A 450,676-nucleotide genomic window follows, 5' to 3' on the forward strand; every position below is an offset into this window, starting at 1 on the left:
CTTTGCACATTCTGTCCCCCAGCCCATGGGGCTCTGCCCCACATTTTCATATGGTTCCTTCTCATATCTTTCAGGCATCTGTTCAATCTGTCGCCTACTCAAAAGAAGCTTTCTTTCACTATCCTACCTGGAACAGCATCTGCCCTCACTGGTCTCTTAGTTTCTCACCCTCACCCCTCCCACCCCCACCCCACTCTGCTTTTCCTCCTGGCAATTATCAGTACCTGTCGTCTTGCATCTTCCTTTGGTTCTGGTCCCCCACCCCCACCACAATGTGACCACCCACTATCACGTCCCTAGCACCCAGGACGCTGCCTGGCATGGAAGAATCTTGTTAATTATTTGCAGGTGAGTCCTGGGGTTGCCCAGAAATCCTAGGCTGAAAGCTCTGGAGTAGAGAAAATAAACATGGGGGCAGGGGGGAGGGGGAGGGCACTTCTTCACCGACAAATGCAACTATTTCCAATAGTAAATAGTAGGCCTGCGAACCAGAGGATGGTGGTTCGATTCCCAGTCAGGGCACATTCCTGGGTTGCAGACCAGTTCCCTGCAGGCCAGTTCCCAGCAGGGGATGCACAAAAGGCAACCATACATTGATGTTTCTCTCCCTCTCTCCTCCCCCTCTAAAGATAAATAAATAAATAAAATAAAATCTTAAAAAAATAGACTTATTAAGCATTCTACAAAAGTGAATCAGTTTCAGTAGTTCAGTTAGGTTAGTTAAAAAAAAAAATAGTAAGTAGTAGGACAAAAGCCCCTTTCTCAGGCCCTCTTTCTTGGATCTGGCTGGACCCTATAAAGCATGACCGACCCTAACTGTTTTATGAGCTTTTATCCTCAGGACTAGAAAAATTACTGGAAGCGCCCTGAAGGCACAGAGGCTCTGGGGGAACTTACTAAACAGGAAGTGCCAGACCGCAAGGACCTGACCTGTTCCTGCACCCAAAAATAACGTCAGAACGAGCTGCAGCCTGCACAAGGGTGGGCTGGTGCAGGACAGTACCGGCCCTTCCCCTCTCTTGGGAAAGTAAAATAAAACCTTTACTCTGGGCGCGTTCTGCTCTTTGTGAATTCTTTCCCAGCCCTCTCACCAACCAACCTAACAGTGAGATTCTGGGAGTGGTTAGAAAAAAATAGTTTAGAGAAAAAAATAAGGAGTGCCTCATTCCCATGTCTTACTCCCAAGCCTATTTGGTTTTTATACTTTTGAAAAGGAGGTGATAATTACTAAATCAGGTCACTTATTGAAACATGAAAAAAACTTTTTTTGAAAAGAACTAGAAGACCGGCAGACCCCAGCACCGGCTGCCAGGCACCACCCTGCCAATCCTGCAGACGCTGCCGCCGGCACTTCTGCTCCAGGGGTGCTGGTGGGTGGGAGACAGCGCCACTCCTCAGCTAACAGGGCAGCAGAGCACGCCTAAAATCAATCACGGGGACAGAGCCGGGCATGTTACCACCTGTGAGTAAGGAAGTAAAGGTCAAATGAAACTTTGGAAAAACTGGAAGACAGCTTGATTTGGGGGCTGGTCAGAGCAGGAGACAGCTTTGATACAATTTGATTTTCTAACCATGAGCTTCTATTGCTGTAGAAAAAAGTAAATATACTTATTTTAAAGGATATAGATCCATTCTCCACATGGACAACACAATAAATCCCAAAAGCACCAAGGATTTAAAATAGCAGCATGGAAGTTCTAGAAGAAAAACTTGGAGCATTTTTTTATAACTTTGGTAGAGGAAGGGCTTTCTAGCTTTGACTTAAAATCCAAAGGCATAAAAGAAGAGATAAAAATATAAAAACTTCTGTGTGGCAAAAACGAATTGACCGTCCTAAGTGAAGACAAACAACCAGTGGAGAAAACTACGTCTTGAACCACAGACACCATTTCTCGAATGTAGCAAGAACTCCAGGATAAGATTTCGAAACACTCAGTAAGAAATATGGATGATTCAGGAAAAAGGAACACATAGGATTTTAAAGCATATTCATCCTCATTATAAAAAAATGTGAATGAAAACTAAATTCTGATACCACTTCTCACCTATCAGGTCAGCGAAAATCCAAAGGTCTAATAACACACTCTGTGGGCCAAGCCGTGGAAGAGACCCACAGGCTGGAAGCAGCTTGCACGTGTGCAGGAGGTGTTGGGGGAGTGGCCCTGCCAAGGGTCCTGAAATCCAGGGCTGGCTCCCTGGGACTCTGTGCAAGCCTTTCCAGGCAGGCCCTTCCAAGAAACCTGCTGAAAGGGGGCTGGGGAGGCTGGTTGCCATGCACCCCGCAATTTCTTCTTCCCAGATGCCTGCAGGTGTGTGGTTGGGACTGGCCCTTTGGCACTGCGGTGGTCACCAGCTGGGCTCAGTCCCTAGGGGCCTGAGGGGGCCAGCCTGCCTGCGGGTGCTCAGCGCCACGGGGACACAGCATTATGATGCTGTGAGGCTCCTTCCCGACGTGCTGATTTTGCTCAAAGATTTTGGGAGGGAAAAGTCATCATTTTTTGCATTAAACTACCATTGATATGTTATGAAGAGAACATAGAATTCTAAACATTTTTAAAGCTTCAAATAAAAATTTTAACCCTTCAAAAGAAAAGACATCGCAAGTGCCTTGCAGCGCACAGCTTCACACTGAGGTCCGGACCTCCCACAGGCACGGGGGGCGGGGACACAAAGGGCGGCTGGCAGCAGGAACCCACTGGGCCCGAAGAGAGGCGTCTAGTCCCTCCCGCAGCAGACTGGCAGAAGAGATGCTTTTGAAAGATTTCTGATTGAAAAGATTTCAAGCTCAGACTAATGGAAAGTAGCCCCGATGCTGCACTACAGCTGATCTTGTTTAGGCCACTCACCCTGGGTGTTCACAAAGAAAGGTGTGTGTTTAGGAAAGGTGGCTGGAGACAGCGGGTCCTCCTTCCCCAGGTACACCGGCTCATTGCTCTCTTCTCCCCTCCCTCCTGCTCATACGGGCCACTTACTGACCCTCTGCACTCACCTCCCCGGTGTGCCAGCTGGCAGGATCCCAGGCCTGTTTCATGCAGACTGCGGAGATAGGTCCCTACCGGGGGACAGCTCACAGTCTACGGGGCAGTGGGGACAGCCTTTAACCCAAAAGTCACACACATGACTGGATGGTCATATGTGTGACAACGATCCTGGAGGAAAAGCGACCCATGAAGGCTTCATGGAGCGGTTATTTCCGAGGAACACAATTTAATTAGGGCCCGGGAAGTGAAGGGATGCTGCTCACAGCAATCTTATTAAAAATGACGATACAGGGGAGCAAGCAGCCTGCAGGTGGATGGTGGAGGCAGAGCAGACTCAGCTGATTTGCAGCTCTCAGGTTTGGGAGGTGCACTGTCATTGGCTTTGGCCGGACAATTCAGGTCAAAAACCTAAACTGGCTCTACACGTGGTAAGGATAGACACCTCCAGGCGCTAGGGGGTTGTAATGATGAGGCCGCCAAGCTGGGAAAACCACACTGGGCTCACCGTGGCTGTGAGGCCTAGTTCTGAAGCTGCATCTCTGCCCGGAGAACAGGGAGGAAATCATCTCCCCTTGGACGACCTGGGAGGGACTGGGACTGGACCCTGCTGGCAAGCTCAGGCCCTGCCTGGTTTGGCTGACTCAGGGGTTCTCATTGGTTCAGGCGGAGCCTCCGCGGCAGGACAAGGCCCTCCTTGTCCAGGCCTTGCACTGTCAGGGCCTCGGCTGCCACACTGCAGCTGCCTGTCTGTCTTTCCAGAGGCTCTCAGAGGGCAGCAGGACCCAGCAAATAGAAGTGCAGGACAGCCAGTGAGTTCTGAATTTCAGATTAACAACAAATAATGTTTAAATATAAGTGCGTCCTAAACACTGCAGCAGATGTACTTATACTAAAAAATTATCCGATCGCGTATCTGAAATTCAAACCTGGGCATCTGTGTTTTGGCTTGTGAGCTGAGTTGGCCGACAGACCAGGCCAGCCGGTCCTTCATGGGGGCAGGCAGAAGAAAAGTTTTGGGAAGTCTTGCAACCCCTAGATGCCCCAGGCCTCGTGTCTCTGCCGGGGGAGTCACGGGTGCCCACTCCCAGGCTCACCCTTGGATTTCGCACCTGAGAAATGGTACCAGCTAAGGCTTCTAAGGGACCTGGTATGGCAGAAAGGCAGGACTGGAGAGGAGACTGAGGAGGAGAAAACCTGGGAGAGCAGAGACACAGAGGCCCGCCTCAGCCAGGGGGGCTGCATACTGCATGGGGGTTGAGCGATCTGTGCAAGCGGGGTGCTGGAACCTGAGCAGAGGTTGCAGCAGCTGCAGCAGCGACTCTGTCCAGGCAACTCTCCCTCAACCTTTGCTGGACTCTATGACAAGCTGTCAGAAAGACCTGAAGCGAGGACTCAAAGCGGGAGCGTGGGAGAGGCAGATGCTGGTTGGCCAACGGGGACCATCCATATCCACAAGAGCAGCCTTCTTTTCGATTCTTGTGGAAAAGAGTAGAGCCACCCCCAAATAAGGGCACCCCTGTCAGCACGGGCTTCCAGGGAAGGCCGTCCGGGCCTTCTGTGGAATCCCCAAAACACATCCCTTGGGAATCTGAAGACTCCGAAAGGTATCACTGTCTGCACTGACCTGCTGTGTTCTTGAAGAAAACACCTGCAGTGATTGTGGCAGGCGCCTCTGGTCACCCACCCCATGTTCTCCAACATTCCAGGCTGACCGAGCCAGCCTCAGCTTGTCCAGGGTGGGCCCCTCCTTGTCCCTCAGACAAGTCATGGCAGGGCCCCTATTCCCTGTCAGCACTGGCTGGATGGGGACATGTGACCCCATCTTGGCCACTGGGGTGGAATCTAGGGGGTTGGAGGCAGGTCCAGGGACCTGCCTCTGAGCACAGATGTTTTGAACACAGATCTTGTGACCTTGTTTAGTGTGCCCTTAGAAAAAGGAACTTCTTATGCACAAAGTCATCTTTTGGTGAAGATGCATTTGGGGTTTGGATGCAGGAATTTATTTCTAAACTTCACCAGACAGGAACATTTAGTCATCTTTTCAAATAGGAAATCACCGCAAGTTCATCAGATAATGTCACCCCTTCCCAGGAAGGCTGCTTGGCGATGCCCTGCAGCACGCTCCTCCTTCCTCACGGCGGTTGTGGCAGATGGCTCTCACTGAACGGTGGCTGGAAGGGCAGGCTTTCATGCCGGACTGCTTGGGCTCCCAGTCTCTTTTTTTAAAAAAAGGTTTTGCATATTTATTTTTAGACAGAGAGGAAGAGAGGAAGAAAGGTAGAGAAACATTGATGTGTGAGAGAAATATCAATCAGTCGCCTCTCGTGCATGCCCCAACCAAGCACCGAGCCTGCAACCCAGGCACATGCCCTGACAAGGATTCAATCCGGTGACCCTTCACTTTGTGGGATGATGATGAACCCACTGAAGCACACTGGTCATTGCTTGGGTTCCAAATTTTGATTTGCCTTCTCCAGCCTAAGTTATCTTGATCAAATTATTGAAGGTCTTAGAGAGTTTCAGCCAAGATGGCAGGTAGGTAAACACTGTGCTCACCTCCTCCCACAACCACATCGAAATTACAACTGAACTACAGAACAACCATCATTCAGAACTGCCACAAGACTGGCTGAACAGAAGTCCTATAACTAAGGAAAAAAAGAAGGCACATCCAGACTGGTAGAAGGGGTAGTGATGCAGAATGAGCTGTGGCCTCCAGATATAAACCAGGAGGGATATCTTGGTTGTGGAGGTCCCAGTCCCCTCTGAGGAGTGAGAGGTCCCAGCTCCACACCGGAATCCCCAGCCCACAATTCCAGGGCTGGGAAGAGAAGTCCCCATAACTTCTGGCTGTAAAAACCATCAGCGATGGCCCTGGATGGTGTAGCTCAGTGGATTGAGCGCGGGCCTGTGAACCAGACAATCGCAGTTCGATTCCCAGTCCTGGGTTGCAGGCCAGTTCCAAACAGGGGATGCATGCGAGGCAACCATACATTGATATTTCTCATTGATATTTCTCTCCCTCTCTCCTTCTATTCCCCTCTAAAGATAAATCAATAAAAATATTAAAAAAAAAACCCAGCAGGGATGGTGGCTGAGTGACAGAAGGCCGCTCCAAGTTTTAGGCAGTTCCTCTATAAGGGCCCACACGTGGACTTACATGGACTCACTGCTTCTGAGCATAGGAGCTGCAGTGCGAAAGAAACCAGAGACATACAAGGAGGAACTCAAGTATCCAACATCAGAGCAAGAGGTGAGGGGCAGCTTTCTTCCAGACAAAAGTACTGGCAGAGGCCATTGTCTCTTTGTTGAACCCATCCCCACCAAGCCTGCACATGCATGTGGAGGCCATACCTGAGTCCCCATCAGCCTAGCTAACCTTGTTTGTCCAATATCCACAAATCAATAAATGTAATAAATCACACAAACAAAATGAGACACAAAAATTACATGATCATGTCAATAGAAGCATAACTACCATTTGTTAAAATCCAGCACCCACTTATGATAAAAACAAAAACTACACTCTCAGCAAAGTGGGAATATACTTCGCCATACTAAAAGCCATATATGAAAAACCTACAGCCAGCATCATACTGAATGGGCAAAAACAGAAAGTGTTTTCCTTAAGATCAGGAACAAGTTAGGGGTAATCTCTTTCAACACTAGGTTATGCAACACAGACTAGAAGTCCTGGATGCAACAAACAGAGAAGAAATAAAAGGCATCCAAATTGGAAAGGAAGAAGCAAAACTGTCATTATTTACAGATGACATGATGCTGCATATGGAGAACCCTAAAGAGTCCACCAAAAACTACTAAAAGTGGTAAATGAATTCAGTAAACTAGCAGGATACAAAATGAATATTCAGAAATCAGTGGCATATTTATACACCAATATGAACTATCGGCAAGAAAAACTAAGAAAACTATCCAGTTACAATTGCAACAACAACAACAACAATAACAACAACAATAAGGTACTTACGAATAAATTTATCCAAGGAGGTAAAGACCTGTATTCAGAAAATTGTAAGATACTGAAGAAAGAAATTGAGGTGATGCAAATCAGTGGAAGCACATACTGTGTTCGTGGGAAGATTTAACATCATTAAAATGTCCAAACTACCCAAAGCAATCCATAGATTCAAGGCAATTCCTATCAAAATACCAATAGTGTATTTTAGAGGACTAGACCAAATATTCCAGAAATTTATGTGGAACCAGAAAAGATCTCAAATAGCCTCAGCAGTCTTGAGGAAGAAGAGCAAAATTGCAGGTCCCTTGCTATCTGATATCAAACTGCACTACAAGGCAACAGCACAAGACAGCCTGATACTGGCATTAAACAGACACAGATCAACGGAACAGAACAGAGAGCCCAGAAATAAAACCCACACCGTAATGTTCAATTAATATTTGACAAAAAAGGCAAGAACATACAAAGGGGTGAAGACAGTCTATTTAAGAAATGTTGTTAGAAAAATTGAATACATGCAAAAAAACCCATTAGACCACCTTGTTACACTACACAAAAGAATAAACTCAAAATGGATCAAAGACTTTAATGTAACTTGAAACCATAAAAATCCTAGAAGGAAACATAGGTGGTAAAGTCTCAAACATTCCTCATAGCAGTATGCTTTCTGATATAGCTCCTTGGGCAAGGGAAACAAAAGAAGAAATAAACAAACTAAAATGTGTTTTCACAGCAAAGGAAACCATTAACAAAATGAAAAGACAACCCACTAAATGAGAGAACACTTTTGCCAGTGATACATTAGACAAGGGGTTAATAGCCAAAATTTATTAAGAGCTTATACAACTTAACATCCAAAAAACAAACAATCCAATTAAAAAATGGGCAAAGGACCTGAATAGACACTTCTTCAAAGAGGACATACACATGGCTAATAGACATATAAAAAGATGCTCAATGTCACTAATCATCAGAGAGATACAACTTAAAAACACCATGAGATATCACCTCACATCTGTCAGAATGGCTATCATCAATAAATCAACAAATAACAAGTGTTGGTGAGGTTGTGAGGAAAAGGGAACCCTCGTGCATTGTTGGTGGGAACGCTGATTGGTGCTGCCACTGCGGAAAACAGTGTGGAGTTTCCTCAAAAAACTAAAAATTGAAACTGCCTCGTGACCCAGTGATTTCACTCCTGGGAATTTATCCAAAGGAACCTGAAACACTCAGGTGTCAAAAGAATATATGCAGCCCTAGGTTCATAAGCATTATTTACAATAGCCAACATTTAGAAGCAGCCCAAGTGCCCATCAGGAGATGAGTGGATAAAAAAGCTGTGGTACATTTACACCATGGAACTCTACCGGCCACAACAAGAAGAAAGTCTTACCCTTTGTGACAGTACGAATGGACCTAGAGGGTGTTATGCTACATGAAATAAGTCAGTCAGATAAAGCCAAATACCATATGATTTCATTTGTATGTGGAATCTAATGAATAAAATTAACAAACAAAATAGAAACACACTCATAGATACAAAGAACAGACTGACTGCTGTCAGAGAGGAGGGAGGTTGGGGGACTGGGCTCGGTGAAATAGGTGAAGGAAATAAGCAACCCCCCCAAAAAAACCCAAAACAAAAACGAACAAACAAACCCCCTGCAAACAACTCATAGACACAGACAACAGCTGGGTGATAACCAGAGGGAAAGGTGGGGTGAGAGGAGCAGAAGAGGGTAAAGGAGGTAAAAATATCAGGAGACTTGATTTGAGAATGGCGAACACACAGTACAATATAGAGATGATGTGTAGAATTGTATACCTGCAACCTATATAATTTTATTAACCAATGTCACTCCAATAAATTCAATACAAGTATTTTTAAAACAGAAGGAAAAATAATAAAGATTTTCAGGTTTCAAGTTTCTTCCCAGTGGTCTTTCCATGTGCAGTTCTAGGACTTTTACTATCAAGCTGGAAAATGCTGGAAATGACTGACCAGCAGACTGATCTCAGCAGTGAACCTGAGCTGGGTGCTGAGGTGTCTGTTCCCTGGAGTTAAATGGGGAATTTCAACTCAAAACGAGAGTTCAGTGTTGCCAGATGTTTCCACCAATTAAACAACAGTGATTTATCCAGCAACAAGCATACTGAAGCAAGTGAGCAAGTGAGAATGTTGGCCCTGCCTTCGGGAAGCGGAGCGAAGTGAGGAGGTGCGGGAGCAAGAGGGCGTCCCAGCACCGGGACAGGGCCAGCTGCACACCCAGGGCCGAGGGGTGAGGCCCATGGCCTGGAGCTGCCAGCCTTCCACAGCAGCTCAGAGCCTCTCCACAGACCTGGTGACAGAATCTCTTGACCGATATCTAGTTGAACATATATCAGCCATGATAATATGTGGTACATGAATATTTGGAGACATGCATCGTTCAGAGGGCCTGGCCCTCCCCGATGGGCCCCAAACAATGGGAAATGACGGGAGGGATCAATTTGCAAGTGTGGAGATGCTGGCCACCCACCAAATGCTTGTGTGTGCAGGTGTGAACGTGACTGTGTGCACGCATGTGCACATGCATGTGTGTAGGCTGAGCAGCTGAATACAGCTGCAGGTAATCAGATATTGAACCAACAAAGCCTGTCATCACCTGGGTACAGTGCCACCACCTGCCAGCTTACCCAGGAAAGGGAATGAATGGTGACTCACACCCTGGTCAGTGCGCTAAGCTCTTGGCGGAGACTGGGCCACTCGGATAAAATGCGGAGCTCCGAGGAGAGAGACCAGGGACAGTGTGGCTTCCTTCGAAGGGGGAGGGAGAAGTGATGATTCTAGAACAGGCAGCCTCCAGCACGGCTAGTTGCCTGAGAGCCCAGTGAATGTGGCCCCTGAGAGGCCCCTGAGCAGCCGCACCCCCGATCAATCAGTGTGTCCAACACACTGCTGTCAGAACACACAGGCATCCCCCGTCTGCTAAAATTCACATTAACTCTGCCTCAATTTTTTGTAAAACAATTTAAATGTATTTATTGATTCTAGAAGAAGGGACAGAGAGAAATATCATCCATTGGTTGCCTCTTATACATGCTCCGACCAGGGATCGATCCCACAACCGGTAGGTTCGGACCCACAAACTTTTGGTGTACAAGACAACGCTTCAACCGAGGTACCCGGTCAGGGCTGCCCCTTTAATCCTGACATAATCCCCCCCAGCCCAACAGCTCACAGTGAGGTTTCCGAGGTGTCCGTGAGCACCTGGTCCCTGAGTGGCGCGGCCTGTGCATGGGTGCCTGCTGCGTGCACCTGTGCAGAGTCCTGCTGGGCCCGGAAGGATGACTGTCACAAGAGACCAGAGTCACAGCAACAGGGCTGTGAATGGGAGGAGGCTGAGAAACGGCAGGACTCCAGTACCTTCCGGTACCTTCTAGCAGTGCTAGCAAAGAACAGCTGCAGGGGGTTGGGGGTCACTGCACAACAAGGAATAAGGACAGGAAGACACTGGTTGAAAACAGACTGAAGGTAAACTTGGCAATTTGGGAAAACACTAATAAATATTACTGGGAAAAATTCATAATCACAAACAAAATATATTTATTAGAAATATTATAGTCATACATACACTTTTTTTCATACACTTTCATGTTAATAGTTAAATACAGCTCTGTTGGCACATGGTATCCTGAGACTGCTTGGTACAGTCTGGTATGCTTTGTGCTGAAACAAGGCTACAGATGTATCAATGGCATTCAACTAAATGTACTTAAAATTAGTGAGCTACTCAGGATGTTACAGCCAGACTCTAACCTGGGTCAGAGAAGGGAAATACCAGGTGAACTTGGGCAACTGAGATATTAAAAACATTTTTAAAAGGTTGGGTTTACATCTTTCACTGCATGTCCTTGGTAGTTCATCTCAACATGGCACTAAAGCTTTGGAATGGTAAGAACTGCTGCTGGATTTGGCAAATGGGTTTGTATTCACAGACTTGAAACCTCTAATTCCACACGCCTTACAAAAGCCTGCCCTGCCCTTGGTGGGGAAGTGGGAGGGGAAGAGAACACACAGACAGCTGCAGACAGACCTTATGGCCAGGTGACTAATTACTTTGGGAAGTGCATTTTGTGTAACACCTGTGCATCCACTTTGGATGGTCTCAACAAAGCTACAGCACAGCAAAAGAATGAAGTACGGAAACCAAAGGCTAGCATCGTTTGTGAAGTGAGAAGGGACGAGGATGCAAGAAGCCTGAATTTGCCCAGGGAGACAGGGGCTGAGGCAGTATCACATGTCATTGAAAGTTCAAGTTCATGAAACAACTTGCAATGCATGGACCCATCCATGACTTCTCTTTACATCTTTAAAAATTCCACTCTTCTGGGTCTTGCACTTTGCATGTGTTTTTTTTTTATATAAAAGCAATACATTAAAAAAGAATCTGCAGAACCACCACATAGCTTTAAGTGACTGACCATTGGCTGAAAGAAATTGGGGAGAACTATGTAGCCTTGAAAATCTCACAGAAAAAACTGGAAAGGACACAGCTTACAGCTTGCTGACACTACCTCGTTTTCTCAGCATGTCAATTTTCCACCTTCACTCTGTGCTGAGCTCTCTGATTTCAAACGGACGTAAAAAACCCCACTCCGTGGCCTGGCCTGGTCTGAGACAGCTGCTCCCCAACTCTGCAGTGCTGGAAGGCCTGAGCTTGCACTCCAGCAGCCTCAGTCCCCTCTCAGGACCCAGCAGGGCCAGACCCACCCCACGCCACATGTATTTCTCTTTCAGGACACATGCTTCCTCTCCTTGCATGCCCACCAGCAAAGAAATGGCAGTAAAGGAACTCCCTTGAATTATAAAAATAAATCACCACATGGTCTTCTTTATGTAGGACATTTCTTTCCTTCCTTTTAACCTGAAGGGAGCAGGCACCAGCAGGGAGGGAGGGGGAGGCCCAGGCTGCTGACCCAGAGCTGGTGCTGAATCATTCATGGTAATCACTAAAAACAGGGCGCTGATCGTGCCGAATGTCCCTACGGGCATCCAAGACCTCAATGTCTCCCACGCACTAAGACTTGTAGTAATTCCCGATAAACACAGCCACTAACAGCCCCACCCCATTACTTGGCATGTTCCTTTCCCCCGCTGTAATGGTGAGTAGCCCAGAAACATGGGAAATACGAGTATATCAGTTACATCAACAAAAAACAGATGCAAGAAGTGGAATAAGTGGTAACTTTCATCTGAATACATTCATCAGGGAGGAGTCAGGTGAATTCGTTCAGCCTGTGCTTCGAACTTCTCCTTGAACACAAAGGGCCAGTTAGGAAGCCCTTGCCCTATACTGCTCAGTGCTCTCTGTGCTGCACTGCCCTGGCCGGCCCTGCATGCCGCTCAGTGGATCTGGAGACTTGGACAATGCATAGGACACATCCCCAGGCCCATTCCAGATACCTGGACTCAACAACAGGGCAGGCCAGGAGACTGTAATGCAAAGCCACAAGCAGAACCACCGCAGTGCCTGAGATGGAGGGTGGACACAACAGCAGAACCCCAGGGCCAGCCCCACAAGGGTGGCCTGGAGGGAGAGCCCAGGCTCAGGCAGTGGCTGGGCCTGCAGCCCCCAGGCCCCCTAAGGACCACCACCGTGGGAGTGTTACTTTAAGCAACAGCAGCAGCACTGTTACTCTCAGGGACTTACTGGTAATAATGACCCTTTGTCTGAGGGGCAGTAACCGAGAGTAATAGGCCCCTTCATGTCACGGTGCGCACGTGATGACCACCTCAGGCTCACGTTTGTGAGCTGCACCCACTGCTATATAAAGTGCATTTATTTCCCAACAAGAACAGAGAATCACTAGGTGGTTACTTGCAGAGTACTTTCCGAGATGAATGGGGCCACTTGGGGGATTCTGCTGTGGCTTAGAGTGAGGGCAGGACAGTAGAGAAACTGCACTGTCCTTCCTTCAATTACAACAGAGCCATCTCTGCCCATCCCCAAGGGCTTCCTTTTGCTATGTGAACACAAAAGGCCTGATATAGTACTGAAATTTTAGTATAGTAATTTAGTAAATTATAGTATAGTAATTTTAGCCTTATATAGTATATAGTACTAAATACTATATAAGGCTAAAATTGAAATATTGCCTAAATTTGCTGTCTGCCTAGTATCCCAAGAAATACGCATCTTCAACTTGTTTCATTGCACAAATACCCGAAGACCCCAGCAGACCTCTGCACACGAGCAGTCTCTGTCCATTCCACATGTGGAGTGAGCGTGTTTGGGTACGCTCGGAGTGTGAGTAAACAAAAGGCCAGATGGAGTGGAGGAAGCCAAGAGCTGGCATGTAAGGTGTGCACAGGACCAGCTGAGTGTGGAAGCTCCATGTGCCCGAGTCCCAGCCCAGCACATGGGCAAGCGCACACTTCTGCCTACTGGCCACCCCACAAGGATGGGGAGCCAACTACCCAGGGCCTCATTCTAATTCTCACATGTTTCACCTTCCTTCCACGGAGTCAAGTGAGTGACAGAAATACCTGAAAATGTAACTGAGTTCTGGGTGCTGAAGTTGTCACCTAGAACATCACCACATTTTCCCCAAAGGCAGGTCCGTGTTTTTCCACGATGCTTGAAGGCACACATCTGTCTTTTGTTATTTTTTCTTTTTTGGATGGAGGTGATGGGTAGAAAGAGCACAGTTTTTATAAAGGCAAAAGCTGGGACTGTTAGTAAAAAGGTGGCCAATGTCCATTGCTGTCTGTTGTAAGTCTCGGTGCACCTTGTTGGGAAATCGCTCAGTGTGACTAGAGATGTCCCTCTCGGAGAGCAAAGCTTCCCCAACTTCCCTCTGAATGTGTCCAGACTCAAGGTGGGTACACAGGGAACCAGCTCTATTTCCCACTTGTGTGTAGGTATCCGCCAGATTGGACCTTCTTTTGAAAGGCAGAGCAGGGCCTGTGGAGAGTGACCGGGTGCTTCCAGGACAAAATGCAGAGGGTGGCAGCAGCTGTTGTTGGGTCCTCAGGTCTACGTCTCAAAGTACTTGTATATCTGGGCTACGTACTGCATCACGCTCTGCCAGTCAGGCCGGTCAGTGTGCAGCATCTCGCTGAGCTCCTGAAGGAGAGAGAAAGGGTCACAGAGGGGCCTGGGCCCTGGGCAGGGCTGGTACCGCCACAAAAACCTCCACCCACAAGGTGGCAGGTGGAGACGACACCAACACAGTGTAGAATGTGATTAGTTAAGAGAAAAGCATTTTCTTCCTATTTATTCAGGAGATACCATTCTTTAAAAAAAACATTAAACATGACCTCCCACCCTGCATCTTTTAACAACATGGCAGCATTAAAAAAAAGTGTGAAAAGACAAAGTCACCCATAATTCCATTACCGTAAAGGATTTCCACTTCTCTGAGTTCCCTGTGATCCCCACTGTCTCCAGTACCATGGACACCCTGTGCGCTCTGTGCTTCTCACTGAGCATCTTCATACATAATTCCCACCCCGCGGCACTGTGTCGTTGGCTGTCCCCTCACTGGCAGGTGTGACGGGCAGTTTGTGTCCAACTCACGTTACAGACCTTGCAATAAGTATCTTGGTACATACTGTTTCCTTCTGTGGAACTAGTGCCTTAAGATACGTTTCCAAGAATGTGACCACCTCAAGTTCTTGAACCAGTTTGAAATGCAACCGTCTTGAAACCATTCTGGTTTCACCAGAATTAGGTGTTACCACTCAACGTTAACTTACTAGGCAACAAGCAGGCAGAAAGCAGAGGCCAGAAAGTGCCAGGCAACAGAGCTAGTCAAGTTTCCTGAAATGTATGCTACTTAACATATTTCATAATTCACTTACAATTACATTTGGATTCTTTTGTGGTCCCAAGAAAACAACAGGAAAGGACCCTAACGTAGAGCCAGACACAGAAACACAGTGGAGGCATAAGGCTGAACGGACCAGCATATCTGCTCCTGGGCAGCGACAGAACTAGCTATAGCCAGACATTTGTCCCCCATCTCAACACCATCAAAATACATTCCAATGAGGTTGGCCCTGGTTATAGTAAAATGACACGCATATCACTGGTTGTGTGAGAGGGGTGGAGAAAGAGTAAGTGCAACACTCCACACATACATATCTAGAAAAATTTTAAAAGAAAAAGCTTTCACAGAATACAAAGATAAAAAGTCTCCTACCTCAAATACGGTAGTCAGGGCTGTGCACACAGATTAATGCATGGAGAACTAAAATTCATATTAACAGGGGAATTCTTAACATAACAATACAAAAAAGTAGTAGTTGAGAATTGAGCATGCTACTTAGGAGATAAATGAGCACTGAGAAATTAGGGAAGGCCCACAGATGCAAAAGAGATAGACGGAGAACTTGCCCCCAGTGCTTTATGCAGGAAAAGCATCACATAAAATTTAACAACCATTCATGATAAAAATTCTAAAAAAACTAGGAATAGAAAGAAATTTATTTTACCTAATATAGGAAATACACCAAAACCCAAAAGTTGATACCATACTTAATGGTGACAGACTGAAAACTTTCCCCCTGAGATCAGGAAAAAGGAACAAGGCAAGAATGTCTCTCTCACTTCTTGTCTTCAACACTATAATGGAAGTTCTAGCTAGTGCAATAAGGCAAGAAAAAGAAACAAAAGGCATACAGATGAGAAAGGAAGAAATAAAACTGTCCTTATTTGCTGATGACATGATTGTCTATGAAGAAAATGCCAGGAAGTCTACAATAAAATCTCTTGGAACTAAAATGTAAGTTTAGCAAGGTCTCAGGATACAATGTCCACATCCAGAAGTCAAATGTTTTCCTACCTACCCAGCAATAAATAACTGAAATTTGTAACAACCAAATTTAAAGTAGAAGAAGAAGATAAAAAAAGGAGAGAGAAGGCAGAGGTGGTGAAAAAACAGGAGGTGCAAGAGGTGAAGAAGGAAAATGGGGAGGAGAAAAAAGAATGACAAGAACAAGAACAGTATAAATCAACAAACAAACAAACATCCCCAAAGACCAAACCTGTGCAGAATCTATATGCAGAAAACTACAATCCACTGATGAAATACACTTAAAATCTAAATAATGAAGATGCATTAAAATGTCAAGTTTTCTCAATCTGATCTACAGCTACAACACAACCTAAATAAAAACCCCAACAAGCTTTTTTGGGAGAGATCGACACACTGATTTTAAGGCACTAAGCAGCCAAAACAATTCGGAACAGAATCAACAATTCTGGAGACTCGATTTCCTGATTTATAAAGCTGTATTAATCAGCAGAGTGTGACCAAGAAATAGACCCTTAGACCAAGAAACAGACCCTTAGATCACGTTATTTGTATTTTATTACAATAAAAAAACTGAGAAAAAAGAGAGAAGCCTTCTTGCCCTTGGCAGCACATGGCCCTGGGGTGGGGGTGGGACAGGAGCTCTATAATCAGGTAAGTTACAGCAGACTGTGGCCTGCAACACACAGAGCTTCTACTAAATGGTGCTTTAAAGGGCCCAGAGGCGGCTTGGGTGTCCTGGCCACAAGGCCCCTGAGCAGGTCAGAGCGCTGGCCAGTTGCCTGCCTCTGCCACTCAGGGGCTGCTCATCTCTCTAGACCTGTATGTGCCTCCTGTGCCCTGGTAAGGGGCACCTGGCTCTGCAGGCTCAGGGAGCATGCACACATAAATGCCTGGTGCATAGATGTGAAGCACATGCTTTTTCTGTGATCAAGCTTGAAAGCATCCTGTAAGTGCCCTTTCTAAGGTTTATACTAAGGTTTAAGGTTTTATGGAGTAGCCCAGTTGTGCCTAAGGACACATTCTGACCCCTCCTACGATCCTGAGCTGTAAGCATCTCCCCATAGGAGGCCTGACGTCCTGGACGTGGGCGTGCTGTGGCTACTCTGGTGGATGCCCTGGTTTACCAGTCATCAGCACCAGCAGACAGATGACTGGTGTGGGAATGTCCCAGCATTAGGATGCACCAAACCCTGCAGGGCACATCCTCTGGCTGTTTTCACAGTGGCAGCAACACCACCACAACATCCCTCTCACCAGTTCTCTCTGTGAGGTGCTGCCCACAGGTGTCCCATGAGAAGCCAGCCCTCTGAGTCCCACTATGGTGGTAATGGAGTGCTTGCTAAAATTTGGGGGACGCTGTAGATCTTTCACTTGTAAAAAATGTAATCCTTACGAATATGCTACCCCCAGAAACCTATACTTACTTGAATATACACATATAAGTGGCTATTTTCCTAACTTAACAATAGAACTTGATCAAAAGCTTGGGATTATTATTGCTGCCAGTTCTGACTGGAAGTATTTTCAAAGTATCACACATAGTTAAATATATTATTTTTCAATCCACATCAAGATATTGAAAAGCAATTTTTTTAATCCTCACTCAAGGATATTTTTAAATAAATATTTTATTCACTTATCTTTAGAAGGGAAGGGAAAGAGAGAAGGAGAGAAACATCAATGTATGGTTGCCTCTCATGTCCCCAGCTGGGAACTGGCCTGCAACCCAGGCATGTGCCCTGACTGGGAATTGAACCACAATGCCTTAGTTTGCAGGCCCGCACTCAATCCACTGAGCTACACCAGTCAGGGCTCAAGGATATTTTTCATTGCTTTTAGAGGGGGATGGGGAGAGAGAGAGAGAGAGAGAGACAAACATCCATGTGAGAAAGAAGTATTGAGAGGTTGCCTCCCATGTGCACCTGGACCTCGGATCAAACCCACAACCTAAGTATGTGCCCTGACCAGAAATCGGACCCACAGCCTTTTGGTTACAGGACAGTGCTCCAACCTCCTGAGTCACTGGGCCAGAGCTGAAAAGCAAATTTAATAATATAGGAAGTTTCTGCTTTGTTGATGACACAAACCGTTTAAATGTCTCACAAGCATTCCTAAGTGCTTTTGAGATTAATTATGCTTGTCAGTAGCTCCTCACAGACATCTGTAAAGATGGAATTGCTGGCTCTGACAATGAGATCTACAGATGATCTCACTCTCGCCCCAGCTTCTGCTAACTGCTAAAGTACTGCTTTAGATGAGTACCGCTTTAGCTAACTGCTAAAGATGAGGATTAGGAAAAATGTTAAATTAAAAAGCAAACACTAACTGTAACACAACAAAGAAAAATGTATTCTTGTATACTCATATATAATACAATCTTCTAGAAAGTTCTCATCATATCTTTAATTCCATTAAAGATATAATATCTTTAATTCTCCATTCTGCCCAGATGTGTAAGTCTTCTCATTACTTTTTAAATTCTCTAGATTCAGATACACATAGGATCTCTTTCAATAAAGAGATCCCTCTTGAAGAGGGATCTTCAAGAAAAAGGGATATCTTTTTCTTGAAGGGTAGTAGAATCTGGGCTTACTGGTTGTGTGTGTGTGCGTGTGTATGCACATGTGACTATATTTTACACAATGAATTCAACCCTTTTAAGGGTTAAAATTCTATTTATGTCTGAGTAAGTTTTGGACACATATTTACATTGAACCTTTGAAATATATTTATATTTCTTTAGAAAACTGTCTTTTATTTCAAACATATTGGCATAACATTGTTCATATACTGAAATTTCTGTGACAACTTTACTTTCATTTTTTCATTTCTTGGATGCCCTACAGCATCAGAGGGTTATGGAATTTCGTCTCACTACAGTGAAATTTCAATTTCAGTTTTCCTGATTGTTAATGGGATTGAACATCCTTTGAAATGTTCATTGGTGATTTGTGAGTTGCCTATTCTAGCCTTTGACAATTTTCTACTACATCGTCTTTTTAACATTTTTGGTTAGTAGAAATTATTTGTAGATTATCTGTCTTCACTTTTTTTGAAGTGTAGTTATGATTTGTCTGAATGAATATTTTGTTTTATTTATCCTGTTTGAGATTCACTAAGAATCTTCAGTCTTTCATCACTCTGGAAAAATTTCAGGCACCATTTCTTCAAATACTGTCTCTCTACCATTCTGTCTTTACCCTTCTTCTGGAGTTCCTACTCGACATGGGACACAGTCACTATCTCATTAATTGTCCACGTCTCTTAAGCTCTGTGATACGCAACAGTCATTCCCAACCCTCTTCTCCCTTGCAGGCTTCCTACCTGAGAGGCTGAGAATGTGCGCTCCCTCCGTCACACTCCCCTGCTGTCGGAGTGACCACGTGACCTGACCGAGTAATGCCAATGGCGGGGGGGGGGGGGGGTACACACGACGACTCTAGGAAGTTTTCAGACTTCCTCACCAAAGGGGGAAAATGTGAGGCACTTGTTCTACCCCTTTCCCCTCCTTCCCACCCTGGTGAAAGGAGTGATGTGCAGAGCTTGGCAGCCACATTCAACTGCAGAAGAACAAGCAGCCAAGGAAGAGAGAAGACACTGGCGGATCAGAGATGGTGAAGTACAGAGAAGAGGCCCTCTGGGTCCTGGGTTCAACACTGAGCTGGGCCTGAAGCCACTTCTGGAGTTTTTATTTTTATTTTTTTAAATAACATCTTTTTGGTTTAAGCAACTATTAGTTGGGTTTTCCATTTCTTGAAGTTGAATATGCACTAACTTATAAAATTCCTCTATTGTGTTTTCAATGTTTCTGTTTTATGTTCTGAGTAATTTCCTTAGGTCTATTTTCCAGTTCTCTTCTATACCTAATCAGGTTTTCAACCCAACTAGTATTTTTAATTCTAAATTCCCATTTTGAGAAGTCTTATTGGATTATTTTTCCAAATCTTTTTTAAAAAGTTTTTTTTAAAAAATAATACTTCATTTATTTATTTTTAGAGAGCGGGGAAGGGAAGGAGAAAGAGAGGGAGAGAAACATCAATGTGTGGTTGCCTCTCACGTGCCCCCTACTGGAAACCTGGCCTGAAACCCAGGCATGTGCCCTGACTGGGAATCGAACCAGTGACCCTTTGCTTCACAGGCCTGTGCTCAATGCACTGAGCATACCAGCCAGAGCTACCAAATCTTTTTTTTTTATAATAACATGGTCCTTCCCATTCCTTTGATCTCTTTAGGATGTTTAAACCTAGTTTTTGTAGTCTCTTTCTTACTGTTTTATTATTTCTAGTTCTGGGAGACAATCTTCTTGTTTGTGGTATCTGCTGACAAGCTCAGATAGTTTTTTGGGTGTTCTGTCATTTGGGCTTGTGAGCGTATCTCCAGCAATCACTGGACCACTAGCCAAGAAGTTTCCTGCATGAGAGGTATAATAGTAAAAACTAGGGCCTCTTGCTGCACAAATATCACAAATTTAGACTCTAAACCTCACCTGGCTGTTTTCTTAGAGGGGAAAAGCAAACTTCCTCATCACCTCCCTGGACTAGCGGGTGGAGTTTTTTTTATATCCTATTTCACTAAGAAGAGCTGCATTTTGTGAGCCTTGGTTTAGGGCAGGGGTCTCCATAGTAATGCTCTTATTCCTGGGTGGGAGTGTGAAATAACATCCATCGTGACAGCCCAGCACCACGGCCTCTAGCCCTGGCCTCGGGTGAGCACAGTGTGAGCTCAGGCCTCCTGGCTCTGGTTTGTACTTCTCTTTTCATGTCTGGCACCTGGTTCTTTCCCATTCTTTCTTCAGAGCTCGGCTATGTATTGACATTTTAAAAATTACACATCATTCAGATTTCCAGGTGACTTTAACAAGAGGACTTTACTGGTAATTCAGTTCACTGTGTTTCCAGAACTAAAATATATCCATAATGAATCTTTATTTTTTCTCATTAAACTTTGTTTTAATGGGTCTCAAAATTCTGTGACAGATTTTGGCCGTTTCCATCAAAAAGTACTGATTTTAAAAACTAATAGCTTAAAAACTGCCACACACAAAAAAACCGAATGGTCCACAAAGCATTCTCCTTTCCTTCTGAAGATTTTATGATGCATTGTAATCATTAACCAGTCCTTTACTATTAAACTTAAGTGGCCAATTGAGACAAAGAGTTCTGAGACCGTTCTTCCACCACTGATTAAGAGTGGGGTGGCAGGTGTTGGGGTAATATTCATTTAGCCTTCTGAGCTTTCTGGGCAGACTTGGTGACTTTGCCAGCTCCAGCTGCCTTCCTGTCCACTGCTTTGATGACACCAACAGCAACTGTCTGTCTCATGTCATGAACAGCAAAGCACCCCGGAGGAGGACAGTTAGAGGAGCTCTCAACACACATAGGCTTGCCAGGACCATGTCAACAATGGCAGTATCACCAGATTTCAAAAATTTTGGGCCACCTTCCAGCTTTTTCCCAGAGCCATGATCAATCTTCTTCAGCTTAGCAAATTTGCAAGCAATACGAGCTGTGTGACAATCCAGCACAGGTGCACATCCAGCACTGACTTGGCCTTGATGGTTGAGGATAATCACCTGAGCTGTGAAGCCCAGCTTCCATTGGTGGGTCATTTTTGCGGTCACCAGCCACATTGCCACGACGAACATATCTGACAGACATGTTCTTGACATTGAAGCCCACATTGGACCCAGGAGGAGCTTTACTCAAAGCTTCATGGTGTGTTTCAACAGACTTCGGCTGTCACGTTGACTGGAGCAAAGGTGACCACCATGCCAGGTCTGAGAACACCAGTCCCCACTCAGCCCACAGGGACAGTACCAATGCCACCAACTTCGTAGATATCCTGGAGAGGCAGACACAGGGGCTTGTTATTTAGATGAGTTAGTGGCAGGATGCAATCCAGAGCTTCAAGCAGTGTGGTTCCACTGGCACTGCCATTTTTACGGGTGACTTTCTGTCCCTTGAACCAAGGCATGTTAGCACTTGGCTCTAGCATGTCGTCGCCATTCCAACCAGAAATTGGCACAAATGCTGTCAGGGTTGTAGCTAATTTTCTGAATGCAGGTGCTGACTCTTCTTTAATGATTTCCTTGTATCTCTTCTGGCTGTAGGGCGGCTCAGTGAAATCCATATTGTTAACACCAACAATCAGCTGTTTCACACCCAGTGTGTCAGCCAAAAGGGCATGCTCACTGGTCTGCCCATTCTTGGAAATACCTGCTTCAAACTCACCAACACCAGCAACAACAATCAGGACAGCACAATCAGCCTGAGATGTCCCTGTCATCATGTTCTTGATAAAGTCTCTTTTCTGGGGCATCAGTGATGGTCACATAACACTTGCTGGTTTTGAATTTCCACAGGGAGATATCAAAGGCGATACCACGCTCACGTTCTGCTTTCACTTTATCTAAGACCAAGGCATGCTTGAAGGAGCCCTTCCCCATCTCAGCCTCCTCCTCAGATTTTCCCACGGTTCTTTTGTCAGTCCCACCACATTTGCAGATCAGATGGCCAGTAGTGGTAGACTTGCCAGACAGAATCTACATGTCCAATAGCCACAATTTTGATGTGAGTCTTTTCCTTTCCCATTTTGGCTTTGATGTAGTGGTGGTTTTCTTGACACCTGTATTCAGGTGGCAAATCCATTGCAAAAAAGCCCACAATGAATCTTAATGGGAAAAAACTCTAAATCATAGGGGGTCTGACCAACTGGATAACTGTATTCAGGATCATGAGTAACAGACCTTGAACAAATGGATTTTCACGTTGTGTAAGACATTGTTAGTAGGTGGTATAAAGCTCTTCCTCGTATAATTAGACTAAAGTGTGTCAAGGATACAAAATAGGGTTACTTACCAGGCTGGGTTTAATGCCTACACTTTCAGCTGCTTCAAATGCCAATAAGAGATTCCTTTTCTAAGTTGAAAAGATAAAAAGACAGGAATTACCAACTAAAAATATAAAGCTTTTGCTATGAAAAAACGCCAAGTGACACTCCACATAGAAAATCTATAAAACACTTAAAAATTTAAGTCAAATACACAAACAAGGGTCTCGAAATAATAAAAGAAGTTGACAGGCTACAACTGTCACTAGAAATAATATTGCCGATTGACTCTTCACTATCAAAGATACATTTTTGTTAGCCCTGCCATTTTTTACTTTGTCTAAATACAGAACATACGCTACTCCTGCTGTGTATCAACAATTGTCTAATCATGATGCTATATAAAAAAATTATCAAAATGTGCACATAGTTTTTATAATCAAATGAACCCCCCCCCCCCAATCCTGTGTCACTGGAAGAACCACTCTTAACTCCTCCCTCTGGTTCTCTGGGTGACTAGCCTGCGTATCTGCACCACAGCCTCACACGACAGTGTCTCCGTTTTGAAAACATTCCCCACTAGTTTCCTCCCAGAAGGAGGGCCCCATTATCATGCACTTCTCTGTTCTCTTCCTTATAGCCACATAACTAATTTTAGTACTTTTATTAGTTGTGTTTGTGACTTTAAATAACATCCTTATATCTCCACTTCTTGTTCCAGCAATTACAGACAGTACTTCCTGACTCCACTGTATATGATAAGTCCCCCTCATCTTTACTCCACCTTGTCAAGTTTTACTTTTAAATGATTAAAACCTGTAATACTCACTTCCTTTTCTATAGCCACATTTAAGTCTTCTGTCCTCCCTTAAGAGGTCAATTTTGAAAACTGGAAACAACAAATAGCATTTATAAAGTAGTGCCCTACAGTAACATTTCCTTCTCTACAGTTTGTCAAGATGCTGTGACACTAAACACTTTTTCAAAGGATTTTCTTCTTTGTGACCCAGCCGTACCACTGTTCTATGAAGTCCTTCAGCCCTAGTGTTCTTCAGAACCTCATGTCAGTTTCTGTATAACATCCCTGCTCCACTGGAGTAGGTTCATACGCTTCTTTCTTAAGAATGTATGTTGGAGAGACATTTTCTGGAAGCATTCACATATGAAAATTTCTTTTGTACTATCTATCACACTTGGTTCATAACTTGAGGTTGAAAATATTATTTTCCCTAGAATTTGAAAGATACTGCTCCATAATAATTTATTCCTAATTTGTTGCTTCTTTTTGAGACTCTTTCTGGTTGTTCTCTGGTATTTCTTCAACTGAATACATTTAAGAATCATTTGGTCATGCCTCCTCCCCTGCATGATTTATATGAAAGTCATTAGGATTATATTAAAATGTAATTAAGTTAGTAAACTTAGTTGCAAGCCAGTATTCCTGTACATATTCATGTTTTATGTTCCTCAGTAGAATTTTGTAATTTTATCTACTTAGATTTTATAAATAATTGTATACATTTTCCACCCCGCCCTGAGGCTCCCAGCCTTTGTCCCTGCCGGCATACACAGTGCCTGAAAATGAAGGGGTCTCTCCTGACATTGAAGCAAACCCTCGGCTCTAGGTACCAGGTCACAGGGAAGCACTGAGACATGGCAATGGGCATTTTCTGCTGGTCTTGGGGCTGCAGTCTTGGCCAAAGCTGGCCGTCTGCAGTCAACTTGCCCAAGCTGACAGCCATCTTCTTCCAAATTAAGGGAAATGAATGGGGGTGAACTGGAAACCTTCCATGTTTCCATGACAGTACTCTCTGTTCTGTTGAGACAGGAGCTGTAAATTGGCTCCTGGCTTTGCTTTAATTTAGCCCAAACTATGGAAGGCAATTCTCCTGTTTTGGTGCTAATGAGCCCTTTGTCCTTATTCTAAAAGGTCTTTTGTTTAGTGCGTAGGGGGAGGGGTTTTGTAAGCCAGTTTTTGGGCTACCATTATTTAGAAGTCAAGATACAAATATTTTTTATGGCTTTTGGTATGTAAAGCAAAATTGTGTTCTAAAATGTTATACTAATTTTCAGTTCCATCGATAATTATGTCAATTTTCTCATACCCTGACCTGCATAGAACATTAGTTTTCAAAAGTCTTTGTCAAATGTAGCAGGCTAAAACAAAATATTTTATTGTTTTAATGGATATTCTTTGATTACCAGGAAGGTCTAGGAAAAAGACAGTTCTAAACCTAAGGGTTTATCCAGAATTCCCTCCAGACTGTTGTAGCCTGATTCTAATGAAACTGCTGGTGTTTTCTAAGCAGATACTTCACAAAGAAATGGTTCACAGTGAAAAAGTGCCTCAAAATACTCTAATATAGTGTGTCGTACGACACAGAGCATTAGAGAGATGGCTCTTGGTTAACGAAAGTGAGTCTTATCCATCTTGGTGTCAGCAGGACGGTGGTGACAACGCTTCACAGTCTTTGTGAGGAGGCTGGCAGCAGGAGGAAACCTCTGCAGGGGAGAGAGTGCGGCCGAGCACAGCACGTAAGGGTGTCCAGTCCCCAGTGCCTGTAGTGATGCCTGTGGCGGCCAGGCAGGGTGTACTGGTTGGGGACAAGTGCAGGCCTGGAACCTTCCAAGCTCTAAAACAGTGAAAGTCCCCAACTCATGGTTTCAGAACTTGGCCACTGGCCTAGCTAGCATGGATCTCACCTGAAACTGCAGGGAGCAGGAATCAAAAGTCCAGAACTTCTCAGCATTTCATTTCAGACACTGCCCCAAGCACACTTCACTCTACCACCTGAACCTGTTTAGTGTAAGTGAGTGGAAGTTTCACAGGATGAAAGATAAATCATTTATTGAAAAATGCCCAAACCTCCACTGACTGTAACTCACAACTTCTGACTGTGTATCTCTTTAGTGTCTTAAAAGATATCCTTGTTAGTTTTACCAGAAATTCCCTACTTAATACTGATGTCAATATCACTTGGTTTAATTATGTCCATCTTGATAGAAGAGCTAATGATTTCTGAACTTTCTGGGATGCATCATGCAATTTTTAGATTTTGACTTGCGTGGGTGTTTACAAACACAGGCCTCTTTTTTGGTGCCCTGTTTGATGTGTTGGTACCCCGCCCCACACTGAGAGCTTGCCATAACAAGGCTCTTGCAGCAGGGGCCAGACATTACTCACCCTAACAATAGCAAAGGGGTGCATTTCTCTCAAATTAACTTGTTCCCCTTAAAACAGAACTCATGTGTGCCTCTTTCAGGGAGAGCTGCCCTCCTTCACCCTGTCTTCTTGGGGGAGACCACCTTGTGCTGCCTTGCACGAGCTCTGTGTGACACTGCTGGCATGCCATTCTGAAAACCTTCATCTGTGACTCTGACATATATGAGTTTCTCTCAGCACACTGACCGGAAGCATTGCTCAAGCATGCTCACCACACATCAGGAAACTGTGAAGATTCACTCCACCCTAGTGCACCTACACAGGGGTGGTCAGGAAGCAGGAAGCAGGTGTTCCCTGGACTGGGGGCAAGGGTGGGGGGCAGTGAGGGCAGGTGGTAACCAGCAGACAAAGTCCGAGGCTCCAGGATATAGACCCAACTCCAGCTAACGAGGAGGCTGTGAAGTCACAGAGGCCTGAAAATGGAAATTCCAGTGATCTGGAGCTGACTCCTTCACCTCTTCACAGACTCACAATCTGACTTAGGTGCTCCCTGAAGACAACATTACCTGATAATGGAGAAGAACTTCAACCCTGCCAGTACCATGAGGACAATGGGAAGTGACCAAAATGTTTGGTCTGTTTGTGCTAACAGAACGTTTCCATGGCTGCAGCAGGTCCCTGGAAGCTGGCTGTGCGTGGTGTGTGGGGATCGCTGGGCATGCAGAGCAGGATGGTGCAGCTTCAGGCCTTGGGAAGCATGCTCACAACTTCAAAGTGTGAAAGCAAACTCTTTAGGCTCATTATTTTCCAACAGATCCTTACTGACTAGAGGACAAAGAGCCCAGGTGTATTTGCATGATTGTAGACAGATACTTCACTCTCACAGACACCTGCTTAGACAGTGTGCGTATCAGTGCAGACACTTACACTTACTATTCTTTGAGTAAGCTCTTCTGATTACTTTGAATTGTTTTATGTTCATTGTTTACTCAATTATCTTGGTAATGTCACAGGGAAAAGGCAGAGATGTAACAGTAGAGAGGGCAGGAAGGAAAGGAAGGCCAAAGTCACTGCTGGGCTTGGGCTGGCTGCTCCTTCCTGCCTCCCTTTGCTGGGTCAAACCTTCCACTGAAACAAGCACTGGAATCTTCACGGTTTCTTCCTTGGTCTTTTCTTTTTTTTTCTTTTAGTATATTTTATTGATTATGCTATTACAGCTGTCCCATTTTCCCCCTTTACTCCCTTCCCCTCTGTGCACGCTCTCCCACCCACATCCCCCCCCTTTAGTTCATGTCCAGGTGTCATACTTGTAAGTTCTTGGCTTCTACATTTCCCACACTATACTTACCCTCCTCCTGTCTATTTTCTACCTACCATCTATGCTACTGATTCTCTGTACCTTTCCCCCTCTCCTCCTCCCACTCCCCCAATGCTAACCCTCCATGCGATCTCCATTTCTGTGGTTCTGTTCCTGTTCTAGTTGTTTGCTTAGTTTGTTTTTGTTTTAGGTGTGCTTGTTAATAATTGTGAGTTTGCTGTCATTTTACTGTACATGTTTTTTTTATCTTCGTTTTCCTAGATGAGTCCCTTTAAAATTTCATATAAGGGCTTGGTGATGATGAACTCCTTGAACTTGACCTTATCTGAGAAGCACTTTATCTGCCCTTCCATTCTAAATGATAGCTTTGCTGGAGAGAGCAATCTTGGATGTAGGTCCTTGCCTTTCATGACTTGGAATACTTCTTTCCAGCCCCTTCTTGCCTGTGAGGTCTCTTTTGAGAAATCTGCCCACAGTCTGATGGGAACTCCTTTGTAGGTGACTGTCTCATTTCCTCTTGCTGCTTCTAGGATTCTCTCCTTCATTTTAATCTTGGCTAATGTAATGACGATGTGCCTTGGTGTGTTCCTCTTTGGGTCCAACTTCTTTGGGACTCTCTAAGTTTCCTGGACTTCTTGAAAGTCTATTTCCTTAGCCAGAATGGGGAAGTTCTCCTTTATTATTTGTTCAAATAAGTTTTCCACTTGTTGCTCTTCCTCTTCTCCTTCTAGTACCCCTATAATTTGGATGTTGGAATGTTTAAAGATGTCCTGGAGGTTCCTAAGCCTCTCCTCATTTTTTTTTGAGTTCTTGTTTCTTCATTCTTTTCTGTTTGGTTGTTTCTTTCTTCCTTCTGGTCCACTCCATTGATTTGAGTCCCAGTTTCCTTCCCATCACTATTGGTTCCCTGTACATTTTCCTTTATTTCACTTAGAGTAGCCTTCATTTTTTCATCTAATTTGCAACCAAATTCAACCCATTCTGTGAGCATCCTAATTACCAGTGTTTTGAACTGTGCATACGATAGGTTGGCTATCTCTTCATTGTTTAGTTGTATTTGTTCTGGAGCTTTGATCTGTTCTTTTGTTTGGGCCACTTTTTTTTGTCTTGATGCACCTGTTACATAGTGAGGGGCAGACCCTTAGGTGTTCACTAGGGCAGGGCACCCTAGTTGCTGGGTTTTGACACTGTATGTGGAATCCGAGAGGGAACAATGGCACTTGCTCCATACTCTGCCAGATTTCATTCACTTCTAGTGCTTCCCCTAAGCAAATTGGGCCCTTCTGGTGCTAATTCTTGGATGGGTGGGCTTGTGTACATTCTAGGACCCTGTGGGTCTCTCCAATGAACTCTCCTATGAGGCTGGGACTTTCTCCAGGCACCTCAACCCCCACAGGTGTTTTCAATAGGTGTTTTGAGGCTTTATTTCCCTGTGCTTGGACCCTGGGTTGAGCGGTCTGTCTCGCTCCCCAGTTTCGCCTGGTTTATGTGCACGCGGAATGTGGGACCACCTGGCCTGCCAGCTGCCTTGCGCACTGCACCCCTCTGCAATCCACTGCCTTGCTGGGTCCACCTGCTGCTGCCTTGTGCACCCAGGGTCCGCCAGCTGCCCTGCTGCGAGCCCTCTCCGTGTGGCTCCACAACTATGCCCTTCTTACTGGTCTGGATGAATGTGTCTACATTAACTCATTGGTTGTTGGACTTCTATACAGTTCACTTTTCTGTCAGTACTGGTTGTTTTTTGTTTTTAAATTGTTGTTGTCCTTCATCTTGTCTATGCCTCCATCTTGGCTGGAAGTCCCCTTGGTCTTTTCTTTATGCCTCTGCGGTTCTGGGATTTATAATAAGAAATCTTATTTGGTCTGTGCTCACTGTTCCTGGCATGGAGCCCCTAAAGCCCATGTAATTTCTCATATTAGAGCCATGAAGGCATCTTTGGTTATAACACTTGGGTTTTGTCTTCAGTTCCAGGAATGACTTTAGAGCGATTGAGACGAGGCCGGTGTCTTTTGGAAAGCCCCTAGAGAACTGCAGAACAGGGTGGGTGGTCAGGGGAACCAAAGGCGTGATTAGAGGCTTGGTGCATTTTGTCTCAAGGCTTTATATACCGCTTATGTCTGTTCTGTCCAATATAGTAGCCATATGGCTATCTAAATGAAAAGTAGCAAAATAAAAAATTCAAAATTTCAGTTACACTTGCCATATTCTATGTGCTCAAGAGTCCATGTGGCCAGTGACCAGACTAGACAGCATAGATATAGAACGTTTCCATCATTTCATGAAGTTCGGGTAGTACAGATCTCGTCACTGACAACCTCAAATCTGTCTTTCCAGCTCTGAGTTCCCTTTGAACTCCCAATTTGCTATACAATTGCTTGCTTGACCTTGCTGCCTGTACACCTCGTGGACATCTTAACATGATTCAAAACAGAGCTCATTTGTTGTTTTCCAAATGTTTAATAATCCTGTCCAGCACCACATAGAAAAGTGCTGTGAAATTTTAATATGCTGTGATGGTTAATTTTCTGTGTCAACTTGGCTAGCCCACAGTATCCAGATACTTGGCCACACATTATTCTAGAAGTTTCTGTGAAGGTATTTTTAAACTCATAAGAACAGATACAACACTTCGTCTTAGCCCAAAGGCTGAGATGCAATCTGTGAAGGTATTTTTAAAATGAGATTAATGTTTACAATAGTAGACTTCAGGTAGAGCAAAATACCCTCCATACTGTGGGTAGGCCTCATTTCATTAGTTCATGGTCTTAATAAAAAAAAGATGGATCTCTCCCTAAGGGAATTCTGGCAGCAGACTGCCTTCAGACTTGAATTGTAGCATCAGTTCTTTCCTGTGTCTCCAGACTGCCAACCTGTCCTGCACATTTTGAATTTCTCTGTCTCCGCAATTACGTGAGGCAATTCATAAACAGAATTCTGTCTCTCTCTACACTCCTATTGGCTCTGCCAACAGGAATAATTTCTCTGGAGAACCCTAACACACACTATAAAAAATTAAATCCCTTTGTTCAGTTACTCTCACCATCAGTGCCATAACCATTCTTTGGACTATTTATTTTAATGTAGAATAGTCAAAATAGACCTTTTAAAGATATCTACCTATTCCTTCTCCATCTCAGAAAATGGTCCTGTCAAGCTGGACACCTGGAGTCACTGCTGACTCTTTCCTCTGACCGTCCCCTACAACCACTCAGTCACTAAGTCTAGCTGACTCTATTTCTAAAACATATTTCGAGTATCTTTCTATACACATTGCTACTGAGACAGGGTAGCAAGAAGACAGGAAAATTCCTTTGCCAGTGGACTAGGGAAACTGAGATGACAGCTGAACACAGTGGCCAAGCAATTCACAGTCAGGTGCAAAGAGTCACTGGGGGAAGGTCCCTGAGTGCCTGGCAGGGGGCAAAACCAGGAAAATGAGGACCTCAGCCCCGGGGTAACGTTTCCTCCCCAGGCCTCTCCTCCCTGGAGACAACATCTAGGCATCAGCTGTGTTTCAGCTCCATGCCCAGAAAAGCAGCAAAACCAGGTGGGCAATACCAGAACCTATGCAATAACTAATGACCCCCTGCCCTGGCACTGACCAATAAGTGGAGACCAGGACCCTAAGAGGTCCCACCTGAAAAACTGATGAATGTTCTGCCGAGACCCTCCCCTGAGATCTCCCCTAAAATTCCCACGAGAGAGAAATAAAAGCCTCGTGACAAAGAACCCAGCATGCCTGTGTTCTCTATGGGGAGCAGCGGTGCCATCTCACTTCCCTTTTCCTTCCCCCACTTCTTTCTTCACAGGCACACCTGTCTGTCTCTCATACTCTAGAACAATGGGCAGCAGCAGTTCAACCAGGGCTGACCCCCTGAAGCTGTCCCCAGGGCCCCATTTCTCTGACTCCCAGTGAGCTCAGGCAGCCCAGCCTGGACTCTCCTGTTGCTTCTTCCACCCTAGGTCCTTCCTTGTTTCACCGTGCTTGGCTTTAATAACTGTACCCTCATAGTCACCTAGACTCATGTTGTGAAATCTTTCCTACATGAAGTCAAGAGCCCACACACTACAGCGGGCCATGGATAGACCTGCTGTAAAACTACCACCCCAGCTAATGGGTAAAGCTGGAGAAAACAAGTTCTCATGGTGACCACTGCAAGCAGCTGCCCAACTGGTAGCTTCTGTTTCAATCTTGTTTTCTTTCCAATTCACTTTGTTTCACAAAACTGCCAGAGATCTTTAAAAAACAGGAACAGTGTCTCTTCATAGACTGGACTCCTTCAACAACTTCCCATAGTGCCTGGAGCGAAATGCTAACTTCTACCAGCAAAGTCACACCCAGGAGCCCTGAAGAGTCTAGCCCACCTACACCTCGCTCGCCCTCATGCACCTGGGGCAGCTGGCCTGCTCTGTACCAAGGTGTCTCCTTGTTCTGTGCTTCTCAGCCCTGGAAAGCTCCCCTTAGCTCTAAGCACTGCTGGGCCATTCAGTTCTTTCTTTAGACTCAGCTGAAGTCACGTCTCCTCAGGAAGACCTCCTCAGGCTCCTCATCTGAATCATCCTGCCACTGTTCACCATTACTGCACTGTCTCATGGCCCTCTCACGGTTTGTACCTGTGTTTATTATGTTCCTTACAGATTTCCCACTTGCTGATTATCTGTCTCATGAGGATGGATAATACATCTGCATTGCTCCCTGTTGTCTGTATTACTGCTCATGAGGTTCAGTGGGAAATGCATGTTGGATGAATGAGTGCAGACACCATCAGGTGTTTTCTGAAGCACACTGTGCAACAGGATTCTGTAGGGTGTTCCAGGTTGGTGTTTTGACAACTGAGCCCGCAGGCTGCATCTGGCATGCAGCCTGTTATTATAAATCAAGTTATTGCAATGCAGCCTGCCCATACTGTCCATGACTACTTGGGTGTTCCAATGGTAGACCTGAGCCATGACAGAGTCCCACAGACCCACAGAGACTACCATTTTATCCTTAACAGGACAGGTCTGCCAACTCCTGTTGCAGGTACTTGAAAAAGAAGGCTTGGTGGATGTGATTGATCTATGCCAGGGCAGATGGGGACATACAGGGTCTGTAATGAAGGACCTGAAGCCCTGACTGCACTAACGAGCACAGCCAATCTCTAAAAGCATGTCAGAAAGTACTTTTTCCCAAGTGTATTTGAGCAGGGAACTCTTTCGAGATATTTGTTGGTTCTTTGAAGACTTTGGAAAAAGGGGGCCAAAGTCTCCACACCATGAAGGTCAGATTCTGTAAGGACTTTCTCTGGAAAAGGAGCAACAGGAATTTCTCAGTGGCCATGTAAGCAGGTCTTCACTACATTCTCCTAGGTAACAAAGGTCTCTGTTGAGAAGTGACCCCGAGAAGCATTTACTGAGGGTGAGGCTCTGCAGTGCAGCCGCACACTCAGCTGTTACCCATACCTGGTGCCAACATCCTTGTTTCTACTTCTCATCTCTAACTCCTACCCCACCGGGACGAGTTCTGGAGGACACCCAGGGTGACGGGCAGAGACTCACTTTCTCCTGGCTGTTCAGCTCCTGGTACGGGATGTGCGCGGGCAGGTAGGTATGGAGGAGAGCACAGAAGGCCAAGCCGTCACTCCAGCTGCTGCTGAAATTGGTAATATCAATGTTCTGTGGGAGGGAAAGCAGCGTTAATTATCCACTATGCACAGTAACAAAATAGAAATGAGACCGTGGGAAAATGGGTATCCATCTTTGGGCTTGCTGTAACACAAGACAGGAAACTACTCAAGTCTGCAGGGAGTACATTTAATTTTGGAACCAGGAACAGCCTGGTGTTGCCCAAATCTTAAAAAAAAGGCTTTAGACCTCGAAACACTACGGAATTTCTGTCTGGTATATTAAGGGCTCTGGGAACCTTATTCTCAAATTAACTCACCTGATAAGTTCTGTCTAGCATTTCCCAGCCTTATTTGACCAATGAAGACTCATCATCACTATCATCATAACTACCATCATCATCTGGTATAACTCTGATCAACTATAGCTGGACCAAGACAAAACAAAATGGTCATGAAGACCTACGGGGCCATTCTCATGGCTTGCCCCTTGACCTCCCTCTTCTGTCCACAGTGTGAAGGAGGAAACCCTGCTGGCACCCCTAATACTGGGGTCATGAGGGTCACTGGGGGAGAGGAGCTGCCCCTCTGGGACAGGCAGGAACACTGGAAGCTACTTGGTAAACCATGAGGAAGAAAACCACATCCAACTTTATATGGCAGCCCATGGAGACGGTGGTTCCTTCCAGTGCCTGGGGCTCCTAGCGGGTCTAAGTGTACTTCCCGCTCTCACATCCACACACCTGCCCCTCCTGCTTCTTCCTCCCTGACTAGGCTTATTCCAGTAGGAGTTTCTTCTCTGCTTCACAGAGCTCATCCCAAATGAAATGTTGGTTCCAAAGCCCACTAACTCTTTAATGCTCAGGCAGGGTGCCATCGTGGCTGCATAAATGCACTGACACCGTCTGGGGAGGTCTGGGTGGGGCCTGCAGAAGTGGCACCCACTTAAGGCTGAGTCAGAGCCCCTCTGGTCTGGTCAGAGGACATGGGAAAGTATGGGGCTCCTTCTGTGCTCTCTCTACAGCCACTGGGCACTGGGAGGCAGTGAGGCCTTCCTCCTCCTCCAGACACCCCACTCTGGGAAGCAGGAAGCTGGCAAAGCCAGCCAAGGTGCAGAGAGGTGGTGAACAGCCTGTCCTTTCTGGAGGAGTGCACAGTGACTGCTTCTCCCTCCTTGTGCCCAAGCCACATGCAACACTCCTTGGTGTAATCCTCACCGCCCTGAAAAGAGGGGGAGGTATCTGTACCAGAAGCCACAGGGGGAAGCGTGAAGAGGAGCAGGGCATACGGTTCAGCTGCAAGGGGGTGGAGAGGAGGTGTTACAGAATTCCCTAAGTGTGTGTGTAAACTGCAGATGCAAATGTGAACTAAGAAATGTGATATAATGTGTTTCCTGTGAGGTTTTCTGAGGGGTTTAGAAGCAAATGGCCTCTAATCTTATATGAGCTTTTTATCTAGACTCTGTAAGCATCAGTTTGAGCTATTATGGCCCAGAAAGATGAAGTAAGTCAAAAACTTCAGTTTATGGTAAAGAAACTGAGCCCAGAGGGGGTGGTGCTGCACGTCGCACAAACTGTTCACCTGAAAAACGAACATGCCAAGAAGCCAGGCTCCATGGGCCTTAGGGTCTTTTCTATTAAACCTCTTCTCACTTTCACCCGGGTTCAAGATGATCCTATGGACCCAGAACCTTCCCAAAGCACCTGCTTCCAGTAATGTGCCCTATTCTCTAATCTGCTGCAACCACATTTACCCAGGGAAGGCTACCTGGCAGGGAGAGACACACAACTATAACAACATCTCTTCATACAGTTTTCATGACTCAAGCACAACCAAATTTTAAGAGTTGCTAAGCATCTGTGTTACATAAAAATTTGAGAATGACCTCGTTGGAAGGGGCCTGGCTCAGTTTCAGAGTGAATGTGTAAGAGCTGGGCTTCCTGATACGCTGATCATCTGGAATTTGGGCTTCAAAAGTCTCTTTTGGTCCAACAGCTCTTTGATGAGGCCTAGAGGCTACTTTAGAAATGGGTAACACTTTGATTTTCTAGTTTCTGAAGAGGTTTCTATGTTTAACAAAGAAGAGGAAGTATCAGGTAGGGGCTACAACATGCCCAGTTCGCTTGCAGTCCCGAGCACTGGAACCAGACGCTGTGGACAGCAGAGTCTGGGTTGGGGGTGCGGGAAGCAGGCCAGGCTGCCTGAGGCAATTGGCACCACTGCTCTTGAGACCAAACCCATCCAGACCTGTGGTGCCATGATTTTTGGGAAGGAGAGCCAGACTTTATTTCTGGTTACCATTCATGGTGACCACTGGGCACCTGCATAGACAGGCCCGGCCCCAACCAGACAGCATTCTTCTGAAAGGCAACTCAGGCACAGGTAATGCCACGCCCAAGAGAAAGGCTACACTTTAGAGAGAAAGCCAAATGCTCCAGGGTCAAGATCAAGGTCCCTTAAGTAACTCTCCCTTAAATGGTGCTGGTAGTATAGGAAGTGACATTTGTTGAGCATCAATGCTGTGCCTTTGATATTGTGCGTTTTCTCATTTAATTCTCAGAACAACTGCACATAGAAGTGGCGTTGTACCTAGTTTGTGGGTGAGAAAGCTGAAACAAAAAGAAACTGGTAGTATGAGAGTTAGGATCAAGGTCCAGTACTGTCAGACTTGAAAAGTTTCCTTCCTTCCTTCTTTCTTTTCTCTCTTCCTCTTCCCCCTTGCCTTCATTCCTTCACAGATTTACACTTAAAGCTTACAGTGCTTGATAAATCTTTCTTTTTCTAAAATTGAAAACACTTTATACATGTACCTCTTGTACTATATAGGATACAAAACATTTTTTTTATCTGCACAATTTTCAGAAGGATTTTCAGAGGCCAAAAGGACCCCAAAGAGAGTCCAGTATTTTAGTTAACTGCTACTTAAGAACAGTTTTTGATCTGTAAGTATAAATGAGTAATAGGCTGAAATTATTCTGAGATATAAAATCTGGTGAGATGAAAGCCAGGGTTGAAAAGATCAATCAAAATGACCTACAAGCAGAGGAGGGCTCAGAAGAGCGCAGACAGCGCAGCACACTGGGAGGGACACACTGCAATGCAGACTCACATCTGGAGCGAGACCAAGCAAAGCTGCGTAAGAACAAAGAGACACCCCCAAGCTACCCCAGTCATCAAATCTAACATCTAGGGCAGGAAATACCTCTCTTCCATGGAACCTGCATTCAGGTTACTTTGAATTGTTTGGACACTGGCAGAGATGGAAGGCAGCCAGCTATAATTTGTAATAATATAGTTATTCCAAGAAATCAAATAAAATATTTACCAAATAAATATTGCTATCAAATAAAAAATTTACCCTTCTTACTTCTGAGTGAAACAATCCCAATTCTAGTTCCCTGGGTGCCATTTGAAAATGTCCATAATCCTATTTGAACATGGGAGTATCAGTAATTCCCAATGCAACACAGCTGGCTGAACAACTGAAATGTGTGTATATTTATGATACCTCACATAAGATGATGAAGACCAACTCGTAAAGCACTGTACATGCCTCGGTGGTTGCTTTTGCTGCTATCATGGTAAAGGTGGTTTGTTACTGCTCACTAGGCTCCGTCCAGGAGCTGGGAGGTGGACTGGAGCAAATGAGGAGCTGGGGAGGCAGCAGTTTTACATTGCTTGTGTTTTTCGCACGAGCCAGAAAGGGGATTAGTTGCTTCCTACTTTATCAGATCTTCGTCTCATATCAGTAGCAGATCCAGGGAAGATATGGGGAGCCAAGAATGGCAGAAGACAGCCTCACTGAGCAAGGGAGGGGGCTGCAAGTATTAAAGAAACCTGGGCTTCATCAGGTCCAGCAATTTTCCCAGAAGGTCCTGTAGACAGGGCCATATGGCAGTTCAAGGGTGTGGGCAGCAGCCCAGTGCTGTCCACCCACATGCTGGGAGGCTGGTTTCCCTGGAATGGAAAAGCATCCAGGTGGGGTGTGTGGGTACCAGTGATGTGGGCTATGATCCAGTCCTACTGAGACAGGATTGGAAGAAGACCCAGAAATTCCTTGGCCAGTGGACTAGGGAAACTGAGATGACAGCTGAACATAATGGCTGAGCAATTCACGACCAAGTGCGGACATCATCAGAGTGCAAGGTCCCCAGGGTCTGGAAGGGGCAAAACTGAGAAAACAAGGACCTCAGCCCAAGGGTAACCTCCCCTCCCCAGGCCTCTCCTCCCTGGAGATAACATCTAGGCCTCAGTTGTGTTTAAGCTCCAGGCCCAGAAAATCAGCAAAACCAGGTGGGCAATGCCAGGACCAGCTGCCATGACTGAAGACTGCCTGCCCAGTCACTGACCCATCAGTGGAGACCAGGACCCTAAAAGGACACACCTGGAGAAATGATGAATGTTCTACTGAAACTGTCCCCTGAGACCTCCCCTACGATTCCTGCATGCAAGGGGATAAAGCCTCAAGACAAGGGAGTCAGTGTGTGTGCTCCTTCTGGGGAGCGGCCAGCGCCATGCCATTCCCTTTCCCTTCTTCTCCAGCACCTGCTCCCCTTAAACCCCCAGACTTCTTTGTTTACAGGCACGTATCTCCTAAACTCTAAGGCAATGGGCACTAGTGGCTTGTCCCAAGCTGATCCCCTGAACCTGTCCCCAAGGCCCCCTTTTCTCCAGCTTCCCAGGGAGCTCAGCCAGCCCTGTCTGGGCTCCCCTGTTGCTTCTTCTATGCTAAGCCCTTCTTTGTTTCACTGTCCCCAGCTTTAATAACTGTTTCCTCATAGTCACCTGGACTCGTGCTGTGAAGTCTTTCCTACACGAAGTTAAGAACCCACACGCTACAGCAGACCCACTCCCAGCCCAGCCCCTGTCCAGTAACAATAGCACAATGACCAGAGGTAGAAGGAACCATGGCAGAATGGTGCTCACATGCTCATGTGTGGGGTCATCTCACTGAGTTGGTGGGCAACAGTCCTTCCACGTTCATAGTTACAGCCTCTGACTCAGGACAAAAACGAAGGAGAGAAACACAACCCTCCAAGGGTGTTATACGTATCCTCCTTTTCCTACTTATCGTTCAACTGAATCTTAGGAGTTCATCAAAGGAATAACTTAGAGGAAAGTGAAATATGGCCAACAAAGCATTCTACAGGACATGTCCTCAATTATTTCCCTGAATAAAACTGACCAGGATCATTGTTATCCTGGACTGGAGGTTCACACCAAGAAGGGAGCAGGAGGAGGATTCCAGGTGCTGACAATACTGTGTTTCTAGACCCGGGCACTGACAGTAGGGGTCTATTCACTCTTTGAAATTTCACTGAGCAGCACACTTGCATGTTGAAGGAAAGAAACAGGGAGAAGGGGAGAAAGAAAGAAGGAGGGACGAAGGAAGAAAGGAAAGAGAGGGGGAAGGGTGGGGAGAAAGCAGAAAAGGAGACACAGACAGACAGACTGATAGACCCTGATCATGTCAAGGGACTGAACTGTAGCTGTTAAAAAGAGTGAGAACGTTATGGAATTCACGTACAAGATTTCCTTGGAAGAAAAAGCAGAGGGACAGTGAAAAGAAACTTGCTGATTATTTTCCCGAGGGGGATGGTGGTTATTCACTGAACTTTAACTTTCTCTAGGATATAAATACTTCAGAGATATTTCTGAGCGAGAGAACATTCTGGGGGAAGAAAGTCTTAGAAATAAAAAAAAGATAACATTCCAGGCATCTCCAAACTAGGTTAAGTCTCTAGGAACACTTAGAAGAAAATTTTGTAAGAAAGAATTTTGTCCTCCTTGGTGAAGAAGTCATTTAACACAAGCGAATACCTTAGAGAGTCCACGGGAAGCTAAAAGCCCCAATTCTAGTGAGTATCTAAGAATATTCTCTTGGAAAGGTTGAGACTGGAGACAAATAAAGCTCTAAGGGGTGAATGCAGAGGCAGCACTCTTAACTAAGACTGTGGGACAGAGCAAAGCAAAACCCAACCACCCAAAATGTTTGCTTCTAGAAGGTCCATTTCATTTGCCTTTGTTGGCTAGAAACACCTACATCTGGTGATGTAGGTGTTAAGCGCTGGGGAGAGAGCTGCAGGGTGCACACTGAATTGCATCCTGTGCTGCACGGCGCAAAGGCCTCTGCTGGACTCTGCAACAGTCTGACCTGGTTCCCACCACCTCTTCCATTCCTCTGAGGCTTGCTGGGTTACTCCATCAGATTTCTATGAACAGGTAGACTTTGTGTGCACTTGAACGCAAAAGTTTTTTTAAAAGTTAAAAAGAAAGAAGCAAAGCTTCTGGGAAGAAGGCAGGAGACTACTTAGAAAATGTAGTCCATTCACTCCCTGGGAAGTAGCTGTCATGGACACAGTGTGACCTAAACATGCTCACTCCCAGGACCTCTGGGGCTTTTCTTGATAGCTCTTTATAGTCACTGCTGTGGAAACAGACCCAGTTTTTTATTTGGGGGTAATATAACAATTTAAAGATCAAAGAGGATAAAATCAGCTCATTCTTCATTAAGGTTCAGCATGTGCAGGGAGAATCCTGGAAGGACCAAACTTACTTTGATACGGTGAGAAAAAATACAGAGCACATGCACATATAAACGTGTTCACTTAGAATCTTAGCTAATGCTGTCTACACTCCCTTCTCTGGACATAAATTCAGTGCTCATTCCGTGCCCAGGGCAACCATCTGCACTACCCAATTTCAGTATCTGCAACCTGATTTCAGACTATCTGGTAAACTTTGAACAGTGCAGCCCCACATACAGCCAGCAAACCTTTAACCATGGACTTGCAGAGACCCACCTGTGGACCATGGCCCCCGCCCCGCACTGCTTCCTCCTTCCTGACACCCCGTCCCACAGCCTGCCACTGTGGTCATACCTCCTCTGCTCAGTGGACAGCTGGGCTCAGACTAAACTCCAGGTCCCTGTACTGTGATACACATACTGTTCCCAAGCAGAGAGCTGGTGATCAGGGGGACCACCTTGTAGGCTTCCCTTCTGTCAAAGATTACTCCTGTGCTACCAGTTATTTAGAGATAACTTCCAGATGGATAAATTTAAAAACTGAAGTTAAACATGATCAGAAGAAAATATAAATAAATAGGTTTAAAATCTTGAGAAAATAAAACCATCTCAGGCATAAAATGCAAAAATCATTACAAAAGGATTGAGAAAATCAACCACATAAAGCTAAATTTCTGTATGACAAAAAAAATTTAAAGTAATATATACGTATATATGGCAAATTACTAATACCCGGAATGTATTTCTACAACCAATAAGAAAAGGAACAACTCAAGTGAAAGCTGCCCAGGGAATGAACCAGTGCTGCCCTGCAGTGGAAATACAAGTAGCTGGAAACATAAAAAGGTGTTCGGTCTCACCAGAAACAAAACAAAACAAAAGCTCAACAGTTTGGCAAAAATTTAAAAGATTGTTAATTCAGAGAGTTAATGAAAATGTGGGGAAATACCTATTCTTATATTGGCTGGTGGAAACATAAATTTGTATAAGCTTTTAGGAAGACAAGTTGGTGCATTTTTTTTTAAATGAAAACACAATTTGACCAAACAATTTCACATCTGGGTATCCTGACTAGAGGAAACGATCATATATCTGCCCAAAGACATACCTATAAGAATGTTTACTTGGTCCTGGCCAAGTGGCTCAGTTGGTTGGAGCATCATCCCCATATGCCAAAGCTGAGGTTTCAATCCCCAGTCAGGGAACATACAAGAATCAACCAATGGCCCTCACTGGTGTGGCTCAGTGGATTGAGCCAGGGCCTGCAAACCAAAGGATCGTGGTTCGACTGCCAGTCGGGGCACATGCCTGGGTTGCAGGCCAGTTCCTAGCAGGGGGCACATGAGAGGCAACCACACACTGATGTTTCTCTCCCTCTCTTCTTACCTTCCCCTCTAAAGATAAATAAATAAAATTTAAAACCTTAAAAATAAACACATAAATAATAAAAATAAAAATAATCAACCAATGAATGCATAAATGGAATAAGTCAATGTTTCTCTCTCTCAAATCTGTAAATTTTAAAAAAGTATATCTAAAAAAAGAATGTTTATTGTAGCATCACTGGTCAGAATGGAGAACTAAAAACATCTTACTTGTCTACTAATTAAACTATGTAAACCTTTTGGGGGTGTAATTTCCATTTAAAAAATATCTGTAACTCAGTTTTCCAATCTGTAAATCTTATGAAGCTCATGGAAAAACTGATGTTCTGGTTGCTGATGAGTTTGCTATATGTATATGTTCTACTTACTTGATACTTTTCACTTGATATTGGATAAATATCAACCTAGAAGGTTGGTCCTGTTCTTTTCCACATTATCACCAACTAAGTGGAGGCAATCTGGGTGGGATGAAGAATGACAATGGACAGACTCAGAACAGAAAAAGACTTCAGTAGGCCAGAAACAAGGACCCAGTTATGTGAGATGACACTTCACTTATTTCCTCTTCATCTTCTTTTTGGGTATATTTTCCAATTTTTCCACAATGACCATGTATTACTTTTACCATTAGGAAAAATAATACACTACTAAAAATATTAATGACATCACATATTTTTCTATAATGAGTAAATAAGAACCTTAATAATTGTATGTTTTTATTTTGGACTAGATCCTGGAGTAATGCCTTCTTGGATATTTTTTCCCCAAAAAATTTCTGAGGAAGAAGAGTGAAGACTTGGTTATAGATGAGGGAAAAAATTGCAATTAAGAAGGCACTAGAGCCCTCCCCAGCGTGGCTCAGTTGGCTGGAGTGTCATCCTGTAACTGAAAGGTTGCAGGTTTGATTCATGGTCAGGGCACCACATGCCTAGGTTACGAGTCTGATCCCTAGACTCGGTGCAGTCGTGTGTGATCCCTGGTCTGGGAGCCTATGGGAGGCAACGAGATTATGCTTCTTTCTTCCACTGGTGTTTCTCTCCCTCCTTTCCTCTCTCTCTAAAACCAATGAGAAAAAAAAGAATGTGCTAGGAGGTCAGGCAAGAACTCTTAACATTTTTTTCCTTGTGTGATAGATTAAAGATAGCTAGAGATTCTCTGAAATCTTCCAGCTGAGAGGTAGAATCTAAGTCTCCTCTTGAATCTGAGCTGGCTGTAATAATTTGCATGAAGGTAGAGGTAGTAACTTGGGTTTCCCAAGGCTAAGTCCTGGGAAACTTTAAGTATCTTCCCAGAGCTCCTGAAACCCACTCTCTGGGAAACTTGAGGCTCCTGACGTGTGTGGGAGTCCATGCTAGCCAAGGGCAGAGGCTTTCTGAAAAGAGACTGGCCAGACCGACTGGTCCAGCTTCTAGCCATGTGAGGCTCTGGACATGGTGGAGAAGCGAGAAGGAGTCAGGCCTCAACTGCAGGCATGTGAACAAAACAGACAGGGCTATAGTTTGATACACAGCTACAGTTAACTTCTGAGGCAAGCTACTTCACTTCCACTTTACTTCTTTTTTTTTCTTTTTTTTAATATTAAATTTTATTTAGTTACTTTTCAAGTACTTTTTTTTTTAATCTATTTCTCCCCCCCCCCCCCGCCAGGTCTCCCCCCTCCCTCCCATTCCCCCCCCCCCCCAGTCCTCATCTCTGTGTCTTTCATACTTGTTCCTCAAAAACCCTCCCCCCTTTTCCCCTTAAGTTCCCTTCCCTCTCCCTCTGGTCGCTGCCCACTTGTTCTCTATTTCAGTGTCTTTGTTTTTATTCTGTTTGCTTGTTTGTTTTATTCTTTAGCTTCCTGTCAACGGTGAGATCATATGGTATTTGTCCTTTAATGCCTGGCCTATTTCACTCAGCATAATGCTTTCCAGTTCCATCCATGTTGTTGCAAAAGGTAGTAGCTCCTTCTTTCTCTCTGCTGCATAGAATTCCATTGTGTATATGTACCACAATTTTTTGATCCATTCGTTTACTGATGGGCACCTAGGTTGCTTCCAACTCTTGGCTATTGTAAATTGTGCTGCTATGAACATTGTGGTGCATAGGTTCTTTGAAATTGATGTTTTAGGATTCTTGGGGTATAATCCTAACAGTGGAATTGCTGGGTCAAAAGGCAGGTCGATTTTTATTTTTCTGAGAAAATTCCATACTGTTTTCCATAATGGTTGTACCAGTCTGCAATCCCATCAACAGTGAACTAAGGTCCCCTTTTCCCCACACCCTCTCCAACATTTGTTGTTTGTTGCTTTGTCTATTATAGCCATCCTGACTGGTGTAAAGTGGTATCTCATTGTGGTTTTAATTTGCATCTCTCTGATAGCTAACGATATTGCTACGTGCAAAAAAAATGAAACTTGAGCACCAACTTACACCATACACCAAAATAAATTCAAGGTGGATAAAAGACTTAAATATAAGCCATGACACCATTAAAGTCCTAGAGGAGAACATTGGCAAGAAAATCTCAGATATTCCACGCAGCAACATTTTTACGGATATGTCCCCTAGAGCAAGGAATATAAAGGAAAGAATAAACAAATGGGATCTCATCAAAATAAAAAGCTTCTGCATGGCTAAAGAAAACAGTATTAAATTAAAAAGACAACCAACTGTATGGGAAAACATATTTGCCAATGATACCTCAGACAAAGGTTTAATCTCCAAAATATACAAAGAACTTACACGACTCTACTCTAGGAAGACATCGAACCCAATTAAAAAATGGGAAAAGGACTTGAACAGACACTTCTCTAAAGAGGACATACAGAATATCCAGAGACACATGAAGAGATCCACTTTACTTCTTTTACATCCTCAAGCAAATAACTGTGGAGTTGCCTCAAAATTCCTTTCCTCTTAGGATCTTATTTATATTACTGCTTTAATCATTTATTTCATCAAGTCTGAAAACTTCTGCTTATCTATTAAGATTTTTAAAAACATGGCCCTACTCAATCTAGTTAATGAAATACCTTTAACACTCTTAAATACAGGAAGCATGTTCAGGTCTAATGCACTGTTTGTGTTGTCCATCCTGGAAAACCTGAGGTGGGTGAGTGGGCGATGAGGTAGGAGACTTTCTACTCTGGTTTCATAGCATATTCACAGTCACTAGGGCAAACTCACCTTTATTATTATTCTTTCTCAAAACTTTCTTGGCCATTCTTGTTTGTTCTTCCATGTGAATTTTAAATTACTTGAAGTTCAAAAAGAAAGAACTCCTCTTGGGATTTTAATTGGAATTTAACTAAATTTAGAAATTTATTTGGAATAACTTACTTTTAAAAAACGATTCTTCCATCTCTTTCCAGCCGGCGCCAAGCCAATGGGTATCTCTCGGGACAACTGGCACAAGCACAGCAAGAGAAAGCCCTACCACAAGAAGCAAAACATGAGCAGAGGAGCTCTTCTGCCAACACTAAGATTGGCCCCCAGTGCGTGCACACAGTTCATGTGTGAGGAGGTAGCAAGAAGTACTGAGCCTTCAGGCTGGATGTGGGCAACTTCTCCTGGGGCTCAGAGTGCTGTATGCATAAAACAAGGATTGTTGATGTTGTCTACAAAGCATCTAACAATGTACTGGTCTGCACTAAGACCCTTGTAAAGAACAGCATGGTACTCACTGACAGCACACTGCACCACCGACAGTGGTACGAATCCCACTGTGCACATCCCCTGGGCCGCAAGAAGAGGACCAAGTTGACTCCTGAAGAGGAAGAGATTTTAAACAAACAAACAAAAAATAGAAGTAAATTCAGAAGAAATATGATGAAAGGAAAAAGAATGCCCAAATCAGCAGTTTTTTGGAGGAGCAGTTCCAGCACGGCAAGCCTCTTGCATGCATTGCTTCAAGACCAGGCCAGTGTGGCCAAGCAGATGGCTATAGGCTGCAAGGCAAGGAGCCGGAGTTACACCTGAGGAAAATGAAGGCCTGGGAAGGCAAATAAATCCTCCTCCCTACTTTCTTTAAAGCTCATGTTAAAAAAAAAATCATGTAATAAGGTGTGCATTCTAGGATTAAAACACACACACACACACACACACACACACACACACACACACACACACACACACACACACAAACTGATTCTTCCTTCTTTTTACCTCTGTTGAAAAGAACTGAGGATTTGAGACTTGAGAAAGAGTGGGCCTGAAGGCCACCTTTTGCTCTGCATACACAACGAGGTCCAGAGTGGTAAGGTACAAAGAGGAATAGAGCAGGAATACCCTCCACAGATGACAGCTTTCCAATGAGAGAGGGCTGCTCTGTCTCCAGAAACACACAGGCAGATATGGCACAACCTCTCCCTGGAGACAGACTCAAAAGGATACTGACATCAGAAGAGTGTTTGGAGCTACATCTTTCCTGCTTCTCCTTTTTCATATAATGTTATAGAGCCCCCATCCACAACATTTCCTCCCCGAGGGCCTCTGTCCTAGGCCTGGTGATGCCTGGTCTAATTTCACTGCAACTGTGCTGTTGCCCAGTACCTTCTGAACCACCCAGATGGGCCCACATCCATGCCGGTGCCCTTCTGTGGGTTAGCACAGCCTGAGACGCGGAGTGAAGATGACACATGGTGCATGGAGCAGGGGAACTCGGGCCTTCACTGCAGCTCCGTGAGCAGGCTCCTCTGTCCTCGGCTCAGCTCCCTAGATTCTCTGCCAGGTTCCACCCCCAGATCCAGGCCATGCTCTAGATTCCTGGAGAAGCACTCTTCTACAATTCCCTCCCTCTCCTTTCCTCTACTGCCTTTCCCTTGAGTTGATTACCTCATTTTAATTAATTTCACTCATTATCTTAGCTTACTTTTTCTAAAAAAGGTAATGGTAATTTGCAGATATGCTGGTTCCACTCATCCTAGAATTACCCCATCACCCACTTTCCAGATTATGTTAGCACCCCTAAAACCCACCCTTCCCCTAGCTAGTTGAGTGTTTATCTATAGCACCAGTCACCCTAGGCAATGGTAAAGAAACCATTTTATGAATCATTTGCAGTATTGAGTCAACTCTCCAGGCTGAAAGTAGAGCTCAACCCATGGCTCTTTATAGAGCCCGCAAATGTTCATCAAGGTCCTCTCTGTGCACTGTGCTGAGGGGAGGACAAACAGGAAGCCTGGTCCTTGGCTTGTATGACTCACTACACAGTGGAGCAGGCAAAGCAAGACCGACTCTGAGTCTGGACTGTGGAGGCGTGATGTGGTTTGGGCTGCAGAGAGAGAGTGCATCTCAGATATGGTGTGGTTCTGAAAACACCGTAAACAAAAGTCTATTTTTTGTCTTCTTTTAAAAAAGCTGATAACCTGATTGAATAAAGCCTTAGAAAGCTAACATGTAAATCACTGTAAGGAGGAAAAATCCAACCCAAATTGTGACTAGCTCCTAGTCCTGGATGTTTCTCTGTCACTAAAGCAGCTGTGTGACTAAGACTATAGGCAAATGACTCAACTTTTCTGGATTTTTTTCCCTCATTTCAAATGAAGTGGTTGAATTGTATTAGTGGTTTTGAAATGACCGGACATGACAACAAGTGCTGGTGAGGATGTGGAGAAAGAGAATCCTTTTGGACTTTTGGTGAGAATGCTGGCTGGTGCAGCCACTGTGGAAAGCAGTATGAAGATAACTCAAAAAATTAAAAATGAAATTTCCTTATCACCCAGCAGTTCCACTTTTGGGAATATAGCTGAAGAAATACAAAACACTAATTCAAAAGAACATAAGCACCCCTACATTCATATAGCATTATTTTATAATCACCAAGATATGGAAGCAGCCCAAGTGTCCATGAGTGGATAAAATCACTATGGGACACTTACACAATAGAATACTACTTGGCAATAAAAAGAAAATTTTACCCTTTGCAACAGCGTGTATGGACCTAGAAAACATTATGCTAAATGAAATAAGCCAGTCAGAGAAAGACAAACACCAGATAATTTCACTCATATGTGGAATCTAATGAGAAAACTGAACTAACATGCAAAATAAGAGACAGATTCATAGAGAGCAGGCTGGCAGCTCTGGGGCTTGGGAGAGGGAGTAGAAAGATCAAGCAAAAAGGAAAAAGGACTCATGGACATGGACAACAGTGTGGTGATCGTGGTGGGGGTTATAAGGAGGACAAATGGTAACAGAAAAAATACAATAAAGAAAGAGAAATCATTAGGTATGAACCTAGTTCTTCCAACTAAAGTTTCTGTAGAGCTTTTTTTAAATTAGAGTTTGAAAACCACAAGATTAAATGACCTTTTACCAGCTTCTTTTGCAATCTTCCATACATATTTATCATACATTGTCTGATCCCACAGTCACCAGCCACCCTTTTGGAGAGTGCAGACCTAGAGCATCTCCCTCTTCACAGGAAGTTCTGTGGGACAGCACAGCTCTGTACTTCCACAAACATGTCTATACATTTCCCCTCTTCTTATGCAAATGGTAGCATGTTATGCACAGTTTTGCACTACACAGCCCCTCCCCCCACTTACTAATAGCTAATGATATAGGTCTTTCACAACACATAGAGAGTTACAGTGCAGAGACTAAGAGATTGGATTAGGAAACCAGACAAGCATTACATTTTAACTGATTACTTACTACTTGTACTGCTGTGGTCATTTACTTAACCTCTTTATGCCTTAGTTTCCTCATCATTACAATGGGTCCGGAATAGATACCTAACAGGATTGTAGTCAGATTATGGTACATGCACAAATAACACACAGAGTGCTTAGAGCAAGGCCTGTTATGTGGTAAATAGTCAGTCGGTAAATACTAGCCCCCTTTTCATCACCATTAGCTGCTTTGTTCTTTTCTAATGGCTGTGTATGGCTCATTGTAGAACAGATAAACAGTGTTTAGGGTGTGTCCAACCTTTTGTATTTACTCAGCACACACGTGGGCTGAACTATGCTGGATTCTACAAAATTGCCCTTAAAGAGGTTCTTCCACTTTTCATCTTAAATGCTCCTTGCCCCACAACATAAATGACTACTTACTTACCTATGCATTCTTAAGAGAATCCACAAAGTTTCAGAGAACTACATGATTTTTTCCCATACTATGATGCTTCAAATAGAATATTTTTAGTGCGGGGAAAAATTTTTTAAGGGACAAGGTACTTCCATATTTTTTGGATGTGCTTACTAAGAACATAACACTTAATAACTGAATAATTTCTTCTGAAGAATTTAGTTCCAAGACCAAGTTTAATTTATACTAGCCATCTTCACCTCCTACCTCCCAGAAAGACTGGATTTAGCCTCTGAAATCACTTCTTGTGGCTAGACTACTTCTTTTCCCCAGATGAATATTTCATAAATAAGAGAACAGAAAAAATACTCTGTAGGTTCACTTGGGACTGTAATTGTTTAAACAGACTCCCATGCTGTCCTGAGGGATGGAGAGGGGATGGCAGTGAACATCAAGCCTCGTCTTTCTAAATGATGGCAAGATAATAGTTTCTGGTGCTGACGGCGCCCTGCTGCAGTACCAGCAGCTGGCACATCTGATCAACAGGGGCCCCCGCCGGGACCAATGATGAACAGGGAGGAGGGAGGACAAAGGCTCCTTAAATCACCCTCAGCCCAGATGGGGAAAATATTCTCACAGGTTTCATTTTGAAAATCCTGCTTTACTTCCCGAAGCTGGCAGTACATCTAGCATTTCTATACCTATGAAAAAATGTGTGCACTGGCAACATCTGGATGCAGATGTTTCCTTTAAACAATCCTTTAGAGGCAGAAGACTCCACTCACTCACGTCAAGAGCCTGTAACTGGAGTCTAGTTCTCCCTCTAAGAGCCTGCCAGATTTTGCCCCCTTGTTTTCTCCCTTTCGTTGGAATTCATCAGGAAGCGACTCCCTAGGCTCCCAAGGCTGCTGAGTTGAGCCCTGAAGTTGGCTTCTGTCTCCCCAGTGTGCCTGGGATTGGGGATATGGGGGGACTACATTTTATACCTCTGAGAAAAGGGACAAAAAACCCTGCTAAGTATCCATGTTAGGTGAATCCTCCTACACAAATATGGGTCTAATTCAGCCCACAGAGCTGTTAAAGGTTTGTTTCTTTTTTAAGACTTTATTTACTTTTGGAGAGGAGAAGGGAGAAAGAGAGGAAGAAACATCAGTGTGTGGTTGCCTCTCGTGTCCCACTACTGGGGACCCGACCCGCAACTCAGGCATGTGCCCTGATTGGGAATCGAACTGGCGACCCTATGATTTGTAGGTCAGCATTCAACCACTGAACCATACCAGCCAGGGCTGTTAAAGGTTTTAAAGCCATGGTGGGGTATGGTCTCCAGAGCTGTAGCTCTAGGAGACTTCAGGGTCCCTGCTGAGTTCTCCTGGGACAAAGGCAAACAGACAGAAAAGCAGAATGAATGATACAGGCTGCCACACAGATGAACCTTGAAGACACTGTACTAAGTCAAACAACCCAGTGCTAGAAGGCCAGACACTGCACAAGTCCACATGAGGTCCCTGGAATCAGTAAATTCAGACACGGAGAATAGAAGAGAGATTGCCTCAGGCTGGGGGAGGGGAATGGGGACAGAGTGTCAGCTTGAGAAGGTGAAAAAGTTCTGAAGACAACAGAAACTTTAGTTGGAAGACTAGGTTCCATACATAATCATTTCTTTTTTTATTATATTTTTTCGCATTAAAATTTATCCTTCTAATATCCCCACCCTGCAATCACCCGCTGTTGCCTATGAGTGTTTTATCCTTTTTGCTCAATCCCTCCACCCCCAACCCAAGCTGTCAGCCTGCCCTCTCTCCACCTGAGTCTGTCTCTATTTTGCCTGTTAGTTCAGTTTGCTCATTAGATTCCACATGTGAGTGAAATCACATGGTATTTGTCTTTCTCTGACTGGCTTATTTCACTTAGTGAAATGCTCTCCAGGTCCATCCACACTGTCACATAGGGCACCACGACAATGTGAATGTACTTAATGCCACAGAACTTAGTACTACTATTAAAACGGTAAATTTTATGTTATGTATATTTTATTATGATAAAAAAAGAGATCAAGGACCCCAAGAACAGCTGAAAATATGGGAAAGATCTCATTCTATGTCCCCACAAACACTGATGAAATTAGCTCTGTGGATTTCACTGGATTATGATGAACCCTCCCTGTATTTAAACTTTGGAGAATATCCTGCCCTCCTTAGAAAACTGCAAAGTAATTTTGCCCCATCTGAATGAGAAGTTTCCAGGTATTCCTTTAAATCACTGTCCTGTGGTTCTGTGTGGCTGTGCTGTTGTGGTTTTGTCCTGTGGACCCCAGTTCAATACAGTCTGGCAGAAGCATCATAGCCTCATGGGAATCTGACAGCACGAGATATGCAGCACCCGTTCCTCCTCTCCTGCCAGAGCTTTCTCACCACACTATCCCTTCCAGGTTGCTTTCTGGCCCATCTACTCCGGCTCACAAGGCTCCAGGTTTGTTACAAGGTCTTCCAAGTCCCTCTTTCTCCCAGGCACGATGATAGCTCTGGACTGTGCTCCCCTGGTGAGCAGCCTGTGTGTGTGTGGCCTGTGCCGGAGGCCAGAGCAGCTGGGCCAGAGCAGCTGAGCTGACTCTGCCTCTGACTTCAGGCCTTCACGGAGCTTGCTGAACCATTTCTCATGACTCCAACTGGTGTCTTTAGCTCTACATTTAAAAACTTTTGATTAGATGAAAAAGGACTATTTACTTCAATTTGGTGAGAACTGACTACCCCATTATGCTACTCAGATTCTCAGGCAGAATGTCTCAGCTCTTCCTACCTTTTCACCCACACGCCTCACCATGTGTGCTGTTAGGTGACTGGGAATCAGGAAAAAGAAAACCAGTTAGAAAAGTTTACTAAAAATATAAAATAAGGTAGCTGAAGTAAGACCCAATATACACAAATAAGCTACCAGAAATGTGGACGGCTAAATTTCCCCATTAGAGGAACTTTCAGATCATGCATGAAGCTCAACTATAAGAAATACATCTAATGCAGGCAACTCAGGGAAGACTGTACATAAAGTATAAAGATAAATAAAAGCTGAACAGAAATGGGGACAGCAAAGTTAGTATCATAACATGCAAACTTTTATGTCAAAAGGTTTAACTGAAAAAAGGTAAAATCTACAGAGAAAATATGAGCTTCAAACCTTAAGTTTATTTTTGAACTATCTAAAGCAAAAACTCTTAGAAATCAAATACTTTGATAACAATCACAATCAAAGGAAGACACTTCAATGCACCTCACTCAAATTTCAGTGGATAGACGGGCCCCACCCTAAAGGGCCAGTCTGGGCTCCAGCAAGGTCAACGAACAAGTGAGGGGACCCTCTTTACATTTGTGTAACTATAGGTCCTAGCAAGGCCCACAGAAAAGAGCACCCAGTCCCAAGGAAAATTTAAGCCTTTGCTTCTAGAGAATAGGAAAATTGAAAATTCTAAATGAGAGGCTTCCCAACTTCTACTCAACAAAATTCCAGAAAAACAGGTTTTTGTTTGTTGGAAGCCACATCAGAGTTTGGTATAGGTCTGTCCTGTGCCCCAGAGCATAACATGTTCCTTCTGGCCAGGAATTCACTCTGTCACAAACCTGCTGGAGAAGGCAGCAAGATACTTACTGTATTTTTTGACCACGTACATGTCATAGGGTTTTCTATTGATATATATATTTTTAGAGACAGAAAGAAGAAGGAAGAGTGAGGGGGAGAGGGAGAAAAAGACACACATACACACACACATACACAAAGAAACATTGATTTGTTGTTCCACGTATTTATGCATTTACTGGTTGATTCTTGTACATACCCTGACCAGCATCCAACCTTGGTATATCAGGACAATGCTGTAACCAACTGAGCTCCTTGGACAGAACATGATACGTTTTTTTGTGCTTGCTAACATCATAACAAAAAAATCAGGTGTTATTAATTTCATCTGTACCTAAACCAAGCAAAAAGCCAAATGCCCCTTTATTATTAATAAAGTATAAAAACAATATACTTTGTTTCAAAAAATTACCAGAAGATGAGATTTCCTCCCAGGTATAATATACTATAGTATATGCATATACTATGGCCAAGTTAGAATTTTATCCTTAAGAATGTAAGGATGTTTCCCCCAATTAGGAAATTAATATATAATGTAATGCATATATATATATATATATATATATATATATATATATATATATCCATTACATAAATGGCTTAAGGTTGTTCACTTTATGGTTGCTCAACAAATGACAAAGGAGTTTGATACAACTCTTTCCTATTTTTGGATTAAAAAACTCTTATTAAACTCAAAACCAAAGTTTCCTTTAGTTGACAGAGTATCAGGAAACAATACTAAAATTACATGTAAAGACTAGATATTACTATGAATGGGAAACTATCCATTATCAATAGCATTCAACATTTTCTGGCCTTTCATGAATGCAATATAAAAGGTACGTGAAGCATGAGTATTGGAAAGAAAAGAAGTTATTTGCTATAGTATAGCCTGAAAACTCTAGAAAATCTGCAAATATAATCAAATAATGAAAAATGTTGAGATGTGAAAATTATAACAAATATCAATAACGATGACAGCAAACATTTATGGCCCCGTCCTGCGGCCCAGTGCACTGGTAGATGCCCACTGGCCACTTTCTCATTTCTCTGCATAGTAGCAGTCTGGCAAAGGAGCAAACTAACAGATCCGTGGAAAGGTCTAGAAAGTCCAGACACCTACTAAATTCCAATTTATGCCAGGATCTATCAAGTGGTTAAACAAAGACTGTTAAATAATGATGCTAAAATAAATGACCATCCATTCAGGAAAAAAGTTACAATACCATCTAGTAAAATAAAGACAAACTGCAAAAGAAGAAAAGGTTTAAATACTCAGAAAAGATGGTCCAGATCCTAGTGACAGATGAAGATTAATATTTTTAAGGTATAATGAGCTCTGAGACTTTAAGGTAAAGATGGTGGATTGAACATATGTACTTCCATTCCCGCTTTTAAGCTCAACCAAAACCATTGAAAGATTTCCGCCCCCCCCCCCCAAAAGCATTAATTGATAGGGAAAGAGTGAATAAAATTCTAGCAGCCAAAAAGCAGCTGGTCCAGAAAAAACTAACAAAAGAGACCAAAGAAAACTAAATCTCAAGTTGGCAGTGGGGAAGAGCAGAGACCCTATCTGATTTTACCACACAACCTCCCAAAAGCTCAAGAAACTGGAGGTAGGAGGTGCTCCAGGAAGTGGGTAGGAGGTGGGTAACAAGAGCAGGACTGGGCTGCGGGTGCCCCCTCTGCTTTGCACAGACAGAGGCTGGCCCTGCCCCTTACCTGAAGCCTGGGGGTGTAAAATGGGGTCCCCAGACAGGGGGCCCATTTTAATTCGCACTTAATGTTAAGTTGCACTTATCTATTTCTGGGTTTAAAAACAAATTGTCTGTAAACACAAAACAGAAGCAAGCTTATTTTAGGTACCAGAGCACTTCAAGGTGAGCCATGAGTGGGGGCCTGAAAACACACATCAGGGGTGATACTGGGGCCCAAGCAGTTGACAGTCCCTCCTGCACCAGTTTCTTCTCTGCTTTGCTCCCCAAGTCCTGGTTGCCAGGCTGACGCCCATGGGCAGGTCCTAGGAGGTCCTCCTCGAGAGAATCCGGCCAGTCCAAGGGGAAAGCCTTGAAGAGAGACATTAGGAGTTTTTCCTGGATGGGGACAGGCGCCAGCATCCCACCGCAGGGAGCTGCCGCCAGAGCTCCGCATGCACCAGTCTTCTGAGGAAGTCTCCAACACACTGCCAGTGGCAGGAGACACCAAGGGAACAAAGGCACCTGCAGCAAAGAGCCACGGCAGGTAGAAGATCTGGGTATAAACACAAGCTATGACTCTCAGCAAGGCGAACTGATGTTGCATCCATGAAAAACCATCAGAATGCTATAAAAGTCCAGGGTCCAAGAGAATCCCTAGAAGTTAAAAATGTGATAGCAGAAACATACAAAAGGACATTAATCAACTTTAAAAAAAGATTCTGACATGTGGTACAACATGGGTGAACCTTGACATTCTGCTCAGCAACAAAGGGACAAACACTGTTTGATGCCACTTCTATGAGGTCCCTAAAGCAGCCAGACTCAGAGACAGAAAGTAGGATGGCTTCCAGGGGCTGGTGGGCAGGGGAGTAAGGAGCTGTTGCTTCATGGGTGTAGAGTGTCAGTTCTGTGAGACAAAAGAGTTCTAGAGATGGTTACACAACAATATGAGTGTATTGTGCTTAAAACTAGTGAACTGCATATAAAAATGGTTAAGATGGTAAACTTTGTTATGTGCATTTTACAACAATTACATTAAAAAATAGAAAGGATACAAAAAATTATAGCAGAAATGAAGTATCTTAATAGATTTTAGAAGATTAAGTTAAGGAAATAACTCAGAAAACAAAACTACAAAGGGATGGGAAAAAGTCCAAAAAGATATAATTAGGGAACCAGGGTAGGAGTACCAGAGAAAGAAAACAGAGGAACGAACATTACCAAAGAAATTATTTAAGAAAATTACATCATGAAGAGGTGCAGTGGGCATCCAGCAAGGCACACCACCCTGAAATTTGAGAACATTGCAACCAGCAGCTCTGATGAGCTTCTAAAGATGAAAAACATGACATAACTATTTTGTTCTCCCTGCAACACTGGAAACTACAAGGTAACAGGGCAATGCCTACTACAAATTTAAAAGGGAAATACTTCATGACCTCAAATTTTTTTATCCAACAAATCCATCAAGTGCTAGGATAAAATAAAGCTGCAAAGTAAAAAAATTTACCTTCCATGATCCCTTTCTCAGAAGATACTGAAGAAACCAAAACAAAAATGTAAAGAAAAGAATAGGACCCAGGACACAGAGGATCAAAAAAAAGAGAAGCAAAAATGTAAGAGTAAAGGGATAATCTGGTCCGACAGCTGTGCACTAGCACACAGATAGAGGCTGGTGAAATCCCTGACACCTATGGTAGATAGAGATATTTCATAAGGGTTTGGGATTGAATTAGTGACACATGCCTAGCAGGTACCAAAACTCCAGGCTCCCAGAAGGAAAGCAAGTGTTCCACATAAACCACTGTATTTGTACCACCTCTTAAGGCACAGTAGGCTCCTGCCAGTGTGGCTCAGTTGGCTGGGCATCATCCTGCAAACCAGAGGGTCGCCAGTTCCATACTTGGTCAGGGCACATGGCTGGGTTGCAGGCTCCACCCCCAGCCAGGGCATGTAAGAGGGAACTGAATGATGTTTCTCACATCAACGTTTCTCTCTGTCTTTCTCCCTCCCCTCACCTCTAAAATAAAATTTAAGAAAAGGCAGAGTAAGTCTCTCTTATCAATTCTGGGAATGGTGGGAACCCTCTTGAAATCCAAGTTAGCAGACGCCAGTCAAGAGCCAACCCTGAAAACAGCCTTTGTGCAGACAGCCATCAAGGGCCTGGCAACAGCATGGGCGCTCTGTATTCCGGAATCATCTTTCTCTCAGTTCTAGTTCCCAGACTACTGGGGAGGGGCTGTTGGGCCAAGCTCAGTAGTCTGAGATAAATCACTAGTGACTGGGACTGTTCCACTGCTTCCTGATCAGCCACATACAGTACATGAAGAGGGAGCGGTCTCAGCCCATCTGCTATGTAAACAAACTCATGGGTATTTGTACACACTTTAATTTGGCATTTTGTTAACTTGGCATTTTTTTTCTACTCACAGTTTCATTTTATTAATTTCTTTATTGTTCGAGTACAGTTAGTTGTCTCCATTTTCCTCCCACCCCCCCACCCCAACCATCCCCACCTCCCACCCTCGATCTTACCCCACTTATGTGTCCTTTATACGTTTCTGAAAACCCTTCCTCCTTTTCCCTCCTTATCCCTTCCCACCTCCTCTCTGGTTACTGTCAGTTTGTTCTTAATTTCACTGTCTCTGGTTATATTTTGCTTGCTTGTTTGTTTTGCTGATTACATTGCACTTGTAGGTGAGATCATATGGTATTTGTCTTTCACCACCTGGCTTATTTCACTAGCATAATGCTCTTCAGATCCATCCATGCTGTCACAAAGAGTAGCAGCTCCTTCTTTCTTTCTGCTGTGTAGAATTCCACTGTGTAAATGTACCATAGTTTTTTGAACCACTCATTTACTGATGGGCACTTAGGTTGCTTCCAGCACTGGGCCATTGTAAATTGTGCTTCTGTGAACATTGGGGTACAATATTCTTTTGGATTGTTCTAGGTTCTTTTGGATAGGTGTTTCAGGATTTGACCCAGCAAATCCAAGCCATGGAATTACTGGGTCATAAGGCAGTTCCATCTTTAGTTTTCTGAGGAAATTCTATACTGTTTTCCACAGTAGCTGCCCCAGTCTGCATTCCCACCAACAGTGCACTAGGGTTCACTTTCCTTCACATCCTTGCCAGCACTTGTTGTTTGTTGATTCGTTTATGATGGACATTCTGACTGCTGCGAGGTGGTATCTCACTGTGGTTTTAATTTGCATCTCTCTGATGGCTAGTAAAGTTGAGAATCTTTTCATATGTTTCTGGGCCCTTTGTACGTCCTCCTTGGAGAAATGTCTGTTCATGTCCTTTGCCCATTTTTTAATTGGGTTGTCTTCTTGGAGTGGAGTCATGTGAGTTCTTTATATATTTTGGAGATCAAACCCTTTTCTGAGGTATCACTGGCAAATATGTTTTCCCATATGGTTGTTTCTCTTTTCATTTTAATGCTGTTTTCTTTAGCCATGCAGAAGCTTTTTATTTTGATGAGATCCCATTTATTTATTCTTTCCTTTATGCCCCTTGCTCTAGGGAACATACCAGTGAAAATACTGCCGTGTGGAGTATCTGAGATTTTCCTGCCTATGTTCTCCTCTAGGACTTTTATTGTGTCATGATGTATACTTAAGTTTTTTATCAAGTTTTATCAAGTTTTTACCTTCAGTTTATTTTTATGTATGGGGTAAGTTGATGATTGAGTTTTATTTTTTTTTGCATGTAGCCATCCAGCTCTCCCAATACCATTTATTGATGGTACTCCCATAAAAAATGGGGTATTTTTACTCCATTTTATGTTTCTGCCCCCTTTGGTGAATATTAGTTGACCATAGAGACTTGGGTCTTTTCCTGGGTTCTCTATTCTGGCCCATTGGTCTATGTGTCTGTTCTTATGCCAGTACCAGACTGTTTTGATTACAGTGGCCTTGTAATATAGTTTGATATCAGGCACTGTGATCTCTCCTACTTTGTTCTTCTTTCTAAAAATTGCTGTGGCTATTGGGGGTCATTTATGGTTCCATATTACTCACAGTTTCATATATACACATAAAACCGAGACTGGGAAAGGGAGCACCTAAGCACGCTGGTTCTGGAGACAGAGCCAGAAGCCATGGAAGAGCCATGGAAGTATGGGTTGCAAGAGTGAACTGCATATCTACCACAATGGGGGAAATATAGCTTTTCTTCCCTATTTCCCACCTAAATTCTATTCATAATATAAGACAACAGCTGGTGCCATTTAAATTGTCTGCACAAATCACTGTGTGGTTGGCCAAAAAGTTTTGTTTGTTTCCATATAATGGCTTTAGTAGTGCTTAGTTGTCTTTAACTTCAGTAGAAACAATTTTGCTAGATTGTATTATGACAGCTATAACATCAGCATGCTTTTGAAGAAAAACATCAAAATTGGTGAATTTTTGTGTAGCCATTTTAATATTGAAGATGGAAGAAAATATGCAACTTTTCTGTGTATTATGATGTATTATTTCAAGAAAGATAAAAGTGCAACTGAAACTCAAAAAAATTTTGTGTTGTGTATGGAGAAGGCACTGTGACTAATCAAATGTGTCAAAAGTGGTTTGCGAAGTTTTGTGCTGGAGATTTTGCACTGGATGATGCTTCACAGTAGGGTAGACCAGTTGAAGTTAATAGTTATCAAATCGAGCCATTAATTGAGAACAATCAATGTAATACCATATGGGAGCTAACCAACATACTCAAAACATCCAAATCAATAAAGTTATTGGTAAAAAATGTGTCTCTTATTTTACAGAAAAAAACCTAAATGGACTCTTTGGCCAACCCAACAGGTACAGAAACCGACAATGGGTGGAAAGGGGCCTCAGCAGAGTAGAGGCCAATACTGAGATTCATTTGCTATTGAGATGCTGTCTTTATAATGAGGTCAGGGAAAGAACCACTTTGATGACAATGAATAAATCAAAGCCATTTACATTCTCTGAATTGTGCATGTAGCCCTCAATAGACTCACAAGAAAGAAAGAAAGAAAGAAAGAAAGAAAGAAAGAAAGAAAGAAAGAAAGAAAGAAAGAAAGAAAGAAAGAAAGAGAGAGAGAGAGAAAGAGAGAGAGAGAGAAAGAAAGAAAGAGAGAGAGAGAGAAAGGAAAGAGAAAGGAAAAGCAAATAAAAGAGAAAAGAAAAGAAAACAACTAGAGTCTCGAATGGCCCAATGCACATAGGCAGCCTACTACTGGACAAGCCTATGCTAGTATTTGTCTGTGGGAATTCAGAGACAAAAAAACAGACTTGTCAGCACCATGGGTGTTCTTTCCAGATGCAAAAAAAGATTTGTTTTGGACAATACAAAAAGTGCTTTTTTCCTCTAACAGAGAAGAACATGTAGCTTGTAGCTAACTGGTTAAAAACAGGTTCAAAGATATCTTATTTGTGCCTTTATGACAGCACAGCTACTCCCTGCCAGCTGAACTGTAGCGAATTCAGAAACTGAGCAGATGCAGATAAATTTTCAAGTACAAATCTCTTGCTATCTGAACACCTGTTTCTTCCTATCTGAGATGCAAGGACCAAAGGTAGTTTTAATAACAGGAGATAACTTGGGTGCATTTTTATCTAAGGGAGGAGTTAGCCAACTTCTTCTGTGAAGAGCCAGGTAGAAAATAATTTTGGTTTTCTAGCTCAGATTTTTTTACACAACCCCGCAGTCGCAGTATAAAAGCAGCTACAGGCAAAAAGTAAGTGATTGGGTATGACTGTATTCCAATAAAACTTGATAAAAAGGTGTGGTGCTAGACTGATCTGAGTTGAGACTTAAATCTAGCGTAACAGGATCAGACCTGTTACAAATGGCAAAAGTTTTGATGACATTCAGTTATTGCAAATGGCAAAGTTTTGATAACATAAAATGTTTGCTTTCACTGTTTTTAAAAAATAAGATGTGGCCGGTCAAAATGAAAAGTTGTGAGTTATACCATGTGCCATTCAGGATAATGACATTTTAGGTATACTACTAAAAAATGCCACTTTTCCTGAAAAAAATTATATCAGTCTTGTATGTTTATATTTTAATTAAGAAGATGTGGATTTAAAAATTGACTTAATTGTCACATGGCTCTGAAGTGGCCCCAGAGAGGTGTGAATGGGGCCTGACCCCCAGGCTCCCAAGCCCCTTCTTTATACTGTAACTCTTTATGTGCTGTTCTTCCACTTTAAAATTTTTCTCAGAAAGGATCTGGTTTAATTATTGACTGCAATATACTTTTATAACCTTTTCCCTCAGACTTTTGCCCCCAAATTACATGCCATAATATAACATTTGATGCAAAGAATATATTTGGATTCTGAATCATCATAATAAGGTAAATACCAGTGAATCCCACCTACCAAATAAAAACCAGCATAGTATACCTTTGTATCTCTCTTTGACTTTGTCTGACTTCAGTTCTTTATTATACAAAGCAACAGCAATTTCCACATCCTCTATGCTCTGCCTTTTAAAGAAATAACAGAAAAGAAATAACTTTTCACTAACATAAATTCACCCTTTTAAAATGAACAACTCAGTACATTTTAGCACATTCACAAGGTTGTGCAGCCAAAACTAATTCCAGAACATTTTTATTACCCCAAATGAAAGCCTGGACCCCATCATTCACTAGCCTCCCTCCCTCAGCCCCTGGCAGCCACTAATCTACTTTCTGACCCTACTACTTTGCCTACACTGAGCATTTTATGTAAAAGGAATCATATAATAGGAGGCCTTTTCCATCTGTCTTCCTTCCTTTAAAAAGATGCAATTACTTTTTTTTTGCTAAAAATGTACATATTCATTGAAGAAAATGAAAAATACATAAGAAAGCATGATTAAAATTTAAGTACTTATCCAGTGATAACCACTGTTAATGTTGGTATAATATCTGTATAAATTATTTAACAGAATAGGAATCACTACACAGATTGTTTAGAATCTGTTGACTTAAATATAGTGGGCACACCTTTTTCTGGTTCCTTTAAATATATTTGTACAAAATAAGATTTTTAAGCTTAATTCTCCCACTGTTAGAAACTTGCATCATTTCCAGGTCTTTTAAAATAATTTTAAGTAAATAAAACTATAATAAACTTGCTCAAAATTATATCTTCATAGGCACATGATTACTTTCCTGAAACACAATTTCTGTGTTGAAGGGCACACTCATTTTTTAGATTCCTGACACATATTTCTCCTGCAAAAGGCAGTATTCATGCATACTCCCACCAACTGTGGAGTAGAAATCTCATTTTGACCATTTCATCATTAAAAGAAAATCTTCCCAAAGTGGATCTCATATTTTCATTCATATTTCTTTGATTCCAAGTGAGATTGAATAGTTTTCGTTTAGTTTAGTTTAGTTTAAAAAACAATTTAAATATTTTTGGCTATTTATAATTACCTATCATGCCTGTTCGAGATTAAAAAAACATTTCCATTTACATGGAATTCACAACAATACACTCAAGGATCTACAGCCATAGATGGCCTGCTGACAAGGCCATCTTGAATGTCTACCACCATAGATGGTGCTGCTGACAAGACATTCGAAATTATGGAAGGCAGGACCATCACTCTGCACCCCCTGGAGACCAGCGAGGGGTGCAATGATGCGCAGCTGGGGAGGGGTGTGTGACCTCAGGCGTGGCCATTCTCTGGCTGGGAACCCAGGAGCCTGGAGTCCTATACTCACTTGAAATAAGCCCACACTCCAAATGTTTAACTCCTCAGTCTCGTCCCAACACACTCTGTACATTGCCCACCAATGTCCCCAGCCACACAGGTCTGAATCCTGTCCCTCCAGCATATCAAGCACCTTCGTGTCCCAACCTCTTGGACCAACTGTTCCCTCTGCCTGGCAGTCCTTTTATTCCATCTCCACAGGGCTGGCCCTGCCTGTCCTTCTGGCCTAAGTGAATGCCCCGCTTTCTCAGACAGGTCTTTCTCACCTGGAGCTCCCCCAGGTTCCGCTGCACAGTCCTGCTTAATTCCCTGCACAGTGAGTGGGCCTGTTCCCCTGCCCTCCTCTTTCATTTGTTATCTGTTCCCTGACCCTTGACCCACCCTCTTCCAGGAGGTCTAGACCTGGTTTCGGAGTACCGATATCCAGCAGCTGCCCAGCATATGTTTGTTAAGTGTATGTACAGATGCATGAATAAAACTAGTTTGGTGACTATACTCCAGCCTTGAACTAAAACTAGTTTGGTCATTCTGTGATCAACTCACCTAACTGAGAGTCTCAGGTCAGGGTTGGAAATGCCCTGCATCAGAATGGCTGGGAGGCCCACCACTGGCTGCAGCCAGGTACAGCCCTGCTCCTGAGTGGCAGTGGTGCCCAGTCCCAGCACCTCTGTCTCTGCAGCCTCACCAGGGTCGGTCCTGCTGGGGCTCTCTGTCTCTCACTTCCTCTGGCCTCAGGGCTTGGGAAAGAAAACAATGAAGTCCTCAAATTTTGATTCAGCCTTGGTTAAGATTAAGAGACACAATGTTATGTGATAGGATGATTTGGGAAGAGAGCTGTTGAAAATTAAATTTTCTTACTAAATAATCTTTACTGAATTACTTTACTTAAATAATCTTACTAAGGGAAAGATAAAGAAGAGATGGTTACAGGATATTTATATACCAGTGACTACAGAAGCTCTGTGAAGAAAAACGTAAGTCAGGAAGGACAAAGGTCTTACGTGAGTTTAAACCATGGAGCTTCTATTATATATCATAAAGCACAGTTTCCTGAGAAGGAACAAGGAGCTCCTTGGACTCTTCAACTATTACCATGGGGTGCCACGTGTTCCAGGGAGGGCAGCCAAGCAAGGTACCACTACGAAGTCTAGGGTGGCCGTATTTAGCCAAGCTCCCTGGGGAACTCTGCAGAGATTTACACCAAATTCCACCTCTTTGTCAGAGTGTGTTACAGGCCACCAGGACAGGAGAGAAACGATAAGGACCTGCAGCACCACACTAGTCACTGTCAGCTTCACAACTGCAAACAGCACTAACGGTTTAGTGGTAGAAAATCCCAATCAGCCAGGGACCCCTCTCAGCTCCTTCTTATGTGCTCCCTCTGACTTCACACCCACCAATAGTGTAATGAGCCCTCCTTCTGCATCAGAGAAAATGCTCGGCTTTTACATGGTTCATGAGTCAGGTCTGCTCAGAAATCTCCCTTTTGCCATATGTAGGAAGGAGATTACACAAGGGAAGGACCACTTGGGATCTCTCAGAATTCTGCCTATCACATCTACCATCCGGCCTTCTGTCCCTTCAAAACCCTCACTCTCTTCACACTAGAGATGGACATTTTTCTGTCCACACCTCAGATGGGAACTAAAAGCAGACAAGAAAGGGAGATGTAGGGGCTCTGTGGGTGAGGTCTACCCCTGGTTTGAGACAGAGCTAACATGAACCCTGACAGTTGTGGCTCAGTGGGTTGGGTGTCATCCTGCAAACCAAAGGTTGACGGATCAATTCTAGGTCACGGCACATGCCTGTGACCCAGATGGGTTCTCTCCCTCTTATTCTCCCTCTCCCCCCTTTCTAAAAATGAATAAAATTTTATTTTTTAAAAGGAGATAGAACTAATAGGCATAAGAAGCACAAAGCCCAGGACTGAGAGCAATTTGCAGAGACTTTCTGGAAATCTGGCTTTTTCCAAAAAAGATTCAAGGAAATCTGAGCTGAGCAGAATGTTGGGAAGGATCTCCCCTCTGAGGGGCGCCCTGTCAATGCAGTGTGGACCTCGTGCCCTAGCGAGTGCATGCCTGTGGCCTTACACTCCACCTCAGTCCTGGGACAACTTCAATATGCCACAACGCTGCATCTGGGCTCAGTATGTGGGTCTGGACTGCTGGCCGCAGTTTTAAGTGCTGCTAAATTGGACAGGCCACCTTGTATTAGTAAAACTGCAACTGATATTATCGCTAAAGCGATGACCTCCTCTTTCTGACCTTCCTGGCCTAGTACCTGGTGTGAGACAAACCTAGTGAGGACACAAAGTTCTCACCTCCTTCAGTGAGGAAGCCATTACTCAATGTCCTCTCTTCATCTTTGTGTTAGAATTCCACCTGCACACCAAACGCACCAATCCTCCTCCCTGCTCTACTTTTCTCCATAGTACTCATATTACCAGTTCCTCATACAGGGCCTACCCCACTTTTTTATTGTGATTAAGGATTATCCCCGTGAGAAGTACACCCTGTGAGTACAGAGGTTTTTGCCTATTTTCATTTCATTCACTGCCAACTTCCCAGCACCTGAACTATTTATTACCTGGCACTGAATAGGCCCCTCAGTAAAAATTTATCCAGTTAACAGATGAAGAGTTTTGATATGATCTATCATGCTATTCACTGGTAGGATAAAAAGAGAGTTATTTTAAGAAGAAATGCACATGGCTACTGGATTTCAAAAAGCCTGTGAACTATCTGAGTTTTCTACAATTTATTTTTGCCTTCCTGAGTCTGAGAAAACAAGATTTAGAAGGCTTATGAAGCTTCTTAGGTGAACAGGTCTAAACAGAGGATACTTTATGAAAATGAGAAGAAGATAATGTAAAAGGTACAGAAACAAGACTGTTTTACTCTTGGGTACAGTCTGATTTTAAGACACTTTGCTGCTGCTGATACAAATAGACTCCCTGCCCTACTACTTTTTAACCCTCTGAGCTGGGCCTTGGCCGAGGCCTGTTCTCATCCCTGTTTCCTTCTCACTCTCTGTCCAAAGTCCTGAGGCTAGGAGAGGGGAGTTGTGGTGCCAGCATGTTCAGAAAAAATTTTTAGTATGTTTTATTAATTATGCCATTACAGTCGTTCTATTTCCCCCTTTCATTCCCTTCTACCCTGCACACCCTCTCCCTTACCATTCCCCTCCTTTACTTTATGACCACATGTCTCAAGTTCTTTAGATTCTATATTTTCCATACTATTCTTACCCTCCCCCTATCTATTTTTTATCTACTGTCTATGCTACTTATTTTCTGTACCTTCTCCCCCCTTCTCCTCCTCCCACTCCCCTGTTGCTAACCCTCCATGTGATCTTCATTTCTATGGTTCACTCCCGATCTAGCTGTCCTCTTAGTTTGCTTTTGTTTTAGGTGTGGTTATTCATAACTGTGAGTTTACTGTCCTTTCACTGTTCATATTTTTTATCTTCTTTTTCTGAGGTAAGTCCCTGTAATATTTCATAAAATAAGGGCTTGGTGATGATGAACTCCTTGAATTTGACCTTATCTGAGAAGCACTTTATCTGCCCTTCCATTCTAAGTGAAAGCTTTACTGGATAGAGCAATCTTGGATGTAGATCTTTGGATTCATGACTTGGAATACCTCTTTCCAGCCCCTTCTTGCCTGTAAGGTCTCTTTTGAGAAATCAGCTGACAGTCTGATGGGAACTCCTTTGTAGGTGACTGTCCCCTTATCTCTTGCTGTTTCTAGGATTCTCTCCTTCATTTTAATCTTGGCTAATGTAATGATGATGTGCCTTGGTGTGTTCCTTCTTGGGTCCAACTTCTTTGGGACTCTCTTAGCTTCCTGGATTTCCTGGAAATCTATTTCCTTAGCCAGATTGGGGAAGTTCTCCTTTATTATTTGTTCAAATAAGTTTTCCACTGGTGATTGTTCCTCTTCCCCTTCTGGTGCCCCTATAATTTGGATGTTGGAATGTTTAAAGATGTCCTGAAGGTTCCTAAGCCTCTCTTCATTTTTTTGAATTCTTGTTTCTTCATATTTTTCTGCTTGGTCGTTTTTTTCTTCCTTCTGGTCCACTCCTTTGATCTGAGTCCCAGTTTCCTTTCCATTACTATTGGTTTCCTGTGTATTTCCCTTCATTTCAATTAGTTTAGCTTCCATATGTTCCTCTAATTTGTGACTAAAATTAACCAGTTCTGTGAGCATCCTGATCACCAGTGTTTTGAACTGTACATCTGAAAGTTTGGCTATTTCTTCATTGCTTAGATTTATCAGCTCTGGGGCTCTGAGTTGTTCTTGAGCCATGTTTTGATCTGTTCATGCCTGCTATGTATGAGGAGTGGAACCTTAGTTGTTCACCAGGGTGGGGCCACCCAGGTCGCTGGTTTGTGACACTGTATGTGGGGGCGGAGTCAGAGAGGGACAATGGCGGTTCCCTCTGCCCCTTCCTGCCACTGGGGCCTGCATGGTCTGTCTCACTGCTCGATCCTTCACTGGTTTATCTGCACATGAATGAGTGACCGGGGTCAACCCTCAGTGGTTCAGCCACCTTTCACCCTCAGTGGGTCCGCCCACTACTCCACACCTGGGATCCGCCCTCGGCTGCTGGTGTGCCTGGGTTGCACGCCCTGGTCAGTCTGGTGGATCTTTCCTGCCCGACCCTGCTCTGCTGCTGGCCCTGCCCCTCTTACCAGTCTGGCTGAAGGGTCTGAAGGGTTCATTGTCAGACTTCCATATAGTTCAATTTCTGTGGTTTGGCTGTGTTTTTGTTGCTAAAACTTTATTGTTTTTAAACTTAGCTGTGCGAGAAGGCACACCTACACCTCCATCTTGGCAGAAGTCAGCATGTTCAAAATTTTTAACAAAATGGGGTAAAGGTATAGGAAAGCTGGGACTGAGTAAGTAGAAGGGTGTGTGTGGGAGTTAGCAATTTTAAAGGGGGTGTCTAGCCCTGACCAGGATGTTCCCCATGAAGCGAAGGGTCACTGGTTCGATCCCCAGTCAGGGCACAAGCCTGGGTTTCAGGTTTGGTCCCAGGTTGGGGTGTGTACAAGAGGCAAGAGATCAATGTTTCTCTGTCACATGAATGTTTCTTTCCCTTTGTCCCTCCCCTTATCCTCTGACCATAAATAAGTAAATAAATAAGTAAATAAACCTTTAAATGAAAAAAATAAAGAGGTGTCTATTCAATGGGAAAAGTAAAACAACTTCTAGAGGAAAACAGAAAAATATTTTCATGACCTTGAAAGACACAAAATTTCTTAATCAGGATACAAAAAGCACTAACCATTAGAGAAAAGACTAATAAATTAGACTTAACTAAAATTAAGAACTTTGGTCAACAAAAATTCAAAACACCGTGACAGAAGATATTTGCAATTATACATCTATTGGACAAAGGACCAGTATCCAGAATATATGAAGGACTCCTGAAAGCAGTAGGGACAACCTGATTTTAAAAATGGGTAAAAGGCCTGAGCAGGAATATCCAAAGGAGACTACCCAACTGTCTAATTAACCTATGAAGAGGTGTTCAACCTCATTAGCCAGCAGAGAAATGCAAATCACAGTTACAGTGAGACACCACTACACACTCAACCAATGACCAAGAATAACAGGACTAACAACACCAGTACTGATAATAATGTAAAAACAGATCTCTCACACACTGCTTCTGGGAGGAAGCTTGTAGAACTGCTTCAGAAATCTGTTTGGCACTGTCTAATGTATGTTCTTGACTGCATGCCTACCCTGTAGCCCACTAATTCCATCAGTCACTGATCCATAGGAATGAGGATGTATGTGTTCCAAAGGACATGTGCATGAACATAACAGTACTATTTATCATAGCCCCAGACTAGAAATAACCCATCTGGCCATCAATAACAGAATGGATAAATAAATAATGGTATGATCATATAATAGGTTACTCAATGGTAAAGAAAATAAACTATGGCTATATGCAATACAAATGGATCAACCTATAGGTTTATATGGCTAAAACTACAGCTATAGGCAACAAGCTACATGGATAAATCTTAATACTGTGTGACAAGCCAGGTCCAAACATTATAGACTTTATAGAAAACCACGAGGGAAAGCACCGAGGGGACAGCTGTCGTTGGGCATAGTGAGGGCTGTGACTGAGGAACCAGCCGTGCTCAGTTCCTGACGAGATTGGGTGTGTTCAGGGCGTTATGGTCACAGACTCGGTTTCCAGATGCGAGCACTGACGACATGGTTTTCACTTCACAATTCATGAAACTAATTTACATTTGATGTACTTTTACCTTTGTGTACATATGATACTTCATAGTGAAAAGCTTAAACTTGTATCAGATACTACTTTCTTGTCTAACTTTCACAGAAAACAAATACTTTTCTGATAAACTGAAGTTCCCAAACTAAAGGCAAGCAACTCAAAGTAAAGAGAAATTTTGAAAGCTCAGGTATATGGGACCTTTAGGTGAGTTAGGAAAAGGTACCCTTTTGGGGTAGATGCTTCAGCAAAGCTGTGTCCTTAGGCAGATGCAACCTGCTGGGTGCCCTGGTTGGGGGTTTGGCTCTCCTCTCACAAAGGGAAGACAGCCCTTCCCATGATACAGGGAGCGTGGCATTTCACAGCACAGTGGGTGGGATACAGTGCAGACTGGCTTTTGGTGCCACTACCTCTCTGTCTAGACACATTTGCACAGAGCAAAGATGGAAAAGTCTACCTGGCTGCCCACCTAGGAAACTGGCAAGATGACAATGACATGCCCACTGGCCTCTGCAAGCCTATGCACGCACAGAGCACTTCCTGGCACAGACGACCCCTGTCCAGAGCTGGCTGGAGCTGGCCAACATGGCCCCTTACCTCGTAGCCTTCTGTTTTCTTCTGGCACCACTTTAGCAGAGCGTTGCGCTTGGAGCCACCGTATTCCCGGGCCAAGGCGGCCAGAGGGTCTCTTCTTTCCACACTAGTTAGAAAGAAAAAAGAGCACACAGTAAAGAGAAGTTCTGACAAATTAACAAGTCGTCAGAACCCTCAAATACGTAAGAAATAAATAATTAGATTAGAAAAGCAAGTCTAGGTCATTCCAGTGAGACTGAAGAAAAACAATCAAATCAGTCACATTAACAATACACTGTTATGTCTCATGGTATGAAAGAAAAATTAAATTATGTTTCTTGGCTATTGAAGTCTAGAAAGATTTTTTTATTTTTAAATCTATCTGTTGCTCTAGTTACCTAGTCTTTTATTTATTTGCTTAAGTACAGGATTATTTCAATGAAAGATACCTAAAGAAAAAGCACTTTCCATGTTTTCAGGCCACACCACAGCTACATGTTGTATAAAGGCAGGTTAGAAGGGCTGCTTATGGTGATGGGAATGGAAATGAAAGGCAAAAATCAATAAAGATGACTCATGGTCTAAAGGTGGCATAGTCCTCAGTTCATGGTACATTAACTGAATTTTGAGCTTCCATTTGGCCAAAGGAAGTGATTTTACCCAATACTATGGCATTCTGAGAATAAGAGTTTATGTGCCCCCTCTTCAATTTCTCTATAACAGTTCTGTTAATGTGTAAGTTTTTATACTACCTAAAATTATCCAAATTCTAGAAAGGGACTTCAGACAATACTGTTCCTTCCATGAAGAATGCAGGAGAGGGCGATGGTTCTTCTGCCCCAGGGGAACATTCTCTACCCCTGGCTCTGTGTGCAGGAGCAGAGCAGGGGGCGGGATGCCTCTGGAGTAGCAACTGTAGCAGGCAACAGTTTAAGAGAAGCAGGGATTTACTCCTAGCTGTACACATCATCAGGGCACAAGAATGTTCGTAGCAGTGTGGCAGGCAGTAGACAGGCCTGAGCACAGCAAGGATGATCGGCCAGTTTCAGAAGGTCACCAGGGCAGAAAGCTTCGGGTGCCTAGCAACGAGCAACACTGGAAAAATAAGAACTTCATCCTGAGGGTGACCTTTCCTCCCCTAGCATATCCCTGGTCATACAGTTCAGAGCCCCTGACCTTTCATATCACTGGTCAAGTGGTTTGAACCATGCTCTGACCTTTCCTTCCCTGATATGTTGGTAGTTGTGCGGGAGACTCCCTTGGAGGAAGAACAAGGAGCTGAAGAGTGTCCTTATGTGACTCCCAGGTGGGCTCTGGTGCTTCCACCCCCTTAAGTATTAACCCTGAGGAACAACATCCAGGCCTCTGTTGTGTTTCAGCTCCAGGCCCAGAAAAGCAGCAAAACCAGACCAGCAACACCATGCTGACCTCAGGACCAGCCTCACTGACTAATGATCCCCTGCCCTAACCAAACCCTGAGGGGACACACTGGACAGCTGATGAATATTAGATACTAAGATCCTCGCCCTGGGACCGCCTCCTAAACTCCCTGCCCTTAAAAGCTCCAGAGGAAGCAAACCAGCGCCTTTCCCCAGCCCCAGCCCCCAGGCAGGTTTTTCTTGCCTCTCCTTTTCTCTGAAGCTTCAAGGGCCATTTTTGGTCTCTGTAACTTGTTTCCTGGGTCCATTTCTCCTATGATTCACTTTTTCTACCTCTGTGACTTTCTAAATTACCTTTATCTCACAGTTTGAGTCTTGGCTCTGAGTCCTAGCCAGAATACAAGTACAGAGCTTGCTGAACTGAGGTCCAATTGCCAGTAACAACTGCTGCTGTTTTCCGGCCAACAGCAGCACTTTTTATAATAGTAAACACTGGAAACAACCAAATGTACATCAGGAAAATGGGTAAACTGTGGTATATAAACAGTGGTGTATATATATATATAATAGAATATTATAGCAATAAACCCAATTAACTGTGGATGTATGCAATAACTTGATTGAGCGCAGGAACAATTTTGAATGAAAAATCCCACAATGTTTCTATTTATACAAAATTGTAAACATGCGATTTAAACAACACATTGTTTATATTGTTTGGGCATACAAAATAGATGGTGAAACTGTAAAGGAAAACAAGGAAACATATATAAAATTCAGAGTGGCAGTGACCTTAGAGGGGGGCTAAAAAGGGGCAGGGAAGGGATGCAAATGGAAGGGGCTGTTAGGAAATTTCAAAAGTACTAACAGCACTGGCTGGTATGGCTCAGTGGATTGAGCACTGGTCTATGAACTGAGATTGCTGGTTTGATTCCCGGCCGGGGCACATGCCTGGGTTTCAGGCCAGGCCCCCAACTGGGGATGCGTAACAAGGAAACTGATGCATGTTTCTCTCCTTCTCTTTCTCCCACCCTTCCCCCCTCTCTGCAAACAAATAAAATCTTTTAAAAAAGTGATAATAATTTTCCTTAAACTGGAAGATAAGGTATCCAGGTGGATCTCCATTGTATTGATATTCTTTATACCTTATACATATTTTATTGTTATTTTGTACCCATCCAATATTTAATAAAAATATTTAAAATTATTTTAAAAGGAGTAATGGGATAATTTTAGACCATTGGCAATCTGAATCATGGTACAGACATTTTAAGAAAAACTTCATGCCTGAATTAAAATTTTTCTTGTGTAATCTGATGAATGCTTTTCCTTTTGTTTGACAAATGTGTAAACACAAATCCAGGCGTTTCTGTGGTCTGAGCTGTGTTAAGCACGGAGTGTGGCAACTCTGCCGGTGTTCACGGTGCCGGGCCTGCTCTCTTTCATTTCTCCGAGCGGGATTTCTATCCTGGCAAGTTAGGGGACACTGAGATGAATGTCTGGGAAAGACTTTTTGTGTGAATGGATGACTAAAACATTGACCAAAGTTTTCTTTAAAAAACAGAGCTAACTAGATATGATTGCAAAAAAATTGATAATGACAGGATGAGAACTTCCAAAGTAATTTCTATCCTGTCATTGGTTATATTCATGGTCTCACTGACATAAATATAAAATTAAGTAATAAATTAATTTCACTCATTTAAGCTTTCATGATTAAGGTTATAATATAAATAGCATATTAATACACATATAGCCTTTTTGTATACATTTCTGGCATAAAGCAAAGAACAATTTCAGAATAGCACTAATTTTGGTTCTTAAAACCTGTTTTGATTATTTGAATCTCTTGCACATAAACAAGACCAATATGTAATACCCGGAGCTTTAAATTAAACCTATGAACGATATGACTTCATCACTTTGGGCTCCAAAATAGACTACACCCAAAGATATGACAACAGTTGAACTTTGCAGACTTTTACAAAATCCTTTTATAATATTCATAATGGAAGTTATAGTGTCTATTATAAAGCTATTACTCCTAAAATAGCCAATTCAGTATACTTATGTACCTACCTATTAGTGCTTATTGAGTAAAATGCTGTGTGTTGCATAACACAGGTTGAGAATTATATAAAAATGTAAGATGAAGTACCTAATGTCTGCTAAATTGTAGCCAATCTGAGGGCAGAGGCATGCACACTACGCAACCATGAATGAATGGGTTGGCTAAAAAGTCTATTTAGTTTTTTCCATAAAATAATAGATACATTTTTCATTTTCACCAATAACTTTACTGATTTGGATCTTTTCAGTATGTTGCTATCTCCTGCTATTGGTTTCTAGTGGGTAGAGGCCACGGGTGCTGCTAAACAGCTTCTAATGCATAAGACGGCCTCACAGCAAAGGATTATTTGGCCAGAATGTCAATAGTACCAAGAAACTTGACAAACCACTTTTGACACAGTTGATCAGTCACAGTATCTTCTCCATACACTGCAGAAATATTTTTTTGTGTTTCAGTTGCATTTTTACCTTTTTTTCCCTTTTTTCTTCATCAGCATGTGGTTGCCTCTCATGCACCCCCTACTGGGGGTACAGTTTGAGTCACAACCTAGGCATGTGCCCCGACTGGGAATTGAACCGGCAACTCTTTGGTTCGCAGGCCAGTGCTCAATCCACTGAGCCACACTAGCCAGGGCTTCATTTTTACCTTTTTTGAAATAATAAAGCACAATATGCCAAAAATGTTGGGTATCTTCTTCCATCTTCAATATTAAAATGGCTACAGAAAAATTCATCAATTTTGATAAGTTTTTTTAAATGCACACTGATGTGACAGCTGTCACAATACAATCTAACCAAACTGTTTTGAATGAAGTTAAAGACAACTAAGTACTATTAGAGCCACTGTATGGAAAACATGTAACAGACTTTTTGGCTAACCCAATAAATACCCAAATGAATGTAAGATACCAAAGGCAAAGAAAAGGGCTGTTGGTGCTACCAGGGTAGTTAGCTAAGACCTCATGCATCATTTGACCTTGAAGGAGAAATGGTATTTAGGAGTGAAAGGACTAAAGGAAGATAACTCAGGCTAGAACCATGTAAGCAGGCAGAAATTCTTATGTTATGTTACAAAGGCCTTGAATAGAACAGGCTCTGATGGAGGAAGAACTGGCCTCTCTGAAGTACGGACCAAAGTATAGACATAGAGAAGTGGGAAGTGTGTGATGTGGCCTGTGCAGGAAGCATGTGGTGTTTTAAAAGACTGACTCACCACAGAGGGTGGACAAGTAGCTGGAAGAAGTCACCAGGAGCACTGGAAAGGGAGGAGGTGGCAGAGATAAGAGAGGAAAGACAGGCCTCTGCAGTCTGTCTGCTCCACCTCCTATTTCCTCCCTTGCACACCGCTGATGCACTCTCTGAACACTGGCCTAGAAGTGCTCCTCTAACTCTTCTTACATACCATTGTTTACTGTACCACTGCCACCACACAAATCAGAAACAGAATTCTACAGACTTAGTGGTTCCCACCACTTTACCACAAGGAGGACAAACATCTTACCTTCGCAATGAAGAACATTCGCAACATGGCTCCAACCTACCTTTCAGTTGTGACACCCCAACTGTCCACCTCCCAGCCCATGTTGACTGGATGCGTATTGTACACATGCCAGAGTAACTGCCCTAACAAAGCCCACAGGCTAGTCTACCCAAACTACACCAGCCACCTTTCCCCAAGCCTGGATCCAGCGCCCCGAATAATGGTACCAACAGGCCCGCTGGTAGAAAGGCTGCTTCCTCTCTCCAGCCTTTCCTGATTTATTGACCTCAACCCCCCCACCCCCAAGCACTTGCCTCCAACTGCTCTTCCTGCAGCTTTTCCTTCACTCTGCATAGGGCTACTGTCCCCTCCTGCTGCAGGCAGCTACTGTGACTTAACCATTTGCATTCAGGAAATATATGCAGTGCCCATAGGGATAAAACGGAAGGAAGATTATGAAGCTATCACCCAGGGCGTTTCTGATTTCTCACTGTTGAAAACACAGTACCTGAGTTTGCTTTGTGGTTTCAGGCCCCTGGGAGAAGTGCTCAGCAGTCGAGTGTTCCCAAAGCCCAGAGAGGGGGGTCTGCTCAGTGACTCAAGTGAGGGACTTTTACGAAGATAGGGGTCTGGTTTCAGGTCCTCGGCTCGTCCCTTTAGAAGATCTGTGTGAACAACAACATAACCTTCATCTCCTGAAGAAGAGAAATGTGACTGGTCTTCGTACTTGTTTTCTCAAGGACAATACAATTCTCATTTTATTCCCTAGTACAACAGGTAACAGACACAGATATAGGTTGTGAATAAGTAATACAAATGCAAATAGGGAAATGGTATTTTCTAGAAAAAATTCTTCAGGCAGAACGAACTACATAATTCAAAGGGACTAATGCCAAATCAGCCCGTGTTCGAAAATTACTATGAATTTCAAGATGGCACCAGCGAGCATCCACACTACACCCTTATTAGGAGCCTGTGCAACTGCACAGTTCACATGCCCACGGAGCCAGCTCTGTCCTCAGGTCAAGTACCTTGTTTTCATTGATGGGCATCTGAGAGAGAGGGCTAGCAGGAAGATGCCTAAAGGGATTATTGGGTCACAGATGGTAGCAGGCCAAAAGCTGAAAACCAAGAATGATAACCATTTTACATGTGAAAGAAATCATTACAATCACAGGGCCAGACTTACTAAAATTAAGTAAAAATAATTCCTTTAAGGCTCCTCTCTGCTGTCATATTAATACGAGTCAAAACAAGCAATGAAACGGGTTGACTCCTCCCGATGATATTTCTTAATGGATCACAAGAGTATAGAGTGGAAGGAAATTTCTGGATTGCCTGGTTTGTCTTTACAAAGGAAAGGGGAGCTCGGAGAATTAAGCAACTTGCTCTGTGCCACAGGCAGAGCCGACAGTCACCCTCTAGGATACCAAAAATTGTCATGGAAGAAAATAATATTAGCCCGGTTAGTAGCCACCAATTATGGGTAGTAAAATTGGGAGTGAGGCTAATTAGCTCAGAAGAGCAGAGAAAAACAGTTTACATCACTAAAGAAAACAACAAAAACAGCACATCAATTCCCTTTTGCAGCTTCTGATGACCTCAGTGTTGTTGAGGCAGCATGAAAACAGCAATTTTCTCGTGTAATCCTTTTCAGTTTAGTAAACAGAATCACCCACGTAAACAGGTGCCTGGCAGGGCAGAGAGGGTGCATGGTCAATGAACTATTTACTTCAAGGCAATCACTGTTGCAGTCTTAGCAATGGCACTGACCTTGCCAGTTAAAAGAATGGTTTCTCTACAGCAAGGAAAATTTTAAAGTTGGAGGGACAGAGAAGACACAAATATGACCAAAAGATCACCTAAATACATTTGAAAATGGTTAAGATAAATTCTGTCCTAGGCACCATATTTTTCGGACCATAAGACACACCTAGGTTTTAGAGGAAAATAGGGAAAACAATTTTCAAGCAAAAAATGTGGTACAATATTGAATAACATAAATAACATAATATTTCACCAATGTAAATGTAAACAGAACTTAACAGCAGCATTAACAACCATTATTTCTCCCAAATTGGGGGGAGGCATGTTTTATAGTACAAAAAATACAGTATTTTACTATAATTTAAAAAAAAAACTTGCCTAGATGCACCGTGCTATGCATGTAATCCGGTTATTCGCAATTTTACACTAAAGAGCAAGTGTGGAGAACTCAAATCAGGCAATTTTCAATGCTTTGCTTGACGTCCCCTCTGTTTCTAGTGAAGGTTCAACTCTTTCGCACAGGGTGACGACCTGCTCAAGGCCACACTCACCCCTTCTGTGTTCTTCCTTCCGCTGACCTCAGACTACCCACTGGTCTTCGGTTATAATTACCTTCTTCCTGGAGGTCTTCACTATGACTCGAAGTCCTACCTGAACTTTTATCACTTCCTTATGAAGCCACTAATTACAGCAACCTCCAGCCTCCTTACCAAAAGGCCACACTGTAGAAAAAATTAGGAAAATTCCTGTCCTGGTCCTCAAGCTCTTCCAAAGCTGTTAACATCCTCTGAGAAAAATGGCATATCTGCATTTTTGAGAGGAGTGAAGCACAATACAGAGAGGTGGAATAACTGGGCCAAAGCCGGGCTGTAGGTGGTAGGGCCAAGATCCAAACCCAAGCAGTCCCACTGCCTTAGCTGCTACTTCACACTGGCCCTCATATAGGGAGGTCCAGGGGGAGTGAAAAAGTGACGTGGTGAGGACTACAGATTACGGGCTCCACATCACCATCAAGAAGGGGATTTTAAAAATACGTGTAAGAGGATTATATTCAAAGACAAAAATATCTCATAAGAAACCTACTTTAGAAATTATGGAAGCAAAGACTTTCAGAATCAATTAAGATTTTTTTTCTTAAAATACTTTTAAAGATATTCTCCTGAGATTCAGTAAAAAACTCCTAAAGTCTGACATTTCTCCCACACACATGCACACTGAGAATTGCAGCTAGCAGGAGATAGGATCTAATAATGTTCATAACACACATACATTTAGAGTTTGAAATTGTTTGGAATAAGTGCCACTGATTTTTTCTATGCTCAGTTTCACTCAAAGAAAAGTTCACCCCACAAAAAAGTAAGTCAAAGAAGTACTTCATATTTAAGACAATTTACCTGAGAGGGGAAGGTCTGGAAGATCCAAGCGCTGAGTCACTCCTCTGCTGGCAGGCCGCATGCTGCTGTATGTTGAATGCCTCTAAAAACCAAAGGGCACACCAGCATAGGTGGTCTTGCACATGTGTATGCACAATAGTTCTCAAGCTCATTAGGGGCAGTTTTTAAAACAACTTATTAGTTTGAATAAATAATAAATGCAATTGGCACAATTCTCAAAAAGGCCAGAAAAGACACAGAAGTAAAAGAAAGTCTCCCTTTCATTTCCATCACCTAGTTCTTCTCCCTGTGGGTAATCATTATTGATTAGCTTTATGAATATCTTATTGGAATAGTCTGTGTATATTCAAGGATATGTATAAAAATACTGTTTTTAAATGGCTAACAGATATATTGGGTTGTTTTTTTCTGTAAGATGGCTCTAGTAGTGCATAGTTAGTTGTCATTAACTTTGTTTAAAACAATTTGGTTAGATTGTATTGTGACAGCTGTCATATCAGCATGCACCAAAAATACTTACCAAAATTGGTAAATTTTACCAATATTGGTAATATTGAAGATGGAAGAAAATATGTAACATCTTTGGCATATTATGCTTTATTATTTCAAAAAAGGTAAAAACACAACTGAAGTGCAAAAAAAAAAAGTTTTGCGCAGTGTATGGAGAAGGTACTGTGACTGACTGAACGTGTCAAAAGTGGTTTGTAAATTTTCCTGCTGGAGATTTCTTGCTGGAAGATGCTCCACAGTCAGGTGGACCAGTTGAAGTTGGTGGCGATCATACCACAAAGGAGATAGCTGACATACTCAAAACATTCAAATCAATAAAGTTATTGGTGAAAATGAAAAATGTGTCTTTTATTTTACAGGGAAAAAAACCCCAAACAGACCTTTTGGCCAACCCAATATAAGAAGATGCTCAACATCACCAATCATCAAGGAAATACAAATCAAAACTACGAGATATCACATCACAATGGTCAGGATAGTCATTATAAAACAATAACCACAAAACAGAAAATAACAAGTGCTGGCAAGACATGGAAAATTGAAAACCTTATGCAGTGTTTGTGGGTATATTAAGTATTGCGGCCACAATAAAAAAGAATACGAAGGGTCCTCCAAAAATTAAAAATAGGATTACTATATGATCCAGCAATCCCACTTCTGGGTATATATCCAAAAAATTTGGAAACAGGGTCTTCAGGAGACACCTGCCGGGCCAGTACTAGTCATAGCAGTCAAGACACGGAAACAGTGTGAGTGTCCGCCAACAGGTAAATGGATTAAAAAACTGTATTTATCTAGTTTCATTAAGTACTATAAGTGTACTGTTTATTTAAATTTAAAACAAATTATTTCAATGATCTATTGCTGCCTAACAAGAAACCCACAAATCTTTGTGGGTCAAAACCAATTATTCATTTGCCCATAATCTGCAACCTGAACTGGGCTGGTGTTGAGAAACATCTTGCCTGGTTTCAGGAGCTGTAACCCCACCAACAGGCTAAAAGGCCCCAATGCCTAGGGGACCTTGTGACCATAAGCCACTAAGGAGATAAAACTTGTCTTTTCAGCAAGGGAGCAGCCTCTGCCCCCTTTACTTCTCCCTGCTTGGCCCCTGGAGGATGGCTGGATAGTAAATGATTCATAAAGGAAGGAACAACTTAAGACAGGCACAGCTGAGAAGGGGCCATGAGGGAAGGACTGAGGGGATTGTAGAGGAGGGACAAAAGACCTTCACCCATTGGCTTTGTCAGAGGCGGAGTCCTCATTTTACCTATAAAAAATCTCCTAACCTCTTGGCTGCCTTGCTTCCCCCATCTGATTCAGGCCCGAAACAATGCCAAAGGAGGGTGCAGCCCTGTGCTAGAACTGGCAGTTCTTGGTGGTGGTGGTGGTGGTGGTGGGGGCAATCAGGCCTAAGAAAGAATGCATAAAGTCCTGTGAAACCTGCTTTGCTAAGAATGTCCTCAATCTATCGCTTCTCGGCCTTTTGGCTAAGATCAAGTGTAGAATGTCCTGAATTTAAATGTTAAGGGTCCAAGCATAAAATAGATTTGTTTCCCAAGGTTTTACAGCCAATTGGCAGCAAGACTCTACCAGACCCTAACTCAAAAAAACCTCCATGATCCCAGAAATGTTATCTGTGAACCAAACCTTTCTTTGATATATATCCCTATGCAAGCTAAACTCAGTAAAAGCCCACTGAGAGAGAGAACTGACACCTTTCTCCTCTGAGAGACTGGTCAGCCTTTCCTCCCCAAGCAGATCATGTCTTGGTAGACTTATTCTCATCCATGGTGGCCGGGAGGCTCTCCAGGCAGAGCCTCCCAACAGGTTGGCAGTGGCAGTTCTTCTTGGCCACATGGAGTTTTGACAAGGGCAGCTCAACTAGGACTCAACTCCCAGGATTCCAACGGGGGTGGCTGGGAGGGCTCAGGGCTGGGTAACCCTCTCTCGGTCCATGTGGCTTTTCTATCTGATAGTGTATTTGACTTTTTAATGTCATAGCTGGTATCAAAGAGGGTAGAAGTGGATGCTGCAAAGCTTTCTGAGTCCCACATCCACAAGTTACAAAAAATCATTTCTGCCACATTCTGCTGACCAAAGCAAGTCAAGGAGCTATACTAAATTCAATGGGTGGAGAAGGAGCCCCTTCCACTGGTACAGGAGTAATCAGTAGTAGCCAATTTTTCAGACACACTATCACTCAGCTTTTTGCTTTTGTTTTACCCTAGTAAGACCTTACAACATTGTTTCCAATAAAAGTGTGGTTTGAAAAAAAAGAAATTGTGGTATTTACATACAATAAAATATTTTCAGTCTTAAAAAAGGAGGGAACTCTCACATGCTACGACATGAATGAACCTTGAAAACACTACGTGTCATGCTGGCAGGGACTATACGGGTGGTGGTGTGGTCATAAAGCTGACCCTAGATCTTGACAGAAGCGGTAGCCCTAGGCAGGCACTTAGAAAGACTTCTGATTCTGGCAGAAATAGCAGTGCCACCTTTGAGATATTCTGGGAACTTTTTCTGAAGCACACCGTGGACTAGAGCCATCTCTTCCAGCCCTCCCTGTATTAAATTCCTTTCTGCATTACTAGCTAGGGTGATTTCTGATATTTGAAAATTAATCATGATATACGCATACAGAAATAGCCTCTTAAGGGGAAAAAATTTGTAAAAGAATTTCACTGTATTGTTTTCTTAAGTTTAAAATAAGCTAAATGCCCAACAATAGAGGAGTGTTTAAATAAATCACTGTACATTAGGTACCTTTAAAAAAATGAATGATTTCTCCAAATACTGACATTGAAAAATGTCTCTGATATAGTCTTTCATTAAATAAGTATTTATTGAGCTACTACTATATAACTATATGCTGGCCACTGTTCTAGACAGGAGATATAATAGCAGGCAAAATAAAAACCCTTGCCCTCAAGGATTATATTCCAATGACAAAGTGAAATGAGCCAGTGTCTGAATAATCCAACTTATAAAACTTATCCTCCCTACACAAACACTTTTACGATAAAGAAAAATGTCTAGAAGGGAATACAAAAGCCACAAACAGTCGTTATTTCTGGGGCTAAGGCAAAAGGAAAATTTCTAACTTTTCCCCAAAACAGAAAATTTTGGGAAAAGATACTTTAAAATCACCACAAAAGCTAAAAAATTGGTAATAATCCAAAAGTCAACCATCAGTAGAATTACCATAACAGAATACTATATAGCAATGAAAAATAACAAACTGCTGCAACACATGAATGAATCTAACAGGCATAACTTTGAGCAAGACAATCCAGTCACAAAAGAAAAGCTGCTGTATGATTCTACTTAACATGAAGTCTGAGAGCACTAAAACACAGCTACAGTGACAGAGGTCAGGATGATGATTACTTTTAAGGGACTACAGACAAGCTGGTGAGCTGTAGGGCCTCTGAGGTAGGTGTTGGAAGGGCTTGAGGGATAGGGGATGCATGGTGTGCATGGAGGCATTTGGGCCCTCTTTCTCAGACGTATGGACCCACCGGGCATAAGCCCAGCCAAGTGGTGTGTGGCACCTGCTGTGTGCCTGCTCATAACAGCCAACTGTGAAACCTTCAGGAATTTTGCAATTATTGAAATTAAACTTATTAAAAGCAAAAGTAATAGATACTCAAAACTCAATGCTTCCTAATTATCTGATTACATTGTACTACTGAGGTATTTATAATTACCATTATTTGTACAGTAGAAATACTATGTAATGCACATCTCTTCTCAGTGGCATGTTCATCAGTGTCATAGGTATAGCCTGAAACTGGCAACGATGGTAATATTTACATCACAGAAATTGGCAAACAGTACAAATCTAGGTTCTGTCCCCAAAGTGCCAGTTGTTAAATATTTAAAGAAAACTAGTATTTATAGCTCAATTTAAGTAAGTAAAAATGAGACATGGCCTATTGCAGTTTTATTAAATAAATTTGATGATTATTATAAAATAAATAATTGTTATATTTGGTTTTATAGATAAGGTGAGGAAAGATACCTTCAAAGACAAAAAAGGAAAAAGAAAACAAAACTGAAAAATATCCCAAACAATATACATAGCTACTAAGGACAAGGTACCTGTTCATAACAAGATCAATCTTAGCTCGGGAGGACCACTGTGCTGAATGGTACTCACAACATCAAAGCTCTAGTCTTAGAAAATGCCAGGAAGCTTTGGTCTAAAACCTTCAGAACACAGCACAGGTGATAGGCTACATCCAGTGAACTCTTCAGAATTTATAAATTGTAAACATTCTCTCTCTCTCTCTCTCTGAGGGTATTTTGGAAATTCTTTTGAGAAAAACACTTAGGTCAATTAGTTCAATGTTCCTTTCTAATATAAATTACAACCTTCATTTAACCAAAAACTTCAAAAGTGAAGCTAAAGAATAAAACAAACAAGCAAACAGAATAAAAACAAAGACGCTGAAATAGAGAACAAGTGGGCAGCGACCAGAGGGGAGAGGGAAGGGAACTTAAGGGGAAAAAGGGGGGAGGGATTTTGAGGAACAAGTATGAAAGACACAGAGATGAGGACTGGGGGGGGGGGGGGAATGGGAGGGAGGGGGGGGAGACCGGGGGGGGGGGGATGGGAGAAATAGATAAAAAAAAAAATGTACTTGAAAAGTAACTAAATAAAATTTAACCAAAAACTTCAAAAGTGTCACATTATGGAAAACAAAAAGAGTTATCATAATTTTATGAAGTTTATAATGTCTCTCTTGTGCCTTTATTAGGCATTAAAGGTGTAAATTTTAATGAAAGTTAAACTATTATTATTATAGGCTTATTAAAAAGAATGTTTAGCAGGCCTCAAAAAATGAAGCAATTGGTTTTTACTTCCTTTCTGTTGCTTGTGTACTGGACACTGAATAATGTGGGTAGCACTGCCCACTGGCCACGCGCACAATGCTCTTCCAATACCTGCATGGGAGAAACAGCAGCTGCTGGAGCGGTTCTCACTGGTATTCCACTCAGGGGGCTTCTGGGGGTCTTATGGACAGGAATACTCTGCCCAGCTCCACCTGCCAAGGGATGGGAATGTTTATATGTCAGTGAGTTCAAAATAGCAATACTTCCTGATTTCTTAGTTTTGGTGACTAAAAAAGTATCCCATGCTGCTAATAAAATATTATGCATACCATTTTCTTCTCTGGATTAGTGTTGGGGAATGAGAGGCCAGGAATTAAGTAAATGGGGCTGGTCTTATATATAGGACACACACACACACACACACACACACACACACACACACACACACACACAGGAAAAGATGTGTGATAAGGCTCCTACAACAACAAGGAGCAAAAAAATTCTTGCACAAAACATTATTGTTAATTCATTTCCCATCTTCATAGATTGAATGTAGTCATTGAGATTTCATGTCTTTCAATAATTGTAGCCTACTGTTCATCTAACATGGCTGCAAACTATTTTACCAGAGATAACCAGGTATATCCTCAGATTAGCTAGTACTACAGTCTTCCAAAACAAAAAACATATTTGTTGTAGTCAGGTGAAGAAATATATTGTTATTTTGGATAGACCCACATTTGTGGGGGGTTTTGTTTACTATATTTATGGGCGTACAGTATAGATATGCACTTTTCTCATATATATAGATAACAGTGAATAAAGGTGACTGTCAGTCAGCCAGACATTTCCAGAAAAAGGTGGGGCTACACTAAGTTCAGGAATGACAGATTAACACAGGTGCTTAGGTATATGACAGGATGAGGCACAAAAAAGTATAACTGCCTGTTGCAAGATGAGATAGGCCAGGGGTAGCAACAAGAGAGATGAATGCAAGGACTTGGTGCCTCATTCTCTAGATGATGAGGCCTATGGCTGACTCTGCTAATTCTCATCAGACTGTAGGGGCAAATAAAATGGCAGTGACCCACTGGGAACCACCCTGCCTGGTTTCAGAAGCTATAACCCCCCCATGGCTAAGGCTGAGTGAGAGACCTTGGGACCATAAGCCACTGAGGAGACAAAGCTTATCTCCCTGTCAGGAGTGCTGCCTCTGCTCCTTTTACTTCACCCTGCCTGGCCCCCAATGCTTGATCAATTAGGCAATGATGGGTAAAATTCCTCAAGAGGGGAACGACCTAAGACAGGCACAATCACAGGGAGTCCTCAGGGAAGGACTTGGGGGGCTATAGCAAAAGGGAATGATGGACCCTTGCCCCTCGGCTTTGACACAGCCTGAGTCCTCATTCTGTCTGCGAAAAGTCTCCTAATCTCTTGGCTGCCTTACTTCCCCTGCCTGACTTAAGCCTGAAACAATGACGGAGGGCAGTGCAGCCCTGTGCTGGAAAGGGCAGGTTCCCCGGGTGATCAGGCCTAACAAAGAATACATAAAATCCTATGAAACCTGCTTTGCTAAGAATGCTCTCAATTAAATGATAAGGGTCCGAGAAGGAACTGAGTTTGTTTCCCAAAGTTTTGTTGCCCATTAGCTAACAGACCCTGACTCAGAATAAGCCCTGGGAGTTCTCTGTATGTTATCTATTGTTTGATGCTTACTGCCCAACAGTAATTAATGAGCTTTACCTGTATTCCTGTATAAAATGAACCTAGTAAAAGCCCACTGAGGAAAAGGCTCTTGGCCCTTCCCCTTTGAGATTGGCCACCTTTCCTCCCCAAGCAGTTCATGTTTTGGTAGACTTATGCTCATCAGTGATGGTCAGGGGGGCCCTGAGGGCAAAGCTCCCCCATAGAGACCTGGATTTACTGGGAAAAGAGGCGGAAAAGGAATGGGGCAAGGCAGGATGAGGCGGAAAGAGGAGGCTGCATTACATGTGAGCCAGAGTCCCATTGTTGCCTCAGTGGAGCTTCAGCCAGGCTGCAGCAAGTCTCTTGTACATGGCAGTTTCACGTGGAATGGTCTAGAAGAAGCCTTGGGCTTGTAATAATTTGGGGCCAGTGTGGAGTAGATATGGGTGTGCTATTTGGGGCCCTGGTCTGAATTTGAGTTTTGTGTATAAAACAAAACAATTAAATACCTGGGCGTCCCAAGTCAAATGACTTGATAAGGGACTTGACGGTGGTCGCAGGCTCCAAAGGTGTTGGAGATGTTCTGTTGACACAGACACCATGCCACCGGCCAGGAGCATCGACCTCCAAAGGCTCAGACTCTTCATGCACAGGTCTGCAGGGCAAAGAGCAAATCAGATTGAAAAGCAGGGGAAGGAGATGCTCCATAGGGAAAATACATGGATGGAAACAGAGGCAACAGGTAGAAAACAGACAGCTGGAAGGAGAAGCCCAAATTTAAAATCCTGTTCTCTGTATCAGCTTCGCATCTTTAGGAAATAATGTAGGTGCTGCTCTCAATTTTTATAAGCTGTTTTCTTGGGAATGGCCAGAAATAGTATTTTAATATGTAGAGTAACATTAGCTCTAAGTAAAAAGAATGTGAATTTATTCTGCAAACTGGAAAAAATATATACAAAGGTTATTCATCATAAATATTTAGCCTACTATTTGTGGTGACTATAGAAAATTGGCTTGTCGGTGTGTATTCCAACCCCCGACAGGGTTGGGAAAGGTGGCCTCTCAGGACTCCCCTGCAACTAGAAGTTTAGATGGGATTTAGGGTCCATCAACCAGAAAGATGGGGCAAGGCCTGGATCGGGACTGAGGTGGGGAGGGGAGGCAGGGCACGGGGCATTCACCCTGCTGAGACAGATGGTGGCAGAGGCAAGACGCTCCTGCCACACTTTGGGGGGCAGCTCTCCGCCTGGGAGGTCAGGTTCCTGACCCTGAGGCCACTCCATTCATGGCAGAGGCAGTGGCTCCCTGGCAGCCCGATCCTGTGCTGTGACTTTGGGCATGTTGTTCCTGGAAGCTCAAGCAAGACTGTTTCTTTAACTCTCTCAACAATGCTGCAAGCCATTTAATGCCTGTCTGCTTAAACCAACTAAACTACGATCTATTTATACAACAGAATCCCAGGCCATACACTGTTTGCCCTTCCAGACCAAGAATGGTAACAGTATTCTGGAATAAGTAACACTACAATTCTCCATAAGGTGAAGCTTCTCCTCTCACCCAAACTTTCCTGGGAGTTCTCAACTGGGTTTCTAAATTTGAGCAAAGATGCATAGAAGAATCTTTTAAAGACAGATCACCTGATTCAATCCTCTCATGCATTTAAACAAAACGATTAAATACCTGGGCGTTCCTCATCCAGGGGACTCCAGCATGTCATTAAATCTCTTTATGAATGGTTTCCCAATCTTCTCATTTCTAAATCACTGCTCTCTTTATTATATCAAATTGCCACAGCTGTTTTGCAAGATGACTAATTTATGAAAATGGCTCAAAAAAGACTTTTTTCTGGCAGTATATTTTAATAAGGTCAGTGGGAGATTAAAATATTTACTTACTGATCTTTTTGAAATTAATCTAGTTACTCATAAGCTTCTGCGATTGAATATACTTGTCCTTAATTCTCAAAGCTTTTTTTTCTGTTGACCCATAGTGAGTGTGAACAGAATAAATTAAGTGAAACAGAACTTAAAACACTTAAATCACACTGCTCTAGACTCTTGTCTCAACAGCCCCTTCTTTTGAGTGAAAAAAAAAGCAAGATGACAGTTTTCGGAAGAAAATAGCAGGCATTTCAGAAACTTATAGGGGGTGGGTTTTAAATATCTGTATTCAATGGACTTGGTTTTTGTATTATTTTCCCCTGTAACTTCCCCACTGCATTATATAGTACAAAATCAGGTGGTGTGTATACAGAAAGAGGTACAATCAGGTTAGGTATGAGCAGAAAAATAATCTCCTATTTCTGTCACAGCCATTCTCAGGAAGGTCAGACACAAAGTAGGCCATCCTCTTACCAATGCATTTAAATAACCTAGTAGCTCATTGTGGTTTTAATTTGAATTTCTCTGATGATTAGTGACATTGAGAATCTTTTCATATGTCTATTGGCCACCTGTATGTCCTCTTTGGAGAGGTGTCTATTTAGGTCATTTGACCCTTTTTAAATGAGAGAACACCTCACACCTGCCAAAATCAACAAACGAGAGCTGGAGAGGATGTGGAGAAAAGGAAACCCTCATGAACTGTTGGTGGGAATGCAGACTGGAGCAGCTGCTGTGGAAAACAGTACAGAGTTTCCTCAAAATATTAGAAATGGAAATACTGTATGATCAAGTGATTCTAGTTCTGGGAATTCATCCAAAGAAACCCAAAACATGGATTTGAAAGACTATCTGCAGCCCTGCACTCACAGCAGCATTATTTACAATAGCGAAGATATGGAGGCGACCCAAGTGCCCATCAATAAACAAGTGGCTAGAAGAACTGGTCACCTATATAATGGAATATTACTGGGCCATAAAACAAAATCTTGCCAAAATCTTAGAATTATTTGTTACAGCATGGATGGACCTATGGTGTTAGGGTATTAGGCTAAGTGAAATAAGTCAAAGATGTACAAATACCATAAGATTTCACTTATATGTGAAATCTGAAGAACAATGTAAACAAACCAGAAACAGATTCACAGATTCAGAAAACAAATTAATGGTTGCAAAAAGAGATGAGCGTTGGGGAACTAGGTAAAAAAGGTGAAGGAATTGAGAAATTCAGGTTCATATTTACAGAATATGGGGATATAAAGTATAGCATGGGGAATATAGTCAATAATACTGTAATAACTATGTGTGGTGTCAGGTGGGGACTAGAAATACCAGGGGGAAACTTTGTAAAGTATGTGATTGTCTAACCACTGTGCCATACACCCGAAACTAATACAAATTAATGTTGAATGTAAGCTGTAATTGAGTAACATTTAAAAAAAAATAAGGAACTTATGCCCTGGCTGGTGTGGCTCAGTGGATTTGAGTGGCAGCCTGTAAACCAAAGGGTTGCTGATTCAATTCCCACTCAGGCCACATGTGTGGGTTGCAGGCCAGGTCCCCGGTAGAGGGCATGTGAGAAGCAAACATTCATTAATGTTTTTCTGCCTCTCTTTCTCCCTCCCTTTCCCTCTGTCTAAATATAAATAAAATCTTTTAAAAAATCAATAACTTGCTCCCAAAGGGCCTTGGAGAAACTTAGGGCACCCCTTCCTCAAAGGAAAATCATTTCTAAAAATTCATTTTCATTTCATTCCCTGATAACTGATTAAGAATGAAATGGAAATCCCATATCTGCTAAGGAAGTCCCTTCGGTTATCCAAGTTTCTTTGTGAATCAAAATATTAAATGATGTCAGAAGACTTGTTTAGACTCCATTAGAAAACTGCAAGATTATAAGAACCAATTACCCAGTCCTCCTGCCTCTAGTTGGTCAGTCTGCTTGGCTAGAACAATGAGTCAGCATGAGAAAACTTGCACATTAAGTAGATTAGAGAAGCTACTGGTCTTAATACCCACTATGTGATATACTAGTTTTGTATGTGTGCACAAACATGTGTGCATGCACTGATTCACAAAACAAAGACTGAAGAGCCATAAAAAAGTTATTAGAGCACTATTGGTTTTTAGTAGTACTTTCATCATAAACAGGCTTGAAAATCATCATACCAGCCTATCTTAGAATTATTTGGGATCAACCAGTAACAACCCCAGCAATAAATGAAGTATATTTGACCCTGACCATGGGTTTGAACTGCACAGATTCACTTATTCAGGGATTTTTTTCAATAAATACATGCAGTACATATAGAGAAAAAAACATATCTCTCTAGCTTACTTTACTATAAGAATACAATATATAATACGTTAACATACAAAAATATGTATTAATTGACTATGTTATTGGTAAAGCTTCTAGTCTATTAGTAGTTAAGTTTTGGGGGAGTTAAAAGTAATGCATAGATCCTGTACCCCTAATACAGTGTTATTCAATGGTTAACCATATTACTTTTCTTCTGGTTCAAGAAAGAAGAACTCTGTATTCTATAAAGAATATTAAGAAATGTTAAGCCCTGGTGTGCCTCAGTGGATTGAGTGCCAGCCTGCAAACCAAAGAGTTGCTGGTTTGATTCCCGGTCAGGGCACATGCCTGGGTTGCAGTCTGGGTACTCAGTAGGGGGTGTGCAAGAGGCAGCCACACATTAATGTTTCTATCCCCTTCTTTCTCCTTCCCTTCCCCTCTCTCTAAAAATAAATAAATAAATAAAATCTTTAAAAAATAAAAAGAAATGTTTAAGCATGACAGGAAATATATTAAAAAACCCAGCAAGGTACCAGTGTTGGGTAGACATGTGTTCAAAGCTGGTTATTCACCTCTAAGACAGAGGCTGTTAGGTCCAAGGACAATCCAAATCACCCCAAAATGCAGCTTTTGTGTTTCATAAACACAACTGATACCAACATGTAATCTTTCAATAAGCCTAACTCATTCCCTTTTCCTATAGTAGTTACCTTCTTTCTTCAGGTGCATCTTCATGGAAACAAAGAAAGCAGCTGCCCTTGTTTGAGGGCCATGTTTAAAACAACAAAAATGAGGCATGTTTCCACCTGCTACCAGCATGTGAAACTATGATGATGATAATTTTCACAAGAAATCATGTGTATGACGTAACTCCACAGTAAATACCATGTGTCTTAGAAAAATTATCTAAGGAAATTTTCCAGAAAACTCCATCATTTTATTTTTTTTAATATATTTTATTGATTATGCCATTACAATTGTTCTATTTCCCCCTTCATTCCCCCCCACGCTGCACACCCCTCCCCCATCATTCCCCCCTTTAGTTTATGACCACATGTCTGAAGTTCTTTAGATTCTATATTTCCCCTACTATTCTTGCCCTCCCCCCTGTCTATTTTCTACCTACTGTCTATGCTACTTATTTTCTGTACCTTCTCCCCCTTCTCCTTCTCCCACTCCCCTGTTGTTCACTCTTCAAGTGACCTTCATTTCTATGGTTCACTCCCGATCGAGCTGTCCTCTTAGTTTGTTTTAGGTGTGGTTGTTAATAACTGTGAGTTTGCTGTCCTTTCACTGTTCATATTATTTATCTTCTTTTTCTTAGGTAAGTCCCTTTAACATTTCATATAATAAGGGCTTGGTGATGATGAACTCTTTGAATTTGACCTTATCTGAGAAGCAGTTTATCTGCCCTTCCATTCTAAATGAAAGCTTTGCTGGATAGAGCAATCTTGGATGTAGATCTTTGGATTTCATGACTTGGAATACCTCTTTCCAGCCCCTTCTTGCCTGTAAGGTCTCTTTTGAGAAATCAGCTGACAGTCTAATGGGAACTCCTTTGTAGGTGACTGTCCCCTTATCTCTTGCTGCTTCTAGGATTCTCTTCTTCATTTTAAACTTGGCTAATGTAATGATAATGTGCCTTGGTGTGTTCCTTCTTGGGTCCAACTTCTTTGGGACTCTCTGAGCTTCCTGGATTTCCTAGAAGTCTACTGCCTTTGCCAGATTGGGGAAGTTCTCCTTTATTATTTGTTCACATAAGGTTTCCACTGGTGGCTGTTCCTCTTCCCCTTCTGGTACCCCTATAATTCAGGTGTTGGAATGTTTAAAGATGTCCTGGAGATTCCTAAGCCTCTCCTCATTTTTTTGAATTCTTGTTTCTTCATTCTTTTCTGTTTGGTCATTTTTTTCCTCCTTCTGGTCCACTCCTTTGATCTGAGTCCCAGTTTCCTTTTCATTACTATTGGTTTCCTGTGCATTTCCCTTCATTTCAATTAGTTTAGCCTTCATATGTTCCTCTAATTTGTGACTAAAATTAACCAGTTCTGTGAGCATCCTGATCACCAGTGTTTTGAACTGTGCATCTGAAAGTTTGGCTATTTCTTCATTGCTTAGATTTATCAGCTCTGGGGCTCTGAGTTGTTCTTGAGCCATGTTTTGATCTGTTCATGCCTGTTATGTATGAGGAGTGGAACCTTAGTTGTTCACCAGGGCGGGGCCACCCAGGTCGCTGGTTTGTGACACTGTATGTGGGGGCGGGGTCAGAGAGGGACAATGGCGGTTCCCTCTGCCTTTTCCTGGCGCTGGGGCCTGCATGGTCCATATCACTGCTCGATCCTTCACTGGTTTATCTGTGCACCGATGTGTGACCATGGTCAGCCCTCAGTGGGTCCGCCTGCTTCTCCACACCTGGAATCCACCCACGGCTGCTGGTGCACCTGGGTTGCTCCCCCGGGTCGGTCCAGTGGATCTTTCTTGCCCAACCCCGCTCTGCTGCTGGCTCTGCCCCTCTTACCGGTTTGGCTGAAGGGTTCGTTGTTGTCAGACTTCCATATAGTTCAATTTTCTGTGGTTTGGCTGTGTTTTTGTTGCTAAAACTTTGTTGTTTTTAAACTTGGTTGTGCGAGAAGGCACAATGCTTCCACCTACGCCTCCATCTTGGTGGAAGTCAGAAAACTCCATCATTTTAGAAGAAAAATTTGATAAAGGTCAAATGGCTTGTATACAGTGAACATTGTATTTGGAATGCAAATACAGCTCTCTTTGACCATGCCTTTTTCAAATTTTCAATACTGCATAGGTATCCTGTGAGAGGCCTTTAATAACCCTATGAGGGTTATTAAAAAAATCTGGTGGTATTTCTTAGTTAATTTCATATAACATATATTTAAGAAAATAGTACCCATATTTACTTTATTGCTCTTATTTTTATGCAGTAATATGCTCTTAGGAAGTGGCAACCCATATCTGAGAATTACAGGCCATTTAGGCAAGGTCACATGGGTCAGGAGAGGTGGTTTCCATGGACTGTGTCAGATACTCACTGACTGCTGGTCTACCTTACATTCTTTCATTATAATTTTAACATATACATATGCACATGTGTCTATATCTTTTATTTTTAAAAAGTCACCTGATCTCTCCAAGGCACTGCTTCCTAGCGTGGTTCCAGAACAGTCTATAATGTCGGTTCTTACGGCACTTACTTCATCATAAAGGACACCCCTTTGTGTTGTCTGTTTTGACCCAAGATCATGTGATTTCTTTTTTAAAGTATTCAAAGGCTAACTATGTTTGGAAAATGTCATATTATACTCCTGTTACCTTCTCAGTTGGCAGATTAATGGTTGAAAGAAGACCAGTCATATCACTCACGTTTACACCAGGTTTTTCCAAAGTGCATGAAGCCCGGTGCCAAGCCTGTCCTGGTGCTGTGGTGACCTACTTCCCAGGACTCACCTACACCCACTCAGCTCTCCAAATCTATGCCTCCCCACCTGGTGCTCTGCTCCTTTTGTGTCCTGCCTTTTGTGTTCCTTTGTGCCTTTGCTATTCTAGGCCCTTATGTGAAATGTAATTTTCTCAAAATATTTCTTATTGTTATCTATGAAACAAATCTAAAAGAAGTTTGTAGCTCCAGAGTGAAACAAATTAGTAAGTATTCTGTCTCCCAGGGCTCAGTTTCTTGAGTTTCACGTTTGAATTTCCACATAAGCATATACATGACAATAAAAAACCAACAGAGCAAGGTGGTAATCTGAACACAAGCATCTTAATTTCCAACCCCAACAATAAGAACTAAAAAACCATGAGATCTGCCCCCCAAAAGTCCCAACACTATTAATATAACAAAAACAGTTTGTATGACATCAATGTAACCTGGCAGCCAAGGAGAGTGGACTGGAATGTGCATGCCTAAACAACAACGACTTCACTGTACTAGTCAGTGGGGTGGTAAAACACCATTGAGTGACTATGTGCACTGTGTGGCCATAGCATTGAAAATGACTGAGCAAGTAGAGCAAACAAATCTGTACCAAATTTTGCATTAGGCTTGAACATTCTAGCGTGGAAAGTATTTGATGATTCAGAAGGCCACAGTTACAGGTAACTGGTGTTCAGCTGCTTCATCACAACAACACACCCACTCGTGCATCAAATCTTGTGCAGAGTTTCTTAACAAAACATCAAATCAACCAAGTGACTCAGCCCTGCTAGCTATGATTTGGCACCTTGAGACTTCTGCTGTTTCCCAAAACTAAAATCACCTTTGAAAGGGAAGAGATTTCAAACTGTTGATAAGGTACAGGACAGTACCATGAGGTAGCTGATGGTGTTTGGAAGAACTGTGTGAGGTCCCAAGGTGCCTACTTTGAAAGTGACTGAGGCATCATTGCTCTATGTACAATGTTTCTTGTATCTTATATCTTCAACAAATGTCTCTATTTTTCATAGTACACAACTGGATACTTTCTGGACAGACTTTGCACATCTTAAAAATCTTTCTTCAGTATTGGAAACTATAGGAAGATACAGCATCTACTTGCCTTAGGCTTTGAAGAATTTCTGCTACAAAAGAATAAGGGGGTAAATATGGAAAGAAAATACTAAGGTTTTATGCCCAATTCCCTGGGACAGGATACCCAGACAGTACACAAAGCATTCTCCCTGCAGGGGACCAGCAACATGAGATATGAATATCCAAGGGGCTATGGATGATAAGTTTATCCCAGACACAAAAGGCAATAGCAAACTGGGACAGATCAGAAAGCCTTAGTATATGCCCTAAAATGAACAAGCCAAACAAAACTAGACTTAGAAAACTGGCTTCCACATTGCATTCTCACCACACAGAAGAACTGGACACAAGTTAATTTCCTTCAGTAAGCCTGGATTCCTCTATACTCTGGACTTCCATGTCTCTGGTATGTAACATAAATGTGCCTTAAGAGTCTTCCTTCTAGTTTAAGATGTAAGAAGATATTTTAAAGTAGTCAGCAAAGTGAATATAGATCTAAGCATAATCTACAGACACTGCTCTTGGGCAAATGCCAGGCCCTACTACACTTTTACCCATTTAAGCAAGAAAAAATGATGGGCATAACCATGCTCTTACCTATGAATATATTTCATAATATTAATGAAGAGAATAAATCAACTCAAGAGAGAAAAGATATTTGTAAATTTATGACAGGAAAATAAATTAGACACTTGATAGCATCTGCCCTGAGATTACAATAAAATTCAAGAAAATAAAGTATATAAAAGATGACAATTTAAAATGAAAGGATGAATTTAAAAAATGGTATCAGCAATGTAATAATTCCATTAAAATATTTTAAAGTGGAACCAGCTCAAGAGAAAAAGGAAATGAGGGCATATGGAAAAGTCTGAACACAGATGACATGAACAAAGAAAGGTAAGATTTCAAGCCAGTGGGCAAAGGATGATTTTGGTAGTAAATGGTGGTGGCATGACTGGCTCTCATATGGAAAAAAAGACCTACACCTCACATCAGACCAGAAAAAAAGGGAAGAACTAAATATATGTATGTGTGTGTATATAAAATAAATGAAGAAAATGTAATAAATAGCCTTTTTCTACAAGATTAGGGTAGGAGAAATTTGGTAACAGAAACAAAACACACCCAGAAGCAGTAAAAAAACAAAACAAAAAAAAACCTGACAGCCCTGGCTGGTGTAGCTCAATGGATTGAGCGCGGACCTGCGAACCACACGATCACGGTTCGATTCCCACTCAGGGCATATGCCTGGGCTGCAGGCCAGTTCCCAACAGGGGATGCACAAGAGGCAACCATATATTGATATTTCTCTCCTTCTCTCCTTCCCTTCCCCTCTAAAGATAAATAAATAAAATCTTTTAAAAAATACTGACAGATTGTATTGCACAACAATATAACATTTTCCAGGACAAAGATGATGAAGCCAAAAGATAAAAGACCCAAAATACACTGGGATAAATACACATCCCTAATAAAATACTGATTTATGAACTGATAAGAGAAAAACAATCAGCTTTTGAGTTAAACTAGCAATTCTCAACAGAGAAAATGCAAATGGTTAAGATATAATAATATGCTCAGGGAAATGCAAATTGAAGTACCAATGAGACAGCATTTTTTGTATACTCTTACTGGCAAAAATTAAGATTAATACTCCCTGCAGCTGGTAAGGCTGTGTATAAAAACTGTGTATAAACAGCCACTCTCATCAAGAGTAAAATCTTACCAGTTTCGGGCAAGAAATCTGGCACTACTGTCTGTTAAAATTAAAAGTGTGCATATTCTCTAACGCAGCATTATACTTTTAGGAACTCAGTCTATCAAAAATAGAAACATAAGTATAAGGCTACATAAATAAGAATTATTATGGAATTATTTAGGAAAAAAAACACTAGAAAATATAACCTTGATATTCATTAGTGTGACAATATTTGAATACTCTAGGGCATGTCTGTCCACTGGGACACCATGAAGCTATTAAGTGAGTTAAATTCCTGTAAATTGAGTTGGAAGGACACCCATGATACACTTGTTAAGTGAAACCTGAACATGCAGAGTAATGTATAGACTATAATCCTATTTTTGTAAAAAACATATAAATTAACCACATATATGTATAAAATGTACTTATATGAGTAAGAGGAGAGGTAAAGAAAAATATTTACTGTGAATACTGGTTATCTTACAGGGTCATCCTAGGGGGCAAGAAAGATTAATATTTTTCTTTATACACCTCCATTTTGTTACCAGTATTGCTTACCAGTATATTTGTTAACAAATATTGCTTCATAAGTAAGAATAAATCCAGTACATTAATTCACCAAATGACAAATCTAGACTTAAAGTTCATGTGATAGTTTCCAACAGTTTTGCTCTAAAAATTAATTTATGCAAAATTAAATTAATTTTTGCTTCTTGCTCTCTATCCTAATAAAATCATGTAAAAATGACATTCATATTTAAAATCAACCTCCTGTCTACAACTTGTATTGAAAGTCCAGCTTGCTATCTCAAAGTCTGGTTATCTGATGTGGCTTTAAAGTTCTGAAGCTATATATGCACTGGAAAATTGAGAACAAAATGGCATAAAGGCCCTGAAGAAATATGGCCAGTGATTTAAAAAAAAATCAGGCAACAGTCTGTTCTAAATATTAACATTTATTTAGCACTTCATAAATCCTTACATATAAAAATATCCAATAGTCCCCAGAATAAAGGCAAATCAAAATATGGGGTGCAAATACAGCTGGGAATTTTAAGTTGAGGGTGGACTTTTCTTATTGTTTATATTTGAAAATGTCTGAGGTAAAGATGTCCCAAAATATATATTTCTATCCCAGCAGGTCTCCAATGTGACACTCACAGTGCTCCTCCTGGGTAGGAGAGCCGTCCTGTCCCTACGCTTCCTTGGACCAGACAGTAACTCGTCTTATCCCTTGGATGACATAGCTGCTAAGGCTCCAACACTGTGGACTATACACTAGTTCCTCACGTGAGAACCACAGGAGTTGCTGACCTGGATAAAGGTCTGCACAAACCTATGTACTTCCAAATGTTTAAAATCACACTTTGAACTTTATGCTTCTGAATTTAAAAAGTCTTTAAGTTTCCAGGATTAAGTTTTATTCATGAGACTTTGGTTTTAGTTGTTGTTTTCTGAGATTCCAATACAATTGTCACCGCATTAAGCTATCTGGTTTAACTACATCCTTTATTACCAATGAAACATCTATATATGTTTCCAGCAGAATTTTGGAAATCAAACTGAAAGAAGGTGGGTGGCTTATTTCAGATGAGGCAACGAAATCAGACCCCTATTTGAACAGGCTCACTGAAGCTTTGGTGTAAATAAAACAGAACTTTCTAACTTCTTCAGAATGAGACGTCACACAGATGGCTTCCTCTTTTGCCTTAAATAGTGTTAATTCCAAGATTATCAAACACCATATTTAGAAGGAATCATAAAAATAAACTCCGAAAAGTAAGACACAAGCATGGCTTGACTCATCAACTTCCTAAATTTGCCATGCCACGCTCTCTAAAGATGCAAGCTGTGCATTAATTTTTTTCATGACACATTTATACTTTGTTTTCCCCCCCCAAATTTCATTTTATGCTCCAAATAAAAGACTGCTGAATCTTCTGAGAAAAAGGAAAAAAATAAAAGGGAAGAATCATCTTTGTGCAATGAGTTGATTCCAAAAATGTAGGAAAATGGTAAAGAGACTTGATCGCAAAGATTCTGTGTGCCACAGTGGATGTTATAAGGAGACAGCTCTTCATAAAGAGCTAATATCTCCTCTACATTATTTTCCCTTTCATATAGAAATGACTGTAGTTTCCCGTCACACAAGGGCTGGGCTGTCTTTCTTCCATCAAATGCTCTGCTAGCTGACAGAGACCATGGAGCTGTGAAAATAGAAATGGGAGGGGAAAGGCTGGTAAAGGAGTTACTTAATTCAACATGATCTTAATCTACGAATGTAAGTATTAAGAGCTGATACTGTCCCACAGAAAAAAGCTAATATCTAGAATGGGACTAACATGTTTGAATTTCTACTGTTCCAATTTTCTTGAAAGCCAAAATATCTTCAGACAGGGAAATGCTAGACTTCAAAATGTCATTATGAATCTCCACTAGATCTTCACCAACAGTTGTGTTGGTAGAGATAGCCAAGATAAATAAAAATCAGGCCTTCTGTAATTTACAGGTGGCTTGTGCTTCCTTCTGCTGTCCTACAGTGAAGGCCAAAAAAGAGAAAAAGAAAAAAATTTCTTTTATTATTATAGCATAAAAATCCTAATGACCTAAGGGAAGCTCACGTCCAGGTACTTCAAAGCAAATCTGTGAAGATGGTGATTGGGGAGCAGGGACACACACATAGCTGTTTAGAATTATAGGCTATGTATCTAGTGCCTTTGGTGAAAATTTAAGCTATGAAAAATTATGTAGTACAAGAGTGAGAGACTTAAGCTTGTTGGGATACCTGAGGACCACTTTCTACACTGACCGAATAGAAGGCCATAGGCCCCTGAAAACCAAAAGTACTGCTCAGAAATTGCTTAGGGATCTGCATGAGAGCCGGTCCCCTTCCACCAGAGCCAGGGATGCTATATCAAAGCACCTGCAGCAGCAGAGCTGGAAAAGACAACATAGAGACAAGAATCTGTACCTCCAACTCCCACATTCTGCCTTCCAGTGACAACCCCAGAACTGTGGAGCAGCCGTGACGTGTTACAGCTATAAGGACAACACAGGGCAGCAGCGCACACGGATGGCATTAGCGCCGAACACAGTTGTGCACACAGACTTAAAAGCCAATTCCAGAGAGTCTGGCAGTGATGAGCAGCCATGCTGCTTGCTTCAGAGGTGACAACATGAGAACCAGGGGTACAAGCGCCACACACTTCGAATCTCAGACATTCTATTAGAAATGATACAGTTAATCAGGCACAGATTATTTAGTGATTTTAATAATCTCTCGAGATATTTTCCACGGATGCTTATTGGTGTCCTGTGATAAACACAGAGAGAATCGAATAAGTCACCCTAAAACTAGTGGGCTTTACTGAGAAAACACATAGGTCCTTTCCTGCCACTGGTTGAAAGGCCCTGTCATGACTGCTCTTCAACAATGTCTCTCTGCAGAGTGACTAAGTGTGGCCCATCGAGTTGTTAAGTCGAGCTGTATGTATGTTCTCTGTGTCTGCCAGGCCCCAGACTCAAGATTTCATGAAAAAGATTTGACGTTTTAATTTCAACAAAAGTTTTCATTTCAGTGTCTTTCTCTTAACAGTTCAAAATGAGAAGCAGCCAGAGTTGAAAAGTTCCTCATTATCCTTTCATTCATTAATTTGTACATGTCCAGCTTTAAAACATAGTCACTTTTCAGGTCCATAAAAACTGCATTGGTCTGTTCAGATTTCTGGAAGAGAAAGATGCGGTCCACAGCCCAGCTGAAAGAGGGAAGTTGCCACTGCATCAAGGAGCGTCCAAGGACTGCACTAGAAAGAAGGCGCGGTTGGCACTGCAGCTCCTAACCCTCCAGTCAGGGAGAAACCAGCTGACCAATGGGTGCTGGAAAACAACTGAGCTTACAGGGGCTGTAAACAACCACCCCAGCTTACTGCCTCGTTCCAGAGAGGAAGGAGCTTGGCCTGGGAAGAACACCTTGCCAGTTGGTAGCAAACACAAGATCAGAGCCTCATTCCCCATATATACTAACATTAGTAATTCTGACTCTTACAGTAAAAGAAAAGAACTTTGAAAATGTAACAGGACTGATGATCACTAATAAGCTAAGTTTTCAAACTAGCTAAAACACTACACTATATAATAGTTCACTGTGTCTTAGCTACTGAGTTCTTGGTAGTAAGTGCAAACTGCATTTGCCCTCCTACTAGCCTAACTAGATTCCTCTGAGCGCTCATATTTGCAAAATGAGAACTTAAATCCATTAATCCCATGTTACAATCAAGGTACTTTGCAGAGGCTCTTACCTTCTTCTCTTGCTTATATCGCTACTTAGAAGAGCTCGTCAGAGAATTCCTGCAAGTTCTTTGGTTGTGTCTAAACCAAGAGTGACTTCTGAGTTCTCATTAAATGACTGTCAAAGTCAAATGGAGCCCTGGCTGGTGTAGCTCAGTGAATTGAGCGCGGGCCTGTGAACCAAGGGATCAAGGTTTGATTCCCAGTCAGGGCACATGCCTGGGTTGCAGGCCAATTCCTAGCAGGGGACCCACGAGAGGCAACCGTACATTGATATTTCTCTCTCTCTCTCTTTCCCTTCCCCTCTAAAGATAAATAAATAAAATCTTTAAAAAAATCAAAAAATAAAAAGTCAAATGGAGTTTCAGTCAAGAACCCATTCAGTGAAGATGGAAACATTATGTCACTTCAGGACCTTTTGAGGGCATGAGTTGGTCTCAGGTCTTGATCATGTGGTAGGTTCAGGAAGTGGCTGAGCAATCACTGGGTAATAACTTGCAAATAGTCAACTCTTCAGACAGGGCAGTGTGCCAGAAAAGCATAGAATCAGACAGGAAAGCACCTCCAGCATTGTCTGAAGTCCTGCCCAATGCAATGATAGGCAAGGAACACACTGAAGCCTACAGGGTTTTAGTAATAATATGCCATGTTCTGGATTGGTGGCAATTCTAAGATATGAATAGTTTTGTGATAAGGGATTAAAATGCTAGAGGGAGGTAGGTTTGCAAATCACTGGAAAATCAAAAGAGAAACATCATGTTAAAAAAGTAACCCTAGTTTGAAGATGTAGGATATAGCCTATGGAGCCCTAAATTGTCAAGGTGCGCACAGAGATTTTCTACGACATTAGGGTTCACGTGGTATAACCAGGCCTGTACTGTAGAACCTCTGTCAGAAATGCAGCATCTCGTACGTTAGCACAAACTCAAGACTTGTCTTTTACCATTTATCTTTAAAATAATGTATGATGAAGGAACACAAGTTATGATTTGGTTCCTCTACCAAAAACAATACAAAAGCAAGATAAATGGACAAATAAAGCAAACACAAAAGAATACCCGAATGACCTCAGGAACATTTCAACAAGGAAACATATTCTGTTCTCCTTCACCCTTAACTTAGAATTCACGTGCTGCAGTGGCCAGAGGGCACCGGTGTGATTGTGACATAACAGTTTTGATTTTCAAGAGCGAGCTGTGGAGGCAGCTACACATCTTACCTTAACATTCCACGAGAGGCTCCTTTATAGAAAAGTCATGAACAAAAAAATGAGGAATTGACTGAAGAAAATTTGGCAAGAGAATCAACAGAACTCTAAAAAATCTATTTTTTCCATTGTCATGGAATTCATAATATTCCAGACCGAAAGGCTCAGAATCTAGCCAATGAACAACCATCCCGATCCTGGAAAACATGTAAAAAGGGCAAACTATACAATCAGCATTCAGACCTATTAAATTTGGTTTACAAATGCTACATTTGAGAGACACCTGAAAATTCAAAATAATTTCCTAATCTCCAAGAATCTCAAATGTAAGAACATTTATTCCTGAATGGGGATATATAACAGTGTATTAGTTAAAGCTTAAAATAATTATTTATAATCTTGTTTGTAAAGAATTTAAATTTTAAATAATAATTAACTTTAAGATCCCTTTAGGAATACCTCCTTCTGAAATTTCACTGTTAAGGGAGCTTTCTGGGGCCACAGACTGGGTGACTTCCTTCCTTTAAGAACTAGGGTGGCTCAGTGGGTGGGTCACCATCCCGCAAAGCAAAAGGTGGCTGGCTTGATTCCTGGTCAGGGCATGTGCCTGGGTTGCAGGTTTGGTCCCCAGGCAGGGTATGTATAGGAGACAACCAATCGACGTTTCTCTCTCACATCGATGTTTCTTTCCCTCCCTCCCTCCCTTCTCCTCTCTTTAAAAAATAAATAAAAGAAAAAAATAAAAGAACAGAAAGTAAAGCCACATATTAGCCAGGTATGTGTTTTCCATGTTTATCCTTTCAACAAAGTGGGTCATTTCCAGGGCTTCCTAGGGCAGCCTACAGATACTGCCAATGAAGAAGCATGCCCCTGGGCCAGGAGGAGCGAGCCCTTTACCTGGTGCTGACTCCCTCATGGCATGAGAGTGATGTGTGAGAGGCACTACTGCTGCCTGCTGATGTGAGTGCTTCTCTGCACTCACAGGCACTGAGGTTTAAGGAGCATCGCAGACAAGACTTTGATTCTTTCAACCCAGGAGATACTTGGCTAGAGTGTTTGTACATATGTAAATGAAGTTTTCCTATCACCTTAGTTAAGCCAGTGCATGGCAGTGACCAGCACTGGATGGAACATTTCTACTGTGCAGTGGCAATAGTGGTGGAGTGAGCTGAGAAAAGAGAAAAACTTCAGCACAGAGATACATAAAAGCACCACGGGAGGCCATGCATGGCGATTAAGTGAGAAGCCAAGCACTCCGTGGGAAGCCTTAGACTCACAAAGGCACAAAGGCACAAAGGCGCAGCTCCCCTTGTGACCAACCTGCTGTGGCCCTGCATGTCCCCCAGCTCCTTCTGCAGCTTAGCATTCTTCTCCTCTTCCTCCAACAGCCTCCTCTTCACAGCGCGCAGCTCCTGTTGGGCCTCACACTTGATGTCATTGGCTACCACCACTGCAGTCTGCAGGTCTGCCTGGAACCGCCTCCACTCCTCAGTTTCCTCCTGAAAATGCCAGAGTCCATGTCAGCATCATATGCCCAGCTGCCACGGCTGGCCCCCCTGCCAGGGGTTACAGAGACCCTGTGCCCAACACTGAATGATGCTGGCTGGGCTGTCCTCAGTGAGGCACTGCTCTGATGGTAAACCACTACTGAGAAAAGGCACAGGAGGGAAGCTCACTTTGGGTTATCAAAGTTCTCCATCCTGAATCTGAACAGCTGCTTTAATTTTACTTCCTGCCAACACTAATTTTGACCCATGTCATGGAAATGTACTACGAGGAAAACAGGCTAGAGAGAGTATTCAAGGTATTTTTCAAAGCTTTTCAAACTAAAAGAGGAATATTTCTAGTAAAATGCTGGAGAACGTCCCCATCCCCTGCTGTAACTGCATCTCACCTTTATCTGCTTAGTCAGAGCCTTCAGCTGCCTTTCCAGGTCTGCTTTCTGTTCCTCCAACTTCATCACATTGCCTAGAAATAAAGAAGTCAGACAGAGCTGGAAGAGTTGGGAAACTCTTGGGAGAATATAAGCCAGGTGGCAAAGGAGCAGCTCTGGATTTGGCCCCAGACTTTAAAATCCATCTATTCTAGCATAAATTCCATTCTTAGCACCCTGCAAGCCTGGGACCAGAAGCAGGAGGTTCTTCTAAAGTAGAAAATGGGAATAGAAAACAAGTGGTATTTCAGTCTGTCCTACCTTTGAAGGACAGGCTGTATAACCATGCAGCACTATGGGAAGAGACCTAAATAACTACTCACACTTATCACACTTACTTTAGACCTCCCTGATGTTTGTACCCATCATACTGAATGTCCTTTTATTGCTGTGAGGCTTTTGTGTAATAGAGGATATGACTAGTTATTAGTATGGTGGCTTTCAGACCCATTTCTAGAGTTGAAGTTCTTAATAGCATTTTAACCTCAGAATCACATGGGAAGCTTTTCAAAAGCACAGATGTTCAAGCCCAGACTCTGACCCTTGGAATGAGAATCTCCAAGGGCAGATGGAATACGGGTGTATGTACTTTAACAGCTCCCTACTTAAGAACATCTTTAGTTCTTTCCTCTCTGTGCCTCTAATTTTCACCATGTTGCTATCAGAGTCATTTCAAGGTAAATCTGATCATGCCCCCAACCTAGTTAAAATTCTTCAGCGTTCCTTCATGATCTACTTCAGAGCAATTATTATCGGCATGAACCGGAATGATCAGAGAAGTTTCAGGAAAAAACCCACAGGGTCAGGTCCTACACCAGCAGCTCTAACTCAGCATGCAGGGCCTGAGAATTTGCATTTGGGGTCAATCTGCATAATGAGAAGATGCTCCTTAACCTTAAAATATTTTTAAAAACATTTTATTCATTTATCTTTAAAGGGGAAGGGAAGGAGAGAGGGAGAGAAATATCAATGTGTGGTTGCCTCTCCTGTGTCCCCCGCTGGGAACTGCCCTGCAACCCAGCCATGTTCCCTGACTGGGAATTGAACCTCGATCCCTTAGTTAGCAGGCCAGCACTCAATCCACTGAGCTACACCAGCTAGGGCACTCCTTAACTTTTTTTATTTTATTTTTCTGTCCCTTTCTTTCAAGGATTTTATGGGGAGGAGTAATTATCCTTGGCTGGATTTGTGTGTCCCTGGGCCTCCTAGTTAAGAGACATCTTAATAATACCTTTCTATCCCTGACAGAAGTTAAGTTTTTCTTACTAGATGCACAGTCTGTATTATTTTCAATCCTGCATATGTTATGATACAAATGCAGGGAGTTGGCCTGACATCTGTTCTGGACATTAATTATAAGCTTCCTTCTTGGTGTGTCTGTGCTGACTTTTAAGGATTTGGAGACAAAACAATCAAATTCTCAATAGCACTATATCATTAAAAGAAAAAGAAAGCAAAACATGACTTCTCTTCTTTGACTTGATACTTTTCAAGTGTGGTGCTGTGTTTATAAACACACACTGACCACTGGCAATGGCAGAGGGGCATCTTGCTGTGGTTTCATTTTTTTCAAACAAAATGTTATTTGTGTTTTATGCAGTAGGTTTGTTTGCTAGTGTCTTTGCTTTAAAAAAAAAAAAAAAGCCCCTCCTGAGGCAGAAGAGTAAGAAGTAGGAAAATTCCTGGGCAAATGGAATGGGGAAACTGAGACAAGATAATTAAACCAGGCCAGTCAATATGAACAATTTACAGCCAGCTGGTGAATCGCAAGACCTTACTTCCTCTAACCAAGGACACTTGAGAGTGAGTGATTTATACCGCTCCTTCCAGACCAGAGAATACACAGCTTAAATCTCCCTGGTTGGGGACATAGACAACAGAGACCCAATTAGTGTCATTGGTGCCAGCTAAACCCAAGGACAGATGAAGTCAGGGAACAAATAACAAAAACCCAATTAGAGCCAGACAGACCCAAGATAAATGTAAAGCAGTGAAGCTGACCAGAGAATAATCCCAACACTAATTTTGATGCATCAGCATATTAAAAAACACACCTGGAAAGCTGATGAATATTTTGCTGAAGCCCTCCTTTAAGATTTTTGCCTGCAGAAGACAAAGACCCAATGCAAGCTCACTCTAGAACATGCCCATGCCCCTTTCTTGCACATGAACTTGTTACTTCCCCCTAAGGTTTCAGGGTCTCCAGGAAACCTGCAACCAGAAAAGCAGCGGGCAGTGGCAGCTTCACCCAGGCTAACCACCTTAAGCAGTCTCCAAGGCCAGTTTTTCAACTTCCCAGTGAGCTAACAGCAGCCTGCTCACTTCTTTCCTATTATGGCTTAGGGAGCCAAAGCAGAGCACCGTCCGGGCTCTCTCTCCTGCTGTTTCTTCTACCCAGAGTCTTTCCTTTGTTCCACTGCCCCTAGCTTTAGTCAATGTACTCTCAAAATCACCTGGATTCGTGTCGTGAAATCTCTTCTGTATAAAGTCAAGTATCTACCACTACAGGCCAGCCCGAGGGAGATCTGCTTGGCCTGGTCCCTTCCCATCAGTGATGGGGAAACCTGGTGCCCACATGACCCTTTTCCTGCATAACAGTCAACAGGAATTTAAAATTTTTTTCCAGCCCTGGCTGGGTGGCTCAACTGATTGGAGAATCGTCTGGTTCACCAAAAGGTTATGGGTTCATTCCTAGTCGGAGCATGTAGGAGTGGCAATTGATGGATGTTTCTCTCTCACACATTAATCTCTCTTGAAAAAGAAATCAGCCCTGACTGGTGTTGCTCAGTGGATCAAGCATTGAACTGCAAAGCAAAGGTCACTGGTTCAATTCCCAGCCAGGGAACATATCTAGGCTGTTGGCCAGGGTCCCAGGAAGGGGTACATGAGAGACAACCACATATTAATGTTTTTTTCCCTCTCTTTCTCTCTCCCTTCCCCTCTACCTAAAAATAAAATCTTTATCCTCAGGTGAAGATTTAAAAAAATTTTCCCATAGCCTCCTGATCTACAGAATCTGCCTCATCTGTAAGTTTTGAACTTTCCTCATGAGCTACACGGCCTCTGCCAGCACTAGCTGAGAGGAATTTTAACGCCTTTCTGACCCTGCGACATGTGACTATAAATTTGTCTGGTTTCTGGCTTCACAACAACACCGTGCATATGTTTTTGGGGTTTTTTTTTGTTTTTTTTTTTTAGATTTTATTTATTTATCTTTAGAGGGGAAGGGAAGGAGAGAGGGAGAGAAACATCAATGTATGGTTGCCTCTCATGCGTCCCCTGCTGGGAACTGGCCTGCAGGGAACCGGCCTGCAACCCAGGCATGTGCCCTGACTGGGAATCGAACTGCGATCCTCTGGTTCACAGGCCCGCGCTCAATCCACTGAGCTACACCAGCCAGGGCTTGTTTTTGGTTTTTAATAGGCTGTCATCATATGAAGCCACAAACTGAGCAGCTTTCCCACAGCTTCATCGCACAGAGCAGATTTCGCTGTGAGTGCTCTTGGGAGCAGTCTCAGATGCAGACTGGTGATGTCCACTTCCTCTACCCAGCAGTTTTAGTTAACAGTGAATGGTTCAATGAGCACTGCTGATTTATTAACACTGAACTCGCAGCTGGCAGCACTGTAACCCGTGCTCGAACAAGGCTGACCTAACTCACCTCCTTTCTCCACAAGGCACATTGCAGCCTTTCTGTGCATGGGGTCCATTTTAAACAGTGAAATCACCCACACACGGCATAAAATTGCAAAACACATGGCACTAAATAAGCCATGAAAAAGACACCTGTTTACAGTGGGCTAGCTGAAACCAGGGGGCGAGTGTCATGGAGTTCCGCCTACACTGGGAATGCACTTTGGGAGACTCACACTTCTCATGGCTCTGCACAAGCCCATAAATGACCTTCAGAAGGTCAAGAGAACTGATTCTGAAGCTACAAATAAATATTGGCAAGCAGGTGAGTTCACAAATATGGATTCTATGAATGGACAGCTTGAATTAGGCACATTGGGGAACTTTGCAGGCCACTAACTCTGCTATTTTTAGCAATGGTTAGTGTCACTAACTATTAACACTTTGTGTGTTAATTCTTTTGTTACAAAAGATAAACACATTAGATGAGATCATTTGATAAGACTTATTTGGACAAAAGCAGGCAATGTATAACTGATCTCTTTTAAAAACGTCTTTCTTTATTCAAAGTAAACAACAATTGTGTAAATGAGTCATATATTAGTGCCTCTTCAGTAACAAAGAGGCCACCTTTTCCATTATTTGATATCCTACCATCAACGAGACACGCTGAAATTGCTTTCTATCTGACAAAAGAGCACACGTTGTTCAAATCAGTTTATCTGTCACACGTCTTTTTATCCATCAGACCCAAAATGAGGACACACTGTCATATCTGATGAGTGGGGTCCACTGTGTGGTTCATGCACAGTGTATCTAACACTCTGAAATGGGTTTGCTCTATTTACAATCACCTCACAATGTTGACTCATGTTCAACAACCCTTTCTTTTACATTATCTATTTTCCAACTTTGTCTATGAGATTAATTATTCTGTCTTTCTTAACTGCCCCTCATCTAGGACATTACAGAACATTCAAAGAAAGACTCTTCATAAACATGCTTATATTACCGACTGCTACTGGTTTCTTTCCTATCCTGATGTGGATACCAGGGGTGATTTCACTTACTTTCCAGCTCACTGATGAGTTGATTATTATGTAACTTGACAGCTCGATGCTGTTCCACCTGATCTTCCAACTCAAATATGGTTTCCTTCATGTCTTTAATCTCTGCATCACTCTCAGATGCTTTCTCTTGCAGTTTCAGACTGGTTCTGCTCAGCTGTTCTGCTTGATGATCACATATCTCCTTCAAGTAAGAATAATCCTTTTCCATCTAGAATAAAAAGTAGGTTCCCTGGTCAATTTAACAGGAAAAAGTACCTCACACATTAGCATCAGGCTCATCAACCCACCAGCAAGGGAAGCGCTTGGCACAATTCACGCCGTCATCATTGCTATAGTCTTAGCCTTGGACATAGCCAAGTCTATACTCACAGAAATGTGATATGTGTCAAAGCACAAATGGGTGGATTCTGTGCCCCTTTCTACCAGCATAAAGAAAGCTGCACATACGTAAATATCCTTCTTCAGGCACCTGGGTAAAACTGCACTCACACTGGGAGGCTCAGGTGCCAGCTGTGGCTGCCAAACCTCACATCCACTATGGAGCAGTGCTGTCTGCTGGTCAGCCAGGAACAATGCCCCTCAGGAGCATGCCCTACAAACCCCAAATCTCTTTAACCATAAAGCATTTGTGGCTACAGTGAAGTTTTTTTAGAGGAATATAACATTAACATCAAAGGGAACACCAGTTGAAGGCATACGACACAGAAATGTGTATGCACCACACAAAGAGACACAGCGCAGCACACTCATTCATCGGACCCTTCAACTTTTAATCATTAAACACTTAAAATATACAGAAAAGCACCAAAAGAGACAAAATAACCACATACCCACACAGACTTAACAGTGGTTAAATTTTGCCACATTTGGTAATTTTTTTTACTTTAACAAGATTTGTTAAGACCGCAGCTTCCCTTCCACCCTAGAGAGTAACATGTTTTTATTTCCCTAAAACTGGTGTGTGGTCATCCCTTGAATGGTTTTTATACATAAAATTTTTACACATGTTGTTATACTATATTATGTTTTTGCAGTGTACTGTATTATATTGCATTATATTATATGGTAATGTGTTTTAGTCCTATATTATATTATGCTTATTATGCTTTAACTTCTTTTTCAGATGGACCCATATTAACATACGTTGTTCTAGGTCTTCACTGTAAATTCTGCATAGCATTCTATTGTCTGAATATACTAATTATCATGAACTTTCCCTTTTCTATAGTCTTTTAATTACTGTCACTATATAGTTTTATATTTATCAGGTAATGTAAGCTTGATACCTAGTAGATTTCTTCCTAAATTTGGAGGGATTTCTGTGGGGGCAGCTTTCCTCACAAGTCCCCCCATGTGCCATGGATGAGAGTAATCATGACTGAGACATGATGTGATCTGCTTGGGAAAGAGAGGTGGCCAGTTTCCCAGAAGAAAAGGCCTTGAGCAGTGGCCAGTTTCCCAGGGGAAAAAGGTGTTGAGCCCCTTCCTCCAAAGGCTTTTATTGGATTGTAATACACAGAAATACAGGGCGGCAAGGATCAAACAGTAGATAACATTTCAAAGAAATCTGAGGGCTTAGTCTGAGTCAGAGTCTGTCAGGAAGAGAGTTTTAGGGTTTCCCGCTCCAACCCTTAACATATGAATGAAAGCACTCTTTTTTAAAGATTTTATTTATTTATCTTTAGAGGGGAAGGAGAGAGGGAAAGAAACATCAATGTATGGTTGCCTCTAGTGCATCCCCTGCTGGGAATTTGCCTGCAGGGAACAGCCCTGCGACCCAGGCATGTGCCCTGACTGGGAATCGAACTGCAATCCTCTGGTTTGCAGGCCTGTGCTAAGTCCACTGAGCTATACCAGCCAGGTAAATGAAAGCACTCTTAGCAAAGCAGATTTCACAGGTTTATCAGGAATTCTTTGTGATGCCAGATTTTCCCCCAGGACAGACTCTTGCAAGGCAAGGAGCTGTACCTCTTCCCATCAGGTATTCAGGCTTAAGGGGATTAGAGCCAGGAAGCACTTCTCTCAGAGAACATGGGGACTTGGGCTTTGTCAAAACCGGTGAGGTGAGGGGGGGGGTCCATTGCTCTTTGTTGCAGCCCCCACCCCAGTCCTTCCATGCTGGCCTCCCAAGTGATGGAGTCTGGCTTAGGTTGCCCCCCCCCCCCGCTATGAGGAGTCTTACCCTCATTGACTTCCGACCAAGCTTTGGGGGCAGGGAGAGGGAACTGAGGCAGCGTTTGCTACCAGAGACAAGCTTCGTCTCCTGTGGCTTGCATTCCAGAGGTTGTAGCTTGCCCTTAGCCACAGGGGGTTGAGTTACAATTCCTAAAACCAGGCAGAGCGGTCCACAACAGGTTTCCATATACAGTATGTTTTTTCCAACTGTATTTCACATACTAAACCTTCCTAGGCTGAACCATCTATGGGGACAGGGACCCTGTATTCTCTCTGCACACTTATATCCCCAGAGCCTACAGTGTCAGACACATAAGAGGCCCTAATGAATGTCTATGAATGAATGGGCAGTGGAAGGCAGTACAGCACTGTCTTTCGATTGGGAGGCTGTGATACACGACACAGAAGGAAGAAGGGGAAAGAGGGAGGGAAGAAGGAGAGAGTGCCAGCATGGGGAAGATCGAGAGTACTGCTCAGACTCGGGGTGAGCTCTGCTCCCTGAAACTTGCGTTTCAGTCATAAAGATGTATGGCTCTGTACTGCAACATAAACTATGTCACTGTGGGCTGTTGCCCTAAGTTTCAAAGCGACTATAGTATATGAAAATGACTGAGGGTGGGGCCTGGAGCCAGACTGCCAGAATTTAAGTCCCAGTACTACCTGAGAGAGCTGAGGGACAGTGCCAGGGTCCCCGTGCTAGGTCCCTCTCCCACAAGGCCCATAGACACCATCTCTCCTGGGCTGAGTGCTCCCTTCCCTAGTCCCACTAGCCCCACCCTCCAACTCCCTGTCCTCTGAGCTCACACCCTGGGGAAGAGTGATCTGTCCAGCCTGTGGTGTGGACTTTCTTAGAGGGCTCTTGAGGACAAATTCTGTGGGTATCACAGACTAAGTTGTGTAGCTCTGGGGTGGGGGCCACTCCCCTCCCCCATCTCTGGCATTGCCCACGCCCACACAGGAGATCCACTAGCCCCACACTCCCATCTCCCAGTGGCCCCCCTTTGCTGTGCACTACACAGAAGTGAGCTGCTTGTGGCCAGCATGGGGGCCAGTGTGGCCCTTGTTGTGGCCTCTCCTGGGAGGCTCTCCAGGAGGGAGAGAGCTGTGCAGCTCCAGGCCAGGAGCCACTCTTCCCTCACATACCTGACCAGCACGGCCATGCTGGTCCTGTGCAAAGAGAGCCCTCCCTTCATCCATCCCAATCTCGGTCTGCTCGGGCCTGATGAACCTGCTGACCTCACCCTGACCACTCCCGGAGACCCTGCCCACCACAAAGGTCCACAGGCACCTGTGGTGCAGGCCGACCTTGCTGTGCCCTGAGAGTTTCGCTGAGTGGCCCCAGTGCCAGCACTGGCACTGAGTGTGAATCTGTTTCAGTCTGGTGAACAACACTCATCCCTACCTGGTGACTCACTGAGAACCTACCTCATGCAACCCACACACCACCAGAGGCCCTTTCAGTGATGAACCTAACAGGCAGCCACCAGGCAGAAGCAGATGTTGGGGAGTCTTGGACCTTTTGCTGACCTGCTCCTGGGGACTGGTGCTGGTGAAAGCCAACCTCGGTGTCAATTTCCTCCCATGCAGACCCAGGCCCAGCAGAGGCAGCCACAAACTGTGGATTGCTTTGTGGCTCCAAACAGGTAGCCCAGGGCCAGTCACAGGCACTGCCTAACATGACCTGCACTGGATCCCTCCTAAGAGGCCCCAGAGTCAACACACCTGCTGGAAGGATTCAGACCACATCAGAACAGGACCCAATTTGCTCCACAAGGGGCACACCCAAAGGCGGATCTCATCAGACACAGACCCTGCTGGGGTGAATTCTACTTCACAGGGTCAGCCCAGCACAGCATCTTGTGGTTCTCTGTGGTTGGGTCAGTCCTCACAGTTGGCCAGCCCAGTGTCAACCCCACCCACGGATAAGCCAACAGCAATCAAGACTCAACTACCATAGCAGCGTTCACAGAACCCCTACAAGGGACATTCGTGGAGCACCCAGCTTAGGTGATCAGGTGCCACTGAGCCCCACAGGACACCTACCACATAAGACCTCATGCCAAGACCAGGAGGCGTAGCAGCTCTGCCTAACACAGAAACAACTAGAGAGAGGCAGCCAGAACGAGGAGACAAAGAAACAGGCCCCAAATGAAAGAAACAGAGGACTCCCCAGAAAAAAAACGAATGAAATGGAGACAAGCAAGATATGGAGTTCAAAATCATGGTTGTAAGGATGCTCAAGGAACATAGAGGAAGGATAGGTGAGCTCAGCAACAATGTAAAGAAATACTAAACATAAAAATCCCCATAAAAACCATAAAAAATAACTAGGCAGAAGTAAGGAATACAATATCTGAAATAATAATACACTAGAAGGAATCAACAGCAGGTTAGATGAAGCGGAGGTCTGAATCAATACTTTGGAAGACAAGGTAGCAGAAAACACCCGATTGAAAGAGAAAAAAAAAACATTTTAAATGAGGATAGTTCAAGAGACCTCCTCCTATACGACATCTGCACCACAGGGGTACCACAAGAAAAGAGAGAGCAAGAAATTCAAAACTTATTTGAAGAAATGCCTGAAAACTTCCTTAACCTGGTGAAGAAAAAAGACACACAAGTATGGGAACTGCAGAAAATCCCAAACGGTGCAAATCCAAAGAAGCCCACACCAAGACACATCATAATTACAATGGCAAAGGTTAATAAGAGAGATTCTTTTTTTATAAATCTTCACCTGAGGCTATTATTTTCATTGCCTTTACAGAGAGAGGAAGAGAAAGAGAGAAGAACATGGATGTCAGAGAGAAACACCCACTGGCTGACTCCCAAATGTGCCGAGACTGGGAATCATATGAGCCCAGCCCAGGTATCAAACACACAAGTCATGCATGTGGGAATGAACCTGCAACTTTCTGGTTATGGGACGATGCTCCCAACAACTGAGCCACACCAGACAGGGTGGGGAGAAGAAAAGAGATTCTTAAAAGCAGCAAGAGAAAGGCAGTTATATACACGGAAGCTCCCATAAGACTATGAACAGAATTCTCAACAGAAACTTTTCAGGGCAGAAGGTAATAGTGTGAAATATTCAAAGTGATGGAAAGCAAGGAACTATGATAAGACTACCCACCAAGGCTATCATTTAAAATTGAAGGAGGGAAGACAGAGGTATAGGTAAACACGGCTCTTCTCACATAGCCACAGAAAAAATATAGAACAAGTTATCACCCCGAGAGTTTTGCTGAGTGGCCCATCAGAAAATTGAGCTGTAGAGAAGTCCGACAACTAAAGAATTAAAGAAATCACAGTCATCCAAATTGGTAGGAGGGACAGAGGGGCGGAGGCACAGATGGGCTGCTCCTAAACCCAGGTGTGATGGATATTCAATGGAGAGATATCCTGGGAGCGAGGGATGCCAGCCCCACACCAGATCACCCAGCCCAAAGTTGCAGTGCCAGGAAAATAAGTCCCCATAACTTCTGGCTGTAAAAAGCAGTGAGAGCTGGGTCAGCAGAAGAAACTATGGGATTCTCAGTCCTCTCCTCTTGAAGGGCCATCTGCCCTCTTGAAGGGCACATGGACTTACTCAGACTCACTCCCTCTGAGCCCCAGTGTCTGGGTAGCACCTTGAAGAGCACCAGTGCCATACAGGGAGGAAATGAAGTGTTTAGCGTCAGGGCAAGAACTGGAGGACACCTGGCTGGTGTAGCTCATTGGACTGAGCACAGGCCTGTAAACCAAAGGATCTCGGTTCGATTCCCAGTCAGGGCACATGCCTGGGTTGCAGGCCAGTTCCTGGCAGGGGACGCATGAGAAGCAACCATACATTGATATTTCTCTCCCTCTCTCCTTCCCTTCCCCTCTAAAGATAAATAAATAAAATCTTTAAAAAAGAACTGGAGGACAGCTTTCTCCTAGACAGAACTATGGAGAGTAGCCACTGTACCTCCTTCCTGAGCCGTACCCCACACAGAGTCACAGTGTGTTGGCACCGTGTTTGATTTTTCATCAACCTGGTTTACACAGTAAGCTCTGCCCTGACAATTAGCTAAGGGTCAACCCCATCCCACTTACAGGCCCACCCAAGCTCGTAACAGAGGCTTTTCCATATGAAGGACTGGGGTAGGTACAGGCTTCAGATCTTCCAAACTCTGCTCAAACAAGCAACAGCTGAGTCCAGCCACCCACAACTGTAGCTGAGTGGCTCCCCAGGCCTGGCACTAGCAGCAGTCATCTACAAATTGCGTTATAGCTTATGCAAAGGGAACCCAGACAGACCACAGGTGAAGGATGACCTTGGCCTGAAGCATTTGGGAAACCCAAATGTCTGTATACCCAGCAGAGTTACAAACCATGTCAGAACACCATCCAACTACCTCCATAAAGCATGGTGGGAGGTAGTTGCTGGCCAGAGGTCACAGCTGTCTGGACTGGGTAAATCCCTTCCATTGACTTGCTGGCAGCAATTAAGACTCACCTACAAGAGGAGGGAGTACTCAATCCACATGGAGAGTATTGTAGACCGCTTTGCCTGGTTCTAGGAATTGTATCTTGACCCCTTGTGGCTAAGGGCAAGGGACGACCTTTGGAATGCCAGAGCTTGTCTCTAGTAGCAAACACTGCCTCAGTTTCCTCTCCCTGCCCCCAAAGCTTGGTTGGAAGTCAATGACAGGTAGACCCCTCACAGTGGGGGGCAACCTAAGCCAGACTCGATCACTTGGAACACCTTTATGAAAGAACTCAGGGGGCTGCAACAAAGAGCAATGGACTCTTGCCCCCCAACTTTGACCTGAGTCCCCATGTTCTCTGGGAGAAACGTTTCCTGGCTCTAATCCCCTTAAGCCTGAATACCTGATGGGAGATGTCCAGCTCCTTGCCTTGCTAAAGTGTGTCCTGGGAAATCTGGCATCACAAAGACTTCCTGATAAACCTGTGAAATCTGCTCTGCTAACAGTGTTTTCATTCATATGTTAAGGGTTTGAGCAGGAGACCCTAAAACTCTGTCCCTGGCAGACTCTGACTCATAGTAAGCCCTCGGATTTCTTTGAAATGTTATCTACTGTTTGATCCTTGCCACCCTGTATTCCTGTCTATTAGAACCCAATAAAAGCCCTGGAGGAGGGGGCTTGAGGCCTTTTTCTCCTTGGAGAAACTGGCCGCTGCTGGTCTTTGTCTCCCCTGAGAAACTGGCCACCAGCCCACGCCTTTTCCCTCTGGGAAAATGGCCACTTCTCCTCCCTAAGCAGATCACATCATGACTTGGTCATATTCACTCTCATCCATGGCACTCAGGGGGACTTGTGAGGGAAGTTGCTCCCACAAGAGGGTGCATCTCAAGTACACAGCTTGGGAGACAGGACAGACTATGCCAATGGACCCTGCAGGAAACACCTACTACATTAGGCCATGCTACTAAGACACAGGGTCAAAGTAGCTCTACCTAATACACAGAAACAAACACAGGGAGGCTGCTAAAATGAGGAGACAGAAATACGACCTAAATGAAAGAAAAGAACAAAATTCCAGAAAGAGAACTAAACAAAATGGAGATAAGCAACCTATCAGACACAGAGTTCAAAACACTAGTTATCAGGTTGCTCAAAAACTCACTGGGTACTTCAACAGCATAAAAAAGACCCAGGCAGAAATGAAGGTTACATTAAACGAAATAAAGAAAAATCTACAGGGAACCAACAGTGAAGGAGATAAAGAGGAGAATCAAATCAATTATTTGGAACACAAGGAAGAAAATGTACAGCAAAAAGAAAGAAGAATAACAAAAAATCGAGGACAGTGTAAGGAGCCTCGGGGACAGCTTCAAATGTTCCAACACTCGCATCGTAGGGGTGCCAGAAGGAGAAGAGAGAGAACAAGAAAGTGGAAACCTATTTGAAAAATAATGAAAGAAAACTTCCCTAGTTTGATGAAGGAAATAGACATACAAGCCCAGGAAACACAGAGTCCCAAACAAGATGGACATAGGAGCCCACACCAAGACACATAATAATTAAAATGCCAAAGGTTAAAGATGAAGAGAGAATCTTAAAAGCAGCAAGAAAAAATCAAAGACTTACTTACAACAGAGTTCCCATAAGATTTTCGGCTAATTTCTCAAGAGAGACTTTGCAGGCCAGAAGGGACTGGCAAGAAATATTTAAAGTGATGAAAAGCAAGGACATACAACCTAAATTACTCTATCCGACAAAGCTATCCTTCAGAATCGAAGGGCAGATAAAGTGCTTCCCAGACAAGGTAGAGCTAAAGGAGTTCACCATCACCAAACCATTATTATATAAAATGCTGAAGGAGCTTATTTAAGAAAAAGAATAAGATAAAAACTATGACCATTAAAATAGCAATACATTCACAACTATCAACAACTGAATCTAAAAAACAAACTAAGCAAACAAGCAGAACAGAAACTGAATCATAGATATGGAGAACATTGGGATGGTGGCCAGTGGGGTTGGGAGTTTGGGGGAGTGGGGGAAAAGGTGCAGGGATTAAGAAGTACAAATTGGTAGACACAGAGTAGTTAGGGGATGTTAAAAACAATATAGGGACTTCTGCCAAGATGGAGGCATAGGTGGAGACACCGTGCTTTCTCATACAACCAAGATTAGAGACAACTAAATATTAGCAACAGAAAACACAGCCAGAACACAGAAAATTGAACTTTTCAGAAGTCTGATAACAACAAATTCTTCAGCCTGACCGGTAAGAGGGGCGAAACCAGCAGCTGGTGGAGCGGGGTTGCACAGGAAAACTCGGTCAGCCGGACTCAGGCTTGCGGAATCCAGGCGCAGGGTTGGACCTAGTGAGAGACCCAGCGAGCGACCTCGGGGAAACAGAGAGGGAGCAGGCTGCGGGTTGACTGTGGTCGCACATTCGTGCGAGGATAGACAAGCAAGGGAGTGGGCAATTGGATGGAACCCAGCGGTCCCCGTGGCGAGTGGCAGCGGAGGGCGCCGCCATTTCCCCGCTCTGACCACGCCCCCACATACAGCGTCACAATCCAGCCACCTGGGAGTCCAAGGCTCCGCTCCTCATACTTAACGAGCGCAAACAGACCAAAAATGGCTCAAGAAGATCTCAAAGCCCCAGAGCCTATAAATCTAAGTGATGAAGAAATAGCAAAACTCTCAGACGCACAGTTTAAAACACTGTGATCAGGATCCTCACAGAACTGGTTGATTATAGCCACAAATTAGAGAAACATATGAAGGCGAAACTAATTGAAATGAATGGAATTGCACAGGAAACCAATAGCAATGAAAAGGAAACTGGGACTCAAATCAATGGAGTGGACCAGAAGAAAGCAAATAATGGCCAAACAGAAAAGAGTGAAGGAGCAAGAATTCAAAAAAATGAGGAGAGTCTTAGGAACCTCCAGGACATCTTTAAATGCTCTAACATCTGAATTATAGGGGTACCAGAAGGGGGAAAGGAACAGCCACCAGTGGAAAACTTATTTGAACAAATAATAAAGGAGAATTTCCCCAAACTGGCAAAGGAAATAGACTTCCAGGAAATCCAGGAAGCTCAGAGAGTCCCAAAGAAGTTGGACCCAAGAAGAAACACACCAAGGCACATCATCATTATATTAGCCAAGATTAAAATGAAGGAGAGAATCCTAGAAGCAGCAAGAGATAAGGGGACAGTCACCTACAAAGGAGTCCCCATCAGACTGTCAGTGGATTTCTCAAAAGAGACCTTACAGGCAAGAAGGGGCTGGAAAGAGGTATTCCAAGTCATGAAATCCAAAGACCTACAACCAAGATTGCTCTATCCAGCAAAACTTTCATTTAGAATGGAAGGACAAATAAAGTGCTTCTCAGATAAGATCAAATTCAAGGAGCTCATCATCACCAAGCCCTTATTCTATGAAATGTTAAAGGGACTTACCTAAGAAAAAGAAGTTAAAAAAAACATGAACAGTGAAAGGACAGCAAACTCACAGTTATTAACAACCACACCTAAAACGAAAGCAAACTAAGAGGACAGCTACATCAGGAGTGGAAACATAGAAATGAAGATCTCAAGGAGGGTTAGCAACAGGGGAGTGGGAGGAGAAGAAAGGGGGAGAAGGTACAGAAAATAAGTAGCATAGACAGTAGATAGAAAATAGATGGGGGGGCAAGAATAGCATGGGAAATATAGAATCTAAAGAACTTGAGACACATGGTCATAAACTAAAGGGGGGTAATGGTGGGGACAGGGGGTAGGGTGGAGGGGAATGAAGGGGGGGGAATAGAACAACTGTAATGGCATAATCAATAAAAAATAAATTAGAAAAAAATGCAAAAAACCCCACAAAAACAATATAGGAAATGGAGTTTCCAAAGAACTTATATGCCTGACCCACGGGCATGAACAATGGACGGGGATCACTGGAGGGAGTAATTGGTGCTGGGTGGGGGGAGCAAAGGAAGAGAGACTGGTACAACTGTTAACAGCATAATTAATAAGTATAAATAAAATTTTAAAAATTGAAGGAGAAATAGAGCTTCCCAGATAAGTAGAAGCTAAAGGAGTTAATCACCACAAAACCAGTATTACGAGAGATATTAAAGAGACTTCTTTAAGAACAGGAAAGAAGAGAAACATAGTTATAAATAAACAGCAGTAAGTATGTAGCTATATATAGTCATCTTATATGTAATTAAATTAAATGTTCCAATCAAAAGACATAGGGTAAGTGAATGCATAAGAACACAAGACCCATATATACATATATATGCTGTCTACCAAAGACTCATTTTAGAACAAAAGATACATACAGGCTGAAAGTAAAGAGACTGGAAAAAGTATGTGATGCAAATAAAAATGAGAAAAAAAACTGGGATTTCAATACTTATATCAGACAAAACAGATTTTAAAGCAAAGCCAACAAGAGGATATAACCCTTGTAAACATTTATGCACCCAACATAGGAGCACCTAAATATATAAAGCAAATCTAGATAGACATAAAGGGAGAGACCAAAAAAAAAAAATCATAGTGGGATACTGACCATCAATGGATAGCTCCTCCAGAGAGAAAATCAACAAGAAAATAGGGGCCTTAAATTATATACTAGATCAGAAGGATTTGACATTTTCAGAGCATTTCATCCCAAAGCAGCAAAATATACATTCTTTTCAAGTGCACATGGATCATTTTCCTGGATAAGCCACATGTTAGGCCACAAAACAAGTCTCAATAAATTTAATAATCCCATTACTATATAATCAATTAATATATGACAAAGAAGGCAAGAATATACAATAGGGTAAAGACATCCTTTTCAATAAATGGTGTTTGGAAATTTGGACAGATACTTGCAAAAAAAAAATGAAACTAGACCAGGTTCTTATAGCATATACAAGAATAAACTCAAAATAGTTAAAGACTTTAAATATAAGACTTAAAATCCTAAAAATCCTAGAAGAACCCTGGCTGGTGTGGCTCTGTGGATTGAGTGCCAGACTGGGAACCAAAGAGTCACTGGTTGGATTCCCAGTCAGTTGTGGGCCAGGTGCCCAGTAGGGGGTGCTCAAGAGGTAACCACACATTGATGTTTCTCTCCCTCTCTATCTCCTTCCCCACCCCTCTCTTAAAATATATAAAATCTTTTAAAAATAAAACCTTTATAAAAAGAGTTTATCACAGACCCTCACACATGGTAAGCATTCAATAAAGCTTACTATTTCTCTAATAATTTGCCTATGTCTTATTGTATACAATATTAGGCATTATAACTCAGGTCCGAGATAATTACAAACATGGAAAAGACCAAAAGCCCCTTATCTGATGACTACTTTATAAACAAAAGAAGCTTTTAAGGAGAAAAGGGACACTTTATTTTAGATACTACAAGGCTGCTGTTGGACAGCATTTGGAAAGCAGTGAGGGAGGCAGAACTGGCTGGCTCCTCATTGGGACCTCAGGCTAAGAGCAGCTCACCTGGAGTCTAGAAACATGCACATTACTTGCTCAGACTACAAGGGTCAGGGGTGAGACTGGAGGGTGTAACAAGTAACCCAGAGGCTCAGCAGCCTGAGGAAACCTCCTTGTGCAATTGGGGTTGCTGGCCTCTCAGAGGCCCCTGCCTCCTGGTCCACCCTCTGTGTCCGCGAGCACCGGTAAGCGCAGGGGTACAGAGAGGGGCCGCCACCACGCATGCTGTGGGCTGTGGGGTCGGTCACCCTGTAAGTCAATATACTGTTTCCAATTACAAACATCATTCTTCCTTCTCATTTTGAAGTTATTCTCTCAAGCTTAGCGATATATTACAAAAAGCTCTTGCATTGGAAAAAAGGAAAAAACAAAGCCTAAAGTAAATAGTTTCACAACTTTTTCCCCCAGGAGCTTGTTCGATTGAAATAGGCAGGTATTTTTACATTCATTTTTACAAATTAACAAATGGAGAAGAGAAATTAAATAATTTGAAAAGAACAAACCAATTAATCAAGTAAGTAAAACCAACTCCTTGTACTTTTTGATGACTGTTCAGAGTTCCAGGCTGCCTTTCACTTCACCAGCCTTTCTACTGCCAGTCCTCTTGAGACCTGTTTCTCCAGTGCAAAAATTGCACTATCAAATTGCACCCAGCAACGATTCCCAATGTTTCCCTTAAAAAAAAAGGAAATCATTCTAAGCACCTCTCATTTTTAAAAAAATCAGCATTCTCTAGAAATGGGGTGTGTGGAATTGCACTACAAATAAACTCAAAAAAATTTCCTGGGAGCACCAATACTCCCTTGGAAAGGCAGTTAGAGCAAACAGTCCTTGAACCACCAAAGGCAGATGGCAGCAGAGACCAGTCCTCTCTGACAGGGAACAGCCTCCTCACACAACCTTCTAGGACCTTGGGATACAAGGACAGGCAGGGCAGCTCTGAAACAGACTGGGCTACAGTCTCAGCTAGTTTTACAGCCTTCCCGGGTCAGACACCAAACTGGGGAGAAGGCGTGGCCACAGGTCTGGCTCCTAGGGAAAGGGACTCTGAGATGGGGATGTTCATTCATGAAGCTTCCTGAGCAGAGCTGAGCAGGTGAGTGCAAGAGGCCAGCCATAGTGAAGAAGGAGAAGTATGAGGTAGTCACAGCAAGGGAAGCTCTGTCCCTAGGAAGCCCTTCAGAGCAGCTCCAAATTGAAGTGAGGGCTTGGGCCTCCTTGTATCCCCTCAATGGACGGCACTGGGTGCAGCTATTCCTGGGGCAAGGAGGCCCTTCTCACAGAGGGCTGGCCCTGGAGAGGCCCTCCAGCTGGCAGCCAGCAGTCATCACCCCCCACAGCTGGGGGAAGGGTGTGTCTGTCCTGAGGGGCTGAGGGTGCAGTCGAAACCATGACAGACAGTGCAGAATATACCGGTGCTGGCAAGTGTAATGCCAAACACCCCAGGCTGTCTTCCAAGATAAATGAACAAAGAAAGGGCTGTGCCAGTCTGACCACTAGATGATCTTCAAGGGCAGAAAACAATAAAAATAAATTAAGAATTCTACCTAGCCATCTTTGATAATATGTCCTCCTCTGACAGGACTGACACTCTCTGCAATCCTCAGCAAATGTAAAATGCATCAGTAGAACATCTCAGTTAAACATATTTTTATTGCTCCAAGAGATACCAGAGGGGCAGAAGGAGAACTCGGGCAGGAGAAGAAACTGCTCTCAGGCGTGAAGGCACTTTTGACCTTAGGACCTATCTATCTATGAAGGAGTGGTGACCCCAGGTCCATGTGGAGCAGTGCACCCCCTCTTAGGAATTACATGGAAGCCCAGAGTCCCACTGGCAAGACCAGCCTTCTCAAACACTGGCTCTCTTGATGTCAAACCCTCAGGTTAGTTCCCACCCCTCTCCTGCTTCACATGGTTTCAGAGCACAGCCCTACCAGACAGGAGATCCAACACCCTTGCAGGACATGACGGCCATGTGTTCAGGGCAACATGACAGTCATATCTGACCTGAAAAAGGAAGGGTGGGTACTCTGGTTTTATGGTTGAATCTTCTGAAGCTTCACCTCCAGGTGTCAAACAGACTTTGGGCTCTGTGCAACAAGGCTGAGCCTGGAACATATTTCCTGAGGCAAGTGCCCACCTTGAAGGTTTCCAGGTGAAGAGCCTGCAGGCCCCTTCCTAAGCTGACTCAACGGGCCTTCTCCTGACTTCCCTGTGAGAGCAGGCACACAGGCTCCATTCACCCAAGTTCCTTCCCTGCCCTCTTCCCAGCATGAAGTCCCAGAGCTCCATTTCATCAAGAGCTGATATAATATGGTTGTCAGCCAAATACACTAGAGGGAATGGGGAAACTGTCTGAACCGAAGATAATTGAAATGTTCACATTTTCAGCTTAAACAACTCCATCGTAACCAACTTTTCCAACAGTATCTATGATTCATGGGGAAGTGATTCCTAAGTTCCCCTTAACTCTACCAAAGACATTCACCCACCCCGCTGGGCTCCTCTGAGGTGCTGGGGATGGGCAAGTGGCTCTCACACAAGTGGTTGAGCTAATCTACACTTGAAGGCCTGTCAAGTCCATGAGACATGACCCCACAGAGCTGAGGGCTTCTCTACAGAAGTGACGCCATAGTTGAGACCTAAATCTTAAGATAGAACCAGGCCAGTGAAGAATGGGGGTCAAGGAGGCAAGGAGTGAGGTAAGAGTGCTTCTGGAAGAAGAGAGCGCCCACCTCCTTCACATGATGAGTCAGGACAAGAATATGGTCTGGCTGGGCCTAGGTGGGGAGGGCAGTGGTGGGACTTATGCATGGCAGGGGAGTGTTTGGGGCACAGGGAAACTACTGTGGGTGTCACACATTTCAGAGATCTCTGTGAGCACTTTGTGGAGAATGAACATGACTCGGAAGGAGTGAACACATGGAGGGAGTCCTGTTGGATGCTATAGCAAACGGTGTACTTTCTTTTTTCTTACAAAGAATCCCAATTTTGTACAGGAGTTGGGATATGACTGTGATTTCAAGGACAGTGCTGAGGGAGGGTGTGCAACCCAGTTCTGACCATATCATATAAAGGGAGTTGCTGAGAGGGCTATTGGGGAAAAATGTTCACTGAGGTGTCTATGGACCTGCTGAGCCTCCTGCTGCCTGGACTGTAGGACAAGATGCTGAAGATGCCATGGCCCCTGAACTCTGGCGGGAAGGCTGAGAGAATCACAGAGCTGCCAGCCTAGAGTCTTGATATTACACAGCCCCCCAGGTCATAGCAACCAACTGCCTACCTCCTGGACTTTTGGTTATGGGAGCAAAGAGTCCATCTGTTTGCTTACGCCACCAACACAAGGGGGCTCCTGTGTCTTACCGTCCAAAGCATTGCCTGGGAATCCTCATGGGCCACCTGTTATTTAAGCCAGGTTCCAAGATCTCATCCTTCCAGGAGTCCTATTCTGCAGTCATGGTGACAAGCTCATCTACCTGCCACATCCTTCTCTCAAATTCTGGTTTTGTCATTTGTGGCCAGGGGATAGCTACCCTAGTTTGGCCTGGTGACCAACATGGGTCACACAGTGATCACTGTACCTCCAGCTTTCCCTGGTCACTCACACCAAGTATTTCTTTATAATCTCCTTAATACTACAGAAGAGACATCTGAGTCTCTATAGAAAGAACTACATTCTAAGGCTATACCACCTATAAGCTTTCAGTCTTGGGGTCGGGGACAATCAGTATTTCTTCTAGGATTCAAGTCTTATAAAAATTCTGTAATTTGAAATCAAGATCCCAAATGACTAAAAATTGAAAGTCAAAAAATATAAACCTGAGCTGCATTATAGCCTGGAAAACAATAATCCCATGCAGCCACAGGCTGCTTGCTGGCTAGGGCGGGCACAGGTGTGGCTTATGGGAGGTTTTGACCTCAGGAGTCTGTAGAACTAGACCTTTTCTCAAAGTTGTACAAAGGTGTGTTCTATAGTCACACATTCGGCTGCCAGCAAAATGTACATGGAGGGTATGAGAGAGGCTGAAAAGCATGGAGATGTTAGCAAAAAGATGCAGACGAAGCAATGAGAGGAAGAAAAGGCTACAAAACATTCCCACAATTATTGTAAATGTCCTATAGATTTTACATGAGGATCAGATCCACCCATAGCCAAAAAATAAATAAAGTATATTTTAAAGCTTTTCAGAGGCTCTTCTAACAACATCTGAGTCATTAAAGTAATTTACTAAACTGAAATAGATGAACTAAATCTATTAGATTATGGGATAGTTTGTAATATTCACCTCCAGCCAAGAATTAGAGTGGGTAAGTGCAGAGCTGAAGGGTGAAAGTTGTTCATCACCACGTGGTTTGCTTTGGTGATTAGACAGTCACTGATATCTGCTTAAGGTGGTTATATCTGAAAGTTTTATGCAAACATGCCAAGTAGAGCAATTGAGAACTGAATCAGATGGACACCAGGAATGCAAAAATGACTTAACGGTATATTTCATTAGAAAATCTAGTATTGTAATTAACACCTCATTAACAAATTAAGGGAGAAAAAACATTTTGATTACATAAAAACTATTAACGTTATAGTATACGTCCAAAATCTACAGCAGGGGTGTCAAATTCATTTTCACCAGGGGCTTCGTGGTTGCCTTCAAAGGGCCAAATGTAATTTCAACTCCGTAACCATTAAGGAGTAGTTACATTTATACAGTTCTAAAATTATTTCAGCCCTTTGAAGGCAACCACAAGGCTGATGTGGCTTCTAGTAAAAATGAGTTTGACACCCCTGATCTATAGTATAGATCTTACAAGTATGTGAGATCTATAGTAGATGTAGAAAAATTCAATCTCCATCAATTTTTTTACAAAAACAAGCAAACGAAACCCTTCTTAGCTAACGCTTGCAATACCTCAATAAACAGTATACAGCAGATACCCACAACAGACATCCTTAATGGCAAAAAGATGAACACACTCTAAATAAGGATCCCTCCACCACTACACTTGTATTCAATATGGTACAATGGAAAGGGGCCTGCCTACTGCCACAGAATAAACCATAAGCCAAGTCAGGTGGAGCCAGTCTTTGTACCTTCTGGCCCAGCACTTCACACCCTTCATTATAGTTTTGTGCTACAAGTGCTCCTGTTTCCTTTGGACATGAGTCTTTTGTGCCTTATTATTTGAATTCATGGTTGCTGGTGGAGTAGTTGATATTCTGCAGTGGGGCTAAAATAAGCTGTTAGTCTGCCTAGGAGGTCTGGGTTTTACTTTTTCTATGGTAATAGAAAGGGACAGAAAGATTAGTACAAGTTATAACTTCATTGCAGTTACAGATCAATGTCCCCGTACTCACAAGACAGCACAGAGCACAAGACAGCAAAAAGCACAGGCCTAGGACCTTGATACATGCAAGAGAAACTCTGTGACACCACACCGCAAACCTTTGACCTCAGACTCTGAAAACAATGGCCAGAGACTTGTCTGCCCTACTGTCTCACATGTGATCATTCTAATCAGCAAGCAATACATGAAGATATGGAATGTATGCATACTATAATTAACAACTCGATTTAAAACGCATTGTACCTTGTACAGAGAATGCAAAGGCTTTTCCTTTTTCTCCAAATTTGACTTAGTTTATCCCCCCCAAATTCTAAATTTTATTGTCTTCCTTTAGCCAAAGCTGTGATAGAGAGCAAACTCATACATGCTTTTGTTATTAACTAAGAAAGGACAAACTTCAGTAAACAAAGAATTTTACTCAAGAAACTAGAAGAAACCAAGGAAATGTACAAAAAGCAGGATGAAAGAATTGATAAAGACAAATTAGAAACAAATTAATCAGAAATAGATGGACAATGGAATTAATAAGCTACTCCAACTGGGCTTTGTATTCATAAAACATGGAGTGACATATTCCACTTCTGAATAGGAAGATTAAATATTGTATGTTGATACCAGTGTGTACACATGCCCAAATGTGCATAAACTGGGCAAATGCCTGAAAAGACATACAACCAAATGTTAGCAGTATTTTTCTCTAAGCAGTTAAAGATAATATTTTCATCTTTATATTTTTCTGAAAATTTTAAACCTTCTGTAATTAATATGCAATTTCATGATCAAAAAGAATCAGCCATTGTTTTAAGATGCCAAGTTTTTTCTCATTGACACATATATTTTATGTAAAACCACTCTAAATACCAAAAAATAGATGAGGGACTGAAGGAGGACTTCAAAAAGGTCACCAGGGAGATTAAACATTTTGCAACAGAATAACGAAAGGGAGATTTATTCCACAGACGTTACAACTTAATGTAAAGACACAATTACCAACGGTAGTTCAAATGGGCATTTGGCTAGTACCTTTAATGGAACTGCTTCTGAACTTTCCATAAAATGATGTGAGTTGCAGACACTGACAATGATAAAACTCCCAACACCACCCACTACTCAGATCATTAGACAGCCCAATGTCAGAGTCAGGTTGCAACTAACTAATCTTAAGGCGAGGAAGCAGTAGAGAAAAATCCCCCTGGAAGTTCAAGACATAATTTATTCCTTGAAACAGTCTCAAACCCTGAAACAGGTGGGGAGATGTTTTCAATCTCACTCACCAAGGACCCCTAGATCACAAGGAACCCTAGATCAGGGCACATGCCTGGATTGTGGGCCAGGTCTCCAGTGGGATGCATGCAAGAGGCAACCACACACTGATGTTTCTCTCCCTCTATTTCTCCCTCCCTTCCCCTCTGTCTAAAAATAAATAAATAAAATATTTTTAAAAATAAAATAAAATGAAAGAAGTGATCATTTCATTTGATCTTGGGTTGGGGGAAGATCTTTCCAAGCAAAAAAGGTGAGGAAAAAAAGGGGATATGCAGACTGGGTTTGAATGATCCAACAACTTAATGTCAGCTGTTGGCAAGGGTTTGGGGAAACAGGCACTGTCATAATCTACTGGTGGGAACAAAATGAAGTAATATTTCTGTAGGGTGATGAGACTAAATGTATCCAAAGTCTTTAAAAGGGTCATACTCTCTTGCAACAAGTCAATGTCTAGAAATTTTCCTTAAGGAAATAATGAGTGATATAAAAATGTATTTACAATACCAAAAGACTAGAAAAGAACACAAACATTCAACAGGCACCTATCTGGTCTTTAAAATCATGTTTCAAAGAATAATAATGAGAATATTCTCAGAAATGAATATTCTTAGAATGAGTCTTAAATTTTTTTAACTTATGGGAAACACAAGTATATGTATGTTTATATATACATATATATACACACACGCATACATACACACACACATATATGGAAGAAAACACCAAAAACACCAAAACAGTGGTTATACTGTTCCTTAGTGGGGAACTTTGGGTGATTTTAATTTCCTGTTACTAGCAGCCAAAAGCATGCTAACCAATAAATAGATCTGAATTAACTCACACTCATTCCTCAAGACTCAGTTTACTGTCACTTTTTTCAAGAAGTCCCTACTTTGGAGGGTACACTATCCCATGTACTTGAGGTGTTCCTTCTAGGTGCGATATTCTCTCCTCTGTGACATCTGTTGTCCCTGCCTCACACTCACTGATTTGATTCACCAGATCCTCACTATAGTTTAAATTGCCTGTAGTCAGAAAATGGGGGTGTTTCATTTTTGTATCTCCAATCTGTCCGGAACCTAACAAATCTTCAAGCTAGAATGCTGGGTTCATGAGTAAAACTGACTAAGCGAAAGATTCTTTGTGCTCTGTGAATTTAAACATCAAAAAGGAGGGAAATGTTAACAGGGATGAGCAAATACTGATAAAGAGGTATCTCCTTACCTTGGCTAACAGGCTTGACACATGTTTAATTTCACCATGTGCCTTTAGTAATTCTTGTCTGAGTTCAGTACAAGACAGTTCCAGCTGATCCTTCTCAGCTCGAGCTACTTTCAACATTTCTTGAATTGCACAGCCCTCTGCTGTCTGCCCCACAGGACTGGTCTCTACACCTTTTTGCTTTTCATTCTCCAGATGAGACTTCAAAGATCCATTTTCCATCTTCAGTCCTTCCAAGGTAACTTGACACTCTTCTAGAGTTTTGGCCACCACACTGCTATTATGCCGTTCCAGTTCTAGAAACCCGTTCAGTTTCTCATTTTCTTCCTTCAGGTGTTGAATCATTTCTAAAGCTCCTTGGTTTTCCTCTTCAGCCTTCCGTAAGCTGCAGGTCAGCTGCTGCTGAATGTTGAGCAGCTTCTCTCTTTCGAAGCGGCCCTGTTCAAAAATCTCTGTATACTTCTGCTCCAGTTCCAGAAGTTTTTCTTCTTGAGCGCTGGGCTCTTCATTCTTGACTCGCTCTTGTAAGAGATTTATCAGCTTCTCATTCTCTTGACTTAGCTGTTCTGCCCTCTCTCGATGCTGATGAAAGGAAGTTTCCAAAATTGTTTTTTCATCCACCAGTTTCTCATTTTCTGCTGTCAATTCCTGCACCATTTGTTGCTGGTCTGATAATTCTTGTAAAGTAGCCTGTAGTTCTTCTGCTGTGCTATGGTGATTTTCTTCCATCTTCTGTATCTTCTCCGTGAGGGAAGCCAGGGACAGTTCACTCACGTTGTTAGGGGAACTCCCAATGGTAGAACACTTTGGACTTTTAAAGGGGTTGCTCGGGGAAAACAGGGGCCTCGAGGGGGTGTCTGCTGTGATGTGCTCAAAATCGGAGGCATCTGGTGACAAGGAAGCTTTGGTAACATCACTACTTGAAGAACCTGACGTCTGTAATACATTTGGGGGGATAGTTTTTTTATACTCATCGATTTCACCTGACAACTGATTTCCAGTTGGGTTTCCAAAGCCTGACTCCTGGGTTACGGAGGCTGGACAGCTGCTATCACCAGCATGACTTGCTTCTCCTTCTGAATTTGGAGACTGCTCAAGGTAACTCAGTTTCTGCTTCAGGGCCCAGTTTTCTTCCTCTAGATCAGCAAGCTCTTTCTGAAAAGTCTTGTTCTTCTCCGCAAGAGCTCTTATCAAAGGTTCTGAGTCACCTGGTAAGACTGATGTTCCATCTAACTTTGGGTCCAAAGTGTCAGTTCCTTCGGTGTTCAGAGTCCTTTTCTCCTTGTATTTCTTTAGTTCACTTCGAAGCTGGTTGATTTCACTGTCTTTTGCTTTGGCCTCTGCCAAGAGTTCCCGAACTTGGGACTCGAGCACGGCCCGTTCTCCACCTTCACTCTCTTGTCTGAGTCTTATAGAAGTGTTCCTCAGGGGCTTAGTGGGGGTGGGCGCACTAGAAGAAGATGGACTGGACGCCGATTTCTTTGGGTTGGAGGAAACACGTGGCACAGTTCTCTCTCTTGAGATAGTTCCCGAAAGTTCTCGAGGAGCTGGAATGCCTGTCCGTTTGGTTGTCACAGCCCCTAAAGACATAAGTAGAAACCAGTGAAACACAGCAAGCACTTTTATAAATGGAACCCGAAGGACTTCAACTAGCATCGCATGGCAACTAGCAAGGCTGTTGCCCTTCATTCATTTCTGCTGCTCTAGATAAGTACCTGGTTCTGACTGGGGTTTCTCTATCTCCTCCTGCAGCCCCATACTTAAGGGAAGCTGATTTCCATCCTGAGTTACTTAGCATAATCCCATTCAAGCCACACTTGGTGGTTCCAGGCATGGGCAGACCCCTCAACTAAGGCCAATGAAACACAAGGGAAGGTGTTCTGGGTGAGCTTCTAAAACATGATCAGACATAGGTGAGAAAACATTTATGTCTGAGAATGGCTGGCAACCATCTTGTCATCACAAGAAGGTGAGAAGCAAAAAGAAGAAAGAAGAAAACCTAATACTTACTAGCATTGTGGATTTGCTAAATCAATCCATCCTGTCTTCACCTATTGCTGGCCTTCCAATGATACAACCCAAAAGACCCTTCCTTTCCTAGAACTCACCTTGAATTGGGTTTTCTGTCCCCTACAACTTAAAGCATCTGAACTGATAATCTTGACAACTAAACAACAGGCTTTTGAGAAAATCAGATATACGAATTTCTAAAAAACACTTAAAAATTCATCATTAACATATTTTGACTAAGCACAAATCTAATTAAGGAATCAGAATAATCCTCTGGAGAGACTGATCTGATCCAATGACCTACTGCTTTTCACATATGTGGAAGCAGTGTCCTCATGGGTATCCACAGATAAATAAGAACAAATGAGATAACGGCATATTATATATTATCTATGGTACAGCTTTCAATGTTAAAGGGATTTATATAATATGGAAATGATATGGAATTCAGAATACTTATAATGGGAAATGTAAGGAATTATCTTTTTAAAAAAGATTTTATTGATTTATTTTTTTTGAGAGAGGGGTAGAAAAGGAAAAAGAGAGGAGAGAAACATCAGTGTGTGGTTGCCTCTTGTGTGCCCTTCACTGGGGGCCTGGCCCACAACCCACAGACATGCCCTGACTGGGAATGAACCGGAGACCCTTTAGTTTGCAGGCCAGATCTCAATCCACTGAGCATCAAAGAGGAATTATCTTTTATTTTCATCTATACCACTATACTATAACCATTTTAAAACTTTCATCTATACCATATCTTATACTTTCATCTATTATTACAGACAATGTTGAAAACAATTGTAAGGATGAAAACCCAGCCATCACACTTGTGTGAGCTAGAAATGAAGCCCACCTGAGGGTTTCCAATGTCAATGGAAACCAGAGCCTGTTTTACAAACTCAAAGACCATTTCATGAATCAAGGCCACTATAAATTACACAGGTATGCTCCCTGGGTGGGAGGTCACTGACACTAGGCCTCTGCAGTGCAGGAAAAGGTGGAGCAGGGGCTGCAGCCACAGACTGGCAGCAGCCACAGACTGGCAGCAGCCACAGACAGGCAGCAGCCACAGACAGGCAGCAGCTCTGGACTACCAAGGCAGAAGCAGAGCCCAGCACTGCACAGTAGCTCTAAGCCCCCCACCCACACAGCTGTGAAGACAGGAGCAACTGCTTACCCAAGCATCTTGGAATCTGATGTGACATCACCATCTGTTGTTCAGTCTCTGACAGTTGAGTGCTTTTAAAATGTTGACATAATAAAGGCTAAACTGTCATATTAATATACAGAAAAACCATGGCTTTATATTAACCTGTCAAATTAAATTACTGAGAAAGTAAGAGTACTATAACACACACTGAATACTTTCAGGTGTCCAGATGCTTTATGTGTATCATACTAGATATGCAGTGAAAGAGGGTTTATTTAATTATTCTTTTTTAAAGTATATTTTATTGATTATGCCACTACAGTTGTTTTATTTCCCCCCCTTCATTCCCCTCCACCTGGACACCTCCTCCCCCACAATTCCCCCCTTTAGTTTATGTCTGTGTCACAAGTTCTTTAGATTCTGTATTTCCCATACTATTCTTGCCCTCCCCCTATCTATTTTCTGCCTACCATCTATCCTACTTATTTTCTGTACCTTCTCCCCCCTTCTCCTTCTCCCACTCCCCTGTTGCTAACCCTCCATGTGATTTCCATTTCTGTGGTTCTGCTCCTGATTTAGCTTAGTTTGCTTTTGTTTTAGGTGTGGTTCTTAGTAACTGTGAGTTTGCTGTCCTTTCAATGTTCATCTTTTTTATCTTCTTCTTCTTAGGTAAGTCCCTTTAACATTTCATATAATAAGGGCTTGGTGATGATGAACTTGAACTTGACCTTATCTGAGAAGCACTTTATCTGTACTTCCATTCTAAATGAAAGCTTTGCTGGATAGAGCAATCTTGGATGTAGATCTTTGGATTTCATGACTTCGAATACCTCTTTCCAGCCCCTTCTTGCCTGTAAGGTCTCTTTTGAGAAGTCTGCTGACAGTCTGATGGGAACTCCTTTGTAGGTGACTGTCCCCTTATCTCTTGCTGCTTCTAGGATTCTCTCCTTCATTTTAATCTTGGCTAATGTAATGATGATGTGCCTTGGTGTGTTCCTTCTTGGGTCCAACTTCTTTGGAACTCTCTGAGCTTCCTGGATTTCCTGGAAGTCTATTACCTTTGCCAGATTGAGGAAGTTCTCCTTTATTATTTGTTCAAATAAGTTTTCCACTGGTGATTGTTCCTCTTCCCCTTCTGGTACTCCTATAATTTGGATGTTGGAATGTTGAAAGATGTCCTGAAGGTTCCTAAGCCTCTCCTCATTTTTTTGAATTCTTGTTTCTTCATCCTTTTCTGTTTGGTCATTTTTTTCCTCCTTCTGGTCCACTCCTTTGATTTGAGTCCCAGTTTCCTTTTCATTACTATTGGTTTCCTGTGCATTTCCCTTCATTTCAATTAGTTTAGCTTCCATATGTTCCTCTAATTTGTGACTAAAATTAACCAGTTCTGTGAGGATCCTGATCCCCAGTGTTTTGAACTGTGCATCTGAAAGTTTGGCTATTTCTTCATTGCTTAGATTTATCAGCTCTGGGGCTCAGAGTTCTTCTTGAGCCATGTTTTGGTCTGTTCTTGCCTGTTAGGTATGAGGAGCGGAGCCTTAGTTGTTCACCAGGGCGGGGCCACCCAGGTCGCTGGTTTGTGATGTTGTATGTGGGGGCGGGGTCAGAGAGGGACAATAGTGGTCCCCTCTGCCGCTTCCGCCCGCTGGGGCCTGCACTGTCCGTCTCACCACCGCTAGTTCCTTCACTGGTTTATCTGCGCACGAATGTGTGACCATGGTCTGCCCTCAGTGGGTCCGCCAACTACTCTACACCTGGGATCCACCCTCGGCTGCTGGTGCGCATGGATCGCGTGCCCAGATTGGTCCTATGGATCTTTCCTGCCCGACCCTGGTCTGCTGCTGGCTCTGCCCCTCTTACCGGTTTGGCTGAAGGGTTCATTGTTGTCAGACTTCTATGTCGTTCTATTTTCTGTGGTTTGGCTGTGTTTTTGTTGCTAAAACTTTGTTGTTTTTAAACTTGGTTGTGTGAGAAGGTGCAGTGCTTCCACCTATGCCTCCATCTTGGCGGAAGTCTCCCTATTTAATTATTCTTGTTAAATGAAGATTAAAATCACTAACTAATAAAATGTTTTAGTCACACCAGTTTTCTATGGTGAAGTAATCTTGGCCAAGGCTGTAATGAAAACTGGAAGGTAATTAAAGTTTCTCCGTAACTATATATAGCCAGACCAGGCAACATTAAGAGCCCGGGACCAATTATCACACCAGTATTTGCCATTCCTAATAATGCTACCAAAATTAAGGCTCCTTTTCAATTATTTGATGGCTTTGAAGATGAAAAGAGCTAAAATATGAGAGCAGATCAACTCAGTCATCATTTCTAGCTACAGTTTAACCCCTTCCTTTCACTGCCAGAATCTTACTTTGTTCTCCACTTAGGTGTTACTCAAGACTTATTTAAACTACTAGGAATTTTTTTTTTACAACAAACCAAAGTTCATTTATGAAATACACCCAGTTGCGGATTATAAAACACATAACCCAGTTGTATTTTTTACTATCAATACATCTGTTCCTTTTTCTGTTCTTTCTATTTCATCATCACTTAAAGAATCATCAGTATAATTGTTTTGATTGTCTAAAAGGTTCTTCCCATCTCTGTACACAAAATTTTAAAAATTGCAACTAGCAGAGGTGAAGTTTACAGAGTTCTTAAAATTCATCAGCAGACCAAACTAGGGTTGGTGCTTGGCTGCTCCCAAGTTTCGTGACTGTGTCTGCCCCCAGAAGGACTTGTGGTGGGCACTACTGGGTAGGAGTCAAGCAGTGGCACTGCTACAGCTTGTGATGTAATCAATCAGTGTTTCTACCCTTAGTTTCTTTCAAGTACTGTGGGTTCAACAGCCTAACTATTGGACAATATATCCTGTCACCTCTAAACTGGGCATGCTACCTAGCATAATACAAGGGGGACCCCTCAAAACAGAATTTACTTATAAAAATTGGGTACTTATTCAAAATACTCTCCATTTTCTGCAGCCAGCTGCCTGAACCTGGAGCTCCAGTTCACCCCTTTCCAGTTGTGCCATGCAGAGTAGGTGAGCACAGGCATGAAACAATAGGGAGCATGCACGCCTGCAGGGGAGGGGCAGCAGCCAACCAGACCTCAAACCTGACCTTTAGGGGGCTGTGGACCAGACGTGGCTGTTATTGCCAAACTAGATAATTGGCGAGTTAATTGAGCATTTATGTTGTAGACATCTCAAATTCTCAGGTTCTGGTGTTCTGGATTTGGATGTTCCAAGAACCAGAAATGCTATTTTCTAGAGTTGCAAGCTCTGAACTCCCAAGATCTGAATGTTCTACAGTTTGATAATTCTGAGTTTCTGTAATAATGAAGTTCTAGCATTGTCATATTTTAAGGAAGTACAATACAGAACATCCAGAATACTGAGGTTCTAGAATCCACAAGTATGAGAGTTCCATTCTAAAGCTCTGAGTTTCATCCTGGAACACCAATGGTCTGGCACAGGTGTTGGCAAACTTTCTCCATAAAGGCCCAGATGGTAAACATTAGGCTTTCCAGGGCTAGTAAAAAGAAAAAGAAAAAAGAAAAAAAACCCCACTCTCCATTTGATGCAATACATCTACTGAGATATTTTTTTCCACTGCTCCAAAGTTTTTGAACTTGTTGATTTTGATGCCTTTTAGTGCTTCTGCCATTTTTTTTGTTTCACCTCTTCCACATCAGCAAAAAACTTCTCTTTGAGGACTTTTTTCATCAGGGTTATAAAAAAAAGTTACTCGGGGAGAGATTGGGTGAACAGGGAGGGTGGGGCATAGGGGTCACACTGTGTTCCATCATAAACTGTTGAACACTCAGTGCAGTGTGGGCAGGTGCACTTGTAAATCACCCATCATGAAATAGGCAAACACGTTCAAAGAGTCTTAAAAAAAATTCACTGAAGTCGAATGCAGCCTCTCACAACAACATCAATTGGTACACTGACACAGATGGGTTCCTGAAACACTCACCTAGCAGGGGCAGACCAGTACAACAAGGGACTCACCCTCCAGAAGATACTTTCACTATTTTTTTAGTCTCCTCTTGTATACTATGACAAGAATGACAGAGTGATGCAAAGTCTGGGACCAATGGCACAGAGATGGGCTCAGCTGTCACCCTTACTTTTTCTGTCTCTTTCTCATCCTCATACTAGATCAATACTTATTCCTAGTGAGGCTGGTTGTCTGATCGCAAGAAGTGAAAATGAAAGCAAGCACCACTGAATATGATATTATATTTTTAAAAACTCGTGTTTGGTATGTTACATTTTTAAAGGCCAAATGAAAAATTATACTGTGGTTCATCACAGGTGCATCAAACCACATAGACATAGAGATACATCATAGGAAGGAACACATAACACTGAGAACCAGTGAGCATTAAGTAGGTTGGACTCTGGGTAATTTTCCTATGTCTTTTTTAGCTGTGTTTTTACGATCAATTTAAAAATAAAACAAGACTGGAACTTCCAGCTAAGATGGAGACAGAGGTAGATACACTTTACCTCCTCACACAACCAAATGAAGGACAACAACAAATTTAAAAACTAAAAATAACCAGAACTGCCAGAAAAATAAAACTGTGTGGAAGTCTGAACACCAAGGAGTTGAAAAACATTCATCCATACTGGTAAGAGGGGCAGAGATGGGCAGCTCAGCAGAGAGGACTTGAGGCAAGGCAGTGGCTGGAAGACTAGGTGGTCCCACATTTGTGTGCAGATAAACCAGGAGGAAGAACTGGAGAGCAGGACAGACTGCACAACCCAGGGTTCCAGTGCATGGAAATAAAGCCTCAAAACCTCTGGCTGAAAAAAACCTGTGGGGGTTGAGGCAGCTGGAGAAACCCCCAACCTCACAGGAGTTCAATGGAGAGACCCACAGGGTCCTACAACATACACAAATCCACTCACTGGGGAATCAGCACCAGAAGGGCCCAACCTGCTTGTGGGCAATGGAGGAAGTGACTAAAAGCCAGCCAAAAGCCAAGCAAGAAGCATTGCTCCCTCTCAGACCCCTCCCCCACATACAGGGCCACAACACAGTTAAGTAGGTTTCCCTGACCTGGCCAACACCTAAAGCCCTGCCCCTTGCTATGTACTGGGTGCACTGGGACAAATAAATAATTAAATGTGGCCCTAATGAAAGAACAGATCAAAGCTCCAAAAGTAGAACTAAGGGATGAAGAGATATCCAACTTATCAGACACAGGATTCAAAACACTGGTAATCAGAATGCTCACAGAAATGGTCACAGAATGCTCACAGCAATGGTCACATTAGTATGGTCACAAAAAAAGAGGAAGAAGTGAAAACTATGCAAAATGAAATAAAGGAAAATGTACAGGGAACCAATAGTGATGGGAAGGAAACTGGGACTCAAATCAATGGAGTGGACCAGAAGGAAGAAAGAAACAACCAAACAGAAAAGAATGAAGAAACAAGAACTCAAAAAAAATGAGGAGAGGCTTAGGAACCTCCAGGACATCTTTAAACATTCCAACATCCAAATTATAGGGGTACTAGAAGGAGAAGAGGAAGAGCAACAAGTGGAAAACTTATTTGAACAAATAATAAAGGAGAACTTCCCCATTCTGGCTAAGTAAATAGACTTCCAAGAAGTCCAGGAAACTCAGAGAGTCCCAAAGAAGTTGGACCCAAAGAGGAACACACCAAGGCACATCATCATTACATTAGCCAAGATTGAAATGAAGGAGAGAATCCTAGAAGCAGCAAGAGGAAATGAGAGAGTTACCTACAAAGGAGTTCCCATCAGACTGTCAGCTGATTTCTCAAAAGAGACCTTACAGGCAAGAAGGGGCTGGAAAGAAGTATTCCAAGTCATGAAAGGCAAGGACCTACATCCAAGATTGCTCAATCCAGCAAAGCTTTCATTTAGAATGGAAGGGCAGATAAAGTGCTTCTCAGATAAGGTCAAGCTAAAGGAATTCATCATCACCAAGCCCTTATTATATGAAATGTTAAAGGGACTTGTCTAAGAGAAAGAAGATCAAAACTATGAATAGTAAAATGACAAGAAACTCACAACTATCAACAACTGAAGCTAAAGAAAAAGAACAAAAACTAAGCAAACAACTAAAACAGGAACAGAATCACAGAAATGGAGATCACATGGAGGATTATCAGCAGGGATGAGGAGGGGGAGAATGGGGGAAAAGCTACAGGGAACAAGAAGCATAACTGGTAGGTACAAAATAGGCAGGGGTAGGTTAAGAATAGTAGGAGAAATAGAGAAGCCAAAGAACTTAGATGTACAACCCATGGACATGAACTAAGGAGGAGGGATGCTGGAGGGAGGGATGGTGCAGGGCACAGGGGGATAAATGGGAGAAAAAAGAATGGGACAACTGTAACAGCATAATCAATAAAATATATTTTTTATAAAACAGGAGGGGACAATCCTACCATAATAATATGCAGAGAGATAAATGAGTGGTAAAAAAAATCTTTTTCAGAGAACAAAAAGCACATTCAAAATAACAACAGCATGATCATTTAAACCATTAATCAGGTGACCGTTTTAAGTAGTAATTTTAATGAGCTGAAAATAAAATATTTTAGTCCCTTTTTAATTTCCTCATCTTGCCCAAACAATATATTACTGAGGTTGTTCTTTGGTAGGTCTTCTAACATGTGCCAATGAATGGTGACATTCTGAAATAAATGATCAATCTTTCCTTTATTCAAAAAGAATTCACAGAGTACCTGCTCTGTGGGAAAGACAGGTGGGACATACAAATGAAAGTTCACCATCTACACATACCACACATTTGCTACTTGGCCTCCTAAACACAAGACAACTTGCTCATTCTATTTCTAAGAGTCTAAACTATTAGATTTTTTTTTACTATGACTCCACATGAATTTTTTTCTCAAAACATTCCAATAATTTCCTTATGGTCGAATCTGATTCCTACTCTCAGTCTTCAGCCTTCTCAGCTTCTCAGCGGCAGCCGAACTTATCAGGGATCTGTCGTTTCTTTCTTTCCTGTTTATTCATATCTGACAGCTGCATCAATCACTTTTGGATTCCACCATTCAGGAAACCTTAAAAACATATTTAACCTTCCTTTCTCCTTTCTTTTTATAACTAATCAGTCAGTTGCTAAAACCTATGAACTGTTTTTGGAAATTATTCCATACTTTTCCTTTCCTTTCAGTATAAATCTAGCCCAGATCCTCTAAATTTCTGAAACACTCTCACAGGTCTTCTTGATTCTAGCCTCTTCCACCTTTGAGAGATTTTGTATCAAGTCCCTTAACTAACTCATTTATTTTTCTATTCAAACATCTGTAAGTATTTCTTCTCATCTGCTGCAGCAATGTCAAACTTCTTCCCATGGCATTCAAGGTCACACTTAATCCCTAGTCAACATTCAAAACACCCATTTAAGTCCAGCCAGTATGCTCAATATCCCCAATATACTTGTTACTTGTTAAAATATATTCCCTTTCCACTGTATCCTTCTGACTGGCATTTAAACAAGTTGGCATTCAATTCCCTTCAAATGTAAAAAGAAAGAAAGAAATACCCAAAAAACTAGAATCCACATCTTCCTCCAGAATTCTCTAGTTATGCTCACTGGCTGTCTTCCTTTCTTCCACTCTCACTCCTCTACCCATGCCGATTACTCAACCAAAACCCTGCCTGCTGAGGTCGTTCCTCATGATCTCCATGTGGTCCAATACGATGGACAGTTTTAACCCTCTCAACAGAGTTCGAACAGTTTCCTCTTTTTAGAAACACTACCTCTGATATCACATTGTCTTAGTTTTTCTCTTAACTCTATGGCTACCCTCTGTTTGTCTCCTTCGCTTGTTCTTTCTCCTCTCTTCACACTTTACATATTAGAATTCTTCAGCTCTAGGCTGTGGGCTGTTTTTCGTCTCTTTCTCTCTCTTAAATCCTCACCCAAGAGTACACTTTTGTTGATTTTAGAGTGAGACACTTGATGTGAGAAACATCAATCAATTGCCTTCCATATGCACCCTGACCGGGGATTGAACCTATAACCTTTTGGTGTACAGAACAATGCTCCAATCTACCGAGCCACCCAGCCAGGGCCATTTTTCTTCTCTTATTACAAACATTCCTGTGGTAATTCTACTCAATCCCATAATCTTAAATACCACCTATATACTGATGATTCAACTCTTCTATGGACCTCTCTGAGCAACACCTGAATATCAAACTACTTACTTGATAAGCATAAATGAATTATCCCCAAAATAACTCAAATTAAATAAAAGGAAGAACAGAAGGCTAAGAAAGCATTAACAGAATATGTAAAGGCCCTGGAGTGCAGAGAGCCATGGCAGGGATGAGACTAGTGGGGAAGAAGGCTAATTTATATAAAGTACTTAAGGAAAGTCTGCTGATTGAGATTCAAGGTGATAAACATTCATTCAAAAAAGGCAAGGGTGCTATGAAAAAGAATACAGAGAACATAAAGGAAAGCTTTCAAAAATTTTAAATAAGCTTGTCCATTTAAAAGATTCAATAAAAGGGGTGGAATGCAAAATCAATGAACTCTCTCATATGTAGAAGAAAATAAAAAAAGATGAAAATAGAAAAGATAAACACAAAGGGTTATTAATCCAGGAGATCCAACACTCAATTCACAGAAATTTCAGAAATACAGACCAATGGAAACAGAGTGGAGGAAATTATCAAAGAACTGACACAAGAAAACTCCCCAAAGTTGAAGAAAATGAATTCAGAATTCATGTCAAGCAAAACTAATGAAAAATGACCCACATGGAGATAGACACATCTTGTGTAAAGTTTCAGAACACCAAGAATGACTAACGTTTGGGGAAGGGCTGTGGACCAGGAATGAGAATGGTCATCATTACTCATTAGCAATACTGAGTTCCAGAAGGCAATAAAGCAAAGGCCTTCAAAGTTCTGAGGGAAAATTATTTTTAACCTATAATTTTATACCCAACTTAATTATAAATCAATCAAAGAGGTAGAGAATACTTTTTTTTTTTTACCTCAGATCCCATGAGAACGATGGTGTGGAGTTCTCACTCATTTTGTTCAGCTTCCGAGAATACATTTTTTTTATTTAAAAAATTTTTAATTGAATTTAGAGAGAGGGAGGGAGAGGGAGGGAGGGAGAGAAACATCAATTTGTTGTTCCACTCACTGATGCATTCCTTGGTTGATTCTTGTATGTGTTCTAACCAGGGATTGGACCTGAAACCTTGGCTTATCAGGACAACACTCTAACCAACCAAGACATCCAGCCAAGGCCCAGAAAATTTCTAGGGCAGTGAAACTGTTCTGTGTAATACTTAACCGATGGATATATCACTATGTGTTTGTCCAAATTCACATAATGTATACACCAAGAGTGAACCCTAATGTAAACTGTGCACTCTGGGTGATCATGTGTCAGTGTAGGTTCATCAACTATAACGAATGTACAACTCTGGTGAGTGAATTTGATGGTGGGGGTGGGTGGGTCAAGTAGTAGACATGTGGGAACTCTGTACTTTCTGCTCAGTTTTGCTGTACTAAAACTGCTCTAAATATCTATTTAAAAAAAAAAGCAGTGTAAGCATAATAAACGGGTTACCTCCAAGAAGTGGGATGGGTATAGGAAGATGTAAGGTAGCTGCAGTCTCGCTTTTCACAAGGGCCTTGTCCTATTTCATTTTTTTAACCCATGCATATACTACTTGAATAAGAAGAATCAAGAAATATGAATGCTTGCAAACACGGTAAGGATGCAGGCAATCAGCAACCTGGTGGTTTTATAGGCAGCACTGATCTTTTGGACTCAGAACAAATGAGATAAAAGAAGTACTACCATAAGGAACTATGTCTGTTATCAAACTCAGGGCCCCACCTTGCCTCTGGAATAAAGTAATTTTTTCCATGGCTGGACCATCCTTTGGGGAGTTTCAGTGAAGTGTTTTCTAGAGATCCATGCATAGCACACATTCAAATTACTGGAAATTCTCTTTGCAAACCAAACAGAGAAAAAAATACAAAATAATCCTAATACACACAAATGAACCAAAGTACTTACTCATTTGCTTCCTTTGTTAAAAGCCAATAGTAGGGTACACATTTAGAGATAGTTTTCATAATAGGATAAACGTTTCCTATCTTATTTTCCTTTTTTTTTTTTTTTTTTTGCAGAATGCCAAATTAATTTTGCTCACATTCCGCACAGGTTAGAGTTTAAAATGTGTAAATCTGCATCTTTCTTTTCCCCAAACATTCATACTGTTCCAGGGCCTGCTATAAACAGTGCTTCCAAACGAGGGAGATTCTGAACAAAAGGCCACTAACACACAGAAGGGGCTCCGGCCTGGGAGGACACAGGGACTGCATGGAGTTAAAAGACAAGATAGGGCAGGAGACAAAGCGACAGTGTTAGAGAGGAAGTAATGCTATGGTCTGACCAGCTTCTTCAGGCAGCCCACGCAGCTGGCTGCCATTAGCCATCTTCAGAAGAAGCCAAAATACATAACGGCTCTAGAAGGGTAGCTCCCTATGTGCCATGTGTAAAGTGCAAAACAGGCAGGGACATCTAATTTCCATTGAAACTAAAGTGGACAGAGGAACAGTTGGTCCCAGAACTTGCTCTGTCCACTGGCTAGCCTCTTTGCCCATTGTGTGGGTCAAATGAAATCCTCATCGCCTAATTGAAGAGCTTGGCACCTCTACATAGAAACTGCCCCCAGCACTCCCATGGTCTCCAGGCAGCAAACACGAAGCACGAGGGGCTGAGGGTGGTGGGGCTTTAGTGAATTAAAAAACCTGCCTCTCTGTGTGCAGCCTTCCTTACAGGAGAGATGGGAAAAAACTGACTTCCTGATTTCTGAGGCTTCATGCAACTTAGAATGACCTACTCGATCACAATTTAGTTCTGACTCCCTAAAATTAAACAACTGGCCCAGTTACAGCTGTCTCATAGTGATCACTGAGAAAATTCCAAGTTCCATCATTAAAAGATATTAAATTCATCTGCATTTATAACTGCAGAAATTGGAGAATGAGGTGGACTGGGCATGCTGAATCCTGTTTATTTTGATTAACTTAACTTTTTTTAAAAATTACCAATATGTCAAAACATGAAAGTACTTTAAGAAGCTGCAGTTCATGTGTAGGGAAATTATAATAGAATTTCAGATTTGTGTAGTGCTTTGGTTTTCAAAGCATTTTCATACATATTAATTTTAGGCTCACAAAAAATAAGTTTGAAAATTATTATCTTCATTTTTATGGCTAAGGAAATTGCAAGTCTGAGACTTCACAATTTGCCCAAGGGTAACATAATAACTATGCCTCTGACACCTAAGGAAGCGTAAAATTGTAGTATTTCAGAACTGAAAGAAACAGAAATCATGTAGTATAATCTTTCATACAAAGTAGCTATCAATAGCATTCAACTTCTGTTGCTGTTTACTAAACTCTCATATTCCAGTTACCACTGAGTATTTTCAGTGAAATAAAGCCTGGCATTAGACAGCCCCTTCCACTGTTGAGCAGTTCATAGTCGGATAATCCTCCTTTGTATCTGGCTGAATTCTATCTTCGTTAGCATGGCACATGTTGGTTCCAGTTCTGAAACAATCTGGAACCACAAAGAACAAATTTATTGCTTCTTCCACATGACATCTGAATATGTGAGGGCAGCTTTATTTCCCCTTGGTCTTCTATTCTTTAAGCAAAATATGCCTTATCCCTCCCACCAGGCCTCACAGAACCCAGGGTCCTTCATTAGATGAATGGCCTGGAGATCCTGTGATTTAGCAAGGGCCCTCTGAAATGTTACCCAGAATCTCAAGGATGCTGCAGATATGTCATTATGAGTTAGAAATCTTTTCATCGCAACAGTAAACCTAACTCAAAGCTTGCTACAATAAAAAAAGAAGTTTTTGGCTCACGTAACCGAAAGTCTAGGAGTGGGTCCAATTTCAGGTCCTACTCAATCAAAATACACTATAGCATAGGGTCCATTTCTCTCCATCTCTTGCTCTGGACTTCCTCAACAGGACATCTTCAGTAATCTGCCTTATCTCGTGGCAGCCTGATGCATCAAATCCAATGAAGAGAGCTAAGTCTCTCCCAGAAGTGCCTACAAATGTTTCCTTGCATTTCATTCTGACTGTGCGTGTACCATCCTTGAATCATTGAGGTCAAGGTGATGTCCAGATCCACTGAAAGTGGGAAAAGAGTGAATTACTCAAGGAGAATTCCTGAAAGAACATGGAAGGAGATGCTAGAAACAAACATCAAACAAAGAGTGTTCCTAATGTGGTCTGATACAGTGCTTCCGTGGTATAGTAGTACACTGGTATAGTAATACAACTTACAGAAAACTGTACCGTATACTAGTTTAAAACAGACAACAAAGGCTTTGGACCCCAGTGGGGGATATTAGCCAACAATCAAAAACAAAAATTATGTACACTGTTTAGCATACAATTACTATACATATGCATAACATATAATACTTAAAATGTTATGCTGAATAAAAAAAAGACCAAAATGGGATACTGAATTTTAAGACTACTATGATTATGGCTAGGCAAGCATCTCCTGTCCATGAGCCCACTGATCTGCACAAAGTAGCTGAGACAGCCTCTGCCTCTCCTAACATGAGTGAACCAACACCGTCCCAATTAGAATGCTGCTTGAGGAACCCTCATGTTCCAGAGACCACTGTTTCAGGACAAGTTTCCCTAACTTCATAGGTTAGAACCACCATTTTATTTTGCCCATGATTTTGTAGGTCATGAATTTAGGAAGGGCTTGGCCAGACAGTTCTCACTGAAATGCTCTCAGGTGGCTGCAGTCCAAGAATGGCTGGAGCTGCAATCACCTGAGGACTTGGCTGGGCCATACAACCCAGCTGGCTCACTCTTGGCTCTGATGGTTGACCCTGTCAGACAGGAGCTCAGCTGGGCAGGTGGGCGGAGCACTGTGGCCTGGCCTCTCCAGCATAGTGGGCTCAGGGTGGCCGGACTTGCTCTAGACTGGCTCAGGGCTCCAAGTGGGAGTGTTTCTGCACAGCCTCTTATAACCCACCTCAGCAGTCACACAGTGTCCCTTCTGCTGTAGTCCACTGGCTGAAGCAGTCCTAGGCTGCCTGTTTTCAAGGTCCAGAGTCCCTGATGGAGGAAGTGGCCAAGTCACACTGTGAAAGAGCATGTGGGGTAGGAGACAGAGTCACAGCCATCTCTGGAAAATACAACTCTGTTATACATCGCTCTGCCTGGTTCTAGGAATTGTATCTCGACCCCTTGTGGCTAAGGGCGAGGGATGAACTTTGGAGGGCCAGCCACAGGAGACAAAGCTTGTCTCTGGTAGCAAATGCTGCCTCAGTTTTCTCTCCCTGCCCCCAAAGCTTGGTCAGAAGTCAATGACGGGCAAGACCCCTCATAGTGGGGGGCAACCTAAGCCAGACTCGATCACTTGGGAGGCCTTCATGGACTCAGGGGGCTGCAACAAAGAGCAATGGACTCTCACCCCCTGGCTTTGACATAGCCCGCCGAGTCCCCATGTTCTCTGGGAGAAGCGCTTCCTGGCTCTAATCCCCTTAAGCCTGAATACCTGATGGGGAGAGGTGCAGCTCCTTGCCTTGCTAGAGCACGTCCTGGGGAAAAAATCTGGCATCACAAAGACTTCCTGATAAACCTGTGAAATCTGCTCTGCTAAGAGTGTTTTGATTCATGTGTTAAGGGTTCGAGCAGGAAACCCTAAAACTCCGTTCCTGACAGACTCTGACTCATAGTAAGCCCTCAGATTTCTTTGAAATGTTATCTACTGTTTGATCCTGCCATCCTGTATTCCTGTGTATTACAGCCCAATAAAAGCTGTAGAGGAGGGGGCTTGAGGCCTTTTTCTCCTTGGAGAAACTGGCCACTGTTGCCCTTTTTCCCCTGTGAAACTGGCCACTGCTCACTTCTCCTTCCCAAGCAGATCTCATCATGTCTCAGTCATATTCACTCTCATCTGTGGCACTCGGGGAGACTTGTGAGGAAAGTCGCCTCCACACAACTCATCATGCCTCAGTTGATGAGTCCAATTTTTATCCCATAAAGCCATTAACTGTGTCTCTATTTCCCAAACTGATATCTTCTTCATTGAAATGTCTCGACATGGAAGCCAATGCTAATCCTGACAAACTGCCAGTTCCAGGATACAGTGAAGGCAGTTGTGAAGTACACTCCCTGGGAAATATGCAGCTCTCCATGTTTTGCATTTTATTGGGCAAGCTGGTCCCATTTTTTCACTGTAGTGCAAAGGAGGAAAGTCTAAGATTGATGAAAACATGTTTAGAGTTTTACCACAGAAAGAATAAAACAAACTTTCCCTTACCTTATCCTTGACTTATTAATATTTTTCATTGAAAATAAGAACAAAACCAGCCCTCTCTCAGTATAACTTTATTCTTCACCAAACACTTAAACCCCACGAAGCAGGTATTGTTACACATATTTCACCTCAGAGGAAACGGAGGTATAGATGCATACAGAAAATGTGCCCAAGGTTACACAGCTTGAGACCACGGAAATGTGGTCTCCTAAGTTCATACTCTTAATCACTAAACTCTCCTCTCTGTGCATACAGAAATAATGTTCTTTCTAAAATGGAAATAATCAAAATTCCCTACTTTCCTGAGATATTAATACAAAATATGAAAAATGTATTCTTCCATGTTGCTACAAACAGGCTTGGTCTTTTGTTGGGATCTGACATCCGCATATGTGACACTGAGTTCTGTTTCATCACTGTGGTTAAAGTATCCATATCTGGAGCTTCCCCGGACAGTAGAAATAGATCTAGCTTGTTCTTTTTAAAAATATAACACTTCATCAGGATGATGACCTACAATTTATTTAACCAGTTTATACTGAAAAATATCCAGATTGTTCCTAGATTTGGGCTACTACAAAAAAAGTACTGCAATGAACAAACTTTTTCTATACCCATACATATTTAAGTACTGGTGCTTTCATTTCCAGAGGACAGAATCCCCAAAATGAGATCTGCTTTGTCAAAAGAACATATATTCTCAATAGCTACTGCTGAACTGCTTTCTGGAAAGACTGCAGTCATTGACACGGCACCAGCACCACCGTACAGAAACAATTGCTTCTCTACATCCTGATTGGCACTAGACGTTATTTACTTATTTTTTGATGGGTGAAAATGGTTTCTTTTGATTTCCATTTCTGATTACAATGATGTTCAATATCTTTGGGGTTTTTTCTCTCTCTCTTTTTTGCCTTTGAATTGCTTATTATATTACTGCCGATTGACCTGTACCACCACCTCTTTTGCCATTTAGTTTCTTCTTGTTTGTTTACAGGTGTACCTCATATATTCAGGGATAGTTTGCAATATTTTCCCCAGATTATTATACATGTCTAAGCAGAGGTTGGCTATAGTCCAGTATTTCTTTTCTTTTCCTGCATTAGTTCTGTGATTTTTTTATTGGGCATGTGGTTTCAGAATAAGGACATTTTCCAGACTCTTTTGCAGCTGGGTGTGTCTGGGTTCTGGCCAACTGGATAAAGACTTTCCTGAAGGCTCTCTGGACAAGATGTACCCACCCCTTTCCCTCATCCTGCTGCCTGAACCACAAACACCATGGCTGGGGCGAGCAGATATCGGTCTCGCATACCGGACACAGATACCACCAGGAGCCGCGGCCCGCACACTACTGAGCCCATCCATGCCAGCCTGGACCATCCACCAGACTTTAAAAAAAAAATTATTTATTTATCTTTAGAGGGGAAGAGAAGAAGAGAGGAAGAGAAATATCAATGTATGGTTGCCCCTTGTACATCCCCTGCTGGGAACTGGCCTGCAACCCAGGCATGTGCCCTGACTGGGAATCGAACTTCAATCATTTGGTTTGCAGGCCCATGCTCAATCCACTGAGTTACACCAGCCAGGGCCATCCACCAGACTTTTACATGAGAAATAAACTTGGGTCTTGTTTAAGTCAGTATTATTTGGGGGATTTTGTCACTTGCAACTAAATTTAATTCTAATATAGACAGTGACCCTGAATACAGAGTGATGCCTATTTCCCCAAACAGCAAAAAACAAATGAAGAAAAAACAAATCAAAATACAAGCTTCTTAATCAACTTAAGTAAGCCTTTATTGAAGAAACAGTCAAATCCCTACCTTAATTGACATAATATTTATATATAGATGCAGCTGACCCTCAAACAACACAGGTGTTATGGGCACCAATCCCATGCAGTCAAAAAGCCACAAGTTGTGATGCTCCCAAAACTTAACTACAGGGCCTCATTACCTTTGAGCGATGGGTTCCAAGACCCCGGAAACCCCCAAACAGACCCCAGAATCCAAGGATGCTCAAGTTCCTTATAATTTTTATAAGGTGTAGAATAATGCCTACAATTGGCCCTCCACATCTATGCATTCCTAACAGAAGACTGAAAGTACTGTCTTCAATCCATGGTTGGCTGAATCTGCAAATACGAAATCCATGGATACCGAGGGCCAACTGTATACTTATTGAAAAAATTGGGTGTGTAAGTGGATACACACAGTTCAAAACCTGTTGCTCAAGGGTCAACTGCATATACTTAAAATGTAATATGTATTTTACATATTTTCTATGTAAATATGTACTAAAATCACTCCATTCCAGGAACACAAACAACCCAATTAAAAAATGGGCAAAAGACTTGAACAAACACTTCTCCAAAGAAGATGTACGGAGAGGCCAGAGGCATATGAAAAGATGCTCAGCATCACTAGCCATCAGAGAGATGCAAATTAAAACCACAGTGAGATACCACTTCACACTGGTGAAAATGGCTATCATAAACTATTCAACAAACAAGTGTTGGAGAGGATGTAGAGGAAAGGGAACCCTAATGCACTGTTGGTGGGAATGCAGACTGGTGCAGCCATTGTGGAAAACAGTATGAAATTTCCTCAGAAAACTAAAAATGGAATTGCCTTTTGACCCAGCAATTCCACTGCTGGGATTATACCCTAAGAACCCTGAAACACCAGTCCAAAAAGAACCTATGCACCCCTATGTTCACAGCAGCACAAGTTACAATGGCCAAGTGCTGGAAGCAACATAAGTGTCCATCAGTAAATCAGTGAATCAAAAAACTAAGGTACATTTACACAATGGAATACTACACAGCAGAGAGAGAAGGAGCTCCTACCCTTTTCGATTGCATGGATGGAACTGGAGGGCATTATGTTAAGTGAAATAAGCCCGGTGGTGAGGGACAAATACCATATGATTTCACCTTTAACAGGAACCTAATCAACAAAAGAAAAAAAGCAAGCAAAATATAACCAGAGAGACTGAACTTAAGAACAACCTGACAGTAACCAGAGGGGAGGTAGGAGCGAATAATGGGGAGAAGGGTTTTTAGGAACAGGTATAAAAGACACATGGACAAAACCAAGGTGTGCGGGAAGGCATAGAAGCAAAGGAGGGAGGTGGGTTTGGCTGGGGTAGGGGGCAAAAATGGGGGGAGGTAAATGCAGAAAACTGTAATTGAACAATAAAATAATTTAAAAAGAAAAGATGTACTAAAATCATATTTATTACATTATATATGTTCATATAGTATAATCATGCATAATACCTTATTGCATTATAAAGATGTATATTAATACAATAAGTCAGTATTTATATGAACATAGTTAAAATCACATATAAAATGTATTCATTTAGAAATACTGATCCCATACTCAAGATTTCTGGATTACTTCAAGAAAACTATAATCCAAATTCATCACCTGCATGTTCCTGCACTGTCTCCATTATCACTAGAACTCCTTTTTTTAAAAAAATATATTTTATTGACCCTGGCTAATGTAGTTCAGTGGACTGAGCACAGGCCTGTGAACCAAAAGATCGCAGTTCAATTCCCAGTCAGGGTACATGCCATAAGGCCAGTTCCCAGTAGGGGACGCACAAGAGGAAACCATACATTAATATTTCCCTCCCTCTCTTCTTCCCTTCCCCTCTAAAGATAAATAAATAAAATCTTAAAAAACAAAAAAGCAGATGCACAAGTGAAAAAAATTTTATTGATTATGCTATTACAGTTGTCTCATTTGCCCCCCTTCATTCCCCTCCACCCTGCACACCCCCTCCCACCCACATTTCCCTGCTTTAGTTCATGTCCTTGTGTCTTAATTTCTTTTGTTTCTACATTTCCCATACTATTCTTGCCCTGCCCCCTGTCTATTTTCTACCTACCATCTATGCTACTTATTATTTGTACCTTTTCCCCCTCTCTCCTCCTCCCACTCCCCTGTTGCTAACCCTCCATGTGATCTCCATTTCTGTGGTTCTGTTCCTGTTCTACTTGTTTGATTATGTTTGTTTTTGTTTTAGGTGTGCTTGTTAATAATTGTGAGTTTGCTGTCATTTTACTACACATGTTTTTTATCTTCTTTTTCTTAGATAAGTCCCTGTAACATATCATATAATAAGGGCTTGGTAATGAATTCCTTGAACTTGACGTTATCTGAGAAGTACTTTATCTGCCCTTCCATTCTAAATGAAAGCTTTGCTGGATAGAGCAATCTTGGATGTAGGTCTTCGCCTTTGATGACCTGGAATACTTCTTTCCAGCCCCTTCTGGCCTGTAAGGTCTCTTTTGAGAAATCAGCTGACAGTCTGATGGGAACTCCTTTGTAGGTGACTGTCCCCTTAGCTCTTGCTGTTTCTAAAATTCTCTCCTTCATTTAATCTTGGCTAATATAATTATGATGTGCCTTGGTGTGTTCCTTCTTGGGTCCAACTTCTTTGGGACTCTCCGAGCTTCCTGGACTTCCTGGAAGTCTATTGCCTTTGCCAGATTGGGGAAGTTCTCCTTTATTATTTGTTCAAGTAACTTTTCCACTTGTTGCTGTTCCTCTTCCCCTTCTGGTACCCCTATAATTCAGATGTTGGAACACTTAAAGATGTCCTGGAGGTTCCTAAGCCTCTTTTCATTTTTTTAGTTCTTGTTTCTTCATTCTTTTCTGTTTGGTTGTTTCTTTCTTCCTTCTGGTCCACTCCATTGATTTGAGTCCCAGTTTCCTTCCCATCATTATTGGTTCCCTGTACATTTTCCTTTATTTCAATTAGCGTATCCCTCATTTTTTCATCTAATTTGCAACCAAATTCAACCAGTTCTGTGAGCATCCTGATTACCAGTGTTTTGAACTGTACATCAGATAGGTTGGCTATCTCTTTGTCACTTAGTTATATTTTTTCTGGAGCTTTGATCTGTTCTTTCATTTGGGCCATTTTTTTTTTTTTTTTTTTGTCTGAGCACACCTGTTACATAGTAAGGGGCAGAGCCTTAGGTGTTCACCAGGGCAGGGCAACCCGAGTAGCTGCGTTGTGACTCTGTATGTGGGGGAGGGGTCCAAGAAGGAACAATGGCACTTGCTCCACTCTCCGCCAATTCCCAGTCACTTCTCCCACTACCTACAAGAAAATGGGGTGCTGATTCTGGTGGGTGGGCCCATGTGTGTTCTTGGACCCTGTGGGTCTCTCCAACAAACTCTCCTGTGAGGCTGGGAGTTTCTCCCACTGCCGCCTTAACCCCCACAGGTGTTTTCAGGGAGAGATTTTGAGGCTTTATTTCCCTGGGCTGGAACCCTGGGTTGAGCAATCTGTCTCACTCCCCAGACGCTCTTCGCTGTCCATCCACATGCAAATGTGGGACCACCCAGTCTACCAGCCGCCGCTGCCCTACTGTGAGTCCTCTCTGCCCGACTGCATGCCTCTGCCCTTCCTACCAGTCTTGATGAATGTTTCTTCTTTAAATCCTTGGTTCTTGGACTTCCATACAGTTCAATTTCCTGTCAGTTCTGGTTGTTGTTTGTTTTTAAATTTGTTGCTGTCCTTCCTTTGGTTGTGGGAGGAGGCACAGTATGTCTGCTTATGCCTCCATCTTGGCTAGAGGTCAGGAAAGTAATAGAGTTTTTTTAATTAAATTCTTTTATTCCTAAATATTTTTAGTTTTTATCAGTACATAATGTCCCTCTTTGTTCTGTTCAATGCTTCTGTTCTTGCATTCTGCTTTGATATTAATGTTGCTGATCTTTTAAATAGGTGAATTTAGCTTAAGAATATTTATTGTGCAGCAATTTGGTTTTATTGTTTGCACTTCGTTTTGTTTACTACTTATTAGCTCTTGTTTCACCTCTTTTCCTCTCCTCACTTTTGCTGATTTTATGATATTGCTTCTATTTATTCTTTTCTGACCTTGCCCCTCATTACCATTCTTAATTGCTGTTATTTTGGGAATACTAAGCTTTTCTACTCTCTTTGTGGTTAATGTCCATTCCTAACAGTCTTACCCAAATCTTCATCAAAATTACAGAGCTGTTGCCCCCCTTGCCAACAAAGGTAAGATTAACTTTTAGATACTTTTACATCTCAGTGCCTGAATGCCTATACCTGCAGTCCTGGCTTTTGCTGAGACAGCCTAGAATTTTTAGTTCTGGGCTATTTCCTAGATTTCCCCTGAATGTATGATCTGTCTTTTCAGGAATATATTATGAATTCAGCCAGATCAGTTTCCTCCATTGATGTACACAATGTTTCATGCTACAAGATTCACTGCTCACCAGTTTCTTACATTCTTCATCTTCCTCTAGCTTGATGCTTCTACGGATCCAATCAGTAGATCCAATTACATATTTGAATATTTGCTCAAGTTGTGTATAAAATCTCTTCATGTGTAAAAATATACTTTTTTTGCCCTGATTCATTAAGTAATATCTTGGCAGGGGAATCTGTATCTGGCATTCAGACTACCTAACTTAAACCTTTCTTTCCTATGCTTGCGGGTATCACTACTCTGTTAGTCTGGGTTGAAGGCAGAGTCCACCTATCATTAAATAAGCTCAAAATGTCACCTATTTGCTTTCTTACCTCCACCCTCAACCTCTTGCACCTAGGGTAGCCCCTCGAACCTGCTATTATTTACACCTGCCCTAGACTTTGATTCAGGAACTACTGCTACAAAGCAGGGACTATGATGGGAAATACCCAATGGCAGCTATGATGGTTGTAGAAAGATCAAGATTCTGCCAAGTGGTGGCCCAGGTGCCAGCTGTAGGCCCTACATGGGCCACCATGTCTAGAGCAAACTGCAATGTCTATGCCCATGCAGAGCAGCAGTGCCTGGCATGAGCCAATTCCTGTGAGATTTTAGGCACTGTTTTCTAGCTGCACAGCCTCCATGTCTCACTCTCCAGCCTTGGGACAATTCCACAGCAACTGAATATCCTTTAGAAATTCTTTAGCAAGACAATACTGGCTTGCTAAAATTAGGAAGAAGCCAATCTCACCCCATAATTTTGAGAAGTATCATCCTGAGAGAGAAGAGTTAAAGAGGATGAAACTCAGAAAAGAGTACAGAAAGACTGGGGGTAGTGCAGCAGTGATAACAGCAAACACACAGAATTGTAAATTAATATATTATTGCTGTGGACTCTTCCTATTGGAAAGGAAGCATCCTGTGAGGTAGAAGGATGGATATTTAACCTATGAAAAAGTACAGAACATCTATCTCTATTGACCAACAAACCTTCCCTCACTATAAACAGCAGCTTAATAGAAGATGAAGAGCCATTCAGAAGTGTCTGTGGGCTACAACTCAAAATTCCTAAAAGTGGATTCTTGATACTGTCCCTCAAGGTCTCCTCCTGAATTTTCTGGTGTGTCCCCTCTAGGTGATAGCACCATTTTTCCAATCATCCCATCTTCTCATTAATACATATAGTCTTTAATTCATTTCTCCCTTTATGCAAAGAAAGTTTAAAATTTTACTAAAGACTATGTAAAATAATCAATGAAAATATGTATCACGTTCCTAGAAGGAAAAGGTCAATACTGGAAAACATGCTGATTCTCCCCTTAAGTAATGCAATTTCACCAAAAGTCATGCCAGTTGTTGCTGGTGGTGGTTTGGAGAGGGGGGGGTTGGAAACCAGATAAAATAAGTTCAAGAATAAATGTCAAAAATGGTTAAACAAATTACAATGAAGCAAATTTGATTTACCAGATACTAAAATACTACATAGCTACCATTAAAATCACATAATCAATGGAGCAGAATATAAAAAAGAGCAAATACATCCAAGAATATTTAAGTATCTAATATAAAAAACTGCAAATTCATCCCTGGCCTCGTGGCTCAGTTGGTTGGAGGTTTGATGCTAGGTCGGGGCACATACTCCAGGCAACCATTTCATGTTCCTCTCTCACTGATGTCTGCCTGTCTGTCTGTCTTTCTCTCAACTCAATAAACATATACTCAGGTGAAAGTAAAAAAAAAAAAAACACAGCAAACTCAAACCAGTGAGGAAAAGCAATCACGTTCAGTAAATGATGCTGGAATACTTGCTAAACATTTTAAAAACATTTTCTAGACTTCCGGCCAAGATTGAGGCGTAAGTAGATACACTGCGCCTCCTCTTACAACCAAAAGGAGGACAACAAATTTAAAAACAAAAAATTACCAGAACTGACAGAAAATCGAACTATATGGAAATCTGACAACTAAGGAACTAAAGAAAACACATTCATCCAGACCAGTAGGAGGGGTGGAGACAGCTAGCTGGACAGCAAGGACCTGTGGCAAAGAGGCAACTCGCAGACCTGGCAGTCCCACATTCGCATGCACATAAACTGGGAGGAACAACTGGGGAGTGGTGAGACAGACCACACAACCCAGAGTTCCAGCACAGGGAAATAAAGCCTAAAGCCTCATTGAAAACACCTGTGGGGGTTGAGGTGGCAGTGGGAGAAATTCCCAGCCTCACGAGAGAGTTCGTTGGAGAGACCCACAGAATCCTAGAATGTACACAAACCCACCCACCCAGGAATCAGCACCAGAAGGGCCCAATTCGCTTGTGGGTAGCTGGAGAAGTGACTGCAAACTGGAAGAGAGTGGAGCAAGCAGCACTGTTCCTTCTTGGACCCTTCCCCCACATACAGAGTCAAAATGCAGTGATGACATGGGTTGCCCCATCCTGGTGAACACCTAAGGCTCCATTCCTTATTAACTAACAGACATGCTGAGATTAATAAAAAAAAATGACCCAAATAAAAGAACAGATCAACGCTCCAGAAAAAAATACAACTAAGTGATGAAGAAATAGCCAACCTATCAGATGCACAGTTCAAAACACTGGTTATCAGAATGCTCCAGGAACTCACTGGGTACTGCAACAGCATAAAAAAGACCCAGGCAGCACTGAAGGTTGCATTATGTGAAATAAAGAAAAATCTACAGGGAACCAACAGTGACAGGAAAGGAAACCAGGACTCAAATCAACGGTTTAGAGCAGAAGGAAGAAAGAAACATTCAACCAGAAAAGAATGACAAAACAAGAATTCAAAAAAATGGAAGAGAGGCTTGGGAACCTCCAGGACATCTTTAAACATTCCAACATCTGAATCATAGGGGTGCCAGAAGGAGAAGAGGAAGACCAAGAATTTGAAAACCTATTTGAAAAAATAATGAAGGAGAACTTCCCCAATCTGGTGAAGGAAATAGACTTCCAGGAAGTCCAGGAAGGTCAGAGAATCCCAAAGAAGTTGGACCCAAGGAGGAACACATCAATGCACATCATAATTACACTACGCAAGATTAAAGATAAGGAGAGAATCTTAAAAGCAGCAAGAGAAAAAAAGACAGTTACCTACAAAGGAGTGCCCATAAGACTGTCAGCTGATTTCTCACAAGAAACCTTGCAGGCAAAAAGGGGCTGGAAAGAAGCATTCCTATTCATGAAAGGCAAGGACCTACATCCAAGATTATTCTATCCAGCAAAGCTATCATTTAGAATGGAAGGGCAGATAAAGTGCTTCCCAGATAAGGTCAAGTTAAAGGAGTTCATCACCACCCAACCCTTATTATGTGAAATGTTAAAGGGACTTATCTAAGAAAAAGAAGATCAAAAATAGGAACAGTAAAATGACAACAAACTCAGAGCTATTAAAAACCAAACCTAAAAAGAAACAAAAACAAACTAAGCAAACAACTAAAACAGGAATACAATCACAGAAATGGAGATCACATGCAGGGTTATCAGTGGGAGAGAGGGAAGGAGAGAGGGAAGAAAAGGTTCAGAGAATAAGTAGCATAAATGGTAGGCAGACAATAAATGGGGAAGTTAAGAAATGGAGAAGCCAAGGAACTTATGTGTATGTCCCATGGACATAAACTAAAGAGGGGGAATGTGGGTGGGGTGTGCAGGGTGGAGAGGAATAAAGGGGGGGGTTGGGACAACTGTAATAGTGTAATCAATAAAATATATTTTAAAAACATTTTCTTACATCATATACCAAAGTACATTCCAAATTAATTAAAATCATAACATTAAAAATGAAATATGAAATCCTAAAACATGTGACCTTTGGGTGGGAAAAATCTTTATAAGCCTAGAAACAATGTAAGAGACACAATGAAAAAAATCTGTATCCTAACAGCTTTAGAATTCTGTATTTCATGGAAACATAACAATGTATATACTACCAAAAAACCCAAACAAACAAAAAAACCCAACCCTGCAGGAATTATCCACAACAGTTTAACACAAATGAGTTGGTAGTTTTAATAGACTAAAAAATAAACCAGAATAACATTAAAACCCCAACAGCACACTGAGAAAAGACAGGAATAGAAAAATCACAAGAAAAATGAAAATAAATCTATGAGACTCAACAGACATGCAAATTAAAAGGAAATACTTTTTATCTGTCCAACTGGGAATAATGACTTAGGAAATGATGATGCTGGCAAGGCGGCCTGACACCCATGTTCACCCACACAGCTTATGGATTCGTAACACTCTAGGAGGAACCTGGACATACATACCTAGGGATTTACAAACAACCTTACATTTTAGCCAAGTAAAGTAACTCTCTAGGAATTTAGCCTAAGGATATACTCGGAAACTTCAATACAGATTTATGTAATGGAATTATTTAAAATAGAGAAAAACATGGGATCCAACAACAGAAGGCTTACATAAATTATGGTGCTATACCTAGTAGAATATTATGAATATGTTAAGCATATTTGGGAATATGTTTATGATATGAAGTGTATCTTGTAATACATTGTTAAATAAAAAAGTCAAGCCCTGGCTGGTATAGCTCAGCGGACTGAGCACAGGCCTGCGAACCAGAGGATCGAGGTTCAATTCCCAGCCAAGGCACATGCCTCGGCTGCAGGCCAGTTCCCAGCAGGGAACGCATGAGAGGCAAACATATATTGATATTTCTCTCCCTCTCTCTTTCCCTTCCCCCTCTAAAGATAAATAAATATCATTTTTTTTAAAAAAGTCAAGACATGAATCTGAATACACCTGAATACATCTGAATACACATGAATCTGATTTAACTGTGTGAAAGGATGTGTGCACATTCACATACATGCTCAGTGACCACACCACACAGAGATGTCATGAGTTATTATTTCTGAGTAATTTTATTTCCCAAGTATTCAATATATTTCTTTGGTTTCTTAATTTTCTATAAAACTAACATGTATTACTAACATAATCAGACAAAACATTTATATTAAAAAAACAAAACATCAAAACAGCTCCGCCACTCCACCAGTTAGTTCCCTTCTCTTCACAAAACACATTCCGAACGCATCACAGCACACTCTGCCTTCAACTACACATTTCTTTTCCTGCCGTCCCTGCTTAATTTCTGCAACATCAAAGATCTAAAGGTTCCCAAAACTGCTGAATTCTTTCACAACCCCTTATCTTGGCAGGTGCTGTTTCCTCTGCCTGAAACCCTTCCACCCTACCAAAGACCCTTCATCCTTCAAGACTTGGCTTGAATGTCCCCCTCCTGGGTAGCCTTTCCCAATTCCACATGAAGCAACACTGCTCCTGGTGTGAGTTCCCCACGGCTCCAGCTAGGACGTCTCTGCAAAGTGAGTGTGCCATAGTAAAGTTTATTACACATCTTCCTCCCTGTAGCAGAGTGAACAATGCCTCCTGAAGACATCCAAATCCTAATCCCTAGAACCTGTAAATAAATTACATGGCAAATTGAGGATCTTGAATTGAGGAGATTATTTTAGATTATCTGGTGGGCTCAATGTAATCACAAGGGTCTTATATGAGGGAGGGAAGAGGGTCAAAGACAGAGAAGTGAGACATGAGTGTTGAGGCCCTGCCTTCTGGTTCCAACTGCTGCTTCTCTCTCCCTGCCTGGGCTGAAGGATCATTACCCTTTAGGGAAGACAAAAGAGCTAGTTGTAGCTGCACAGGAAAAGAATGAATGGCAATGAAACAGATGTCCAGCAGCATGTGCTTTGTGGTCGGCAGAAAGTTTTTGAACATGACAGCATTCAACTGAACTGCAAAATGAAATGTTCTATTGCTGACCACCAACGGCAGGAACTGAAAAACGCCCAGTACTACACTGGCTGTCTGGTTTAATGTGACAGAACAGAGTTTTATAGCAACTCCGATAAACCAGGTTTTCTGGTTATCATCAGGCTGCCTCAGAACATGGCGTTGTCATTACTCCAGATACCAACCCTAGTGGCTACATATTAAAGATGAGCCCTGGCTGGGTAGCTCAGCTGGTTAGAGCATCATCCCAATATGCCCAGGTTGCAAATTTAATCGCTGGTTAGAGCACATACAAGAATCTATCAATGAATGCATAATTAAATGAAACAACAACAAATCAGTGTCTCTCTTTCTCTCAAAACAATCAATTTTAAAACTATGATAGTAAAAAAAAAAAAAAAAAAAGGTGAGAACCAGAACCTTGGCATTGCTGCTGGGTTTTATGTGGACACCACTAAAGATCCTTGGTAAACTAATTAGAGAACATACTCTCACATAACAAAGAAGCTTCCTGGAGTCATAAATGCCAGTTTTCCAGGGGTCTCCCAAAGGATGTCTATTTTGGCCACTCCATGGGAGATCATGGAGCTCTGACTTGTGCATTAAAGCATTCTAGAAAATTATAAATGTGTCAGCATTTGCTCCAATTTGCAATCTGGTGCTCTGTCCCTGGGGCAAAAAATAAATAAATAAATAAATAAAGCCTTTAGTGGATATTAGGGAACAGATGAAAGTAAATGGAAGGCTTATGATTCTACCCATCTTATAAAGGCCTATCCAGTGTCTCAGCTGGACATACTAATTGATCAAGGAAAAGATGACCAGCTGACCAGTTTCTCTCAGGTGGACAGTTACTATCTGATAACTTCATAGCTGCCTGTACAGAAAAGAAAATCCTCGGTGTGTTTAGTTTACAGAAGTTATTTATGATCACAGCTACTACTTCATGCAGCCTTTGTTACTGATCACGCCAGGCGTCATCCAAAATACCTAAATGCTTGAAAAACTTCAGATAATAACATCTCTTTAGTGTTATAAAAATTGTAATAAATGGAATTATAGGGAAAAAGATTTGAAAACACTGTATTTCATAATACTAAAAATGCTTCATTCTATAGTTGAATCAACTTCTGAAGAAATATATAAAACCTTAAAAAAAAGGAAAGAAACAAAAAGAAGACTTGATGATAGAACCAGAGTCTGGAGAGATAAACTTTGAAAATAAGAAGGAATGAAAACGATGGTGGCCTTTAGAAGTTGGAAAAATAAAAGAAAAAAAACAAAAAACAGATTTACCCTGGAGTTTCCAGAAGGAATGCAGCCCTGCCAACACCCTAATTTTAACTTCTAGAACTGAAAGAAAATAACTTTGTGTTGTTTTTAAGCCAGTAAATTTGTGGTAATTTGTTACAGTGGCGATAGGAAAATGATAAATTCCCTGACTACACCAAGAACAACTTGGGGCAGGCATGGAGCAGAGGTGGGGGAGGGGGGGAGGTGGATTGTGGGTCACTACCTCAGTGAAAATGACTGAAAAGTAAGAAAATGAGAAAATAAAAAGGAGTTAATAATTATTGTTAATTTACTGGTTAACATTTATTAACATTTTTTCACATATTACCTTCCAGGCATTGTTCTGAGCCTCTTTAAGGAAGTCCCATTATCCCTACTTTACAGAGGAGAGAAACAAAGCAAGGCATTCAGAAACCAGCTCACAATCCCGCAGCTAGTAAACGGAGAAACTGGGATAAGAGGCAGGAGTTTTAGCTCCAGCAGAAAAGGGTTAAACACTGACAGACTTGCAGGAATTTGCACATTTACACAAGGGGACTGAACATGGCTTAAACCAGGCTGGATTTATTACAGGAATATGCTGTATTTGATGTGCCATGTTCTGTGTGATTGTTTTCTGTGCTGATTCACACCTGGACTCAAATCCGTGGCATGATGCAGCAGGGGAAGTTGAAAGGCTGTGCAATGCCGCCCGGAGCCTACCCACCCTGTGCACCCAACACAGGCTCCCACCCCTCCCCTGCCAAGGCCCAGGGAACGCTCCGGGCTTGAGGACCTGAGCTGGGCAGGGCCAAGAGGCCCCTCAGTACCAGGGCAGAGGACCCATGGCATTCTTTCAGGTCGGGAACACTGCCAGGAGAGAGGCCGGTGACCACAGGTAGGCAGAAGCCTTGCACTCCCGCATTACCCAGCAAGGCCAGTGTGTTAACCAGATCTCTAGAAAGTCTCCCACCCATATTTTCAATAAAATTGGAAAGGAAAACATCTTCAAAGGGGAAACCTGGCATCAGAAAAGATTACTTTTGTGTGCAAAATACCAGCAATATGAACACTACAGAAAATCCAGTCAGTGAAGACGATGACCAACTAAGGAAATATACTCAAAACTCTGTGAAAAGGGGTAATGCGATGAATACAATGTCTTGCTCTCTTTTTTTTAAATTAAGAGACATGGAGGAAGAGCGAAAAGATCCAATATAAGTCTGATAGGGAAACTAGACAGTAAAAAGAAAGCAATGGAAGAAACTTAACATGAAGAAAAGAAAGGGTTTAGTCTTCCAGGGGATCACCAATTAGCGGGCAAAATTAACAGAGTTGTTCTCACCTGGACTCACCACCAAAGGCCTGCACTCCACACACCTCCAAACAGAGGTAACTCTAGTCAGAGTGAGGGGTTCTGACAGTTTGGTGATGGGCTGAGAGGCCAGAACCCCAGAATGCCTAGGTCTGGCCTGGGGACTCCTCCATCCTCTCTATGAGGCTTCAACCCAGAGGGGCTGTACCCACAGTGAACAAGTCCCACAGGAGACTTCACCCTGGAAGGAGCACTTCACTGGCAGCCAGCCAATCTCTCCTGCCAGCACTGAACAGAAGAACACAGAAGAAGATCAAGACCTCAACGAGGCCTGAAAGAGAAACTGCTTCTCCACTGTGCTCACACCAACTTCTGACACCAAATATGTGGCTTTTCCCCACACTGACCAGTTCTCCAATTCTCTGGACACCAACTGGGTGTCCTACCACCCAATTCTGATGCTCCCCATTACTCTGTGTTAACACCGGGTACAGATTCAGTCCCACAAGACTGCCCCACGTCAGGTGCTAGTCACAAGTCCCAGGTGAACAACTGTCCTTCCAACCTACCAGCTATAAAATGGGTGTTCCCACAACCTTTGCCTCAGGTTTGATAACTTGTTATAATGACTCACAGAACTCTGGAAACAGAGTTACTAGATTACTTACTGGATTAAGGGTTAAGGAAACCACTCAGGAACAGCAAGATGGGAAGATGCACAGGGCAAGTATGGGGTTAGCACAGAGCTTCCACACCCTCTCCAGTGTGCTGCCCTCCTAGCACCTTTGATACAGGGTGCAGCCAAGGGGGGGGCCCCAAAAAAAGATTTGGAATTGTGTCCAGAATTCAAAGTGTATAGGAATATTGGAGAGACATATAAGATGTTCTCACCCCTTCCCCCCACAGGTGTGAGTTGGGGGAAGGGACACATGGAGCAGAAACATGCAGGGCTGTTTTGTACAGACACAGCCTTGCAGCTAATCCATGGCATTGTCATTTAACATATCTATTGCCTTTGGCGGGTCACTTGGATATGTTAAAGGCTGTGGCCAGGCTTGGAGCTAGGGGGATGAAGTCACTTCCCCCAAGATGTAACTGGGGGCAGGTCCCCCAAGTTACAGTGCCTGCGTGGGAGCTTAGATAAGATTGGCTCTAGGACATGGGATGATTACTGCCCAGACTAACAATGGCAGCCCAGTAAACTTGTAATAATACAGAAATACTGGCAGGTGTAACTGATCTTGGGTGGAGTTGGAAATAGGGGTACAGAGGAAGAAAGGTGGGACGATTTAAAAGCCGGACATAGCAGCCATTAGATGGGAGAGCCAAGTGGTTTCAGCAGAGTGAGGACCCCCTCTTGGTGAAGTGAAAGAGGGAGCCACGTGGTTTTGGCAGAGTGCAGACCCCCTCTTCCCCAGGTGAAAGGGAAAACCACGCAGCTTTGCCAGAATGGAGATCCCTGCAGCCAGGTGAAGAAGAAAGCCACATGCTTTTGGTGGAGTACGAACCCCTGCAGCTTTGGTAGAAGAGGCCCACGCGGCTTTGGGGTGCCCCCTTTGGCCGTGTGGCCTGGAAAGCAAGAGAGACTTTGACTGGAACTGGGTACAAAGAACTCTTGTCAGTGGACCATGAGAGGGTACCACAGTACTTTGGATTAACTAGAGAGAGATCCTGCCTGCACGGTGACACAGCTGACAGTACCAGTGGCCTCAAACACAGACGTGTGCTCTTTTCCTGATTTACGGTACCCGGAGTTGGGACAGTGGGAGAAGCGGGAGCTGTGTAGGTGTAGGTGTATACCCTAAAGGACTTTGATATTTTAGTGGAGGCATTAAGCCTAAATAGCATTAAATAAACATTTTGTTTTCTTTTCACAAAACTCTGGCATTGAGAGATGTCTTTCCAATTTGCAGCGGACAGAAGAGCCCAGTAGATATTAGTATACCGTCCTTGGAAGGGGCCCTCTGTTCTGTACCAGTTTTTGGCATCCCTAGGTGGGCCAAATATTGCCCCCCTCCCGACCTCTTGTTCTGTAACACCTTGATGTGCTCGGCAACCGGAAAGCTTTCCAAACCCACCGTCAGGAGTTTTTATGAAGGTGACATCATGTAGGCATGATTGATTAAGCCACTGGCCACTGGTGGTTAAACTCAACATCCAAACCCCCATTCCTTCCCCCACAGGTCAGAGATGGGGCTGTCGGTGCCAACCCTCTAATTACTTGGTTGGTTCCTCTGGCCACCAGCCCCCACTCTCTGAGGGTATAAACTCAGATATGGTGGAAAGAGGCTTATTAAGAGTAACAAAACACGTTCCTCTTACCCCTATCCCTCAGAAATTCCATGGGATTTTTGAGCTCTGTGCCAGGAACTGAGGAGCAAATAAATATTTCTCACATATCATAACATCACAAGGCCTTTAAGTCTCACCCTCCGCTCGGCAGGGCGAGCAGTGGCACAGCCTCCCCTGCCAGAGGCACGAAGGAGGCGGCCGGCTACCAGGTCCTGGCCAGAGGTCCTGGGGAAACGGGCAGGGTGGCAGCGCAGAGTGGAGACTGAGTCAGGCCTGGGTGCTTCCTGAGTCAGCCGGTCGGGGGCAGGAGGACACGTGGTCACAGCCACGGAGCCAACTCCCCGAGAGTGAACTTTTGGAGGAAGAAAATACAAATGGGTGTTTATTTGCTTTCAGGATATCAGAATGCCGTCTTCAGAGTAACATTCATAAAGAAAATGAAAGACTGCTCGGAAAAGCAAGAGAACAGATTTCCCACTGAAGTCTTCCCATGGCTGATGGGGGAGGGTACGAAGCTCTGACCCTTGGCCTCAAGTTGGGACAACTCTGCGGGATCATCCCAGCTCCAGTTCGCCTTGGGACAGACTGAGACAGCTGCTGCGGCTGCACTTACCCTTCAGCCGCGGGCCACTGCCTTCACTCCTCATAGGGACTGTTTCAACGGGCAACCACCGTAAATTTTTGGCACACAAATCTCCATATCAAAGCCCATGTCCCTGGGAAGCAACCAGGGCTAACCTAAATACACATGTCCAGTATGTTAATTTAATTATTTTAACTAACCTTAAAATAATATTTACTGTAATTTAGTCTTACTTAGTTTTAATGTATCTTATTTTTTTCTAAGTCAGTGGTCAAAAATTCAACTGCCTATAAGCCAGACAGGTAAATAAATGCCTGTGAAAGGCAAAGTAAAGAATCAAAGGGAGTGGTAGGAAATACAACCCACGAGAGCTCAGGCCTTGTCAAAACATTCCTACTCAGGCCCTGGCCAAGTAGCTCATGTGGTTAGAACATCATCTCTATATGCCAAGGTTGCAGGTTCAATTCCCAGTCAGGGCACTGACAAGAATCAATCAATGAACCCAAGAATGGCTGGAGCAACAAATCCATGTTTCCGTCTCTCTAAAAGCCGATGTAAAAAATGCTTACTCAAAAACTGTAAGACACCCCATAATACAAATAAGGTTTACCAATCTATGTCCTCTGGACTATACTTCTACAAAGATTTAATCAGTATACACATAGTTTTACATTCAGCGTTGTCCGTTCTCCTCTGTATCAAACATCTCTCAACGTGGGATAGAATCCTGACAATCAGTCTGGATGGCAGTCTGCGTACCACCATCCATGAATCAAATCACCATAATTAAGGAACCATTCCTTGATGTTTAGATTACTAAACTGTCAGGAGGTGACCTAGCCATGTTTGTGATGGTATCAGATAGGGGTGTTTACTGAACATCTACCATAATCATTTGTGAGCCTACATTAATTTTTCTAAATTAGCTTCTAAGCACTGTTCTTGGGACAGCACTCTTGAGGATGATATAACATCTTAATATTACACAAATGTCTTCAAAGGCTAAAGAAAAAGTTCTTTGGAGATAATGGTCAAAGCTGACCATTTCACCTAAATATGAACTAAACCAGAAACCTTTAGGTCAGTTAACAGTCTGCATTCTTTTCATGCCAGAGAGCAAAGGCTAGACTTGTATTTTAGTTATTGTTTCCCTTTGTTTCTCAGAATAGATTCTGTATCCTTATTTGGAAGTTTTTTGTCCTACAGTTGGGGGAAAAAATTATCTGTAGAAATTCAAAATGCTTTCTAGTCTGGCCCCTCCAAAGCACATGACAGAATCATACACTTCTGACCAGCGGAAGGGACGTCATAGACACAGCTCAAGTCCTTCTGCCATCATAAAAACCCATCAAGGCCAGAATGGGAGAAATGAACCTCAAGTCTGTCTCTGAATCCACAATTTTGTCTAATGTTCTAACCTGTCACTCAGGGGAAACAGAGTTTGCTTGTTTCATATAACCCATTTATGATTAAGCCTCACCAGAAGTCTCCCTATGCATCAGTCCCTTCATTACACACACTGTTTCATTCCTAAAGGACTCAAGTCTAACTCTTACAGCCTTTGGGGGTTGAGTAGATTAAAACTTCCTAAGGGGTGAAGGACACAGTCACGTTAGCAAACCGTCCTGGAGCCCAGGCCCACAGCCCTTTTTTCCCCTTTCTTCTTCCCTGTTTCCTGCCTGCTTCATCGCACCTTCCCCCACACAGCCTCCACTCTGGCCTGCACGGGTCCTCCTGCCAAAAGAAACCCAGACTCCTCTACTTTTCACCAACCCTGACTCAGCCCCACCGAGCCTGGGGCTGTTGAATCAGCCCCAGCAAACAAAGGATCTTGCCCTCTGGGGGAGAAAAGGATGCCTACCAGGTGGGGAAAAGGACAAGCTGGGGAGGTAACAACTGAGCTGAGGCCTGAAAGGATGAGTAGAATGAAAGTATAATTTATCTTTCAAATGGTGGCACTTTGAAGAGTAAAAATAGTAAGTGTAAACTGACCCCAGTGGATGCTACCTAGGACTATCCTAGACCAGGTGAGTCTTACGGTCAAGCTACGGAGGGAGTCAGCTGAGGGAAACACCCCTGCACAGGGCGAGGAGGGGGATATGGAACAGGTCCCTGGACACAGAGGAGGCCTGAGCACCTCAGGGGAGTGCGAAGGTTGGAGACCAGCCAGTCAGCTCCCTGAGATACTGTCAACCAAGAACAAAAGGTCTCCAGAGAAGCTAAAACAAAATGTCTGTGTCCTAAACTTCACACCGTTTTATTATGAGAAGAATCACTTCTGGTTTATACGTAGTTCTGGCAGCTTTCGTGGCTGGTTTCCAGGCATACGGGGAACAGATTAGAGGCAACAGGTGATGGGGAAGGAAGTCCAGAGTGCTGGCACGTACATGACCCCAGCGTGGGCCGAACCACAGCCATCAAGAAGCCCCAGCGGCACCCCTGGAGTCAAGGCTGGTAACAGAATTAACCTTGACAGTGATGACCTGAGTGATGGGGAAGGAGTAAACAAAATGGGGATGTTTGTGATACTTTTCAGAACTATTTTGTATCTGAAATGGCCAGCAGAAGGCTCTAGACACCAAAATTTATTATAAAGAAGAGGTCATCTTAATGTACAGTTTACATTAACATCTAATTGCTGATCTGATTAGTATTATCTCTTGATTCTCATTCTTCCTTCTTAATCAAAATTACTAATTGAAAATCCTTACCAAGGTGTAAAGCACAAAAGCAGAATGCCACAGCTGTTTAGGTTGACGGGGAAGTTGCGAGGGACACACACGCACAGACTCTCCCCCATACCACCCCCCTTCATTAACCAGCAGACTTGACCACATCTTTGGTCTGATCTGCAAGCTATGATTCCATAACTTTGGCACAGTGTAATCAGATTGAAAGGAAAGCAGAAGAGACCACAATAAAACTATACATGTAATTTTCATAATAGTTCTATGACTACTATGAATATGCTCTTTGTTTATCTGTTAATAAATCAGAACGTTTAGACTTCTGATAATTTAACCCTTGAAGATTTTATTTTTAATTTGGCTACTGTTGCTAGAGAGAAAAGCAAGACCAATTAGAGGAAGGAGATGAATTCTTTGGCAGAAAAAACAAAGGGGATTTTAAGGGCTTTAGGGGTTGTTGCACTAGTTCTTTATTGGATATAGTTTCAGGTCAAAATTTATGATGACTTTTCTAGTTTTATCATAACCCCTGATCTTTACCATTTATCCATAATTAGGTTCAATTTGAAACAAACAGATGGAAATGAGGGGAAGATAAAGAGTCAAGAAGAAAAGCCTAATTTTTCTGAGTAACAAGAGGCAGAGGATAATGGTGAGTATTTATAAACGGATACAGGCTGAGAGAGAGTAGAGGAAGATGGGGGTGGTGGGCTGTGTCCAGCCTCTTGGACAGGGGTGCAGGGTGACAGTGAGTGGCCACATTCCCTGTGCCCACCCCAAGGGCAGTCGTTGGTCCAGGATAGTCCAGGATATGGGGGTTGTATTTGCAATGACATGGAATATGAAAAAACAGCGAGAGTAGCTTTGCTGAAGTTCATAAAATTAAATGATTTTCTTTTAATCTCAATTTTAAATATTTGACCAACCACTTTAATTTAAAATATCATGCCTATTCTTCTGTCAATTCAAAAATTTTCTGGAAATACAAGGGCTAGCAGCCATCAATACAATAAATGTCTTTTCAGCTAGGGCCTCTGCAGAGTATTAGGAGCCAGGGAGATAGTAAGGTTTACGAGGAATCTCAAGTTCTTGCTTAGCTGGAGAAGGAGGATGCTCAAGGCCTTGATGGCTGAGTGGGGAGGTGGCAGACAAACTGGGGAAAAGACATTTCATGAAGGGTTGTGACAAGGGTAAAGATGCACCAACTGGCTGGACATGGTTAGAGGACTGACCCACCAAGGTGCTTTCATCATGCTGAGATCAACGTGCTCCATGTTTTCATGCTCTGGGGCACTTTCATGTTTCTGGGGCACTACAACACAGACGGTCTCATCCGACTGAGGCCATATATAAACATTTAAAAAATGCAAAATAGATTTCAACAGACTAGACATCTCATACCTAAGGCACATTTAGGCAACACACTCACAGGTGAAACCCCAGTCTTCTCCATTCCCAAAACACTTCTCTGAGTTAGCAAGTTCAAAAGTTTAAAAATATAACATAGCAGTCAAGGCTCAACTACCACAGGAAGGCACACACAACTCACACAAAGGACACCATTGGAGCCCCTGGCTCAGGCAACCAGGGAGACTATGCCACTGGGCCCCGCAGGGCATTTACTACACAAGGCCACTCTTCCAAGATGGGAGAGGTAGCTGCTCTATCTAAAATGTAGAAACAAACACAGGGAGGCAACCAAAATGAGAAGACAAAGAAATATGCCCCCAAATGAAAGAACAGGAGAAATATCCAGAAAAAAACAGCTAAATAAAATGGAGGCTAGCAAACTACCAGATAGAGAGTTCAAAACAATGAGTATAAGGATACTCAAGGAACTCAGTGAGCATTTTGGCAGCATAAAGGACACAGAAACCGGAAAAAAAGAGCCAGTGAGAAATAAAGAATACAACAATGGAAATGACAGGGAATCAACAGATTAGATGAAGCAGAAAATCAAATCAGCAGTTTGGAAGATAAGGGAGCAGAAAACACCCAATCAGAACAGTAGAAAGAAAAAAGAATCTAAAACATGAAGACAGTTTAAAGGCCTCTGAGACAACAGCAAATGTACCAACAGTCACATCACAGAGGTACCAGGAGAGAAGGGAGAGAGCAAGAAATTGAAAACCAATCTGAATGACGGATCATTTTTCTATCCAAGTGTTTCTTGTTTCTTCGTGAATTGATTTTAGAAGTTTCATTTTCCTAGAAAATTTCAATTTGATCAGTTTTCTATTTTTTGTTCTTTAAAAAAAATCTTGACATCTCTGATTATATACCTGCTTACATTGCTAATTATGGATATTCTTTGTTATATTTTAAAATTAGCCTAACTAGCTTATCTACTTCAAAGTTTTAAGAACGAACTTATTCTTAGATTTTTAAAGATATTTTCATTTTTTAGAGAGCAGGGAGGGAGGGAGAAAGAGGAGAGAAACATTAATGTGTGGTTGCCTCTCACATGCCCCCAACTGGAGACCAGGCCTGCAACCCAGGGATGCATGCGCCCTGACTGCAAATCTAACCAGTGACTATCTGATTTGCAGGCTGGTGCTCAATCCACTGAGCCACACCAGCCACGGCTACTCTTAGATTTTTTAATTCTAGCATTCTGTTTCTTTTTTGTTTATTCATACATTCATTCATTCATTCAACACACATCTGCTAAGTGCCAACCCTGTGTCAGATGAGGTGCTGGGTGATGAGGGTGAGAGGAAGTGAAACAGACAAGTCACAATTTACTTCCCATTAATCTGTCCCTTTAGAAAACTGACTCCTGTTTCCCAGATTTCTTTTATTGTTTATTTTCTAATTTTCTGTGTATGATAATTACTTCAGTTATTTTCATTCTTTCTTTTTTCATAACAAAAGCTTTCAGAGGAATGAATTTGCTTATTATCTGTAACTTTATGAAGTACTTCAAAGTTATTACTCTAATTATTAGACTATAACTATAGTTTTAAGTTCCTACTTGGGTCAAAATTTCCAAATGGATTAAGTTTTTAAAGTTTCAACTTTTATTATCCACAATTTCATTGAGTTATGATCAGAAAATGACAAGTAGAATTTCCCTTAACATTATAATGAGGTTTTCTTTCTGGTCTAGAACAGATCAATGCTTGAACAATCTAGAAAATTTGTTTACGTGCGAGGAACTGTTGAATTCCCTCATTTAACTTGTTAGTTTTCCATTCATTTCAATGCAGGAGGCCCTGCCTGACACAAGGTCCTTTGTGGTGGTGTGTGCGTCTTTGACTGATAGCATTGTTTCAGCAGAATGACCTTTAAGTCAAACAAAGCCGTAACAGACAGCCACAATTAAAACACATTTGTGTTACTATTCAAAAAGATACCACCTTAGGAGACAGAAAGCATAAGAAAAGCAGGTAATGATCTATCAAGTCAAAGGCATTTGGAGTTAGGTGGGAAAATATTTACATATTTTAAGTACGAAAGAAGAGCAAACTCTACGTGATATTTAAACAGAGATCTCAAGCTCCTTCTAGAAGCTACAAGAATTAAGTAAAATATAATTTGAATCTAAGGTACATGGGCATCTTGACCTCTCCTTCAAGTTTAGAAGTCAATGTTATAGAGAGATCACGGATATTTTGAACCGTGATCTTTTCTTCTATAGAACTCTATTCTTCTATAGAGAAGCTGTCAATCAGGACGAGGGCAAAATAAAAATGCCCTTAGGTAAAGGCTGAGAAAATTCATGCACAAATCATCTTTTTATTGCCCACACCAAGTATGTTCAGAATATGCCCCAATCACAGCACACAGGCCTCCAGCTGATATTGGAGTCTGAAGTAGGAATCCTATTCTCATCCCTGACAAAAACCTCAGCAAACTGAGAATGCCACCCTCAAAATTATATACAAGCCCAATATTATTTACTAAAACACTTGTGTAAATAACTTTTAATCCTAAAAAGATCTGGATCAAGTAGGGAAATATTTAAAAGAATGAAATAAGTATTATGTATTAAGAAATACCTGCATTTTGGAAAGAGAACATGTGTGTTTGGAATATATGAGAGGACTTAAGAATCACTATGTTTATGAGAATAGTTATGAAATTTTTAAGGCCTAAACTGGAATTGTTTGTCAATCAGACTTTTAAAAAACAATTTAAAATATTTAAAACTTATTAACTAAGTTTGTATCTTCTTCATTAGTGATAATTAAATTTTACTGGGCTTATAAATAGAATAACAAAATACTAAACCTGAAAGTCTAAAGAACGAGTCTTTTATTAGTAACAACTGTAATGACAATTTATTAAATCAAGTATCACCTGATCATACTTTCTTAGAGCATATCTATTGTTTTTTGTCTTTATCTAGAGGAGGAGCTCTTTGTTTTAAATGGAGACTTTACTCAATCACATTACAGTAACAGATATATCTGATACATTTTTTTACTATGTGTTATCACAGATCGCCTATGTATACATATGCACATATATTAAACCTTAAAGGGCATATTTTCTTTTTTTCATCTATTTTACTGATTATGCTATTACAGTTGTCCCGTTTTCCCCCCCTTTGTTCCCCTCCGCCCTGAACACTCCCTGCTACCCACATTTCCCCTCTTTAGTTCATGTCCATGGATCATATATGTAAGTTTTTTGGCTTCTACATTTCCTATACCATTCTTAACCTCCCTGTTTATCTTCTACCTACCATTTATGCTACTTATTCTCTGAACCTTTCCCCTCTCTGTCCCTCTCCCACGCCCCCACTGATAACCCTCCATGTGATCTGTATTTCTATGATGATGTTCCTATTCTACTTGTTTGCTTTGTTTGTTTTTTGCTTGATTGTTAATAACTGTGACTTCGTTGTCATTTTATTGGTCCTATTTTTGATCTTCTTTTTCTTAGATAAGTCCCTTTAACATTTCACGTAATAAGGGCTTGGTGATGATGAACTCTTTTAACTTGATCTTATCTGAGAAGCACTTTATCTGCCCTTTCATTCTAAATGATAGCTTGGCTAGATAGAGTCATCTTGGATGTAGGTCCTTGCCTTTCATGAATATTTCTTTCCTGCCCCTTCTTGCCTGCAAGGTTTCTTGTGAGAAATCAGCTGACGGTCTTATGGGTACTCTTCTGTAGGTAACTGTCTTTTTTTCTCTTGCTGCTTTTAAGATTCTCTCCTTATCTTTAATCCTGCGTAATGTAATTATGATGTGCATCGATGTGTTCCTCCTTGGGTCCAACTTCTTTGGGATTCTCTGACCTTCCTGGACTTCCCAGAAGTCCTTCACCAGATTGGGGAAGTTCTCCATTATTTTTTCAAATAGGTTTTCAAATTCTTGGTCTTCCTCTTCTCCTTCTGGCACCCCTATGATTCAGATGTTGGAATGTTTAAAGATGTCCTGGAGGTTCCCAAGCCTCTCTTCCATTTTTTTTGAATTCTTGTTTTGTCATTCTTTTCTGGTTGAATGTTTCTTTCTTCCTTCTGCTCTAAACCCTTGATCTGAGTCCTGGTTTCCTTTCCTGTCACTGTTGGTTCCCTGTAGATTTTTCTTTATTTCACATAATGCAACCTTCATTGCTGCCTGGGTCTTTTTTATGCTGTTGCAGTACCCAGTGAGTTCCTGGAGCATTCTGATAACCAGTGTTTTGAACTGTGCATCTGATAGGTTGGCTATTTCTTCATCACTTAGTTGTATTTTTTTCTGGAGCTTTGATCTGTTCTTTTATTTGGGCCATTTTTTTTTAATCTCAGCATGTCTGTTAGGTAATAAGGAGTAGAGCCTTAGGTGTTCACCAGGGTGAGGCAACCCATGTCATCACTGCATTTTGACTCTGAATGTGGGGGAGGGGTCCAAGAGGGAACAGTGCTGCTTGCTCCACTCTCTTCCAGTTTTCAGTCACTTCCCCAGCTACCCACAAGCAAATTGGGACCTTCTGGTGCTGATTCCTGGGTGGGTGGGTTTGTGTACATTCTAGGACTCTGTGGGTCTCTCCAACGAACTCTCTCGTGAGGCTGGGAATTTCTCCCACTGCCACCTCAACCCCCACAGGTGTTTTCAATAAGAGGCTTTAGGCTTTATTTCCCTGCGCTGGAGCTCTGGGTTGTGTGGTCTGTCTCACCACTTCCTCCCAGTTGTTCCTCCCAGTTTATGTGCATGCGAATGTGGGACCACATGGTCTGTCAGCCACCACCTTGCTGGGTCCTCCAGCCACTGCCTTGCCTCAAGCCCTCTCTGCCCAGCTGCCCATCTCCGCCCCTCCTACTGGTCTGGATGAATGTTTCTTCTTTAACTCCTTGGTTCTCAGACTTCTATACAGTTTGATTTTCTGTCAGTACTGGTTGTTTTTAAATTTGTTGTTGTCCTTCTTTTGATTTTTCAAGGAGGAGACACAATATGTCCATCTTGGCTGGAAGTTCCAAAGGTCATATTTTCCAAAGTATGCCTCTCAGGACACTAGCTCTACTTAAAATTCTTCTATGGAACAAAATACGTATGAGAAAAGTGCATACTACACTCTCCTTTCAGTTAATACTGTAAGAATTATGAATTCTTGAAATCTGAATCTAACACAACAGAAGCCACTAACTCATCTGCTCAAGTCCTCCAGCCAACTTCACACCTCTCCCCCTTAACTTAGCCCCAAACTTCTGTGAATAAGAAGAAACAGGGGACAAAAAATATTTTGGACATAGAAAGTACAGTTAATAAAACATTTTAAATTCATTTTAAAATAAAAACTGGAAGCAAAAGATGAATATAGAGATGATAGTATATATGAAAATTTGGTGACATAGAGAATCATTAGAAACACTACAGCCAAAGCAAAGGAAATGTAAAAAAAAAGGGAAAAGGGATCCACAAAGCAGTGTGCTACCCTGACAGTGAGACAGGATCAAAAGGCAACCAAGTCCAAACTAAGACATGAAGTCAGAGGAGAGGCTGGGAATAGTAACATTGACGGCATTCCATGTGCGAGCCTGTCCTGACCCTTTTTACCCTTTAACCTATGAGTCACCACAGCACTCCTAGGAGGTATGTCATATAACGTCCCCTTTTCTAGATGAAGAAACTGAGGCTCAAAGCACTTAAATCATTTGCCTAAAATCTCCGGGCTACAAAGTGACAAAACAGATTATGAATAGGCAGTCTGTCTCCAAAGCCCAAACTCTTAACCACCTTGCTTTCTGTCTTCAAGAAGAAAATAATTCTCTGTAACAAATTGTAAAATCAAGAAGCTAGATAATAGGTTAAAAGCATGCTAAGCTAATTTGAAAAGAAAATATAACACTTGTACTAACTCCTCTCCAATCTCCTTACTCCTTCTAGTTCTTTTAAAATAATACTGTCTGCCACAAACCACAACTTAAGCAATGTAAGATTACATTTCCTTCTCTGTAAACCTCAATGCACTACCCGGTTCTTCAGTAAATAATACCTATTGGATCCTAACATTTTAAATGCTGATTGTTTTTCAATTTTTAGAATCAACCTATAAACGATGCACAGAAAATTTAATAATACTCATTAGAAAACAAAATGTCCTAGACATGTAAAAGGCTGAGAGGCAGACTAGGGGTAGGGTGTGAAGGATGCCGGGGAAAACGCAGAAGAAATTTAGGGAAATCATCTCCTCATTTACCCGGGCAAGATGATTAGCCAAGAAATACAGGGAGTAAGTGACAGAAGATTTCCTTAAAATTTTTAAGTTTTTAAAGTAAAAATTTCATATAGCAAACTTGAAAAACATTTACAGTGAACAACTATATATCCATCACCTGTATTGCATCATTAACATTTTACTATAGTATCAAGAAATTTAGAAAATTTAAGTATGACTTGCAAAAATCAGGGGGTGGTGAGAGGAATACAGCAGCAAAAATGCACTCAATTCAACTTTCAGAGTAAGGGCTGCTAAATAGTCTCAAAAGTCAATAAATCAAGATGAGTATAGATACAGCACATAAGATAGAATTATCAGACAACCACTATTTCTTTGAAATACCTAAAAAATAAATGGACTGACAGATGGAGAGAGGAACAAATAGACGGACAGATATATGAGTAAAGCAAATATAGCAAAATATTAATCGCGGAATCTCAGTGGTGGGTATGTGGCCATTTACTGTACGTGTCTTTCAATTTTTCTGATGAAAACTTTTGTAATAAAATATTGACACAAATGTGGTTGACAGCAGTCATGTCTGGAAAGGGATGAGCTATTCACCAGACTCCACCCAGATTGTCCTCTGCCTGGAGATAATTTCCGGTCCTTAGCATCCAGGTGAGGCTACATGATCATGGAGGCCAGTGGAATGTGGGTAGAAACTGTTCGTACAATGTCTAGGCCAAGCTCCTAACAGCTCCTGCAGGATCCTCTGCATGCCTGGTCTGTTCTCCTGACTGCTGGCAGATCCAGTGCAACTTGGGAGCCAGGCACTGAAGACCAGTTCACCAGCCTGAAACTCTGACACCTGTAACTACCCAGACTGACACCAACTCACACTAGACTATGACATGAGGAATAAATCAACTTTTAATGCCTATTTTTGAGATTCCTCTTTGACCACAGCATTAATTATAACTAATATAGAGTAGGACCTGAAGGTGTAAGGGAAGAAGCTTTTACTTTTGTTTCATATCATTTGAGGTCACTGTTTAAACACACACATGAAAATTTAAACCAAATAGTGAGGAGCTAGCAGTGACAGAGGGGAAAACCTTCTAAGCCCACCTTCTACTAAGACCTGCTTAGCATACTGGACACCTTTGTGTGACTATAAAAAGGCAAAAGTGCAAAACAGCACCCTTTCCTCTGGAATGATACAACCTCAGCTGGGCCCACTCACCCCTTCTCCCAGAGGCCTTTGAACAGTGCACAACCTGCAGGACAACAGCCAGCAGCCCTCTCTGACAATGCAGATATGGGACAACCTGGCAGGAAATTGAAGGATGTTCACTGGGACATTCTAAGAAATATGCTCATCAACGTGTTCAGATTCCAGCTGCCCTCAATCATGCAAATATTCTTGTCTTTTACTTGAGCCATTTTCTCTTGCCCATTCTGCAATACCACAATAAAGTCACAGTGGCCCAACTCAGAGGTTCATAGATACCACCAAAGAGGAATCTTGCTGCTCCCATTACCAATTCCAGAGCTAGAAAAGAGGCAGCAGCTAAGACCCTGTCTACTGCTTCAGGTGTTCCAGAGGGAAGGGACCTGGAAGAGACTGGGTACTACCAACTCTTTTAAGCCAACGGGGAGGGGGGGGGCTTTAGATGGGGATTTTACCTCATTTACCCTTTAAATACACTACCTCCACTCCTGCCCCCAAAACTGAGGTCCTGTGGAAGCCAGCCATGAGGTGTGTCACTGAATCTCTACTAGAGAAAGGACTTAGCATTCAGCTGCAAGGACTGTAGTTAGCTGACACCTCCAGCTGGATCCCAGGATCCCAAGGCCACCACCAGGATCCCAGGACTCAATCTGGCTTTTGAGGCGAAGGCACAGTCTTTCCAGGTAGCCTCCAGCAGTGACTGACCACGACAAGAGGATAAGGACTGGCCATTTCTGCCGGACCTGGGACTCCTTTAAGGGGCAGTCCGCTCTGAACTCCTTAATCAGTGGGCCAAGATTTCAGCAGATCTGCATATTATCTGAGGCTCTACCGGCCCAAACCTGCTGCCTCCCCCTCTTCCTTTCTTAAGTGTTAGACTGCATCATGGAGCAGGGGTATCTAACCTTTTGGCATCTCTGGGCCAGAGTGAAGAATTGTTTTGGGCCATACATTAAATATATTGAGACATGTAATCACAAAAAAATCTCATAATGATATAAGTAAATTTATGATTTTGTGTTGGATTGCATTCATAGCCATACTGAGCTACATATGGCTTATGGGCTGCAGGTTGGACGGCCTCTGGTACAGCTTTCCTGGCCCAGTTCTGCCTCTCACCCCTTTTTCTTAGGTGTTACTCTCTAATAGACCTCATTCATTCCTAATTCTGTTTAAAGGTTTGTGTCTCAAAGTACAAAAGTGACACAATTCGGAAACTGTAAAAGTCAAACTGGGGTGTTGTTCTTGCCTCATCCAGCCTCCCTCTACTTTCCTTTTACCTGTACCACTAATCCTTAGGCCCCTTGCTCTGAATCAGAGGTGCCCACTGAAGAAGCACTTCTGATTCTGGTCCAGTGCACAACTGCCTTATTCCAGCCCCCACAGCAGAGCAGACTGAAGATACATTAATCTTAACCAAAACTCTAATTTCCAGGATCTCACTGATGCATTCGATAGCATTTCATCACAGCATTAAAAGACCCATTAAAATTATACTCACACTTTCAACCAACAATTGTCCAGCATTCAAAGACTTTCCTAAGATTTTCTAGTCTTATTTGCAGCAAATCAGACTGAGTACCCATTCTGAGATGATATGACATGATCTGCACTCTTTGAAAAAGAGTAAAATAAATGCAGTAAAATAAATCACTGACATAAAAGTCTCCTTTTCATATCCTATCCATTAGAGTGCGTTAAAAAGCATGGTCACTTAGAAATTGGAACACAAGCGCCCAAGTAACTCTTAAAAGCTCTAAGAAGGGGGACAAACTCTTCCCAATATTGATACAAAGGAAACAATACACAGGGGTTTTCACAATACCTGGGCAGTTGTGTAATAATGAAAGCTGTTTTTAAAATGTTTCATATCATTTACCTAATAGTTTATCACAGGGCTGTTTATGACAAAGGCATCCTTTTTGCAAATATTGGTTATTCTCCCCAAAGAAGTTTGGGTAAGCGCTGTGTAATTTAGACAATAGCCTCTATGTAATCCATGCAGTCACCCCATCTCAAAAACTTTTCTTCACAGTATTTCCACGTGGCAAAACTTCCAATCCTGGTGTTGTACCACTCTAGTGCACCACAACTGCCAGGGTGGCACCACTTCAGCCCAGCCCAGCCCAGCCCTGCACCAGGGATATGGCCCATGCTTGCCTGGCCTCCCTGCCAAGACCCTCAGCTGAGGCCCTGGGCAGGGGGTGAGTTCAAGGAGTAAGTCATGGACAAATTGCTCCACCTCTCAGAACCTCATTTCCTCATTCAATTCAAATTTAAAAGTTACTCCCTCAAAAATTTTTTTAGAGTTCTGGCTCTGTCATAAAAAACACTGTCATGTCACCTGCCACCCAAGGACTCCTGCATGATGTGGACTATCACTCCCCAGTCAGTAAAGACGCAATTTTTGAGGCTAAATAAAATCCCATTTGCTTCACGTGATGGTACAGAAAAGTTCTATTTTGTTTTTAAATGCGACCCCGTGGTTATCAGCATCAGCATCTAAATCTGTGCTGGAAGTCACAATGAAAACCGACTCTAACAAACTCGTTTAATTTCTGAGAAAATAAAAATTTTATAAACCGGAGAAGTTTTTGGTATCCTAGAACACGCACAGGCTATTCTGAGTAGGAAACAGTCGCAATCAAATCCTTGGTCTAACCGTAAGTCTGCTGGGCGAGTTATCACCTTCCACGGGACTGCACAAAGTGTGTGGTATGTAAATTATGCGCTGCAAAATGGACAATGAACCAGAAAACGACCGCCAAGGCACATTTTCCGTTGCAAATGCCTAGAAAGTATGCAAGAACTGCCTACACAAGGCTTACGAGAATCCCTCTCCAGGTGGCAGACAAGAGGACCAGTCGGAGTCCAGCATAAAATCTTTACACAAGACTACCCCACCCCCCGCCCGACCCCCTCCACGCCCGCCCCCATCGCTGCGTCCAGTCCGACCCAGCGCTTCTAGGTACATGATTACAGTGAGTGGCATTTCCTTGTGACCGAGCAGCACAGGTAATTTTACAACCCTATTAGCGCATTCCAAAGGCAAGACTCACATCCCGGGAACTTCACCTTTCCACTCTCCCCCTCGGCGCCTGCAGGCTGCTAGGCTGCCACCGGCCGTGGAGGCGGGTGGGGGAAGGGCGCCCGACCAGAGAGGGGGCGCGGCGCGACCCGGGCCCACCGCACAGACCTGGTTCTGGATCTTCAGGCCGCCCGGAGTGGTTGCCCATGCTCAGCCGATTCGGCAGCTGCCGGCTGGCCGGTCTCAGACTAGGCGTCTAACGCGCAGCAGCTCTCGCTGGCTCCGGCTGCCTAAGCAGCTGCGTCCGGCGGGTTTGCTCCACTCAAAGAAAAGGCCGGGCGCCTTCCAGTCCCCGGCTGCCGCCCGCCAAGTAGCTCCAAGCCCTGCAGGCGGGCCCCGCCCCTCATCTGCATACAGCCCCGCCCACCTCAGTTCTCCAGGCCCGCCAGGCGCGGCCCGCCCACCCTCATCTGCACACCGCCCCGCCTCCGCCTAGGGCTCCGAAGGGTCCGGAGGCTCTCCCTGGCCTGGGGTGGAGGGGACGCACCACTGAAGGACTTCTGGCCTCTTCGGCGGGCGCGAAGCATTGAGGCTGGACAGGCCTGGGAAAATCCAACTGCGGGAGGCTGAAGCCAAGCGCCACCTGACAGGCGAAATCCTGCGCCCTGAATTAAATCTGTGAGGACGAGGAAAGCCTAGGGTTGGCATAGGACAGGCGCTTACTGTTTTTGGCGTAAGAAGTGAATGAATCAATGGGCGAATGATCAACTCCTCAGAAAGTGAAGGAAAATAACGCTTTCACAAAGATTATTCAAGATGATACCACAGCTACTAAAAATCCGCACCAGTCCTAAGTGATAACTGTTTTTCTATCAGAACTGACTGACTTGGGAAAATTACCCCAAACTTTTATAGTTAATCTTACAGTTAAAAAGCACTTAGAATTAAATCTTATTGTGAAAAAATATATAATAAAATCATGAGTAGCTCTACCTCCCGCATCACTTAAGTACCGTTGTCCATTCTCAGTTCTCATGTTATCAGCATCTTACATCACCATTTACTACCCTCAACTCCTCACGGCAGTCAAATCATTCGGCTTTTAGAACACCATGCTCTCCTAGTTTTCTCCCCACATCTTGGGTCGCCTCTTCTCAGTTTCTGTTACTGGTTTCTCCTCATCTCCTTGACCTCCATCCTCTGTGCCCTAAAGCTCAATCGTCTCTGTCCGACCTGGCCATCTCTTCTCTAACTTGGCCATCGCAACAAACTTGTAGCTTTTAAATACCACCAATATGTCTTCAGTCCTCTCTCCAGAGCTCCAGATTCATTTACCCGACTACCTTCTTGACACTTCACTTAGATGTCTTAATAGGCATCTCCAATTTAACTGGAACAAAACCCATCTTAATTTTTCTTCCATAGACGTTTCATATATCTTCTCCATCTCCATAAATGGAATATATTGGAATATGCATTGTAAATGCCACCCTATCTCGGCAGTTCTCACCACTTCCACTGCTGCTATGTGGTCCAAGCCATGGTCATTATCTATCAGGATTACTTCAACTGCCTCCTAAACCGTCTACCTTCCTCCATCCCTGCCTCTCTGTAGTCTAATCTTCACATAACACAGTGATGCTTCTAAAACCTCAGTCAAATCATACCACTTACAATGCTCTAATAGTCTTTTGTCTCATTGGAAGGAAAAATCCAAAACCCTTACAACGGCACCCAAGGCCCTGAATAATCTTCCTCCCACACCTCCACCTTCCATCAGTGAACTCACTTTCCCCCTCTCACATTGATCTTATTTTATTTATTTATTTACCTATTTATTTTTAAAGTATATTTTAATGATTACGCTATTACAGTTTTCCCAGTTTTTCCCCTTCATCCCCCCTCTGCCTATAAACCCCCAGCCCTCCAGCATTCCCCCCCTTAGTTCATGTCCATGGGTTGTACATATAAGTTCTTTGAGTTCTGTTTCCTGTACCATTTTTTACCTCTCCCGATCCATTTTACACCTACCAATTATGCTTCTTCTACCCAGTACCTTTCCCCCACTATTCCTTTCCTCCCTCTCCCCACTGAAAACCCTCCAAGTGATGTCCATTTCTCTGATTCTATTCCTGTTCTAGTTGTTTCCTTAGTATTTGTTTTCGTTGTTTTTCTTTTCTTTTTTTTAGGTTCATTTGTTGATAGTTGTGAGTTCGTCATTTTACTGTTCATTGTTTTTTGTATTCTTCAATTTCTTAGATAAGTCCCTTTAACATTTCATTTAATAAGGGCTTGGTGATGATAAACTCCTTTAACTTGACCTTATCTGGGAAACACTTAATCTGCCCTTCCATTCTAAATGAAAGCTTTGCTAGATGGAGTAACCTTGGATGTAGGTCCTTGCTTTTCACGACTTGGAATACCTCTTTCCAGCCCCTTCTTGCCTGTAAGGTTTCTTTTGAGAAATCAGCTGATAGTCTTATGAGCACTCCTTTGTAAGTAACTCTCTCCTTTCCTCTTGCTCCTTTTATGAATCTCTCTTTATCTTTAATCTTGGGTAATGTAATGATGATGTGCCTTGGTGTATTCCTCCTTGGGTCTGACTTCTTTGGGACTCTCTGAGCTTCCTGGACTTCCTGGTAGTCTATTTCTTCACCAGATTGGGGAAGTTTTCCTTCATTATTTGTTAAAATAAGTTTTCAACTTCTTGGTCTTCCTCTTCTCCTTTTGGCACCCCTATAATTCAGATATTGGAATATTTAAAGATGTCCCAGAGGTTCCTAAGCCTCTCTTCATATTTTTGAATTCTTGTTTCTTCATTCTGTTCTGGTTGGATATTTATTTCTTCCATTTGTTCCAAACCATTGAGTCCTGGTTTCCTTCCTGTCACTGTTGGTTCCCTGAATATTTTGCTTTATTTTACTTCGGATATCTTTCATTTGTTCTTTCATTTTCCGACCAAGCTCAATCAGCTCTGTGAGCATTTTGATTACCAGGGTTTTAAACTCTCCATCAGATAGGTTGGCTATCTCCTCATTACTTAGCTCTTTTTCTGGAGTTTTGGTCTGTTCTTTCATTTGAGCCCTATTTCTTTGTCTTGGCACACTTGTTAAGTTGTTAAGGGGTGGGCTCACATTGATCTTCTTACAGTGGCCTTCTTGCTGTTCCTCAAATAAGTGAAGCATGCTCCCACCTAAAGTCCTTTGCACTGGCTATTCCTTCTGCCTAGAATGCTCTTCCCCTCACATTCCTATATTACATAGGCCATATGATCAGGCTCTCTCTCTTTTGAGGTCTCTGGTAAAAAAATTAATTGTATTAAGAGGGGCTTCTCTTGTTATACCATATTAAATTGTAAACCAGAATTTCAACACATGCACTTCTCTGCTTCGTTGATCTCCATGACACTTATCACCATTTAGTATACTATAGGCTCACTTGTTTACTGGTTTATTGTCTTTCCTCTAGAGTACAAGGTTCATGAGAACTACAGGCCTCTTCTCAGCAATGTCCATGTCTGGCTCGGATTCCTCTGACAATCAAAGCTACCTCCCCCACCTTGGCAACTATATCAATAATTGTCTTTATAGCTTTATCACTGCTGATAGAGATATATGGAAAGATAATCACCATCAATATAGGTTTAACACTGTTTGCTTTAAAGAGTTGGTGTTCTGGATCACACTTTAACTTACATTCATTATCTGAAAATTTTAAGCTATCAAGCATTGATCATTTTAATAAAACCATTGTCATTTTTACCAAAAGTTATTTATTACCAAATATAATAATTGAAGTGGCTTTATGTACACTATACTGAGTATATCAGGAGATGAGATTTTCCATGCCTCAGAGGGGCTTAGATTGCTATATTATTCAATAAATAAAGTTCAATATTTGTTTTGTACATGACACCATTCAAAAGAAGAGGGGAACCTCCACTTTCTTAATAAGCCAAAGTTGAATTTGCTAAACAGAGACTAGATTCACACAGAAAATCAAAAGAAATTTGACCATGAGAAGAAAGAATACAAGAGAGTAACAAAGATTAGTAACTAAATTGAAAGTAAAGTACTTCAGGCAAGTAGCATGTATATTGGTCTAAAGAAACACTCCAATGCTAAGAAAGTGACAGGAAAAGCCAAGGGAGGGTCTATAAACACAGAAAACAGACCAGTGGTTACCTGGAGCTGGGGATGAAACAAGCGTCCACTGGAAATAGGACAAGGCATCTTTAAGGGGTAATGGAAATGTTCTAAAACTTAGTCGTGGATAGTTATAACTCAGTAAATCTGCTAAAAATCATTGAATTTCACATTTGAAATGGGTGAATTCTATAATACGTAAATTATAATTCAATAAAGCTATTTTTTAAGTCAGGAGAGATAAATGGATGAGGCTCAAAGATCATATATTATTTCCCGACAAAAAAGAACCCCATTCTCACCCTGAATCAATTAGCATTAATAAAGCCTGGTGGGTGGGGGTGGGGTGGGGGTAAGATGCTAGGAATAAAGGCTAGAAAGACAAGGGTGTTGAAGAAGAGGAGATAAAGGGAAAAAAGAGAGTCATCGCCCATATTCAGGATGTGCTTGCTTATTGAAGGTGCTGCCAGCAGGGCCAATGCACTGGGTTCCACCCAAAGCAACAGAGAGTTTTTAAGGCTGGAAACAGACACAGTTCAAGGTGGGATATGGTAAGCATCTAAACAGAAATGCAAAGGTAGTGCTACAGAACATCTCTGAAAAGAAAAAAGCATATCCTACTGTGAGATCAAGAAAGGATTTATGAAGGAGGTGCTGCTTGGAGCCATCCTCTCCAGGTGAACAGCCTTTCTGTCAGTGTCCAGAGTGGCAGGAGGGGCAGGAGCAGTGGAAGGGAGGTGCCTGGCAGGAACACGTGCATCCCTGACTAGCAGGCCCCAGCCGCAGGGCTGTGTCTTTGTCCATCAGAGTGAACAAAGGCTTTATTGTGAAATAGTACTGAGTGTGTTCAAAGAATAAGTCACCCTGTGGCCCAGGACCGGAGCTCAAGGCAGGAATAGGGAATGGAGAGGGCTGCAGTGGCACCTCACCGACCCCACGCAGAGGTTTGCCCTCGGTTCCTTACCCAGTGAGGAGTACCTGGAGGTGCCAGAGCACAGAAGGGGTCTGAGGAAAGCTGTGATTTAGCAAAACTGATAGGGGACTCAAGAGCTGGAAAATTTTAGTTTAAGGTAAAAGGTTATGAGCCTAGTAAGTAATGTATGTGTCAAAGCTTTTGTTTCAGAAACTACAGATAAGGCCCATCCTGTAACCTGGGAAAACAGTCGACCTCCTGGGGCACTGCTAGAGATTACTACCTGGGGACAAGTGGAGGCATCTGGCCACTGTATTCCAGGGAGAGACAGATGACCACCAGCCCCTGGGAACAGCTAACTGCCCAGCATAGGAATGTTGCAGCTTCTTTCACCTAATCCTCCCTGAGTCTCAAAGCCCTCACCACATCTTGTTTATTCCCTGTTATAAAAAGTCTGGCCTGGAAAGAGAAGGGAATATGGTCTGTTAGGGTATGAACCCACCATCTTCTCAGACCATTGGCCATCTGAATAAAGAATCCATAAAGATTCAATCACTGTCATTGCTTATTGGGTTTGGTAGTGACAGGCAGCCTGATCACTGGTGTCTTTTTCAGTTTCAAAATGACCCTGGTGATACAAACCCTGCTTTCCTATACACCCTCAAAACATACCAACACCTCGGGCAAGATGGATACTCCTGGTTGGTAGGTTCCTTTCCATGTTACAGAGCAGATGTCCAAGGGGGGGGCAATATTTGCCCCACCCAGGGATGCCAAAAAAACTGTTAAAGAACAGATACACTTGGGCCCCAGACTCCATAGCATGGTATACTAATAATGTCCGGACCCCCCTGCTGGGTCCGATCCTCAGTCACCAATTGGAAAGACATCTCTCAATGCCAGAGATTTGTGAAAAGGAAACAAAATATTTATTTAATGCTATTTAGGCCTAATGCCTCCATTAAAATATCAAAGTCCTTTAGGGTACACACACACACACACACACACACACACACACAGTGCTCCCTTCTCCCCTTGTACTAACTCCGGGTACCGTAAATCAGGAAAAGAGCACACATCTGGCTGCTGGTACCATGAGCTGTGTTACCGTCCAGGCAAGATCTCCAGTTAATCCAAAGTCATGTGGCACCTTCCACTGGCAAGAGTTTTTTGTACCACGTTCCAATCAAAGTCTCTCCTGCTTTCCAGGCCAGGTGGCTAAAGGGAGCACCCCAAAGCCGCGTGGGCCTCTTCTACCAAAGCTGCAGGGATCTGCACTCCACTAAAAGCATGTGGCTTTCCCCTTCACCTGGCTGCAGGGATCTCCATTCTGGCAAAGCTGCGTGGTTTTCCCTTTCACCTGGGAAAGAGGGGGTCCTCACTCTGCCCAAAACCGCATGGCTCTCCCCCAGTGGCTGCGGTGTCTGGGTTTAAATCCCCTCACCAATCTTCCTCTGTACCCCTATTTCCAACTCCTCCCACAATCAGTTACTCCTGCCAGTATTTCTGTATTATTACAAGTTTACTGGGCTGCCATGATGAGTCTGGGCAGGTATCGTCCCATGTCCTGGAGCCAATCCTCTCCAAGCTCTTATGCAGGCACTGAAACTCAGGGGACCTGCCCCCAATTACATCTTGGGGGAAGTGACTTCATCCCCCTAGCTCCAAGCCTGGCCACAGCCATTTAACATATCCAAGTGACCGCCAAAGGCTATAGATATGTTAAATGACCATGCCATGGATTAGGTGCAAGGCTGTGGCTGTACAAAACAGCCCTGCATGTTTCTGCTCCATGTGTCCCTTCCCCCCAACTCACACCTGTGGGGGGGAATGGGTGAGGACATCTTATATGTCTCTCCAATATTCCTATACACTTTGAGTTCTGGACACCATTCCAAATCTTTTTTTTTTTGCCACTCAGCTGCACCCTGTATCATCCAGATCAACTGTGCACTTCTGCTTCCATCATTTGGGTTGTCTGCTTACCACAAGTCAGGTGTATTTGTTCCAAACCTGTTTATGCTAGTTGTACTCCTGAATTTATTTACATAACTTAATTATTATGTAAACCAATGAAGTGAGCAAGAAAGAGATACAGTTTCTTCAGAAGCCATGCTGAATTCTTTGAAAAGACTCAGTGAAGGTGAGCCGTTATAAAATGTGTAGTCCTGACCAGTGTGCTTGGTTGGATGTTGGCTGACAAACTGAAAGGTCACCAGTTTGATTCCTGGTTGGGGCACAGGCCTGGGATGTGGGTTTAGTCACCAGTCAGAAATGTGCAGGACACAGCCAATTGATGTTTCTCTTTCACATCAACATTTCTCCCAGACATCTGCCCTCCCTTTCCTTCTCTCTAAAAGATAATAATAATAAAATTAAATTTAAAATGTGCGAAGCAACTATAAAAGATTAGGGAAGTATTTGTAAACACATGAAAAAATTCTGTATACAGTCTTCTTCTGAAGTACCTAAATTCTTGCTCCTGTTTAAAGAAACGAAAACTGACAATCATGGAAGATGTATTACAAGTGTGGAAAGAGGTTAAAGAACCCCAATCAATGGATCTGCTCTAAGAAAATACTTCGGCCCAATGGGTAAGTAAATATACACTTGTATGTTTTAAGTGAAAATAAAATATTTAAAGTATATGTTATATTTTTTAGGATTCCTTTATTTAACCAACTTTATCAATTAATTGACTGAAACTGATCCCAGTCTCAAAGGACCAGAGTGTGGAGTGAACATGAATAAGTGCACAATTCCAACCCGAAGCATCTGTGCTTTAGGAGAGAGATGCTATGCTGGGTGGGGTCAGGAGAATCCAGAGGAAATGAAAAGAAGTGGAAAAGAGGGAGCGGGAAAAGGCAATTACACATTAAAGGAAAGGAATCTGACAGAAGTGACAAGAGAATTTACCTGGGTGACAGAAAAAATGGCATTGTAGTCATGCTAAGTCCAGATGCTAATGGCAGCAGTTAAGCAACTCTACAAGGAGGGCGGTGAGTTTCATTTAGGCAATTCAATGAGAATGCAATATAAAATCCAGGAAAGCAGGGGTTTCCATTCTTTTGTTAATTGCTGCATCCCTAGAACCTAGAAGGATGCTTGGAAAACAGTAGATATCCTAAATACTTCTTAAAGGAATGAATGGATATGCACACATGCAGAACAACCACAAGGCGTTTTCAGCAAACAGTTGGAGTGTTTCCAGAAAACAGGGTGCACGTTGGGACAGGGGTGCAATCTTGGGAGTCATCAGGAACTTTGTCTATCTTGTAATCTTAGGGCCTGGAATAGTGTCTCCCATGTGGAAGGGGACAAGAGAAGATATCAAAGAAAAGGTCTTCGACCTTAATAGCAATGCCTTCAGAGTTAGAAAGGACTCCAGTGAAGATCTAATCCTATTGCCCTACATCATCGCCACTAGGGAGTTGTTCAGTGTGGAATGAATACATCTCTAGTGATAACAGGGAATTCTTTCCTGTGACATACCTCTCTGAACTTCTGTAGTTACTAGCACATTTTTCCATATACTAAGTCAAAACTTGGACCTAATTTTACCTCTTCGAACCAAAAGGAAAAGTTTCATTTTGACCAGAAAGGAATTGGTTGACCAAGTGCAAGTGATGAAAACTTCTGGAGAAAAAAACATGTCATCTTAGGAAAGCAAAGCTGAGAGAGTCTGGGCAAGGTGCCCCAGAGTCTAAGGCAAGTGGAATTTTTTTTAATTGCCTAAGTAGCATATTCTGTTTAGGAAGATGGTTTGAGAGAAAAATCTCATTTTATAAAAGTGTCTCCATTTCTGGTTCTGTTCTTGGTTCCTCACATATCCTGTTACATTTCATCCTGACAACTTCTGAGAAGGGTGTGATTAATTTCACCTCACACAGAAGGAAAAAGGCTCAGAGAGGCTAAGCAGCTTATGCAAATTCCCACATGATGCTTTGCCAAGAGGGAGATTCTGACCCCCAGTGGATAATGGACACTGATGGAGATTCCTAAAGCAATTGAATCTGTTGTCCTCAACATGCTCAGGCAAACATGAGAGCATGGAGAAAAACTGAAAAATAGGACACACAGCCATGGATGAATATGAGCTTGGCTGAAACTATCAGAAAAGGGCCCGGAAAACTAAACCTGAAAAGGTGCTGAGGTGTATTGAAAATGGTAAGGAGAAAAGACACCTGGCTGTCCTTGCAGCTCTATCTGTATTTCTGTCTTCTCTCGTGCATGTATACCCCAAAATGGTCTATGCCCTATAAAAGGTAGTAAGAGGAAACTGATGTCCAAGAAAATCACCCAATGAGCCTGAATGTCCTGGTCCAGGAACTTACAACCCCCAATGCTGAGGTAACTGGTGAATAAGGTCATGGACTGCTATCAGTTACCACTGAGAAATGATGAAACAAAGCCAGAGAGAGATGTACACCAGAACAAAGAGGCTCTTTGATATGGAATGGTCTCCAAAATACACTATGCAGAGAAAAAGCATTCATGCAGAAAGGTGTGTCCATTTATGCAACCATGTGTGTACAGAAAAAGAAGAGGCCGCACATTTGCTTCCCTACACACTGGGTATCTGAAAAGATACCAGATTGCCAAACAGTGGTCAATGGGTGGCTGCTCAAAGGTTGAGAGCAAAACTTTTCACTGTGCCCTTTACATCTTGAAGCATGTGAATTGCACTACCTATTCAAAAATTAAATAAAGCTTAAAAATTTTACCCAATAAAAGACTAGAATTTGATAGAATAAATTTTTAAAGAAAAGCTCTGTAAGTGCCTAAAATGACACACAGATATCATTAGGAGCCAGTATGGACAAACTAGGGAAAATCACTGAGAATAAGCCAAACTGCTCTAGGTCTCTTTCCACCTGCTTTCATTTCCAAATCCACAGACAGCTACTCCCACAAGTAGGAGTGGTAGTGGTGGTGGATTAATTAAGGTCACAGAGCTAGGACGTGGCAGGCACAACAGAACAAAGGTAGGTCTATGTTCTCCACGCTACCTTTCCTACAGTCTTGTCACTCCACTGACTGCATCCAAATCTTGCTTTCTGCTGTGCTAGCATCAACCTCACATATAGTTTCTAATATGTACCCTGCACATAGATTAGCAAATACATATAAATTTAATTTATTAGAAATCCCTTAAGTTAATGTTCCAAAACTAATTCCCACATCATAAAATCACCACAACTGGGCTGTCTTTTGAGATCAATCAAATAAAGATAAGTATCACATCCAAATAGCATTAAGAAAATCTGAACAAGTTCAATTGCAGGGAGAGGAGGCATTCACATTACATACTTCAACAGTGACTATCTGTACTGTAATTTGCTTAGGGAAAATATTTTCCACAGTATTAAACTGATTTTTGACATGGATATCAATATACAGGCAAAGACAATTCAATGGTAACCTCAGTCATCCAAATAAACTTTCAGGAAGAAAGAATACAACACTGAAAATCCACTGTGTTGGCAGCCAGGAAAAGCAGCACAAGAGAGCAGATCTGAGCCTGTTCTCCACTGAGGGACTTGAACATGGCTGAAGGTCATGGCCAGGTTCAAGGACTGGAACTTTAATATTCCATTAATTCTGTGGAAAAACCTTCTGTTTCCTTTCCATCTAACGTGATGATTACACAGAAGCAGAAAAGCAGAACTTTCTTCTGAAACATAAAACTTGTTCTATGGTGGGAAGCTACATTTCCTTTCCTTTTCTCCTCTTCCACAATAAAGCCCAGGGTACTGGTACTGGCCATGTCATTCTGACCATGAACCAGTCTGAAAAAAAGGAGCAATAGCCACAATCATTCTCTTAGAAAAAAGTAAATTAAAGGCATACATTTGGGAAAGGAAGCTGATCCCAGCTGTATTTACTCACAGTGCATCTTCAACACTTCAGTTAGTAGACACCAGTTAGTTATTAACATAAACATCCATCACAGATAACACAATATCATCATCTCTGAGGTTCATTTAAGTTTTATTACTCTAACACATAGTCCAATCCTCTTTCTTGGCACAGGCATAACTTTACATACACTGAAATCTAACTGTAATGCTGTGGTTTTGACTCCATAATGTAGAGAGAATATAAATGTATGAATGTCTTCTGAGTAATTAAAAAGAAAATGTTAACCTATTGGGTGCTATGGGGTATTCAGCCATATTTTATTTGCTTTATAGAATGACTTTAGTGTCGAATCCCTTGTTCCTTTCAGATTCCTAAGGGAGACTTTTTTTTAAATGTTTCACTCCCGGAAAGAGTTGTGTGTTTCATTAGTAACTGGCTCCTTTTCATCTTGTCATCACAAATCAGGCTTTGCTCTTTCCTTTGGTTTCTAAGAAACTCAGCACCAAACTAGTAGCCAACTGTGTACCTCCCTTCTGTATGCTTTTCCTCCTAGCTTCTGATTTTTCTATTTCCTCAGTGCCTGGTTTATTTTCTTTCCAAATTTGTACACTTATCTCTGTAAGACTTCTCAAATTCTTTCATACAAGAAAGGCATAAATTTAAAACATTAAAAAATTCTCCACTGAGCCTGGTGTAGCTCAGTGGATTGGGCACAGGCCTGCAAACCAGAGGATCGCGGTTCGATTCCCAGTCAGGGCACATGCCTGGGTTGCAGGCCAGTTCCCAGCAGGGGATGCACGAAAGGCAACCATACATTGATGTTTCTCTCCCTCTCTCCTTCCCCTTTAAAGATAAATAAATTTTTTAAATCTTTAAAAAATTTTTAAAAATCTACTCTTTATTTTTCTTAAAAAGTTATTTCACAAAATTTTCTCTCAACTATACACATTTAAAAAATATAAATCTAGCTGATAAATGTGTCGAATGTTTCCTGGTCCACTTTCTGTGTGACAACTTGCAAAGCAAAATCCACAGGGATAACTTAGGAAGCTGGTAGGATGGGCGCTTAGTACCCCCACATTCTCCTCCATGCTGACCTTTCCCAGAGATGGGGTGCTGGCTGCAAGAGAAGCACCTGCAGCAGAAACAGTGGGTGAACTCCATTCTCAAGAATCTCCCCAGAGAGTCACCCTAGATAGCATCACATACACTATGCCTTGATCATTCATATTTTGATATTTTTAGGCAAAAAGAAGTAACTCTTTTTCATCAAAGAAGTCTGGAGATCCTGCTTTACAAGAATGCAAACAACTAGAAGTAGCAACCACATTTAATTGGCTTTATAAGGTACTATATTAAGAAAGCCACACCTCACTGGTGGGGCTCAGTGGATTGAGCTCTCGCCTCCTAACCAGATGGTTGCAGATTCCATTCCCAGTCAGGGCACATGCCTGGGTTCCAGGCCAGGTGCCCTGTTGCAGGTGTGTGAGAGGCAAACGACCTGTTTCTCTCACACTCTTTTTCTCCTTCTCTCTTCTTCCCTTCCCCTCTCTCTAAAAATAAATAAAGTCTTTTTTTAAAGAAAGGAAGGAAGGAAGGGAGGGAGGGAGGGAGGGAGAGAGGGAGGGAGGGAGGGAGGGAGGGAGGGAGGGAGGGAGGGAGGAAACTTATGAGAAAAAAGGGTGGGTGAAGCTCCTGGGCCCATCTTTCCTTCTCTTCAAAGAGCAGAAGGGTCAGCATGGTAGCTGAGATGAGGGGCAGGGAAAGGACGTTAGGGAGCCATGCAGGGGGACGGGTTGGAGAGCCTGGAGGCCAGAGGGTGGGGGGTGGGGAGTTGGGTGGAGGTGTCAGGATGATTTCAGACCCTAGCTACATTGAATAAATAAGTACATAAATTGAAGATAATGAGAGCCATGTTTCTCACTACCAGAGAAGATAGTTACAAACACAGAAAGGAAGGAGGCACATATATTATATATATAATATATATATTATATATATATAATAGTGTAAATATTCTACTTAAGTATATATAACGTGTAAGTTGTGTTAGGAATATGTACACACAGTGAGACTTGCAACCCTGACCATCTATTGGGAGAAATGACACCATTTGGGCCCCACGGAAATACTTCACATCTCTTTTCCATGTCCTTGAAACAAAAGGGACTGCATTGAAATGCTGTGGACTTCTGTGGATTGTACTGCTGCCCACAGTGGAAATGGAGCCTGATTTTGACTGCAGAGTGCAAAGCCAGGAGGGACTTGGAAAATAACTCACTCAAAGGATTGACTTGTTAAATCTGTTGTTTCAGATAGGGTGAATCCAATTGATCCTTACACCTGGCCAGAAGTGCCAAGGGTTTAATTTCTATTTTCTTTCTTTTTTTCAAGTCCCAAAAGGTGGTTCTGGAGTACTCATGAATTCCCCCAGTATTTGTGATGGTTGTCAAAGTGGCTAAGAAACATTTTACAATATTAGACAATTCTTATTACTCTTAAATTTGTATTTATATATAAATTCAGACATTAGTCAAATGTGATTCTGAGAGGAAAAAAACATCTTAAGAAATCAAAGGCTAAATCTCTGGATCTCTGGGCAAGGTATTATAGACACTAGTACATGTATGGGAGGCCAAAACATCCCCAGAATTTATTTATGAAAATTGTGTATTTATTCTTACATGTTTAAAGTTCAATCACCTTCAAAGTACTCTCCATTTGATTCAATACACCTATCAAGATATTTTTTCCACTGTTTAAAACAGTTTTTCAACTCATTGATTTTTAAAAAGATTTTATTGATTTATTTTTAGAGAGAGGGGAAGGGAGGAAGAAAGAGAGGGAGAGAAGCATCAATGTGTAATTGAGTCTCGCATGGCCCCACTGGGGACCTGGCCTACAACCCAGGCATGTGCTTTGACTGGAAATCGAACCAGTAACTCTTTGGTTCACAGCCTGCGCTCAATCCACTGAGCTACACCAGCCAGGGTGGTGTCTTTTGATGTCTTTTAGTGCTTCTGGATTTTTTTTTGTTTCACCTCTTCCACATTGGTAAAACATTTCCTTTTAAGGACTTTTTTTTTAATTGGGGGAAACAAAAAAAAAGTCACCTGAGAGAGATCTGGTGAATAGGGAGGGTGGGGCACTAGGGTTATGCTATTTTTCATAAAAAACTGCTGAATACTTAGTGTGGTATAGGCAGGTGTGCTCATAAATCACCCACCATGAAATGGGCAAACGCATTGAAAGAGTCTTCAAAAAATTTCACTGAAGCCAAATGCAGCCTCTCACAACAATGCCAGCTGGTACACTGACATATGTGGGCTCCTGGAACACTCACTAGCAGGGAAGCCTGTACTGCATGGGGCCCACCCTCCAGAAGGTAATTCCAGGTTTTTTGGCTACCCCCTTGTACATTTTTTTAAACTATCATAATTCCTAAGTAGGAGGTTTTACTAAGGAAGATAGTTCGAGGGGTGAAAAAAATGTTCTATTAAGAAAATCTAAATTTCAGATTCTGCTCTAGGTTCTTACTCATGTCATTTCACTTAATTCATATTATTCTATGAGATGGGCAAATTTTACTTGATTTTACAGTTATGGAAATAATAAAGTTAAGAGGAAAAAATCAGTGGAATTGAAAACAAAAGAAAAATAGAAAAAAGTTAAGGAAAAAGAGAGGTTTTTTTAAAAAAAATTTTATTTATTTGTCTTTAGAAGGGAAGGGAAGGGAAGGAGAGAAGGAGAGAAATATCAATGTATGGTTGCTTCTGGTGCATCCTCTGCTGGGAACTGGTACCGACAGGGAATCAAACCGTGATCTTTTGGTTCGCAGGCCCATGCTCAAGCCACTGAGCTACACCAGCCAGGGCTAAGAAAGGGAGTTTTTAAAAAGATCAATAAAATCAACAAACCTCTAACAACACAAAGAAAAACGGAAAATTCAGATTACCAAAATGAAATGAAACAGGATATCATTACAGACCCTGCAGCTCAGAAGATAAAAGAGAATACTCCAAATAACTCCAGACAAGTAAATTTGACAACTTAGAAAAAATTAACCAATAGCTTTAAAACAAAGCATACCCAATATGAAATAAATAATTTGAATAACTTTATAACTATCAAATAAATTTAAATTTGTAATTTTTAAAACTCTCTTCCTTGAGGAAAACCCCCAAGCTCAGAAAATTTCACTGGAGAATTCTACCAAATGTCCAATAAAGAATTAACACCAACTTTACACAATTTCTTCCAGAAATTAAAAGAGTTGAGAACACTTCCTAATTCACATTATAAAGTAGTATTATTCTGATACTAAAAACAGACAAAGCAATACCAAAAAGGAAACTACTGATGCTCATGAATACAGATGCAAAAAATTTTAATAAAGGATTAGCACATAATTCAGCAATATGTAAAAAAAAATTATATGCCATGACTCAGTGGTATTTAATGGATGCAAGGCAAGTTTGACATGTGAAAAAGCAATCAGTGTAACTCATTATATGAACAGGTTAGAAAAGAAGAATTCCATGACCATACCAATCAATGCAAAAAGTGTATTTGACAAAACTCAACACCCATTCATGATAAATATTGAAATGAAAACAAATTCTTCAGAAAAATCTTAGAAAAAAATGGGACAGAGGGAAAATTCCTCAACTTGATAAAAAGCATCTACAAAAACCTGACAGCTAATGTTATAGTTAATGGTAAAAAATAGAATGCCTTCAACCTAAGATTAGAACAAGGCAAATTTGTCCACTCTTAGCACTTTCACTCAATATTATGGTAGAAGGGCTATACAATGCAATAAGGCAAGAAAAGAAAAGAAAAAGCCCACGGATCCAAAATGAGGAATTAAAACTGTTCCTACTTGTAGAAGACATGCTTGTCTACATAGAAAATCTCAAAGAATCTAAACAAAGAAACTCTGAGAACTAATATGTGGGTTCAGTAACTTCACAAGATACAAGATAGACATACAAAAATAAATTGCACTTCAATATTCTAGCAATGAACACAAAAGTAGAAAATATAGTAACATGTAAAAATGCTAAAAACAATTAATGTAAACCTAAGGAAAGAAGTATAAGATTTGTGTGCTGAAAACAATAAAGTGCTAATGAAAGAAATTAAAGAAGATCTAAATAAATGGAGAGATGTGCCATGTTTGTGTATTTAAAAACCTCAACATAGTAAAGATATCAATTCCCAGAAGATTCGTTTTGTAAATGTAGATGAGATTATTCTAAAACTCTTATGGAAAGTAAAAAAAAAAAAAACTAAACTAGCCCTGGCTGGTGTAGCTCAGTGGATTGAGCGTGGGCCTGTGAACCAGACAATTGCAGTTCAATTCCCAGTCAGGGCACATGCCTGGGTTGCAGGCTGGTTCCCTGCAGGCCAGTTCCCAGCAGGGGATGCACGAAAGGCAACCATACATTGATATTTCTCTCCCTCCCTCCTTCCCTTCCCCTCTAAAGATAAATAAATAAAATCTTATAAAAATTATTTAAAAAACTAAACTAGATGAAACAACTTTGGAAAAAATAATAATGTTGAAGAATCTGTCTACCTGATTTCAAGACTTACTATAGAGCTACAATAATCAATATTATGAACTACTGACAGAAGGATAGACACACAGATCAATGGTACAAACTAGGGAGTGCAGAAATAAACTCACACAAACATGTCCATCTGATTTTTAACAAAGGTGAAAAAAAATGATCCAATGGAAAAAGTATACCATTTTCAACAAATGGTGCTGGAGCAACTGGACATTCACGGCAAAAAAGTGAGAGGATGCAAGATGGCAGTAGAGGAGGTAGAAGCTACAATCACCTCCTCCCAAAAACAAACTGGAATTACAACTAAATTACAAAACAATCATCCTGAATAACCAATTGAAGACTGGCTGCAGAGAAGTCTTATAACCAAGGATTTACAGAAAAGGACACATTGAGACTGGTAGGAAGGATAGAGACATGCAGCAGCTGAGGTTCCAAAGGGATATCTCAGCAGAGATCGGGGTGGGGGCGGGCTGTTCCCTCTGAGAAGCGTGGGAGCTCAACACCAAGCTGGGCTCCCCGGTGCAGAGCACCTAGCTGGGGAGAGGCACCCACATAACATCTGGTTGTGAAAAGCAGTGGGGTTTCTGTCCACCAGGAAGAGGTGGGAATCTGTTAGAGACACTGGCACCCTCAAATGTCAACACATAAAATTTCCTGCACAGCCACTGGACATGGGCTCCTGGGGTGGGGAAGGGAGGAGCAGAATAGAGTCAGCTGAGGAGAGTCTGGGTTTTGTGCCCCTGCTGAAGGAGCTGAAGGGAAAGCTGCCAGGATCACCATGCTGAGTCCCTCTCCCAGACTCCAGACACCACCTTTCTTGGGCGGACCACTCTCTTGCCTATGGCAGCAGCCTGGGGAAAAGCAATAGCCCAACCCTCTGTAGTCCCTCTGGCCCTAGAGCTTACAACCTGCTGAGAAGTACAGCCAGCGCATCTTTCAGTGACTGACCCTAACAGGAAGCCAGAAGGTGATGGCAGGAAGAGACAAATCTCAAATCTCATTGGAATGCCTTAGGACTTTTGCTGACCTTTCCCAGGCTGGTGCTGTTTGAAGCAGGACTTGGTGTGTAACTTAGTCCTTCCCACATGTACCCAGGCCCAGTAGAGGCAGTCAAAAACTGAGGATTGCTTTTTAGCATCAAGCAGGTTTTGGAGGGCAAGTTTGGAGGTTTTGGCTGCACCAGATTTCCTTCTAAGAGGCCCAGAACCAACACACACAGTAGTCAGCTTCAGATAACATCAGAGCAGGCTCAAATAAGCTTCACAAATAGCATATCCAAAGGGAGAGCTCGGCAGGCACCAGGTCCTGCTGAAGCAAAATCTGTATCATGTGATCAGTATCTGCATAGAAGCTCATGCACCATGGTTGAGGTTGATTCTCACAATCAGGCAGCCTGAGAGTTGATCTCATGCATGAATGGGCCAATAGCAATCAAGACTCAATTACAACAGAAGGGCCCAAATAAGCCACACAAGGAACATTCCTGAAGCACCCAGCTCAGGTGACCAAGGAGACTGCATACTGGACCCCACAAGACACCTACTACCTAAAGCCACCCCACAAAGACTGAGAATCATAGCAGATCTATCTAATACATAGAAACAAACATAAAGAGGCAACCAAAATGGAGACACAATGAAATAGGTCTCAAATGAAAGAACAAAAGAAATGTCCAGAAAAAGAGCTAGCTGAATGAAATGGAGGCAAGCAATTTATCAGGCACAGAGTTCGAAGTAATTATTATAAGGGTGCTCAAGAGCATGCAAAAGGGCATAAAAACCATAAAAAAGTAAGAAATGAAGAATACACTGGAAGGAATAAACAGTACGTTAGATGAAACAGAGGATTGAGTCATCAATTTAGAAGACAATGTAGAAAAAAAAACAACCAATCAGAGCAGCAAAACTATTAAAAAAACAAAAACAACTCAAAACGAGGGTAGTTTAAGGGACCTTTGGGACAACATGAAGCATAACATCCACATCAAGAGAGGGAGCAAGGGATTGAGAAATTATATGAAGAAATGATGATGAAAACTTTCCTAACCTGATGAAGGAAAAAGACAAAGGCCAGGAAATGCAGAGAGTCCCTCATAAGATGAACCCAAAGAGACCCACATCAAGACACATAATAATTAAAATGTCAAATGTTAAAGACAAAGAGAATCTTAAAAGTCACAAAAGAAAGACACTTGGTTACCTACAGAGGAGCTGCCTTAAGAGGGTCAGCTGATCTCTCAACAGAAACATTTCAGGCCAGAAGGGATTGGCATGCAGTATTGAAAGCAATGAACAGAAAGGACCTACAACCAAGGCTACTTTACTCAGCAAGGCTATCATTTAAAATTGAAGGAAAAAAGAGCTTTCATGACAAGAAAAAGCTAAGAGTTTGTTATTTCCAAACCAGTACTAATAGAAATATTAAAGCATATTCTTGAACAAGAAGAAGAAAAAGAATGAGAAGGAGGAGGAGGAGCTGGAGCAGAAGGAGAAAGAGAAAAAGAACAAAGGGATATAGCTGAAAAAATAAAATGGAAGAAAACATAGGCAGTAAAATCACAGACATTTCTCATAGCAGTATTTTTTCTGATATATCTCCTTGAGCAAGGGAAACAAAAGAAGAAATAAACAAATGGGACTACATCAAACTAAAAAGTTCTTGCACAGCAAAGGAAAGCTTCAACAAAAAGAAAAGACAACCCACTGAAATGGAGAACATATTTGCTGATACATCTGATAAGGGGTTAATATCAAAAAATGTATAAAGAACCTATACAACTCAACACCGATAAAACAAACAATTCAATTAAAAAGTGGGCAAAGGACTTAAATAGACACTTCTCCAAAGAAGACATACAGATGGCTGGTAGGCATATGAAAAGATATTCAACATCTCTAATCATCAGAGAAATACAAATTAGAACCATAGAGAGCTATCGCCTCACACCTGTCAGAATAGCTATCTTCAATAAATCAACAAACAAGTATTAGTGGGGATGTGGATGAAAGGAAACCCTCGTGCACTGTTGGTGGGAATGCAGATTGGTGGAGACAGTGTGGAAAATAGTATGGAGTTTCCTCAAGAAATTAAAAATGAAACTTCCTTATGACCCAGTGATTCCACTTCTAGGTATTTATCCAAAGAAACCCAAAACACTAATTCAAAAGACTATATGCACCCATATGTTCATTGTAGCATTATTTACAATAGCCGAGATTTGAATGCAGCCCAAGTGCCGATCAGTAGATGATTGGATAAAAAAAGCTGTGGTAAGCACTGGCTGGTGTGGCTCAGTAGACTGAGTGCCAGCCTGTGAACCAAAAGGTCACTGGTTCAATTACCCATTAGGGCATATGCCTGGGGTGCAGACCAGGTCCCCTGTTGGAGGCATGGGAGAGGCAACCAGTAGATATATCTCTCACCCATCAGATGTTTCTCTCCCTCTCTTTCTCCCTCCCTTCTCCGCTCTCAGAAAATACATAAATAAAATATTTTTTAAAAATCTAGTTCTGAATATCATTTAAGAAAAAAGCTGTGGTACATTTACACAATGGAATACTACTTGGTCATAAAAAAAGAAGGAAATCTTATCCTTTATGACAGCATAGATGGACCCGGAAAGCATTATGCTAAGTAAAATACGCCAGTCAGAGAAAGACAAATACCATATGATTTACTCATATGTGGAATCTAATAAACAAAATGAACTAACAAGCAAAATAGAGACAGACTCATAGATAGGGAATAAGCTGCCAGCTGTTGGGGGGGAGGGTTGATTGGGGGTGTAGGGATTAAGAAAAAGGAGAAAAAACTCATGGACACAGACAACAGTGTGGTGATTGCGGAGTGGGGAGGAGTAAGGTGGTAATTGGAGAAGAATATAGGTAGGATAAATGGGGTGGATGGGAATTTGACTTGAGGTGGTGAACACATAATAGAGTGTACAGACCATGTGTTGTAGAATTGTGCACCTGAAACATATAATTTTGTTAACCAGCGTCACCCCAGTAAATCAAATAAAAAATGAACCTTGACTTAAGTTTTACAAATTATAGAAAAATTAATTAAAATAGACTCCATGGTTAAATGCGAGATGTAAAACTATAACACTTTTAAAATAAAAACACGGAAGAAAATTTTCAAGGTCCAGGGCTAGGTAAAGAGTTCTTAAATTAACGTCAAAAGCAAGATCCATAAATGAAAAAACTGGAAGTTGAACTTCATCAAAATTAGAGTTTTGCTCTGTGAAAGACCTTGTGATAAGGATAAAAAAGACAAAAAGTACAGACTGGGAGAAAATATTTGCCAATCACATAGCCAATAAAGAACTAGTATCTAGCCCTGGCTGGTGTAGCTCAGTGGATTGAGCGTGGGCCTGTAAACCAAAGGATCGTGGTTCAATTCCCAGTCAGGGCACACGCCTGGCTTGCAGGCCAGTTCCCAGCAAGGGATGCTCGAGAGGCAACCATACCTTGATATTTCTCTTCCTCTCTCCTTCCCTTCTCCTCTAAAGATAAATAAAATCTTTTTTTTAAAAAAGAACTAGTATGTAGAACATATAAATAATTCACTGAACTCAACAGTAAAAATACAAATCAAATAATCCAAATAAAAAGATGACTAAATGACATAAACATTTCACTGAGGATAAAAAAAAGCCCATGAAAAGATGTTCAACATCATTAGCCATCAGGAAATAAAAAATAAAACTCTAATCAAACATCACTATACATCTATCCCACTGGTTAAAATTAAAAAGTGATTAAACACCTCATACTGGCAAGGATGTGGAGAGACTAGATCACTCATATGTAATGGAAGATAGAACATGGAATGTAAAATGGCATAGACACTCTGGGGACACCCTTTGGAAGTTTTTTTAAAAAACTAAATCTGCAACTACTCTATGACCTAGCACTTGCACTTCTGGGCATTTTTTTTCCAGAGACACGCTTCCACAAAATGACCACACAAACACCTGTACATGAGTTTACAACAGCTTTAGCCATAATAGCAAAAACTTGAAAGAACCCAGATTCATAGAGAATTCTTAAATTGTGGTATATCCACATCATGAAATGGTATAAAAAAATAAAAAAGGAACAAACTCCTAATACACACAGCAACCTGGTTTAATGTCCAGAGAATTATGCTGAGTGAAAAAAGCCAGTCCTAACACCTTACATACTGTATGATTCTATTTTTATAACACTCTTGGAACAACAAATTGTGGAAATGGAAAACAGAGTGGTTGACAGGGTTAAAGAGTAGGTAAGATTAGAGGGAAGTGCATGTGGCTGTAAAAGGGCCACAGGGAGGACCTCACAGTGATGGAAATGTTCTATGACCAGACTGCATTAATGTCAGTGTCCTGGCTGTGGTATTTTACTATCCTTTTGCAAGATGTTACCAACTGAGAACCTGGGTAAAGGGTACAGGGCAATCTTTCTCTAGAATTTCTTACAACTGATGTGAATCTTCAATTATTGCCAAATTTAAAGTTTAATTAAAACCATATGAAATATATTTTCAACCCGCATACTGTGCTGACTTTACATTTTTGATGAAAATTTAAATAAAAACTATTCACTCTGAATACCATCACATATTTTTCTACTCTTTGAGAATGATTACAAATCATGAAATTATAGAAATTAGAAAATGCTAACAATGGAACTTGGGGGAAAAAGCTGAAAATTTAAAAAAAAAGAAATTTGCCACACAAAATTCACCCATTACTGATTAAAACAATGAAAACAAGCAAGAATACTATTTTCATCAAATCCATAACGTAATAGGTCATCCAAAATTCCTGAAACGTCATATTCATTAGTAGTATATTTAATTACTGATCAGAACATTGCAAACGAATAGTGCGTCCTCATTTGTATTCTTGCCCTAGGTCTTGTAAATGTCAGGCATGTGCCTGCTTCCTACAGCCCACTCTCTTCTCTTAGGATACAACGGCATTCCTGAAGATAACAACAAAAAACTCTTTATAATGATCTGAGTCCAGAATGTAATCCTATTTTACATAGAAACACAAAACCACTTTTTACACAATTATACACTGAATTTACAGGGAATGCAACTAACATGTGAATCAAATCAAGGAAGACAGCACTTTCTCTGGCTCAGAAATTTACCCTGAGCTTTCGGCAATGCTGGAAGTCACAGGTATTAACAATGTCCCCCACCAGTCCAGCATTTGAACCCCAGCACTGGGTCCCTTATGTAGCATTTATCTTTTCTACAAGCATCTGTATTCTAGGGCAGTCAATCTCCAGCATTCATGCAATAAAACATGTTAATTTTATTAGAACTTGTTTTCCTTTTATTTCACTTCTATGTGTACAAGTAGGGTATTAAGTTGATTTTTTTCTTTCTTCTTGACTGCATTTCACTCAGAAAGCTAAGCATGGGGAAGTTACTGAGGCCAGCTAACATTAAGAGCAACCAGCTGAAAGCAGCAAAAGCCACAGCCGTGCTAATAGCAAAAGCAGTCATGCAACCAGAAAGGGAGAGTAACGCCATCTTCAGGTATCCACCAAAACAACAACAAAATAAAGAAGATGGCAAAACTTACCTCAAGGCTTTTGTGCCCTCCATTCTCATGCTGGCCAATGCAAAATTTTTTCCTTCTTCCTTTAATTGGACATAATAGATATGCCCTGATGTTCCCCAGTGGAATCCTCTACCATGAAATCCCTTTCAGTGTCCAGTTCTGGACATAGACTTCCCTCTGTGGATGGTCCTAGAAACATCACTAGGTCTACATGGAAAGTGAGGGCTGTTCATAAAAGGGGAACCATCTGAAGAACCTGGCAAGTGTTCATGCATGAAGCAAGGTTATCAGAAGAAACAGGAAATTTTAACCATCTCTAATCTGTATCCTCAATGAAATTCAGGGAGATTTTATAGCTATGAAGTCAGAGCAAGAAGGCACAAAGAAGAACCAATTTGAGATCAGAGAAATTAGACTAAAGTGGAAATAAAAAAGGCAAAGCAAAGCACATTAGATGAGAAACTTTAAAAAAAATCAGAGAATGAATGAAAAGTAATAAAAAAAATATGAGATGTGGTGCAAGACATACCCAGGAGACCAAATATATACATACTTGAATTTCCTGAAGGAGACTCCAAAATAAAGAGAAGAGCAATAATCAAAGTAATAAAAGAATGTGTAGGGACTTCCAGCCAAGATGGAGGCGTAGGTGGAAATATTGTGCCTCCTCGAACAATCAAGTTTAAAGACAACAAAGTTTTAGTAAAAAAAAACGCAATGAAAACACAGAAAATTGAACTATATGGAAGTCCGACAACAAACCATTCAGCCAGACTGGTAAGAGAGGCGGAGCCAGCAACTGGCAGAGCAGGGTTGCGCAGGAAAACTCAGCCAGGCCGACCCAGGTGCTCCAGTGGCGGTTGGCGGATCCCAGGCGTGGGGTTGTAACAGGCAGACCCAGTGAGGGCGCAAGGTGGCAGGCTGACCGAGGTCACACATTTGAGCACAGATAAGTCAGGTGAAGGAGCGAGCAGTGAGATGGACCGCACAGGCCCCGGCAGCAGGAAGCAGCAGAAGAGACTGCCGTTGCCCCTCTTTGACCCCACCTCCACATACAGCCTCACAGCCCAGCGACTGAGTTGCCCCACCCTGGTGAACACCTAGAGCTCTGCTGCTCATACGTAACAGGGCAAACAGACCAAATCATCATAGCTCAAGAAGAACTCAAAGCCCCAGAGCCAATAACTCTAAGCAATCAAGAAATGGCCAACCTATCAGATGCACAGTTCAAAACACTGGTGATCAAGATGCTCGCAGAACTGGTTGATTTTAGTCACGAATTAGAGGAACAAATGAATGCTAAACTAATTAAAATGAAGGGAAATGCACAGGAAACCAACAGTGATGGAAAGAAAACTGGGACTCAAATCAAAGGAGTGGACCAGAAGGAGGAAAAAAATGACCAAACAGAAAAGGATGAAGAAACAAGAATTCAAAAAAATGAGGAGAGGCTTAGGAACCTTCAGGACATCTTTCAACGTTCCAACATCCAAATTATAGGAGTACCAGAAGGGGAAGAGGAACAGCCACCAGTGGAAAACTTATTTGAACAAATAATAAAGGAGAACTTCCTCAATCTGGCAAAGGCAATAGACTTCCAGGAAATCCAGGAAGCTCAGACAGTCCCAAAGAAGTTGGACCCAAGAAGGAACACACCAAGGCACATCATCATTATATTAGCCAAGATTAAAATGAAGGAGAGAATCCTAGAAGCAGCAAGAGATAAGGGGACAGTCACCTACAAAGGAGTTCCCATCAGACTGTCAGCGGACTTCTCAAAAGAGACCTTACAGGCAAGAAGGGGCTGGAAAGAAGTATTCCCAGTCATGAAATCCAAAGATCTACATCCAAGATTGCTCTATCCAGCAAATCTTTCATTTAGAATGGAAGGGCAGATAAAGTGCTTCTCAGATAAGGTCAAGTTCAAGGAGTTCATCATCACCTAGCCCTTATTATATGAAATGTTAAAGGGACTTATCTAAGAAAAAGATAAAAAATATGAACAAAGACAGCAAACTCACAGTTATTAACAACCACACCTAAAATAAAAGCAAACTAAGAGAACAGCTAGATCAGGAGTGGAACCATAGAAATGATCTCATGGAGGGTTAGCAACAGGGGAGTGGGAGGAAGAGAATCGGGGGAGAAGGTACAGAGAATAAGTAGCATAGATGGTAGGTAGAAAATAGGGGGGAGGGCAAGAATAGTATGGGAAATATAGAATCTAAAGAACTTGAGACACATGGACATAAACTAAAGGGGGGAATGGTGGTGGAGGGGGTGTTCAGGGGGGAGGGGAATGAAGGGGGAAATAGGACAACTGTAATGGAATAATCAATAAAATATATTTTTTAAAAGAATGTGTAGGGTGCATTTAATAAATCCATCACCAATGCTAATAACAGCTCTGAGAAAACAGGAAGAGAAGAGTTGGATATCAAACAACATCTCAGTCAACTCTGCATTTTATTTAATGGCGAAACACCAAAAGCACAGTAAAATGAGAACAAGGGCATCGCTAGCATTTAACACAGCTCAGGTGACCATCACAATACAGTGCAGAGCGCACCACAAATAAAAGGTACAGTTCCCAGAACGCAAGAGACAAAAAGCATTGCTATCTGCAGCTGCTATAACTGTCCACTTGGTAAACATGTGAGAATCAGCTGAAAACCATTAGTACCAGTAAGGCAATGAGTCAGTTACAAATTAAATATTTCAAAATATTTAATTAAAAATGAGTGCTCACTTTAGCAGCATATATACTAAAACTGGAATGACACAGAGATTAGCAGAGATGAAATGCACATTCATGAAACATTCCATATTTTTAAAAAATGCAATGACTAAGGAATTCCACACAACACCAAATAAAAGTATACAATCTAGGCATAAATTCAACAAATAAAAAGAAGCAGGAGGAGGAAGAAGAAAGCAAAGATTAGGGAAAGACAAAAAGAAGACAGAGAGCCCTGGAAAGACAGCCAGGTTTCTGGATGGCAAGAACGCAAAAATGTCAGTATTCTTGGGGAGGTGCAGGGAGTGCTCCCAGCTCTCTGACCACAGCCTCCCTGGAAAGGACTTCGATCCTTGAAGCCCAAACCAGCTGTGCACCTTGTGCCTTTACATCAAGTCAGAGAAAAGCCTGGCACCACTCCAAATGCCAGACTGGCTGACCGCTCACTGCTGGCAAGTACAGGGCCATGAAACCACTGGATGCATCATTAAGCTAAGAATCCAGGACTTTACTAACATGAGTACCAAGTTCAAAAGCTCCTCACACCAGGGTTACGTCAGACACCACCAAAAATTAAAACTCATTCCTGGCCCATCACTAATGACGGAATGAAGAAAATGTGGTACTGAAGGGGTGCCCCCTGAGGCCAGTGGGAAGAGACGGCAGTTTGGGATCCAGTTCCTGAGCAAGCCAGCACATCTCCACCACGATGCCTGGGACAATGTGGGGCAGGCAGGAGAGCAGGCTGCTGTGGCAGAGAGGAGAGAGGCCAGAGAACAGTGCCCAGTGGGTGTGTCTGGAGAAGAAAGTGAAAGAAAAGTGGGTCCCAGGACACTAAGTGTCTTGCCCAGAGCTGCTGCTGAGATTGATGCCCACAAATATTAGAATGACTCCTATAAAATCCATGAAAATGTGTTTTTCAAGGACAGATATTGGCTTTGCACTGCTTTCACAGAGTTGGCACCCAGGCCAAACCAGAACCCCTGGGCAGATTTGCTCTCAGAGGACCAGAGGAGGGGAGTGCCTGAACACAGAAGCAGTGAGGCTGGCCCTGGTTTAATAACAGAGGGAACAGTACAAGAGTTCTTCCAGCAACCTCTTCATGTGGGAGAGGCTGTAACTCAGAAACTCAATCTGAGGAATCTGTGCTCATGAGGTTCCTGGGTCCTCAGCCACCTACCAGATACTCAAGGTCAGCTGTATTGTGGGAAACAGTCTTTCCAATTTTACAAACCGACAACAGTACAACTGGGCCAGACAAATTCAGCATTTGATCCCTCTCAGTGTTTTGGCTTTGTTTACATTTTCTGTGATAAAGATAAGGGCTGCCCAATCCCCAAAGATAGTCTTGATATCCTCTTCCTCATGCTATTTAGTTCTTCCAGCAGTTACTCCAGACAAGATACGGAAGGCTATCAATAGGCTGAGCAGGCTTCTGTACCCTAGAGGGTGATACTTCTAAATGATGACTGCAAGGACATGGCTCAGCTTTGGTTTTCAAAAGGTCAAGTCCCTCTGAAAATGCCTGTATGAGAGGTGACAGCCCCAGGGTTCAATTCTTCACACAACATGAACTGGAAACACTTTTCATGACTGCTGGACTGGGAAGGGTTCAGAACATGGTGCATTGCCCATTGCAAGTGAATCGAAGGAAACAGCTGACAATGTACCAAGTTTGGATTTGGTGCAAATATCACAAAACTCTTCTGTCCAACACTGGCCACTCATTGGCTTGTAGAAAAGAACATCCACAAATGGTGTTTTGTTGATGTTGGACAGCTCAAGGTTTAAAACAAACTGGAGCCTTGGACCTAGAAAAAATTACTTTTTATGAATATTCTAACAATCACGCTGGCTGGTGTGGCTCAGTGGATTGAGCAGCGGCCTGCAATCAAAGGGTCTTTGGTTTGATTCCCAATTAGAGCACATGACTGGGTTTTGGGCCAGGTCCCCAGTAGGAGGCACTCGAGAGGCAACTACATATTGATGTTACTCTCCCTCTTTTTCTCCCTTCCTTCCCCTCTGTCTAAAAATAAATAAATAAAATCTTAGGAGGGGGAAAAAAGATTCAGCCAATCATGCTTCACATTTGTGAAACCTTTTAATACATACTTTTCTCCAGTTTTCTTTGAGATCTCAAAGAATCATTCTTGCCATTTGTACTATCTTCATAACTGAAGTATTCATAGGAATTAGGAAATTTAAAGGTAACAAGAATTTATTTCCATGTGAAAGTATCATATACAATAAAGTGTCATTTGACTATAAGTTTCATTAAATTACTTGGGACTTCAAATACCTGGTTCCAAGGTGTTTTAAGGGCTTTCCCCCTTCTGAGTGACCTGTGTCTTATTTGCAAAATTGTCTTATTTTTCATTGTGCCCTTCAATGTTTGACACAGAATGAATTGGTAGAACTCCATTTTGGACACATTGCGTCACCTCTGAATGTGATCCTCAACAGTGTACTATGTTTTATGTTCTGCTTTTTATCACTTATCTCTTTCACATGCTTCTTTCTTATGGCCCATAAGTTATGTGATATATTCTTTTTTCTTTTCTTTAAAGATTTTATTTACTTATTTTTAGATAGAGGGGAAGGGAGAGAGAAAGGGAAGGAGAGAAGCATCGAATGGCTGCCTCTCACAGGTCCCCAGCTGGGGACCTGGCCTGCAACCCAGGCATGTGCCCTGACCAGTAATCAAACTGGTGACCCCTGGTCCACAGGCTAGCACTTGATCCACTGAGCCACACCAGTCGGGGGGCTATATGATGAATTCTTAATTTTACCAAATAAAAATTCCAATTCCTTATTCTTAAAGAAAGAGAGAAAATGTGGTATTTGCATGCAATAAAATATTATTCAGCCTTAAAAAAAAAGAATTTCTACACATGATACATCATGGGTGAACCTTGAGGACATTATGCCCAGTGAGTAAGCCAATCACAGAAGGGCAAATACTGTGTGACTGCCCATATATGAAGTCCCAAAACTAGTCACAATCTTCTCCGTATAGAAGCAGAGTAGAATGGTGGTGATCAGGGTCTAGGGAAAGGGGGATAAGAGGAGTTGCTGTCTGGTGAGTCTAGGGTTTCTGTCACATGAGATGAAAAAGTTCTAGAGACCTGGCATACAACAGTGTGTCTATGGTTGACAATGCTGTATTGTATGCTTGAAAATTTATTATGAGAGTAATCTCATATATGTTTAAAAGTTTGTTAAGAAGGTAGGTCTCATGTTAAGTACTCATACCACAATAAAAACAATGCATTAAATGTAGAAAAAATAGAAAGTAAAAATACTGAATCTGAAGTGTTATTTTTATCACAAAATGTATTCATCAGTAAATTATCCATGTAGGGGTTCCACTCCAGATGGTGAAATATGTAAATGCTGTGCGCTCCTTCTCCCACAACTACATAAAAATTACAACTAAATGATAGAACAATAAATGTGGAGAACCATCTAAAGACCAGCTGAACAGAAGTCCTGTAACTAAGGATATAAAGAAGAAGCCACATGGAGACCGATAGGAGGGGCAAAGACATGAACCTGAGGGTCCCACACATAGGTGTGTTTGTTGAGAACTGGAGGGATATCAGCTGTAGAGGATCCACTAAGAAGCCAGGCATTGCAGCCCCACACCAGGACCCCAGCCTGGAGCACTAGGGCCAGGAAGGGGGGCCTCGAAAACATCTGGCTGTGTAAATCAGCAGAAATTCTGTCCATCCTTAGCATCAATTTCACCCACTGAGGTGCTCAAAGTCATCAAGGCTCAACTACAACAGGAAGGCACACCTACCCACACAGGGGACACCCCTGCAGCACCTGGCTCAGGTGATCAAGGAGACTATGTCCTACTTGCAAGACTGGGAGACATAGCAGATCTACTAATACATAGAAATAAACATAGAGACTCAGCCAAAATGAGGAGACAAAAATACATGTCCTAGAGAAAGAACAGGAGAACTCTCCAGAAAAAGAACTAAACAAAATGGAGGCAAGCAATCTACCGGATACAGAGTTCAGAACATGGTTATGAGGATGCTCAAGGAACTTAGAACATCAAGAGACAGCAAACATAAAAAAGGACATAGAAACCATAAAAAAGAACCAGGCAAAAATGAACACTACAATAATTCAAATGAGGAATATACTCAATGGAATCAACAGCATATTAGGTGAAGCAGAGGATCAAATCAGAGAATTGAAGACAAAGTAGCAAACAACACCCAATCAAACAGCAAAAAGAAAAAAGAATAAATAAAAAAGGACAGTTTAAGGAACCTCTGGGACAACAATAAGAATTACAACATTCACATCATAGGGGTAACAGAAGAAGAAGAGAGAGAACAAGGGATGAGAATCTGTTTGGAGAAATAACGACTAAAAACTTCCCTAACCTGGTCAAGGAATTGTAAGTTCAGAACTGCAGAGAGGCCCGCACTAAGATACATCATAATTAAAATGCCAAAGGGTAAGACAAAGAGAGAATATTAAAAGCAGCAAGAGAAAGGCATTTAGTTACCTATAAGGGAGCTAGCTCCCTTAAGACTGTCAGCTGATTTCTCAACAGAAACACTTCAGGCTAGAAGAGATTGGCACAAAATATTCAAAGTGATGAAAAGCAAATATTTACCACCAAGACTACTCTATCTAGCAAGGCTATAATTTAAAAATGAAGGAGCATTAACTCTTAGTTGGGTGATGTGCAGTTGGCATTGAACATTCAATTTTTTAATTTTTAGAAAACACTGGGATGACAGTGACATTCTTTTAAGCCCCATATATACTATATATAGAATCATCCAAATGAGCACATTTGTGTATCGCTGGTTTTTGTAAGATTCCTGTGTGGCTACAGGAAACTTCTCTGGCAAAGTGCTTTCTCCAAAAGAGACAGGTGTTCAACCCTCCTCCTCCGAGTACTAGTCAGATCTCTTCTCACTCAGCCCCACTGCTAATGTGAGTGGAAAGATGACCCTGTGTCTATCTCTGACCCACCCAGCAGGATCTGGCAATCCCACTGTGAGGCGTATATACCAAGTAGTTGGAGAGCAGGGACTCAGACAGCTATGCTCACACTAACGTTCACAGCAACATTATTCACAGTAGCCAGGAGGTGCAAACAACATGAATTGATGGGTGACTGGATAAACAAAACGTGGTTTATCCATACAGTGGAACACTATTCAGCCTTTAAAAGGAAGGAAATTCTGACACATGCTACAACATGGTTGAACCTTGAAGACAGTATACTAAGTGAAATAAACCAGACCCTAAAGTGCAAATATTGTATAATTTTCCAATTATATGAAAAACCTAGAATAGGCCAATTCATAGAGACAGAAAGTGAAATGATGGTTACCAGGGGCTGGGGAGAGAGAGGAATAAAGAGTTACTGTTTAATGATTACTGAATTTCAGTTTTGCAAGATGGAAAGAATTCTGGAGATGGATGGTGGTGGACGCACAACGGTGTAAATATGCTTAATGCTGCTGAGCTTTACACTTAGAAATTATTAATGTGATAATTTTTATGTTATGCATTTTATCACAAGTCCATCAAGAGGGTTTACTGGGGATGGCTGGGGTTAGAGGGAGTGGTGGGTAGAAAATGGAGATAATTGTACTTGAACAATATTTTTTTTAAAAAGAGGCAAAAAAGAGGGTTTAGAATTGTTGACTCTACCCTTTGAAATATATACCCAAAACCTGACTACTGACCCCAGCTCCATGGCTACAACCCTGTCCAGGTATTGTGTCCAGCAAGAACTGCTGATCTGGTCTCTCCACTCAGCTCATCCACTCATGACAAGCAGGGAAAGTTCTCCTTTCAAAATGAAGTTCAGTCATTTTGCTCCTGCTCTCTCATTCCCTCCTCTCCCACTGCTCTTCTCCTCTCACTTATGTGGCTGCAGCCACTCTGGTATCCTTTTGTTCTTGGATGGGTCACCCACTGGTCTACCTGGCTGACTTCCTCACCCCATCCAAGTGGTGTTCATGACATTCCATGAACGCAGGTATCTTTGTCCTGTTCACTGATGATCTCTTTGAAGGCTGGGCACATATCAGCCCCTCAAAAATAATTGTTGAATTAACAAATAACGGAAAGGAGGGTTGTTTCTAGTCTGGAAATGAAATCCTTCAAAACCTGGGCAGAAATGCTCAGCTGTGTTTCGGACAAGGCTGCCTCCTAATGGCTAGATTTCTTCATGGCTAGTTCTCTGGACCTAAGAGGAGCAGTTAATGGGGTAGACAGAAAGGGCAAGTACCTAAGCCCAAGGGACCACCCTATTCCTTAAAAATCTATACCTATCAGGTAAGGGGAGATATACACAAAGGATAACTTAGAGAGAAAAGGAGGAGGAAGAACCTATCTGGCTATAATGCAGATATGTTGATAATAATGATAAAAACAACCAGAGGAGTGGATGTTGAATGTGGAAACATGAAGTGGGCATGGGAGACAGAAAGCCAAACTCATGTAAACTTTATGAAGCCAAGTTTCCTGGTGTGAATACCACATTCCACTTAAGGCTGTGAATGAGGAGAGGTGACAGACAAAGGCCAGCAGGGTAGCGGACAGGGTTTCAGCTAGGGCAGCAGTTGCTCCTTCACTCCTTTGCCCCTGCTGTGTTTCTGCTCTTGCGGAACTAAAACTTCAGCAAAGCCCCAGGTGATGGTGTAAAGTCTGGACACCAGAACCTAGAAACAATCTGGAAAAGACTTCCAGAAAATTCATGCATCTTATTTGAGCAGTTTCCACACCCCATGGGTTACATGGTGAATTAGCACTATATGCAAGTGCGAGGGCCCATATAATTACTATTACTAAAAAACTGAGAATTTCCTGCTAGTACTAGGTTTGACAACCCTCCCTAAGGACAGATCAATCCCTAGGAAAGTGCGCAATACAAGCTGATTGCAGGTTTAACTATGGTGAGGTTAAAAACCACAATACTGTATTACAATTTCATGAGAAGATCCTTCTAAAAATTAATACAATTGAAAGAAAGCACAGATAATAACATATACTATGTATTACAGCAAACTTGTCACAGAATTAAAAGTTCAAAAACTAAGACTTGAGGGACAGTCTTAAACCATAAAGAGAATTCTGTCCCCTAAGAGTCTATATATAATTTATAATTACATCTTCCTTTTAAGAGGAAATCAACTATATATTGCTAGCATTTTTCTTATTTTCTTTAATTTTATTCTTTTTCTTTACAGCTGAATCTTCAGAGATTGAATGTAAGTCTAGTGAGCAACCAATGGGGGGCTCTTTATAACACACAAAATCATTTCTTTCACTTCCCTATTTTTCATGCAAGTAATATAAAGGAAAATGTGACCCAATATTAAAATGAACACCTAACACTACTGCACAATTACAGAAGTGGTGGCACCTACTACAGAGTAGCACAAGCTGATGGCTGAGTAGCATTCCATTGTATGTATCTATCACATCTTTTCATCAAACACTCTCTCGAAGGCCATTCAGTTGTTCCCATGTCTTGGCTACCACGAATGATGCTGCAATGAACATAGGGGTGCATATATCTTTACAAATAAATATCTTTAAATTTTGGGGGTAAATACCCTGAAGAGGGGGTGCTGGGGTATACCATAATTCTATACTTACTTTTTAAGGAGCCTCCATAATGTTTTGCATAGTGGCTGTACCCGTTTACCTTCCCCCCCCCCAGGAGTGAATGAGGGTTACTTTTTCTCCACATTCTCTCCAATCCTTATGACTTGTCTTGTTGATAATGGCTATTCTAACAGGTGTGAGATGGTATTCCATTGTAGTTTTGATTTGCATTTCCCTCATAGCTAGTAAAGTTGAGCATCTTTTCATATATCTGTTGGCCATTTGTATGTCTTCTTAGGGGAAGTGTCTATTCAGAACCTCTGCCCATTGTTTAAATTGGATTTTTGTTGTTGTTGAGTTGTATGAATTCTTTATTATCAGATATTAACATATTATTGGAAATGTTGTTTGCATATATCTTCTGCCACTCAGCAGGTTGCATTTTTGTTTTGGTGATGGTTTCTTTTGCTGTGCAGAATCTTTTTACTTTGATGAGTCCCATTCATTTATTTTTGCTTTTACTTCCCTTGCCTTTGAGGTCAAATTCATAAAATCCTCTCAAAGGGGGAGGGTTTAATGGAACAAGTATAAAGGACACATGGACAAAAACAAGGGGGGGTGGAAACGGGAGGGAGGTGGAGAAAGCTGGGTGGGTGGGCAGGGATGGGAGTAAAAGGCAGAAAACTCTACTTGAACAACAATTAAAATTCAAAAAAAGAAACAAAAAAAGATAGTCCGCATATAAGTGAAATCATTAAAAAATCCTTTCAAAGATCAAGGTCCATAAGTTTATTATCTATGTTTTCTTCTATGTAACTTATTATTTTAAGTATATTTTATTGATTATGCTATTACAGTTGTCCCAGTTTTTTCCCCTTTGTCCCCCTCTGCCCAGTTTCCCCTTTCCCTCCTGCGACCACTCCCCGACCATAGTTCACGTCCATGGGTTGTGCATGTGAATTCTTTGGCTTCTCCATTGCCTATACTGTTCTTAACCTCCCCCTGTCTATTCTGCCCCTACCAATTATGCTTCTAAATCCCTATACCTTTTCCCCCATTCTCTCCCTTCTTCCTCCCAGCTGATAACCCTCCACATAATCTCGTTTCTGTTCTAGTGGTTTGTTAAGTTGCTTTTTTTTTTAGGTTCAATTGTTGATAGTTGTAAGTTTGCTGTCACTTTACTGTTCACAGTTTTGATCTTCTTCTTTTTCTTAAATAAGTCCCTTTAACATGTCATGTAGTACTGGCCTGATAATGATGAACTTCTTTAGCTTTACCTTGTCCAGGAAGCGCTTTATCTGCCCTTCCATTCTAAATGATAACTTTGCTGGATAGAGTAATCTTGGTTGTAGGTCCTTGTTTTTCATCACTTTGTGTACTTCTTGCCAGTCTCTTCTTGCCTGCAAAGTTTCTTTTGAGAAATCAGCTGATGGTCTTATGGGAACTCCTTTCTAGCTAACTCTCTGCCTTTCTCTTGCTGCTTTTTAAATTCTCTCTTTATCTTTAAATTTTGGCATTTTAATTATGATGTGTCTTGGTTTGGACCTGTTTGGATCCAACTTGTTTGGGATTCTCTGTGCTTCCTGCACTTGTATGTCTATTTCCTTTGACAAATTAGGGAAGTTTTCTCTTATTATTTTTTCAAATAATGTTTCAACTTCTTGCTCTTCCTCTTCTCCTTCTGGCATCCCTATAATTTGGATGTTAGAAGCCCTTTTGGAGATGTCCCAGAATCTTCTCAAACTCTCATTATTTTGAATTCTTGTTTCTTCATTTTGTTCTGGTTGAATGTTTATTTTTTCCTTATGTTCCAAATCGTTGATTTGAATCCTGACTTCTTTCCCTTCACTGTTGATTTCCTGTGGATTTTTCTTTATTTCTCTTAGTAGAGCCTTAATTTCTTCCCTTATACTTTTGCCATATTCAGTGAGATCTTTGAGCCTTCTGACCACGAGTGTTTTGAACTCCATGTCTAGTAGGTTGGCTATCTCTGCATCATTTAGTTCTTTTCCTGGGGCTCTGCTCAGTTCCTTTATTTGGGCTATATTTGTCTCCTGATTTTGGCAGCCTCCCGTTTCTGTGTACTAGTTAGAGCCACTTTGATTCCATTTTAGGTCACCTGTTAAATTGTATTGGGTGGAGCCTTGGGTATTCACCAGGGCGGGGATACCATGGCTCTATGTGTGTGTGAGGGATCAAAGAGGGGACAATGCTGCTGCTGGATGACTTCTGGGGGCTTGCCTGGCCTTCACTCCATTTTCATTCACTTCACCTACTTCTCCTATGTGACTGGCGCTACTCCAGCTGCTGTCCCAGTTGTGGTTCCTAGGGTGGGCGGGTTTGCATCCATTCAGGGTTTTCCTGAGAAAATCACGATTTCTTCTGTTGCCACAACAGCCACTGGGTTTACAGCCAGAAGTTATGCAGCTTTCTTTTTCCCTGTCGCTGGAGCCCTGGGCTGTGCAGTCTGGCCTGGGGCTGGACTCACCCACTCACAAGGTGTCTCCTTGATTTTTATCCACCATACACAAATGTGGAGCTGCCCATTGTGCCAGCTGCCTTGCCATCTCTCCAACATGGGCTCACTGCTGCTACACCGAACCTCTCCACCCCAACTCCCAGTCTCTGCCCCTCTTACCCATCCGGATGAATTTAAATAGCTTCTTTAAGTCCTTGGTTGTCAGACTTCTGTACAGTTCTGGGTGTTTCTCAATTTTAAGTTAGTTGTGTTCCTTCTCATGGTTGTGCAGTGAGGTGAGGCATGTCTAACTATGTGTCCATCTTATGTAACTTATTGTTTCAGATCTTGTATTTAGGTTTTTTATCTCCTTTCAATTAATTTTTGCATATGGGGACGAACAGCAGTCTAATTTCATTCTTTTGCATGTGGCTTTCCAATTTTCCCAGGATCATTTTTTAAAAAAGAACTTCTTTCACCATTGTGTGTTTTTGTCTCCTTTTTTGAAAATAATTTGCCCATATAAGTGTGGTTTTATTTCTGGGCTCTCAATTGTGTTCCATTGGTGTCAGTGTGTTTTTCTACCAATGCCATGCTTTTTTATTATTATGGATTTGTAGTATAATTTAAGTCAGAGAGGGTGATATCTCTGGCCTTTTTCTTTTTTCTCAGGATTGCTTTGGCTATTAGGGATATTTTGTGGTTCCATACAAATCTAAAGATTTTTTGTTCTATTTCTTTAAAGTAAAAAATGTCATTGGGATTTTGATGGGGATTGCATTAAAACCGTACATTGCTTTGGGTAATGTGGCCATTTTAACTATGTTGATTCTTCCAATCCATGGACACAGAATATCTTCATTTCGTTGTGTCTTCTTCAATTTTCATTAATAATGTCTTTTGATTTTCAGTGTATAGGTTCCTTGTTAAGTTTATTCCTAGGTTGTTTTTGTTTTGTTGCAATGGCAAAAGGAATTTTTTAAATTTCTTTTTCTGAAATTTCATTGTTAGTATATAGGAACGCAGTGGATTTTTGTACATTGACTTTGTATCTTGCAATTTTACTATATTGTTTCTAATAGTTTTTTTGATGGAGTCTTTAGGGTTTTCTATATAAAGAATCATATCATCTTCAAAAAGCAACAATTTTGTCTCTTCATTCCTAATTTGGATGTCTTTTATTTCTTTCTCTTGCCTGACTGATGTGGCTAGGATTTCCAGTACTATGTTGAACAACAGTGGTGAGATTGGGCATCCTTGTCTTGTTCCTGATCTTAAAGGAAAAGCTTCAGTTTTTCTCCATTTAGTATGTTATTAGATGAGGGTTTGTCATATATGGCCTGTATTATGTTGAGGTACTTTCCTTCAATACCCATTTTTGAGTGTTTTAATCATAAGTGTATGTTATATCTTGTCAGATGTTTCTTCTGTATTTATTGATATGACCATATGATTTTTACCCTTTGTTTTGTTAATGTGGTGTATCACATTGATCAATTTGCATATATTGAACCATCCATGTACCCCTGGAATGAACCCTACTTGACTATGATATATTTTCTGTTTAATGTATTATTGTATTAGAATTGCTAATATTTTTGTTTAGGGTATTTATATCTGTAGTCATCAGAGACACTGTAGTTCTCTTTTTGTGTTATTTTTGCCAGATTTTGTTATCAAGGTAATGTTGACCTCATAAAATATGTTAAAAAGTACTGCCTCTTCTTTAATTTTTTGGGAAGAGTTTGGGAAAGATAGGTATTAAATCTTCTTTGAATACTTAAGAGAATTCACTAGAAGTCATCTGGTCCTGGACTTTGACTTTATTGTAAGTTTTGGATAGTTGTTTCAATTTCCTTACTGTTTATCAGTCTATTTAGATTTTCCAGTTCTTCATGATTCAGTCTAGGAAGGTTATATATTTCTAAGAACTTGTCCAATTCTTCTAGGTTATTGAATTTGGTGGCACATAGTCATATTCTAGTATGATCCTTTGTATTTCTGTTATGTCTGTGATTATTTTTCCTCTTTCATTTCTGCTTTTGTTTATATGAGTCTTTTCTGTTTTTTTTTCCTTAGTGAATCTAGCAGGGGTTTGTCAAATTTATTAGTCTTTTCAAAGAATCAGCTTTTTGTTGCATTAATTTTTCTATTGTCTTTTTGGTCTCTATGGTATTCAATTCTGCTCTGATTTACTATTTTCTTCTCCTGCTGGCTTTGGATTGAGTTTTTTTTTTTTTTTTTTTTAGAGTTCTTTAAGGTGTCATGTTAGGTTGTTTATTTGGGATTTTTCTTGTTTCTTGAGATCAGCCTATAATGATATAAACATCCCTCTTATTACTGTTTTTGCTGAATCCAGAAAGCTTTCATAGGTCATGTTGTCATTCTCATTAGTCTTCATGTATCTTTTGATTTCTTCTTTTATTTCTTCTTTGACCCAATATTCTAAAGTAGCATGTTGTTTAATCTCCACATATTTGTTGTTTTTCTCCCTTTTTTTTTTTTTTTGGCAGTTGATTTCCAATTTCAAAGCATTGTGGTTGGAGAATATGCTTGGTATGATTTAAATCTTCTTAAACTTATTGAGACTTGTTTTGTGTCCCAGAATATGGTCTACCACTGGAAATGTTCATGTGCACTGGGTAAGAATGCATAAGCTGGTGATCTGGAATGAAAGGCTCTGTAAATGTCAATTATGTTCATTTGGTCTAATGTGTCATTTAAGGCTGATTAGTTCCTTATTGATATTCTGTTTAGATGATCTATCCATAACTCTCAATGGGAGTATTTAGGTCCCTTACTATAATTGTGGTTTTTTTCCTTTAGTTTTGGTAGTAGTTGCATTATATATTTTAGTGCTCCCTGATTGGGTGCATATATATTAAGAACTGTTATGTCTTCTTGATGTATTATCCCCTTTATCATTATAAAATGTCCACCTTCACCTCTTATTACCTTTTTTGTCTTGGAATTTATTTTGTCAGATATAAGTATGGCTACACCTACTCTTTTCTGGATGCCATTTGCTTGGAGAATCATTTTCCACCCCTTCGCTTTAAGTATCTATCTGTTCTTGCAGCTGAGATGTGTCTCCTGAAAGCAGTATGTGACTGGTTTTGTGTTTTGATTCAGTCTGCTACTCTGTCCCTTTCAGTTGCTGAGTTCAGTCCATTTACATTTAGGGTGATTATTGATGTATGAGGACTTCCTATTGTCAACTTCTCTTGTGTTTTCTGGTAGCTCTGTGTCTTCGTTATTATGTTCCTTTGTTTTTCTGTGTTTTTAATTTGGTGGTATCCTATGATTTTCCCCCTTTCTTCTTTTGTGATATTATGTGTCTCAGTTATGGATTTTTTGATGTGTGGTTAGGTTTATGCAAAAGAAAGTTTTGTATATACAGTAGCTTTTTTTCCCCTGAATGTATCTTATATCCATTCCTCTTTGCAAATTTAGACCTTTATCCTTTCCCTTTTATGTTTCCATCACCAAGTATCCCTGTGTATGCTAAATTTGTTTCTGAATGGCAATAGCTCTTTTCTTCTCTTTTTAAAAATGTTCTTACCTACTTTATCCTTTATGCTATATTTAAGCATATAATACCCTATTCTAAATAAGGACTGGTATATCCAGCTTCTGTCATCTTACTCACAATTTTTTTGTCCTTCTGTCTTTTGTTTCAGTTATAATAGGTCCTTCAATATTTCATTTAATGGAGATCTTGTGCTCCTAAATTTCCTCAGCCTTTACCTGTCTGAAAAAGTCTTTATTTCTTTTTCATATCTAAAAGGTGACTTTGCTGGACATATTATTTTTGGCTGGTAATTTCTCTCTTTCAGTAGTTTGAATATATAATTCCTAGCTTGTAGGGTTTCTGCTGAAAAATTCTAATAATAATCTATGGGGTTTCCTTCATCTTTTTCCTAGGTGGTTTGAGAATTCTTTGTCATTAATTTTTGAAAGCTTTAATATAATGTGCCTTTAGAGATGGCCTTTTTAGATTTGAATAATTAGGTGTTCTGGTTGCTTCTTGGATTAAAGGACCTAGCTCTTTCCATAGGTTTGGAAAGTTCTCATCACAATTTGTTTGAATCAGTTTTCTAATGCTTTTCCCCTCTCTTCTTCTGGTAGACCCATTATTCTTATATTGCTCTTTCTGATGGAGTCAGAGAATTCTTGTAAAGTTATTTCATTTTTTAAAACTCTAAAGTCTCTTCTTCTACCACATGCATCGTTTCTAGATTTCTACCTTCAATATCACTAATTCTTTCCTGCATCTCATCAGCTCTATTACCTTGGCATGCTAGTTCACTTTTTAATCATTTTTTATTGAGGTTTTCATCTCTAAAACTTCTATTTGGTTCTTTGTAAAAGTTGCACTCTCTTTGGTAAAGCACTCCTTTTGCTCATTGATTTTATTTCTGACTTCATTAAACTGTGTACATATATTTTCTTATAGCATGTAGAATTTCTTCAGAACTGCAACCTTGAATTCCCTGTCATTTAAATCACATATTTCCATGTCTTTAAGTTTATTTTCTGGAGATTTTAAATTTTCTTTCTGAGTTGCCTCATTAACTTGGTTATTGAGGGTAATTAATGGAATCCTTCTCTGCCTAGACATCTATTGAAATGAAATCTGCTTTTTAAATATACACATGTTATTTACTTAAATCATTTTTTATTTTTCAATTACAGTTGAAATACAATATTGTATTAGTTTCAAGTGTAAATCTTGTACCTATCTGACACCATAGATATTAGATTATTATTGACTACCATATTTTAGGACTATAAGACGCACCTAGGTTTTAGAGGAGGAAAATAGGAAAAAAATTTGAAGCAAAAAATGTGGTAAAATAGCCCTGGCTGGTGTAGCTTGGCGGATTGAACACGGGCCTGCAAACCAAAAGATTGAGGTTCGATTCCCAGTCAGGGCACATGCCTGGGTTGCAGGCCAATTCCCAGCAGGGGACGCATGAGAGGCAACCATACATTGATGTTTCTCTCCCTCTCTCCTTCCCTTCCCCTCTAAAGATAAATAAATAAAAATCTTTAAAAAATGAGGTAAAATACTTAATAACCTGTGACCCCGCTCCACCACCACTCCCCTCCACAGCAAGGCAGGTAAGTAACATTCAGACTATAAAATGTGCCCTCATTTTCCTTCCATATTTGAAGGGAGTCCATCTTATAGTTCGAAAAATATGGTATATCCCCTATGCTGTACCTCACATCCTTATAACTTCTGTAACAAACAAAAATTTGTACATCTTAATCCCTTCACCTTTTCTAGCCACTCCCCTATCCCTCTAACCCCCCTCCCATCTTCCAACCATGAAAATGTTCTCTGTATTTATGAGTCTGTTTTTATTATGCTAGTTCATCTATTTTGCTTTTTAGGTTCTATTGTTGATAGATATGTATTTATTTGTTGTAGACCGCTCTGCCTTGTTCTAGGAATTGTATCTTGACCCCTTGTGGCTAAGGGCAAGGGACGAACTTTGGAGGGCCAGCCACAGGAGACAAAGCTTGTCTCTGGTAGCAAATGCTGCCTCAGTTTCCTCTCCCTGCCCCCAAAGCTTGGTCAGAAGTCAATGATGGGTAAGACCCCTCATAGTGGGGGGCAACCTAAGCCAGACTCGGTCACCTTGGGAGGCCTTCATGGAAGGACTCAGGGGGCTGCAACAAAGAGCAATGGACTCTCGCCCCCTGGCTTTGACAAAGCCTGAGTCCCCAGGTTCTCTGGGAGAAGCGCTTCCTGGCTCTAATCCCCTTAAGCCTGAATACCTGATGAGGAGAGGTACAGCTCCCTGCCTTGCTAGAGCATGTCTTGGGGAAAAATCTGGCATCACAAAGACTTCCTAATAAACCTGTGAAATCTGCTCTGCTAAGAGTGCATTCATTCATATGTTAAGGGTTCAAGCAAGAAACCCTAAAACTCTGTTCCTGACAGACTCTGACTCATAGTAAACCCTCAGATTTCTTTGAAATGTTATCTACTGTTTGATCCTTGCCACCTTGTATTCCTGTATATTACAACCCAATAAAAGGCCCTGCAGGAGGGGGCTTGAGGCCTTTTTCTCCTTGGAGAAACTGGCTGCTGCTGCCCTTTTCCCCCTGAGAAACTGGCCACTGCTCACCTCTCCTCCCCAAGCAGATCACATCATGTCTCAGTCATATTCACTTTCATCTGTGGCACTCAGGGAGACTTGCGAGGAAAGTTGCCCCCACATTTACTGACATTATACTGTTCATATTTTCTGTCTTTTTCTTCTTCTTAAATAAGACCCTTTAACATTTTATGTAATACTGGTCTGGTAGTGATAAACTCCTTTAGCTTTTTCTTGTCTGAGAAACTCTCTATCTGTTCTTTGATTCCAAATGAAAGCTTTGCTCAGTAGAGCAATCTTGGTTGTTGGTCCCTGCTTTTCATCATTATGCATATTTCTTGCCAATCTTTTCTGGCCCGAAAAGTTTCTGTTAAGAAATAAGCTGATGGTCTTATGGGAGTTCCCTTGTAGGTAACTCTCTGCTTTTCTCTTGCTGCTTTTAAGATTCTTTCTTTGTCCTTAAATTAACCATTTCCATTTTAATTATGAAGTGTCTTGGTGCGGACCACTTTAAGTTCATCTTGTTTGGGACTCTGTGCTTCCTGAACTTGTATGTCTATTTTCCTTCACCAAGTTAGAGAAGTTTTCTGTCATTTTTTTTCAAATAGGTTTTCAAAATTTCTTGCTGTCTCTGGTATCCTCTGGCACCCCCATGATGCCAATATGCTTAATATTTTCCCACAGGCTCCTTATGCTATCTTCATTTTCTTGGATTCTTTTCTATTTTTGCCGTTCTGATTGGGTGTTTTCTGCTTCCTAACTCCAAATTGCTTATCTGATTCTCAACATCATCTACTCTACTGATGATTCCCTATAAATGATTCTTCATTTCAGTTGGTGTATCTGTCATTTCTGACTAGTTCTTTTTTTTGTGGTGTCCATGTCCTTTTTTATGCTGTTGAAGTTCTCACTACATTCACTAACAACCATCCTTGTGTTTTAAACTTTGCATCTAGTAGATTACTTGTCTCTATTTTGTTTATTTATTTTTCTGGAGTTTTGTTCTGTACTTTCATTGGGACATGTTCTTTGTCTACTCAATTTGGCAGCCTCCTGTGTTTCTTTCTATGTGTTAGGTAGAGCTTCTATGTTTCTCGGACTTGGTAGAGTGGCCTTATGTAGTAGATGTCCTGTGGGGTCCAGTGGCACAGCCTTCCTGATCACCCAGCTTGGGCACTCCAGATGTGCCCCACCCCATGTGGACTGTTGCAGTTAGCCTTGATTGCTGTTGGCACATCAGTGAGAGGTATTTACCCCCAGGCCAATCAGCTGCAAGAACTGGGTGTGACCACTAACCACTGTGGTGTATCAGCTGTGCAGAGGCCCAACCCACAGAGCAGGACTTACTTCAGCAGGGCTCTGGTGCTTGTTGAGTCCTCCTCTTGAGTGTGCCACTTGTGGAAGTGGTTGGGTGGTGATGCTTCAACTTGGCCTGAGGCTGTCCACTGGGTGTACTGGCTCTGTGGCCTCCTGGGAGGTGCATATCAAGGCCTGTATTCTTCCCAAGGCCAGGTGGCATAAGCTACAGAGCAGTCTGCTGATGGCTCTATTGTGCTGGGCTTGGAGGTGCCCAGGAGAGGCCCAGCTATGAACCAAGGCTGGCTGCCACTAGTGCTGGGCTGAGGTCCACTTAGTGAGGGGTATGGGGCATACTGAGGCCAAATCCTTCTGGTCTGAGAAATTTTAGAAAAGTCTAAAGTATGAGCCAAGGTAGGCCATTTGTATGGAAAAGTCACTGGAAACAGCATGGGTGAACCTACAAATTGGATGGGACAGTGTTTACTGGGAGATTCAAATATAGCACCCATCTGCCAGCTGTGTGTGGGGACGGGTCTTAGAAAAGGAACAATGGCCTCTGCCAGCACTTTTGTCTGACAGAAAGCTACACCCCACCCCTCACCCCTCTAGCTCTTGCCCTGATGGCAGACAATTCAGTTCCTCCCATATGTCCCTGGTGCCTTTTGAGCTGCTGCCTCTGTACTGGAACTCAGAGGGAATGAGTCCAAATCTGTGCACAGGCTCTTTAAGAGGAAATTCTTAGGACTCCAGAAGCCTTCATCTTTCTCAACCTCAATCCCTGCTGGTGTTTATAGCCCTAAGTTATGGGGACATCTCTTCCTGGCACTGGAACTGTGGGAGGGGGTCCTGGTGTGGGGCTGGGACCCCTCGCTCCTCAGGGGGAATCTCTGCAGCAGAGATATCCCTCCTGATTTTTATCTACTACATGTGGGCGTGGGACGGTGCCATTCCACATCTCCATCCCTTCTACCAATGTTGATGTTGCTTCTTTAATTCCCTAGTTGTAGGACTTTCATTCAGCTAGATTTCAGGCAGTTCTATGATGGTTGTTCTGTAGTTTAGTTGTAATTTTGATGTGGTTATGAGAGGATTAAAGAACCACATTTACTTGTGCTGCCATCTTAAGTGGAATTTTTTCTTTTCTTTTTATTTAAAGAGTGGCACTTCTCTATTTAGTAGTTTGATAAGAAATCTTTCTTTTGTTTTCCAGTAGGTGGCACTAAAGCACAAGCTTTTAAGTTTTTCTTGCACTACTCAGGCTTCCTGGATCTCTGCAGGATGGAAGAAAATGCTCTGTTTTCCCCTGGGAGTGGGCCAGGTCTCCTCAGTTTCAGGGCTCCACCTGTGCAGGGGATGTGGTGGGCAATGTGGCTCCAAGCTTGTGAAATCCTAGTGCTATGTGTGGGGATGGGGTAAGCTGGGAGAGGCTTGTTGTTGCATTTGTGGATTTGTTCTCCTCCCAGTAATGGCTACAGGACCTCAGCTGCTTCACCTTTGTATCTTCATCCAATCATTGCAATCAACCACGGCATGCTGCTCAGGGTAAAACGCTTCTGCCTCTCCAGTTCTCAGGGCTGCAGCTATCATGCTCTGTAGCTCAACACACACTGCTGGTACAGCTCCTTCTGGGCCTGCTGCTAGCTCTGGATGGGTGAAGGGAGACAGCAGGACTCTGGGGCTTTATTCTTCTGCCTGATCATGGCAGCCACCAGACAACCATGACTGCACCTGTACATTCCATCTCTGCCCAGGTCACGGGGTTCAGGTGCAGTGCATACCAATTCCTCCAACAGGAATGCTTAACTCACTGTGCCTCTCTGCTCCTCCCAGTATAGGCAGTGCAGACAGCCACCTAATACTTCCTTCTCCCAGGACCTGCAGTGAGTTCTGGGCTGTGTCTGTGGCACCCATCTGTGCTCTCCTCCCTCCCCACTTCCCCTGCTCCCTCTGACCTGCCCAACTTTAGATGTTTCAATGTGTGGGCCTCTCAAATGTGTTTGTGTTTTGAGCAGGGCATCTTTTTTCGGATTATTGCTGTTCAAATTTTTGTGACTTCAATGGGAGAGACCAGGGGAACTTCTCATGCTATTATTTCTCTGATGTCACTCCCCTGTTCTTTTATGTTTTAAGTTTCCCATGCTCTGAACTCAAATATAATGTTTTTCTTAATTTTATTGATTATGCCATTATAGTTGTTCTATTCCCCCTTTCATTCCCCTCTACCCTAAACCCCCTGCCCCCACCATTCCCCCCTTTAGTTTATGACCATGTGTCTCAAGTTCTTTAGATTCTGTATTTCCCATACTATTCTTGCCCCCCCATCTATTTTCTATCTACTGTCTATGCTACTTATTTTCTGTACCTTCTCCCCCCTTCTCCTTCTCCCACTTCCCTTTTGCTAACCCTCCATGAGATCTTCATTTCTATGTTTCCGCTCCTGATTTAGCTGTCCTCTTAGTTTGCTTTTGTTTTAGGTGTGGTTCTTAATAACTGTGAGTTTGCTGTCCTTTCACTGTTCATCTTTTTTATCTTCTTCTTCTTAGGTAAGTCCCTTTAACATTTCACATAATAAGGGCTTGGTGATGATGAACTCCTTGAATTTGATCTTATCCGAGAAGCACTTTATCTGTTCTTCCATTCTAAATGAAAGTTTTGCTGGATAGAGCAATCTTGGTTGTAGGTCTTTGGATTTCATGACTTGGAATACCTCTTTCCAGCCCCTCCTTGCCTGTAAGGTCTCTTCTGAAAAATCTGCTGACAGTCTGATGGGAACTCCTTTGTAGGTGACTGTCCCCTTATCACTTACTGCCTCTAGGATTCTCTCCTTCATTTTAATCTTGGCTAATGTAATAATGATGTGCCTTGGTGTGTTCCTTCTTGGGTCCAACTTCTTTGGGACTCTCTGAGCTTCTTGGATTTCCTGGAAGTCTATTTCCTTTGCCAGTTTGGGGAAATTCTCCTTTATTATTTGTTCAAATAAGTTTTCCACTGGTGGCTGTTCCTTTCCCCCTTCTGGTACCCCTATAATTTGGATGTTGGGGCATTTAAAGATGTCCTGGAGGTTCCTAAGCCTCTCCTCATTTTTTTGAATTCTTGTTTCTTCATATTTTTCTGTTTGGTCACTTTTTTCTTCCTTCTGGTCCACTCCCTTGATTTGAATCCCATTTCTTTTCCATCACTATTGGTTTCCTGTGCATTTCCCTTCATTGCAACTAGTTTAGCTTTCATGTGTTCCTCAAATTTGTGACTAAAATCAACCAGTTCTGTAAGCATCCTAATCACCAGTGTTTTGAACTGTGCATCTGAAAGTTTTGCTATTTCTTCATTGCTTAGAGTTATGGGCTCCGGGGGTTTGAGTTCTTCTTGAGCCATTTTTGGTCTGTTTGTGCCTGTTAAGTATGAGGAGAGGAGCCTTAGATGTTCACCAGGGCGGGGCCACCCAGGTCGCTGGTTTGTGACGCTGTATGTGGGGGCAGGGTCAAAGAGGGGCAATGGTGGTCCCCTCTGCTGCTTCCCGCCACTGGGGCCTGCATGGTCTGTCTGCTCACTCCTTCGCTGGTTTATCTGCGCGGGAATGTGTGACCGCAGTCAGCCTGCCGCCTTGCGTGCTCACTGGGTCTGCCCGTCGCTCACTGGGTCTGCCCGTCGCTCACTGAGTCTGCCTGTTGCAACCTCACACCTGGGATCTGCCATCCCCGCCTGTCCGCTCACCTGGGTTGGTCTGTCCAAGTTTTCCTGTGCAACCCCACTCCGCCAGTTGCTGGCTCTCCCCCTCTTACTGGTCTGGCTGAAGAATTCATTGTTGTCAGACTTCTGAATAGTTCAATTTTCTGTGTTTTGGCTGCGTTTTCTGTTACTAAAATTTTGTTGTCTTTAAACTTGGTTGTGTGAGAAAGCACAGTGTTTCCACCTATGCCTCTGTCTTGGTGGAAGTCTCTCAAATATAATGTTTAAAACACCTTTTCTCTTTCTCAAAAGGAGAGTAACACTGACGAAGTTCACAGTTCCAGTGGCCACAGCCATTTAAGCTACTCAGACTGGCCTTTATGTAACGACTATCCCACCTTCCCATAGAACAATGTGCCCCACACCTGTGAGGGACCTGCAGGGTTGGTTCCAGACTCATCCCATGAATATCACACCAAGACAGCCCCAGAACATACGCCACCTGGCCTGGATGTCACATACTCATGATAACAGAGGAACAACCACAAGGACAGAGGGAACCACAACATTCCACGTGACCTTTATTTTCTTGTCTATCTCCCCACTAGATACAAACTCCCATGGGCAGGATGTCTTTACCTAAAACAGGTCCTGGCCCAGAGTAAGTGCTCAATACACATCTGACAAGGAAGGGACCCATCCATCACTGAAGTGCTTCCACACAGCCAAGATGAATGGCCTGCCCGGGTCCCTTCAGCCTAGATTACTCCAACCAGGGCCCTTTGAACATGAGCCCTCTGACTGGGATGCCTCCTACCTGGGTGGCTCCTTAGGCGGCTCTCAGCAAGCTCAGAGATGGTTCCAGCTGTGGAAGTCTTTTTCAGTCGAACTACCCCGGAAGTGGTAGTACTTCCTGGTTTGTTGAGCATGTCCTCACTACTGGCCCTCTTGAGCTAAAAGAGAGATGGAAGAAAAAAGAGAGGATGAAGAGATGCACCTTCAGTGTGGAGAACTACAGACTATGTGAGTGACTGAGCAGTCCCGTCTGCCTGGGGGCTAGATGCAGCAATAGCTCTTGGAGGAGCATGGCCTGTGTGATCACAGACAGGTCTGAAAATGATCTTCCATCATCATTTCAAAGACTACTGTAAGTTCATGGGTGACTATTACACATCATGTCACACTTTAAATAAATAATCAATTTTTTAAAGCCCTGCTTTCCTGGAAAATTTTTTTTAGAAGAGTGGGAGCTGATGAAAAAAAGAACTTTGACATGTGCAAAAGTCAGGAAGGACATGGCAATGCACCAAAAAAATTCAAGGATAAGAGAATTAACTTAAATATATGTCTGGAGGAAGCAAATGGAAGAGGTAGAGAATACCTGAATATCCACCCTATGCTCAGCCAAGTGCTCTGTATATGATCTCACACAGACAATGTGTTCAAAGGGAAGAATGAACCGTTCTCAAGGCCAGGGAACACTGCTCATGAATGACAGCGAGCAGAACACCCTAACTCCTTTTCTGCTTTATTGTCTTTCATGAAAAGGGAGAACAAACATTTGTTGAAAGAAACTGAAGTTTAAGTGGGGGACACCCATTAAGCAACTCTGGCCTGAACAGGAGAGAGTCGGTGGGGCACTGGAGAGAGCACAGTCAGAGCCTGCAGCTCCTCAGAAAAAGTTCTCCCTGTTGACAACTGTATTGGTATCTCAACTGTGGGACTTATGCTGATGCTAGAATCTTACATAACTTTATGCACCCGGAGTGTTGGATTCCAGATTTGTATTTGACAGATCTCTTCCTGTGTCCTGTCTTTATCTCTAATTGGAAGCAAGAACTAGATACCAATGCAAAGAAAAGGCTGAAGACCACACGGTGTCACTCTGCTTATTGCTCATTATGATAATATGGGTCCCCACATTTTCCAAGTCTTCCAATCTACTAACTATTTTGACTGCAGAACTATGTCCACTAGAGCCAATGCTTGCTTGGACAGATATGTATCTGAGTCTATGGAGTACAGTTTGAATGAACTGGTTAAGCGTGGTCTCTGTGCTCTACAAGAGACACTTCCTGCAAAACAGGATCTGACTACAAAGAACGTTTCCATTGGACTTGCTGGTGAAGACCTGGAGTTTATGATGTATGATGTTGATGATGATGTGTCTTTGTTCCTGGGTCTTGAAGAAAGGCAACAGAGAGAGGCATAGCCTGCTCAACCTGCTGATGAACCTGCATAGAAGGCATTAAGTGATAATCCCCTATCTCTATGTGTATCATCCAACATGAAAGAAGAACATGGAAACCTGTCCTGAAAACAATGATCTATAGTTTGAACCAAAAGAGTCAGTGGTAGAATACTGTGTTTTAGAAATCAGGCCAGGTGTGAGTTTTTCCCAAGCAATATCACTGAAATCATATAATGGGATGCATTTTTCTTTGAAGGGGTCTATGTAATCGTATTCTAGAAAGTATTGTTTTCTGTACTAATGTTTTAATGTGACGGACATAGTGTCTTGGAAGCCATCAACAAAATAAAAAGAAAACCCACTGAATGGGGGAAAATATTTGCCCATACATCTTGATAAGGGGTTAATAACCAAAATTTATAAGGAACTTATACAACCCAACATCAAAGAAACAAACAATCCAGTTACAAAATGGGCAGAGAGCTTGAATAGAAACACAGATGGCCAATAGACATATGAAAAACATGCTCAATGTCACTAATCATCAAATACAAATTAAAACCACAATGAGATATCACTTCACACCCGTCAGAATGGCTACCATTAATAAATCAACACACAGCAAGTGTTGACGAGGACACGAGGAAAAGGGAACCCCTGCGCACTGTTGGTGGAAATGTAGACTTGTATAGCCACTGTGTAAAACAGTATGGAGTTTCCTTAAAATTTAAAAAATAAACTGCCTATGGCCCAGCAATTCCATTTCTGGGAATATATCTTATGAAACCAAAAACACTGATTCAAAGAATATATATGCACCTCTATGTTCATTGCAGCATTACATACAATAGCCAAGATCTAGAAGCAGTCCCAGGGCTCATCAGTAGATGTGTAGATAACAAAGCTGTAATACATTTACACAGTGGAATACTACTTGGCTATAGAAGTGAAGGAAATCTTACCCTCTGCCACAGCATGTATGAATTTGGGGAGCACTATGCTAAGTTAAATAAGCAAGTCAGAAAAAGACAAGTACCATATGATTTCACTCATGTAGAATCTAATAAACAAAATTAACTAACAAGTCAAATAGAGACAGACTCAGAGAGAGCAGGCTGACAGCTGTCTGGGGTAGAGTCTGGCGGCTGGTTTGGGGTGATGGTGAAGAAATTGAGTGAAAAAGGAAATACTCATGTTCATGGAAAACAGTGTGGTGATAATTGAGGGTGGTGGGGGAGGGGAAGGAAGGTATAGGGGATAAATGGTGATGGATGGAGACTTGACATGGGGATTGTGAACACCTAATGCAGTGCAAAGATGGTGTGTTGCAGAATTGTGCACCTGAAACTTGTGTAATTTTGTTAACCAGTGTTATTCCAATAAATTCAGTGAAAAGGAAAGAAAAACAACAGTGTCTTTATGGTTTTAAAGATAACTATGAAATAAAATGGTTTCATCTGCTGCTGAAAAAAAAAAGAAGTGGACCCCTAAGTGATACCACACATCTGGTCCAGGAAAATTACATTCAAGGTTAGTGAGAAAAACTACAAATAAGTTTTCCCAACTATTGTAAGTCTTTTTAAAAGGATATTGGTGAAGAGGAATAGTTCTAGGACAGCAATTTTCAACTGGTGTGCCATAAGAATTTTTAAAATATGCAGTACTACTTAGTCAGGGGCATGGACCTCTTTTCTTATAGATCATCAAATAAAAAAGATGACAACAGTCAACACAATGACAGCCATCCAGTGTGAATGAATCAAGATTATACCTGTTTTTTTTTTTTTGTCAGATCAATAAAAATTTTTTTTTCGTGTGCCACAGAATTTTAGTGTTTATGTGTGCCATGAGATGGAAAAGGTTGAAATTGCTGGTCTAGAACACTGGAGACAGGGAGATGCCCAGAGCCATTATGAATATATCTGACATCTATAGAAAAACATATGTAAAAGCCTTCAAATCAACTGAGATTCAAAATGGGCAGCCCCTGCCCACTGCATTGGCAGGGGTCCAAAGGCCCTGGTCCACCTTCCTCCACTGGCCTTGGGGTCATTTACTGAGAATTAGGAGTTTAAAGATTTTCACAATTTAAAAAGATATTTTCCACTTTTGCACTGTTTACATTTCGGGTGCTACACACCCCCAGAATAGCTTGAAAGAGAAAAGTACGCTGAGAGCAAGTGTCAGTGATGTGGTGGAACAATCAGAGCTCTCGTGCTCTGCTGCTGGTACAACCATTTTGGAAAACAGGCAATGTCTACAAAAGCTGAACATTTGCACCCTAGTAATCAGCTATCCTACTCCTAGATATATACCCAAGAGGAGTGAGTACACAGGTTCATCAATAGAATATTCACAGAAGCTTTATTTATGACAGCCCCAAACTAGAGCAACCCAAATGTTCCTGAACAGGAGGGGGAGTAAATTAAATAGCAGTAGAGTATACAATAGAAAGTTCATGCAGTTTTTTAAAATTATGAATATACCAATAAGTGGATGGATCTCAAATACATTATCCTAAGTGAAAGAAACTGGAGACACAAAAGAATTTATACTGCCTGGTTGGTAGAAGTCAAAACAAAGATTACCACCGGGGGAGTTTCTGAATAGGAAGGAAACTTCTGAGCACTCAAATGTTCCACATCTTGACTGGGTGGTGGTTATACAGACACAAACACATGTAAAAACTCAATGAACTATACAGCTGAGATTAAGATTAATGCACTGCACATTCTTTACTCTAGGTGTGCTACTCCTCAATATAAAAGAAAAAGAAAATTGCGGGAGTTATAATCTGGGCAAAACCTTGGTTCCACCCTAGCAAAGTCTAACCTACTTTATCCATCTCCCCTAAATATGTTTTATTGTGGTAAAATATGCATAACATAAAATTTACCATCTTAACTGAAAGGACAAACCAGCACCACTTGCTACTGTGGTGCCATTTGCCCAGCAGGCATATGACCTTATTAAATGTGACTACCATTTTATTCATCTGAGTTTGTGTCCCCAATACAGGAAATGACTGGAAAACAAGAACAGAACTTTTCCCCTGACATTTCTCCCGGTGAACATCTCCAAAATGCTCACCTATCAACAGCAGAAGCGGCCAACATTTCACAGGGAACACTCCTGAGCTTCCAGAAGCTCTACTGGTCTGTTATTGAGGAAATGTATGTATTCACTTGAAATTTAAACTAAAGATGTCTTCCAAGTGTGCTACTGGTCAAAGATAATAAAAACAAAATAATGGAAATGATGGTCGTACCCAGGATAATAGAATAATCAGCAGCCTTCTGTATAGGGAGGGCACTTTGCCCATATTTACTTTCATCTGAAAGCGCTGGAGTAAGCAAAGCAGCAGCCAGGCCTCCCAGGATGGTGAGGCCCACAGTGGGTTTCTGCCTGAGGTTTCATGGACAGAAAGGGCAGAGCCAGAGCCCCTGGTGCTGCCTGCCCCATCCTGAGTGCCTGCCTAGCTGCTCTGCAAAGCCTGAGGGACAGAGTTGTGCAACAAACAAAAACACCCTCAAAGGGCTCATGTTCTAGCCCCAGGGAGAGGGAACACCCCTAAGCAGGTGTGTGTAAAGCCAGGTGAGGAGGGTGTATGAAGGCCAAGGGTCACTTTCCATAGGTGGTTAGGGATGACATCTGATAGGGGGACAATGAGCCTAGACGTAAAGGGGGAGAAATGGCAGATGTGTGAAATTGGGAGGGATGCTCAGAGGGAGGAATTGGACAGAGAGAGCAGCAAGCATGCTGCTGCAGGAGGACCCTGCGCATCAGAGGGATAGGGCCACTGAGTAGCATGAGACATGCGGCCGGCGCTCAGGCAGCCAGGGCAGAGGGGAGGCTGACACTACCTGAGAAAGAGTAGGGCAGGGTCTCCAAGGCATGACTGCCCACTCCAAGGGCTTTGCCCTTTGTGAATGGAGAGCCCCTAGAGGGTTTTAAGCACCACATAACATGATCTCTGTGTTAAAAGGACCACTCTGGCTTCCGCTGAGATGGAATGTTGGTGCAAACAGAGCGGAAAGACCAGTTGGGAAGCCCATGCAAGGAAGGCAATGGCATAGCCCAGGTGGTCCCAGAGGAGGCAGTGGCAGTTGGTTGGAGTTGACATTTATTTTTAAGGTAGAAGTGATAGCATCTTGCTGATGGGCTATGGGATGTGAGAAAAGACATGTTCAAGGATGGTGCCATGGCTCTGGCCTGAGCAGCTGAAGGGATGCAGCTGCTCTCAACTCAGATGGGAAGACTCAGGAGGAGCAGGTCTGGTGGGGAGTGAGACATGCCTGGGATAGAACCAAGATTCAGTTTTGGATGTGCTATGTTTGAGGTGTCCAGGAGGGGTCCTGGTTAGAGACACAAACATGGATGCAATGAACACATGGTATTCATGGGAATGGATGCTATCACCTACTGTAGAGACAGCGTTGTCCCTCAGGGAGTGTGCTGGAAATTTGTGGGGACATTTTCAGTTGTCACCATGATTGGAGGTGTCACTGATACTTAATAGGTGGGAGGACAAGGAGCCTAGATGTCCTACAATGAATGTGACATTCCTGCATAAAGACTGTCTCACATCCCCAACAATTTTCACCTATTTCATAGACATTCATGTAGGTGAAAAATACTTTGTCACAACCAGAGCCTAGAGTGTTCCCTTCATTACATGTGCAAAAACCATGTACTTTGTGCACAACTTTAAGATTCACTGACCTTTCTAAGAGTGATGAGGGGAGATCGCAGTTGGGTTCTGAGCTTTACCGAGTGTCCAGCAATCCCATCCCTCCCTCAGTGTCCTTCATGGCACCCGATTCACAGACACAAGGACCCTGAACCGGTCTGCACTGCAGCTGCCATCCCACTGTGCTAAGGAGTGTCACAGGTGCTTCCACGCAGTCATGCTGAGCCACATGCAGATGGAAACACAGATCATTTAATTATAAACTAGTGTTCTTTTATAGCTAGGACATTATACTAATTCTTCAAAACCATGTATGTATGTCGGTTATGCTACCTCTGATTTCATTCAGGGCAGTAAACCAGGTGTTGGATATGACACAGTAACTTGAAAAGAGTCGAGGCCCAAGGACTGTGCCTGTGGCCCACCCCAAATTAGAAGCCAAGGCAGGGTGAACAGTGGGCAGTGGAGGCTCCAAGATGCCCTGAGGGAGGAGACGATGGAGAAAGAAGACATTTCCAGCAACAGTGTTCATTCTGCTGACTGTCATGTAAGACAAGGATGGAGAACTGACCACTGGGTTACCAGGGTCATCAGTGACCTGAACTCCCACCTAGTGGGGTGCTGGGGGTGACACTAACAGGAGAGCCCACAGTGTCCAGGGAAGGGGATCTGAACCACTGTGAATCATTGTGCAGGTTTTCTTTCTTGATCCCAGGTGCCCCAGCTTCACCCCCTTGGCTCTGCTCCTATAGGTCAGGACAGGCCTGTTCCCCTGGGGCCCTCCTCGGAGACTCTGTTCTGAGAGGCTACTAGATTTTCTTACTGCCCTCCCCAGTCCTCCTGAGCAGGATGCTGGATGCCCAGCTTCCTGGGCCTAGGTGTTTCAGTTGATACCTTGCTGAGTTGGGACTCAAAAGCCAGTGAGGTTGAAGACTTAGAACTCTTCATGCCAGAAGAGGCAGTGGGAAGGGGCCGTGCACAGTCGATCCCATGGGTCCCAGCTTTGGTGATTGGACTCCAGGCCTTGGCTGCACTCCTCATGTTTGTCAAGTGGGTCTGTCTTGCTGCAGAAGAAATGAAGAAAAAAACACTTGTGTCTACAACTTGAACCTGCTAAGTAACATCACAGAGCTTTACTCAGGTACCACATTCACCATTTTTATTGTGTATAACCAGTGTGTTTGCCTGGGCTGCAAAGCAGCTCTCATTCTAAGGTGTCGCTCTTGCATGAGGTTAATCTTCCAGCTTCACAACAGCGGCTGCCAAGCTATAAAGACATATGTGCAACATCACTGATGTTCAGACATTACTTTTCAGCATATGATGGCTTCTTCTTAGTCAGGGACACCTAATACAATGTTACTATATACCCATACACTACCTATATTTCCCCATGTGAAACAAGCCAGCTTGAGCCAAGACATACCATGTCCATAAGCCTTGCAGCTTTAGGGCTGACCATGGCACAACCTATCTACTTTTTAAATAGACATAAACAAATTACTTGAAAATTGGGTTTCACAGAAGCATAGCTTTTCTCGTTTTGGACAAACATGGATAACATTTACAAATTATTAGAGCATACTTTAATTGGTCAGACCTGACATTGTAGGACAGAGTTTCTGCTCTAACTAAAATATTTTATGAAATCAAAATTGTTCAAAGTAGCAGCATGCAGTTAAAGACCTAAGGGGGAAATCAACATACAAAGAGACGTGGGAAGCAGGAGAGGTCCTGCAATCAGCAATCAGTGTTGCCACTTCCGGGCGAGGTGTGGCTGGCCATCTCTGCACCTCTCTGAGCCTATTTCTTCCATCAGTTGCACCACGGGACTGAATGAAATGCCTTCTAGGATCTCATCCAGCTCCAATCCCAACCCTGCCCGTCCCCACAGACTCTAATTACCAGGAGTGCGAGACAGAACACTAAAACTGCAGATAATGCTCCATCCTTTCAAAGAAACAAATTTTAAAATGCATTGTAAAAAACACCAAAAGGTGATGGATAATTCCAGTGGCCACACTCACAGGACCCAAGGGGTCTAATTAACTGTCCCTAGGGGATGACAGCTGGTGTTAGGCCTCTTTCCCCCTTCGATGCATCCCAGTACACCCCACAGCCCTCCATGAGAACAGCAACAGACCACCTCCCCAGCCTTACTCAGGCTGTGACCTCCTCCAGTTCTCTACTTTTCCTGGCCAAAGGAGACCATTTCAACAGACAGAGTCTCTTAGCCAGGGCCACCCTGTTCCTATTCACACATTTTTTTTCACATCAAATCAATTCAGTATATTTCCTGACACCAGTCATTCCACACAGAACAGCAGGGTACACTGGGGAGAAGCATGGTCTGGGATGGTTGTGAAATTGGATAGATAACACAGAGGAGTCCGGTACAGAACCATTCAGGACACTCACAAGCTTGCAGTGGGAATCTAGTAAGTTTCTCCATCAACATTATTTTTTAGTGAAAAGTCACTACAATTAAAATATAGTTCCACACCAGTCAGAACGGCCATCATAAACAAAGCAACAAACAAGTGTTGGAGAGGTTGTGGAGAAGAGGGGACCCTAATCCATTGTTGGTGGGATTGCAGACTGGTACAACCATTATGGAAAACAGTATGGAATTTTCTAAGAAAACTAAAAATGGACCTGCCTTTTGATCCAGCAATTCCACTGCTGGGATTATATCCTAAGAACCCTAAAACACCAATTCAAAAGAACCTATGCACCCCAATGTTCATAGCAGCACAATTTACAATAGCCAAGAGCTAGAAGCAACCTAGGTGCCTGTCAGTAAATGAATGGATCAAAAAATTATGGTACATATACACAATGGAATTTTATGCAGCAGACAGAAAGAAGGAGCTCCTACCCTTTGCAACAGCATGGATAGAACTGGAAAGCATTATGCTGAGTGAAATAAGCCAGGCGGTGAAACACAAATACCATATGATCTCACCTTTAACAGAACCTAAACAACAAAACAAACAAGCAAGCAAAATATAACCAAAGACTGTGAAATAGAGAACAGGCTGACAGTGACCAGAGGGGAGAAAGAGGGAATTTCAGGGGAAAAGGGGAGGGATTCACGGGAACGAGTATGGAGGACACATGGACAAAAACTGGGGTGGGGGTGGAAATGGGAGGGAGGTGGGGAGCACTGGGGGGGGGTGGGCCGGGATGAGAGTAAAAAACAGAAAACTGTACTTGAACAATAATTAAATAATTTTTTAAAAAAGTTCCAAAGATACTGTGGAAAGACAGCTGTGTTTGCCCAAGCTATAACTGAGTATACTAAAAATTTGCAGTTGGTTCATTCATTGTTTTATAACAAATTCTGAAGCCAGCTTTACATTTCAAAATATAAAAACATTAGTGCTTGATTTCACAGGTGTCCATTTTTAATGAAAAAAATTTGAGTGTGAATCCAAATGATTTTGAAGTTTTCGAGTTCCACTGGCTCATAAAAGGTGTCCTTGTGCTTCCAGATCCACATCCACATTATGTCCTTCCTTCCCAGTAATTTTCCTTCCACCTCATGTTTTCCCCTTCTATGATTATGATTCTCATTCAGGTCTTCATCATGCTACTCCACATTGGTAGATTTGTCTCTGTTCCTTTACATATTGAGACTATCAATTACACATCTGCAAAAATATTCTTTCCTGGACACTGCTTCTATCACATTATCCCATTGGTAAAAAACTTCAGTCTTGTTGGGACCCATATTTTAATTGTTCACTCATTTATCTGTTTATTTAACAAATATGTACTGAGCGTTTACTATGTATTAGGCACTCCTCTAAGCACTGAAAATACAACCACAAACGACAGACAAAATAAAACCAGTCCTCTCATGAAGCTTATATTTACTCACCAGAATCTAGCAGACCCTTCACTCTCTACCATCTATACCTAATTGGATCCTGTCAGCCTTTTCCTCTTCTGTTTTTCCCATGTCTCCCAGTTTCTTCCTCACCAAGCAGCGACCTAGTTACTCTCCAACACAGATTCTCTGAGCCAAGTAGACTCTGCCTTCTTACCTCACTCCTGCTTGCCAACACTCTTCACACTCTAATAAGAACAAGCACCTTTGCTGGTCCTCACCCTTGGAGTATCATCTCTCTTCTCATTCTCCAAATTTTGACTCATAGAGTGTAAAGAATATTTTCCTTTCTGACAAATTCCTTCACCAGATTTTCCCCGTACTATTCTTATGTACACTTGATGGCAAATCCCTTTAAGTATTCAGGAGCTGTTTCATAGGGTTAAACTTGCTGCCTTTGGCTAAATAGATGATTACAAAAATTCCATGGTCTAAGCAAGTCAGTGAGGTACAGCACAGAGAGTTCAGGACCAGCCGTTGGGTGATGGGGTTTCTCTTCTGCCTGTTACCAACCACTTAGTGTATAATCTGGAGCACCTTGAGCACATCCCTTAACTGCCTCAGACTCAGCACTCTCCCTCACTGAAATAAGGAGGTCTCACCAGAAACATGGGTGGTCTATTCAACTTCTCTTGCCATCCTTCAAGTCTATTACTTTTCATTCTGAAATCACTTTTTTATAGCCAATTTTTAAAATTGAATTTATTGAGATGACATTGATTAATAAAATGATATATGTTTCAGGTGCACAATTCTACAACACATCATCTGTACACTGTATTGTGTGTTCACAATACAGAGGCTTGACCTGGGGTCAAATCTGTTTCCATGACCATTTATCTCCCCTTTACCCTCTCCTACCTCCTCCGCCCCACTTTCCTTCTGGTTATCATCACCAAACTGTTGTCTGTGACCATGATTTTTTCTGCCTAATCCCTTCACTTTTTTCATCCAGCTCCCCCACAACCACCCTCCTCTCTGATAGCTGTCAGTCTGTTCTCTGTATCTATGAGTCTGTTTCTATTTTGTTTGTTAGTTTATTTTGTTCATTAGATTCCACATATAAGTGAAATCATATGGTACTTGTCTTACTCTGACTGGCTTATTTCATTAGCATAATGGTCTCTAGGTCTACTCATACTGTTGCAAAAGGCAAGATTTTCTTCTTTTTTACAGCTAAGTAGTATTGCACTGTATAAATGTATCACAGCTTTTTTTATCCACTCATCTACTGATGGACACTGGGGCTGTTTCCAATCTTGGCTATTGCAAATAACACTAAAATGAATATAGGGGTGCATATAGTCTTTTAAAAATCAATGTTCACTAGGGGGATGGGCTGGGATGGGAGTAAAAGACAGAAAACTGTACTTGAACAATAAATAAAAAATGCTTAAAAAAAAAAGAAAACTATAGATAGTAAAAAAAAAATCAGTGTTTTGGGTTTCTTTGGATATATTCCCAGAAGTGGAATTGCTGGGTTATAAGGCAGCTCCATTTTTAATTTTTTGTGAAACTCTACACCGCTTTCCACAGTGGCTGCACCTATCTGCATTTTCACTAACAGCGGATGAGGGTTTCTTCTTCTCCGCATCCTCACCAATATTTGTTGTTTGTTGATTTATTGATGATGGCCATTCTGACAGGTGTGAAGAGGTGATATCTCATAGTGGTTTTAATTTGCTTCTGATAATTAGTGACATTAAGCATCTTTTCATATGTCTACCAGCCATCTCTATGTCTTCTTTGGAGAAATGTCTATTCAGGTCTTTTGCCCATTTTTAATTGGATAGGGGTCTTTTTGGTGTTTAATTTTCTAAGTTCTTTATAAATTTTGAATATTAACCCCTTATCAGAGGTATAATTGGTGAACATGTTCTCTCATTTAGTGGGTTGTCCTTTCATTCTGTTGATAGTTTTCTTTGCTATGGAAAAAGTTTTAGTTTGGTGTAGTCCTATTTGTTTATTTTTTCTTTTGCTTCCCATTCCTGAGAAGTTATATCAGAAAATTTGCTATGAGAAATGTCCTAGATTTTACTGCCTTTGTTTTCTTCCAGAATTTTTATGTTTTTGAGTCTAAAATTTAAGTTTTTAATCCATTTTTAAAAATCTTCACCTGAGGATATGCTTATTGAGAGAGGGGGAGAGAGAGAAAGGAAGAGAAACATCAATGTGACAGAGAAACAACAATCATTTGCCTCCTGTATGCACCCTGATAAGTCTGTAATCCATTTTGAGTTTCTTGTTTCTTTTTTTTTTTTCTTGGTTGGTTTTTTTCTGCCTCAAAAAGCTTTATTGTTTCCATTTGGTCTAATGCATGAGAGAAGGCTGCAGAGTGGTTATAAGGAGGCCTAGTGGTTTCAGGGAGAGACTCAGGCAGAAGCTAGACACCAGGAGAACATACAGCACCCCCCCCCACACACACACCCAAAGCCTCTGGGCTCCAAAGGCTCCTAGTCATGTTTGATGGGGGAGCTTTTTGAAGAGACTCTCACCCAGCCCAGCGTGGGGGCTGGCTGGATGGAGAAGGTGAATCAGGTGGTCGCCAATGTTCTTGATGAGTTTCACCTCCAGGTGAAACCAGGTGACACCAGGATGTGGTTCTCCAGGAAGTCACAGAGATGAGGGTCTGTGTGGGCAGAACCAGGGGCTTGCAGATCCACAAGTGCCTGGGTCAGGTTCTTCTCCAAGGCCAAGGCAGCTTCCCTGGCATCCTGAGTGTCACCCCACTCACCTTGGAAAGGCTTCAGCACATTCCAGAAGAGAACTCTGCCACCGCGCTGGGTTTTCACCTTTAAGAGATGCTCAGTGCTCTTGTGCTTCCTCTCCGCTGATGCTCAGAATTAGTGGCCCATGGCCCACAGAGTCATATTGCATCAGTGGAAATAGAAGCCCAGAGAGAGTTATATGTAGCAGGCCCACAGATGCAGGTTGGCCAGGCTTCTACTTTGGCGTAATAATTTTGATGAATTTGGGAGCTCATGGTTATTTGGCAATGAGTTTAAGGTCAAAAAACGGTGTTGGCTGATCTTGGAGGCTGAGGATGGCCAAGGTGGTTCTGGTAGTGACAGGAATAGAGGCTCGAGGGTGGTTAGAGGCTGGGGAAAGGGGCATCCCTGGGGCTGTTCCATCCAAACACTGCCTAAGCAAGAGACAGATCTGGGGGATCGCTGAGGGCACTGACTGAGTTTACTCTGGTGTGTGGTGTAAGAAGGTAGTCTAGTGTTTTTTTTTTGCATGTATCTGTCCAATTTTCCCAACACCATTTATTGAAAAGACTATCTTTACCCCATTGTATGTCTTGCCTCCTTTGTCAAATATCAACTTACTATAAAAGTGTGGGTTTATTTCTGGGCTCTCTATTCTGTTCTACTGATCTATATGTCTGTTTTTACACCAATACCATGCTGTTTTGATTATTACTATGGCTTTGTAGTACAATTTGATATCAGGTAATATTCCTCAAACTTTTTTCTTCTTTTTCAAGATTGCTGTGGCTGTTTAGGGTCTTTTGTGGTGTCATACACAGTTTTGGAATATTTACCCTAGTTCTGTGAAATAAGCCATTGGTATCAAGGAATTGCATCAAATCTATAGATTGCTTTCGGTAGTATGAACATTTTAATGATGTTAATTCTTCCTATTCATGAACTCAGTATATGCTTCCATTTATTTTTATTTGCTTCAGTTTTTTTCTTCAATGTGTTATAACTTTCCAAGTACAGATCTTTGATATCCTTGGTTAAATTTATTCCTGGGAAATTTTTTGGAAGCAATTTTGAAAAAGATTTTCTTATTTCCTTTTCTGAAAGTTCATTATTGGTGTATAAAAATGCAACTGGATATTTATTTTGTATCCTTCTACTTTACCAAATTCATTGATCAGTTCTAGTAGTTTTTTGGTGGAATCTCTATGGTTCTATATATACAGTATCACGCCATCTGCAAATAATGACAGTTTTACCTCTTCCTTTCCAATTTCGATGCCCTTTATTTCTTCTTCTTATCAGATGCTGCAGCTATAACTTCTGGAACTATGTTGAATAAGTGTGGCAAAAGCAGATATCCCTATCATGTTCTCAATCCAAAAGAAAATGTTTGTAGTTTTTGCCCACTGAGTATGATGTTGGCTGTGGGTTTGTCACATATGGCCTTTATTACATTGAGGTATGTTCTCTCTATTCCCACTTTGCTGAGACTCTTATCATAAATGGGTGCTGGATTTTATCAAATGTTTTTTCTGAACGTATTGATGTAATCATGTGGTTTTTAATCCTTCATTTTGTTTATGTGATGTATTGTGTTTATTAACTTGCATATCTTTAACCAACCTTGCATTCCCAAAATAAGCCCCACTTAGTCATGCTGCATGATCTTTTTAATGCATTGCTAAGTATGGTTTGCTAATATTTTGTTGAAGATTTTAACATCTATATTCATCAAGGATATTGATCTATAATTTTCTTTCTTTGCAATGTCTTTATCTGGTTTTGGAATTAGTATAAGCTGGCTTTGTGAAATAAGATTGGGAGTCTTCTCTCCTCTTGAGTATTTTGGAATAGTTTGACAAGGACAGGTGTTAGTTCTTCTAAGAATGTTTGGTAAAATTCACCTGTGAAACCATCCAGCCCAGGTTTTTGTTCATTAAGTTTTTTAATATTATTATTATTACTGCTTCAATTTCATTAGTTGTAATCTGTCTGTTTAGACTTTCTGATTCTTCCAGATTAAGTTTTCAAAGATTGTACGTTTCTAGGAATTTATCCATTTCTGCCAGATTGTCCAATTTGTTGGCATATGGTTGTTTATAATAGTTTCTTATAATCCTTTGTATTTTTTGGTGTCAGTTGTTACTTCTCCTTTCACTACTGATTATATTTGGGTCCTCTCTATTTTTTCTTGATGAGTCTGATTAAAGGTTTGTTAATCTTGTTTATCTTTTCAAAGAACCAGTTCTTGGTTTCATTGATCTTTTTATATTATTTTTTAGACTATTTCATTTATTTCTGTTCTGATATTTATTATTTCCTTTCTTCTACTCATGTTGGGCTTTGTTTATATTCTTTTTCTAGTTTCTTTAGGTGCAAAGTTAGATGTTCATTTAAGATTTTTCTTTGTTTCTCTAGGTTAGCCTGTATTGCCATGAATTTCCCTCTACAGACTGCTTTTGCTGTGTCCCATAGATTTTTGGTTGTTGTATTCTCATTTTCATTTCTTTCAAGGTATCTTTTGATTTCTTTCTTTGATCTCATTGTTAACCCATTCATGTTTAGTAACATGTTATTTAGCTTCCAAGTGTTTTGGTGTTTTTCAGTTTTTACCTTGTGATTGATTTCTAGTTTCATACCATTATGTTCAGAGAAGATGCTTGGTATGATTTCAGTCTACTTAAATTTACTGAGACTTGTTTTGTCATCTAACATGTGGTCTATCCTATAACATATTCCATGTGCACTTGAAAAGAATGAATATTCTGCTGCTTTGGGATGGAATGCTCTGAATATATCAATTAAATCCATGTGGTCAGGTGTATTGTTTAAGGCTGCTGTTGTCTTTTTTTTCTTTTAAATCACTTTCTTTTATTTGCCTATTATTTATTTATTCATTCAATACCAAATCAATATTTAAGGGTACCTAGCCTGGGCAGATTCTAGTAGGCATTGCACATGCAAGCCTATGGTATTATAAAGCAACATATTATTTCCTGTTTCCCATATCAATTAAGCTGCAAAAAATTAAGTCATAGAATCCTTAGTGAAAGATATAATTTCAGTCATATTTTCCAATCCCTGGTAATAATGGCGGTGGTAACTCTCTATCACTGTAGTCTGCTGTTTTCTTGTTATTTCCTGTCTGGAAGATCTATCCACTGATGTCAGTGGGGTATTATTAGTCCTCTACTATGGCTCTATTACTGTTGATCTCTCCCTTTATGTCTATCAAGAGTTGCTTTATATGTTGAGTGCATAAAGGTTTACAAGGTTTATATTCTCTTGCTGGATTTTTCCTTTATTATTAAGTAGTGTCCTTTGTTTCCTACTATAGATTTTGTTTTAAAGACTGTTTAGCAGATGTAAGTATTGCTACCCCAGCTTTCTAAAAATTACAATTTGCATGAAATATCTTTTTCCTTCCTTTACTTTCAGTCCATGTGTATTTTTTGTCCTGAGGTAGGTCTATTACAGACAGCATATAAATATGGGTCTTTTTTTTCTTATCCATTCAGCTGTGCTATGCCTTTTGGTTGAAGCATTTAAACCATTTACATTTAAGTTGATTTTTTAAAGGAGTTTTACTTATTTATTTAGAGGGAATGGGAGGGGGAAAGAGAGGAAGAGAAACATCAATGTGTGGTTGCCTCTTACATAGCCCCCAATGGGGACCTTCCCCACAACCCAGGCATGTGCCCTGACTGTGAGTCGAACCAGTGACCCTTTGGTTCTCAGCCTGCGCTCAATCCAGTGACTTACACCAGCCAGGGCTAAATTGATTATTGATAAGTATGTATTTATTGACATTTTACTCTATTAACTATGTTCTTCTATGTGTTTCCCTTCTTCTTAAAAAATACCCTCTAACATTTCTTGTAATTTTAGCTTCATGATACCAAACTCTTTTAGCTTTTTCTTGTCTAGGAAGCTAGTATTTCTATTAATGATATCCTTGCTGGGTAAGGTAGCCTTGGTTGTAGGTCCTTTCTGTTTATCACTTTCAATATTTCATGCCAACCAATTCTGGCCTAAAATGTTTCTGTTGAGAAATGAGCTCACAGTCTTATGGGAACTCCCCTGTAGGTAACTAACTGACTTTCTCTTGTGACTTTTAAGATTCACTCTTAGTCTTTAGGCTTTACTAATTTAATTAAGATGTATCTTGGTGTGGGCCTCTTTAGGTTCATCTTATTGGGGCTCTCTGTGCTTCCTGGACTTCTATGCTTTTTTACTTTATCATATTAAATAAATTATTTCTTAAAATTGTTTTCTTAAAATAGTTTCTTGATCCTTTGATCTTTGTTGTCTCCTTATGGTACCCCTATGATGAAATTGAAGACACACATGATGTTGTTCTGAAACTTCCTTAAACTATCCTTTTTTATTTATTTTAAAGTACATTTTATTGATTATGCTATTACACTTGTCCCTTTCTTTCCTCCCTACTTAACCCCCTCTGCCTGTACCCCCATTTCCTCCAGCAATTCTCCCCCTTAGTTCATGTCCATGGTTCATACAGAGAAGTTCCTTGGCTTCTCCATTTCCCATACTATTCTTGACCTCTCTCTGTTATTTTGTACCTACCATTTATGCTTCTTTTTCCATGTACCTTCCCCCCCCAATCTCTCCTTTCTGCTCCTCGCTAATCTCCCTCCATGTGATCTCCATTTCTGTGATTCTGTACCTCTTTCAGTTGTTCACTTAGTTTGTTTTTGTTTTTTTAGACTCACTTGTTGATAGTTGTGAGTTTGTTGTAATTTTACTGTTCAAAGTTTTCTTCTTTTTCTTATATAAGTCCCCTTAATATTTCATATAATGATGGCTTGGTGATGATGAATTTTTTAAACTTTACCTTGTCTAGGAAACACTTAATCTGCCTTCCATTCTAAATGATAGCCTTGCTGGATAGAGTCATGTTGGATGTAGGTCTTTGGTTTTCATCACTTTGAATACTTCTTTCCAGCTCCTTCTCACTATCAAGTTTTATTTTCAGAATTTACATGATAGTCTTATGGGAACTCCTTTGTAGGTAACTCTCGTCTTTTCTCTTGCTGTTTTTAAGATTCTCTCCTTATCTTTAATCTTTGTCAATTTAATTATGATGAGTCATGGTATGTTCTTCTCTGGGACTCTCTGAGCTTCCTGGACTTTATCCTCACTTTTAAATATTATTTTTTCTCAAACTTTCAGCCAAGTTGGAGGCATAGGTACACTTTGCTTCCTCATACAACCAAAAGAAGGACAACAAAAATTTTAAAAATAAAAACCAACCAGAACTGCTAGAAACTCAAACTGTATGGGAGTCCAACAACCAAGGAGTTAAAGACAAAACATTCCTCCATAGTGGTAGGAAGGGCAGAGATGGGTAGCCAGGGTGGAGAGGGTGCATGGCAAGGCAGCAGACCAGGCTGGCAAGGTTGTGTGACAGGCCTAGCAGTCCCATTCACATGCAGATAAGCAGGGAGGAACAACTGAGACAAACCATTCAACCCAGGGTTCCAGTGCGGGAAAATAAAGCCTCAAAAACCTCTGGCTGTAAAAATCTGTGGGGGTTGTGGTGGTGGGAGAAACTCCCAGCCTCACGGGAGAGTTTGTTAGAGGGACAAATGTGGTCCTAGAATGTACACAAGTCCACCTACCTTGCTATTAGCACAAGAAGGGCCCAATTTGTTGTGGATAGCAGGAAAAGTGACTGAAAGCTAGACAAGATCTGAGGAAGCAGCACTGCTCCCTTCTGAACCCCTTCCCACATATAATGCCATAATGAAGTGAAGTGGGTTACCTTACCCTAGGGAATACCTAAGGTCCTGCCCCTTACAAGGTAACAGGTGTGCTGAGACAAGAACTATGGGTCAATGAAAGAGAAGATCAAAATTCCAGAAAAAGAACTAATCAACAAGGAGACAGCCACCCTCTCAGATTCAGCTCAGTTCAAAACATTGGTAATCAGGATGCTCAGAGAAATGGTTGAGTACAGATGCAAAATAGAGGAAGAAGTGAAGGCTATGCAAAGTGAAATAAAGAAAAATATACATGAAACCAACAGTGAAGGGAAGGAAACCAGGACTCAAATAAAAAAATTGGAACAGAAGGAAGAAAAAAACTTTGAACCAGAACAGCATGAAGAAACAAGAATTGAAAAAGAAAACAATGAGAAAAATGAGGAAGGGCTTAGGAACCTCTGGGACAATTTAAACATTCCAACATCCAAATTATAGGGGTTCCAGAAGGTGAAGAGAAAGAGCAAGAAATTGAAAACTTATTAGAAAAAATAATGAAGGAAAAGTTGCTCAATCTGGAAAAGGAAATAGACTTCCAGGAAGTCCAGGAAGCTCAGAGAGTCCCAAATAGGTTGGACCTAAGGAGGAATACACCAAGGCACATTATAATTAAATTATTCAAGATTAGCAATAAGGAGATAATTTTTCTCCTTTAAAGATTTTATTTATTTATTTATTTATTTATTTATTTATTTATTTATTTATTTATTTTTGAGAGAGGAGTAGGAAGGGAGAAAGAGAAGGAGAAACATCAATGTGTGGTTGCCTTTCACATGTCCCTAACTGGGGACCTGACCCATAATGCAGGCATGTGCCTTGACTGGGAATCAAACCAGCAACCCTTTGGTTGGCAAGCCAGCACTCAATCCACTGAGCCACACTAGCCAGGGCAGAAGAGACTCTTAAAAGCAGCAATAGATAAGGAGAGAGTTACCTACAAAGGAGTTCCCATAAGACTGTCAGCTTATTTCTCAAAAGAAAAGGGCAAGAAGGGGCTGGAAAGAAGTATTCCAAGCCATGATAGGCATGAAAGACATCTAAGATTAGTCTATCTAGCAAAGTTATCATTGAGAATGGAAGGGTAGAATAAGTGCTTCCCAGACAAGATAAAGTTTAAAAAGTTCATCATCACCAAGCCCTTATTACATGAAATGTTAGAGGGTTTTATCTAATAAAAAGATCAAAAATATGAACAGTAAAATGATAACAAACTCACAACTATCAATAACTGAACCTAAAAACAAAAACAAAAACAAAGAAAATGATTAGAATAGGAACAGAATCACAGAAATGGAGATCACATGGAGGGTTATCAGTGGGTGGGGGAGAGTGGGGAAATGGGGGGAATGGTACAGTGAATAAGAAGCATAATTGGTAGGTATAAAATAGACAGGGGGAGGTTAAGAATAGTATAGGTAGTGTAGAAGCTGAAGAATTTATATGTATGACCTATGGACATGAACTAAGATGGGGGAATGCTGGTTGGAATGGGGATGCAGGATGGAGGAGAATAAAGGGGAGAAAAAAGAATGAGACAACTGTAATAGCATAATGAATAAAATATCCTTAAAAATCCATTATTGTACATTAAAATCTGGGATAGAAAAGTTTCTTTTTTTCTTTTTGCAGCTCTGATTTGAAATTTCCTTCTACTCTGTCTTCCCATCACTGATCTGATCATCTGCTTCATTTGACATACTGTTTATTCTTCATTTCAAATTGGTTCTTTTTATGGTTACTATGTCCTTTTTTATGCTGTTGTAGTTCTCATTAAGTTCACTGAGCATCTTTATAACCATTGTTTAGACCTCTATATCTGATAAACTGCTTGCCTCCCTTTTATTTCATTCTTTTCCTGGAGATTTCTCCCTTTTCTTTTTCATTTGGGGCATGTTTCTTTGTCTTATTTTGACTACCTCTCTGTGTTTCCATGTATTAGATCTGTTATGACTTCCAGTATTGGCAGGGAGGCCTCACGTAGCAGGTGTCTTTCTGGGACTCAGTGGTCCCACAAGAGCTGGGTGCTCCAGGAATGTCTTTTTTAAAGTGATTTTTAATCCTCACCTGAGTATATTTTATTGGTTTTAGGTGGGGGACAGGGAGAGAGAGAGAGAGAGAGAGAAATATCAATGTGAGAAATAAACATCGACTGGCTGCCTCCCATACACACCACAACTTGGAATCAAAACTTAGGTATGTGCCCCAACCGAAAATCGAACCTGTATTCTTTGGCATAGCAGACAATGTTCCAACCAACTGAGCCACTGGCCAAGGCTCCAGGAGTGTCTTTTGTGTGGGTTATGTGGGCTCTCCTGTTGTAGCTGAGTTTTTTGCTATTGGCCCATTGTGGGGGTCAACCCTCAGGCCAGCTGACTGTGAGAATCAAACCCAACCATGGTGCATGAGCTTCTATATAGGTGCTGATCACTGGAAGCAAAATTTGCCTCAGCAGGGTCTGGTGCCTTCTGAGACTTCCCTTTGTATGTGCTACTTGTCAAGCTTATTTGATCCTGCTCTGATATTGTCCGAAGCTGGCCATTCTGTACGTTGGTTCTAAGCCTCTTGGGAGGGACTTCAGTGCAGATCAATGTCAGATGCTGCCTGTGCCTGGCCCTGAGCAACCTGTTTGGAGCTACACAGCGATCCACAGTTTGTGTCTACCCCTACTGGGCCTGAGTGTGTATAGGAAGGACCAAGCTGCACACCAAGATCTGCTATGACCAGCACTGGGCCAGGAGCATGTCATTAAAAGTTACAAGGCACCCAAGACCTGCCTCCAACTGCCTCCACCAGCTGGCTGCCTGTTAGGCTCAGTCATTGAAAGAGCATCTGGTGGTACTCGAGTTGCATGAAATAGGTTCTCAGTGAGTCACCACGAGGGATAAGTGGTATTTACCTGATTGATACAGGTCAAACTGGGTGTCAGTGCTGGGTCTGAGGTCACTCAACAAATGTCCCAGGGTACACCAAATCTAGCTGCCACCTGCTGGGTGCTTTCACACCTTTGTGGTGGAGAAGGGTCTTAAGGAGTTGTCAAGGTGAGGACAGCATGGTTTATCAGGCCCAAACACACCAAGATTTGGCTGTATAAAGGGAGGGCTCTGCACTGCTTGGGCGTGTGAAGGGAAAACGGTCCCTGTTCCAGAGCCGCAGAACTCAGTCTGTTTCAGATTCTACCAGGAGGCCCCTTCAGCAGGAGGGCACCACTGGGAGTTTGGATGATGAGGCTGGTAGGTCTTCCATGAGGGTTTGGTGTCAGTTAGGCTTGGGTGAAAATCGGGGAAATGGCCCCTACCCCATAGGCACATAGAATCAGTCTGTCCCGGAATTCTCTCTAGACCTCAGCAGGGCAGAGCCACTAGGATTCATGAGGGTAGAGTTGCTGGGAGCCTGGATACAGGCACTAGCATATCTCTGGTGACAGGAAGGTGCCAGTTTGGTTTATGAGAAAGGAGGGGGATGGTTCCCACCCCAAACCTATACAGTACACTCACTGACATTCTGAGTCTGTCCAGACCTCTATACCCCTGCCCAAGCAGCTGAATCCTCAACAGGGTGCAAGCTCCACAGGGTGGGGTGAGAGAAACCCCAAAAATGGATGGCTGGAGCTATTGCTTTCCTCCAGGTGGATGTTACAGGAAGAGGAGTGCTCCACCCAAGAAAGATGGCATCTGTAGTGTGTGAAAGGGACACAGCACGAAGATCCTGGTGGCTGTCCCTTCAGCTCTTTCTCCAGAGCCACAAACCCCAGAGTCCCCTCACACAACTCTAGTATACTCTACCCTCTCTTCACTGGAGCCTGGTGTGAGTGGCTATGAACAAGATTTTGTGCGTTAGCACTTTAAAAGAGCAGCAGACTCTGTGTCCTCAGCAGACTCTGTGTCTCCCTGGTGGACAGAATTTCCACTGATTTTCACAGCAAGATGCTATGTGGGTGCTTCTTTCTAGCTCTGGTGCTCTAGGCAGCAGAGCCTGGCTTGGGGTTGAGACCCCATGTTTCTCAGGGGGAAACCCTAAAGCTGAGATATCCCTCTGTAACCTCAGCCACTGAACATAGAAGTGGGGCCAGCCCTTTTCACCTCTTCATTCTTCCTACCAGACTCAATGTGGCCTCTTCTGTGAATCCTTGGTTGTAAGACTTCTGCTCTACTAGCCTTCAGTTGGTTGTTCAGGTTGCTTACTCTATATTTCCGTTGTACTTCCAATTTGGTCCTGGAAGGAGGCAAGTGTAACATCCACCTGCTCTGCCACCATCTTGGACCCCTCCTATTTTTAATTAAAGTGATTACCTGGTGGCATGTGTCCAGGAACCTGCCTAGAACTCATTCTTCAGTACTACTCTCCTAGCAGCAGTGTGAATCTGACTGCAGGTGAAAATTATTTTGAAAAGATTTTACAGTTTGTTTTCTATAGTGTTTCTGAGAAAAAATATTCATGATTTCAGCTATATGATAAGTTTAAAACCTTATTAGTCTCAGGTTGATTCCAAGTATCATGACTTTTTAAAATTCTGTACTAAAAACAACTTCTCGTGTGTTTTCCTGACACTTAGCATCAGTCATTTTTTTTGACCCACAATTTTTAATGTAGGTTCCCATAGAAATAGTGAAAAATTATTAGGCTAAGGCCTATATATTATAGTAATTAATTTTATTAGGACTCCCAATATAAAATAAACTAACATATCCTGAGTGATTCTTGAAGAGAATTACTGAAGAATTTTACCAATTACTACAGAACCAACAAGTAACATATCACTCTGATTCATGGAGATGACTCAAAATATCTGTTTAATAAAGCTGTCCTTTCATGGTATGATTACAACTACTTAGAAATAACTATTACAGGGCTTACTTTATGAAAACATAAGGTGATTCTGTAATGCATCTGCTTTTTCCAAAATCTGCCCAAGTTACCCCTGAAATGAAATGCCTATCATTTATTCCTCTAAAAAAAGATAAGAATTTAAAGATGAAAAGTAGCAGAAAGAGAATGGAAATTTTCCTTATCATCTTTGCCTCGATTTGTAGAAGTCTGAGACCTTGGCTAAAAATAAAGGCACCATCTCAGTTAACATCTAAACTCCTCTCTTAACTTCTGGTAACAAATCTAACGATCTTCTGGAGGGTGCACCTGAAACCTGTCCAGTGGTTTTTCAAATGATGGTATGCTGCATGCTCTGAGGCAAAATTCTCAGAGTAACTTAGTTTGTATCATCAAATCTTTTGATTCTTCTAGAACCTTCCAAACACAATCAAATTATCTCCAAATTAATGTGCCAAGAGAATGTTTCCCATCTGGACCCCTCCTGCTTATCATGCTATCTTTTCTTAGTTCCTTTCACTTTTCTTTCTCATTATTTCCCCCAGACTAAGCCTTCTATTTTTTACCTGTCCACCAGTCAGATTCTTTCCTTCAAATCCTACCTTCTTTCAGAATTCAAAATACAAAGTAATGAAATAATTAATTTCCCACTCACCCGAAGCAGGAAGAGAAACCTACATGTGCAGACTTGATGCCACTCCCCAGCCCAGGCAAGAGGGTGGGAGCTGGCACTGAGGAGAACGCTCCAGTCAGAATGAAGGCTAGCTGTGCACTCTGTTCCTGCTCCCCACCTCAGCCTGGCCCAGTGTCTTCCTAGAGTTCTCCAAATCTGGACGCTTCCTCTCTTCCTTGTGCTGTCCAGCTTGGCTCTGGGTTCTCTGGAGCAGACTCAGAAAGGTGCATTCTCAGAGCTGGCTGCCCTCAGTGCTCTCTGTCCAATTCTAGAAAGGTCTCCTTCTGACCAGGAGGAGGGAGGAGGGGCCCCTAGGCCCACTCCTAGCTTTCTGCAGTCTTTCATCCAATCTGCTTACCACCATTTCTTCTATGGCCCTCCTCTCACCTCTCTCTCTGGCTGTCTGATAACCAATTAATTACATAACTGTAGTGACTAAAAGTGACCACACTAATCCACTCTGAGCCTGGCAAAGCTTTGTGCAGGCATCTAATTAAATCCTCACTATAACCCTAAGAGGTGTCACCCCATATTTACAGAAATGGAAGCTTCATTAGGCTCAGGGAAGCTAAGCTCAAATCACAGTTACTGATAAAGCCAGAACTGACCCTCAGTTTCAAATGGGTTTAAACACCAGGGATGATAGAGTCTCTCTGAATAACCTGCCTGCGTGGGGAAGTGCAAGGGCTTCTGGATCCAATGCTCCTGGTCCAACTCCAGCTGCACCATTTACTGTGTGAACTCAGCCTGCTCTTTTGGTGCTGTGATTCTCAACCTCTTCACCCAACCAGATGAAGTATTAACAGCTGCTTCACAGAACTGAGAACATGGAGACCAAGGACTGGGCACACAGAAGGCACTTAACAAATGTGAGCTGCCCTCCTGACAGACACTGCTGTGTTCAGTGGAAGGCCACTGCATTGCAATGACGCAACAACATGTGGTGGGGGAGCAGTTAAATCAATGCTCGGTGGCAGGAGCCAAACAGATGTACTGGGTTTAAGGAAAGTGCTCTTCTTGTGGATGAAACTGCCCATTTCCATTTGGAAATATGAAAGAGGAAAAGTAGAGATGAAAACAAACTTTGAGAACAGACACTTTACCGCTATTAGAATCAGCCCCAGCCTTCACACATCCTCATTGCTGAGAGATACGGGTGGGAATGCTCATGAGTGATACATTTCTAATGGGTGTGGATTAGTCACAGAAAATTAATACATGGGTTCTGGCCAAGTCCAAGACAATGAAAGAGAAAGAGTTTGGGTGATTAATTCTCTGGTTTCTGAAAATTCTCCTAAATACCTCAAAGGATCAAATTGATCAAGGAATTACAGTTAAATCTAGGAATCCACTCCCACAGGGACAGGAAGAGGTTCTTTCTGTTTCTTTTTTCTTTCATTTCCTTTTCTTTTATTAATACTTATTGACTCAAGAGGGGGAAGGAGGCATAGAGAGAGGGGGAGAGAGAGAGAGACATTGATGTGAGAGAAAAACATTGATTGTCTGCCCTCTATGTATCCTAACTGGGGACTTGAACCTGCAACCTAGGCATGTGCCCTGACCAGGGATTGAACCTGTGACCTTTCGGTGCATGGGAAGATGCTATAACCAACTGAGCCATGCTAGTCACAACGGGGTGTTTTCTTAAAATTTTTCAAATATTTTATTTTCTCACCAAGCTTCTTTCTTTTACATAATAGTGTAAGCTTTACATTTACAGTGTAATTCATAACTGTATGGCATAAAGTAGAAAAGAAGAGGGGGGGAGGACAAAGGGAACAGCTATTTCAGGAATACAACGAGGTGTTTGGGCATGGAGAGCAGCAGAGCCCACAGAGAGGTTTCCTGCTGCCTCAAACACATTGCAGCACTTTACTTAATCTCTGCCTTCAGAGCCTGTGGTGGATGGGTTGCCCTGGGGCCTCAGAGTACCTTTTTAAAGCAAGAAAAGAGAAAGGCGACTGGGAAACTGTTCTGACCATCACAAAATAATGAGTCCTTGGGAGTGGGAGAGGGCACTGAGGTGTTGACTACAAGCACAATAAGCACCAGGAAGTGGAAAGCTAAAGCATTCAAGTTCGAGAACTAACAAACTAAGAATGTTCACATAGCTCAATCACCAGGGGACCCAGCAGGAAACAGAGTATAAGTAAGCCACATGCTGAAAATATCCAACTACAGCTTTCTAGACTGTGTGCCCTGTTTGCTCCAGACTTCTACAGCAGTGGTTCTAATGGCGGGGGGTTGTGTGAGGTGGGAGCAGCATGGCCAAGGTCAAGAAACTCAGTTTTAGAGGAAGAACAAGAGTCCAGGGTCCCTGGTTCTTAGACCAGCACCTGGTTCATTTTCCATCTACACTGAAATGATAACGCTGAAGCTCTGGTTTGAGAGCAACGGAGGGAATCCCAGACTTCAGCTGGAGGCCACAGGAAACATTTCGAAGCTTATTATTTCCTGTGGTTTCAAGGTGAAAAATCATCCCATTAGCCTTAGACTCCTTCCTGATAAATAAGGGAAAGAAAGATTTCCACAAAGCATCAGAAGAAAAATGGCCAACGAAAATTCATTTATCCCTTCAACAGAGGGTATGTAAAGAAAACAAGAATCAAGCAGTGAACAAAACAAAAACTAAATGAAAAAGAACTTTTGTACATCACTAACCACACCACCACAAGGCTGTACACAAACTTTAAAAATAAAATATGAACTTGCAGAAACTATGAAACACTGCCATCCAGCAGAGCTCTGTTATAAAGAGGGGCGCGATCTGGAACAAGCTGCCTAGGAGGAATTGGGTCACTAATGTGGAATGCGAACCCCAAAGAGAGGCTCTGTCCTGGGAGCTGTATTGATTGAGGTTAAAACCCTCAGAATCACTGGCCTTGGCAATTGTTCCTCCCCCAAAGTTCAGCCAACAAGCTGGCATTCCACAGCACTGGATGGCCACTGATCAGTAGTTATTGCCTTACCTACACTGTGGCTTCACATCAGAGAATTAAAAATTAATGAGCCACAGCAGCAGAAAAGAAGACGGAAATATAATATTTCAAGAGCTTTTTCAATAGGAATAATTTTAAAAGATCTACTGAAGAGTAACTAAGAGTAAAAAAAAACATCACCAGTCAATGGGGACAGGATAGTTTCTTCAGCAAACGTTGTTTGGAAAACTAGATATCCACAGGTAAAAGCATAAAGTTGGACCCTTACCTTACACCATAGATAAAAATTAACTCGAAATGGGTCAAAGATCCAAATATAAGAGCTAAAACTGTATAACTCTTAGATAAAAACACAGGGAAAAAATTTTGTGACGTTGGATTTGGCAATGAATTCTTAGATATGATACCAAAAACACAGGCAACAATAACAAAATAGATAAACTGGACTACATCAAAATTAAATTTTTTTTTGCACCAAAGGACACAGTCAACAGTATGAAGAAGTTCTTCCGAATATCAAAATTCAAATTACCATATGACTCAACAATTCAACTTCTGGGTGTATTCCCAAATAATTGAAAGCTGGGTCTCAAAAAGATACTGGTGCACCCATGTTCATTATTCACAATAGCCATAGAGGGGAAGTGACCCAAGTGTCCATCAATAGATGAATAGGTAACGCGAGCTCCATCATCCAGTGGAATGTTATTCAGCCTTAGAAAGGAAGGCAATGCTGGCACATGCTACAGCGTGGATTGACTTTGAGAACATTATGGTAAGTGAAATTAACCAGTCACAAAAAGACAAACACTTTACAATTCCATTTCTATGAGGTACCTAAAAGTCAAGTTCACAGAAACAGAAGATAGGATGGTGGTTGCCAGGGGCTGGGGGCAAGGTAGGTTGGGAGGTGGTGTTTAATGGGGACTGAGTTTCGGTTTTGTAAGATGAAAAAGTTCTGTGGAGGAGTGGTAGTGATGGTTGCAGAGCAATGTGAATGTGCTTAATGACAGTGAATTGTACACTTAAAATGTTTAAGATGCTGAATTTTATATTATGAGTATTTTACCACAATTTTAAAAAATGTGATGAGAAAAATAAACAAACAAAAACTATAGTGTAGGAGGAAACTGGGGACTTTTTGATCTATTCATGCAGAAGCATCTTGAGCCATAATATTCAGTCCTAGTTCTGGGCCCCTGTATAGGTCCCTGCCTCTGTCTGGGCTGTTAGCTGTGAAATTGAGGAGAGCTCAGAACGGAACCCTTTACAAGGCTGTGGGCAGGGCTTGGAAGACCAACTCAGGAATGTGCAGGACCCCATGTTAGGGCCATTATCACCCCAAGGCCTTCAGGGATTAGAGTGAAACCCAGTGAGTGCTAGACCAAGAGTCAGAAGCTGCAGCTTTGGTAGAGAAATGCAATCAACTCATGGAGATTGGGTGGGAGCTGGAAAAAGAAATGCCGCAAATTCATTCTCTCTCTCCCTCCAGCCTTCTGTTCACTGGCTCCGGGGGCAGCCCAGCTCAATGATAATGCCATAGGAGAGAGATGAGAGGAGATGTGGAGGAGCAGACAGAGGAAGCTTAGGACACCGGCTCTGCCTCCTTGGCCTGGCTGACTTCAACACCACCTTCCAAGGGGAGTGCAAGGGTCCCCCCTCCAGATACCTGCCCTGGTCTAGGAGGCTCATGAGGGCTCCTGGATTTTTCTGTTGACATATCTACTGCAAAGCTGGCATTTAGCCCTGACTAGGGGAAGCCTCCTGGCTGTTGCCAGTGTGAGGCACTGAGCACTATGCATAGGTCAGACCCTGAATAACCACTTTCGCCCCTGACCTCCCCTCCCTAGTCTCAGTGCAGCCTTCCCCTCACTCTCCAGACTCAAAACTTCAGTGGCAGCTTGGACCGTGCCCTGAGTCTTCTGTTTTTCAAACTCAGTCCTGCCCAGACTGGAAGAGCCCAGCATTTTTCCTCAGCAAAGACGTGGGCGGCAGCTGTCATTTTTCCCCTTTGGAAGTTCCTCCTGAAGCTCAAGCCTCCCCCAATTCCTGGCAGACTTCCAAAGTTCAGCCGGGATTGGTCCTTGCTGCTCAAACCTCCTCATTCTAACTTATTTTTAAGCTACCATTTATCAACATTGCCTACACGCCAGGCACAAGGTTCAGCGATTTCCCAGATGATTTTCTCTGGGGTCCAACACCGTGCCCCGAAGCACTTGTCATATTACTTTACAATCAGTGACAAATGATGCCAGGAGTTTAAACACACCCCAGGGGCCCACTCCAGTGGCCACCCATGCCTGGGTGCACAGCTCCTCCTTGTTCCAAATGAAGGACTGCCCAGTTGACCTTGGCATGCCATGCTGACCACCTACCCCATAGTGTAGCCAAATGGATTCTTCTCCACTGGGTCTCATCCTGGGGTCCCCAAGGCCTTCCTCTGAGACCTCCCCAGGAATAGTCTATCCCTTCCTTTGAGGCTTGTGCCAGCAAAGACTTTTGTACAGGGCTTTCTGATACTCTCACCTCCAAACCTCCAGAACATTCAGTAGCTTTCTTTAGATGCCACTGAGGCCCCGCCTGCTCCTGGCAGAGCCACACACTCCTGCCTGGAGCCACAGAACCCGGAAAGTCTACCTCTGCTCTTGCCTTGTCTTACCCATAGTTAATGCCTACTCAGCAGCCAGAGGGGCCTTTTAAAAATACTGATGCAAATCATAAAAATGGCTTATATGGTAAATTGCATGTTGTATGTTTTTTTTTACCACAATTCAAAAACTTTAAATTAATCATATTTTAAAACACAGATCAGGTCATGTCTCTCCCAGCATGGGGCCCTGCAAATGGGAGGCACTTACTAAGCAGGTGCTGAAGTAACAGGTGAACACAAAACAGAACCATACAGCAGTGGCCGTTCTTTTCCTGTAAGACCTATAAATGCTTCTAAACATTGCAAAAAAAAAAAGTCCCAAAACTGCTTTCAGGATGAGAACCCCGTTGATATAATCTGAAGCCCTTTAGCATTATGACCTTGAAATAATATTCATGTTGATATATTTATAAACATCAGCATTATAAAAATTGAGCTCATTTACTTATAAAGTGCTTGAGAAAGAGTTTCCTAAAATTATGTAACACCAAATCTCTAAAATCATCTGCTTCATCTCATTGCCTGAATTTATTCTTGAAGGATGGCTTTTAAAATTTTTGATATACATCCTAGTTTTACAGTAGTAGTAAATAATACTTTATATTTTTATGGTTCAAGACTTTAGATGCCTTGATTTAAGCACAGCAATAACTAAATTTATGTCAGATGCTTGGGAAAGTGGTAGCCATTGGTGACCATAGATTTAAGGGCCCAATAATGTAAAATAGCTACTGTAAGTGCCACAGCTTCATCCAGCCTTTCTGCTTCTTTGTTCCTAACTGGAGCCTCTACGTCAAGTGGGTAAGAGGCAAAGCCCTATGATGTTGGGCCAGCTGGTTCTGACTCATTCTGTTCCACTTCCTTCACGAACAATGCAAGAACCTCAGGGTGCACCACCCCACCCACCCAGCAAAACCCTGATGCCCTCCACTAACACATTTCAGTGCCCTTTTGTTACTGAGACCCAGGAGGGTGGGGATAAATCCACTGCCCCAGCACTGCTGAGCATGGAAGCAAAAAGGGACTCCCGTGACGAGAGCTCCTGTCCCCAGGTTCAGATGTAGGTTCCTTTACCACATCCACCGTCTCCTCTTTGCTGGCTATACTCAAGTCAGATTGGCCTTCTGGCCAAAGGAAAATAAAAACAAAAAAGAAGCATGAGCTCTGCAAACTCTGGAGAGGCAGCCTCAGAGGGTCACACACCTTGCACACGCTGCACAACATATACTTATGAATGGGACTCAACCAGAGTAACCCCAGAGGGTCATCTCACATGTCCGCTTGCTGGGGCAGTGGCTCAGCAATTCAAGAACTGTGGTGAAGGAATCCCACCCACATAGCCACATAACTTCCAAGGTGCGAGCGCTGGTGTTAACCCTTCCACACACCCTAGTCTGTCACCAGCCACAGAGGCATGCTCTGCAGCCAGAGCACTTGGTCAATTAAGTGCTTGGATTTCCTCAATGGCTCGTTTCACCTTCAGTCATTTAAGCATGACTCCTTAATTTCTCTTCCCCCTCAGAGTCGTGGGCCCATTCCTACCCACCCCTCACCACTCGTCTGCGCCTCTCATCAGAGACTGGTGCTTCAGTGTGCCAAGGGAGAGGCACCCAATGAAGGCCTCAGCTGCTTGGACTAGTTGCCAACGGTGTATGTGTGTATGGGGTGTGGGAATGACCCATTTACAAACTAAAGTACACTTTAAGCTTGGAGAAATATAAAACTTATAGGGAAAAATCAAGATTGGACTGGGCTCTTTACTCACTCTTGCTTGAAGATGGCAGTCTCCTGCGACAGGGACCTTCAGGCCTGCTGAGTCTGACGGGCTCACAAGGACACTGCCAGGCCTGAATGGAGTGGATTTTCTACAATGATGGCAGTCATTTGAAAAGGCAGCCCCTAAGGTAGTAGAGCTGGAAGAGCTTGGAGCTTCCAGTCTCAGCTGGACCCCAAGCTCACAGAGTGGCACAGCCCGCCCCCCATGTTGGAAGGCCAGCTGGGGAGGGCCCTGGTAGTCTGTCTGTCTGAGGAACTAAAGAGGCTCATGGGAAAACTCGAGTCATAGCAGAGGAGGGAGGCAGGCAGGAATTGGGCCATCAATACAACACTGAAAGAGCTCTTTCCTCAAGAAATTCTAAGGTCTCCCACTGTATCCATTGTGTCTTTGGGGACATACCAGAGACTTGGCTCTCTGGCATGTCCCAGTTACAAAGAAACCATGGTAGTGGAGCCCAGTGGCAGTGGAGAAGTGGCAGTGTGCCAGGCAAGGCTCCCACTGTGGCCCTGGGATCAGTGGAGAGGTGTCTGCAGGGTGGTGGGCAGTGAGGACTGGGGTGCAGTGGGCAGGCATCCTGGAAATGGCCCTGGGAGGGAAGCAGGGCACAGAAGACAGAGGCCACATAGCAGCTGAGCCTGACAGCAGTCTGTGTTGGCTCCTGGGACTGCCAGCAAAAAAGTGAGGAGAAGATACAACTTTTCTGGAGCTTCTATAGGCATAGAAGGCACAGAGACCTAAACTCACACCTGTGTTGTCCCGTTGCTCCAGAGTCATGGTGGACAACCTTCTGAATGTTGTGTGAAGCCCATCCCTTTGCATAGGCTGTCGGATTCTGCCATTGCTCTTGGTTTCCTCATTGTTACTGAATCAAGTTAAATCACTGAATCCAGCTGATGTCTTTTTTGTCTTTGCATTCCTGAAATATTCTCTTCTAAACAAGCTTTAGCTATTTAGTGCCAGCTGGCTAATGAAAGCAACGGATGTGCTTTGCAGGGTCAATATATTCAGTGCCTGGAATATGCTCTATCTTTCCCCAGCATGAAATACTTCTAGTATTGTGTCTTAGATATATACAATAGCAATACACACACACACATCAAAGTGTATACACACATACTAGTCACAAAAACCAAGGAATAATGTTGCATACCATTTATTGGGTAACCTTGTCATTACAAGTTCATTGCATGGTCCTCAGGAGCAAATCTACAAGGAATAGCAGTACAGCAACAGCTCTGTGATCTGCTGCTCACAGGGTGGGAGTGAAGACAAGAAGGAATAGCACTGTAGTTCGCCCCTAAGGATGTGCATTGTGATGCAGACTCACCTGACTGACTTCTAGTGAAGGAAGACAGTCCTTGTCCTTCAAAGAGCACAGCACCAACTGTCTCATGGAGGTGCCCCCACCTTCTCTTTGTTCAGGGTAAAGCACAAGGCCTGCTCTGCTCACTTCTGCCAGGCACCCTGCACTGCAACCCCAGCACAGCAAGTGACTCCATACCCAGGACAAAGGCTCCCACCACACCACACCCCTGATTCATTCTTTCAGTCTATGCCTACTTTCCCATAAAGCTCTGTGCCTGGACCTCTTGTCCAGGGGCCAGTCCTGCCTCTCCACCATGACGAGCATCCACAGTGCCCTTTACACCAACCTAGCATTCTACTGACTTCCTCTACCTAGCTCCCCAGCCCAGATGATCCCTGAGCAAAGCACTCATGTTGTCCCCTTTGTGGTTCCACCATTCTGGGCCCAGTGTCTGGTCCACAGTAAATGTTAGTTAAAGATGAGTCACAAACCTAGATACAAAATCTAAATAAAATTAGAAAACTGTTTGGAGAAAACTCTTTGTGACCTTAAGTTAGGTAAAGATTTTTTATATATAACTCAGAAAGCATGATCCATAAAATAAATTTCAAAAAATTTTATATATTTATTTATATTTAGAGGGGGAGAGAAGGATAAAAATATCAATGTATGGTTGCCTCTCGTGTGTCCCTTGCTAGAAACTGGCCTGCAACCCAGGCATGTGCCCTGACTGGGAATCAAACTGCGATCCTCTGGTTCGCGGGCCCATGCTCAATCCACTGAGCTACACCAGCCAGGGCTTCATAAAATAAATTTTTTAAAGACCCTGATAAACTGGACTTCATCAAAGTGTACAATTTCTGCTCTAGAAAAGACATTGTCAACAAAATTAAGAGATAAACCATAGACTAGAAGTGAAGCATTTGTAAATCCCAAAACTTATAAGGACTTGATTCCTGATTTTATAAGAACTCACAAAACCCAATTATGACAAAACACATAGTTCAATAAAAATGGTCAAAAATTTAAACAAATATTTTGCTGAAGAAGATACTGGGATGGCAGATAAACACACAAAAAGATGCTCGCCATCATTAGTCATTGAGTAAACGCAAACTATAACTACACGGAGAGCTTACTACACACTCATTAGGGTGGCTAAAAGGAAAAGGAAAGGAAAGAATATCAAGTGCTGGCAAGGAAATGGAGCAACTGGAACTCTCACTCACTGCTGTGGAAATGGAAAATGGCACAGCTGCTCTGCAAAGCAGTATCACAGTTTCTTATAAAATTAAACATGTACTTATCATATAATCCAGTAATCCCACTCAAAATTTGTGTCAAACAGCTGTAATGCAAATGTTCATAACATCCTCATTCATAGACTTGGTTCATAATAGCAAAAACTGGAAACAACCTAACTGTTCCTCAACAGTAAGTGGATAGACAAACTGGTGTGTCTATACAATGAAATACTTCTTAGTATATCCATAGAAAACAATGAACTCCTGGTACATGCCAAAAATAAATGAATATTAAACACATCATGCTAAGTGAAAGCAGCCCGGTTCAAAAGTCTATGTACTCTATGATTCAATTTATACAACAGTTGGGGAAGGGCAACACCCCAGGGAGAGGAAACAGATAAATGGTGACCAAAGCCGGAGGAGGGGAGGAGGGGCTGTGATACAGTGAGAGATACATATGGTTCCTGGTGCAGAGCTCCTAAAACCGTGGGGATGTCCTCAGTGACAGGAGTGTCTTTTGTCATTCAGGAGGAGCTCCTTTGGAGCACAACTGAGTTTATGCTAATGAGGTAGCTTAAGGTGGGGCCCCTGGGGAGCCTCTGGATGGGACTGGCACCGGAAAGACCCAGTGATTAGAGGGCTGGACCAGTCAGACCCCACCCACTGGTCTCTGGGAGGAGACAGGGTTGGGGGGAAGGGGGGAAGGCTACAGATTGAGCCCTATGTCGTGAACAACAAGATTTCACCAACTTCTGGGTACAGAAGCTCCTGCACTCAGGACCCTTCCAGACCTTGCCCTCCACCATTTATAATAAACTGTAAATAAATGTAAGTAAATATTTCTTTGAGCAGCAAATTAATTGAACCCATAGCCAGCTGGACAGAGGCACAGGTGATGACTTGGATTCACAATGGTATCTGAAGTGGGGACAATTCTGTGGGACTCAGTTCTTAACATGTGGAGTCTGATGCTGTGTCCAAGCAGACAGGGTCAGAATTAACTTCTTGGTGGTGTGGGAAAATGTACACCTGGGGGATGAGTAGAAAAAGGATGGCCTTGACGGGTGATGGCACTGGTGTAGGTCCTGGGTGTGGAGGCTGCACATAGCATGTATGCATTCAGCTCCAGTGGGCCGAAAGAATGCAATTTCTCCTTGTGCTAGCCCAGGCCCACCTTTCCAATCCCATTTCCCCTCCCCCTTTATCCTTTTAATGCTCTAGTCAAGCTGGGCTTCCCCCTCCCTACCCTTTTCCTTGTTTCCCCCATAGTTCCCCTGTTTAGCCTGCCTTTCCCATGTGCACACCAGTATGCACAGATCTCATCCCTCCTTCAAGTCCCAGGTCAATGTCACTTCTTCCCTGTAACCTTATCTACCACCTCCCATTGCCTACAAAAAGCTGGAAACTATTTGGTTTGTCTCTAAATTTCAAGCATATATCTGTGTCTCTTACAATTACTCCCTTTTCTTATATGATTGTGTATGTCAAGAGCATGTCTCTCCAACTAATTGTAAGCACCAAATCGGACTGCTTTTGCATTCATGCACACTGTCCGACACACTACATGTGGTAAGTGCTCAGAAGTTTCCAGTTTGATGAAGGAATGGTAAGTGGCCAGGGTGACTGGTGGCAGGTTGGTGCTCAGAAAGAATTATGTCCCCCAGGATTTGGACATAATGGTCTTTCAGTGATAAGCACACAGGACAAGGGAGTATAGGTGTGACTCCACGGCTGCCATTCTCACTGCAGTCACGCAGAGAAGTGCTCCCCCAAAGAGGCTGGCTGAAACACACATGCTTGGGATTCCCTTCCTGGAACCTGACTCAGTCCACCTGGGGTGGGTTCTGCTTCCAACTTTTCTTTTTTAAAAAAACATATCTTACTTATTATGCTACTACAGTTATCCCATTCCCCTCCCCTTTATTCCCCTCTACCTTGCATTCCCCTCCCACCAGCATTCCCCCCTCCCCTTTAGTTCATGTCCATGGGTCATACATATAAGTTCTTTGGCTTCTATATTTTCTATACTATTTTTAACCTCCCTCTGTCTATTTTCAACTTACCATTTATGCTACTCATTCCGTGTACCTTTTCCCCTATTCCCCTCTTCCTCTTTTCCACTGATAACCCTCCATGCAATCTCCATTTCTGTGATTCTGTTCTCATTCTTAGTTTGTTTTTGTTTTTGCTTTTTCAGGTTCAGTTATTGATAGTTGTGAGTTTGTTGTCACCAACTTTTCAATAAGTTCCTGGGATCACTCTGAGCAGCCAAGTTCAGGACTTACTTTCCTAAATGGCCAAAAGGTGAAGATTTATCCACAGGTGGCTGATAAACATCACACAAACATGTGTAAATGGATCATCAAACTGTAATATATCCATATCTGACAAAATAATACATAGTATATGGTTCCATTGATATGAAAAATAATGTAGAGTGACAGAAGGTTGATCAGTGTTTGCCTATGGCCAGGAGGTTAGGGGGGTGGTAGTGGCTGGGAAAGGGATTTTCTGTAAAGGGACACAGAAGGAGCTTTTTGTGGTGATGGAGATGTTCAATAGCTTGGTTGTAATGGTGGTTTCATGGGTGTGTACATTTAGCAAAAGTCATCAAATCACACACATTCAAAATGGAGCATTCACCAAGACCCAGAATCTGGAAAGCTAATGAAGACTATCGCTGTCCTTCATCTTCTATATCTAGACGGTCACCAAGTCCTATCACTCTGATTCCAACCCCCCCAACCTTCCTCTGCTCTTTATCCCCAGTGCATCACATATTGGGGTCAGAACTACCACTGCATTTCCTACTAGAGTCAGGGCCACAGCCACTGTCTGCCACACACTCACATCCCTTCCCTGCTTTAATCCACCCCACCCAACCCTTTTCAGAATGAAGACCAAATCCCACACACCAGGCTCCTCATGGCCTCACAGCCAACCCACAGCCCCACTTCTTACCATTCTCTCATGCACCCAGGGCAGAGACCTGCTCCCACATTATCTCACTGGCAGCACTGTGGTCCCTCACAACTCCAGGCCTTCCCACATGCCACCCCTGTGGCTGCAGCAGTCTCCCCTCCTCAGCTCCCTGACTCCCAGACACCATCCATGAATGGGAGGCTTTCTGCTTGCCCTGATGCAGGACCAGATTGCATCTGATGCCATACTGTATTTGCTGTACCTTCACCTAAGTGAAAGTCTGTCTGTCTTTCACCTAAGCATCATAGGGCGGGCACCATAATTTTCACCTCTGGATGTCCAGCACCAAGTGGATAACTGATGCACAGAAGGTGCTCAGTAAGTGTTTCTGGGTATTTCAGATGAATGAATACCAAAGGACAGAGTGCTAATCCACTAAAGGACCCTGCGTGAGAATAAGGAGAAGGTTGAGCATAAAGTGGTATGTGAGTTACAGTCTTGTTATGGGCTGAACTGTGCCCCCCCTGCTATTCATATGTTGAAGTCCTAACCCCAGCATCTCAGAATGTGACTGCATTTGGAGATAGGGACTTTAAAGAGGTAAAATAAAATGAGGTCATTGGTGTGGGCCAATGACCCTAATCCAATGAATGGTGTCATAAAAAGAAGAAACTGGGTCACAGACACAGTTGAGGAAAGACCACATGAAAAAACAGTGAGAGACAGCCATTTACAAGCCAAAGATAGAGGCCTCAGAAGGAACCACCCCTGCCAACACTTTGATCTTGGACTTTCTACATCCACAAATGAGACAGTTGGAATTAATTTCTGTTGCTGAAGCCTCCAGTTTGTGGTACTTCGTTATGGGAGCCTTAGCAGACTCATACAGCTCAGAAGGATGGAGATAAGTTGATAGGTAGACACTGGAAGGAAGGGCATTCCAGGTGAGCAGCACACTAAAAGACAGGGATAATTACAGGGTGTGTGCATGGAGTAGCTGCATCGTGGGAAGCAGTACAAAACAGCACTGGAATAAGGGCTGGCCAAAACCCAGGCTGAGGAGTTTGTACTTTGCTCTGTAGGTCAGAGTGCCTCATCCTCGTGTGCTTGGGGGCAACTCAGTATTTCATGTGACCAAAGAAGCATGCATTGAGACTTCCGGCCAAGATGGAGGCATAGGTTGAAACACTGTGCTTCCTTGCACAACCAAGTTTAAAGACAAGAAAATTTTGGTAACAAAAATGCAGTCAAAACACAGAAAATTGAACTATACAGAAGTCTGACAACAACAAACCTTTCAGCCAGACAGGTAAGAGGGGTGGAGCCAGCAGCAAAGCGAGGTCAGGCAGGAAAGATCCCCTGGACTGACCCAGGTGCGCAGGCAGCCATTGACGAATCCCAGGTGTGAGGTAGCAATGGGTGGACCTAGTGAGGTCTCAAGGCCACAGGCTGACCAAGGTCACACATTCATGCACAGATAAACCAGTGAAGGAGTGAGTGGTGAGACAGACCACGCAGGCCCCAGCAGTGAGAAGCAGCAGAGGGGACCACTATTGCCCCTCTTTGACCCCGCCCCCACATACAGGGTGACAAACCAGCGACTGAGTTGTGATGCTCAGCTGAGTTGTGACCCTCCCTGGTGAACACCTATGGCTCCGCTCCTCATACGTAACAGGCCAAACAGACCAAATCATGGCCCAAGAAGAACTCAAAGCCCCAGAGCCAATAACTCTAAGTGACCAAGAAATAGCCAACCTATCAGATGCACAGTTCAAAACACTGGTGATCAAGATGCTCACAGAACTGGTTGATTTTAGTCACAAATTGGAGGAACATATGAAGGCTAAACTAATTGAAATGAAGGAAAATACACAGGAAACCAATAGTGATGGAAAGGAAACTGGGACTCGAATCAAGGGAGCAGACCAGAAGGAAGAAAAAAATGACCAAACAGAAAAGGATGAAGAAACAAGAATTCAAAAAAATTAGGAGAGGCTTAGGAACCTCCAGGACATCTTGAAACACTCCAACATCCGAATTATAGGGGTACCAGAAGGAGAAGAGGAACAGCAACAAGTGGAAAACTTATTTGAACAAATAATAAAGGAGAATTTCCCCAATTTGGCACAGGAAATAGACTTCCAGGAAATCCAGGAAGCTCAGAGAGTCCCAAAGAAGTTGGACCCAAGAAGGAACACACCAAGTTATTATATAATGTAATGTATAATTACATTAGCCAAGATTAAAATGAAGGAGAGAATCCTAGAAGCAGCAAGAGATAAGGGGACAGTCACCTACAAAGGAGTTCCCATCAGACTGTCAGCGGAATTCTCAAAAGAGAACTTACAGGCAAGAAGGGGCTGGAAAGAAATATTCCAAGTCATGAAAACCAAAGACCTACAACCAAGATTGCTCTATCCAGCAAAACTTTCATTTAGAATGGAAGGACAGATAAAGTGCTTCTCAGATAAGATCAAATTCAAGGAGTTCATCATCACCAAGCCCTTATATGAAATGTTAAAGGGACTTATCTAAGAAAAAGATAAAAAATATGAACAAAGACAGCAAACTCACAGTTATGAACAACCACACCTAAAACAAAAGCAAACTAAGAGGACAGCTAGATCAGGAGCAGAACCATAGAAATGAAGATCACATGGAGGGTGAGCAACAGGGGAGTGGGAGAAGGAGAAGGGGGGAGAAGGTACGGAAAATAAGTAGCATAGACAGTAGGTAGAAAATAGACAGGGGGGAGGGCAAGAATAGTAGGGGAAATATAGAATCTAAGGAACTTGAGACACGTGGTCATAAACTAAAGGGGGGAATGGTGGGGGAGGGCGTGTGCAGGTGGAGGGGAATGATGGGGGAAATAGAACAACTGTAATGGCATAATTAATAAAACATATTAAATAAAAAAGAAGCATGCATTGCTGGGGGAGGCCCTAGGGTGGAAGTCATGCACACTGCATGTTCTAAACTGGTGCACACAAGCCATGGAAGCAGCACACATTTGTTAATTTAAAAATTCTGTATGTATTGTATTGTTTTCATTTTTTAAACAAACACTTTTAAAGACTTTATTTATTTATTTTTAGACAGAGGGAAAGGGTGGAAGAAAGAGAGAAAGAGAAACATCAATGTGTTATGGCCTCTTGTGTGCCTCCCCCTGGGTACCTGACCCACAACCCAGGCATTTTCCCTGACTGGGAATTGAACCAGCGACCCTTTGGTTCATAGGCCGGTGCTCAATCCACTGAACCACAGCAGCTAGGGCCAAAAATTCTATATGTATTTTAAAGTAGAGACTCAGGACCATGCTCTAAGGCTCTTTTGTAAAAAGTTAGAGCATTGACCAGAGCCGCAAAGGAATAATAGGATCCTGACAGCCAGAGGGTCCCATGCCATTGGCTCTACATTCAGGCCATATTGCTAATCTACCAAGATCTTCTTCCAACTTTGGCTCTCTGCTGCCCACAGTGCTCCTTTTCAAACACAGTTCAGATCCTGTCATTCCCTTTCTCCGAGTCTTCCAGTGGGCCCTCATATCCAGTAAAATCCAAGCCTCCTCATCATGGTTCACATGTACAACCTGCACATCCCCACTACTCCAGCCTGTCCTGCTGCTCCCCCTGCATTTCCTGGCTGAGAATAGGGAAGTCAGGCCCAAAAAGGACCTGGGCTCAAATCTCATGGAGAATCATGAAATTTGCTCATTCATGAACTCAGACAGCTGAGGGATGTTTCATCCCTTAGTTCACTTCCAGAACAACTGCTGTGTCTCCGACACTGTGGAGGCACCATGACAGGGATGAGTAAACAAGACCCCTGTTCACCTGGAGCTCATCATCTAGAGTAGGCAACTGTCAAGTAGTCCCCCAAATACAAAATTCCAACTAGGAAAAACTACTAAGGAAAGTCACATAGTGCTACTAGAGCTTATCCTAAGGAAGGAATGATGAAGTCATGGAGGGCTCTATAAGGAAAAGACATTCCCAGGGTAGCAGGCATCACCTGGGTGAAGAGGGGGAGAACACTGACAGGTAGAGGGAACAGCAAGGCAAGGGAGAGATCCTGGGGCAGGAAGCAGGAAAGCAAGTGTGAGGGACTGACTCAAAAACCCTGCAGCTTCAGGGATGAAGGCAAGTGGGAGCCTCCTGAGGACACCAGCCTGGAGCAGGGGCATAAGAATGGCCCTTACAGACCACCCTTCATTGCCCTGAGCCCATCAGGTGGGTCAGACCTTCCCTGGTGGTGGCCAAAGAGATGCCCAAACTGTCAGCAGCCCATGCCAATCCACAAACCCTGCTGCAGCATTCCCCAGTGCTAGAACTGCTCCCATGCAGCCAAGGCTCCTAAGCAGCACAACTGTTGCCAGGACACTGGAAACCCTTCCTTACTGGTGCTCAGACCAAAGACAGGTCCTGGTAGGCAGTGGGGGCTGGAGAAGTTCTCAAGCCCTCAGGCTCAGGAAAGACTTCTGTTCACAACCCAGACTATCACCCAGGGATCTCATCCTTTCTCTACTGCATTGGTCCCTCTCCACTTCCTCTGCTGACTCTCCTCAAGGTGCCGCTCCTTCCGTGATTTCCTTCAGGCTCCTCATTTCAAGGCCCTTTCCTGCAGCAGCAAGTGTGCTTTGAGGGCTATCCCAGAGGGACCTGGTCACTGGGTTACCGTGTGTTCTGGGCTTACCTCAACTCTTGCGATTGTGCAGAATAAGGAAGTGCTCTCTAGTCTTCTGTTCTGTCATGTCTCTCATGTGGTGTCCTCCCTGAATTCACTGACAATACAATCATTTTCTACTGGTTAAATGTCTACACCTAATACACTTTTTCCCATGAATAGTATCCCACTGTGATCAGAGAAATGCTGCAGGCTTTACAGACCATGTTGCAGCGGTCTGCCTTCATTACTGGTAACTTCTTACTTTAATTTTTAATTTAGAATTATTTCATTTTCATTGTTTCTCATTTACAGTCAGTCACAAAGTTTCCTTTCAATATATATTAACCTTATCTGGATGGACATAGAGGACATTATACTAAGTGAAATAAGCCAGTCAGAGAAAGACAAATACCATATAATTTCACTCACATGTGGAATCTAAAAAACAAACTGAACTAACAAGCAAAATAGAGACATTCATAGGTGGAGAGCAGGATGACAGGTAAGGCAACAGCAGGGGGCAGTTAGGGGATGGAGGAATAGAGCAAAAAGGAAAAAGGACTCAAGGATATGGACAATAGTGGGGCGATTGTGAGGGGGCACTATAAAAGGGCTAAATGGAAATTAAAAAAATACAGTAAAAAATGTTAGATTACGTTAACCACATAAGTCAGCTTTAGGAACTTCAATGAGTAAGTGATGGTCGTTGGCTATAGCAACTCCGTGGGAAGAGGAATGTATAATCCAGGAAGCAGTGGTCCCAGTGAGAAAAATGAAGAAACGACTGTAGTGTTGGAGAGAAGGGGGCAAAAGGTGACATGACGGAGCGATGGACTCAACAAGGCTCCAGGTGGTAGGGTGTGGCCCAGGAGGCGGAGGCCTTACCAAGGGTGATGCTGTCCCACCAACACTCTGCTCTCTGCAGAACAGCTGGGCAGCTCTCCCTGTCCCCCGCCTCCCCTGCCCCCCAACTCTGTGATCATTCCTTCCTAAGAGCCCTCATCTGCTCTCCTCCAGCAGAGCTCCCTGTTTGGCAGCTGGGGAGCAATGCTCACAGCCAGGGATGAGTCTCATGAGTGTCTCTGCTGCTACCACAGGCTGCCACAGTCTCTCCTGCTCAACCTCCCTGTGGCTGGGCCCAGGGGACTAGTCACCTAGCTGGAAAAGGGCGCAAGCTACCTGCTGGGCCAATAACTGGATAAATGCTGAACAATGGCTTTTTTATAACAGACAAGGAACATAGACAAAAAGGAAGGTGGAGAGCACAGTGAGTCTGGGTGGGGTCCAGAAGCCTCACATGTGGACATGGCCCACACACAACGTGAAAGAGCTGTTCAGAGGTCAGTGCTCATCAGTGAAATGACTTTTCCTCTGTACCACTCAGGCTGAGTTTTCTCAAGAAGTTCCTTGCTTCTTTTCTAAAACATAAGTTAAAACCTGTAAGGAATGTTAAAACACTGTCCCCTCAAATGGTCACTCTCCCTAAAATCTGTCATGTACCTTTCCAATGCTAAGCCTCTAAACTAGGGTCCTGCTCTCTAGAATTTTCTTACCTCTGAGCCTGGAAAAATATCTATTTATTTATTTACATAAGTAATAGGTACTATAAAAATTTAAATACAAAAGTATATCTAGCAAAAGGTGAAAGAGAGAGACCTTTATCTATTTTTAGTTTCTTATCCAGAGGTAAGATAAACAGTTTATTATATATATTACTTAAAAAATGAATTTTTATATGCATACAAGTAAAAATATATAGTTTAGGTTTATTAACATGAATAATGGCATTTATAATATAAATATGATTATATGCTTAAAAACATGTACAATATTTTTCTAACACACATTAAAGGTTTGCATGTTTTGTATTTTGGTAGATTTTGTAAAACTGCCGCACAGACACACTTTACTAATTCCTGCTCCTGCTAGTTGTGATTGCCAGTGCTCATCTCCATGTGTTCTCTTTGACACTGGATGTTATCTACGATTTCAGTTTTGCCAATCTGTTGAAGGCAAATTATCTTTCATTAATACTGAGGTTGAAGGCCATCTATATTTCTTCTGTGAATTACATGTTTATAAAAATAAATATAAATTGACTCTTTATAAATTGCTTTTGCCCATTTTTCCTTTGTGTATTTTTCTTTTTCTAATTGATGTGTTGGAATTCCTTTACAATAAAAAGTAATTCTCTGTGGTATGTGTGTCGCTGTCTCTCACCTGCCTGTCTTTCGATGTATGTAGAGTCAAATGTGTTATTCTTTCTGTCTCCCAAGAATACATAAAAGATTGTTGGAGGCCATAAAGAAAAAGAATGACACATTGACTTTATATATGAAGTTTGTATAATGCACATTTATATGTATATTTAATATATATCAAATCTTGTATATACATCAAATACTTTTCCTTTTTAAAAAAAATTTAGCTTTTACTTCCTCACCCCAAAACCCCACAGAGCAGATACCATTACTGTCCCCATTTTACAAGCAGTAAGACTAGGGAACACAAGTCGGGACAGCAATATGCCTCCAAAGCCCATGCTCTTAACCAAAACTTTATTTTGAACCCATGTTACTCAACATAACTAATTCCCTTTACATAGTATAAAATAACAAAAATAAATGCAATGTGATAATGACACATATGTAGTTAGCTCTGATAAATACAACAGATAATCCAGAAATTTCATTTAATCTAGAAAAGCTAACTGTATAAAAAGACAAAATTATAAAATATTAGAGAACAAATATTGCTTATAAAAGATATTGGAAAAACTGTTCAGCATTATTTTTTAAGCCAGTTTGAATCCATTTTTCATGACAACCACCAGGGTAAAAGACTAGAAGAAAAAAATCCCTTAAAAGAGGATTAAGAAGAGTTAGAGAAAAAAAATGAACAGATTTGGGCATGTAAAAATGTTAAATGACTACATATTTCTAAAAAAAATTCATTTGAAAAAGGTATACAATAGTCTTAGAAAAAACAATGAAAATATACCAGATAAATCTTATTAAAAACACATATAAATTAGCAAAAAATTAAAAGGCATTAAGATCTTAACAGATAAATGAGCAAAAGAGAAAGTACAACTTGTAAACAAACATGTGAAAAAATGTTCAATCTAATTATATTAAAAGAAATGCAAAGTTATAAAAAAGGGCTTCTGTTTTGCCTATTTTTTTATGATACTGTCACAGGTGGAATAGATACAGTTAAGCTGGCACTCTTACACAGAGTGCTGACAGAAAAAAGCTTAGCAACATACACCAAGCACCATTAAAATATTCATGCTCCTTTACTTAACAATCCCATGCCTGAGAATCTATTCTACAGACATAATCTAAAAGTAGGAAAAATACTATATGAGTAAGACAGTTACTGAAGTATTATTTATAATAGTAAAAAACAAACAAAAAACCCTCTATTTTCAAGAACAGGGAATAGTTAAGTAATTTATAGAACAATCACTCACTAGAACAATTATACACTCTTAAAAATAATTGTTAAGCCATTAACATAAAGGACATTATGTTATAATATCTAGTTGTACAAGTAGAATGAAATATAGAAATTTTAAGTTGCTTTAGAGCATGGGATTGAATTATTATTTTCTGTAATTTTTAAACTTGATTTGAAAAGACCCAAATTCTAATCCTAGCTGCACCACCACTCTGATCGGTGGAATCACCCACCGATCAGAGTGAGTTTGGCAAAGCTTTCGATGCCTCTTTCCTCACCTACACAGTAAAGACCACAACCAGAACTACCTCGTGGGACTACTGTGAGGACCATACGAGAGAGTGCTCATGAAGAACTTGACTGCTGTGAATGCCAAGGCAAGCACGCAAAACGCTCTTTTTATCATTAAAAAAATTAACCATGTTTTAAAAACAAAATTGAAGGAAAAATATTTCACGTTTTTTTTTCAGTTGGAAATTTAGTATTGTTAATTTAGACTTCCTCTACTTTTGTGTGTTTCTCCTAGTAAGAACAGACAACACTTGCGCATAAACTCACTTGGCAAAGGAAAGATTAAAGGAAGTGAAACGGCTACAATAAACCAGAACCATGTAAAAGCAACAAGTCTATGAAGCTGAGCTGTAAAGGAACAAGCGGAGCCATATTAGTGAGCACTACAGAACAAGCAGCAGATGTATGTGTTTTCTTCAACTTCTAGTGAGGAGGGGGAATCACATTTCTTATGTGAACTTAAAATATGGTCTTCCTATATGGCTAAGCTAAATATTTCATTCTAATAAGAAATTAGCTCAGTGGAAAAAGGAAATAAAAGAAGCTTAATTTCTAGAAAATAGAGTGGTGATGAGACATTTCAAAGTAGTTGAGCCCCTTGCTGGGGAAACAAGGGTGCGACGAATTACTGCTTACACAGAAACCACCTAATAAGTTACTTCCTAGAAAAGCCTATCTTTGTCATAGCTTTGAAATTCTGCCATCTAAGCCTCATAAGCACAATGTTTGCCCCAGATATCAAGCAATGGGACATTATCAGGCCCTCTGCAAGATGCCAGGCACATGTCAAAGTGCTGATCTTCAAGGGGGGAAAGGCTCCCTAGAACTTTCTCCTGGGCTAAGAACCAGTCCAGTGGGCAGTCCTCTCCATAGCATTTTAGAGTTCTTACTCTTGGTGACTTCAGAATGCACAAAAGCAGCCCTATTCACCTTAGTTGTAAAAAACAGATCTCCACACTGTTAGTAATTAGTACCCATAGACAGGACTTCTTTTCCAAAGAACTTTATACATTTAACTGGAAGTTAGCATTAATTATCCTGGTTTTGCAAGATGAAAAAAATAACAGGCAGTGAGAAAAGACTATTTTTTCAAGATGACAGAGGATGAGTTTCAAATTCACTTTCAGCACCCCCAAATATGCATGTAATATTAGTTTATCTTGCCCATGAACCACAAAATGATGTATTAATAATGAATGCCTTAGTCATACCATAATGTACGTTTGACATTACACCTAAAGCAGAAGAATGTCTTCTCTCAAAATAACTGCTCTAAGATTTTCTATCCCCTTCTTCAATGATAACCAGCTATGTACTTACTGCACCACGTTTGCTTCTTGTGCTTTCAGAGCTGATGACCTCAATCTGCAAGCCCGCTGCTCTATTCTGGGGTTTGTGCTGGCCGGGAAGGAAACCACACTCAGGAGACCAAGCAGTGAGCACTGGAGCAACGCTTCACTCAGGAAGCAGGCGGGCTCTGCTCCCCAGGGCATCTGGTGGCCTCTCTCTGGTGGCCTGCCTCTCTCTCCCCACCAATCTTTCTCTCTCTCTCTCTCTCTCTCTCACACACACACACACACACACACACACACACACACACACGGTACAAAATCATTTCTAGCCTCCTTATTCCTAAATACATAATGTGTATTTCTCAGAAACATAAGGATTTAAGATGTATGCTGCCTTAGTTTCTTGCTGATTGCTCCCTGAGATATCAAACAGAAAAAATGGGGAATAAAAGGCCATGAGAACTTCAGGGGTGAGTCTGCCCTGAAGCCTCAGGGTTCCCACTGCCATGGCCTGCAAATTGCAAAATGTTCTGTGTTGCATGGGGAACTCAGATAACAATCAGGAAGCATTTCAAAGCAGGCAATTCTGATAAGCTGACTCAAGGGACCTCAAGAGTAAGGCATCTTGATCTCCAAGGCTCTGGGAATTTGTTGCAACTTCTTTTTCATTCTAAATAAATAGTTTCATGCCTAATTTTGAATTCAGAGAGCTCCAAAATTATATGAGCACTCTTAAGAAACCCAGGGTCCTGTCTGCTGCCACTACAGGGGCCCTACAAGCCCCAGTGACAAGGCGATCTGCAATAGACAGCAAACAGGCTGCACAGAAAAAAATGGAAGAAAGTTTGTGCAGGTAAACAAGCTACATGTGTTATATCCAGTCACCCAAAACTGGAGTCGTCAGGGCTAGGCTAAACTCAGTCACTGCTATAGGTTGCTATTTTACTGGAGAGTAAGTGTGTAAAGCAGCCAAGTGGCTCCTAAATGGCAGATGGTGTGTTGGCAGAGCCTCAGTGACACTGAGCCCCTGTGGTTCAGTGTGAGCACCCCCCTGTACACGGAAGGCCATTCCAATCACAGACGACAGTGAGGAGCTGTTCTCATGCAGCTCAGCATTGGCCTTCACTTGCAGGGCTGTTATTCGGACAGGGCTGTTATTCGGACAGGGCTGTGGCTCCTCCCCCTGGCAAATGCTGCCACCTCAGGTGGCTCTCCCTCTTTGCCTTGAAGAAAGCAAGAGGTATAATGCATGGGACCTGCTCTCACTGAGGAATATCCATCCTCTTGGGAGGTGGGACATACAAGGATCTGACTTATCTGGATGTTCCTCCCAAGGGTGGCACCATGGCACAGACACGAAGTAGCAGTGGTGGGGACCTGCAAGAGACAGAACTCCAGCCCAACCTTGCAAAACAACGAATTTATTGGCTTGACTATCTGGAAAGCCTCTGGATGAACTCAAGCTGGCTGTAAGCCATGAAGCCTAAAGGGTCAAATATCAGTGGGGCTCTGCTTCCCTAAGTCTGCTTCATTCACAGCTGCTCTTGGGATGGGAAAGCCTTTCCCAGGAGCATTCCGGGATTAGAGATCTTTAGAACTCAGGATTTCAGGAGGAGGGCTACACTCCTCAGAAAAGAACCCGGCAGTGATACACCATCCAACCCAGTGGGCCAGGGAGAGGTGCCTGAGTGACTGGCACCCCACTGGTAATGAGAAGAGCAGTTCACGAAGGCAAAAAATGCAAGACACAAAAGTAACAAGCTGGTCACCCACTAGTGCATTGGATTATTAAGCCTTTCATATGATCTTACCTTACTTCTCCAATTGGACTGTAAATCTATTACTAGAAGGATATACACAGAATGTTAAAGTGCTTATGCCTGAAAATGTGGGTTCATTTATTTTTTTAAATATTTTTTCTTTATTTTTAGGGAGGGCAGAAAAGAGGGAAAGAGAGGAAGTGAAATATGGATGCAAGAGAGAAACATCGATTGGTTGCCTCTAGGACAGAACCGGAAAGCCAGGCATGTGCCCTGACCTGGAATCAAAACAATGACCTGTCCCTTGGTGGAACAACACGAAACCAAGTGAGCCATACCAGTCAGATCAGGTCCTTTATCTTTTAAATTTACATTGTAGCTTCTAAATTTTCTAAAACAAGTAGATATTAAATTGTGTAATAAAATAATATAATAAAATAAGTTATTTCATGCTAAACAAATCCTATATACAAAGCAAAAAATATATAAAAATATGTGTGAATAAACCAGGCAGTCACCCTCAAAATGTCTATAATAGTTTACTGAGGAACAAAAAAGGGGGCTGAATGAAAATATATACCATGTGCTTTCAATTAGATATTCATTCTTCACAAAATAATTTTATAAATGTGTTATAATTCCAGTACAAATACTAATAGGCCTAGAAGTGTGGTAGAATAATTCTTCTCTACAGAAGAAAATTCTTTTTTTAACCCTCCCCTGAGGACATGCTTATTGATTTTAGAGAGAGGGGAATGAAGGGAAAGAGAGAGGTAAAAAAACATCAATCTTCTGCCTCTCATACCAGGGATAGAACTTGCAAACCAGACATGTGCCCTGACTGGGAATTGAACCTGTAACTTTTTGGTTTACAGTATAACACTCAAACCAACTGAGCCACACAAACCAGAGCTGGAAGAAAATTCATGAAAAAAAAATGAAAAGAGATTTGTACTGCCAGAAATAAAAATAGACCAGAAAAGTAAAATAATTACAATGGTATGGTTCAGAAGTAGAAAGATCCTTGGTGGATCATAACAAGACCCCAAAATAAAAATTCAGGTTATGGTAAAAATGAAACTACTAATCTGAAGATAAAAGTAGATTTTTAAAAATATCATTGCAAAAATTGCCTACTCATTTCCAAAAAAAGACTCCTACCTCACACCCCACACTCAAATCAATTCTGATGAAATAAAGATTTAAGGGAGAAAAGAAAGGTGCATTATAAGAACTGGAAGACAATATAGGTTATATATCTAAACAAGGTGAAAAAGGCCTCTTGACCCCACATGCAAAGGCAGAATACACAAAGAAAAAACAGATTTGATTAATTGAAAATCAAAACCCTCTGCAAATAAAAAATACTATAAACAAAATGTAAATACCAATGATAAGATGAGACAAATATCTGAGCAAAACCTTTGGTTTGGTTATTCCATTTGTAAGAATGCATCCTATGAAAATAATTATGAATAAATACAAAGCTATATGTGTAAGTTATAAGCTTATCTTTGATTATAATAATGATGACAAAGAAAATAAAAGTCTAGCTGGTTAGATTATGGTACATCCACATAATTAAAGATTAGGTAGCCATTAAAAGTGACACTATATCAGTATTCTTTATGATACAGATACAAAAGTCCTCAACAAAATAACTACCAAACTAAATCTAGCTACGCAAATAAAGGGTTATACACCATGACCAAGTAGGATTTATCCCAGAATTCAAGGTTAGAAAAACACATGAAAATCAATGTAATATACCATATATAATAGAATAAAGGACAAAACCACAGGTAATCATCTCAAGAGATGCAGGAAAAGTATCTTACAAAATTTGCACTTTCATGATAAACAACACTCAACAAACTAGGAATAAAGGAGAATTCCTCAACTTGATAAAGAGCAACTACAAAATACCCTAGCACCTAAAATTATACTTAATGGTTAAATCTGAAAGCTTTCACCTAAGAACAGAAACAAGATAAAGATGCCTCTGCTCTTACCACTTCTAGTCAGCATTATACTGGAGACTTTAGCCAGGAAAACTAGGCAAGAAAAATAAATAAAAGCCATTTATTGGTAAGAAAGTAATACTTTACTGTCAGAAGACATAATATTGTATAAATAAAATTCTAATCTACAACAATAAAACAGCTAATAAACTTGTTCAGCAAGATTGCAGGATACAAAAATCAATTTTATTTCTGTACTCTTGCAATGAACAATTAAAATACATTAAAAAAACAATTTTATTTACAAAAGTATCAAAAAGAATAAAACACTTAGCCATATATTTAACAAAATATGTGTAACACTTGTATACTAAAACTACAAAATATTGAAAAAACAAAGGCAGGCTTAAATAAATGGACAGACATCCATGTTCATGCATTGTAAGATGCAAAAGGACAATTCTCCTCAAATTATCTACATATCCAACCTTATCAAAATTCCAGCTGCAATTTTTGCAGAAATTTACAAACTAATTCTATAATATAACTCTATAGAAATATACAAACTCAGTATAGTCAAAACAATCTTGAAAAGGCATATTAAAGTATGACTTACACATCCCAATTTCAAAATTTACAAAGCTACAGCAATCAAGAACTGTGTGGCAAAGGCAAATATATAGACAAACAGAGTGTGAGAAAAGCAGGTTAACAGTTGTGAGTACACAAAACAGAGTTTATTCTTGCCTTATTATTTATTAATTACTGTGCTATTTCCATACAGACAACTGGAAACCTACTTTTTTCCCACCCTGTATAAATTAATAGAATAGAATTGAGAGTACAGAAATGAGCACATACATTTATGGGCAGCTGATTGCAAAGACAATTCAATGGGGAAAGAATAGTCTTCAACAAATGGTGCTGGGACAACTGGGTATCTACATGTAAGAGAATGAAGTTAGGCTCCTCCCTCACATCACACATGAAAACCACCTGAAAGATGTAAGAGTTAAGAATATAATACTGTTAGAAGAAACAAAAGCGCCCTGGCCAGGTGGCTCCTTTGGTTAGAGCATTGTCTCATACATCAAAATATTGCATTCAGTCCCTAATCAGGGCATATACCTAGGCTGTAGGTTTGATCCCTGTTTGGGGCACATATGGGGAGGTAACCGATCAATGTTTCTCTCTCACAAAAAGCAATCTCTCTCTCTCTCTCTCCCCCCTTCTCCCTCCCTGCCTTTCTCTCTCTAAATCAGGGGTGTCAAACTCATTTTCACTGGGGGCCACATCAGTTTCACAGTTGCCTTCAGAGGGCTGAATGTAATTTTAGGACTGTATAAATGTAACTACTCCTTAATAGTTAAGTGAGAGCTTGGTGCTGCTGTTGGGTAGATACAAGGTGCTGGGCCGGATAAAAGAAGGTGGAGGGCCGGATTCAGCCTGAGGGCCTTGTGTTTGCCACCTGTGCTCTAAATCCATAAACATATACTCAGCTGAGGATTAAAAAAATAAAAACATAAGTGAAAAACTTTGTAACCTTGGGTTGGGTGATGTTTTCTTAGACGTTACATCAAAAATACAATGAACCAAAGATAAACTAGATGAATTGTATGCCATAAAAATGAAACACTTCTGTGCATCAAAGGACACTATCACAAAAGTAAAAAGATAACCCACAAAACAGGAGAAAATATGTGTAAATCATATATCTAATAAGGATCTATTACCCAGGATATATAAAGAACTCTTAAACTTGATAATAAAAGGAAAATCAAACTAAAAAAATAAGCAAAGTATCCAAAGAGACATTACTTCAAAGAGAATATAAAATACAAAAATGGCCAATAAATACATAAAAAGATGTTTTCCATAATCAGACATTAAGGATGTATAAATCAAAGCTACAAGGAGATACCACTTCACACCTACTAGAATGGCTATAGACAAAAAGACAGTAATAACAAGTTCTGACAAGGATGTGGAAAAACTGAAATCCTCATAGACTGTTTGTGAGAATGTAAAATGGTGTGATTACTGTGAAAAACATTTTGGCCATTCCTCAGACAGTTAAACACAAATTACTGCTATGACACAGCAATGCCACTATTTGTTGTATACTACAAATCATTGAAAATGGGGTTCATGTAAAAAAACCTGTGCATGAATGTTCATGGCAATACCATTCACAATAGCCAAAAAGTGGAAAAAAACAAAATGTCCACCAACTAATAAACAGATAAATATAATGTGTATACCCTTACAATGGAATATTAGTCAAGAGTAAAAAGGAAGTAAAAAAATGAGTTACCGATACATGCTACAACATAGATGAACCTTAAAAACATTATACTGAGTAAAAGAAGCCAAACATAAAGCCAACATATTATATGATTACATTCAAATTAAATTTCCAGAATAGGCAAATTCATAAGCACAGAAAGTAGATGAGTGGCTGCCACAGGATAATGTGAGGAACACAAACAGGAAAGGACTGTTAACAGATTGAGATTTCTTTTGGGGATGATAAAAATGTTCTGGAATTTGATAGTGGTGATTATTGTACAACTTTGTGACTATACAAGAAAATTACTGAATTTTGTACTTTAAAAGAGTGAATTTTATGGTATGTAAATTATATCTCAGTTTCAAAGTAATACTGTAACATATTTGATAATACGGAATAATATCCATATGACAATATGTTGTAAATAGTGTATACTGTAGGTGGTTACCTTAGGCAAAGAAAAAAGGCTTAGAGAAAATCGATATATTAAAAATAGTTATTCCTACTCTGGCTGGTGTAGCTCAGTGGATTGAGCACGGGCCTGTGAAGCAAAGGATTGTGGTTTGATTCCCAGTCAGGGCACATGCCTAGGTTGCAGGCCAGTTCCCAGTTGGGGACACATGAGAGGCAACCACACATTGATGTTTCTCTCCCTCTCTTTCTCCTTCCCTTCCCCTCTCTCTGAAAATAAATAAATAAAATATTTTTTAAAAATGGTTATTCCTGCCACCCTATACTATATCTGTGGATTTATTTCTAGGGTCTTTACTGGTTTATATATCTGTTTGTATGCCAGTACCATACTGTTTTGATTACTGTAGCTTTGTAATATATGCTTAAATCAGGAAATATGGTACATCTAGCTTTGTTCTTTTTTCTCAAGATTGATTTACCTATTCATGATTCTTTAATGGTACCATATAAATTTTAGAATTTTTTCTATTTCTGTAAAAAATGCCATTTGAATTTTGATAGGATTTGCATTGAATCTGTGTAATGGGGAAAGGCTAGTTTCTTCAACTAATGATGTTGGTAAAATAGATATCCACATGCCAAAGAATGGCACTGGGCTCTTATCCTATACCATACACAAAATCAAAATCAACTCAAAACAGATTAAAGACTTAACATAAGGCCTGAAACTGTAAACCTCCTAAAAAGAAAACATAATGAAAAATCTTCATGATGTTGGTCTTGGTAATGATTTCATGTGTATGACACCAAAAGAACAGGCAACAAAAATTAAAATAATCAATCAGGAATATATCAAACTCAAAAAGGCTCTGCACAGCAAAGGAAACAACAAAGTAAAAAGGCAATCTAGTTAATGTGAGAAAATATTTGCAAACTATATATCTGATAAGGGATTAATCTCCAAAATATATAAAGGATTCTTACAACTAAATAGTAAAAAAATTAATATCTGATTAAAAGATGGGCTAAGGACTTGAATAAACATTTCTCCAGAGAATACATACAAATGGCCAACAGGTATAGAAAAATATGGTCAACATCACTAATCTTCAGGGAAATTCAAATCAAAACCACAATGAAATATCACCTCACACTTATCAGGACATTTACTATTGAAAAAAAAAAACAAAACCAAAAGACAAGTGTTGGTGAGGATGTGGAGAAATCGGAACTTTTGCAAATTATGGTGAGAATGAAAAATGGTACAGCCACTATGGAAAACAGTATAGATGATCCTCAAAAAAATAAAAATAGAACTACAATATGCAGCAATCCTACTTCTGGGTATTTACCCAAAGGAACTGAAATCAGGATCTCTAAAAGACATTAGTACTCCTATGTTCATTGCAGCACTAGTCACAACAGCCAAAATGTGGAAACAACTTAAATGTCCATTGTCAGATGAACAGATAAAGAAGATGGACTATATACATGCAATGGAATACCACTCAGCCTTTTAAAAAAAGGGAATTCTGCCATGTGACAACATGGATGAACCTTGAGAACATGATGCTTAGGGAAGTAAAGTGGTCACAGAAAAACAAACATTGCATGATTTCACTTACATGAGGTATCTAAAATAGTCAAATCCATAGAATCAGTGAGTGGAATGGTGGCTGCCAGGGGCTGGGGGAGGGGAAATGAAGCATCATGAATCAATGGGCATAAAGTTTAGGCAAGCAGGATGAGTAAGCTTTAGGGATCTGCTATATAATACTGTACCTCTAGGCAACAATGAGGTATTATACACTTAAAAACTCGTTAAAAGTGTAGATCTCCCGTTAAATGTTCTTTTTTTAAAAATTTTATTTAGTTATTTTTCAAGTACAGTTTTTTTGTCTTTTTCTCCCATCCCATCCTCCCCCGCCTCTTGCTCCCCACCTCCCGTTAAATGTTCTTATTACAACAAAATAAAATAAAAAAACAAAACAAAACATCAATCACCAAAAAGGATAGTTATCTCTGGGTGGTGGGATGATGGGAAATTTTAATCATCTTTATGCTTTCAAGATTTTTCTATACTAGTTGCAACAAACCTGTAACTGTTTTATAATTTTAAATACTATTTAAGCATAACAGCAATTATGTACCCTGAGAGCAGACTTTTTGTGACTTTGATGACTTATACTTAGCAGAAAGTAAGTTCAATTCAACCCAAGAAAGTCTTTTGTAACTGTAGAAATAATTAAATCCTGGGAGAGACTTCCTTTGCAGACCATGAGATCCCTACTGTGGATTCTCTAAGAGCAGATTACGATGACAGGCTGCAGTGGCGTGTGGGGGTGCTCATCTGCAGGGCGGCTGGGCAGTGCGAATGCAGTCCTGCTCCTCCTCGGGCTGGGTACTGAGTCCAGAGCAATGCTGCAGGAAACCACGGTGCGAGCTAAGCTCATAGCTGCCTCACTGGGAAACCTGCCAGTTCTCCACAGAACAGAACTTTCTAAATCTTAGCCAAAATCTAAGCCTAAATATGTTCTTTTGCTCTTGGAAAATAAATTTATCAAATCTAAAAATAACTAGGACAAAGACAAAAGATGATAGTGACTCTAAATGGTTTTCAGACAGATGTTTAACTAATTTTTCCAAAGGCTGTCAGAGTAAAAGTCCTCAGGATTCCTCCATTAGAGCAGCGAGGTGCCCAAGAGCATGTGTTACGATGCAGGATGAAAGGGCATGCTCTCCCGGGCACAGGTGGGCGAAAATCTTCATGGGTTGCTAAATTTGATCCAGGCAGATCAAGATTTATGACCAGAAAATGAGTATAAATAGAAACTGTCTGACGACTTAGCAGGTCATAATGAATATGCTAATATGCCAAATAAAATACTAAATTTCACATAAGCATGTAGTATAGAAATATATTGCTCTTTTTTGTAAATATCTTTAAAGCCTGCCTGTAAACATTGGTTCTTACTAAGAGGAACTCGATTTCTATGTTAACCAAACCATCTCTTTAGATGACTTTTTAATTTAGTTCTAAAACATAAAATGTCAGTAGGAAATTATACAGAAGGGAGTAATTGCAGAGGGACACAGGCTGCTCTGGGATGGCTGTGGTTGGAGAAGATGCTTTCTCGTGAGCTGTGAGGTCAGGTTCTGTGCACCCGCCCTAAGAAAACAAAAAAGCAAGCCTCTTCTGTAAATGCGTGGCTAGAAACCAGAAGTTTTTCAGACTACAAGTTACAAAAGTGTATCTGTATGCAGATACACTTTCTTTTTAAAAAGCACTACCTTGGTGCTGGATAAATTCATATCCCTAAAGGAACCCCAAGAGGCCACGTAGCCAATGAGACATGTCCTCCTGATCCAGCACCGGCCCCCTTCTGCTTCCAGGTCCATACACACCTGCCACCCACAGTACAGCTCCCTCCCTGGCTGTGAAGACTGAGGCTATGCATATGTTTGCATTTGTTCAGTTAACCAGGAATAGGAAAGCAGAGAATGCTGGTTTTAAAGCAGATGTTAAAACTAATTTTGGGAGAAAGACAAGAGCCCCACAGAGTCTGAAGAATGACTCGGCACCAGTTCCCCAAAGTTCCATCATACTTCAGACATGTGCCCTTCTACCCAACTCTCCTCCTTTCAAGATTCTGAATCTAAAAGACCCCTCTCGGCTTCCAGCTGTTCTTTCCAGTTGCCCCACTACCATGCTCTCTTCTAGCCTGGCTTATCCTCAGCCTTGGTTTCCTCCCCGGCTCTGATGGACTTGCATGCCTCCTCACCCATTTGGAACCCCAAGGTCACCTTCTTCTACTATGCTCCCCATCAGCCCCTGAATACACTTACTCTGGCCCTGCTCAGTCAGTTAGCACTAACCAGGGACTGCCAAATCACACATTATTCCTTGTTCCTGACCTGGGTCTCCAAACAGAACTATAGAGACTGAATTCCCATGAGGTACATGGCCTTCAGTGTCTCTGACCAATAGATTTATTCAACTTAAACTGGCCTCTTGTTTGAAACCTCGGAAAAGCATTTATATTGTTCTAAAAACGAAATTAAATTTTTTTCAATTAAAGTTTATATTTAACATTATTTTGTATTAGTTTCAGGCAGATAGCATAATGGTCAGACAATTACATACTTTACAAAGTATAACCTCCCCCCCCATTTCCAGTACCTACCTGGCACTATACATAATTATTACGCTGTTACTGACTATATTCCTTATGCTATACTTTCCATCCCCATGACTATTTTGTAACTACCAATTTGTACTTCTTAATCCCTTCACATTTTTTACCTAATTCCCTAAACCCCCATCTCTCTGGCAACAATCAATCTATTCTCTATGAGTCTGTTTCAGTTATGTTTGTTCATTTACGTTGTTCTTTAAAATCCATATATAAGTGAAATATGGTGGTATTTTTATATCTCTGTCTGACTTTTTTAACTTAGCATAAAATCCTCTAGGTCCATCCATGCTGTTGCAAATAGTAAGACTTTATTCATTTTTTATGGTCAAGTAATATTTTATTGTATATATGTACCACTGCTTTTTTATCCACTTGTCTACTGATGGGCACTTGGCTTGTCTCCACATCTTTGGCTGTTGTAAATAATGCTCGATTAACATAGGAATTCATATACTCTTTCAAATTAGTGTGAGTTTCTTTGGATATATTCCCAGAAGTAAAATCACCGAGTCATGAGGCAGCTCCATTTTTAATTTTTTTGAAGAAACTCCATACTGTTTTTCCACAAGTGCTGCATGAAACTGCATTCCCACCAACAGTGCATGAGGGTTCCCTTTTCCCCACATCCTCACCAGCAACTGTTGCTTGTTGATTTATTGATGATGACCATTCTGACAGGAGTGAGGTGATATCTCATTGTGGTTTTAATTTTTATTTATCTGATGATTAGTGACACTGAGCATATTTTCATATATCTACTGGCAACCTATATGTCCTCTTTGGAGAAAATGTCTATTTGGGTCATCTGTTGATTTTTAATTGAATTCATTTTAGTGTTGAGTTGTATAAAGAATTTTGTATATTAATCACTTCTCAGATGTATCATTGGCAAATATGTTCTCCCACTCAGTGGCTTGTCTTTTTGGTTTTTTTTTTTTTTGATGGTTTGCTTCTCCATGCAAAAACTTTTTAATTTAATGTAGTCCCATTTGTTTATTTTTTTTGTTTGTTTCCCTGCCCAAAGATATATATCTTTCTTAGACAAATGTATGAGATTTTACTGCCTATGTTTTTCCTCCAGAAGTTGCATGGTTTTGAGTCTTAGATTTAAGTGCTTAATCCATTCTGAGTTTATTCTTGTGTGTGATGTAAGTTGGTGGTCTAGTTTCATTTTTTTTGCATGTACCTGTCCAATTTACCCAACACCACTTACAAAAGAGACTGTTTTTACCCCACCGCGTGTTTGCCTCCTTTGTCCTAAATTAATTGACCATATAATCATGGGTTTATTTCTGGGCTCTCCATTCTGTTCCATTGATCTATATGACTGCTTTTCTGCCAGTATCATGCTGTTTTGATTACTAAACTTATAGTATATAGTTTGATATCAGGTACCGTGATACTGCCAACTTTGTTCTTCTTTCTCAAGATTGCTGTGGTTATTCGTGGTCTTTCATGGTTCCGTATAAATTTTGGATTATTTGTTCTAGTTCTGTGAAAAACAGCATCAGTATTTTGATAGAAATTGTATTGAAGCTATAGATTGCTTTGGGGAATATGAACATTTTAATGATTTTAGCTCTGAGCTATAAGCATGGTATGTGCTTCCATTTATTTGTATCTTCTTCGGTTTCTTTCTTCAGGGTCTTACAATTTTCTGAGTACAGGTCTCTTACAAAAGATCTTTTTACCTCCTTGGCTAAATACATTCCTAGGTATATTTTAATGCAATTGTAAATGAAATTGTTTTCTTAATGTCTCTTTCTGATAATTTGTTATTGATGTATAAAAATACAACTGATTTCGACCTGGCTGGTATGGCAGTTGGTTAGAGCATTGACCCATAAACCAAAAGGTTGCAGGTTTGCTTCCTGGTCAGGGCAGATGCCTAGGTTGTAGGTTCAGTACTCATTTGGGGCCTGCACAAGAGGCAACCAATAGATGTTTCTCTCTCACATCAATGTTTCTCTCCCTTTCTCTGTCTCCTTCCCTTTCCCTCTCTCTAAAATTAGCAAGCATGTCCTCTGGTGAGGATTTAAAAATATATAACTGATTTCTGAATGTTAATTTTATATCCTGCTACTTTATTGGATTCATTGATCTAGTAGATTTCACCAAATCTCCATACATGCAGGGCATGTATCTGTAATCATATCTCTATACAGATATGTCATCTGCAAATAATGACAGTTTTATTTTTTCCTTTCCAATTTGGATGCCTTTTATTTCTTCTTCATGTCTGTTTGCTGTGCCTAGGACTTCCAGTACTATGTTAAATAAGAGTCATAAAAGTGGACATCCCTGTCTTATGCCTGATCTTAACAGAAACACTCTTAGTTTTTCCTCATTGAATATGATGTTAGCTGTGAGTGTCATATATGGCCTTTATTACACTGAGGTATGTGCCCTCTGTTCCCACTTTGCTGAGAGTTTTTTTTTTTTTACCATAAATGGGTTCTGAATTTTATCAAATGCTTTTTCTGCATCTATTAATATGATCATGTGGTTTTTATTCTTCATTATGTTTATATGCTGTATCATATACATTGATTCTCAGATATTTTAGTAAACTTGCATTCCTGGAATAACTCCCTTATCATTATGGTGTATAATTTTTTAATGTATTGCTGAAATTCTATTGGTGTGTTAGTATTTTATGGAGAATTTCTGCATACGTTCATCTGGAATATTTGTCTATAATTTTTTTTCTTCGTAGTGTCTTTATCTGGTTTTGGAATTAGGATAATGCTGACCTCATATAATGAGCTTGTGGTCTTCACTCCTCTTGAATTTTCTGGGATAGTTTGAGCATACATGTTAGTTCTTTCAATGTCTGGTAAAATTCACCTGTGAAGCCATCTGGTCCAGAACTTTTCTTTGTTGGGAGTTTTTTCACTACTGATTTGATTTCATTGGCTATAATCAGTCTGTTTAGGTTTTCTATCTCTTCTTGATTCAGGCTTAAAAGATTGTATGACTAGGATTTAATAATTTCTTCCATATTGTCCAAATTGTTGGCAAATAGTAGTTCATAATATTTTCTTTACTATTTCTGTGGTGTCAGTTGTTACTTCCTTTTCATTTATGATTGTATTTATTCGGGTCCCCTCTTTCTTCCTTAGAGTCTGGTTAAAGGCTTATTGATCCTATTTATCTTTTCAAAGAACCAGCTGTTGGTTTAATTAATCTATTGTATTTTAATTAAATATGCTTTATTGATTATGCTACTACGGTTGTCCCTTTTTTTCCCTTTGGCCCTCTCTTCCTGGTCTCCCCTTCCCTCCAGTAATCCACCCCTTAGTTTATGTTCATGGGTTGTACATATGAATTGTTTGGCTTCTCCCTTTCCTATACTATTCTCAACATCCCCCTGTCTATTTTGTACCTACCAATTATGCTTCTTATTCCCTGTAGCTTTCCTCCTATTCTTCCTTTTCCCCACCCCCACTGATAATCCTCTAGGTGATCTTCATTTCTGTGATTCGATGCCTATTTTCATTGTTTGCTTAGTTTGTTTTTTTTTTAAAGATTCTGTTGTTGATAGTTGTGAGTTTGTTGTCATTTTACTGTCCACACTTTTGACCTTCTTCTTTTTCTTAGATAGTCCTTTTAACATTTCCTGTAAGAAGGGCTTGGGGATAATGAACTCCTTTAGCTTTACCTTGTCTGGGATCTGCCCTCCCATTCTAAATGATAGCTTTGCTGGATAGAGTAATCTTGGATGTAGGTCCTTGCTTTCATCTCTTTGAATACTTTTTGCCAATTGCTTCTTGCCTGCAAGGTTTCTTTCGAGAAATCAGATGATAGTCTTATGGGAACTCCTTTGTAGGTAACTGTCTCCTTTTCCCTTGAGGCTTTTAAGATTCTCTCCTTATCTTTCATCTTGGGTAACATAAGTATGATGTGCCTTGGTTTGTGCCTCCTTGGGTCCAACTTCTTTGAGACTCTCTGGGCTTCCTGGACTTGTTCGTCTATTTCCTTCACCAAATTGGGAACTTTTTTTTTTTCAAATATTTTTTCTACTTCATGCTCTTCCTCTTCTCTTTCTGTCACCCACATGATTCAAATGTTTGTACATTTAAAATTGTCCTGGAGGTTCCTAAGCCTCTCCTCTTTTTTTTGCATTCTTGTTTCTTCATTCTGTTCTGGTTGAATGTTTATTTCTCCCTTTCATTCCAAATCATTGATTTGAATTCCAAGGATATAAAGGTAACAAACAGGGGGATTGAAAACATACAAGCATATCTTCTAATTTACAGAGGGGTCCTAACTGTCCCCTCTGTAAATCAGAAGATTTAATCTAATTTAAAGAGGGGTCTGTAACTGAGGTGTGGCTCAGTTGGTTGGGTGATATACTGGAAAGTGAAAGGTACTGGTTTGATTCCTAGCCAGTGCACCTACTTGGGTTGCAGGTTCTGTCCATGTGCAAGAGGCAACTAATTGATGTTTCTCTCCTTCTCTTTCTCCCTACCTTTCCTTGTCTATAAAGAATAAATACCTGGCTGGTGTGGCTCAGTGAATTGAGTGCTGGCCTGCAAACCAAAGAGTCACAGGTTCGATTCCCAGTCAGAGCATATGCCTGGGTTGTGGGCCAGATCCCCAGTGGGGGGTGCTTAAGAAGCAACCACACATTGACACCTCTCTCCCTCTCTTCACCCCTCTCTACAAATAAATAAATAATTTTTTTAAAAAAAGAATATGTAAATAAATGTATATATTTTTTAAAATCTAAAAAAGGAGGAAGGGGAAAACCATGTTGCAGAAGGCAGAAATCAGTATATAACAAAAAACAAGTGAGTAGGAGCTATTTGCTTCTTCCTTTCCTATGACCTCCAACCCATACAACAATAATGACAGACAAGGAAGAAAAGCATTCTTTCAGATGAAGTAGGAAAACTGCTATACCCTCAGTCACAAACTATGAACTCATACGCCCAATTGTGCCAAGTATGCATAGACAAAGAAGAACATGCCAAGAGTTGGGATGTGCCAACTTAGACATCCTGCAGGATACAGATGTCCCTAGAAGGCAGGGTCACCATGTCAAAGGGCATCTCCAGTGCCACCATATCTGAGCAACAAACCACAGTGGGATGTGAGCAGGAGGCAGCCTGAAGGAGGCTTGGTCCACCTTGCACAATTATGGGGAAGGGAGACTAAGGGAGAAATCATGGAAACCATTATTACCATCTGGGGCCCTCTGAGCCCTATAACAGCAATGGAAGGGAAGCATGGTAACATCTGACACAGAAGTATGATAAGAATCAGAGAACACTGAGCAGACTAATGCCCCTACAAACAATGAAGGCACACCAGAGAGACTATATATTGAAAGATAGAAAGATTTGAAAGATTCACTATGTACCTGGAAAAGTCAACTCAGAATGGCCAGCACTGAAACACTGCTAATAAAACTACTAGACTTTTAAAGATAAAGAAAAAATATTTTCCTCCTCCAAGCAAAGTAACCATCATCTATAAGGGAAAAAAATCAAATTGTCATCAGACATTGACAGCAGACAATAGAGTACCATACTGAAGAAACTCAAAAAAGAAAACAGAAACCAAGAATTTTATAACTAACCAAACAGGCTCTCAAGTATAAAGGTTATAAACTGTTTTGAACTTGGGAGAACTCAGGGAAAATTATTCCTGTGGACCCTTCCTGAGGAATCTCCCAGAGAAGAGCATTATCCAAGCAAAATATCTGCAGAGACTTCCCCATGAGGACTGGTAGTAAAAATGCAATAAGTATCCAGGAAACTACAGCAAAATAATAGTTATAAGGAAAAGAGTAGGATAAGAAATGGTTATATATTTTGAAAATGTAGTTTCACTATAACTATAAAAAGGTACTAGATGAAAATCTAAAGCCAAAAAGATTTATAATTTGATTAAACAAAAATTTAAAACTTTTACATAGTTCAAAACACCCTAAATTCAAAAGACAAGAAAAAAATTATATAAAAACATGCAACACTGCTAGTATCACATTGAAATATAAAGAGCTCTTGTAATAAATACAACAATCCAGTTGAAAAATGAGGGAAAAAACACAGAATATAAATGGTTATAAATATATGTGAAAAGAGTTCTAGTCAAGAGGGCCATGTCGGTAAACACAGTACTTAGAACCTCCCACAACCACATTAAAATTACAACGAAACTACAGAACAACCATCATTCAGAATACCTGAAGTCTAGCTGAACAGAGGTTTTATAACACCAAGGATATACAGAAGAAGCCACATTGAGACTGGTAGGAGGAGCAGAGACACAGACTGGGCTGGTCCCACAGCCACCCTGTGGTGGTTAAAAATAGGGAGGCATATCTGAACTGCAAAAATCCCTAAGGAGCAAGAGGTTCCAGCCCCACATCAGAACCCTCAGCCCATGCTTCCTGTGCTAAGAGGAAAAGTCCCCACAACTTCTGGCTGTAAAAACCAGTGAGGACTGCAGTTGAGTGAGACAAAAGGGGCTGCTGGAGTTCCAGGCGTTCCTCTTTTTTTTTTCCTTTTTTTTAATCTTTATTTTTTTTAACTTTTTTATTGATTATGCCATTACATTTGTTCTATTTTCCTCCCTCCATTCCCCTCCACCCTGCATACCCCTCCCCCACCATTTCCCCCTTTAGTTCATGAACACGTGTCTCAAATTCTTTAGATTCTATATTTCCCATACTATTCTTGCCCCCCATCTATTTTCTATCTACTGTCTATGCTACTTATTTTCTGTACCTTCTCCCCCTTTCTTCTCCTCCCACTCCCTTGTTGCTAACCCTCCATGTGATCTTCATTTCTATGGTTCTGCTCCTGATCTAGCTGTCCTCTTAGTTTGCTTTTGTTTTAGGTGTGGTTGTTAATAACTGTGAGTTTGCTGTCCTTTCACTGTTCATCTTTTTTATCTTCTTTTTCTTAGGTAAGTCCCTTTAACATTTCCTATAATAAGGGCTTGGTGATGATGAACTCCTTGAATTTGGTCTTATCTGAGAAGCACTTTATCTGTCCTTCCATTCTAAATGAAAACTTTGCTGGATAGAGCAATCTTGGTTGTGTCTTTGGTTTTCATGACTTGGAATACCTCTTTCCAGCCCCTTCTTGCCTGTAAGGTCTCTTTTGAGAAATCAGCTGACAGTCTGATGGGAACTCCTTTGTAGGTGACTGTCCCCTTAGCTCTTGCTGTTTCTAGGATTCTCTCCTTCATTTGAATCTTGGCTAATATAATGATGATGTGCCTTAGTGTGTTTCTTCTTGGGTCCAACTTCTTTGGGACTCTCTGAGCTTCCTGGATTTCCTGGAAGTCTATTTCCCTCTGCCAGAATGGGGAAGTTCTCTTTTATTATTTGTTCAAATAAGGTTTCCAGTCGTGACTCTTCCCCTTCTGGTACCCCTATAATTTGAATGTTGGAACGTTTAAAGATGTCCTGGAGGTTCCTAAGCTTCTCCTCATTTTTTTTAATTCTTGTTTCTTCATTCTTTTCTGTTTGATCATTTTTTTCTTCCTTCTGGTCCACTCCATTGATTTGAGTCCCAATCTCCTTTCCATTACTATTGGTTTCCTTTGCATTACCATTCATTTCAATTAGTTTAGCTTCAATATGTTTCTCTAATTTGTGACTAAAATCAACCAGTTCTGTGAGGATCCTGATAACCAGTATTTTGAACTGTGCATCTGAAAGTTTGGCTATTTCTTCATCGCTTAGATTTATCGGCTCTGGGGCTCTGAGTTGTTCCTGAGCCATTTTTGGTCTGTTCGTGCCATTAAGTAAGCGAAGCAAAGCCTTAGTTGTTTACCAGGGCGGGGCCACCCAGGTCGCTGGTTTGTGACGCTGTGGGGGGGGGGGGGTCAGAGAGGGAGCAATGGCGGTCCTCTCCGCTAGCCCAGTCCGTCACGTCCCACCACTCGCCCTAGCCTGTTTATCCAATTGGAATTGTGCGAGTCTGCTGCCCCACACCTTGTGGTCTCAATGCTCCCCTCTTCACTGGTTTATCTGCATGCAGATGCGCGACCTACTGCAGCCAGCCAGCCGCGCCTCTTCCCTGTGTGCTCCCGTAGCTAGCCCGCATTCCGCGCCTTCGGCTGCTTGTGCACCACCAGGTCAGGGATCTTTTTGGTCAACCTGCTCTGCTGCTGGCTTCGCCCCTCTTACCAGTTTAGCTGAACATTTCGTTTTTTTTCGGACTTTGTATTGTCGATTTTCTGTGTGGTTTGGTTGTGTTTATTGTTGTTAAAAATAGTTGTTCTTAGATTTGGTTGTGCACGGAAGCAAGGTGGTTCCACCTACGCCTCCATCTTGGCGGAAGTCTCCCCAGGTGTTCCTCTTAAAGGGCCCAGGGCATGGACTTACTCAGACTCACTAACTCTCAGCACCAGCATTAAAGGAACTGAATTATCTGGCAAGAGGATGAGGGCTGGAAGGGCAGATTCCCCTCAGACAGAAGTGCTGGCAAAGGCCATGGTCCCTTTTCTGAGTCCTCCCACTGAATGCATAGGCTGGTACCATATGTGAGTCTCCATCTACCCAGGTAACACTGTTTGCCCTGTCCTAGTGATTCCCTGAGACCCTGCCACACCCAACTTGCAGGACCATCCAAGCTGTTTCCAGTGGTTTTCCCATACAAACAGCCTTTCTTGACTTATGCTTCAGCCTTTCCTAGAATCTCTCAAACAAGCAGCATCTGGCCTCTTCTCATTATGTGGTTCCAAGTCTGGCACTAGCAGCAGCCAGACTCAATTGGCAGCTAAGCCTCTCCTGGGTACCTCCAAGCCCAACCCAAGTAGCAGTCATCTGCAGATCACTCTGTAGTTCATGCTGGTGACCCCAGGCAGAGCATAGGTGATGGCTGACCTTGTATCTCCTGGGAGGCCCCAGGGTAAGTGCACATGGTAGACAGCTTCCGACTATACTGTATTACAACTACACCACCTCCACAAGCAACATACTCAAGAGGCAGATTTAGAGGGCACCAAAGCCCCACTGAAGCAAGTCCTGTTCTATGGGGTCAGTCCCTACACAATAGTTCCTTCACTGTAGTTGCAGTCAGTCCTTGCAGCTGATTGCCTCGAGGTCAATCACTTCCAATGATAACAACATCAATCAATAAACAATACAATTGACACAGCTCACACATGGGGCAGACCTGGAGCACCCAGCTCAGGGCACAGGTGAGGTTGTGTCACTGGGCCCCACAAGGACACTTACTAGACATGGCCACTCTACCACATCCATATGTAACAGCTCTACCTAATACACGGAAACAAACACAGGGAAGCAACCAAAATGAAAAGATAAAGAAACAGTTTCCAAATTAAAGAACAAGAGAAGTCTCCAGAAAAAGAACTAAATGAAATGGAGGCAAGCAATTTACCAGATACAGAGTTCAAAACAATGGTTATAAGGATGCTCAAGAAACTTACTGAGAACTTCAACAGCATAAAGAATGACATGGAGACCTGGCCAAGTGCTTAGCTTGTAGGAACATCATCTTATACACCAAAACATTGCAGGCTGAATCCCTCATTATAGCACATACCAAGGTTGTGGGTTTGATCCTTGATTAGGGTGTATATGGGAGGCAACAAATCAATATTTCTCTCTCATTCATTATTTCTCTTTCTCTAAAATCAATAAACATATCCTCAGGTGAGGATTTTAAATAAAAGAACATGGAAACCATAAAAAAATCAGGTCAGAAATAAAGAATACACTAACTGAAATGAAAAGTAAATTAGAGGGAATCAATAGTAGAGTCGATGAAGCAGAGAATCAAATCAGCAAATTGGAACATAGAATAGTAAAAAAACACCCAATTAAAAGAGCAAAAATAAAAACAAAAGAATAAAAGAAAATGAAGACTGTAAGGAGCCTCTGAGACAACGTTAAGAGTTCCAACATTCACATCATGGGGGTGCCAGAAGGAGAAGAGAGAGAGAGCACGAAATTAAAAACCTATTTGAAAAAATAATGTTAGAAAACTTTTCTTACCTGGTGAAGGAGATAGACATACAAGTCCAGGAAGTGCTGAGAGTCCCAAACAAGATGAACCCAAAGAAACCCACACCAAGACACATCATAATTAAAATGCAAAAGGTTAAAGACAATGAGAAGATCTTAAAAGCAGCAAAAGAAAGGCAGTTAGTTAGTTACCTACAAGGGAGCTCCCATAAGACTTTCAACTGATTTCACAACAGAAATATTTCAGGGCAGTAGGTAGTGATATAAAATATTCAAAATGATGAAAACTAAGACCTACAACCAATACTATTCTACCCAGTAAAGCTATCATTTGGAATTGAAGAACAGATAAAGAGCTTCCAAGACAGAAAAAAAAATTAAGAAGTTTATCACTACCAAACCAGTATTAGAAATGTTAAAGGGTCTTTTTTAAGAAAAAGAAGAAAAAAATACAAATAGTAAAATGGCAATAACTACATATCTATCAACAATTACCTTAAATGCAAATGGATTAGATGCTCTAACAAAAGACATAGAATGACTGAATGGATAAGAAAACAAGGCCCTTACATATGTTGCCTACAAGATACTCACTATGATTCACACACACACACACACACACACACACACACAGACTGAAAGTAAACGAAAGGAAAAAGGAGACTTCTGGCCAAGATGGAGGCATAGGAAGATACACTTTGCCTCCTCACACACCCAAAAGGACAACAACCAATTGTAAAACAAAAAACAATGAGATCCGCCATAAAATCAAACTGTATGGAAGTTAAACAATCAAAGAGTTAAAGAAGAAACATTCATCTAGACTGGTAGAAAGAGTGGGGATGGGCAGCCAGGCAGAGAGGACACACAACAAGGCAACAGCTGGAGGACTGGGGCAGGTGAGCTGGCAGCTGGCAGTCCCATATTTGAATGTGGATAAACTGGGAGGAACAACTGGAGAGCGAGACAGATTGCACTTCCCAGGGTTCCAGCATGGGAAAAGATAGCATCAAAACCTCTGCTTGTAAAAATCTGTATGGGTTGTGGCAGTGGGAGAGACTTCCAGCCTCACAGGAGAGTTCCCTGGGGGGACTCACAGAGTTCTGAAAAGTACACGAACCCACCTACCTGGGAATCAGCACCAGAGGGGCCCAATTTGCTTGTGGGTAGTGAGAGAAGAGACTGAAACCCAGCAGAGAACTGAGCAAACAGCATTGTTTCCTCTCTGACCTCTCCCCCACACACAGCTCCACAATGCAGCTTCTTGTGTTGCTCCACCTTGGTAAACACCTAAGCCTCCACCCCTTACAAAATAAAAAATGCACCAAGACAAAAAAAAAATATGGCCCAAATGAAAAAGCAGATTAAATCTCTGAAATTAGAACTAAGCGATGAAGAGTTAACCAGCCTACCAGATAAGCAGTTTAAAACACTGGTAATCAGGATGCTTATAGGAATGGTTCAGTATGGTTTCAAAAAAGGGAAGGCTATAAAAATGGAAATAAAGGAAAATGTATAGGGAACCAACAGTGAAGAGAAGGAAAAAAGGACTCAAATCAACATTTTGGACCAGAAGGAAGAAAGAAACATTCGACTAGAACAGAATGAAGAAACAAGAATTCAAAAAACTGAGGAGAGGCTTAGGAACCTCCAGGACATCTTTAAACGTCCCAACATTCGAATGATAGGGGTGCCAGAAGGAGAAGAGGAAGAGCAAGAAATTGAAAATTTATTTGAAAAAGTAATGGAGAACTTCCCCAATCTGGCAAAGGAAATAGGCTTCCAGGAAGTTCAGGAAGCTCAGAGAGTCCCAAAGAAGGTGGACCCAAGGAGGAACACACCAAGGCACATCATAATTACATTACCCAAGATTAAAGATAAGGAGAGAATCTTAAAAGCAGCAAGAGAAAAGGAGGAGTTACCTACAAAACATATCCCATAAGACTATTAGCCAAATTCTCAAAAGAAAGCTTGTAGGAAAGAAGGAACTGGCAAGAAGTATTCAAAGAGATGAAAGCAAGGACCTACATCCAAGATTACTCTAGCCAGCAAATGATTGCTTCTCTAAAGCTATCATGTAGAATGAAAGAGCAGATAAAGTCCTTCCTAGATAAGGTCAAGTTAAAGGAGTTCACCATCACCAAGCCCTTATTATATGAAATGTTAAAGGGGATTACCTAAAAAACAGAAGATAGAAAATATGAACAGTAAAATGACAACAAACTCATAACAATCAACAACTGAACAAAAAAAACAAAAACAAAAACAAACTAAGCAAACAACTAGAGTAAGAACAGAATCACAGAGATGGAGATCACATGGAGGATTATCAGCAGGAAGTGGGAGGCATGAGAATTGGGGAAAAGGTACAGGGAATCAGAAGCATAAATGGTATGTATAAAATAGACAGTAGGAGCTTAAGAACAATATAGGAGATGGAGAAGCCAAAGAACTTATATGTATGAACCAAGGACATGAACTAAGGGGAGGAGGGATGCTGGTGGTATGATGGGTACAGGGCAAAGGGGAATAAAGGGGAGAAAAAATGAGACAACTGTAATAGCATAATCAATGAAAAAAGATACTTAAAAAAGATATTTCATGAAAATAAAAACAAAACAAAACAAAAATCTGAGGTAGCAATACTTATACCAAACAAAACTGACTTTAAAACAAAGACAATAACAAGAGATAAAGAAGAACCCATCAACACTGCTTCTGAGTATTTATCCAAAGAAACCCAAAACACTAAGTGAAAAAGACATATGCATCTATATGTTTATTGCAGCATTATTTACCATAGCCAAGAAATTGAAGCAACCTAAGTGTCCATCAACAGATGAATGGATAAAGAAGAAATGCAGCAAATAAACAATGGAATATTCCTTCACCATAAAAAAGAATGAAATCTTGCCATCTGCAACAACGTGGATGGACCTAGAGGGTATTGTGCTAAGTGAAATAAGTCAGACAGAGAAAGAGAAATGCATATGATGTGACTCATATGTGGAATCTAAAAACAAAATAAATAAACAAGCAGAACAGAAATGGACTCACACATATAGAGAAAAATTTGATGGTTGCCAGATGAGAGAGAGACTGCAGGGATGGGTGAAAAAAAGAAAGAGAATAAGAAGCACAAATTGGTAGTTACAGAATAGCCATGAGAATGTAAAGTGCAGCATAAAGAATAGAGTCAACAGTACTGTAGTAACTATGTATGGTGTCAGATGGGTATTAGATATATAGAGGTGATCACTTCATAAGTTATATAAATGTAATAATAGAGTTGTATTAATATAATATGATATATCAACTATAATATGATATATCAACTATAATTTTAAAAAATTGAAAAGATACAAAATAATAACATTGTGATAAATTTTCATAATGACAGATGACTACTAGAATTACTGGGGTGGGCACATCATAAGATATAATGCCAAATCACTATATTGTGCTCCTGAAACTAATTTAAGCAATCTGAGATTTTATACCAATAATACTTAAATAAAAATTTATTTATTTTTGAAAAATTTTAAAAAACATGTGAAGGGTTGCTCACACATATAATTTTAGTATATATAGTAAAAATAATGATCTATGATATATTTGTTAGACTGGCAAATACTGGTAATACCAAGTGTTGGCAGTGTAAAGGGAAATACTTATTTTTTACTGAAACAAATTTTGTGTAAGGAATTATGCTGGATACTAGAAATGAGATATGAATGTCATAGAAACAATGTTTCTATGCATTCAGAACATATTTTTAGGATTTTAATAGGGAAGAGAGAATTTTTTAAATGAGTACATAATTGTTTAAATGCAATTCTGACATATTCTAGAAAGAGCAGTACAGGGTGCTCTGAGAGTGGAGAAAAAGGAGGACCTTATGTAGTTAGGGGGGAGCATTCTCAGCCACTGTAAATTGGTCAGCTCTTTAAGAGAGAAACTGGCAAAATCTCAAATATCCAAAATTTTTATCTTAGTAATTCTGCACCTAGATATCAATTTTACCAAAATACAATAATGGACAAATATAAAAACAAATGACATTCACTGAAGCATTGTTATTACAGGAAAAAATGAAAAATAACCCAATGTCCATCCACAGAGTATTAACTAAATGAGGGCAGACCCACAAATTCAACCATCATTTTTCTTGTATTTTGATATCTAAGATACACGCAGACACACATGGAATAGCTCTAATTCAATCAATGGTGATAAAGTAAAAATTTTCTTCCTAATCATAAAAAAATAAGACATCCCCACCCTTGACTTGATAAGTACAGTATTTAACATTTTAGTTTTTCCTTTTAGGTTTTGTTGTTTCACTCAAAATGTAGGTTATAAATAAATCTACTTTACATGTGCCTTCTGCCAAAACCCACTTAAAGAAAACTGAAAAAACTATAACTTTACAGTTTCATTACCATTATGGTCTCAAAGCTAGGCTCAGCTTACAACTACCCTTTCATTTGGAACTCTTGTTAAAATACCACATTATGAAAGAATGACACACCATAACTCCTTTAAATAAAACAGACCCTAGAATAGCATGTTAGGCTTCCTTTGTTGCTACTTATAATGACTAGGTTCTGTGTGTTCTTTCATTTAATTCCTACATATAAAAGAGTTTTATATGTTTCTCTCATTACATATTGGTTCAATTTATTTCGGATACTGTTGCACTCTTTTCTAGATGAAAATGAGGAAGAGAAATTGAGCAACTGACTTAAAAGTCATAAAGCATTCACAGGAACAAGTATAAAGGACACATGGACAAAAACTAAGGTGGGGGGAGGAAATAGGAGGGAGGTGGGGAGCACTGGGGGTGGGCTGGGATGGGAATAAAAGACAGGAAACTGTACTTGAACAATAATTAAATAAAAATATAAATATAAAAATTATTTCTACTAAAAAAAGTCATAAAGCAATATAGTAGGAGTGTCAGTCAACAAAAGAAAAGCCCTAAGTCTCTTTTGCAGAGGCTGAATACCAAGTGTACATTATTCACCTCTAGGAAGAGCTATAAAGATTTGAAAGTCACTTTCAGTAATCATTCCAAGTGAAACATGTCCCACTGCCCTCCTGTTACCTAGTAAGAACAACCTCACATCTTATTATAGCCATTTTAGTATGCTGAAGCCAATAAGATGTGTGCTATTCAGCAAGAAAAACAAGTTCTAAAACATTTATTAATTGGCCACAACTTATGAACAGTTCCACTGCAACTTCTTTCCAGATCCTTTACTAGTCTCTCCAGAGTCAGAAAATTAGAAAAATACTTAGATTATAAGATTAACAATTTATGAGTTCAGTTAGCACAATTTAAGTCCAAATATTTACTGAGTGCCTCTTCTCTTCCAGAAACTGTGCTAAATATTGTGAATATAAAAATGGAAAAGATGCTGTCCTTGCCCCCAAGAAATCCAGTCTTGCAGGGGAGACACAGTGCACAAATTATTATCATACTGAAATTCTACTTCCCCAACTTTGAGTATCTAAGTGACCAAGAAAAAGGAGCAGTTGTGACTACTACTACTTTAATGCAGTACATTATCCTCCCACTCTTCTCCCTTAGAAACTTATCAACATTTCTAAATACCATTCCCTACAAAAAGGAAACAGGACTCCTTGAAGAAATAGCTAATTCCAGGTGAGGAGTACATGATGAACAAGATAAGTCTGGGACATATTATGGTGCCCAGAAATCAAAGAGGTACCTAAAGACTAACAGGGCCAGGTCAAACAGACGATACAAATGAACATGAAGGAGCTCAATGTGGTACAATTTCAACAAAAAAGTATAATAAAAGTTATGAATTATAAAATATTGATGAAAACACTTATTTCTACTAAAAGTACTAAATGAACAAAGATAAAAATCTTCTTTACAGAATAATACAGCTAATAAATGCAAAAAAATGACAGATTTTTTTTTAAATCACCATTTCATAAACCTTAATATATTCACCAATACATGCTGAAGCCATTTTTGGGGAACAAGATGTTCACATGATCTCAAAGTTTCACCCCAGAGACAATTTACCAATTATAAGAAGGAAGACAAAAGTGATCAAGTTTACTATGACCACCTTTTGGACAGCCTGACATTGTGTGCCTCCACAGGTGATGCAATAAGAGTCATACAGCATCATTTGTGTAGCCTTCTCTCCAAATTTAAAATTAATCATGAGAAAGAATTAGACAAATTCACAAAGTGGAACACTCTCTTGAACAACTGGCCTCTTAAAAAAAAAGTCACTTTCAGTCATGGCTGGTGTGGCTTAGTGGACTGAGCAACAGCCTGTGAATGGGAAGATTACCGGTTTGATTCCCAGTCATAGCACATGCCTAGTTTGTGGACCAGGTCCCCAATAGGGGGCATGTGAGAAGCAACTGATCTATGTTTCTCTTGCACACAGATATTTCTCTTCTTCTCTTTCTCCCTCTCTTCTCCTCTCTCTAAAAATCAAAATAATATATTTTAAAAATAAAAATAAAGAAAATTTACTTTCATAAAAAGAAAAACTAATTTTAAAAAAACAAGGCATAGACTTAGACTTTGAAGGAAGATGGGCCATATGTACTTTTTCTTATTTTTCCTACTAATTACAACTAAAATCCCTGAACATTAGATATAAAAGAAATATAAGAAAATGGAGAGAAGAAGGCAGACTAGGGACCTGGGGACCCAATACAATGGCAACTTCCCTGTTTTTTGTGGGGGTTTTTTGTGTTTTTTTCCCCTCATACATCAGGTTTTCAGCTAAGGAAGCAGGCAACTGCAGATAGCACAGGGCACAGACATAAAAGCCCCCCAAAAGCCTGCTCATTAGCCAAAAGGGAAGTCTAACAAGACAAAACTTTTATAAAATAAATGTTCTACTCCTGCCTGAAGACATAACCAATGATCATAAAACAACAGAAATTAAAAGAATAGAGCTTCAGAAACCAGTGGGACCATAATAAAATATACACCACTCATATCATCAGGGTTCGGGAAAGAGACAAAGAAGGTGGAAGCTGAAAAAGTATTCCAAAAAATATAGTTGAAAACATTCCAAATTTGGCAAAAGACATAAACCTATATATTCAAAAAGCTGAATCCCCAACTGAGAAACCTAAAGAAACCCACATCAAGACACATCATAGTCAAATTTCTGAAGTGCTTTTAAAAGACAAGGAAAAAAAACTTGAAAGTGAGAGAAATGACACACTTATGGGAGAAAAATCAATTCAAATAACAGCAGACTCCTCATCAGAAACCACAGTGACCAGAGGAAAGTAACACATTTTTCAAGTGCTGGAAGAAAAAGACAGCTATCTCAGAATCCTATATCCAGAGAAAATATCCTTTAGAAGTCGAAGGGAAATCAAGACACTTTCAGATTTAAAAAAGAAAATAGAGAGAGAGAGAATGTGTTGCTGGCACAATTATCCCAAAAGAATGGCTAGCAGGGGTGTCCAACCTGCAGCCCGTGGGCTGCATGTGGCTCAGGATAGCTATGTGGGCCAACACAAAGTCATTGATTTATATAAAACATTATAAGATTTTTTTTGTGATTACATGTTGCAGTGTATTTAATGCCTGGCTCAAGACAATTTCTTCCTCCTCCAGTGTGGTCCAGAGACACCAAAAGGTTGGACACCCCTGGTTCATTCTCTCAACTGAAAGAAAATGATAAAGCGAGGAATGTAGGGTCCTGGATGGTGTTGCTCAGTGGACTGAGTGCCAGCCTACTAAACAAAGGGTCGTGGGTTTGATTCCCAGTCAGGGCACATGCCCGGATTGTGGGCCAGGTCCCCAGATGGGGTCATGCAAGAGGCAACCAATTAATGAATCTCTTGTACTTTGATGTCTCTCTCCCTCTCTCCCTCCCTTCCCCTCTCTAAAAATAAATGAATAAAATCTTTAAAGGAAGGAATCTAGGAACTTCAGAAAGAAATAACAAAAATGTGTGTAATTACAATAAAATTTCTGTCTCCTCTTAAAGACTTCTAAACTGTTTGACTGTTGAAACAGAAATCATAACCCTGTCTAATGTGGTTCTAAATGTAGGGAGAAAAAAGAGAGATAAGGTTTCCATGCTTCACTCAAAGTGGTAAAATGGCTACACCATTAGCCATTATATGATAAGTTATAGTATATAATGCAATACTAGAGCAACCACTAATAATGTTATGCAAAGAACTACAATCAACAACAATTTAGGTAACTTGGGGTGGTGAACACACAATACAATATACAGATGATGTATTACAGAATTGTACACCTAAAACCTATATGCTTTTTTTCAATGTCACCACAATAATTTCAATAAAAAAGAAAAAACACTTTATGTAATTCAAAATGAAATTCTAAAAAATGTTCAAATAATCCACAGAAGACAGGAAAGCAAGAAAATAAAAAAACAGAACAAGCAAAACATTTAAAACATAAATAAAATGGTAGACTAAGCCATAACATATCAATAATCACATAAATTTAAATGATTTAATTATATGAATTATAAAAGAGATAAACAGAATGATTTTTAAACATTTCTACAAGAAACTCACTTCAAATATAAAAATATAGGGTGGTTGAAATTAAAGGAATTATGATATGTATCACACAAACATTAATCAAACGAAAGCAGGAGTGACCAAATTAGTAACAGATAAAGTGGACTTCAGAGCATTCTAGAGTCAGAGAGAAAAAAAAGGATCAATCTTCCAGAAAACACAGAAAAATTAACAGAAACTCATAGAAACTGGGAGCCCACTGAGCACACCAACATACACATAATGGGAGTACCAGAGAGAGACAAGATAAGAGGAGAAAAAATATTTGAAGAAATAATGGCTGAAAATTTCTCAGATTTATGGGAAAACAATAAAACACATTCATAAAGCTCAGTGAATTCCAAATAGAATAAACTTAAAAATGCCAACAAATAGGCACAAAACAAAAAACAAGGAGAAAATCTTGAAAGCAACAACAGAAAAACAACTCATCATTTACAAGGGAAATCAGTGAGATTAAAAGCTAACTTCTTATGATAAACGATAAAAGCTAAGTGGGATGACATTTTTAAACTACTCAAAGAAAGCAATTGTGGTTAGGAATCCTATATCCAGCAAAGCTTTTTTCCAAAAATCAAGGTGAAATAGGGTATATAACCCAAAGAATTAAAGTAGGATCTTAAATGGATAGCTGTATTCCTGTGTTCATAGCAACATTATTCACAGTAGCCCTATAGTGGAAGTATCCCAAATATCAGATGACTGGATTAACATAAATGCAATATTATTTAACCTTAAAAAGGAAATTCTGACATATGCGACAACACAGCTAAACCTTGAAAACATTATACTAAGTGAAATAAGCCATACACAAAAAGACAAGTACTGTATAATGCAACTTAGGCAAATAGAGTAGTCAAAATCATTGAGACAGAGAGTAGAGAAGTGGTTACCAGGAGCTGGGAAGAAGAGGAAATGAAGAGGTATTGTGCAATGGGCACTGAGTTTCATTTACAAGATGAGGAAGTCTAGAGATGAATGGCGATGATGGTGGCATAACATTGTAAATGTACTTAATATCACTGACTATAAATTTAAAAATGGAAAGATGGTGAATTCAGTTATGTGTGTATGTGTGTGCATGTATGCATGATAAAAAATGGAGGGAGGTAATGAAAGTATTGAAATAGACTTTCCCAGAAAAACAAAACTGAGAGAGTTTGTTGCTAACTTTATAAAAGAAATACTAAAGGAACTTCTTTAATGTAAAAGCAAGTAACCCAGAAGGTTCTGTACTTCAAATTCACAAGAAAATAAAAAAGCACCAGTAACGGTAACTATGTAATTATAAATGACAGTAAAAATGCATGTTTTTTCTTCTTCTCTGAATTGATTTTAAAAACAATTATATAAGATATTGGGTTGGCCAAAATGTCTGGTTTTTCCCTGAGATGGTTCTAGTAGCACTTAGTTGTCTTTAACTTCATTCAAAACAATTTTATTAGACTGCATTATGACAGCTGTCATATCAGTGTACATTTTTTAAAAACGTATCAAAATTGGTGAATTTTTGTGTTCTCATTTTAATATTGAAGATGGAAGGAAATGTGCAACACTTTCATCATATTATGCTTTATTATTTCAAGAAAGGTAAAAACACAACTGAAACACAAAAAGAATTTGTGCTGTGTACAGAGAAGGTGCTGTGACTGATTGAACATGTCAAAAAGTGGTTTGCTAAGTTTTGTACTAGACAATGCTCCACGGTTAGGTAGACCAGTCATAGTCAACAGAGATCAAATTGAGACATTAATGGAGAACAATCAATATTATACCATGCAGGAAATAGCCAACATACTCAGAATATCCAAATCAATAAAGTTATTGGTGAAAATGAAAAATATGTCTTATAGGGAAAACCATTTAGACTTTTTGGCCAACCCAGTGTAAAGTATATAATGTATTTTGGGGCCTATAATATAGAGAAATATATATGTAACATATTTGCCAACAACTGCACAAAGGAGATGATTTGGGGCAAAACTATGATGGACTATAGCTGGTTAAAGTAATCAAAATAACAATATATTGTTGGGAATTGTAATATTAACAAATACAATGTGTAATACCACAAAAATGGAGAAAGGGGAATAAGAGTTATATAGGAATATTTCTGTAACTCATTGAAATTAAATTAGTATAAATATGGAGTACATTCTGATAAGTTAAGATGTACATGGTATGCCCTAGAGCAACTACAAAAAAACTCTTCAAAGAGCTATAGTGAAAAAAAATCATTACAGGATACAAAGGTTTATATTACTTCTTAGAGGTGCAATAATAAATTACCACAAATTAAGTGGTTTAAAACAACTAAAATTTCTTCTCTCCCACTTCTGGAGTCTGGAAGTCTGAAATCAGGTGTCTGCAGAGCCATGCTACCTCTGAAGTCTGTCCCTGCTAGCTTCTGTTGGGTCCCAGCAATCCCAGCTGTTCCTTGAATTGTAGCTGTATCTCTGCCTGTCTTCATGTGATTTTCTTCTTTATGTGTGTCTCTCTGTGCATCCTCTTCTCTTCTGTAAAGGTACTAGCCAGGGGACTAAGGCCGCCCTACATCCAGGATGATTTCATCTCAGATCCCCAACTAATCACATCTGCAAACTCTATTATCAAATGAGTTCACATTCTGAGGTTCTAGGTAAACATGAATTTTAGGAGGACATTGAAATGTTACATTAGAAAGCACTCAATGCTAAACAAAGCAGTAAGGAAATAACAGAAACAAAAAGGGGTAATGCATATAGAAAACAAAAAATAAAATGATAGGTGTAAATCCAACTATACCAGTAATATTAAATGTGATTGGCTTAAGCATTGAAATCAAAAGGCAGAGATTAACAGACTGGTTAAAAAGATGATCCAAGTATATAGTGTCTTCAGGAACCACATTTCAGATACAAAGATACAAATTAATTAAAAATAAAAGGATGGACAAAGATCTATCATGCAAACAACCGCAAAGAAGTTGGAGTACCTATACCAATATGAGATGAGATAAACTTTAAAATGAAAATGTTACTAGAGATAAAGATAGGCATTTTATAATGATAAAAGGGAAATATAACCATCATAATTATATATGTACTTAATAAGAGAGCGCCATTTAAAAAAAGTAAGAGAGCACCAAAGAGAACTTCCAGCCAAGATGGAGGCATAGGTAGATATACCTTGCTTCCTCCCATAACTGAAGCAAGGGCAACAAATTTAAAAACAAAACAAAACAAAAAACCCCAGAACTGTCAGAAAATCAAACTGTATAGAAGTCCAACAACCAAGCAGTTAAAGAAGAAACATTCATTCAGACTGGCAGCAGGGGTGGAGACAGCAGCTGAGTTGGAGAGGACATGTGGCAAGACCATGGCTGGAGGACTGGGCAGGCAAGGCAGTGGCTAGCAGACCAGGTGCTCCCACATTTGTGTGTAAATAAACAGGGAGAAACCACAGGGAGTGAGACAGAAAGTGCAACCCGGGTTCCAGCGCAGGGAAATAAAGCCTCAAAACCTCTGGCTGTAAAAATCTGTGGGGGTTGCAGCAGTGGGAGAAACTCCCAGCCTCACAGGAGAGTTTGTTGGAGAGACACACGGTGTCCTAGAATGTACACAGGCCCACCTAGCCAGGAATCAGCATCAGAAGGGCCCAATTTGCTTGTGGGTAGTGGGGGAAGTGACTGGAAGCCAGCCGAGAGCCAAGCATGGGGTGCAGGGTGGAGATGAATAAAGGGGAGAAAAGAAATGGGACAACTGTAATAGCATAATCAATAAAACATATTTAAAAAAATAAAATGAAAAAAGGAAAATTCTGAAAAGTATAATAAAAAAGAGAGAGCACCAAAGTATATGAAGCAAAAAGTTACAGAAATGAAGAGAGAAACAGTAATTTAAGAAAGATAGCTGGAGTCTGAAATACCCACTTTCAATAATGGACAGAACTAGAATATCAAGAAAGAAATGTATTTAAACACTACTCTAAATCAACCATATCTAAGAATATCTAAGAATACTAGGTCTACAGATCACTCAGCCTAAAAGAGCAGAATATACATTCTTCTCAGGTTCACCTGGAACATTCTCATGGAAATACCATATGCTCATCTATAAAACAAACCTTAATAAAATTTTAAAAGACAAAAAAAAATACAAAGTATGTTTTCTGACCAAAATAGAATAAAGTTAAAAATCAATAGCAGAAAATTATTTGGAAAACTCACAAATATGTGAAAATTAAACAATATATACCTCAATAATCAATGGGTCAAAGAATAAATCAAGAGAGAAATCAGGAAATACTTTGAGATGAATGAAAATGGCATGACATATCAAAAGTTATGGGATGCAGCTATAGCAATTCTTAGAGGTAAATTCACCATTGTAAACAACAATACTAAAGAAGAAAGATCTCAAATCAATAACTTAACCTGCCACTTTAAAGCACTGGAAAAAGAAGGGTAAACCAAACCTAAAGAAAAAAAGAAGACAATAATAAAGATTAAGGCAGAAAATAATGAAATAAAAATAGAAAAATCCCAGAACTACAAGGTTAGTTAAATATCAAAAAAACAGTTGATTAATCAATAGAACAAATAAAAATCATACAATAATCTCAACAGAAATAGAGAAGCATTTGACAAAATTCAAACCGCGTTCAGAAAAAAACATTCAACAAAGTAGAAATAGAAGGAAACTTTCTCAACCTGATGAAAGGCACCTACTAAAAATCCACAACTGACATCACTCACAATGGTGAAATACTGGATGCTTTCCCCCTAAAGTCAGGAATAAGGCAAGAATGTCTTCCCTGACACCAATTCAATATTGTACTGGAGCTTATGGTCAAAGCAATTAGGCAAGTAAAAGAAATAAAAGGCATCCAGATTAGAAAGGAAGAAATAAAACTATCTCTATTCAGCCGTGGCTGGTGTGGCTCAGTGGACTGAGTGCTGGCCTGCAACCAAAATATCGCTGGTTTGATTCCCTGTCAGGGCACATTCCTGGGTTGTGGGCCAGGTCCCCAGTTAGGGGTGTGCGAGAGGCAATTGATCAATGTTTCTCTCACACACTGATGTTTTTCCCTCTCTTCTCCCCTCTCTAAAAAATAACTAAATAAAATCCTTAAAATAGAAATCCTAAGGAACCTATTAAAGTCAGTTAGGGCTAGTAAACAAGTTCGGCAAGTTTGCAGGATACAAGACCTATCGTATTTCTATACACATGCAACGAACAATCCAAAAATGAAATTAAGTACAAATGTCCTTACAATAACATCAAAAAGAGTAAAATAGTTAAGAATAAAATTAACCAAAGAAGTATAAAACTTAAACATTGAAAATTATAACACATTGTTAAAAGAAATTAAAGATCTTAATAAGTGGGAAGGTATCCTATATTCATGGACTGGAACTCTTTTTTTTCTTTTTTAAGATTTTACTTATTTATTTTTAGAGAGAGGGTAAGGAGGGAAGGAAAAAGAGAATGAGAGAAACATGAATCAGTTACCTCTTACACACCTCCAACCAGAGACCTGGCCCACAACCTATGCATGTGCCCTGACCAGGAATCAAACCTGCCACCTTCTGGTTTGTAGGCCAGTGCTCAATCCACTGAGCCACACCAGCCAGGGCTGAAACTCTTTACATTACTTTCAAAACTGATGTACAGATTTAATATAATCCCTATCAAAATCACAGCTGACTTCTTTGTTTAAATTGACAGACTGATTATAAAATTCACATGAATTGCAAGGACCCAGAGTTGCCAAAACAATCTTGGAAATGATGGACAAAGACTTACTTCACACTAACAATAATCAATACAGTGTAGGTACTGACACATGGATGGACATATAGATCAATGAAATAGTGTTGAGAGTACAGAAATAAACCCAATATCTATGGTTAACTGATTTTCAGAATGGAAGCTAAGACCATACAAGAAAGAAAGAATAGACTTTCAACAAATGGTGCTGGTACAACCAGACAGACACACACAAAAGATAAAGCTGGACTCTTACCTCATATCATATATAAAAGTTAATTTTAAATTAATCAAAGATTTAAAGGTAGGAGCTGAAACTATAAAATTCTTAAAAGATAATATAGGACTTTTAAATGCTCCAACATTTGCATCATAGAAGTGCCAGAAGAAGAGGAAGAGCAACGAATTGAAAACTTATTTGAAAAAATAATGAAGAAAAACTTCCCCAATATGGTGAAGGAAATAGACTTCCAGGAAGTTCAGGAAGCTCAGAGAGTCCCAAAGAATGTGGGCCCAAGGAGGCATACACCAAGATACACCATAATTACATTACCCAAGATTAACAATAAGGAGAGAATCTTAAAAGCAGTAAGAGGAAAGAAGAGAGTTACCTACAAAGGAGTGCCCATAAGGCTATCAGCTGATTTCCCAAAAGAAACCTTGCAGGCAAAAGGGGGTGGAAAGAAGTATTCAAAGTCATGAAAGGCAAGGACCTACATCCAAGATTACTCTATTCAGCCAAGCTATCATTTGGAATGGAAGGGCAGATAAAGTGCTTCCCAGATAAGATAAAGTTAAAGGAGTTCAGCATCACCAAGCTCTTATTATATGAAATGTTAAGGAGTGTTATCTAAGAAAAAGATAAAAAATATGAACAGTAAAATGACAAACTCTTAACTATCAGCAACTGAACCTAAAAGAACAAGAAGAAAAACAAAAACAAAGCTAACAACTAGTACAGGATCAGAATCACAGAAATGGAGATCACATGGAGGGTTATTAGTGGGTAGGGGGATGGGTAAAGTGGGGGAAAAGGTACAAGGGTTAAGAAGCCTAATAGGTAGGCACAAAATAGACGGGGAGGTTAAGGATAGTATGGGAAATAGAGAAGCCAAAGAACTTATATGTAAAACCCACGCACATGAAATAAGGTGGTGGTGGTGGGGGGGTAATGCTGAAAGGTGGTGGGGTACAGGGAGACAAGGGATAAAGAGAATAAAAATATTGAGACAACTGTGGTAGCAAAATCAATAAAATATACTTTAAAATAAAGAAAATATAGGAGTAAATCCTAAAAACCTTAGATTTGATAAAGAATTCTTACCAAAAGTACAACAAAAATAAAAATAAATTGGACTACATCAAAATTAAAAAAATTTTCTCCTTAAAAAAATACCATCAAGAAAGTGAGAAGATAATCTACAGAATGGGAGAAACAATTTCTATCGATAAGGGCTTATTATCCAGATCATATAAATAACTCCTACATAAAAGCAACTTAAAATGGGAAAAAGTTTTTTGAATATATCTATCTCTAAAAAAGAGATATATTAATGGCTAATAAGGACAGGAAAAATGCTCAACATCATAAGTCATCAGGGAAACATAAATCAAAACCACAGAGACATTCTATTTAATACCAACTAGGATGGCTAGAACAAAAAGTGTTAGAAAATAACAAATGTTGCCAAGAATGTAAAAAGTTAGAACACTTGTTTACTGCTGGTGGGAATGTAAAATGGTGCATCCCTTTAGAAAACAGGCTGGTAATTTTTCAAAGGATTAAACATAAAGATACCATATGACCAAGCAATTCCACTGCTTGGTGTAGCCCCAAGAGAAATGAAAACATGTCCACATTAAAACTTCTACATGAGTATTAGAGCAGTATTGTTCATAATAGCAAACATGGTAACAATCGAAATGCACATAAACTGATGAACGGATAAATAACATGGAGTGTATACATAAACTAAAATATTATTTGTCCACAAAAGGGAATGTTGTACTGCTACATGCTACCACATTGATGAACCTTGAAAACCTTATACGAAGTGAGAGAAGTCAGTTACAAAAGGCAATATACTGTATGATTCCACCCATATGACATATCTAGAATGGAGAAATCTGTAGGGACAGAAAGTAGACTATTGGTTGCTCAGGCAGGGGGAGGACGGGGAGTATATTACTTTGCAAGTATACATAATAGATGGCTTGACAGTAACTAAGTACCACTAAATGGGTAGCTTAAACAATAGAAATTTACTTTTTCATGGTTGAAGGCCAGAAGTCCAAGATCAAGGTGTCAACAGGGTTAGTTTGTTCTGAGAGCTGTGAGGAAAGGATCTGTACCCAGCCTCTTCTCAGCTCATAGATGGGTGTCTTCTCCCTGTATCTTCACATCATTTTTGCTGTGTGTGTATCTGTGTTCTGATTTCCTCCTCATATAAGGACACTTGTTTTATTTGAGTAGGGCCCTTCGTAATGAATTTATTTTAACTCAAGCACCTCTGTAAAGACCCTCTCTCCAAATATGGTCATATCCTGAGTTAAGACTTCAACATGAATTGTTGGGGGATGGTGTTAGGATTTTGACATAACTTTTGGGGGCGAGAGAGAAGCAAAATTCAGTCCACAGCAGGGAGATAAGGAGCTGGTTGCTAAAGGGTACAGGATTTCTTTCAGAGGTGATAAGAAATGTTTGTGAGTTAATTGTGAATATACTAAAATTCAGTGAATTGTACTCTTTCCATACCTGAGTTGTATGGTATGTGAATTATATATCAATAAAGCTGCCACTTATTAAGTTGAAAGAAAATGCAAATACAGGGAAGGAACTAGAGAGGATGGGAAAGAGTCCACTAAGTTTTGATAGGAGTCCACTAGGGTTTTTGCTTGTTTGTTTGTTTTTTTAACAAAACTAATATTTATTAAGACTTCTGTTATAGAAAAATTCACATATATTTTCTTTTTTAAATATATTTTATTGATTATGCCATTATAGTCATCCCATTTCCCCCTCTTCATTCCCCTCCACCCTGCACACCCCCATCCCACCCACCTTCAAGTCTTTAGTTCAAGTCCATGTATCATAAGTTCTTCAGCTTCTACATTTCCCACACTACTCTTGCCCTCCCCCTATTTTCTCCCTACTGTCTATGCTACTTATTCTCTGTACTTTTACCCCCTCTTCCTCCCACTCCCCTGTTGCTAACCCTCCATATGATCTCCCTTTCTGTGGTTCTGCTCCTGTTTTAGGTGTCTGCTTAGTTTGCTTTTGTTTTAGGTGTGGCTGTTCATAACTGTGAGTTTGCTGTCTTTTCACTGTTCATATTTTTTATCTCCTTTTTCTTAGATAAGTCCCTTTAACATTTCATATAATAAGGGCTTGGTGATGATGAACTACTTGAACTTGACCTTATCTGAGAAGTACTTTATCTACCCTTCCACTCTAAATGAAAGCTTTGCTGGATAGAGTAATCTTGGATGTAGGTCCTTGCCTTTCATGACTTGAAATACTTCTTTCCAGCCCCTTCTTGCCTGTAAGGTCTCTTTTGAGAAATCAGCTGACAGTCTGATGGGAACTCCTTTGTAGGTGACTGTCCCCTTATCTCTTGCTGTTTCTAGGATTCTCTCCTTCATTTGAATCTTGGCTAATATAATGATGATGTGCCTTAGTGTGTTTCTTCTTGGGTCCAACTTCTTTGGGACTTTCTGAGCTTCCTGGATTTCCTGGAAGTCTATTTCCTCTGCCAGAATGGGGAAGTTCTCTTTTATTATTTGTTCAAATAAGGTTTCCAGTCGTGACTCTTCCCCTTCTGGTACCCCTATAATTTGAATGTTGGAACGTTTAAAGATGTCCTGGAGGTTCCTAAGCTTCTCCTCATTTTTTAAAATTCTTGTTTCTTCATTCTTTTCTGTTTGGTCATTTCTTTCTTCCTTCTGGTCCACTCCATTGATTTGAGTCCCAGGATTGCTTCCATCACTATTGGTTCCCTGTGCATTTTGCTCCATTTCACTTAGTGTAGCCTTCACTTTTTCATCTAATTTATGACTAAAATCAACCAGTTCAGTGAGCATCCTGATTACCAGTGTTTTGAACTGCACATCTGATAGGTAGGCTATCTCTTGGTTGCTTAGAAATATTGGCTCTGGGACTTTGAGCTGTTCTTCTGCTTGAGCCATAATGTTTTGGTGTTTGTGCCTGTGATGTATGAGGGGCAAAGCCTTCGGTGTTCACCACCAGGGCGGGCCAACCCTCATGTCTAGGTTGTGACACTATATGTGGGGGTTGGGTCAGAGAGGGAGCAATGGTGCTTGTTCTGTGCTCTCTCACATTTTGGTCCCCTCTGCTGCTTTCCACAAGCAAATTGGGCCCTTCTGGTGCTGGTTCCAAGGTAGGTGGGCTTGTGTTTGTTCTAGGACCCTGTGGGTCTCTCCAACAAACTCTTCTGTGAGACTGGGAGCCTCTCCAAGCACCTTGACCCCCCAAAGTTTTTTCAATTGATGCTTTAGGCCTTATTTCCTATCGCTGGGGCCCTGGGTTGTGTAGTCTGTCTCACTGCCCATTTTTTGCCTGGTTTATCTGCACACAAATATGTGTCCCTGGTCAGTCAACCACCTTGCATGTCTCACTGGGTTTGCTTGTTTCCTCTCTGCGCTCAGGTCTGCCAACCACTGCCTCTTCCTGCCAAGACCCCTCTCTGCTGGCCACCAACTTCGCCCCTCTCACGGGTATGGATGAATTGTTTGTTGTTGTCAGATTTTGGTACAGTTCAAATTTTTGTCTGTTCTGGTTGTGTTTTTGTTTCTAAATTTTTGTTGTCCTTAAATTTGGTTGTGCGAGGGGGCACCGTGTCTCCACCTATGCCTCCATCTTGGCTGGAAGTCAGAGTCCACTAGGTTTTGAGTGTCCCTCCTGGAACACACAGAACGCTGAAGTTGCTGGTATCCAGGCAGGGAATGTTGTGAAAGCAAGGGAAAAAGAAAGAAGTCCCCAGAGAAAAAAGAATCCGGGAAGGTTACCAAAAAGAAACCACCTACACCACAAATTGTGCCAATAACTAATCCTGAGAGTAGCTAACAATGCATCCTCCACTAAGGAAAAGCAAAGCAAAATAACCTTTGTTTACCATCCCCGCTCCTTGCCCTTCACACTCAGAGAACAAGTACAGAATTCTGGTTCAAGGTCCATCCTGCTCCTACGTTCTCCACCCTCCACTCGATTATAATTCTTTCCTCTCCTTGGTACTTGTTCCTTTCCATCTGACTGATCCATTACACTCTTACAGACTCTTCCTCTTATTCTATGACAGGTGAGGGTTCCCCAGGAATCTTGCTGCAGGTCTCTTCTACACCTGCCTCTTCCAAGGCACTCTCCCCACTCTCAGTGCTCCAACTTCCAGAACAGGCTCATATTCCTCCCACAGTTGGCTACACTGGCTAGCGTTCCCTTAGTTTCCAGCTTTTCTTGGCTGTCAAAATAAGTCTGGGAAGATGTGACCCTGTGGCATGGAGAGAACCATCTCCAAGCTCTCACACAGGTGCCGTAACCAGGGGTTGCTGCCTCCCAGTTACATTATGGGTTAAAGTCACTCCCATCTCCCTAGCTAGATGCACTGATATGCAAAATAACCATTTTTGCATATCAGATATGAAGGTGGCCAGCTGTTGATATGTAAAATAACTCTCAGTGGCCCTGCTCCAGGTCTCTCATCCTTCATGGCTGCCTACCTTGTGTGCAGAGTACCCTATATTGCTTAGACACCCCAAGTTTTGGACCCCATTACAAATTCCCCATTTTTGCAGGGGGCCCTGGCTATACCGCATTACAATACTATGGTCCATCAATTCTAAAGCACACACTTTTTAAAAGATTTTATTTATTTATTTTTAGAGAGGGGGGAAGGGAAGGAGAGAGGGAGAGAAACATCAATGTGTGGTTGCCTCTTGTGTGCCCTCACTGGACACCTGGCCTATAACCCAGGTATGTGCCATGACTGGGAATCGAACCAGCAACCCTTTGGTTCGCAGCCCATGTTCAACCCACTAATCTACACCAGCCAGGGCTAAAGGCACACATTTTAATATCCCTGAAATCAGCATGTCACTTACAGTTGCTATTAGCTGGTCAATATCTCACATGTGCAAATGAGGTCAGTGAAAGAATAAGTCCACCAAGAAGCATAGTGACTTGATTTTCATTCCAGATGGCCTCATAGATAAATGCAATCCTGTGATATTTCAGGCTACAAACCAAGTAAGGATAATGGAAGAACAAGAGTGAGTTCTGGCTGCTTAGTCAACACCTTCTGTTGATATCTTTACTTAAGATCAAAGAAGTGCCAGCAACAAATTTGCAGAGTGGATGTTACAAGCTCAAAAGAAAAAAGAAAGCAAAAGCCCTGAAGGCAACCTAGGAATACTTTTACAATCAGCTCATTGCCAGTGTTCTGGATGACAAAGAGACATTATCTTTGAAAATCCCAGACACAAGTGACTTGTAGTCAAAGAGTGATTGAAAAGGAAAACTTGGGATGTGAAGAATTTTTTGAAATACCTTAACCTATTTATTTCATTTACATTTTCTTTCTTATATGTGTATGATAAAGGTATATAATATAAATTCATATATAAATACATCTAAAAGATCTTTTAATAAGTCTAAGATAAAAAGCATACATAATAAACAAGCAGGTGTCATAGTTTAATTAAAATATTTATTTTCTCTTTTTAGTGCAACTCTAATTTTTTAAAATTGATTGCATCTTAGTCAAAGAAGGACATTACATAATGATAAATGCAACAAGAAATATAACCCTTGTAAACATTTATGCATCCAACATAGGAGCACCTAAATACCTCAATACATAAAGCAAATACTGATGAACATAAAGAGAGAGATTGACTGTAATATAGTCTTAGTTGGGGACTCTAGTACTACATGACATCAGTGGGCAGATGATCTTTCAGACAGAAAATAATAAAACAACAGACTTAAATAACATACTAAATAGCATTTCACCCCAAAGCGTCAGAATATACATTCTTTTCAAGTGCACGTGGAACATTTTCATGTAGATTAACCACATGTTAGACCACAAAACAAGTCTCAATAAATTTAAGAAGACTGAAATCATATCAAGCATATTCTCTGAATGCAATGGTATAAAACTAGAAATCAATTACAAAAAGAAACACACAAACACATGGAGGCTAAAGAACATGTCACTAAGCAATAAATGGGTTAACAATGAAATCAAGGTAAAAAATCAGAAGATATCTTCAGACAAATTAAAATAACACAACAACCAAAAATCTATGGGACACAGTAAAAGCAGTCCAAAGAGAAATTTGGAGCATTAAAGGCCTACCTCAAGAAATAAGAAAAATCTCAAATAAACTATCAAACCTTGCTCTAAAGCAACCAAAAATAATAACAATGAACAAATCACAAAATGAGTAGAAAAAAGAAAATAATAAAGATCAGATTGAAAATAAAATAGAGTAAAAAAACCACAAACAATCAATGAAGTCAAGAGCTGGTTCTTTGGAAACAAACAAAATTGAGAAACTTTTAAACAAACTCATCAAGAAAACACAGACAGGACCCAAATAAATAAAACCAGAAATTAAAGAGAAGTAACAACTGACACCACAGAAATACAAAGGATTAGAAGAAAATATGATGAACAACTATATGCCAAAAAATTGGTTAATACAGAAGAAATGAATAAAGTTCTAGAAACATACAAACTTTCAAAACTGAATAAAAGAGAAACAGAAAATCTAAACAGAATAATTACAATGAACAAAATTGAAGCAGTAACCAAAAATCTCCTAACAAACAAAAGCCTTGGACCAATAGCTTCACAGGTAAATTTTACCAAATATTCAAAGAACAAACACCTGTCCTTCTCAAACTATTCCAAAAATGTTAGGAGGAGGGAAAACTCCCGAGCTCATTTTATGAGGCCAGCATTAGCCTAATTCCAAAACTAGACAAAGACACTACAGAGGAAGAGAATTATAGGCCAATATTTCTGATGAACATAAGATGCTAAAATCCTCAAAAAGTATTAGCACACTGAATTCAGGAATACATTAAAAAGGACATACACCACGACCAAGTGAGATTTAATCCTTGGATGCAAGGTTGGTTCAATATCTGCAAATCAATTACAATGATGTACCATATATGCAAAATGAAGGATGAAATCACAGAATCATATCAATAGATGCAGAATAAGCATTTAATAAAATCTGGCACCCATTTATGCTAAAAAAATCTCAGCAAGATGGGAATAGAAGGAAAATACCTCAATATTATAAAGGCTGTATATAACAAACCCACAGCTAACATCATACTCAATGAGGAAAAACTATAAGTGTTTCCTTTAATATCAGGAGCAAATAAAGTATGTCTGCTTTCATCACTCTTATTCAACATAGTACTGGAAGTCCTAGTCACAGCAATCAGGCACAAAGAAGAAATAAAAGGCATCCAAATTGGAAAGGAAGAAGTAAAACTGTCATTATTTGCAGATGACATTATACTGTATATAGAGAACCCTAAAGATTCCACAAAAAAAAACTATTAGAACCAATGGACAGATGCAGTAAAGTAGCAAAATACAAGATGAATATTCAAAAATTAGTTGTATTTTTATATACCAATAATGAATTATCAGAAAGAGAAGTTAGGAAAACAATTCCATTTACAACTGCATAACAAAATACCTAGGACTAAGTTTATCTCAGGAGGTAAAAGATCTATATTCAGAAGAATTATGATATTGAAGAAAGAAACTGAAGAAGTTACAAATAAATGGAAGCATATACCCTATTTATGGATAGGAAGAAATAACATCATTAAAACATCCATACTATCCTAAGCAATCTATAGTTGTTTTAAAAGTATATTTTATTGATTATGTTATTACAGTTCTCCCAATTTTCCTCCCTTTGCCCAGTACACTCTTCCCTCCAGCAATCCCCCCCTTAGTTCATGTCCATGGGTCAAGGATATAGGTTCTCTGGCTTCTCCATTTCCTGGACTATTTATAACATTCCCTTTCTATTTCGTACCTACCAATTATGTTTCTTAATCCCTGCACCTTTTCCCCCATTCTTCCCTTCCCCCTCCCATCTGATAATCCTCCAAATGATTTTCATACCTATGAGTCTGTTCCTGTTCTGGTTGTTTGCTTAGGGTTTGTTTGTTTTTTTGGTTGCTTTTTTGGTTTGTTTTAGATTAGCTGTTGATAGTTGTGAATTTGTTGATTTTTTAATGTTCATAATTTTGATCTTCTTTTTCTTAAATAAGTCTCTTTAACATTCCATGTAATAATAGTGGCTTGCTGATGATAAACTACTTTAGATTTACCTTGTCTGGGAGGCACTTTATCCATCCTTCCATTCTAAATTATAGCTTTGTTGGATAGAGTAACCTAGGTTTAGGTCTCTGCTTTTCATCACTTTGAATACTTCTTGCCAGTCCCTTCTTGACTGCAAAGTTTCTTTTGAGAAATCAGCTGATGATCTTATGGGAACTCCTTTGTAGGTAACTCTCTGCTGTTCTTTTGCTGCTTTTAAGATTCACTCTTTATCTTTAACCATTTTAACTATGATGTGTCTTGAGATGGTCCTCTTTGGATCCAACTTGTTTGAGACAGTCTCTGCTTCCTGGACTTGTATATCTATTTCCTTTGCCAAATTAGGGAAGTTTTCTTTCATTATTTTGTTAAATAAGTTTTCAATTTCTTGATTTTCCTTCTCTCTTTCTGGCATTCCTATGATTCAAATGTTGGAACATTTGGAGATGCCCCAGAGTCTTCTTATACTATCCTCATTTTTTTTTTGAATTCTTGTTTCTTCTTTCTGTTCTTGTTGAATGTTAATTTCTTCCTTATGTTCCAAATAATTGATTTGAATACTGGCTTGTTGTGGACCACTCTGCCTGGTTTCAGGAATTGCAACTCTACCCCCTGTGGCTAAGGATGAGCTAGCGATGACCTCTGGAATGTGAGCCACAGGAGACAAAGCTTGTCTCTGGTAGCAAATGCTGCCTCAGTTTCCTCCCTGCCCCCAAAGAATGGTCGGAAGTCCGTGATGAGTAAGACCCCTCAGAGGGGCAACCTAGACCAGACAACGTCACTTGGGAGGCCATCAGGGAAAGACTTGGGGGGCTGCAACAAAGAGCAATGGACTCTTGCCCCTGACTTTGAGATAGCCCAAATCCCCATGTCCTCTGGGAGAAGTGATTCCCGGCTCTACTCCCCTTAAGCCTGAATACCTGATGAGGAGGGGTGCAGCTCCTTGCCTTGCTAGAGCGTGTCCTGGGGAAAAATCTGGCACCACAAAGACTTCCTGATAAACCTGTGAAATCTGCTCTGCTAAGAGTGCTTTCATTCATATTTTAGGGGTTTGAGCAGGAAACCCTAAAACTCTGTTCCTGACAGACTCTGACTCAGACTAAGCCCTCAGATTTTTTTGAAATGTTATCTACTATTTGATCCTTGCCACCCTGTATTCCTATGTATTACAACCCAATAAAAGCGCTTGGAGGAAGGGGCTCAAGGCCTTTTTCCTCTGAGAAATTGGCCACTGCTCAAGGCCTTTTTCCTCTGGGAAACTGGCCACCTCTCCTCCCCAAGCAGATCACATCATGTCTCAGTCTTCTTTACTTTCATCCCTGGCACATGGGGGGACTTGAGAGGAAAGTCACCCCACTCTGGCTTCCTTCCCTTCTCTGATAGTTACCTGTAGATTTTTCTTTATTCCACTTACTGTAACCTTCATTTCTTCCTTTACATTGTTGTTGTACTCAATGACTTACTTTTTTTTAATTTTTATTTTATTGATTATGCCATTACAGTTGTTCTATTCCCCCCTTCATTCCCCTCCACCCTGCACACCCCCTACCCCTACCATCCCTCCTCTTTAGTTTATGACCATGTGTCTCAAGTTCTTTGGATTCTATATTTTCCATACTATTCTTGCCCTCCCCCTATCTATTTTCTATCTACCGTCTATGCTACTTATTTTCTGTACCTTCTCCCCCTTCTCCTCCCACTCCCCTGTTGCTAACCCTCCATGAGATCTTCATCTCTATGGTTATGCTCCTGATCTAGCTGTCCTTTTAGCTTGCTTTTGTTTTAGATGTGGTTGTTAATAACTGTGGGTTTGCTGTCATTTCACTGTTCATATTTTTTATCTTCTTTTTCTTAGACAAGTCCCTTTAACATTTCATATAATAAGGGCTTGGTGATGATGAACTCCTTGAATTTGATCTTATCTGAGAAGCACTTAATCTGCCCTTCCATTCTAAATGAAAGCTTTTCTGGATAGAGCAATCTTGGATGTAGGTCTTTGGATTTCATGACTTGGAATACCTCTTTCCATCCCCTTCTTGCCTGTAAGGTCTCTTTTGAGAAGTCAGCTGACAGTCTGATGGGAATCCCTTTGTAGGTGGCTGTCCCCTTATCTCGCTGCTTCTGGGATTCTCTCTTTCATTTTAATCTTGGCTAATGTAATGATGATGTGCCTTGGTGTGTTTCTTCTTGGGTCCAAGTTCTTTGGGACTCTCTGAGCTTCCTGAATTTCCTGGAAGTCTATTGCCTTTGCCAGATTGGGGAATTCTTCTTTATTATTTGTTCAAATAAGTTTTCCACTGGTGGCTGTTCCTTTCCCCCTGCTGGTACCCCTATAATTCGGATGTTGGAGCATTTCAAGATGTCCTGGTGGTTCCTAAGTCTCTCCTCATTTTTTTGAATTCTTGTTTCTTCATTCTTTTCCAGTTGGCCATTTTTATCCTCCTTCTGGTCCACTCCTTCGATTTGAGTCGCAGTTTCCTTTCCATTACTATTGGTTTCCTGTGCATTGCCATTCATTTCAATTAGTTTAGCCTTCATATGTTCCTCTAATTTGTGACTAAAATCAACCAGTTCTGTGAGCATCCTGATGACCAGTGTTTTGAACTGTGCATCTGAAAGTTTTGCTATTTCTTCGTCACTTAGATTTATGGGCTCTGGGGCTTTGAGATCTTTTTGAGCCATTTTTGGTCTATTCGCACCCATTAAGTATGAGGAGCGGAGCCTTAGGGGCGGGGCGGGGCCTCCAGGGTGGGGTCACTGGGTTGTGACGCTGTATGTGGTGGCAGGGTCAGAGTGGGGAAATGGCGTCTCCCTCTCCTGCTTCCCGCTGCTGGGTGAGGAGCGAAGCCTGAGGTGTTCACCAGGGTAGGCCTGCTCAGGTCATTGGGTTGTGACGCTGTATGTGGGGGCAGGGTCAGAGCCGGGAAATGGCGGCCGCCTCTGCTGCCTCCTGTCGCTGGGACCTGCTTGGTCCTGTCTCACTGCCCACTCCCTCGCTGGTCTATCTGTGCAGGAATGCACCAGCACAGTCAACCCGCCGCCCTTCACCCTTGCCGGATCCGCCGGTTGCTCACTGGGTTGTGCTCACTAGGTTGCTCACTGGGTCCACCCTTTGCAACCCCGTGCCTGGGATCCATGCGCCTGAGTCCGTCTGACCGAGTTTTCTTAGGCAACCCCGCTCCACCAGCTGCTGGTTTCACCCCTCTTACCAGTCAGGCTGAAGAATTTGTTGTTATCGGACTTCTGAAAAGTTCAATTTTCTGTGTTCTGACTATGTTTTCTGTTGCTAATATTCTGTTGTCTCTAAACTTGGTTGTGTGAGAAAACACAGTGTCTCCACCTATGCCTCCATCTTGGCAGAAGATGTACTCAATGACTTCTTTGAGCATCTTGATCACCACTGTTTTGAACTCTGCATATGACAGGTTGGCTATCTTCATTTTGTTTAGATCTTTTTTCTGGGGTTTTGTTCTGTTCTTTCATTTGAGCCGTATTTCTTTATCTCCTCAATTTGGCAGCCTCCTTATATTTGTTTCTGTGTATTAGGTAGAGCTGCTTTGACACCCTGTAAAAGGCACCTATAAACTGTGTGGGCCAGAGCCTTATGTGATTGCTAGGATGGGGAAACCCACTTCACCACTTTGTGGCTCTGTGTGGGGGGAGGGTTGGGAGAGGAAACTGTGCTGCTTCCTGGGGTTTGCTTGGCACTTGCCCCATTTCCAGTCAATTCATCCACTCCCTGTATGCAACTGGCACACTTTCCAGCTATTGTCCTGCTGTTGAATTCCAGAGTGGGTGGGTTTGTGTACATTTTAAGACCATGTGGACCCTTTAAGTAGAGTTTCCTGAAAATCTGGAAGCTTTTTCTGCTACCCCAACTTGTTTTTACAAACAAAAGTTATGGGGATTTATTTTCCTGGTGCTGGAACCCTGGGCCTGGGACTGAGATCACTCACTGTCCCTCCCAATTTTTATACAACACACATGAATGTGCAACCACTCGTGCCCATTTCACTGCTGCTGCCACTGCCACCACCTCTCCACACCACACTATGTATCCTCACCTCTCCTTTCTGTCTCTGTGTCTTCACCCCTCCTATCCATCTGAATGATTGTGACTTCTTTAAATCCTTGGTTGTTGAATTTCCATACAGTTCAATTTTCTGACAGTTTTGGGTGTTACTTGTTTTGAAATTTAGTTGTAATTCTCTTCGTGGTTGTGTGAGGGGGTGAAGCATGTTTACCTACACCACCATCTTGACTGGAAGTCAGCAATGTATAGCTTTAGTGTGATTCCTATAAAATACCGATGGCATTTTTCACAGAGCTAGAAAAAATAATCCTAAATTTTATGTGAAACCACAAAAGACCCTTAATAGGCACAGCAAGCTTTAGAAAGAAGAACAAAGTTGGAGGTATCATGCTACCTGACATCAAACTATACAGAAGGGTATAGTAATCAAAACAGCAAGTACTGGCCTTAAAACAGACACCTACATGGTTGATTAATCTATGACAAAGGGAGGTGAGAATATACAATGGGATAAAGACAGCCTATCCAATAAATGATGCTTGGAAAACTGGACAGATACATGCAAAAAGAAAACTAGACAACCTTCTTATACCATATGCAAGAATAAAGTCAAAATGAATTAAAGATCTACTAAATGTAAGACTTGAAACCATAAAACTCCTAGAAGAAAACACAGGCAGTAGTTCTCTGATACTTTTTCCAATATGACTTCTCAGACAAGGGAAAAAACAAAAAAGTAAATAAACACATGTAATTATATCAAATTAAAAAATTTTGCACAGTAGAGAAAACCATCAACAACAAAAACAGCCTATTATTGGGAAAATATACTCGCCAATGACACTTTGATAAGGGGGTTAATATCCAAAATTTACAAAGAAATCATACAACTTGACACCAAAAAACCCAAACAATTCAGTGGGTGGAGAACCTGAATAGACACTTCTCCAAAAAGGACATACAGATGGCCAATAGACATATGAAAAGATACTCACTAATTATCAGAGAAATGCAAATTAAGACCACAGTGAGGTGTCATCAATAAATCAACAAACAGCAGTGTTGGTGAGGATTTGGAAGAAGGAAATCCTGATACATTGTTGATAGGACTGCAAATTGGTTCAGCCACTACAGACAGCAGTATGGAGGTTCTTCAAAAATTAAAAATGGAACTACTGTATGACCCAACAATTCCACTTCTGGGTATTTATCTGAAAAAAGTCAAAACATTAATTTGAAAAGATATAAGCACCCCTATGGTCATTGCAGCTTTATTTACCATAGCCAAGACCTGGAAGCAACCTACGTGCCTATTAATAGATAACTGGTTAAATAAGATTTTGTACATATACATAATGGAATTTTACTCAGCCATAAAAAGAATGAAATCTTACCATTTGCAACAGCACACACAGAGAGACAAACACACTATTATTTCACTTATCTGTGAAATCTAAAGAACAAAATAAACAAAACAGAAACAGCTTCATAGATACAGAGAACAAATTGGGGGTGGCCAGATGGGAAAAAAATGGTGAAGAGATTAAGAAGTACAAGTTAGTAGTTACAAAATAGTCAGGAGGATGTAAAGTACAGCAGAGGGAACGTAGTTAATAATATTGTAATAACTATGTGTAGTGCCAGATGGGTACTAGACTTGTGGTGAGAGGGTCACTTCATAAATTATATAGATATCTAAACATTATACTCTACACCTGAGATGAATTTAATGTTCAATGCTAACTGTAATTGAAAAATAAAAAAAGAGGAGGGAGAGGCAAGATGGCGATGGAGTAGGACGAAGCAGATTCCATCTCCCTGTACACATGGGAGAGGATCCTGGCGGATCAGTGGAGGAACAGTGGAGGTGGCCGGCAGTTCCCCAGCATATATGAAAATAAGGAACCAGAAATCGTGAAGGTCATGGAGGATCCAGACAGTCGCGGTACAGTGGAGTCTCAGGGACCAGAGCAAAGACAGGAGCAGCAGGGACTTCTGCCGGTGCAGTCTGGGGACCAGTGCCTGGTGTGCAGCACCCGGCGCACCTGGGTTGCTGCCCAGCGCTCCGGACTGCCTCCCAGTGCATCTCCCTCAGACTCTTTGGGAGCCCAGGCCTGCCAAAGGGTCCTTGGGAGAGAGCTGGGTTATCAGCTCCCTCCCTGCCGGGCCAAGCAAGGTTGGGCACTGGGAGAGACTTTTGCTAGAGTTCACAGAAAGGGTGCTGAGGACAAAGGGCTGAGATCAACTGCGGACTCTGTGGTCGCCAGCCCTGGAGAACTGAGAGGCACAGTGTGGAGCTCTGACTCCGATAGTCACAGCCGCCTGGTCTGCTCTGCACCCAGCCTGGCAGCAAACCCGAGGTTGGGCAGAGGGCCTGGAGTTCCCTCACAGAACTCAGATGGGTCTGCAATTGAACCCACAGGGAACAAGGCAGCCTGGCCAGCACACGTGCCCCGAAACCAAGCCCATGGAGGTAACCCCTGGGAAAAGAGCACTGTGAGGAAGTCCTAGATCCCCTTCACAGGCCTCTGGGGAGAGGCGCCAGTTTGGCTCTTGGGAGAGCACTCTTAGAAAGACCACACTAATTGCCCCTCAGCCTGCTGCAGCCAGAAAAACCAGTTTGGCCAGTTTGAAACCAACAAGAGATGTTTGGGTTTTTTTAAAGTAATCTTTTATTTTTTCTTTTTATTATTGTTTTATCTTTCAATACTTTTTTCCTCTTTTTCTTTTCTGTTTTATTCCTTCTTCCTTTCTTTCCAAACTTATCACCCTTTCCTCTCTTCTCCTGCCTTTTTTTTCTTTTACCCACAAGCAACACAAAAAACTTGAAACTGTGAAAAGACCAGAGCTGGACCCAAAGAAGAGGATTCCCAACAATAGAGTCAGAGAGACAAATTTCACTTTGCTACAGCAGAAAAGCCACAAGTTGCTGCATATTTATATAATTATTATTATTTTTTCATTATTCTCACTTCTTTTATGTTTTAATAGAATCTTTGTATTCCTCCTCTTTCTGTATAGGCTTCTTCGTCTTGGCTGGTTATATTGTATCATTTGACAGGTTTCCCCTGTTCTCTCTTCCACAGTGTATTGCTAATTTTCTATATTTCATGTCACTTGTGTTTCTTTAGCATACTACCCAAAGTTCTATACCCCCATTCAGACAGATCACATACAGTCCATCATATAATTGTTGCTCTAATATTATTGTAAATAATAGCTGTTCTATACAACTGTAAATACTTTACAACACATCTCCCAGATCTTAGTCCACTTCACAGTTTCCTGAATTCTATTACTGGAGAAATTAACTCTATTTGCTCAGACACCACACCTATTTACTATCCTTTACTCTCATCTTACCCCAGAATCTGACCGACTGCAACCTCACTGCTTTCTAGATCTAACTCAGTAGCCTTCCCTCTCCAACAAGAGACTTATCTTGTGTTCATCCTCTCTTAAAAGTGGCAAGTTGGGTTGAAGATTACGGTTAACACTATATATAGCCTAAAGATCTACCTCTTCTCTACTGGCTGTGACTGTAAATATTATAAAATACTCTCTCATTGTCATAAATCATTTTGCCTCCCCCTCCAACTGATCACACACAAAAAAAGGAGTAGGTGGAAGCAGAGAATGCCAGGATAACCGAAGGACACAGCACCACTGAATTTCACAGGCATTCCACCACAGAAGTTCACACCATAAACCCAGGGAGTCAGAACAGATCAATTTAACAAGCTGAGGCTAACCAAAAGAGTGTCACAAACAATGGGAAGACAAAGAACCAATCCTCAAATGAAAGGAAAGGAGGAAGCCTCAGAAAGAATGTTAGATTAAATAGATTCAAGTCAACTATTAGATATTGAATTCAAAGCACTGGTTATCAAGAAGTTCAAAGAGCTCACAATGAGCTACCAGAAACTACAGAGGAGCTACGACGATCTCACTGCGAACTATATCAACATGAAAAAGAAAATAGAAACTATCAGCAAGGGACAAGAGGAAATGAAGAATACAATTTCTGAATTGAAGAACACAGTTGAAGGAATCAAAAGCAGGATTGATGAAGCAGAAGACTGGATCAGTGAGTTGCAGGACAAAGTAGGAAAAAAGCACAGAGAGAGCAAAAAAAGGAAAAGAGGCTCAGAAAGAATGAAGAGGGATTAAGAGAAATGCAAGACAATATGAAACATAATAATATCCGGATAATAGGAATACCAGAAGGAGAAGAAGAAGAACAAGAGATAGAAAACCTATTTGAAAAAATAATGAGGGAAAACTTCCCTAATTTGATGAGAGAAAAAGTCACACAAATCCAGAAATCACAGAGAGTCCCAATCAAGAGGAACCCAAAGAGGCCCACTTCAAGACATATCATCATTAAAATGGCAAAATTCCAAGCTAAAGAGAGAATCTTAAAGGCAGAAAGGGAGAAAAAGAAAGTAACATACAAGGGAGCCCCAATAAGGTTAGCTACTGACTTCTCAATGGAAATGCTCCAAGCAAGAAGAGAATGGCAAGAAATATTCCAAGGAATGAGAACCAGAGGCCTGCAACCAAGACTACTTTACCCAGCAAGGCTCTCGATCAAGATAGAAGGCCAAATAAAGAGCTTCCAAGACAAAAGAAGTCTAAAAGAATATGCCTCCACCAAACCAGCTCTGCAAGAGATGCTAAAGGGACTGCTCTAAGGAAAGGAAGGAAAAGAGAAAGAGAGGAACACAGGTACAAAAATGGCAATGAATAAGTACCTATCAATAATAACCTTCAATGTAAATGGATTAAATGCTCCAATCAAAAGACACAGAATAGCCGAATGGATAGGAAAGCATGACGCACACATATGCTGCCAACAAGAGACCCACCTCAGGACAAAAAACCTACACAGACTAAAAGTGAAGGGCTGGAAACAAATTTTCCAAGCAAACGAACAGGGAAAAAAAGCCTTTCTGAGGCTTCCTCCTTTCCTTTCATTTGGGGATTGGTTCTTTGTCTTCCCATTGTTTGTGACACTCTTCTGGTTAGCCTCAGCTTGTTAAATTGATCTGTTCTGACTCCCTGGGTTTATGGTGTGAACTTCTGTGGTGGAATGCCTGTGAAATTCAGTGGTGCCGTGTCCTTCGGTTATCCTGGCATTCTCTGCTTCCACCTACTCCTTTTTTTGTGTGTGATCAGTTGGAGGGGGAGGCAAAATGATTTATGACAATGAGAGAATATTTTATAATATTTACAGTCACAACCGTAGAGAAGAGGTAGAAGATCTTTAGGCTATATATAGTGTTAACCGCAATTTTCAACCCAGCTTATCAAAAGCCAGACTTATCAAAAAAGTCTGATAGCAATACTCATATCAAACAAAATAGACTTCAAAGAAAGGGCCATAAAGAGAGACCCAGAAGGTTACTTCATAATACTCAAGGGAAGAAGACACTAACATCATAAATATTTATGCACCCAACATAAGAGCACCCAAATATATAAAGAAAATCTTAGAGGATTTCAAGAAAGATATTGACAGTGCCCTGGCTGGTGTAGCTCAGTGGACTGAGAGCAGGTCTGTGAACCAGAGTATCACTGTTGGATTCCCAGTCAGGGCACATGCCTGGGTTTCAGGCCAGTTCCCAGCAGGGGACACATGAGAGGCAACCATAAAGTGATATTTCTCTCCCTCCCTCTTTCCCCTCTAAAAATAAATGAATAAAATCTTTAAAAAAAGAGAAAGATATTGACAGCAACACAATTCTAGTAGGAAATTTTAATACCCCACTGTCAAAAATGGACAGATCTTCCAAATAAAATATCAACAAAGATATTGTGGCATTGAATAATAGACGAAATGGACTTGAGATATATATATATATATATATATAACCTTCATCCCAAAGAAGCTAAATACACATTCTTTTCAAATGCACATGGAACATTTTCAAAGATAGACCACATTATAGGACACAAAGCAAGCCTCAACAAATTCAAGAAAACTGAAATCATACCAAGCATTTTCTCTGACCACAAGGGACTGAAACTGGAATCCAACCCCAAAGGAAAAAAACCCAAAACACACAAAATCATGGAGATTGAATGGCATGCTATTAAACAACAAATGGGTCAAGAAAACAATTAGGAAAGAAATCAAAAAGTTTCTGAAAACAAATGAAAATGAACTCACAACAACCCAAAACTTATGGGACACAGCAAAGGCAGTCCTGGGAGGGAAGTTCATAGCAATACAGGCTTACCTAAAAAAGATAGATACATTTCAAACAAACAACCTAACCCTACGCCTGCAAGAACTAGAGGAACAACAATAAAGACAGCCCAGAGCAAGAAAAAGGAAGGAAATAACCAAGATCAGAGCAGAATTAAATGACATAGAGGCTAAAGGCACAATTCTTAGGATCAATGAATCCAGGAGCCAATTTTTTGAAAAGTTAAACAAAATAGACAAGCCTTTAAGTAGGCTCATCAAGAAAAGAAGAGAGACGACACAAATAAACACAATCAGAAATGAAAGAGGAGAGATTACAACTGATATCACAGAAATAGAAGAGATTGTAAGAAATTACTATAAAGAACTGTTTTCAAGATACTTGAAAACCTAGGTGAAATGGACAAATTTTTAGAAAAATATAATCTTCCAAAACTGAATGAAGAAGCAACAGAAAATCTGAACAGAGCAATAAAAGCAGAGGAAATTGAAGCAGTAATCAAAAAAACTCCCATCACACAAAAGCCCTGGACCAGATGGTTTCACTGGAGAATTCTACAAAGCATCTAAGGAAGAGCTAACCCCTATTCTTCACAGACTATTCCAAAAAATCCAGAAGGATGGAAAACTCCGAAACTCTTTTTATGAAGCCAGCATCATCCTAATTCTAAAACCAGATAGAGACACAACAAAGAAAGAAAATTTCAGGCCAATATTGCTAATGAACATAGATGCTAAAATCCTCAACAAAATATTGGCAAATCGTATCCACCAATACATTAAAAAGATCATACACCATGACCAAGTGGGATTCATCCCAGGGATGCAAGGATGGTTCAATATTTACAAAGCGGTAAATGTAATACATCACATAAACAAAACCAAACACAAAAATCACATGATCGTATCAATAGATGCGGAAAAAGCTTTTCATAAGGTACAACACCCATTTATGAAAAAAACACTCAGCAGAGTGGAAATAAAGGGAGCATTCCTCAATATAATAAAGGCCATATATAAGAGACCTACAGCCAACATCATACTCAATGGGCAAAAACTAAAAGCTTTTCCACTAAGATCAGGAACAAGACAAGGTTGTCCACTTTCACCACTTCTAGTCAATATAGTATTGGAAGTTTTAGCCACAGCGATCAGACAAGAAAAGGAAATAAAAGGCATCCAAATCGGAAAGGAGGAAACAAAACTATCATTGTTTGCAGATGACATGATAGTGTACATGTTATAAACTCTACCCCAAAACTGCTTGAACTAATAAATGAATTTGGCAAAACAGCAGCATACAAAGTCAATGTCCAGAAATCAAAGGCATTTTTGTATACTAACAATGAATCAGCAGAAGCAGAAATCAAGAAAAAAAATCCCATTCGATATAGCAAAAACAAAAATAAAAATCTGGGAGGTATAAGGAGGTAACTAAGGAAGTAAAAGACCTGTATGCAGAAAACTACACAACACTCAAGAAAGAAATCAAGGAAGACATAAACAAATGGAAACATACACTGTGTTCGTGGACTGGAAGAATTAACATCATCAAAATGTCCATACTACCCAAAGCAATTTACAGATTGAATGCAATACCTATTAAAGTACCAATGGCATATTTCACAGACATAGAACAAACACTTAGAAAATTTATATGGAACCTTAAACAACCCTGAATAGCTGCTGCAATTTTGAAAAAGAAGAGCAAAGTAGGAGGAATCACAATACCTGATATCAAACTGTATTACAAGTCCACTGTAATCAAAACAGCCTGGTACTGGCATAAAAACAGGCACACAGACCGATGGAACAGAACAGAGAGCCCAGAAATCAACCCAACTCTCTACAGTCAATTAATATTTGACAAAGGGGGCAATAACATAAAATGGAGTGAAAATAGCCTCTTCAACAAATGGTGTTGGGAGAACTGGAGAGCTACGTGTAAAAAAATGAAACTTGGGCACCAACTTACACCATACACCAAAATAAATTCAAGGTGGATAAAAGACTTAAATATAATCTGTGACACCATTAAAGTCCTAGAGGAGAACACTGGCAGGAAAATCTCAGATATTTCATGCAACAACATTTTTACTGATATGTCCCCTAGAGGAAGGAATATAAGGGAAAGAATAAACAAGTGGGATGTCATCAAAATAAAAAGTTTCTGTGTGGCTAAAGAAAACAGTATTAAAATAAAAAAGACAACCAACTGTATGGGAAAACATACTTGCCAATGATACCTGAGACAAAGGTTTAATTTCCAAAATATACAAAGAACTTACACGACTTCACTCTAAGAAGACAACTAACCCAATTAAAAAATGGGAAAAGGACTTGAACAGATACTTCTCCAAAAGGACTTGAACAGGAGGACATACAGAGGACCCAGAGACACATGAAAAGATGCTCAATATTGCTAGCTATCAGAAAGACGCAAATTAAAAGCACAGCGAGATACCACTTTACACTGGTCAGAATGGGTATCATAGACAAAGCAACAAACAACAAATGTTGGAGAGGTCATGGGGAAAAGGAGACCCTAGTTCACTGTTGGTGGGATTGCAGACTGGTACAACCATTATGGAAAACAATATGGAATTTTCTCAGAAAACTAAAAATGGACCTGCCTTTTGACCCAGTAATTCCACTGCTGGGATTATATCCTAAGAACCGTAAAACACCAATCCAAAAAAACCTATGCACCTAATGTTCATAGCAGCACAATTTACAATAGCCAAGAGCTAGAAGCAACCTAGGTGCCCGTCAGTAAATGAATGGATCAAAAAATTGTGGTACATATACACAATGGAATTCTATGCAGCAGAAAGAAAGAAGGCACTCCTATCCTTTGCAACAGCATGGATGGAACTGGAAAGCATTATGTTGAGTGAAATAAACCAGGTGTTGAAAGACAAATACCATATGATCCCACCTTTAACAGGAAGCTAAACAACAAAACAAGCAAGCAAGCAAAATAAAAACAAAGACACTGAAATAGAGAACAGGGGGACAGTGACCAGAGGGGGCAGGGAAGGGAATTTCAGGGGGAAAGGGGAAGGATTTACAGGAACTAGTGTAAAGGACACATGGACAATAACAAAGTGGGGTAGAAATGGGAGGGAGGTGGGGAACACTGGGGGGTGGGCTGGGATGGGGGTAAAAGACAGAAAATTGTACTTGAAAAATAATCAAATAAAAAAATGGGGGGGAAAAGAAACAATACAAATGACGCCCCCCAAAAAAGAATGCAGGCAATATAAAGACATTTTCAGGCATTATAAAAACAGAGAATTTATCATCACTGACAGATCTTCTAAAGAATGTTTTTCAGGAAGAAGGAAATATCCAAGAAGAATATCTGTGATTAAGAAGGAATGAAGAAAATGGTAAACTGGTAATTAAAGCTAATAAATACTGACCTAGAAAATTGATGATAATAACAGCAATAATGTCTAATTTGGAGTTAAAATAATGATAGAGCTAAGCCAAATAGGAGGTGATTGGATACCAAAACCCTAAATAAAATGTTAACTACTTGAATATATCAGACAACTAAAAAGAACATTTTAAATTATCCCAGGACTTTAGAGACAGAAAATCTAGCGATACAATCACTTATGTTAACAATTTTAAGAAGAAAACTACATGGTCGTATAAATACATGCTATGTAAGAGCATTTGTGGGGAAAAAATCAACACCTAACCTTGACTTTTTACATCCTTAGTAATTAGACATAAAAGTAAACTTACTTAACATGATAAAGAATAAACTAGTGAGGGCCCTGGCTGGTGTAGCTAAGTGGATTGAGCACGGGCCTGAGAACCACACGATGACGGTTCAATTCCCATTCAGGGTACATGCCTGGGTCTCTGGCCAGTTCCCAGTGGGACACTCATGAGAGTCAACCATACATTGATGTTTCTCTCCTTCTCTCCTTCCCTTCCTCTCTAAAGATAAATAAGTAAAGTCTTTTTTAAAAAAATTGCAACTCTCTCTCCTCAAAGTCATTCCCCTAATTTAAAATAAAATTAAAAAAGAATAAACTAGTGAGGATACAGTGGGGATCATTTCCCTAAAATCTAGCCCAAAACAAAACCAAAAAAATGTCCTATTTTACCTTAATGGTTAACACTGTAGAGAGAGGGTGGTCAATGGAAGACAAAAAATAAGTACAAATGTTAGAAAGAGACATCTGTTGTTTCTTAACAGAAGATGGGATTGCCTACCCTGCAACAGCCAAACAAATCAACTGATAAACTATTTAAACCGATAGAGTTTAGTATGGAAGCTCAGCCTCACACCTAGATTTGGCTGTCCAAGTAAAGGTGCTTACTTCGAGGGTGAATCAGGAAAAGCTACATATCTGTAGAGCAAGATACTAGGATTGACAAGCTATTGTTCTCCCCTCCCCCCACATAGTAAATGTTGAAATAACATTGTATTTGAAGCTGGATAACAAAAATCTTCTGAAATCAAAATTTATTCTGAAGGGTTGACCTGTGACTCTGCTCAGACTACTTTATCTCTTGGCCCTAGCTCTCACAGTTACTAATGGATGGAAAAGCTCGGCAACCAGCCCAACTAATCCTTCCGATAGAGGGCAAGGAAGAGCACCTTCACCGTAACATTTTTTTTCAAACCGAAAACTGCTTATTACATAAACTTGCGTACCTGTAAATGGAGTGCCCACAAATAAAAATAAGACATTCAGGGTCAAACTTCCTTTAAAAAATAAGCACATAAAACTAATTTTACGTTAAAGATATTTGAGAAGGAGGTTGTTCATATAGCACTCCGGACATCCAAATGGTCCCCAGTGCTCACCAGGTGCACTGCACTACGACCCAGCCAGGGGACTCCAGAGACGCACAGCGAGCGTCCTTGCCAGTCAGCCTAGGGCAGGAAGAGGGTCCGAGCTCCAAGGACGCAGAGAATGGCCAAGGGCCACTCAAGCACAAAAATGCCACAGCACCTCAGGACAGCCCCAGAGGGGACACAGAAAGCTCCTGGGAGCCTAGGAGCCCGGGCCCCGCCCGCCCACGCACCTGTCTCACCAGAGCGAGAGCCGAGTGCGCCTCTCAGGCCTCAATTGTTGGGAGTCCCCTGGTCCTCGGTCCCGGGCTCCTGCGCCAAAGCTCTGCCCGGAGAGGCGAGGACGCCCATCTGCCGCTGCCACCTGCGGCAGCCGTTTGGAGGCTCCTGGGCTGGGTGGGCAGGACAGGGATGGATGTCAGTCCGAGCTGGAGGCAGGAGCCACCAGGCTGTGGCGTGGAGGCGGGGGTGGGAGAGGGACCAGGGGCCACTGCGGTGTAGACCTTTGCCCGTCCTCCTTCTGGAGGGCAGTCCTGTGTCCCCTTGCCCGTACTCCCGGGCCCCTAGCACTTGCCTACCCGCCCCGGAGAGATGATGAGGCTGAGGCGTAGAGCAGCCAGTGGCCAGCGCAGCTCCTACTCACCCGCCTTGTTTGGATCCCACATTCAGGGATGCTTGGAGAAAAGTCACCAGGATGCTCTCAGCGCCTCCCTACCCGCCTTCAGGGGGCGGGCGCGAGCCGGCGCGGGCCAATCTGGGAGATGTAGTCCTGCCTCCGCGTCTTCCCCTTTGGCCCTGTCAGCAGGGGGCCGGGCATCCAAACAAACAAAGGTGGTCCTTTGTTTCTCCATTCTTCCTGTCTCCCTCAAGGGACCACCTCTGCTCACGGCTTAATAAATGTTGGAGCACCCCCCCCCATCGATCTCTGGGGGCCTCCCTTTACTCTAGATCAGTGGTTCTCAAAGTGTGGTACTCGGACCAGCAGCTTCAGTATCATCTGGCAACTAGGTAGAAATGCAAATCCTCCTATCCATCTAGGCCATTCAGTGTTTATTGTACTAAAAACTCTAGAGTTGGGTCTCATAAGTCTGCATTTTGAAGTGGTTCTGAAGAGCCTTAAAGTTTGAGAACAACTGCTCTAGACTGCAAAATAGCTCCCTTTGCAATGGACTTCATCGCACCTATAGCATCGTCACACACATACATACACACATACCTGATTGTACACGGCCAGAGGCCCAGGCACTTATGGCCCGGTCTAGACCTACCCTGTCACTCCAGCCCTCCTTCCCCCATTATCCACCCATCATCTCCTCTAGGCTGCCTCTGAGACCCCTGAAACTCATTAAGGTCAAGACCCATCTCTGGATCTTCACTTCCCTCAATGTGGTTCTCCTCCACTGACCTATGTCAGGCTGAAGAATGTCTACCGCATGTATTTACATGGAAGTCACTTAAATGAAAGCTACAGGACAGAACACAAGACCCTGAGTCATACTGGAGTAAACGAGGATCAAATGAGGAAGGAGGTATGGAGGCAGGGAGAATGACCAACTCTTGCAAGATTTGGTGGGGAGAAGGAGAGGTTCTGGTGCCTGAGAGTGGAAGTGTTGTTGAGGGAGAATATTTTTTAAGATGGAAGCATATTTAAATATTTATTAAAAGAATCCAGTTGAAAGGGAGCTGTTATTTCACACTGAATGATTCCTGAGAATGTTGTACATCTGTTGCCTAGGGCAGAGTGCCAGGCACAGGTAGAGGGCTGAACGTAGACTAGTGGTTCTCAACCAGGGACAATTTGCACCCCACCCCCACCAAGGCATATTTGCAATGTCTGAATACATTCTTGGTTGTCACAACTGGGGTTGCTACTAGCATCTAGTGGGTAGAAGAGAGGGATGCTGCTAACCATCCTGCAATGCACAGAACAGCCTCCACAACAAAGAGCAGTCCCAAATATCAATCGTGCTGAAGTTGAGGAACTTTGGCCTAGAGAGCAGCAAGCTCTATGTTATAAAAAGAGGGAAGAAAAAAGAAGGGCAAAGGTCTGGTTTGGTAGGGAAAAGTCTAAAGGGTTTTCTCTGGAAAGAGAGCATACATAGGGTGTGTGTGTGTGTGTTTGCGTGTGTGTAAGGCTGAATTGTGGGATCTAAGCTGATTAAGAAGCAAAAGAAAGAGAAAGCTGAATGATTGGGAGAAAGTAGTAGGTTCAGCAGACTGGGAGTTTTGATGCAGGTCAGAGTAATTGGAGTAATTGGGAAAACAAAGTGGGGAGAAGTTTCTGGTAAGAAAATAGAGATGGTTGATAATGCCTAGCTCAGGATGTGAGGATAAAGGGCTAACATGGAGTAGTGGCAGAGCCACCAAGTACCCTTACATGGATTGTGTAGCCCTGGATGGAGGAATGGAGTGAACAGAGAGGCCAAGGTCATGTATGTGGTTGTGGAAGCCATTCATACACATGGCAGAACACTTTTTGCATTACTGGGAGTGACTGATTCAGTAAATGAGAAAGTAGACAGATCTGGGGGTGAGGGTAAAGTCAAATGATTGAAACCTTAAGGAAGCAAGACTTTGGATAAGACTAAAGGGGAGGCATGGTCTGGCCCTTTAGAGAACAATGGCTCGGGTGTTCTCATATATTGTCAGGAAAGTCTGTGTTTCACTCAGGACAGAGATTGAGAAGTGGAACCATTCAAAGTGCTTGAGGACAGAAGGGAATCAAAGGTTGTGAGCAGAAGTGTCAGAGCATTCTAAGTCAGGATGGGAACTGCTTGAGAGGTGGGCTCACAGGGTGTGCAGGAGGAATGAGGAGGGGCATGGGTTGGGAAGCCATCAAGAGCTAGATCATGAGTAAGAAATGCAGAGCAGGGGGGATTGTGGGTGTGGAGGAATATTTTCTCTTTTGTAAGCTGACTGATGAAAACAGAAATGAAAAATGAAGTGTGGGCCTCAAGAACATGGATTTGCCTCATTCTTCAGGGTAGGGGTTGAGGAATCATTCATCCTGACCAATGTAGTCTTAGCAAGACTTGCGAGTCTTAGTTATAATAAATTCCAAATAAAAATCTAACTTATTCCTGGAATAAGCTTACATATCATGTTTTTAAAAAAAATACAGAGGGAGATCCAAGATGGTAGCAGAACAGATAAAAGCTACTCTTATCTCCTCCCAGGACCAAACTGGAATTACAACTAACATATAGAACAATCAACCTGAATAACCAACTGAAGACTAGCTGAACAGAAGTCTTATAACCAAGAATTTACAGAGGCCACATCGAGACTGGTAGGAAGGGCAGAGATGTGAAAATAGATGACCTCACTCTCATGGGCAGCTACTGAGATTCTAGAGGGATATCTCAGCTGCAAAGCTTTCCCATCAGGATTGTGGACTCTCAACCCCCTGCAGACCTCCCCAACCCAAAACACCAGAGCTGGAAGAAGCATCCATATAACATCTGGCTGGGAAAATCAGCAGGGATTCTACCCCTAGGGAGAAACAAGAGACTTCTAGAGGCACAGGTGCCCTCTTAAAGGGCAGGTATGCAAGATGTCCTTTACAAAAATCTCTGGGCTCCAGCAGAGAGAGGGGAGAGCAGAACCGAGTTGCATGAGGAGAAACTTGGGTTTGTGGCTCCTGAAAGAGCTGAAGGGATAGCCACCAGGCTCCCAGTGCTGAGTCCTTCTCCCACAACACAAACACTATCTTTCTTGGGTGAAGAACTCTTCTATGGCATCAGCCTGGGGGTAATGCCACAGACCTACTCTCCAATCTCCTTGTTGCCCCACCCTGCAGAACTCACACCCTGAGGAGGAGTCAGCTACCTGGACCTGGGGTGTAGAGATCTGGGCAGACTCAGGGGTTCTGTGACTGGTTTGTGTGGCTCTGGGGTGGGGCCATTCTTCCTACCTTCCCATGAGCAGACTGGCACCTACCCCAAACCAGAGATCTACTAGCACCAACATCCAGGCTCCTAGTAGCACACTTTCCCAAATCCTGGTGGCCCCACCCTGCCAAGCAGTTGATCCAGGAAGTCCTGCAGAATCAGGGACAGACTGAGTTTTGTGGCTCTGAGATGGGGCCACTTTTCCTTTGCATGCCCAACCAGTGCAGAGCCTTCTCCTCACACAGCCAAATCAAAGTCTGTTTGGGCCTAATAAACTCTTCTGGCCTTAACCTGATGACTCCCTGAGATCCTGCACCACCACAAAAGTCTGCAGGCACCCAGATGGTGGCAGCTAGACTTAGTGTACCCCAGGGCTTTTGCTGAGTGGCCTCAGACGCAGCATTGACACCAAGTTGAACCTGTATTGATCCGGTGTGATGTGGGGGTGACTTCGCAAGTCCCCCTGGGTGCCATGGATGAAGGTGATTATGACCGAGACATGACGTGATTTGCTTTGGGGAGAAGAAGTAAGCTGTGACCAGTTTCTCAGGGGAGACAAAGGCCAGCAGCGGCCAGTTTCTCCAAGGAGAAAAAGGCCCCAAGTCCCCTGCTCCAGGGATTTTATTGGGTTGTAATACACAGTAATACAAGGCAGCAAGGATCAAACAGTAGGTAACATTTCAAAGAAATATGAGGGCTTCAGAGTTTGTCAAGAACAGAGTTTTAGGGTTTTCTGCTCAAACCCTTAACATATGAATAAAAGCACTCTTAGCAGAGCAGATTTCACAGGTTTATCAGAAAGTCTTTGTGGTGCTAGATTTTTCCCCAGCACATGCTCTTGCAAGGCAAGGAGCTGCACCTCTCCCCAACAGGTATTCAAGCTTAAGGGGATTAGAGCCAGGAAGCACTTCTCCCAGAGAACATGGGGACTCGGGCTATGCCAAAGTTGGGGTTTGAGAGTCCATTGCTCTTTGTTGTAGCCCCCAAGTCCTTCCATGAAGGCCTCCCAAGTGATCGAGTCTGGCTTAGGTTGCCCCCCGCTGTGAAAGGTCTTACCTGTCATTGACTTCTGACCAAGCTTTGGGGGCAGGGAGAGGAAACTGGGGCAGCATTTGCTACAAGAGACAAGCTTTGTCTCCTGTGGCTCATATTCCAAAGGTCATCCCTCGCCCTTAGCCACAAGGGGTCAAGATACAATTCTTAAAACCAGGCAGAGTCTACAACAGTATACACCATTTACCCCTATCTGGTGACTCACTGAGAACTAAACCACATACAACTTGAGTACCACCAGATGCTCTTTCAGTGACTAAGCCTAAAAAGCAGCTGGCAGGCAAAGGTAGGCAGAGGTCCATCTCAGGGTGCCTTGGGCCTTTTACTGGCCTATCTATGGACTTGCTGCTGGTGGAACCCAGGCTTGGTGCATAGCTTGGTCCTTCCCCAATACACTCAGGCCCAGCAGAGGCAGAAAGAAACCGTGGATTACTGTGTAGCTTCAAACAGGTTTCCCAGGGCCAGGCACAAGCAGCATCTGACATTGATCTCCAGTGGAGTCCCTCCCAACAGGCCTCAAAACGAACACATCCAGTGGCCAGCTTCAGACAACAGAGAAGGATTAGCTTACAGTGAAGAACAAGGTCACCAATTAGCTTCACATGCAGCATATCCAAAAGGAGATCTTAGCACACAACAAACTCTGCTGAGGCAAATTGTGCTTTGTGTGGTCAGCACCTAAACAAGTGTGTACACTTTAGCCAAGGTCAAACCTCACAGTCAGCCAACCTGAGGGCCAACCCCATGAATGAGTGGGACAATAGCAACAAAGTTTCTACTGCAACAAGAGGACAAACATAACTTACACAAGGGACATTCCTGGAGCAACCAGATCAAATGAGCAAGGAAGCTGTGCTGCTGCATCCTAGAAGACACCTACTACATAAGGCCAAACTACTAATACTGGGAAACAGAGCAGATCTAACTAATATGTAGAAACAAACACCAAGAGGCAGCCAAAAAGAGACAAAGGAACATGACCCAAATGAAGGGAAAATAAGCAAGAAAAATCTCTAGAAAAAAGATAAAAGAAAGAGAGGCAAGCAATTTACTAGATATAAGTTTAAAAATGATTATAAGGATGATTAAGGAACCCAGTAAAAATTTCAACAGCAGGTAAAAGGACATAAAACCATTAAAAAAGAGCCAATCAGAAATGAAAAAATACAATATCTGAAATGAAGAATACAGTGAAAGGAATCAAAACTAAGTTACATAAAGCAGAGAATCAAATCAGAAATTTGAAATACAAGGTAGCAGAAAACACCCATTCAGAGCAGCAAAGAGAAAAAGACTAAAAAGTAAGGATAGTTTAACGAACATTTGGGACAACATTAAGCATAACAATATCCACGTGATATTGATACCAGAAGAAGAAGAAAGCAAGAAATTGAAAACTTTGTTGAAAAAATAATGACTGAAAACTTTTTAAACCTGGTGAAGAAAAAAGGCACAGAAGTCCAGGATGTGCAGAGAATCCCAAATGAGATGAACCCAGAGAGGCCCACACCAATGCACATCACAACTGAAATGAAAAATTTTAAAGACAAAGAGAATCTTAAAAGTGGCAAGAGAAAAGCACTTAGTTACCTACAAGAAAGCTTCCATAAGACTGTCAGGTGACTTCTTAACAGGCCAGAAGCGAGTGGCATGAAATATTCAAAGGTATGAAGAGCAAGAACCTATAATTAAGGCTACTTTAGGAAACAAGGTTATTATTTCAAACTGAAGGAGACATAAAGAGCTTCCCTGACAAGAAAAAATTAGAGCTTGGTACAACCAAACCAGCAATACAAGAAATGTTAAAGGGCTTGCTTAAAAATGAGGAAGGAGAAGGAGAAAGAGAGGGAAAAGGAGGAGGAGGAGGAAGAGAAGAAGAAGAACAATAATAACAATAACAATAACAACAACAACAATAACAGAAGAAGAACATAGTCAAAAGATAAAATGGTGGTAAATAAGTATCAATAATCATCTTAAATTTAAATGGCTTAGATGCCCCAATGAAAAGACAATAGGGTAGCTGAATGGATAAGAGAACAAGACCCATATATATGACATCTTCAAAAGACTCCCCACAGAATGAAAGATACACACATACTAAAAGTAAAGGGATGAAAAAGATATGTTATGCAAGTGGAAAGGGGGAAAAGGCTAAAATAGCAATACTTACATGTGATGAAATAGACTTTAATACAAAGGCTATAATAAGAAACAAAGAAGGACACTACATAATTATAAAAGGAATAATCCAACAAAAGCATATACACTTGTAAATACGTATGCACCCTACATAGAAGCAAACTAATATATAAAGCAAATATTGATGGACATAAAGGGAAAGACTGACAAAAATGAGGTCATAGAAGGGGATCGTAACAACACATTGACATCAATGGATAGATCTTCCAGACAGAAAATCAACAAGGAGATGGCAGCCTTAAATGACACACTAGATCAAATGGATGTAATTGATATTATCAGAGGATTTCACCTCAAAGCAACAAAATACACATACTTTTCAAGTGTACATGGAGTGTTCTCTATAGTAGACCTCATGTAAGGACACAAAACAAGTCTCAAAAATTTTAAGAAGATTGAAATCATATCGAGCATCTTCTTTGACAATAATGCTATGAAACTAGAAATCAGTGACAAGAAGAAAACTGAAAATCACACAAAGACATGGAATCTAAATAACATGTAATTGAACAATGAATGGGTTAACAATGAGATAAGGAAGAAATCAAAAGATACCTTGAAATAAATTAAAATGAGAACATAACAACCCAAAATCTGTGGGACATGGGGAAAATAGTCTTAAGAGGGAAATTCATAGCATCAAAGGCCTATCTCAAGAAATAATACAAAGCTCAAATAAACATCCAATGTCAAAAAAACTTTAAAAAGAAAAGCGAACAAAAAACAAAGTGAATAAAAGAGAGAAAATAATAGATATTAGAGCAGAAATAAATGAAATAGCATCTTAAAAAATACAAAAGATTAATGAATCCAAGAACTGGTTCTTTCAAAAGATAAAGAAGTTTGACAATCTTTTAATCTCATCAAGAAAAAAAGAGAAAGGATCCAAATAAATAAAATCAGAAATGAAACAGGAGAAGTAACAACTAACTCCAAAGAAATACAAGGGATTGTAAGAAACTATTGTGGACAACTATGTGCCAACAAATTGGACAATCTAGAAGAAATGGATAAATTCCTAGAAACATACAATCTTTCAAAACTCAATGAGGAAGACTCAGAGAATCTAAATAGAGAGATTACAACTAGTGAAATTGAAGCAGTTATAAAAAATACTTGAGGACTAACAGCCAAGATGGAGACATAAACAGATATACTTTGCCTCCTTGCACAAAGAGAAGGACAACAACAAATTTAAAAACAAAAAACAACCAGAATTGCCAGAAAATTGAACTGTATGGAAGTCCAACCAAGGACTTAAAGAAGAAACATTTATCCAGACTGGTAGGAGGGGTGGAGACAGGCAGCTGGGGCAGAGAAGACTCACAGCAAGGAAGCACCTGGTGAACCAGGTGGTCCCACATCTGTGTTCATAAACCAGAAGGGACAACTGGGTCACGAGACAGACCACACAACCCAGGGCTCCAGCACAGGGAAATAAAGCCTTAAAATCTCTGGCTGTAAAAACCTGTGGCGGTTGTGGCACAGGCAGAAACTCCAGGCCTCACAGGAGAGTTCATTGGACAGACCCACAGGGTCCTAGAATGTACACAAACTCTCCCACCCAGAAATCAACACCAGAGGGGCCCAATTTGCTTGTGGGTAGTGAGAAAGATGACTGAAACCCAGAGAGAACCAAGCAAAGCAGCATCTTTCCCTCTCTGGCCTCTCCCCTGCATACAGCACCATAACCCAGCAACATGGTTTGCCCTGCCCTGGTGAATACCTAAGGCTCCACCCCTTACTACATAACAGGTGAATGGAGACAAAAAAATATGGCCCAAATGAAAGAACAGATCAATGACAACAAACTCATAACTATCAACCACCAAACCTAACAGAACAAAACCAAAAACAATTAATCAAACAACTAGAAGAGGAACAGAATTACAAAAATGGAGATCACATGTAGGGTTATCACCTGGGAGGCAGAGGGGGGAGAATGGGGGAAAGGTATAGGGAATAAGCAACATGAATAGTAGGTACAACATAGACAGAGAGTGGTTAAGAAAAGTATAGGAAATGTAGAAGCCAAAGAACTTATATGTATGACCCAGAGACATGAACTAAGGGGAGGGGGGAATGTGGGTGGGAAGGGTGATGCAAGGTGGAGGGGAATAAAGGAGGGGAAATCAAACAACTGTAATAACATAATCAATAAAATATTTTTTAAAAAGGAAGAACAGATCAAAACTCCAAAAATAGAAGTAAGAGATGAAGAGATAGTCAATCTATCAGATGCAGAGTTCAAAACACTGGTAATCATGATGCTCATTAAAATAGTTGAGTATGAGGACAAAGGGAAGGCTATAAAAAGGGAAATAAAGAAAAATGCACAGGGAACCAGCAGTGACAGGAAGGAAACCAGGACTCAAATCAACTATTTGGAGCAGAAGGAATCAATAAACATTCAACCAGAACAGAATGAAGAAACGAGAATTCAAAAAAACTGAGGAGAGGCTTAGGAACCTCCAGAACAACTTTAAACATTAAAGTCCAAATCATAAGGATGGCAGAAGGAGAAGAGGAAGAGCAAGAAATTGAAAACTTATTTGAAAAAAATAATGAAGGAGAACTTCCCTAGTCTGGTGAAGAAAGTAGACTTCCAGGAAGCCCAGAAAGCTCAGGGAGTCCCAAAGAAGTGGACCCAAGGAAGAACACACTAAGGCACATCATCATTTAGTTACCCAAGATTAACGATAAGGAGAGAATCCTAGAAGCAGCAAGAGGAAAGGAGAGAGTTACCTACAAAGGAGTGCCCATAAGACTGTCAGCCAATTTCTCAAAAGAAACCTTACAGGCAAGAAGGGGCTGGAAAGAAGTATTCCAAGTCATGAAAGGCAAGGACCTACATCCAAGATTACTCTATCCAGCAAAGCTATCATTTAGAGTGGAAGGGCAGATAAAGTGCTTCCCAGATAAGGTCAAGTTAAAGGAATTCATCATCACCATGTTCTTATTATATGAAATGTAAAAGGGACTTACCTAAGAAAAAGAAGAAGATCAAAAGTTTGAACAGTGAAATGACAATAAACTCACAACTGTCAACAACTGAACCTAAAATAAAAACAAAAACAAACTAATCAAACAACTAGAACAGGAACAGAATCACAGAAATGGAGATCACGTGGAGGGTTATCAGTAGGGAAGGGGAGGAGGTAGGATGGGGAGGAAAGGTACAGAGAATAAGAAGCATAACTGGTAGGTACAAAATAGACAGGGGGTGGTTAAGAATAGTATAGGAAATGGAGAAACCAAAGAACTTATATGTATGAACCACAGACATGAACTAAGGGGAGGAGGGATGCTGGTGGGATGTGGGGTACAGGGCAGAGGTGAATAAAGGGGAGAAAAAAATGGGACAACTGTAATAGCATAATCAATAAAATATTTTTAAATACTTCAAACAAACAAAAGCCCTGGACCAGATGGCTTCACAGGTGAATTTTACCAAACATTCATTGAACTAATACTTCTCAAACTATTCCAAAATATTCAAGAGAAGGGAAGACTCCCAAGCTCATTTTATGATGTCAGCATTACCCTAATTCCAAAACCAGATAAGGACACTACAAGGAAAGAAAATTATAAGCCAATACCACTGATGAACATAGATGCTAAAATCCTCAACAAAATATTATCAAACTGAATACAGCAATACATTAAAAACATTATATACCATGATAAAGTGGGATGCAAGGTTGGTACAATATCTTCTAATCAATAATATAATATACCACATACAAAAATGAAGAATAAAAACTGTATGATCAGTCCTGGCTGGTGTAGCTCAGTGGATTGAGCATGGGCCTGTCAAGCAAGGGGTCGCCAGTTCTGCTCCCAGTCAGGGCACACGCCTGGGTTGCAGGCCAGGTCCCCAGTGGAGGATACATGAGAGGCAACCATGCACTGATGTTTCACTCCCACTCTTTCTCCTTCCCTTCCCTTCTTTCTAAAATTAAATGAATAAAATATATTTTTAAAACTGCATGATCATATCAACAGATGCAAAATACACATTTGATAAAATCCAGCACCAATTTATGATAAAACTCTCAGCAAAGTGGGAATAGGGAGAACATAGCTCAATGTAATAAAGACATATATGACAAACTCGCAGCCAACACCATATTTAATGTGGAAAAACTTAGTGTTCCCCCTTAATATTGGGAACAAGGGAGGGATGTCCCCTTTTATTTCTCTTATTCAACATAGTATTTGAAGTCCTAGCCACAACAATCAGACAAGAAGAAGTAATAAAAAGCATACAAATTGGAAAGGAAGAAGTAAAAATATCATTATTTGCAGATGACATGATAGTGTATGTAGAAAACCTGAAAGATTCCACCAAAAAAACTACTAGGACTAATAAATGAGTGCAGTAAAGTAGCAAAATACAAAATGAATATTCAGAAATCAGTTGCATTTGTATACACCAATAATGAATTATCAGAAAGAGAAGTTAAGAAAATAATTTTATTTTACAAATGCATAAAAAATACCTAGAACTACATTTAACCCAGGAAGTAGAAGACCTGTACTTGGAAAATTATGAGACATTGAGGAAAGTGAAGAAAATGCAAGTAAGTAGTAACTGTGTCCATGGATAGGAAGAATTAACATCATTAAAATGTCCATACTAACCAAAGTAGTCTACAGATTCAATGTAATTCCTATCAAGATACCAATGGCATATCTCACAGAACTGGAACAAATATTCCAAAAATTTATATGGAACCATAAAAGATCCTGAATAGCAATAGCAATCTTGAGAAAGAAGAACACAGTTGGAGGAATCACATCACCTAATATCAAACTATACTACAAAGCCATAATAATTAAAACAGTATGATCCTGGCAGAAAAACAGGCATATAGATAAATGGAACAAACTAGGGAGCCCATAAATTAACCTACGTCTTTATAGTCACCTAATATTTGACAAAAGAGGCAAAAACAGTAAATGGTGTTGGAAAAATTGGACAGATACATGCAAAAAAAAAAAAAAAACCCGAAACTAGACCACCTTCTTATACCACACACCAGAATAAACTCAAAATGGATTAAAGACTTAAATGTTATACTTGAAACCATAAAAATCTTAGAAGAAAACATAGGCAGTAAAAATTTGGGGCACTTCTTGTAGCAACATTTGTTCTGATGTATCTCCTAGGGCAAGGGAAACAAAAGAAAAAAATAAACAAATGGTACTACCGTAAACTAAAAGGTTTTGCACAGCAAAGGAAACCTGATGGAGACTCCGGCCAGCAGTGTCTGCGATGTTGTGGATGAGATGAACAAATTCACATGGACTACCAAAGTCCTGTGGAGAAAAAGGGATGGCATGGCCACTCTCTGAGTGAGAGAGCTCCCTGACCCTTGCCTGGACAGGCTTTTATTGCTTTCTAATAACATACATCAAGGAGGGTTCTCATTCATTATGCTCAGGTTTGCTTTAGGTGATTACTTTTTACAGATAACAAAGGAAAGGATGTCGCTGATTACTTCTTACAGATTAACAAAGAAAAAAAATGATGCAAATGCAGGGGAACAATAAGAGTGATTGGTCTGGTTACACTCTGTCCTTGGGAGAATTAGCACAGACTTTAGGAAATTACTTTAAAGATATGCAGTAAACATTTCTGCTTCAATTCAGGGTGAGGGAGTTTTAGCAAAAGCAAGCCTCAAAGCAGCCTAGATATAATGGAGGCCTGGTTTCCCATAGAAAAACTGATCTGTGAGTCTAGCTTCTGTGTGCTAACTCTCACCTGCCAGTTTTCCAACAGAGCTGGGCTACATTTGCCATTGCCAAGTGGACTGGTTTCCTATGAAACGACTAACAAAATTAGAAGACAACCACCGAATGGGAGAACATAGCCATCAAATCACCTGATAAGAAGTTAGTATCCAAAATTTATGAAGAACTTATAAAACTTAACACTAATAAACAGACCATCCATTTTTTAAAAATTGGCAAAGGACCCGAATAGACACTTCTCTACAGTAGACATACAGATGGCCAATAGACATATGAAAAGATTCTCAGTGTCACTAATCATCAGAGAGATGCAAAATGAAACCACAATGAGATATCACCTCAATCTGTAAGAATGGATAGCATCAGTAAATCAACAAACAACAAGTGCTGACAAGGATGTGGAGAAAGGGGAACACTTGTGCACTATTGGTGAGAATGCAGACTATGGAAAGCAGTATAGAGTTACCTCAAAAAATTTTAAATGTAACTGTTTTATGATCCAGCAATCCCACTTCTGGCAATTTATCTCGAGAAATCAAAAACATTAATTCAGAAGAATACATGAGCCCTATGTTTATTGCAGTGTTATTTACAGTACCCAAGATTTGGAAGCAGCCCATATGTCCATCATTACATAGGTAGATAAAGCAGCAATGGTGCATTTACACAATGGAATTCTACTTAGCTATAAAAAAGAAGAAAATTTAACCCTTTGCAACAGTATGGATGAACCTGGAGATCATTATGTCAAGTGAAATAAGCCAATCAGAGAAAGTACCACATAATTTATCACATAAGTGGAACCTAATTAACCAAATAAATAAGCAAAATAGAGACAGACTCATAGATAGAGAACAGGCAGGTGGCTCTGGGATTGGGATTTTGGGTGTAAGGGATCAAACAAAAAAGAAAAGAGAAAGAAAGAACTCATAAACAGACAACAGTGTGGCGATTGTGGGAGTGGGAGGGTGGTGGGTGAAGGTAGAAGAGGGTATAGGGGTTATAAATGGTAATGGTAAAAAATGCAATAAAAATCACTCAATAAAGTTTTTTAAAAAATGAAAGTAATAATCAAAGGACCTGAACAGACACTTCTCCAAAGGAAACATACAGATGGTCAATAGACATATGAGAAGATGTTTAATGTAACTAATCATTAGAGAAATGCAAATTAAAACTACAATGAGATATCACCTCACACCTGCCAGAATGGTTATCATTAATAAGTCAACAAGCAATAAGTGCTGGGGAGGATGTCGACAAAAGGGAATCCTCATGCACTGTTGGTAGAAATACAGATTTGTGCAGCCACTGTGGAAAGCAGTGTTATGACCCAGTGATTCCACTTCTGGGAATTTATCTGAAGAAACCCAAAATACTGATTCAAAAGGATAGATAGATGCCTATGTTCATTACTGCATTATTTACAACAGTTAAGGTTTGGAAGGAACCCAAGTGCCCATCCATAAACGAATGCATAAAAAAGTCATAGAACATTTACACAATGGAATACTATTCAGCCATAAAATGACGGAACTCTTACCCCTTGTGACAACATGGGTGGACCTGGAGATTGTTGTGCTAAGTGAAATAAGCCAGTCAGAGAAAGACAAATATCATATGATGTTACTTTTATGTGAAATCTATGAACAAAATAAACAAAATAGAAACACTAATAGAGAACAAACTGACAGCTGTTAGAGGGGGTGGGTTGGGAGGTTAGGCAAAATAGGTGACAGGATTAAGAAAAAAAGCAAAAAAACTTCATAATCCCAGACAACAGTATGGTGATGACCAGAGGGAAAGGGGAGTGGTACAGAAGAGGGTAAAGGGGAGTGGTGTACAAGAGGGTTAAATGCTGATGGAAGGAGACTTGACTTTGGGTGGTGAATGCAATGCAATACACAGATGATGTATTATAAAACTGTACACTTGAAACTTATGTAATTTTATTAACTGATGTAGCCCCAATAAATTCAATGATTTAAAAAATATAGAGTTTGATTCTGTTTGCTAATATTTTTATGATTTTTACATTGATATTCAGAAGTGAAAGTGGGCTACAATTTTTTTCAATGTCTAAAGTTATTTGGTTTCAGAATCAGCATAACTGCTCATGTCACAAAGAGTTGAAATCTTTGTTGCTTTGCTTTTAATCTGGAATAATTTAAGTGGCATTAAAATATTCTGTCCTTTGAGGTCTGATCATTGCCCATTTGAAAATGTCTGGGCCTGATACTTCCTTCTGGGTGAGAGGAATGATTGAAACCTTAAGGAAGCAGGACTTTGGACAAGAGTGCCGGGGACAGCGTGCTCTGGGCCTTAGAACAGCATGTTCTCTGTTTCATTGCACATATACATTGATTACCAAAATTCTGTGGCACACCAAAAATATATTTTTTGCCGACCTGAGAAAAATAGGTATAATTTTGATTCATTCACACCAGATGGCTATTGTTGGATTGCCGTAGTCACTTTTTTTTTCAATTTGACAATCTAAGGGAAAAGATGTCAGTGCTCTGACAAAATAGGTTTCACGCATCTTACAAAGTCTTGCCTCACGTGGTGTGCCTCTTGTGGCACACAGACCAAAAGTCCCTGCTTTAGAGAGCAGTGGACTCAGGTATCCTCACAGCAGTGTGATCTCCAATCAAGGCCGAGGTGGAAAGGCAACCTTCTTCATTTTATCTTGACAACTTTCTTTATTTCTTCTGTGGTAATTTTTTCAATTTAGATTTAAAAACTCTTCTAGAGGTAATTTTGATAAATTTTATTTACCTTAAAACAAATTATCCAATTCATCCAGATTTCTAAGTGTATTTGCAATAAAGTCAACAAAGCAGTCTTTTGTGAACGAGTTAATTTTTTCCTAATTTGTTATTTTATGTATTTTGGCTTTCTTGATTATCTTACCTTTAAATTTTTTTTCAAAAAATCACCTTTTATATTTATTTTTTAGTTCTACCATTTTTGTTGTTGTTCCAAATACATAAATTTCTGCTTTTATTTTAATGCCTTTTTACTGCTTTCTTTAGGGTACTTTTGTTGCTTTTTTCTAACTTCATGAGTTTGATGCTTAAATTCTAAATTTTTTTTCATAAGTGTAAATATTTAAAGTTAAGACTTAGCCCTTAGATATAGATATGCACTTTAGATATACCCCATAGTTTCTGATGCATAGTGGTTTCATTATTTTTATTGTAAATATCCTAAAATTTTGGTTTTAATTTACTTTTGATGTATTGTTCATTTGTTTCTTTCTGTAGGCTGGCTCTAGTAGTGTTTAGTTGTCTTTAACTTCATTTGAAACAATTTTCTTAGATTGCATTGTGACAGCTATCTTATCAGTGTGCATTTTTAAAACATTTCTTGAAATTGGTGAATGTTTTGTGTAGACATTTTAATATTGAAGATGAAAGAAAATATGCAACATTTTTGGCATATTGTGCTTTATTATTTTAAGAAGGGTAAAAATGTGAAAAAAGGTCTGTACAGTGTAGGGAGAAGGTGCTGTGACTGATTGAATGTGTCAAAAGTGGTTTTCGAAGATTTGTGCTGGAGATTTCTCTCTGGACAATGCTCCACAGTCAGGTAGATCAGTTAAAGATGATAGCGATCAAATCAAGACATTAACTGAGAACAATCAACCTTCTACCATGCAGGAGATAGCTGACATACTCAAAATATTAAAATCAAAAAAGTTATCAGTGAACATGTAAAGCATGTCTTTTATTTTACAGAAAAAACTAAATGGACATTTTGGCCAACCCAGTAGTTTTTAAGTTTGGAGAGTGTGAGTTGAAAGGCTTCCAGGTACAAGAGTCATTTTTTATTACGTTATTAATTTTTTGTTTTATTTCATTGTGATCAGATTAGACATCAGTGTTATCTGTGCTACTTTGTATTTTTGAAATATTTGAGTTTTTCTTTGTGGCCCAAAGGAGGGTCAATTTTTATGAATAATTTAAAGAACTCATTCTGTTTCTTAATTCATTAGTAGGCTGAAAACTATTGGGAAGTTTCTGTAAACAAAATAGTTTTCAGCTTACTAATTTTGATCAGTAGGTCTTCTTTGTCCTTAAATGGTTTTTGATCTGTTATAATCTGACAGAAGTAAATTAAAATCAATTACTACTATTACGGTTTTATTTCTCCTTAGTTTTTTGGAGTCCTTTATAAATGATGATGCTACGTTATTTGTTCACAAATACCTTCCTATATTCTTATAAATTGTTCCTTTTCATTATAAAATGACCTTCCTTTTCTCAGTTAATGTTGTTAACTTTTGCCCTGATTCTGAGCTTGTGTGATAGTATGAGAAGCCTGCTGAATTTTGTTTGTGTTAGTCGAATATACCTTTGCCCTTTTATTTTCATCTTTTCTGAAGCCTTTCTTTTAGGTAATTCCCTTGAAAAGAACACCAAGTTTTGCTTTGTGATTCGAACTGCAAATCTTTTTTCTTGCAATGGATAAATTTAGCCCTGCTCATGTGACAGTTATATTATTTTATTGTATATTTTCATAGTCTTTTTAGTCCTTTGTTACTCTTTAATTATGTGCTTCCTGTTTGCTTTGCTGTGTTTTAGGTGTGTTTCTTCTGATTAGTTGGAAGGTTTTTATTTTTTTTTAAGATTTTATTTATTTACTTTTAGAGAGAGATGAAGGGAAGGAGAGAGGGAGAGAAACATCAATGTGTGGTTGCTTCTTGTGTGTCCCCTACTAGGGACCTGGCCCACAACTCAGGTTTGTGCCCTGACTGGGAATCCAACCAGCAACCTTTCAGTTCACAGGCTGGCACTGAGCCATACCAGCCAGGGCTGGAAGGTTTGTGTTTTTATTTAAAAGGTTACTTGTATAACCATAACTTTATATGATACTCTCAGTCCTCTCTTCAGATTGTGTCAGTTGATTCCCCATTCTGGACAATGATAACATAGCATGCTTTCTCTTTTTCCATTACCCTTTCTCCTTTGCTGCACCAAATGTCAAATGATTTTTTTTTAGTGTGCACTTTTTAAAAAAATTTCACATTTATACACAGTTCCATTTCTTGATTTTAAAATGAGCCTTTAATGAGATATATTGATCCCTTTCTATATTAAAAAGATAAGGGAAGTATAGGGGACTGTTCCTCATGGTGTGGGAAATGTAGCCCAGTCCCTACTCAGAAAGGCCAGTAAGGAGTGAGGTCCAGCACACAGGACCCACGCCCACAGATAGGTTCTCCCATGGGGAATCAGGCCTGCATTGTACGTAGGCTGCTATGAGACTTGCTTTTGCTAAAACTCCCTCATCCTGAGGATTGAGGCAGAAAATGTTTACTGTATATCTTTAAAGTAACTTCCTAAAATCTGTGCTAAACCTCCCAAGTATGGAGTGTAATCAGTTCAACCACTTTTCCCCTTGATCTGTAACATCCTTCTTTTTGAAGTAATTAGCGACATTCTTTCCTTTGTTATCTGTAAAAGGTAATCACCTACAGTGAACCTGTGAGTAGTAAATGAGGACCATCCTCAATGTAATGTATCCAGAAAAGCAATAAAAACCTGTCCAGGCAGGGGTCAGGCACTCTCTCTCCAGAGAGTAACCAGGGCATCCATTTTTCTCCACAGGACTTCTGTAGTCAGTGTGAATTTGTCTCTCACAGCCATAACACACGGACTTTGCGGGCCAGAGTCTGAATGGGAAGTAGTATGTTTAAATACCCTTTCCTTCTCTTTCCCTTTTCATCCCAATTTTCATTAATCATACCATTTACACTTTCCTCATCACTGGATTTATAAAATTATACATTCTTCTCTGTAGCCATAATCCCCACACTTGTTTTCATTAGAATTTCTGCTAGTTATTCCATCAAAGTGTTTTCTCCCCACTCATTTTGTGGGAGATCACATCTTGTGATCTCATCTATTTTTTTTAAACCAACTTTGTGATTTTTATTGATAGGTGACAACTTTAATGCCTATGTATCATTAAATTGTGTACTTTTAGGGGTATAACATTATAGGAGAACAGGCTAGAGAATTAAACAGAGCATATTTCAAAAAAGATAGATCTTTATTTTTCCCATATTTCTTTTTGTGTACACAGAAGCACGAATGCAATGTGAAGTCTTTTAGTGGCAATAAAATCACAATCACCTGTTTATATGACTAACACCGTAACTCCAAATATTTTATCTATAATGTTTACATGAGCAGTTTCTCATTGCAGTTACTAAAATGTATTTTTTTCCTGTTAGGAACCAGCAACTTATTTTTTTGTGTTTATTTTTCTTTTGAAGAACTATTTCTTCTCCAATAACTGGCTCATTTCTATTTTCTATCAAAAACTAAAGGGTAGGGGGAGGAAAGAGTGATGGATTAAAATTTATTTTTTAAGGAAAGATAAAATTCATTTTCAAAAGTGTACAGGTGTTGTTGCTGGTATAGAATTTCTTCTATTAAGTAATCAGATTGTGAATCAAATGCCAGTTCCCCTTTCTTATTCAGGAGTCAGCATTATTTTAGAATCATGGTTTTTTTGTGTATTTTTTTAAGTCAAGCTACAGTCTGTTTCAACCAAATGATTTTTATTTGGCAGTTAGGAGTCAGCATAAACTATGTTGCACACAAACTTCAAGTCACCTCCTTTTCATTCTAGCCCATTTATCCCCCAAAGGAGGAAGAGTTTCCTCTCTAAAGAGAGGAAGGCAGTCGGTGAGAGTTGGTGCTAGACAAGCAAGTGGCAGGCACTCATAGCCAGCCGTTCCTGGCCGACCAGAGAGACACCTGCAGTGTCATGACTGCTGTTGCACTGCTGCCGTGATGGTGGACTGCTGCAAATAGTCTGTAGATTCTGTAACATTTAACATTCTTATTTTTAACTCCTGGAGAAAGTAGTTATTTCTTTACTAATTTCCACATCCACAGGATATTTTAAGCTTCTGACACCCACCAGACCCCTCGTGAACAAATCGTTTTAGGTGTGGTACAAGGACAGCAGGTGGTCTTTCCAGAGTCACTCTTACTTAGACTGATCTCAACCTCTTGTCTGTTTTTTGTGGTATAACCTTGGACAGATTCTTTTGCCACCATGCTTTCCAACACTGGGCTGTCCCATGACTTAGGCTGACTGACAGCATGGTGCCTACCACAAGGACTGGGCATTGGCAGGAGGGGCAGCACTCTTGGCTATAGCTAGTCTGAGTCTGTGTTTCCAGTGTGCAACTCCACCCCATTGGCAGATGAGCCAAGGATTCAAGTATTTGTCAGCCATGCCAAAGTTTCCAGTAGGATCAGTTCCAGCATAAGGGTGAGCCAAAGCTGTCCTGAACAGGTGGTCCCTGCCAGCCTCTGCAGGAGACGGACCAGTCAAGGGCAGGCCCTGGCCGCAGCCCAGCAGCCTCAGCATTGCTGCCCAGGGCTCGGGGAAAAGAGCCACAGGGCATAGCGTCAAGACAAGTAGAGGAGTCCTGAGGGCATCTGCAGTCCCGGTGTCCCAGCAAAGTCCTGTCATCTACCAACTTTATTCCTCTGTGCCTGCAGTGGTCCAGATTGCTGGGCTTCAAGGCCACTGATGGGGCTTCTTGGATATGCTGCCCTCACTGCCATCTTTCAAGTAACCATAATATCCATGTGAACGTTTTTTCCTCCCTATATGCTCCCTTGGTCCAACACCACCTGAGATGCTATCATTTTCCAGAACATCTGCCTCCACATTGGAACCACCACAGAGCAAGTGTGGAACCTGGGTAGTGTCAGTAGATAGAGCTGTAGTTCACTTCTTTATGTCATCAGGAGTCTTTTGGGAAGTTGTACAATTAAGTATGAATCCTTCGGCCTGAGGGTTTGCTGTGCTTGAAATGCTGTAGTTGGGAGTTCTCTGTGAAGTGTTGTTGGATTCAATGACTTTGTTAACACAAAACTCAGGTGTCTAATGGTCTCATCCATTAGGTAGCTCATCTGTAGCTTGTGCCCACACAGAACTGTTCCATTGTACGGAGGAAGCACAACTGAAGAGAGAGGAGTTACAAAGAACTGACTCAACTCACCAGGGCTAAAACCTTCAAAAATATACAGTGGGCTGGGGAGGGCCTCCACTCTGCACACTGCCTACCCCCCAACCCTGGGGTGCCATCTTGCCACCTTGTGATCTCATCTTCAAGAAAAATTTATGGAAAATACATTCTCTTAGCTTTTCATATTAAAAAATTCTTGTTGCCATTACTTGAAAAGCTGTTTAAAAAAAAAAAAAACACTGTGTACCTCCAGTCAAGATGGCAGCAAAGGTAAACACAGCTCACCTCCTTACACAACCACATCAAAATTACAACTTAAAAAAGAATTACTACTAAACTATAGAACACCAATCACTCAGAACCATCAGAAATCAAGCTAAATGGAAGTCTGACAACTACAGAATTAAAGAAACCACGTCCATTCAGACTGGTAGGAGGAGTAGAGACATGCAACAGACTGGTCCCGCATCCATGTGTGGGTACAAATTTGGGAGGGATATCTCAGGACTGAGGAACCCCAGTCCCACACCATGCCCTCCAGCCCAGGGTTCCAGTGCAAGGAAGGTAAGTCCACATAACTTTCCACATACCTTCTAGCTACAGAAATCAGTGAGGATTGAGTCAGCAGAAGAAACTTCTGGAGTCCCAAGCAGCTCCTCTTAATGAACCCACACACAGACTTATTCAAACTCATTCCCTCGGAATCCAGCACCAGGGTAGCAGCTTGAAAGGCACCAGTGGTGCACAGGAAGAAACTGAAGTGTCTGGCATCAAGGTAAGAGCTGGGGGACAGCTTTCTTCTAGACAGAAGGTGGCAGAGATGATTGTCCCTTTTCTGAACCCTCTCCCACAGAGCCACAGAGCTGTCAGGCTGGTGCCATATCTGAGACTCCATCAACCTGGCTAACACAGTTTGCCCTGCTCTGGAGATCTCCTAAGGCTCCATCCTGTCCAACTTACAACTGTTAACAGTGGCTTTTCCATATCAATGGCTGGTCTTGGCTCATGCTTCACAACTTCCACAATCCCTTCAAACTATCAACAGCTGGCTTCAGTGAGTCACCAGCCCACTTGCTAAGTGGCTCCAGGCCTGGCCCCAGCAGCAGCCACCCTAAATTCACAGCTTGGCTTCTCCTGAGAATCTCCAAGCCAGCACAAGTAGCAGCCATCTCAGATTGCTTTATAGCTCAAGGCAGGGTGGCCCTGGGAAAAACAGAGATGGGGCTAACCTTGGCCTGTTAGCCTTGGGGCTACCCCTGGGAAACTCCAGAGCCTGCACACCCACTGAAAGCTACAGACTACATCAGAGTACCATCACCCTGCCCCTGCACAGCTGATGCTTCCCAGAAGGTGGCAATTGGTGGTCAGTGGTCACAGCTAATCCTTGTAGCTGACTGGTCTGGGTAAATCCCACCCATTGACTTCCAAAGTAACCAAAGCTCAACTACAAGGGGAGGGTGTACTCAGCCCACATCATGGACACACCTTGTATACCCAGCTTGGGTGATAGGGGAGGCTGTGCAACTGGAACTTACAGGACACCTACTACATTAGGCCACACTACCAAGACAGGGAGTCATAGCAGCTCTACCTAATACATAGAAACAAACACAGGGAGGGTGCCAAAATGAGGAGACAAAGAAACATGGCCCAAATGAAAGAACAGATCAAAACTTCAGAAAAAGAACTAAACAAAATAGAGATCAACAATCTTATCATATGCACAGTTCAAAACACTGGTTACATGGATGCTCAAGGAACTAGTGAGGACCTCAACAGCATAAAAAAGATCTAGTCAGAAATGAAGTATACACCAATTGAAATAAAAAACAATCTACATGGAAACAACAGTAGAGTGGATGAAGCTGAGAATCAAAACAATGATTTGGAACATAAGGAAGCAAAAAACAACCAATCAGCATAACAAGAAGAAAAAGAATCCAAAAAAATGAAGATAGTGTAACTAGCCTCTGTAACAACTTCAAGCACATTCCAACATATGCATCATGGGGTTGCCAGAAGGAGAAAAGAGAGAGCAAGAAATTTCAAATCTATTGGAAAAAATAATGAAAGAACAGTTTCCTAACCTGGCAAAGGAAATAGACATACAAGTCCAAGAAGCACAGAGTCTCAAACAAGATGGATGCAAAGAGGCCCACTCCAAGACACATCGTAATAAAATGCCAAAGATTAAAGATAAAGAGAGAATCTTAAAAGCAGCAAGAGAAAGGAAGTTAGTTAGCCCCAGAGGAGTTCCCACAAGACTGTCAGCTGATTTCTCAAAATAAACCTTGCAGGCTAGAAGGGACTGGCAAGAAGTATTCAAAATCATGAAAAGCAGGGACCTACAGCCAAGATTGCTCTACTCAGCAAAGTTACCATTTAGAATCAAAGGGCAGATAAAGAGATTCCCATACAAGAAAAAACTAAAGGAGTTTATCATCACCAAACCATTATTACATGAAATGCTAAAGGGACTTATTCAAGAAAAAGGAGATAAAAACTACGAACAATAAAATGGCCAAAGATACATATCTATCAACAATTGAATCTAAAAAACAAACTAAGCAAACAAGAAGACCAGAGACAGAATCATGGATACAGAGAGCATTCTGATGGTTGCCAGATGGGAGAGAGGCATGTGGGGGAATGGGTGAAGAGGTGAGGGGATTAAGAATTGCAAAGAGGTGGTTACAGAATAGCCATGGAAATGTAAAGTACAGTATAGGAAATGGAGTAGCCCCAAAACTTACATGAATGACCATGGACGTGAGGGGGGATTGCCTGAGGGAGTGGAGGGTGTTGTATGAAGAGGGCAAAGGGTGTAAAATTGGGACAACTATGATAGCATAATCAATAAAATATAAATGGAAAAAGAAAGGAAGAAAAACTGTTTAACTGAGTATAAAATTCTTGGGTAACACTTGTTTCTTGAGGAATGTGCAGATATTGCTTCATTGTCTCCTAGCCTTGAATGTTGCTGTAATGAAGTCTGAAACCAGCTTGGTTTCTTTTTCCTCATAAGTTATTTAAATATCTTGCTGCCCCGATTATTATTTCTTTGTCTATGAAATTTATAAAGTTTACTATTATACATTGTTGAATTACCATTCTGTGCTGATATCCCTGGGACACCATGAAATGGCTTTGAAGTGAACTCTTCTTTTTATTTGGTCATTATTCTTAAATCTGTAAATATGTGTTTTAATATGTTACTTCTATTATACTTCTAATTTTAATTCTAGGTGTATGAGCACCATGCTGTCATTGTTCTTTGGAAGGATTTTACACATTAGGTTCCACTGTCACCTTGGCAGTAAACCTGACTGGCTCCTCCTTAGACCCAGTTTTTGCCTGTGTGATTTTAAATGCTTCTGTCAACCCTTCAAGGTTTGGAATTTCACCTGTCTCCTAGCTTTTAATAAAGCTTTCCCTCTCTCCCTTTAATAAAGCAGTGCTTCTGGCCCTCACCCATGTGGTTTGCTTTGTTGGGCTTCCTCTTGCAGAGCAAAAGTCTCCTGTTCACCCAGGTCAGGCACGTGTCTGGGTTGCAGGTTCCATCACTGGTCAGACAGGGCTCGTAGGAGAGGCAACCAATCAATGTTTCTCTCTCAGATGATATTTTTCTCCCTCCCTCCTTCTCTCTCAAAAATAAATAAAATCTTGAAAAAAATAGTGCTTATGTTTGTATCTGACATTTCTCATTACTGTTGGGTGATTTCCAAAAGAAGCGTGGAAAATTCCATGTCTAAGTGAGAGTCATTTTCAATCCTTTTTCCAGACTGCTGTATTTTAATTTCACCTATGTTAGGCGATCACACATTGATCATCTAAACCAGGACACTATGAGTCTGAAAGAGGGTGACATTAATACAATCCTATACTTGCATTATACACTGGGATTATCTCTGGGAAAGTAGGATGTATGGTCACCCCCCCTTTTCACTGTTGAGTAGAGTGTCTACTTTCAGGCTTCTTTCAGCTGGACAGCCTTGTTTCCTCCCTCTCCTTCAGTGTTACAATTCACTCCACTGTTACCCTGGGACCCCCCGGTCCAGGCAGGTATTAGATGGGGTGGCTCAAGGCCCTGCCCTGAGGCTTATTAAGGGTATTGCAGATCCAGTCACTAAGCCAGAGGCTGGCTTAGCTCAGTTTCTGTGTTCTCTCACTTCCCTGAATGGCCATTTCACATAAGCTGTAACCCTAGGCAGAGAAGGACAGCAGATTTTTTTTTAAATCACCTTCAGGAGCCAGGAAGCCCACGGCAGACTCCACTGCCCTTCTCTATTAAAGCAGTTTTAGTCCTATTACCCATGGAGTTGAACACCCAGTGTCTCTGCAGGATTCCAGACCTGGAGTCTAGCTGTCCTACGGCTTCAGGTCAGTGCCCCGCCTTGTGTTTCTGTCCCACCTGCAGTCCATGGAGATGTGTTCCGTGGCTTTGAGTCTGCTTATCTATTTAAATGTTGCTTGTTTTATATTTCTTTGCTATATTGAGGGTATGAGTTTACAGTGCTATTGTAAGTAGAAACATCTTTATGATTTCTACTTTGGGACATATTTCATTAATAAACATTAGACCACAAAGAAAAATCTCAAAAAATTCCAAAATCAACAATCACACCGACCCCAATGCAGTAAAATTAGAAATTAACCACAACTTAATGTTATAAATTACTTAAGTCAGGGTGGAAAGAGGAAATAAACATCAAAATTACAAACTCTCTAAAAATGAATTTTAACATAAGAGTTAACTCTCAAATCCTGTAGGATGGTGACAAAGGACAACTCAGAGGAAAATTTATCACCTTATGTGAATTTATTTGAAAACAAGGGGAAAAAAGCCTAAAACTAAATGAATCAAATTTTCAACACCAGAAGCAAAAAGAATATAAGTGGGAGAAAATGATGAATATAAGCAAAGGCAGAAGTAAAGGGTGGGGGGGGGGAACAATGTTTTACCTGGTCAATAAACCAAAACATTGCTTCTGTGAAAAGACCAATAAAAAGAGCCAATGTTCCACTGAACATGCCTGGAGCAAGACACCCAGCTTGCTAACTGGTCTCACTTCTAAATTCCCAGTCACACAGCCCTCCTGGAAATCCTACAGTATTTCTGTTGCAATCTCTCTCTCTCTCTTTCCCTCTCTCCATGTATCCCCCTCCTCTGAAAAGCTATTTCCTTTCTCCCCTGTCCTCAAACCTCCAACACCTCCTTCCCAGTCTTCATCCTCAGCTGACCTAGCTGAGAAACCAGAAGCATTCAAGAGTGGGCCTACGCTATCCCAGACAAAGACAACTACCCATCTCCATAAATCTGTGTCCAAACACAGCCCCCCACCTCCTGTCAGGATGGGTGAATGGCCCTGGCTCCTCTGCACTCAGTCCCCCACCACCTGCTAATGTCTCGAGACAGCTTCGCAACCCTTCTTCCTTGCTCTGCCATGCCATTAGTCCCTTACTCTCCACTAATCATTCCCCTATAGCATATAAACTTAATGGTATTTCTCTCAACTGATAAATATTCTTTTAACCTCATTCCTCTCTCCAGCTACTATCCCATTGATTTCTTTTCATTCCCAGAAAAAAATGTTCAGAGAAGTTGTCTATATGTGCTGATTCCATGTCTCTTCTGCTGTTCTCTTATGAGCCCCTTCCGCTCAGACTTCTGTCCAAGTCGTTCCATGAAACTGTTTTGGTGAAGGTCACCAAAGGCTTCTATGCTTCTACATCTAATACTCAACTTTCAGATTTTAATTCTACTTGACCTTTCAGCAGTGACTGAGCCAGCTGATCGCTTCCTACTCTGCTTTCCCCCTACTTCACAGTGCTTTTCTCAGTGTACACTTCGGATTTTCCTGCTACTTCTGGCTGCAACTTCTCAGTCTCCTTTGCTGGTTCTTTCTTATCTTCCTAACCTCTTGACCTTAGGGTGTGCCCAGAGAGCAGTCCTTAGATCATCTGTCTTTGTGCACACACTCCCTTCCTAAGCCCTTTCTAATCTCATGGCTCTAAATGCCATCTGATGACTCCCACAGTTTTATCTCTAGCTGGGGGTTCTCTGAACTCCATTCTCACATATCCATCTGCAATAATTAGCATCTCACGTGCAATGATATGCTCAAAAGTAAACTACTTTTCTCCTCAAACTTTCCCTAGCATTGAGTATTTCTCATAGCAATCCACTCAGTCACCTGTTCAACCCACTCTGCCCCAAGGGCTGAGAACACAAAATTATTAGAGCTTTAATCTACGTTTCTAGTTTGATTGGGGGAACATCTGTATTACCTCAGTCCTTACTACAATCAGTCCGCAGTCAAAATCTGGAACAATAACAGCTCTAGCACTTTAGTATATTTAGCTCACTTTGAGATAAACAACTGAAAGTGCTGAAAGAAGTTCGGGTCCTTGGCCTAAAAATGTGGTAAATTCAAAAACCCTAGGGCATCAAGTTTATTTGCAGGTTTTGCCGCCACCTAGAGGACTGGTCAAGTACTGAACTGTGTGTGCTGACATTCAAAGCCCCAAGCTGGAGGCTGCTTTCAACTGAATGAACTTAAAATACTGGTATTTTAAAAATTGTAAAGATTATTTGGAATTTTAAACAAAAACACCTAGATGTTTTAATGCAGGAATTAATAAACTAATGGAAGCACTTCTAGGGAGCCAGGACCACAAAAGATCATGTCCAAGTGTAGTCCCCAGTTTAAGAATCTGTGTTTCACATGGAAGTTAACTAAAACCTCAAAATTCAATTCAATTTCAAATACAACTACAATGCAAAAACAGGCTCAAAATTCATCTATTTATGAAATATTTCTGAACTACTTACCATTCCACTTCCCAGGGACATGTCCCACACAGAGGCACACATCGTGTGAGAAAGCAGAGTGGAGCTCAGAGCAGAGAGACAGTCAGACCCAGCCAACTTCCCTTGATCTCCAGCTCAACTCTGAGGACACCTCTGCTTGCTCCAGAGCAGCGGGCAGGCCCATCTGGACCCCGAACGGTCATGGATCATGCCTGCATGTAGCACTGGATCACAGCCTCAGTTTCTCCAGATACAAAATGAGTATAGTGATAGTATTGACCTCCTGGGTGAGGATGAGATAGTATTGATCTTGGAGTGAGGGTTAAATGAGATAATCCATGACAGGACATGCTCAGTTTAATGAATGTTAACTATTCATTACCTATAGATGGATTTCCAGGTCAGGGCTAGATAGGACATTACACAGAGCTCTTGCCTTTTGCATTGCATCTTCAATACTCATGCAAGAGAAGAGCTCCAGGTAAAGATGGCCAACTGACTCACAGTGCCAGAATCTCCCTCACCTGAAATATAATAAAATTAACAAAATATAGGAGGAAACAGCTAAAAATTTAGAGTGGCAATTAAAGAAAGGAAATATAATTATATACAACAAACTTCAAAGGGAAGAAATGAGACATTCTGGTAACAATTAGCATGGTTCTGCATGAGGCCAGGTGTCCCAACTCCAATCCAACCCCCAGATGAGGCTGGAGTATGTGGGCAGATGTAGTGGTCATTATTGCTGTTCACAAATATACTGTTTCTTCTTTTTCCAAGCTCACATTAGGATAACAGTTCCCTGCTTCACTTAAATTTCACCACTGAATTTTCCTTTGAAGTTAGGCATAACTATGCAACTAGCTTTGGTAAATTGAATATGAAAGCAGAAGCTCTGATATGTAGCACATGCTTTGACATGTCCTCTTCACACTGACGTGGTAATAGTGGATGCTCATGTGGCTAGGAAGTCACAGTCAATTTGTGTCCTTGAGTACCACAATGAGCAGAGCTCCCCTGTGTACCTGTGTTGGACATGTAAAAGGAATGAGGAATAAATTTTGTTGTCTTTAGCAACTGAGATATCAGAGCTGGTTGTTTCTGCAGTATAACCTAGCCTATACTGGCTGATATAGCCGGCTTGGAGAAAGTACAGAATCTGCTTTTACTGGTAACAGCCTCAGTGAAAAACTTGAATAAACATTTCTCCAAAGAAGATATACAAATGGCCAATTAACATGTGAAAAATTCTCAACATCACTAGCCATGTGAAAAAAAGGCAAATTAAACCCATGAGGCAACACTACTTCCAATAGCAACAAATATGGCTGTTGTTTATGAAAAAGAAAACAAAAAATAAGTCCTGACCAGTGTGGTTCAGTTAGTTGGGCATCGTGCTGCAAAGCTTAAGGTCACCGATTTGATTCCTTGATTCCTGGTCAGAGAACATGCCTGGATTGCGGGTTCAGTCCCTGGTCAGGTTGCATACAAGAGGGAACTGATCGATGCTTCTCTCTCATATCAGATATTTACCTCCCTCTCTTTCTTCCTCCCCTCTATCTAAAAATAAATAAACTCTTTAAAAAATAACAAGTGCTGGTGGGAAATTGGAAGACTTGCACATTGCTGGTGGTAATGTAAATTGGTGCAGCCACTTTGAAAAACAGTTTGGAAGTTCCTCAGAAAGCTAAATGTAGAAATTATTGTATGAACCAGCAATTCTACTCCTAGGGATGTATCCAAAAGAATTGATAGTAGAAACTTAAATAATGCTTGTACGCCAATGTTCATAGCAGGATTATTCACAAGAGCCAAAAGGCTGAAATAATCCAAATATCCATCAAAACTTGATAGATGAAAAAGAAATGGTGTATACATAAAATGCAATATTATCCAGTCTTAAAAAAGGAATGAAATTGACATGGTACAACATGGATGAACCTCAAAAACATTATTCTGAGTAAAATAAACCAAACATGAAAGGACAAATATTATATAATTCCACTTGTACTTGATACCTAGAATAGTGAAATTCATAGAGACAGAAAGTAGAATGGTATAGAATTGTATACCTGAAACCTACATAATTTTATTAACCAATGTCACCCCAATAAATTCAATAAAAAAGGAAAAAGTACAATGGTGGGTTCCTTGGATGGTGGAATGAGGAATGGGGAGCTAGTGTTTAATAAGCACAAACTTTCAGTTTGGGAAGATGAAAAGTTTTTGGAGATGGATAGTGGTAACAGTTGTACAACAACGTGAATATACTTAAAGCCACTGCACTGTACACTTAAATGTTTAAAATTATAAATTTTGTTATGTATATTTTAGCACAGTTTTTAAAAGAGTAGCAGCTTCCACCTCCAAATACTATGGTATTTCCACAGATTGAGAAGGTCCACCAGAGCACTTCAACACTGGGATTCTGTGTTGAGTTGAAAGAAGCAACTATACCCACAATAGTGGGATCTTCTACATTTGATGAACTAAGCAGGATTCTTACCTCCAGAGAAGGAAACTTTAGAAGGGGTGCTGAAGGTGGTAGGACCCCCTTCAGAGTTGAGATTGGGATGGAAGGACCCTCAGAAGTCAGTTAACTCAGCCTTCTTGTGGTGTAGAAGCAAAAATGATATATAAAGAGGGGGAAAGAACACTGACATAAGAAATGTCCAAACCTGTAAAGAATTTTTATGAGTTTATTTGAGCCAAACTGATGACGATTCTGGGAAGCAAGATCTCATACGTCCTGGAGAATGACAGTCTTGCAGTTTCTTTTATACATTTGGAATTAAAAAGAGAATGTAAGAAAGATTACATTTCTCTTAAACTTAATTGTTAGCTCTCAACAAAACTAAGGAACAAGTAGGAAGAATGTGTTGTTGGGGAGAAAAAATCTTTCTTCTACATGTCAAGGATCTTTCAGCTGGTCTAATAATTAAATCCACATGCGCCACAGCCACAAGGGAAAATAACCAAATTTAATTACATATACATGTATGGGAACCCCCACACATGAGTGGGTTGGAGACCCCACATATGTGAGATGTTCAGGAACAGGAAGAGAAAATAAAGTGTACACATGACATTCTGAGCTAAGGACAGGTAAGGCACCTTGGGGCTTCAGAGCAAAGGAGGGTCTTGCAGGACTATAAGGAGAGCAGGTGTATGCAATTAGTAGTTTGCCCTGCCCTACAGATAGGTCAAAAAGACTATCTCAGATCATCTTTTACGATGAGCAGGGCTGCTAATTTAAAATATCCTGGGTAGTTAAGGGGGCGGGACGTGGCAGATGTTTCTCCTGAGCCCTCAGGGTCTCATTTGGCTTTAGCTCATAATAATCTGCACACCACAGTGGCACTTTTGGGGGTGACTTGTTCTGAATCTCTACAGTGTTATCATAAAATTCAATAAGCAGCCTCCTCAGATCTAAGTGGACAACTCTGGTTTTTTCACATGGAGGCACATTCACATGTATGACTTCAGATGCATATACATCCTAGAGCAGTACAGGAATAAAAACATTTCTAGGTCTACAGATGGAATTAGATGACTGGCCAAGACTAAGAGGCCTGGTTTTGGGGTCAGACAGAAGCATTCCAAACCTGAGCTCCGCCACTGTGGCAGACATTGTTTGTTTCCCCTCTAATATCCATCTTTGTCATCTAGTGTGTATCTACAGCCCCAGCCATTTCAAATGTACTGTTTCAGAAGAAACAAGACTCTGGTGTTAACCCTTAACCCGCAGCCCTGGAAACCTTCCAAGACACGGCTTCATCTAAACGTCACCACAGCTTCACCTTCCCCTCAAACCTGGAACAACTCTACCCTGTGCTTTGTTTGCTTCATCGCCCCATGGGTGCTGGAGGCAATGCTCTGGTTTTGTTCAGACTGCAGGTTTGTACTTGGCACCTCAGACTGCCTGGGCCATATCATGTGCTCTGACACTTCTCTGCTTATAGGTTTTTGTCCCCAGTAAACTCACTGTGGCATTTGTATTCTGTGATGTTGAGAGTGTGGGGCTTGTGCTCCCTTCTCATAACAGTCCCCTCAAACTCTTGCCCAGGGATTTCCTCCTCTGCTACTTCAAATCCCACTGCTCTGCAGGGGCCCAGAGCTTCAGGGCCCAAGCTGCCACCCTCACACCCATGACCACAGGCTGCTGCCTCAGAACCCTGATAATAGAGTCTCTTACTGCAGACTCCAGGAGGAGCCATGCAGTCTCTCTCACCTTTTCCAGACTCAGACCCAGTCCTAGGTAATCATAGCACCCAAGAGTAACATAAGTAAATGAGTGCCCTGGAGCATGCCAATGACGCCCCCTGGAGTTGCGCACCAGCAACTCTGTTGGCACCTGCAGAGAATAGTGTGACAGTCCAGGAGCCAAAAAAAGGAACCTCAGGGAGGGAGAGATGATGGTTAAGCAGGTTGCCAAATGTTGGTAGAGGGAACCTACCAAACCTCCCTGACTTTCCTCCAAAACAGGGGCTTGTGCATTAATCCCTGGGCTCTTAGACCCCTCCTTTCTTGGGGCCATGGTCTCTGCCCCCAAGTGCCTTGAATTCCTGTGGCTGTGCTGCTGATGTCCTGAGGTCCTTCTATCTGCTGAGAGTGAGTGTTGACAACTGTGAGTGCCACATAGCAGTGGTATAGAGAGAAGCAAGATGAAGTGGCAAGAAAACAGTCTTCCAAACAGGATTTGGGCAAACTTTTCCTGTAAAAAAGCCAGAGAGTAAATATCTCTGGCCTTAAGGGCCATTTGGGCTGTTTTGCAAACCACTCAGCACTGCTCCCATAGTGTGAAAGCAGCCATCCAGAGAGAATATGTAAATGAGGGGGTATGACTGGACGCCAATAAAACTTTACTTACAAGAACAGGCAATGAAGAGGCTGGATTTGGCCTTCCAGCTATAGTTTGCCAACTCCTGAGTTTGAATTCTGCCCACTACCAATTATTTGTAGGATCCTGACAAGGCACTCTGAGCCCCAATGTCCTATCTGTAAAATTAAAATTATAATACCTATACCCCAAGGATGTTAGAAGACTTTGAGAAATTGCATAAAGAGTTCCTTGCCCATAAAAGCATCCAATGGATAGTTTTGTCACTACAGGTAAGACTGTCCAGAAGCAGTGAAGTCAGCATGGGCTGGATTAGTAAGATGCCAGTGAGAAGAGACCAGACAAGAAGTTCCCTCTGGCTCCTTTATACACAGATCACCCCCAAAATACTACCCCCTCTTTCTAGGACCTGATGTCACCATCCCTTCCACACCTTGCTTTGGGCGTGGCACAGCTCCAGTCTTTCAAGCTCCCTGGTGGCACAATTAGCCAGCTGAGTTGATTCCAGAAGCATGCACGAAGTGGGTCTGCACCAGACTGAATTACTATTTATTGCTATTTCTGCCTGTCTGCAAGGTGACTGATTGTTGCCTATGCACCAAGGGCAAGGCTATTTCTCTGGACACTAATCTATTATAAAAAAAATTCTTACAAACATTTGTGACAAAAAAAGCAATTATAGGCTTTGGAAGTCTTCTGCATAGAAAGTGAATCCTCTAGCCATCTTGTTTTGGTGATCCCCGCTTCAGGAGGATTCTATCTACTGCCTTGTGGCACTCATGTGGCCTTGCTTGATATGAAAACAAAAGCTCTCCTTGACTCTCCTTCATTTCTGCATTCAGATTCCTGCGTCATATTTGTTTTCCAACTCCCCTAAGCCAGGGCAAAGAACACTGGAAACCTCTCGGCTGCATTCTCAAAAAGATACCCATGTGAACTCTGACTATTATTTTCAAAGGAAATGAACTGTCAGATTTGTCAAACCAAATGTTTATGCCATGTGGCATAAAGAAAAGGGGCTTCAGAGGCAGATAAAACAATGTTCCCACACTTGGCTCTGCTTTTTCTTAGCTGAAAGGTCTTAGGCCATTCATTTAACCTCTTTGAAGACTGGTTTTCTCATGCACAAAATGAGACATCCTAGACCAGGGGTATCAAACTCATTTTCACCAGGGGCCATATCAGCCTCCTAGTTACCTTCAAAGGGCCAAATGTAATTTTAGGACTGTATAAATGTAGCTACCGTATTTTTTGAACCATAAGACACACCTAGGTTTTAGAGGAGGAAAATGGAAAAAAATTTTGAAGCAAAAAAATGTGGTAAAATATTTAATAACATAAATAACATAATATTTCACTCATGTAAATGTAAACAGAACTCAACATCAGCATTAGCAACCATTATTCCTCCCAAATTGGTGGAAAGTGGGAAAAGTAAGTCTTATAGTCTGAAAAATACCGTACTCCTTAACAGTTAAGTGAGAGCTTGGCGCTGCTGTAGGGTAGAAACAAGGTGCCAGGCTGGATAAAACAAGGTGGAGGGCCAGATTCGCCTGTGGGCCTTGTGTTTGCCACCTGTGTCCTAAACTGTTGTGAGAATTAAAAGCAACATTAATCAAATGAAAAATTACTTGGATATCTGGCATACAGTAGGCCAGATATGGCCTACTCCACAAATGTTAGTCTTGCGTGCGTGTGTGTGTGTGTGTGTGTGTGTTGCATGCCATTGAGTGGCTCCAACTCCAGGAGACCCTATTGAATGAATGATGTCTTTTCCTGACCTCAAAACACCAGCTCAGCTTAGACTCACACCTGTGGCTTCTGTCATGCAGCCAATCCATTTCACATATGGTGCTCTTTCTTTCCTACTGCTTTCTTTTTTTAAATTTTTATTATTGACTGTATTACGGATGTCCCCATTTTCCCCTCCTTTGCTCACCTCCACCCAGCTCCGACCCCCTTCCCTCTGGCCATTATCATACTGTGTCTGTCTCTATGGGCTAGGCATATATGTTCTGTGCATAACCCCTTCCCCTTCTTTCATTCAGTCCTCCCCTCTAATTCCCTTTAGAGAGCTGTCTGTTCTTTGTATCCAAACCTCTGTTTCTAATTTATTCCTCACTGCCTTCTATTTTTCCCTGCACCATTTTCTTTTCCAAAGAGCCCTGCCTTCTCATGGTGTACCTGGAGTCAGTCAGCTTCAATTTGGTCATTTTTGCCTCCAGTAATTTCAGGCTTCATTGGCTCTAGGACCCACTTGTTTGTCTTTCTCACAGTCCTGGGAATATGTAGAGCTCTCCTCCAACACCATCTCTCAAATGAGTAGTCTCCTCCCTCTCTCCTTTTATCTAGATGCTGATGCAAGAAAGGCAACTAAAGAAGGGAACAAGGAGCTTGATTATAGAGGTTTAGACTCACTACTCTCCTTTTGGATGAGGGTGGTTGGGGGAGAGAGACAAAATATTTTTAAATTAAGCCAGTGTCTACAGTCTAGTGATGAGAACCACCCAAACTTAATAAATCAGCTTGAAACTCTTTTTCATATGCAAAAATGATAGGATTCATCTTGTGAGGATTAAAAAATGTGTCCAAAAAAAGTGTGTCTACTAGGTACTCAAAAATGGTCACTGACATTATCACTGTGGTGGTAATTATTGTTATTATTATACCACGAGGAGCTTCAGTTTTCTAATCTGTAGAGTGTCAGACTTGTGTGAGGCCATTGCTAAATTTCCTTATAGCTTTGACAGTCACTAACTGCAGGGTTCTCTGGTGAAATATATGAGCATATCTAAGACACCTGGGATAAAAGACCACGCAAGGGCCATAAATGTGGTAGCACGCTTGACCCTGAAGCGCAGCTGTTCCTGATGGGTTAGATACAACTCGGCTTCCCTTTTTATGTGTACAAAACAACAAGAACAACACAACAACTAAAACAGGTTGTCTAGCATTCCATCTATTCCATTTCTTTATAGTCCTCACCTCAACAGAACATTAAAGATATGGGCAGTCAAACCTATGGTCCCTGTGGGTACCCTAGAATCTGCAACTCTTACAAGCTCATGTTTTGGGCTTCATTTCTAGTGCTCTGAACTTGTTGGTCTGGAGCTGGGGTGGAGCACCTGTGTCTGTCCATGGCTTCTGACTCTGCTCTTATACCTCTCCAGACTCGTGATCTCATCTGGCTCTCATCCCACCTCTGCATGGGCTCCAGATGGCTTCCCACAGGGAAAACCAGACGGTGCCTCTCACCCATGCTCTGGGGACGCCACGTTTACAAGGCCCTGGAGTCTGTAGGAGCAGTTCTGCAGTATAGGGGAGGTGATGCCCTGTGGCACTCAACATTCATCAACAGGAGACAGGACCTGGCAGGTGCAGTTTGTCCAGATTCTTGTGGCACAACCCTCCAGATCTGGAATCCTTCTCACTTAGTGGTGGGCCACTCAACAACAGTTTCACATGGTCTCTCCTTTCCCCACTGCATCCCACCCCTTGTCCCTCACCCCTGTTCTCTGGCACTGTGCTCCTAACACAGCCTTGCCATGGGCCCTCTACTACAGGCCTTGCTTCCTCAGTAACTCAGGCTGGGCCTAACTGGTGGTCGAGATTTGGGAGTTAGAGTATTTACCAGCATGACAGTAATAAAAACACTATTGCTGTGTGGAGGTGCAAATAACCCCATGCACAGAGGGAGAGACCCATGAGTCATAATCCCTCAGGCTCGCACCAGTGATCAACTAAGATGAAGTTTGGGGAAAGGTGGTACTTGTGGCACTTAAAATGTAAGGACCGTGGAATAGTCTGGCTTCTGGCTGAAAACAAAACAATAGGCTCAATGTAGCCAGTTGCCAATTCCAGTCACACTAAGAAAGCCACAGGGCCCCTTTGGCAGTTGTTAAAAGCTGCTGCAGGATAGACTTTCTGCAAAGCAGTCCTGGGAGTGGCAGACAGAATACACAGTCTTGACTGGTCCCCTAGTCAAAGTCAGAGTGAAGAAGAATGGATATAAGCTGGGAAAAGGAATCTATGAGTAGATAACTCTCCAAAGCTTGAATCTGAAGATCCCCAAGCCTTTTCTTCTCCCCAGAGGGGACTGTAGAGTGACCTCAGCTGAGGCAAGTGCCCTGCAAAATGCCACTTGTTCTACTGGAGATTCACTTCCCCACTCTTGTTTCAAAGCTGTAGCCAGAGTCAAGTCTCTGCAATGCCTGAGTAAGAAAATCAGTTCCAGCTCCGGGACAAAATAGTACATGTGCCAAAGGATTCATGGGCCCTAGGTAGCATGCATAAAAAGAACCCAGGGGTTGTGCAGAAGAGTGGATTTTGAAGCTGTTAGACTGGGGACGAAGTGAAATATAACCTTGGGAGAGGGGAATTTTTTTCTCAGTTGGGGTCTTCATTCACACATCAAAATCCAGAACTGTGGCAAGAATATCCAAGCTGGTCCTAATAGACTGCTGGGATGGAATTTGGCCTAGAGAAATGAGGGGTAAGTCACCAGAACTTCCTTGACATCATATTGAAGAAAGGGCATAAGGGTTAAGGAGGTAGAAGGGTTGGTATTGATTTACATGTAGGACCTGAGAACCAATTGAATGGCACTGACTTATTAAGGCTATGGACCTCTCTGAGATACTTGACAGCAGCAGTCTCCTGTTAACCAGCATGGACAGTGAGGGGTGAAACTATCAATGCGGATAGTGAGACTTTGGAATGGCAGAGGCCAGGGAACTGATTTAAATATCAAAGGTAGGAGTAGGTAAACCCTGTGCTCACCTCTTCCTCATTAAAATTACAAACAAACTACAGAAAAATCATCATTGAGGACAGCCTAAAGTCTAGCTGAACAGAAGTCCTACAACTAAGGATATACAGAAGAAGCCACATCAAGACTCGGAAGAGGGGCAGAGACATGGAACAGGCTGGTCCCACACTTATGTATGGTAAGAATCAGGAGGGATATCTCAGCTGCAGAGGTTTCCCCTGAGGAGCAAGAGGTCACAGTACCAGGAAGAGAAGTCCCCCCAACTTTACAAGTGGAGATTGTAGCTGAGTAAGACAGGGTGCTTCTGGAGCCCTGGGCATTCCTTTTAAAGGGACTGGACATGGACTTACTTGCTCACAAATTTCCTTGCTCTGAGATCCAGCACTGGAGCAGCAGCTCAAAAGTTACTAGGCACATACGGGCAGCAACTGCACTGTCTGCTTCAGGGCAAGGGCTGGCAGGGATGCAGCTTTCTCCCATCCAGAAGTATTAGCAGAAGCTATTGTTTCTTTGCTGAGTGAGCCCTTTGCCTGCATCATATCTGAGTCTCTACTACCATGCTAATACCCCTCTCTCCAACACCAAACCCTCATCCCTGCCCTGTTGATTCCTTGTGACCCCACCCAAATTTCAGTCCCACCCATGCCACTTCCAATTGTGTTTCTGTACAAACAGCATGTTTTGGCTTGTGCTGTGGACTTCCCTAAAAAATTCTCAGAGGTTCACAAACCACAAACAAGTAGCACTGCCCTCAGTTGTTATGCCCAACAACTCTACCTGTTGTTAAGCATACCCATGCCCAGCACAAGTGGCAGCAAGCCTCAGTTTGTAGCTTACCATTCCCAGGCACCTCCAAGCATAGTGCAAGTGGCAACCACCTGCAGAACACTTGGTAACTCACACCAAGTGGCCCCAGGAAGAACACAGGCAGCAGCTGACCTTGGCCTACACCAGAGCCCCTCCCAATAGGTCCCAGAACCAACATATCCAGTGGCTAGCTTCAGACCACACCAGAGCACCACCCAAACACCTCCACAAATTACACAACCAAAGGGCCAACTTGGCAGGAACCAGAGTCTCATTAAAGTGAATCCTGCTCCATAAAGGCAGCCCCTGCATAACAGCTCCTCCACTGTAGTCATAGCCAGTTCTCACCACCAATCAGCTTGAGGATCACTCCCACCCACTGATGTGACGATAACAATCAAGGCTCAACTTCAAGAGTAGTGCACACACAACCCACCTAAGAGATACACCTGGAACACCAGGGAGACATCACCACTGGGTCCCATAGGACACATTCTACATAAGACCACTCTACGAAGACCAGGAGATAGAGCAGCTCTATCTAATACATAGAAACAAATATAGGGAGGTAGCCAAAATGAGGAGACAAACATGGCTCAAATTAAAGAACAGAAAAAAAAAACACTCTAGAAAAAGAACTAAATAAACAAGACAAGCAATCTCACAGATGCAGACTTCAAAACACTGGTTTTAAGGATGCTGAATAATCTCAGTGAGAACTTCAACAAAGAGATAGAAAACATAAAAGTGGAGACTGAAAACAAAAAGAGAACTGGTCAGAAATGAAGAATACAATCATTGAAATGAAGAATACATTAGAGGGAATCAACACTACATTAGATGAAGCAGGGGATCCAATGAGCAATTTGGAAGATAAGGTAGCAGAAAAAACCCAATCAGAACAGATGAAGGAAAAAAGAATAAAAAAAAATGATGATAGTTTCAGGGGCCTCTAGGATAACATCAAGTATACCAATATTCACATCACAGAGGTACCAGAAGAGAAGAGAGAAAGTAAAAGATTGAGAGCCTATTTGAAGAAATAATGACAGAAAACTTCCCTAACCTGATGAAGAAAATAGACATGCAAGTCAAGGAAACACAGAGCATCCCAAACTAGATGAACCCAAAAAGGACCACAACAAGACACATCATATTTAAAATGCCAAAGGTTAAAGAAAAAGAATATTTTTAATTGATTTTTTTGAGACAGATAGAGAAACATAGATTTGTTGTTCCACTTACTCATACATTCAATGGTTGATTCTCATATATGCCCTAACCAGGGATCCAACCTGAAACCTTGATATATCAGGGTGATTCTCCAACCATCTAAGCTACCGGGCCAGGGTCCATAGAGAGATTCTTAAAAGCAGCAAGTAAAAAGGAATTAGTTACCTACAAGGATAGGTAACCTGATGTCTCAACAGAAATATTGCAGGCCAGAAGGCACTGGCATGAATATTCAGGTGATGAAGAGCAAAGACCTACAACCAAGGTAACACTACCTGGGAAAGAGACCATTTAAAATAAAAAACATATAAAGAGCTTCCCAGACAAGAAAAAGCTAAAGGAGTTCATTACTACTAATCCACTATTATAAGAAATGTTAAAGAAACTTTTTTAAGAAGAAGAAAAAAGATCAAAATATAAATAATAAAATGGTAATAATTACATGTTTATCAAAAATTACTTTAAACATAAGTAGATTAAATGTTCCAACCAAAAGACACAGTGGGATAAAGAGAGAGGATGCTGGGAAGATGGCGACAGAGTAAGACGGAGCTGATGCTAGCTCCTGTACTCATGGGTGAAAATCCTGGCAGAGCTATAGAGAAACAGCACAACCATCGGTTACCCAGCATTTATGAAATTAAAAGACCAGAGATTGTGACTGACACTGAAACACCAGACGGCGGCAGAGTCAGCTACTAGAGCTGAGTCTCACGCGGCCCCTGTGCTGCTGCCAGAGCAACAGGCTTGGGAGCTGGGGAGTCAGGTACGGGAGCTGGATACTCCAAGCCCCTGTGACGGTCCTGGGAGACAGAGGAGTCAGGAACCGGAGCTGGGACGTTCTCAGCCCCTGCGCCACTGCCATAGTGACGGGACTGGACGCCAGGGAGTCAGGTACGGAAACCGGGACACTCCAAACCCCTGAGATGGCCCTGGGCGGCAGAGGAGCCCCCTACGGGAGCCGGGACGTTCTCAGGCCCTGTGCCGCTTCCATAGCGACAGGTCTGGATGCTGGGGAGTCAGGTACCGGAGCTGGGACATTCTAAGTCTCTGTGCCACTGCCATAGAGACAGGACTAGATGCTGGGGAGTCAGGTACGGAAGCCGGGACACTCCAAACCCCTGTGACGGCCCTGGGCGGCAGAGGAGCCAGATATGGGAGCCGGGACATTCCCAGCCCCTGTGCCACTGCCATAGTAACGGGCCTGGGTGCTTGAGGAGGTGGCTACTAGAGCTGGGACATTCAGCAGTGGTAGGCGACCAATGCAGGGACCAGCGCGAGGACCAGCATGAGAGTAGGTGGAGACGAAGAACATCAAGAAACTTCAAGGAGTCTGCACCACTGAACTTCACAAGGATCATACCACAGAAGTTCACACCATAAAACCAGGGTTTCAGAACAGATCAATTTTAGAAGCAGAGACTAACAAGAAGAGTCTCAAACAACGGGAAGACAAAGAAACAATCCCCAAATGAAAGAAAAAGCAGAAACTTCAGAAAGAATGTTAGATGAAATAGAGGCTGATCAACTCTCAGATAGTGAATTCAAAGCGCGGGTTATTACGAAGTTCAAAGAGCTCACAGTGAACTACCAGAAACTACAGGGGAACTACAATAATCTCTCTGCAAACTTCAGCAACATGAAAAAGGAAATGGAAACTATCAGCAAGGGACAGGAGGAAATGAAGAATACAATTTCCGAATTGAAGAACACAGTAGAAAGTTTCAAAAGTAGGATAGATGAAGTGGAGGATAGGATTAGTGAGTTGGAGGACAAGGTAGAAAGCATCTCACAGAAAGAGCAAGAAAATGAAAAGAGGCTCAGAAAGAATGAAGAGGGATTAAGAGAAATGCAAGACAATATGAAACGTAATAATATCCGAATAATAGGAATACCAGAAGGAGAAGAAGAAGAACAAGGGATAGAAAACGTATTTGAACGAGTACTGAGAGAAAATTTCCCTAAATTGATAAGAGAAAAAGTCTCACAAATCCAGGAATCACAGAGAGTCCCAATCAAGAGGAACCCAAGGAGGCCCACTTCAAGACACATCATCATCAAAATGGCAAAATTCCAAGACAAAGAGAGAATCTTAAAGGCAGCAAGGGAGAAAAAAGAAATAACATACAAGGGAGCCCCAATAAGGTTAGCTGCTGACTTCTCAATGGAAACACTTCAAGCAAGAAGAGAATGGCAAGAAATATTCCAAGTAATGAGAACCAGAGGCCTACAACCAAGGCTACTTTACCCAGCAAAGCTCTCAATGAAGATAGATGGGCAAATAAAGAGCTTCCAAGACAAAAGAAGCCTAAAAGAATACACCTCCACCAAACCAGCTCTACAAGAAATACTAAAAGGACTGCTTTAAGGGAAGGAAGGATAAGAGGGAGACAAAGAGGAACACAGGTACAAAAATGGCAATGAATAAGTACCTATCAATAATAACCTTAAACGTAAATGGATTAAATGCTCCAATCAAAAGACACAGAATAGCTCAATGGATAAGAAAGCATGACCCACACATATGCTGCCTAAAAGAGACCCACCTCAGGACAAAAGACCATCACAGACTAAAAGTGAAAGGCTGGAAACAAGTTTTCCAAGGAAACGGACAAGAAAAAAAAGCTGGGGTAGCAATTCTCATATCTGACAAAATAGACTTCAAAAAAAAAGGCCATAAAGAGAGACCCAGAAGGTCACTTCATTATACTCAAGGAAAGAATCCACCAAGAAGACATTAACATTGTAAACATATATGCACCAAACATAAGGGCACCCAAATATATCAAGAAAATCTTAGAGGACTTCAAGAAAGATATTGACAGCAACACAATTATAGTAGGGGATTTGAACACCCACTATCAAAAATGGACAGATCTTCCAAACAAATTATCAACAAAGATATTGTGGCATTAGACAACACCCTAGATGAAATGGACTTAACTGATATATATAGAGCCCTTCATCCCAAAGAAGCTAAATACACGTTCTTTTCAAATGCACATGGAACATTTTCAAAGATAGACCACATGATAGGACACAAAATGAGCCTCAAAAAATTCAAGAAAATTGAAATCATACCAAGCATCTTCTCTGACCACAAGGGACTGAAATTGGAAACCAATCCCAAAGAAAAAAACCCAAAGCACCCAAAATCATGGAGACTGAATGGTATGCTATTAAACAGTGAATGGGTCAAGAATGAAATTAGGGAAGAAATCAAAATGTTTCTGGAAACAAATGAAAATGATCTCACAACAACCCAAAACTTATGGGACACAGCGAAGGCAGTCCTGAGAGGGAAGTTTATAGCAATACAGGCCTACCTAAAGAAAATAGAAACATTTCAAACAAACAACCTAACCCTACGCCTGCAAGAACTCAAGGAACAACAACAAAGACAGCCCAGAGCAAGCAGAAGGAAGGAAATAACCAAGATTAGAGCAGAATTAAATGACATAGAGACTAAAAGCACAATTCTAAGGATCAATGAATCCAGGAATTGGTTCTTTGGGAAGATAAACAAAATAGACAAGCCTTTAAGTAGGCTCATCAAGAAAAGAAGAGAGAGGACACAAATAAACACAATCAGAAATGAAAGAGGAGAGATTACAACTGATACCACAGAAACAGAAGGGATTGTAAGAAATTACTATGAAGAACTGTATGCCAAGAAATTTGAGAACCTAGGGGAAAGGGACACATTTCTAGAAAAATACAATCTTCCAAAACTCAGTGAAAAAGAAGCAGAAAATCTAAATACACCAATAACAGCAAAAGAAATTGAAGCAGTAATCAAAAAACTCCCATCACACAAAAGCCCTGGACCAGACGGTTTCACAGGAGAATTCTACAAAGCATTTAAGGAAGAGCTAACCCCTATTCTCCACAGACTATTCCAAAAAATCCAGAAGGATGGAAAACTCCCAAATTCTTTTTATGAAGCCAGCATCATCTTAATTCCAAACCAGACACAACAAAGAAAGAGAACTTCAGGCCAATATCGCTGATGAACATAGAGCACTAAAATCCTCAACAAAATATTGGCAAGTCGCATCCAACAATATATCAAAAAGATCATACACCATGACCAAGTGGGATTCATCCCAGGGATGCAAGGATGGTTCAACATTCGCAAATCAGTAAATGTAATACATCACATAAACAAAAGCAAAGACAAAAATCACATGATCATATCAATAGATGCGGAAAAAGCTTTCGATAAGGTACAACACCCATTTATGATAAAAACACTCAGCAAAGTGGGAATACAGGGAGCATTTCTCAAAATAATAAAGGCCATATATAAAAGACCTACAGCCAATATCATACTCAATGGGAACAAACTAAAAGCTTTTCCACTAAGATCAGGAACAAGACAAGGATGTCCACTTTCACCACTTCTATTCAATATAGTATTGGAAGTTTTAGCCACAGTGGTCAGGCAAGCAAAGGAAATAAAAGGCATCCAAATAGGAAAGGAGGAAGCAAAACTGTCACTGTTTGCAGATGACATGATAGTGTACATGGAAAATCCTATAGACTCTACCCAAAAACTGCTCGAACTAATTAATGAATTTGGCAAAACAGCTGGTTACAAAGTCAATATCCAGAAATCAAAGGCATTTTTGTATACCAACAGTGAATCAGCAGAAGCAGGAATCAAGGAAAAAATCCCATTTGATATAGCAAAAAGAAAAATAAAATATCTGGGAATAAACCTAACTAAGGAGGTAAAAAACCTGTATGCAGAAAACTACACAGCCCTGAAGAAAGAAATCAAGGAAGACACAAACAAATGGAAACATATACCTTGTTCATGGATTGGAAGAATTAACATCATCAAAATGTCCATACTACCCAAAGCAATACACAGATTCAATGCAATACCTATTAAAGTACCAATGGCATATTTCACAGACATAGAACAAACACTTAGAAAATTTATATGGAACCATAAAGGAGCCCGAATAGCAGCTGCTCTTTTGAGAAAGAAGAACAAAGTAGGGGGGATCACAATACCTGATATCAAACTGTATTACAAGGCCACTGTAATCAAAACAGCCTGGTACTGGCATAAAAACAGGCACATAGACCAATGGAACAGAACAGAGAGCCCAGAAATCAACCCAACCCTCTACAGTCAATTAATATTCGACAAAGGGGGCAGTAACATAAAATGGAGTAAAGATAGCCTCTTCAATAAATGGTGTTGGGAGAACTGGAGAGCTACATGCAAAAAAATGAAACTTGAGCACAGACTTACACCATACACCAAAATAAATTCAAGGTGGATAAAAGACTTAAATGTAAGTCGTGACACCATTAAAGTACTAGAGGAGAACATCGGCAAGAAAATCTCAGATATTTCACGCAGCAACTTTTTTACTGATATGTCCCCCTAGAGCAAGGAATATAAAGGAAAGAATAAACAAATGGGATCTCATCAAAATAAAAAGCTTCTGCATGGCTAAAGAAAACAGTATAAATTAGCAAGACAACCAACTGTATGGGAAAACATATTTGCCAATGATACCTCAGACAAAGGTTTAATCTCCAAAATATACAAAGAACTTACACGACTCCACTCTAAGAAGACACCCAACCCAATTAAAAAATGGGAAAAGGACTTGAACAAACACTTCTCCAAGGAGGACATACAGAACATTCAGAGACACATGAAGAGATGCTCAATATCGTTAGCTATCAGAGAGATGCAAATTAAAACCACAATGAGATACCACTTTACACCGGTCAAGATGGCTATCATAAACAAAGCAACAAACAACAAGTGTTGGAGAGGGTGTGGGGAAAAGGGGTCCTTAGTTCACTGTTGGTGGGATTGCAGACTGGTACAACCATTATGGAAAACGGTATGGGATTTTTCTCAGAAAAATAAAAATCGACCCAGCAATTCCACTGCTGGGATTATATCCTAAGAATCCTAAAACATCAATATCAAAGAACCTATGCACCACAATGTTCATAGCAGCACAATTTACAATAGCCAAGAGCTGGAAGCAACCTAGGTGCCCATCAGTAAATGAATGGATCCAAAAATTGTGGTGCATATACACAATGGAATTCTATGCTGCAGAGAGAAAGAAGGAGCTACTACCTTTTGCAACAACATGGATGGAACTGGAAAGCATTATGCTGAGTGAAATAGGCCAGGTGCTGAAAGACAAATACCATATGATCTCACCTTTAACAGGAAGCTAAACAACAAAACAAACAAGCAAGCAGAAAAAAAAAAACAAAGACACTGAAATAGAGAACAAGGGGACAGTGACCAGAGGGGAGAAGGAAGGGAAGTTAAGGAGAAAAGGGGGGAGGGATTTGGAGGAACAAATAGGAAGGACACAGGGACGAGAACTATGGGGCGTGGAAATGGGAGGGAGGTGGGGAGCAAGGGGCAGGGGAGGCTGGGATGGGAAAAATAGACAAAAAACTGTACTTGAAAAATAACTAAATAAAATTAATTATAAAAAAATAAAATAAAATGATAGAGACATTTAAAAATAATAAAATGGACAATCTATTGAAGAAAAAAAGACACAGTGGCTGAATGGATAACAAAATGAGATCCTTCCATATGCTGCCTATAATAGACTCATTTCAGATAGATAGACGCATACAGGCTGAAAGTAAAGGGCTGAAAAAATATATTTCATGAAAATGGAAACTTAAAAAAAGCTGGGGTAGCAATACTTATACCAGACAAAATAGACTTTAAAATAAAGGTTACGAGAAGAGAGAAAAAAGGGCCCAGGCATTCCATTTCTGAGTATTTATCCTAAACACTAACTCAAAAGGTCATGTACACTCATAAGTTTATTGCAGCATTATTTACAATAGCCAAGATATGGAAGTAACCTACGTGTCCATCAATTGATGAGTGGATAAAGAAGAAGTTCATATATACAATGAAAAATGAATCAAGCCCTGGCTGGTGTAGCTCAGTGGATTGAGCACGGGCTTGTGAACCAGAGTATCGAGGTTCGATTCCCAGCCATGGCACATGCCTCGGTTGCAGGCCAGTTCCTGGCAGGGGACACACGAGAGGCAACCATACATTGACATTTCTCTCTCTCTCTCCTTCCCTTCCCCTCTAAAGATAAATAAAATCTTTTTTAAAAAAAAAAGAATCAGCCATAAAAAAGAATGAAATCTTGCCATCTGCAACAACATAGATGGACCTGGAGGGTATTGTGCTGAGTGAAATAAGCTAGACAGAGAAAGACAAATACCATATGATTTCACTTGTATGTGAACTCTAAAAAAATAAAATAAAAACAGAAACAGAAACAAACTCATAGATACAGAGAACATTTTGATAGTTGCCAGAAAGGAGGCATATTGGGAGGATGGATGATGAAGGTGAAGTTATTAAGAAGTACAAATCAGTAATTACCAAATAAACATGGATATGTAAAGTATAGCATAGGTAATATAGTTCATAATATTCTAATAATTATATGTGGTATCAGATGAGTACTAGATTTATCAAGATGGTCATTTCATAAGTTGTATAAATGTCAGATGAGATTGGGCACATTCAGAGTGGTATGGCCATAGACATAAGTTGTATAAATGTCTAATCACTGTGTTGCTCAACTGAAACTAATATGACATTGGATGTTAACTGTAATTTACAAATTAAAAATTACTTTAAAATTAAAAATATATAGGCTGTCAAAATGAGGAGACAAAGAAACATGGCCCAAATGAAAAAAAGAGAACAAAACATCAGAAAAAGAACTAAACAAAATGGAGACAAGCAATTTATTGGATGCAGAGTTCAAGGTACTGGTTATACAATGCTCAGTGAACTTAGTCAGAACTTTAATGGCATAAAAAAGGACATGGAATCCATGAAAAGGAGCCATGGGATGCCAGAAGAAGGAGTGAGAACAAGAAACTGGAAACCTATTTTTTTTAAAAAATGACAGAAAACTTCCCTAATTTGGTGAATGAAATAGACATACAAGTCCAAAAAGCACAGAGAGTCCCAAACAAGATGTACCGAAGAGACCCACTCCAAGACATTATAACTAAAATGTCCAAAATTAAATACAGAGTGAAGAAACTTTGCAGGCTAGAAGAGATCGGCAATAAGCATTCAAAGTCATGAAAAACAGGAACCCAAAGCCAAGATTGCTCTACCCAGCAAAGGTATCATTTCGAATCAAAGGGCAGATAAAGAGATTCCCAGACAAGAAAAAAACTAAAGGAGTTCACCATCACCAACCATTATTATAAGAAATGTTAGAGAGACTTATTTAAGAAAAAGAAGATAAAAAATATGAAAAATAAAGTGACAAAAAATACATATCTGTCAACAATTGACAGAGACAGAATCATGGATACAGAGAGCATTTTGACAGTTGCCAGACAGAAGGGGGGTGAAGAGGTGAGAGGATTAAGAATTGCAAAGCAGTAGTTACAGAATAGCCACTGGGATGTAAAGTACAGTGTAGGAAACAGAGTAGCCAAAGAACTTATACATGTGACCTGAGGACATGAACAATGATGTGGGGATTGCCTGAGGGAGTGGAAGGTACTCTGTAGAAGGGAGGGGGGAATCAGTACAATTGTAATAAAATCGATAAAATGTAATTTAAAAAAGATAAAGAGTGAATCTTAATAGCAGCAAGAGAAAAGCAGTTAGTTACCTATAAGGGAACCCCCATAAGACTGTCAGTTGATTTCTCAAAAGAAACCTTGCAGGCTAGAAGGAATTGGCAAGAAATATTCAAAGAGATTAAAAGCAAGGACCTAAAACCAACATCAGTCTACCCAGCCAAGCTATCATTTAGAATCAAAGGACAGATAAAGAGCTTCCCAGACAAGAAAACGCTAAAAAAGTATATCACCACCAAACCAGCATTAAATAAAATGTTAAAAGGTCTTCTTTAAAAGGAGGGAAAAAAATTTAAAATGTGAACAATAAGATGGCAACAAATACATATCTATCAACAGTTGAATCTAAAAAACAAAATAAACAAACAAGAAGAACAAAAACAGAATTATAAATACAGAGAACATTTTGTTGGCTGCCAGATGGTAGGTGGTGGAGGGATACAGGAAAAAGGTGAAGAGATTAAGAAGTACAAACAGGTAGTTACAGAATAGCCATGGGGATGTAAAGTACCACATAAGAAATAGAGTAGCCGAAGAACTTACACTCATGACCCATGTACAAGAACAATGGTGTGGGGATTGCCTGGAGGAGTCAAGGAATTCTGTGGAGGAGGGCAAAGGGGGGGAAAGAGGGACAACTGTAATAGCATAATCAATAAAAATACAATTTAAAAATAAAATTAAAAAATATGTCAAATGAAGGCAAATGTAATTATTGTGTTGGGAAATAAGGCTGACCAACCATTAGGGTCCTTGCCCAACTGTAGAGATGGATCATGGTGCTCCATGTAGGGAGCTGAGTAGGACATATTTATATTATTTTAAAAATATCAAGAGCTCAGAGGACTTCCACCAAGATGGAGACATAGGTGGAGGAACCACCTTGCCTCTGTGCACAACCAAATCTAAGAACAACTATTTTTAACAGCAGTCACAACCAAGCCACACGGAAAATCGACAATACGGAGTCCAAAGGACAACTAGATACTCAGCTGGACCGGTACGAGGAGCGAAGGCAGCAGCGGAGCAGGTTAGCAAGAAAAAATTCCCAGGTGGTGCGCGGTGCGGGCGCAAGCAGCCGAAAGCACTGATCGCGAGCGAGCTGGCTGGGAGAGCGCACAGGGAAGAGGCACGGCGGGTCGGTCGCGCATTTGCGTGCGGAGAAACCAGTGAGAAGGGAAGCCTGCGCGGGGCAGCAGCCTCGCACAATTCCGATCGGATAAACAGGCCCGAGGCAAGTGGTGTGACTAGACGGGCTGGGCTAGCGGAGAGGACCGGACCGCCATTGCTCCCTCTCTGACCCCGCCCCCACACACAGTGTCACAAACCAGCGACCTGGGACTCCCCGTCCTGGTAAACAACTAAGGCTTTGCTCCGCTTGCTTAACAGCACGAATAGACCAAAAATGGCTCTAGGACAACTCAGAGCCCCAGAACCAATAGATCTAAGCAATGAAGAAATAGCCAGTCTTTCAGATGCACAGTTCAAAACACTGGTTATCAGGATCCTTACAGAACTGGTTGATTTTAGTCACAAATTAGAGAAACATATGGAAGCTAAACTAATTGAAATGAATGGTAATACAAAGGAAACCAATAGTAATGGAAAGAAAATTGGGACTCAAACCAAGGGAGTGGACCAGAAGGAAGAAAAAAATGATCAAACAGAAAAGAATGAAGAAATAAGAATTCAGAAAAATGAGGAGAAGCTTAGGAACCTCCAGGACATCTTTAAACGTTCCAACATCCGAATTATAGGGGGTACCAGAAGGGGGAAAGGCACAGCCACCAGTGGAAAACTTATTTGAACAAATAATAAAGGAGAATTTCCCCAAGCTGGCAAAGGAAATAGACTTCCAAGAAATCCAGGAAGCTCAGAGAGTCCCAAAGAAGTTGAACCCAAGAAGGGACACACCAAGGCACATCATCATTACATTAGCCAAGATTAAAATGAAGGAGAGAATCCTAGAAGCAGCAAGAGATAAGGGGACAGTCACCTACAAAGGAGTTCCCATCAGACTGTCAGCTGATTTCTCAAAAGAGACCTTACAGGCAAGAAGGGGCTGGAAAGAGGTATTCCAAGTCATGAAAACCAAAGATCTACAACCAAGATTGCTCTACCCAGTAAAGTTTTCATTTAGAATGGAAGGACAGATAAAGTGCTTCTCAGATAAGACCAAATTCAAGGAGTTCATCATCACCAAGCCCTTATTATGTGAAATGTTAAAGGGACTTACCTAAGAAAAAGAAGATAAAAAAGATGAACAGTGAAAGGACAGCAAACTCACAGTTATTAAGAACCACACCTAAAACAAAAGCAAACTAAGAGGACAGCTAGATCAGGAGTGAACCATAGAAATGAAGATCACATAGAGGGATAGCAACAGGGGAGTGGGAGGAGGAGAAGGGGGGAGAAGGTACAGGAAATAAGTAGCATAGACAGTAGATAGAAAATAGATAGGGGGGAGGGTAAGAATAGCAGGGGAAATACAGAATCTAAAGAATTTGAGACACGTGTTCATGAACTAAAGGGGGAAATGGTGGGGGAGGGGTATGCAGGGTGGAGGGGAATGGAGGGGGGGAATAGAGCAAATGTAATGGCATAATCAATAAAAAAAAAGTTAAAAAAGAAAAAAAAAAAGAGCTCATGAACAGAAGGCTAATGTCAGGTATCCGAATGGAAAAAATCACATTCCCTCCCAAGTTCCCAGGTGTACGTCAGTTCCCAGGCCCACAGTTTATTGTTTAAAAGGGAAGTCATGTCCCCTTAAGGACCTTGCAACACCACCACACCTGTACATATAGTACATATTTTCCCAGTCTTTCTCTCAGAGGGACTTATGGTCATTTTCCAGGGTATGCACCTGGGAAAGGAGGATACTTTTTAAAAGAATTTCCAAGGATATATAAATATGGGATGTGAGATAAGGCTGATTGAAACCAGAAGACCCAAAACATCCCACATTATATGCTTAGAATGAAGCATATAATGGAGGCAAGATAATAATCAAGTTCTTTCTCAAGCCTTGCGACAGGGCGCCCAGTGAACCTTCGAACCCATCCTGTGCTGATTTCCTCAGCCCAAAAGTAGGAATTGAGATAACACAACAGACACGGTTGGGGTACCTGGTCCACACCTGCTGGGCACTTACTATTTCTGTGCACTGTAAGCTGAGAACTCCCTACTACAAACACCAGTGACTGTGTGATCACTCTTTAGCAGCTGGCCTGTTCATGGAGCAGGCTGGACATGCTAGAGAGTTAACAATCCCAGTTCAGAAAGGTGGGAATGTCAGAGTCATAGATAAACAGCAGACTGACAGCTCAGGTAGGGAGGGCAGGGTTTTTGGCCAGGTGGGGGGTTGGGTAGTGAAAGGATTGAGCAAAAAAGAAAAAGAACTCATGGATACTAGACAACAGTGTGGCGATTGCAGGGGTCGGAGGGGGTGGGAGGATGTGGAAGAGAGTATGAGGGGCATAAAGGATAATGGGGAAAAAATAAAAGTGAAATATTAAACAAATAATAAATTAATTAAAATTGTAAAAGTTGGAAAAGTTGATTCAAACAAAGTCTCCTATACCAACCAGTACTTCTGATACAGAGAGATATGATCAGAGCACTGGGGAGTAGGGACTGGCCATAGGAGAAGGTTGCCCGAGGCAATGGTAAACAGCCTAGGATGAGATTGGCTGAGAAGCCGAATGCCTCCAGAGTGCAGGGAATTATGGCAAGAAGATTTGAAATAAAAGAAGCTCTCTCAGGCTCTCGGAGGGGTGCTGAGGCCATCCCTGGCTCTTGAGCTTTCTTCCTCGAGGATGCCTGGGTGAGCCTGTTGCAGCTGCCTGCATTTCCCAGCAGATGGTGTTTTGGATGAGAAGGAACTCCTGGCACAGCCTAGGATCAGGCTGGCCTGGCAAAGAGTGGCAGATTTATTCTTTGAGTGTCCTAGAGGGAACAGGCTCTGAGGCAGAAGCCAGCTATTCTTCCAAAATTGTGTAGCTTTTGTATCTCATGGTGTTTTAGTTTGTAAACTAACCAGATAGAGATAAGGGAATTAAAACTAACAGGGGAATGGTAGGAGAACTCAGATGTTAAAATTCAGCCATAATTGATAGGTCTAAGTGACTAATGCATGTGGAAAGCTGTTATTCCAAAATAAAAACTCCTATTCTTTATTGCCAAAACTTTGCCTCTGGAATTTTGCCTGGAGGGTGGCAGTGGGCAGCAGGACCTCACTTACTGTTCAGGTAACACTCCTGTAAAAATTTTTAAAAATTAAAAAGAAGGAAAGGTGGGATGTTAAAATGTGTTACATCGTGACAGAGGATCCATCAGCTGACTGTGTTTCCTGGGAGATCCAAGAAGTCACTCCCTTCCCTAAAACCATAAGGAATGAATTAGTGAGGAAGTGACTCGAAGGCTGTGAACCTGAAGGGTGGCTCAGGACTCAGGGTAGGAGATGCTGTTGTGGAACTGAGCTTCCTACTGTCCACAGTCAACACAGGATTCCAGAAGAGTAGAGCCCCTGTGGCAGCCCTAACCTGGCAGAGACATGGTGAATATAATTTACTACATATGTCGGTGGGGGGCGGGTACCAACAGTGCCATAACCCACAGGGCCAGTAGAAACGACTAATCACGATTGTGTCCCTGGAGTGAGAAAGATTAGCAGTGTTATGTTCTGAGTGTTTGTGTCCGCCCAAAATTCTCATGTTCAAATCCTATCCCCCAATGTAATGCTATTAGAAATAGAGACTTATAAGAACTTTAATATGACATGTGGCCCAATATTTGGATTTTTTGCAGCTTGACCTTTGAAGCTGCTTACAAGGCAATTACTTGGTCCTTTTATGCTCCAAAACTGCCTGCAGAGCAAGCAACCCCACTGTGCTGATTACACTGTTTGATAAATTGTACTCCTTGCATTGTTGATAAATATAATCCTCCTTGTACTATAACTGTGTGATTTTAAAAAAAACAAAACACCTTTTTGTTCTATAGGCCTGGGCTGCAACTAGGACTTGATAAATGCTTAATCATATTTTGTTCTAATTTCACAACCTCACTGCTTGACCACTGAGTCAGCACACTGTTGAAAGTCCAGTTGCCCCACCAATCAGAAAATAAATAATGTTAATTTTATGGTATTGTTTCCCCTAACAACATATCTCTTTGATTATCAGCTTCTTGCAACTGACATATTTAGGAACCTCTCCCTATCCCCCACAATTTCAGAGTATATTCTTCATCCACACTGAGAGCTATGTTCCTTGGTTTGCATAAAACTCTTTTTAATTTTTCAGAAGTACTCTGGACTTTGTTTATGGGAGGTGATTAGGCCAGCAGGGAGCCCTCATGAATGGAATTGGTGCTCTTATACAAGAGACCCCCAGTGGCTCTCTCTCTCTCTTCTGCCCTATGAAGACACAAAGAGAAGGCTGCTGTCTGTGATCTGGGAATTGGGCCTTCATCAGATCCTAAATCTGCCAATGCCTTGGTCTTGAATCCCCAGCTTCCAGAACTATGATAAACAAGTGTTTGTTGTTTGTTTAAGTCACCTAGTCTATGGTATTTTTGTTATAGCAGCCTAAAAAGACTAAGACAAGCAGCCAACAAAAGTATTATTTGACTTACATAATCAGAAGATCAAGATAAGCTGCCAGAAGGCTGATGTTGTTGCTACCATGTTATAAAAGTCATGATCTTTCATCAGTTTTCCAAACTGAGATATTCTAAGATCTAAATCTAACAATTCAAAGGAGGCTGAGTGTCCTTGAGGAAACATCCTGAAATGTCACAGCAAATACAATATAGTAGGTATTCTCCTAATTCTTTCTCCAAACAGGTTTTCAGTCATTTATCAGAGCAACTTTCAACTGGGAAAAAGAAAACACTCTGATCCTTCTAGGGGTATGGATTTAGGGTCTGAGCCGATACCAGGGACCCTAAATGGTATCCTGTTCTCCTGTTAAAGTGTGGGGCATTTGGTGATGCTATCCCAGGTCTCTCTCATAATAGTCCAGTGGTTAGGTTTGCTGACCCACCCTGTGGTCATTTCATGACCCCATGACCATAATCCATACCTGATTGTGAGGCATATACAGGCTGGATTTTCCTAGCATTTGACAAAACCCTCTCATTGGCTCCCTGACCTGCTGAGAAAGAATCATTAAATTTAAATAAAGGAAAAAGAAAGGGAAAGACCAACTGGAAGTCCCTGAAACTACCCCCACCCCCATCTCAATAATAGATCAAGCAATACTGCATCCTGGGTGGAATTACAGATTAGGCCTCCTACAAAATTTAAAGAGTCAGAGGTGGTTCCCATTCTACCTTCCATGTTATTCACAGGCATATGCCCCTGAGAGACTCAGATGAACCATGTTGGATGATGGTGGGGTAGTGTACATTTCACCAATATGTAATCTTCATTTTAGTTTTGATTTCAGATTAACATGGACTCTGACCACTGGTATGTGGCTATTGATATGCATTATGTTCAAACTCCAATGAGGAGGATTGAAAGTAGTTTTCATTCGCCTGGGATGGAGAACAGCAAAAATTCAGTCTTGTCCAGTTCATGTCAACTCTACTGCTCTCAGTGTATTAGTTACAGATCTTTAGGGAACAGGAGAGAGGAAGAGAGAGAGAGACAGAGACAGAGAGAGATTGATTTATTATAAAGAAATTATTGATTTGACTTTGGAGGCTAAAAAGTCCCATCATCAATCATCTTTAAGCTGGAGAAATGCATGATTCAGTCCAAGTCTGAAGGCCTGAGAACAAGGAGCTGATGGTGGAAATCCTAGTGTGAAGGAATAAGATGTGATAAGATGTCCAAGCTCAAGCTGTGAGGCAGAAAAAAAGGGGGTGAATTCCTCCTTCCTTTTCCTTTTGTTCTATTCAGGCCCATAACAAATTAAATGATGCCCACCCACACTGGAAAGGGCAATCTACTCTGCTGAGCCCAAATTCAAGGGCCAATCTTTTCTGGAAACAATCTCACATATAAACCCAGAAATAATGTTTAATCTGGGCACCTCATGACCACGCAAACTGACATATAAAATTAACCACTACACAATCAAAATAGTCTAAGCAGCACTGTCCAATAGAATTATGTAAATCACATATGCAATTTTAGTAACCACACTAAAAAAAATGCAAAAAGCGGTGACTTGTGGCCAAGATGAAGGCATAGGTGGAAACACTGTACCTCCTTGCAAAACTAGGTTTAAGGACAACAAAGATTTAGAAACAAAAACACAACCAAAACAGACAGAAAATTGAACTGTACTGAAGTCTGACAACAACGATCCATTCATCCAGACCACTAAACCAGCAAAGGAATGAGCAGTGAGACAGACTGCACAACCCAGGGCCCCAGTAATGGCAAATAAAGCTGAAAAACACCGATTGGAGAAACTTTTAGGGGTTGAAGTGCTGGGAGAGGCTCACAGCCTCACGGGAGAATTTGTTGGAGAGACACACAGGATCTTAGAACATACTCAAGCCCACACACTCCGGAACCAGCACCAGAAGGGCCCAATTTGCTTGTGGGAAGCAGCAGAAGAGACCAAAATCTGAGAGAGAGCCCCCCAAACACCTTTGCTCCCTCTCTGACCCCACCCCCACATACAATGTCACAACCCAGACATGTGGGTTACCCCCCCCCGGTGGTGAACACTGAAGATTTCGCCCCTCATACATAACAGGCACAAACAGACCAAAACATTATGGCTCAAGCAGAAGAACAGTTCAAAGTCCCAGAGCCAATATTTCTAAGCAACCAAGAGATAGCCTACCTATCAGATGCACAGTTCAAAACACTGGTGATCAGGATGCTCACTGAACTGGTTGATTTTAGTTTTAAATTAAATGAAAAAATGAAAGCTACACTAAGTGAAATGGAGCAAAATGCACAGGGAACCAATAGTGATAGAAGCAATCCTGGGACTCAAATCAATGGAGTGGACCAGAAGGAAGAAAGAAACAACCAAACAGAAAAGAATGAAGAAACAAGAATTCAAAAAAATGAGGAGAGGCTTAGGAACCTCCAGGACATAGTGAAACATTCCAACATTTGAATTATAGGGGTACCAGAAGGGGAAGAGGAACAGCCACCAGTGGAAAACATATTTGAACAAATAATAAAGGAGAATTCCCCAATCTGGCAAAGGAAATAGACTTCCAGGAAGTCCAGGAAGCTCAGAGAGTCCCAAAGAAGGTGGACCCAAGGAGGAACACACCAAGACACATCATCATTACATTACCCAAGATTAAAATGAAGGAGAGGATTCTAGAAGCAGCAAGAGATAAGGGGACAGTCATCTACAAAGGAGTTCCCATCAAACTGTCAGCTGATTTCTTGAAAGAGACCTTATAGGCAAGAAGGGGTTGGAAAGAAGTATTCCAAGTCATGAAATCCAAAGACCTACATCCAAGATTGCTCTATCCAGCAAAGCTTTCATTTAGAATGAAAGGGCAGATAAAGTGCTTCTCAGATAAGGTCAAGTTGAAGGAGTTCATCATCACCAAGCCCTTATTATATGAAATGTTAAAGGGACTTATCTAAGAAAAAGAAGATAAAAAAGATGAACAGTGAAAGGACAGCAAACTCACAGTTATTAACAACCACATCTAAAACAAAAGCAAACTAAGCAGACTGCTAGATCAGGAGCAGAACCATAGAAATGGAGATCACAAGGAGGGTTAGCAACAGGGGAGTGGGAGAAGGAGAAGGGGGGAGAAGGTACAGAGAATAAGTAGCATAGATGGTAGGTAGAAAATAGATGGGAGAGGGCAAGAATAGTATGGGAAATATATAAGCTAAAGAACTTATGACACATGGACATGAACTAAAGGGAGAAAAAGGGGGGGAGGGGTGTGCAGGGTGGAGGGGAATGAAGGGGGGAATGGGACAACTGTAATGGCATAATCAATAAAATATATTTTAAAAAGAAGGGGAAAATGCAAAAAGCAACATGTGAAATTAATATATATATTATTCACTTTGTCCAACATATATCTGAAATATTATTTTAACATGTAATCAATGTAAAAATACTGAGATACTTTACATTATTTTTCAAACCGAGTTTTTGAAATCTAGTGTGTATTTTACCCTATAAAACACTTTGATTTGATTAGCCACATTTCAGGTGCCAAATAGCTAAATGTAGTTCATGGCTACCATATTTGATAGTGCAGGTCTGAAGAATGCTCCATTGTCAGGGCATTCTGCAAAACATCACACAGGGGCACTCTATTGACATCATGCTAATTGGACATAGCGAGCAAGAAATGGCAGGTATTCTGGATGCCCTGGTAAAACATACATATCAGAGGGTGGGACATAAGTCCTATGAAGATTCAGGGTCTGCCATATTGGTGCAAGATATTTTTTAAAGATTTTATTTATTTATTTTTAGAGAGATGGGAAGGGAGGGAGGAAGAAAGGGAGAGAAATATTGAAGTCTGAGAGATACATCGACTGGTTGCCTCTCACACATCCCCAATTGGGGACCTGGCCCACAACCCAGGCATGCGCCCTAACTGGGAATCAAACCAGTGATCCTTTGGTTCATAGGCTGGTGCCCAATCCACTAAGGCATAGCAGCCAGGGTGGAAATATAAGCCTGTAAGATATTTATGTAGGAAATAATTTAAACTTGCCCAAAGAGAGACTCTGTCTTTGCCCTCAGCTGCTGAGTGGTCATGTCTAGGGCTCTGTATCATGCCTGATAGGAGTGTTCACATTTTGATTGGGGGTTCTGGGCCAGCCACATATAGTAGTAACAGTGTGATTTGAGGTGAGGGCAATGGGTCATGCAGTATCCGTGTAACCTCTCAAGAAACTGGAGATCAGCTATAAGGGCAGTCAATCATGTTATGGTGTGGAACCCCAGTAAAGACTCAGCACCAAGGCTTGGTTGAGTTTCCCTGATTGGCCATATTCCATGGGTATCATCATTTATTAGAACCAGGAAAGGAATGCTGTCCTGACTCCATGGGGAGAGTGCTTGACACTTCCCTGTGCCATTCTTTCCTTGGCTGGTCCCCATTCTTATCCTTTAGCTGTAATAAACTGTAACCATGAATATACAGCTTTCAGTGAGTTTTGCAAGTCCTTCTAGCAATTTATCAAACCCAGGGTTGGTAGTGAAGATCTCACAAGCTTACAACTGGTCCCAGAGATCAGGTTGATCTTTTTGGACTGTGTCCCCTAATTCCACAGTTGGTGACTTTTATATTATAATTAAATGTTTCTTTATACTTTTCCACATAGTCACCTCTTTCTTTGCTATTTATAATATCTTGTTTCTTAAACTTTCCAGCTGATATAACTTACCTTCTGTCTGAAGTAAATTCGTTAGAGTATCCTTTAGTAAATTTTACTGGTGACAACTTTTCTTTATCTGAAAATGTCTTATTTTGTGCCATCTTTGAAGATATTTTGACTGGCCAAGATGGAGGTGTAGGTAGATACACTGTGCCTCCTCGTACAACCAAAAGAAGGACAACAACAAATTTAAAAACAAAAAACAATCAGAACTGACAGAAAAACCAAGGAGTTAAAGAAGAAACATTCATCCAGACTAATAGGAGGAGTGGAGACAGGCAGCTGGGTGGAGAGGATTCACAGCAAGGTGGTGGCTGGAGGCACAGAGCAGGTAAAGCAGCAGCTGGCAGAGCAAGAGTTCCCACATTTATGTGTGGGTAAACAGAGGAACAACTTGGGAGGGAGACAGACCACACAACTCAGGGGTCTAGTGTGGGAAAATAAAGCCTCAAACCTCTGATTGAAAATGCCTGTAGGGGTGGAGGCAGGGGAAAAAACTTCCAGCCTCATAGGAGAGGTCATGGGAGAGACACACAGGGTCCTTGAATGTACACAAGCCCGCCCACGCACCCAGGAACCAGTACCAGAAAGATCCAATTTGCTTGTGGATAGCAGAGGAAGTGACTGAAAGCTGGCAGAGTGCTAAACAGGTGCCATTGTTCCCTCTTGGACCCCTTCCCCACATACAGCAAGTAACCACGTGGGTTGTCTGGTCCTGGTGAATACCTAAGGCTCTGTCCCTTACTACATAATAGGTGACCCTAGACAAAAAATTGCCCAAGTTAAAGAATAAATCAAAGTTCCACAAAAAATACAACTGAGTGACAAAGAGATAACTAACCTATCAGATGCACAGTTCAAAACACTGTTAATCAGGATTCTCACAGAATTGGTTGTGTATGGTTGAAAAATAGAAGAAAAACGGAAGGCTATGAAAAGGGAAATAAAAGAAAATGCACAGGGAACCAACAATGATGGGAAGGAAACTGGGAACTCAAATCAAGGGTTTGGACCAGAAGGAAGAAATAAACATTCAACCAGAATAGAATGCAGAAACAAGAATTCAAAAAATGGAGAGAGGCTTAGGAACCTCCAGGACAACTTTAAATGTTCCAACATCCAAAACATAGGAGTGCCAGAGGGAGAAGAATAAGAGCAAGAAATTGAAAACATAATAAAGGAGAACTTCCCCAATCTGTCAAAGGAAATTGACTTCCAGGAAGTCCAGGAAACTCAGAGTACCAAAGAAGTTGGATCAAAGGAAGCACACACCAAGGCACATCATAATTACATTACCCAAGACTAAAGAGAAGGAAAGAATCATTCTCTTTAAAAGCAGCAAGAGAAAAGGAGAGCACATAAGTTATTTTGTAGGAGAGCACCTACAAAGGAGTGCACATAAGACTACTATGTGATTTCTCAAAAGAAACATTGCAGGTAAGAAGGGGATGGGAAGAAGTATTCCAAGTCATGAAAGGCAAGGACCTATACCCAAGATTACTCTATCCAGCAAAGCTACCATTTAGAATGGAAGGGCAGATAAAGTGCTTCCCAGATAAGGTCAAGTTCAAGGAGTTCATCATCACCATGCCCTTATTACATGAAATGTTAAAGGGACTTATCTGAGAAAAAGAAGATAAAAAATAGGAACAGTAAAATGACAACAAACTTACAACTATCAACCACCAAACCTAAAATAAAAACAAAAAAGGCAAACAACTAGAACAAGAACAGAATCACAGAAATGGAGATCAGGGTTATCAGCGGGGATCGGGAGAGGAGGGGATGGGGGAAAAGGTACAGGGAATAAGTAGCATAAATGGTAGGCACAAAATAGACAGGGGGAAGTTAAGAATAGTATAGAAAATGTAGAAGCCAAGGAATTTATAAGTACAACCCATGTACTTGAACTAAGGGAGGGCAGGGAATGTGGGTGGGAGGGGCTGTGCAGGGTGGAGGGGAATAAAAGGAGGAAATAGGACAACTGTAATAGCATAATCAATAAAACATAGTTAAAAGTAAAATGCAGTATATTAACCTCAAAAAACAAAAACAAATAAATGATGATATTTTGATGGGTATAAAATTCCAGGTTGGTAGTTACTTTTTCCAGCACATTGAAGATTTAATTTCACAGCCTCTGGCTTCCACTGAAATTGTTGAAAAAATCAGCTGCCTGTCTGAGTTCCATTCTTTGGAAGGTAATTAGTTTCCCCCACCCCAGCTATTTTTAATAATTTTCCTTTGTTTTTATTTTCTGAAGTATTGTTATTAGTAATCTAGGTATGAACTTCTTTTCCTTTATTTTGTTTGGGGTTCATAGTGACTCCTGAATTGATGGGTTGGTTTCTGTCTTTACTGCAGGAAATTGTCAGCCATTAATTTTTCAAATATTTTCCTCCACTACATTCATTCTCTCTCTTCTCCCCTTCTGGGCCTTTGATGATAAAACATATGGCAAACCTTCCCACTGTATTTTCCCTGTCTCCTAACCTCACTACATGCTTCATTTTGGATATTTTCTTCTCATCTGTCTTCCACTTCACAAATTCTCTTTAGTTATAACTCTGCTTACAGACTCATCTATTCAGTACTTTGATTCAGTTCTAGAGTTCCAAATTGCTTCTTTCTCATATCTACTCTGTCAGTTTTTATAGTGTTCAGTTCTCTGTCAAAATTTTGATTTCATCTTTTATCTCCTTGAACATATAAGCACAGTTATTTTAAAATCTACGTCTAATAATTCTACTATCTGGTGCTCTGTGTAACTGTTTCTATTGCTTGTCATTTCTTGTGGCTCTTTTTCCTAACATCTTATCTCTTCATATGCCTGATGAGGGTGATTGTGTGACAGACATTATACTTGAAACACTGTTCGTGGAAATAACTTGAAAACTTGAGTGATCTTATTCCAAGAGGATTTTCATTTTCTTCTGTCAGCCACCTGAGGGCACTAGCAATCAAGATTTTCTTAATTTGTAGGCAGGTATTTACATTTGGTAGGCTACAGTGCTGACTTGAGGCCAGGTTGCAATCCCTGCAAAGGCTGGTTTCCTTCCAGTGTGGTTTTTGAGAATCAAACCCAAAACAGGCTGTGGGATGTAATTTTTGTGTTCTAATCTGTGAAGCTGTCAAAAGCATTACTTATTTTAGTTTCTCAATCTCTTTTTCATGAATACTGAATTATCCCAGACCAAGAGACCTCAAATGCAGTACTTAATTCACTGGATTTTTTGTTTATCTTATCTATCTTTACCTGGTAATTCTTCATTAGCTTCTTTTAATTTAATTTATTTTTTATCTTCATTAACTTCTTATTGCTTCAATGTCTACTGATATTTTGTTCACCTTTTTTAGTTTTCCTCAGTAGGTGGGTAGTCCAAATTACCTGTTCCACTGTTCCTGGAAGTGGAAGTTTCTGCTTTGGAAATTTTAAAAGATTATTATTGTTATAATATCCTGACTACTTATTTTGAGTACCTTTGATGAGAAAAATGTGCAATAAATTCCCATTTATCTCACATGATTGGCGACTACAGAAGTCATAAATTATGTTAAGCCCAATTGCTTTGGTTCAGCTTTGATTAAAGCTAAAATCAAAGGTCACAATTTTTAAAAGATAAATTTTACAAAATTATTGATGCAAATGGTTTTGAAAATGTAAAACACTGGGTGAAGAAGTAGCCTTTGTTGTGAGTAGAAGGAAGAAAATAATAATTAGAATAAAAATAAATTATATAGGTGAACACACAATGCAATATACATATGATCTATTATTATACAATGGTACACCTGATACCTATACAATTTTACTAACAAATGTCACTCTAATATAAATTCAATTTTTAAAAGTTTTAAAAAAGAAAAAAGTGATATAGAATCTAAAGAACAATACAAAAGATCAATAAAACCAAGATCTGGCTCTTTGAAAAGATAAACTTTTAACAAGACTCATCAAAGAAAGAGAGAGGACCCAAATAAATAAAATCAGAAATGAAAGAGAAGTAACAAGTGACACCATAGAAATTCTAAGGATTATAAGAAAATACTATGAACAAATTATAGTGATATGCCAACAAGGGAAAGAGATACATTTCTGGAAACATACATTCTTCCAAGGCTGAATCAAGAAAAAAATCTGAATAGGCCAAAAACTACTAACAGAATTGAATTTGTAATTTAAAAAAACTCCCAACAAAGAAAAGTCCTGGATGAGATGGATTCACAGGTGAATTTTAACAAACACTCAATGAATTATATTTTACAAAGACCACCATTACCCTGATGTTCTAAAACAAAACAAATACACTACAAAAGAGAGAGAGAGAGAGAGAGAGAGAGAGAGAAGTATAGGCCAATGTGGTGAACATATATGCAAAATCCTCAATAAATACTAAGTAGCAAACCAAATTCAGTAGTAATACATTAAAAAGATCATATACCATGAGCAAGTGAAATTTATTCCTGTGATGCAAGATTGGTTCAAGATCCACAAATCAATTAATGTGATACACCATATAAACAAAATGTAGAATAAAAATCCTATGATCATATGAATAGATTTAGAACAGAATCTGACAAAATCCAGCATCTATTTATGAAAAAAACTCTCAGAAAATCAGGAATAGAGAAAACATACCTCATTACAATAAAGGCCATATATAACACACCCACAGCTAACATCATACCCAATGGTTAAAAGCTAAAAGCATTTTCCTTAAGATCAAGGACAAGACAAGATGTCCATTTTCACCACTTTTATTCAATATAGTATTAGAAGTTTTAGCCACAGCAATCAGAGAATAAAAAGAAATAAAAAGCTCTCAGATTGGAAAGGAAGAAGTAAAACTTTATTCTTTATAGATGACATGATAATATATAAAGCCCTAAAGATTCCACCAAAAAAATGTATTAGAACAGATAAATGAATTCAGTAAAGTAGCAATATACAAAATTAATATTCAGAAATCAGTTGCATTTTTATACATTATTAGCAACTATCAGGAAGAGAAATTTAAAAAGCACTCCCATTTACAATTGCATCAAAAAAATACCTAGGAACAAATTTAACCAAAGAGCTTAAAGACCTGTACTCAGAAAATCATAAGACATTGAAGAAAAAAATTGAAAAAGATATAGATAAATAAAAACATATACTGTTTTTATGGATAGGAAGAATTAACATCATTAAAATGTCTATACTACCCAAAGCAATCTACAGATTCAATGCAATCCCTAACAAAATACCAATGGCATTTTTTCACAGAAGTAGAAGAAATAATTCTAAAATTTATATGGAATCACAAAACAGCCCCAGTAGCCAAAGCAATATTGAGAAAGAATAACAAAGTTGGAGATATCACACTACCTGAAATCAAACTATACTATGAGGCTATAGTGACTAAAACAGCATGGTACTGGCCTAAAAACAGACACATAGATCAATGGAACAAAACAGAGAGCCCGTAAATAAATGTATACCTATATGCTCAATTAATCTATAACAAAGGAGGCAAAAATATACAATGGATTACATGAGGTAAAAGGGGTAAAAAGGCTGCTTATGGCCTTTTTACTCTGGGAAACTGGCCACCTCTCCTCCCCAAGCAGATGGCATCATGTCTCACTCACAATTACTCTCATCTGTGGCAGCTGGGGGGACTTGGGAGGAAAGTCACTCCCACAGTACTGTATATCCCCAGGATTGTTTTTATAACTAGCAATTCACATCTTAATCCCTTCCCCCTTTTCACCTATCTCTCCAACCCTGCTCCCATCTGGCAGCCATCAAAATATTCTCTGTATCTATGGGTTTGTTTCTTCTGATACTGAAGCATCTTCAGTACATGCTGTTGAGAAAACTGGACAGACACATGCCAAAGAAGAAAGCTGTATCAATTTCTTATACCACATACAAAGCTCAAAATGTATTGAAAACTTAAATGTAAGGCCTGAAACTATAAAACTCCTAGAAGAACATAGGCAGTAATCTCTTTAATACCACTCTTAGTGGTATTTTTTGGATATGTTTCCTCAGACAGGGAAAACAAAAGAAAAAATAAACAAATGGGAATATATAAAAATAGAGTTTTTCTACAGTGAAGGAAACTATCAACAAAATGAAAAGATGATCTCCTGAACAAAGAAGGTATTCATTAATGATACATCTGATAAGGGGTTAATATCCCAAATATAATAGGAACTTATACAGGTGAACACCAAAAAACAAATGATCTGATTAAAAAATGGGCAGAGGACCTGCATAGACATTTCTTCAAAGAGGACACACAGATGGCCAACAGACATATAAAAATAGTCTCAGTATCACTAAGCATCAGGGAAATACAAATTAAAATCACAATGAGTGGACTTCTGCCAAGATGGAGGCATAGGTGGATATGCCGTACCTTCTCACACAACCAAGTTTAGAGACAACTAAATATTAGGAATAGAAAACACAGCCAGAACACAGAAAATTGAACTTTTCGGAAGTCTGTTAACAACAAATTCTTCAGTCTGACCGCGTCATAACCCAGCGACTCTGAGTGGCCCAGCCCTGGTGAACCACCGAAGGCTCTGCTCCTCACCCAGCGGTGAGAAACAGCTGAGGGAGTTGCCATTTCCCTGCTCTGACCAAGCCCCCACATACAGCGTCACAATCCAGCGACCTGGGAGTCCAAGGTTCCACTCCTCACACTTAAAGGGCATGAACAGACCAAAAATAGCTCAAGAAGATCTCAAAGCCCCAGAGCCTATAAATCTAAGCAATGAAGAAATAGCAAAATTCTCAGACGCACAGTTTAAAACACTGGTAATTAGGATCCTCACAGAACTGATTGATTATAGCCACAAATTAGACAAATATATGAAGGTGAAATGAATTGAAATGAATGGAATTGCACAGGAAACCAACAGCAATGAAAAGGAAACTGGGACTCAAATCAATGGAGTGGACTAGAAGAAAGCAAATAATGGCCAAACAGAAAAGAGTGAAGAAGCAAGAATTCAAAGAAATGAGGAGAGTCTTAGGAACGTCCAGGACATCTTTAAATGCTCCAACATCTGAATTATAGGGGTACCAGAAGGGGGAAAGGAACAGCCACCAGTGGAAAACTTATTTGAACAAATAATAAAGGAGAATTCCCCAATCTGGCAAAGGAAATAGACTTCCAGGAAATCCAGGAAGCTCAGAGAGTCCCAAAGAAGTTGGACCCAAGAAAGAACACACCAAGGCACATCATCATTACATTAGCCAAGATTAAAATGAAGGAGAGAATCCTAGAAGCGGCAAGAGATAAGGGGACAGTCACCTACAAAGGAGTCCCCATCAGACTGTCAGCTGATTTCTCAAAAGAGACCTTACAGGCAAGAAGGGGCTGGAAAGAGGTATTCCAAGTCATGAAATCCAAAGACACAACCAAGATTGCTCTATCCAGCAAAAGTTTCATTTAGAATGGAAGGACAGATAAAGTGCTTCTCAGATAAGGTCAAGTTGAAGGAGTTCATCATCACCAAGCCCTTATTATATGAAATGTTAAAGAGACTTATCTAAGAAAAAGAAGTTAAAGAAACATGAACAGTGAAAGGACAACAAACTCACAGTTATTAACAACCACACCTAAAACAAAAGCAAACTAAAAGGACAGCTAGATCAGGAGTGGAAACATAGAAATGAAGATCTCAAGGAGGGTTAGCAACAGGGGAGTGGGAGGAGGAGAAGGGTGGAGAAGGTACAGAAAATAAGTAGCATAGACAGTAGATAGAAAATAGATGGGGGGGGCAAGAATAGCATGGGAAATATAGAATCTAAAGAACTTGAGACACATGGTCATAAACTAAAGGGGGGTAATGGTGGGGAAGGGGGTGTGCAGGGTGGAGGGGAATGAAGGGGGGAATAGAACAACTGTAACAGCATAATCAATAAAAAAATTTAAAAAACATCACAATGAAATAGCACTTCACACCTGTCACAAAAGCTATCATTAATAAATCAATCAATAAATATTAGCAAGGATGTGGAGAAAAGGGAACCCTCGTGCACTGTTGATGAGAATGCAGGTTGGTGCAGCCACTATAGAAAACAGTATAAAGGGTCCTCAAAAAATTAAAAATGGAACCACCATATGACCCAGCAGTCCCACTTTGGGATATTTATCTGAAGAAATTTAAAACACTAATTTGAAAAGATATATGCCTAAGTTTATTACAACATAATTTACAATAGCCAAGATATAGAAGTAACCCCAGTGCCCATCAAAAGACAACTGAATAAAAATGTTGTGGTACATATGTACAATGGAATATCACTCAGTCATAAAAAGCATGACATTTTGCCATTTGTGACAACGTGGATAGACCTAGGGGGTGTTAAACTAAGTAAAACAAATCAGAGAAAGACAAATATTATATGACTTCACTTACATGTGGAATCTAAACAATAAAATAAATAAACAAATACAAAAGAAACAAACCATAGATAGAATATTTTGATGGCTGCCAGATGGGAGCAGGGTTGGAGAGATAGGTGAAAAGGAGGAAGGGATTAAGATGTGAATTGCTAGTTATAAAAACAATACTGGGGATATACATTACTATGGGAGCGACTTTCCTCCCAAGTCCCCCTAGCTGCCACAGATGAGAATAATCATGAGTGGAACATGATGTGATCTGCTTGGGGAGGAGAGGTGGCCAGTTTCCCAGAGGAAAAAGGCCATGAGCAGTGGCCAGTTTCCCAGGGGAAAAGGGGTTGAGCTCCCTCCTCTAGGAGCTTTTATTGGGTTGTAATACACAGGAATACAGGGCAGCAAGGATCAAACAATAGATAACATTTCAAAGAAATCTGAGGGCTTACTATGAGTCAGAGTCTGTCAGGAACAGAGTTTTAGGGTTTCCTGCTGGAACCCTTAACACATGAATGAAAGCACTCTTAGCAGAGCACATTTCATAGGTTTATCAGGAAGTCTGTGGTGCCAGATTTTTCCCCAGGACACGCTCTAGCAAGGCAAGGAGCTGCACCTCTCCCCAAGAGGTATTCAGGCTTAAGGGGATTAGAGCCAGGAACCACTTCTCCCAGAGAACATGGGGACTCAGGCTTTGTCAAAGCCGGGGGTGGGGGCGACAGTCCATTACTTTTTGTTGCAGCCCCCTAGTCCTTCCATGAAGGCCTCCCAAGTGATTGAGTCTGGCTTAGGTTGCCCCCCCCCCGCCCCGTGAGGGGTCTTACCCGTCATTGACTTCTGACCAAGGTTTGGGGGCAGGGAGAGGAAACTGAGGCAGCATTTGCTACCAGACAAGTTTGTCTCCTGCAGCTCCCATTCCAAAGGTCGTCCCTCGCCATTGGCCACAACGGGTGGAGATACAATTCCTAGAAACAGGCAGTGTGGTCCACAACACAGTACAGCATAGGGAACATAGACGATGATACTGTAATAACTATATATGGCACCAGGTGGGTACTAGACTTATCAGTGGGTCACTTTATAAGTTACACAAATGTGTAATTACTATATCACACACCTGAAACTAACACTATATGTCAAGTGTCACTGAAAAAAATTTAAATTAAAAATAGTTATAAGTGAAAAATAAATAAATTTTTAAAAAGTTATAAGTGGGTAGTATATTTGAAATTTAGGCATGTCTACAAAAGTTATATTATAATACATCTTTTCATTTTATTGTATTTTTAAAATACTCACCCAAGGATATGTTTTACTGATTTTTAGAGAGAGAAGGGAGAAAAACATTGATGTGAGAGAGAAACATTAGTCAACTGCCTCTTGTATGCACCCCGACTGGGGACTGAACCCGAAATCTAGGTATGTGCCTTGACTGGGACTTGAACCCACAGTGTTTTGGTATATGGAAACAACGCTATAAACAACTGAACCACCCAGCCAGGGCTATAATATACCTTTTTAAAAATCACCTTCTACTCTCTACTTCCATTCAGCTTGGTCATATTTACTTATAAAAATAATTGATAGTAACTTAATAAAGTGCTCATTTTGGAAAAAAAGAATTAGCCTTTGTTTAGACACTTGAGAATTTTAAGATATCAATATGCAGGGACAAAAGTCGGTTTATAGTTGCTTATATGGAAAATAATATAATACTAAATAATAACCTTCTGCCAAGATGGAGGCATAGGTGGAGACACTGTGCTTTCTCACACAACCAAGTTTAGAGACAATAAAATATTAGCAACAGAAAACACAGTCATAACACAGAAAATTGAACTTTTCGGAAGTTCGATAACAACAAATTCTTCAGCCTGACTGGTAAGAGGGCTGAAACCAGCAGCTAGTGGAGCGGGGTTGCCTAAGAAAACTCTGTCAGACGGACTCAGGCGCATGGATCCCAGGCACGGGGTTGCAAAGGGTGGACCCAGTGAGCAACCTAGTGAGCACAACCCAGTGAACAACCGGCGGATCTAGCAAGGGTGAAGGGCGGCGGTTTGACTGTGCTGGTGCATTCCTGCACAGATAGATCAGCGAGGGAGTGGGCAGTGAGACGGGACCAAGTAGGTCCCAGCGACAGGAGGCAGCAGAGGGGGCCGCCATTTCCCGGCTCTGACCCTGCCGCCACATACAGCGTCACAACCCAACGACCTGAGCGGCCCTGCCCTGGTGAACACCTCAAGCTTCGCTCCTCACCCAGCAGCGGGAAGCAGGAGAGGGGGACACCATTTCCCCACTCTGACCCCGCCACCACATACATATTGCAACCCAGTTACCCCGCCCTGGGGGCCTGCCCCGCCCCGCCCCTAAGGCTCCACGCCTCATACTTAATGGGTGCAAACAGACCAAAAATGGCTCAAGAAGATCTCAAAGCCCCAGAGCCCATAAATCTAAGTGAAGAAGAAATAGCAAAACTTTCAGATGCACAGTTCAAAACACTGGTGATCAGGATGCTCACAGAACTGGTTGATTTTAGTCACAAATTAGAGGAACATATGAAGGCTAAACTAATTGAAATGAATGGCAATGCACAGGAAACCAATAGTAATGGAAAGGAAACTGGGACTCAAATCAAAGGAGTGGACCAGAGGGAGGATAAAAATGACCCACCAGAAAAGAATGAAGAAACAAGAATTCAAAAAAATGAGGAGAGGCTTAGGAACCTCCAGGACATCTTGAAACGCTCCAACATCCGAATTATAGGGGTACCAGAAGGGGAAGAGGAACAGCCACCAGTGGAAAACATATTTGAACAAATAATAAAGGAGAATTCCCCAATCTGGCAAAGGAAATAGACTTCCAGGAAGTCCAGGAAGCTCAGAGAGTCCCAAAGAAGGTGGACCCAAGGAGGAACACACCAAGGCACATCATCATTACATTACCCAAGATTAAAATGAAGGAGAGGATTCTAGAAGCAGCAAGAGATAAGGGGACAGTCATCTACAAAGGAGTTCCCATCAAACTGTCAGCTGATTTCTTGAAAGAGACCTTATAGGCAAGAAGGGGTTGGAAAGAAGTATTCCAAGTCATGAAATCCAAAGACCTACATCCAAGATTGCTCTATCCAGCAAAGCTTTCATTTAGAATGAAAGGGCAGATAAAGTGCTTCTCAGATAAGGTCAAGTTGAAGGAGTTCATCATCACCAAGCCCTTATTATATGAAATGTTAAAGGGACTTATCTAAGAAAAAGAAGATAAAAAAGATGAACAGTGAAAGGACAGCAAACTCACAGTTATTAACAACCACACCTAAAACAAAAGCAAACTAAACAGACTGCTAGATCAGGAGCAGAACCATAGAAATGGAGATCACAAGGAGGGTTAGCAACAGGGGAGTGGGAGAAGGAGAAGGGGGGAGAAGGTACAGAGAATAAGTAGCATAGATGGTAGGTAGAAAATAGATGGGGGAGGGCAAGAATAGTATGGGAAATATAGAATCTAAAGAACTTGAGACACATGGTCATAAACTAAAGGGGGGAATGGTAGGGGTGGGGGTGCAGGATGGAGGGGGATGAAGGGGGGAATAGGACAACTGTAATGGCATAATCAATAAAATAAAAATTAAAAAAAAGAAAGACCCCGAAAAAAATACTAAATAATAATACAATAAACTGTGTTTCGCATGCTCACAGCTGTAAACCTACTTTCACCTACCCTGTATAGATTTTCTCTCATCATAAAACTGTGTTATCTGTTTTATAAAAAGGTTTGAATAGTCTCTTTGAGGTTATGAATGATTGATATAGAAATTACATGTTAGAATGTTTGTAGTAGAAGACAGTTCATTAGACTTGTAATCCGTTTGTCATAGATTAACTTTATTTTTACCTTTTTAAGATTTTAGTTATTTATTTTTAGAGATAGGGAAGGAGAAAGAGAGGGAGAGAAATATCAATGTGTGGTTTACCTCTCACATACCCACTATTGGAGACCTGGCTTACAACTCACACATGTGACCTGACTGGTAATTTAACTGGCAACCCCTTGATTTTCAGTCTGGTGCTCAATCCACTGAGTCATACCAGCCAGGGCCACAGATTAACTTTATTTATCTATTTATTTTTAAATATATATTTTAAAGATTTTATTATTTATTTATCTTTAGAGAGGAAGAGAGGGAGAGAAATATCAATGTAAGATTGCCTCTCATGTGTCCCCTGCTGGGAACTGGCTTGCAACCCAGGCATGTGCCCTGACTGGGTATCGAACTGTGATCCTTTGGTTCGCAGGTCCTCGATCAATCCACTGAGCTACACCAGCCAGGGCAGATTAACTTTATTAATTGGTTTTGTGATCATTGACTTGCTGATTTTACCTCACTGGTTTGTTGTTATTGATACAATTCGTATAAAAAGACTGAGGATTCCCTTAAAATCGGGAACATAATTAAAGATACTCCTTCTTGTAAAAGTGTATTTTGTTTTACATGTAAATTAAAGTGACTCTTACAAATTAACTTGGAAATGCAATGTAGAGTATTAGTTTGCCACAACTAGGTATTCAGGCTAATGGAGTATTCTTGTTTTATTTCAACATTATTCATATGTGGATCACCAAATTTCAGAAGATTAAGTGACCAAACTCTTAAAGCTTCCCAAGTATACACACACTTTAATGGATGATGATTCAGAAGGCACATGCACAGCTAGTTATCACTCATTCCCTTATATTTGCCCAATAAATAGATCCCCCATGTTGGAACACTGGGTAAATGGGAATTAGCTGGAGGTGGAGGGAAAGCTGTGAGGAAATGGCTATGGAGTCAGACTGTGATTGAAATCCTGTCTGAGTCCCTTACTAGTCTTGGGATCCTGGATAAATCACTCAGGGCCTTGGGGTCATCACCTGAGATTTGAGGGTAATGATGGTAGCTATCTCTAGGGTCTTTCATAGGGGAGAAAGAATTAAATGAGGCTGTGATTATAAAGTACGTGATACAGGGAGAGCACATGACAAGTATTTCATAAACAGTGGAGGCTGTTAGTGCCTTACTGGGAAGTCGTTGGCTGCCTGGGGTGACAAAGGCAGCTCCAGAATTCTTCCAGGCCTCCAGGGCAGCAATCACATTGGAAGGTGGGTAGCACACTGCTATTACATTGATTTTACACCTAGTTGGAGAGAATGAGGAAGAACTCGAGAAGGTTTAGAGAAACTGGAGTGCTCCTTCCATACCCCTAGTTCACTGCTCCTATCCCAGAATTTTCAGGGCATTTCTTACACTCTCCCCTCCCAACAAATACGAAACAGTGTCTGCCAAAGGGCTGGATTCCTGAAATGAATAAGAGAGAGAAGGGCACCACATTTTTTGGCTTAGAGCATCTAACTGCCTGTGCTTATAGCCCTTTTCCCTTTACACTGGCCTGGCAGAGAAATCCCACTTAGCACCCCCACCCTGCTCCTCCTTGACTTCATTGCAAGCCTTCATTTTGGTTGGAGAGGGGAAGTGGGCAATGATCTGTGGTTTTATTGGTCACGAACAGCAGAGTGGTTGCTCCTGAGCAGAGGCTGGTTTCCAGGGACTTCTCTGACCCCTGGGGCACCATTCAGAACCCTCTGCTACATCTCCTGAGGCCTGGAGGACACAGCCAAACAGACATCCATTCTCAGCACCAGTTCAGGTTGAGGATATAGTGGGGCAAGGAGAGCCTTGGTCAGTGTCTCTTGCTCCTGCTGAGACACACTCCCCTTGCCCAAGGAGAGGCTTGACCTTGGGTTCTGGAAGCCCATTCTCTAGCTTGTGACCTTGGGCAGGTTATTTTATTATTATTATTTGTATCCTCACCCAAGGACATTTTTTCATTGTTTTTAGAGAGAGGGGAAGGGAGAGAGAGGAACATTCATGTGAGAGAGAAGCATCAATTGGTTGCCTCTGGCACATGCCCAGAAAGGGGATTATAGGCACCTGGGCCTGGACTCAGGATAGGAGCTGTAACTTGGGCATGTGCCCTGACCCGGAACTCAGTCCATGACCTTCTAGTTACGGGTGATGCTCCAACCAACAGAGCCACACTGACCAGGGCACTGGGCAGGTCATTTTTATGTGCCTAATTTTCTCCATAGCAAGACTGACTCCAAAGACTGTCCTTAATCTGGAGGGGTTAGTACAGTACTTGTGCATAGTAAACTTTCAATAAATATCAACTGTGAGTACCTTAAATGCCACAAATTGTTAGATAGGACAAAGATCTCAAGGTCTGGGCCATTCTTGCTAAATGTAAAAATGTAAAATGTGGCATAGTATTTTGAAGACCAGCTGTAAAGAGGATAATATCGACAGGGGTCCAACATGGTAAGCATAGCCAAGTGCCAAGAAGAAATCAGCATGGATTTCAGCACATAGTATATAGAGGCAACAGCTAAGTTTCCCTTCAGGGAGACAGAGCTTCGGATATAAATCCTGTCTCCCTTACTTGCTACAAGGAAGCAAAACGGCTAAGATAAGTAGCTCGTTAGACCTGAGCCAGGGAAGTCAAAGAAAGGAAAAGAGAATAGATTATCCAAGTGCATTCCTGCATGTCTACAGAGCCTAAGGCAAATCTAAACCGGATGTGCCTCACCACACCAGACTTGTGGTTATCAAATTTCTGATTGAATCTCAGCACATTGTTCAGCCACATAGACCACCAGTTCCAGTCACACACCACGTGGGCAGACAAGTGACAGGGGGCGCTGAAAGGTCAGAAGCAGAAGTCCAGGAAAAAGAGCCCACGAACACTTGAGCATGGCAACTGAGAAGGCACTCACACTCCGAGGTGCCCACGCAGTCCCTTCTGAGTGGGCCACCAAAACATCCTTGCCTGCTTCGCTGCACTTTGCCTCTTGATTGAAGTCTTTCCTTCAAGAAGACAAGAACCGACTTCTTGCTGGTAACAAAAATTACCTTGTGACAGACACAGCTCGTTTTTGAACAGAGCACCCCAAGAGGCGAACCCCTTGAGTTTGGTAACAAAACCAAAATAGACAAATCAATTAATTTGCTCTAATTATGTGGTGAAAAGAGACCCAGCTGTAGTTAGTCTCAACGCTGACACACTGAATAATGTTGACAAGTTGCCTCTTATCTCTGGACCTCAGTTTCCTTGTCTGTCACCTGATGAACTTCATAGATTTTAAAAACCCAGTCTGCCTTTATCTATTTGCTGTGATCTTCCAGGCTCCTTGGCAGCAGGAGCTTAAGGATACGATCATCACTTGGTCCCTAGGCATTGTCATGGGGTGGTAAGGAGCAGTAAAAGTGGGGACGCTTGTTTCCCTCTGGTTTAGGGGCATATAGACTGTCATCAGATTCACAGGAAAATGGCATTTGAACAAGGCTTGAAGGATAATTCACTGGAGTTTGCTCGGTAAATATCGGCGAGGCTTTTATGTGCCTCTCGAACCTGAGCATTCGCAGGGCTTGCGTTCTGCAAACAAGTCCAATCCTTTTTCATTGCTAGGGTCATTGATGGAGGGAGCCAGTGCAGTCGCATAACAGGTTATGCCTCTTAGTCTCCACCCGGGGACCCCGGTCGCCTTCAACCCGCAGCCGGGATGAGGGTGGGGGTGCCGGCTTCCCTGCAAGAGCACGGGAAGGCGGTGCACCGTAAGGGTGCTCTAGTCCGCAAGGGCCTTTTAGTCAAACTCGAACAAAGAAACGGGAGGGGCTGGCCGGAGCGCAGAGGTCCTAGCCCTGCCCTTTTAAAAAGGTAAGCTCTGGACCCTGTCCCCAGCCGAATGGCCGATCCTAAGGCAGCACGCCAACCCAGCTCGAGGCTCACGCGCCGGGAGGGTTATTCCTGCAGGAACTTGGCCTACACCACTCCACCGAGGGCCAGCGCCAGTCACCGCAAAGCTGCGGCTAGGGTCCTAAGTTACTGGGTAGTGGCGTAGGCTGCACAGGTACAGGGTCACGCGCGCGGCGCGGGTAGAAGCGCGCGCCTCACCACCCGGGGACGGGGGCGGGGCCCGCGGCGCGGCCTCCCGTGAAGCCTCGCGCGGGGAAGGACCGGAACTCTGGGCAGGCGGCTTGTTGATAATATGGCGGCAGGGTCTTCCTGGGCATCTCGAGTAGGCTGTGGGGCCCACAACTGGAGGAAGGGTCTCTTTTCGGGCTAGTGCGGCAGCCTCTGCGGACCCGGACGTCCGGGCCTGTTGCTGAATGAGGGGAGCCGGGCCCTCCCCGCGACAGTCCCCCCGCGCCCTCCGACCCGACCCGGGCCCTGCCATGTCCTTCTTCCGGCGGAAAGGTAGCAGAGGGGGCGCCGGCGGGGAGCCTGCCGGGCCTCAGGGGCAGTGGTGGGCCTGCGAGGGCCTACAAGGGCCTCCAACAGGGCGGCGGTGAGGCAAAGGGGCCTCGCGTGCCTCACTCTGCTCCTCGATTCTGCAGGGAGGGAGAAGGCGGCTTCCTCACGCGAGGTCATTGGAGGGATTGTCCAGTGGCCCAAAATCGTTTGGTGAAGCGTTTACGAATTAATGCCTGTTTGCGTAGGCATCGCTTTTCGGGGTGGGGGGTGTGTGTACACTGTGAATCAAGCCAAAGGAAGTTTTTTTTAGTACCTTGTTGCGAAATGTTCTGGCTTTTCAGAATTTTGAGGGTCTTCTGTTTAAAAGCAACACGGGAAAAATTGTTTTCTTCACCTAGTGCTACTTTTCAGTTTTCCTTTTTGGGGGGGAAGAGGAGTTGTGCTGTTCCTAAAAATCAGATTACTTACTGTTAAATGGTCCCTAATGAAGAAGACTACTTTTGATGACTTAAGTTTACTAACTACTGGAACGCTACGTTTGTAAACACTACTCATATTTCTGATGTTCAATTTCAATAACAGCTGCCCAGTTTTTAGGTAGAGACAGCATGATTTTGTGTGTATGTGTGTAGTGGATTGTTGCATTTCATTAAAAAATACCTACACCAAGTGAACAGTGTCTTTTGGGACGATAGTGGTCTTGTATCACTTCTTGCTGCTTCAGAGAAAAGTACCAGACAAAAACTGGTTTTGCAAAAACTATAATAAATCAGGGACTTGGGTTTACATGACAGCTCCGCCACTGGGTAACCTAGAACAGCAGAGTGTGCACCAACTTTGCTGTCCTCTCAGCTGAGGATTCAGTTTTCCCTAAAGGCTCCATTAAACTATGACTATAAATTAAAGAATTCCTTTAAAGTACATACAGAGTTTGGTGAGTGAGTGAAAACTGCTGAGTGGATGAAACCCAGAACTGCCTAATTTGTTTGACAGTTTTGAAGTGGGTTTTTTTGTCATTATTCTGTGTATAATGAGACAAACTGCATGTTGCACAACAGACTGTTGTCTGGATTTATTCAAGGAATACTTTTGAAGTCTGCTCTTTGCCAGGCACTGTGCTAGGCTCTCAGCATAGAGTGCTCTGAATAAGACAAAGTCCTTGCATCAGTGGAGCTTACTGTGTTTACTGTCTGCTGGAGCAGACACACAGTAAATCAGTCTTGATCTCTGTCAGTCAAGGAAGGTGTTTTGAAAGAGGTGACTTGACAGAGGAAACATTTAGGTTGGATGTTACAGAAAGGCCTCAGCAGATGACCTTGAAATTTAGAGCTTCAGGGTCAGGAGGAGGTAACATATAGACGTCAGGGAAGAGCATAGAAGATCCTGTCCAAAGGTGGGGGGAGGCAAGAAAATGTGGTGCCCTTCAAGAAAGAAAAAAGTCATGCAACTCAGGCCTAGAGAGGTAGATGAGTCAGATGATTCAGAACTTTATAGGCCATGGTAGGTTTTATTCCAAGTGCAGAGACAATATTAAAGAAGAGTGATTCAATATTTTGTTTTTAAAAGATTATTCTAGATTCTTTTTGGATACTGTGATGAGAGTGGAAACTAGAGGTGGTCTTATTTAGGGATCCGTCCAGTATTTAAATACCATTTTTAAGTACTACCCATATGCTTATGATTCCCAAGTTTACATCTCCAGCTTGTATTATCTCCCTTGAATCCAGACTGGCATATCGCATTGTTGGCCCACTTTACACCTATTAAATATCTAATAAATAATCTGTTAATGGATACTTCATTCTATTGGTAGATATAGTAGACTATCAAATAGATAAGTCCTTAACTGACTATCTAAAATCTAATTTCAGATTTAGTTCTCCCAAATGTTCATCAGCTTTTCCCATTTCAATAAATTTCATTTCTGGCTTTTTAATTGCTCGGGCTAAAACTTCAGAACATTCCTGGTAGTCTCTTTCACTCCTCTGTATCTGATCCTGCAAAGCTGTTAGGTCTATGCTGGAACACCTGCAAATTCAGCTACTCACCATCCCTAGGGAATCACCTCTCTTTAGATCAGGTGGGTAAGGGAGTCCTCTGAGAGGATGCCATTCTGACTTAAGGTTAAATGTCAAGAGGAAGCTGGCTTTATGAAAATTGAAGAAGCAGCATGATTTTGCTTACAGTTTGGTTTCCCTTCTTTCATCCTTGACCCATATGGTACATTTTCAAAATACCTCTGTTCATGTTCTTCCAATGGCTTCCTGTATACGTGGCCCTCGGTAATCTAGGTCCCATTTCCTCTCTGCATTCACCTCCTGCTCTCTTCTATCACTCTTCCATTTATATTGCCCTCCTTGTTGTCAAATATATTCCCACATCAGTGCCTTTGTGCTTTTGTTCTCTGCCTGGAAACCTCTTCTTACAGATACCTACCTATTCTGCTTGCTCATCTCTTTCAGGGTTGTTTTTTGTTTTGTTTTATTTTTAAAATATTTTATTCATTTATTTTTAGAGAAAGGGGAAGAGAGAGAGAAAGAGGAGAGAAACATTGATCAGTGGCCTCTTGCATATCCCCAACCAGGGACAGCAACCCAGGCATGTACCCTGACCAGGAATTGAACCAGTGACCTTTCTGTTTGCAGCACAATGCCCAACCCACTGAGCTACACAAGTCAGGACTCTTTCAGGTTTTTGATCAATTGGCCTCTTAGTGAAACTTTCTTTGGCCATCCTACTTAAGATTGTAGTCCCTGGTGCCTACACTCCCATCCTCTTAGGCAAGAGGCCTCTTTATTTTTTCTCTAGCATTTATCACCATCTGCTATACATATTAGGATGGAAGCTCACTTTTTTTTAATAGCTATATCTATGTCTAGGTCAGTGCCTAGAATATGGTTTGGAATTTAGTAAATGTTTATTGAATAAGTAAATAAAAAAAGAAATATCAGCTAGCAATAAGTTGCAGGGAATTTAAATAGCAATATGAGAGCAGATCACCAAGGAACAGCCTAAGAAGATGGAATCTGAGACCTGAATGAGGTCAGAGAGCCAGCGCTAACAAGATAAAAGGAACTGCCTTCAACCCAGAGAGATCTGGTAGTACAAATGGCCTGAGGCAGGAATGAGCTGAGTGTTCTGGAAACTGAAAGGAGGCTGGACTGACTTGGAGAGGACAATGGGGTATGTTTTAGAGGTAGAGACAGCATAACTTGAATGGTGATTGGAGTAAAGAAAAACTGAGAAAGCTTTGGGCTTAGAGCTCAAGATAGGAAGAATCAGAAATTCTGTTTTGGCAGTTGTTGGTTTGCGGTTAACTTTTGGACATCCGTGTGGATATGTTAAGGAAGCAGTTGGACATGCAAGTCTGTAGTTCTGGAAGGAGGTCAGAGCTCGAGATCTGGATCTGAATTTAGAAGTACTTTGCATAAATGATCATTAAAGACAAGGGACTATCACCCAGGGAGTACACACATGAGTTAGGTTGAAAGGCTAAGCTTCCATAGCAGAGAAACATGAAAGAATAATGGCTCAAACAAGACAAACCTTTATTTCTCTCTGTGTAACATTCTATATTCCTGGTCATCAGGTGGCTTTGCTTCATAATTATTCAAAGATAATTTTCCTCCCATATTGTTATTTCTCTTGTACTTGGGTTGTGGTCTGTTTTATCAAAGGTAGGTGGTAGCCTCTTCTGACTGTTCTCAGTCCTCTGACCTAGGCATGGTGAGAGGAAGAAGTATAAAGGAAAGACAAGCTTTGGCCAGAAAATGGCACATACCAATTTTATTTACATTCTGTTGTGAGAGCCTTGTCATGTGGTCATGGATAATTGCAGAGGCTTCTGGGAAATGAAGAGTAGCTAGCCAGTTTTGTTCCAGGCGGTAGCCAAAAGGGAAGAATGAATTCAGTGGCCAAGTAGCATCTCCTGCCATGCAGTTGACAAGAAAGGAGCCTAGGAGAGGGCTCTGAGGTTAATCCAGCTTTTAGAAGTTAAGTTGAGGAACATACCCAGAGCAAAGGAGAATTGAAAATAAAATGTCAGGGATATAGGAGGGCAATGTCACAGAAGCTAAGGGAAGACTTCTCCAAAAGGAGGGAGTATTGTGTTGACTGTCATCTGCAAGGTCAAGATAATGTGGAAGTAATCAAACACTTTACGTGGTATCAGTGGAATGGGTGGAGGGAAGAATGTGAAATGAAGAAAACAGTAAAACCTTTTTTAAGAAACTTTGCAGTGAAGAGTAACAAAAAGTGTCAATAGCTGGAAGGGGATATTAGGTTGAGGTGTGTTTTTGTTTTGTTTTTAAGATAAAAAATACCAGAGTATGTTTGTATGCTGATAGGAAATGATCCATTAGAGAGGGATAAATGATGCAGAACAGAGGTGTTGCAGGCATGAGTACAGTTCTTGAGACAGACCTGTGGAGTAGGGAGTAAGCCTGCTGATACCAAGATTGCTCAGGACACACTGCTGCTGGAAATGTTAATCGGTACAGCCGCTCTTGTAAAATTAAAAAAAACTCAAATAGTATTATATATTGTTCATAGATAACATAAATCTGTTAAAGAATGTGGGTGGTAACAATCAACATTCAATTTGTGAATTTGTTTCTCTAGGGAGAGGGGTAACGAAATCAGGGTGATATTTCAGTTGCACCTGCAATGTTTTATTTCTTTAAAGAATTTTTCTGGAGCAAATATGATAATGTTAAGATTTGATAAACCTGAGTATTCCTCATGTTAAGTTCTGGTCTTATCTGTCAGGATGGGCAGGGTAGGACAAAATGGCAGCTGAATTACAACCCAAAATGGCGGCTGAGCTACAACCAGGAAAAGACTGCTGACGTCAAACCAGAAGGCTGAAAGGGCAGGCTTTGCTAAAACGGATATCTGCATAGCAATCTGAGCCCAAGAGAACCACCAATGATATATTGCTGCTTTGTTCAAAGAGGACCAATTCCCGGTTCCCACAAAGAGAGCCAAACAAAATAAAACCCCACCACATTCCATACTTAGGTGCGACTTCCCCGGCCCCACTCTGTGGACTGGAGAACCTCGCCCGGATGTGCAGACCCCAGTAAAGCTCTATATTGCCTAACTTCGTGGCTAATTGGCATTTCTTCCTCAGCAAAGCCTAAGAAAACCTTTCATTATCTTCACATTTTAAATGTTTCATAATAAAAAATGTACAAATAAAAAAAGCATCGTCAGTAGTACAAAATAAGATGGCAGAAATGATCCTAAGTGGATCAGTTATCACAGTAAATATAAATAGATTAAAATGTATATGGCTAAAATTCTAGTAAAAGTTCATATAACTAAAAGATAAAGACACAGGTTGGGTGATAAACTAAAATCCATCCATAAGTTATTTATCAGAGACACAGACTAAACATAAGGGCATAAAGAAATTGAAAATAAATGGGTGACTATACTAGGCAAATGTTCACCAGAAGAAAGCTTGTGCAGCAGAGGAACTATTGTACTTTAAAGTATAAAGCATTGTTAGGGCAAAAGGTCACTACATTATGATGAAATGAACAGGATACTAGGAAGATAAAATTCTTAACTAGTTTTCATCTAATACCAGTATCAAAATATATAAAGCACAATATACAGAATTACCAGGAGAAATCAACAAAATTCATAGAGCTTTAAGAATACTCTGTTTTAGAAGATCAGTAATCACAATAAGCAAAAATGGGCTAACTTGCATAGTAAAAAGGTGGTGATCTTTGGATTGGACCCCTGCTATTTATATTTAAATATAAAAAAGAGCCCTGGCTGGTGTAGCTCAGTGGATTGAGCTCGGGTCTGTGAAGCAAAGGGTCGTTGGTTTGATTCCCATCAGGGCACATGCCTGGGTTGCAGGCCGGGTCCCCACTGGGGGACACAGGAGAGGCGGCCACACGCTGATGTTTCTCCCTCTCTTTCTCCTTCACGTCCCCTCTGTCTAAAAATAAATAAATAAAATATTTTTTAAAAAAGATAATGGGAAGGTTAAAAGGAAAATAATGGGAAAATAAATCATAGCTATACAAACATAGATACACAAACATCCCTGATATACAGAAATAAATTTCAGGTAGATAAGAGCCAAAATTTGAAAATGCAAAACTTGAAATCATAGAAGAAAATAAAATGGAGGTGGAAAAATCTGATCTTGAGGTAGGAAAGGATATTTTTCAAATGATATAGGAAATACAATTCATGTAATGTAAGTTTGATTACATTAAAATAAAAAAACTTGCTCTTGCTGGGTGGCTTGGTTAATTGGAGCATAGTCCTATGCACCAAAAGGCTGTGGGTTTGATTCCCAGTGGCATGCCTAGGTTGCTGGTTCGATGCACAAGTGGGAGAGAGCCAATCAATGTTTCTGTCTCTCCCCTCCTTGGCTCCCTCCCCCTCTCGCTCCTCTCTCTTTTTCTCTCTCAAATCAGTAAAAATATCCCGGGGTGAGGATTGGAAGGGAAAAGAAAAAAAAAGAAATAAAAACCTTATACAATGAAATATACCAAGGTATTTGCAATGCAAACAACAAAGGATTAGTATCCAGAATATGTATGGGATTTCTACAAAAAATAAAGCACATGAATAGGCAGTCCATAAAAGAGGAGACCTGAATAGCCAACAAACACAAAAGGGTGTTACATTGAAAGAAATAAAGGAAATGAATTAAAAACATCAAATACCATTTGAAAACTGTTAAGTTGGCAAAAATTAAAACTACCAAGTATGCAAATAATGAGCACAAAGATTATGGAAATTGATAGAACTGAAAAACCAAAGTTTTTTTTTGGTGAAAAACTCACATAATTTGTTACCTTAGCAGCTTTATTACTAGGGATTTATCCTGGATAAATTTTTACATGTAGACATAGGAAGACATGTACTACAATGTTTATCACATCAATGTTTGTGAAAACCAGAAAATAAACATAAAATTTTTTAAAGATTTTATTTATTTTTAGAGGGAGGAGGAGGGAGGGAAAGAGGGAAACATCAAGGTGTGGTTGCCTCTCACACATACCCTGCTGGGGACCTTGCCAGCAACCCAGGCATGTGTCCTGATTGGGAGCTGAACCTTTGACCCTGTGTTTCTCAGGCCAGCTGAGCCACACCAGCCAGGGCTAAAACCTAAATGTTACCTAACAGGAAAATGGGTAACTAAAAGTGTAATTGCCTAAAGGAATTGAGCAGCTAAAATAAACTAGAGCTACATGAAAATTAGAATTGCATCAATATAGACAAATGTCAAATCATTGTATGAATACAAGTGTAAGATAAGTGTAGAAAAAGGCAAGTCTCTGAGATATGTGGGTTCAGTACCAGATCACTGCATTAAAGACAGTGTCATAATAAAGTGAGTCATGCAAATTTTTTGGTTTCCCAGTGCATATAAAAGTTGTTTATATTATAGTCAATGAAGTGTGCAAGCAATAGCAATTATGTTTAAAAAATAATGTGCATACTCTAACTGAAAAATAACTTTGTTGCTAAAAAAATGCTAACCTTCATCTGAGCTAGTGGAGGGTCTTACCTCAATGTTGACGGCTGCTGACTGATCAGGGTGGTGGTGGCTAAAGTTTGGAGTGGCCATGGTAATTTCTTAAAATATGACAGCAATGAAGTTTCCTACAGTGCTTGACTCTTCCTTTCATGAATGATTTCTCTATTGTACTCAATGCTGAATGATAGCATTTTACCCCCACTAGAACTTCTTTCAAAATTGGAGTCAGCCCTATCAAACCCTGACACTGCTTCATTAGCTAGGCTTCTGTAGTATTCTAACTCTTTTGTTATCATTTCAAACATCTCTACCGCTAAAAGATTCCATCATAAGAAACCACTCTGCTCACCCACAGGAAGCAACTGCTCACCTGCTCAAGTTCCATCTGGAGATTGCAGCGGTCCTGTCACACGTCCAGGCTCCACCTGTGATTCTCGTTCTCTTGCTATTTCCACCACACTTGCAGTTCCTCCACTGAACTCTTAAGCCCCTTGAAGTTATCCATGAGGGGTGGTATCAACTTGTTTCGAACTCCTGTTAATGTTGGTATTCTGACCTCTTCCCATGAATCACAAATGTTATTAATGGCATCTGGAATGGTGAATCCTGTCCAGAGGTTTTCAATTACTTAGCTCAGATCCATCAGTGGAATCACTATTTATGGCAGCCATAGCCTTACAAATATATTTCTTTTTCTTTTTAAATATTTTATTTATTTATTTTTAGAGACAGGGGAAAGGAGGGAGAGAAACATTATGTGCCAGAGAAACAGCAATTGGTTGCAGCCTGGCCCACAACCCAAATTGGCAACGTTTCGTTCCAGAGGCTGGTACACAATCCACTGAGCCTCACCAGCCAGGGCACAAGATGTGTTTCTTAAATAATAAGATATGAGAGTGGGGAGAGGACTTCCGCCAAGATGGAGGTATAGGTGGACGTGCCGTGCCTTCTCACACAACCAAGTTTAGGGACAACTAAATATTAGCATCAGAAAACACAACCAGAACACGGAAAATTGAACTTTTCGGAAGTCCGTTAACAACAAATTCTTCAGCCCGACCGGTAAGGGGCGAAACCGGCGTCTCGTGAGGGGTTGCACTGGAGGACTCCGGTCGGACGGACCCAGGTGCGGAGTCCAGACGCGCGAATCCAGACGCACGGGTTCCAGACGCACGGGTTCCAAACGCAGGATTGGACCTAGTGAGCGACCGAGCAACCCACCGGGTGAGCGACTGCTGAGGAGACAGTGGGGAGGCGGTGCTGCGTGTTGACTGCGGTTGCCTGTCTGCGGGCGAGCGGACAGGCGAGGGAGTGGGCGGTTGGACCAGGGCCCGGCGGTCCCCGTGGCTTGCGGCAGTAGAGGGTGCCGCCATTTCCCTGCTCTGACCACGCCCCCACATACAGCGTCACAACCCAGCGACCTGGGAGTCCAAGGCGCCGCTTCTCACATTTAAAGGGCCAGAACAGACCAAAAATGTCGCAGGAAGACCTCAAAGCCCCAGAGATAAATCTAAGCGACGAAGAAATAGCAAAACTCTCAGACCCACAGTTTAAAACACTGGTCATCAGGATCCTCACAGATCTGGTTGATTATAGCCACAAATTAGAGAAACATATGAAGGCTAAACTAAGGGAAATGAATGGAATTCCACAGGAAACCCATAGAGATGAAAAGGAAACTGGGACTCAAATCAATGGAGTGGACCAGAAGAAAGCAAGTAATGGCCAAACAGAAAAGAGTCAAGGAGCAAGAATTCAAAGAAATGAGGAGAGTCTTAGGAACCTCCAGGACATCTTTAAACGCTCCAATATCCGAATTATAGGGGTACCAGAAGGGGGAAAGACACAACCACCAGTGGAAAAATTATTTGGACAAATAATAAAAGAAAATTTCCCCAATCTGGCAAAGGAAATAGACTTCCAAGAAATCCAAGAAGCTCAGAGAGTACCAAAAAAGTTGGACTCAAGAAGAAACACACCAAGGCATATCATAATTACATTAGCCAAAATTAAAATGAAGGAGAGAATCCTAGAAGCAGCAAGAGCTAAGGGGACAATCACCTACAAAGGAGTCCCCATCAGACTGTCAGCAGATTTCTCAAAAGAGACCTTACAGGCAAGAAGGGGCTGGAAAGAAATATTCCAAGTCATGAAATCTAAAGACCTACAACCAAGATTGCTCTATCCAGCAAAACTTTCATTTAGAATGGAAGGACAGATAAGGTGCTTCTCAGATAAGATCAAATTCAAGGAGTTCATCATCACCAAGCCCTTATTATATGAAATGTTAAAGGGACTTATCTAAGAAAAAGAAGTTAAAGAAACATGAACAGTGAAAGAACAACAAGCTCACAGTTATTAACAACCACACCTAAAACAAAAGCAAACTAAAAGAACAGCTAGATCAGGAGTGGAAACATAGAAATGAAGATCTCAAGGAGGGTTAGCAACAGGGGGATGGGAGGAGGAGATGGGGGGAGAAGGTACAGAAAATAAGTAGCATAGACAGTAGATAGAAAATAGATGGGGGGGCAAGAATAGCATGGGAAATATAGAACCTAAAGGACTTGAGACACATGGACATAAACTAAAGGGGGGGTAATGGTGGGGATGGGGGGGCAGGGTGGAGGGGAATGAAGGGGGGAATAGAACAACTGTAACAGCATAATCAATTAAAAAATAAATTAAAAAAATAGTAAGATATGAAAGTCGAAATTACTCCTTGACCCCTGGGATGTGGCTTGGGTGCTGTGTTAGCAGGCATGAAAACAATACCAACCTCATTGTATACCTACCTCCATCAGAGCTCTCGGGCGACCAGGTGCATTCACTGGTCAGTGAACAGTAATACTTTGAAAGGAGTATTTTTTCCTGAGCAGCAGATCTCAGTAGTGGGCTTAAAGATGCAGTAAACTATGTTGTAAACAGATGTGTTGTCATCTAGGCCAGAGGTGTCAAACTCATTTTCACTGGGGACCACATCAGCCTCAGGGTTACTTTTAAAGGACCGAAATAATTTTAGAACTATATAAACGTAACTACTCCTTGACTGTTAAGGAGTTGCAATTACATTTGGCCCTTTCAGGGCAACCAGGAAGCTGGTGTGGCTCCTGGTGAAAATGAGTTTGACACCCCCAATCTAGGCTTTGTTCTATTTATAAATAGAGCACAGGCAGAGTTGATTTAGCATAGTTCTTAAGGGCCCTAGGATTTTTGGAATGGAGAATGAGCACTGACTTTACCAGCTGCATTTCCATAACAAAAGAGTCAGCCTGACCTTTGAAGCCACGCCTTGTGTTCTGTTCTCTTCTCTGGCTCTAAAAGTCTTAGATGGCAGCTTCTGATAAAAGGCTTCTTTGTCTACATCAAAATATGTTGTGTAGTATTGCTGCCTTCATTGTCTTAGCTAGGTCTTTTGAGTAACTTGCTGCAGCTCCTACAGCAAGTAGAGAGGGGGGAAGGGAGGGAGAAAAACATGGGTTAGTTGTCTCTCACATGCCCCCAGAAGGGGGCCTAGCCTGCAACCCAGGCATGTGCCCTGACTGGGAATCAAACTGGTGACCTTTTAAGTTTGCGGGCCGACACAATCCACTGAGCCACACCAGCTAGGGCCACCTTGAAATTTTATGTTGTGGAGATGCCTTCTTACTTAAACCTCACGAACCCAGCCTCTGCTAGCTTTCAACTTTCCTTCTGCAGTTTCCTCACCTCTCTCAGCCTTCACAGAATTGAAGAGTTAGGGCCTTGCTCTGGATTAGGCTTTGAATTCAGGGAATGTTGTGGCTAGTTTGAGCTCATCCTGACAACGTAAAACTTTCTTCATATCAGCAATAAGGTTGTTTTGCTTCTTATCATATGTATCTTCACTGGAGTTGCACTTCTAGTTCTAATTTCCTTCAAGAACTTTTTCTTTGCATTCACAGCTTGGCTAACTGGTACAAAAGGCCTAGCTTTTGACCTGTCTTGGCTTTTGATATGCCTTCCTCTCTGAGTTCAGTCATTTCTAGCTTTTAAATTAAAGTAAGACTTCCTTTCACTTGAACACTTAGAGTTCATAGTAACATTATTAATTGGCCTAATTTCAATATTGTTGTGTCTCAGGGAACAGGGAGGCTCCAGGAGAGGAGAGATGGGAGTGCCTGGGTGGTAGAGCCGTCGGACCACATTCAGTATTTATCAGTTCTATTCATTGTCTTGTATGAGAGCTGGTCATGACATATCAATACCATTAAAATACAGGGTCACCGATCACCATAACAAATACAATAATAATGAAAAACTTTGAAATATCACTAGAATTACCAATTGTGATATAGAGACACATGTGCAAAAGCTTTTGCAAAAATGGCACCTATAGGCTTGGCTAGATGCAGGGTTGCCAGAGACTGTCAATTTGTAAAAAAATTGCAATAGCTGCAAAGTACAATCAGGTGCAGTGCATTTAAAGAAGGTATGCTCAAACCATTTACGTAATTTTTTAAAAAAAAAAAGAAAACAAACTTCTCCCCCCCCCAAAAAAAAAAAAAAAAGGTGTGCAGAATAATACTATGTTTTACTTTTTTATATATTCATATGTAGTAACATCCTAAAAACATGCATGGCAGTCAGTGCACCTAATTTAGGATATATTTATGTATAAGAAGAGAAGAGGAACATAGAGAGCAGGTAGTGAGTCATAAGAATCTTTAACTATACGTATAATATTTAGAGGAGGAAAAAGGAAATAAGGCTGAATGCTAATATTTGGTGAAGTCAGGTTGTATGTGTACTTGCATGTTTGAAATATTGAATAGAAGATCTTACGGGTGAGATAATGCATCGAGTGTGGCAAAGTGGAACTGTAGAAGTATATTTTGGTGGTAGAATCACTTGGTCTTATAAGTAATGATTTGGGTGTGGGAAGTAAGGGAGAGACCATGTTAAGGATGAGTCCAGATTTGGGGCCTGAGAAACTATTTGGAGATGGTGTGTCATTTATGAGAGAACACTAAGACCGTGGTAGGAACAGGTTTGGGAAAAGATGGTACATTTTGCTTTGGATAAAGGGAATGATAGATATAAGGTAGGTGGTTAAGTAACTAAATTTAAGATCAAAAAATGATTTAGAACCCTGGCTGGTGTGGCTCAGTGGATTGAGTGTTGGCCTGCAAACCAAAGGGTCACGGGTTTGATTCTTAGGACACATGCCTGGGTTGTGGGCCAGGACCCCAGGGGTCGCACAAGAGGCAACTGCACATTGATGTTCTCTCCTTCTCTGTCTCCTTCCTTTCCCCTCCCTAGAAATAAATTTAAGAAATCTTTTTAAAAATATTTAGACTGGAGATATAAATTTAGTAACCATGGCATATCTCTGGTATTGAAAGCCTTAAGAATAGATAAGATTATCCAGGAAATACATACACTCATATACACAATGGGGCACAGTTGTCATACAAATCAACAATTAATAAGTAATAGTATGGGAATAAGCTTTTGTGTACTTAAGCGGTAAATCTGCTTTTGCCCATGCCTCTATGTGGTAAAAAGAAAGGGGATCCAAAACCCTTTCCCCTAGAAACTCCCAGTGGGCAGAGGAGAGGTCAGCCAAGGGAACAAACTAAGGAGTGGCTAGAAAACCAGGACAGTGGAGTGTCGTGGAAGCCAAGATAAATTTGTATTTCAGGTGGATGAAGTACATTGGCAGATCCTAGAAGGGCTGCAGAAAACAGTGATGTGTACTTGAAATGATCTTAACTTTTGTCCACGTTTGTTTCCACACACTTGCATGTGGACTTATTGAAGGCAGGACTGTCCTCTCTGAGTCAGGAGAGTGTCTGGTACATAATAGGCACCCAAGTATTTGTTGATGGATTGATTTATCAGATACTGTGAGAGCTAGTTATTTTCTGCCACTGCCCTTCAATGCTTAAGAGCACAAGTAGAGAGATGGTTACATTGTGAGATTCATTCTGATACTATTTTCATGGCAAGGGTAAAGAAAAATGTCATGTTAGAAAACCACCAGAAGAGAGGATTAAAAATAGTCTTACGTTAGATCCGGTTATTGGCCTAGGCTGCCATGCACCTTCCTTTCAAGGACATGTTGTTAGAGTATCTGCAATAGAAGCTCCATTGTTTTGTGTGATTTTTTAAGAAACAAGTTGTTAAACCTTGAGTATTAGAAGTTTTGTACGTTTGTAAGTTTAGAATGTTTGTGTTTGATGCTGTGGTAGGGGATACACAACAAATAAGATGTGATACACAGCCAAAGAACTTTTTCTTTAGTAGTGGTTAGTACATGGTAACATTAGTTAACATCCTAAATTTACTGTGTGATGGTTACTCCTCTAAGCCCTTTAGAAGTATTTATTTTTTCATCTACAAGCCACTAAGGTAGGTATTATTATTACTGATCTGATTTTATAAATTAACAAAATTGAGACCCAGGGGAGTAAAGTTACTTGTTCATGATCCTGTGGCTAATAGGTGGCAGAGCCAGAATTTGAACCAGGAATTCTGACATTGTCTCTCCACAGCACACTCAGTGTTGGAGGCTGAATGCTGTTCAGAGGCCACTTCCTTAGAGAAACCTCCCCTGGTGGCTGTGTGCTCTGACCCTTCCCCCAGTCATTCCAGCCATGTATAATAGAATTTTGAATACTCATCTGTTAGAATAAAGCTTGTCTAATTTTTAAAATGTATTAGAATGTATCTTTTTTACTGGAAAGGTTGGTCATGATGCTCTTTTATCTTCTAGTGAAAGGCAGAGAACAAGATAAGACTTCAGATGCCAAGTCAGTTAAAGGTGAGTTCAGCAGCATTCCACAGTATTAAAAAGTGATGTGCTTTGCACTTATGAACTTTTTAATCCTGTTATCTTCTCCATTCTTTTGCCATTAATCATTTTGGCCTTTTAGAATTATTTACAATTTAACTTTTATATGCTCTTCAACACCTAGCATATGGTAGGCTTTTTTACTAAGCATCTGCTGGCTGTCCTAGTAATTACAGTGAACCAGTGCCTTTCTTACTAATCACATATTTGATTGTTCCCTGTGATTTGTTGACTTTATTTATTTTTTAAAAACCACGAAAAGTACTATTAACTTACAGCTGAGTGATGGCACTGCCAGCACAGGCTTGGTTTTCTGTTTATCCAGAAGTATTGGTGGTTACAGTTCGCACTTCATTACTTTGGATGAATGGCCTTAACTTAAAACTTATTCTGAGTACTTTATTGGAATCAATGTATTGTCCCTATTCATAAGACTTTCTTAAGTTATAATCTCTGCTGTAGTTTCGATTGGTTTCATTCTGTCAATGTGTAAATATTAGAATGGGAAATTGATAATAGAAGTTATTTCCATAGCCATTATGTATAATTTTATAAATGGAATTTATTTTTATGAAATCTATGGATTGCTGCTTATTTAGATTTTTCTTTCAAATGTTTATATGATGTGTGACTAGCATTGAATATTAAGTCTATATGCTCAGTTTTCCAGAGCAACTAATTATAACTTGTCAGAGATTTGTAAGATGATTTACTGCTTATTTCTAATAATTAAAAGTCAGTTGAATCATGTTAGGTGATTCAACTAACTAACATACTACCCTCTAACATGATTGGTATTGATAGAGGCTAAAAAGCCGTTAGTAAGCAGAGCCTTGTAAACTAGATCTGGTTGTACTAGAAAGGAGGGACTTGGATGTCTCAGGCATACTACTCTTGTACACTAACAGTACAACTTTGGAAGTCATGTCACTCTCTTTAAAGTCTTCATTTGTAGAATGAAAGGATTGGCCTGCCTAACTTCTAAATCAGTACCAGGCTAAAAAAATTTAATGCTTGCACTCTGTTTCTGACAGTAAATAATCCCTGCTTAGCATCCCTAACTAAATTGAAAAAAATCATTTGAAGATACCTTCATTCTATAATTTTCCCAACCCTTACTGAATAACCAATAAATATAGATACCTCAAAACAGGTATAAATATTCGTGCTCTTATCTGTGTTCTTTTATAAACACAGCTCAAGGAATAATAGATTAAATTACAGTTTTCATTCTGTAGTTTTAGTTTTGTTCCTTGGGCCAGCAAGGGTTAAGGAATGAAAAGGGCCAATTTTCAGAAAATCTGCTGGCTGTGGTATTGTCTGTCTTCAGAAAACTTCTCAAAGAAAGATCTCTTTCACATTCCATTTTGGCACAGTATTTTGAGGTTATAAATAATAATATGGCATTTCTTTCTACTTTTCTGCTGTTTGATTAATTTACCTTTCCCTTAAGCCTTGTTGGGTGTGCTCACTTAAGAGAAATGTTACAGAACTTAATTTTTGAAGTTCTTTTTAAGCCCTCTTTTGAAACAATTTAGAAACTACCAATTTTTGTCTAACTTTTAACAATTCTTTGAAAAATTATAGCCTCGATATCCGTACATTCCCCACAAAAAAGCACTAAAAATCATGCCTTGCTGGAGGCTGCAGGACCAAGTCATGTTGCAATCAATGCCATTTCTGCCAACATGGACTCCTTTTCAAGTAGTAGGACAGCAACACTTAAGAAGCAGCCAAGCCATATGGAGGCCGCTCATTTTGGTGACTTGGGTAAGTAACAGTTACTTTTTGTTGACTTACAATGTAGGAAGGAATTGAGTATATTATGTGAAACTCCTGTCAGTGGATACTGAACTGTATAATTGGAAGGAGCTTTGAAAAAAGTGTATTTTAATTAAAATAGCAGCTGTGAGTGTAATGGAAGCACCATTTGTTCCTATAAATACAAAATAGAAAGCACACCCAATAGAAAAATTGGCCATTTCCAGAAGAAGGTATACATTACATTGCCTGTGTGAAAAACATGCCTCATTTCACAAATAATCAGGGAAATGCAAATTAAATAAAAAGTTAATGTTCCCCCTAACACATTAGCAAGTATTTAAAGTTCAATAATTTGAGTGTTAATGTAGGTGTAGAGAAATAGCCATTTCTTTTTAGTGGAACTGTAAATTGTTGAAGAGTTTTTAGAAGGCAATTTGGAAGTATTTATCAAAATATATACAATCTAGTCCTGATACACTCACATATATTCATAAAGATGTATACATGAGTATATATAAGGCTATTCATTACAGTACTGTTGTAATAGGAAACAATTATGAACAGCATATAAATACCTATTAATAGAGAAGTGGGCAAATTTTGGTATACCCATACTCAGAAATACTTTGTAGACCTTTAAACGTCTGAAGAAGACATGGAGAAATGCCCAACATATGTTATAAAGGTGAAAAAAGCTGGTTACATAGCAGTAGATATAGTAGGATCCCTGTTGTGTTAAAATAACTTATTATCCCCCACACCCAAAAAAGGTATACAGGAGATTTCTTACAACTGCACATGAACCTACTATAGCTCAAAATTAAAAGTTTAGTTGAGAAAATTGTAAGTCTTGCAGGGGGTCAGGATTTCCTGAAGTTCATGAAAATGATGTCTACAGAGATGGACTAGTTAACATTGACAAGAAAGTCAGCAAGGATGATGACACGTGAATTGCTTCAAAGAATATGATTTGAATAGCGAAAGATTAAGAAAAGCCCTTTTAAAAAATTGATGAAGGCACTAAAGGGAACAAGGTCCCCAAAAAAGGTCTTAGTGTGATAACACCATTTTTTCCACTTTCAGTTTATGCCTGTTTCACAGGACTTCCAACAACAAAATGTTGGGACAGAACATTCTGAGATTCACCACCTCTGTGGTCAGTAGGAGCCACTTACTATGAGGAAGGTCCAGGGAAGGATTTGTCATTTTTGGTGGAAAACAAGGGTGGTTACTAGCTATGATGACTTTGTATTTTGGATCTGGATTTTTGCTACACCTTTCTTTATTGTAAGACACCAACTGCTTAAAAAATAAGGATGTTTTAGTTAATCCATGAAACAGATATGAAGAGGAGCATTTTAAGAGATGCAGTCTCTTTGAAAAATGGATCAAACTGTTGAACTTGACATACTAGATGTGTTTGTAAATAAACTTATGGCATGAATCCTTAATGCCTCTTCTCTGAAATACAAAATGTGATAATTAAAAAAAAATTTATAAAGCCATCAGTTAATTTTATGAAAATGAATTATGTTATCCTGTGACAGTTAAAATTTTTAAATTTTTTCTAATAGCTATGGTTATACTCATAATTTAAATTCAATTAAATATAAAATAAACTTGTTTTTATTAAGTTTAGTTTTATTTTTAAAGATAAAATTCCAGAGCTACTCTTTATTCTATTTTAAATAATGTTGAGAGTTCATAACACTTTTCTAGCTGTATCTGCACATCCACAATTGTTCCTTAGGGTTAGTTCCTAGAAATGGAGTTATTAGGTTGACAGTCATACATATTGCTAAGGTTTGCTGTCTGTTACTGAATGCTCCTCCAAAAAGATTTTGCAAGTTTACAGTCTCATCATCAGTGGCTGAGAATGCTTCCTGTTTTGTTGTGCACTAAAAGAGATGTAAGGATTGAGTAACATAGAGTTTTTAATAATTTTTTAAAGTTTTGCACAGTCGTTTCTTGTTTAGAAACCAAAACCATAATATTTCTAGTTCTTTATTCATTTACATTGCTAGGAAGTAAACTTTTGAAGAACTTTGATGCTAAAAGTGAATGACTAACTTGTCATTCACCTATTTGTTACTGAACTGCTAAAATTCTTTTGCTTTTTTCAGGCAGGTCTTGTCTGGACTACCAGATTCAAGAGGCCAAATCAAGCCTTTCAAAGACCCTTGAACAAGTCTTGCATGACACTATTGTCCTCCCTTACTTCATTCAATTCATGGAACTGCGGAGAATGGAGCATTTGGTTAAGTTTTGGTTAGAAGCTGAAAGTTTTCACTCTACAACGTGGTCCCGAATAAGAGCACACAGTCTGAACACAGTGAAGCAGAGCTCATTGGCTGAGCCTGTCTCTCCATCTAAAAAGCAAGAAACTGCAATATCTTTTGTAATGGAGTCTCTTGACAAGGGATTAGAGGATTCTAGCTCAGCCCAGTTGCTTATGACTCGATCAGAAGGAACTGATCTAAATTATAGAACTAACAATTCCCAGAATCACTGGTTTCTTTCCCAGGAATGTGACAGTGCCCATTCTTTCCACCCTGAAATGGCCAGAAGAGAAGCTCAGGAAATTTCCATGGAAACCCAAGAATCTTCCCCAAGACTTAAAGTAGCCAGGACAAATACTCTCTCTTCTCCACTAAAGGAATTATCAGAAAAACTAATGAAAAGTAAGTATGTGATTTCCATCTCTCTTTTTATTCTGGTTTTGTTTTTTTAGCAGTGTACAAAATGGAACTTGAGATAGTGAATAAAAGGGCTAGAATAATTTTTTTCTCCCACATCAGCTTTCAAATTTGGGAGGATTTGGTGAGTGCCCTGGAGTAGGATCAGTGTATAGGAAAGGAGCCAAAGGGATATCTGTAGTGATTGGATCCTCTAAGGAGAATGTTAGCAGAATTAACAAATGAAGGGTCAACTCTGATCCTGCTTTTTCCTTCTACAGATTTTGAAATCAAAGCGTTATCCGATAGGCTTAGTCCATCCTGTCTGTCTTAATTTTATTACAACCTGACTGTACTTTACAGATAAATTTATTTTTAATTGCTAGTAGGTGGCATTTATTGAGTTCTATGCTAAAGGCTATACTTAGATTTCATATAGTAATAACATTTCTGTGAGGTAGGCATTATTATCCTGTTTTCCATGAGAAAACTGTGGCTTAGAAAGGTTAAGTAAGCTGAGGTAGGCTATATAGTAAGTAGGGAGCTAGAAATATAGCCCAGGCCTGGGACAATAACACCTTTCTTTTTTAATTCTCTATTTGGAAATTATGCACTCATTTTTCAATTATCACCTTCTGGAATTCTAATTAGACACTGCTGCTTTTGGTATTATTTGTTCCTTGTTTCTCAAAGGGCTAGATGATTTTCTTTTTCTTGTTCACTTTTTTTCATTAAGATATATATTTTTTAGAGCAATTTAAAGTTCACAGCGAAACTGTGGGGAAGGTACAGATTTCCCATACACTGCCTAGACATTGTTTTGGTTCAATCTTCTGAAGCAAATGGTTCAACCATTTTTTGAGCCCTGAGCAATAGCCCTTGAAACTGCAAGCTCTAAGTCTCTTGAACTTGGTGGTTTTTCTCAGGTGAATACCCTCCCTGTCTTATACTTTTATTCTTGATTTACGCTGGCTTCTACAGGTCCACAATTCCTTACCTACAATTCAGAAATCTAGCAAATGTCAACTGCTACAAGTTATTTTTAAAGTCAATGAAACTTGCCCTGAACCGGTATGAACTGGTATTATTACAGAAATATGAATGTGTTTGATTATGAGGTACTGTCCCCGTGCTATTGGGGTATTGGTACAGTATATGTTAATAGTGTGTGACCTCTGTAAACACCCTCCCCCCAGTTCTGAATCCTGAAAGATTACCAGCTCCTGGGGTTTCAGATAAGGTTTCAGCCTGTACTTGTTTCTGCCTCTCATTTCCCATACTTGACCACAAGCTCTGGTATACTTTATAAAAGCATTTCAGGGGAATTTAGTGTTGGGAAGAGTTTTGTTGAGCATCTAGCCTACCCTGCTTCTAGAAATGGAAGTCCAAAGTCTGTTCCTATAATTTTAATATACTTTATTGTTTTTGGAAACTGTCTTTGTTTTGGTGGTACTTTATTTCAATACAAAATAGAAAAAGTAGTGGAGTTATTAAAAGAATACTTGTTTTTTTCTTTTTGCATTACCTTCAAAATTTATGTGCAGTTCAGTTGACCTTTTTGATTTACACTTGTATGAATTTTGACACATGCATAGAATCCTGTAACTGTTATCACAAGCAGGCTAAAGATCAGTTTTGCCACCTTTTTAGTTAAATCCCTCTGTATTCCAACACTTGAAATCACTGATCCATTCTCATTCTCTAGTTTTGCCTTTTCCAGAGTGCCATATAAGTGAATTTATATAGTATATAGCTTTTTAGTCTGGCTTCTTTTACTCTGCATAATAGCTTTGAAGTTCATCTATGTTGCTTATATCAATAGTTCATTGCTTTTTAGTGCTAAGTAGTATCCCACTGTATGGTGGTACTATCCATCTACATATTGAAGGACATTTGGATATTTTCCAGCTTTGATGATTATGAATAAAGCTGTTATAAACGTTTGTTTACAGGCTTTTCTATGGACAAAGTTTTTATATATCTCTAGGGTAAATGTCTTATGGGGGTGCTGGATTATGTGGTGTGTATTTAATTATGTAAGAAACTCCCAGGCTGTTTTGTAGAGTGTCTCTGCCATTTTGCATTCTCACCAGCAGTGTGTGAGTTCTATTTGCTTGTCTCTTTGCAAGCACTTGGTATAACTGGCTTTTTGTTTATTTGGGTATTTTTAAGCCATTCTAACAGATGTGTAGCAGTATCTCATTATGGTTTTACTTTGCCTTTTCCTAATGGTTAATGATGTTCAATTATGTACATCTTTGCCATCTTTGGTGGATTGTTCTTTGGTGAATTGTTCAGGTCTCTCCCCATATTTTGTTGGATTGTTTTATTATTGTTGAATTTTGAGAGTTTTTTTTTATATGTTCTGGATATAAGACCTTGATTTGCAAATGTTTTCTCCTAGTTTATAGCTTGGTTTTTTTTTTTTCACTCATTTAACAGCATCTTTCACAGAGCAAAAGAACTTTCTGATTAAATTCAGTTTATCAATTCTTCTTTTATGGATTATACTTTTGGCATCATACCTGAGTACGTTTTGCCTAATCAAAGGTCATGAAGATTTTCTTCTATGTTTTCTTATGAAAATATTATGATTTTGTACTTTACATTTAGATATATCGTCTGTTTTGAATTAGTGTAAGGTATGATGGTTAGGTCAAATTTTTTGTTTTATTTTTGCATGTGGATACCTGATTATTTCAACACCACTAATTGAAAAGACTGCTCTTACTACACTGAATTGCCTTTGTACTTTGGTCGTCTTAGTGTAGGTCTGTTTCTGGACTCTGCTCTGTTTCATTGTATGTGTCTTATTTCTTCACCAATGAGACTTAGTTAAAGTCTTAAAATTGGGTAGTATGAGTCTTCCAACTGTGTTCTTTCTTTTTCAGATTATTTTGTCTGTTCTAGTTTCTTTTATTTTACCATAAATTTTAGAATAAAATTTAGAATCTTATCTCTATTATGAGAAACCCTGCTGGAATTTGTATTGGAATTGCATTCAAGCATTATTTAGGTCAGTTTGGGGAGAATTTACAATTTAACTGTATTGGGTCTTACAATCCAAAGACATGGTATGCCTCTTCATTTGTTTAGCATTTTATAGCTTTTAGCATAAAGATTCTTTACATGTTTTGTCAGATTTAGATCTAAGTATTTTACCAGTGCTTTTATGAATGGTATTTAAAGTTTTTTTTGTTTCTGATTTTTTAATGCTAGTTTATAGAAATATGACTGACTTTCATATGTTGACCTTCTGTGACCTCACTAAACTCACTGACTACTTTTAGGAGCTTTTTGGGTAGATTGCTTGGGATTTTCTACATAAACAATCATGTTATTTGTGGATAGAGACTGAATTATTTCTTCCTTTCCAATCTTTTTTTTTTCCTTCTTGTCTTACTGCACTAGCTGGGACTTCCTGTACCATATTGATTAGGAGTGGTGAGAACACAGTCACTGTTAAGTATGAGATTAGCTATGAGGTTTTTATAAATGCCCTTTATCAAGTATATGCAATTCCCTTCTCTTAATTGTTTATTTAGGGCTGTTTGAATCTTGAATGGTGTTGAATTTTGTCAGATATATTTTTGTGTCATTTGATATAACCATATGATTTTTTTGGTCTGTTAATAGAACATTGATTTTTATTTAATATTTAATAAGCTTGCATTCTCCTGGCAAGACACATTTGGTTGTGGTATGTTATTCTTTTTATATTGCTGGATTTGTTTTCCTAACCATTTTTATTTCTAGACTTATGATGCACGTTGGTCTTTAGTTTGTTTGCCTGTACTGCTTTTGTCTGGTTTTGGTTTCAGTGTGATGCTGGCCCCAAAAATGAGTTGGGAACGTTTTCTACCTCTTTGGTTTTCCCAAAGAGATTGTGTAGAATTGGTATTAAATGTTTGGACCCTGGCTGGTGTGGCTCAGTGGATTGAGCACCAGCCTGTGAACCAAAGGGTCGCTGGTTCGATTCCCAATCAGGGCACATGCCTGGGTTGCAGGCCGGGTCTCAGGAGAAGGGGGGCTTGTGAGGGGCAACCACACATTGATGTTTCTCTCCCTCTCTTCTTCTCTTCCCTTCTCTCTAAAAATAAATAAATAAAATTTACAGAATGTTTGGTACAGTTTGCAAGAGCCTGGAATTTTGTTTTTCAGAATGTTTTAAATTACGAATTCAGTTTCTTTAGTGTATGTAAGACTGATCAGATGATCTTTTTTTAGTGAATTTTAGTTATTTATAGTTTTTAAGGAATTGTGAATTTAATCAAATTCTTGACTATATGAGTATGCAGTTATCTACCATTACCTTAATACCTGTTTAATCTTGGGTTTACAGTGATATCCCTTTTTCATTCCTGACATTGGCAATTGTGTCTTCTTTTTTGTAAGTATGTGTAGGGATTTATTTGTTCTTTTCAAGGAATCAGCTTTTGATTAATTGACTTTTATCTGTTGTTTTTTTGTTTTCAGTTTAATAAATTTTATGCTTCGTATGTTTTTCCTTCCTCCTGCTTGTTTTGGATCTATTTTATTCTTTTTCTAGTTTATTAAGGTGGAAAATTTAGATTGCTCATTTGAGATCTTTCTTTTTTAAGATAAGCATTTAATGCTATAAGTTTCCTTCTAACCACTGCTTTAGGTACATCCCACATATTTTGAACTGAGCAAAAGTTAAATGTCTAACTTCCCTTGGTTCTTACCCTTTTGTCCATGGATTATTTAGAAATATGTTGAGAGGATCCAAGATGGCAGCAAAGGAGGTAGAAGTTACACTTACCTCCTCCCAGGACCAAACTGGAATTACAACTAAAATATAGAACAATCAACCTCAATAACCAACTGAAGACCAGCTGAACAGAAGTCTTTACACAAGGATTTACACAAGAAGCCACATCAAGACTGGTAGAAAGCGTGGAGGTGCAAAAAGTGCTGGTTCCGTGCCTATGTGCAGCAGCTGAGAAACCAGAGATATCTCATCTGTAAAGGTGCCACTCCTAAGGAGCGTGGGGTCTCAGCCCTATACTGGGCTCTCCAGCCCACAGCACCAGAGCAACAGAAAGAGGATCCCACATATCATCTGGCTGTGAAACTCAGTGGGGATTCTGTCCATCAGGAAGAGACAGGAGTCTTCTACAAACCCATGTGCCCTCTTAAAGGGCCAGTGCACAAAATCACATTCACAGCCACTCATGCTGGGCTCTGGTAGAGGGCAGGTGGTGACTCAGAATGGACTAGAGTCATGCAAGGAGAGACTGGGTTTTATGGCTCCAGGGAAAGAGCAGGATGAACAGCCATCTGTGTCCCTGTGCTAAGTTTTTTTCCCCACATAGCCCATAGATGTTATCTTTCTTGGGTGAGATGTCATCTTTCTAGAATTGCTTTATGACCCAGCAATTCTACTTCTGGATTCATACTAGAAAAAACCCCAGGCACTAATTTGAAAGAATTTATGCACCCCTACGTTCACAGCGGCATTATTTACAATAGTGAAAATATGGAAGCAGCCTGTGTCCATCAATAGATTATTTGAAAAAGAAGAATTAGTACATATATACAATAGAATATTATTCGGCCATTAAAAAAATAAGGACATCTTACCACATAGACAGCATGAATGGACCTAGAGGATATTATGCTAAGTGAAACAAGTCAGGGAAAGACATTTATGATTTCAATCATTTTGGAATCTAAGGAATCTAAAGAATAATATAAAAGAACAAACAAAACAGAAACAGACTCATAGAGAATAAACTGATAGTTGCCAGGGGGAGGGGTGTTGGGGGACTAGGTGAAAAGGTGAAGGGATTGAGAATTAAAAAATAGTTATTAGGATATTAAGTGGAGCATAGGAAATATCAGTGATATTGTAATAACTATGGATGGCGCCAGGCGGGTACTGGAAATATTGAGGGGAACACTTTGTGATGTATATGAGTGCCACTATGCTGTGCACCTGAATACAAAATAAAATAGGATGTAAGCTGTAATTGAAAAAGTTAAATTAAAAAAAAGATATCTATTATGTAGTCTCCTAGTTTTGGGACAATTTTTTGTTATCGATTCTTGAACTATATTATGGTCAGAATATATTTTGATGACTTCAACTTTAAAAATTTTTTAAAAATTCTTCAGTGACCTGGCACATAGTATAACTTGGTGAATATCTCGTACAATGTAGAGTTTGTGTTTGGCTGATGCTGTGTGTCATGCTGCTGTTTATCTATGGTAACCCTCCCGTATTCCGAGGTAAGAACTGTCTGCTGCCAGATTTATATAGCCACTACAGTTTTCATTTGATTAGTGTTTACATTGTACCTTTTTCCATGTATTTACTTTTGACCTACCTTTATCGTTCATTTTTTTTTAATATCAGTGTATGGTTGCCTCTCATGTGTCTCCTTCTGGGAACTAGCCTGCAGCCTAGGCATGTGCCCTGACTGGGAATTGAACCCCAGTCCTCTGGTTCACAGGCCTGAGCTCAATCCACTGAGCTACACCAGCCAGGGCTGGCTTTGTTGTTCATTTTTTTAAAAATATTTTATTTATTTTTTAGAGGAGAAGGGAGGGAGAAAGAAAGGGAGAAAAACATCAATAGGCCCCCAACTGGGAACCTGGCCAGCAACCCAGGCCTGTGCCGTAACCCAAATCAACCTAGTGACCTTTGGGTTGCAGGCAGGTGCTCAATCCACTGAGCCACAGGTGCTTGGACCATTCATTGTTTTAAAAGTAAGTTTCTTATAAGTAGCATGTTTGCTGAGTCAGTTTTTTCTTAGTCTATTCTGACAATGTTGTTTTTTTGTTGTTGGTAATTTTATTTCAGTGTAAATTTGATTTACATTAAATAATTACTGTAGTATGGTTACTTGAATTGTGATATATAAATATAATTATTGATATTTGTTATTATAACCTAAATGTAATTGTATTGAGTGTAATGCTTGGATTTAGTTTACTATTTTGTTATTTATTTTTTGTTTCCTGTTTCTCAATTCTTGATTTCCTAGTTTCTGCTTGTTATGGAATAAATTTTTTTAGAATATATTATTGAATTCTTGGTTATATCTCTTTGTGTAGGGTTTTTAATGGTTTCTCTGGGGATTGCAATATACATAGTTTTCACAGTCTGCTTAAACATAATCCTTTATCACTTCAAGTGGAAAGTAGTGACTTTACGGCCACATAGTCCGTTTACCTTGCCATTTACATTTTGTTAGTTGTCATCTACATATGTTAAAAAAAACCCATTAGACAATTTAAGTTTTGTTTTCAATTGTGATATGTGAAGAATTTTAAGAGAAGAAAAAGTAGCTATTTTATTTAAACCAGACATTTGCTGTATCTCTTTCCTTCATTCCCGAAATTTAGTTTTCATTTCTGTTATTTCACTAGTGTCTCAAGAATTTTCTTTAGCACTTTTTTAGAGCAGGTCTGCTGTCAAAGAATTCTCTCAGTTATCCTCCATCTGAGAAATGGTTTATTTTCCTTTTTCTTGAAATAATTTTCACTTGGTAGAGAATTCTAGGTTGGTAGTTTTTTTACCACTTTAAAATGTTGTTTGCTTCCTCTGGCCTCCATGGTTTCTGGGGAGAAATCTGCCGTCTTGGAAGCCTTACCCTTAACATGGGGTTGTGTGTGTCTGTGCACGTGTGGCCACTTTTAAGATACTTTTGTTACTTTTCATGTTAGCAGTTTGCTTGTAGTGTCTAGACATAAGAGTTTGTTTTTTAGTTTCTTCCTATTTGAGATTCACTGAGCTTCTTGCTTGATTTTATAAATTTGGTTTCATGCCATATTTGGGGGAGTTTTTTGTCAGTGTTTCTTCAGATTTTCTTTCCCACTCTGTAAATTTTTCCTTTCCTTTGAAGACTTCAACGACCCAAATCTTATACATTTCTCATTCCCCTACAAGTTCCTGAGGCTCTATTTACTCTTCTCCATAAATTATTTTCTTGGAAAATTTCTTTTCATCTATCCCCAAACTTACTGACTCATTCCTCTATCATTTCCATTATGCTTTGTCTTCCAATGAATTTTAACTTTGGGTTGTTATGTTTTTAGTTCTAAAATGTCCCTTTTTAAAAATCTTCTCTTTCTCTGTAGTGGCAGTCTTCTATTTGTTTCACGTGTGTTTGACCTCTTGGAGCATGATTATAATATCTTCTTTTTAAAAAAACTGGTTTTTTGGTTATATAATTCCAGCACCTGTGTCATCTTGTTAGGTTTAGAGGTTTGACCCCTGGTCAGGGCACATACAAGAATCAACCAATGGCCCTGGCTGGTGTAGCTCAGTGGACTGAGCGCGGGCCTGCCAACCAAAGAATCACGGTTCAATTCCCAGTCAGGGCACAGGCCTGGATTGCAGGCCAGTCCCCAGCAGGTGACACACAAGAGGCAACCATACATTGGTATTTCTCTCCCTCTCTCCTTCCCTTCTCCTCTAAAGATAAATAAATGAAATTTTTAAAAAAAAGAAAGAATCAACCAATGAATGCCTAAATAAATGGAACAACAAATGGCTATTTTTCTGTTTTGTTCTCTCCCCCTCTCTCAAAACCAATAAATAAAAAATTAGGAAAATAAAGTACTTGTTGAGAGGGTGGGATTTTCTGTTGTTATATTATTGTTTTCTGAGTGTCTTTTAAGTTTCTTCTCCCTCTTTTTCTCTCTCCCTGTTTTCCTATTTTATTAATGTAGTGGGCTTACATAGAAAGTCTTAGAGTGATAGCAATCTGTTTTAAGCTAATAACGTTAATCACATACAAGAACTCTTTGCTGTTAGTTCTCCCTGGCCCCATCCTTACCCCAGCACTTTCTGATTCAAAGAAGTCATTTTAATTTTTTGTACATAAGTTTCTTTTCTATAAAAATAGGGATAAGCTACTCTGCTAACCCCACAGGTTCTGTAAGTATGATTTACACAACCAGAGAGGGTCCCTGAGCCTTTTTCAAGGGGGTGCATGTGATCAAAATGATTTCCACAACAATTCTAAGATGTCTTTTTTGTGTAATATGTGGGAAATATACAGAAGCACTTGTGCATACTGAAACATACTACTTCCGTTAAGGAAAAGTACATGTGTAGTTGATTGTTTTTGTGAATTCAAGTAGCTGCTTTTTAAATGGAATACAAGTTTTACTTAAAAGAGTGACTGTAGACAAACTATGGTTATGTACACTTGGATATTTGGCAAACATTTTCTCGGGAACAAATGAAGTAAACTTGTTATTTCAAGAACAGCTGACAGTATTTGTTGCCCAATGGTAAAATTTAAGGTTTTTAAGTGAAAATTACAATTTTGGAAAACTTGTATTCTCCACTCTGTGCCTTCACAGCTTTAAAGAGTCTTCCAATGAGATCATTGGTGATACTGAGGATGTGATTTCTTTTTCTACTCTCTCTGATGCAATATAGATTTGGAAGATCTGCATAAGCCTGTTAATCAGTTGTGTCCAAAATATATGATGGAAATATATGATGTTATAAAATCCTGAGTTTGGGAGATAGGCCTGTCAGTTTTAATACAACAGAATATAAATTCATTGTTGTAGTTTCAAAGTCTACATTTTAACTGACCTTTAAGAAAGTAGCACTTGCCAAGTTTGGGTATAGTATCAGAGAAGACTATGTCCATAGTCATCTTAAAAAGCTATTAAAACACTCCTTTTTTTGAAGTCCACATCTCTGAAGCCAGATTTTCTTAACATATAAAAAAGAAACCCATTTTTTTTCTCTTCACAACTCTTCCGATACAAAATGTACGCTTTTCCAAGCAGTTCTCTAATTTTCTGTGGACAGTAACTGGGAATTTTTCAGTTTAATTCATTCTTATAATAACTGCCTGGACTTAGTGCAAATTCCACAGGTTAAGGGCTCAGTCTCACAAGACTGCTTCCACCACTACTTCAGATGCTAGTTGTAAGTCCAGATACAAGTTGTCACCTGTACTTCTGGCCAAGGTTTAAAAATCCCTATAAATCAGGGATTTTTACACCTTCCTTTTGTTCAGTAATTTGCTATAATGGCTCACAGAACTTAGGTAAACACTTTTGTTTACTGGTTTATATTAAAAGATAATAGAAAGTAAACAAATGAACAGCCAGAGGAAGAGGGACATGGGGCAAGGTCCAGAATGGTGTCAAGTGCAGGAGCCTCTGTCTCTGGAGTTCTGGTGTGCTATCCTTTTGGAACATGGATGCATTTGCCAACCTGGAAACTGAAGCACTTCATTGAAGGTTTGTGTGGTTCTGGTATATGGGCATGATTGATTGAAATGTTGACCATTGGCCCTGGCTGGTGTGGCTCAGTGGATTGAGTGCTGGCCTGTGAACCAAATGGTCGTTGGTTCAATTCTAAGTCAGGGCACATGCCTGGGTTGCAGGCTAGGTCCCCAGTAAGGGGTGCTTGAGAGGCAACCACACATTGATGTTTTTCTCCCTCCCTTCTCCTCTCTCTAAAAATAAATAAATAAAATCTATTTAAAAAAACAAACTTTAAAAAATGTTGACCACTGGTTATTAATTTATGATACCTAGCCTTTCTACCTTCCCCAGAGGTCTGGCAACCAGCACCCTTTCTGCCAGTCAACTCATCAGTACAGACTTTTTTTTTGGTTGAGAGGGGCTTATTATGAATAATAGAAGATGCTTATATTGTCTCTACCACTCAGAAAATTCCAAGGATTTTAGGAGCTCTGTGCCAAGAACCAGAATGGAAAAAGTCATTCTATGTTATATCATGATGTTACAATATACATCAACCAAAACAAAAAAACACACCCAAGTGAATGTAAAAGCAGATGTGATAATCCAATAGTTTGCTATCAGGACAAATGTTAAACAGTGCCCTCTTCTAACTAATTTTTTCAATTTGGAAAAGTTATTTTCCTCTAAAGCAAATATCTATATTAACTTCTAGCAGATTTAACATTGTTAATTGTAACTGAGTCAGTTTTCTCATTTTTAATTTCTAATACTGTATCATCTATAAATAAAACTCACATAAACAAAAATTGAGGTCCTCAATTTTTAAGATACCTTATCTAAGTCCTGATAATATAGTTTGTGATTCATTGTATTAACATTCTAGGGTTTTGAAGGTCAAATGAATGTAGTATTCATGAATGTAAAATCATTTTATAACATATTTAAAAGGTAGATTTATAGATAATTTTTTAGCTCCTCCCTTTATATTGCTGATCAGGTCCTTCAAGTTCAGACTTTGAAAAGGAGACTGGAAAGAGAACATGCATGTGTCATTGCTCTTATGGAGCTTGTTAGCTTAGTAAAGGGGTACATATATAATTCCTCCGTTCCACAAATCCAACCGTGAACAGTGACATTATGATGAGATTTGTTTTATCCTAAATATATTTTCATGTGTATTTGTACTTGTAGTGCACATACAGGTACACACATTTGTGTGTATGTGCATGTGTGTGTGTGTGTTTAGGTTCACAGCAGATTAAGCCCTGCCGTTCATGAATATAATCCATTGCTAGTTCAATTTGCATTGTGAGTTTTAAAGTTTTCCCCTTCTTCTTTTCCAGGTATAGAACAAGATGCAGTGAATACTTTCACCAAATATATATCTCCAGATGCTGCTAAACCAATACCAATTACAGAAGCAATGAGAAATGATATCATAGGTAAGCAGTGCTTGAAGCTATGGCCAAAAAAGCTCCTATTCCTCATTATATAAAGTTCTCTTTTTATCAACATGGAATCCTAGCCTGTTTTCAGATATCTTTTTTTTTCCCCAAGTGTAATAAAGCGTGTTTATTTTAAAGATTACAGACTCTTAAGCACAGTTCTGTGTCCTTTCCAATTACTGCCACGCAATCTGACATTGCTTCCTTTTACAGAAACAGTAATCTTTTTCTTTGCATTTTTAAACCATTTTTTAAAAATATATTTTATTGATTATGCCATTACAGTTGGGCCATTTCCTCTCCCACTCCACCCCTTTAGTTCATGTCCATGTGTCACAAGTTCTTTAGCTTCTACATTTCCCATATTATTCTTGCCCTTTCCCTATCTATTTTCTACCTACCTTCTATGCTACTTATTTCCTGTACCTTCTTCTCCCTTCTCCTTCTCCCACTCCCCTGTTGCTAACCCTCCTTGTGATCTCCATTTCTATGGTTCTGCTCCTGATCTAGCTGTTCACTTAGTTTGCTTTTGTTTTAGGTGTGGTTGTTAATAACTGTGAGTTTGCTGTCCTTTCACTGTTCATCTTTTTTATCTTCTTTTTCTTAGATAAGTCCCTTTAACATTTCATATAATAAGGGCTTGGTGATGATGAACTCCTTCAACTTGACCTTACCTGAGAAGCACCTTATCTGCCCTTCCATTCTAAATGAAAGCTTTGCTGGATAGAGCAATCTTGGATGTAGGTCTTTGGATTTCATGACCTGGAATACTTCTTTCCAGCCCCTTCTTGCCTGTAAGGTCTCTTTTGAGAAATCCGCTGACAGTCTGATGGGAACTCCTTTGTAGGTGACTGTCCCCTTGTCTCTTGCTGCTTCTAGGATTCTCTCCTTCATTTTAATCTTGGCTAATGTAATGGTGATGTGCCTTGGTGTGTTCCTTCTTGGGTCCAACTTCTTTGGGACTCTCTGAGCTTCCTGGATTTCCTGGAACTCTATTTCCTTTGCCAGATTGGGGAAATTCTCCTTTATTATTTGTTCAAGTAAGTTTTCCACTTATTGCTGTTCCTCTTCCCCTTCTGGTACCCCTATAATTCGAATGTTGGAGCGTTTCAAGATGTCCTGGAGATTCCTAAGTCTCTCCTCATTTTTCTGAATTCTTGCTTCTTCATTCTTTTCTGTTTGGTCATTTCTTTCTTCCTTCTGGTCCACTCCACTGATTTGAGTCCCAGATTTGTTTCCATCACTATTGGTTCCCTGTACATTTTGCTTCATTTCACTTGGTGTAGCCTTCATTTTTTCATTTAATTTGCGACTAAAATCAACCAGTTCTGTAAGCATCCTGATCACCAGTGTTTTGAACTGTGCATCTGATAGGTTGGCTATCTCTTTGTCACTGAGAAATACTGACTCTGGAGCTTTGAGCTGTTCTGCTTGAGCCATAATGTTTTTGGTCTGTTTGTACCTGTTATGTATGAGGAGCAAAAGCTTAGGTGTTCACTGGGACTGGTCAGCCCAGTCCCTGGTTTGTGACTGGGGGCAGGGTCAGAGAGGGAGCAGTGGTGTTTGTTGGGCTCTGTCTCAGATTTCAGTCCCCTCTGCCACTTCCCACAAGCAAATTGGGCCCTTCTGTTGCTGGTTCCTGGGTGGGTGGGCTTGTGTTTATTCTAGGATCTTGTGGGTGTCCCCAATGAACTCTCCTGTGAGGCTAGGAGCTTCTAGGAGCTTCTCACGGCACCTCAACCCCTGAAAGTTTTTCCAATTGGTGCTTTTAGGCTTTATTTCCCTTTGTTGGGGCCCTGGGTTGTGTGGTCTGTCTCACTGACTGTTTTTAAAACTGCCTGGTTTATCTGTGCGCAAATGTGTGTCAGTGGTCAGCCAGCCACCTTGCGAGCCTTACTGGGTTTGCTCATTTTGACCCTGTGCCCACCTGGGTCGCCAATCACGGCCTCCTCCTGTCAGGACCCCTTTGCTGGCTGCTGACTCTGCCCCTCTTACTGGTCTGGATGAATGGTTTGTTGTTGTTGTTTTTGGACTTCAGTACAGTTTACTTTTCTGTCTGTTTTGGTTGTGTTTTTGTTTATAATTCTTTGTTGTCCTTAAATTCGGTTGTGTGAGGAGGTACAGTGTTTCTACCTACTCCTCCATCTTGGCTGGAAGTCCCCATTTTTATTTTTTAATTACAGTTGACGTACATTGTTATATTAGATTCAGGTGTTCACCCCAATGATTAGACATAACTTACTAAGAGGTCATACCCATCTGATACAGTACATAGTTATTACAACACTATTGACTATATTTTGTATGCTGTATTTTGCATCACATGACTATTCTGTAACTACCAATCCGTACTACTTAATCCCCTCATCTTCACACACCCACCCCTCACCTTGTCTCCCATCCGTTTTCAGGTATCTGTAACTCACAAGCTTACCCTCTTATATGTTAGGCCCAAATTCTTAGACTTTGACTTGAATAAAAACAACAGCAAGAACAATAATATGACACATTTATTTACTGGGTCCCAGACAACATTCTATGTACTCCATGGGTAAACTCATTTAATCTTCTAAAGAACCTTGCAGCATAAATATAGTTATTATTTTATAAACGAGGAAACTGAAGTACAGAGAGTAAGTAATTTTCCCAATATAACACAGCTCAGACATGGCAGAATCAGGATCTGAACCAGACCTGTACACATTAACCAGTACGCTAATTGGCAGTGTTTTTTAAACTAGATTGAGACCAATCTCTATGCCCTCATCCCACTGCCAAAAAAACAATTGACTAGAAAGTCGAAGTGCTTCACAGTAGTAAAGGCAAAGAAACAATTTCAGGAAGTTGTTTTCATTTTATATACATATATGTATGTGTATGCTGTGCCACATAGCACGTTTCTTTGTAAATCACAAAAAAAGTTAAAGCTTTTACTGTGTTGCCTCAGCAAGTCCTTAAATGTGCACCTGTAATCACAGATAAAAATGGTTCATTTCTTCATCGAACAGCTATTTCCATTAAGTTCTAGTAGTAAGTTATGTATTTTCATTACAATAAATTCGTATTTTTTATTTATGAAATATAACAGGTTATTCAGTTCTTAGCAGATTCTTCCCAGCATGAGGATCTTTCTGTCTTTACTATATAGGTCCTTTGCACTCGCTCATTATTGGAGGCAGCAAAACCTCCCCCAGTCTCAGCTGTGCTTGTTACAGTCAGCCCACCATACTGGCTAGTGAATAGCTGTTAGCTGTTTTGGGGTCCATCATATACTGCCCCCATTGTTTTCCTTTTTTTTCTCTGACAGACACCTGTAACACATAATTCTTAATGGCTCTTGGTGGTTTGTCCTTATCTACCACTATTTTGGGATTTTCACCCAGTTTTTTTTTGCAGAGTTGTCATGGGATTTTAGTTTTTCTATGTAGTTTGTCTTTTTTTATATGGGAATTTGTTGCTACTGTCTTCAAGACTTCCCGAGACTGACTTTTTCTAATAATACAACTGGAGTGTCTTAACTGATTAGAACTTGGCTGGTTAAAGAATTGGATGGCTGTTGATTCCTTAGGAGGTTTGTACCAATTGATAACCAAGGGGAGAAACGGAAGAGGTTTTGAGCCAAATAGAACATTTGAAAATAAAAAAGTCATTTTAATTCTAATTTTTCTTAAACTTTATCAAATTAATGATGTAATCCCATGAGGAGAGAAATCTTCTGAAGGGTCAAGGTAACAGCATCTAGTGATTGAGGGATCTGAGAAAGTTTCCATCCAGTATTTATTATTATGCATTTCAAAAAGTCAATTAACTCTATATCTTTAGAACAATCACTTTTCCTTTCTGAAACTCATTCTTCTAAATCCTGCCCTAATTAGTCTCTTCAATTGGCATATTTTAATACAGCTGTACTTTAAGTAAGTTATTATTTGAAGTCTACACTTAAGCTATTGTTATTGTGTCCTACCTGCGTTGTTTTATTGTAAATGTTATCTATGGGGTTTTGATGTTTCTGTCTAATTAGTTTTTCTGTGCGGTTTCAAACTGACCCAAAGTCTGTATTCCACAGGGTCCTCCATTTTCCACAAATTCTTGAAGTGGTGGGATATTAGAAATACTTTGACAGTATAGCTGACAGAATTGGCTTTTGGCTTGAAAGTGAGTGGTGTGAAAGGGAGAAAGGAATCCATCATGACTCAATATCTGAGAGAGGAGTTACCATTTACAAGATGAGGAGGAGAGTGGGTGTTATAGCTTGTGGGGAAAGTTGGGAGTTTGGGTGTTCGATATGCAAATGGTGAATGTCAGGTAGGAATTTGTACATCTGTGTGGGGAGTTCATGAAAGAGGTCCGGGTTGGAGATATGTTTGAAAGCCATCAGCATATAGATGGGTTTAGTCATGAAACTGGATTATTGTCGAGTGTATGTGATGAGTTAAGACAAGAGACCTAAGGACTGAATTCTAGAGCAGGCCTAACATTCAGAGTCTGTCAGATAAAGGAAGAACTAGCAAAGGAGAGTTAGAAGTAACAGCCAGTCCTGGCTGGTGTAGCTCAGTGGATTGAGTGCAGGCCTGAAAACGTAAGGATCGCGGTTCGATTCCCAGTCAGGGCACATGCCTAGGTTGCAGGCCAGTTCCCAGCAGGGGACGCACGAGAGGCAACCATACATTGATATTTCTCTCCCTCTCTCCTTCCCTTCCCCTCTAAAGATAAATAAATAAAATCTTTAAAAAAAAAAAGTAACAGCCAGTGTAGACTCTTCTACATCAACTATGTGTGAAGAGAGTAGTTTTTCGGCAAGCCAAAATGTTCTGGAAACATTTTTTTGGAAGTGAAAAATGTTTCTGGGGGTAAGGGAGTGATTGAAGGTGTTAAGATATGCTAATAGATTAAGTAAGATGAATAGCAGGAATGGAATGGAGTTGGCAGTCCTATGGGCAGTCGGGCCAGTGATCATCTTAATTAGAATGGACCTTTAGGGACAAAAGCTTAATTGGAAGAGCCTTAAGAGAGAATAGGAGGAATGAAACAGCAAGTACGGGTAGCTCTTAGGAGGCATTTTGCTCTACAGGTGAGCTGGAAGAGGATGCTACATCAAGGGACAGTGGTTTTGGGTTTTGTTTTTGTTTTTTTAAGATGACATATTAAAAATGGATGGTAGCATACAAACAAGTATACAGTGTATTTAGCTGGTGGGAATGAGGCAGTAGCAAAGAAAAATTTGATGTAGGAGAGAATGGGGGACGGTTGCTGTGGTAAAACAGTTATGAGAAGGCAAACAAGGATGGAGTCCTGTGCTCAAATAAAGGCTTGCTCAGGCAAGTGTGAGGACCATTAGTCTGCTGTAACAGGAGAGATAGGTAGAGATACAGGTGGGTTGGTAAACATGGTGGGAAGTAATAGAAATAATTTTCTTTTTTTTTAATTGATTATGCCATTACATTTGTTCTATTCCCCCCTTTGTGCCCCTCCACCACCCTGCACACCCCTCCCCCACCATTCCCCCCCTTTAGTTCATCAACACGTCTCAAGTTCTTTAGATTCTGTATTTCCCCTACTATTCTTACCCTCCCCCCTATCTATTTTCTATCCACTGTCTATGCTACTTATTTTCTGTACCTTCTCCCCCCTTCTCCTTCTCCCACTCCCCTGTTGCTAATCCTCCACGTGATCTTCATTTCTATGATTCACTCCTGATCTAGCTGTCCTCTTAATTTGCTTTTGTTTTAGGTGTGGTTGTTGATAACTGTGAGTTTGCTGTCCTTTCACTGTTCATCTTTTTTATCTTCTTTTTCTTAGGTAAGTCCCTTTCACATTTCATATAATAAGGGCTTGGTGATGATGAACTCCTTGAATTTGGTCTTATCTGAGAAGCACTGTATCTGTCCTTCCATTCTAAATGAAAACTTTGCTGGATAGAGCAATCTTGGTTGTAGGTCTTTGGTTTTCATGACTGGACATGCCCCTTCTTGCCTGTAAGGTCTCTTTTGAGAAATCCGCTGACAGTCTGATGGGAACTCCTTTGTAGGTGACAGTTCCCTTGTCTCTTGCTGCTTCTAAGATTCTCTCCTTCATTTTAATCATGGCTAATGTAATGATGATGTGCCTTGGTATGTTCCTTCTTGGGTCCAACTTCTTTGGGACTCTGAGCTTCCTAGATTTCCTGGAAGTCTATTCCCTTTGCCAGAACGGGGAGTTCTCTTTTATTATTTGTTCAAATAAGTTTTCCACTTGTGGCTGTTCCTCTTCCCCTTCTGGTACCCCTATAATTCGAATGTTGGAACGTTTCAAGATGTCCTAGAGGTTCCTAAACTTCTCCTAATTTTTTTGAATTCTTGTTTCTTCATTCTTTTCTGTTTGGTCATTTTTTCCTTCCTTCTGGTCTACTCCCTTGATTAGAGTCCCAGTCTCCTTTCCATTACTGTTGGTTTCCTGTGCATTACCATTCATTTCAATTAGTTTAGCCTTCATATGTTCCTCTAATTTGTGACTAAAATCAACCAGTTCTGTGAGGATCCTGATCACCAATGTTTTGAACTGTGCATCTGAAAATTTGGCTGTTTCTTCATCACTTAGATTTATCGGCTCTAGGGCTCTGAGTTGTTCTTAAGCCATGTTTTTATCTGTTTGTGCCTGTTATGTATGAGAAACGGAGCCTTAGTTGTTTACCAGGGCGGGGCCACCCAGGTTGCTGGTTTGTGACGCTGTTTGTGGGGGCGGGGTCAGAGAGGGAGCAATGGCGGTCCCACCACCAGTCTGCTCGCCCAATTTGTCCCACCGCTCGCCCCAGCCTATTTATCTGAGCACAAATGTTCGAGCTAGCCACCCTGAGCCGTGTGGTCTCAATGCTCGCCTCTTCACTGGTTTATCTGCATGCAAATGCTCGACCAACCACAGACAGACAGCTGCGCCTCTTCCCTGTGTCCGCCCGTAGCTAGCCCGCACCTGGGATCCGTGCCTTCCGCTGCTTGCACAGCACCCCGATCGGGGATCTTTTTTGGCCAACCCGCTCCGCTGCTGGCTTCGCCCCTCTTACCGGTTTAGCTGAGCATTTGGTTGTTTTCAGACTCTGTATTGTCGATTTTCTGTGTGGTTTGGTTGCGTTTATTGTTGTTAAAACTTTGTTGTTTTTAGATTTGGTTGTGCGCGGACGCAAGGTGTTTCCACCTACACCTCCATCTAGGCGGAAGTCCAGAAATAATTTTCTGATTGTTCCTATTTTATTAGTGAAGTAGGAAGCAAAGAGAATAGAGAGGTGTTAAGATGTGGAGAAGATGTGCCATGTCTAGGAGAATGTAAGAGTAAATGTACCAGGAAACTTTAGTACAGACCTTGGGTTTCAGTAAGTTCCCACTGAGGTCATGGACCTAACATGAAAACAGCCATCGCGGTCGTATGGTTTTTTTTCTGGTGATGTTTAATAGCTTAACAGCTTATTGATGTGCTATAGTTTAGACAATTTCTAACAGCACATTTTTTGTCTTTAAATTTCTATTGAATAACATTTTGATAAACTTTTTTTCCAGATAAATCTTCATACAAATCCATAATCCTTTAGGTTATAGTCCTAGAAATAAAATCACTGATGGAAAGGGTGTGTTCATTTTTAAAGCTTATGCTAGAAACTGCCAAATGTCCCTCCAGAAAGATATGCTAATTTATATTCCCACTATGTTAAGCATTTAAACATATGGATTGTTAAAATACTTTTGTGCTGGTTTACTAGACAAAAGGTGGAGTGCCTTCTTATTTTAATTTGTGGAGCTCTGTGCCAAAGCTTCTGGCACTGTAATATTAGGTAGCATATTTATATGATTACTAATGAGCATGCATATGTTTTCATATTTGCCATTTTATTTTTGTTCTTTTGGAGTTGTCTTTTCATGCTCTTTGATCTTTTATCTTTTGGGACATTTCTTATTAGTTTGTAAGACCCTTGATATACAGAAGATAATCTGTCATATGTAGAGGAAACTCACAAATGCCACAAATTTTTCCTCTAACTTGTTTTTGGAGTGTTTTGATGTATAGAATTAATTTTAGAGTAAGTCTATACTTACCTTCTGTACCTCAAAATCAGCTGTTCTATATATTTTTTTAGTTTCATTTAAAACCTAATTTATTTGTCTTTATAGTTATTTCCTATTTTGATTAATAAATTTTGGATTTAATAGAAATTTAATTATTTATCATTTCTTTGACAGCAAAGATTTGTGGAGAAGATGGACAGGTGAATCCCAACTGTTTTGTTTCAGCACAGTCCATAGTCTTTAGTGCAATGGAGCAAGAGTAAGTTAATTTCATACTTTTATATTTTGCGTTCATTCTTGAGACTTTGGGTTTAGTATTAGGAATGGGTTTCACTAACTGAAAACAATTTATCTTTTAGGATATAAGTATTTTGAATGCTTGTGGGATCTCACAGGCATAACTCTAAGACTATCTTGGTTAGTGTTTTTTATGTAAATTATGAACTCTTAAAAATAAAATAAGTTTTCATTTGTGATGTTAATATTTTCTAAGTTAAAAGAATTTGTTTTTAATTCTGAAGTCATAGTGGTTTAATCTTAACAATTAGAATTGGTTTGTTTATTTAAACAATGCATGTATCTTTGGGTAAATATCCTAATTTGTTAGTGCATGCTGGTGAAACTGCCTCCAAAGGGCTTTTTTTTAATTATTATTATTACTTACTGCTGCATGCTCTTAAAAAGAATCTTCTTATTCATTCTTATATTTAACATTTGTGAAAGGGTGCTTTCTGTGTTCAAGGCCTAGTTAGATATAGTACCTGCCTGAAAGGAAGTTGCAGCCTAATGAGAGAAATAGGTCATGTTCTTCTGTTACTGTAATATTAGGTAGCATGTGTTGGATATCAGGAAAGCTATAGAGTCACCAAGAGGCAGGAGAGATACTTACAGGGAGAGGAATCAGGAGCTGCCCCGTGGGAAGGGAGGTGGTGTTGACCTAGGCTTTTAAGATACAATAGGCACGGTATGGAAAGAGTGTATTTTTCCCAATTAAGCTCTTTCCCTTGGTCATTCCCTCAAATTGTTCCTTTTTGTCCATGTGCAGGCACTTTAGTGATTTTCTGCGAAGTCATCATTTCTGTAAATACCAGATTGAAGTGTTGACCAGTGGGACTGTTTACCTGGCTGACATTCTCTTCTGTGAGTCAGCCCTCTTTTATTTCTCTGAGGTAAAATCTGCATTTCCTTTCATATTGTTAGAACATTTCAGTCTCTAAAATATAAATGCTGGTGCCCTGTCTATAGAAAATACCATAGAAGAGACAAATCATTTTCCAATAGGTCAACTAGATTTAAATAATTTTATTATTGTTTAAGTTGTATGTAATGCCAAGAGAACTTTAATGACATATTAGTCAGATTAAAGAGAGAGCCTGAAAATTCATTATAAAAAAGCTGATTTTAGAAGACCTAATTAAGAAGAGGCATATTTTAAATTATTTGGAGCTGTTTTAAAACCACAGAATTTGATACTTGATTCTAGTATGCAGACATTTGCAGACCAAACTTCAGAAGAGAAAAAGGAAAGTAGTAAATTTTTTCCTACTGTCATCACCTTTGCTTTAGTCACTTAGTGGGATTGCACAGTAAAGCATCTGCAAAACACAATGAGATATTAATCTCTGGGGAAAACATTTTACATACCATGTATTTGTAAATAGCACGCTCCCACGTATAATGTGCACCCACACTTTTGGCTCAAAATTTCAGGAAAAAAATCTCTCATTTTAATTTTTCAATTCAGATTTTTACTTCTTTATATTTATATATATTTTTTTTCACTTTTATCATGTGAATATTGTTTTATTTTTTTTTATTTATTTATTTTTTTTTTTTTTATTTAGTTACTTTTCAAGTACATTTTTTTTTTCCCTTCCCCCCCCCGCCCGGTCTCCCCCCTCCCTCCCATTCCCCCCCCACCCCCAGTCCTCAACTCTGTGTCTTTCATACTTGTTCCTCAAAATCCCTCCCCCTTTTTCCCCTCAAGTTCCCTTCCCTCTCCCCTCTGGTCGCTGCCCACTTGTTCTCTATTTCAGCATCTTTGTTTTTATTCTGTTTGCTTGTTTGTTTTATTCTTTAGCTTCCTGTCAAAGGTGAGATCATATGGTATTTGTCCTTCAATGCCTGGCCTATTTCACTCAGCATAATGCTTTCCAGTTCCATCCATGTTGTTGCAAAAGGTAGTGTAGCTCCTTCTTTCTCTCTGCTGCATAAAATTCCATGGTGTATATGTACCACAATTTTTGGATCCATTCATTTACTGATGGGCACCTAGGTTGCTTCCAACTCTTGGCTATTGTAAATTGTGCTGCTATGAACATTGTGGTGCATAGGTTCTTTGAAATTGATGTTTTAGGATTCTTGGGGTATAATCCTAGCAGTGGAATTGCTGGGTCAAAAGGCAGGTCAATTTTTATTTTTCTGAGAAAATTCCATACTGTTTTCCATAATGGTTGTACCAGTCTACAATCCCACCAACAGTGAACTAAGGACCCCTTTTCCCCACAACCTCTCCAACATTTGTTGTTTGTTGCTTTGTTTATGATAGCCATCCTGACTGGTGTAAAGTGGTATCTCATTGTGGTTTTAATTTGCATCTCTCTGATAGCTAACGATATTGAGCATCTCTTCATGTGTCTCTGAATGTTCTGTATGTCCTCCTTGGAGAAGTGTTTGTTCAAGTCCTTTTCCCATTTTTTAATTGGGTTGGGTGTCTTCTTAGAGTGGAGTCGTGTAAGTTCTTTGTATATTTTGGAGATTAAACCTTTGTCTGAGGTATCATTGGCAAATATGTTTTCCCATACAGTTGGTTGTCTTTTTAATTTAATACTGTTTTCTTTAGCCATGCAGAAGCTTTTTATTTTGATGAGATCCCATTTGTTTATTCTTTCCTTTATATTCCTTGCTCTAGGGCACATATCCGTAAAAATGTTGCTGCGTGGAATATCTGAGATTTTCTTGCCAATGTTCTCCTCTAGGACTTTAATGGTGTCATGGCTTTTATTTAAGTCTTTTATCCACCTTGAATTTATTTTGGTGTATGGTGTAAGTTGGTGCTCAAGTTTCATTTTTTTGCACGTAGCTGTCCAGTTCTCCCAACACCATTTGCTGAAGAGGCTATCTTTACTCCATTTTATGTTACTGCCCCCTTTGTCGAATATTAATTGACTGTAGAGGGTTGGGTTGATTTCTGGGCTCTCTGTTCTGTTCCATTGGTCTATGTGCCTGTTTTTATGCCAGTACCAGGCTGTTTTGATTACAGTGGCCTTGTAATACAGTTTGATATCAGGTATTGTGATCCCTCCTACTTTGTTCTTCTTTCTCAAAAGAGCAGCTGCTATTCGAGCTCGTTTATGATTCCATATAAATTTTTGAAGTGTTTGTTCTATGTCTGTGAAATACGCCATTGGTACTTTAATAGGTATTGCATTGAATCTGTATATTGCTTTGGGTAGTATGGACATTTTGATGATGTTAATTCTTCCAATCCATGAACAAGGTATATGTTTCCATTTGTTTGTGTCTTCCTTGATTTCTTTCTTCAGTGCTGTGTAGTTTTCTGCATACAGGTCTTTTACCTCTTTGGTTAGGTTTATTCCCAGATATTTTATTTTTCTTTTTGCTATATCGAATGGGATTTTTTCCTTGATTTCCGCTTCTGCTGATTCATTGTTTGTATACAAAAATGCCTTTGATTTCTGGATATTGACTTTGTATCCTGCTGTTTTGCCAAACTCATTAATTAGTTTGAGCAGTTTTTGGGTAGAGTCTATAGGATTTTCCATGTACACTATCATGTCATCTGCAAACAGTGACAATTTTGTTTCCTCCTTTCCTATTTGGATGCCTTTTATTTCCTTTTCTTGCCTGATCGCTGTGGCCAAAACTTCTAATACTATATTGAATAGGAGTGGTGAAAGTGGACATCCTTGTCTTGTTCCTGATCTTAGTGGAAAAGCTTTTAGTTTTTGTCCATTGAGTATGATATTGGCTGTAGGTTTCTCATAAATGGCCTTTATTATATTGAGGAATGTTCCCTCTATTCCCATTTTGCTGAGTGTTTTTATCATAAATGGGTGTTGTACCTTATCGAAAGCTTTTTCTGCGTCTATTGATATGATCATGTGGTTTTTGTCTTTGCTTTTGTTTATGTGATGAATTACATTTACTGTTTTGCGAATGTTGAACCATCCTTGCATCCCTGGGATGAATCCCACTTGGTCAGGGTGTATAATCTTTTGGATATATTGTTGGATGCGATTTGCTAATATTTTGTTGAGGATTTTAGCGTCTATGTTCATCAGCGATATTGGCCTGTAGTTTTCTTTCTTTGTTGTATCTCTATCTGGTTTTGGAATTAGGATGATGCTGGCTTCATAAAAGGAGTTAGGGGAGTTTTCCATCCTTTTGTATTTTTTGGAATAGTCTGTGAAGAATGGGGGTTAGGTCTTCCTTAAATGCTTTGTAGAATTCTCCTGTGAATCCATCTGGTCCAGGGCTTTTGTGTGATGGGAGTTTTTTGATTACTGCTTCAATTTCTTTTGCTGTTATTGGTCTATTCAGGTGTTCTACTTCTTTTTCATTGAGTTTTGGGAGATTATATTTTTCTAGAAATGTGTCCATTTCCCCCTAGGTTCTCAAATTTCTTGGCATACAGTTCTTCATAGTAATTTCTTACAATCCTCTCTATTTCTGTGGTATCAGTTGTAATCTCTCCTCTTTCATTTCTGATTGTGTTTATTTGTGTCCGTTCCCTTCTTTTCTTGATGAGCCTACTTAAAGGCTTGTCTATTTTGTTTATTTTTTCAAAGAACCAACTCCTGGATTCATTGATCTTTAGAATTGTACTTTTAGTCTCTATGTCATTTAGTTCTGCTCTGATCTTAGTTATTTCCTTCCTTCTACTTGCTTTGGGCTGTTTTTGTTGTTGTTCCTCGAGTTCTTGCAGGCGTAGAGTAAGTTCATTTGTTTGAAATGTTTCTGTTTTCTTAAGGTAGGCCTGTATTGCTATAAACTTCCCTCTCAGGACTGCCTTGGCTGTATCCCATAAGTTTTGGGTTGTTGTGAGATCATTTTCATTTGTTTCCAGAAACTTTTTGATTTCTTCCCTAATTTCATTCTTGACCCATTCATTGTTTAATAGCATACTGTTCAGTCTCCATGATTTTGGGTGTTTTGGGTTTTTTCCTTTGGGGTTGGTTTCCAGTTTCAGTCCCTTATGGTCAGAGAAAATGCTTGGTATGATTTCAATATTCTTGAATTTGTTGAGGCTTGTTTTGTGCCCTATCATGTGATCTATCTTTGAGAATGTTCCATGTGCATTTGAAAAGAATGTGTATTTAGCTTCTTTGGGGTGAAGAGCTCTGTATATATCAGTTAGGTCCATTTCATCAAGGGTGTTGTTTAATGCCACAATGTCTTTGTTGATATTTTGTTTGGAAGATCTGTCCATTTTTGATAGTGGGGTGTTAAAATCCCCCCACTATAATTGTGTTGCTGTCTATATCTTTCTTGAATTCCTCTAAGATTTTCCTTATATATTTTGGTGCTCCTATGTTGGGTGCATATATATTTATGATGTTAATGTCTTCTTGGTGGATTTTTCCCTTGAGTATTATGAAGTGACCTTCTGGGTCACTCTTAATGGCTCTTTTTTTGAAGTCTATTTTGTCTGATATGAGAATTGCTACCCCGGCTTTTTTTCTTGTCCGTTTGCTTGGAAAATTTGTTTCCAGCCTTTGATTTTTAGTCTGTGATGGTCTTTTGTCCTGAGGTGGGTCTCTTGTAGGCAGCATATGTGTGGATCATACTTTCTTATCCATGACGCTATTCTGTGTCTTTTGATTGGAGCATTTAATCCATTTACATTTAAGGTTATTATTGATAGGTACTTATTCATTGCCATTTTTGTATCTGTGTTCCTCTCTGTCTGTCTCTTTTCCTTCCTTTCCTTAGAGCAGACCTTTTAGTATTTCTTGTAGAACTGGCTTGGTGGCAGCAAATTCTTTTAGACTTCTTTTGTCTTGGAAGCTCTTTATTTGGCCTTCTATCTTGATTGAGAGCCTTGCTGGGTAAAGTAGCCTTGGTTGTAGGCCTCTGGTTCTCATTACTTGGAATATTTCTTGCCAATCTCTTCTTGCTTGGAGTGTTTCCATTGAGAAGTCAGTGGCTAACCTTATTGGGATGCCCTTGTATGTTATTTCTTTTTTTCTCCCTTGCTGCCTTTAAGATTCTCTCTTTGTCTTGGAAGTTTGCCATTTTAATGATGATGTGTCTTGAAGTGGGCCTCTTTGGGTTCCTCTTGAATGGGACTCTGTGAGATTCCTGGATTTGTGTGACTTTTTCTTTTGTCAAATTAGGGAAATTTTCTCTCTTTACTCTTTCAAATATGTTTTCTATCCCTTGTTCTTCTTCTTCTCCTTCTGGTATTCCTATTATTCGGATATTATTACGTTTCATATTGTCTTGCATTTCTCTTAATCTCTCTTCATTCTTTCTGAGCCTCTTTTCCCTTTCCTGTTCTTTCTGTGAGATGCTTTCTACTTTGTCCTCCAATTCACTAATCCGATCTTCTGTTTCATCCACCCTATTTTTAATGCTTTCCACTGTGTTTTTTAATTCAGAAATTGTATTCTTCATTTCCTCTTGGCCCTTGCTAATAATTTCCATTTCCTTTTTCATGTTGATATAGTTCACAGTGAGATCATTGTAACTTCCCTGTAGTTTCTGGTAGCTGATTGTGAGCTCTTTGAACTTCCTGACCACCAGTGCTTTGAATTCAGTATCTGATAGTTGACTTGCCTCTGTTTCATCTAACATTCTTTCTGAGGCTTCCTCCTTTCCTTTCATTTGGGGATTGTTTCTTTGTCTTCCCATTGTTTGTGAGACTCTTCTTGTTAGCCTCAGCTTCTTAGATTAATCTGTTTTGACACCCTGGGTTTATGGTATGAACTTGTGGTGGAATGCCTGTGAATTTCAATGGTGCAGCCTCTTTTGGTTATCCTGTTGTTCTCTGCTTCCACCTACTCAAATATGCAGCAACTTGTGGCTTCTCTCCTACAACAATGTGCAATTTGTCTCTCTGATTCTACTATTGGGAGGCCTCTTCTATGGGTCCAGCTCTGGTCTTTTTATATTTTCAAGTTGATTGTGACTCTTGTGGGTAAAAGAAATGATAAGGGAAGAAATAAAAGGAAGAGAGAAAAAAATGGTAGAGGAATGGAATAAATAGCAGTAAGTTTAGAAAGAAAAGAAAAAGAAATAAAACAGAAAATCCGGGAAAAGAGGACAAAAGTATGGAAAGATGAAACAGTAATAAAGTTTAAAAGAAATAACAGATTACTTTAAAAAAAGCAAAAAGATAAAGAAAAGGAATGGAGAGGGGAGAAAGGTAAATAAAAAAAGAAAGACTAAAAATAAAATAAAGTAAAAAAAAAAAAAAAAAAAAAAAAGCACCAAAATAATCTCTCAATCACAGCCTCAGAAAAAGGAATGTCTCTTGTTGGCTTCAAACTAGCCAAACCGGTTGTAGCAGGATCTCCCTGTGTGCTGGGATGCCGGCGCAAGTGCGCGCATCAGCCGGGCTACCAGCTTGGGGTGTGGGCGCCTGTGCACCCGCCGCGCGCACTGGCCAGGCTACCGGATTGGGGTGTGGGTGCCTGCGCACTTGCCGGGCACACTCCCGGGCTGTCCGGGACTGTGCAACCAGCGCCTCCCGGGACCGCGCCGGGCCCGGGCACTTCCCGGGTCCGCGCCGGCCCGCGCCGGTCCCGGGCACTTCCTGGGTCCGCGCCGGTCCGCGCCGGCCGGGCATGGGTCCGCGCCGGTCCCGGGCACTTCCCGGGGTCCGCGCCGGTCCGCGCCGGCCCGGGCACGGGTCCGCGCCGGTCCGCGCCGGCTCGCGCCGGCCGGGCACGGGGTCCGCGCCGGTCCCGGGCACTTCCCGGGTCCGCGCACTTCCCGGGACCGCGCCGGCCCTAGCACTTCCCGACCCTAGTGGCGTCAGCCTAGAGTTCTCTGCGCCCCCGCTCGCGCGGGAAACCGTCTGGCGCTTCTAGGACCAGTAGCCCCGGCTCAAAGAACCCTGCGCCAGTGCGCCAGAGACCAGCTATGGGTGCAAGCAGGAAACCGTCAGGGAGCGTCCTTGTCCTGCGGCGCCTCTCCAGACTCTCTGTGCCCGCGAACTCGTCCTTCTGGGACTGGCGCAACCGGCAGCGGGCTTCCCGGTCCCCTGGTGTTGGCTCAGAGGCCTCCGCTTCCAACAGACCTTCTGGGACCCGGAGTAACCGGCAGGGCGCTTCCCATTCGTGTGGCTAGTCCCCAAAAGCCTCCACTTTCCCCTTGGCTCCCTGCAAGGTCGGATAGGAAACAAGCCAATCTGCCTTGGCAGGAGAACACCTCAGTCCACTTTCAATAAAACAAAACAAAACTTTCCGGACATCCTGTCTCTCATTCCTGCTCAGTCCCCAACCAAACCCGTGAGGCTAATGCGTCTCTGGATTCCTCCCAGGCTTGCAATCCCAGAGTCTGCAGTTAAACCGGGCTCTGTGTCTTTGTACCCCTCCCCAAAAATGCAAGCCGGCAAGCAAACGGGTCTCTGCCTGGTGTTATCCAGTTTTGCTTATACAGGATGAAGGGGAGCTGCTGGCCCACGCTGGTGGCCACTGGAGCCGCTGGGTGCCCAAGCACCTGTGGTAGACCTCTCTGGTGTTGGTCTCAGACCGATGGTTCTGGACCCCGGCTGTAGATGCAGCACCCGGGCCACCTGGCCTGGGGCGCCAGCCCCCGCCGCTTCTTTGTCTTTACTTTGGACCCCAAAGCCCCACTGACCTGCCGCTTTCTGGTGTTTCAGCGTCCAACAGAGTCTCTGTTCTTTCAAATTTCACAAATGCTGGATAACTGATGGATTAGTGCGCTGCTTTTCTATAGATCTGCCAGGATTTTCACCCACGAGTGCGGGAGCTAGAATCCGCTCCCTCTTACTCCGACGCCATCTTC

At 41.1% G+C, this 450,676-nt stretch overlaps 2 protein-coding genes and 8 pseudogenes across 5 annotated transcripts; 7 read left to right on the forward strand and 3 right to left on the reverse strand.

The window, feature by feature from the left end:
- Positions 1–10,522: 10,522 nt before the first annotated feature.
- SPECC1 (sperm antigen with calponin homology and coiled-coil domains 1) lies at positions 10,523–269,093 on the reverse strand. Of its 4 annotated transcripts, XM_037166251.2 has the most exons (15): positions 268,889–269,093; positions 229,324–229,493; positions 222,366–222,501; positions 125,060–126,636; positions 105,110–105,317; positions 100,368–100,441; positions 99,794–99,972; positions 83,083–83,228; positions 80,999–81,099; positions 75,533–75,614; positions 72,880–73,036; positions 67,467–67,569; positions 32,610–32,726; positions 22,620–22,679; positions 10,523–14,069 (listed from the first exon to the last, which is right to left on the reverse strand). In XM_037166251.2, exons 2-15 carry the CDS (start codon positions 229,468–229,470, stop codon positions 13,980–13,982), a joined length of 3,177 nt encoding a protein of 1,058 aa, XP_037022146.2. In that variant the 5' UTR covers positions 229,471–229,493; positions 268,889–269,093; the 3' UTR covers positions 10,523–13,979. The 4 variants fall into 4 exon arrangements, with proteins under 4 accessions (XP_037022146.2, XP_037022153.2, XP_037022164.2 ...); XM_037166258.2 differs by lacking the exons at positions 222,366–222,501; positions 229,324–229,493; positions 268,889–269,093 and adding an exon at positions 174,787–174,955; XM_037166269.2 differs by lacking the exons at positions 125,060–126,636; positions 222,366–222,501; positions 229,324–229,493; positions 268,889–269,093 and adding an exon at positions 174,787–174,958.
- On the reverse strand, positions 20,756–22,352 carry LOC128627508 (elongation factor 1-alpha 1-like; annotated as a pseudogene).
- Positions 77,513–77,645, forward strand: LOC119064782 (uncharacterized; annotated as a pseudogene).
- On the reverse strand, positions 137,235–137,320 carry LOC119064756 (uncharacterized; annotated as a pseudogene).
- On the forward strand, positions 154,538–155,619 carry LOC119064516 (S-formylglutathione hydrolase-like; annotated as a pseudogene).
- Positions 197,536–202,188, forward strand: LOC119049834 (tRNA N(3)-methylcytidine methyltransferase METTL2A-like; annotated as a pseudogene).
- On the forward strand, positions 200,424–200,514 carry LOC119064745 (uncharacterized; annotated as a pseudogene).
- LOC119064660 (proteasome subunit alpha type-1-like) lies at positions 222,910–223,865 on the forward strand (annotated as a pseudogene).
- Positions 269,094–402,997: 133,904 nt separating the features above from the next.
- Positions 402,998–442,896, forward strand: LOC128625754 (A-kinase anchor protein 10, mitochondrial-like). Its single transcript, XM_053665698.1, has 7 exons — positions 402,998–403,232; positions 417,479–417,526; positions 419,144–419,326; positions 421,444–422,001; positions 433,548–433,646; positions 441,854–441,938; positions 442,725–442,896. Exons 1-7 carry the CDS (start codon positions 403,145–403,147, stop codon positions 442,894–442,896), a joined length of 1,233 nt encoding a protein of 410 aa, XP_053521673.1. The 5' UTR covers positions 402,998–403,144.
- Positions 420,438–420,764, forward strand: LOC119064548 (cytochrome c oxidase subunit 7C, mitochondrial-like; annotated as a pseudogene).
- Positions 442,897–450,676: the final 7,780 nt, after the last annotated feature.

The sequence above is a fragment of the Artibeus jamaicensis genome, unplaced genomic scaffold (genome assembly GCF_021234435.1).
Source record: "Artibeus jamaicensis isolate MK-2021 breed Jamaican fruit bat unplaced genomic scaffold, CSHL_Jam_final contig_419, whole genome shotgun sequence".
NCBI lineage: Eukaryota > Metazoa > Chordata > Mammalia > Chiroptera > Phyllostomidae > Artibeus > Artibeus jamaicensis.

What these genes read in the sequence shown, in the direction of transcription:
- LOC128625754 (XM_053665698.1), top strand. Translation starts at nt 403,145, where the DNA reads ATGAGGGGAGCCGGGCCCTCCCCGCGACAGTCCCCCCGCGCCCTCCGA. An exon ending in GTCCTTCTTCCGGCGGAAAG is followed by an intron (nt 403,233 to 417,478) that starts GTAGCAGAGGGG and finishes TTTATCTTCTAG; the next exon opens with TGAAAGGCAGAGAACAAGAT. An exon ending in CGCTCATTTTGGTGACTTGG is followed by an intron (nt 419,327 to 421,443) that starts GTAAGTAACAGT and finishes TGCTTTTTTCAG; the next exon opens with GCAGGTCTTGTCTGGACTAC.
- SPECC1 (XM_037166251.2), bottom strand. Translation starts at nt 229,470, where the DNA reads ATGAGGAGTGCAGCCAAGGCCTGGAGTCCAATCACCAAAGCTGGGACC. An exon ending in TTGAGTCCCAACTCAGCAAG is followed by an intron (nt 222,502 to 229,323) that starts GTATCAACTGAA and finishes TCTCTCTTTTAG; the next exon opens with CTCAAGAGGGCCAGTAGTGA. An exon ending in ATTTGACTTGGGACGCCCAG is followed by an intron (nt 81,100 to 83,082) that starts GTATTTAATTGT and finishes ATCCCTTGGCAG; the next exon opens with GTGGAGCTGGGCAGAGTATT.